Source organism: Gallinula chloropus, assembly GCF_964237585.1.
Source record: "Gallinula chloropus genome assembly, chromosome: 1".
Taxonomy (NCBI): domain Eukaryota; kingdom Metazoa; phylum Chordata; class Aves; order Gruiformes; family Rallidae; genus Gallinula; species Gallinula chloropus.
Genome location: NC_140085.1, coordinates 212,725,576 through 213,302,291, shown reverse-complemented (window position 1 = coordinate 213,302,291; position 576,716 = coordinate 212,725,576). Strand labels below are relative to the sequence as shown.

At 45.8% G+C, this 576,716-nt stretch overlaps 3 protein-coding genes and 1 pseudogene across 5 annotated transcripts in view; 1 reads left to right on the top strand and 3 right to left on the bottom strand.

The window, feature by feature from the left end:
* RFC3 (replication factor C subunit 3) overlaps positions 1-5,173 on the bottom strand; it is a 14,601-nt gene extending 9,428 nt beyond the window's left edge. The window contains exons 1-3 of the mRNA XM_084277364.1: positions 5,055-5,173; positions 2,600-2,737; positions 1,357-1,424 (exon numbers count right to left, since the gene is read on the bottom strand). Coding sequence (XP_084133490.1) covers positions 1,357-1,424; positions 2,600-2,737; positions 5,055-5,141 — 293 coding nt within the window. The 5' untranslated portion in view covers positions 5,142-5,173. The remainder of the gene's footprint in view (positions 1-1,356; positions 1,425-2,599; positions 2,738-5,054) is intronic.
* A 96,508-nt stretch (positions 5,174-101,681) lies between these two features.
* Positions 101,682-398,921, top strand: STARD13 (StAR related lipid transfer domain containing 13; the record flags this gene model as incomplete). 2 transcript variants are annotated; one of them, XM_084279657.1, is made up of 17 exons in its annotated part: positions 101,682-102,425; positions 138,263-138,409; positions 143,774-143,908; positions 201,760-201,793; positions 350,816-350,887; positions 352,858-352,939; positions 365,792-365,855; positions 371,706-373,084; positions 374,521-374,694; positions 377,524-377,683; positions 382,652-382,850; positions 386,901-387,108; positions 389,248-389,362; positions 390,685-390,906; positions 392,846-393,063; positions 397,580-397,756; positions 398,804-398,921. In XM_084279657.1, the coding sequence occupies 17 exons, from the start codon at positions 101,682-101,684 to the stop codon at positions 398,919-398,921; spliced, it is 4,248 nt and encodes a 1,415-aa protein (XP_084135783.1). The 2 variants fall into 2 exon arrangements, with proteins under 2 accessions (XP_084135783.1, XP_084135784.1); XM_084279658.1 differs by lacking the exons at positions 101,682-102,425; positions 138,263-138,409; positions 143,774-143,908; positions 201,760-201,793 and adding an exon at positions 261,123-261,291.
* LOC311204946 (serine/threonine-protein kinase TAO1-like) lies at positions 128,351-130,162 on the bottom strand (annotated as a pseudogene). The gene has a single exon. The product of its transcript is annotated as a serine/threonine-protein kinase TAO1-like (transcript).
* A 15,518-nt stretch (positions 398,922-414,439) lies between the features above and the next one.
* Positions 414,440-469,705, bottom strand: KL (klotho; the record flags this gene model as incomplete). The annotated part of the gene is made up of 5 exons (XM_084279067.1): positions 468,904-469,705; positions 428,800-429,310; positions 424,219-424,487; positions 419,330-420,446; positions 414,440-414,777 (listed from the first exon to the last, which is right to left on the bottom strand). The coding sequence occupies exons 1-5, from the start codon at positions 469,651-469,653 to the stop codon at positions 414,440-414,442; spliced, it is 2,985 nt and encodes a 994-aa protein (XP_084135193.1). The 5' UTR covers positions 469,654-469,705.
* Positions 469,706-576,716: the final 107,011 nt, after the last annotated feature.

The following is a 576,716-nucleotide window of genomic DNA, read 5'->3' as shown; positions in this document are numbered from 1 at the left end:
GATTTAAAGCCACATTAAGGGGTTTCAGGTAAATACAAGTATTTACTTTGGGTCAGTGAACTATCCCCAGCAATTTCACAACTGTCAAAGCAGACATACAGAACACCATTATAGCTTCTGTCATTTAAATCAACACCTGACCTCACTCATGACAGGATTCCCAGTACTTTGTGGCAGTGTTTTTTCCCTGTGCTCTGAACTCTTAAAATAAAGAGTTACTGGGTAAACCTCACTTACTTTCAAATCACTTCACTTTTGTGTTTGTGAGAGAACTAACAATAGAGGGGTGATGGTTCAAACAGAAGTTCTCAGTTTCAACCTAAACATTTGAACCTATGAATACAGAATTGTTACCTAGTACTCAACTTCAGCACAACTAGGAGGTTAGTTAAGCAGAGCATTACTGTCTTTAGTATACTAATTATACTATACCCCATGCAGCCTACAGGCTGGGGGAGACTGTCTGGAGAGCTCTCAGGAAGAGCAGGACCTGGGGGTGTTGGGTGACTGCAGGCTGAATAGGAGCCAGCAGTGTGCCCAGGCGGCCAAGAAGGCCAATGGCATCTTGGCTTGTATCAAAAACAGTGTGGCCAGTAGGTCTGGGGAGGGAATTGTGCCCCTGGACTGGGCACTGGTGAGGCCACACCTCGAGTGCTGGGTCCAGTTCTGGGCTCCTCACCATCAGAAGGACATTGAGGTCCTGGAGCGAGTGCAGAGAAGGGCAACCAGGCTGGGGAAGGGGCTGGAGGGCAAATCCTCTGAGGAGCGGCTGAGGGAGCTGGGGGTGTTTAGCCTGGAGAAGAGGAGGCTGAGGGGAGACCTTCTCCCCACCTACAACTACCTGAAGGGAGGTTGTAGAGAGGTGGGCGATGGTCTCTTCAGCCAGGGGACAGGAGATGGGACAAGGGGCAATGGCATGAAGCTGTGCCAGGGCAGGGACAGATTGGACATGAGAAACAAATGTTTTCCTGACAGAGTTGTCAGGGCCTGGAACAGGCTGCCCAGGGAGGGGGTTGAGTCACCTTCCCTGAATGTGTTCACAAAAAGGGTAGATGAGGTACTTAGGGATCTGGTTTAGCTTAGGATGGGATTGGTTGGACTTGAATGTCTTCAAAGGTGTCTTCCAACCTTGTGATTCTGTGATCTGTGATACAGCTATGCACATTCCCTTCATTTAGAGCTCTGCAATTAAAAACCCTTTCCCAGCTCCCATTTGCAGTCCAAACCCACAAACCATTATCTTATTTTCTCAGGCAATATATTGGGCAATCAGCCCCTTATATACCCAGGTTGAAGCCACGTGCAATCTGGCCATCAGCTTACATTTGAAATGGGACATCTTTGCTGTTTGCTTACCTTGGGTTAACTTCAAGGTGATAGTTACTTGCAATGGTGCTTATTTCAATTTTCTTTTTAGAAGGTGCCTATGTAAGGAGTAAAACATCTTTCAGAAAGAGCATTCTACAGATCTGATGCACAAGTTTACCTCACTGATTACAGCTGGCTAGGTCACAGGCAACCCAAAAGTCTCAGAGATCAAAGACCTGCTGCACCACTAGACTTACACATCTCCTTTCCCCTCAACCCCATCCCCCAAGGTGAAAAAGGTGAGTACTGACATATCATCCAGCCTGTAGAAAACTGCTAGCAACATACATCACATACTTCTGTATACTCCAGTTATTGAATTTCCTAAGAAGGAATCTTATTATTGGAATCTGCCATTCAAGTAAGTGATAACCTTATTCCTCCAAAGAAATGTTTTGAAGGGAAAACCCTGTGGATGAGCCAAAGAGGATGTTCACTTCTCTTAGCAAAGGTTTTCAAGTTGATGCTTGGTGTAACAAATACACTAATATGTATTTCATCACTGAATTTGGGTCTGAACAGTCACACATACCCTATGTTTCTATCATTCAATCCAAGTATTTTATTGGATTGTAATGTATCCATTACTGAGAATTAAAAAGCAAACATAAAAAAACCCTCAACTTATCAATGAAGCTTGACAAACCCTTGCTGGTCAAGTCTTCCATGGGAAGGATTTTGAATGAGTAATACAACCTTTAGTAATAATCAATTAAATCCCTAAGACAATGGCAGAGAGAATTTAAATACTTTCTGCCCTGCCCAATGCTGAACATGTGTCTATGGGAATAAGAAAACAAGTTAGAACTTGCAGATATGTAAAAAAACAGTGCTAAAGGTTTAAAAAATAAAGGGCTACCTTTATAGACAAATATCATTCTATACATTTAACTGAGAACTAGCCAATTACAACCCTTGCTGTTGTCCACACTGACCCGTGGGGGGTAAAACCAACACTGAATAACCAGAAGGGAAAACAAGAAATCAAATGAAGCACAACATCCTGCCACTGATGAAGACCTAAAGAACAGGAATATCTGGCAAAAGCATTTGTTTCAGCAACAAAAACAGTCTGACTAAACACATCAAAGAGCTTGAGCATACCAAGTGCAAATAAACTTATTTTAACTCAAATAAATCCAAAGGCCTCAAAGCAGAAATCCATCAGTATATAAATATCCACATTTCTGTGCAGCAGGTGGAAGATTTAAGCTGAGGGGTTTTTTTTTACCGTTATAGTCTGATGCTCAATCCTCAGTTTTTCCACCCCTGCACCATATAATTCTCTTAACAAACACATTATTCTGGTCTTTTTTCCAGCTCCTGATGGTCCATACACCAACAGATGAGGGAAGTCACCACACTGAACCTGAACACAAAACAACAACAAGATGAGTTAGCTACAGGAATACTTTCCTTGTAAGAGAGGATTTGTCTATCCACTCACATCTCAATCACAACACTGTACCTAGAATTAGAATCACTCAACTTCTTCCCTGCAGCAATATTTCCTATAGAATGCCATATTTTTTCTGAGTTACCATATGTAACTCATCTAAATCCAAACATCCCACTGCTCAAACAAACACACAGACAAAGCAAAAACCCACCAGAGCACCACCCTCAGCATTTAAATGCTTTCCAGGATTACTGGAGTGACAGCTACAACATACACAGCTCAAAAACAAAGTTTAAGGCAGATATATATGTCTAAGTATATACATATATATAATTACTTCGTTATTTCATTTGCCAGCTTTGAATCTAAGCAAAGAAGTAAGAGTCTGTACTTAAGTAAGTTAGGAGTTCATTTCTTGAAAAGGTAAAAGGCATGGCCTGAAGAACATCTGACCAAACCCCACTCTCAGAACTAACATTATAAAGATCAGAGAATCACAGGGGTTGGAAGGGACCTCAGGAGATCATTGGGTCCAACCCCCTAAGATGTAACAGTCATAAAGAAACACAGGGCAGACAGTGAATTGGTCTAGTGAAGAAAAGTCAGGATATCATGGGGAATGGGGGGGAAAGCCCTTTAACATCCAAGCTATTACACAGTCCTGACTTTTATACTCACCTGCTCACTTCAAAAGCTTCAACTAACTTCAGGGAAACTAGCTAAACCCTGCCCTCAGAGGTATTGATCATTCTCAGCTACGACCAGCAGGAAGCACAGATGCACATCACTGCTGAAAAAGTCAGAACCACAGAATGGCAGGGCCTGGAAGGCACCTCTGGAGATCATCTAGTCCAACCCCCCCACCAAAGCAGGATCACCTACAGCAGGTTGCACAAGACAGCACCCTGGGGAGGTTCTGAACGTCTCCAGAGATGGAGACTCCACAACCTCCCTGTGCAGCCTGTCCCAGGGCTCTGCCACCCTTACAGTAAGGAAGTTTCTTAGCACGTTTAGGTGGAACTCCCTATATTCACGTTTATGCCCATTGCTTCCTGTCACTGGGCACCACTGAAAAAAGATGGACCCCATCCTCCCAGCACCAACGCCTCGAGTACTCACAAGTACCCATAAGACACACCCCCCTCAGTGTTCTGTAGGCTAAACAGCCCCAAGTCGCTCGGCCTCACCCCGTGAGAGAGATTTCTGGTCTCCTAACCACTTTCGTGGCCCTTTTCTGTACCCTCCGCAGTACCCCCCTTATCTCTCTCGAACCGGGCAGCCCAGAACTGCGCACAATACTCCAGAGAGCCGGGCCACAGTTCCCCGCAGCCTCTCCCTTAGCGGACAGGCCGCGTTCCGAGCGGGGCACGGAGCCAGCGGCCCGCTTTCCCACCGGCCGTGCTCGGCAGCGCAGCTCCCCCGAAGGCCAGGGCCTGCGCCTCGCCTGCCGACGCGCGGGAGCGCATATACGGGCCACAGACCCCCAACTCCCCAAGGATCCCGGCTGCGGGGAGCCTCCGGGGGGGGGAAGAGGCTCGGAGCCCCGGGGAGGGAGGGGAAGAGGCTCGGAGCCCCGGGGAGGGGCGGGGGGGAAAGAGGCTCGGAGCCCCGGGGGGGGGGGAAGAGGCTCGGAGCCCCGGGGGGGGGGGGAAGAGGCTCGGAGCCCCGGGGGGGGGGGGGAAGAGGCTCGGAGCCCCGGGGGGGGGGGGAAGAGGCTCGGAGCCCCGGGGGGGGGGGGAAGAGGCTCGGAGCCCCGGGGGGGGGGGGAAGAGGCTCGGAGCCCCGGGGGGGGGGGGAAGAGGCTCGGAGCCCCGGGGGGGGGAAGAGGCTCGGAGCCCCGGGGTGGGGAAAGAGGCTCGGAGCCCCGGGGGGGGGAAAGAGGCTCGGAGCCCCGGGGGGGGGAAAGAGGCTCGGAGCCCCGGGGGGGGGAAAGAGGCTCGGAGCCCCGGGGGGGGGAAAGAGGCTCGGAGCCCCGGGGGGGGGGAAAGAGGCTCGGAGACCCTGGGGGGGGGGGAGGCTCGGAGCCCCGGGGGGGTTTGGGGGGGGCGAGGAGCTCCGGGGGAGGGGGGGGCGAGGAGCCCCGGGGGAAGGGGTGGGGGGGGGCGAGGAGCCCCGGGAGGTGGGGAAGGGGGAGAGGTTTGGAGTCCCGGGGTGGCGGGGGGGGGGAGGCTCGGAGCCCAGGGGGAGGCTCGCCTCAGGCGGCACGCGCCGCCACGGCCTGAGGCCGCGGGGGCCACCGGGGAGGCCGCCGAGCGCCGCACGACGGGCCCAGCCGCCGCCTCCTCACCAGGTTTCGGAGCTGCGCCGCCTGTTCGCGGTGATAATCCAGCTTCCCGAGGGAGCCGGGCCGGTACTTGTCCACCCACAGGCTCATGGCGGTTGAAAAGCCCGCGCCGCCCGCCGCCCTCACGCAGCCGCCTCCCGCACCGGCGGGAGAAACGGCCGGTACGGCGGCCGCCGAGGGACAAAACTGCGGCGCCGGACGAGGAGGGAGCGGAAACGCTCTTGCTCCTTCCTGCCCCAGGGCGTCCTGGGTCTATCCCGGCGGCCGCGCCTCAGGCAGGCGCCCGGCGTGCTCGCTGCCCCCTGCTCGGCTCCCAAACGGCAGCTTATCCCACCGCGCCCTAGCGGGTGCTGTGCGCGGTGGTGGCGGGCGGCCGTGGCGGCGTCAGGCCCGTCATGGCGGCGTGAGGCGCTGGGCGAGCCCGCGCGGCTGTGGGCGGCCGCGGGTCTCGTCCTGCCCGCTGTGGCTCCCCCAGAAGGGAGACACTCAGCTTTCCTGTTTTCACTTGATGGAAAATGCCGGCTGTTTACGTGCTCTCACTGCCCTTTTCATCTCCTGAGCCCAGCTTAAATGTCTGTCCTTTCCTTGGGGCATTTTGACATGTCTCTGCCTGGCTCTGGCCTCTGTAACGACAGACGGTGTATTCAGGTGCCAGTGTAAGACCAAGTGAGCTCAGAATCACAGAAATACAGGGGTTGGAAGGGACCTGGAGAGCTCATGGGGTCCAACCCCCCTGCCAAAGCAGCTCCCCAGCCCATATTGCACAGACAGGCGTCCAGACGGGGCTGGAATCTCTCCAGAGATGGAGACTCCACCACCTCCCTGGGCAGCCTGTCCCAGGGCTCTGGCACCCTCACTGGGGAAAAGTTCTTCCCCATGTTGCTGTGGAACTTCCTGTGCTCCAACTTGCAGCCATTGCCCCTTGTCCTGTCTCCACAGACACTGAAAAGGGGCTGCCCATTCCCCCTGCATCCCCTGCTTCAGATAACTATAGACTTTAATTAGGTCCCCCCTTAGTCTTCTCTTCTCAAGGCTGAACAGTCCCAACTTACTCAGCCTTTCCTCACAGGTGTAGAACTTACTATGCTCCGACTCTCCAATTCCAACAGCAATGTCTTCTCATCCTGTGGCTTTTCCACTTCATTTGAAAGCACACTGTGCATACCATAGGTACTGCACTTCCATACATACCTCATGAAAGCAAATACCAAAAGGATGAGGCAGGGCCCAGCTCTACCCAGGAAAAGAGGTGACAGCACCCCCAGTAATTTGTGACCTCTCTGGAGGGAAAGTACCATTTTTCAAATGGTTTCCCCTTCTGTGCTGCAGATCACTGGTTTCTAGCTAGCAAACAATATGTTTCCATAGCTAGAAAAGCTGTCAACAGCAGGACAAGAAGATAAATGTTGATTTATTTTTTAAGTTTTTCCTTTTTTTCTGGTATCTTGTTTTCTCTCAGGTATGGTTACTTATGGGACTGTGACCAGCAGTAAACACCAGTAGTTTTCATGCTTTTAGGGACTATTTAGAGCACAGCAGAGACACAGGTTACAACATTTATCATGAGATGCATCCAATGTGTTGAAGAGGGATGGCTGATAGAGGAAATAAAACCTTTACACCAATATTACACATACTACTTTAACATCCAAATGGATTTCGGCTGGTTTGTCTGTATGAGGATTTGTAGATATTTATGAAAGATGCTTTCTTTCCTTAGCAGGCTTTCTAAAGCTCAGATTTCTTGCACTCCCTGACACACAGTATCCCCTCTGTTGATGAAAGATGAGATTTACCATGAGGTATATCATAGAATCATAGAATGGCCTGGGTTGGAAGGGACCCCAAGGATCACAGAGCTCCAACCCCCCTGCCACAGGCAGGGACACCAACCTCCAGGCCTGGAGCTACACAAGCCTGCACAGGGCCCCATCCATATATATCTAACATTATTCTCTGAACTTTGATGAAAGCAATGCTTATTCCTGAACGTATGAGAAAGTGAAAAAGTTTTATAGCTAGAAAACAGAAAACAGGAACACTGTGCTGCCATCCAGAGAGCCCTGGACAGGCTGGAGAGCTGGGCAGTTAGAAACCAGATGAAGTTCAACAAAAGCAAGTGGAGAGTCTGGCACCTGGGGAGGAATAACTGCTGGAATCAGGACAGGCTGGGGGATGAGGTGCTGGAGAAGAGCTCAGTGGAGAAGGACCTGGGGGTCCTGGGTGATGACAGGTTGGCCATGAGCCAGCAGCGTGCCCTGGGGGCTGAGAGAGACAATGGGATCCTGGGAGGCATCAGGAGGAGTGTGGCCAGCAGGTCCAAGGAAGTGATCCTCTCCATCTACTCTGCCCTGGTCAGGCCCCACCTGCAGTATTGTGTCCAGTTCTGGGCTCCCTGGGATAAAAAGGACAGGGATCTCCTGGAGAGAGTCCAGAGAAGGGCCATGAAGATGATGAAGGGCCTGGAGCATCTCCCCTGTGAGGAAAGGCTGAGTGAGCTGGGACTGTTCAGCCTGGAGAAAAGAAGACTAAGGGGGGACCTTATTAATGTTTATAAATATCTGAAGCAGGGGATGCAGGGGGAATGGGCAGCCCCTTTTCAGTGGTGTGTGGAGACAGGACAAGGGGCAATGGCTGCAAGTTGGAGCCCAGGAAGTTCCACACCAACATGGGGAAGAACTTTTCCCCACTGAGGGTGCCAGAGCCCTGGGACAGGCTGCCCAGGGAGGTGGTGGAGTCTCCATCTCTGGAGAGCTTCCAGCCCCGTCTGGACGCCTGTCTGTGCAATATGAGCTGGGGAGCTGCTTTGGCAGGGGGGTTGGACCCCATGATCTCTCCAGGTCCCTTCCAACCCCTATGATTCTATGATTCTATGATTTTAATAACCTGAATTACGTTTTCTATGTGCTATGATTTAAAAAGCCATGAACAGAAATAGGAAGCAAAATAATAGTAACATTTCTTTTTAACAAGTCATATGCAGATACTTTATGCCAGCAGTGATGGTGGCCAGGCTGTGCTGGTGATGATGGTGGCCAGGCTGTGCTGGTGATGGTGGATGAGCAGCCCAGGCTGACGACCTGTGGCAAATCCAGCAGAAGGCATGTTCAGGGAGGGAGGTGGGATGTGAAATGAGCTCCCACAGGGCTGGCCCAGCAGCAAGGGCCTGGCAGAGAAGACCCCATGGTGCCTACATGGCCTGCTCACTCTGCCTGTGGCCTCTTGACCTCTACAGATGGCTGGCAAAGAGAGGATGGTTTGTGTGTCAGGGGAACAGGTCTTGGGTTCTTTGTCTTGATGTCATCCCAGACTTGCAGCATCCTGTGTGAATCAATGGCTTGCCCACCATCTATGTGTGTCACACTGTGGATTTGCAAGCTCCATCTATGTGTGTGCCTTTATGTATACACAGAATGTATATATACAAAACTATATAGAGATTATGTATACAACAGGGAAATTCTCATTTTGATTCTTTGTGTAGGAGCCCTGCTAAGTGCTGCATCATGCACAAATTACATTATTTGGAAGTGGTTTATTACTTACAAGTAATAAAACATGATTAGGTTGATGTGTCAGCCTAATTTTTTTACTTACATGACTTCTGTGAAAAAAATACAGTTATGTGAAAAATTCATTTGGCTGTTGGTATTTTATCACTTCTGTGTTCACACTTTTTTCACATAGAGAGCAATAATGCAGGTAATTGCTTCATTAACCTAGACATCCAAGTTGCTCATAAAGATCAGGGGGGTTGGAGCTCTGTGATCCTTGGGGTCCCTTCCAACCCATGCCATTCTATGATTCTATGATTCTGTGATCTCCAGTTCCTCCTGTGTGGCTGTTCTCTCCACTCAGCACTTGGTGAGTAACCTCACCTTAAGAGTAATCTTTGAATTTCACCATCAATTCCCCTGGTATTCTCTTTGGTCAGCTGTATTGATGACTGGCCTTTTGAAAGTTTTTCAGATCCTTTGCTCATTTGCCTCACTTTTTAGTAATTTCTGAGTGATGGGCTCCTCTTGTTGTGTCTATCAATGTCATGCTTGACTTAATTGCAACCTCTGTGATAACTCCTTATAACCTACTGAGTTTTTCCAGCCCCCAGAGACACTGTTTTTACTCATGCATACCAGCTTCCAGCAAGTGCCCTGGCAGATACTGCAGGCTTTTGAAAGTACCACTGAAAACAAATCCTTTGTGGGTGAGGCCAGACTTAGTGAGGTAGGACCCAGTTCACAGAATCACAGAATCACAAGGTTAGAAGAGACCTTTGAAGTCCAACCATTCCCATCCTAAGCTAAACCAGATCCCTAAGTACCTCAGCTACCCTTTTTGTGAACACAGCCAGGGAAGGTGACTCAACCCCCTCCCTGGGCAGCCTGTTCCAGCCCTGACAACTCTGTCAGGAAAACATTTGTTTCTAATGCCCAATCTGTCCCTGCCCTGGCACAGCTTCATGCCATTGCCCCTTGTCCCATCTCCTGTCCCCTGGCTGAAGAGACCATCGCCCACCTCTCTACAACCTCCCTTCAGGTAGTTGTAGGTGGGGAGAAGGTCTCCCCTCAGCCTCCTCTTCTCCAGGCTCAACACCCCCAGCTCCCTCAGCCGCTCCTCAGAGGATTTGCCCTCCAGCCCCTTCCCCAGCCTGGTTGCCCTTCTCTGCACTCGCTCCAGGACCTCAATGTCCTTCTGATGGTGAGGAGCCCAGAACTGGACACAGTACTCGAGGTGTGGCCTCACCAATGCCCAGTACAGGGGCACAATCACCTCCCCAGACCTACTGGCCACACTGGTTTTGATACAAGCCAAGATGCCATTGGCCTTCTTGGCCGCCTGGGCACACTGCTGGCTCATATTCAGCCTGCAGCCACCCAACACCCCCAGGTCCTTCTCTTCCTGGCAGCTCTCAGGAAGAGAAAGACCTGTAGTTCAGTAGGCTTTTACATACTCTGAGCTCCCAAAGAGTTCAGGGAGGAGTGAAGATAGGGCAGCATCTCTGAGCCAGCCCTAAGCTCCTTTTATTAACAGGTCATTAAACTTCCATAGGTTTTCTTGTTATTTTGAGGCTAAATTATTGGGAATTGTTCCTTACCTCAGCAATGCCTTCAAGCATGGGCTTATGCTTAAGATTTCAGTTGAGTTACTCCTTGCTGTAAAAAAGTAATTAAGCAGATGAACAAAATTAGTTTGTTAAGTAAAAATCTTACCATTTTAAAACCTGGGCTTGCATGATGCATTGCAGTTGTGGTGCTTTATATCTGATTAAAATGCTCTAGACTGCTTTGATTTTCTCCTTCATTAATTTTTTAACTTCACTATAAATCTAAACAAAAAGAAGTAAATACCTAAAATGGAGTGGTTTGGCCAACAGTGTTACCAATAAATTAATGTGAATAGTACAGGAGACTGTGGCAATTTCAGCTGCAGTCACAATTCACTCAAATATAAGGACTGTTAAAATACATCTTCACTCGTTTTGTTCAGTCCAGCAGAAAAGGTCAAAAGGTAAAATGACTTCTCTGCATGAATAAACTAGACAATGTGTCTGAAAATAGAGATTTTAACTACAAATGGCATTTTGAGTCTCTTTGGCTTTCAGAGCAGCTGTGTTATTAGACAGTGACACAGTGTCAGGCAGTATAAAAGAAGCTCCATCTTACACCCAAATTGAAGTAAAATTGTAAGACCTAGGTCCAATTTTTAAATATATATCTAGTTTTAAGTCAGTTTTAAACCCATTATTGAAAGACTGTTAGAACAAATTAGAGCATTATTATACTCACCCCCTAAATCCCTTTACAGCATGATTGCTGCTGGCAATCCAAGTAGCCCTTAACGAGCCCAAGGATCATTTCTCTGTACAACAACTTGTGCTTTTCAGATAGATACTGTTTGGCATCCGTGGATCCTTCAGGCTGCTTAGCTGACTGAGATAGATTTTTTCTTTTCAGTTGCAAATATTTCACTATATTATTGCCACTCTGTTGGCTGTCACTCTAGGTTATGTCACCCTGTCCCCATCAAAGCGCCTGTATGGCTGCAAGTGAATTGTAGCACCTCAAAAAAAAAGACCAGATCACTAATTACAATGAAAAAAAAAAAAGAAAAGACTGTAATAAAGTGACATCTGTTCTATTGGGGACATGCTGATGTCATGCAGATTGAATGTGACAGTGAAAAAGAACAACATTAATGGTGATAGCCAAATAAAAGACTAAAATTAATATATCCTGTTTAGGTTGGTAGAAGTGATGAAGTTGCTTCTTTATGAGATGTAAAACCAGGAAATCCTAATTCTTCAAGGGTCTAATGTTTATTTAGTGTGGAAAACTAAAGTAATAAAAAAAAAATCATAGTTTTCCATGCATGATTGAGATAAACTAAAAAGGTATAGGAAGGTAGTTTTCACAACCACTGCAGGTGTGTTCTGGGAAAGGCCACGGAGATAATATTTAACTGGAGGATACATCCTGTCCATCATTCATTACTGCAGAAGCTCTTGTACATTTTCCACCTGAAAAAGATTAAACAAAGCCCATTATTAAAGAAGAAAACGAAAATAAATAAGGGTATTTAAAAAAAAAAAGACAAAAGAATCACATTTTCATGCACTCAGGACACTTGGCAGTATGTTCTGGTTTGGTCAGTACTTCTTCATGTTCCACCTCCTGCTGCTAAGGGCCAGACCCAGCTCAGCTTCAATAGTATCTCATGTGCCTGGAGAATTAGAAGAAAAGGAGATGAGATGTGTTTTGCTGTTCTTAGCCTCTGTGGTCTCCATTGTGCATTGCTGTGCAAACCTGAGACCTTTTTTTTCCCCCACTGTTAGGAATCGTTCAACTGCACATTTCAGCCAGATTTAGAGCAGCACAGATAATCATGGTGGTAAAACATAAGGAGACAGTTGTCATTTTTAAAATATTTTGAACATAAATTCAAACATCCATCTGGGGACATGTGGAGTTTCAAATCCATTCTTTAGATGAATTACAGCTATGTTGAATACATGTTCATTTGATAAAAATCCATGGGCTATTTTTGTTTGCAATTTAGGTCTTTCCCCTGCCAGTGTCTGCCCTCTGAACAAGTTGATTCCCCTCCTGTTTGTATGTTCCCTTCAGGGACTGGAAGGCTGCAATGAGGTCCCCCCACAGCCTTCTCTTCTCCAGGCTGAACCAGCCCAGCTCCCCCAGCCTCTCTTCGTAGGGGAGCTGCTCCAGCCCTCTGATCATCTTTGTGGCTCCTCTGAACCCTCTCCAACAGTTCCACATCCTTCTTGTATTGGGGGCCCCAGATCTGGACACAGGACTCCAGATGGGGCCTCCTGAGGTCAGAGTAGAGAGGGACAATCCCCTCCCTGTCCCTGCTGCCACCCCTCTGCTAATGGAGCTGAGGTTCTATGTGTATACTAAATCAAACTAGGCTTTACATACCATCCTTAGGGCCCAAAGCTGTGATACAGATTTTGGTGTGTCTAGCCTACAGACTGCATTAATGCCTGGCATTCAATCTCCTCTTGTCCCCATGTGGAATGTCACAGACATATTAACTATTTTAATGTGTTTTTTTTTCTATCTTGAGTGTCTGATATAATGTGAGGGCTGAGTTGCATCCCTCACAAGGGTGAAGTTCTCATACCACAACACTGAAGAGATCTATGACATATCCTGGGGTGTGACATGAGAGCATATGGCATGTACTGGAGGATGAAAGGCCCACTAGGGTAGTGCTGGAGGACTGGGTAAGGTGGAGGAAGCCAGATGTGCTGCCACCTTCTCCATGCTGCCTGTTAGGAACAATCCCTAAGACATGCTGTTCTCCAGAGCATGCCTTGGCACAGGCAGAGAAAGCATTAGTGAGAGTTGGCCAAAATTGTTCCAAGGAGCATGCTTAGCCTTGGGGAAGATAGATGATCAGCTGTACAGTGCTGACATGAATCCCTTGGCCTTTCTCACTTACCAGTATAAAGCAGCACAAAAGCTGTATGACTGCCTGGTCCTAGCTTCAGTACTCACTGCCCAGTGATGCTGCCTGCCTCCTGGAAAACCTTCAGTGCAGAAGATTGATCGCTCCTGCTGCTTGTGGGAGCTAAGGGGCATGAACTCGAAAGAGCCCTTGGACAGGCTCAACACAAGAAGAATGTGGTTCTTCACTCAGGACATAGTTATGCTGTAGATGTCCTTGGCACAGGGTACTGCGGAGGCTAAAAGTTCACAGGAGTTCGGGGAGGAGGCCACATACACTCACAGAAGGAAAATCTGCAGTATTTACTACATTTGTAGAAGCTACATTTGGCTCAGAGAGCTCCTGGAACATGATTCTTGGACGGGAGAATGTCCAGGGAACTTCTCACTCTTATGTTTGCCCTGCTTTTCTCCCTTGCCCTGTGCATCTTTGACTGCTGCCAGAGACAAGCTGCTGAGCTGGAGTTGTCTGGCCCAGCTGCTGTGTTCTCTCACATTTATCTTCACTCTCACCTCTGGTAAACTCCCTGAAGGGAACATACAAACAGGAGGGGAATCAACTTTTTAAAAGAGCAGATAATGGCAGGACAAAGGGGAATGGACTTAAGGCTAAAGGAGGGAAGGTTTAGATTAGATATTAGGGGGAAGTTTTTTACAGAAAGAGTGGTGAGGGGCTGGAACAGGCTGCCCATAGAGGTGGTGGATGCCCCATCCCTGGAGGTGTTCAAGGCCAGGTTGGATGGGGCCCTGGGCAGCCTTGTGTAGCTCCAGGCCTGGAGGTTGGTGTCCCTGCCTGTGGCAGGGGGGTTGGAGCTCTGTGATCCTTGGGGTCCCTTCCAACCCAGACCATTCTATGATTCTATGATTCTAAACTGGATCTGTGGTGTCTGCAGCTTGGACTGTTCTTTTTTTTTGGCATTGCTTTCTGTGGGGATTTAGGCCAGACAGGATCAAGTCATATGTATTTATTCAGAGCCTACAGACCTAGGCCCTTTTGTCACCGTAAGCTTCCTGCTTAGCTTACTAAGCTCTTAATTAGCTTCTGTATCTTTTCTGTCATTCTTCCACTCAGCTAGAGCCGACTATTTCTCCTAGGAAGCAGAAATTTGGCTTTTTAGACCATTAGAGCCTCTGCTGGTAAATTTTCTTGCCCCCAGAAACAGCTGCTGTAATTCTCTAACATAGCCAGGCAGTAACCCCTTTCTCTTGTACCTTTTGCTGGCAGCACCTTGTTTATCTTTCCCAGAAACTCTGCCTTTCTGCTGCTTTGTAATGGGTGGAAAAAGTCTTGGGTGTATTTGCATTCTGCAGCCGTGTGCAGTGTCTGAGCAGCAGCATAGATCCAGGGCTGGAGGTTGGTGTCCCTGCCTGTGGCAGGGGGGTTGGAGCTCTGTGATCCTTGGGGTCCCTTCCAACCCAGACCATTCTATGATTCTATGATTCTATAAAGTGTCTGTGCTTAGTGTGTCAGATATGTCATGACTTTGCAGTTTCAGTTCTGCTACCACTATTTACCTGCAAGTCCTTCAGTTGGCCCATATTCTAGAAAATAGGGCAGTAATTTACTATGACATGACTTCCCCTATTAGAAATGAGTACATCTGTTCACTCAGCTATGGTTTCCTCAGCAGCCTCCAGTAGCGACATAATTAGAGTTCTGATTGCAACCTGTTAATGATTCCTTTCCCCAAATACCTCCCAAGCTAATTTTGAATGTGACATAACAAATGGAGCTAATAAACAGAAAGGAGAGAGCATGATAAGGGTAAATGAGTTATGGTGGTATCTCATATGAAAATTTATGTAAGCACTGATACAACTGTAAACTCACAAACTTCTGTGGGCATAGCAGGAGAAGTGCCTTAGGACAAGGCAGCTAAAAGATGAAGGAAGAGTTTTCTTAGATGTTTAAGACCATGTAGGAAGTCTAAGACATATATGTGGGGGTACATCGCCGAGCCTATCTTGCATATTGTACTTTACCTGAATTAGTTGATACTAAAGACACAGACAAAAAATTTGCTTCTATTTCTACTAGAAATTTTCATCTGTTTCTAGCAGACATCTAATGTCTTAGTTTTGTTCTAGGAGGTGTATTGTTCTTTCAGAAAACTGGTGTTTATCAAACTGGCGATTATCAAAACAATTCTGAGACCTTCCACTGGTTTCAGAAGGGAGCTGATCAGCTTTAATCCTTGGATACATGTCAAGTCTGTAGTCAGAGAGCCTCTGAGAATCACGGAATCACAGAATCATACAGGTTGGAAGGGACCTGGAGAGATCATGGGGTCCAACCCCCCTGCCAAAGCAGCTCCCCAGCTCATATTGCACAGACAGGCGTCCAGACGGGGCTGGAATCTCTCCAGAGATGGAGACTCCACCACCTCCCTGGGCAGCCTGTCCCAGGGCTCTGGCACCCTCACTGGGGAAAAGTTCTTCCCCATGTTGGTGGGGAACTTCCTGTGCTCCAACTTGCAGCCATTGCCCCTTGTCCTGTCTCCACAGACCACTGAAAAGGGGCTGCCCATTCCCCCTGCATCCCATCCTTCAGATATTTATAAACATTCATAAGGTCCCCCCTTAGTCTTCTTTTCTCCAGGCTGAACAGTCCCACCTCACTCAGCCTTTCCTCACAGGGGAGATGCTCCAGGCCCTTCATCATCTTTGTAGCCTCCTCTGGACTCTCTCCAGGAGATCCCTGTCTTTTTTATCCCAGGGAGCCCAGAACTGGACACAACACTCCAGGTGGGGCCTGACCAGGGCAGAGTAGAGGGGGAGGATCCCCTCCTGTGACCTGCTGGCCACACTCCTCCTGATGCCCCCCAGGATCCCATTGTTTCTCTCAGCCCCCAGGGCACACTGCTGGCTCATGGCCACCCTGTCATCACCCAGGACCCCCAGGTCCTTCTCCACAGAGCTCTTCTCCAGCAGCTCATCCCTCAGCCTGTCCTGATTCCAGCAGTTATTCAATCCCAGGTGTCAGACTCTCCACTTGCTTTTGTTGACCCTCATCTGGTCTCTCCCTGCCCAGCTCTCCAGCCTGTCCAGGTCTCTCTGGATGAAAGTCAGATCAGTTAAAAAGATGACAGTATTAAAGTTGCTGGGACTATCAAAATCACTGTAGAAATAGGGGGAAATATTACAGTGAAGGGAATGGTTACTGTGCTGTTGATTTCCATAGGTTCAGGATTTTGTCTGTAAAGTACAAAGAAACGTTGATTTACCAAATTTAAAACCTTAGTAACTTTGCAATCTGTTTAGTAGTACAGTGGAATACTCATTCTTGGCCATTCAGCTGTTCTGTTAAATGTTACAGAAGCACCCTCAGGTAAAGAGTCACTGCTTTCCTCTCCTTTTCTTTGTTTCCAACTTTTGCTTCTCACTGAGCACCATATGGTACGTGTGTCCTTGACACCATCCCATCATTCATCAATATAATACAATGCTCTCTGTTTCCCTCTTGTACATGCTGGTATCAGTCATCCCATGATTTCAGAATAGAGGGATTGTCCAAAGTGAGTTTGTTTGTTTCCAAATATCAAATACTGTGGATTAATTTATGTAAACCTAATTATATCCTATTAAATTTAAAAAATAAAGTCAAATTAGAGCTATTTAAATCTTATGCATTGAAGAGTAAGCAGCTTGCCTGTAAAGATCAAAACTGTCTTTCCTCACATGCAGTGATTGATAAACAGGTGGATGGTTATGAACAGGGCTTTTTCTTCACCCTGCAACACCAGGTATTGATCAGAGTTCAAACCAGGATTGGATCTGTCAATCTATTCCCTTTTAATTTAGAATCCTGTCTTTCTTAAACCTTGGAATTCCCTTATAGGTACTAAGAAATACACAGGCATGACAGAATAAGTTATTCCACAGTTCAGTCATCTCAGTATTAGGATTGCCAAGGAGGCTGGATGCAACTAGCAAAATCTACACTTTGTCAGCATTGTAAAAATTAATTACAAGGTTGTACAGAAATATTTTGAAGATAAGAGTTAAGGAAATAACAAGGGTTATTTATTTCCTATTTAAAAGTAATTTAGAGCAGCTCTTGGGCTTTTGGTTCTGCTTCAAAGTGTATTCCATGTATATGATGCTTTCTTCTTGCTCTAGCTGAGTGTCATCTTTGATTTTCATATGTCATATAAGGAATTCCTGAATTGTTAAGCCTCTCCATTAAAGCCTTAGAAATCTTGTTGCTGTTGTTGAATATTCAAGATCAGAAAAGTTTGTCATGGCACTTCTCAGTGAAACATTGACCTGTGGAACCTTTCAATATTGCTCTGTAAATTATTTTTTAAATCACATAGAAGACAGAGAGCCTCAGAAAAATTACTTGAAGAAAATCAACAGTGTAGCTTTTTTTACCCCCTAGCTTTTATTATTATATTCCATCATGTGTTTTTCCTCAGATCCTGCTTAGTATCACTGTTATTAACTTGTATTGTGTAGTGGTTCATTTGGACTGTGATTTCTTAGATATATTGGGTAAACTATGCCCAGCTTGAGTAGAAGAGGGATTCTTATTTTTATTAAAAGCCAACATGAAGGTGCAATCTAGTGCAAATCATAAGTAAATTCAAATTTTCCCACTGATTTGAAGGGGGTTTTTTTTCAAGTAGTCTGTCTGTCTGTCATTGTAAGTGGAGTCCCACTGGTTTTTTGGGGACCAGAAGAGAGTTTTGAAAACTTGAGCTTAGATAAGACAGCAAAGATGATGTACAGAGATACAGGGGTAAAACTTTTTTCCACCTTTTATTCCACCAGTTTCTATCCCAGTTCTTTTCTCCCAGGATATAAAGTCTTGTATGCTGCTTCCTCTTCCAGATGATGGTGTTACCTGCAGAGGAAGGTCTTTAACCCCTTGCTGCTTCCCCAGCCTGGCAAAGTTCCATAATTACCAATCAGGACTACTCCTGAAACCTTAAATCCCAAACCCCTTTGCCAACAGGCTTGGGAACCACTCTGATTTCAGTGTCTGGGAAACCCTGGAACAACAAGAAAATAATCTGGCCAAATGAAATATCAGTTTATAATGTAATTTTGAAAAACTGCTGATATGTACAGTTTCAGGACAAATTAAAACCTCAGCAGGACTAATACCATGCTGTGTGAAAAGATTGCAATTGATGCTTCTATTTTTTACTGTAATTGTCTGAGGGCCTCAGGAGAATATACACCAGACTCTGAAGGAAAGTGAGTTTGGAAGCCCTTTGAGCTGTGCCATAAACTGGTGTTTTGAACAGTGTGGGGATGTGAAAGAGAAAAATGACACTGCATGAGGCTCTGGATGAGAGAAACAAATTGCCTCCTTCAGCTATAGTTGCTGCCACTCACACACAGGTTTGGCTTTGTTTAGAAGTAACTTCAAATGGGGGTTTTGTTGTTTTTAAAAATCAGGTATTGCTTGTAGGATGTTTTCTAATCATGGGCGGCACAAGAATGATGTGCAGCGTGAGCAGCTTCCTCCTGGGGCAGAATTCAAATGGTAATGAAAACTCCAGGGCTGGTATATAGGACAAAACAGCAGGAGATTTTATTGCACTGGGGCTGAGTCATCAGGTTCTTTCCCCACAGGTAAAGAGCTGTAAATCCAGCTGCAGCTCTGTGTGCTCCTCTGGCTCTGCGTTACCTCTTGCAAACTACCGTACTCCTCAAACCAAGATGACTAGACCCTGTTCATGGTGTTGTGGGCCCTTGGAGTTCCCTTCCTTTGCTGTCCTGTCTCTGGATGAAGTTATCAGACCCCTATGCTTCAGGGAAGGGTTTATGATATGGACTGTTGTTAAGAAGCAAGGGTAGGAGTTGATCGAATGCCGTGTAAAAGCACCGTAGGAATACTGAATCCCAGTTATTTTGAGCTAGATTGATCCTGGTCCTGGCCACCCTGAAAAGATACAAATAATTTGCCTTGCTCTGGTTCTGCTACGGAGATTAAAGTCATTTCAGTATGATGTGACTGCTACAGTGAATGCTGACCAGATTTTAAAGGCTCTAGTGACACATCGTATTTTCTGGAGCAGCTCGTCCTTCCTCAATGAGAGGAGTAGGAGTCACACAACAGCTGAGAGAGTGCAGAGGGAGAACTAAACTCTTGCCTGCTGCTTCTGTGATCTGGTGAGCTAGCAAGGTCAGATTATTTCCCTGCTTTAAATCTCAGTAACTACCAATAAATGCATAGTCCTTATTAAAAATAGCATTGGTAGTAGTATAGGATCAATGATCTGATAATGGTCCTGGGAAAGAAGATAGGTCAGCTCTCTTCAGGGGTTTAATTATTTGTTTCTTCATCACAAGGAACCAAATCAGAAGTTTCTGTCAGCTGCTATGGGAGATCTTTAACTTTCTGCTTCATCACTTTACAGACTTTTATTCTTTCCAACACTGGTTAGTGGTAAACAAGACATCTGCATCCCTCAGCCAGGCTACTTCCTTGCTGATTTTTTCCTCTCCAAACCATCTCATCAATCTGATACTACTAAATCACAGAATCACAGAATCACAAGGTTGGAAGAGACCTTTGAAGATCATCAAGTCCAACCATTCCCATCCTAAGCTAAACCAGATCCCTAAGTACCTCAGCTACCCTTTCCTTGAACACATCCAGGGAAGGTGACTCAACCCCCTCCCTGGGCAGCCTGTTCCAGGCCCTGACAACTCTTGCAGGAAAACATCTGTTTCTAATGTCCAATCTGTCCCTGCCCTGGCACAGCTTCATGCCATTGCCCCTTGTCCCATCTCCTGTCCCCTGGCTGAAGAGACCATCGCCCACCTCTCTACAACCTCCCTTCAGGTAGTTGTAGGTGGGGAGAAGGTCTCCCCTCAGCCTCCTCTTCTCCAGGCTAAACAGCCCCAGCTCCCTCAGCCTCTCCATGAGCAGTATAAAAATAAATGTAAGGAACTGTCAGGTAAACTTCCCTGTTTACAGTAACATCTGGATTACCTCAGGAATTTGCATGACTACTTCTTTATAAAAACACTGCTCCTTGAAAAACATTTAGTAGGATAATAGCGTTTCCCAGGCTTCTGGCATCATAGAAGTATGCCTAGATTCTAGCTCCTAGCAATGAAATATGATTCATCAATAAATCAACCAGAATCACATCTTCCTTATCTCCCTATCTACTGCTAGATCCTTAACTCTTGTTAATCTGTTTAACTATTGTAACTCTTGTTATTTGATTTAATTATTCTATTTGTCTTTAAAAAAAAAGACAGCTATAATAGCAATTGCCTAGAATCTCTGGTGCTTCAGGATATTCGATTCATTGATATTTTTAAAATACAAATAATATATGTACATGTTGTTCATGGTACATTGCTTAAAATCTATCAAAATGTACCTTTTTCTCCCTGCTTCCTTATGTTTAACTCTACTAGAGTGACTTCCAGCAATTCAGGTAGAATTAGATTAGATTAGGTTTAGATTAGATCTTAGGGGGAAGTTTTTTACAGAGAGAGTGGTGAGGGGCTGGAACAGGCTGCCCAGAGAGATGGTGGATGCCCTGTCCCTGGAGGTGTTCAAAAAAAGGATAGATGAGGTACTTAGGGATCTGGTTTAGCTTAGGACACAACAGAAGGAAAGGAAGCCATCCAGAGGGATCTTGACAGGCTGGAAAGGTGGGACTGGGTGAACCCAATGAGGTTCAACACTGCCAAGTGTCAGGTGTTGCACTTGGGCTGGAAGAATCCCAGACACAGATACAGACTGGGAGAAGAGCTCCTGGAGAGCAGCCCTGCTGAGAAGGACTTGGGGATTCTGGTGGATGAGAAGCTTGACATGAGCCAGCAGTGGCTCCTGCAGCTCATAGGGCCAATGGGATCCTGGGCTCCATCAGCAGAGGGGTGGCAGCAGGGACAGGGAGGGGATTGTCCCTCTCTACTCTGCCCTCAGGAGGCCCCATCTTGGTGGGGGGGCCAATACAAGAAAGATGTGGAACTGTTGGAGAGGGTTCAGAGAAGGGCCAAAAAGATGATCAGAGGGCTGGAGTAGCTCCCCTATGAAGAGAGGCTGGGGGAGCTGGGCTGGTTCAGCCTGTAGAAGAGAAGGCTGTGGGGGTACCTCATTGCAGCCTTCCAGTCCCTGAAGGGAACATACAAACAGGAGGGGAATCGACTTGTTCAAAGGGTAGACACTGGCAGGACAAGGGGGAATGGATTAAAACTAAAGGAAGGAAGGTTTAGATTAGATCTTAGGGGGAAGTTTTTTCCAGAGAGAGTGGTGAGGGGCTGGAACAGGCTGCCCAGAGAGGGGGTGGATGCCCCGTCCCTGGAGGTGTTCAAGGCCAGGTTGGCTGGGGCCCTGGGCAACCTTGTGTAGCTCCAGGCCTGGAGGTTGGTGTCCCTGCCTGTGGCAGGGTGGGTGGAGCTCTATGATCCTTGGGGTCCCTTCCAACCCATGCCACTCTATGATTCTATGATTTAAGAGCCAAGACTGCTTAGCCAAGAAGATTCAAACTCTGTAATAGACAAATTTATCTCTGTAAATGTGTGATATTCAGACACTCTGCTATCTCTACTATCTCTCTTTCTTGAAGCTTTTCAACTCATACGATTAAATCTGTTATTAAAAAGAGATAGATTGGATGCAAACTGTGGCTTGGCTGACATATCAAATTGCATACACGTGAGAAAAACAGCTGTAGCTATGTCACTCTCATGACATCATCGTTTGGGTGTCCGCCACATGCTACAGCAGAAACTTTCTCCACAGCCAGGCTTAGGAATTCGTTTCAGGGATGGATCACATATTTGGACTTAATCAGGAGGTGTGAGACAACACTGTGTAACAAGGGGTCCCTCCTCAAGTTTCCCTGCCCAGTTTGGTGCTGCCTGTTCGTAATCAGCATTTCAAATCCAGAGCAAAAAGCTGTCAGCCTGCCTGGAGTAAAGCTGTGGAATAAGAAGCAAGCTGAAACTGGGGGCAACCAGAAGTATTTGCTGATGTTGCCTTGCTTTGTTAGTAGTTCTATTCCTTTCAGAATACACAGTAAAATCAAAGCAGCATGATTCTAAAAAGGAAACATCCATTAACTAACATTCTAATCTTCAAATTGTATACATAATTTATTATTATAAATGCTATTTTATCATTTATTATTATACATTATATATTTATAACATGTAAATATATATTTATCATGCTATTAGAAATTATATATTTTGTAATATATATAATAAAGTGCTAAGCTTGTATTTTCAGCTGCTCAGTGACTACGTTTTCTGGCCAAGGAAAGTTTGTAGGTTGATGCAAACTATTTTTCAAGCTTTACTTTTGACAAGAAAAAAAAAATCGCTTTTGCTTGTTTGTTTGTCTGTCTGCAACTCAATTCAGGTTTCTGTTTAGGTCAGCAAATGGACAAATCAGTGTTTCACACAGTTCTGTAAACTTCTGCTTAAAAAGCTGACAATTAGCTGCAAAACAAATCTATCTGGGTCACAAAGCTGGAGTATGGCTGCATCAAGCATTGCCTTCCAGAGAGCAAGCTATGATGCTTTGGGGAACATACAGATTCTGGGGGTCTGGGTGCCCTGTGGGGTCTTTGGCTAGAGCACAGCAGGTGTTCCTCAGGGGTTTGGGACACACATGGACCTTGGACCTGGACCTGGCTGTTGCAAAATCATAGAATCATAGGGGTTGGAAGGGACCTGGAGAGATCATGGGGTCCAACCCCCCTGCCAAAGCAGCTCCCCAGCTCATATTGCACAGACAGGTGTCCAGACAGGGCTGGAATCTCTCCAGAGATGGAGACTCCACCACCTCCCTGGGCAGCCTGTCCCAGGGCTCTGGCACCCTCACTGGGGAAAAGTTCTTCCCCATGTTGGTGTGGAACTTCCTGTGCTCCAACTTGCAGCCATTGCCCCTTGTCCTGTCTCCACAGACACTGAAAAGGGGCTGCCCATTCCCCCTGCATCCCATACTTCAGATATTTATAAACATTCATAAGGTCCCCCCTTCGTCTTCTTTTCTCCAGGCTGAACAGTCCCAGCTCACTCAGCCTTTCCTCACAGGGGAGATGCTCCAGGCCCTTCATCATCTTTGTAGCCTCCTCTGGACTCTCTCCAGGAGATCCCTGTCCTTTTTATCCCAGGGAGCCCAGAACTGGACACAACACTCCAGGTGGGGCCTAATGCTCCCAGATCCAGCCATACCACCACTGAATAGCTGTGCTGCATCTAATGATGGTTAAAATGCTACGAGCTGGAAATAACCAGTTGGAAAAATCAGCTGGGAAAATACTCCTTGGCTGCCCTGATGAGGTGATTTCCTTTGTAACAGGAGAGCTGAATGTTAAGAATTATGCTTCAAACCCTTCAGCTTAAGGAAATTCTTCCTATAATGTATTTTGAACCACTCTTTTTGTTTTATTCCCCCTCCCTTTCCATCACCCCCTCAACCTCTCTCTCCCTGTACTGCTCTCTACTCTCTGCCCGGGCTGTTTTCTGCTGCCCCTTCACCCCAACCACCAGCTCCGGGCTCTGCCCTGTAAGTGGGCAGCAGCCCACGAGGTGGCAGAGCTCGCCTTGGAGAGCAGCCTTTGGAGACAAAACCTGCTTTCACTAGCAAATCTGCCTCCCCCCCAGACCTCCTTCCTTCCCTTTACTCATTAATTGCAAGTGTAGCTTCCTTTCTGAACACGGATCAGCATTTCCTTAGGCTAATAAAGGAGAAATATTCAGCCAGATGTAGACATGGAGATGAGCCTGTGCATTGCTCTGGACTGAAAGGCCCTTCTTTCAATGAAATAGGAATTCTTGCCTAATATCATTTACTCCAACAGAGTACCAGACTAGTTGAACACCTCATAGTTTGTTTAACTCCACTATAATTAACCCAGTTCCAGTGTGTTCTTGAAAAGTTTAAAACCAAATGGGATATGAGTTCAGCACTGCAGGGGTTTTGTGTCCAGATCTGGGGCCCCCAATACAAGAAGGATGTGGAACTGTTGGAGAGGGTTCAGAGGAGCCACAAAGATGATCAGAGGGCTGGAGCAGCTCCCCTACAAAGAGAGGCTGGGGGAGCTGGGCTTGTTCAGCCTGGAGAAGAGAAGGCTGTGGGGGGACTTCATTGCAGCCTCCCAGTCCCTGAAGGGAACATACAAACAGGAGGGGAATCAACGTTTTAAAAGGATAGACACTGGCAGGACAAGGGGGAATGGATTAAAACTAAAAGAAGGAAGGTTTAGATTAGATTTTAGGGGGAAGTTTTTTACAGAGAGAGTGGTGAGGGGCTGGAACAGGCTGCCCAGAGTGGTGGTGGATGCCCCGTCCCTGGAGGTGTTCAAGACCAGGTTGGATGGGGTCCTGGGCAGCCTTGTGTAGCTCCAGGGCTGGAGGTTGGTGTCCCTGCCTGTGTCAGGGGGGTTGGAGCTCTATGATCCTTGGGGTCCCTTCCAACCCAGACCATTCTATGATTCTATGATAATAATAATTACAAAAAATACATTGTGATGGGTTGAAAACCTTTCTCCAACATCTGGCACTGTTCAGAAACAGTTATATTTTCCTCTGCTTATCACAGGAAAGTGACCTGTGCAGCCAGCTCAATGTAACTGGGCCAGTAAAAAAGTTCCTGACTGGGACTCCATTTGATTTTGTTCCTTTTTTCAACTTCCAGACTTTAAGAGAGAGCAGATATAATTAACCTCACTCTCAATTAGAGTCAGCAATGTTATTGTAGGAGTTAGTAGGAGTGCAGCATTCATACTAAGTATGCCAATCCCTGCAAGAAAGCTGAACAGGAGAGTTATTTAAAGAGATTAAATGATGCAGAATAAAGCTTGGAAAAGCTGTAATTGGAAGTGACAGAAACATTAGCTTTGAAACAAGTAACATTTAATCACACAGATTATGCAGAAACATAATTTTTGTATGTTGTTTTCTTCAATAGAATTTAATTTTAATCTGTTGAGACAGCTCATCACTTTCAGCTGCCTACTGCCAGAAGCTTGTCAGGGTATGTAAATGTAACAGCTACTGTGAGGAGTGGGACCTGTTCTCTCAAACACTGGCCTCAAGTTATGCATGCTGAAAGTTTTGGTTGCTCCTGCCTCGCCTGTGGGTTGCAGGTGGAAGCATCTGCACCACTTCTTGCTTTTTGGGTTCCCTTTCATAGAATCATAGAATGATAGAATGGTCTGGGTTGGAAGGGACCCCAAGGGTCATAGAGCTCCAACCCCCCTGCCACAGGCAGGGACACCAACCTCCAGGCCTGGAGCTACACAAGGTTGCCCAGGGCCCCATCCAACCTGGCCTTGAACACCTCCAGGGACGGGGCATCCACCACCTCTCTGGGCAGCCTGTTCCAGCCCCTCACCACTCTCTCTTGAAAAAACTTCCCCCTAAGATCTAATCTAAACCTTCCCTCCTTTAGCTTTAGTCCATCCCCCTTGTCCTGCCAGTGTCTGCCCTTTGAACAAGTTGATTCCCCTCCTGTTTGTATGTTCCCTTCAGGGACTGGAAGGCTGCAATGAGGTCCCCCCACAGCCTTCTCTTCTCCAGGCTGAACCAGCCCAGCTCCCCCAGCCTCTCTTTGTAGGGGAGCTGCTCCAGCCCTCTCATCATCTTTGTGGCTCCTCTGAACCCTCTCCAACAGTTCCACATCTTGTATTGGGGGCCCCAGCTCTGGACACAGGACTCCAGATGGGGCCTCACGAGGGCAGAGCAGAGAGGGACAATCCCCTCCCTGTCCCTGCTGCCACCCCTCTGCTGATGGAGCCCAGGATCCCATTGGCCCTACGAGCTGCAAGAGCCACTGCTGGCTCATGTCAAGCTTCTCATCCACCACAATCCCCAAGTCCTTCTCAGCAGGGCTGCTCTCCAGGAGCTCTTCTCCCAGTCTGTATCTGTGTCTGGGATTCTTCCAGCCCAAGTGCAACACCTGACACTTGGCAGTGTTGAACCTCATTGGGTTCCCCCGGGTCCATCTTTCCAGCCTGTCAGGATCCCTCTGGATGGCTTCCTTTCCTTCTGGGGTGTCGACCACACCACTCAGCTTGGTGTCATCCCCAAACTTGCTGAGGGTGCACTCAATTCCATCATCCATGTCATTGATAAAGATGTTAAAGAGAACCAGTCCCAAGACAGACCCCTGGGGGACACCACTTGCCTTTGAGTGGCTGAGCTTCTGAGTCTGGACAAGCAGTGTGGCCCCAGTTGAAGCAGAGGGTTGGTGCAGTTGTAAATAGAAAGTTAATAAAGGGCAAAGGCACAAAGGGAAAAAAAAGCATGAAAAAACCCCACGTTACATGAGCAAAAGGGAATTCAGGATAAGGGTTCAAACCTTCCTGTAAATAATGTTTGATGTTACTGCCCTGTGAGGATACAGAAAATCTAAGTGGGCTGCATAGTTTTACAATCCCAGTAGCCAGAGGCAGGGAAGAATTTCTGTGTGGACTGGTTAGTCAGGACACAGACTAAATCTCAACCTGGTAACAGAATAATAACAGCTCATCAGGTGTCTCAGGACATGTGCATGACCAACATCCCTGTCTTGACTGACGGGCAGCTGAGCTCTATATTTGCAGAACATGTGAGGAGGAGCAAATGTGCCCTTCAGGAAGGCTGCTAGAAAGTGCCTTTGCCTCCTGGGGACTCAGAAGGGCAACAGGAAGGAGAAACTCATGTTGACACTAACCTGCTGTGTGTAGCAGCCAAGGAGTGCATGTGAAAGCACGTCAAAAACTCCAAGCATTTTGGATGGTTACCATCAAATATTTTGAGTGTATTTGCTCTTGTTATAAAACTTGTTTGAAAAGGAAGCCAGCTATCTGAAAAAGGGGTTAAACTACAAGGTTATAGGGAGGTTTATTTTAGTTTTCTCTGTGAATGGCTTTCTGTGCTAATGGGGAAGTTTAACATGGTGTGAATATCACAGAATCACAGAATTGTAGGGGTTGGAAGGGACCTCGAGAGATCATCGGGTCCAACCCCCCTGCCAGATATCACCTGTGGTTCACTCTCAGCTCCTCAGAAAGTCTGAGTTATTTGGAGATGCCTTTTTCTTTTTGGGGGAGGTCGTATCAGTAGCACAGCATGGCCAGACTTTGAGAACAGAAAATGGTTTGTAAACAGAGGAGTTTGTCCTGGCTTATGGTGAGAATATTAAAACAGAAGGGGTTTCAATGTGAGATGCAGTCAGGGACAGATCCTGACCTCTTGAATTTGGAAGAGACCAGAGCATCACTGTTAGTCCCAAGAAGTGCAGTTCTGGCTGTTCTCCAGTCTCCAGCCCTCAGGGTACTGCAGCAGCCATCTCTGTCCTGTGATCAGCTTATAGCTGACCTGAGAGCTGTGTGCATCTATTGAATGGGGGCTGAGGGGAGACCTTCTCCCCACCTACAACTACCTGAAGGGAGGTTGTAGAGAGGTGGGCGATGGTCTCTTCAGCCAGGGGACAGGAGATGGGACCCTGGTAGGGTTTTCACAGAACCACAGAATCACAGCATCACAAGGTTGGAAGAGACCTTGGAAGATCATCAAGTCCAACCATTCCCATCCTAAGCTAAACCAGATCCCTAAGTACCTCATCTACCCTTTCTTTGAACACATCCAGGGAAGGTGACTCAACCCCCTCCCTGGGCAGCCTGTTCCAGCCCTGACAACTCTGTCAGGAAAACATTTGTTTCTAATGTCCAATCTGTCCCTGCCCTGGCACAGCTTCATGCCATTGCCCCTTGTCCCATCTCCTGTCCCCTGGCTGAAGAGACCATCGCCCACCTCTCTACAACCTCCCTTCAGGTAGTTGTAGGTGGGGAGGTCTCCCCTCAGCCTCCTCTTCTCCAGGCTAAACAGCCCCAGCTCCCTCAGCTGCTCCTCAGAGGATTTGCCCTCCAGCCCCTTCCCCAGCCTGGTTGCCCTTCTCTGCACTCACTCCAGGACCTCAATGTCCTTCTGATGGTGAGGAGCCATAATGATGTAGCAAGGAAAGAAATGGAGTTGAGAAATGACCACCAGCCTACAAAGCCCAGCCAGAGAGATTAAACTTGCAGACACAGCTTTAATGGTGACACTGTCACTAAGAGAGACACAGCCTTTTGCCAAAGATCCAATATAACATACTGTTTATTGCATTGTCAGTACAGGATGTGTAGCTGTCCTAATGCAGAACAACACTTGCTATATTGTACTCAGAATGAGTAATGCATATCATATGAGTAATGAATGCATCAGATCTTTCCAAAACAGTATTTGGGCAGGCAAGGGGTCAGCTGCCTCACTCAGCAGGGCACTCCAGCTACTTTGCCCTACTTTGATGCTACAGAGTCACTGGGAGGTTTTCTTGAGTGGCTGTTTGTCTAAGGGCCAAACTAATGATGAACAAAATGTCCAGCATGGCTTGGGGCTGCTTTGAGCTGCTACAGAGGTCCCAGTATGAGATGGATCATCTCAAGAATCTGCAGGGGGTGTTGAAAAGCTGCTGTTGCCTCTCATATGTTGCAGTTTTTTCTCAAGGATGGTTGGCTGTTGCTGAGATCAAAAGGTCAAAATTTCTGATCTCTCCATAGCTGCTGGTAACACTAATAATAGGACCTTGTGAAAGGATACACTACTCCTCTCATTGTAATAAAGGGGCTAAATTATTCCCTAGTGGTATATTGTGCTTCCCTTGTTGATGTTGCCAAATGATGGCTGTGGTTCTCTCTGGACAGAACTGGGTTTTATATTGTTACTCCTCTGGGTGTTACACACAGAGTAACAACAGTAATCAGACATCCAGAGCCACAGTGCAGAAGATGGGGAACAGGAGGTTAATGTCATGACCTGAAAGCAGCATATCTAGTAAGCTGGTGGGTGTCAGGTCTTGCCTTCCTCTTGTCTGTTCATGGCACCTTTACAAAAATACCAGTAAACCTGAAGTTTCTCTCTTGGCATCAGCTGATTGTCACTTGATTCATTTGAACATAGAATCACAGAATCATGGAATGGCATGGGTTGGAAGGGACCCCAAGGATCACAGAGCTCCAACACCCCTGCCACAGGCAGGGACACCAACCTCCAGCCTGGAGCTACACAAGGCTGCCCAGGGCCCCATCCAACCTGGCCTTGAACACCTCCAGGGACGGGGCATCCACCACCTCTCTGGGCAGCCTGTTCCAGCCCCTCACCACTCTCTCTGTAAAAAACTTCCCCCTAAGATCTAATCTAATCTTTCCTTCCTTTAGTTTTAATCCATTCCCCCTTGTCCTGCCAGTGTCTACCCTTTGAACAAGTTGATTCCCCTCCTGTTTGTATGTTCCCTTCAGGGACTGGAAGGCTGCAATGAGGTCCCCCCACAGCCTTCTCTTCTCCAGGCTGAACAAGCCCAGCTCCCTCAGCCTCTCTTTGTAGGGGAGCTGCTCCAGCCCTCTGATCATCTTTGTGGCTCCTCTGAACCCTCTCCAAGGGCCACTGGTGTCTGGAGGCATGCAGGGAAGAAAATCCGTTGGTTTCATTCATGTGTGACTTAGAAATGCTCACAACCAAAGCCCGTAATTTTGGTGAAGTCCTCGACTGTTCTTGCAAGGTGAGCTGATAACTCTTGGCAAGTGACACACATCTTCCAAAGTTACCTTTAGGGCGTGTTGTAAAGCTGAGAAGAATCTTCAGGATTTCAGGAATGGAAGTAAATTTGGGGGATAAAGGGAAATGGTGGGTTTTTTATTTATCTGGCCATGAGGATGTGCACAACCATTAGGTCCAACTTTGGATCAACATGTACAAAAGCTTCTGAACAACACACTAGACAAGTGGGACCTTTTATAAAACAGAGTGTATTTCTAGAAAAGGTCTTATTTATCTGAGGTGATAAAAGAAAAGCTGAGTAGACAAGCTTAACACTTTACTATTTCAGTTTTATGGCAGAGTAGCTGCCCATAAATTCAGTGGAATTTTACCTGCTTTAAACTAGAAGAGCACAAGGGAAAAAATGCTATTCTGAATTCAAAGAGAAAAGAAGATCAAGGTTTAGTTTGCTTATTTTGATAATAAAGTAAATACTGTGAGAACATGGAACACTGTTAAATCATAGAATGATAGAATGGCATGGGTTGGAAGGGACCCCAAGGATCAGAGAGCTCCAACCCCCCTGCCACAGGCAGGGACACCAACCTCCAGGCCTGGAGCTACACGAGGCTGCCCAGGGCCCCATCCAACCTGGCCTTGAACACCTCCAGGGACGGGGCATCCACCACCTCTCTGGGCAGCCTGTTCCAGCCCCTCACCACTCTCTCTGTAAAAAACTTCCCCCTAATATCACAGAATCACAAGGTTGGAAGAGACCTTTGAAGATCATCAAGTCCAACCATTCCCACCCTATGCTAAACCATATCCCTAAGTACCTCATCAACTCTATATCTAATATCTCATCTAAACCTTCCTTCCTTTAGTTTTAATCCATCCCCCTTGTCCTGCCAGTGTCTACCCTTTGAACAAGTTTATTCCCCTCCTGTTTGTATGTTCCCTTCAGGGACTGGAAGGCTGCAATGAGGTCCCCCCACAGCCTTCTCTTCTCCAGGCTGAACAAGCCCAGTTCCCTCAGCCTCTCTTCGTAGGGGAGCTGCTCCAGCCCTCTGATCATCCTTGTGGCTCCTCTGAACCCTCTCCAACAGTTCCACATCTTTCTTGTATTGGGGGCCCCAGACCTGGACACAGGACTCCAGATGGGGCCTCACGAGGGCAGAGCAGAGAGGGACAATCCCCTCCCTGTCCCTGCTGCCACCCCTCTGCTGATGGAGCCCAGGATCCCATTGGCCTTGCGAGCTGCAAGAGCCACTGCTGGCTCATGTGAAGTTTCTCATCAACCAGAATCCCCAAGTCCTTCTCAGCAGGGCTGCTCTCCAGGAGCTATGACTAGGTTATAAAAACCAGCAAGGCTTTTTATACAGAAAAATCGCTGACAATAAACTCCTTAGTTAATTTTTCAAAGGCTGAGTGATAATTTCTACTGTTAGTTCCTCCTGTTAACAAACACTGTGGTATAGAATCTGGTATAAATGCTATCCATGCAATAAAGGAAGAAGAAGTTTGTGAAAGGACTCCTCTGATTTTGTGACGTGACATCCTTCTACTGCCCCATATTTGGCTCTTCCTATTGTTTTAAAATATTGACAAAGTTTCCTTTCCATATAAACACGTACATTTCCATGGTAAAACAATACTCTAGACAAAAAAAATAATCCTTTCTTTTTGTTGTTTTTTTTCTTCCTGTGAAAACACTTTGTAAACTCTTTCAAAAGCTGCCAATCCAGCAATTTCCCCAGATGTCTTGTTATATTTTAGTAATTAAATTGTAGTCTCTGAGCTGTCTTCTTCGTAACTAAGTTTACAGGAAATGCATCTTCATCCTTGTCTAGCACAATATAAAACTGTTCTGCTGGGAATACAGTTGTATTTATTGATTCTTCAGAATTTGTAATTCCTTTCCAAAAGAAATTTAGTTAGCTCTTTTGAGCTTTCAGGAACTGATGAAGGCAGAAAACAATAATAATTTGAAAAGATACTTCTAGGGAGTTTGATGTGTATATAAGATCTGGTAGAGGTTCTGCAGGAGAAATGTGTTCTCCTTGGCAGCCACGTAGCCTTTGAAATCCCCATTTACATCAACAACATTCCTATGTTCTTTATAAAATGTGTCTGGCTATAAGATTTCAAGAACTGTGTGGTGTGATTGAAGGAATCTGTATGTCACCATTGCTAATGTGATATAGAGAGATCTTCAAAATATGTGAAATCCATCATCACAAAGCCAGAGCAGGAGAAAAGGTGATCACCAGAACTGAGTGCAGAGAAGGGCAACCAGGCTGGGGAAGGGGCTGGAGGGCAAATCCTCTGAGGAGCAGCTGAGGGAGCTGGGGGTGTTGAGCCTGGAGAAGAGGAGGCTGAGGGGAGACCTTCTCCCCACCTACAACTACCTGAAGGGAGGTTGTAGAGAGGTGGGCGATGGTCTCTTCAGCCAGGGGACAGGAGATGGGACAAGGGGCAATGGCATGAAGCTGTGCCAGGGCAGGGACAGATTGGACATTAGAAACAAATGTTTTCCTGACAGAGTTGTCAGGGCCTGGAACAGGCTGCCCAGGGAGGGGGTTGAGTCACCTTCCCTGGATGTGTTCAAAAAAAGGGTGGATGAGGTACTTAGGGATCTGGTTTAGCTTAGGATGGGAATGGTTGGACTGGATGATCTTCAGAGGTCTTTTCCAACCTGGTGATTCTGTGATTCTGTAATTTGCTCCCTCCTGGATTACACTGTGGCTTCCTATGGGTATGCACCACTCCTTCCTGTTGCAGATGCTCCATTTTAGCATTAAGTGCCCCAATAGGCAAATTAAAAGGAAATGAAAAGCCCAGATGGGTTTTTTTGTTGCCAAAGACACAATGGCTTCTTACCCAAATAGAAACACGTTCCTGTGGCAGTGACCTGCTGAGTCACTTGGCTGACTGCTCTCAGTTTATGCAGCTGCATCCATCGCAAAATGCCTGGTACTCATGCAAAGATCGGTGTCTGCTTTGCATCCAAAACCTCCATCCACAGCAGATATTAAACTGCTGTAAATTCAATCCATGCTTCTTCTCTAATGCAGGGATTACAGGGATTTTTTTTTCCTGCTTTGCCAGTGAAATCAGGTCAAAATTTGTCTGGGCATCGACCGATTTTCACCCAACTATATGTTTTTCTGTGTACATATTGCTCATATTTAAAGATGCACATTTTTCCAGCAGCACTGAGAATTTAACATGGATTACAGCACAACTTCCAACATGATGCCCATTCACTGCTTTATTTTTTGCTGTGGCTGCATACCATTGCAGCTTTTAAAGTTTGACTTTCTCTTAAAACTCTGGAGTAGTTCTGTTCCTTTCCTCTTGTTTTCCTCTTGATAATTCAAAGGGTTGGAGCGAATTATTTCAATATGAGTCATGTGCATGATGAACTATTTGGTGTGTTAGGAACACAGATGTTTACTGCCATAAATTATTGACATAATTTCGGGATGAACTTTGTTATAACCTTGAAATGACCAAGCTGATGGAGAATATGAATCGCTGGAGAGTTATTCTGTACCTCTGGAATAGCATTCTCTAAGAAAAGCTCTAGAAATATTTTCAAATCAAGACTTAAAGCTCAAAATTATGTGAAGAATAAACCAGAAAGTGTTCATGTGAAGAATAAACCAGAAAGTGTCTACGATAAGAACTAAAATGGGTTCATCTGTATTTCAAAAAAACAGAATTCCAAATAGTTCCTTGTTTTAGTGTGTTTATCAGAAAAAGAAAGGTTGGTCTGAATAGGCTATTGTTAGTAACAAGCTTTGCTTCATCAAGTCAATGAATAGTTGAGTTATTATCTCATGTAGTTTCAGTTGATGAATTGTGCATCTGTTCAAGCCCTGACAGACTGAGAGTGCCTGTTCAGATACTGCAAACATTTCTTAGGGAGCTAAGAAGTTCACTTTTTGGAAAAGAACTGAAATGTGGCATCAGTTGCTAAAGGAGAGAAATCAGCGTGAGAGGCAGGGTAATTAGGGATATTTAGCAGTCTAGTTTGTCTCAAAGCTGTGAATGGCAACAAGCACTGCAAGCAAAACTTCCCAAACTCACTGTGTTCTCTTTAGTGTCGGAACTGTCCAAGCTAACTCGTACCAGTGTATTAGTTTGAATGGCACAGCCAAGGAGATGTGAGGAATCACAGAATCACAGAGTCATAGGGGTTGGAAGGGACCTGGAGAGATCATGGGGTCCAACCCCCCTGCCAAAGCAGCTCCCCAGCTCACATTGCACAGACAGGCGTCCAGACGGGGCTGGAATCTCTCCAGAGATGGAGACTCCACCACCTCCCTGGGCAGCCTGTCCCAGGGCTCTGGCACCCTCACTGGGGAAAAGTTCTTCCCCATGTTGGTGTGGAACTTCCTGTGCTCCAACTTGCAGCCATTGCCCCTTGTCCTGTCTCCACAGACACTGAAAAGGGGCTGCCCATTCCCCCTGCATTCTATACTTCAGATATTTATAAACATTCATAAGGTCCCCCCTTAGTCTTCTTTTCTCCAGGCTGAACAGTCCCAGCTCACTCAGCCTTTCCTCACAGGGGAGATGCTCCAGGCCCTTCATCATCTTTGTAGCCTCCTCTGGACTCTCTCCAGGAGATCCCTGTCTTTTTTATCCCAGGGAGCCCAGAACTGGACACAATACTGCAGGTGGGGCCTGACCAGGGCAGAGCAGAGGGGGAGGATCACCTCCTGTGACCTGCTGGCCACACTCCTCCTGATGCCCCCCAGGATCCCATTGGCTCTATCAGCACCTTTGATTTCTTCATCCATGCATGCAGACCCTTTTGATGTTGGGTGGAAATGCAGCACAAATTGAAGACAGCCTACTTTCTAAACAACAGAGACAGCTCTGGAAAAGGTCAGGCAGAGAAAATGGATACACATATAAGCCAAGATCATCATAAAAAAAAAAAAAATTACATTACATCTTTCTCTAACTGGCTAAATGAACTTTTCTGAGGCTGTTTCCTCTGCTTTGCTAAGCTTTAATGAAAGCGAAATCTAATGCATGAAGAATTGTGGGTGTAGCATTTAAACTTCCTGGCTTTGACATTTCTGGCAGGTTATTACTGCTAAATATTTGTGAGCATTAGTGACCTTAAGAGCTCTAGAATCTGCTACCAGGAGGTAGATATCCACAGAGTTACAATTAACACAGTATTTAAAGTACTGGGGGAAGCTATTTTAGCTGCAACTTCAATTCCAACCTCTGCCCCCAGACTTGTTCATGTCACTGCTCAGGAGGACAGGATGGTGCAGCAGACGTACCACTGAGGGGATCAGGCAGGACCATGGGCTTTGGGAAAGGCAAAGAGGAGACTGCTGCTGGACATCTGCCCCTGGGGTGGCTTTGGGGTTTCTCTGTGCAGGCTCAAAGCAAGGGAATATCCCCAAAGGAACAGCAGAAAACAATGTGAAGAGGGAACAGCACCATTATTGTAGATACCTAAGGAAATTATAACCTTCATTTCACTCAACAGATGAACGTTTTCCATAGGTTGTGTTTTGGGGCATAATCCTTTTCAGGTGTTTTCATGTGAAGGGAGCACTTGGCCATCTGACATTAACATAAGTTTTTTGCAGCATTAAAAACTTACTTCAATTTTCTGTTAGGGATGTGCTGGGTTTAATCACATTTCTGGATTTGTTCTTTTAGTATCTGTTACCTTAATACTGAAAGGGGAAAAGAAGTCATCCCTAAGGTGGTCAGAAGACAGATACAAATCACCCTTTCCCCCCCCACACACACACTCTTTTAGCTGCTTATAACACATACTGTGGGTCTGCAGAGCGTTGAGTCCACTTGGTCCTTCCCAGCCACAGAGCTGAGGTCCTGACAAACAGAGAAGCATCACAAGGTCTGGCTCTCACTGTAGCCCCAGTTCCCACGTTGCTGGTTGCAGTGTCAATCTATGTTCAGAGTAGTTCACATTTACAGGGGATATTGCCATGCTCCACTGAATACATGCTTGCAATGATTTCAGTCGTGAGGCTATTTTCAATGTAACAGCAGGAATACTTGGTTAAATTGCTATGATGTAGTTATGTGCTGTATTTAGGGTCTTTATTCTTAAAAGGCACGTGCTTCAAAAGTTGTTCTTTTTTTTTTCTACAAAAAAAAAGTACTCAAAGTTTCAGTTTATTCCTTTGATAGCAGATTTCATGCATACTGACTCTTTATAAGGCCTCCTGTACTGTCTCAGAGTGGATGATAATACAAGAAGTCATTTCTAAACTAGGAGGAAGTGTTGATCTGCCTGAGGGTGGGGAGGCTCTTCAGAGGGATCTGAACAGACTGGACCGATGGGCTGAGACCAACGGGATGAAGTTTAACAAGGCCAAGTGCAGAGTGCTGCACATGGGACAGAACAACCCCCTGCAGTGCTACAGGCTGGGGGAGACTGGCTGGAGAGCTGTCAGGAAGAGAAGGACCGGGGGGGTGTTTAGCTTGGAGAAGAGGAGGCTGAGGGGAGACCTTCTCCCCACCTACAACTACCTGAAGGGAGGTTGTAGAGAGGTGGGCGATGGTCTCTTCAGCCAGGGGACAGGAGATGGAACAAGGGGCAATGGCATGAAGCTGTGCCAGGGCAGGGACAGATTGGACATTAGAAACAAATGTTTTCCTGACAGAGTTGTCAGGGCCTGGAACAGGCTGCCCAGGGAGGGGGTTGAGTCACCTTCCCTGGATGTGTTCAGAAAAAGGGTAGATGAGGTACTTAGGGATCTGGTTTAGCTTAGGATGGGAATGTTTGGACTGGATGATCTTCACAGGTCTCTTCCAACCTTGTGATGCTGTGATTCTTTATTTGGCATTTCTGGACAAACTGGCTGCCAGTATCAGGGTTTACAAGTATGTTCCTTAAAAAGTCCTAACAGCCCAGATGCACAGGGACCTGGGTCTGATGACCTCCAAAGTCTGCAATCCTGAGTTACCTAACTATCCAATTCAGCTGAGGGAAGGAGTCAGGCACTGGGCTGTGGGGTTTTACAACAGCCAGGGTGCCAAGCAGAGGGATGCAGAGAAAATGCTGAAACAAGTGATGTGTCTGAAATGTGCTGCTTGGGTATGAACGACTCATTTTTCCTTTTTTTAAGCAGTTTTGCTACTGTTGCTCACTTGTCATGTCGTGTGAGTGATGGGCATCACCACACAGGGGTGCTCATTGGAATGCTTTTGGAGTTACAGCAGGGGTATGAACTCTCTGCTTTGAGCAGAGCTCAGTGGTGTTGGTATGGGCTAGGTGTTGTGTAACCATCTCTCATCTACAAAGGATTTCAGGCATCTGAACCACTAGTTTGAGAAGGCTGAAACACACCATGCAAACAGAAATCCCTGCTGAGGCACTCCTCTCATCCAGGATAAGAAGGCCTCTGGGAATATGCATTAGAAGTACTTTAGGTGCCTAAATAGCTTTAGTGATGACAGTTTAGGTGCCTTTCAGGTATGCATGCCACAGGCAGAATTATTTTGTGACTCACTCCTCAGAATTCAGGCATCTCAATTCTGCTTGAGCTGTGCCACAGACACCCAGAGGTTTTTGGAATCTCTTCCTAAATTATTTGAATTTATAAAAACGTCTTGTTTCAAAAACATGGCAAGGATTCAAACAGCTTCTCATTTCCCTAAGTAAATGAGTAGGAGGTGCTGCTTTAAAAATGTCTATATTGCTTCATATTCCTACTGTAGTTGCCAGAACAGGATTTCAATTCACCCAGCACTTCCAAAGCTGGCATTGATTGACCGAGCTCTGTGTCGAACAGCATTAAAATTTGAAGCCAGTATCTCAGAATCACAGAATCACAAGGTTAGAAGAGACCTTGGAAGATCAAGTCCAACCATTCCCATCCTAAGCTCAACCAGGTCCCTAAGTACCTCAGCTACCCTTTCCTTGAACACATCCAGGGAAGGTGACTCAACCCCCTCCCTGGGCAGCCTGTTCCAGCCCTGACAACTCTTGCAGGAAAACATTTGTTTCTAATGTCCAATCTGTCCCTGCCCTGGCACAGCTTCATGCCATTGCCCCTTGTCCCATCTCCTGTCCCCTGGCTGAAGAGACCATCGCCCATCTCTCTGCAACCTCCCTTCAGGTAGTTGTAGGTGGGGAGAAGGTCTCCCCTCAGCCTCCTCTTCTCCAGGCTGAACACCCCCAGCTCCCTCAGCTGCTCCTCAGAGGATTTGCCCTCCAGCCCCTTCCCCAGCCTGGTTGCCCTTCTCTGCACTCGCTCCAGGACCTCAATGTCCTTCTGATGGTGAGGAGCCCAGAACTGGACCCAGTACTCGAGGTGTGGCCTCACCAGTGCCCAGTACAGGGGCACAATTACCTCCCTATCTCAGAACATCTCAGGTTTCTTTGCCATCACCTTCCTCTTTTACAAATATGATTCTTAGACCAGATTTTTGTTATCCCAGAACACAGTATCAGATAGCATCTAGGCACTGTTTTACATCTGAGATTATGACCTTTATACCTTATTTGCCAGACAGGCACCATCAGCTTCTACGATCCCCTTTAAAATTCCCCAGGGAATGGGAATTTAGTTATAACATGAAAGGCAGCTCTGAGGGAATGTGCTGCTTTTTAAAAATTGGAAAGTAGCTTGCTTTTTTGTCTCATATGGATTTTGTTTCTCCACTGGGACCTGGAGCTGTACCTTGTGGCTAGCAGTTTTAATGGTCCTACTGAAGAAAGGGCAAAATACAAAGTCTGATCAGCTCTGCAGAGCAAGACCAGTCTGCCTAGCCAATCTGTACTAGAAGACCCAGAAAAATAAATCTGTTGCCCTAGCCTAAGACTTTACCTGGTTTACAGCAGTCCAGTTTAATAAATCCTCTATGTTCTTGTGCTTTATGGGCATTTGGTTGGTGGCTGTAGCTATCCCCAGGTGATTTATTCCTGCTAATGCCACATCCTTTTGGATGAATGCACAACCTTACTCCCACTGGAAGCTGCTTTGCTTCCAGGCATGCACACTGGAAGATACTCACTGCACTCCACCTCCACCCAACTCAGATATCAGTGATAGGGTCTTCCACATTTGCCTCTGTGGTCTTTTGTATTGCTGAGGCAGTAAGGAACAGAGAGGGTTTGCATGATGCTGAAGGTCCCAGGGACAGAGGACCCTTAGGGATGGCAGGAGCCTGTTCACTCCTGCCACTCTCCTCCACTTGGCAGACCGTGGTTTGGGTATCACAAGGTGGTGCTCTTGTTCTTACAGCACATCACTCAGTAGCCAACACTTGAGGTTGTCTCCAGGGGTGGCAATCTTCTGCCTCCATAGGTAATAAAAGATGAGATGCTGAAAGCTCACAGGATAAGGGGTGGGGAAGGTGGGGTGTTGGGGGGGGGTGTGTGTTGTGATACTGCGTGAGCTCTTCTTGCTGCCTCATTGAAAGACATTCTCTTGAACAGATGTAAAATGTAGGCTGAATGCTTCCTCTATCTTTGTAATTCTTCAGTGGGAAAAGAAGTAGACCAGAAGATCTGTTCAGGAGATTAAGGATTTAGCTCTCTCTTTCCATCCTCTTTTAAAGCTGAGCTCACCACTCTTCTCCAAAAAGAAATACTCTGTCACTGTCTCATGCTGGTGTGGTACATCCCATTTCATCTTTTGTATCCAAGATGTAGTCTGCATTTTGTTTTCTGCATTTCTCACTTCTCCATTACCTTTTCTCCCAGGCTGTGAAGAGGACACATTAAAGAATTTGTGATATCTCAAAGGTCCGTTGTTATTGTACATACAGATTTAACACTAGGACTCCTTCCAGTACCTGATGGGGCCTACAGGAAAGCTGGAGAGGCACTGCTTATCAGGGAGTGTAGTGACAGGACAAGAGGTAGTGCTCTTAATCTGAAGGACAGTAGATTTAGATTTGATATAAGAAAAAATTCTTCCCTGTGAGGGTGGTGAGGCCCTGGCACAGGCTGCCCAGAGAAGCTGTGGCTGCCCCCTCCCTGGCAGTGTTCAAGGCCAGGTTGGATGGGGCTTTGGGCAACCTGGTCTAGTGGAGGGTGTCCCTGCCCAGGGCAGGAGGTTGGAACTAGATGATCTTTGAGGTCCCTTCCAATCCAAACCCATCTGTGATTCTAGTGATGTTATTCTGTACATGAGATAGCACATTACTAAGAGCCCTGAGGTCAGTGGCCTACAGTTTTAAGCTACACACTAGAAAATTATAGAATCATTAAGGTTGGAAAAGGCCTCCAAGATCATCTAGTCCAGCCGCCCCCCTACCACCTATATTACTCACTAAACCATGTCCCTAAGTGCCTCATCCAATCTTACCTTGAACATCCCAAGGGATGGTGAATCTACCACCTCCCTGGACAACCCCTTCCAATGCCCAACCACTCTTTCTAAGAAAACAGGATCAGAGAAACTCATTGCTTGTTGCTTCTGGTTCTCATGGAAATGTTTAGTGATCATCTTAGTGCTCTGTAGTTTCATAGAGTCACAGAATCACAGGGGTTGGGAGGGACCTGGAGAGATCACAGGGTCCAACCCCCCTGCCAAAGCAGCTCCCCAGCTCATATTGCACAGACAGGCGTCCAGACGGGGCTGGAATCTCTCCAGAGATGGAGACTCCACCACCTCCCTGGGCAGCCTGTCCCAGGCTCTGGCACCCTCACTGGGGAAAAGTTCTTCCCCATGTTGGTGTGGAACTCCCTGTGCTCCAACGTGCAGCCATTGCCCCTTGTCCTGTCTCTACAGACCACTGAAAAGGGGCTGCCCATTCCCCCTGCATCCCACACTTCAGATATTTATAAACATTCATAAGGTCCCCCCTTAGTCTTCTCCAGGCTGAACAGTCCCAGCTCACTCAGCCTTTCCTCACAGGGGAGATGCTCCAGGCAATCTAACACCATCTGCACGCCCAGCCCATAACTATTTCTTGAGTATTTCAGGAGTCAGTGTAGTGAGGCACATACTGGGACAGTGCTACTGTCACCACTGCAAATGCCAGTAATTCCCATGCACACAAACAAAAACAGTACTAACTTGTGCAAGTTTGTTGTACAAGGTTCTGTGTGGTAAGAAAGGACTTCAGAAGCCGTTGCTGACAACTCTGCTTCAAAGAAACAGAGAGAAAGTTTGAGCTTGCTGCGGCGTTCTGGCAAAGAAAAGGAAAGATGTTAAGAACAAAGCAGCTTTTCTTTCTCAGTCAATAGCATTGCTTCTTCTTCTGACCACCCCAGCCTGGTTTTACCAGCAGTGTGACAGCATTTACTGTCTTCTCTTGAAATGCTTTCTCTAGCTGAAGGGCAAAAAACCCCCTTGTATTTTCTGTGATCTTATCCTGTGAGGACACTGGAAAGAGCTGTGCACAATGTGTTCCCTGCTTGCTAGGAAATACAATGTTAATGGTAATGCCATTTCTGTTTTGCCCTCCACTGGATTCCAGAAATGCCACTATATTGACAAGAGCAGCCTGCAGTTGTAAGAGTGTGGATTGGTAATGAAGTTCCTCCATGTGATTGTGAAGTTCAAATAATGGATCATGAATTTTAATGCATCCTGACACAGACTTCTGCATTCCTTAAGGGTATAATTCATATATATATATATATAAAAGGACTATAACACTCAAGTATGTGTCCAAGTGGCACACTCAAGTGAACTGGACTGTCTCAGAATGTTTGGTATGAAGAAGCTCCACCTCTGGGTCACTGATCAGCTTCTCCAAGCAGTTTCCTCTATTCCTCTTCTTGAATGCCAGTTCTTCAAGTTGACTAAGAACCCCCACAACCTTCTCTCTGCTTTCCAGACTTTCAGCCAGCCTCATGAAACACCTGTGAATCTCCATATTGTGTTCTCATCACTGCTGTTCAGATTCCTGTGTGGGTGTCACCGAGTACATGATCAGAAGATAATGACATTTTACAGTGATAAAGGTATTAAAGTCTCTGTAGGTGCTTTTAGTCTCTCTTCTACAATATGGTATGGACTGAAAGCTCATGCATAATGTCCTCTCTCTTCTGGGGAAATGATACCTTCTGGTTAAATGTTGAGGGTTTTAATTTCCATCTCAGTTTTGTTGGCTTTGCTGGCAGTTTGACATAAACATTTAATTTCAGAGGATATTAAGCTGTGCAAATTAGCCAGCTTATGCATCTTTGTAAGCTTTTCTTTTCTGCTTATTCATAACATAATTAAAAGCTAGATGGTTGATGAAAAGCTCAACATGACCCAGTGATGGGTGCTCACAGCCCAAAAAGCCAACAGTATCCTGGGCTGCACCAATATCATACCACTGTGGCCAGCAGGTCGAGGAGGTGATTCTGCCCCTCTACCCCTCTCTGGTGAGATCCCCACCTGAAGTTCTGCATCCAGCTCTGGGGTCCCCAGTACAGGAAAGACACAGACATGCAGGAGGGAGTCCAGAGGAGGCCACGAAGATGATCAGGGGGATGGAGCACCTCTCCTTTGAAGACAGGCTGAGAGAGTTGGGCTTGTTCAGCCTGGAGAAGAGAAGGCTTTTCAATATTTAAAAGGGGCTGATAAGAGACGTGGGAACAAACTTTTTGGTATGGCCTGTTGTGATAGGACAAAGGGTAATGAGTTTAAACTCAAAGAGTTTTACTATCCCCTCTGCTTGACACTGGCCCACCTGGAACAGTGCCCAGTTTGGGGCCTAAAGTACATTACTTGAAGGAGATGCTGAGGTTTCTGGGATAAAGAAGCCAGGAGGTGATAAAATCACAGAATCATAGAATCATAGAATGGTCTGGGTTGGAAGGGACCCCAAGGATCACAGAGCTCCAACACCCCCTGCCACAGGCAGGGACACCAACCTCCAGGCCTGGAGCTACACAAGGTTGCCCAGGGCCCCATCCAACCTGGCCTGGAACACCTCCAGGTGTTCCATCTATTCAGATGGGTATTGCAAAGACTACAGAACCAAATATTTCTTGGAGGCCTCTTGTGGCTTGAGAGACTCAGGTTAGAGTTTGGATAAACCATTTGAGAGAGGAATGAGAGCAGTAATGGAATCCCTATGATTGGAACTAGAAAAGGCATGGCTGATTGGGCCAAGTGCTGGCAACAGTTCTGCTTTGAGCTGCAGGTTGAACCTCTAGAGGTCCCTTCCAACCCAAAATTCTGTGGTCCTATGGTACCTCCCTAAAAATGCTCCTCTGGCAAGCAAATCAGTATTGCTGTTCCTCCAGTTGTCACGGATGGCGTTGGGGCAGTGTGTTTTCCCTGTATAGTGCAAGCACACACAAGCCTGGAGTGTGCCAGTGCCAAGATGTGCCCACTTGTCAAAAGAGAAAAGCATGCCACGCTCTAGAGCCAAAACCAGAAAGATCTTGGCAAGCACAGTGCATGAACCTAGGGCTGGCACAACCCTGAGGTCCCCACTTTCCCTTCTTTGGCTTGGATCAAAGGCAGAGGTAGTTCAGCTCTGCCCAGAGCATGGCAAGGACACGTTGCTCACAGTATGCACAGGGGTGGTCAGACTGACACTGACCTGGCACGTTTCAGGTGTTTAAAATACTTGTAGAATGAGGAGATTTATAATTCTACAGCCAGATTGGAGAACTTCAAATTGTGTTTGATTTTGTGACGGGATCAGAAGTCCAGCACTCAGAAGGGAGATGTGTGACTGGGGCTCTTGTTCTCTGGGGAGCAGCAAGCTTGGGGCTTAGTGATTAAAATCCTCAACTCCTGCTCTGTGCATGGGGCTGGAAGGAAGCTGAGCACCAAGCTAACAGTCTGTCCCCAGGAAGCTGTGGGTCTGCAGAGAGTCTGAAGGGTCGAAGCTGTTCTATTGTGCAGAATATGGCATGTGGAGGCACGACCAGGAGCAGCGACTCAGTTCATAGAATCATAGGATGGCATGGGTTGGAAGGGACCCCAAGGATCACAGAGCTCCAACCCCCCTGACACAGGCAGGGACACCAACCTCCAGGCCTGGAGCTACACAAGGTTGCCCAGGGCCCCAGCCAACCTGGCCTTGAACACCTCCAGGGACGGGGCATCCACCCCCTCTCTGGGCAGCCTGTTCCAGCCCCTCACCACTCTCTCTGTAAAAAACTTCCCCCTAAGAGCTAATCTAAACCTTCCTTCCTTTAGCTTTAGTCCATCCCCCTTGTCCTGCCAGTGTCTACCCTTTGAACAAGTTGATTCCCCTCCTGTTTGTATGTTTCCTTCAGGGACTGGAAGGCTGCAGTGAGGTCCCCCCACAGCCTTCTCTTCTCTGGGACACAGAGGATCACAGAGGAGATGAATGGAAATCAATCCAATTGATTCAAGTGTTGTTTCAAAATATGATTACTTTCTAGTTTCTGCTAGATACAGAAGCTGGTGCTGTAAGAAACAAGAACACTACCTAAATGGGTTGATAGTACTTCATAGAATATAAATAATAGTAATGTGAGACCTTCAGAGGCTGGGGAGAGCTGCTGCAGTATAGACCTCACAGATGCTGGGGCCCTGTTTTGAGAGACCAATTCAGTCACTTCATCTCACCTCTGCTTTCAGTACAACTGTTGTGATTAGACAGGGAAGGAGCAGGGCATCATCTTCTTCTGCATCCTCCCGCCCTTTCATTTCTAAGAGCTCTACCCTGTGGAAAAAAAATGGTCTGAGAATGAAAGGGCTGTCCTTTTTGTTTCTAGTTGTACAGTAGCATCTCTTAGACTCATATTCATTCTTACTGCTATAGCCACCAACCTCAGATAAGGCAGAGTGTACAATACTGATGAGGTGCTGGAATAGGCTGCCCAGAGAGGTGGTGGATGCCCCATCCCTGGAGGTGTTCGAGGCCAGGTTGGATGGGGCCCTGGTCAGCCTTGTGTAGCTCCAGGCCTGGAGGTTGTTGTCCCTGCCTGTGGCATGGGGGGTTGGAGCTCTATGATCCTTGGGGTCCCTTCCAACCCAGACCATTCTATGATTCTATGATTCTATGATTCTATACTGCTTTTATTGATCAGGAGAAACACAACCATCAGGGGCAGTGCAGAGAAAACACACCCAAGAATGCTGCTACCTGGAATTTTATAATTAAAGACAGATCTTACTGGCAACAGAGCTATGTCACCATGGAGGGAAGTTGCTTCAATTCTCTATTGTCTTTTCAAGATTCACTGTGAGTTTTCAGTACTTTGGTATTTCTTTTAAGAACAGCTGATTTTGGGAAACAATGCCACCGCCTTTCAAAGTTGTCCAAACCTGCTGGGGGTCAACATCTCACAGCCAAAGTTCATGTCTGGGGGATGTGGAAGAATTGTTTTTAGTCTGTGAAATACTTTGTTCTGCACCAGTCTGATGTTCAGAAGTGGGATAGTGCTATAGCCAGCAGACAGGGTGAGGATGGAGAAACAGGGACATTTAGGAGGTAGAGCTTTCTGCTTGCTCTTAGCAGGCAACATTGACTCTTTGAAGGTCACAGTGATCCTCTGAACAGGATAGACATGTTCTCCTCTCTCTGGAGTTTGCAGCTCTTGTTCTGAGTCTGTACCCAGGGAAAGTTCTCTGAATGGTTTTTCTAGCATTCACTCAAGAAAAGGAGATCATAGAATCATAGAATCACAGAATTGTAAGGGTTGGAAGGGACCTCAAGAGATCATCGGGTCCAACCCCCCTGCCAAAGCAGCTCCCTAGGAAATATCACTCAGATAGGTGTCCAGATGGGTCTTGAATATCTCCAGAGATGAAGACTCCACCACTTCCCTGGGCAGCCTGTCCCAGGGCTCTGGCACCCTCACTGGGGAAAAGTTCATCCCCATGTTGCTGTGGAACTTCCTGTGCTCCAACTTGCAGCCATTGCCCCTTGTCCTGTCTCCACAGACACTGAAAAGGGGCTGGCTGATTCCCCCTGCATCCCCTGCTTCAGATATTTATAAACATTAATTAGGTCCCCCCTTAGTCTTCTCTTCTCAAGGCTGAAGAGTCCCAACTTACTCAGCCTATCCTCATAGGGGAGATGTTCCAGGCCCCTAATCATCTTCGTGGCCCTTCTTTGGACTCTCTCCAGGAGATCCCTGTCCTTTTTAAACCAAGGAGCCCAGAACTGGACACAACACTCCAGGTGGGTCCTGACCAGGGCAGAGTAGAGGGGGAGGATCCCCTCCTTTGACCTGCTGCCCACACTCCTCCTGATGCCCCCCAGGATCCCATTGGCTCTTGCAACTTGGTAGGATTTTATTTTTAATACTCTAAATACTGATTTATTCCTGCTTACTTCTTGCAGAGCCACTCCCTTGAGCCCATACATTTTAAGGCATCTTTACCTCCAGCTCCCCATGTGGTATTTTGGTCCCTTTCACTCCCTCCATCACCTCCACCACTCCTTCCCTCCCACTATGACCTCTGCAGTGTAGCCCAGTGTAAGTTTGGGCTCTCTAATTGACTGGAGTCACCTTCAGTGAGAGGGGGTAGATAACAATGGGTTTATACCTGAAAAAGGAAAACTGAAAAATCCATGGGCAGCAGAGAGAAGTCTGTTATGACAAGTACATTTCGTTGGACTAATTCATACATCTTTGGGCATTTAAACCCTTTCCCACTGAAGCAGCCAGGCCTTCTGTATCAGGACAATAATCCTGTAGTAGTTGGAGTTACCTGAGTGTTATAGGGATTGAGTTTCAACTGTGCAATCGCTGATGCAGTGAGAATGCCCACAGCTTCCTCTCATTAGCTGTCACATAACTTAACCTTGAGCAAGCTGCATCTGGGGATTTCTGTGCCTCCTTGTGCTAGAGATGATGTGACCTAATCAGTGTCCAGCCTGAGGAATGGGATGATGGCATGGGCTAGCATTCCTCTAAGGTGACGTGCTGCTGTCACCACTTGGAATCTTGAACTGAAGTGTCTCAAGTGACTCCAGCAAACTCAGATAATATTTTTATTACTATTATTTTGGGCATGTCAGAACCCTTCATTTCAATACAGATTAGAAAGAAACCTAATGCAGACATCTTCCCCACGAAGATTTTAAAAACCAGGTCGGTCTTTCTTGCCAGGGATAATGAAAATTTCAAGTCTTGTAATTCCAACTCGAAATGAGAACAAATGGTGAAATGTCAAAGTATCCCACTGGATAGAAATGTTTTCTTTCTCAGCTGTTCTCTTTGGGAATTGGGTGGAGTGACATCTCTCTACACTCATTTTTTTTTTGTTTTACAATATCTGGATGCCCTGAGACTGCTGGAATAATTTAAAAACAGACCTTTCTATCCAAAAGTCAAATTGGCACGTAGCCTTTTGGTTTCGTTAACAGATGGTGTGTGGTATTTCTGGGAGCTGCTGTTAACTGCTTTATGGGGTGACTCACCAACTGATAGCTGCATATTAATGGAAAGTGGACGGTGCTATCACATTCCCAAGTGTTGTATTGTTGAGGGGAGCTGGTTGAGCTGATTTATATAAGCAGTTGCCCTCAGTTCAGTCTGGGATGTCTGGATTCTTTCTGAAAATAGGGGGTTTATAGGGCTGAAACCTGCTAACCTTACTGAAAAAAAATGTAAGACTTTTGAGACAGAAATTAGAAATTCTGACAGAAAAATTAGAAATTGAGACAGAAATTAGAAATTCTGTGGGGGGGAAGGCAATGGGGTTCAGCACTTAATTATGATTATTTTTTAGAATTAATTTCTGAGCTGGGTAATACTTCTAGTTACTAATTGAAATTACCTAGGGAAAAAGAAAGTGCATTTATTATGCTGATATCAGTATATGATGCATTAGCTGTTAATCTGACCAGCCAGAAGGCATTCTCCCTTTCTCGTGGTTATAATGAATTTTAGATAGAAATTTGGTTTGCCCATGTTCACAGCCTCAAAGAAATCACTCCAGAGCAACATGATTGGGTTGAAATCAGCCCAGGTGTTACTTAAAGAAAAATAAATCCTTGCTGTGAGGCTTTTTAATGAAACACTCTATCAGTTATTTCAAGAGCTTGAAAAGCCACTGAAAGCCTGTCACCCGTCTCCTGACATTGCAAGGACCATAAAACAGGCCTAAACCATGAGACCAGGCAAATTATTGCAAAGACAGCTAGCTATCTGTGTTAAAACACTTAGTTCATTGCCCTTATCTTGTGTTTGTTGAGGTTGCTTTTGTTTGCCTTATGAATGGCAAAGCAGCCTTCATGGAAACATCGGAGCTGAGGCGAGATCGGCGGCACCCCTGACAGCTGCACCCCTATCAGCAGCACCCCTACAGGGTGCTCTAGTTCACCTGCATAAAAATAAACCCAAATATAACTGGAATGAAATTACAGACCTCGTTCTTCCAGGCCCCCATGTCACACAGACAGATCGGGGCTCACAGGGAGTAGCCCCTGATGGTGAGAGCTGGAGAGAAGCTGCAGCGTTTAACCTTTTTCCCAGGATCTGGAAGAAGCCAAACTTCACCAAGTACCCCAAAATACACCAGAAGGGGAGCCCTGAAGGAAAGTGGGGACCTCAGGATTGGGCCAGCCATAGGTTCATGCACTGTGCTTGCCAAGACAGACTGTTAGCTTGGTGCTCAGCTTCCTTCCAGCCCCATGCACAGAGCAGGAGTTGAGGATTTTAATCACTAAGCCCCAAGCTTGCTGCTCCCCAGAGAACAAGGGCCCCAGTCACACATCTCCCCTCTGAGTGCTGGACTTCTGATCCCGTCACAAAATCAAACACAATTTGAAGTTCTCCAATCTGGCTGTAGAATTATAAATCTCCTCTTTCTACAAGAATTTTAAACACCTGAAACGTGCCAGGTCAGTGTCAGTCTGACCACCCCTGTGCATACTGTGAGCAGCATGTCCTTGCCATGCTCTGGGCAGAGCTGAACTACCTCTGCCTTTGATCCAAGCCAAAGAAGGGAAAGTGGGGACCTCAGGGTTGTGCCAGCCCTAGGTTCATGCACTGTGCTTGCCAAGATCTTTCTGGTTTTGGCTCTAGAGGGTGGCATGCTTTTCTCTTTTGACAAGTGGGCACATCTTGGCACTGGCACACTCCAGGCTTGTGTGTGCTTGCACTATGCAGGGAAAACACACTGCCCCAACGCCATCCGTGACGACTGGAGGAACAGCAATACTGATTTGCTTGCCAGAGGAGCATTTTTAGGGAGGTGCCATAGGCTCACAGAAATGTGGGTTGGAAGGGACCTCTAGAGGTTCAACCTGCAGCTCAAAGCAGAACTGTTGCCAGCACTTGGCCAGATCAGCCATGCCTTTTCTAGTTCCAATCATAGGGATTCCATTCTTCACCATCTGTGTGGGAGTTTCACTTATCTACAGCTACAGTCTGGGTTTAGGGGCATCCAAGCAATGGAGGCAGTTGGAAAAACAGCAGTCGTGGGCAATGCCAGAGGCTCCCAACTAACCCAGGAGAATTTTAACATTCCCCCACTGCTCCCATGAAAAATCAAGCCTTATGTAAACTGCCTGGGGATTACTTTTTTCCTCCTACAGTTCCAACTAAACCTTAGAAAGTATAGTGAGATTCCAGTGGGACCTTTAGCAGAGTAAAATACTCTTTGTGCCACAGGCAACCACGCAGTATCTGGTGGCAAAGGTTGGAGAGACACATGTAGTATTCACAGGATGTCACAACAAGGTTTTCTTTGCTCAGATGCCCATTTGCACTTTGGCTGCAGGGTAATATAGACCAGAGGCAGAGAGGCTCCCTCAGGTACCAACCTTCTCAGCCAACCACTGTCCCAGCAGCTTGCTCCTAAGTCGCTGCCTGTGACTGGAATTTCAGGCAGGGCTGAAGCCCCTCCTGGACCCCACAGTTTGGCTGCAGAGACTCCTCCTCACTGGCAATGGTGTAAATTGGTGCTTCTGAAGGTCTTGTCCTGGGGCTGCAACCATACAGCTCTTTGCACACACGTTTACCTGCATGTCCTGGTGGCCTCACACAGGTCTGGGGCCCCCAATACAAGAAAGAGGTGGAACTGTTGGAGAGGGTTCAGAGGAGCCACAAGGATGATCAGAGGGCTGGAGCACCTGCCCTACAAAGAGAGGCTGAGGGAGCTGGGCTTGTTCAGCCTGGAGAAGAGAAGGCTGCAGGGGGACCTCATTGCAGCCTTCCAGTCCCTGAAGGGAACATACAAACAGGAGGGGAATCAACTTTTTAAAAGAGCAGATAAAGGCAGGACAAGGGGGAATGGACTAAAGCTAAAGGAGGGAAGGTTTAGATTAGATATTAGGGGGAAGTTTTTTCCAGAGAGAGTGGTGAGGGGCTGGAACAGGCTGCCCAGAGAGGTGGTGGATGCCCCGTCCCTGGAGGTGTTCAAGGCCAGGTTGGATGGGGTCCTGGGCAGCCTTGTGTAGCTCCAGGCCTGGAGGTTGGTGTCCCTGCCTGTGTCAGGGGGGTTGGAGCTCTATGATCCTTGGGGTCCCTTCCAACCCAGACCATTCTATGATTCTAGGTGTTCAAGGTGTTCAAGTCAATGGGTTTACCCAAGCCAGTGAGTTATTAGTGCATTTGGCAAAAGAAAATGCAAAGGTTTGTGATACCAGAGTGACTCTAGTCATCCAAGCAACTGTGAAATAAAACAAATATGAAGTTTAGAGTTGGTCAGATCAAATTCAGATTTGCTTCAAACTCTCCTTAATTTCATCCAGCGATTTACCTTCTTTAAAGAAAAGAAAGATGAACTTCCCCCCTGCTGTCTTAATAAAAGCAAAATCTCCAAAACCTACAGGAAAGAGCAGCAAAAATAGAGGGGTTGGAAGGAACTGATTAATGAAGAAAAAATTACATAGAGCTTGGTGAAGTGGTGGCTCACAGGCAATAAGTCTACAAATATTTGCAGGCTGTAAATACCATGGACAGGAATTTAGTATGACAGAGTCAGGCATAATCAAAGCTAGAGGGAGAGGAAAACAAATACACGTCAGGGGTTGAGGAAAAAGACTTGCCAGTGAGATGCAATAGACCTGGGAATTAATAGATGGCACATGAGTCCTGCGGGGAGCCGTGCAGTTTTGGTAAGTAAATAGGCTGGGAGAGGTGACAGGGCTGTTCATCTTGAGCTGCTGTAGCAAGGTGGCTTGTTAAATCTCAGCCATAAAGGAATATGTGCTTAATTTCCCTGGGCAGCCTTGTGTAGCTCCAGGCCTGGAGGTTGTTGTCCCTGCCTGTGGCAGGGGGGTTGGAGCTCTGTGATCCTTGGGGTCCCTTCCAACCCAGACCATTCTATGAGTCTATGATTGAAGAGCTGGCTTGGCTGTGTCTTGAACAGGAGCTGGCAGGCTGTGTTTCCCAAGCCTGATGCCCATCCGTGGCTACGACTAGCACCACTGTGCAGGTCTCAGGTGTGCCAGTGGGGATTCACAGTCCCCCCTGGCACTGCCAGTGGGTATCAGCTTTCTTTGGAGGTTTCACCTTGCGTGGGAGCAAAAATGGAATGATGAAGCATTTAAAGCTTGCAGAAAGCCAGTGAGGATGTTGGGGTAACGGAGCTGGAGGTCTGATCCCCTGGCCACATAGGGCAGGTTTCTGCTCAGGTTTCTCTGCATGGCCTGGGCAAGGTCTCAGACTCAGCAGAAAACACCTTTTTACAAGAATCAACATTTTTTTCCTTCCACCTCTCCCTCTTAAGTGCTGCTGGATGGTGGTGCATCATTTCTGGCAGCAAAAGGGGGTGATGGTTTGTCCTGCCATGCCATGGGGTGCAGCCCCCAGGAGAGCTGGGGCAGGCTGACCCAGCTCCAACCTCCTGCCCAGCCCCAGGCGTGGGATCAGGCTTGAGATCCGGCAGGAAAACCTCCGGCCAGCCTTGGCCCAGCCTCTCTCTGCTCGGAAACCTCTGAACAAAATGTTCCCAGCTAGGAACTGGGAACAAGTTTGCTCCTTGTTGCAGATCTGAAAAAGACCTTACACACCCCCAAAGACAGTCCCTCTCGCTCCTCCCCGCCCCGCCGGCGGACGATGAAAGAAACTACTTCCACTACAGCTCTTGGCTCTTACTAAGCCAGAGTTATTTCCTGCTCGGGGCGTGCTGGCCTCAGCCTCTGCAAATGGGAAATTCCACCCTGAAACCAGCGGGAACTTATTTCAGGAGCTTGTTTCAGTGAGCGGAGCCTGTCCCGTCTCAGTGCCTGTCTGCAGGACTTTTTCCTCTGAGAAACCGGTGGGTTCTGGGGGTGGAAAACGGAGCTTTGTTGAAGTTTTTAGCCAGCCTGATTATATTCGCCATAGAGAAAGCATTGTAAAACGAGCCTCTAGTGAATTACTAATCCACTAAACTAGAATGCAGAAGCAAAATTAATGTAATTAAACCAGCAGGTTATTTGCAGACTAGAGCTGGTGTTGTTTTATTACAGGGGGGTCCGCTCTAGCCTGCACCCAGCCTGCAAGAGCAAGGCTGCTTGATCAAATAAAGCTACCACTCTGAATTAACACAGCCAGCACCCAGATGATGGGAGGCACAAGATGAGAAGGCCTTTAGGTCTCGTACTTCAGCTGGAAAAGGCACAGCTTTTGCACCGGTGTGTTTACTGTTTTCCCTTCCCAGCGTGTTGTGTCTTGCAAGCATGCTTCCAGGAGTGAAAACAACTCTGCAGAAGTTAAGTTCACCGAGCTCACCTATGCAGGGTCTGAGTTCTGACTGCGTGCTCCGTGCTGCTGCTGCTGCTGCTCTTTCCACCCGCATCAGCGAACAGGCGTTTTCTCAGCGCTGGTTCTGCGCGAGGGCTGAGCTGGGAGGCTGGGGGAGTACGTCCCTGAACCCTTCTAAGCAGCTCGAATTTAAATCTTACCAGGTTAAACAGATGCAGGAGGAAAATGACCTGTCTGAGGACCAGGCGCAGAGCAAAGTGCAGCAGAGCCAGGCAGCTGTCCCAGGCAGGCAGCAGGAGAGAAGCAGGGAGCCCATGGCGAGCGGGATGTGCAGTGGGGGGAGAGGGAAAGATTATGGGGAAGGGGAGAAAGATCCAGGCAAGGCTGAGCCGTGGAGCCCAGAGCACTGCCAGCCCCCCTTACCAGGCGTTAGCAGCCCCCCTCTTACCAGGGGTCAGCAGTGCCTGTGGCTTCTCCACAGGTGTGGTTTGGCAGGTGTGAGGTTTGGAATAAGAAGCCATAAATGGAGTTAGATTTGCAACTGGGAGAAAAAGCAAAGCAGCGCTGAACACAAGGGTAAAAGAGATGATTTTTAAAAAACTAAATCAGAGAGAATAAGGCCACAAGGAGCAAGGCATGTTTCTTGGCCTCCCTCTCTGGTGTCCTTCCATCTGGTTTCACAGCCCCAGCGTCAGTGGGGCTGCCTGTGAAAGGCTCAGCCTTTGCTCCTGCCAGCCCTCTTGTTTCGCCTCCTGTGACAGCTGGGGCACCCCTAGCACCCTGTTTCCCCGACACCCCTTCGCCTGGCACCTGGGTCCCACGGACCATATGCCGCCCGTGACCCCGGCGAGCAGCTTTCCACATGTGCTCGCGGGGTCTGCCGATTGGTGTGCTCGGCAGAAGGGGCCGGCCCTTCAAGTCAGCTCCCGTGCCTATGACAGATGATATTTTATGCAGGAAAAACAAACCCAGGATATCTGATGGGGCTGCGTTATCTTTCCAGACAGCTTGGAGCTACAGCTGCAAAGTTAAGAAGTTTTTATGCCCAGCCCTACGAAACTGTGAGTGGAATTTAAGCATCAGCTTTAAACACCTACTTTGCTTTTTCTCTCTCTCTCTCTCTCCCCTCCTGTTTTTTTTCTTGGAGTGCAACTTTGCATGGAGTGTCTATAACTTCCCATTATTGAGCAAGCTGGTGTGAACCCCTGTAAGATGAAATAATTATTGCTTTGGAAAAAAAAACCTCTACAAGGTGGTAGCTGCTTTTGTGGCTGGACTAATAAATGTGTAGAGAGGAGGATGCTCTTTTCAGTGGATGCGATGAGCGTAGCTGGAAACGCTTTCCAACTGTTCTGTTTGAGCAGGGCTGCTTGTGAATCTCCTGGGAGTTCTCAGCAAATGTCAGGCTGGTCTGTCTGTCTTTGTCACGGGCGTCACTTGATGTTTTGCCAGTGGACAGGGAGGGGTTTTGGTTAAAACCCGCTCCCTGGATGAAAAATCCGCTGGCACCAGGTGTCAGGGAGCTGGGTGGTGAGTGGTGACTGTGGGGAGTTTTAGTTTAAAAGAGTATCACCCACTCTGGTGCAGTTTTGTAGAAATCATTTTAACAGATACACAGCACTGGCTAGAGAACAGGAGGTTTATTCTTGTAGCTGAAAACATTAATAACCTGCTGTTTCTTGCATGTGTTTGAATAGGAATGATGAAGTGTTTTTCTGTGATTCCAGGCTCCTTATATTTTAATTTTCCTAGAGGAACAGTCCAGGATGGTCTAGGATAACCTCTGCCACCCAGGGATGTTATTTTATATCCAGTCTTGAGGGAAAAGGGCTGTATGTTGGAATTTTTCTTGATTCACTTAGTAAAAGCTGATAGACATGCTTTAAAAAAATAAATGAATAGTTGTTTCCAGTCCTGTCAGGATGTTTCCACATCTCATCTCTCTCTAGCTACCCAAAATAACCCAACAACCTTCCCCATTTATCACATGCTTTCTTTAGAAAGCAAGCAACTTCATGCCTCTGTCCCTTGGCAAGTGCATTGCATCAGTTGGTTCTTTTACATCCTGGTGTGCCCAGGCGAAACCCAAAGGGGATGGGGGGAAATGAGGTGTGTGGTTCTGCTAACCAGGTCTGGCAGGAACGCTGTCCCCCGCGGATCCACCGCCACTCCTTCTCCATCTGGGCACCTCCAGATCCTGCAGTGGCAGAGCCAGCATCCAGATGAGGTGAGGGAGTACAAGGGCATTTCTGCTGAGCTAGGCAGAGCACAAAGCACGGGATGTGTACTGACTCTGTAGGGCTGGAGATGAGACAAGTCAGCCCATCACCCCGTACAAAGTAAATGTCAATATTTCTTTAACAAATGAACTGATAGAGGATCATCTCTCTGCCAACATGCTCCTCTTTCATCGTTGGTTATAGACTTTTTGTTACAGTGCTAGGATCTCTAAAGTCAGGTTTACAGCATCATCAAGCATGGCCTGAGTGAATCTGAGCCAATGGGATCCTGGGGGGCATCAGGAGGAGTGTGGCCAGCAGGTCACAGGAGGGGATCCTCCCCCTCTGCTCTGCCCTGGTCAGGCCCCACCTGGAGTGTTGTGTCCAGTTCTGGGCTCCCTGGGATAAAAAGGACAGGGATCTCCTGGAGAGAGTCCAGAGGAGGCTACAAAGATGATGAAGGGCCTGGAGCATCTCCCCTGTGAGGAAAGGCTGAGTGAGCTGGGGCTGTTCAGCCTGGAGAAGACTAAGGGGGGACCTTATTCATGTCTATAAATATCTGAAGTATGGGATGCAGGGGGAATGGGCAGCCCCTTTTCAGTGCTCTGTGGAGACAGGACAAGGGGCAATGGCTGCAAGTTGGAGCACAGGAAGTTCCACAGCAACATGGGGAAGAACTTTTCCCCAGTGAGGGTGCCAGAGCCCTGGGACAGGCTGCCCAGGGAGGTGGTGGAGTCTCCATCTCTGGAGAGATTCCAGCCCCGTCTGGACGCCTGTCTGTGCAATATGAGCTGGGGAGCTGCTTTGGCAGGGGGGTTGGACCCCATGATCTCTCCAGGTCCCTTCCAACCCCTAGGATTCTGTGATTCTGTTAGCAGGATGGTTGTGTCCCTGCCAGCTTCCAGTTGTGCTTTCACCTGCAGCTTCTTCCAGAAGAGAAGATCAATTGGCACAATCTCACTTCTTTTCCACCACTTCAGTTATGTCTCTTCAAACAATGTGCAGTTTTGCAGAAAGGTGCTAATTCCAACCACTTGCTGTCATACCTCATCAAACCCTTTGGCTGCCCAGGGAGGGGGTTGAGTCACCTTCCCTGGATGTGTTTAAAAAAAGGGTTTAGCTTAGGATGGGAATGGTTGGACTTGATGATCTTCAAAGGTCTCTTCCAACCTTGTGCTTCTGTGATCCTGTGATTCTGTGATCCTGTGATTCTGTGATTCTGTGAAAAGCATCTTAAGGGGAGGACTCGGCATAGGGTCTGGGTGAGGCTGGTTTCCTGGCTGCTCTGAACAAGAAACAAAACCATGATGTGTTCAGATTTTAAGGAGTATGTTACAAGTGCTATTTGCTGCCTGGATTTCCAGGGACACTTAAGTCTCTGAACATTCAGCATCACCATGAAAACGAATGCCACTGAAGCCAAAAGGGAGTGGAGCACCCGTTCTTCTTTGGTGCTTCACAGGTTCCTCGAATGAAGCACATGCATATCTGCCACTGTAGTGGGTGTTAGGTGTCAGGCTTAGCTGGACTGTAGCTAAAATAGTGTCTTTTGAAGTACTTTTTGTCACTACTCAGGTATTTTTGGGCTATGAGGGCATGCTCTCAGCAACAGCACTCTGTTAGTCCAAAATAACTTACTGACTTCTGTCTGTATGGTCACAAGGTGTACCTGTAACACAAAATATTCACATGATGTATGCAGCCTAACTACAAAGCTTATATAGAGTTTTATAGTGTTTTATCAAAACTTTTAAGATTTATAAAAAAATCTTACCTTTTATGGGTACTTACCATTCTGTTGTGTCTGCTGGTGCTGCTGCCAAGGATGTATCACAAGCTGTTATTTTGGAACAAGTACTTCCAGTAGGACAGGAGAAAAATCCACCTGATGCTTTTCATTTTTAAAATGACTATTCCACTTCCACGTCTGCCTTTGTGAGATGGAGACATTTGCAGTGCAGTTAGTCAGTCAGGGTTAGGCAAGGGATCGAGCAGAAGAGCAGCAGTGGCTCAGCACATAAAACAGAGCCTGCACACTGAAGGAGTTTTGTGGACCTAAGTGATAACACCTTGGCTGCAGCACTGCTAATATCGCTGTTTTTTCAGGCCTGGGAAGTGTCACACTGTAATCTCACAGTATCTTTGTGAAATTGGGGTTTCTGAGTCACCTGAGAGAAGCTGCCCAGAAGCAACGTGCGAAAGGAAGGGAGTTACAGGGCAAGGGAAAGCACTGAAACAACAGTGTTAATACTGCCCAAATGCTCCTGGAAGCTGAAAATGAGAAAGCACAAAGGCTGGCAAGGGGAAAGATGAGAGCATGAGTAAGAGTCATGTACCTCTGATGTTGTTTTCTACCCTTTGTGCTGTGTGTTTTGTGCCTCAGGGTGAATGAACACTGCTCTGTTTTGAAGACAAATTAAGTTTACCTTAATGAATGCATAATGCATTGTTTTGAGGACAAATTAAATTACCTTAATTAAATTGCTGGTTGTGGGTTCTCAGAAAATAAAAAGAAGGTGAATTCATGCTCCAGAGGTAGGTGGATTGTTTGGGTTCACACGCTCATAAGGGGGATGCGGAGGGAGGGAGGGAGGGGAGGGAGGTGCATTGCCAAACAACCCAACCCACGAGCTCTGCAGCCTTGTCTGGAAGAATTAGCAGGATCCCAAATGCAGCTGATCCCAAAACCTTTGCAACCACAACTGGATTTTTCAGTACTTAAACCCCAGCTGTTTAAGTGCCACTGAATAACACCCTAAAATTAGAGCAGTGTGAATGGCACATCTGGCCATCACAAAAAACCTGACATTTTTGAACAGTTCACATACCATACGAGACCAGCAGCCAGTGCAGTGTGAGAAATGTCTGTCCCTCTATGAATAAAGGGCTAAGAGCCCTTTCTCTGGCATGGTATTGTGGTGAAGGGGCTGGAGGGCAAATCCTCTGAGGAGTGGCTGAGGGAGCTGGGGCTGTTTAGCCTGGAGAAAAGGAGGCTGAGGGGAGACCTTCTCCCCACCTACAACTACCTGAAGGGAGGTTGTAGAGAGGTGGGCGATGGTCTCTTCAGCCAGGGGACAGGAGATGGGACAAGGGGAAATGGCATGAAGCTGTGCCAGGGCAGGGACAGACTGGACATTAGAAACAAATGTTTTCCTGCAAGAGTTGTCAGGGCTGGAACAGGCTGCCCAGGGAGGGGGTTGAGTCACCTTCCCTGGATGTGTTCAGAAAAAGGGTAGATGAGGTACTTAGGGATCTGGTTTAGCTCAGGATGGGAATGGTTGGACTTGATGATCTTCAAAGGTCTCTTCCAACCTTGTGATTCTGTGAAAAAAATTGTTTTCTTATATCCAATCTGTCCCTGCCCTGGCACAGCCAATTGATCTTCTCTTCTGGAAGAAGCTGCAGGTGAAAGCACAACTGGAAGCTGGCAGGGACACAACCATCCTGCTAAAAGAATCATAGAATTGTAGGGGTTGGCAGGGACCTGGAGAGATCATGGGGTCCAACCCCCCTGCCAAAGCAGCTCCCCAGCTCATATTGCACAGACAGGCGTCCAGACGGGGCTGGAATCTCTCCAGAGATGGAGACTCCACCACCTCCCTGGGCAGCCTGTCCCAGGGCTCCCTCACCCTCACTGGGGAAAAGTTCTTCCCCATGTTGCTGTGGAACTTCCTGTGCTCCAACTTGCAGCCATTGCCCCTTGTCCTGTCTCCACAGAGCACTGAAAAGGGGCTGCCCATTCCCCCTACATCCCATACTTCAGACATTTATAAACATTCATAAGGTCCCCCCTTAGTCTTCTTTTCTCCAGGCTGAACAGTCCCAGCTCACTCAGCCTTTCCTCACAGGGGAGATGCAGAGGGTAGGATGTTTTAGGTAGCATATTTGCATGCACATCTCAGGTGTAGTCAGGAGCAGTGATTTCAGATGCTGCAAGCCTGGCTGCCCAGTTGCAAAGGAGAGAGGAGCACGCCTCTTCCTGGTCCTCAATGCAATTTTCTGCCACACTGAAATTAGCAGGCTGTAAGTGGTGTTATCTGCTCTTCATTGCTGCTCTTCTTTGGGGTGCAAAGGCCTCAGGATTTATGCACTGACCTGTTTTAACATTTTGAGGTCGACTCCCATTTACTATTTCCCCAGAAACCTGAAACTGTCAAATAGTTGTTCTGAGAAACATCTCCATGGAATTGAGATGCTGCTCCACACCCTTTGCAAATGTAAATTAACTAATCTTGCAGGAGTAATTGACAGAAAAGTAATTTCCCTTTATCATGACAAACAGTATTGAAGTATGAGAGTAATGACTACAATTTAAGCAGCGATGAATTGTGCATTAGGGAGCTCCAGGCCTGAATATTGCTCACAATGAAGTTTAAATTGCATTTTTTTCTGCGTCTAGCTGTTTATAAATAACACTGCAGTTACAACCACCATAGTCATTTTTGTCACCAATTTGTTCTTGTCACTGACAGTAGAAATAAAAGAGCCAGCTAGCTGATGGTCAGCGTGGAAAAGAGGTTAAAATACTCTTTATTACACTCAAACTTCACAAGGAATGGGAATAAATCACAGCCTGAGATCCAACCACCACGTGAAGTAGAACTGCCTGGGAAACCTGGGCAAACGTTTAGCAGCTGGGTTCCCTTTCAGAGAGTCACAGACTGGTTTGGGTTGGAAGGGACAATAAATACCATTTAGTCCAAACCTCCTGCCATGGGTAGGGACACCCTCCACTAGCCCAGGTTGCCCAAAGCCCCATCCAACCTCCCCTTGAACACTGCCAGGGAGGGGGCAGCCACAGCTTCTCTGGGCAGCCTGTGCCACGACATCATTGCCCTCATAAGGAAGAATTTTTCCTTGTATCAAATCTAAATCTACCATCTTTCAGTTTAAAACCATTACCTGTTGTCCTGTCCCTACACTCCCTGATAAGCAGTCCCTCCACAGCTTTCCTGCAGGCTCCATCAGGTACTGGAAGGCTGCAAGAAGGTCTCCCTGGAGCCTTCTCTTCTCCAGGCTGAACAACCTGAACTCTCAGCCTGTCTTCAGAGGAGAGGTGCTCCAGCCCTCAGAGCATCTTCATGGCTCTAGTCTGGACTTGCTCCAACAAGCAGTATTTCAATGGGTGCTAATAAAAAAAAGGGGGGGAAAAAAAGGGTTACAGGTGTCCTTGAACTCTGCCATATAATTTGAGATTTTGTTCTGGTTTTGACCTCTCAACCTACCTGGCAATCTCATTTAGATGCAAAAAGAATCAGCAGCTTAAGATATATTGTAGCAGTCCTCAAAACCTGCTGAAATCCTTTATATCTGCCTTGTGAGACTAGTCTTCCTGTGAATAAAAGATAACTAAGGGACAGTACTGCTTGTGGTTTCGGTGTGACTGACTTTAGAACGGATCAGCATGATTGAGTACACCAGCAGCCCCTCTCAACCCATCACATGGGCTTCCTGGGGGCCTGGAGCTCAAGGTCTGGCACTTGTTCTTTACCTGCATTTTACTAGGGGATTTTATATGTGGACATGAAATCTGTGAGGGCATTCTTGATGTCAGAGCAGGTTAAACTGTCCACACAGCTATCATCACAGCCATCTTGATGCTGCGTTTTATAGGTGGGGGTGAGCATAGGCTGTCCTTTGTGCCACGGATGGTGATGCTGGAGCTGCAGGTGACAGAGACACCCACATCTGCTGGTCTCCAGCACTCTTCCTCCAGCCCCAGTGCCATATGTGTATACCCACAAACCCTCTGCTTCTTGGGAATGCTTTGTCCAAGAAATGCAGAGCTGCCCAAATGATCAGAGTACAGTAATATGTTTTCTTGTATGGAGCATCTCCCCTATGAGGAAAAGCTGAGTGAGCTGGGACTGTTCAGCCTTGAGAAAAGAAGACTAAGGGGGGACCTTATTCATGTTTATAAATATCTGAAGTATGGGATGCAGGGGGAATGGGCAGCCCCTTTTCAGTGCTCTGTGGAGACAGGACAAGGGGCAATGGCTGTAAGTTGGAGCACAGGAAGTTCCACACCAACATGGGGAAGAACTTTTCCCCAGTGAGGGTGCCAGAGCCCTGGGACAGGCTGCCCAGGGAGGTGGTGGAGTCTCCATCTCTGGAGAGATTCCAGCCCCATCTGGACGCCTGTCTGTGCAATATGAGTTGGGGAGCTGCTTTGGCAGGGGGGTTGGACCCCATGATCTCTCCAGGTCCCTTCCAACCCCCCTATGATTCTATGATATGATTCTTCATGTATATTTAAAATAACTTTTATTGCTCTGTGGTCTACACTCTATGATTTCTCACTGATTTTACAACTGGGATGAGTCCTCAAAAGCGGGCTTCAAAGAGGAAGAAGAGTGTGTTGAGGCAGAGGACGGGGTTGGAACAGCAGATGACATCAAGAAATGACAAGCAGAGCAGGCACAGTCACTGATGCATGATCTGTTTGGGCTGTACTAAATGGAAACATGCATCTATTACATTTTTATAAACCAGGAAAAAAATAATCATAGGTAGAGATAAACTAGTCTAAAGTGTAAATACAAACTCTGCTGCATGGTCCTCTGTGATAATGGGATCATATATTGATGTAAAGAACTTTTTCGCTGCGGTCTGTGAATTAGCTACCAGAGCTGTGTGTGCAAGATATAAAAAACCACCCTGGTTTTCTAATGGCCCTCACAGGGAAGGCATAAAGGAATTAAAAGATCAGTGGAAAAAAAGGACAGGCTGAAATAACAGCAGAGAGGCAAATGAGTAATTCTGTGCATTGAGGACTCTTCTGCAGGCTTGTTGTGGGTTTTTTTTGCCAGCATCACTAACACCATTTTCCATCCCTTTGACCCTTCCTTACCACTGTGTAACTTTAGAGAGGCTCAGCTCTCACAATGGTGAAGGAGCAGAGGAAATAAACAACCCAAAGATGCAGCTCCCTGTGCTGCCAAAAAAGTGTAAGGTCATGATTAATGGAGGAAATAGTTTCATGTGACAGCTGGTGGGAATTTACCTTGAAAAAGGGAATATTCAGTCTGAAAACATATGCCTCGAAACTGGATGTAATTGAAAGCCACTACAGTAGAGCAAATTGGAAACCTTTTAATAGTGGCTAAAATACCTTCTCTTTAACTGAGACCTGCACATTAGCTTCAGTCTGAGAATAAATATTTTGAGTCAAGAATTTTTTGATAGAAATCTGTAATTACCTTTGCAATATTGCTGGTATCCATCTACTTAGCAAAGCCTCTGACTTTATTAGCTGTTTAATCATCTGAAATGCTATATTACCAACTACTCCAGGAGAACAATGTCTCTGTCAGATACTGCAGCTGTTGGGTTGCGTGTTTAATAACCTGTTATATTTCAGAGCCTGTAGAAACTCTTCTTCTTTTTAATCAATTCCCAGATTAAAGATATGGCCAAACTAAATCTTTCTTTGAAGGTAGCTTCACAGAGTTTTCATCCTCACCTCAAAGTCTCTGTCAGCAATCTGTGTTCTTCCAAAATGTTTTAAAAAGTTGTGATTTTAAGGGCAGGTGCTGCTGGGGACCTCTGCTCTGACATCAGCAGGAGCATGGATGGGGAGCTCCTGATGGTGTGCATCCACAGCTGGGGCACCTACACGTGACCTGGCCAGCAATCCCATCTGATGATAGCACTCCAAATTGCCAAGAGAATGATGGAAATAGACTGCCAGTGGGGATGGAGCCCTCACGTAAATGGGAGTGATTGACTCCCAGTCCCTCTCCCCTTTTCTCCATGAGGTTGCATGATGGAGGCAGCCTCAGGCAATGTATTGGTGACCTGGGGGGAATATTATTATTCATGCTCTGGCCAGCTCCTTGTTTTAACTCCAGGACATGCAATGAGGATAGAATTGCAATGGGAAAGTCTCCAGAAGTTTGGCAGAGCTCAGAAAGCATGCAGCAACATTAGCAACGATGTGCCTGATTCTCCTGGTAGAGCTGTAAGTCAATCCTACATCTTTTCTTTTCTGCACGCGAGGTGCCTCTGGCCAAGTTAGTCAAGGAGGCCAGGCTTTGCTAACTATGTTACTTGGCTAACAAGTAACTCTGGGGCTGAGTCAGTGTCAGCAGCTTGTACAATCAAGACAGCCAAGAAAAGCCTTCTGAGGAGCCCAAGCCTTGTAGGCAGACACAGAGAAGACAGAGAAACACCGGGACCCAGAACAGGGAGGGCAACTAATGTGAGTCTGCATTAAAACTATCAAATTATGGAGCTGAGGAATGAAATAACATCACATCTAGTGTGTTCCTCTGACACTGCTCCTCTTGACTCTCTGGTGCATTCCTTTGCCATGAGTTCAACCCGTATCATCTCCCCTCGTCGCTGATCCCAGATTAAGCTAGCTGAAAGGCACGGAGTATGAGCTTTTCACAATTGCAAACCAAGGCTGCTTAATGGATTTCTCAAGCATTAGGTCCCCAGGGACAAAAGATTTGGCTGGTCAGGGAAGGTTCTGCAGCTGCCTGGAGGTGGAAAAACAAAACCATGTTTTGAATTTTTACGTTATTAATGAGAGATCAGGGTGGGTCTCTACAGCTGGAAAGACAAAGGGCAAATGGAAGTCAGGGCAATTACACAGATTGAACAGATGTCTCCTGGCCTTCCTGCAGATGATGGCAATGAGACCAAGCAGTCCCTAGCCCTGCCAGTAGAGAAGACTTTCTGTGGTAGGAGGACTTTGGGGAGACCTTCTCCCCACCTACAACTACCTGAAGGGAGGTTGTAGAGAGGTGGGCGATGGTCTCTTCAGCCAGGGGACAGGAGATGGGACAAGGGGCAATGGCATGAAGCTGTGCCAGGGCAGGGACAGATTGGACATTAGAAACAAATGTTTTCCTGACAGAGTTGTCAGGGCCTGGAACAGGCTGCCCAGGGAGGGGGTTGAATCACCTTCCCTGGATGTGTTCAAGGAAAGGGTAGCTGAGGTACTTAGGGATCTGGTTTAGCTTAGGATGGGAATGGTTGGACTTGATGATCTTCAAAGGTCTTTTCCAACCTTGTCATTCTGTGACTCTGTGACTTCTTTTCATGGTACAGTGACTGCACTGACAGTCAGACAGCTCCACATCCCCACCTTGTTCCAAACTCACCAGCACTGACAGTCAGGGAGATGAGACAGCAGCAAAACCCAACAGGTAGCAGAAGTAGAAACAAAAGTCCACATGCACCTGTCTGCTGTCAGACAAGCATTAGCTGCAGGGCCCATCAGAAGCAGGTCTCAAGGAGAGATTTTGAAGATGAGTTTACTAAGTTAGCAATATTTAAAAATAAAAGTGAACTGTATTTAAAGTGCTTAACTATGTTGAAAGCTATGGTTAAAGTTGACTAGGTTACTTCTAAATGTGAGTGGAAGGAAAGCAAGAGAGGCAAATGACAGACTGAAAGCTGAATCTTCTGCTGTTTGCTGGGTCAAGTGAGGACTGGTCAATCTCATGAACTGTAAGATTTGATAGAAGAGGTGAGCTCAAAGGGGAGGACCTTACAGGAAGGACTACAGATCATTGTCTTGGAGAGGATGAGAAAAGATGACAAGTTCATCTTCTGATGCAAAGAACTTTGTTTTGTATGGCATTAAACAAGGTAGTTCAGAGGGTGTCTGACTACTGCAATGAGGATGGGATGCTGGGATAGCAGTGCTGGGATCTGGCCGTCATATAGCAAAAATGTGAGCAGAGTCAGCCTAGAAACGACCCTTTTGGTGATGCCCCATGGAGGAAGGATCCTTTTAGTGATTCCTCATGGGCTGTTGCATTGTCATGGCAGCAGAAAAACAATGGACAAGAATGTCCAAGCAATGTTTCAGTGACATTGCACCTAACATTAACTGTGTCAGCAGCCCACTTACATCATACTGAAGGGCAGTCCAAATTACTGAAATTACTTTCTTTAAGAAAATTGATGTGCCTTTTGCCTTCTGGCACTGTCCAGCTTTCCCAGCTCTGATTCCTGTACACTGTCCAGCTTTTTAGCTGGCTGTTTGAATTCTTTTTCTCCTTTTCCTCCTCTAGATCTTTTTCTACATTGCCTTTTCTCTCTTGGTGCCTAATGCATGCGTTATCATATGGGCTATGGCATATTCTCTGAATCCAAATTCTTCTTTAAAGCAATTTACTATCAGGTAAGTCCCCAGGGAAAGCTGCCTCTTGCACTGTTGTCTGTTTCATTTATCCCGAAGCACATCTTCACCCAGGTTCAAGTGCATCTGTTTCAACATCTCCTTTATTTGATGTCACTTTTCAGCCACTTTTCTCCTTCCTGCTCCACTGTTTCAGTTCTCTGTTCATCTGATTTATGATGTCAGTTCTGCCAAAGCTCTTTGGCCCAGTTCTCATCCCAATTATGGAAATTTACTCCACAAAAATGGAGCAAGAGGAGTTATTCTGGTATTGCTGATACAGGAGGATCTGAATCTCAGACAGATTTATTTATTTCAATAGCATGCATGATTTTGGCAATATATTTGAATAATCAACTGCTTTCATCTAGAGTACTCAGTACCACATGTAATATTTTTAGAAGATGGATTCTGAAAAAAATCCTTCTTGTTGTAATTGTCTCTCTAACAAATGATGTCATTTGACAAACAGAAGTCACTAAAGAAGTTCCTGACAACACAGTTACAACTAGGATAGAGATGGTACTCCTTTTTGGGTAAGCCATCGAGGTGACAGGCCCACAGCAGGGAAGACTTTAAAGACTAAATTCCTTTTGAAACATTTAAAAACTATTTTGAAGCTTCCAATCTCGGGAATAAGAAGGAGACTGATCATTGCTGCCTGGAAGATGGGAAGCTAGAGGGAGGACTAGTGTAAATCCTTCAGTTCATCAACAGCAAGGTATTTTTCCATTAAATACAGCTTGCACCTTCCTTAGAGCTTCTTTTTCATCTGATATTCTGTTCACCATAGAATCATAGAATAATAGAATGGCATGGGTTGGAAGGGACCCCAAGGATCAGAGAGCTCCAACCCCCCTGACACAGGCAGGGACACCAACCTCCAGGCCCAGAGCTACACAAGGCTGCCCAGGGCCCCATCCAACCTGGCCTTGAACACCTCCAGGGACGGGGAATCCACCACCTCTCTGGGCAGCCTGTTCCAGCACCTCACCACTCTTCCTGTAAAAAACTTCCCCCTAAGATCTAATCTAAACCTTCCTTCCTTTAGTTTTAATCCATTCCCCCTTGTCCTGCCATTACCTGCTCTTTTAAAAAGTCGAATCCCCTCCTGCTTATAAGCTCCCTTCAGGGACTGGAAGGCTGCAATGAGGTCCCCCCACAGCCTTCTCTTCTCCAGGCTGAACAAGCCCAGTTCCCTCAGCCTCTCTTTGTAGGGCAGGTGCTCCAGCCCTCTAATCATCCTTGTGATGCATTTTTCTTGAAGCATCACACTTTGGCTGAAAACGCAGCGTGGCTTCTTGCCAGGTGTAATGATTTAAAGCTATTTGCATGCTTACTTGACTTGCTTTGAATGGACATAACTTCTGGGGTTTGTACCTTCAGCCTCTCACATTCCTGCAGCAGACTGTTTCCTGATACGCTCCGGGTCTCCCCAACTCCGTGCCTCTACAGGTTTAGGGGGACACAAAAAATGTGTAACCCTAGAGTGTGATGACAGCTTTTGCAGAGCATGTTGTTGACTGGTGTCGATTTGAGCAGTGATGGGTCTGTTTGGGGGGTTTATCTGTGTGCCCAGAGGCTGCCCGGGAATGCCTGCTGTGGAAGTGGTTCCCCGGCCAGCGGTGCCCTGAGTACATCTAACCTGACTCAAAAGTAGGAGGGAGAGTCTCCAGGGCTACTGGAATCCTCTGTGCATGAGATACCCAGAGAGGGAAGAGAGGCACTGGAACAGGTTGCCCAGAGAAGCTGTGGATCCCCCCTGTTCAAGACGAGGCTGGATGGGGCTTTGGGTACCCTGGTCTAGTGAAGGGTGTCCCTGGCCATAGCAGGGGGGTTGGGACTAGGTAGTCATTATGGTCCTTTGCTGTTACCATCCTACTATTCTATACAAGTAAGGGTCTGTAGACTTCCATAACTAATAAAAGGATAAATAAATGCTTTTTCTGAAGTTTGGTTGCCTGCTCAGCACACTCAGGGCAGCTTAGAGGGCAGTGCAGGTGTGGATAGGAAGCACCTGCCAACTGTACGTACAGTATAACACCAACAGATACTAGAAATATTTCAAAGCCATTCAGCTTCTCCTCTTTTCTGTGTGGATTCACTTCTTCTGGCCCTTCATGATCTCCCTGACTTTGCCATGAGTCTGTGAGGTGTTGACACTTCAGCCATGAGTTATGACAGAAGTTGTGGATCTGTGCAGTCCTGTTTTATGATGATGATTTATTGTTTGTATTGCAGTCATGCCTAGAAGCCTGAAGCAAGATCAGGGCCTCATCGTGCTAGTCACTGTATAAACACGTATTAGGAGATGGCCCTGCTCTGAAAAGACCACAAACAAAAGGTGGGAGAAGGAACAGAAACCCAGAGGTGTGAAATGCATTCCCCAAAGCAGCCCAACAATGAGTACCAGGGCAGGGAGCAGCAGCGCTCCCGTCCCTTGGTTCCTGCCTGTCTGTGTCCACGCTGGGCTCTTGTTGCCTGCTGCTCCTCCATGTCCTCTTTGCCAGGGGCTGTGCAGGGGATGGAAAACTCCTGCTTTGCAGTGCCACTGCCCATGGCCTGAAATCAGGCACATCTCTGCCTCCTCCAGCTGTGTGCCCATGGGGATCACCACTTCTGCTGCACCTCCCACGTTTTCTTTCCACTGCTTTTTCTCCATTGACCTGACAGCCATTGCTACCAACAGAGCTGTTGGTTATCACCTCCAAACCGAGCCCTGATGGCTTCATGCCTTTCCAGAGCAAAATCAAACAGGTGACTTGAAGCAATCACTGTGTTAGATACAGGTGGAAGATACCTTTGCTGCAATGGCAAGACGGCCAGAGTGCTCAACTGAAAGCACAGTGACATAACATGGGACAGCTGCATCCTACCTCCACTTACAGGGCTTGGATCTCACGTCTGGCTGTGCCCAACCCTACCCTTGCTTTGCCTTTGCAGCAGTCAGGGGATTATTAATGTGGCTTTTTCCTCCTTTTCCAGTTGTTAATGCACTTAGCATTATGACCAACACCGTTCTCTATGTATAAAAATGCAGTTTTCAGAGCTTAACCTGAAAGCTGTGAGTGTGGGCTAGCATCAGTCCTGTGTTAATATGAATTATACACTGAGAATTACTTGGAAAATGTTGTGACCTAACTCTTTTGAAGTGCAAAACTCTGTTTAGGAATGAAAAATGAGATGCAGACATGTCCCAAAGATTTTTAAAGAGGAAAAAGCCAGACTCCACTTCTGAAAATTCTTGGTTATGCCCTGTAGAAAAACAGAGGAATAAAAATACCAAGAGTTCTGCTCTGTTTCTCATGGTGAGTAGGGCTACAAGTACAGGAGTCAAGAGCAGGCAGACACGGAGATATATTAGCATGACAGGCAGGTATTAAATTGTGGGGCAGGGAGGGCTTATGAGACTCTCAGGTGCTGGCCTCCTAGAAGAAGCAGAGAATGCTGCTCCCAATGAACTTGGAAGGTGCAAACTGCGTTTAAGGGTGATGGAAACCTTTCCATGCCAGCAAGGGTCACTGTCAGAGCCACACAGGGGGCAACCTGGCCCACAGCAAGCCTCTGTCATGAGGTTTATCACCAGAGAATGACACAGCTTTTGTCTCCAGGCAGATATTCAGTCTGCCTCACAACACCTCAGCTCTCTTTTGGTCTTTTCATGAGAGAAGTTGCTTGCTCCAGCTCATACCCTCCATTAGTTTAATATTAACACCACTAGTGTGGCATCTGGGCTCAGGCAGACGTTTTCTATCTAGTCAATCTTCAGTGTAGTTCAAGAGCACAGCAAAGGGCTGAATCACAAATACAGCCAGGAATGTTTGCAAAACATAGGAATTCCTCTTTTCTTCTTGGAGCCAGGGAGTGTCCAGTCTTCCCAACCCCCACCTGCATCTTTCCCAGGCCTGCTCCATCCCTTGTGGAGTGTGTTTGTCCAGCTCTGCTCTTCAAAACACAGTACAGCCAATGCTCCTTATATCTGCATGACATGTCACCATATAATGCCATGAGGAGAGGAGATTCTCCCCACAGATGTGTTTAAAAGGTTTCCTATCACTTCATGCTTTTACATAGATGCAGATGAAGTCATAGCAAGCAATCTCTGTAGGAAGTCCCTTCTCCTGGCAAAGCGATCCACCAGCACCCTGTTCCTCATCCCCAGCTGGAACTTTGCTGCTATTTGATTCATAATGTTCTGTGGCGTCTCTGTTGCCATCCATCAGCTCGTGACTTTGATGTTTTTCTGACGTTGTCTGAGTAAAGTAGTGGTTGTTGTTTTCTCCAACTCCTTGGAAGAGGAATCACAGAATCATAGAATCATAGAATCATAGGTGTTGGAAGGGTCCTGGAGAGATCATCGTGTCCAACCCCCCTGCCAAAGCAGCTCCCCAGCTCATATTGCACAGACAGGCGTCCAGACGGGGCTGGAATCTCTCCAGAGATGGAGACTCCACCACCTCCCTGGGCAGCCTGTCCCAGGGCTCTGGCACCCTCACTGGGCAAAAGTTCTTCCCCATGTTGCTGTGGAACTTCCTGTGCTCCAACTTGCAGCCATTGCCCCTTGTCCTGTCCCCACAGACCACTGAAAAGGAGCTGCCCATTCCTCCTGCATCCCATACTTGAGATATTTATAAACATTCATAAGGTCCTCCCTTAGTCTTCTCTTCTCCAGGCTGAACAGTCCCAGCTCACTCAGCCTTTCCTCACAGGGGAGATGCTCCAGGAACTAACCATTATCATCAGCACAAGCCTTTTTGATAATGAAAATGCAGTGACTGGTGTCTACTTATCATCCCCATCCTTCTTCTTGTTGCTTTTCTTTTTTATTCCTTCTGTAAATCGGATGCAAGGGGTGGTGCTGGCCGCCTTCGCCATCAGTTAAACCACCCCCCCTCTCCGTGCCTTTGAGCAGGTGTCACACATGCTATGTACTACTGTATGCTGTGATGGAGAAGCAGCTGATGGAGAAGCAGCTCAGAATGAACTGTCAAAGAAGTCTGCTCTCACCAAACGTTTTTATGCCTTGTCTGTGTGAGCCGGCACAATCCCAACACTTTGGGCTGTGAAAGGTTTTCCTTTCCCTTTGCTCTCAGAGATGTGAGGGTGATCCAAACCTCATCAAGTGCAAGATGCAGAACAAGAAGACCAGACATTTTTATGGTGCCAGGTTTTGCTGCTTCCACTTCCTAGGGAGAGAGTCCATTTCTGACATGGCGTGTGGTCTGTAAAGCAGCTTAGCAGCAGGTCCCCTCCGGAAACCCTTCCGAGCTGAGCTGCCTGTGGGGCTTCTCTTCACTGCCTGAAGCTCAGACACCTGGTCTGCCATGAGGACTGCTGGTCAGGGCAGGGGCTGACCCCTTCTTGGAAAATGCACAGCATGAAAAGGTTTGGGGACCAGATCAGCATAGCTGATTTTTGTAGAGACATGCCCATAAAGAGCTTGGAGGCTGCACTTCTCATGGGCCGTCGGCGATGTCTTGCAGACTGGGTCACGAGCGTATCCACTGACTGCAGCCTCTGCAAGGTGGAAATGTGTGATTAAAGCCGTAAAGATAACAACATTGCTCCTAAGTGGACAAATTTAGTGCAGTGTCTGTTACTGTTAAATGGCAAAATTACAGTTGTAACAATATGGAGATGCAAATGTAATTGTGTATAACATTGTCTCATCATTAGCATCCACATAAATTTTGCGCACTGAAATTAAACACAAGCAGCTACTGCTTGACACCTGAAACATTAGCATAATATTCATGCCATATGGCTGGCATTTTCCGTTTCTTCTATCTGTCACTCTTCATCCTTGTCAGCTGCTCATGAGAACTTGCCAGATAATCTCTGCACCATTGCCAAAAATGTCTAACAGCTGGTGTGGTCCTGGTTAAACACCCCGTAATGTTTCAAACTTTACTGCTCCCATCGATGCATTAGAGAGCTGTTTCTCAGAGCAGATGTTTAGCTTTGTTTTTAAATTCACTTCAGCCTGCTTTTGTGTCAGCGGTGTGTTTTTATGCTCCATCATGCTGCTGACTTGTGTGAGATAAATGAGCTCAAAAGCAACCTGGCTCTGACAGCCTTAAAGCACATAAACCGGCGTGATAAACTCTGTGTTAAAAATACACTTGGCTGTTTGCTTTGGTACTGGACGTGGGCTCTGGGCTTGGACTTGAGCTGCAAACTTACAGAGTCCAGTTCAGACCACCTATTAGCCAAGGCTAATATATCTGAATTTTAGGTGAAGCCGTTTATTGGGTGAAATCACACAGATTATATACATTTGTTACTGCAAACGTGGCAAGCTAAAAAACCTGCTCATTGGTTACATACACTGTTTACACACAACTGATTGATTAGTGATTATAATGAGTTCTGATAAACATATCTTATAGCTAAATATTGTTAGTTTACCTTTGATGCCTAAAAACATCCGCACATCAGCTGTTTTGACCATCTTATTGTGGTTGGTTCTTAACATGTTCCATTACTCCCAAGTACCTTCCCATAACTGCTTCTTGGTTTAGGGCAGCCTGTACCCCTATCATCAAGGCCACTGTCTTTTGAGAATGTGATTATTAAGATCCTCTCAGCATGAGTAACTTTTCCTGTCTCATGGGCACACAAGGATATTGTCAGGGCCTGTGTCTTGGGAGAAGAGAGCTAGGCCACCAGCAGGCCTGCTGTCTTCCCTGCCATTCCTGTGTCCTTGTGATCCCCCTTTTAGCACAGAGTTGTGGATCTGCTCAATGTCCTTAGTGCTGCTGGCCACCAGAGCCCATATTTGTGAGTCAGAAATCATCACAAAGGGACCTATATGCCCAAAAGTGGCTCCCGAAGGACCGGAACGTTACATGGGCTTAAAGCACAAGCACTGCATAGGCATGGCTTAGAAGTCTGTCTCCCCGAAAGCTGGGGAGAGAGCAGCAGTGTCCATACCCAGGCTTCCAGCTGGAGAGCAGCCCAAGGGCCTTAAACCCACCTCTGCCTTGCAGGGTTTGCAGTCGCTGGTGGAGCAGGAGACACATTTCTGACTGTAAATATGCTTTTAAACAGTGCTAATGGCTAAACTGGGAATTCTCTAATGTCTTCTGTATGGAAATCAGTATGAACTCCAAATGTGCTGAAATCTATGTAGTTGGGTGATTTACATATTAAGATTTATCATGAGCCAGGCACATGAACACCAATGAACTAAACAAACATCCAATTTCATAACCAATCTGATTTTATGGATAGCATATGCAGTTCCCTTGGGGCTGTGAGTTGAAAAGGCTGATTTACACCTTTGGAAAAAAGGAGTCCTTGTTTTTCCATTTTGCTCTTCTTTTCCTGGATACAAGGAGTTATCTTGCCTTTTGACCCTCAGGATCCCTTCCAAATGAAGTCACTACCCAGTTAAACCACTGGGTTGAATTTTGAGATGCTGTGATGGAGGGCATTTACTGAGAAGCTGCTAGGACATCCTTCTGTCCCCCAGTGGGTTTGCAGGGACAAAAACAGAGACTGGAGAGTGTGAAGAGAGGAGACTTCGCCCATCCAGAAGCTGGCAATTTGATCCTGCTAGTCTGCTTTACCTCATAGATAGTGACCTCAAACTTGTCCTTCTCACCCAGAAGCATTTTAGTTTGTGCTGCCTTTTGGCATAGGACGCTGAATCCAGCCTCCCTTGTTTTGGTTGCTGTACAGGCACACAAAGGAAAGGTGACAGCTGCCTGAATAAGCTTCTCATCTAACACAAGGCAAGAAATAGAGGTATGGACTGGCAAAGAGTGCCACTAACTATATAGATAGGTTTGTGCTATAGGTAGTGGTCTCAGCATCCTGTCACCATCAGTGATAGCCTCACTTTTGCTATGTGGGATGCATAAACATTGGATATTCCAGATAGTTGCTTGTTCCTCTCGTTTTCCTCATCTCTGCACGTGCAGATCTACTCAGATGGAAGAAGTCTTGGCAGGAGAGTCATGGGCTGCATATATCAGAAGAGAGATTTGCACAGTTTTTATTCTTTGCAGATGTTCCCGCCCTTGTACTGCATCCCTGGAAATTACCCATCTTGGATAATGGATGGAATTAGATTAGAAACAAGACAAGATGCAATTACTCACTGAGGACGAAATGGATAAACTGGTAAAATGGGGCCTGCAGCTGGGCCTGTCAGCATCTGGTTTGTGTGCGTGCAGAGGAGTCACAGAGGATTTTATCCTTGGCATTAGCTGTAATAGGATAAACATATTTTCTGTTTATTGTAATACAGCATTTTACCCACATTAAAAATTATTACTGGGCCATCACCTATCACAAAACAGTGGGTACCACTTATTCCAGTAAGGTGGTATCCACGTGAAGTCCCCCAAGTTGTAAAAAACTGTGATTACAATGAAAATAATCTTTATCTTTTATGAGGAATAAAGAAACTTCCTTAGGGCAGAGAACTGCATCAGGATGCTCATAACACCTCATGCTGAGGAATCCAGTGCAGGGATGAATGTCAGCCCACTCTTTTCTTGGTCCAGACTTGGCGCTTTTCCAGAGGATGACCTTAAAGAAGGAAGACCCTCACCACCAGTGTCTGCAAGTTCATTCCTGAAGTATACAAGCAAATGAGAAAATTTTAATTTGTTTAGGTAATTGGTACATCTTTTTAAATTGTTTTAAATGATTCTTTAGGCATTTAGATGATACTGAGTCAGGCCACTGGATTAGTATAAGGCCATAAAAGAGGTATGACAGAGCTGAGAACACAGATCATAGAATCATAGAATCATAGGGGTTGGAAGGGACCTGGAGAGCTCATCGGGTCCAACCCCCCTGCCAAAGCAGCTCCCCAGCTCATATTGCACAGACAGACGGGGCTGGAATCTCTCCAGAGATGGAGACTCCACCACCTCCCTGGGCAGCCTGTCCCAGGGCTCTGGCACCCTCACTGGGGAAAAGTTCTTCCCCACGTTGGTGTGGAACTTCCTGTGCTCCAACTTGCAGCCATTGCCCCTTGTCCTGTCTCCACAGACACTGAAAAGGGGCTGCCCATTCCCCCTGCATCCCATACTTCAGATATTTATAAACATTCATAAGGTCCCCCCTTAGTCTTCTTTCCTCCAGGCTGAACAGCCCCAGCTCACTCAGCCTCTTCTCACAGGGTAGATGCTCCAGGCTCTTCATCATCTTTGTAGCCTCCTCTGGACTCTCTCCAGGAGATCCCTGTCTTTTTTATCCCAGGGAGCCCAGAACTGGACACAACACTCCAGGTGGGGCCTGACCAGGGCAGAGTAGAGGGGGAGGATCCCCTCCTGTGACCTGCTGGCCACAGTCCTCCTGATGCCCCCCAGGATCCCATTGTCTCTCTCAGCCCCCAGGGCACACTGCTGGCTCATGGCCAACCTGTCATCTACCAGGTCCCCCAGGTCCTTCTCCACAGAGCTCCTCTCCAGCAGCTCATCCCCCAGCCTGTCCTGATTCCAGCAGTTATTCCTTCCCAGGTGCCAGACTCTCCACTTGCTTTTGTTGAACCTCATCTGGTCTCTCCCTGCCCAGCTCTCCAGCCTGTCCAGGTCTCTCTGGATGGCAGCGCAGTGTCCTGTGTGTCAGCCACTCCTCCCAGCTTTGGAAGGGGTACTGCGCTCCCACACATTTACTTGTGAACGCACTCATGGGCACAGGGAGGTTTTGAATTCAGCAGTAAGGAGGGAAACTGGGAAACTTTTGCTAATGAATATTCATGCCTGGTTTGGGGGGGGTTCTGTTGGTTTGGGGTGGGGGTTGTGTGTAAAATCCTTGGCCTATTTTGTTGCAATTATTTTACTTTATACATGGTAATTGAGGGTAAGAATTCAGCACTATGCTACAGCCCTGAAACCCAAGATGTCGCTAATCAAACTATGATGTTCTGCTGCAAAAATATGACTAAAAAAGAATGACATAAGTAGATGTTCCTGGAGGCAAAACATGTAGTACAGTGCAGCTTGTTACTTAGTAATGTAGCACACATACATGCAGTTGTAATCCATCATTGTTACCACCACCTCGAACTGGATTATAACCAACTTGTACGGTCACAGAGGCAGCTGTGATCCCAGGCAGTAAGTTCCTTCCAGCTTGGGCCATCACAAATCTGCCATTTGTGGTGTTCCATTTGTATTCTCTAGTTTATGAATGTGAATCATAGAATCATAGAATTGTAGGGGTTGGAAGGGACCTGGAGAGATCATGGGGTCCAACCCCGCTGCCAAAGCAGCTCCCCAGCTCATATTGCACAGACAGGCGTCCAGACGGGGCTGGAATCTCTCCAGAGATGGAGACTCCACCACCTCCCTGGGCAGCCTGTCCCAGGGCTCTGGCACCCTCACTGGGGAAAAGTTCTTCCCCATGTTGGTGTGGAACTTCCTGTGCTCCAACTTGCAGCCAGTAAGTTGTTGAGTAGTTGTCAGATAAAGTCTAGCTGTTCCACATCCAGCATCTTTCCCAAAGGAGGCATAATTGGTACACAAAGTATTAGATTTGACACATATTTTGCAGGGATCACTAGCAGAATGTGCAGTGGAGGGTTTTAAGGAACGGACTTGCTCTTGATATTCATGGTGCTTCAGAGTTTTGGGGAATCCAGTGTCTAACCCAAGGAGTCTGTGTCTTACAGGAAAAGCCTTTGAACAATGTGTTTCAGAATTTCCCGACTCACTCCCTGAAAGATTTTGAGTTGCTTCTTAGAAATAACTTCATTTTATAGACCCATTTGCATGGGACAAATGGGTAAACACTGCGATCTATTTTCCTGCCCTTATTTTTACTTAATGTTTCATGTTTCTATTGGGATTAGGACTATCCCATGACACAGAAAGGACACCATCACTTTCTGTGGAAAACAAAACACAGTCTTCTGACAAATAACACAGTAATTGTTTTGCATTTTAAGCAGACATTGCTCTGAGATATCTGAAAGACTTAGAGAAAGGGGTGTATTCGTGCAGTGAAGCTGACATTATCAGGTGTTGTATATGAGAAATGTCATTTATGAGTTGTCACACAGCTGTTATTAAGAGACTATTCAGCAGAACACAGTACATCATAGTGACTGTCACTGCACTCGCTGCAATCACCAAACAACCAGGCAGAGTTAAACAGAATGTTTCTTTTGCTTTCAGGACAAACTGCACTGATGGTTTATTTATTTGATGTATTCATTGTGTTTAGGCATAAGCTAGTTCCAGAGGTGCAGACGTGCAGCACGGTGCCTGCCAGGTGGGACGGGCAGCAGTCAAGCTGGCTGGGAAGCTGAGTCCTTCACAATTCACCAGCATGGCTGGGGGTGAGGAGATCAGGGTGCTGGCTCTCCAACCGTGGTCCCCCTCATTTCCCTACCAGCAGTTTTGGAGGACAGGGTCTGGCAGCTCTAGACGGTCTACTGGTCTCTCTGGGCAGGATGTGAATCCAGCAGCTTTCAGAGCTGCTCCTCCCTTGCTGTCTCCCCCCACAGCCTCTGGGACAGGGTCCCTTGCTGTCCTATTTCCCTGCAGCATCTTAGAAACACTCAGGTATCTCCCTTCAGTGACACAGCACTTAGAGCAAACAGAATCATAGAACCAGAGAATCAAGGGGTGATTTCAGTTGGAAAGGATCTAAAAAATCATTTAGTTCCAGCCCCCTGCCATGGGGCAGGGACACCCTCCACTCTCCCCTCTTTTAGTCTGAAGCCATTATCCCTTGTGATGTCACTCCATGCCCTTGTAAACAGTCCCCCTCCAGCTTTCCTGTAGGCCCCTTCAGGTCCTGGAATATAGATTGGAGTTACTCCATGGGCTTCCCCACAGCCATAACTACACCAGGTATTAGAATGCACACAGACAATTGAAAGTTAGCCCTGTTAGACTTTCAGGGATTCACTGCTTGAACCCCCTGAAAATATCTTAAGGTCACATACAGCATTCGGCCTGCTAGGCCTACATCCTCTAGTCTCTCCCTGGGTTGAACTCCCATTGACTTTAACCTGCCCAGCCATATCCTTTCAAGCCAGCCTCCCCCAATTACTGCACCACGTGCAGCTCTGCTGGACCTCTAAATCTTTCAAGAGGTTTGTAATACGGTGCATTCCCTAAAGAAGGTTTGGAAGGAGTCCAGGGAACAAGGCTAATTTAGGAGATGGGAGAATACATCTTCTGAAGAAATGGCTCCAAGACCTTAACATGTTGGGCCGTGAAAAAGGAGCAGGTGAGATGATAGGATTTAATTACAGTGTACAAGTACCTAAGGGGGCAAACATAGAACTAGGTCTGAATGTATAGCAAAAAGGTAAAATATGAGGTCAGGAGCTGAAATTGCAGTGTATTTCTCTCAGCAGAAGGCTACTCTGTGTAATGATCTGGCAGAAAAACAGTGAAAACTACTAGTAGATGCAGTAACCTGTTTATTTCTGCAGTGATGCAATCAGGTTGCCCCACTTCTGGGGTTCTTGGCAGTCACAAATGCCTCTTTGGCTCTTTTTCTGTGTTGTTTGGTGTTTCAGTATACTGTGCTATGGGTGGGGCGAGGTGGTGGTGTTTATGTGTCTTCAAAGCTGAGCTTCTGGAGGTTTAAAAACAGAGGCAGCATTGAAAGGGTAACTGTAAGAAATATGCAACTATTTTTTTTTCATGAGACGATGTGAAGGTTTCCAGACATCACATTGTAGGCCTTGCAAAATGGCGTAGCTCCACCTACGGCCTGGTGCTGCAGAAGAAACACAGCACCAGGTGCAACTCTGATGAACTTCTGGCAGGTGAAAAGGAAGGTTCTGGCGACATTGAAATAGGGATGTGGCACTGGGGTAAATGGGCATTCCACCCTATTGACCCTTTTCTTAATTATGTAGCAGGGGGAAAATGAAATGGCTAATCTGGAAACCGAGTACAGCTCGTGAAGCACAAATTTAGGCTCCCTTTAAAAAAAAGATAAAGGTGTTTCTCCACTAATTTGAAATGGCTTGCTTTTTAAGTCTTCAATTCATTTGGTGCAGGAGATGGCCCAGTTTCAGCTAGTGCCTCCACCTCTGAAAAATGTCAGGGCACATGGAGGCAATTGGGACAGTGGTCTGTCCCTTTGCAAGCTGAGTAGCTGTTTTCACCCATTTCCAGTCACTTAATCATCTACTAATGAAAAAGCTGCTCAGAGAAAAGGTTAACAAGAGATTTAAGTTGGATTTACAGGGCATCAGTAAGCAGGTTATTATTTCAGTCTGCATTTGCGCTGCATGTTTCCAAAACAATGTTCAGATTTGATTTATTTAGCAGAAGTGCAAGAAAATAATGAGTGAGGCAGCAGTTCTTTCTGCCAACATCTCTGGGTATGCTCTGCACATTTACCTTTTTTAATGGAAAACTTCCTGTTGACAAGCTAGACAGTCTAATCCCAAATCTACATAGCACCTGTAGATTAATTGAAGATGGGACATGCCTAGAACAGTTAAGTTCTTCAAAGGTTCCTGATGAAGTGCTGAGACTTTGATTGCTTCCTGTAGCATATCAGAGCGCTGTGTTGGTCCCCTCTTGAAATTGAGATGCTCCTAGATCAACCAAACACACTCTGGAGACTGCTTTGGGTCTCTCCTGGTAGAACATGTGGGGTTTGGCTTGGGTAAGCCTGGTGAGATTTATCTGGGCAACACAGACAAATTCTCTTTAGCAGTTGTCTTATGCTCCTTGTGTTGTCCCCAGAGACAGTTGGACTCAGCTAACATGCAGCTCATTTTGAATTAAACATTGAAAAAATGATCATACAGACTGTGCCTAATGGGACCTGTTCCTAAATTTGGACTGGTGCATAGCAGAAATCATAGTTTATATCCTACAAGAAATGTGAGCAATTTAAAATATATTTTATTGCTGCTCAAGATGGAAACAAATTGGTTTCTTTCTTCAAAGCAGGGATTCCTGAAAGAATTAATATTAAAAACTATTTTAGTTTCAAATTATTTTCTGTTGTTTCAGAAAAGGTATTTTATGGTAAAATGTTTCTGTAAAATAGTTAAAAAATAAGAGAAGAACTAGAGTATTTGATCTATTATGTCATACTACATACACCATGCCAGAGTAGCTGTACACAAACATAAACTAACTTTCAAAACTTCAATTTTTTTCCTACTTCAAAACAGGTGAGGGGTTTTTTGGGGTGAAATAATTTTGCTCCCAGTTTAAGGAGAAACAAAATTAAAGAAAATGGCTTTGAGGAGCTTTAGTTTTGCTCCCATCTCACCTCCTTGCATTTTTTCCTCAGCTGAGTCTTCTAGCTATACTAAAAATATGAATCCTTTTTATTTTATTTTGCAGCTCAGATTGATTAATTCCCTGGGCAGACTAGTCAATAAACTGAATAATGCAGCAATGACATTTTTTCTACAAAAAGCTCAGAGTACCACTGTGGATTGCTTTATGAGATGATATATCTATAAGATCTAGTTATATTAATCAACTTTAACAAAATACAACCAGACAGCACAGCTGTAAACATGCCAAACCAAGACTGTGTGAGCCTCAGCAGAAGGCACACCTCAGCAATCTATTTTGCTCTGATTCACCATGAGGGTTTAATCCTTTGTTGTTGTTTTTGTTGCTCTTTGGTGTGGTATCATCTGAAGAACTGTCTTAAATAACCACATTAAATAAGAGCAGAGTAGCTAAGGGAGGAGAATCACATCTCTGACCCAAACTCTTCTCACATAAGAAATTTTAAATTCAGTTACTGCTATTCCTTTTCCCTCTATAGTTTATTTCATTCAGGAAATTGGTTTACATCATGCTAGCAAAAGAGGTTTGTTGAGAACCCTTTTTTGCCAAAAGAATCACAGAGTCACAAGGTTGGAAAAGACCTTTGGAGATCATCAAGTCCAACCATTCCCATCCTAAGCTAAACCAGATCCCTAAGTAACTCAGCTACCCTTTTTTTGAACACATCCAGGGAAGGTGACTCAACCCCCTCCCTGGGCAGCCTGTTCCAGGCCCTGACAACTCTGGCAGGAAAACATTTGTTTCTAATGTCCAATCTGTCCCTGCCCTGGCACAGCTTCATGCCATTGCCCCTTGTCCCATCTCCTGTCCCCTGGCTGAAGAGACCATCGCCCACCTCTCTGCAACCTCCCTTCAGGTAGTTGCAGGTGGTGAGAAGGTCTCCACTCAGCCTGGTTGCCCTTCTCTGTACTCGCTCCAGGACCTCAATGTCCTTCTGATGGTGAGGAGCCCAGAACTGGACCCAGCACTCCAGGTGTGGCCTCACCAATGCCCAGTCCAGGGGCACAATTACCTCCCTAGACCTACTGGCCACACTGGTTTTGATACAAGCCAAGATGCCATTGGCCTTCTTGGCCGCCTGGGCACACTGCTGGCTCCTATTCAGCCTGCAGTCACCCAACACCCCCAGGTCCTTCTCTGCCTGACAGCTCTCCAGCCAGTCTCCCCCAGCCTGTAGCGCTGCAGGGGGTTGTTCTGTCCCATGTGCAGCACTCTACACCTGGCCATGTTAAACTTCATCCTGTTGGTTGCATCACTCTGGTGAATATTTCACTGGGTTTTTGGGTTTGGGTGGTTTTTTTCCAAGACTGAACATGGTGACAGTCTTGAGATTTACTTCCCAAAACGTTCTGCAGGTAAAAACCAATCTTGTTTCTGGTCACACATTACTTCAGATGAAGGGTAAAATTTGCTGTAACATTTAATTCTAGAAGTTCTAAGGTGCAAAATGTTCTAAGAATTATATAGACATTTCTCTTGTTTCCTACAAGTAGATTGCTATTTTGAAGTACTTTATGTGGTCTTGGAAAAGAGGAACAAACATGGAAATGGCCCTGAGTAGCTAGAATTTTTGTCATTTGATTAAATGGGGTTTAATTAATTTCTGGCTGAGAATAAATGGTTCATCAATCTTCAAAACAGATTGGAAATTCTCTTAAGAAGAAAGAATCATACTAAACACACAACAGAAAAATCTGGGGTTGCAGTGACCTATCAACACTTTAAAAATGCTTACTTTAGGTGGTGGAAGGAGTTTGGATGAGCAAAACAATTCAAGTCTCCCCTAAGTGAAACTTCTATATAAAAAGCATAAGGCCAGCAACTAGCTAAGTGCTCTTCCAAAAAGATCGCTGAAAACATTTGCACTTATATTTTTTACTTCTTGTTTTTTGATTCCCCCTGAATTTAGGGTGGCCCAAAACCCCACAGCATCCTAATAATGTCTTTTTAGCACTGAGGCATAGGCTGGCAATGCTTCTATGCTGAAAGCTTTATGCTGTTAAAGCTTCTTAAGCTCTAATGCTTTTTAAAAATGATCCCTGATGTGACTAAAATTAGTAGTCTGTGATGTATCAGTAACCCTCCAGCCCTCAACTACCTTCAGTTAGGGGGCTAGCTGGCCAATCCTTGTGTTTATATGTGCTCATCACAGTCTGCTTTCTGTATGGCTGGTTGTGCTTTGCGTTGTTGTTTGTGTTGTGTCATGGTCAGAGGTTTAGGTTGCAAGTTCCTATTCATAGAATCACAGAATGGCATGGGTTGGAAGGGACCCCAAGGATCACAGAGCTCCAACCCCCCTGCCACAGGCAGGGACACCAACCTCCAGGCCTGGAGCTACACAAGGCTGCCCAGGGCCCCATCCAACCTGGCCTCGAACACCTCCAGGGATGGGGCATCCACCACCTCTCTGGGCAGCCTGTTCCAGCCCCTCACCCATTCCTGTGAATTACCTGTGCTTTGCCCAGTAAGGAACTGGTACTTTATATAGGTCCCTGGCCCTCCCACAATATAAATAACATTTTTTTTATACATTGGCACAACTCCTTTGAGTCTAAGGAGGTGTCACAGGAAGAAGCAGAGATTTCATCATGAAAAAATCACGGTTTCTGAAGCGTGGCTTTCTGTGAGATGTTATCCTGGGAAAGCAGGGATTGTGTTCTGAGAATTCTAGTGGTATTTTTAATCCATTTCAACCCAGTGTTAGACACATTCTGGATCTTGTAAGGTATTGACATAGCAGCAAAAAAAAAACCCCAATCCTGCCTTAGGCCACGTTTTCTAAACCACAGATCCAACTGCAGATATGATGCTTTTAGTAAATTGACAGAGGGAGCTGTAAGAGTGGTGTGGATGATTCATATTATTCCTCTGGGCAAAGTCCCAGCCCCGTCTCTGAGTCAGCTTTGGTGTTCCCTTATCAGGAGGCAGAGCATTGTTAGAAAACACCATTTTGGGGCTAAAGCAGCTCTTGTGCTGTAATAGCCCTCTGGCATTGACACACACTTAGCTCCCTTTAACAGGGAACCTCCCTGTGCGTGCCAGCTCCACCCAGAGCCCTGCTTGTGAGTCCTCTCTGCGTCATACCTGAAGTTTTGCTTGAAGATGACTTTTTAACCTTTCCTTTTTTGTCTCACTACATTTTGGCTGTTAGTACTGACAGTCAGTGATTTAACCAGGTTGTGGAGAAACATGCTCCCTGTATTTTACTGTTTTTATTTTACTTTTGATCTTCCTCTGTACTTTCTTCCTTGCCCCAGATGCAGTATCTTTCTGCTGTGCTTGTTTCCACACTGATTAACTCATCTTCTACATATCTTCCCTTTTGGCTCCCAGTTTTACCAGTGCTGCCTGTATGTTGGCTTCCCTTGTGTGTTTAAGTCTAAAAACAGCCCTGCTGGTTTGCCTGGAATGGAAACTCAGGCCTGGTTAGCAAAAAGACTGGAGGCCATCTGCAACCACTACTCTGGCTCATTTGCTTTGGCTACACTCCTGTAACAGTGTGGGAGTGTGGGATGTTGTGTTCCCCTCCACATCCTGCCAACCCATCCATCCCACAGCAAGAATAGAATCATAGAATGCATTACTTTGGTAGGTCATCTAGTCCAAACCCCCCATAGTAAGCAGGGAAATCTACTCAAGATCAGGTCACTCAGAGCCCCATCACACCTAACCCTGAATCATCACCATCATCCCTGACCCACCCAGGGATGGGGTCTCCACTACCTGTCTGGGCAACCTGTTCCAGTGATCTACCACCCTCATATTGAAGAATTTTTCCTAATATCCAACCTAAATCTCCCCTTTTTGAGTTTGAAACCATTACCCCTTGTCCTACTGCTACATGCCTTCAGGAACAGTTCCTCCCCAGCTTTCTTACAGGCACCTTTCAGGTATTAGAAGGCCGCTATAAGGTTCCCCCTGGAGCCTTCTCTTCTCCAAGCTGGACAAACCCAACTCTCTCAGCCTGTCTTCATAGGAGGGGTGCTCCAGCTCTTTTTGTGGCCCTGTTCTGGACATGCCTCAACAGGTCCATGTTCTCCTTGTCTTGAGGGCTCCAAAGGTGGACACAGTACTCCAGGAGAGGTCTCACCAGAGCAGAGCAGAGCAGAGGGGCAGAATCACCTCTCTCAGTCTTCAGGCCACACTTCTTATGATGCAGTCCGTGGTGACTTATGCTTATCATCCCAGGCTGTAAAGCAGGACCTATTTCTGAGAACAACTTCTCTGCTTAATGGCATTTACGGTAGATCAATCCATTAACCCAGAAGGGATGATGCTTTAATGGCATAAGCAAAGGAGACTTCTTGTTGATTGCCTAGAACCTGGAACCTTTTGTTTCTGCACCCTCAATCTGAAATTCTGCTCCTGGTTTCCAGGAAAGTCCATCAGCCACCAGGCTGCTCAGAGAGGTGGTGGAATCATCCATCCCTGCAGATGTTCAAAAAATGTGTAGATGTGGCACTTCAGGACATAGTTTGCTAGACATGGTGGTGTTGGGTTGATGGTTGGCCTTGATGTTCTTAGAGGTCTTTTCCAGCCTTAAAGATTTTGTGATTCTATGTGCATCATCTGGCCTGGCACAGTTTTCCTGTCAGCACCCTGCTGAAAGGGACGAGATTTACAGGGCAAAGGCTGGCAAGCAAGATTGTACTGGGGTCTTTGGCCTGTTGTGGGAGGAACCTCTCTGGAAAGAGAGAGTCCCATGCTTTGCTCTTTGCTCCCAATACTTGTTTTTTTGCATTTTCTTTGTGACACTGAGACTCAGAGACTTTCTAAGTTGATGTGAGCTCACCCATTCTCTGGCCTTAGCAGTGCCAGTAGAGTGTCAGATCTCTTGAAGTAACATAGAGCTCGAAAACACCAACCTTCACTCTAAATCCAAAGCATTTCCCTGGAAAAGGAAGCCGCCTTTTCTCCCCACAGGAGCCCTCCCCCCAATCCCTCCCTTGCCATATTAGACATTTCCACTCCTCCATTCTTTCCCTTTAGTCTTTATCCTCACTTTACAAGTCAAGCTAGAGACACAAAAGGCCTAATACCAGATGCCTTGTTCGTGTACACTGAGCTCACAAATGCACGCTGGAGGCACCACCAGAGTCAGACAGCTTGGCTTGCCAAGAGGCAGAGCTGCCTGGGCTTGCCAGCAGGCAAAGCTGCCTGGGCTGCCTCCTCCCTGCCTGCAGGCTGCCTGGAGAGGTGCTCCTAGAGCTGATGGGAGGTCATGGACCCTGCAGTGGGGCAGCAGCTCGCTCTTGCCTGACCAAGCAAGGCTACGAGGACAGTGGAGGACAATCCTATTCCTGCTTGCAAGGTGTCATTCACTGCAGAGCATCACCCATCCAGAAAGGGGAGCATCAGGAGGTCCAGCCTGTTTGGCATAGGTAGGACAAATGGCTGGGAATGTAAAGGGGGAAATGAGTGGGAATGGGGTGTTAAGTGTCTGGCAGAGGACAAGCCTCAGGCAGATGGAGGTGAACAGCTGTATTTTGTTGGGAGAGATTTTGGGAAGAGCTTGGGGTTCATTCTTTTTGTGTTTCAACTTTTTTCTCCTATTCTGACTCCCTAATTTTTCATCCCCCTGTAGCAGACAGACATCTGGTCACATCTCTTACTGCCACAACCCTTTCTGCCCTAATAGCTTCACCTTTCTGGCCTTGAACCTTTCCTTGAGCAGAGGCTGCTATTGCTAACTGTTAGGAAGACATAGAGTGGAAAAGTATAGCTTGATAATGGGGATCACACAGCAAAATCCCTTTCCAGAGTCTGGAAAGGACCAAGAGAAAAGGTATACAAATCCTGTGGCTCAGAATCTTCTACCAGGCTGTTAAACAGAAGGATTTGGTAAGCTGACAGATGTGTTACTGAATAGTGGCTGCATTTTACTCTCTTCCCCTCCAAAAGCTTAATGATGAAATTCCTCCCTGTAAAAGTTGGGTGTTTTTATTATTATTCTCAAGATGTGAAATTACTTTGATAGCAGGAAGATAGTTGCAATTCCCTCTCTGGCTAACTTGGTTAGATACTAAATCACAACCATGAAGTGAATAGATCTTGGTCCCTTCCAGTATTCAGCATGTACCTAGCAGTAATGTCTACAGTGCTCGAGCTTGCAGAAAAACAACTCTGCAAGAGAGAGAAAGCTGATGTTTAGCAAATGTCAGAAGAAATGGCAGCATAAATTAGGCTCTAAAGCCAGATGTTCATTTCAGTGTAGCTGGCTACTTGAACTTCTTCTGCAAGATGAACAATTTGAGATTTTTCTGAGTTTCTAGAGGCAATGCTTTTGATTTGAAAGCTTTTTAGTCTGGGTGGGAAGGTGAAGAATATAAAGGGAGATGCATAGGAGCCAAAGAAAAGGCTACAAAAACAGCACAGTGAAAAACCTCCAGTACTTTTAACTCCAAAGAACACTCAGTTTTACTTTACACCTAGCACGCAGTGCCTCATCCTCGGCTTCAGAAGGTGTTTGCCTTCTCTCTTTCGGTGTTTACTTCTGCTGCCCCAGCCAATTTCCCAAACCAGAGACAATTCTGTCCATCAGGTGCCCCTGCAAGGGGTTTCTAAGCTCTTCTGCACTTCTGTGGGGAGCAATTTATCACGTATCTTTTGGTAGAGGGGAGGGGGCAAGCAAATTAATATGCATTTAATTCAGCATCGCCCACTGTTCCTGGTTAAACGTGGAAGCATTTTGTGTGAGAGGTTCCTGAGAGTCCTACTGGCTGTTACTGGAGTAAGAGTGGCTGAATTTGTAACAACAGGCATGCAAGTATGTGACTGCTTATCCTCAGTGTCTGTCTTCTGTTTAGCAGAAGCTCCTCAAATATGTGCTCGTGGCGCCCACCCCCTACAGATGATGCTGCACAAAATAAAGCCATAAACTCCTCTTGAAGCAGATGGAACAGGAGAATTGTGAAAAATCTTGAAATTGCCATTGTTTTCTGTCTTCAATTACCTGGTGAAGTACCCATCAGAGTAAAGGGAAAATGGAAATCTTGCCACACAAATGTTAATTTGAGATGAAATGGTGTCTGGTAAGAAGCATTTAGGCTGGGCAGTGTTTAACTAGTTGCCACTGTCAAATTGGAACACAGTCCATACATGTGAAGGAACTTTCACAGTACCTTTTCAATACTTCTTTCCTCTTAAAATACAATTTCCTCAGTTTGGTGGGCATCTCCTCAGTAGCATTTAAGGTGCCTCTGAAGTGCTGCTTCCATATGCAGTTCCTGACTGACACCACCACATGAAAACTTTCCCCAGACAAGTCCTGACATTAGTAGGCCAGTGTTTTATCTTGCTGGACTAGGTGGAGGTTCAGAACTCAACGAGTGATTTTGAGCACCCCAGAATACTGATGCTCTCTTCACCTTGGAGGTTGGTTGGTGCAGATTGGTGGACATTCCTGTTCTCCCAAGTTTCTGTGTTGTACAGGGGAATGGAGGGTGGTGGGGGAGCTTTGTAGCAGTAAACACAGAGTAAATAAATGCACTGGCACTCCACAACTTGCTCTGAGGAAGGAAACTCAACAATACCTCAGGTAGAAGCTCATAAAAACCTACTTGTCTGTACCCTCACTGGTATGATGTTTGTTTAGGATACTTTCAACTATCTTTGGAATTGTTTATGCAAGTTAACATTTCTTTACTTAACTGAAGGTTACCTATGACAAGAATTCACTAAAAATGTGATGCTGCCAGGTAGGCACCTTATTACAATTAAAGGGAAACAGGCATTTTCAGAATCACACAAATGCAGATAAATATCTCACACAGAAGCATGTGCAAACAATGCTAATTACTTATCACAGCACGCAGTCACAACTTGGCATGGCTTATTTTACTGTTGCCCTTCCTACATTGACACCTCCTTGGCCATCCTTCTCATCTGCAGGGTGAAGCAGGAAGCCACAGGCTACAAAACTGTAGGATCACATCATTAAAAAACATACTGTAAAATATATATATATATATATTCAGTGGGAACAAGAGGAAGGTGGGTGGGCATTGGTCCTGTACTTGTAAGTCTCTCACTGTAACAGGCAAGGACTCTAAAATCACAGCCCTCCTGATGATCTACAGGGATGATGGCAGTAGTGTGTTATAACAAACACAGGTGGAGTACATCCCAGACTCTCTCATAAGCAGAGTCCTTGTGTGATTCTTGGCTTATGTGCTGATAATTACCATGTGGGATTTTAGGGGTTTAGAATATAAAATAATAGGTTCAAATGTGATAGAAAAAGGCTACAAAGTGTTGTGGTTTAGCATGAAACCAGGACAGGATGTTAAGAGGTGTTATATTTTTGTATATTTGTACCAATTCTGACTCTGACCAAGATAGTTAACTTTCATCTGCCTGAGCAACAAACATTTTAAATAAATTCAAATCCTCATTTGCCCATTTATTTCTTGTCATGCAGCCTATTTCCTGAGCTCAGAGCATGGCTCTTCCAAGCCATGGTACCTGAGGGTACCATGTTTTGGGAAGTGGCACAGCTGTTTTCCCACTTACCACATGCACTTCACTTTGTTTCCTACAAGGGGCTCTACTTTTTTCCAAGAAAGCCTGAGAGCAGCTCTGCTTCTCCTTGCTTTGGGGCATCATCTTGCCAAGCAGTGCTTGACTCAAGCCACACAGCCTTACAGCTAACGATACACAGTGCCTTTGTGGCTGCAGGCCACAAGGTGTGGTGATGAAAGATGAACAAGACCAATGCCATGTTTCCCCCCCCCAAAAAAAAACCCCACACTGTTTATTTACAGCAGTTTAAGGAAAGAGAGAGGTGGCAGCGAGGAACCTGTCAGCAGTAAGCACCCTGCTGTGGGTGCCTGGAGGTCATGGCATGGCTGATCCCTGCCACTCTTCCTGGCTGTGGGTGGTTTGTGATTGCTGGCTGGCTGAGGTGGACAGGGAGGTGTGTGTTTCATACAAGTGCCTCCCCTGCCATCGCTTTGGCTCAAGGAGCCACCGTTGCATTGGTGACCGTCTCTTAGGATTTTGAAGCTTCTCCTGAGGACAGTGGGGACTTACACTTGCTTTAAGAAACCAGCCAGGGAGAGATTGATGTTGTGAAGCTGGAACATTTGTCAGTGCATAAATGATGCCTTTGGAGAGGCACACATGAGGCTGATCTTTTTCCCATGGCCTGTTGAAGATCCAGTCCTTTTGAGGTATGTTGTGATAAAAATACCCAACTTTTTGGCCTTATACTGGAGCATTTGGGGCAGAAGGCAGTGAGAGCATAAACTGAGAACATTTATTTGACCAGAAAGCTAATGAGACTTGAAAATACACCTATTTACTTGTTTTTCTGCTCTTTAACAATAACCAATGTGGCAATTACTCCTCGTTGTTCAGAACGATTTGATACCTCATGTGACAGATACATGACAATGCTTCCTCCTGGTATGATTTACAGCGACTTGAGGTCTGCACCCATGAAGATCTGGTTTGCTGACAGACCTTTAATTCATGCTGTGGTGGTACAGACACCTTGAGCCATAACAGAGTCTCTGTTAAGTACATGCAGCAGGCACAAATGAACACACAGGCATCTGTAAGGAGTGGGAAATGAAAATGAATCTCTGGCCCTTGGAAAGCCCAGTCAAGGCCACTGGTCTTTTTTCTCATCTGAAGGGGAAAAAAATCAATCCAATTTTGCTCATCTCTGATACCTGAATTGATGACTTATCTGCAGCACCCTGAAGGGAAGAAAAATCTCACTTAGGTTAACACAACACACCCTATGCTCGTAAAAAAAAAAGAGGATGAAAAACACTTTCTATCTGTCTGGGAGGTTAATATATCTGAATAGAGCTGCAGAGGCCCTTGCCTTGTGGGAGGAGGGTGTTGACTATTTGATTGAATGCTTTTATGCTGCCTAGAACCTGGAAATAACCGATCTGCTTGTTTAAAGAGCTCCATAACAGGGTTTGCATCAATATTCTGTTTCCATGGGAATCAGATTAATTGAATTTCATGTTCTGTGTGAGCTTCATCCTGCCAGGCAGTGGACATCCCCTTCGATTAAGATTTCTTCTTATCCTTTGGTTTTATTCATTAAAGCTTGGAAAGAAATGGCTTATGTAGGAAAGGAAAATTAGGAAAATGTAAGAAATACATTGGCTGCACTTTTGCTTTATATACTGCTTAGTCTGGGTATAAAGTCAGAGTTTCAGGTATTTTTCTCTACTCCAAATTTCTTTCTGGAAAAAAAATGCCCAGCTCATTCTTTATTTGGGGACCCTGCTTCAGGTGTAGTGACCCTTTAAAATTTCCAGCAGCATCCACTATTGGTTTGTACATTTTTTAGTTATTTGCTGCTTCATTTCACAAAGCCATGTGGAAATGTGATTTTATTCTGTGTAAAGGAAAGGCATGACAGGTAAAGAAAATCCAAGGAAGTCTCAGAGGAGAAATTTATGCTCTAAGAAATCAAACTTGTGGAGGGTCCACAGAAGAGGTTCAAAAATAATTGTTGAACTTGACATCCATCCATTGAAGGTGCCATGTACAGACCTCTTGAGTCAACTGTTTGGAAACCCTAAAAAAGCTGTATCACAGCAGTATACCTCAGCTTCACTGCTGTGTTAGTGGTGAGACCTCAGCTAGTCAGCTTAAAGCTAATTTAGATATTTTTAGACTACATTTGTTACATCACTTGGAATGTTTATTTGTTCGAGTTTATCTAAAAAGGAGAGATGTTATTTTATATAAAGTCTAGAAAGACCCCCTTCTGTGGGGAAAAGGGAACCTGATACCATAAATCTCCTTAATTTAGGGTATCAGATTTAATTAATAGACGTAACTGAAAATCTCAGCAAGTAGAAATCTGGAATTTAAGAACTGGTTTAGCTTAGGATGGGATTGGTTGGACTTGATGATCTTCAGAGGTCTTTTCCAACCTTGTGATTCTGTGATTCTGTAACTGAAACTGGAAAACAGATGAGTGTAACTAATTATTGGAAGGTCTCAAAAGGGAGGAGAAGAATAACCAGAAAGACAAACAGGCAATTTGTTCAAAATAGCTATTCAGGCCTTAAATATGCACCTTGCCTTAAGAAACACTTCCTTCTGTACATAAATAAAAACTTTGGACACCTTTAAAGCAGCTGCTACTAAAGTATCACTGGGTGTTTGGACTTCTCCTGGTATATGTGGGCAAAAAAACCGTATAAACCTACCAAAAAAAAAGAATTCCAAAGAACTGTGTGTTACTGTCAAATTAACTGAATAAATAATAATAATTTAAAAAAATAATTACAAAAAATCACATGGGGAAGCAAGAGGTAAAATGGTTGAAGGTACTGGAATACTCATCTGAACACTTTCTAGATGAACATTTCCTTCTGAAATCTCATTTAAAAAATAAACAATCAAAATAATATCCCCCAATGTAAAATAAATATTTTTTTTATATTTAAAAAAAAATAAATGCAATGGGTCATCCATCAGCAACACATTGAGGGAAGAAATCTCTTACCAAAAATTATCACTGACTGAGCAGTATTTGCCTTGGCCTTATCACACGTACAGCTGGGGACCACAGGAGGTTCCTCCAAACCAACTTTTGCTCCCTCTGAAATAGCTTCCCCTCACTCCTGCTGGCACAGTCCTCCCTTGCTGCCATTTCTATCTCAGAGACCCAGCAGGTCTTGAGAGGAGGAGGCTGCCCTCTGACCTGGCTGCAGTAGGCATTTATGGCAGGGGCCACCATTTCTTTAGCATTCATTACAGACACTGATCAGAGAGGGGGATGAAGTCATTGCTGGAGTCCAAAGCCCATCTGGGAATGAAAAAGACAACCCCAAACCTAAAAACCAAACAACCAACACATGCGAAGTAGCATTTTAAATGGATGCATCTATTTACTGCTGCTGTGTTCATACAAATGGTTTGGTGATATTAGATTCAGAAGGTGTAGCAGAGGCTTTAATTTGCTGCAGTTCTGGTCTAATAGGTATTAAGACACCAGAGGATTCTGAAATACTGAGCTCAGAGGTGTTCTGACAAACCTTTGTACTCATAATAGCAAGAGCTAGTGGGAGCTTATACAATTTAAAACTAATTGCCCAGCCAACATCCTCATTACCATATTGATGCAGTTCATAAATCAAAGCCCTGCCTAGTCAAGCTGTTTACCACTCTTGCATTAAGCAGCATATTTCACCTGAGAAACGTAGAGTGTTGCCAAAACCCTGCAGAAACTTTAGAGAAGACTGATAAGGGGGACAGACCTGGGGAGCTGAAGTGCCACAGCCTGATTTAATACACATGGCACTAAAGGACTTGTTCTTGTTTGTTTTCCTGAGTGTGTTCTGATGTAGCCTTGAAAACTTTCCACGGCAAGGTACTGCGGCGCAGATGAAGGTCCCTGCACAGCAGAGAGCTGCTGGGAATTTTGATCAAGTTGGCTTCCTACAGGAGCTTCGTTGCTCAAGCAGGAAACTCATACATTGTTGGGGTTTCTCATGCCAGCTGGATTTAGGTGCATCCCTTCAGAACCTGGGCTTTTTATATAGGCAAAGGAGAGGTTGAGGCTTTCCTAAGCATCCTGAATTAGTCACCAAAGTTAGGTGCCTGGAGTTAAATATTTTGAATAGCCTACTAAGTAAGCTGAAGGTACAATTCAGTTGCCTCAACAAGTGGCTGCCTGCAGGTGCCTAGCAGTGCCCTTCGAGATACCCTGTGACATGTGTCCCTGCCTGTGGCAGGGGGGTTGGAGCTCTGTGATCCTTGGGGTCCCTTCCAACCCAGACCATTCTATGATTCTATGATTCTATGACATCCGAGGAGTTGGAGGAGATTCCCACTTCCAAGCTGGCAGCCAAAGCCCAGGCTGAGAGGCTGGGATGTCCCACAGGGCACTAGCAGCCTGTGGTTAAACAATAGAATTTTGTCCTGTGCTTCCTTCAGACACTCAGTGAGCTGGGTTAGGGACCAGCAGCAGCTCAGCCCTGGAAGATGGATTAATGAACTTGTGCAGGGTTCAGCAGCTACCACAGTCCAGCTGCTTCCAGCTCCCCAGGCTGGGTTTGGACTAGACAGGACTTTGTGTAGACACCTGAGCCTGTGCTTATCCCAATCACCAATGTCCTGTGAGTTACTTTTCACTTTATATTCTGCTCAGCAAACAGCCACAGGGATATTTACTGTGGCTTCTCGTAGGCTGAGCACTTTGACCTGCTGGAGAAGAGCTCAGTGGAGAAGGACCTGGGAGTCCTGAGTGATGACAGGTTGGCCATGAGCCAGCAGTGTGCCCTGGGGGTTGAGAGAGACAATGAGATCCTGGGGGGCATCAGGAGGAGTGTGGCCAGCAGGTCACAGGAGGTGATCCTCCCCCTCTACTCTGCCCTGGTCAGGCCCCACCTGGAGTATTGTGTCCAGTTCTGGGATCCTTGGGATAAAAAAGACAGGGATCTCCTGGAGAGAGTCCAGGGGAGGCCACAAAGATGATGAATGGTCTGGAGCATCTCCCCTATGAGGAAAGGCTGAGTGAGCTGGGACTGTTCAGCCTGGAGAAAAGAAGACTAAGGGGGGACCTAATTAACGTCTATAATTATCTTAAGCATGGGATGCAGTGGGGAATCAGCCAGCCCCTTTTCAGTGGTCTGTGGGGACAGGACAAGGGGCAATGGCTGCAAGTTGGAGCACAGGAAGTTCCACACCAATATGGGGAAGAACTTTTCCCCAGTGAGGGTGCCAGAGCCCTGGGACAGGCTGCCCAGGGAGGTGGTGGAGTCTCCATCTCTGGAGAGATTCCCACCCCATCTGGACGCCTGTCTGTGCAATATGAGCTGGGGAGCTGCTTTGGCAGGGGGGTTGGACCCCATGATCTCTCCAGGTCCCTTCCAACCCCACGATTCTGTGATTCATGGGCTGCTGGGAAGCCGCTCACCCCACACCAGGCTTTGTCCCCTGTGGCAGGCAAGGCCACTGACTGCAAGGACAGAGCGAGCTGCGGCAAGCGTCAAGGCACCAAAAGGGCTTTGAAGGGTAGAATCAGGACTTGAAATTCAGCTTCTGGTGTGAGGGAAGCTTGGAGCAAAAGCAGAGCACTGGTGAGTTACTGAAGGTGGTTGGAGCTGTTGGGAGAATTTAATTGATTCTGGGAAAATCAAAGGCTTTGGGGTGGTGGTGATTTGGTTAAGATCACTGGGCTATACCCCAGAGATCCCAGTTGGAGGGGGGAGGAAGGGTGGACATTTCTACTGAAAGGCAATTCTTCTCTATAAATAGAATTAGCAAGAAGAGTTTGGCCTATTGAAACAAATGCTGATCTTCAGTCACGACTCCTGGTGAACTCTTCTTTATGTAAATTCTGTCATGACAATTAGTAAATCAGACAAACTAGTTTTTATTGGTGAAAGATGAGATGTGATTAAGAAGTGGCTTTAATGAAAGAGAAACTTTGGTCCTGTTTACATCCCATCTACTGGCTGTTTGATCACCCTAGTTGCAAACATCCAATCCCTTACATGCTGGCTAATAATAAATGCAATTAATATGAAATGATACTTTTGCATGAAGGCACCCAAGGCAGTGATATGTTTTCCTCCTTCAGAGAGGGAAATAAATTTTAAAAACTTAATTTCTTTCATTTTAGGGCACCATGAACCATGCAATAAACACAGACCATACCAGCCTCTGCCCCTGGGAAGTGCCACACCAACTGCTTTTGTCCCATGTCTTTGGCTGCCAAAGACAACCTGTGGGTGTCACAGGTTTGGCAGAGATTTCTCAGAGGGGTGCATGTGATTTTGGAAGCCTCCCAAAATGCATCCACTTGCAGGCTGTTGTGAAGGGCAATTTTGTGCTGAAACATAACTTAATGGAGAAGAGCTAAGTAGAAAAAAACACCCCTCCCCCTAAAAAAAACCCCTCCAAACTAACCTGCTTGCTATCTACTGATCTTGTAGAATGAGGAGGGGTTGTCTTATGTCATTTCTCTTTCCTTAGCTGAAAGAAAAATTAAAGATGTGAATGTAGCCCTTAAATATTAACATAAATATCTTCTAATCGGAGAGATTTGGTTCTTCCAGCCTCTTTCTACTTGTGCAAAATGAAGATTAATTTGCAATCGGTCTGTTCAGCATCCCATGAACGTATGTAATGGAACTCACTTTACAGGCTGGAGACACAGTGGCAGTATTGAAACTGGAGGGAGAAGCAGCTCATACCTATCTGTCTTTGCTGGCAGAAAGTTACTTTCCTGCCTTCAGTTTGGTCTGGCTGCTCAGATGAAGTGCTGGGATCTTTCCAATGCCAAGATCCTCAACCTAAATGGAGACAGACTTTTTTTTTTTTCCCCTCCACTATGTGGTTCATCCAGTGTTATTTTAAAAATATTTATTAGGTGTTGGTTCTTTTGGGGGCCTGTGTTTATGAACAGTGTCTGTGTATGACCAGCTGTTTCATGTTGATCGTGCTGTTCATACAAAAACAAAGCCAAAGTATTCTAGGGAAATATATAACACACACACACACACACAGAGGCACAGAGTTTTCATTCAATACCACAGATTTTAGGTAAACACCTAAGCACACAAACACTTTTCACCCCCTTCTTTCCTGTGAGTATTACAATTTTCAGCAACTTCACTCCAGGTCTAATTCCTTAAGTAGTTCAGTCTGTAATCTTAAATCACTCAAAATTGCCTTCTCCAAGCCTGTGGTAAAACAAACCCCAGCCAATATCTCATCGGGAGTTCTGTGCTGCATTTCATAGGTGGAAGACAAAATAGGAGAGGCAGGGCAGGGAATACAGAGCAGTCCATTGAATGGAATGCTTAAAGAAGCCCAATGGCAGAAGGAGAGCCAGAGCTTGTTCTTTAAAGCTTCTTCATTCATGTTCTCAGAGACATTGTGAAAGACACGTGCCCTCAGTTCCCCATTCATACCTGACTTCAGTTGACACAACAGAAGGAAAGGAAGCCATCCAGAGGGGTCTTGACAGGCTGGAAAGGTGGTCAGGGTGAACCTAATGAGGTTCAACACTGCCAAGTGTCAGGTCACTTGGGCCAGAAGAATCCCAGACACAGATACAGACTGGGAGAAGAGCTCCTGGAGAGCAGCCCTGCTGAGAAGGACTTGGGGATTGTGGTGGATGAGAAACTTGACATGAGCCAGCAGTGGCTCTTGCAGCTCGCAAGGCCAATGGGATCCTGGGCTCCATCAGCAGAGGGGTGGCAGCAGGGACAGGGAGGGGATTGTCCCTCTCTGCTCTGCCCTCGGGAGGCCCCATCTGGAGTCCTGTGTCCAGGTCTGGGGCCCCAATACAAGAAAGATGTGGAACTGTTGGAGAGGGTTCAGAGGAGCCACAAAGATGCTCAGAGGGCTGGAGCAGCTCCCCTACGAAGAGAGGCTGAGGGAGCTGGGCTGGTTCAGCCTGGAGAAGAGAAGGCTGCGGGGGGACCTCATTGCAGCCTTCCAGTGCCTGAAGGGAACATACAAACAGGAGGGGAATCAACTTGTTCAAAGGGTTGACACTGGCAGGACAAGGGGGAATGGACTAAAGCTAAAGGAGGGAAGGTTTAGATTAGATCTTAGGGAGAAGTTTTTTACAGAGAGAGTGGTGAGGGGCTGGAACAGGCTGCCCAGAGAGGGGGTGGATTCCCCGTCCCTGGGGGTGTTCAAGGCCAGGTTGGATGGGGCCCTGGGCAGCCTTGTGTAGCTCCAGGCCTGGAGGTTGGTGTCCCTGCCTGTGTCAGGGGAGTTGGAGCTCTATGATCCTTGGGGTCCCTTCCAACCCAGACCATTCTATGATTCTATGATTCTGTGATTCAGTCCCTTCTTTGAGGTTGTGCAATCAGATACACAAGTGTAGCTGAAGTGTTTTCTAAGTGCGACAAACTACGTCTAGTTCTTCCCTTTACTGGTGCTTACACGTTTCTGTTTGATTTTGCTCAGGATTGTAGCCACACTACTCACGGGCTGCACAGAGCAGAATTAGTTGCAAAATCAAGGCTCACATAATGCAAACTCGCTAGGACTAAACATTGCCCATGGATATAAGCTCTTGGAAATGGCAGTAGTTGTATTCCAGAGGATATTTTCTTGCCTTGTTTGCAATTAAACCACCGTTCCTGCCTGGTGGTAAGGTGATGATGGCAGTGCTGTTGAGAGTGATGTTTTACACTGAAACACAACAGAGTTAGCAGGACACGATGTTAGCACCTTGGATGGATTAAACCTGACCTCAGGCCCAGCTAATCACACTTTCTGTGTGAGTGATCCCTCCTGGAGCGGAGTCTTTCCTTCCTGTGTATTCCAAGTAGGTCCAGCTCTGAACGCACTGCTGAAGTAGCTGCATTAGTTAGGATGGTGGCTGGAAAACAGCCCGTCTGTGACCAACTGTTGCACCTAAGATAAACATGAATGCAAGTACAGTTAAATCTAAAAAGTGTCCCTTTATTCTTGTAGTTTATTGCATTTGAGAAGATATTTTACTTTCCTTGGCAGTGCAAAATGAACTTCTGCCATGGTGGAGGTGGGGACAAACAGGGCAAAGCTAAAGGAGAGGCTCAGTACTACAGCTGTCCTGGGATAACCAGAGCTTCTAAATTGAGACAAGCCTCACTAAACTGTCATATAAAGTAATTCCTGCTGGCTAACTCAAGATGTGGCTTCATTTGCTCTGTAACTCATTTACAAACATGCCAAATTCTTGGCTGACTACAATGCCATTTAACTTCAGCAAAGGCAATGGAGAGCTTCAGGTGGAAGAGAAACTGGCACTGAAGTGCCTCCTCCCTCCCTCACTGAAATGAGTCAGGAGGGATGCAGATTTGGCAGCATCTGTGCCAGATATCTGTGCCTGGATATCTCAAGGTGAAAAATGCAAGCTGCTACTACCAGCAGGCAGGATCCACTATCCCTTCCAGAGTAGAAGGGCACTGCAGCTTTTCCAATTTTGGTTTTCTATTTGTTCTACCAAAAGCAATACAGGAAAACACTTCCAAAATTAAATGAGAACTCAGAGTCTGCTTTCCCTGTGTTTCCAGTGACAACTCAGGCTTTTGTGAATAACTAACTTACAAGTAACTGATTTATAATTGCACTCCAAGACTTGCATGGCCAGTAAGCTACACTACAGCTACACTTTGCAGTATATGCAGAAGGTCTGTCTGCAAGCTATGATCCTATTAATATATATATATATATATGTATGGGAAGACTTGTAAAGCTTTGGCAGCAGATGTAGGTCTTGAGGAAACACAGGCAAACAATAATTAGAATTCACAAGTGACAAGGGAAGCTAATTTTGGAATCCCTTTATGCTGGCTTCCTCCAACATCAGAAGGCGTTCTGCAGCCTCTACCTTTTCAAAACCTGACAGCATCCAAAGTCAAGCGTGTGCAGTGGGAACCTGACTCCAGGTGCTCCAGGTGATAAAGCAAAGCACAATGTGAAGGTCTGGCATGATGTGAAGAATGAGGTCACGCTGTATTTTTAGAAGTGCCTGGTGTTCCTGTGAAACACTCTCTCACTCTTTTTTTTTTTCCTCCCCTCTCCTTTTTTTTCCCTCCCCTGTCTTTTTCTGTGAATAATTTGGCCAGTGCTTGCAGAAGGCTGTTTTCGCCCCGGGGATTCTCACACATACTTCTGTTGACAGAGTTCTTGTGCAGCAAGCAAGCTGAAATGCCTTTTGTTAAGGATCTGCTCACTCCTTTCTCTGTTCTGCCCCAACGCTTGGAGGATCTCTTGGCTACTCACTGAGTTCCTGTTGTTACGCTTATGGAAATTAACTGAATTGAAAATAAATGGGGTTACCTTGCACCACAGGTAAAATTATCATCAGGAAAGAAAAATCATAATCTAATGTGCTCTTAGTCTGTGTGTCTCACATTCTCTTGGTTTGTTTGCTTCATTTTTTTTTCAGGGGAAGATTGTTTAAATCAGTGGGAAATAGTAAGCAAAGGTATTGTGAAAGGGAAACAAATGCATTTAGGGGTTGAGGGGTAAAAACTCGTTACTATAGATGTGTGGTGTACTTTCCCAGCCACGATCAGGACTTGATTTACTGGTTTACTGTGTCAGTTCAAGTTTACATTGTATTTAAAGAAGTAAGAAAATTCCACCCAGTCACATGCTCTGTAATGCCAAAATGCTTAATGGCTCTTGAAATGCACTAATTTAATCAGTGTTGGAAAAGTTAGTTTAGGTGACTTGCTATTGTAGTAACTCTGTGCAATAAAGCGTAATTATTCACCCCAGAAAACAATCCTCCTTGTATTGACTCAAGAAAATAGAAATGAGTCCATGAATATTAAAGTCTCTGTGAAATCTTCCTGTGTGATGGGTAAGCCTAATGTGTGCCTTTTGTGTGATCTTTGCACAAAACTTGGGGGGTGTTAATACATGTTTTGGGTTTTTTTTTTCTGAGCAAAGGAAGATCAAGCCAATCGAGCGTGTTGCACACATTGATCTGTGACCCTGCACATACATATTTTGCTTGTGAGAATTTGCCTTCCATAGCATTTCACTGTGTCACAAATAGGGAGGTAATTGTGCCCCTGTACTGGGCATTGGTGAGGCCACACCTCGAGTGCTGGGTCCAGTTCTGGGCTCCTCACCATCAGAAGGACATTGAGGTCCTGGAGCGAGTGCAGAGAAGGGCAACCAGGCTGGGGAAGGGGCTGGAGGGCAAATCCTCTGAGGAGCGGCTGAGGGAGCTGGGGGTGTTTAGCCTGGAGAAGAGGAGGCTGAGGGGAGACCTTCTCCCCACCTACAACTACCTGAAGGGAGGTTGTAGAGAGGTGGGCGATGGTCTCTTCAGCCAGGGGACAGGAGATGGGACAAGGGGCAATGGCATGAAGCTGTGCCAGGGCAGGGACAGATTGGACATTAGAAACAAATGTTTTCCTGACAGAGTTGTCAGGGCTGGAACAGGCTGCCCAGGGAGGGGGTTGAGTCACCTTCCCTGGATGTGTTCAAAAAAAGGGTATATGAGGTACTTGGGGATCTGGTTTAGCTTAGGCTGGGAATGGTTGGACTTGATGATCTTCAAAGGTCTCTTCCAACCTTGTGATTCTGTGATTCTGTGATTCTGTGTAAGCTAATCTAATGACTGGGAAAACCATTTTCATGTCTTTTGTAATTAAACTGCAAAAGTTACAGCTTCACACCACATCCTGTAAAAATGGAAATCACTTGAGAGAAAGAACTTGGGAAAATTTTAAAAGATGCTGGGCATTTATTTGAGATGCTTGGAACATCCAGAGATACTGAAAACTTTTGCAGGTACCATGATTCATGCTTTGGAGTCTAAATCAGCATCCTAAAATACCAGAAAGAAAAATTATATAAATATATAATTAATTTACTCCATGCCTACCTACTGCAGAATTTCTGTAGCTTCCTCTGGAGCAATTTATGTTGTATTTTTGGTTTGTTACAGCAAAGATGGTCCTATGAGCACAGAGATGTATTCCTGCAGGTGTCATCACAGCAGAGCCCGCTTGGCAGCACTGTCAGGACTAAAGAGGGTCCAGGAAACAGGCAAAGGATGGGCTGCTTCTGCCAGAAAATGTGGGGTGACAGTAGGAAAGGGTGAAGCCAGGGAAAAGAGTCTGTGAGGGAGATCCGAAGACCTGAGCATCTTCTTCCCTTCTACCTGGGTCTGCATGGTGAAGGTGTGGGTGCTACAGCGTGCCTTCTAGCAGAGGGGGCCAGAGACTGGAAAACCAAGGCAGTAGCACTTAGGAAAGCATAGATAATACTCAATATCCTCCTGAAATGACAGGAGGCTTTCTCACAGTGCCCAGAATGTACAAAATGTTATGTGAAATGGTTGCTATTCCCATTATTCTCTGCCAATATGGGAATGTGCTTTCTTTTTCAAAGGTATTGTGCTCAATTAGCTTGCTTAATGCTCGGGAGAACCAAGGCTGTTTGGGGCTCCTGAAAGTCATTTCTGTGTAGGTGGATAACTTGAGGCTGAAAAAAATGAGGGCTTCAAAAGCAGGTTTCCCATTCACAGCAGACGATGTAATCTATACTTACTGTGTAATGAAGATGCAGGGTGAGGTTCTTCTTGCCTTTATTTGTCCCTCTAAAAGTTGGGTGATCAGTGTAAGCTTTTTGTCTAGACTTCCTCCATAGCTTTGGATAAGGCAGTCGTGCCAGGAGGGACACTCATCCCACCTCAAAATAGGTATCCCAGTTGAGTGAGAGCATTTACCTTCTGGAAGCATTTTTCTCTCTTCACTGACTCCAGCAGGAACTAGACAGTTGCTTCCAATCCTGTCTGACTTTTAAATAGCCAACAACAACTGAGAGTAAGTCTACCTAAGCAGTGTGTACCTGCACGTTCACACCTTTTCCTGCTGCAGCTCAGAGGTAATAAAATCACAGAATCACAGAATCACAAGGTTGGGAGAGACCTTTGGAGATCATCGAGTCCAACCATTCCCATCCTATGCCAAACCATATCATAGAAATTATAGAATCATAGAATGGCATGGGTTGGAAGGGACCCCAAGGATCACAGAGCTCCAACCCCCCTGCCACAGGCAGGGACACCAACCTCCAGGCCTGGAGCTACACAAGGTTGCCCAGGGCCCCAGCCAACCTGGCCTTGAACACCCCCAGGGACGGGGAATCTACATATCCCTAAGTACCTCATCTACCCTCCACGTCTTCTGCAGTATCCTTTCTATTACCCAAGGTATGTCCCTAACACTAAAATACACACTAAGCAGTGCCTGGGTATTCCTGGCTGGTGTGCACTGCTCAGTTTACAGCATGTGCAGCGACAGGCATGTCACACACCAGCATCTTGCTTTGCTTGCATCCCACTTTGACAGTCACAGCGCTGCCTTCTGACATGTCTTCCTCACCACTGACAGGTTTGCCACAGACATCAAAGGATTAAGCTTCTCTTCTTATTTTGAAAAGCTTCTGTTCTGCTTTTCCTCTCTCACAGATGGAGTACTGAAACAATCATTAAAATAAATACTATCAATATTCAATCTGTCACAAGAAGTAAAACACATGTATGGGTGGATGTAAGCTGTTCAGTGATGTAAGATTGGTTCTTCAGCACTGGAGGTGCACAGCCTATATATGAGCTTAGGAGACAGATTTAAACCAGACATGGCCAGTTCTGGTGTAGTACTGAAGCTGGAGGTGGTCCAGGTCAGAATTTAGGAGAAATTTCTTCTTAGAAGGAGTGGTTGGGCATTGGAACAGTTTGCCCAGGGAGGTGGTGAAGTCACCATCCCTTGGGGAGTTCGAGGAAAGGTTGGATGAGGTACTTAGGGACATGGTTTAGTGAGTAATATAGGTGTGTGTGGGGGGGATGGTTGTACTAAAAGATATTGGAGGTCTTTTCCAACCTTTATGATTCTGTGAAGTTCTCTGTATTTTTAGCCTCCTCCTGTTGCTTTGCAGATTCATTGGCAGTGGGCAGGTTCTGCACTGCATCAGCAATTCACGGAAGCCCAGGCAGAAAATGCTGCCTATATTGAAATCTTCCTTTTTTTCTGTCAGTTACTTTGGCTCCTTGCTCTTCCCTATGACATTTTAGTGGATTTATCAAACCAGTGTAAAGTTTTCAGCTATTTAATAGGCAAGAAAAATACTGGGAGCAGAGACCTTGCGATAACAAGCATATGACTGGCATCACTTAGAATGATTTTGATCCACTGTGTCCATCTTTAAAAAACATTTCTCCATTTGCCAGTATTTACCTGGTCTTTAAAGTGAACATGTCAAGGTTCTTATGCTTTAAATTCACTTAATCTGCAGGCATAAAGTAATTTTGAAGAGACCTGTAAGCAAATTTCATCCGGGAGTTTGGTGTTTTGGGGTTGCTCTTGCTGATGCCCACCAATGCAAGCACGTGACCATGAATAATTTATTGTTATTTATTCTAATTTTCAGAAACAGAGAGGATTCAGATGGCTTGCATGAGGATCCAGGCATTAGTAAGGATTATGTGATCATGGTTTTGGAAGAATAAGAAGATATTTTCTGGCTACATATGCAGAGTTATGTTTCTGAGGAAAACCAAGAATGAAGTAATTTTTCTCTCTGATGGATGAAACTCATTGGAATGGAAACTAACATCTATGAAGAGGAACAGGGTTCACCTTATCTAACATCTCCCAAGCACCTGGGGACTCCAGAGGGAGCAAGGTATGAAGAATACCAAAGAAAGATAGAAAAACAGGGAAGTCCATTGGAACTGCAGAATCTTTTCCTGGAAAAGGAGTTGAGTTTGCTGCCTGCATCATCCTTGTCAGACCACAGCCAGACACCCTTGCAACCTGGCACAGCTGCAGGGTGTGCCAGTACCACCGACCAGTCTGAGACAAAGCACCTCTGTGAAGAATTACTCTGTCCCACAAGGCAAAAGCCACAGGAAGAGGCTTTAAAGCTTCCCTTGCACACAGGATGGCCAGTCCTTGTGGGGAAAAAACCAGACAGGAGCCATGAGATCAGGGTCATAAAACACAAACCAAGTGCTATCGCGTTTTCTGATTTGGAATTTTTACCCCATCAAGCTCATACCAAACTCCAGATCTGCGAGGCAGGAGAGGCAGAAGAGTTTTCATCTGAAGAGGAAGAAGCAGATGGAAGGGATGGTGACGATGTGTTCACAGAGCTGCCCTTGTATGAGGCCTTTTTCAATGGTCTTCATAGAAGGAATGTTTCTCAAAGCAAGCAAGCTAAACATGAACTGACTAACTATCAACACATCTGGCACTTAGAAGACTGTGATGATCACTCTGAAAAGGAACTGAGGGACCATGACAAGGAAGAAAAACACATGGAGCTGGAGGTAATGCAAGCTACTCTTTTGTTCCAAGTGTATTTTAATAAGTGTATTTAAGCTTGGTCGCAGGAGGAGGAATTGTTGGATGGTGATAATTAATGTGAATTACATAATGAACCAGTACTAAAATATACTAAACATTTAAAATACAATGCTAAACTTTCAAAATAGACAAATCTATTACTTCAGGTTGGCCACACTTCCATTATTCCAAATTTCAAACCCTGTTTTCTGTGTTCCCTATCTTTATAAAAAGGGAACATTGGCTCAGTTTCCCCTGCTCCTACAAGACCATCCATCATGCCACACTCAGCTTATCTTCCTTGAGTCTATGGACTGTTCCAAAGGGATAGAGCCCAGTTTTACTCTTGAGAACAGAGTATATTTCTTGATGGTGAATAACAGCCTTTTTTTAAGTGTAGTGGCACTGCAGCAATGCATGGCCTAACCCACAGCTAAATAACAGTGTTTTCTGTATTCTTATTTCATTAAAACAATATGGAGGACAGGTTATGATCTGGCCTATAATATAATAAAATAGACTTTTTTGTGTCTGTACTGGTATACATCATGATGCTCTGTAGACCAATTTCCAAAATGAAAAAATAAGAAGTTACAGGACAACATGAAAAATACTCTGCAATAAGAGTCATCAAACTATAACCTTTCCAGAAAAAAAAAAGGGGGGGTTTGAGTAAATAAGCTGTGTTTTTTTGGAACTGGAGGAACAGAAGCTTTCCAAGTAAGTTCTCACTAGTCTGGAGAATAAGCAAAGCTTTCCCCCCGTTCCCAGCTGGTGACAAACCAAGTGCCTGGAGCTAAACATGTTTATCACTGAAGAAGTTCAGCTCTAGTACAAAAATATGAAGTGACTCCAAATAGTGGGCAGAACCAAACCCTTAAAATTCCAACGTTCCTGACCTTGCATCCCAAATTAATCTTAGGCTGCAGGTCAGGCATACCTTTCCTTCCTCTCTCTTCTCCTACTCCATCCTTTAAAAGTCATTTTCCATGTAGAACTGCTCTACGCCTTGAAAATCAGGGTAGAGCTCTAGTCATCTCCCCACTGTGCCTTCTGTTTCTCTACCTGCAGTTCTCCTTTTACTTCTAGTACTCACAACACAGAGCTGATTCTTTGATTTCTAATTAACTGAAAGAAAGAATTTGGACTATAATGTCCATATTAACATCAAAATGATGGTATAGAATGCTCAGTAACTTCTCTCCAATTTGGGTGGACTAATTCTGCCCTGAACTGAGTGGGAGTTTTGTGCTGTATTTAATACCTATCTCAACTTCCCTGAGAAAACCCATCAGCTCACAGAGAAATAAGTCAGATTTTTACCAAATTTTCTCAGCAGTTAGTATTAGAAAAGCAAAGACCCAAAGATGGTTCCAAAACAGTGCACCTTTTGTGGCACTACCAACCCTGAAAGATTCTTGTGACACATGGTTTATTAAATAATCACACTGTCCCTCTAAGCCAAGACTTGTTTCCTCATTTACTCAGAAACATTCCCATTAATAGGAGTATATATCAAAATGCATGTGCAGCATCCCCTGGATTCTGTTTACTGAAGGTCATTCCCATAGATAAAAGGAAAAGGCCAGGGGCTGTTGTCATTTAGTTTACTTGATGTCTGTGCTGTAAAATAAACTCAAGGATGCAGCTTGTAGTGCAAAATAATGGATTATAAATTGCCAGACAAGCATGTGAAATTCCCTAGTAAATCTCAGAGAATGTGTCAAAACATTTCAAAAACTGAACAGATGCAGTGATGCAGTCCTGGGGTTTGGTGGTTTGGGTTTTTTTTTTCTATGTAAATAAATATGTATCATTCTAGGAAAGCCTCCAAGAATTAAAAATAAAATAAAATGTTATCTCTTCTCTGGAATTTTAGCAGCAGCCATGGATTGGTATTCAGTCAAAAAACCTTTCCCTATGACTTCACTTCAAGCAAACACATCTCATTGTCAAGTTACTTCTTTACGTTATTTAGAAATGGGGCTGTGGAGAAATGTCTTTCTAGTGGAAAGAAATTAACTAAATGCAGACAGAATGGCCTTAAAATGCTGTCAGAAGGAACCATTAGACTTAAAAATACCATAACAAACAAATCACTGTGGCTGTACAGATGCAGGTTATCACACATAGTACCCAGGTCACAGAATCACAGAGTCACAAGGTTGGAAGAGACCTTTGAAGATCATCAAGTCCAACCATTCCCATCCTAAGCTAAACCAGATCCCTAAGTACCTCATCTACCCTTTTTTTGAACACATCCAGGGAAGGTGACTCAACCCCCTCCCTGGGCAGCCTGTTCCAGGCCCTGACAACTCTGTCAGGAAAACATTTGTTTCTAATGTCCAATCTGTCCCTGCCCTGGCACAGCTTCATGCCATTGCCCCTTGTCCCATCTCCTGTTCCCTGGCTGGAGAGACCATCGCCCACCTCTCTACAACCTCCCTTCAGGTAGCTGTAGGTGGGGAGAAGGTCTCCCCTCAGCCTCCTCTTCTCCAAGCTAAACAGCCCCAGCTCCCTCAGCTGCTCCTCAGAGGATTTGCCCTCCAGCCCCTTCCCCAGCCTGGCTGCCCTTCTCTGCACTCGCTCCAGGACCTCAATGTCCTTCTGATGGTGAGGAGCCCAGAACTGGACCCAGCACTCGAGGTGTGGCCTCACCAATGCCCAGTACAGGGGCACAATTACCTCCCCAGACCTACTGGCCACACTGGTTTTGATACAAGCCAGGATGCCATTGGCCTTCTTGGCTGCCTGGGCACACTGCTGGCTCATATTCATCCTGCAGTCACCCAACACCCCCAGGTCCTTCTCTGCCTGACAGCTCTCCAGCCAGTCTCCCCCAGCCTGTAGCGCTGCAGGGGGTTGTTCTGTCCCATGTGCTGCACTCTGCACTTGGCCTTGTTAAACTTCATCCCGTTGGTCTCAGCCCATGGGTCCAGTCTGTTCAGATCCCTCTGAAGAGCCTCCCCACCCTCAGGCAGATCAACACTTCCTCCTAGTTTAGTGTCATCTGCAAACTTCCTGAGGGATCTTCAATCCCTTCATCCAGGTCATTGATAAAGATGTTGAACAAGGTCCTGGCTAAATCTTTGCTATTAAATTTTCCATTGAAATAGGTAAACAGATTTGCCCAGCAGGGACATTTCTATGTACTTCTTATGGACTGTGAACCTCCTGTTTTATGTACAGACCAGAGGAAAGGCTGCCACCTTCTCCAGGCTGGAGAGTGTCCTCACTACTCTTCAGTAATCTAATGATCACATCGAAGTGATAATTGTTGAGCTTCTTGTTTCATTCTAATTAATCATCAGAGGCAAATCTCCAAGTACAGTAAACAAGTAGAGGGAAGATGGAACAAAATACAACTGGTGCATGCTGCCAACTCTGTTGCAAGCAGAAGAAACTTTGTGGAAAACAATTCATACAGTGGTGCCTATCAAAAAGAGAAAGATTTCTTTATTTCCATAGTCACACAGCATCAGTCTGCTCTGAGTGGTACAAGAGAAATGGCACATTTATGAATGCAGTGTGAGCCCTGTGTTTCCACCCTTAGACTGGTCCCATCTGTATTTCCAGTGCTTTCCCATAAATTAAAAATAACATTTATTTCAAGTGGGGAAGCAAATTTTGAAGATTTACTAACAAGTCTGTATGCACACCTGAAATATTAGAATTATAGAATCACAGAGCTGCTGAGGTTGTAAAAGACCTTTAAGATCATCAAGTCCAACTGCTAACATGGCACTGCCAAGCCCACCACTAAACCGTGTCCCTCAGCACCACATCTATACATCTTTTAAGCACCTCCAGGGATGGTCACTCAACCACTTCCCTGGGCAGCCCCCTCCAGTGCTTGACAACCCCTTTGTTCATGTTATTTCTCATTTTGTGCTGGAGCTCTAGGTAACATCATCACTAAGACAGCACTTCCTTAAACACATCCTTGGGTTTCTGTACCTTCACTGTCAATTTGTTTGCCCACCTTCCTTGCAAAACTCCTCCCTTGTCTTGAATGGGATTTTTTTTTACCTCACTCATGTCCTTCTAATATTATTTATCATTGTTTTGCTCTGTTCTGGCCAGAGGTTCTCTCAGCAACTCTGAAGTGGTATCTTGAGCCATTCTTCTTGTTTGTTTTACTTCAAGTCTTCCTTTTAAGCTACATAATCTCTTTGTGCACGCAGCCAGTTTGGGATGCAGTGGCAATAAATTATTCAGAAGAGTTTATGACAAACAACATTTTTCTAGATTTCCATTTCTTCAGGCCATGCTGAGAAGGGCTCAGCTGATAACCATATTTAAGCAGAACTACTTTGCAACTGCCCATCAGCAAGTTCATCCTTTCCTAGCCTGACAACGTGTGTTGCTTTCAGGAGCAGCATTGCAGTCCAGAGAAAATTGAAGGGGGAACCTAATGAGGTTCAACACTGCCAAGTGTCAGGTGTTGCACTTGGGCTGGAAGAATCCCAGACACAGATACAGACTGGGAGAAGAGCTCCTGGAGAGCAGCCCTGCTGAGAAGGACTTGGGGATTGTGGTGGATGAGAAACTCCACATGAGCCAGCAGTGGCTCTTGCAGCTCGCAAGGCCAATGGGATCCTGGGCTCCATCAGCAGAGGGGTGGCAGCAGGGACAGGGAGGGGATTGTCCCTCTCTGCTCTGCCCTCGGGAGGCCCCATCTGGAGTCCTGTGTCCAGAGCTGGGGCCCCCAATACAAGAAGGATGTGGAACTGTTGGAGAGGGTTCAGAGGAGCCACAAGGATGATTAGAGGGCTGGAGCAGCTCCCCTAGGGAGAGAGGCTGGGGGAGCTGGGCTTGTTCAGCCTGGAGAAGAGAAGGCTGTGGGGGGACCTCACTGCAGCCTTCCAGTCCCTGAAGGGAGCTTATAGGCAGGAGGGGATTCGACTTTTCAAAAGAGCAGATAATGGCAGGACAAGGGGGAATGGACTAAAGCTAAAGGAAGGAAGGTTTAGATTAGATATTAGGGGGAAGTTTTTTACAGAGAGAGCGGTGAGTTGCTGGAACAGGCTGCCCAGAGAGGTGGTGGATGCCCCGTCCCTGGGGGTGTTCAAGGCCAGGTTGGATGGGGCCCTGGGCAGCCTTGTGTAGCTCCAGGCCTGGAGGTTGGTGTCTCTGCCTGTGTCAGGGGGGTTGGAGCTCTGTGATCCTTGGGGTCCCTTCCAACCCATGCCATTCTATGATTCTATGATTCTATGATAAGTCTTTCTAAAATATATCTGGAAAGGTGGAAGAATTAACTGTTGGCAACTATTGCATAGTAGTGTAACTTCCAGGACAATCCTAGTAAAGGGATTATTCTTAAAAAAACAAAAAGCCCTCCCTAATTCAGGAGGAATCCATGAAGGGAGCCTCCACCATACTGTTTTCCCAGGCACTCTGCCACCTCTGCTGTGTAAGCTGGTGAGCGGTGTGTCAGAGCATCAGATCTTCTGGCACCTGGAGACCTTTTGGGGCATTAAGGCTCATGCAGATTTACATCATGCCTCTTTCAACACATCTGGGATGATCTAAACCAAACCAGCTTGTTGGTTTAAGGCCAGACACTGATGGTCTAAATATTTACATTGCATGTTACCTTGTTCAGCTGGGTCAAAGAAAGAGGGAGATACCACTCCCTGGGAGTAACGGAGACAAGATGACCCAAACAGATAATTTAGGTAATTAAGGTAGCATTCACAATGAATATCCTTGTCAGGATTTGGCCTTCAGCCTATAAACTCAACAACTTTTGGAGGAGGCTGCACAGTCATGGGAGTGGCCAGCACGATGTCAGGAGCCCCAGCCTGCGTGCAGCACTGGGTAATGTTAGTGGGGTAGTTGCACCATCACCTTTCACCATCAGTAAATCTTTGCTTTAAGTAAAACTGTGGCATTTTAAAGGAGATTTGTGAAAGTTCCACTGCTTTTGACATTTAAAGCTAAGCCAGCTGGACTCTGGAAATGGTTACAGAAAACAGTCCTCTGCTGGCAGGGAGATGGATGATCTGGCTTTCCAGTTTCTCTTTCCTTGATTATTCACCTATTTTCATTAATTTCCTTGTTCCATCCTTGTACTACTGTAAGGTAAATTTTATCCTCGTTATGCAGTCGTTGCAGAGTGGCAAGTTTCATAATCATTGTATAAGCTCAGACCATGAGAGTTGAGATTCAGGCTGGAATAATTTCCTGAGACATAATTCAGAAGTTTCCATAGCATCTGCCCTACATCTTTTCTGCTTCTGGCCTGTGTTTTTTCTTTCTTCTTTTCACAAACACTAGAAGTTCACCAAAGGTACAAGACAAGATAAATAGACAAGGACACATGGGAGGTGAGAAATCCAAAAAAATTTATTCAAAGCCATAGTCTTTGAAGTTAATGATGATTCCTTAAAAGATACATATTCTTCTGTGTGGCTTTAACATTGTGATCAATCATATCCCATGAGAAAGGAATCAGAAAGTTTTCAGTCTTTGACAATGAATTTGCTTCATTCAAATGAGGTGGAGCAATCATGTAAATGATTAAAACACAGCAGCAGTCAAGCTGATCATCAACCATGATCAGTACCTGGTTCTGCCAAAGTAAGCTTCTTACCCTTATGTTTGGATGTCTTAAATTCTGCTCAGTCCTTGTACCTCTTGTACTCCTGCTCAGTGCCTTGCTTAGCCACTCCAAGCACTTTCCTGAGAGGTACTTTGCTGTTTTCATTAATGAGGCACTGGAACTTAGGTAGAATTTAAGGTATCTAAAAATTGCCCTGTGATAGTTTCTTCTCCTCTGATTCAGTTGTACAAGAGCAAAAGGTAGTAAAGAACCTATCAGGGTGAAGCACAAATTCCTTCTCCATTCCTCCCATACTTTGGAAGTTTGCTCTTCTCTTTACCCTATCAAATGGAAACTCCAAAACTAGAGGAGGAGAAGAGTTGCAAACCTGTAGTAGCTTCTTCATGAGAAATAATACGGTTATTACTATCTCCTCCTTGCCCATCTTCTGCAGATGTCATGGGATGTCTACCCAGGTAGGAGTGCTGAAATAACAACTGCCAGGTCGAGTAGGGAGTTAAGGGGAGGAAAATGGGAAATAATTTGCCTAAGGCAGGAGCTGTGCACTGAGCTTTGTATGTTCTTACTCGCTTTGGGGGTGTGTGAGATTTGCACTTTCTGTGTTTCAGTCAGATGTTCTCTAGAGCTGGTAGGTGGACACACAGTCAGTAGAACTTTGCAAAGTTTTTAGCATCGATGGTTGGTCTCTGCCTGCTTGGAAAAGGAGTTGGAAAACTGCTGATTATTTTAGCAATGATGCTTTACTGTTTGTCAATAAATAAATAGCTGCAATCAGCTGTTAATAATAAAGTTAGGCTCTAGTTACTAATTTAAAATAAAGTGTCTTTCATTAATGTCACAGTTTTAAGGGGCTAATGATGAACATAGGACTTTGTACAGCGTCTATTTTTCTCTAATCTCACTATTCCGAACAATGAACCATTTCCCCTTAGGATATGGCATTTGTGTTGTGTCCTGCTACTTTCTCATTGCGATTGGAGGGAGCAGTAAGTTCAAATTTGCATCTTACTTAGGAATTAGCAGCAAGGCTGTTTCTACTACAAAATTATAGGAACTTTAGAAAGTAACAGTAAAGTCAGGAATAGCAACTTAAAGATCACGGAATCATAGAATCAGATGTGCTGAAAGATCCTATCAATGACAATTGGCATGTTGGAATCATGTAGGAAAAGATGGGGCTTTCCCTTTTCAGTATATCTGCATACTGTTTGCATGTTTTAGTAAACATTCATGATTCATTGTTCAGTAGTAGAGGATTAAAACATTAACATGCATATGCCCTCAGAATAGATCCACTTTCTTGACATCAGCAGATACCTGTCTTTATCAAATCACAAGATTGTCTTCAGCAGTCAGCAGTGAATTTGGACGAAACACATGCGTTCTGGCTTTGTAAAAAAATATAAACTGTTTTCAGCAATCCCAGTTTGGGTTCTGCCCAAAACCTCCTGAAGAAAAGTTGCAGCATGAGGAGACAGAGTCTGTTCTTTTTCAAAAGCAAAGCTGTTAAAGAAACCTCCATGTGCTGGGTGGACTAGAACTCAGAGAATTCAGAGGGCTTTTTTGCAGTTGACCCTTCAAGCAGTTTGAAATCATTTGTGTTGCAGAATACCATCACTCTCCAAAAAAACCCCGTATAGCATATGGTATGTATTACCTCTACAGTCAGATTCTGAGAAAACTAAAATGCCAGAGGAAAATGATAAAATCAGATAATTAGTCAAACAGACAACTCACCTTGACTTGAAAGTCCTTCAGAAAATTTACAAAGTACATTTCAGCTTCATGCTGAATTAAGTAGTATAAAATCAGAGAAACAGATTAATGAGTTATTGCACGGTGTGAAACCTTCAGGCTGTTCAAGTTAATGTTTAAAACTCTGGCCCTTAAGCAGTTTTCATAACAGTATGGGAGATCCTTAGGCTTGCAGATGCCAACTGTGCCACTACTGCCTGACAGAGGTTGTCCGTTGCCCGTCCCACACGTAGCTATCCTACTGAGAAGAGGCTGTGCTGGCCAGCAGATACTGCACAGCCCCACCGTGGTCCCCCACACACATTAAGAGCCCCATGAACAAAATTTTGGGAAGTCCTGCTTTAACCTCTTCCTATGTATTAGTGCTTGTTTTATCATAGAATCATAGGGGTTGGAAGGGACCTGGAGAGATCATCGGGTCCAACCCCCCTGCCAAAGCAGCTCCCCAGCTCATATTGCACAGACAGGCGTCCAGACGGGGCTGGAATCTCTCCAGAGATGGAGACTCCACCACCTCCCTGGGCAGCCTGTCCCAGGGCTCTGGCACCCTCACTGGGGAAAAGTTCTTCCCCATGTTGCTGTGGAACTTCCTGTGCTCCAACTTGCAGCCATTGCCCCTTGTCCTGTCTCCACAGACACTGAAAAGGGGCTGCCCATTCCCCCTGCATCCCATACTTCAGATATTTATAAACATTCATAAGGTCCCCCCTTAGTCTTCTTTTCTCCAGGCTGAACAGTCCCAGCTCACTCAGCCTTTCCTCACAGGGGAGATGCTCCAGGCCCTTCATCATCTTTGTAGCCCTTCTCTGGACTCTCTCCAGGAGATCCCTTAATTTTATAATTATCTTTTTTAGTTTTATATTTATATTTTAAGCTTCAGGAGAATAAACAGTAGATAAAATGGGTGTATTGTACTAAAAGGGGAGAGTAGTCATCGTGTGTAACTTGAGTGATGATTCTTTTTCAGATCCTGACTTCTTTCTTTGTTGTGCATTTGAATACTTCAGAATAATATGGCCACCTCAGGACACAGCAATGTCACTATTGCTCTTGGCAGAAAACATAAAAAAGATTATGTGTTTATCATAGAATCATAGAATGGCATGGGTTGGAAGGGACCCCAAGGATCACAGAGCTCCAACCCCCCTGCCACAGGCAGGGACACCAACCTCCAGGCCTGGAGCTACACAAGGCTGCCCAGGGCCCCATCCAACCTGGCCTTGAACACCCCCAAGGATGGGGCATCCACCACCTCTCTGGGCAGCCTGTTCCAGCCCCTCACCACTCTCTCTGTAAAAAACTTCCCCCTAAAATCTAATCTGAACCTTCCTTCCTTTAGTTTTAATCCATTCCCCCTTGTCCTGCCAGTGTCTGCCCTTTGAACAAGCTGATTCCCCTCCAGTTTGTATGTTCCCTTCAGGGACTGGACACACTCGGCCTGTAAAATAAAAAGGGGTATCAAGATTCTTCTTTACAAATATTTGAAAATAGCTGGAACCTGTGCAATGTGAGACCATTCGAGTGAGTGTTTCACGTATCTCTACAGAAGTAGAGCAAAAGTCAACAGAAAATAAGCCCTGGCTATGTCAAGGCTCTGAGGAACTACATTCCTCTGTCAGAGCCCGGGAACAGGCACCTGCCAGCATTACAGACTGGGCCTTGGGTGCAGGGGGGCAGGGGCAGAGCCAGAAGAAACATGTAGAAATCTGTTAATCTGCTTACCACTGAAATGAAGGTATTCCTTCAAAGGGCAGATGGAGGTTCTGGATAACCCGTGGGATGGGTGGTAAGCAGAACAACTTGTGAGACTGGAAACTTGTGCAAAAAGTGAGGGGAAGGGGTCAGGTCACCTCTTCAGGCTTCTTTGCCCAGCAGATGACAATTGGGTATGTTTGTCAAGTCAGCAATAGAACTGCAGTGTAGAAAAAAAAAAAAAGTAGCAGAATGTTACTGTTGCCAAGTGTTATTTCATAACATGGCAAAGTTCCTTCTGCAGGAGTAAGAAAAATGAGTTTTAAATTTCCTTACCATGCACAAAAGCCCCACTGAAAGTTTGTGGCGCTTCCTACAAAGCACTTAGGTGCTTTTTATGATTCCTCCCAGGTATCATCTGCTCCGTTAATAACATCAGATTCTAGTGCTATATACTGAAGATCCCTCTGACTTTCTTCATGTGAACTTCCAATAAAACACTGTTGGCTTGATACTGTAACAGACGAATTGCCTTGATAGTGCTGGGTGACCACAGACTCAGTCACAGGATTTGACATTCCCAGACACCTACATTCACTGTAGATTGCTACTGCCATATCACCACCTGTCATAGAACCAGTGATCTGAAACAAATTTTAAAGCTATTTTAAGATCTAGAGACCTTTATGTGAGTTTTAGTATGAGGGATTGGAGATTTCAGTTTATCATGGAATCATAGAATCATAAAATTGTAGGGGTTGGAAGGGACATCGAGAGCTCATGGGGTCCAACCCCCCTGCCAAAGCAGCTCCCCAGCTCATATTGCACAGACAGGCGTCCAGACGGGGCTGGAATCTCTCCAGAGATGGAGACTCCACCACCTCCCTGGGCAGCCTGTCCCAGGGCTCTGGCACCCTCACTGGGGAAAAGTTCTTCCCCATGTTGCTGTGGAACTTCCTGTGCTCCAACTTGCAGCCATTGCCCCTTGTCCTGTCTCCACAGACACTGAAAAGGGGCTGCCCATTCCCCCTGCATCCCATACTTCAGATATTTATAAACATTCGTAAGGTCCCCCCTTAGTCTTCTTTTCCCCAGGCTGAACAGTCCCAGCTCACTCAGCCTTTCCTCACAGGGGAGATGCTCCAGGCCCTTCATCATCTTTGTAGCCTCCTCTGGACTCTCTCCAGGAGATCCCTGTCTTTTTTTATCCCAGGGAGCCCAGAACTGGACACAACACTGCAGGTGGGGCCTGACCAGGGCAGAGCAGAGGGGGAGGATCCCCTCCTGTGACCTGCTGGCCACACTCCTCCTGATGCCCCCCAGGATCCCATTGTCTCTCTCAGCCCCCAGGGCACACACTTGAGTGGTTACTTTCTGTAGGAGAGAATGTTGTCACCCTCAAGACTCTTCTTAACAATCACTCTAACTACTGAGTATTTTAATTTTTAATAAAAATGGAAATAGACTACTCTTACCTATCCAAGGCAGTTTTGTCAAATTAAAGTCTTGGCCAGTTGTGAGTTATCTCAAAGCTAAGACGTTTGCAGTGCAGCAAAAAAAAACCCCAAACCCAGCCTCCTCTGGATCTGCCTGGAGCTCTCCAGAAACAAAATGGACAGGACACAGATTCTGAAATTCTCTGGCATTTAGACTTTTAATCGAATGTTTCAAAAATATCAGGTCTGGGATAGGTAATGGCAAAGATTTAACAACTTAACTGTGCTGTATATTCAGGGAAACATTGTCTGGCTTTTATCTAATCTTTGTGATTAAGTACATAGTGACATGGCTTGTAATATATTTTTTGCAGTTAGCAGTTATTGTTCCTATTCAAACAGCATAATGGTGAAATTTCAGTAGCTATGTAATGATGATTTTGCTCTGTGGCAAAAGCCTTTGCAGGTAGTCTGGGGACTCATTTACTTATATTAAAATGTCAAAAAAAGCTTCTAAACCTGCCAAGAAACAACAAAACATAACACTGCAACCTGTATTTCATTCTATAGCACGTACATCATACATGAAGAGCAGGAGGAAGGTACACAAAGCCAGTAACTAGGAGAAAGAATGCACAGCCTGGCCCAGAGAGCTGTATGGAGTTAGCAGCCAGAATTAAGCTGCTTTTTATGAACAACAGGTTTGACCACGGTCAGTGCCTGTACTCAGAGCAAGCACAGTGTGTGTGCAGCTAAGGATCTAGACTGAGTTCACCTCAAGCTCTACTTCTATCTGCTGCGTTATCAGAGTTTACTAAGATCTAACAAACAACTGTAGATAGAGATATATGGGGAAAGGTCACATTTGGGAGATGAAAAATGATTACACTAAAAAAGATTACCCCTGAAAGACAAAAGTGTACCACAGACCTGGTTTAGTTGGGTTTCTTTTTAAATGGAAGTTGGAATGGTATCGTGTGTATCTCATGCAAGAGGCTGTCAAAATAGCCTCTGGATTGTGTTTGGTACAGTATAGACCACATGCTACCTTGAATTACCTGACCCTTGCAAGGATTTAATAGTCTTAATCTCATCTTGGGGGACACAAAACACCACTGAAGTAGAAAAAAACCCAAACAAACTAAAATAGTGTGTTTAGTTTTTAAACCTACAGAGAAATAGGTTTAAAAAGCCTCAGTGGGAAACTCCCAGTACTCCAAGCAAGCAGGAACAAACTCAGTTCTTTCTGAAGTGAAGGGAAAAGTGTATTTCACAGGCTCAGAAAATGCTTTTGAAATAAAACTTTTCAGACATGACAAAGCCTGCATTTTGCATGGGAATGACAGACAGCAAGCTCTGAAGTTGCCACTTCAGTGTTCTTATATAAATCTTATGTTTTAAAAAAAGAATTTACCATGAACACAGAGAGTAAGTAACAGCACACTGCAACAGTCAGAACTGCTCTACATTACAATGCCCACATTTACAGGTTTTATCTCAGATCACCTTCTCTTCTGTGCAATGATTCCATTTGGTACCAAGTCCTTCAGAAGATGAGTTTCCCTGCAATAAATGGAATGCAGATATCTAAGCTAAAAAGACTAGACCTTCATGATGGGTGTTTCCCATCAAGTAGTTCTGTTCTTATTCAGAAATTGTGTTCAGATGATGGCAAATACTATGGAACAGGTCACACAAGCAGCTCAGGACACTCAGCATTTAATTGAAATGAAAATTAAAATGGGTGTTTAAAAGCAGTAAGTATGAGGTTGAAAACTGTACAAAATTAAGAAGAAAGAGTTAGTTCCTGGATCAAAGAAAAAATTGGCCGTATATACCCACAAGAAATGTCTAGGTATAGCGTGGCAAATAAAAGCATTCTGTTTTGCAAAGGAAGTCATTATTTTAAAATTTGGGGTTACTCCAGCTGAGAAAAAATGTTCCCCAAAGATTCCAAATTCTCCACGACAGTGAATGATTCCTCAGCCTGGATGTGACATGTCAGAAGCCTCCAGCAGACTGGGAGGTGGGCTACTGCAGAGCTTGTGCAGCTTAACTGGCAGGTAAAGGTATTTTCCCCAGAGGAAGGTTGTCAGAATTAAGCTGTCTTTGGAAAGTAATTCAAATTTGATGAATTGACAAATATAAATTAAATTTTTAAAAACCCAAACAAAACCAACAAAACCAACCTTGGATTCCAAAGGAAACTGCTATCACAATTCTAAATTTAAACATGAGGGTGATGGAGAACAGGGTTACATCTGGCTGGTGGCCAGTCACTAGTGGGGTTCCCCAGGGCTCCATTTTAGGTCCAGTTCTTTATAACATTTTCATAATGGACTCAAGACTAGAGGGTGTCTTAATTAAACGTGCAGATGACGCCAAATTGGCTGGAGCTGTTGACTCCACATTGAAGGTGGAGAAGCCTTGCAGAGAGACCTGGGCAGATCAGAGAGCTGGGCAGTCACCAGCATGAAGTTTAACGAGGACAAGTGCCAGATTCTGCACCTGGGAAGGGGCAGCCCTGGCTACACATACAGCCTGGGGGGGCAGATGCTGCAGGCCCAGCTGTGCTGAGAGGGATTTGGGGGTCTTGGTTCACAGCAAGTTAAACGTGAGCCAGCAGCGTGCCCAGGCAGCCAGGAGAGTGAACTGTATCCTGGGGTGCATCCAGCAGGGCATGGCCAGCCAGTCCAGGGAGGGGATTGTCCCGCTCTGCACTGCGCTGGTGCAGCCTCACCTCGAGTGCTGGGTGCAGGTTTGGGGGCCACAGGACAAGAGGGACACAGAACTATTGGAGAGTGTCCAGAGGAGGCAATGAGGATTGGGAAGGGTCTGGAGGGGAAGTCTTCTGAGGAGAGGCTGAAGTCCCTTGGCTTGTTCAGCCTGGAGAAGAGGAGGCTGAGGGGAGACCTCATTGCAGCCTATGGCTCCCTTATGAGGGGGGATGAAGGGTCAGGCAATGTTCTCCTCTCTTTGGTGACCAGTGATAGAACCCAAGGGAATGACATGAAGCTGCGAGAGGGAAGGTTTAGATTGGATATTAGAGGAGCTTCTTTACTGAGAGGGTGGTCAGGCACTGGCACAGGCTCCCCAGGGAAGTGGTCACAGCACTGAGCTTGACTGAGGTCAAGAAGCATCTGGACGATGCCCTCAGTCCCATGCTCTGACTTGGCTGGCCCTGTGTGGAGCCAGGAGTTGGATTCGATGATCCTGATGGATCCCTTCCAACTCAGGAGATTCTGTGGTTCTATATATCGAGTAGGTTCCATCTAGACTGGTTTCTACACTGTCTACCCAGTTCTTTCCCAGCAGGGCTAAATTATTTATTGATGGCTTTATACACATTCTCACTCTGAGTGCTCTAGCCCCTTTTCCCTTGTTTTCTATTTTAAAAGGGTGGCAGAACTGCAAGAGCACTATACAGAGGTGAGCAGCTTTGGCAAGCAAGTGGGAGAGCTCATCCTTTCTTTAAGTTCATGAAGTGGTACATTAAAATAAGGTATTCAAATACGAACTACTGCAAGCAGCTGTCTAGATACACCTCTTCAACCCACAGATCCTGCAACTCTACATTAGGCTGCTTTTTGCTAGCAAGATTTTGCTTGTTGTTGCTCCTGTTCGGTCTCTGGCATTTCAAAATAGACTTTGAAAATCTTGTGTGAGGTACGTAATAGGAGGAACCAGCTGAACCTTGAATTAGGCTGGGGCTTGTTTGGTTTCGGTTATTTTCCAGAGTTATGTCAAGAGAGCTTTTTATTTGGATTATTGTGGTTGATGGGGTTTTGCTAAAATATTTCATATCACATAGAACTGAAATATTTGTGAATAGAAGATACCACTGCTGATAATCATACTGGGGCTGTTTTTCCTCTTGGAATTCTCTGAGTAACTCCAAACAGTCATGTTTTCCTGATCTTTTTAATAACCGTTGCTTTTCTAAATATAAAAAAGTTTACCAAATACCTTCACACAGATAAACAGAATTTTTGAATACCTCCAGTTACACTTCACAAAGAGCCAGGCAAGTGCACATAGCACTAAAGTACTCAAAATATAACGTATGTTAAGACTAGGAGTCAATAAAGGTCAGGCTAAACTTCAGCTTGGTAAGCAAAACCCTGGCACAGGCTCATGCTTAGAGCTTCACCTGTCTCAGAAGGTCTTTAGTGCATTTGTGTCTTGAAGATTTTGCAAAACCCCTATAGGGTTTTACTAAGACAGAATTTTTGGAGCTCTAAGCCATACTTTGCAACCTCTGTGTTATACAAAAATCTGTATATAATATGAGAAATATGTTTATGTGCTCTGGGGATGCAGAGATTTTTCTTTTCCTCCAAGAATGATGCCTAAGGCTGCTTTATCAAAGCGACTTTTCTTCAAAATTGCGATCAAACTGACTTGTTTAACAGGATGAGCTTTACGGTTCTTCACAGAGTTCTCTTTTTCCCAAGCTAGAAAGGACATGCTAAAATCTATAATCACTATTCTGTTTCAGCTTATGACTAAAAAAGCCATGAAAGGGCCTTCATAAAGTAGGATGTCCAAGGGGAGCACAATACTCAAGTCAGTATGACACTGTAATAATGCAACATTTCCACATGCTCCACTGTTACTAATTTTTATTCGAGCAGCACAGTGCTTTAGCTGTTTACAAATGCCATTAGCTGTTACAAATACCATAAACAGTTAACTTTTCTGAATGTTGTTTTGGTCACCCACATGGTATTTATGCCTGTTTCTGATCTCTGAAAGAAGAAATGTAGTTAAAATTCTGAAAACTGTAAGTGGATCACTAGCATTACCAATTAAAAGTGTAAGACAAAACAGATACTGTATACATTAAAAAGAGATTCAGGAACATGTGCATGCACAGACAACTGTCCTTGTGCACTGGGTGATGACCTTAAGTTCAGCATTTAAACTCTACCTAACTCCTTCAGCTTCTTCATTTGTACATTTGCTGTGGGTATTCTTGACATGTGGAGGAAAAAGAGCGAGCAGAAATGAGGGGAGAGGGTTGTAAAGCACACCTGATAGAATCATAGAATCACAGAATCATAGGGGTTGGAAGGGACCTGGAGAGATCATCGGGTCCAACCCCCCTGCCAAAGCAGCTCCCCAGCTCATATTGCACAGACAGGCGTCCAGACGGGGCTGGAATCTCTCCAGAGATGGAGACTCCACCACCTCCCTGGGCAGCCTGTCCCAGGGCTCTGGCACCCTCACTGGGGAAAAGTTCTTCCCCATGTTGCTGTGGAACTTCCTGTGCTCCAACTTGCAGCCACTGCCCCTTGTCCTGTCTCCACAGACACTGAAAAGGGGCTGCCCATTCCCCCTGCATTCCATACTTCAGATATTTATAAACATTCATCAGGTCCCCCCTTAGTCTTCTTTTCTCCAGGCTGAACAGCCCCAGCTCACTCAGCCTTTCCTCACAGGGGAGATGCTCCAGGCCCTTCATCATCTTTGTAGCCTCCTCTGGACTCTCTCCAGGAGATCCCTGTCTTTTTTATCCCAGGGAGCCCAGATACCGTGGCTCTTAGCATAGGCAGGTAGCAGAAACGTAGATCTCAGTTTATCAGGAAAGGGTGGTGAAAAAAGCCCCAACAGAAACACAGTGAAGTGACTTCAAGAAGTGTCAGTGCTGGAGCCTGTGGCCTGTTCAAAACTCCATGTGTAAGGCTATATGCTTCTCCAGGTTGAAAGCTTTTGCTGGGTTTATTGGGGAGGGTGGAGTGAACTCTGTTCTCTATAATCCAGGCAATTAATTTTAATCTAAAAGCTAGATATTTAAGTGTCTCTGGTTCCTGATCGTCCACCAGGCCTGGTGGAGTTGGCTCGATGCTCTCATAGTTCAGCTTCCTTCCCTGAGAAACAGGGGATGTGAGAGGATGGCAAGAGGGAGTGGGAGTGGAGATGGTGCACACCAGATCTTGCCTCAACACGGAGTTAAGGCATCAGCAGAATATTATCTGGACCTGGGTGTTAGGAAACATACCCAGTTTCCTCTTTCTCCATAAAGCAGTCTGTCAAATGAAGCACATAAATTCCTTACACAGCCAGGGGAGAAGATGTTGGTGTCTTTGAAGAGCTCCAGAGGGAGATCCCATCTGATTAAGTGCAGGCATTTAAGAGACTTAGCCAATGAAAAGAAAAATGTACCTCTTCACTCATCTCTCTCCCTTCCAAAATCTTACACCAGGAGATTTATGATCAGTGTCCTTCTGTCATTTTAACAAGCTTCTTACCATTGAAATGCTGCAATTCATAAGCCTTCTCAAAACAGGGGATACAAACCACTAAAACTGAACAATGTACATGTACTAAACAGAACACCTGGAGCTGGTTTTAGCTGGTCCCCAAGGATAATGATATTTCTGATTTCAATGGTGTACTCAAACTTACTCCCACCTCCCTTAAGCTCTGGCCAATTAAAAATTATTTTTAAAATATATCATTTACTGTTTGTGTTAAACTGTATCTTTAGTTAGGGGTATCTTCAGTTTACTCCCTCACTCCTAATGAGTTTAATTATTTTTCCCCAAAAATGTTTTCAGTGATGTACTGACCTACTGAAAATTTGCCACATAAAATCATTATTTCACGTGGCTGTTCTTAACCCACTACTCTTCCCCCTGGCTGACATTCAGGAAGGAACTAACTACATCCCCATCCAGACCCCTGGCCACCAGGGATGGGCTTCTAAGGAAGTTCACTGCATTGATCAAGGCTCTGCAAGGAGCAACTTGGCAGGGCTGCCACCTCAACAGAAGCTGTTGAGAAACAAATCCCTTTCCTCTGATTAAAAAAAAATAAAAGAGCATGTGGAAAGAGTGTCACAAGTCCTATAAATTTATTAAATGAGACCTGAACAAGACATCACCTCCCTCACAATGTCTTTTTCTTCGGTTTTCTCTATCAGGGATTAATTGCCCTTCGTGGTGGAAAACTGTCACTTGTGACATCAAGTGTCTCTGGGTAGGAAGTGAAAATGTATTGTCATCCTACTGTTTCTACAGAATTCACCTAATCACCCCAAGACAATTATCTCTGAACTGTTCCAAAGCCTTTCTCTGATTTCAGATTGCCACAAGGACACTCTGCACTAACGAAGGTATCCTGCTTTCCTACGGCCTCCCCTCCCAGCATTCTTGCATTATCTCCAATTTCCACCTCCCACTATTTTCTCCACACCTCCTCACGTCTCCTCTATTTCCCTTTCCCCAGAATCTCCCCAAACCTCCCCCCTGGTTATTCTGGCAAGAGACAACACATGCTTTAGCTATAGATATCCTTTCACTGCTTGGCCAGTTATCACATATAAGCTGATGGGCAGCATCTGAGAAATGATATGGGCTGGTATCTTACCCTTAAAGTATAGTGGACAGTCATTTGAGACTCTTCTGCCTATCCAGCCACAAATTTGGATTAAACTTTAGAGTTTGATCTTTCTGATACTTCTTCCCATCTTTCAAACTGGCTTGAAACTACCTCAAATATTCAATAGTTGTGAGGGAAATGTCACAGCAATTGAGCGACACCAAGGCAGAACAGGATGACTTTGTTCCCTTAAACATCAAGCAGGAAAATAAAAATAATTTTTAAAATTACTTAAAGTTTAATTACTTTGCATATAATTACCATTAGATTATAACAGAAGAGGGAAAAAATACATTTAGCATTTTAATTAAAACTATAAATTACAGTAAGGAACACTTAGGAAAGGTCTATTATGAAAAGTAAATGAAACTAGAAGATGGACCACCCTGAAGGAAAAATGAAGAGAACTGATTTTTAAGAGCTATTTAAAAATATTTTGATTTGTGTGGTTGAGAATGTAAGAGTTGAATTTATTAAGGAATGGAAATTGGGAGTTTTATTTATTGCCGTTTGCGTTTAACCAGATGACAAAGGGCCACAATTAAAATTAAGTTCCCTTGGCACCCAGAGCTGTATTGTAACACAGTTCAAATTCAGGATTCAAATCTTTGATTTTCTGTTCTGCTCAGTTTCTCCTGAGTGTCGTGATGTCAAGAGAGGAGGCTGATCCTCCTGGTAATTAAAAGAACTGTGATTTCAGGCTGGCTTTGGCTTCCAGAATCCAGGATTTATTTTCTTCCTCTCTCACCATACCCGTCCCTTTCATGCTCCAAAATATAATGGACTTTGAAGAAAAACCCTTTCATATCCCCAGAAAGATAAAAACCAAGACTGACCAAATCTGCCCACTCAGGCTCATTTTCCTGTGTCTAACCAAATAAACAAATCTTAAAACGCTTTGGAAATGCTTCATTTTAGACATTTCTCTCTTGAACTGTGCTGAAATGTAGGAGTTTGAAGAATTTTCTTTGTCACCTGAAGTCTCCTTTTGTGCTCAAATACCAGAGCTGAGCTTAGGCTGTCTCTCCACTAGCAGCAATCAACTGTCCCAAGACAAACCACACATCAAAGACAATCCACAATTATCGCGTGCCTCTGACAACCAGTGTTACTGAGCTGGGAGAATTTGGGTAAATTATACATTTATAACTGTCATTATCCACAAAGTTCATATTATTCATTAAGACTATTGAAATCCAGGCAATTTAATCAGGTCTCAGATTTGATGTAATTATTTTTCAGTCTCAAGTGAGTCAGTGTGATTTATTCTGCTGTCAGGTATGAAGAAGGGGCAGGCTGTATAGAACATTCATAGAATCATAGGGGTTGGAAGGGACCTGGAGAGATCATGGGGTCCAACCCCCCTGCCAAAGCAGCTCCCCAGCTCATATTGCACAGACAGGCGTCCAGACGGGGCTGGAATCTCTCCAGAGATGGAGACTCCACCACCTCCCTGGGCAGCCTGTCCCAGGGCTCTGGCACCCTCACTGGGGAAAAGTTCTTCCCCATGTTGGGGTGGAACTTCCTGTGCTCCAACTTGCAGCCATTGCCCCTTGTCCTGTCTCCACAGACACTGAAAAGGGGCTGCCCATTCCCCCTGCATCCCATACTTCAGATATTTATAAACATTCATAAGGTCCCCCCTTAGTCTTCTTTTCTCCAGGCTGAACAGTCCCAGCTCACTCATCCTTTCCTCATAGGGGAGGTGCTCCAGGCCCTTCATCATCTTTGTAGCCTCCTCTGGACTCTCTCCAGGAGATCCCTGTCCTTTTTTCCCAGGGAGCCCAGAACTGGACACAATACTGCAGGTGGGGCCTGACCAGGGCAGAGTAGAGGGGGAGGATCCCCTCCTGTGACCTGCTGGCCACACTCCTCCTGACGCCCCCCAGGATCCCATTGTCTCTCTCAGCCCCCAGGGCACACTGCTGGCTCATGGCCAACCTGTCATCACCCAGGACCCCCAGGTCCTTCTCCACAGAGCTCTTCTCCAGCAGCTCATCCCCCAGCCTGTACTGATTCCAGCAGTTATTCCTTCCCAGGTGCCAGACTCTCCACTTGCTTTTGCTGTACCTCAAACCTTACGGGTGTGATTTCCAGACGTGCCCCTTTCCCCCAGTGGGATGTGCACTCAGCCATCGTTAAGTGCAGTGCTTGTGCAGGGGTGAGTGTTGCTTTGAACATAGAGGGTAGTGACTTCCCAGCAGCGTGTGCGATTGCAGGAACGTTTCTGAACACCTGACTGCCTGTCAAACCTGCGTTCAGCCTGGAGAAAAGAAGGCTTAGGGGGGACCTAATTAGTGTTTATAAATATCTTAGACTTGGGATGCAGGGGGAATGGGCAGCCCGTTTTCAGTGGTCTGTGGGGACAGGACAAGGGGCAATGGCTGCAAGCTGGAGCATAGGAAGTTCCGCACCAACATGGGGAAGAACTTTTTCACAGTAAGGGTGACGGAGCAGTGGAATAGGCTGCCCAGGGAGGTGGTGGAGCCTCCATCTCTGGAGAGATTCCAGCCCCGTCTGGACGCCTGTCTGTGCAATATGAGCTGGGGAGCTGCTTTGGCAGGGGGGTTGGACCCCATGATCTCTCCAGGTCCCTTCCAGCCCCTGAGATTCTGTGATTCTGTGATTCTGTAAGCCTTGTCTACCTCAGGCGAGGCATCAGGAGTTGGCTCCGCACGCCCAGCTCTGCAGGGAGCAGGTTTTCCTGGAGCTGAAGCGCTCCTTCATGCTGGGGAAACAGAGGCACGGCCCGCTGGAAGAGCCGCTTCATGAAGGAGCGAAGCCGGGCCCCGGTCGTGGCAGCTTTTACACCGAGACAAAAGCACCGGGGAAGCTGCCGGGGAAAGAGCGGGGCAGGGAGCAGCTCGACGTCCCTCTCACGGCCCCGGGCACCCCCGCGGCTCCTCACACCGGCCCCCGGGCGCCCTGAAGACAATGGGGACGGTCCGACCGCTCCCTGAGGGCCGGCGGGAGGCGGCTCCAGCGCTCAGCCTCGCTCTCTGGAGGAACGGCTCCCCGCTGGGCGCCGCCGTTCTCCTCACAGAGCCCGTGAGGGCCCAACGGCTGCCGGGCGGGGCGCGGAGCCGGCAGGGAGTCGTCTCCGAGCAGCCACCCGGCATCTCCCAGCCGCCCACCCAGAGCCCTCAGCGGGGGGCGGGGGGGGGGAGCCCTTCCTCGCCCGCCCGCGGCGGCAGCGCCCTTCCCCTCCGGGGACGTTAGGGAGCGCTCTGGGGCCGCGGCTGGCGCCTCGCAGCTCTGCCCGCCAGGTGGCGCTGCCGCCCCGCGAGCCGGCGCTCGCGACCCGCCCCTCTCCTTTCCTTCCCGGCTCCGCCCGCGAGCGCGACGTCACGACGGCGCGCGCGCTCGGGGGGGGGGAGCGGGAAGAGAAGGGGAAGCGGGAGGGAGGGGGCAGCTGCGCGCGCACCGCGGGGCGCTGGCCGAGGCGGGGCCCCGCCCCCTCCTCCTCCCCCCCCCCCCCCCTCCCCGCGCGCGGGCTGCTGGAAAGGGCGGGCTCCGGCGGCGGGCGGTTGGGCGCGCGCGGGCGCCATTGTTGTTGGGGAGGGCGGGAAGCGGCGCTGCGCGGCCTGAGCCCCGGCAGCCGCCCCTCCGCCCCCTCTGCAGGGAGGCGCGTCTGCCTCCTCTCAGGGAGCCGCTGCCAGCGCTGCTCTTCCTCTTCCTCTTCCCTTGAGGCCGGGCGGCAGCGCTGCTCCGAGCATGGCGGCTGGGCTGGGAGGGGGGAGGGAGAGGAGAGGAGGCCGTTCGCCCGCCGCCTCACAACCGCAAGTGCCACATGGCGGAGGGAGCCGCGGCTGCGGCCTGAAGGGACGCATTCGCTTCGATATGTGCCCTAACTCCTCCCTTGCACGGCAAAGGGGGCACTTCCCCTCAGCCCTGCTCGGCGGGACGTGCTGGGTGTTGTCCTCTCAGGCCCCGCGCCGCGCCAGACGCGGTGGCAGGACGGGCCTGGTCTGAGGCCGCCATGGTCTCGGTGAGGGGGGTGCTGTGCCGGGCAGTGATGGCGTTGCAGGCATTTCACCAGTTCCATGTTTATCAGTAGCATTCCTCTTGTGTTAACGCTTCCCTGCGTAATGCAGGCACCAAAGCACATGCTTAGAAAAACGAGGAGTGGCTGAAATGGCATAAAGCGTGGAGACAATTTATGGTTAATGTTTCCCTGCGAATTATTTAATGGTATAAATTTTAAAAACTAAGATAACTGAAAACCAGGTATGTGAAAACACTGGAATTTTGGAACTCCCCCCTCCCACCCCTCTCTTCCAGGGCACAACTTCACTCCTGATTCCTCTTCTTCCTCCACCCCGGCAGCAAAGGGGACAGGGAATGAGAGTTGGGGTCTGTTCATTATACGTCTCTCCCACTCTGTCCCCCACACAGGGAGGAGTCCTCACGCTCTTCCCCTGCTCCAGCATGGGGTCCCTCCCCAGGGAGGACAGTCCTCCAGCAACTTCCCCAATGGGAGTCATTCCCACAGCCTGCAGGTCTTCCAGAGCTTCTGCAGTGCAGGTCCCTTCCACGGGGTGCAGACTTCATGACCAGACTGCTCCAGCATGGGTGCCCCAGCAATAAGCCATCAAGCAGTGCAGATACCCTTGTGTGAAAAGGCACGGGGTAGTTAGGATTTCCAAGGTAGTCATCGTAAGGCTCGCTGTATTTTGAGGTTAGTAATTCTTGGTGAAGAAGTTAATTGTGTCTTAGTACCTGTGTGTGTAAACTGCTTTGACATCTGTGGTCATTCTGATGTGCAGGTACAGCAACCACTGTTGCAGACAGTGCCAGATTGAACGCAAATGGACAATGTCACAGATTTATCCCAGACACAGATACAGACTGGGAGAAGAGCTTATTGAGAGTAGCCCTGCTGAGAAGGACTTGGGGATTGTGGTGGATGAGAAGCTTGACATGAGCCAGCAGTGGCTCTTGCAGCTCGTAGGGCCAATGGGATCCTGGGCTCCATCAGTAGAGGGGTGGCAGCAGGGACAGGGAGGGGATTGTCCCTCTCTACTCTGCCCTCGGGAGGCCCCATCTGGAGTCCTGTGTCCAGAGCTGGGGCCCCAATACAAGAAGGATGTGGAACTGTTGGAGAGCGTTCAGAGGAGCCACAAGGATGATTAGAGGGCTGGAGCAGCTCCCCTAGGGAGAGAGGCTGGGGGAGCTGGGCTTGTTCAGCCGGGAGAAGAGAAGGCTGTGGGGGGACCTCATTGCAGCCTTCCAGTCCCTGAAGGGAGCTTATAAGCAGGAGGGGATTCAACTTTTTAAAAGAGCAGATAATGGCAGGACAAGGGGGAATGGACTAAAGCTAAAGGAGGGAAGGTTTAGATTAGGTATTAGGGGGAAGTTTTTTACAGAAAGAGTGGTGAGGGGCTGGAACAGGCTGCCCAGAGAGGTGGTGGATGCCCCGTCCCTGGAAGTGTTCAAGGCCAGGTTGGCTGGGGCCCTGGGCAGCCTTGTGTAGCTCCAGGCCTGGAGGTTGGTGTCCCTGCCTGTGGCAGGGGGATTGGAGCTCTGTGATCCTTGGGGTCCCTTCCAACCCAGACCATTCTATGATTCTATGATTCTATGATTTTGACTACTGCTTAGAGCAGGTGTCTGGGATCCAAGAAGCACCTCACAAGGTGGAGGAAGCAGTAGAATAGATAAATTACGAGCTGGCATCCTCTCTGAAGCAGCTGAAGATGGGATAACCCAAGAGGATAATTCATGTGCTGAAATAGGAGCAGATGTCAATTAAGACAGCTTGTCTGGCCATTCGGGTGCCAGTTCTGTAGCATGTGTCGGCAGTGCAGGCTTGTTAGACAGCAGGTTTGTGAAATTCCGGTGTTGCTTGACATCGTAATATGTTAGAAGGTGGAGAATTGCTGTAGGCATTGTGAACTGGGAAAATAAAAAGAGGGTTGTTTTTTTTAAAAAAAATAATTGGAGCAAACCCAAATTACAATTTAATGTTAAACCCAGCTACATGCCATTTTAAGTTGTCAGTTTTTAAATGAGAAGTCCAGTATGAAACCAGTTGCCTTTACTAGAAACAACAAAAACCCTCAGTGGAGTTCTCACACTAGGCTCCCTGGGATGGTGAGCTACTGCACTTTGAAACTTCTGCAGTAGTCTGCAGTTGTCTTCCAAAGCATTTTTGCCCTTCAGCTCACTTACTTTCTTCCTTTCTTTTTCCCTTCCAATCTCTCTCCCTTCTCTTGTGTGACGTGCGGTGCTAATACAGCTTACGGCCTTCAGGACCAGAATCACAGAACATTAGGAAGTTGGAAGGGGCCTCAAAAGATCATCCAGTCCAACCCCCCTGCCAGAGCAGGATCACCCAGACTAAATCACACAGGAACACATCCAGGCAGGTTTGAATGTCCTCAGAGAAGGAGACTCCACAACCTCTCTGGGCAGCCTGTCCCAGGGCTCTGTCACCCTCACAGTGAAAGCTTCTCCTTGTATTCACATGGAACTTCCTCTGCTCCAGCTTGCACCCGTTGTCCCTCTCCAGCCTGTCTGAGTCTTGCTGAGTGGCAGCCCAGCCCTCTGGTATGTCAGCCACCCCTCCCAGTTTGGTGTCGTCAGCAAACTTGCTGACTGGACACTCTATTCCCTCATCCAGGTCACCAGTGAATATATTGACCAGTACAGGTCCCAGTACCGACCCCTGAGGGACTCCACTAGCTACAGGCCTCCAGCCAGACTCTGTCCCACTGACCAAAACTCACTGGCTTCTTCCCTTCAACCAGCTCCCAATCCACCTCAGTACTTGACCTTCCAGACCACACTTCCTCGGTTTAGCCACAAGGATGCTGTGGGAGATGGTGTCACATGCTTCACCGAGGTCAAGGTAGAGCACATCTACTGCCCTACCATCATCTATCCACCTGGTTAGATCCTCATAACAGGCTATTAGATTAGTCAAACATGACTTCCCCATGGTAAAACCATGTTGACTACCCCTAACAACCCTCTTATCCTTGATGTGCCTAGAGACAGGACCAGGGGTAAAACCAAAACCCAAAACCATCCAATTCCACACAAAAAAACATAGCAGAGGAAAGGACAGGACAGGTCACGGTCACTCTGCTTCCCGTGCTTCATCCAAACGCAGAGCTTGTGTAGAGATCATGTCAATAATGCTGTGATCAGACTGCTCAGCCAGGATAGCCAGCTTCCAGGTCTGCTCCTCCTTGAGCTGTTTGAGGACAGCTTTATGTTCGCTCTGTGGCGTGGCCTCCAGCAGATGGTTTCTCAGTGCTTTGTACTGCCTGGTTTGGATCTTGCATGTATCCTGAAACTGCTTCTTTATCTGTAGTTCTTTTGACTTCAGGCTCTTGGGCTGCTGCTGGCCCTCCATGACGTGCTTACGCCTCAGCTCCTGCTCCTGGTGCTTGTTGTGTTCCAGCTGGTTGCTGAGCTGGGTCTGGTGCTGGAGTCGGATCAGCTCACAGCACATCTTCTGGATGGTACTGAGGTGGCAGAACTCCAGCTCCTGCGTGGACTCGTGCTGACACAGCAGCATGGCGTGCTCCAGGTCCTTCTGTGTCTGCCTTTTGTTTAACCACTCCTGAACCAGATCCTGCTCCAGATTATGGCAGCCAAGGAGTATCCATCTCTTAAAGCAGCGACTCTCCAGCTCCAAGTACTGCCTCTGACACCTCAGGAAGTTGGCTTCTTCCTCAGCTTGGAAATGCTGGATGTTCTCCTTCTGCTTGGGGAGCCACTCCTGCTTCTCCTTTTTTGGATTGCTCTGGTTTTCATTCAGCTCCTCTTTCAGCTGCTCTTTATGGAGTTTATATTCTCTCTTCTGGGACTCCAGAAAACAGTCCAGTTCTTTTTTCCGTTGGGCCTGAATATGCTGTTGAAACTTCTTCTCTTCATTGGCCATCACTTCAGCCTCTTTTTCCATGGCTGCTTGGTGCTTTTCAATTAGCTTTTCCATTTCTGCAGCAAAATTGTTGTGCTGTGTTTCAAGATCTTTGCCCAACCTGAGGTGATGCTCGTCCATCTCTGCCTTCAGTTTATTCTCTGACGCCATCAGTTGCTTCTGGTGTCGCTGTCTCATATGTTTATAGCCAGACATCTGCTCTCAGAGTTCATGTTCCTGCATTTGCCTTGTCACCAGCGATGCTGAGCGTATAGCAGCAAAGTGCTCTTGGTTGCGATAATGAGACTTACGATGAGACACTTGGGGAGGAGACTGGGGTTCTGATGCCCTTGTTCAGGGATCTGATTCCTCCCTGTAATTTTCTTCCTCCGACCTTAAATGAATGACAGAGCTATTTGACATCACGGTGTGGTCCCCCTTCCATATATCCAGCTCGCTCTTATCAACTGAGGCATCTGGAAGACTGTTAACACTACTGCTTTGGCTACTGGCACTGATAGACATACTAGGAATGGACTGATTGCTTCCAACACTATTCACTGTTCCTGTCCTGCTGACACTGTGGTCTTGTTCCTCCTCCTCCTCCTGTGTTTCGACTGCAGGGCCATTGTGCACCTCCTGGAAGAGGAGCCTCTTCATTTTACAGTACTGCAGGTTGTCCAGTTCCCTCACCACATCCTTTGTTCGCTGAATCAAGTCTATTAACCCTGTTTTGAGCTGCTCCCAAAGAACAAACATGTGCTTCAGAAGCTCCTCTGATGTAGGCCTGTCTTGAGGAATTTTCTGGAGGCAAGAATCTACGAAGTTTTGAAAATAATCAGACCATTCATTAGACTGTAGTGCAGGGGATTCCTTCTGCACTATGTGATATAAGGCACTCATTGCGTTCATATGAAACAAAGGAGGCTTCCTTTCCGCTAACTCAATACAGGTAATTCCAAGAGACCAAACATCTACTCTGCCAGCATACTGCCCTTCATCCATGGCTAAAATCACTTCTGGGGCCAACCAACATCATAGAATCATAGAATCATAGAATTGTAGGGGTTGGAAGGGACCTGGAGAGCTCATGGGGTCCAACCCCCCTGCCAAAGCAGCTCCCCAGCTCATATTGCACAGACAGGCGTCCAGACGGGGCTGGAATCTCTCCAGAGATGGAGACTCCACCACCTCCCTGGGCAGCCTGTCCCAGGGCTCTGTCATCCTCACTGTGAAAAAGTTCTTCCGCAAGTCAAGGTTCAAGTCACTTTATTTAGCCTACAACAAGCGTGCAGAAGGGAGGAAAGAAAGGGAAAAGAGTGTGTGTGTGTGTGTGTGTGTGTGTGTGTGTGTGTGTGTGTGTGTGTGTGAGAGAGAGAGATTGCAATATCTACCACCAGGGAGCTGAGGCATCCCATCAGTCCAAATCGACTTCACGTCAGGTGGGGGATTCCATTAGTTGCTGGTTGTCATGGTTCAGCGCTGGGTGCAGGGGGGTTGCTCCACTGCAGACGTGCACACTAACCTGGCAGTTCTTCTTGGTTATATACAGTTCAATGGTGCTTATTCATTAGGTTGCCTCATACACCTGTACTTATTCATAACCTGTCCTGCTTCGTATTAAAATTAGTCCCAAGAGGTGATTTCCATCAACTCCTCCCCACTGCACCTGCGCGCTGCTGTTTGTCGGTGGTCGTTGAGGGTCGTGGGGATGAAGCCGGATGGCTCCTCTTCGTCACCACAAGTAACCTTCTGTTTTGCACAGACTCAGTTACCCCTTGGCTCTGATCCAAACTGCAAGTTTGGTTTCAGCAGGTTTTGTACACCTTCCAGGACAAGGGGGAGCTCAGAGTAGCTACAGTGAAACGTTTTGCCTGAATTTATGAGCAATTACAAGACAAGCAAGGAATTCATGAACAGATAAGGAGTTCATTAGACCAATGGGGGGGGCTGGAACTCGTCAAAGAAGTAATTTTATTTTCACAGAGCACATCGTCCTTGAACTCACAATTTACTCAAAATATGGTGTTAGACTCAAAGTTATGTCTCCATTGATGATGCTTCTTTATCAGTCCTGGGTTCACTTTAAATTATCTCGAGAACACTAATCACTCAAGACTAACTAGGAGTTGTTCAAGTGAGGCATTGCTTATGTGAGGTCACCTCTGACCTAACCACTGTGGCACTTCATCCTGTTAGCAAGTCTTCCTTAACCCTTTACAAGCGTCTTATTAGCAAGTCCCCTTTATCTCAGATAGCAGTAATAGCAAGAGGTGCAGTATTTCAGTGATGCTGAGACTTAACTCCGCTGGTACAGGCATTCGTTGAGGGACACAAGTACCTCACAGGGTGTCAGGCCTGGCCCAGCCACCGCTGCCACCACCACCACCTGGGCCCCCAGTCCATCTTAAGTCAATGCATCCATGTGTTTGGGACCAGAAGGACCCAATTGCTCTGAACTTCATGCAACATCCACAAGGAGCTTTCTTTTTCCCAACAACCTGCCTACCTATGTGACTTAAGAGACTGAAGAGACTTCCCTTGAGCATTTCTGCTGGACAGTGGCACAGGTCCTGGAATGATTGCTACCTGCAAAGTTGACTTGGCTTGCTTTCCAGGATGAAGGTGCCACAAGTTAGTTGTTCATCCAAAAGCCGTGTAACTATTGAAACAGCACTGTAGTGGGATATGAGGGAAAGTTCCCCTTGAAATATTTTGTCTTCAGTGTAGGAGGCACACATATATCTATTTTGAGAAGAAAAGAATCCTTTGTATTCTAAATACTTTATTTCCAGAAGGATTTAGTCTAAGGAACCAATCTGTTCTCTTTTCCCCAGCCCATATAGGCAAACCCAACAGTGGCTGACACCTTCTTTTACACAGAGCATCTTTGACAGTGGAAGGGCTCCATCAGTGTGGCAAGAGCGAAATATGGTATTTGCTCTCTGAAATACTTCTACAAAATCATTCTTTGTGGATCTAGCCTGTACATCAGAGAGAATTTTATCTAAATCGATTTATTATTAGGGAGGAGGGTTAAATAGCGTTAGTATCTTTTTATTTGGAGCTTAGTAATTTATCTCTCTGAGTTGTACAGTACATTAATTATCAGAACAATTGGTCCTATTGAAAGTTTCTGAAGTGAAAGCTGCAAGTTATCAGATAAATTTAGAGTTGTGCAATTTTCTCATAACCCTTCACTTGGAAGCCTTTCTGCTTCCAGTATAGGATGAGGTCTGGCAGTGAGGTTAACCCTGACCTCTGGATGTTCTATATGGACTTGTTCATTGCTGCCACATTCTTTCAGTTTAAATTTAGATTTGCTGGCAGCTATTATGCCTATTGCAGTAAGCTTCATGGGCAAAACATGGAAACAAATATGCCTTTTATCACAGATGTTTTTTGCTGAATAAGATCAGTGAAGAACACTTGAAAGCTGAAAAACAGGGTGCAGAAACCTTTGCTCCAAAAGGCACAAATAGTTGGATGTCTGGAATGTATTTACTTCTCAATCTAATGAAAGAACAAGTAATTGTTTAAGGAGATGGACCATAATCTTGTGCCCTGTTTTACCTCTGTGATGTGTTATTGGTTGGAATGAAATTTCAGCTATGTGAGTGAGCAGAGTCTGGGTGTGAATGTGTACATGTCACAGGAACACCAAGCTTGCTGTTCTAAAACAAGCTGGGGTCGCTGTGGGAAGTAGCAGCCTACAACTGATTTTTATGTTGGCTGATTCCTAAACGTGTCTTAGTAAATATTAAACAGTTGAGTTAGTTCTTCACATGCAATAACTACCTGAACCATAATAGCTGCACCTGTAATTGCTTTAAGTTTGAGGAACTGCATACCACTTGATTTTATATAGAATCATAGAGTAATTAGCTCTTTGATTCTATATAAAAGCTTTCTTAAGGTCTTCAAGCTCTCTAATTCATCAAGTCCTACTGTCGACCCAACATCACCATTCCCATTACACCCTGTCATGAAGTGCCACCTCTGCATGCTTTTGAACACCTTCAATGATTGTGACACCCCCAACTCTCTGGGCAGCCTGTTCCAATGCTTGACCACACTTTCAGTGAAGATTTTTTTCCTAATATACAATCTAACCTCCCCTGGCACAACTTGACCATTTCCTCTCATCCTACCACCAGTTATGTGGGAGAAGAGACCAACACCCCATTGACTACCACCTCCTTTCAGGTAGTTGTGGAGAGTTGTAAGGTCTCCACTCACTTTTCCTTTTCTTCAGGCCAAACAGTCCCAGTTCCTTCAGCTGCTCCTCATGAGACTCGTGTTCCAGGCCCTTTCCCATCTTCCTTGCCCTTCTCTGGACACACTTGAGGGGCTCGATGTCTTTCTTGTACTGAGGGGCCTAAAGCTGAACGCAGTACTCAAGGTGTGGCCTCACCAGGGCTGAGTACAGGGGAACAACCTCTGCCCTAGTCCTGCTGGCCACAATATTTCCAATATAGAAATTTAGCACTGAGGTTAATACTTCTGTTTTATGATTTTATTTTATTTTATTTTATTTTATTTTATTTTACTTTATTTTATTTCTTTTAACCTGAGTATGTGGGACTTGAGAAATCCATATGGTAAAGAAGTTCGCTTTCAAGATCACTATGTCATCCTCTTCCTAATACATGACATGATCTTCACACACAAAGTTGTTCCACCTTGAAAGATTTTCTTGACAAGTGATTCACTGGCCTCACTTTCTACTAATGCTCTTCTCTCTAGGACAGGATGAGAGGAAACTGGAACAGGCTGCCCAGAGAGGTAGTGGATTCCCCGTCCCTGGAGGTGTTCAAGGCCAGGTTGGATGGGGCCCTGGGCAGCCTTGTGTAGCTCCAGGCCTGGAGGTTGGTGTCCTTGCCTGTGGCAGGGGGGTTGGAGCTCTCTGATCCTTGGGGTCCCTTCCAACCCAGACCATTCTATGATTCTATGATTCTATGAAACGGCCTCAGCTTGCACCAGGGGAGGTTTAGATTGGGTAATAGGAAAAATTCTCCACCAAAAGGGTTGTCAATAACTGGAATAGGCTGCCCAGGGAAGTGGTTGAGTCACCATCCCTGGAGGTATTTAAAAGCTGTGTAGGTGCTTAGGGGCATGTGGGTTAGTGGTGGACTTGGCAGTGCGAGGTTCACAGTTGAACTTCATGATCTTAAGGGCCTTTTCCAACATAAATGATTCTATCATTCTTTATTCTGAGGTAACATACAAAAAGTGTTCCTGTAATGCTCTTTGGTCTCAAAGCTTTTCAGGCTCTTCAAAAGGTAACATCACTTCAAAAGTCATGCATCAGTGAATAACTGTGGCTCCCATAAAGAAAGGAGACCTTGAGAGTATATGGCAAGGAGTGTTCTCCCTGTTTTTTTTCTTTTTGTGAAACAATGAATAAAACAGACCATGATTCTTAGATTAATTCAGAGTAAGACTTTTTCTTCCTCCTGAAGTGCAGGACACAAAAGCTTCCTTCCAAAGATGCTCTGACCCTACTGCCTCTGCAGTTGCTATGGGCAGGACACACGGATACTATTGCTCTTCTGAGCACTCTGAGAGTGTCCAACCTAGTTAGTAGGGCTGAACACTGGGGAGCTGTGTTCTTTGTGAATGGATTAGGCAGAATTTATTCACTGGTTAGAAGTCCTACTGTGCAGGCTGTATATTTCTGAATGTAAGTAGCATCATGTTGTTGCTGTTCAGCAGGAATTTCAGGCAACCTTTGAAATACATAGCCAATCAGCAGTTGTTCCAAAGGGTGCTTTTGTGCCAAATTTCCAATTAGTGAATGGCATTTGTTAACTAGGCCCATTTGGCTTTATCTTGAAGGATAATGAAAACCCATCTTTTTCCTCATCCCCTAAATAGGCACAATATAGGGTCCTACTGAACTAAGAGAGACAGAACTGAATGGAGAAAGCTGAGAGAATTACAGTTTGGGGAAACTCTGTAGGACTTGCATTTTAAAGGAATGGCTGTGGTTTGAATTCTGCTGCAGTAAACCACAGAATGTGTAAAAATGAGGGGGTTCAGCTCAATCAGATGTATTGCAGAGTGTTGGTGAAGGCTGGGAGTATCGTTCTGATAGGTAAACACTTGCAGGGATAAAGGCAAAGTGTCCCTTCTGATGCACTGAGCTGTGTTTTTGACTGTTACACTCTGTTATATGTGCATTATTGCATGCATTTGGGGTGTTTTCATCAGAAACATTTGGAAGCCTTTCTTAAAGTCACCGTGAATTTTAATCTTTGCATTCCTTAGAGAAGATGCTAAACTACAGGTACCCCTCCAGCTCCCTGAAATACTCTTGTCTGTCACTGAACAGAAAAATGGGCTTTTTGCACTTGTGCAGATCTTTCCTAGTCTTTACTGAACTCAAAAATCCAAACTTCTAATGTAACCACTGATGTTTGTGACCTGGTATGTACAATTTTTGCATAGATCAATGAATTCAAACACATTTTACAAATTTCCATTACGTGATTGGTGCCTCAGAACTGTTTACTGCCCATCAGTAAGAAAGCACATTCTTAAGTCTCCTTTTCCTTAACTTACAGTTTAACCATGTTGAGGAATAGAACCTTCCTGTAAGACTTTGCCAGACTTGCTACATTTGTTGTTGCTGGAATTTGGGCTGGGTTACCTTTTCTCCCTTCTTGGTTGGGTTTTTTTGAGCATTCTTGCTTAATGTACAACCTCTGCTTTGTCTGGAATAGTGTTGTGGACATTTATGAGCATGCAGATTTCCTGGGTAAGATCATTTCAGAAAGGATTCAACATGAGGAGTGTCTTTTGATACTTTTTTTCTGGAACATCATGTATTTCCTATGTTTTATATTTAAATGGTTGGGGAGACGATGGGAATCATAGAATCATAGAATGGCATGGGTTGGAAGGGACCCCAAGCATCACAGAGCTCCAACCCCCCTGCCACAGGCAGGGACACCAACCTCCAGGCCTGGAGCTACACAAGGCTGCCCAGGGCCCCATCCAACCTGGCCTTGAACACCCCCAGGGACGGGGAATCCACCACCTCTCTGTGCAGCCTGTTCCAGCCCCTCACCACTCTTTCTGTAAAAAACTTCCCCCTAAGATCTAATCTAAACCTTCCTTCCTTTAATTTTAATCCATCCCCCTTGTCCTGCCAGTGTCTACCCTTTGAACAAGTTGATTCCCCTCCTGTTTGTATGTTCCCTTCAGGGACTGGAAGGCTGCAATGAGGTCCCCCCACAGCCTTCTCTTCTCCAGGCTGAACAAGCCCAGCTCCCCCAGCCTCTCTTCATAGGGGAGCTGCTCCAGCCCTCTAATCATCCTTGTGGCTCCTCTGAACCCTCTCCAACAGTTCCACATCTTTCTTGTATTGGGGGCCCAGCTCTGGACACAGGACTCCAGATGGGGCCTCCCCAGGGCAGAGTAGAGAGGGAAAATCCCCTCCCTGTCCCTGCTGCCACCCCTCTGCTGATGGAGCCCAGGATCCCATTGGCCTTGCGAGCTGCAAGAGCCACTGTTGGCTCATGTGAATTTTCTCATCCACCACAATCCCCAAGTCCTTCTCAGCAGGGCTGCTCTCCAGGAGCTCTTCTCCCAGTCTGTATCTGTGTCTGGGATTCTTCCAGCCCAAGTGCAAGACTAAAGAATGTTTAACAAATTTAACCAAAGAATTAACCAAAGAATGTTTAACATCATTTTAATACCCAGGGAGTTGAAATGCAGTCTAACACTTTAACAACATTTCAGGAGAAATACTCAAAGGTTATAAAAAATTTGGGGGAGATTCCAAATAAAGATTTGGGAATCTAAAGATAGCTTATTTAATTTTCAGCCTTGTAAAACAAAGACAACACTAGCCCCTCTGAAGGTAACGTGTCTGTTGGTAATATGGGACCAGGTGCCTGATGATCTGGGGCCTTAATTACTGTGGTGAAGATGAGCAATTTCATTAGTAATAATATACGTCAGTGTAATACTGGAGTGAGCCTCCTGGATTCTATTTGTAAAGCCGCCTTCCACGATTGTAAGCAAATTGCAACAATCTCTCTGTCCCACTTGCAAAACACTCGTAAGGAAACAAATCACCATAGAGATTTGTCAGGTTTGAGTAGTAACAATACTCATCGAGCTCCCCTCGGGATCGCGGAGTGCTCGTAGGGGGCTCTTCAGATTTTGGCAGGATGGCAATCTGGTATTACAGTTTGTATGCTCAGCCTGTTGGCACTGCTTGCTAGGAAGTGATCATCTGTGCTGAAAATATGTGTTGCTTGTGGAAGTAAGAAAGATGAAAGAACTGAAGTAGCTGCAGAACAGAGACTAAGCTGGGGAGCGGTAGCTGCCGGTGATGCCAGGGAGGTCAGTGTGACTGTGTTTTTCTTGTGGATCTTTGGGATTGATTTGAATGAGGGAAAATGGGACATAATTGCAGAGTGAACAGGGGCAGCCATGGAAGGATGCTTAAGGGGAGTCATGGGACAGGACTTGGAGGAAAGTAAGAAACAAGAAGACTATTTTTAGCAGTTGCACTACAACGGCTTAAAGGTTTTCATCACCCAGTGAGGCAGGTGAGATAAAAGGGGGAAATGCACTCATGAAAATAGAAAATATTTGAAACCAGCACAGAATTTTGGCCATACAGACAGATTCTCCTAATGGATGGGCAGAAGAAAGCTGCAAGATTTGATGAAGTCTGGAATAAGAGTAAGGAATATACAGTGCACATGATGACCTTGAATGTCCTGATCCTGTTTGACAGCGAGCAATCACTGGAGAGTCACTAAAATAGAAATGGCTTAAGAAGGAGACATGAAAGTTATTTTGGTTTTGGTCTTAATTGTGCTGAGCTTGGGCTGGCAATGGTTCATCCAAGATGAAGTGTTAGAAAGCCATTCAGATACGCAGAGATGGAGTGTGATCATTTGGGTATAAAGGGCAGCCATGAATATTTGTCATCAGGGTTGGGGTGATAATTGAAACTTTCTAAATGGAGAAAGTTACCCAAGGACAGGGAAGGGGCTGGACAGCTTTTTTTTTTGCCTTGAGGACTAGCCAGAATAATGAAAGTCTTCAAATCATGAAAGGTTTGAATGTTTTAAGACTTAATGTGTGTTTGATTTCTTTTAGACTCAGACAGGAAAAGGATCTGAATGGTCAGACTCAATGTCGTGTCTTATGAAGAAGCTGGAACAGTTGAACTTAGATATTGAAGAAGCTCTGAGTGCTGGCTCTTCACCCTCCAACACTCCTTCTACCAAAAGGCACGAGCAACTGGTAAGAATTTGTGGGTTGTATGATAGGTTTTGTAATGTTTAGCTATCAGATGCTCATCAAGCCACGGTTTCCAGATCTGGTTGTGTTTCTGGATAGGCTGAGGAACTCATGTTAAAAAGGGTAATGAAGTCAGTAACAGTTTTTACTTAATAATAACAAAATCTCATAGGCTGCTTAGAGACCCACAGAAATGCCATGGGGCAAAACTTTTGAGTTTTCTTTCAGTGTGCCTTAAAATCATTAAATACCTTTTATAAGAGGAATTTGAATCCAGGTGGTAGCATTTGGTAGTTTTTTCAGGGTAGAATATTGTTAAAGTTCCAGCACTTGCCAGTTTACACTTGTTATGTTTATTTAAATACGTAACAGCAAGAGAGACACTATGGATCTTCAGTAAAAGTTGAGTTAATATTTTTGTTTCTTTATCCAAATATTTGATTTAGAGCCACATTCCTCTACTTAAGAATATTTTTGTGATTGCAGGTGTCATCAGTTGATGACATACAGTTTCCCAAACTTTTACTTTCAGGGCAAATGGCATGAAGGAGCAATGATAGCATTTTAGTAATTTTTGAATAAGCAAGTTTTTTTTTTTTATAGAAGCAAATAACTGGAGAGTGAACAGTGTGAGAAGTAGAAGTGTTTGTTCTCTGCTTTAAGCTATGATTAAAGTCAGTTCTTAAGATCGATTTTGCAGCTCTGAATGTTGGTGCTGGCTTGAAATTCCTGAAAGGTGAGCTTGTTAGAGTGCTTTTGTCATAGCTACTTCTCCAATGATGCTTTGTTTGTGAAAGTAAATTCTTCAAGCAAATGTCTGTACTGCTCATGTCCCTCAAGGTGGGAAGTTCAGGATGTTACATCTCAGCGTTGCACTTTGCAGTATGTGTTTCCATATTCTGCAGTGTTAGGAACAGTGGCCATGACTGTTTCTCATTTCTTTCTTACTGTACATGTCAGCAAGCCAGAACCAGGTCTGTCCAACTGAATTATTTTCATCATTAGCTTGTCTATTAATGGGCAGTGTTCTGTCCTCCTGCTCAATGTCTTCTGTCAGAATGCAGTGGCAGCGTAGTCTGCTTTTCTGACTGGAAGTGAAATCCAAGGCATTAGATTTTAAGCACTTCCCATGGTGAGGCAGTCTGGTTTTGGTAACCAGTGATCCAAACACCTGTGATTTTATAGCTGTTCCTATTCTACTAAGGCAAAACCCAATGCTTTGGCCAGGTATCCTTCTTTTTCCATCATTACTCAAACACTCTAGGACACTGGACTTCAAATTCATCACTGAAGCATTCAATGAAGTGTGTGTAGCATGTAGACCAGAGAAAACCAAATTCAAATACTGTTATCTGATACCCTTTGATACATCAGAACAATGACATCAGAAGGGGTTGCACAGTGAATGCCAACACCAGCATCCCAGATGCCTGCATTTCTCTTACTGAAGCCCAGTGGCAGGACATCTGCTGTGTATAGAGGACGGGGCTCTGGGCACAGCCTTCTTCCTGGGACATAATCCCCTACCAAAACCTCTACTAGTGATACAGGGCTGGTCATGCTCAGTAGCAGATAAAACCTACCTCCAAGCCAGTCTCACTTGTCTTGGCACACGTTTCCCTTACCAATAGTTGCATTTGTTCAGGAAAGTCCAGAAATACTGCAGGGATCTTTCTACCATCAGTGCCAAAATTGCCATTTTCCTCAGTGGGATATTTGAGCAGTTACAGGAGCTTGTTTCACTTTCATTGTCTATGGAGAGGCTGACATCATGTGAATCAGCTGGATTTTTATTGTGGCCTTATTTGGCAGACTGGAAATTTCCTCTAAACCTCCAAGAGCCAATTTCAGAGCAGGAGCTGGAGAGGTCATGGAACACAAAGTTCTTCCAGGTGAGAACAGAGCATGGAAAGAGACAGGGACAATCTGTTAGGGAGCTGATGATAGGACACCCTTTGCTGTCTCCTGCAAAGATATTTGTAGTCAAACCATTTCTGAACAAGGGCATCCCCTGCCCTAATTTAAAAATTTAAGAATAATTTGCCTTAAAAAGGGGTTGGCCTCAGTGTCCCTATGCAGTCAAAGGTTCAAGATATGTCATCCTAAATCTCCTGATGAATTTGCTGTGAAGGAACAGATTTTAAAAACCTCAAAATGACAGTTGCAGCAGAAAATAAATGAACAAACTCTTTGTTTTCATACAAGTTGCCTAAGTAATTTATCTTCTATAGATTCCTCACATTTGGTCCATATTTCTTATTTGAGCTTGTAATTTGCACCACACACATCAGATGTTTTATTCTTGTAATTCACAGTGAAACTCGAATGGGAAGATCTCTCTCAGACATATGTTTACTAGTGACTGTGTAAATTTGGCTTCTATAAAATAATGAACCACTTATGTGTTCTTCATATGTTTTTACCCAGTTTCGATTATATAAGCTGGGAACTGATGCAAGAAATAATGATTTGAAAGGATTTGGGGACTTTTTTCCTCTGTTGATGGAAGTAACCCTGTGATTATTAGGAGGTTATTAGAAGTAACTCTCTTGATTATGATTCTTCACATTTTCCTATTGTGAAGAAACGTGTTATTAATAATAGCCCATTGGACAGCAGATCTGTAGGAAGAAATCTAAATATTTTCTAGTTAATGAAAATGATATGGGGCATGCTGGGTGAGAGTAATGGGGGGATCTTGTAGTATTTTGGTAAATAAGGTATTTTCCAAAACTTAAGGTCAGTTTTCTGTGTAAACAGCAAGTTGTTTTGGTTTTTTTTGGTAATTGGATATTAGCCTTGGGCAGTAGCAGTGACTGGATGACTCTGTATCTGGTCCAGAAAAGGCATAAGAAAGAATTAATTGGCATCAGATTATTTTCTCTCACCAATGCTACACATACAGGCTGCAAGTACAAAAAGCTGGGCTTTCAGAACATACCAGCAACCAAACTGCTAGCATTGGAAACCTGCTAGGACTGCCCCTCTAAAAGGAGCTCCTCCTGTACCCTTCCTACAAAAAAAAGTGCTTCTTAGAAATGGAGGAGGTACAGAATCACAGACACAGAGAATCACAAGGTTGGAAGAGACCTTTGAAGATCATCAAGTCCAGCCATTCGCATCCTAAGCTAAACCAGATCCCTAAGTACCTCAGCTACCCTTTTTCTGAACACATCCAGGGAAGGTGACTCAACCCCCTCCCTGGGCAGCCTGTTCCAGGCCCTGACAACTCTGTCAGGAAAACATTTGTTTCTAATGTCCAATCTGTCCCTGCCCTGGCACAGCTTCATGCCATTTCCCCTTGTCCCATCTCCTGTCCCCTGTCTGGAGAGACCATCGCCCACCTCTCTACACCCTCCCTTCAGGTAGTTGTAGGTGGGGAGAAGGTCTCCCCTCAGCCTCCTCTTCTCCAGGCTAAACACCCCCAGCTCCCTCAGCCGCTCCTCAGAGGATTTGCCCTCCAGCCCCTTCCCCAGCCTGGTTGCCCTTACTTTGTAAATGAGATAGCAGAGATAAAATGGTCTTGCTGTAAACAGTGCATTTCACTGCTGTTTAACCCATCTGCTTCGTTGCCATTTGAGGTCTAGTGCTCAGTTTCAGTTCAGAAAAACCAGCAGATCTGAAGAATGAGAATCACGTTTTTCTGGTTTAGTCCTTTATCAGCCCTGGATAGTGACACCAAAATCCTGTTTGATTATAATTTCCCTGCCTTCTGCTAGAGATATGACTTTCATTGCACAAAATTTTGCCTTTAACTTACACATCCTTTTAGTTCTTCTGCACTAGTGTATTATCTTCAGATTTTTCAGAAGGTCACATACTGATTCTTCTGTCAACTTTCCAAAGCCTCCTCCTTTTATAGCCCTAAAAATATATTAACTGGGAACTAGACAGTGTCTAAACCAAAGACCAATGGCAAATCTGTCCCTTTGTGAAGGGGTCTGGCCAGAAAATGGGCTGATTTTGATTAATTGAACCCGCAAGTTTGGGACTTCCCTGCAGTGCACCCATGATCTTGGCTTTGTGATTGTTTCCAGCTTGGATCCTGCTGGATTGGAGCACGGCACAAACCTTGCTCACACACATCAATCCTGGATCTCTTCCTGGCATTGCATTCAATGTGGCCAGGTGCATGTGGGCCCAGAGTTAGGAGATGTGTCTTCCAAAACATGGTGTGGGAGAGGAGCGATCCAGTGTGATCTCCCCAGGTTTGGGGAACAAGGAAAATGGGATTTGAAAAGATCAGTGCCTGTGATTTGGAAATGGGAATTTGCTGGGTCTTTGTTCAACTGTGAAATAAAGTGAAAAGATGGTTTCAAAGAATTTTAATAAAACCATTTCTGTTTCTAAGGCAGAGGTGATAAATTTCCTTGATATTTAGGAAGGTGGACTACTGCTTGAATCAGTACAGGCTGGGGGATGAGCTGCTGGAGAAGAGCTCTGTGGAGAAGGACCTGGGGGTCCTGGGTGATGACAGGTTGCCCATGAGCCAGCAGTGTGCCCTGGGGGCTGAGAGAGCCAGTGGGATCCTGGGGGGCATCAGGAGGAGTGTGGCCAGCAGGTCCAAGGAGGTGATCCTCCCCCTCTGCTCTGCCCTGGTCAGGCCCCACCTGGAGTGTTGTGTCCAGTTCTGGGCTCCCAGGGATAAAAAGGACAGGGATCTCCTGGAGAGAGTCCAGAGGAGGCTACAAAGATGCTGAAGGGCCTGGAGCATCTTCCCTGTGAGGAAAGGCTGAGTGAGGTGGGACTGTTCAGCCTGGAGAAAAGAAGACTAAGGGGGGACCTTATTCATGTTTATAAATATCTGAAGTATGGGATGCAGGGGGAATGGGCAGCCCCTTTTCAGTGCTCTGTGGAGACAGGACAAGGGGCAATGGCTGCAAGTTGGAGCACAGGGAGTTCCACACCAACATGGGGAAGAACTTTTCCCCAGTGAGGGTGCCAGAGCCCTGGGACAGGCTGCCCAGGGAGGTGGTGGAGTCTCCATCTCTGGAGAGATTCCAGCCCCGTCTGGACGCCTGTCTGTGCAATATGAGCTGGGGAGCTGCTTTGGCAGGGGGGTTGGACCCCATGATCACTCCAGGTCCCTTCCAACCCCTATGATTCTATGATTCTATGATACTATTTACTGGTTCTCTAGTTGTGTGTACTAGCTTTTAAGGGAACCACATAATGTCTAGATACTTGGCAAAATGTTAGAAAGATGGAGCAGATATAGTTTCAAGAAACAAGGTTGAAGCCAAATGTTTACCTTGCATCAGAGAAAAAAAAAGACTTAAAAAAGATAAAATCCCGATGTTTTTTGGTTCACATTTAAAATATTTATGACTTGCCTTTATTTACAGGGTTTTTAAAATTCTCTTACAGTTCCCTGTTGAAGTGGAAACAGGCTTTTGTGGGGATCGTCAAGGAAAGGGATCGCGGAAAAGCAGAAGAGCAGACTACCAGGATCCAGACTGTTTACCTTACCCAGGGTCGACTGGAGCTCGACCTAAGACAGATGTAAGTGGCTACAGCATATTTACAACTTTCTCTGACTCTCAGGTTCAGCAACCTCAAAATTTACTCTTTATCATGACAGTTGTAAGTAATTTGTTCTGCAGATAGCACCCTGAGTTGGGTTTGCAATAGGAGGACATACAAAAGTTAAGTCAGTCTTCAGTGAGGCCCCAGGGCTGTGGGATTCATACAGTCTGATTTTGGATAACTCTAGGGAAGATTTCTGCATCTGAACAAGTCACTTGGACTGCCTTTATACCCAGTGAAATGAAGTAGGCATTTCTAAAGAGTAACTTCTCTCACCTGGAAGCTGGATGTCAAGGATCCCAGGCACCAGATCAACGTCTTTTTCTTCATTGCATCTTTTCCTTCATTGCTTGTTTTAGAATTGGTCTCTTAGGATTTTTATTTGGCTGTTTGTTAGGCCCAGTCCAGGGGGGACTGTACCCTGCATTCTCTGTAAGGAGAGGCATTCAGCTCCAGAGATTTAGAGGAGCCCTATTTCTAACCTATAACAGCACTGCTTATCTGGGGTTTTTTTACAGGGTGATTCTGTAGTCTGCAATCTAAGTCAGTTAAAATCTGTCAGAGGGTTTTCTCAAAAGGCTTTGGTTTACTTCCTCAGTAGCTGCATGTAAGCTATTTTAGGATGAGTGTCTGGATTCTGAAATCCAGATGGTTTTGCCTCTTGTTTTTGAATTACTTGAGTGCCAGTAGAGCATCACACAACATAAAAATGCCTGCACTGGATTGGATCAAAAGTACTTCTAGTCCAGTAGCCAACATTGGATGTTCAGGAAAGAAGTGTAAGAACAGGATAAGGAGACAGAAGGCCATCCCAGCTTCCTTGGAGGTATTGATTTTGCAGGTGCATGGAAGCCAGGCACTGTATACCACTTTTGTGATTATTAGCCCCCAAGGGCTTTTGTCACTAGTCACATCTTTTGTATTCATTTGTATTCATTTGCCCTTTGGATATTCAAAGCATCTTGCAGCAATGAATTCCAAAGTTTAATTGTGGAGTAGGTGAATTAACACCTATTGCTGGTTGCTAGTTTGCTACTGGATTATTAATTTGGCTGTAATTCTTGTGCTGTGAAAAGTTGAATCTTAGGACTCTTAGAGGAAGCAGTGATTACCTGGGACTGGGGTCTTCTTTTCTGACTGTATTTATTGGTATTGAATTTTATCTGTTTGCTTATCTTATGCTCATTCATGAGGTCCTTTTGCAGCAACTGAGAGTCAGTTTTTGTAGTTATTAACATCAGTAATTAAAATAATCACCATTTTCCAGATCATTTATGAATGCATTGAACATATATCTGTGAGACTCTCAAGCAATATCTATCCACTGTTATCCATCCACTGTAAAAGAAAGCAACCAATTATTAATAACCTTTTATTTTTTGGCCTTTAGTTAGCAACAAAAACACATTTTCATTTCACAGAATCACAGAATCTTGATGTCTTTTTTATTTTGCCTCCTTGACAGCATAGTTGGAGTCTGATAGATAACTTCATCAGAAGCTTTTTGAAATGGAAGTATGTTATATCAGCCAAATCACCCATAGCTGGATGATCACTCAAAGAACTTGTCTAGATTGCTGAGGCATTGTCTCCAAAATGTTTCCCCATTAGCCTGGGTCACAGTTTATTCTGTCTGGTAATTTTTTGCCATGAGTATCAGCCTTACTAACATCTCTTCCACAAATAGAAAGGCATTTTCAAACATTGGCATCCCATATGCCACCCTCCCTTTCTGCAATCCCAAAGCCAGTAGATTTTAGCAAAATCTACATGCTAGGTCAGTGGCTCAGCAGTTCTTTATCCTGATGAGGTGCTTTTCTCCAGTTATCTATGCAATTTTGAGTAAAATAAAATCTGTTAAAGGTATCTTTAAAACTGTCATACTGCCAATCTCCCAAAGAATGATACACATACCACCATACAAATACTGTATTTCATTAAATGAGCCTCCTCCTGTGCACTGGAATGTAAATTTGAAGGTGGGCTTTGTTTGCCTGCTAATTGGAAACATTACTGTCATCCTACCAGCTATTTCCCTTCCCTAGAAAACAAGTTTTCTGTTTTCCAATTCTGCAAAAATGCAAATATTTTTTCTGATTTCTCACATGTTCTGCTTGGAATAGAGAGTGGAATTCACTACAAAGTCAGATATTTTCCAACTTTATTTGTTTTTTACCTTGGCCAAATGTTCAGGCATGTACAAGTATAGTTGCTCAACCTCTTTCCCACTGGTACTATGTCAATATTTTTGAAGTGATGTTGCAGTAACGCTGTTGTTTGGCTACCACTGCATAGGGGAGAAGGCAGAGAAAGTAGCTTTTGGTGTTTTCTGGTCTGTGTATCTCTTTTTGTTGGAATTCAGGAAATAACTAGCACAATAAATAAATAGCAGTTCTGTGAATCTTCATCAGTACAGCACAGGTATTGTCTCAACCATTTTTAATACTGTAGTAACAGCAGTGTAACGCGGGAAGTACTACGGCTGCGTAGGGCTCCGTCTGGTTTAGAAACCCAGTAGAAATCTTTAGAAATTACTGGGCTACTTTTGTAATCTGCCAGTGCTTTAAACTGGGGATAAATGTTGAAACTGGGTGTTTGCAAATTTCATTCAGGAGAGCAGATCATTTAATAGAATCATAGAATCACAGAATTGTAGGGGTTGGAAGGGACCTGGAGAGATCATGGGGTTCAACCCCCCTGCCAAAGCAGCTCCCCAGCTCATATTGCACAGACAGGCGTCCAGACGGGGCTGGAATCTCTCCAGAGATGGAGACTCCACCACCTCCCTGGGCAGCCTGTCCCAGGGCTCTGGCACCCTCACTGGGGAAAAGTTCTTCCCCATGTTGGGGTGGAACTTCCTGTGCTCCAACTTGCAGCCATTGCCCCTTGTCCTGTCTCCACCTTCCTTCAAAGTGCTGCTTTTGGCAGCTATGAGCAACGCTGTGCCGGCTTCAGGCACGCAGTCCACGTGAGCCTGTCTCATCCCTCCAACACCCAAATTTTTACTGCTTAATCCTTAAGTATGTATTTTAAAAAAGCCAGAGTTAACTACTACTACAGCTTTACTGACGGATTCTGGTGATGGAAAGGTCTGATTCCTTCTGTGTCACACCCAGGTTGAAACCCTTTGACTCCCACGATCCAAGCGGTAAAACACACAGAGCTCCTGGGGGCTGAGAGAGACAATGGGATCCTGGGGGGCATCAGGAGGAGTGTGGCCAGCAGGTCGCAGGAGGTGATCCTCCCCCTCTACTCTGCCCTGGTCAAGCCCCACCTGCAGTATTGTGTCCAGTTCTGGGCTCCCTGGGATAAAAAAGACAGGGATCTCCTGGAGAGAGTGCAGAGGAGGCTACAAAGATGATGAAGGGCCTGGAGCATCTCCCCTGTGGGGAAAGGCTGAGTGAGCTGGGACTGTTCAGCCTGGAGAAAAGAAGACCAAGGGGGGAACTAATTAAAGTTTATAATTATCTTAAGCAGGGGATGCAGGGGGAATGGGCAGCCCCTTTTCAGTGTCTGTGGGGACAGGACAAGGGGCAATGGCTGCAAGTTGGAGCACAGGAAGTTCCACCCCAACATGGGGAAGAACTTTTCCCCAGTGAGGGTGCCAGAGCCCTGGGACAGGCTGCCCAGGGAGGTGGTGGAGTCTCCATCTCTGGAGAGATTCCAGCCCCGTCTGGACGCCTGTCTGTGCAATATGAGCTGGGGAGCTGCTTTGGCAGGGGGGTTGGACCCCATGATCTCTCCAGGTCCCTTCCAACCCCTACATTTCTATGATTCTATGTTTCTATGAAATCAGATCCACTGTATTCTGATGAGCTAGTTTTTCTTCTCTTCCATTTCAGGAGGTCAGAATGAGCTTATCTGTGTCCACTCCTGAGGAGCTCATATACCCAGGCATTTAGAGAACCAAATACGCCATAACTTACTGAGATGAGCAGAGAAATATTGTTAGAAATAGCAGGAAAGCTGTAATTCAGCAATAATATGCAGAGAATTATGTGGGACACAGCTGTTTTTCAGTACAAGTAGTGATGTTAGCAGAACACTTTCATGAACACCAACTAGGCTGTCATATTAAAAGGTGCAATTAAGGTTTCTTTAGAAAACTTGTGCCACAGTAGGTATTCTGTTTCTGTGCCTATAAAAATGACTCACGCTTGTTGCAACATGTTGAGAGAGTAATAAGGAAAACCATGTTTTGTACAGCAGTGATGTGTCATGTCATGTCTCCATCCTTCTCCCCAAAAAGTTCCTTCACTGTGAGAAACGTTACTTGTGAAGCACTAAAGGAGATATGTACCCAAGGTGGTGGTGAAGTCAGGTGCCTGAGAGACAGCAAAAGCTCCACCTGATGGGTGCTGGCATTTCTGCATCTCTGTCTACATCCTAGAGATTTCATTAATGGAGGGGGGCAAAAAACCAAACCACTTCTACAGCAAAATCCACTTCACCTGAAGTAGTCACATGAATGCAGGTTGCCTGTTTGAAGTGTTCTGTTCCCCCTCAAGAGGTGATGTTGGTTGGTTATTTGAAGAAGTGACTGGCTGAAGCCTAGGTGCTTAGAAGTGGGGGAGCTAAATCCCTCCTATGGCTCTGGCCTTTGCTGGGAAGTGCCTGCCTCTCCATGCAATGGCCAGAGGAAACTTGGAGACCTGGATGGTCTGACGTAGGAGTCTGATAGCAGGTGGCTTGAAAACCCTCTGGGTCTCACAGCTAACACAGTATCCAATGCAGTGTGCACTCTGTGCATCAGTAAGGAAACACAACTTCACATGCTGGTAGCAAGGTGGGCTTCTCTCTTTATCTGTGGTAAGTCTGCTTCTGTGCTTTCTTTTTAAGTACAGCTGATGAGCACACTTTGGAGTTCTCGTGCTTTAGTTCCACAAACAGCTTGAGTGCATTAAACCAGGAAGGCTAAAATCAACCATTTGATAAGTTTTGGGTTTGTTTTAACCTGGATTCTCAGTCTCATTCACTGCCCAGCCACATGAATGTGTAGGCTGGTGCAAGAGAGGGTCAGAATTGCTGGAGATGAGAAAGAGTTAATTGCTTCTGTCAGTATCAGTGCCAACATCTGACATCTTAAACTGTTTGAAAACTGGAGTTAACCTGTGCTAAGCCTCTTGATTCAGAAAATGGGAAGCAAGGTTGTGCCTTGTAACCCACATGATGGAGAGGTGTTTGTGGTTCTTTTAAGGAGGTAAATTATTGTTTCTGAGGAGTGCTAGTTGATGCTTAAACAGTGTCTCAGAGTTTGGGTCAGATGCTCTGGAGATACCTGATATCTTCTGACATTGTGTAGAAATACAAAACTATTAATTCAATAATCTATGAGTATAGCAGTGATTATCTCCCTGTAGGCAGTGGGATGCCTGCCAAAGGAAAATCAGAATCACTGTGTTTCTTGTGAAACACTTGTTCAGCATTGCTGCCCCTGGACCAGTAGGGATCAGAGATTATTCCATTTGTGAGTATATGTGACAAGCCTTTTGTCAGATAGCTGCCAACATCCAGTACAGAAGGAAATGATGATGTGGCAACTCGTAACAGTTTGTATTTCTACCAGGCACTCTTTTGGAATTTGAGGATCTTGAAGTATTTGCAGTCCTTGGGCTGATCCTTCATTTCTCCATGAACTATGTAAGCACAGTCTGCATTTTACTGCTTGGTGTGGTCATGAAGTTACTGGTTCACAGTACAGTTTACAGCACCAGCAGCAGCCATGTCCATTACATAGTAGGTCATGTTTCCCTAGGTGAAGATGAGGCAGATTAGGCTTTACTCTGACCTTGCCCCCCATTGACAAAGTTGATAGTAAAGCCCTGAGAGGACTTGTGCAATCTCAGGGCAAAGATTTCTTCCCTCTGAGAACCCATCCTGTTGCCAGTCCACTTTGTCTGAAAGGAAAACAAGCAGGTTAAAATCTCATGTAATTCTGGGTTGAAATTCTCAGTCTGTCCATCCAAGTGAAATTCAGAGAAAGCAGGAGCAGGCTTTATGAATCAAGAAGATGTAAGTACACCAAAAGAGTGAACACTAAACTCATCTCACTAAGCAGATCAACAACCTGAGCCGCGTTTGCAGGATTGTTGCCAAGAACTGTCTCAGGGGTTCAGTTCTGGTGGTGGCATAAGGAGGCCCTGAATTAGAAAAGGTTGGTGAACAGCACAAAATTATCATGTTTGTCAGAACTGGACAATTAACAAACTCTTTCATTACACATTCTTGCCAGATTTTACATTTAAAAATACCCAACTGAAAGAGGTCAGGGGGCAGTAGGTAAACTGCTGCCGTTCTGGTTTTGAAATGGCATCTTGAGCTGGGTCCTGTTTAACAATGATTAAAGATTTTAAACTGGGTCTTGGCACTGTAGTTCTTGCTATAATAGTAAGAACCATTGCCATATTGTTCTGAAATGGGTTTTGAGGGAGGACAGGATTGTTGCCTACTAATTTTATTGAAGAATCCCAGACATAGATACAGACTGGGAGAAGAGCTCCTGGAGAGCAGCCCTGCTGAGAAGGACCTGGGGGTTCTGGTGGATGAGAAACTTCACATGAGCCAGCAGTGGCTCTTGCAGCTCGCAAGGCCAATGGGATCCTGGGCTCCATCAGCAGAGGGGTGGCAGCAGGGACAGGGAGGGGATTGTCCCTCTCTGCTTTGCCCTCGGGAGGCCCCAGCTGGAGTCCTGTGTCCAGCTCTGGGGCCCCAATACAAGAAAGATGTGGAACTGTTGGAGAGGGTTCAGAGGAGCCACAAAGATGATCAGAGGGCTGGAGCAGCTCCCCTACAAAGAGAGGCTGGGGGAGCTGGGCTTGTTCAGCCTGGAGAAGAGAAGGCTGCGGGGGGACCTCATTGCAGCCTTCCAGTCCCTGAAGGGAACGTACAAACAGGAGGGGAATCAACTTGTTCAAAGGGTAGACACTGGCAGGACAAGGGGGAATGGATTAAAACTAAAGGAAGGAAGGTTTAGATTAGATATTAGGGGGACGTTTTTTACAGAGAGAGTGGTGAGGGGCTGGAACAGGCTGCCCAGAGAGGTGGTGGATGCCCCGTCCCTGGAGGTGTTCAAGGCCAGGTTGGCTGGGGCCCTGGGCAGCCTTGTGTAGCTCCAGGCCTGGAGGTTGGTGTCCCTGCCTGTGGCAGGGGGGTTGGAGCTCTGTGATCCTTGGGGTCCCTTCCAACCCATGCCATTCTATCATTCTGTGATTCTCCTTGGGATTTTCCTTTTGCATTTGTCTAATTAGAATTAAAAAGGGATGCTTTTCTTTGGCATTTACTGGGGTGGTTTTGAGCAGACCTGACTCCACTACTGCAAGAACGAGCCAGAGAAAGGGAACTCGCCCCAAAGGCCCACACAACCCAGACAAACTCTTACAGACCAGCTTATTTCTTCTGATTTACCACATACCTTTTAAATTTTGCTCCGAATATTTTAGTGAGGAGACTCCCAGCATCTTGCACCATAACTACTCTGCATGCAGATGGCTGGATAGCAAACTGCTTGTTTTGTTTCTTGGTGGTTGAAAGGCTGAACTCCAAAATGGACTTAAAAGCCTGTGTCTTCTTGACTGATGAGGCTCTTGAGATGTTTTGTGTGGGTTCCAAGGAAAGGAAATCTTTTAGATCATTCTGGTTCATTTAGGAGCAAATTGTGCTGTGTTTCAGAACTGACCTGAAAGTAATTATTGAATAGTTTGTTTGGAAAATTTCACAACATTCCTTAAATAACATATTTAACATGTTTTTTTTCTTAATAATTAGCTCAGTGGCTTTTTTTTCTGACAAAAATATTGAAGTCAGCTGAAGATGATTATTCTAATGTAGCTATGCAGCAATTAATATTACCTTGATTTGTTACAGTTAAGCCACTCTATCTATGAAAATATTTAGTTTAATTAAGTTCTCATGAGGATTATTTGGAGGCAAATATTTTGCATTTTTAAAAATATATTATCTGCATAAGAAAGAGCATCTTTACCTTTATTCATAAAATGGCTTTGAGAAATAATTTAACAATAATCAGTTATTCTTGGGTGGATATGGACAAGGTAATTTACATGCTCTTTTTTTTCTTTTTTTTTTTAAATAAAATATAAAGTAAAATTGAAGTTTCCAGCTCATTTTAAGTAAAGTTCATTTGATGTAGTTCAAGAGGTGTCTGAAATCCAAATCTGTGATGGGAGGTGACTAGAACTGGTTACTTTTCTTGCTTGGCATTACATGGCTATTTATGTAGTTCCAGCTGATAATTACAGTTTATGTTGTAAGAAAAGTTTTGAACAAGCAAGAGTTGGGAAATTGAGGCGATTCACCTCTGCAAGGCAGCCAGCAGGCCCACCAGGAACGGCAACAGCAGTGGAGCAGCTGGGCTTGGTGGTGATCACAGAACGACAAGGTTGGAAGAGACCTTTGAAGATCATCAAGTCCAACCATTCCAACCCTGAGCTAAACCAGATCCCTAAGTACCTCCTCTACCCTTTTTTTGAACACATCCAGGGAAGGTGACTCAACCCCCTCCCTGGGCAGCCTGTTCCAGGCCCTGACAACTCTGTCAGGAAAACATTTGTTTCTAATGTCCAATCTGTCCCTGCCCTGGCACAGCTTCATGCCATTGCCCCTTGTCCCATCTCCTGTCCCCTGGCTGGAGAGACCATCGCCCTTCAGGTAGTTGTAGGTGGGGAGAAGGTCTCCCCTCAGCCTCCTCTTCTCCAGGCTAAACACCCCCAGCTCCCTCAGCCGCTCCTCAGAGGATTTGCCCTCCAGCCCCTTCCCCAGCCTGATTCCATTACAACCCCATGAGCAGAGACTGACAGTGATTAATAGCAACTGATATGACATGTGAGCACTTTTCTGAGCCAGCCCAAGTTCCTGTCCCCAAATAACTGTCCCAAACAGCTCAGTGAGATTTGCCATCTAGGTCCTGCGGGCGGGCATGGATTCATTAGTGTACACATCTCAGTTGAGCTTACAGTTGCTCCTTGGCTTTTATAGGCACATTTATCATATGTACATTGAAATATTCAGTATCGTAGAGTGCTATTTGTTATGTTTATTTTCAGATCTTCCAGCTGAATTCTTTGGGAGAAAGCAAAGGTACCGGTACTCTTCCGTACTGTTTTTTGTGTTGTATGTCTGATGACACTGGCTGTTTGTGGGAGCACAATCACATTTCCTAAGGGTGCCATCTTATTAATCACAGACACTAAAGCTGCTGGCTGGCATTTCAGAATGGGTACACCACCTCAGAAATGCATTGCTTTTCAAGGATGGACCGCAGTGTCCTGACTCTTTGTCAGTGGATGTGGGAGGCAAGCTGTCAAAACAAGGATCTCTATAAATGAGTTAACAAGAGGTGATCAGGAACCATACCAGTACATTGTACCATGCATATGCAAATATAGATAACCTTATTGCCTACAGTTAACTTTATACTCAATGAAGTGTAAAAAGGAAACAATTTCTCTCTCTTTTTTTTCCCATTTTTTTCTACCAGCAGCTGGGCTCCTGCTTTTGAACACAACACCCTGTTTATTTAATTGGGTGACAGTACAATTTTGTGCTATCCTTTGTAGCAGCCACAGAAAAGAAGAGGCAGTAAGGTACCCTGGCTCCCATGGGTGAGATTGGCAGGGGTGTACTGGATTGGGCCCTGCCAGGCTGCCTGCTGTGGTTTTTCTTGTGGTGTTCATTAAGCACAGTCTTCTCTAGGGAGGTGTGTGCAATCATACTGTATCTGTCTACCTGTTGGTCAGGTTTTTGCTTACCCTTTTTCTGGCCCTGTAGTGTATTTGTTACAACAGTATGAAAGGAAGAAAAAAGAGTCAGTATGTTCTGTGTGTGGAGTTTTATCTGAGTAATTTCTCTTCAAGTGTAGCTGTTACTCATTTGCACCATCTCAGACCCAGTTTGGGACTTGTGTCATTCTTATTCAGGCAGGGTTCCCTTTGGCTCCTTCACACATCCACCAGACAGCACATGTGATTGAGCTGGAGCCTTTGGCTTTTTACTATAGCTGTTCACAGCAGCAGGAAAGCGGAGAGATTCCAACATCACCAGAGATGTTTAGTTAAAAACGTGCCCTGCCTGCACTGCACAAGTGTTTGTGCCGTGCTTCGGAGCTTGGGTAGAGCCAGACCCCTACTCCCACTTGAGCAGTGGTGCAAAGGTCTCTCATAATACAAACCTCCAGGCTCTTTGTACTCTGGAGAGCTCGTAGGCTGCTCTCTCCCGTTTCCCACGCTAGGGAAGAAGGGGCTTCCATCTGTAACAGGCCAGAGACAGACGCCGGCACAATGAGGAGGGAAAGCATTTTTTTATGCAAATGAGCACTGCAAATCGTGCATCTCTGACAGATAATCCCTCTCAAGGTACAACTTTCTCTCCTGCATCTGCTGGGAGGAGGAGGCACCTTTGCCCAGCTGCCACCCCGTTGTCCTGGGATGTACAGTGTCGCGCAGCGCTGACATGGGATTATGCAGCTCTTTGTGTGAGTGATGTGTGCTAAAGCTGGTAGATGTGGGAAGGCTCAGGGCTCTGACTGACTTGAGCAGCTTTTTCAGACAGCTTCATGTTGTTGGTGTTTTTTTTTTTCCTCTCAGGTGTACCAAGTCATTTCCTAGGACTTTTCTTACAAGTTTCTGTAATTCTTCCTTTTCTCCAAAAAAAAGGAAAAAAATTGCATATTTTAGATATTTATCTCTCTATATATGTGCATTTATATTTATGCACACATCATATGTACATTTTTGATGGACTTTAGGTTTTTTAACCTTATCTCTGTACACAGGTAGCTTGCTGTGTGGTTCTGGCAGCCAGTTCCACGGGCACTGTTGCCTCAGTGAACTGTGTTTAGATAACTTCTTCATAAGCCTGTACAGTGCTTCAGGTCTTTTGGAGACAGAACTTATTCCCTTATTCAGAGTGGAGCCATGCACGTGTCCCATGGGAAGAAGTGAGTATGGAGCAGTGGTGTGTGACCTGGAGTCATAAAGCACATCCAGAACCAGATGAGGGGCAGGGCTTCTGCACCTCATGTCTTAGATACAGTGTGAGAGCTTTGTTCCTCAGCAGCTTTCACCTTTGCTCTCAAGGAGCTCTGGACCAACAAAACACATAGCAAGTTTGAGAAAGTAGGTTGATATTCTCCAGTGTTTCCATTTTCCCATTAATTTTTACAGAAGTCATTTTTTCCTGTTAAGGGCAGGGGAAAGCTCAGATGTGGAAGCTTTGCTGCTCTAATGGCCTGGTGTACGCAGGGGAAAACATAGAATCATAGAATGGCATGGGTTGGAAGGGACCCCAAGGATCATAGAGCTCCAACCCCCCTGACACAGGCAGGGACACCAACCTCCAGGCCTGGAGCTACACAAGGCTGCCCAGGGCCCCACCCAACCTGGCCTTGAACACCTCCAGGGATGGGGCATCCACCCCCTCTCTGGGCAGCCTGTTCCAGCCCCTCACCACTCGCTCTGTAAAAAAATTCCCCTAAGATCTAATCTAAACCTTCCTTCCTTTAGCTTTAGTCCATTCCCCCTTGTCCTGCCAGTGTCTACCCTTTGAAAAAGTTGAATCCCCTCCTGTTTGTATGTTCCCTTCAGGGACGGGGAGGCTGCAGGGAGGTCCCCCCACAGCCTTCTCTTCTCCAGGCTGAACAAGCCCAGCTCCCCCAGCCTCTCTTTGTAGGGGAGCTGCTCCAGCCCTCTAATTGTCCTTGTGGCTCCTCTGAACCCTCTCCAACAGTTCCACATCTTTCTTGTATTGGGGCCCCAGCTCTGGACACAGGACTCCAGATGGGGCCTCCTGAGGGCAGAGCAGAGAGGGACAATCCCCTCCCTGTCCCTGCTGCCACCCCTCTGCTGATGGAGCCCACACAGTACTCGAGGTGGAGTCCAGGGGCACAATTACCTCTCCAGACCTACTGGCCACACTGTTTCTGATACAAGCCAAGATGCCATTGGCCTTCTTGGCCGCCTGGACACACTGCTGGCTCCTATTCAGCCTGCAGTCACCCAACACCCCCAGGTCCTTCTCTGCCTGACAGCTCTCCAGCCAGTCTCCCCCAGCCTGTAGCGCTGCAGGGGGTTGTTCTGTCCCATGTGCAGCACTCTGCACTTGGCCTTGTTAAACTTCATCCCGTTGGTCTCAGCCCTTGGGTCCAGTCTGTTCAGATCCCTCTGAAAAGCCTCCCCACCCTCAGGCAGATCAACACCTCCTCCCAGTTTAGTGTCATCCGCAAACTTCCTGAGGGAGCCCATGGCCGCGCCTGCTCGACACAGATCTCTGTGCAGATCCACGGGGGCAGCGGGTGGCTGCCAGATCAGCAGCCCGGTGCCGGCAGTACCGCCTGCTGCCTTTACAGCAGCGTGAGTGGAAAGGGAATCCTTGCGCTGTTCCCATTTCCCAGCTCGAACGCCTCCCTCCCTCTCTCCCTCCCTCCCCGCAGCGGGCGGGAAGCTGCAGCGGCGGCGGGCGGGCGGGCGGGCAGTGAGGCAGCGCGGGCTGAAGCGGCCCGGGCGGGGCGGGCAAGGCCTGTGCGGCAGCTGCGGGCAGCGGCAGGGCTGGCTCGGCAGGTGGCACTCTTCCCTCTGCACAGCGGCGCCGGGAGGCAGCGGCTGGCGTGGCGGGCGGCACCGCTCTGCTGCCGACAGGCCAGGGCAGGTTGCAGAGTGAAGGCAGGAGCCTTGGCCCCTTTGTGATCGCTGGGGTTTGTTCGGTTGGGTTTTGTTGGGGTTTTTTTTTTTTGCTGTTGTTTTTTAGGGAGTCGACCTTGAGTCACCAACAAAAACAGGTTCCTGAAATTTCAGCTCGGGTACCCTGTCTGGAGAGATGTCTGCCTGCAGCTTGGGCTCTGTAAATGATCCCTCGCTCCTCGTTCAGGCAGCGCAGAGCTCTGATGTCAGGCACAACTGACTGTGTCCAGTTCTGGGCTCCACAGCATCAGAAGGACATTGAGGTCCTGGAGCGAGTGCAGAGAAGGGCAACCAGGCTGGGGAAGGGGCTGGAGGGCAAATCCTCTGAGGAGCGGCTGAGGGAGCTGGAGCTGTTTAGCCTGGAGAAGAGGAGGCTGAGGGGAGACCTTCTCCCCACCTACAACTACCTGAAGGGAGGTTGTAGAGAGGTGGGCGATGGTCTCTTCAGCCAGGGGACAGGAGATGGGACAAGGGGCAATGGCATGAAGCTGTGCCAGGGCAGGGACAGATTGGACATTAGAAACAAATGAACAACTCCTGAAAGAGTTGTCAGGGCCTGGAACAGGCTGCCCAGGGAGGGGGTTGAGTCACCTTCCCTGGATGTGTTCAAGGAAAGGGTAGCTGAGGTACTTAGGGATCTGGTTTAGCTCAGGATGGGAATGGTTGGACTCGATGATCTTCAAAGGTCTTTTCCAGCCTCGTGATTCTGTGTGATTCTGTGATTGCCTTTCCAGACTGGTGGTGATCCTGGTCTGTATGGCAGGAGTGTTCTGAGCTGCAGGGCCTCCTGTTCCTACAGACTTGTGGTCTGTGTTGCACCCACTCCGGCCCGTTGTTCGGCCTGTTCACAGAGGGAATTTCATGAGACCTTAGGCGACTAATTCTAACTTGAAGTCTAACGTGAACATACCCTGCCTTTTTAATGAACCCCTTTTTATCAGGGAACCTGGTTTGGGTGATTGAAGGATGTCCTGTCCACCCTAGTCCTTTGTGGCAACATAATGAAAATAAAAAGCTTGGCAATAAATGGTTACAATGAGTTTTAATGCCAGCTCTGTACCCCTGCCAAAGCCTGAAGGACCTCCTGCCAGCTTTCTTTGCTTGGTGTTTTCTGAAGGTGTATCTGGAGCTTCACCAAGTCCTTGCCTTTGAGTCCTTGTTCACAGCAGGGCTTCACCCAGGGTCAGGACTCTGTGGTTCTGGGTTGACAGGAGCTTGCACAGTTCTTGGCTTTGCTTAACTGAGGAACCTCCTCTTGTCATCATCTTTGCAGGAGTCTTAGATGGGAGGTAGCTCTTCGTTAATTTATTGACCTCTCTCTCCCCGGGGTATTGTTTGTGAATGTCTGTCAGAAGTGCTACCTTTTCTGCTGACCACTAACTTTTACAAACACCTTTTTCAGTGACCTCCTTGGGACATGCTCAGCCTGCTCTTTTATAGTGAGAGAGACCGATGTTGGCACCGAACTGTTGGGCTCTGCATGTGCCCATAACACGAGGCTCCCGCTGCTGTGAGCTGGTTGGTATCTTGTCAGCAAGAACAGCTTGTGCCTCTTGGGAAATCAGAATTTTTTCCCACTCCCCATAGTCCTGGCTGACCTACAGTGTACCTGTGATCCCCTTCCTCTTGGCTGGCATGTGTTTCATAGAATCATAGAATGGTCTGGGTTGGAAGGGACCCCAAGGATCACAGAGCTCCAACCCCCCTGACACAGGCAGGGACACCAACCTCCAGGCCTGGAGCTACACAAGGCTGACCAGGGCCCCAGCCAACCTGGCCTTGAACACCTCCAGGGACGGGGCATCCACCACCTCTCTGGGCAGCCTGTTCCAGCCCCTCACCACTCTCTCTGTAAAAAACTTCCCCCTAAGATCTAATCTAAACCTTCCCTCCTTTAGTTTTAATCCATCCCCCTTGTCCTGCCAGTGTCTGCCCTTTGAACAAGTTGATTCCCCTCCTGTTTGTATGTTCCCTTCAGGGACTGGAAGGCTGCAATGAGGTCCCCCCACAGCCTTCTCTTCTCCAGGCTGAACAAGCCCAGCTCCCCCAGCCTCTCTTCGTAGGGGAGCTGCTCCAGCCCTCTAATCATCTTTGTGGCTCCTCTGAACCCTCTCCAACAGTTCCACATCCTTCTTGTATTGGGGCCCCAGCTCTGGACACAGGACTCCAGCTGGGGCCTCCCGAGGGCAGAGCAGAGAGGGACAATCCCCTCCCTGTCCCTGCTGCCACTCCTCTCCTGATGGAGCCCAGGATCCCATTGGCCTTGCAAGCTGCAAGAGCCACTGCTGGCTCATGTCAAGCTTCTCATCCACCATGCTTACTGTCCAGCAGCCTGCTGCAGTGACATACACTTGTACTCAGGGTGCTGGAAAGCAGAGCGTAGTGGGTTTTGCTGACTGTCTAACAGGATGTACATTGGGACAATACTTCTCTTATGTCATTGCTCCTTTGAAAGTGTGTGTCCAGCAGCCCCACCAAGTCCCTACATATGGGACAAGGTCGATCTTTAGTGGGGAGTCTTACAAGGGTAGCTGTGGAAGGACTAACTCAACCTTTTCAGCAGTGGCTGTGGTGGTGGTGTCCAAGCATGTCCAGTAAGAATTAGCTTTATAAGTACACAGAAGAACCATTACTATGGGTTTGTTTCACCTAGCAGTAGTAACAACTGGACAGTGAAGTTAGTTGTTTGACAGCAACGATGAATATGGCATTAATCAAACTGGGAGGGTTTTTTTCTCCCCTAAGATATGTATTACTCTAAGATACTAAAAGTTACATTAAAAAGGTCCTTCTAGCTCTGGGGAAAAAAAATACTGGTATCAGACATTCTCCAGCTCTGAAAACCTCAGGGTCATTATGTGGGAACAAAAATTATGTACCATATGGCATGTCTGAAATATTCAGTAATTTGAAGAGAGTTGTTTGTTGAAAACAAATTTTGCAGCAAACCAGGCTGTAAATTTTCTATAGCTTTGAAAAATCACTGTGAAAGGAGTAAGAGGACAAAACACTGAAATGTATACCCTGCCCTGCTTCTTGGATAGAGGTTTATCAGTGAATGATTGTATTCTTTTCCTTGTACAAAAGCATTCATCAGACCTTTTCAGCTATAAGCTGTAATGATGATTAGCATTTTGGTGTGGGCACCTGGAAGTGTTATGTAAACACAACTGAGTTCACAGCCAGTGTTTCCCAGGGGGCATTTCTGTAATAGTACATTCCTTCTGCCTCTGGAGTTTTGCATCCCCTGCTTTCTGTGTGAGGAGGAAAATGGCCACATGCAAAGAGGTGAACAGCAATATTCAGGTTTTCAGACTCAGGAAGAGCACCTCATGTTCTTCACTGTCTCCATTTTGCAGCTGGAAGGCAGAAGGGCAGAATGCAAATGATTGCCCAACATCCCACATGTGTGAAAGGGTCAACTGGATCTTTTCATCTTCAGTCCTGCATCATCAGTCACAAGAGTGCCTTCCCTGCTGTGCAGAACCCTCTTCCACACTCCCATCAACGCCTGGTTTGCTCCTTCCTGCCTAGACCAGAATAACATTCTTTGCAATACACCATTTACTCCTTCAAACTTAATACAGTGAGGAAAGTCCTAATCCCTGCTGCCTGAGGAATTACTGTTGACAGATGTCCCAGTGAAACTGGTGTAGCTGCACTTTTTAGTGACTCCTCATCCCAGTAACACAGCCAACATCCAGTAGCCTCCCAGTTGACACGCTGCTCTTGCTCTGTCTGCAAAGTCAGCGTTTGCAAAGCGAGGACACTGGGAACTACCTTGCTCAATCAGAGCACACTGCTGAGGCTCTTAGGTGGTTGACACCCCAGAAGGAAAGGAAGCCATCCAGAGGGATCTTGACAGGCTGGAAAGATGGGCCCGGGGGAACCTAATGAGGTTCAACACTGCCAAGTGTCAGGTGTTGCACTTGGGACGGAAGAATCCCAGACACAGATACAGACTGGGAGAAGAGCTCCTGGAGAGCAGCCCTGCTGAGAAGGACCTGGGGATTGTGGTGGATGAGAAGCTTGACATGAGCCAGCAGTGGCTCTTGCAGCTCGCAAGGCCAATGGGATCCTGGGCTCCATCAGCAGAGGGGTGGCAGCAGGGACAGGGAGGGGATTGTCCCTCTCTGCTCTGCCCTCGGGAGGCCCCATCTGGAGTCCTGTGTCCAGGTCTGGGGCCCCCAATACAAGAAAGATGTGGAACTGCTGGAGAGGGTTCAGAGGAGCCACAAGGATGATTAGAGGGCTGGAGCAGCTCCCCTACGAAGAGAGGCTGAGGGAGCTGGGCTTGTTCAGCCTGGAGAAGAGAAGGCTGTGGGGGGACCTCATTGCAGCCTTCCAGTCCCTGAAGGGAACATACAAACAGGAGGGGATGCAACTTTTTAAAAGAGCAGATAATGGCAGGACAAGGGGGAATGGACTAAAACTAAAGGAAGGAAGGGTTAGATTAGATCTTAGGGGGAAGTTTTTTACAGAGAGAGTGGTGAGGGGCTGGAACAGGCTGCCCAGAGAGGTGGTGGATGCCCCATCCCTGGAGGTGTTTAAGGCCAGGTTGGCTGGGGCCCTGGGCAGCCTTGTGTAGCTCCAGGCCTGGAGGTTGGTGTCCCTGCCTGTGGCAGGGGGTTGGAGCTCTATGACCCTTGGGGTCCCTTCCAACCCAGACCATTCTATGATTCTATGATTCTATGATTAGGAGTGACAGTTCCCCTGGGTCAACTGAAAGGTGCACACTTCTGGGAGGCTTTCCAACACAGCAGATCCTGGTGTATCCTGACATCCTGATTTCCAGTGTGTATTGTCAGGCAGTTTTCAGGATCAGCAGTTGATCTGCCAGAATTGCTTGTTCTTTCTCTTTTTCTCTCTCTCTCTTTTTTTTTTTTATTTTATTTTTTTTATTTTCATTCTCTGGAGAATCCAGAGAGCTTAAAAAAGAGAAAGTGTCAAGCCTAAATGAGGCTGCTGAGACCTGCACATTTGGTTGCACAGATCAGCCATCTGGTTTGCATGTTATACCTTCGCTCCTTGTTATACACTTATTATGGGAATATTTATTCTGTCAGTGACTAGCTGTTTGCTCTTAATATGCTTCCATCTGCATATAAATTTGTTAAACCACTCCCCTTAGGCATATGAAAGTTTGGCTTTCCGTTTAAGGTGGCTGTAACAATGCAATTAGATTTACCATATCATCAGCAGGATGTTCAGCTCCCACCTCCACTGCAGGATGTGTGTGTGGAGGATACCTGAGAAAAGCAGTTTACACTAGTCCTCAGATGTGAAAAGGGTTGAGTTTTAGAGGAACAGACTGAAGATCTCGAATCTGTGGAGGAATTTTGGAGGTCCCAGAGGTAACAATATGGTAAAAATAATCAAATCATCACATCAGACTGATTTGGTTTGGAAAGGACCTCAAAGATAATCTAGTCCCAACCCCCCTGCCATGGGCAGACACCCTCCACTAGCCCAGGTTGCCCAGGGCCCCATCCAACCTGGCCTTGAACACCCCCGGGGACGGGGCATCCACCCCCTCTCTGGGCAGCCTGTTCCAGCCCCTCACCACTCTCTCTGGAAAAAACTTCCCCCTAAGATCTAATCTAATCCTTCCTTCCTTTAGTTTTAATCCATTCCCCCTTGTCCTGCCTGTGTCTACCCTTTGAAAAAGTTGATTCCCCTCCTGTTTGTATGTTCCCTTCAGGTACTGGAAAGCTGCAGTGAGGTCCCCCCGCAGCCTTCTCTTCTCCAGGCTGAACAAGCCCAGCTCCCCCAGCCTCTCTTCGTAGGGGAGCTGCTCCAGCCCTCTGATCATCATTGTGGCTCCTCTGAATCTTCTCCAACAGTTCCACATCTTTCTTGTACTGCAGGCCCATGTCTCTGTGATGCCAGGATCACAGCCCTGCAGGCTTGTGGATGTCTCCAGCTCCTCTTGTCTATTCCCTGTGCTCAGAGCCTTTGCACAGAGACATTTCAGCTGGGCCTGGGTGAAGCTGACTGAGTGGCTGATTGGCTGGAGTTCCTTTGTGCTGCACTTCAGGTGCTCTCCTGCTGACCTGTGACCCTCCTCCAGCTCTGGGCATCTATTATAGGCCCTGAGGAGGAGCCATTGATGCCTGTAAATATAAGGGCAGTGGATTAATGTTAATGACAAAATGGCCCTGTTGCATGGTGTGTGCCACATACCTGGCAGATCTGCCTTTGTGGACACTCCCAGTGGGATTTGAGGAGGGCTGTGTGAGGATAAAACGCCTCAAGGTTCATCCTTCTGAGAGGAGCCTGAGCAGGATCGAGCTGCTCTTGAGAGTGGGAAAGACAGGTTCTGATGGCTGAATTATTTAAACTGTTGGGAATGGCTCACTTGGTGCATAATGCCAAAGAGGAAAGAGCAAAAAACATTAAAGATGGCTTGGGATTTGGGGCTGGGAGGGGAAGAAGAAGGTTGTCTGCTCTCTTCTGCTTTGGTTTTGTTTTCCCTGCAGAAAGTATTTCCTCACTAATTCTCTTGTGAAATTCTCACTGAAGCCTAAGAGACAGGGCCAGATCCCCAGCAGTGCCCTTGGCACACTCTACCCCTTTTCTTGACTAGCTGGAACTTTCAGAAATCATGTCCTTTTGAAAATGAATTAGATTCTCCTTCTCATGCTAATCAATATGGGTAGCATTTTGCCCACAGCAAGCTTTGTCCCAGGAGCATGGATGTTGTAAGAGCTTGCCAGAGACTGCCAGTTATCCCTGGGGAAATGACGTGTTCAGGCGTTTCTCACTTTCAGTCATTTTTAGAGTAAACACTTTGCCTTGTCTTGCATATGAGTTATGACCTTAATGACTTCTGGTCCTGAGTTTCCTTTCTCAGTGTTTCCTCTCCCTTCAGACTTCTCCTGATGATAATGCTACACGGTGTGGGAGTGAACCCAGGCTGCCTTTTACTCCTATGCATTCACCTGACGTTTTGCCAGTGCTCCATTATGCTGAGGTTTGTATTGGGAATTAATGCCCTGAACCTACACATTGTGGGGCCTGAAACCCCACTCCTCATTCAGCAAGGAGTGCAGTAGACTGAAGAAGTCTCAGTTATGGGGACAGAGATAGGCAGGCAGGAGGTTCACAGGCTCTTCAGCGATGGATGGAGGAAGCACAAGGCACAGTGCTGGAGGGAGCCTAGGTGAGCTACATCAGGCTTTGGCACACAATTCCAAGGGCTGTGATGAATGCAGCAACTCTCTTGATGCTTGTGGTGAAGGCATCTATTTTCTCTGTGTAACCCACCTTATGCAAAGAACTCTTGATGAGCTTTGTCAATGGAAAGCCAAAAGGATCGTCCAGAGAATTATAGCCTGTACTCTTTTTTTCTTCTCTTTTTCTCTTTTTTTTCCCCCACTCTTCTTTTTTCCCCTCCCAAGAAGATGTTGATTAGAGTTGTGGCTTGTTTTTTTCTGTTTGATTCATGGCTTCTGAGTCAGTATCTTGATATTATACAACATCCTGTCATTAACTGGTTCTCTGAAGGCTCCTCAGAAGTGTTTTGCTATTCACTGCTACATTATAGGCTCACTGTTGGGACCAATGATTTAAGACATATGCTTACAACTTAAAATTACTTTATTCATAATGGGAAAGCAGGAAAACTTCTGGATATTTGAATATTTGAGAACGGTGTTGTGAACATGGTGCAAGAAGACACTGTGCAGAGGAAGGTGGTAGTTCTAGGTCTGCAGGTCTGGGGATACATTTGTTCCCACAGAGGTCAGCAGGAGTCCTTCTACAGGAACGTCTTCAAAACCTCAGAGCATGGTGCTAAGGACAAAGTTCAGCATCACCAGAAATACCTAGACCATTTCTTCACAGCTTTTGGATAATTGACCCTTCACTGGACAACACTGATAATCTTTTGTGTTTGTTTCAGCTCCTCGCAAAAATCTCTCTTAGATCTGCTGTATCCCTTCTTTAGCATCTTTCTTGCTTTGTGATTGCCATCATATCCATCCTGCATCCTTTTCTAGTGCCAGATCCAAGACTGAGAGTGAGGTTGCAAACCTGACTTTACCTGGCTAACATCACCAGAGCCACTGGGGTGTCTGCACCGTGCTCTCGTGTGATTCCGGGGTAGGAATCCATAACACAGACACCTAAGTTGGCTTTGCATGGATATGACATGTCTGACAGAGCTTAGAATTATAGAATCATAGAATGGTCTGGGTTGGAAGGGACCCCAAGGATCACAGAGCTCCAACCCCCCTGCCACAGGCAGGGACACCAACCTCCAGGCCTGGAGCTACACGAGGCTGCCCAGGGCCCCATCCAACCTGGCCTTGAACACCTCCAGGGATGGGGCATCCACCACCTCTCTGGGCAGCCTGTTCCAGCCCCTCACCACTCTCTCTGTAAACTTCCCCCTAAAATCTAATCTAAACCTTCCTTCCTTTAGTTTTAATCCATTCCCCCTTGTCCTGCCAGTGTCTACCCTTTGAAAAAGTTGATTCCCCTCCTGTTCGTATGTTCCCTTCAGGGACTGGAAGGCTGCAATGAGGTCCCCCCACAGCCTTCTCTTCTCCAGGCTGAACAAGACCAGCTCCCCCAGCCTCTCTTCGTAGGGCAGGTGCTCCAGCCCTCTGATAATCTTTGTGGCTCCTCTGAACCCTCTCCAACAGTTCCACATCTTTCTTGTATTGGGGGCCCCAGCTCTGGACACAGGACTCCAGATGGGGCCTCACGAGGGCAGAGTAGAGAGGGACAATCCCCTCTTGTTCATTCCCTCTCCATGCTCTCAGTCACCACTGAGATCTACCTCATCCATCAGAAAACTTTCAACAAGAGTCCTTAACATTTTAACTCCGTTGCAAATGATTTTATAGACACAGAGTCAGATTATTCACAGTGGAAAGTAATTTGTGGAGAACGTGCTATTTTAGAGATAGAAGAAGTGATTGCAGAACAATTAGAAAGGATTTGCTGGCAGTGGGAAAAAATAGTTTGTGTGAAATTGACAGTAAAAATAATGTTTAAGTAGGCTGCCTTTTCTTTGGATACATGTACCTCAGCATAAGAATTTCATTTATAACACTCGATATAAATAGTGTGATAACACTTCACAGAGGCTCCACTTATCAGGGGAATTCCAACTTCTTACAGAGACCGAAGCACACTGGTTGTCATGCCATCCTTGTAAATATTTTATGTTGGGTTAAGACTCAAGGGCAGATGTCTATTTTTACTTTGTGTTTGTGAAGAACTATGAACCCAAAAAGCTTTTGGTATATGAAACATTTAACAGCAGCAAAGTCAGTTCAAAGCTGTCTCTGGCAATAGAAATTGTGATGCAGGGTTTTTTTTTTCTTAGTTTCTTTTTTTTATACTGGATTTAATGTTTTCTACACTCCTCTGGTAAACACTCCTGGAATTAACAGTTGTTCCAAACAACATCCGTTCAACAAAGTAGCTTGGAAGTCAGTGTTCAGAAAGCGTAGCCTACGTTTCCTCTTAAAGCAGCTGCCCTGCACCAACATCTTAGAATCATAGAATCATAGAATGGTCTGGGTTGGAAGGGACCCCAAGGATCACAGAGCTCCAACCCCCCTGCCACAGGCAGGGACACCAACCTCCAGGCCTGGAGCTACACAAGGCTGCCCAGGGCCCCATCCAACCTGGCCTTGAACACCTCCAGGGACGGGGCATCCACCACCTCTCTGGGCAGCCTGTTCCAGCACCTCACCACTCTCTCTGTAAAAAACATCCCCCTAAGATCTAATCTAAACCTTCCCTCCTTTAGCTTTAGTCCATTCCCCCTTGTCCTGCCATTATCTGCTCTTTTAAAAAGTCGAATCCCCTCCTGCCTATAAGCTCCCTTCAGGGACTAGAAGGCTGCAATGAGGTCCCCCCACAGCCTTCTCTTCTCCAGGCTGAACAAGCCCAGTTCCCTCAGCCTTTCTTTGTAGGGCAGGTGCTCCAGCCCTCTGATCATCCTTGTGGCTCCTCTGAACCCTCTCCAACAGTTCCACATCCTTCTTGTATTGGAGGCCCCAGCTCTGGACACAGGACTCCAGATGGGGCCTCCCGAGGTCAGAGCAGAGAGGGACAATCCCCTCCCTGTCCCTGCTGCCACCCCTCTGCTGATGGAGCCCAGGATCCCATTGGCCTTGAGAGCTGCAAGAGCCACTGCTGACTCATGTGAAGTTTCTCATCCACCACAATCCCCAAGTCCTTCTCAGCAGGGCTACTCTCAAGAAGCACTGGCTTGCCTTTCTTCCTCTTTTTTTTCTTTTTTCAAAAGCAGCTACAGCTCAGTATTACCCACCTGCCAAAATAAGGAGACTTGCAGATGGGCAAAGACTGACGCACATCTTGTATTGCCTGGTGTCCCAGTCAGCTTTCCTGGGTATCTACTGGTTTTCCAAAGAAATTATGTCAAAATTCTATTTGGGACATAAACTGGGGTTCTTAAGCCCACGCCACGTGCTCTTTGTTAAAATGGGATTATTGGAGAGCTGAAGTCTTCTGCTGGGCAGATCCCAAGTACAAATGCTGAGGTGCCTGAGCCACGCTGCCTGCGAACACAGACTCCTCAGCTGCATCCATGCGTCTGGAAACGGGACAGAGAGATTCAGCCCTTCAGACAGTTTGAAAAAAAAACATTTAGCCAGCATTAATATTTATTTTAGAATTCAGATTTCAATAACTTAATGCTCTTCTGTCCTGGCAGAGCCTCAAACAGGCAGCCACGTTGCCAGCTCGAGTGGCCGCATCTCCTTGTCGGCTTCTGCCCGCGCTGGGGCAGGGCTGGACTCGGCACTGCTCCATGAGGCCGGCCTGTGACATCATCACTAATTAAGTTTGAAGACAGAGAGCTCTGCCTGAGCGCCAGAGGAAGTGCAGGAAGGAAGCTGAGTGTCAGTGAGTCATGTCATCTGAATGCACGGCAAGCAGCTATTGATAACACGCAGCCAAACCGCAGTGTTGATTTTGGAAGGTTTGGCATGGGAACTCAAAGCAGCATCCTGACCTCAGTTGTGATGTGTTTGTGTTTAGATTTCCAATGATGCTGGCTTGGGTTTTTTTAGAAGGCTTGTTTGGTTTCAGATACTCTGTCTTTCTTTATCTCACAGTCCTTGGGAGCATGAGGACCCTTTAGGGGCTGGAGACCTTTCATCTGCGCGAAGGAGGCATCAGCATTTTTTCCAAAGACTGTCTCCCAGTTTGTGTGTGAAGGAGAGATGTCTCTGTGGTGGCAGGCACCCTGCCTTGTAATTTCCTCTGTGTGAGCTTGGACATCTGTGTGATTATCCTCTGGGAACACTTGCAGCTTGACACACATGCATCTAGCCGAGCTATTTTTAATCGCCGCTTTTCAAGTGTCTGCAGTGAGTTGGGTGACATGAATGGGCACACTGTTTTCTGAATCTCAGTCCTTTGGTATTTGCTTTCTGTAGTCCCTCAGCCCAACTGAAATCTCAAAGTATCATAGAGGTTAATCACTTCCAACTGTCCAGGAAACTTCATTATAAGGCTTGAAAGTATTACAGCGCCCACAGAATCTGAATGTAAAGGGACATTTGAAGGTTGTAAGGAAGATATACTTTCTGTGTTAAGTGTAGCCATACTTACATAGGAACATAACATACAGGTAGTCTGTAAGCTTTTTAAAAGTTATTTTAAAATGAAAATATGATTGTATATGTGTTTTGGCTTAATTTATAGGAGAGGTGATAGCTCTGTACCAGCAACAGTTAATATGAGAGTGGCTCATCTTGCTAGAGAATTATCATCATCTTACTCTCTGGGCTGAAACTGATCCCAGATAACAGTCTTTTCCTTACCCACCCCTCTCCATCACAGTTCCAGGGACGGTACCTTTGCTGCTTACCTTCCTGTGAGAAAAGCTGGTGTACCACACCTCCCATTGCCCACCTGTGGAGTGATTGTAAAACAAGATCTGTGGAGTAATGATCCATTCCAGGTTTCATCTGACTCCTGTTGCCATCAGTGAAAGACACTTGAAAAGCCAGAGCACGGCATTTGGACTAGTGAAAAGTGTTTTAAGTGTAGCTACAGATGTTAAATTCGGGGATGGTATAAATGTCTCACTGTGTTACCTTATAATACAGGTTTATTTGAAACTGGTTATTTGCAGGTTGATAGAATAAGAGAGGAAGAAAGGCTTTAAGAGATTCCTGGAAATGATATACCTAAGGAGTTTTTTTGATGACAGTGTAGGGTCAGGTAGATAGATCTATGTCACTTCTAAGAGATGCTGGTGTAATTTTGTAGACCTCTAATGATGAAGACCTCACAGTGCCACTGTGCAACCAACCAGTGCTTAACTATATTTTAACTTAGAAAGTTTATTCTTTAAAGTATAGGCTGAAGTTTTCCTGCATGTTAAATTAATTTCTTCTTACCCTCCTCAGATGTGTAAAAAAAGATGTTATTTTCTTTATTTTCTAAATTAACATTACTATTTCCATCAGCTTTTCCTGGCAATTCACATTTTCTAGATCCATGATCATTTTTTGTTTCTCTCCTCTGGTCCAAGCTCTTTTTGACACACCAGACACTGAGTGCTTCAGGTGAATGCAGCTCAACAGGAATCAGGCTGAACTTTGTAGAGATCTGTCTGATGCTGGAGGCTGGTAACTCACAGAAGTCATTCCTCCAGATTCAGCAGAGCCACTGAGCCAAATGCTTCTCAGTGTGAGAAAGGAGTGCAGCCCTGCCTCTCACATCTGCCAAATGCTACTGCAGAGATCATTTTCCTCATCCATCACTCCAACCATGTTCTTCCTGTGTTCCTCAAGCCATGCCTCTGTTTTGTGCTCTATCAAATCATAGAATCATAGAATGCATTAGGTTGGAAAGGACCTTTAAAGGTCATCTAGTCCACTGCCCCTGCAGTAAGCAGGGACATCTTCACTAGATCAGGTTGCTCAGAGCCCCATCAAGCCTGACTTTGAATATCTCCAGGGATGGGGCCTCCACTGCCTCTCTGGGCAAATACAAGGTCTTTATTTTCACTTGAAACTTCCTTAAAAGCCTGTTCCTTTCTTACCACATTCTCTTCTTCACACACTCCCACACCTTCCATCTCTCCATTCCCAAATCACGAATCACAGAATCACAGAATGACAAGGTTGGAAGAGACCTTGGAAGATCATCAAGTCCAACCATTCCCATCCTAAGCTAAACCAGATCCCTAAGTACCTCAGCTACCCTTTCCTTAAACACATCCAGGGAAGGTGACTCAACCCCCTCCCTGGGCAGCCTGTTCCAGCCCTGACAACTCTGTCAGGAAAACATTTGTTTCTAATGTCCAATCTGTCCCTGCCCTGGCACAGCTTCATGCCATTGCCCCTTGTCCCATCTCCTGTCCCCTGGCTGAAGAGACCATCGCCCACCTCTCTACAACCTCCCTTCAGGCAGTTGTAGGTGGGGAGAAGGTCTCCCCTCAGCCTCCTCTTCTTCAGGCTAAACAGCCCCAGCTCCCTCAGCTGCTCCTCAGAGGATTTGCCCTCCAGCCCCTTCCCCAGCCTGGTTGCCCTTCTCTGGACTCGCTCCAGGACCTCAATGTCCTTCTGATGGTGAGAAGCCCAGAACTGGACACAGCACTTGAGGTTTGGCCTCACCAATGCCCAGTCCAGGGGCACAATCACTTCCCTAGACCTACTGGCCACACTGGTTTTGATACAAGCCAAGATGCCATTGGCCTTCTTGGCCGCCTGGGCACACTGCTGGCTCCTATTCAGCCTGCAGTCACCCAACAAATTTAATGAAGTTCCATTACTTGCAGCCTCATGCTTTAGGAGAATTCCTCATAAGCATCCAGGGCTCAGTGACAGCCTTTCTTTTAAAACCTTCTTAAATCTCTGCTTCTGAAACACTCAGTGGGAGGGTGGTGGCTTGTGCAGTGCACACTGCGCTGCTCCAACCCAGCGCCGCTGCGGTGACTCTTCCTTCTCTCCTGTTCACACCCAGTTGTCTCACGTGTCTTCTGACAAGGAGAACCTTTTTGGACTACAGGGCCCTTTTTGTGTGTCAAAAGGGAAGCACTTCACACAAGAGTTTTTGCCTGTGCTTAATGTGATGATACTAACCACAGTCCTAAATGAGCTAGAGAGATCTGGCCCTGTGCACGTGGCTGCTGTTCCTTGTGCCAGGAGCCAAGTGTTTCAGAGACGACTCTTACACCCTCATGTATTTTTTTCCAACCCACAGAATTTGCTTTAATAGTATTTCCACAGGAGAGCAAGGTGAGCCAAAGCCTGGTCATTACAGAGGTTTTTCCATGTAATTGAGTGGTTCAAGAAAATATTATAAAAGATTATCTTGGCAAAAGATGTAAATGTGAAGAGCAGCTGGTAATCCCATGAAGATCCTGCTCATCTATAAATTAATACACACCACAGGGGATACTGACAATTTGTCTTGGAAGTTAAATGCTTGAGAAGAGATTTTGGCTCTCAATCAGCAAAAGATATGACAGTCATAAAAGCAGAACTATATTTATGACATAGTACAATGGTTAATTGTTGCAGGATATATTTATATTAATATGAAATCCAGCATCTATTTCTGGGTTGGGTTTTTTTCTGTGTGTGTGTGTAAAAATGGAATTACATTCCATTGGGAGAGAGAGAAAACTTCCTTTGTTATCTTATCAGAAGAGCATAGCTCCTGCTGTAGGAACTCAATAGAACATTTCTGCAATTTTTCACCGTTTCCATTGAACAAATGTTTTTCTCACAGCCTTCCTCCTCCTCTGCCTTAGCTTTATGGCATAATGAAACCAAGATGCAGCAAACTGTAACTGAGCTAGGATCAGAGGAGCAGTTTTGGAGGGTAATAGCTGAATGCATAGCATAACAGTCACATAACTGGAAGGCCAGGAGACGTAAACGTTCCTCATTTATATACACAGGTAGATGTGAAATATGGTTTCCAAACATGCATATGTGTGTGTGTAGATAAATAGAGCAGATAATCAGATTCCCAGAAAACAAAACTTGGTTTATGTAGTTAGATTAAGTGGAGGTTTGTTGGAAGGAGTTACTGTGAAGGAACTATAAGCAGAACTTGAGTGCGTTGAGCTAAAGGTCCCAAACTTGTTTTCTCTGTGACCATCAGCAGTGACAGATGTCACCAGTGGCAAGCGATGCTCCTTCCAGGCTTCCTGAGTCACAGGATGGCTCTAAGTCCAACATTTTTTCTGGACATTACTTCAGCACAGGCAGAATGAGTTCTGTTGGAAGGTGTCCAGGGCTGCTGGCAGCCTGTGCCATCCTGTCACAATGCAGCAGCACCAACAGCAGGGTGTGTGTGGCCTGGTGCTGCACACAGCGTCACAAGCACCCTGTTCCTCTGCAGTGTGTGCCTTGCTGGGGCTGCATGAATCAGCTTTGCAGCCTGCCTTGATGCAGCCACAAGCCCAGGGAGGTGGTGGAGTCTCCATCTCCCTGGGCAGCCTGTCCCAGGGCTCTGGCACCCTCACTGGGGAAAAGTTCTTCCCCATGTTGGTGTGGAAATTCCTGTGCTCCAACTTGCAGCCATTGCCCCTTGTCCTGTCTCCACAGACCACTGAAAAGGGGCTGTCTGATTCCCCTGCTTAAGATAATTATAGACTTTAATTAGGTCCCCCCTTAGTCTTCTCTTCTCCAGGCTGAACAGTCCCAGCTCACTCAGCCTCTCCTCACAGGGGAGATGCTCCAGGCCCTTCATCATCTTTATAGCCTCCTCTGGACTCTCTCCAGGAGATCCCTGTCCTTTTTTATCCCAGGGAGGCCAGAACTGGACACAATACTCCAGGTGGGGCCTGACCAGGGCAGAGTAGAGGGGGAGGATCCCCTCCTGTGACCTGCTGGCCACACTCCTCCTGATCCCCCGCAGGATCCCATGGGCTCTCTCAGCCCCCAGGGCACACTGCTGGCTCATGGCCAACCTGTCATCACCCAGGACCCCCAGGTCCTTCTCCGCAGAGCTCTCCAGCAGCTCATCCCCCAGCCTGTACTGATTCCAGCAGTTATTCCTTCCCAGGTGCCAGACTCTCCACTTGCTTTTGTTGAGCCTCATCTGGTTTCTCCCTGCACAGCTCTCCAGCCTGTCCAGGTCTCTCTGGATGGCAGCGCAGTGTCCTGCGTGTCAGCCACTCCTCCCAGCTTTGTACCATCGGGTACTTGCTGAGGGTGGATGCTGTTCCCTCATCAAGGTCGTCAGTGAAGACATTAAACAGGACACTAGTCACAACTCTTGGGCCTGTAGTGGTAGATCAAGGGGCAATGGTTTTAAACTAAAATAAGGTGGAGTAAGACAAGATATAAGGAAGAAATTTTTTTGATGAGGGTGCTGAAACACTAGAACAAGTCGCCCAGAAAAGTGGTGGATGCCCCATTCCTGGAAACATTCAAGATCAGGGTGGATGGGGCTCTGAGCAACCTGATCTAGTTGAAGATGTCCTGCCCATGGAAGGGTGATTGGATTAGATGACCTTTGAAGGTCCCTTCCAACCCAAACCTGTCTGATTCTATGGTAATGCACCCCAAGACTGTTGAATCTTCACACATGAACAGGAGGATTGATGCTGCCTTTTTACAGAGACGTGGCATATAATGCCTGTATATATGTTCCTATCCAGGGACTGCCAAACAGAAGTGAGGTAGCTTTATGTGTTATGAATCTCTTACAAATTAATACTCATCTCTGCATTCTCTTCCTCACTTCTCTCTGGTGTGTGTTCCTTTCCCCAAGGAGAGCTGCCCCTCACCACCTGTCTGCTGCCGATGCCATCTCTTTAGGTTAGGAAAACTACCTTCAGCACTGAATTAGGACCTAAGTGGAATAACTCTTAAAAGCACTATCAAAATCAAAGTGCTCTGTATTCCCTCTCTCACCTGTCTTCAGGTCCAGGCTTCTTCTTTTATGGTCTCTTGTTTGGGTGATGATAGTTTGTTTATTTTAGATATATTTTCTCTTATTTTTATTATAAGAAAGATATGGTTTTCATCTCTGATGTGTCTTTCCACACTGAGTTTTGTGCAGTTAAGTTTTAAGATATTTTTAAATTTTGGTGTGTTTGACCCCTTTTTCTGTAGAAGCTTTTTTTTCTTTAGTTGTTATTCTTTTTAGATAAACAACCTCTCTGACTGTTCAGGCTTTATACCCAGGAAAGGAAAGGAGTACCAGAGGGAGCTCTGTAGTTATCTGTTAAGTAGATCCTTTCTTTTATGCCCCAGATCCCAGGCAGTGACTCTAGATACAGGCTGAACTGTGATCCAGACTGTGACTGAATCCTTCATGATCAAAGGCAAAGATGGTTCTGATGGCAGAGCTGCACCCCAGCAACCATGCTCCAGCCTCAGGAAGAAGGGAAGCGACAGCCTTGATTTCACCTTTCCCTCCTGTGGTATAGAATCATAGAATCATAGAATGGTCTGGGTTGGAAGGGACCCCAAGGATCACAGAGCTCCAACCCCCCTGACACAGGCAGGGACACCAACCTCAGGCCTGGAGCTACACAAGGTTGCCCAGGGCCCCATCCAACCTGGCCTTGAACACCCCCAGGGACGGGTCATCCACCCCCTCTCTGGGCAGTCTGTTCCAGCCCCTCACCACTCTCTCTTGAAAAAACTTCCCCCTAAGATCTAATCTAAACCTTCCCTCCTTTAGCTTTAGTCCATTCCCCCTTGTCCTGCCATTATCTGCTCTTTTAAAAAGTCGAATCCCCTCCTGCTTATAAGCTCCCTTCAGGGACTGGAAGGCTGCAATGAGGTCCCCCCACAGCCTTCTCTTCTCCAGGCTGAACAAGTCCAGTTCCCTCAGCCTCTCTTTGTAGGGCAGGTGCTCCAGCCCTTTAATCATCCTTGTGGCTCCTCTGAACCCTCTCCAACAGTTCCACATCTTTCTTGTATTGGGGGCCCCAGCTCTGGACACAGGACTCCAGATGGGGCCTCCTGAGGGCAGAGTAGAGAGGGACAATCCCCTCCCTGTCCCTGCTGGCCACTCCTCTCCTGATGGAGAGGCATTTCCAGCAGAGGCAATCCATCCAGTACCTGAGAGGAATATCACCTGTCCCTGTATCTGCTGCTCAGTACAAATAGCCTGTGGCCTTTCTAGAGTTATCAGAATCCTCCTGTGGAAGCCCTTCTGAGGTCTTTTAGGCCAGATTAATACGGTACATCTGCCTGCTCTGCCCTATAGAGCGATGCTGGTAGATAAGGCTCTATGTGTGGTAGTTCATTTGCTTTAGCAGGCACTGGCTTAACTGCAGCTTCTGCAATGTGTAATGACAGATGCTGCCAAATGTGACTCACATTTTCTCTGCCTTCCCCTCTACAGCAGCCTCTCCAATTGCTGCTGCAACTTCTCAGCGTGAGGAGCAATCTTATTTCTTAATAAACAAACAAACAAATTGGCAAGAACTCCAGACATCTAAATGTTTTGGATAATGGCTGTGCTCATTAGTATTTCTCCAACAGAGAATAGCAAATTCCCAAACCATGCTGTCTGGGGCAGGATTCATACTCTATGAAATTGTATGGCTCTGGAGAAGAAGGAAGAGACTACTGCTCCAAGAGTAAAGACCTTCAGTTCCACATTTGCCCTCTCAGCTAGAATGACACACTATAACACTATAGTTTATTGCTTTCCTTTTTTCTAAAGGAGGACTGCAGTGATAAGTCTTCTCTATGGGATTTAGTTTATCATATGAATCTTTCCTAGTATGGGATGTACACTCTTGTCTTCTGGATGAGGCTGTGAGAAGCCAATAGATACCATGGCCACAGACTCTTTGCCTGCATTTACTGTCTTTAGCTTAGCCTCTTTGATGGTGCACTGGAAAGATGAAGAATCCATTTCTTTGCCATATTTTTCTTCCTGAGGGTGGTGAGGCCCTGGCACAGGCTGCCCAGAGAAGCTGTGGCTGCCCCCTCCCAGTCATTGTTCAAGGCCAGGCTGCACGGGGCTTTGGGCAACCTGGTTTAGTGGAGGGTGCCCCTGCCCAGGACAGGAGGTTTGAACTAGGTGATCTTTAAAGGTCGCTTACAACCCAAACCATTATAGGATTCCTTTTTCCTTTCCTCTGGAGGAGCAAGGCTGTTTTCTTCTGCCTCACCTGGTATTATACTGCTCGAATGGATTAGATCTTCAGTAATTTCAGAATTATGAAGGGGGGAGCCTAAGTCTCTGTTCCAGTCACCAGCAAGGAAGAAGGTTGGAAATCCTGTCCAGTCCTTCCCTCTCATCCAGAGCCCTTGTGCAGTTCTTCTCTGGAGGGTTTCAGAACCCACCATAACAGGCTGCAGGCAAGCTCAGTGCTGTCTGTTTAGAGGAAACCTGAATGTATCTGTGCGGCGCGATGCCCTTTGGAAGGTTCTTCTTTACCCCAGTAAGGGTGGAAATGACCCCACTCCATGTCTTTGAAACTTGTATGCAGCAAAAACTACTCTTTTTGCCACCATCTGCTTGTTTCTCAACAGCCCTGAAAGCACGAGTGGGTGAGCTGAACTGTCTCAGACAAGCTGGAGACGGGTGGAAAGTCCAAGATGAAATCCTGACTTTGCTTTGGATGCAACAGAAATAACAGGAAATACCAACTCTTTTGCTCCAGAGCCAGACTGTTTCCAGGCTCTCTGTTCCTTTGGTTTCCATGGGGCCACCTTTCTTTGTGAACCTGCTTCTTCCTAGAGAACTCAGAAACCTGGAGCAAGACATTATGAATTTGATTAGGGTAGCCTGGCATGGTCCCATAAAAATTCAGGTTGGCAACTGCACCCAGATTATTTCCCTCTGCATCTTATCTGCCAAGCACGAAAAGCAGCTGGAAAGACAATTTGATCAGAGCTGGGATGTGATTTTTGAGTGGGGCCCATAAATCTAAAAGCAGTTCTTTTTTAAAGAACATTTGAGTTGGGTTTTTTTTTTTTTTATTACTTCCCTTCTCCGGTTATGTCTGTCTCCATGGTCTCCTCTTTGTCCTGTCATCATTAAAGCTCTGTTAGACTTTTTTTTTTTTTTTTTACACATTACCCATCCCAAAAAATCAAACAGGGGCTGGAGAGGTAAGTTTGGGGACGAAAGCAGTAATTCAGGATCTCTAGTACTTTCAGTCACTAGCTGGATTTCCCCATTGCTCATCCCAGCATGCGAAGCCCTCCTGAGCTGGTTGGTGTGGTCCATGAGTCCTGGTCACTCCCAAACCAATGTGAGAGCAACTGGGGGAATTTACTTGCAGACTGGTGTGCTGTTAGGACTTGAGATCTGTTATCTGTTGGCAGGTTTGTCTGTTTCTGCAGTTGCTTTTGGCTCTAATTCCATCCTGGAGCGATTTTAAATATTCCTTTTCAAAAGCTGGCATGGCTGATACCTGAACAGAGTACATTTTGTAGCACTTGATTTGACTTCTGTACTTAAGGTTGTTTTCTTTCCTCTCAAAGGGTTGTACTCAACCCCTGATAAAATTCCTTTTCCACAATCTTTGATTAATAAATAACATGGGCTGTGCTGCCCCAAGAGGAGGTGATTCAGAGCAAAGTACTGCATTTTAATAGGTAGTGAATCTATTTGCACGAAGTTATGGGAGGAGAGCGTGCCTCAGAGTAACCACATTCTTGAAATACACTCTTCTGCTTCTACTAGTTGGATCTGCAGTCTTCCTAGTTCTGATTTCACGTAGGCTTAAGGTGAGCTGGGACTGTTCAGCCTGGAGAAAAGAAGACTAAGGGGGGACCTTATGAATGTTTATAAATATCTGAAGTATGGGATGCAGGGGGAATGGGCAGCCCCTTTTCAGTGCTCTGTGGAGACAGGACAAGGGGCAATGGCTGCAAGTTGGAGCACAGGAAGTTCCACACCAACATGGGGAAGAAGTTTTCCCCAGTGAGGGTGCCAGAGCCCTGGGACAGGCTGCCCAGGGAGGTGGTGGAGTCACCATCTCTGGAGAGATTCCAGCCCCGTCTGGATGCCTGTCTGTGCAATATGAGCTGGGGAGCTGCTTTGGCAGGGGGGTTGGACCCCATGATCTCTCCAGGTCCCTTCCAACCCCTGTGATTCTGTGATTCTATGACCTGTTTCTCAATGTACAGACATCCATCCTGCACACAACACCATCTGAATGCAAAGTTCCATCCCTGGTGATGACGACTCAGTAGCGCAGTGCGCAGTGTTACAGGTTGCCTCATCGGTGGTGGAGGCAGGACATTGTTTAGTTGGCTTTAAAGAGGATCCGTGTGTGAAGTGAAAGGTATAGAAATCAGAGATGTTGCCAAAAAAAGAAATTAATTAAAATGAACAAAGAAGTAGGTCAAACTTTGGTCTAACTGCGTTCGAGTTGTTTCTTTCCGAATGCGAAGAGCAGAGAAAATAGGCAGATGGGAGTAGAGAAAAGGGAAAGAAGCCAAAGTGATTAGCCTGGTGACCCTCCCTTATTTCTGGTGGGTTTTGTATGCATGTGCACTGTGCCATTGTTTTTGATGAATAAAATTAACATATTAAATTTATATCCTAAAAGGACCCTAAATTCAGTAGTTCTCTCAGTACTAGGATTCCAATTTAAGGTGCAAGTTTTAACTTTGGGAGGTATTTGTGGTATCTATTTGGTATATTTTGCATATTTCTGTGTTCGGATCGAAGACACACAGAAAGAGAGTGGTAGTTTTCTGAAACAGCATTAGGACTAATTAAGAAAAGAAAATAGCTCAGAACAATGGCATTCTCCTGGGGTTTTGTTCCTATGCCATTTTCAAACAATTGAACATTGAGCCACTCAGTAACAGATTAGCTTATTCATCAGCTTTCTAAGAGCTAAATTTCAATGGATTTCTTCCCTTTCTTATATTCTTTCAAACGATTTATATAAAGGAAGGTTTTCAGTATGTTGGTAAGGGTTTCCCAAGAAGTTTCCAACTAATGCTTAGTTAAACAAATTGAGTAGAAATTTATACTGTAATTAGTTTGATGAGTGGATTGTGTGGCACAGCCCAGATTATGTATGAGTTTGATACTAAGGGAAGTAAAGAAAAGAAAAATGAAGGCAAAGAAAATTAAGGCGTTTTACTCATGGCTGTTATTTATTACTTTAGGATTGTAAGTATAATTAATGATAACTTTAAAGTTTGGGGTTTCTTTTCTAGTGTTTTCTGGTGTTACATTCTACTCCTCTGAATGTTTGCTAGGCATTTTTGGGGGTGTAAGACTTGTTATATGCATGAGATTCAGTGGATTTTTTTAGAGTGTCCAGAAACAGATATTTCAGAGAAGAGCATCCACACTCAGCTGGCTTGGTGAGTAGGCTTACAGGGAGTAAGCTGCTAACAGGATGGGTCTCACCCTTCATCCTGAGAACTTGGCTCCTGTGTGGAAATAGGTTTATTCAAGTAATTTCATTTATAAAATGCAGTGGCTTGAAAAATAGTAAATCCAGATATTTCTGAGATCCAAAAAGGAGGATGAGCTCTTTTGCCTGTTGTTAGGCTCTTGCTCTCAAAAATTCCTGCAGGGATGTGTGCCATAGTATCATTTCCTGTTCTGTGAAAAAGCTGCTTCATATTACCATTTTCAAATCCATGTTTGTGGACGTCCTTGTTCTGGACCTACAAATTAAGTTAAGACAGAGTCCTTGATATACAGTTTATTGTTTATGCACTCTCAAACATCTGCTAATTTTCTTCCTGGGAGCAATCATCCCTTTCTTTCATAATTTTTGGTCCCTCTGTGAACCCTCCCCAATAACCAATGCTTCCACAATGTCCTACATGACACTGGACACTAGTTCACAGCTAGACCTTGACCTCAGTGAAGCATGTGACACCATCTCCCACAGCATCCTCATGCTAAACCAAGGAAGTGTGGTCTGGAAGGTCGAGTGGTGAGGTGGATTAGGAGCTGGTGAGTTTTGATCAATGGGACAGAGTCTGGCTGGAGGCCTGTAGCTAGAGGAGTCCCTCAGGGGTCGGTACTGGGACCTGTACTGGTCAATATATTCACTGGTGACCTGGATGAGGGAATAGAGTGTCCAGTCAGCAAGTTTGCTGAGGACACCAAACTGGGAGGGGTGGCTGACACACCAGAGGCTGGGCTGCCACTCAGCAAGACTCAGACAGGCTGGAGAGGGGCAATGGGTGCAAGCTGGAGCAGAGGAGGTTCCATGTGAATACAAGGAGAAGCTTTCACTGTGAGGGTGACAGAGCCCTGGGACAGGCTGCCCAGAGAGCTTGTGGAGTCTCCTTCTCTGGGGACATTCAAAACCCACCTGCATGCGTTCCTGTGTGATTTAGTCTGGGTGATCCTGCTTTAGCAGGGGGGTTGGACTGGATGATCTTTTGAGGTCCCCTCCAACTTCCTAATGTTCTGTGATTCTGTAAAGACATCACCATTTTATCAGTGTCATTCTCCTTACAAGCCTGTGTGTATCCTACCATCTCATGGACTTCTTTTGGCTAGGGCAAGCCAGAAAAGGACAATACTATTGAGCTATCATAGTGGCACACTGCTCCATTGCTCCAGGAGACAAACACTCCTCCTTCCTGGAGCTGTCCCAGCTGCAAATATTTCCACATCCTCCACTTCCCTGCATTACAAGTTGCTGCTTCCCTGGGTCTTTCTTTCAAGCTGCTCATTAAAGATGCTGTGACCTGTTCCAGTTGGATTACCTGAAATGGTTTTGACAGGTCTTGGAGAACTCACTGCCTTTTCACTAGCAGAGGAGGTGGAGGTGCTCATGAAAACCCTTCCAACAGCAAATCCTGGGGGCATGGAGGGGAGGAGTACTGGTATGTGTGATGAAGACAGAATCTCTGGGCGATAGTAGCTGAGCAGCAGGGGCCAGGGACCTGCATGATAACCAGCAGAGAATGCAGATCAACATATATAGGTCATTAACTGGCCTGTATTACATTATTATGCATCACAAGGAATCACCTCAACATCTTTTCTCTCAGTTCCTCTGTAATTCACCTGTTGAGCACTCAGTTAATGTGTTCACAAGGGCTACCTCTGCTGGGTAAATCAGATCCTAGATTTCAGCCCCTTGGGAATAGAAGTGTTTTGAAAAACTTGTGCAAACATCCACGAGTCTCCTTGGAGGCAGCTCTGACACCAGACATATGTTTTTCTCCAAGATGTATTTACACTGAAGAAAGCAACTTGGCATCAGCAGCTTTGTCTATTAGCATCTACTTCCAAATAGACTTCTAGATTATTCACACCTCAGATGAGGCTGTTGGATGGGGTGGGGTTTTTTTTTTGTTTGCTTCACATTTTTCACATTTATGAGGTACCTTCCCTAAACCTTGGCACTGAAGAGAGGTCAGGCAGTGCCACATCTGGCATTCACAGGACTGTTCAGCTGGACAAGGCAAATGCTGCACACCTGCAGTTCTGTGGAAAACGTTGCTTCTACAAAATGCCTGTGTTGATTTCTTTGAGTTTTCACATGTCAGAAGTATTCAGAAGTTTATTCTGGGAGGTGACTGATACCCTTGAGTAGAATGCCCAGCTTGGCTGTAAACGTTTACCCTGTGGACACCTGTTACCAGGCAAAACAAATCCCAAAGTATGGTTAAACTAACTCAAAGTTTGCTTTGGTCCACGTGCCAAAATCTGGCATCTTGGTCCTTAGGAACATCAAAACATTTATTTTCTGTTAAATATGAAAATGAACCACATGTTGCCAACATTGCTTTGTTCTCCTTTTTTTTTTTGGACTTTGTATTCTTTTGGTTGCTCGTTATTCATGGTGAAAACGTGGCCAAGCAAAGTCTGATTTTCTCTCAACTCCTTGTTTTCATGTACCCTATTCTGTTCTTGAACTGAGTTTCTTCTGTGGAACTTCTTTAGCCACTGCTGAGAGCTCTCACGTTCTGTAACCAGCATGCCCCTGGGGATGAAAGCATCCAGGATATCCAGGAGATGCCTTTTCTCAGTACAGAGTTTTCCAGGTGACTTGCACTTTATGTTCCTAGCCTGCTTTAAAATCACATCTGTTTAATTAGCCACTCACAAACAGTGTTTCTTGTAACACCTAATATCCTTTCTCCAAAATAAAGAATGCAAAATCTTATTATCTGCAATTATGAGCCTTTCCCCCCACAACCCCCTCACCAAAATGAATTTAAGCAGTAAATAGCCCTGACAACTTAACCTGTTTTGTTAATTCCAATTGTATTTGTGTCTCCTCTGGCATGAATAATGCCTTCTAAAGTGTTGCTGCATCAGTATGGCATTTGTAGAACTTCTCCAGCAGAGCTAATTGATTCTGAAATGCTAAGTGTTACTGGTTTCCTAATTGTTTCCTCTGCAAAACCGTTAAGGTAGCCGTGCTTTTTATTACACCCACGTCAGCATCTCAGAACAAATTGAGGAGACTCTCAGGGGTAAAATATTTAGCTGCATAACATAGGCTGTTAGATAAATGCAGTGATGAGGATAGTGCAGTTAAATACCTAATCTCTAATTAGGTTCTCTCTGAAAATGAGAAGTACATGAAAGTATGAACATTAAGGTGTAAGCTTAATGCTCTTGGTTACTGACACTAAATAAGCTTTCTGACAAGGCAAGATCATTAGACTGGACCTTTCTCTTTGGCATCCTAGAAGCAACTTAAAGAGAAACAACAGACTGGTCTTCTCAGGAAAAGAGTTTCATTCTTTCTAAGTGTAATTTTACCTTCAAAGTGTATAAATTATAGTAATAAAATATATCTATTTCTTAGACACTGCACAGTATGTTTAATATCCCCTGTTCTAGAAGTTAACGTTACTCTTGCTTTATAACATCTCCAGGGTAATAACATATATATAAAAAATCAACTTTGCAAACATCTCTTGAAAAAAAAAAACAAACATTCCCACATTGCTGATGTCTCAGAAGAACAGTTGATGTTCAATTATCTCTATTACCCAATTCACAGATCTTTGAAAATAACACCTTCCATGGAGAACTGATCTTTATTACTCTGCTAACACTTAACTATGCAGTGTCCCTGTAGTAAACTATGATGTGCTTGTTTCACCCTCCAGCCCAGATCGTAACGTGTGGCACAGAAACAAACCCAACCTTTCAGCTCAGCACCTGCACAATGCAACTGATTCCTGTTGCACTGGTGTGAAAAACCATCTTAGGTGACTGCTACCAGATTGAAATCACCACTAATCACTAGTGGCACTGTTTAACAACTCCTGGCTTGCAGAGTCTTTCTGTATTGACCTTTTCCTTCATGTTTCCTAGTTTTCACTTGTACCACCAGAAGAACAAGGTCTGTGATTGTAATTAAATCAATCTGACAATGAGTCACGCTCTGGCAGCTAAAGAGGAATCGGGAGAAATATAATCTAATCTTAAACATGAATGGTATTTGCTTGAGGGAAGGGAGGAAGGGAGGGTGTATGTAATTTTTTTTAAAAGGAGAATGTAAAACCTGCCAGGAATTCATTACAATTTTTTTTTTCTTAAAAATCTCTTGCTTTATGATCTAGAATGGCTGCTGAAACAGAGTATGTTGGAAAATTAGTGCCTTGGTGTTTAAATCAGGTGTAAATACATATTTCCTCGTGTGTGCAAGTTGGCAAGTTTCACTTCTTCCTTAGAAACATTGTTAGAAGCAGAACAAATGGCAGGGAAAAGACCACCTCTCTTTTTTTTTTTGCATCCATTATCCGCTGGCACCAGTTCAGAAACTGTAAGCATCTGTAGCAGGCACCTGAGCATCCTGTACAGGTGATTGCTACAGTCTTGAGAGCCATCCATACATCCATACAGCCCCTCTCCTGGCAGAGACATCTGGAACTGGCTGGGGTGAAATGCTGAGCTCTGGGGCTTTTTGAGCTCCTTCTCCTCTCTGGAGCTCACGTGCGTGCCTACGCTTTTCATCCTCCATCCACTTGAGATCCAAGATTAGATTGCACCTTGGAGAGCAGACCCCCAGCTAGGAATGCTGTTCCCTTGAAGCTGAAGATGTTTTCTTCACTGTAGCATCGAGAATGAAAGTCTCACTGGGGCTGTAACATCTTTGAGGCATGGATCCTCTTTTCCTCCTATACATATGCATAGCTGTTCACTCAGGTTTTCCCATATTGCATGTTCCCATAGGAAAGTGATCTAATTCCTGGTTGCATCCTGAACATGTGGCATTTTCTAACATAAGTAGTAAAAAAGCAACACTATGTTAGGGGTTAATTCCTCTCTTCTCCCATTGCTGCCTTGAACTGGTGCTTTAAGCACTCGATAGGTGCTCAAAACCACTGTGAGCATCAAAAAGCTGTCAGGGAGTGTACTGCAAAATGGCAACACAGCATCAAAAGCTCTAAGAATTTTGTCAGTGAGAGAGGTGGGTACATTCGTTGTCTGGCAGAGAAGGACCTGGGGGTGTTGGGTGACTGCAGGCTGAATAGGAGCCAGCAGTGTGCCCAGGCAGCCAAGAAGGCCAATGGCATCTTGGCTTGTATCAAAACCAGTGTGGCCAGTAGGTCTGGGGAGGTAATTGTGCCCCTGTGTACTGGGCATTGGTGAGGCCACACCTCGAGTGCTGGGTCCAGTTCTGGGCTCCTCACCATCAGAAGGACATTGAGGTCCTGGAGCGAGTGCAGAGAAGGGCAACCAGGCTGGGGAAGGGGCTGGAGGGCAAATCCTCTGAGGAGCAGCTGAGGGAGCTGGGGCTGTTCAACCTGGAGAAGAGGAGGCTGAGGGGAGACCTTCTCCCCACCTACAACTACCTGAAGGGAGGTTGTAGAGAGGTGGGCGATGGTCTCTTCAGCCAGGGGACAGGAGATGGGACAAGGGGCAATGGCATGAAGCTGTGCCAGGGCAGGGACAGATTGGACATCAGAAACAAATGTTTTCCTGACAGAGTTGTCAGGGCCTGGAACAGGCTGCCCAGGGAGGGGGTTGAGTCACCTTCCCTGGATGTGTTCAAAAAAAGGGTAGCTGAGGTACTTAGGGATCTGGTTTAGCTTAGGATGGGAATGGTTGGACTTGATGATCTTCAAAGGTCTCTTCCAACCTTGTGATTCTGCGATTCTGGCAGCAGATGTGGCACAACCCTTGTGTAAAAGGTGATTTGAGTCTCTTTTCCTTTTCTCCAGAATTAAGATAAAAGTCATCCCAGAATTGTCATTCATCTGACTATTTACTGAAATCAAAGTGTTAGGTTTGCCTAAGATTAGATTTTGAATATATTAGATGTAGTGTAGAGCGAATGTTAATATTGCAATATGCAGCAGAGAAAATGCAGCAAGAAATCAGACTCATTTCTATAAAGAGCCTCACAAATGTTTAGCATGAAGACCAAAGGAACTCCAGGTAGCATATCATGGTAATACACATGTCCATTGCTGCCTGATTGGGGTTGAGTTTGGAATGAAGGGGTACTATGATTTTTAAAATAAAAAAAAATGTCATTGAGATAATGATAGTTCTTTAAACTCACTGTCAAATTAATTTATAGGTAAGACCTCTCCTCCCTTCTTAAATCATCTGCCCAGAATTACATATTCTCATTCTTTAATCATGTCTGTGATAAGGAGGCTTGGCACAGTGCATGAATACTTGATGAGCTAAAATAGGCTGCCTCAAAGTACGTCCTTGTCTTCTGCTGTTGTATTTGGTTTAGTGTAAAGACTTGGCTATTTAAATTAATGTTTTAATTGAATGTTTCTTCTTTTTGTCAGCAGTAAAATAGTGACAGGTATTTCTAGTGACAGAGGGGTTTAAAGGCAACCTGAAATTGAAAAAGCAAGTGGCCATGAAGTCACAGCTATTGCTGTAAGGGGTGCCACATTTCAACTTAAATAACAAGCAGGTCAAAATTCCACACGTTCTATAATTAATTCACAGCAGATCTTAGCAGCTCATAGTAAGTTTTCACATGTCTAATGGTCTCCTTCAAGCTCTCATGAGTGTGGTAGGTCCTAGATTAAGTCAAGACCTAGCCACCAGTCTTGAGGGACAGCTAACCCTTGCAGAAGGACCTCGGAGTTTTTCTGTCAGCTGTCAAGTGGCCAGTAGCCTTTGAAAAACACAGTTTAATGAAACTACAAGCTTCTGTTGCTAAACAGCTTCTCATAAGCTTTTAAAGATCCTGTCCCAGTGCACCTACAGGATGGGCATGTCCTCAGCTACATGTCACCATGAATTAGAGTGCAGGAAGCAGGAGGATTCTAATGTGGCATATCTTGTGTCATGCCATTACCCCATGAAGTACAAAAGGATTGCTTCAGCTGGGGCTTGTAAGAAACCTGCCCAGGACACAGAATCATAGAATCAGAGAATTGTAGGGGTTGGAAGGGACCTGGAGAGATCATCGTGTCAAACCCCCCTACCAAAGCAGCTCCCCAGCTCATATTGCACAGACAGGCGTCCAGACGGGGCTGGAATCTCTCCAGAGATGGAGACTCCACCACCTCCCTGGGCAGCCTGTCCCAGGGCTCTGGCACCCTCACTGGGGAAAAGTTCTTCCCCATGTTGCTGTGGAACTTCCTGTGCTCCAACTTGCAGCCATTGCCCCTTGTCCTGTCTCCACAGACCACTGAAAAGGGGCTGGCTGATTCCCCCTGCATCCCCTGCTTAATATAATTATAGACTTTAATTAGGTCCCCCCTTAGTCTTCTTTTCTCCAGGCTGAACAGTCCCAACTTACTCAGCCTTTCCTCATAGGGAAGATGCTCCAGGCCCTTCATCATCTTCGTAGCCCTTCATACCACAGCTGAGAATCTGGTCGCCATAACCCGCTCTGACAATCCACTGCTAATGCATCTCTGGTCTGCCACTCTTCTAGCAGGACTGTCTGCCAGGCCTTTTTTTTTTATTGGAAAATCCTATTACAGAGTGAATTGGGTGTGCTACATTTTTATTTTTTTTATCTTTATTCAGTTTACTGTCTGTTCTTTGGAGAGCTACCCAAGCTGGTGGTAGAATTTCTTCCGCTTTCTTGGTTTCAGTGGCAAAGGGAAGCCCGTTTTGCTGCTCTTTTCTGCCATCTACCATAGAAGCCTCCTAATGCTCAGGCAGCTTAATCACTCACACTTGTACATGTTTCACATGATTGTCTCCAGAACTGTGGCTACATCCAAACTGCTCCCCAGAAAGTCTGATAGATTCAGATGGAGTTTCTTTGTCCCATCCCTGTGCGTCCAGGCACCACTGACAACTATTGTTCTCTGTACAGCTCGAAGGTCCCCAAAGAGCAGGAGCTGGTTTCAGGCTTAAAACTTTGGAGGACCCACCATAACCACCCTAGTAATATAACAAAACATAGATATACACACTCCAATCAAGCTCTGAAAGTAGAGAGGGGCATCTCAGCATCCACTTTTCCAGCAGCTGCTATCACCAAGGTTTTTGACAGATGTGTATTTTGACGTTAGTCCAGAGTCCCAGCCACAGGACGTAGGGAGCTGAGATTCCTTTCTTGGATTTATCAGTAGCTTTTGCCCACTGAGAGGCTCTTTTTTTAAGGTTTCACATTCTAATTCCTCCTGGAACATTAGAATACACCAATTAGGAAATGCATTTACAAAACAGAAGAACAATAGCTGCTTCCTGAGCCCAGGTGCTCTGTTGTGACTGAGTATTATTTTTAGTCTCTATGGCTGAGCGGATACAACTGTGCAGAGTATAGATGCAGACCAGTAGGTGCATCCTTTAGTGTTGGGGTGTTTTTTAATTTCATTTTCAGAGTTGACAGCAATAACTTTCACTTTAAAAGTTTATCCTTGTTGGACCTGACTTGCAGTTTGCATAAATCAGACCTGCCTTGATTTAAGACCGGTTGAAGCCACAGTGGTTATTTTTCAAATCAGTGCTTCTCAAAAGATGAATAGTGCCTTAAATCCAACTGTAAAAACAAATTTCAAGCAGTGGCCATTAACTTGAATTATGGAAGAGAAAAAAAAGAGAAGGATGATATTTCTCTCCCAATGACTTAAGGACAAAAGGATATACAAGGTGATAGAAAAATCTTCATTAATTCTGTCAGCACTTAGTTGTGGCCCATGATTTGCATGTGAGTGGTATAAAAAATTACACAACTAATATTGTTATAAATGTTAGACAATGCTGCAAAATATTTCTTCTTACTTCAGTTGTCTGAAACTTGCCTCATGCTACTTTTTTGGGGGGGAATTATATCGTCTTGAATTCAGTTCAGAGATTGTACTGAGCTACACAGAACAGTAACACTGTGAGAAGATTGTGGAGCTTTCCACTAAAGAATCCTTGAATATTTTTAGGAAGGTCATGGTGCTTAGCTAACAAAAAAAAAAAAAAAAGAATAAATGAAATGTTTGTCTGCATTGCAGAGAAACATAAAATCAGTTAATCATATAGGAGCATAAGATATGGGTGATAGTTCTGTGAATATATTTGTTTTATCTGTCCATGACAGTTGAGAAATAATACATCCCCATTAAAAACCTCTCTGTGGGAGGCTGTAGTTATTTTATCCTATTTCAAGAAGTATGTCTTTTTTTTTTTCTTTTGGCTTTAAAATTGCTTGAGTCAGTAGTACATATATTTAAATGAGCTTGAAGTGCTAAGCTATGCAGGAGTGTGTGGGGGGAACGGGTTAGTGAGAGAGGGGGAGAGAAATCAAGCAGTCCCTAGCAAATCTCTGCTCTCTTCTGTTGCAAGAGGAGGGTGCAGCTGCAGGAAAATAAGTGTCTCATGATGAAGTCTGTCCGTGATTTTAAACATATTTTAAATCTGGGGGATGAGCTGCTGGAGAAGAGCTCGGTGGAGAAGGACCTGGGGGTTCTGGGTGATGACAGGTTGGCCATGAGCCAGCAGTGTGCCCTGGGGGCTGAGAGAGACAATGGGATCCTGGGGGGCATCAGGAGGAGTGTGGCCAGCAGGTCACAGGAGGGGATCCTCCCTCTCTGCTCTGCCCTGGTCAGGCCCCACCTGCAGTATTGTGTCCAGTTCTGGGCTCCCTGGGATAAAAAGGACAGGGATCTCCTGGAGAGAGTCCAGAGGAGGCTACAAAGATGATGAAGGGTCATCTCCCCTGTGAGGAAAGGCTGAGTGAGCTGGGACTGTTCAGCCTGGAGGAAAGAAGACTAAGGGGGGACCTAATTAAAGTTTATAATTATCTGAAGCAGGGGATGCCAGCCCCTTTTCAGTGTCATGAGGACATGAGGGCTGTAATGAGGCAAAGGAGCTCATCCCCCAGCAGATGTTTGTGTGGTAGTTACCTGAACTGCACCTGGGCATTTGCTGAGAGCAGAAGAAAGAGTTAACCCCGCTGCGCAGGGAAACATGTACTTCTGTGTGAAAATGATACCTCTGCAACCACTGCATGAGGTCATTGTCCTTTCTTTATGCTGGTTGAACGGTTCATGTTGAAAAAAAAACCCCAGCACATATCACAGTCAAGTGTGATCTGGCTGCAATGGAGTGGTCATTTCTGAAACATCTTGCCTGAGTTTGCTCTGGATGTGTGAGGTGGTGAGGCAGATGGCATCATCTTACCTGGCGCTGGCGATGCCGAGAGGCGTTATGTACTGTCTTAGAAAGGGAGGACTGTGAAACACCCCAAAGGGAAAGCGTGTTGTCTGGATGGGAAGAGGAGGTGTGGGAAGGATTCTTTAAATCTAGCATAAAAGCAAGCTGATAAACAAAAACAAACCCACACAGGCAATCAGAGAAGATTGATCAGAAGTTGAAAGGGATTTACAGCAGATTTCGATACCGAAATGTCATAGGCAGACTGAAATCAATAATTACAAGGCACAGATCAGCACCTCAGCTTCTCCTAAGGGCATCAGGATTTGCTGGGACACTGGAAGCAGAAATACTACCTAACATTTCCCCACACATCTCCCAGGAAGGATGCTGCTGCTGTGTGCAATTTCTGGAATTGTCAGTACCTCTTGAATGAAACATTCCATCCTGTACTCTCCTCTGCTTTGCCTTTTGCTGAAAACTGGACATTAAACAACTATCTTCCTGTTAGTTTTTGCTCCAGAAGCGTGAGGTGTCGACCAGGAGTTTAATTGATTGCTAATACATCAGTTTAAGGGGAAATGAGCAATTTTTGGTTGAGGTTGTATTACAGGGATTAGTGTTACAGACTGTGAAGGAGAATACCTGATACCCACTTAGAGCCCAGCCCTCATGCAACGTTCCTGTGGACACTCAGTAGTGAAAACAAACAAACTGCTGCTAATGGTAGTCTGAGGTTCATTCCCAGCTAAGAACCACTCTGGCCTGAGCTAAAATAACACCTCAGCTGTAGCCAGAGCTCACAAGGCTTGGCTGTCGTGTTCTGCCATGGGTTTCTGCTAACAGCTGTTTGCTTTAGAAGTCATTCATTTCCCATAGCAGCACAGCAGAGCCCCCAGCTTTCGTGCCGCTCTTTGTTGTTCTCTGACCTCTTGTACCTTTCCCACTTCATCTTATCTTTAAAAGAGATATAGCACTTCTCCCTGCTCAAGAGGGTGAAAGTGATAGCAATGTGTGAGTCACTGTATTGTTTCAGGATTGTCAAAAACAGGGAGAGCTTTCCCTTCTCACCGGTGTCCCTCTCCAGGGAGGAGCAGTCATTTGCTCTTCTTTTCGCCTTTCTTCCACCCACCTCTCCCCCATCACATTTCCACCTGACCCCCCCCCCCCCATATATTGTTAGTTCAAGTTTTTATTCACATCTTTGTTTGTACAGAAGCACAACCACTTATCTTGATTTGGGACTGAGCATCAGTCGATATTTGCAGAGCTCTGAGCATGTTGATGTTAGTCCTGATGCAGAGTCAGGAGTTCCAAATGACTAACAGCTCCTGGGATTTGCCAAAGGTAAAAGCAGCATAAAGAGGAGGTGCTTTAGTTTCTATCAGAACCAAATTTGCTGATAGAAGGCAAAACTACATCCTGTCAGGAAATGATTGCAGAGGGTGGGTAGTGGGAATTGGGTGGGATGAAATGAACGTTCAGGACACCATGTAGACCAAACCTGGATACACGTTCCTCACACTGTTCCCTTGGCTTCATGCTCAAGGTTGCCTGTACCACCTGCTGTGCCCCTCACTCTGCAAGCACACAGCACCAAACTGTCCAGTTAGATTTTTAATTAGGTTAAAAAATGCCAACTACCATAAAAGCCTATTTAAAAACACCAAAAAGTGCAAAGTGTTACGGGGAGTTTCTGTAAGTGAAAGAGAGGGGGGTACGTCACCATGTGTTCCTGGGTACGACAGGTTTGACTGTTGTGGTCACCTTGAAGGCACAAGGGGAAACTGTTTCACAGAATCACAAGGTTGGAAGAGACCTTGGAAGATCATCAGGTCCAACCATTCCCATCCTAAGCTAAACCAGATCCCTAAGTACCTCAGCTACCCTTTTTCTGAACACATCCAGGGAAGGTGACTCAACCCCCTCCCTGGGCAGCCTGTTCCAGGCCCTGACAACTCTGTCAGGAAAACATTTGTTTCTAATGTCCAATCTGTCCCTGCCCTGGCACAGCTTCATGCCATTGCCCCTTGTCCCATCTCCTGTCCCCTGGCTGAAGAGACCATCGCCCACCTCTCTACAACCTCCCTTCAGGTAGTTGTAGGTGGGGAGAAGGTCTCCCCTCAGCCTCCTCTTCTCCAGGCTAAACACCCCCAGCTCCCTCAGCTGCTCCTCAGAGGATTTGCCCTCCAGCTCCTTCCCCAGCCTGGTTGCCCTTCTCTGGACTCGCTCCAGGACCTCAATGTCCTTCTGATGGTGAGGAGCCCAGAACTGGACCCAGCACTCGAGGTGTGGCCTCACCAATGCCCAGTCCAGGGGCACAATTACCTCCCTAGACCTACTGGCCACACTGGTTTTGATACAAGCCAGGATGCCATTGGCCTTCTTGGCTGCCTGGGCACACTGCTGGCTCCTATTCAGCCTGCAGTCACCCAACACCCCCAGGTCCTTCTCTGCCTGACAGCTCTCCAGCCAGTCTCCCCCAGCCTGTAGCGCTGCAGGGGGTTGTTCTGTCCCATGTGCAGCACTCTGCACTTGGCCTTGTTGAACTTCATCCCGTTGGTCTCAGCCCGTGGGTCCAGTCTGTTCAGACCCCTCTGAAGAGCCTCCCCACCCTCAGGCAGATCAACACTTCCTCCTAGTTTAGTGTCATCTGCAAACTTACTGAGGGAGCTTCAACCCCTTCATCCAGGTCATTGATAAAGATGTTGAACAAGGCTGGACCCAGGACTGAGCCCTGGGGTACGCCACTCATGACCAGCCTCCAGCTGGACTTTGTTTCTGCTGCAGGACATCCCTGCTCGTTCTCACAGTTGACCAGTTGACCACAAAGGGCAAAATAATGACAAAGGAGAAGCTGTTTCCAGAGATTGCTTGGGTTATAACCTGGACTTCCACGGGCATAATTTAGAATCCCTGAAAACTGAAGAAAATGACCACAGCTGTATTCCAGTGAAGGAACATTCTGCAGTTTTAAGCAGCTACATCAGTGACAGAAACACTTGCATTTTAACAGATCAGAAGTATAAAAAATATAAAATTCCAAAATCACAGGTATCTTAGTATTTCTGCTCATTTCCTTCTGATTTCACTTTGAACATTGTTGAAATGGCTTCCTTTGTCCCAGACCTCCTCATCGCCCTGCTCCTCTTACTGCAAACCTTTTATTTTAACTAGTCATTCACAAGTTTTTACTGTAAAACACTTTTCAGCCAGTTTTCTATTTGATAAAAGCTTTCAAAGTTACAGCAACATGAAGTGCCACGTTATTTTCTGGACTTTTATCAATAGTACCTGGACAGAATATAGATTTGCAGCAAATGGAAGAAAGCAATTGTATAAATCTATGATGTCAGAGGTTTTCAAACCACCATGGGTCTTGTAAAATTAAAGTACATTTCAACAACAAGCCTTATTTTGCCAACTAAAAGAGTAAACTAGGGAAAATAATTTTCAAATACTCGTTAAATGCTCTTTAAGGCTGTGCAAAACAATCAAATATGCTTTTATATCTGTAGGCAATATTTACAGTATTTTACCTTTTCAGGCTACCACGGGGCATGTTAAGTCAAGGGTTTTCAAAAGACATTTCTGTGTCCTCTGAGTTCTTCTGGATGCTTGAATGCCTTGGGCTCATGTGAGAAATGTCATCGTAAAATATTAGAGTTCAGTTTTCTTTGCACAGGATGAAAAGGTTCCCTGTACCAGATCCTCAGAGAAAATGGGGAAAAAAAAAGACAATTTATATGACTTTGCCAGTTTAAGCAAAGAAATAAATTAAAATCCCTAAATTAGCCTTTCTCCACATCAGCTACAGAGGAATCCTTTATTTTATTTACATTCCTTTCTCGTATAAAAAAAAAATCATTTACCTTCTGTTCTCTGAGGAAAATGAGAAGTGACAGAGTTGAAAATGTCCGTGGAAACCCTGTTTCTGCAGATCATCCACCCAGTGTGGATTATCAAGGGCTCATCAATGCACCCTGGGCTTTGGGCCCAGCCAGGATGCCTCATCCAGCCCAGTACCAATACCCCCACTGACCACAAGGTCATGTGAAGATCAGGACTGCCTTGATCAGTGCCGTGCCTATTCTTAATAATTTACACAGGCTTAAAGTACCATGATGAAAACAACAAAAAACATTTATTTCTTAATGATGGCTTCTTATTCCAAATATTAAAGAGTCTTGAAAAGAGGACCCAAATTCCCCCACTTGAGACGATAGGGTAGGATAGGATAGGATAGGATAGGATAGGATAGGATAGGATAGGATAGGATAGAAAAGAATATAGTAGAGTAGAGTAGAGTAGAGTAGAGTAGAGTAGAATAGAATAGGAATAGGATAGGATAGGATAGGATAGAAAAGAATATAGTAGAGTAGAGTAGAGTAGAGTAGAGTAGAGTAGAGTAGAGTAGAGTAGAATAGAATAGGAATAGGATAGGATAGGATAGGATAGGATAGGATAGGATAGGATAGGATAGGATAGGATAGGATAGGATAGAAAAGAATAGAGTAGAGTAGAGTAGAGTAGAATAGGAATAGAATAGAATAGAATAGAATAGAATAGAATAGAATAGAATAGAATAGAATAGAATAGAATAGAATAGAATAGAATAGAATAGAATAGAATAGAATAGAATAGAATAGAATACTGGTTTGGGTTGGAAGGGACCTTAAAGATCATCTTCTTCCAAACCCCCTGCCATGGGCAGGGACAATATCCACTAGACCAGGTTGCCCAAAACCCCATCCAGCCTGGCCTTGAACAATGACTGGGAGGGGGCAGCCACAGCTTCTCTGGGCAGCCTGTGCCAGGGCCTCACCCCACTCACAATAAAGGATTTCTTCCTCATATCTAACCTAAATTTCGCCTCTTTCAGCCATTCCCCCTTGTCCTATCACTCCATGTCTTGCTGTCAGCACCTCTCCAACTTTCCTGAAGACCCCATCAGGTACTGGGAGGCTGTATTAAGGTCTCCCCAGAGCCTTCTCTTCTCCAGGCTGAACAAGCCCAACTCTCTCAGCCTGTCTTCAGAGGAAAGGTGCTCCAGCCCCTTGATCATCTTTGTGGCTTCCTCTGGACTCACTCCAGGAGCTCTGTGTCTTTCTTGTTCTGGGGACCCCAGAGCTGGATGCAGTACTCCAGGTGGGGTCTCACCAGAGCAGAGAAGGGGAGGAGAATCACCTCCCTTGACCTGCTGGTCGTCCTTGTTGTGACTGAGCAAGTGGACTTTCCCACTGCAGAGTAGGGAGCTGGTTACCCTTCCTTTCTTTTCTTCAAACCCATCAGTCACAAACAGCTTTCCAGTGAAACAGCTCAGCTTCAATGGAATATATTCTCAAATTCCCCTTCTCCCTGCTTCCTAACCTGGCAAGGAAGCCAAGATGTTGTGATGCAGCAGGTATGAGGCTCAATCCCATCCAGCCAAGATGATCCGTCTTCCGTGCCCCAAGTGACTTCTCTAACAATGCTCAGGCTGTATCTTCAACATGGTCTCCAAGAACACTCTGCAGTGGCTGTATTTTAAAGGAAAATTATGAGCCCAGTTCTCAGTCTTTGAAGACACAACATCAGCACCTAAATCCAGCAGAGGTTTCAAGCCTCTACAGAAGATCAGTGCCAAGGCTCTGGGAGAAATCAGATTCCTGACACAGTGGTTTCAGCAGCATTTTCAGTGGGATAAGTTCAATGGTCCCATTTGTCCTGGGTGATGACAGGTTGGCCATGAGCCAGCAGTGTGCCCTGGGGGCTGAGAGAGACAATGGGATCCTGGGGGGCATCAGGAGGAGTGTGGCCAGCAGGTCACAGGAGGGGATCCTCCCCCTCTACTCTGCCCTGGTCAGGCCCCACCTGGAGTATTGTGTCCAGTTCTGGGCTCCCTGGGATAAAAAAGACAGGGATCTCCTGGAGAGAGTCCAGAGGAGGCTGCAGAGATGATGAAGGGCCTGGAGCATCTCCCCTGTGGGGAAAGGCTGAGTGAGCTGGGACTGTTCAGCCTGGAGAAAAGAAGACTAAGGGGGGACCTTATGAATGTTTATAAATATCTGAAGTATGGGATGCAGGGGGAATGGGCAGCCCCTTTTCAGTGTCTGTGGAGACAGGACAAGGGGCAATGGCTGCAAGTTGGAGCACAGGAAGTTCCACAGCAACATGGGGAAGAACGTTTCCCCAGTGAGGGTGCCAGAGCCCTGGGACAGGCTGCCCAGGGAGGTGGTGGAGTCTCCATCTCTGGAGAGATTCCAGCCCCGTCTGGACGCCTGTCTGTGCAATATGAGCTGGGGAGCTGCTTTGGCAGGGGGGTTGGACCCCATGATCTCTCCAGGTCCCTTCCAACCCCTATGATTCTGTGATTATTCTCAGCTGACTAATGCTCTCTGGAGAACTGGCAAATGCAATCCAGACTGAAGATCTCACTGCTGGGTCTGGGCAACTTCAAGTTAAGGCTGCCATCACCAAATGTCATAATATCACTTCCCATTTCGGGCTGTAGAATTTTATTTTGAAGCAGTAACTAGGATTTTCTTTCCTTCTGTCAACATCTTTCTGAAAGGATCTAATAAACCTGCTAATCAGATGATTAACTTTTAGATGTGGATTGCTGGTTTCTCCCTTTAGAACCGTCTGTATGTTGCTTTAATTAAAGCCTAACATATTATTAAATCGCTAGAATGAAGAACCAGCAGGATTTTCAGTCTTTACACTTTGCAGGACCTTTTCCAGCTCAGAGTGCTTCCCTTCTGTACCAGGTGGCCTGTCAGGAGTTGTACAGATTTATCCTTTCTTTCCTCTGAAGGAGGTGGTGTGTTTCAGAGTGGTGCTGCTGGGTGCTCATTGCAGAACTCACACTTGCAGAATCCAGAATCCAAAGCCTTTTTTATTAGCAGCAGATGTCAAGCAGTCCTGTCAAAATGCCAGGGTTTATTTGATAGCAGTCATACTTTTGATACCATATCTATGCTGAAGAAATTCGATGACATTTTATTAAACTTCCAGAAAAGTTATTTGCATGCTGGACAGATAAACTAATTACCTTCTTGGGTTTCTTTGGAGGGTGTGGTTTCCTGAGAATGAATTATTATGGTTTGACTGGTACTCTGAAATATTGGTGGCAGATTTGGGCATATCTGAAATCAGAGCACAAGATAACTAATAGTCAGTAGGAGTTGATGGGGAAGAGGGAAGCAAAAGACTTGGATACAAATCTTTTTCTTCTTTTTTCCTTTTCAATGGTACATGATATTACAGGCCTGGCCAGCATTGCAGGATCCCTGTGCTGTTGCAAATTAAAATGGTTTTGAAGTTGTTCAAGTCAACTATTTCCTATTCATCTTTTGTGGCAGAAAAAAGCTTTTATGTGACAATAAGCTTACTGGGACATTATTAAATCATTTAATCCAGTTCTTTGATGAGTTCCATGCCCTGATCACTTATAACCATGAGAAATTATGCATACATCAGAGAAACACTTTTTTTTTGTTTAATGAGAGTGTTTATTTTGCTTGTTGAGTTTATAATGCTTGTGTTTTGCTTCTACCTTCACTTCCAATTAATTGGAGCAGTTTGAGTAATTTGTTTCTACACAGAATCATAGAATCACAGAACCACAGGGGCTAGAAGGGACCTGGAGAGATCATGGGGTCCAACCCCCCTGCCAAAGCAGCTCCCCAGCTCATATTGCACAGACAGGCGTCCAGACGGGGCTGGAATCTCTCCAGAGATGGAGACTCCACCACCTCCCTGGGCAGCCTGTCCCAGGGCTCTGGCACCCTCACTGGGGAAAAGTTCTTCCCCATGTTGGTGTGGAACTTCCTGTGCTCTAACTTGCATATAACTTGAATTATTTCCAGGACAAATTTTGGGGTCTTTTATAAATGCACTGTGTTAATTTTCCTTCCCCTGATAGATCCACAGCCTTTCTTCCCTCCTCCGCTCTGTGCCGCCCACACGCCTTTCCACATTTGTGGCTCTGTAGGTGAAAGGCAGCTTGTGAAGGTGTCCCTGGCTTAAATACATCTTGAACAAAGACATTGTTTTCATCTTGCTTTGTGGAGTTTAGATTCAGGTAACAAGCCCTAGCAAATTTTCTGGGCATCTTGTTCATCTGTACAGGACCCACACATTTAATAACCACTTGAATCAGGACAGGCTGGGGGATGAGCTGCTGGAGAAGAGCTCTGTGGAGAAGGACCTGGGGGTCCTGGGTGATGACAGGTTGGCCATGAGCCAGCAGTGTGCCCTGGGGGCTGAGAGAGACAATGGGATCCTGGGGGGCATCAGGAGGAGTGTGGCCAGCAGGTCACAGGAGGGGATCCTCCCCCTCTACTCTGCCCTGGTCAGGCCCCACCTGCAGTATTGTGTCCAGTTCTGGGCTCCCTGGGATAAAAAGGACAGGGATCTCCTGGAGAGAGTCCAGAGGAGGCTACAAAGATGATGAAGGGCCTGGAGCATCTCCCCTGTGAGGAAAGGCTGAGTGAGCTGGGACTGTTCAGCCTGGAGAAAAGAAGACTAAGGGGGGACCTTTTGAATGTTTATAAATATCTGAAGTCTGGGATGCAGGGGGAATGGGCAGCCCCTTTTCAGTGTCTGTGGAGACAGGACAAGGGGCAATGGCTGCAAGTTGGAGCACAGGGAGTTCCACACCAACATGGGGAAGAACTTTTCCCCAGTGAGGGTGCCAGAGCCCTGGGACAGGCTGCCCAGGGAGGTGGTGGAGTCTCCATCTCTGGAGAGATTCCAGCCCCGTCTGGACGCCTGTCTGTGCAATATGAGCTGGGGAGCTGCTTTGGCAGGGGGGTTGGACCCCATGAGCTCTCCAGGTCCCTTCCAACCCCTAACGTTCTGTGATTCTATGATATGATTCTAATACCATGACCTTAGAGGCTGTATTTATAGGGCAGTATAAATGTGGGGCAGGAACTGGTCCCTCACCCAAGGTCAAGTGGCACAGGGTGTCCCCTTGTCCCCGTGCTCAGGACGTGCTTCCCAACAGCAGAGCTCTGCAGAACAGTCTGTAACAAACCCAGAGCTTCTGAACCAGGCAAATGAGCCCAGGTCCAGTGGTCCAGCCTCATCAATGACCATCTTTTACTTAGCAGGGTAGATGAGCCCCCCCAGGCTTCACTTCACCACAAGCTGTCCCTTGAGCTACCTGCACCAGGGCTGCGGGTGGACCTTGCCTAACTCCCCAGCCTGGCTCACTCTGCTCTGATGGCAAAGCAAAGGGTGGTACCACACAGGCAGGCTTCTTGGGAGGGAGCCTTTCCTGGCATAGGTGAGCTTGGGATGGCCCCACCGAGACACAGGACTGCAGAGGAGGGAGAAATGGGCCCTCTACATAACAAATCTCTAGTTTCTGCCTGCTGGATCACATGTTGCAGTGAATAAAACGTGGTTGTATCAGCAAAGAGCGTTTGGCTTCTGTTTGGCACTTCCACTTGCAAAATTGCTACAGCTGGAGTTGTAAGCAAACGATTTCTTTATTATTCATAGCAGCAGGTGCTGCAACAGCCTTTTGGCTCCAGTTGTACTCCATCGGTCCCTGGTTTCTATATATTTGATTAGATGGTGCCATGCTGCTCAGATGGGATGCTAGCCCTCCAATAAATGTACTTTGTTGCACAATCAGTTACATAGTGCATTATCATTATTATTTCCATAAATCACTTTTAGTTGGCAGCTTTCTGTTGCCTCTTGGGATTGTTCCAGCAACAATTTGCATACTTTTTGTATGGCATCCTAAAAAGACATTGGAAGACAACATAGTCTGGGTTTGATTTTATAATAGCTGGTGCCTTTCTGGCTGCACTAGAACAGAGAAAGCAGCTCTCCAAGCAGGACTGACATATTTATTTTGATTCCTTTATCGTTTGTGTACTCTTCAAGAAGTGCTTATCCCAAGATTCAGTATGGCAGTTTAGGCACCCTCCCCCAGTGTGTTTATGTGCTTATGCCAGAGTCATAATGTTAAAAATCAGGTGTCTGGCCCCAGGAGGGTGATTGAGAGCAATGCAGCTTGCTGCACAGTGGAGGGACAGAATGATGTTCCTCACTCAGAAAAGTTTCCTAAATACCCCCAACACTGATGTGGGACCTGCCTGTCCCTTGCCAATCAACACAGAGTGTGTCTGAATCTCCCACTCACAGCACAGAATCACAAAGTTGGAAAAGACCTTTGAAGATCATCAAGTCCAACCATTCCCATCCTAAGCTAAACCAGATCCCTAAGTACCTCATCTGCCCTTTTTTTGAACACATCCAGGGAAGGTGACTCAACCCCCTCCCTGGGCAGCCTGTTCCAGGCCCTGACAACTCTGTCAGGAAAACATTTGTTTCTAATGTCCAATCTGTTCCTGCCCTGGCACAGCTTCATGCCATTGCCCCTTGTCCCATCTCCTGTCCCCTGGCTGAAGAGACCATCGCCCACCTCTCTACAACCTCCCTTCAGGTAGTTGTAGGTGGTGAGAAGGTCTCCCCTCAGCCTCCTCTTCTCCAGGCTAAACAGCCCCAGCTCCCTCAGCCGCTCCTCAGAGGATTTGCCCTCCAGCCCCTTCCCCAGCCTGGTTGCCCTTCTCTGCACTCGCTCCAGGACCTCAATGTCCTTCTGATGGTGAGGAGCCCAGAACCAGGCAGTGTATGGGAGTGGGAAAACCATTTCCCCATGGAATTGAGATGCTTCTGCTAGAGCCCTCTTCTGAGGGCTTAGTGCTGACTCTTTTATAAACAACGCTGCTGGAGAAATTCAGGCTTGTAGTGCTGTAGTTCTGCTCCTTACTCTTTCCAGAATGGGCTGATGTAGAGAGACTTGAGAAATTAGTTGAATTTCCTCTTCAGCCAAATGAAGAGGAAGAGGGTAGATTTCGACTAGATATAAGGAAGAAGGTTTTTACTGTGAGGGGGGTGAGGCCCTGGCACAGGCTGCCCAGAGAAGCTGTGGCTGCCCCCTCCCTGGCAGTGTTCATGGGGAGGTTGGATGGGGCTTTGGGCAACCTGGGCTAGTGGAGGGTGTCCCTGCTCCATGGCAGGGGGGTGTGGAACTAGATGATCTCTGAAGTCTCTTCCAACCCAAAGCATTCTATGATTCTATGAAAATCAGAAGCTCATTGTCCCTTTCTAAGCTGTAGGAGACCTAAGGGGAGGTGAATCCTCCAGCCTCTCAAAGATTAAGATCAGATGAGATCTGGCTTGAAGGACTGTGCAGGTACCACCAACCCACACCACTGGTGGGCCCTCCATAGGGAAGGGGCTCAGCTCCAGCCTCTGTGGGTGTTTCACCACCACTGAGCTAAAAATCAAAAGGGAGGCTGGATGAAATCTATACAACTCAATTCAGGCCAAGCAAGCACACAGCAGGGTGCCAGGGCTGGCCAAGCCACAACCTGCCATTAACAAAACCTGGTTTGGACTCAGCCACTCGTTATTTTCCCATCTAGAAGTGACCACCCTGCTTGTGCCTGCTGGCTAAAGACAGGCTAACTTCAGCTGCCACTCTGGCAGGCCTTCACGTGGAGCAAGAGGCTTTTTTTCACAGTGAAATTACCTTGTAGTAGGGAAAAGAACTGTAGTCTGGCTGAGTTTTTCCTCTTATTAGCAGTGGTGCTTAACAAGCTCTGTGCTTAGAGGAGGAACTTTCCAATATCTCAGTGAAGTTCTTCACTACATAAAAGGTAAATAAGCCCCATGTTTTTATAGATAGATTCCTATCAAGGCTGGAGAGAAAACAGAGCACCTGGTGCTGCTGGTGGAAAGGTGCAGATGGTTGTCTATATGGGGACAAGCAGATAACATGGATGGGGAGTGTGTCCCTGCAAGGCACAGGAGAGGCTGCCTTTTCAGCTGGCTGCAGAGTGGGCACTTCACACCTGTGAGTTCACAGATATCAGAAAGAATCAGTTCAGCCTTCTGTTCAATTGTAAAAAATAAGAAATAAATAGGGGCAGTTTTACCCACTGTGTTGGTTTCACTTATAGGCTGCATTGCTGGGAGAGGTGATGGGTCTGTCATAGGAAAGGAGAGTGGGTGACAGGCATTTAGTAGCTGACAACAGCCTGATCTGGGCATTGAGAGATATTAAAGAGTAATGGATGAAGAGGTGCATCCAGTGTGGCATTAATGTACCACTTACAGTGAGCATGGCAGGACCTGGGGGTGTTGTGTGACTACAGGCTGAATATGAGCCAGCAGTGTGCCCAGGCAGCCAAGAAGGCCAATGACATCCTGGCTTGTATCAAAACCAGTGTGGCCAGTAGGTCTGGGGAGGTGATTGTGCCCCTGTACTGGGCATTGGTGAGGCCACACCTTGAGTACTGTGTCCAGTTCTGGGCTCCTCACCATCAGAAGGACATTGAGGTCCTGGAGCGAGTGCAGAGAAGGGCAACCAGGCTGGGGAAGAGGCTGGAGGGCAAATCCTCTGAGGAGCAGCTGAGGGAGCTGGGGCTGTTTAGCCTGGAGAAGAGGAGGCTGAGGGGAGACTGCTTGTGCCAGGGGCTGCTCCTAGGCTCACTCCCTGCAAGACAAGTGAACCCAGTTTGGGAATGGACACCAGGTCGGCCTTAGCAAGCACAACTAGATATTCCCCATTCCTTTTATTGATGAGCTCTGGATTTACACCTTGTGTAAGGTGGCAGTGATGTTTAAGAATAATGTGTATCGTTATCCTGAAACGTGGAGCTTATTTGGGGGGAATAAAGTATAGTGATTAAACAAAAATGAATTTATTTCTTACAGGTGCTGTTTCAGAAGCTGTGTAAGGAAAAAGCAGGTAAGACTGTATTATTTCTTCAAAGTTTCTTGGTGGTTTGTGGCATTAATAGAGGACCCAAGGGAGCATCTGCTGTTCTGAGGTGTAGCACAGTGGCTGTGATGAATCACTTCCACCCTGTTCTTCGTGATGGATTGGTACAGGTTTTCCATGGTTGGTAGGAAAGTGGATAATTCAGCAACTCTCAGCTTGCACCTTGCAGAGTGAGTTCTGAAAAATGACCAGTGGCAGATGACAGTGCCCATATCCCTCCTTGGCATGAGGTTTAACATGAATGTCAGTATTAAATGGCATCCCTGAGTTTGACCATCATGGGGAAATTGCCTTGGTTTTCAGCTGACATTCTGTGAATGACCAAAACTGGAGCAATACATAGAATCATAGAATCATAGAATCATAGAATCATAGAATGGTCTGGGTTGGAAGGGACCCCAAGGATCATAGAGCTCCAACCCCCCTGCCACAGGCAGGGACACCAACCTCCAGGCCTGGAGCTACACAAGGTGTAAGCACACAGGTACGCTGAGCACCACCACCTATGTTAGTGTGCCAGGAGCTAAGGAAAAGCTTTGGGAAGACATATATACACACAGAGGTACTGATTCAGCAAGATACTTAACAGGCAATTAAACCCAACAATTTGACAAAACCAATTCAATGCAACAGGGAGTAAGCAACTTGCTCGGATGATTTGCTTAATTGAGGGTAAATGTCCTTATTAAACTGTAATGAAGCACAATTAAGAAATACAGAGGAAAGAACCTGCTTCCCACAATGTGGGTTAACAGAATTGAATAACAGCCCCACAGTTTCGCAAAACGAAATGTCCCCAAAGTCTGAAGTGAATCCTTATTCCCACAAAAGCCTTTCCCAGCGAGAAATATTCCGGTCATAAAGCAACTGACCTCTGGAGTCACCCACTTACAACTGCCTTTTCTGGTTCATTAGCCAATATGTGTGCAGCCTGTGTCAATGAAAGCGAAAGCGTTGGGAAATCACTGCTGTATCCCTCTGTCCCCAGATGACCTCAGCATCGTATTTCTTAGCATGAAGGACAAGTTTAAGCTGGTTTGCAAACTCTTGCAAACTCCTTCTTCCTCAGAGTAGCATCTGCCTCTGCTCTCAATTGCATACCAAGATCTTTTCACCTGAACTCTGTTCTGTGTCCAGTTCTGGGCTCCTCACCATCAGAAGGACATTGCGGTCCTGGAGCGAGTGCAGAGAAGGGCAACCAGGCTGGGGAAGGGGCTGGAGGGCAAATCCTCTGAGGAGCGGCTGAGGGAGCTGGGGCTGTTGAGCCTGGAGAAGAGGAGGCTGAGGGGAGACCTTCTCCCCACCTACAACTACCTGGAGGGAGGTTGTAGAGAGGTGGGCGATGGTCTCTTCAGCCAGGGGACAGGAGATGGGACAAGGGGCAATGGCATGAAGCTGTGCCAGGGCAGGGACAGATTGGACATTAGAAACAAATGTTTTCCTGACAGAGTTGTCAGGGCCTGGACAGGCTGCCCAGGGAGGGGGTTGAGTCACCTTCCCTGGATGTGTTCAAAAAAAGGGTAGCTGAGGTACTTAGGGATCTGGTTTAGCTTAGGGTGGGAATGGTTGGACTTGATGATCTTCAAAGGTCTTTTCCAACCTTGTGATTCTGTGACACTATTATGCTGTGAAACAGATGAAACGAGACTTTTCCAGCCAATGGCAAATGATTCGATGGCCCTGACAGCAAAGGTGCTGACTTAACAAAACGCCAGCAACCTTCGCCTGGAAAATTCATGTCTCTGACGGCAATTTCCCCCTCATGAACTTAACATCAGGTCAACAAAACATGAAGGCTCTTGAGCACAGTGTAAACAGGGCTACAAAGATGATGAAGGGCCTGGAGCATCTCCCCTGTGAGGAAAGGCTGAGTGAGCTGGGACTGTTCAGCCTGGAGAAAAGAAGACTAAGGGGGGACCTTATGAATGTTTATAAATATCTGAAGTATGGGATGCAGGGGGAATGGGCAGCCCCTTTTCAGTGGTCTGTGGAGACAGGACAAGGGGCAATGGCTGCAAGTTGGAGCACAGGAAGTTCCACAGCAACATGGGGAAGAACTTTTCCCCAGTGAGGGTGCCAGAGCCCTGGGACAGGCTGCCCAGGGAGGTGGTGGAGTCTCCATCTCTGGAGAGATTCCAGCCCCGTCTGGATGCCTGTCTGTGCAATATGAGCTGGGGAGCTGCTTTGGCAGGGGGGTTGGACCCCATGAGCTCTCCAGGTCCCTTCCAACCCCTGTGATTCTATGATTCTTTCAAATACAAGAGTTTTCATTCAAGTTCTGTCCACATTAACTTCTCCTGCTTTATGGGCTGTACGTGGGTTTATTCCATGGTGGTATTTGCCAGTCAATCTCCTGTGCTCTTCCAAAGCTAAATAAATCCCATCAATCTTTAGATCGATTTAGCAATTGGTTTTATTGTTTTCATTGCTTGGATCAAAACATCCCTGTGACCCTGAGAGCTTGCTTTAAAAAGAAAAGGAAAACACATAAATGGCACATAAATTTGAAATAATAATGATTATTTTAACATTGTTTACATTTTTACTATGATTATTTTTGCTTACTTTTACAATTTATTATATAAATTTTTATTTATTATACAATATCATAGAACCATAGAATCATAGGGGTTGGAAGGGTCCCCCCTTAGTCTTCTTTTCTCCAGGCTCAACAGTCCCAGCTCACTCAGCCTTTCCTCACAGGGGAGATGCTCCAGGCCCTTCATCATCTTTGTAGCCTCCTCTGGACTCTCTCCAGGAGATCCCTGTCTTTTTTATCCCAGGGAGCCCAGATCTGGACACAACTCTCCAGGTGGAGCCTGACCAGGGCAGAGTAGAGGGGGAGGATCCCCTCCTGTGACCTGCTGGCCACACTCCTCCTGATGCCCCCCAGGACCCCATTGGCTCTCTTAGAACATGATGGTTGAAATTTTGATAACTGTCAACATGGAAGAAGAGTGACAGGGCATTTTGTGGCACAGTTTGATCACTGAGGTCGAACTTTAATCATGGAAAACTAGCATATGATAGGGGTGGTAATAAATTTGCCATTAAAATGTTTTTGGCAGAAAATGCCCATTTCTTCAAACTCAGCTACTTTCTGTGGAAAGGTTGCCATCCATTTATTTCTGGTTCAAGTAATTTCTGTAACATAGGTGGGCTCATCTTGACATGCAAAGATCTGACACTTTTTGAAGTGAGAGTCTTTTATTTCTATTTGGCTTTGAAACTTTTGGCTTTGAAATTTGTTCTGTTAAAGCAGTAAAAAAAAAAAAAAGAAAAAAGAGAAAACATGATTCAAATATTTCACATGGCTGAATCTGTGTCTTGTACTGAAAGATGTGACTCCTTCTGGATTTCCAGTTCCTAAGCATTTCTGATGCTTCCTCTGCTTTCTGGATAAGAGATTTTTTTTCTGTTTGGGAATTTGTCATGTGAGAAGAGCTCACATCCTGTTCATGTTGGCTGCATACACCATACAGCACACTCTTTCCCAGCTCATTTTCTGCATCACTTTCCTCCCTTGTTATCACTTCTTATTCTTTCTCATTCCCTGCTGTTACTTCCTCTCCTGACCTCTTTCTTGGGAAAAGCTGTCTCAAACTAGAGCTCTCAAGGCCCAAAAGAGTCGTTTCCATTTCCTGGAGTGCTGGTGGGTGGTAGTGGGGCAGCACCCTGCCCTCCCCATCATACAGCATCAACTGCTTCAGACGGAGAGGGTCCATGTAACCCCATCCCAGGTAGACCTGGAGACCGGCAGGGGCAGCTCAGGGATGCTGCAGCCAGGGTGGGGGGGCTCCTGAAACCCTTTCCCCAGGTTCTTGGCTTCTATTCTTTTCTCCACATAAACTATGTTTGTGTGTGAGAGGGAAAAAAGTCCAGCCCTTGGGACAGTTGTTCTCTCTATAGCTTCAATTTTATTTTACTTTTTAAATTATGATTTTTACAAATCAACACAATATTTTGGGGTTTCCGCTCCCTGGATTTTCAGCCTCACAATATGTTAAGCAGGACACCTGGAACATGTCCTAAGAAAAGGTGCAGCTGCACAGACCACTCAGCCACCCTGGAGACCTTCATTTGAAGCACCAGTGTTGCTGGCAGTGATGCTGCACACTAACCAGGCCTAGAGCTGTCATTTCTACACATAACAACACTGTTCATGCACTGGAGATAATAACATTCTGATCAGTTAAAAAAACGTGCATTAGGAAAAAAATCATAGAATGATAGAATGGTCTGGGTTGGAAGGGACCCCAAGGATCACAGAGCTCCAACCCCCCTGACACAGGCAGGGACACCAACCTCCAGCCTGGAGCTACACAAGGCTGCCCAGGGCCCCAGCCAACCTGGCCTTGAACACCTCCAGGGATGGGGCATCCACCACCTCTCTGGGCAGCCTGTTCCAGCCCCTCACCACTCTCTCTGTAAAAAACTTCCCCCTAAGATCTAATCTAAACCTTCCCTCCTTTAGCTTTAGTCCATTCCCCCTTGTCCTGCCATTATCTGCTCTTTTAAAAAGTTGATTCCCCTCCTGTTTGTATGTTCCCTCCAGGGACTGGAAGGCTGCAATGAGGTCCCCCCACAGCCTTCTCTTCTCCAGGCTGAACAAGCCCAGCTCCCCCAGCCTCTCTTCATAGGGGAGCTGCTCCAGCCCTCTGATCATCCTTGTGGCTCCTCTGAACCCTCTCCAACAGTCCCACATCTTTCTTGTGTTGGGGCCCCAGCTCTGGACACAGGACTCCAGATGGGGCCTCACGAGGGCAGAGCAGAGAGGGACAATCCCCTCCCTGTCCCTGCTGCCACCCCTCTGCTGATGGAGCCCAGGATCCCATTGGCCCTACGAGCTGCAAGAGCCACTGCTGGCTCCTGTGAAGTTTCTCATCCACCACAATCCCCAAGTCCTTCTCAGCAGGGCTGCTCTCCAGGAGCTCTTCTCCCAGTCTGTATCTGTGTCTGGGATTCTTCTGGCCCAAGTGCAACACCTGACACTTGGCAGTGTTGAACCACATTAGGTTCCCCCTGGCCCATCTTTCCAGCCTGATAAAAGCCATGGAACACTTCATGAATTTGTGTGCCATCCTTGCACAGGGGCTGTGCTAATCTTCTCTGTATCATTCCAGTTTTAGTAGATGTGTTGCTGAAATGAGCACAAATGGTAAGATGCAACTCCAGAGGCACAAATTTATTCTGCTTTCTGTTTTCTCAGGGTACAGCATGACCTGGGGACCAGGGCCAGACATGGGAACAGGGTCAGACACAGCTCCAGGATGGCCAGTCAGGAATCTGAGGACAGGAATAGGCACAAGCTGGGATGGGATGTCAACCTGCAGGTCAGATCCCATGTTTAGGCAGGGCTGTGGCAGAGGAGGAGACCAGCCCAGCTGCATCATCACAGGGCTGGGCTGGGCAGCCCTGGGTTGGGCTGAAATGAGCTTCCACAAAGCCTTGGAAATGTGTATTTCTATAACTGCACGTTGCTAAGTAAATGCAGTGCTGCTGGGAGTTACACATGGGCTGCAAGCCTGGTGTCACCCACACCCTTTGATAAGGAGCTAGCAAAGTGCCAGGGACAGTAGCAAGAGGCAGGAAGCACTGTGGAGAGGGACAGCCTGTTCTCAAGTCGACAGGTTTACCCACGGTCTGGTGGTGAGCAAGCTGTCTGTTGACTTTCTGGAGAAGCAGTGGTGGGGAATATGATTCACACTTGTCCATCTTGTACGTGATGGGATGAATAAGCAAGTTGTATGAATATGTAAAAAATGTCCTGCTCTGTGGCACCACCAGCTTCATCTACTGTACCCTCCTTGCTTTGAGAATGAACGTGGCTGTCCTGGTGGTATCTGTGGTTCCAAACTGCATTCCTGCTGCCAACAATGGTGATGTCATTAATAGAACTGCCCCAGTTCCATCACCATTCTGTTTAATTCATCATCATTGATGCTTTTCTTCTCACGTTGCCAGAAACACACCAAACCAAATCCCTACCACCTATCATGGAATGATAGAATGGCATGGGTTGGAAGGGACCCCAAGGATCACAGCTCCAACCCCCCTGCCACAGGCAGGGACACCAACCTCCAGGCCTGGAGCTACACAAGGCTGCCCAGGGCCCCATCCAACCTGGCCTTGAACACCTCCAGGGACGGGGCACCCACCATCTCTCTGGGCAGCCTGTTCCAGCCCCTCACCACTCTCTCTGTAAAAAACTTCCCCCTAAGATCTAATCTAAACCTTCCCTCCTTTAGCTTTAGTCCATTCCCCCTTGTCCTGCCATTGTCTACCCTTTGAACAAGTTGAATCCCCTCCTGTTTATATGCTCCCCTATCTCTGTTTATATGCTTCCCTATCTCTATTCTGGACTTGTAGCTCCTCATTGCCTGCAGTGGTGCCACAAAGAACACCTTGGTTAGCTGCATCTCTTGGCATCAGATTGCTGCTGGGTTTTTACATAGTCACTATTAAAACCTGGCTGACTGACATTATGCATCCTAACAATCTCCTAGAAGATCTCAGAAGAAAAGGCAGTCCATCATTCCTGAGCATCATAGCTCCCCAATAGATTTTAAAACTATCACCAAATAGCTCAGGATGCCTACCACAGAGCACACTTCATCCCTGGCAGGGAAAATGAGCTTTTACTTTGCTGACAAAATTTTGAAGTGGGATTAAAAGCTGACACATCCTCTATTTTAGTGGTATGTATGAAACCCTAAATATAGCAGCCTGCTCGTGTATTTGCTGATGCATGGTAATGCAGTCTGGAGCAGAACAGCAATGGGCTGGCAAGGAAGATGGTGCACTGCAGTAACATGATAAAATCCTCCTGTGACCTTGGCTGCTTCAAAAGTACTCCACAGATAATGGTGCATCCTCAAGTGACATGCTACAAAATTCAAGTGGAGGTAGTTGTGGTCCCATGGCTTCAGTGAATATCCTGATCCTGCAATATTTTCCCAGGCATAGTGCTAATTGGCTTCAAGAAAAGCTCTCCATAGAGTAGGGAACCAGAATGGTGCTGTGTGGCAGCTCTATATGGACAACTGCCAACAAAAGGCCCAAGTTTGGGCCGTCCCTGGAGGCTGTCCCTGGGGGTGTTCCAGGCCAGGTTGGATGAGGCCCTGGGCAGCCTTGTGTAGCTCCAGGCCTGGAGGTTGGTGTCCCTGCCTGTGGCAGGAGGGTTGGAGCTCTGTGATCCTTGGGGTCCCTTCCAACCCAGACCATTCTATGATTCTGGGAACTCAGAGGGAACTGCAAGTCCATCTGGCTCCTTTCAGAAACTGCAGGTGCTTGATTCATCCCAGGATCAAACCCATGTGCAGTAGTTCCCACTGATTACATATTTTTGAGCTTCCTTGGGCATATAACGTTTCACCCTCACGTGTATATTTTACCTTGGCTGCAGTCCCTGGGCAGGAGACAGGGATTAGTCTCACTCAGAGGAGGGAAGTGGATGTGGCTCACAGAGCCACGTTATACAGTCTCCAGTCCCTCCCAAGACCTAGGCAGCACTCATGTCTTTGCTGTCATTGCTGTCATTGCTCCTGCTACAAGAGTTTACCCAGGATAAGAACCTGACCTTAAATGACTGGGGGAAATCAAACCTCTCATCCAACAGCCACGTGTGTTTACTGGAAAACAGACCAGGGTCATTTCGACATGTCTCTACCACCAAGTGGAGGTGCTTACTTTGGACTGAAAAATGAACAGGCTGTTCTCCTTAGCAGTCAGATAGTGAAAGTAAACCAGTGAATAAACCCATCCCTTTGGTGGCCTTGGCCTGCTAACTCATTAAGCTCTGTACTGCTCCAATTAGAAGTGAGTAGACTGGTGCTTGTCCTGCAGTCAGTGCATCAGAGGGTCCTTTCATTTGGCTCCTGTTTGAATTTCTATTCTGCCAGTTTGGGTCCTAAAATTAGGCAGTGAGGTTGCCTCTTCCTGCCTTTCATAATCAGAAATGATTGAACAAACCCCTTCTTTGTTCTTCTGAAAAGGCAGATCTTTGCCACTCAGCTCCTACTGATGCGTTGGAGCAGCTGAGGGCAAACTCTGATCCTCAGCTCTCAGAAGCAAGAGGAAAATGAGAACTCTTACAATATATATTGCTGTTTCTTAAAAAAAAACCCCAACAGGTGTAGATTAAAAACATGGTTTAGTATATGAATTATAGACAAAAGCTTCATCTATTAAGGAATAAACTGGATTTTATATAAGAACCTTCTGAAACGACGAAGCATCAACATACAAACCAGTACCATATATAACCACTTTATACACATATTAATATTCCATGTCATACTAATACTCCATGTCCATTGTGGCCAGCAGCTCAAGGGAGGTGATTCTGCCCCTCCACTCTGTTCTTGTGAGACTCCACCTGGAGTACAACATCCTGCTCTGGGGTACTCAGTACTGGAAAGACATGGAGCTGTTGGAGCAGGTCCAGTGGAGGCCACAAAGATGATCAAGGAGCTGGAGCACCTCTACTATGAAGACAAGCAGAGAGTTGGGCTTGTTCAGCCAGGGGAAGAGAAGACTCCAGGGTGACCTAATTGCAGCGTACCCATACTTAAAGGGGTCCTACAGGAAAGTGGGAGAGGGACTGCTCACCAGGGAGTGTAGGGATAGGACAAGGGGGAATGGCTTTAAGATGAAAGAGGGTAGATTGAGGTTAGATGTTAGGAAGAAATTCTTTACTGTGAGTGTGGTGAGGCATTGGAACAGGTTGTCCAGAAAAAAGTTGTGGAAGCCCTATCCCTGGAAGCATAGAAGGCCAGGTTGGATGGGGCTTTGGACAACGGGGTCTAATAAGGGTGTCCCTGCCCATGGCAGGGAGGTTGGAACTAGATGATCCCTTCCAACCCAAAGCATTCTATGATTTTATGACTCCATGTCATTCTAAATATCATCCTCCATTTCTCTGCTCCATAGTTCTTTCTATAACTTTGATCTGCAGTCAACATTTATACTAAGAAAGAAAAATATTGAAAAGCCTAGAGCTGGTAAATGCTAAAACAATGCCTAGTCCATAACAGTGCACAATATAGGCATTTCAGAGTGAGTCATGGACATTTTCCCTAACTCATCTTTGTTTATAGCTTGTTCTCCTAAGGAGAGCTGAACGGTAGCTGATAGATGACTTCGGGTTTCTAACTCCTCAAGCTGTGACAGGAACCTTGCTGAAAATGGTGATCTCATGCAAATTGATAAGTTGCTCTAAAGTTTTGCCTCTGTTGGACTTAAGGGGTGTTGGTTTCCCACAACTAAGGTCAGACACGGAGCCATAGGATCCTCAAGTCATTTTCACGACTGAAGGAATGTTTGGCAAAGGTTGTGGGTAAAGAGCCATATTCAGGTCTGTTGCATCCAGGCAATGAATGTCCTTTAAACTGTTTTTTTTCCAAGATTCATATCAGAGGGCACATTTTGGCATTTAGCATTTATTCCTAAAGTAACAAATGCCTGGAAATTGTTCACTGTTTTCTTTCCTTCAGACGTCTCTGGTAGCCACAATGCAAACTAAGTTCTTGTGGTGTTTTATTTCCTGGGCAAGGTATAACTTCAGAAGGTTGAATGTTAGATATTTTCAGGTATGGAAGCAGCAAAATAAATCTTTAGTGTTTTATAATGCTAACTAAGCACTCTGAGAGAGAGACACACACACATGAGCTGTAGAGAATGAGCTGTGTAGTAGGAGCCTTTTGTTTCCACAGAAAGCATTTTCAATGGGTAGCAGTTCCAGCAATTTTAGTGTTCCCCACTAGAAAATATTCCCCTCATATAACAGCTCCCCAGGCTCAGGTTTTTGCTATTTAACTGCTTAGGATCTGTTCCTAAGGTTCAGCCTTTGAGTTTTTGTGCTCTACTGGGGTGACAAGGAGCTCCTCTCTGAAAAGGCTGAGGACATCCAATAGGTTCTGCGCCCTTTCTTTGTTTGCAAGAGAGGCAGGCAAGCACAGGGGGATGCTTCTGGCTGGAACAGATGCTTAATACAAGTTATTTGGGGCAATAAAGCTATTGAACAAAGCAGACAGCTTCTGACCTTTTGTGGGACCCTGCTCAGCCCATGCCACTGTTGCAGGCTGTTGAACAACCTGCCCTGGCACAACCTCTGCTCAGAGCAGATGATGACAGCACCAAAGGACACAGTGTCTACGTAGTGTTGCTGGTCAGAGATACCAGTTTCCACTCCCATGAGCTCTGGAAAGATGAGACCCTTCACTGTTGCTCATCTTAGAGTTGGATGTGGGATCCCTGGGCAGGAGCCTCAGCACCTGACAGTTCAGTAATAACCACGTGAACCAGAGGAAGTAATCACCACATTAAGCATCTCCCTAAATATACTGGGACCACTAGAGGAGGACAAAGAGCTTTGTAGTGCTAATGTCAACTACAGGGGCACCTTCCTAACAGGAGAGTTGCTTTAGTAAGCTTTTCAACTGAAAACCATCCAGTCTCTGCCCTTCCTGCTCTCTGTATTAGGTTCCATCCAGGCCAGCAAGTTGCTATGACAGGCAGGCACGCAGAGATGCTGGTGTTTACTGAGGGCTCAGCACAAGCCAAAACCAAATCAGTCATTTCCACCATGCTGTCAAGACACAGTTGAAATGCAGCAACAGGGGCAGGTCAGAGCTGCATCTGAATGCAAAAGCCAAAGCTGTCCCATGTCTAATTCCATTGCATATAATGGCATCTGTGGGTTGGGATTTTGGCCCTGTGTCTTTATGAAGGAGGAGCAGTAAGAAAGGCAAGGTCAAGGCAATGGATGGTCAAGAGGCTGCTCTATATATGGGTATTAATAAGTGGGTCTGAAACTGCTGTTGCAGCCTGGGTGAAGTGTTGGCTTTTGACACGAGCTCTGAGAACATAATGGCTTCAGGCTTGCATTTGAAATGTGTTTCTGTCAGTGACATACCTACCCTGGAGTACTTCTTGGTTCCCAAAGGCTCTGTTACATAAGGTGACTATGTAGGGAAGGACAATTGGTTTTCAAGCAAAAGGATGTGGGGTTTTTTTTTCCTCCCTGGTGTAATTCTCATGAAAACTGATGGCTTTACATCAGAGTTGACTTAAGCATCACAGAACCATAGAATCACAGAATCACAGAATCATAGGATCATAGGGGTTGGAAGGGACCTGGAGAGATCATGGGGTCCAACCCCCCTGCCAAAGCAGCTCCCCAGCTCATATTGCACAGACAGGCGTCCAGACGGGGCTGGAATCTCTCCAGAGATGGAGACTCCACCACCTCCCTGGGCAGCCTGTTCCAGGGCTCTGGCACCCTCACTGGGGAAAAGTTCTTCCCCATGTTGGTGTGGAACTTCCTGTGCTCCAACTTGCAGCCATTGCCCCTTGTCCTGTCTCCACAGACACTGAAAAGGGGCTGCCCATTCCCCCTGCATCCCATACTTCAGATATTTATAAACATTCATAAGGTCCCCCCTCAGTCTTCTTTTCTCCAGGCTGAACAGTCCCAGCTCACTCAGCCTTTCCTCACAAGGGAGATGCTCCAGGCCCTTCATCATCTTTGTAGCCTTCTCTGGACTCTCTCCAGGAGATCCTGTCTTTTTTACCCCAGGGAGCCCAGAACTGGACAAAACACTCCAGGTGGGAGGTTTTCAATGGCAGTTTAAAATTAAGCAAGATGACTGAACAGTTAAGGGATTTTTAATTACTTGAACATTTACAGTTGTCACTGTAGATTGCTTACTAGAAACTTTCATATCCTGGAACTCTTAGCTTACCAGGGGTGTAGAGATTTCTCCTTACTTGAAATTCAGTCCTTAATGTAATACGTGACTACATGTGATATGTAATTAACACTAAGATAACACTTGCTGGTGAGAAAAGCTTGCTTTTAAAAGTCAGGAAAATGGCCATCTGTAACTATGACTGAAGTTATTACATTGGCTGAATGGTTTTCACATCCATAATTATAAATTGAAATTGACTCAATTCTGAGAAGTAAACTGAGTCTAGCATAGCATCTTGCAGGCTTGTCCTGCAGAATATTAAGAATTCTTGCTTCGTACAATATAATTCTGTGCTGGCTACAGTCACCAGCACCTTCTTTGGGTTAGGATTAGTCTCTTAATGATGCATTTTTAGATGTATCAAAAGTTATTTATATCTGAAAAGAAATAAAATAAGTTACCCTCCACTTTCCACAGCATTTCAGAATCAAACAATTCCTCTGAGGAGCTGAGGAAATGGAAAGTTCAGAACATTATCATAGAATCATGGAATGGTTTGGGTTGGAAGGGATCTTAAAGGTCACCCAGTTCCAACCCCTCCACCATCAGTAGGAACAGCCTCCACTAGATCAGGTTTCCAAAGCCCCATCCAACCTGGGGGGAGACTAAGGTTGTCCCATCTCCTGTCCCCTGGCTGAAGAGACCATCGCCCACCTCTCTACAACCTCCCTTCAGGTAGTTGTAGGTGGGGAGAAGGTCTCCCCTCAGCCTCCTCTTCTCCAGGCTCAACACCCCCAGCTCCCTCAGCCGCTCCTCAGAGGATTTGCCCTCCAGCCCCTTCCCCAGCCTGGTTGCCCTTCTCTGCACTCGCTCCAGGACCTCAATGTCCTTCTGATGCTGAGGAGCCCAGAACTGGACACAGCGCTCGAGGTGTGGCCTCACCAGTGCCCAGTACAGGGGCACAATCACCTCCCTAGACTTACTGGCCACACTGGTTTTGATACAAGCCAAGATGCCATTGGCCTTCTTGTCTGCCTGGGCACACTGCTGGCTTTGATCCTTCTTTTGCTGGTCTGTGGCCACTCTCCTTGGTATCACCAGAGGCCAAGTGGAGCGATGAAGCGCTGCAGCTCTTTGCGTAGGGCTGCAGGGTTGTGAATACACATCACTGTCCTTTGGACACCACAGAGCTCCCTCTCTTTACAGCACTAGGCTTAGTTCATCATCATCCTTTTAGATGTTACAGAAAATCAGCTCCTGGGTTTTGGCAGGAAACACTCCCCCACACCCTCTTTAGGCTCTTTCCTTCTCTTTGCCTCCTCTCCTCTGAGCAAAAACTTTGTCAAGAAAGCACGTTTGTTGGGGCCAGGAGCAGAGGCAGCTGATACTCAGCTAGTTATTTTGATTGCCTGGCTGGTAGGGGTTGGGGGAATAGATAATGTCAAGATTTCCTCTGCATTCCAGATCTGTTTTCCCCCAACAGTTAGCAGGCAGTGAGTGGGACTTGTCCCACTCAGCTTTTCCCACAGTCAGTAAGACTTATCTGACAATGGAGTTGGTGTCAACTGTCCAAAACTAACTAGGAGATATCTTCCTTTCACCACTCCTCTGCTGTTATTGCTTATCAATGTCACCCTCCAGCTTAAACCACTGGTTAATTTACAGACATATTGAGACAAATTCACTTCTGCTGCAGCCCCATTGAGTTCAGGGGAGTTAATGCTGGGAACAAGTTTGGCTGTAGGTGTCTGGAGAAGCACAAGTGGTAGGAATGTGATACTAACAGAAGCAAGAGCAGCCCGACAGTCAAAACAGAGAGGAAGCCCTGAGCTTTGGCAGGATTCCCATTTCGGATTTCTGGAGTGTGATCCAACAAGGTGCTCGTGTTTTACAGCTGGTGCTGCAAGAGGAGAGTTGTCATTCAACAGCAAAACAGTTGCAGTGTCTCCACATCAAAATGTAGCCCGTGTTAGAAAAGAGGAAAAGGAGAAATAACTCACTGGGTTTCAGAACAAAGATTCTATTGAGAGTCATGGGCACTCTGCTTTTAAATCTAAAGACTTAAAAAAAAACCCTTAGAGTGAAGCTGAAACACACTCAACCTTGGATTTTCCAATGAGCCTACACTGCTGAAATACTGAAATCCTATTAAAATTCCACAGAAACAGGAAACGTGAGATGGAATTGATACCTCCAGCTTTACCTACAATCTAAGAACCTCTTCTGCTAGTGGAGGGAGAGAGATGTTTTCAGAGTGTAACATCATCTTCAGCTGGATCATGTCCTCCTCCACAGGTCTGCTGTAGCACCTCTTCTAGGCAGCTGGTTTTGGGGGGAATGGGTCACCCCCTGAAGGACATCCCTCCCCGTCCCAGCTTGCCACCTCTCTCAGTTCCCTTTTAACAACAGGTGCCCCAAATTCAATGAATGGGAATATTTCATCTTGCTTTTTGAAATTTTATTAGCATTTCCGATTCGCAGATTAAGTTACATCAATGAAGTGTAAACCCAAGCATTTTGAAGTTATTTTTAACTCAGTTAAATCAGTTAATGGGGACTGGCAGTTCAACCAACCACCAGTGTATCCAGAGCACTTTGTTCATTGCTCTGCACACACCAGGCACATATCCTGCCTACTCATTTTGTCTTGTACCGTCTTCTGGACTCCCCTGTCTCTGTTCATTTTCTCTCTATTTCCTTCTTTACATAATAAAAGTTTTAGTTTCCCCCCTTAGCATTTCCATTCACTGCTCAGTTGCCTCTGCTTTACAGTCTTGTTACTCTCCCGCTCATGAAATGGCCTCTCCCTTCCCTTCCCTTCCCTTCCCTTCCCTTCCCTTCCCTTCCCTTCCCTTCCCTTCCCTTCCCTTCCCTTCCCTTCCCTTCCCTTCCCTTCCCTTCCCTTCCCTTCCCTTCCCTTCCCTTCCCTTCCCTTCCCTTCCCTTCCCTTCCCTTCCCTTCCCTTCCCTTCCCTTCCCTTCCCTTCCCTTCCCTTCCCTTCCCTTCCCTTCCCTTCCCTTCCCTTCCCTTCCCTTCCCTTCCCTTCCCTTCCCTTCCCCTCCCTCAACCTCTTCTGTTACCTCCACCTCTTTGTTTTCCAGATCTTATTAGTCCTCTTTGGTTCTCAGTGAAATGGGAAAACATTTCATTTGTGTGGCTCTCTGAAGCCACATAAAATGCTCCCTCTTTACTCTTGCAACCAAAAACATGTCTTGTTTCTCCTGCTGATTAAGAGATCTATCATCGTCTATCATGATATCACCCATGGATTAGCAAACTCTCTGGGTAGTAAGAAGCAAGGTTTAAAGACTGAGGACCAAAACCTGAACTTCCATATTGGTCTTTATGCCTTTAAATAAATCACCTGATTTTCAGAAAGGTTTTCAGAAGTGGCTGGTGGGTGGTAACCACTTCTGAAAATCAGACAGTGGCTTAGGGCGTAAGGCTTGGGGATGCAGCTCTTAAAAGAATGAATTCTTTGTGCTTGGGCAGACTTAATGCCCGAATGAGAGAGCATCCTGGAGTCCTCATTGCAAATAGGAGTTGAAGGACTGTCAGAAATGGAGCTAAAAGTGGAAGTGTTGGAATGCACTCATCAGGTTCTGCTGTCCAAGGCAGCTAGAACGATACATTTACAGATGAAAAGAAGTCATTGTTGTTAGTGAAAATGATTAAAGCTTCCCATTATCAGGTATGTTTCTGGAAACCCCCAAACCAAGCTGTAATACACCCAGATGAGAATACAGATCTAGGACCCAGTATAGCTCTATAAAAGAAAAGGGAAACAGCTTTTGCACAGGAAAACAGGAAGAGAGAAAACTTGCCTAAGCTTTCCAAACTAATATTCCAGAGATCTTCAAAACAGAAAGGAAATAAGGTGAGAAATCAGCATGGAAAGGAAAACCTGGTCAAATAACATAAACTTCATAAAAAATCCAAAGACACCCAAATTAAACTTGTCAGTTTCCAGAACGAAGAGAGGCTAATAATAGGTTGCCTAAAACATTTTTAGTAGGACAAGTATCATTTAAAGCTTCATTATCTTGACAAGTGAGTGAACAGATGGCAAAATCCATAGCAAACTCAAGATTTCCTAGGGTCCTAAAGATCAGGAAGATTTCTGAGACCCAAATTCAAACCAGGAAAGCGAGGTGATTTGACAGCCTCCAAGCAGATGGGATTTCAATTTACCTTAAGTGTGAGGTGAGGCTCAGGAATGATCTGAAGCGTTCGCTGGTGCTGCCTGCTTAATGAAGTGTTACCCATTCAGAAAAAAATACCTAGGCAACATTAAGGACAGCTTAATTAAAGCAGCTCAGTGAAAACAGCTGTTCAATTTGCAGAGCTAGTCACAAAAGCAAATAAAATGCTAATTTATATGAAGCATAAAGAGCAGCGTTGATGGTATTATAATGCCATCATATCAGTTCAGGGGACTGTATCGCTGGGATGTCCGGCGTTGTCAACTTCACACCACCACCTATGAGAAGAAACACTGAGAGGAGACAGAGAAGGGTGATGTGCAGGGGATTGTAATTGCAATCATTTTACTTAAAGGCCAGTAGGAATGCAGTGCCACAACATTTTTTCATTAGTTAAGTCCCAGGGCTATCCAACACAAGACAGAGAACTAGTAGCACCCTCGTGTGCTGGAACCCATTTCCCCAGTTAATGAGAATCATCAAACCAGCAAAAAACAGAGGGCTTTGTGCTCAGAGAGCCTTAAGAAGCCTGACCAGAGTGAACTGGGAAAGGGAAGTCCCCACACTGGATGAAAATTTTTCAGTGAAGCTTATGGGAATTGAGCAATTATTTCAGTAAGTCAAGAGCTTCACCGTTAACGCGACTGTCACGAGTGTTTGGTCTAAAGTGTGGTTGGTTTTGTTTTTTAAAGAAGGATTAGATCAGTTCTTGAAGGAAGGGAGGCTGTCCCCAGTGATTATTAAGAAGACCTTGAGTCTCACCAACTCTGCGCTCAGAGGGTAATTTGTGCCTGTACAAAGTGGAGTAAGAGCCCGCTGTTACTTTCTAGTACATACAGCCTACTTCTCATTTATGCTGTCCAGCTGTAAAAGATGAGCTATAGGACAGGAGGAAAGAGGGATAAACCCAAATCTGTTTAAGTCCTAGAGGATGAGAATGTTTTCCAGGTGAAATGGGATTCTTTATGACTTGACTGACAGCGACAAACTACTTGAGATCACTGCAAAACCTCCAATTGGAGGCCTAAGACCACTATTTGGCTTTCAGATTTATTTCTTCCACTGTTTTTCCCGTTGGCAGTGGCATTCACTAAAATAATTTTAAGGTCTGAGCTATGAAACTGTGTATCTGATAATTTTGGTCCAGTTAACATCAAGGATTACTTGGTATAAATATTCTCTGTCAGGTAAATTAACTGATCTTCTGTCTCAAAAACAAACGCTGCGTAAGATCCCGCTGAGTTATAATCCCTTTAGCACTTACTCTCTAAGCAATTTATAGGGATTTTTGTAATATAAATGATTCCAAAAATTGCCCTGAAATGTAGAACAATCTCAGGTAGTTACTACTGAACAGATTTTTGGCAGCACAAAATGACAGGAAGCTGTTGAAGGGAGGCTGCATGACAGTAGTCTAAGAGAACAATGTGAACGGCATCTGTGCCTGTGGCAGGGTAAAGGTGTTCTGACTTCAACAGGAGAAGTGCCTGAGGATTGGAGGACAGTCAATATCACTCCAGGCTTTAAAAAGGGCAAGAAGGAGGATCCCAGCAACTATAGGCCAGTCAGCCTCACTTCTGTTCCTGGAAAGGTGATGGAACAGCTTGTTCTGGATGCCATCACCAAGCAATTGGAAGAGAAGAAGGCCATGAGGAGCAGTCAGCATGGATTCACCAAGGGGAGATTGTGCTCAACCAATCTCATAGCCTTCTGTGATGTCATCACTGGCTGGGTAGATGGAGGGAGAGCAGTGGATGTCATCTACCTTGACTTCAGCAAGGCTTTGGATACTGTCTCCCATGACACCCTGATAACAAAGCTGAGAAAGCACGGGATAGATGAGAGGACAGTGAGGTGGGTTGAGAACTGGCTGTTGGACCGGGCTCAGAGAGTGGTGATCAGTGGGGCAGAGTCTGACTGGAGACCTGTGACCAGCGGTGTTCCCCAGGGCTCGGTGTTGGGTCCAGTCAAGTTTAATATCTTCATTGACGACCTTGATGAGGGAACAGCATCCACCCTCAGCAAGTACCCGATGGTACAAAGCTGGGAGGAGTGGCTGACACGCAGGACACTGCGCTGCCATCCAGAGAGACCTGGACAGGCTGGAGAGCTGGGCAGGGAGAAACCAGATGAGGGTCAACAAAAGCAAGTGGAGAGTCTGGCACCTGGGGAGGAACAACCGCTTGTATCAGTACAGGCTGGGGAACAGGCCTGGAACCCCATCCAGGGATGTGGTTGAGTCACCTTCCCTGGATGTGTTCAAAAAAAGGGTAGCTGAGGTACTTAGGGATCTGGTTTAGCTCAGGATGGGAATGGTTGGACTTGATGATCTTCAAAGGTCTCTTTTCCAACCCTGTGATTCTGTGAATAATAAATTAATGTAACTGTTAAAATTCAGTTCCATAAAAAGCAACTGGGTGCATGGCATAGATTTTTTGCCATTTCCATGCAGAACTTGTAATCTATTTGGATGACCCCGATAAGTTATGCTTTGCATGGCAGACTATTTCATTTCTCACAGTCAAATTCTTTTACCTAGACTGTAATTCTACAGCAGCACATCAGTGCTCTCATAGTCTGCTGCCTATCATGTGGTGGCACCTCTGTGTGTATATATGTCTGCATGAAAATACAACACGGCTTTGTTTCCCAGAGACTGAGCCTTGAATGAAATTGCACAACTACACAAACCCCCTCACCCTGCACGTGAAAGGCAGGAAGAGTGTAACCAAAGAGAAGGTGAAGAAGCCTCACATTCAGTGTCACAAGTTTCCCCTTGTCCCATCTCCTGTCCCCTGGCTGAAGAGACCATCGCCCACCTCTCTACAACCTCCCTTCAGGTAGTTGTAGGTGGGGAGAAGGTCTCCCCTCAGCCTCCTCTTCTCCAGGCTCAACACCCCCAGCTCCCTCAGCTGCTCCTCAGAGGATTTGCCCTCCAGCCCCTTCCCCAGCCTGGTTGCCCTTCTCTGCACTCGCTCCAGGACCTCAATGTCCTTCTAAACCAAAGTGAAGGTGAAGAAGCCTCACATTTGGTGTCACAAGTGTTTTTCAGGCGTGCAGCTCACAGCGATGCTTTTGCCTGCCCAACCACACGAAGCCATCACTGATGCAATACTGAACTCCTCTTGGTAATTTTTTTCTCTCTTCTAAGCTTTCTGTGGTGCCTTCACAGGCAGTACCACAGGCCTGTCCATGTTTCAACCACAGAAAGTAAAACTGGCCAGTGACTGTGGGTGACCCACTCTCTGTGCAGGTCTAACAACTGAAACTGGGGTTGTTACTGCCGACTCGTTAATGTAACACAGACACTGACATTTCCTGGTTACTGTAAACACTGCAATGCTTTTGGAGTTAATGGAATACAGGTGCTGCCTGATGTTACCAAAATGTTCTCACAGAAACAGAGGGAATTTTGGATAGAAAGAGCTGTAGATCCACCTAGTCCAGCCCCTTCTTCACAGCATGAATATCCTGCTTCTCAGTGGGAATACCCAGATATGTTAAATGTCATGAAACCAGCATTCTTCCTAAGCTTAAGCTCCTTTATACTAGCAGGAACGGCCGTGCCACTTAGCCTGCTGAAGAGAGAGTTCTGTAATGCCAGAGCTGGGTGATGGAGTGGGCTTAGGCAGGCTCTGAGCTGGCTGGGAAACCTTCCCAAGGGGGCTGTGGGAAATGATGCTTACAATCGAATCGCCACCAGCCTTCACTGCGAATGAGATTCAGACAACGCTGCAAACAGCCAACTGGCCTTTCTTTGCTGTGGAAGCAAAGAGAAATGCAGAATCAGCTTTAGTGAGTCAAGATCCTGTAGAACTGTTCAGGTCCATAGGGCTTGGCTTGGGTCTCAGACAAATTTTGATGCTGGTTATTGTAATCTGCCTACCTGGCATTCTGTCCCCTGTTGCAACTGGCCACGACGTTCATTATTTCCTGCCCCAAACCCCTCCAGTATCATTGCATTGCAATCCTACATAAATATGTATTTTAAAAACCTGATAAAGGAGTTAAAATGGTAGCTGTGTAACCAGTAACGAAGGAAACCCTGTAAAAATCCACAGCTTGCAGTATATGGGTACTTGGCAACACGCTCCTATCAGTCAGTAGCCCGATTACTAGGAAAGCATGAGTGCTTGCATGTCTGAGGAAAGTTCTTACTCTCACAAGTAAATTGGTTTTGGGAACAATCCCATTGCATTGTTGTTAGAACCTGTTGTCAAGACTGATCATGTTTTCCTCTGTAATCCAGGAGAGTTATATAAAAAACACCCCAACAAGCTCCTGGGTCTCTGAACCAATATGCAGACACGGTGTGTGCTAAATTGCTGCTGACTGCTGCAAGGCTTTTGTACATGAACGTTCCAATTATTTCTACTGTGATGGTAATAACAGTTGGAAGTTTGGAAAAAAACCCCAATAATCTTGGTTTAGACAAGGTCCCAATACAATATTAAGGAAATGAGCACTTGGAGAGCGAAGTAAGATGCGGTTTAGAAGAATAGATTTTTGTCAGGCAGCTAAAAAGGAAGGGAAAAATCAGGCATGAGAAGCTGGAATGAGAAGAACAGGGGCAATATTCTGTGCTGAGACACTTCTCGTTTCAGTGCAGCTGCTCACTTTTTCAAGGGCATTAATTAGCTCAAAATTCCAAGTTCTGCTCCAGTAAACCCCAGTATATCTATACATATAAAATCTCTTCCACTTTTCCAGTTGCTTAATCATTGAAGAATTGGCTATTTCTACAGTGACCAGCTTTGCCCTGCCCAAGCTTCCATATCTGCAACATTCTGTGTTTTAAAGATGTCCACAGAGCATCTTACGAAAGGAAGTGAAAGTTTCTTTGGCACTTGGTTTGTTTTGCCCGTTCTCCTCTGGTATCTGAGAAATGCACAAGGGCTTTTGTGTCTGCAGTTCTTCAGAATTTCAGCTGCAGTCTCAGCTTTGTTGCCTACTGTTCAGGAGAAGCACTGTGTGTACTCAGACAGTAATCCCTGCAATGATCGTTTGTGCCAAACTCTGCTCCCTGCCCACTTTCTCACCATCCTCTCAGAGCAGAGCATCCTCCTGTGTGTCACACAGGGTCTTCACCTGGAGTTCTCCTGTGATAACTTAGGCTGAGTTAAGAAAATAAGATCAGAGTAGTGGAGGGATCATTGAAAAATAATCTTCAAGAACTAGCATGTGAGGTGGAGAGAAAACTCCAAGTTAAGGTTGGCCAGAATGTGAAAATCCTGCTCAACCTGCTAAATCCAGGACAATAGCAGTTATGCTCCAGAAAAACAGATTTTCTTTAATTTTGTTCTGGAAAAAAAAAAAATGACTTTTTTTGTCAGAAGGAGTTTTCCAGGTGAAGATTTGTGGTTGGAAAAACTTGCATCCCATGTTTGTCATCTCATCTTTGCTCTCATTTCCTCTGCCTTAATAGCCACAATCTGGTCTACTTAGTGCATCCCAAATGCAAATGCCCTGGCAGTTCTCTGCTGTCACTCTTCATTCCAGACCATCCTGCCTTTGTGTTGCATCAAGTGGAAGCTACTGAGCTGCAGGCCAAAGGCCCTTCCCTTCTCTATCATTTGTCTGATATGAAAAGCCTGATTCCCAGTCTGCCTGCACTGGACACCAGCTTTCCCTGTCTACTCATTGTGTTTCCAAATGCACGTTTGCATGCTTCTTCTACAACCACCCCTCACCCCTGGGATTTGGTCCTCTGGAAATACAAAGACGCCCCATTAACCTCCTTAGAGACCCTCTTGCTAACTCACTTGGCATCCCTGTCTCCAAAAACCAATTCTGGTGTGCTGACACCAGTAATTACCACACAGGCCAGTATTGTTTTATTGTTCCCTCGTACTCCACCCTTCCTACCCCAACTGCCTCTTCGCTCCCCCCGGTGTCTTGTTGTATGTTTGGTTTGTAATCTCCAGAGGACAAAGGGCCACCCAGTTTCCATGTCTAAGTGCTTCCATAATGCACTTTAATGATGATAATAATAATAATAATAACAACCATCCCCACCAGCCTTTTCTCCTGGGAACAGAAGAAAAGCCTGATGGCCCCCATCCCCTCCACAGCAGTTTGAGGAAGGGAGAGGGGCTGCAGTCAAACAGCAGATACTTTGTTATCGTGGTCAGTATCAGAGCACACTTGGAGCCCTTTCACAGTGGAGACTTCAAGAAGTCCCGTTTATTTCAGCATTAATCACTGTGAACAACAGTGAAAGAATTTGGCCCCGACTAATGAGAGCCATCAGTGCTCTGCTGCTGGCAGAGTGCAGCCTGGTCCTTTCCCAGAGCTCCAGAAAGCTGAAAGGGAGAAGGTGCCAATCCCTGACAGAACAGGAAAGAGTGAAACTGCTTTATAATTGATCCTCATTAAAGCTACCTTAAAATGATGGTAATTTGCATATGTAAATAAGGAGCAAGGAGGGAGTGCCAGGGAACAAGCTGGAACATTTTGTCCTTGTTCACAACGATTCTTAGTTTTCTCCATCCAAAATGTTTGTTTGTTTACTCAGATGTCAGAGAAGACACCCTAGTCATGTGCCCTTGGTACTTTTCACATCACTTCAACCACAGAATTAGTAGGCAACTCACTGCACTCTGCTATTAGGAAAACAAGCAACAGAGAACCTCAAATCTTTTCTTCCCTTCCAGTGGTGACCCAGACTTACAACACACTCAGGACACTTAGCCTGTGACAGAAAACAAATTCCAGAGCTCTAGGACCCCCGATGAGATCAGGATCATTGCCAAAGTTATAAATATTACTTGATATACTTATATCTAGGCTGTCTGAGCTACTTTTTGAAGCTAAAAAAATCACAGCAACACCATTTTGAGTATAATAAACTCCAAGAAGTGTCATGAATTCATAGTCAGTTCCCAAAGAAGTAGATGTATTAGAAAATTTGATATTACACTGATTAGCATCAGCTCTTTTGCCTTACTATTACTTTTTAAGAGATGTAAGTGTACAGAGCTCATGTCCACTAAACAGCACGAGGTAAGCAAGGAAGTGCTCTTCTCACATTTTCCTCTGCAAGGTGTATCCTGTTCTGATCTTCTACAAGCACAAAACTATCAAGAAGTGGTTAAACTAACAAAAAAATCCTGATTCACCATAATGAAGGACTAGAGGACCAAGAGGAAAGAAGTTGGACTTGTATCATAGTCTTTCAGGAGTTTATGAATGGCAAACCAAAATGCAGTCATTGTTCTCCTTCCTGAGGCCAGATTCCCTCCTTACCAGATGCAGGGGAGGTTTTACAGTGACTTTATTAGGACTAGATCAGGCTGCATAATGGAATCTGTAACAAATTAAAAACACACTGCTAATTAGAGGCCAGATTATTATGTAGTATCAATTAACTTGGCGTTTAATTACCATGGTGATTGGGAGGAACTATAAATTGCTAAATGTATAATTAGAACATCAGACTTCTGTGCCACAATGGCATCAGAGCACGGGTGTAATTAGCTTAGATTCTTCCCCCCCCCCCCAACATTTTACATGCTTGCAAGATTTAAAGACAGACAAATACCACTTTCAATCCTGCCAATATTCTGCTATCAATGAGGAAAGACAAATATCATAGTCCAGCTTCTTTTAAGGCAATTACACTGAACAGAACCATTTTGGTGTGATTAGTATCCAGCAGGAAAACTGCTGTTTCTGTGGAAAATGTGCTCTCCTTTTCTTTCCCCCAGAAATATTATCCATCTTGGTCAGGATGTCAAAACGTTTCAAGCTGTGGACAAGAGCACCGATCAGTTGGTTACTCACACACTTAACCACCAGATGAAAATGTATAGAGGGAGGCCAGAACTTTACCTCTTAGTCCTTTGTTCTACCAGCCTAAAAGGAAGGGAAACATCTTTGACCTACATGTGATCCCTAAAACACACCTTTCTTCAAGCGGGTTGTGTAGAACAGCTCTTATTGTAACTGCTACTACCAGGTGTAATCACAGAATCATAGAATCACAGGGGTTGGAAGGGACCTGGAGAGATCATGGGGTCCAACCCCCCTGCCAAAGCAGCTCCCCAGCTCATATTGCACAGACAGGCGTCCAGACGGGGCTGGAATCTCTCCAGAGATGGAGACTCCACCACCTCCCTGGGCAGCCTGTCCCAGGGCTCTGGCACCCTCACTGGGGAAAAGTTCTTCCCCATGTTGCTGTGGAACTTCCTGTGCTCCAACTTGCAGCCATTGCCCCTTGTCCTGTCTCCACAGACCACTGAAAAGGGGCTGCCCATTCCCCCTGCATCCCATACTCCAGATATTTATAAACATTCATAAGGTCCCCCCTTAGTCTTCTTTTCTCAAGGCTGAACTGTCCCAGCTCACTCAGCCTTTCCTCACAGGGGAGATGCTCCAGGCCCTTCATCATCTTTGTAGCCTCCTCTGGACTCTCTCCAGGAGATCCCTGTCTTTTTTATCCCAAGGAGCCCAGAACTGGACACAATAATATATCACAAATACCTGTGTTGGTAACTTGACTTCTGAACAGCTGGCTATGATTAAAGGCAGAAAGTAGGTATGGGCCAGTTGCTGCATGAGAGGTTTTCTCATTACTCAGAGAAAAGTATGGTGTCTGATCTTGCTGCTGGATTTCATTTTCCACAGTAAAGGTGGGTACATGAAATCAGTAAGAGTTTTGTCAGTGTCTGCCACAGAGCTGGGTCTAGGCTTGCCAGTTCTCTTCTGCTGCTGATTGTGAAATCCAGCTGTAGCACTGGAGTTTATCTTAGTTTATCTTGGAGATGATATTAGCAATTGATAGTATCACTGCTGATTAGTTGCTTTTGCTAAACCTGGAAGTCTAGGGACATATTTTTGCAAATCAACATCTTCAAAAATGATATAAAGGGGAAGACAATATCTTTTGTTGTCTCACTACATTCTGGCCATCACAGGAAGCAACTGAAGATCTATCTTCAAGACCATGTGGACACAGAAAGGGAGTGCTCTCAAGCACAGCTTCCAGAAGAGCTCTGTTAAAGGTTACAGCACTGCCTGACTCTGAATCGTAGTGGTGGGCAGTGACACAGCAGTGTGACATGAGACCTTCAAAAGTGACTTTGTGATTTCACCTTTAGCCTGTGGCACTGCTGGTCTGAGCACAATGTCAGAAATTGATTCCTCATGCCTACCTGGTTTCTAGCAGATAGGAGCCCCTGGCAGAACACCAGCATCATTGGTCTTACATACCGGTAAGGGATGTGTTGGTGGGGAAGTAAATGAAGTGAGGCAGAGGTCAGAGGCAGATTTACGGCGTGGAGGAGCTGATTGTAGGAACTGTAATCCTCTCTTCTCCCATTAACATCAGCAGGTGTTTGCTCTGGATCATGGGATGTGGAAGTATTTACACAATGGTACTGTCCCCCTTCCAGATCTTGGGTGCATCCGTCCCTGGAAGGCATCCCTTTGCTCATAAGAGTTTGTCCAGTCCTTTGGAAGAAGGACACAGTAGCTGGAGTTAGAGAGGAGCACAGGCATACTTCACAAGCACATTGTCTCCACTGTATCAAGCACAGTAGTTTAAGATGAGAACAGGCACAACAGAAAAGTTCACATTGGAGAGAAAGCAGAACACGTTATTAGAACTGAGGGGTAATATGGGATGCATCTGTTCCTTTGCTTTGAGCTTCTGTGGGTATTGCTGACGTGGCAGGTACAGTTTTAATTTAAGCATTTGACAGGAATGCTTCACCAGGGTACCCAGTGTAGGGCACTCACTGTTCAGAAGCATCGGCCCCTTCATTGCACATCATGAGTACTCTGCAAAAAGAGAAAGCAGTAAGTGATGGTTCGTGACTAAATGAAATGAAGCCCCTTTTGTCCAGAGCTATGGGACTCTGCTGCCAGTCATGCTGGGACCCATCCACCCTGCAGGTAGCCAGGAAGGGGCTGCAGTTACCACAGCATCTCCCAGCTCCCAGAAGAAGCAGAGACTCCACATTGGTTTCCTCAACGGGATAAGGGCCCTCCTGGTGCCCTCTGGCTCATAAAGGGATGGATGATTTTGGATTCTGGTCTGTAAGGGTTTGCAAAAGCGCCTGTCAGGGTTGAGTTTTGAAATCTTTTGGGAGTGGAAGAGGTTGTTTAGGAAGAGGAGATGATGCACGGGAGTGGAAGGGATGAAGCAGGGGAGGGAGAGAGGGAGGTGGGAGGTAAGTGGGTGGAACGCCACGAAAGTGGGACAGCAACGGGAGCGGCTGTGTTGTGGGGACCGAGGCTTGAGCCCGGGTGGAGAGTTGATAAAACCCCAGTTTCTCTCGGCAGAAGTCGGGGCGTGGGTTATGCCACACCTATGACTGCTCCCCGAGGAAGCGGCAGCCCGCTGCCAGGCAGGTTTTCCGTCACTTCGTGGCGGCTGGCCTGGCCTGGCCTGGCCTGGCCCTGGAGCGGCGGGTGCCGGCTCCCGCCGAGCTGTGGGCGGCGGCAGGAGGCTCCCGGTCGCTGTCCAGGGATCACGAAGCCCCGGCCGGTGCCCCTGGGCGCGCTGAGGGAGGCGGGCAGCGGGAGGCAGCCCGCGGCTGGGCCCCCGGGAGCAGAGCCGGCGGCCGGGGTCCGCTCGGCCGGACAGTTCGCAAATGACGAGTCACAGGCACAAGCCGGGGTCACGGAATTTAGGCGCGGGGTCCCGGGCCGTCGTCAGCGCCCGAGCCCGAGCGGCGCGGGGTCCTGGGCGAGCCGGAGGAGAGGGGGGACCGTTTCCCGCCGCCCGCGCCTCACGGGACGAGCGCAGTGGAGGCCGACGACCCGCCTCTCCCGCGGGGCAGAGAGCCGGGCAGGACCCCCGGGGGCACCTTCCCCGCCCCGCCAGGGGCTGAGGCGCAGGGGAGGGAAGGAGGGAGGAGGGCGGCGAGGCGCCGCCGGCGGGACGGGGCGCTGAGGGAGGCTGGCGGCGACTCCGCTGCCCCGAGGGCCGGGGCGGGGGCGGGCGGCGTGCCGGGCGGCGCTCAGGTGAAGGGGCCGCCCGCCCGCAGCTGCGGTGACGCGGGCTGCGGCGCGGCGGGGCTGCCCCGCGGCCCCATGTGGCCGCCGCCGCCCGTCCCCGGCGAGAGAAGCCGCCGGCGGCGCTGAGCGGGTGCTGCCCCTAAGCGGGGGGGGGGCGGCATGCGGAGCCGCCGAGGATGAGCAGCCAGAGCCGCCCGGTCAAGGCGCAGCAGCTCCGGAGGTCGCTGAGCGAGCAGCTGCGGGACTCCACCGCCAAAGCCTGGGACTTGCTGTGGAGGAATGTCCGGGAGCGGCGGCTCGCAGGTCAGTCCCGCCGCGGCGCGGCTGCCTGAGGAGAGACCCCGGCGCGCGTTCGGCGCAGAGGGCTGCCCGCTCCGGGAGGCGGACGGGGGTCCTGGGGGGCACCTGCCCCGCTGCTTCTGCCGCCGCCGCCGCCCCGGAGCGCGGAGACCTCGGGGCTTCATCCCGGGCGGAACGGGGAAGCTCCGCGGCGCCGCCGCCTCAGCTACCGGCGCGGATGCCGCTGGCAGTCGCCGGGGCAGGTCGAGCCGCTGGCAAGACCCGCGGTACAGGCAGGTGCCCCCTCTTCCTCCTCCTCCTCCTCCTCCTCCTCCCCCCGCATCCCCTCCCTCTTCTCCCCAGCCCCGTGCAGGCAGCACCCGCCCGGGTCCTGGCGGGCACCGCGGGGATGGTGCCACACGCAGTCGGGCTCAGGGCTGAACCTGGAGGCTGGAGGTAGCCCCACCTCAGGGGCACCTTCTGAGCATCTCAGCCATCAAGGGGGGCTGAGTTTGCCTCTGGGAAGTGGCCTCACCTGCTTGTCCCATCAGTTTCCTAAGTCACTTGCCGGTCCAACTTGGCTCCTCGGAGGGTTTTGCATGTGAGGAGAGCCACAGCTCTTAAAACCTGTTTGTTTCACTTCAGGCACTTTTACGGTCTTAGCTCGCCTAACTGCTCTGGCAAACTGGGGGCTCTGCAGTTTTACCGTGCCCAGGTGGGGACCAGGAGGACAGAGAGCCGGGCAGATGCTCCACTAGGTCAGGTCACCTTTAGCATCCTGCTCCTGCAGCAGCACACGGGCTCTGTGCAGGCAACACCCCCCCCTGCTCGTCTGTGTCTGTAAAACTCTCTGAATTAAAGGCTCTAGAGGCTGCGTTCCGGTGCGAGGTGGAGTTGTGATCCTGGCAAACAATACACCGAGGTGTATGAGCAGAAGGCTAATTGGTGAAGAGGGATTCCTCTGGCAGATCCCACAGCATTGTGAGGGGTTTGGTGACCTTGCCTAGGGCACTGTGACATGCTGATGTTGTGCAGGGCAGAGGAAGCGGTGTATGATGTAGGTGCCTGCAGCACACTGGCTCTCATGTGCACACAATCAAAATAACAGATAAAAACTGCATTCTAATTAAAAAAAAAAGAATATAAAGTGGATAGCTTCAATTCCTAAACCAGCTAATGTTGGAGTGTTACGGTTACCCAAACTGATAACCTGTTTTTATGTGTATTCTGCTTACACCTATACTGATTGCAGATGCCAGCAGACATTCTGCAAGGATACCCTTGGCTTTTTTTTTTATTCTTCTTTTGGTAAAAGACAACTATTGCTTGATTGAGCAAAGGACCTGGGCGTGCTGCCATGAAGCTGTAGCCAACTTCTTAAAGCAACTGGGTATTAAAATTGATGGAGTCAGACTTTTTATTTAAGGTGGATGGCATACTAATGCCTTGGGTTTATGCACTGCCATAATTTAAGTGGTATCCATAATATTCCAGTTGAGACGTTGATACACATGCCCCTTAATTTAATGAATTATCTAACAGCGTAACAAAATGTGTACAAATAACATCTGTTGATTCCAGAGATGTTCCCTTGTTCAGAGGCTTTTATGTCTCTGGGATTTTTGTCCTTGGTTTTATATTTATTTGTCCCTCTGGCCCTTGTGGCTGCAGTGTGGATTCCTGTGCCTCTTCCAGCTTTTGTTAATGAGAAGGTAGGGAGTTCCAACTGATCCAAATGTGTCATTATTTGCTGGTTGCCAGACCAGCTTCTTCTCCATTGCAGTAGCTCCAATGTCAGTCAGGTGGATAGCTGTAGAAGTACCCTTTATTTTTGTTTTCCTTGGAGTTGACATTGTGGCTCAGCCCTGACTGATGGTCAGAGCAGAAGTGGAACTGGTAACAAGTGTTTGAGAGTAGAGACTGAAACAAAATGCTGCTCTAACCAGCAGTGTGCTGTCCTATTCCCAACCATCAAGCCAAATAAAGACTTGTGATTAACTCATCGTGGTGATGATGGCTTTGCAGGCACTTAGATAGTTGCTCTTATGGTCTGTTTTAAATCTATGTGTTGAAGTTTCAGGCACCAGTTGCCCAACATATACCTGTAAAGAATGTAAGCACAAGACAGCTTAATTCATAAAAGGGATATAATCATTGGGGTTGGACAAGATGCTGGAAGGTCTCCAGTCCAGCCTGTGGATCAGCACTGGGACCAGGGCAGGTTGCTCAGGGCTTTCCCCACTGCTCCCTGGGAAGACTCTGCCCCAGTGCCCATGTGCTGGGGCAGAGGGCAGCAGCACACAGCTGGGCTGAGGCTGTGTGAGCTGCAGCAAGGAGCTGAACCTTGGCTGTGCTGCTCTCAAAGGGGCAGGCAGTGTGGCTGGGTTGCTTTGGAAAGTAAGCTGTGCATAAAAAAAGGCTGCCACGTTGTGCTCCTTCCCTCCTCTGCCTCTTCTCACAGCAGAGGTGATGAGCAGCAGCCTGGCTCCTGGAATGCTCCAGCACAGGGCAGCTCCATATTGCCTCTTCCTTAGGACAGATCTAAGGTGCCCAGTAGCTCTTTGTCGTCCTTCCTGATTCACTGACTGGGATTTGGTTTTGGCTTTGTGTGTACCCACTACAGTGCCACAAATGCCAGCCTCAGTTTCCCTCTGTTTTTCATAGTTTCTGCAGAAGTAGTTTCTGCACTGTTCGTGTTCCTGCTGTGCTTATGGTTTTAAGTGGGATTCTCAGACTGTTTGGGAAATGATACAGAATTTTAACTCCCTTGTTGGAGTAACTGAGAAGTTACATAAAATGCTGTTGGTTTAATGCCATTCTGAACCACTATGCCATCACTGAAAGCCATTACTTTAGGAATTTGATGTACATATTTAACAAGTGATGATTTTAAGGCGATTCTGAGATCACTGCTCAAATCATGATCACCTCTTAGAGTGAAACACAGCAGCCTGTAGTTCTTACACCTGCTGTATATAGGTGAAAAGTGCCACCCTCTATCTGGCATTTGTTCAGTTACCATGGACTAAAAAAAGTATCACAAAATATTTAAGCTTTGAAGCTCAGTACTTCAAAGTCAGGAACCATCAGAGGTAAGGATGCCTGTTGCTGCCTCCTCACAGTGTAGGACTGTCTTTTAATGCTGGGATCACATCCCCTTTTCTCACACCGACCTTCCCTGCCTCAGTCAGTGCACAAAGTAATGATCCCCACTGCTGAATCTGTTAACCTAAGAGCCTTTCTCAAGTCCTGGGCTGAGCACAGAATTACAGATTGCCTCTAGTGCTCAATGAGCATGATGCTAAGGTGGACTGAGCCTTGTGTACTTCATACCATGAATGTTTTAGTTGTACTCCTAGAAGCTGTAAGGTTATGTTGTTCCCATTTTCCAGGTAGGAACCAGAGGCACAGTGACACTGAAGCCAGGAGTATCAATAACTCTGAGTGTCAGAACTTGCTCCTGTGGTACAGCAGTCCTGCTCTCCTGCAAACCAGCCTCCAGAATGTAATTGCTTTGCACCCAGGGAATGAGTAACTTGCAGTTCCTGGCAGCCTGGTCAGATTTTGTTTCAAGTGACTTGCTGAAAACCAGATGAGAGAGGGATGGAACTGCAGGGGCACCGTTTGCTTGGCATAGTCTCAGAAACAAGACTTTTTTACCCTGTGTGCTGTCCTCCCCCCCCCTTCCCTGCATCATGTTGGGTACGTGACTGATACATCCACACGACTGGATCGTTGTCCATCATCAGACAGGATCCCAGGGAAGGGCACGTGGGGATGTGGTGCAGACTTTGTCATAGTGCCTGATGGGAGGAGGACTGAGTTAGGGTTAAGTAGGTGACTTCAATTCTGAGCCTTCCTGAAGTTTGAACACTTGACTTTGTGTCCCCAACGTTCTGGTAACAGGAAGGTTTGTCTCTAATGCTGTAGATTTAGCTTTTAGCTGTGGTTTAGCAATCCACAGATTGCTGCTGGGATTTCTGCTCCCTAAGCCTGCTGTTACTGTCCCTGCACCACAGACACACCCTCAACCTTCTTGCCAAATCTCTTCTCACCTGAGCTTCGTGTCGCGTGGTACTTCGTGTGTTTTGTGGGTTTGAAGAGGTTGTATCCCCATTCCATTTCCTCTGGCTCTGCAGGTACAGTTCCTCTTATCTCTTCATTCACCTCCTCTCTTCTGCCTGACTTTGACAGCAGTACAGGACAGAATAACCCTGAGCACTGTGCCAGCTCCAGAGCTCTCCAAGAGCAACTACTTAGGGTGATTTTGGGGAAGAAGCTCAGATACTCCCACCCTGTTTTGGCCTTGAGAATCACAGAATGTGAGGGGTTGGAAGGAACCTCAAAAGATCTCCTAGTCCAACCCCACCCCCCTCCAATTTGGGGACAAGTTTTCCACCAAGTCTCCAGCAGTTTGCTCAGACTCACATTTCAAAGTTATATAACTTGGAGTTTGGGCAGATTTTTGGGGACTGATGCTTGAGTGACTCTTCAACACTTGCTGTGAGGTTACTTGTTGCTGTTTCAAAGGATGAAGCACCAGTTTGTCAACTAGTTTTTTTAGTCTAAGGAAGCCAAAATCAATATCTTCAAAAGGAAAGAAGACCTACTCTGGTATGGTTGAAACAGTAGAGGGAAAGGAAGCCATCCAGAGGGATCTTGACAGGCTGGAAAGGTGGGCCCGGGAGAACCTAATGAGGTTCAACACTGCCAAGTGTCAGGTGTTGCACTTGGGCTGGAAGAATCCCAGACACAGATACAGACTGGGAGAAGAGCTCCTGGAGAGCAGCCCTGCTGAGAAGGACTTGGGGATTCTGGTGGATGAGAAACTCCACATGAGCCAGCAGTGGCTCTTGCAGCTCGTAGGGCCAATGGGATCCTGGGCTCCATCAGCAGAGGGGTGGCAGCAGGGACAGGGAGGGGATTGTCCCTCTCTGCTCTGCCCTCGGGAGGCCCCAGCTGGAGTCCTGTGTCCAGAGCTGGGGCCCCAGTACAAGAAAGATGTGGAACTGTTGGAGAGGGTTCAGAGGAGCCACAGAGATGATCAGAGGGCTGGAGCACCTGCCCTAGGAAGAGAGGCTGGGGGAGCTGGGCTGGTTCAGCCTGGAGAAGAGAAGGCTGTGGGGGGACCTCATTGCAGTCTTCCAGTCCCTGAAGGGAACATACAAACAGGAGGGGAATCAACTTGTTCAATGGGTAGACACTGGCAGGACAAGGGGGATGGATTAAAACTAAAGGAGGGAAGGTTTAGATTAGATCTTAGGGGGAAGCTTTTTACAGAGAGAGTGGTGAGGTGCTGGAACAGGCTGCCCAGAGAGGTGGTGGATGCCCCGTCCCTGGAGGTGTTCAAGGCCAGTTTGGATGGGGCCCTGGGCAACCTTGTGTAGCTCCAGTCCTGAGGTTGGTGTCCCTGCCTGTGTCAGGGGGGTTGGAGCTCTATGATCCTTGGGGTCCCTTCCAACCCATGCCATTCTATCATTCTATGACACTCTTGGTTATCCTTAACTGTTCTGGAAGACTTTTCACACTGATTTGCAGCTACAAGTATCTCTTCAGGTGTGACTGAAACTCATTGAAGTCAGATGAAATAGAACATTAGATGAAGTGGGGTAGAAAATGGAGAATAATTTTTCCAGCAGAAAATAATTGTCCCATTCAGCACTTGGCAAAGGCACCAAGGCAATGCCCCTTCTCTTCTCAAAAGTAAGTTGTGATTGGTTTGGGGGTTATTGTTGGTTTGCTGGGTGCAGATGAACAAGCTGAAGTTTGTAATTGCACCTCTGATGCCATGGGGCTCCCTGGCACCATCTGGGAAACACGGAGGATGAAAACACGTCTTAGGAAAGTAGTGGATACAACCAGAACTCTTGTAATTTTAACAGTTTGCTGTTATGCCTGCATGGAGGCAAGACCAAGCATATTTCTGGAGCTTAATTAGAGAAACATCAGGTCTACAGTTGCCTCACAGTTTCTAGTTTTCAGTTGAAATGAAACATTTTTAAGAACTTGCTTTTCCAAGTTTGTAGCCTGCAAAGCAGAGCTCACTGTTTCTCCTCTGATGTATTCTGAGGTCAGTGTTAGGTGACAAATGTACCAGCCCCCCCAGGACCTCAGAGAATGCCTGAGCAAAGCAGGAGGCCTGATATGGGGACTTGATATTCTTCTAATAATTACCAAGGGCAGGTTGGATGGGGCTTTGGACAACCTGGTCTAGTGGAGGGTGTCCCTGTCCATGGCAGGGGGTTGGGACTAGGTGATTTTTGAGGTTTCTTCCAATGCAAACCCTCCTATAATTCTGTGATTCTATTACTAAAATTTCTTCTTAATTAAGCCCTTTGCCTACAGTGCAGATGTGGCAGGTTACTCTACTTAAAGCCAGTCAAGTAAATAGTGGATTATTTTCTTTTTTTATAAAATAATTTTGCCAGGTCAGTTTTCATTAGGGAGTGTGGGAGATGTGCCTGGGGGGAATCTGGGACTTTTTGTGGCTGGTTTGGTGGGCTGAGTTTTATGTTCTGTTTTAAAATCATGCACATAGATTTTTTTTTAAAAGAGCAAAGTAGAGATGTTCCACTCTGTGTCCCCACTGGAGAATACAAGATGCTGATTCTCATGCATGTTGGTGAGATGTATGTGTGTAAATTCCCCCTTAAGCTGACCCTGTCAATGGGAAAAGACTCTCCTTTGTCCAGGAGAAAAGTTATGAAAGATGTTCTTTATCAGGGATGGAGTGCTGAAGGGGAGAAAGAAACTTATAGTTTGCTTGGTCAGGCATGCCAGGAAGTTTTCTGCTCTTGTATCTGTCCTAAAGACAATGTAACAGCCAAAAAAGCAGTCAGGAATTATGTTAATCATGCTACATGTGCTATATTAATGTTAGGACTTTTATTTAGGTTAATTTCTTTACAACAGACAGATGCTCTTCTTTCCATCTCCTTCCCTGGAACACTCCCTGCAGACCAGAGGTTTGAATCTGAAAAGGGGGTGGTGGTGGTGGCAGAATACCACCATTGTTACTCCTGGGGCTGGTGCCGTGTTCTCATGACCCTCAGCAACAAGAAGTTAATTCCAGAAATACAATTACAAAAATACCAATATGCTTGACCTGCCAAGTATTTCTGCACCAGCATGGGACTGCAGAGGGGGGGTGTGGAGGGCTCCCCACCGTCTCAAAGTCCAGAGAAAGATGGAATTTTCTCATACCCACTCCCATGGTTCTGCTGCTGTTTGCTGGGGAGGGTTTGGAGTGACTGTGGAGGGGGTTCCTGGGACAACAACAGCATTCCCCTTCTGGCTTTACATTTGAATACATAAATTCAGTGTTTGCACAAGCCCTGCCTCCATCAGAGAGTGCTGTATCAGAGATCGTTTTCCTACAAGAAATTAAGTTTTGATTACTTCATTTTCTGACGTTATGAAAGACAAAACTCAGCTGATAAAATGGGGAAATCACAGAATGATAGAATGGTCTGGGTTGGAAGGGACCCCAAGGATCACAGAGCTCCAACCCCCCTGCCACAGTGCTGGTATCCTAGGGCTGGATACCATTTGAGTCACTCACTTTCCATTTGATAGCTATTTAGAAAAGATTCTTGGTAGGTCTCCTTCACTGATTTCAGTGACACATGAATCTTTAGAAAATACCCTCTCTTGTTTTTTTCCCCCCTGGGTAACTGGTGATGCCAGTCCTTACAGTGCAGCTACTTATTTAATTATTTGTTTTTATGCTGACTTTGTGCAGTTCCTTGAGCATCCACAGGGTTCTTTCAGTTCTCAGTAGATGAATATTTCTGCCTTATTTCCCAGCAGAGATCACAGAATCACAGAATCACAGGGGTTGGAAGGGACCTGGAGAGCTCATCGGGTCCAACCCCCCTGCCAAAGCAGCTCCCCAGCTCATATTGCACAGACAGGCGTCCAGACGGGGCTGGAATCTCTCCAGAGATGGAGACTCCACCACCTCCCTGGGCAGCCTGTCCCAGGGCTCTGGCACCCTCACTGGGGAAAAGTTCTTCCCCATGTTGGTGTGGAACTTCCTGTGCTCCAACTTGCAGCCATTGCCCCTTGTCCTGTCTCCACAGACACTGAAAAGGGGCTGCCCATTCCCCCTGCATCCCATACTTCAGATATTTATAAACATTCATAAGGTCCCCCCTTAGTCTTCTTTTCTCCAGGCTGAACAGCCCCAGCTCACTCAGCCTCTCCTCACAGGGGAGATGCTCCAGGCCCCTCATCATCTCTGTAGCCAAAGGCAGATGCCCTCAGTTCATTCCACCTGTAGATGTTTCCTATGTGACTAGAAGGTGGCTGGTACCTTGTCAGCATGCTGCACTGTGCCTTCATGGAGGATTCCTGTAAGCACTGTAATTATTGCTGATGTTTACAGACCATAATACTGGAAACAAATCACAGTACTGTTTTTCCAGAAGCATTATATATAATAATACGATATTGTTCAAGTTCCTGTACATTTAGATAGATGTGTTTATTGGGACCTATATTTTTCTGTGATAAAAAGGAGCTCGTGTAGACTGATGTAAATACTTATTTGTCTGACATTAAACTGTAATGATGGTTTTTTTCCATCCCAAGATTGCTTCTTAATACCAGTCATGGCATATGAAATAATGCATCCTCTCAGCTATTCCCTATTTGGTGCTTTTTATTTATTCATATAACTTTAATCCTATAGGCCACTTTTCATATCCCCACACGAGTGGCTTTATTTATAATAATAACTATGCCAGGGCATTTATGTAGAACATTTATATCCACAATAAACTTTTAGCTGCTAAGTGAACACCATAATAATTCCCATCAATACAGCTTTGATGGTGGCTGGCCAGCAGATTCCTAAACATAGGAAATTTCTGGGTTCAGTAATCCCCTGGAGACCAGACTCCCACTCTTCTGCTTTCTCAGCTACCATAGGATGTGGTACTTAGTTTCAGGAGTCAGTGAAGCCTCCATCCTGAATTCTGTGCTATCACTTTTTGTTTGAGTCAAGAAAACCTCTTAAAAATATCCCACATGCTAATGGTTTTAAGGATTCTGAGAATTTAGCTGACTTCTTAACAATCTGGTTTGTGCAACACTTGCCAGGCAATAGCCTTATTTCACAGCAATGGTTTGACTTACAGTCACCCTCTTGATTTTGTGTTTCTTCCATTTCTTGTGAGACAGATGTTCTGTCTTCCTCTTCTGGATTGATTTTGGGTTTCAGTCACAGCATGGCCAATTCCTGTGTTGCACATGTCATAAGTGCTTTCAAAATAATCTCCTCCAACCCATCTTTCACTTCAACTGAAGCATATTTTAATCTCAAATTTGAAATAAAAATAAAACCCCCTTGAAAATGTGAACTTCAGAATCAGAAAGAAAACAAGGAAAACTAATAATTGTGTAACAAGTTCTAGTTTTAAGCTAGCCCCATGATTTGAAAGATGTGTTGCCTGTCTTATGATTCTCAAAGATTTAGTTTGGGGAATCTTATTTTCAGTTGTCAAAGAGTTTGTGAATGGTTTTTTGTGATTATTACAGCTTTAGAAATACGACAGTGTAGGAAGTTCCTTGACTGGCTTTAGAGAATCCACAAGAAGACAGACACTTCTTCAGCTCCTCTGCACATCCTGTTTACAGTTCAAAAATGAAAATATTTTGACAGCCAGACCATGGTGGTGCAGCTTTTATTGTAAATAAGCAGAGGCTGAATGTACACAGATCTGGGCGCAGCGAGTGACTGTGCTACAAGAAAGGAGCAGGAGCATCTGTCATTCATGGCCCTTGGTTCTGAGCAAACCCAAACCTCCAAAAATTAATGTAATTAGTTTGGGTGATAAACAATTTCATGTGATTTGCTCCAGTAGAGGGCAGTAATTTACATACAGGAATATCAATTAGCATGTGTACCTGTACACATCACGTACGTGACTGGTTTTACTGACACAGTGCAATACTCAAGGCAGACTCGGCCCCTCAGGGGTAGAGTGCCACCCTGAAGGTTTGCTTGCTGTGCTTTTGCAACAGGACTCAATCACATTTAATTACAGTAGATCTTAGGGGGAAGTTTTTTCCAGAGAGAGTGGTGAGGGGCTGGAACAGGCTGCCCAGAGAGGTGGTGGATGCCCCGTCCCTGGAGGTGTTCAAGGCCAGGTTGGATGGGGCCCTGGGCAGCCTTGTGTAGCTCCAGGCCTGGAGGTTGGTGTCCCTGGCTGTGGCAGGGGGGTTGGAGCTCTGTGATCCTTGGGGTCCCTTCCAACCCATGCCATTCTATGATTCTATGATTGTGCAAGTCATACCCAACTCATCACACCCAGCCACCTCCACCTGCCCCGACACTACGTGCAGAGGTGTGCGACACCCCCCCCCCCCCCCAGTTTAATGCCCTAAAACCCCCACTCTGAGGGACTGCAACACATTTTTTACATTACCTGGGTCAGTTAAAGCAAGAAAACATGCAAAAAGCTATGTTTTCAGGCCCCAAGGTAGTCAGATGAGATCCAGAACCACACAGTGCAGATGCAGGCTGTGACACCAGCAGGATGCCAGGCTGCAGCAGTGTGTCCAGACCAGCCCTCTGTCCCTTGGCACAGTGAGATGCCTTCCAGCAATTACTACACTGAGCAATGTAGAACCCGACCACGATTCATGAGACTTAAAAAGCCTGAGATGCTTTCAGTGAGCATGCCAATCGAAACTCAAGTACATTCTGCTGATTATAATCCTCAGAGTGAACGGTCTTTCAACAGATAATTTCACTCAGATACTGATTTTTTCCCCTCTGTTCCACTGGAGCAGTAAGTACATAGAAACATGTGTGTGTCCAGAGATCATTGTTACAGATCCAGTGACATGCTGCTGTACAGTGGAAGAGGAGGCACTGGAACTCAGAATCATTGTGTTTCTTTAACTGGCAGCAATTTGATTCCTAATCTATTTCAAAACCATTTAAAGTCTGTGCTTAGCTAACAATTGCTTAATCTGTGAGTATTTCTCTAGCAGCAGGATAAGTTCACTAACTCCAACATAGCTTTCTGAACTCTGTCAAAACTTTCTAAATTTTAATTGTCACAGAACTAAAATAATGCAGGGGTAATTGGTTTCTTCTGTTGCTAGAGTGAAATGAATGGTACTGGTGCTCCTGGAGAGCAGCCCTGCTGAGAAGGACTTGGGGATTGTGGTGGATGAGAAGCTTGACATGAGCCAGCAGTGGCTCTTGCAGCTCACAAGGCCAATGGGATCCTGGGCTCCATCAGCAGAGGGGTGGCAGCAGGGACAGGGAGGGGATTGTCCCTCTCTGCTCTGCCCTCATGAGGCCCCATCTGGAGTCCTGTGTCCAGAGCTGGGGCCCTCAATACAAGAAGGATGTGGAATTGTTGGAGAGGGTTCAGAGGAGCCACAGAGATGATCAGAGGGCTGGAGCAGCTCCCCTACGAAGAGAGGCTGAGGGAGCTGGGCTTGTTCAGCCTGGAGAAGAGAAGGCTGCGGGGGGACCTCATTGCAGCCTTCCAGTCCCTGAAGGGAACATACAAACAGGAGGGGAATTGACTTGTTCAAAGTGTAGACACTGGCAGGACAAGGGGGAATGGATTAAAACTAAAGGAAGGAAGGTTTAGATTAGATCTTAGGGGAAAGTTTTTTACAGAGAGAGTGGTGAGGGGCTGGAACAGGCTGCCCAGAGAGGTGGTGGATGCCCCATTCCTGGAGGTGTTCAAGGTCAGGTTGGATGGGGCCCTGGGCAGCCTTGTGTAGCTCCAGGCCTGGAGGTTGGTGTCCCTGCCTGTGACAGGGGGTTTGGAGCTCTGTGATCCTTGGGGTCCCTTCCAGCCCATGACATTCTATGATTCTATGATTCTGTGGTGCCTTGGGGAGCTAAGGAGTGTGTTTCTGGGGAGGAGGGATTAATGTCCCACGCTGTGATGAGGCAGAAAACACTGAACCTTCAAGGTAATACAACAGCACTGTAAAAAAGCCCAAAGTAATTGGAATATTGGTTTTCTTGCAGAAAGAATTTAAAGGGAAATTACCTTGCCCACAAGGAGCATAGTTCAACTGTGCCCTATATCATATGTAGGTCTGTGTGAATCTGAGCTAATGGCTGCTTGAAATAGATTTGTATTTGCCCTTCTGTCACTGAAATTTTGGAAGAAATTTGGGCTAACTGCCAGCTTGAGGGAGTGACAAAAGAGTTAAGTAAAAAGCAATACTACAAATTACACTTCTCTGTCAGAGTACTAAAGAATTACACTTTGCATTGGATAAAAGGGTTCCTAAAGATTTAGGAACCTCCAGTGTTTGGTTCATTGCTTGGACCTGCCTAAGGTGCATCACATGCATATGTAAGTTTATTCTGTGTGGAGGAGTGAGGACCTGAGCATTTGTCCCAATGTTTAGGTTATTTTCAGTGTGCCTCTCATGCCCCATGCCACCTCCACTCATCCTGACCTGAATGACACGCTGTTTCATGGCTTATCCAGAATAATGATGTAGTAAATTACTTGAGACTGAGTCGTTTCTCTGTCAGTTGACTGCTGAAAGAATATGTGATTGGCATCTCAGAGTTTTGCTCATTTTAAGAGGGCACTTTAATGTAAGGGCAGATTTTAATCTAAATAAATCAGTTTCACGGGGAGATTTCAGCCATTGGATTGTTAGTAGGAAAGTAAATCCTTTATTTATGACGTTGGAAAGACCACAGCTGGGAATGCCACCCATTAATAGACCCAAACAGATGGATCCTGACAACTCCCTGATCTATTCACACTCTTTCTTAGCAAATATTTTGCAGTAATCCCCAACTTGCAAATGCTACTTCAGAAACAAACATTTAAGTCTCTTTCTGTCTCAAGGCACGAAATAAAAACCCCCATGATGAGCAAATCTAAAATACTGGGGGTTGAGTATGTACGTGGTACTCACTTGAAATTTGGGAAGGAGTTCTTTTAAAGGGGAATAGTTATTCCTTGGTGCAATAAGTGTTTTGAATGATAAACAAAGTCATTGAGGGGAGGGTGTCTTTATAGCTGCAGTGAAGTGAAGGTCTTCAGAATAGCTTTCTAAATAAAGCAGCAGAAACAGAAAATACAGTGTGGGCAGGACTAGAGGAGTTGATAGTGAGGAGAAGACTGACAGGAGGAGGACTGCAGTGTAATAGTGTGATTAGTGACTCAGCTCATGTGCTTTGGAGTAAAACCATCATTTCCCTTCAATTTTTAAACTTTAATTTGTGGGTTTAAATCTGTACTGAACATCACTGTATTTCTGGTATCATAGGAAGGTAAAAATGACAACTGATCCCTCTTTTCTGTGTTATTTATTACTCCTTCCACCTCTACTGTATCTTATCTTATATTTCCCAGTTGAGATTTTCAAAGCCCCCATGACAACACTGAGCCCCTCAGCCACCTTTGAACAGCCTGGGAAATATATAGCCAAAAAGACACAGTCAGCTTTCAAAATGTCGCTGACTGCCATTAAAATGCATAACCAAACACACGTCCACTGAATTGCTGCCACATGCTGAGGTCTTTGGGGTTTTGCCCAGTTTCTTTCCTGGGAAGAACTCTTACAGTTTTCTTATCAGTTCAAGATTTGGACCTTCCCCTCTCCCCCCCCCAGTTACATTAAGGTAAATAGAGAAAAACTTATCCAAAATCATAGAATCACAGAATCATAGAATGGTCTGGGTTGGAAGGGACCCCAAGGATCACAGAGCTCCAACCCCCCTGCCACAGGCAGGGACACCAACCTCCAGGCCTGGAGCTACACAAGGTTGCCCAGGGCCCCATCCAACCTGGCCTTGAACTCTGAAAATCATCAAAAATGCTCTGCACTCTGATGTAAGGATGGCTTTTATCATCCCAACGTGACTCACTCCATCAGTCCTGATGGAAAGAAGCATTAATTGCTAGAGAGTGAGAAGCAGACAGTTTTGTATCAAAACCAATGTGGCCAGTAGGTCTGGGGAGGTAATTGTGCCCCTGTACTGGGCATTGGTGAGGCCACACCTCGAGTGCTGTGTCCAGTTCTGGGCTCCTCACCATCAGAAGGACATTGAGGTCCTGGAGCGAGTGCAGAGAAGGGCAACCAGGCTGGGGAAGGGGCTGGAGGGCAAATCCTCTGAGGAGCAGCTGAGGGAGCTGGGGCTGTTTAGCCTGGAGAAGAGGAGGCTGAGGGGAGACCTTCTCCCCACCTACAACTACCTGAAGGGAGGTTGTAGAGAGGTGGGCGATGGTCTCTTCAGCCAGGGGACAGGAGATGGGACAAGGGGAAATGGCATGAAGCTGTGCCAGGGCAGGGACAGATTGGACATTAGAAACAAATGTTTTCCTGAGAGAGTTGTCAGGGCCTGGAATAGGCTGCCCAGGGAGGGGGTTGAGTCACCTTCCCTGGATGTGTTCAAGGAAAGGGTAGCTGAGGTCCTTAGGGATCTGGTTTAGCTTAGGATGGGAATGGTTGGACTTGATGATCTTCAAAGGTCTTTTCCAACCTTCTGATTCTGTGATTCTGTGATTCTGTGTTCTACATCTTCTTGGGAAGGACTGTTTTGGTAAATGCAGTTGTTGTCTATGTAAAATAGAGGGTACCATACCCAATAAAATAGAGGATAATATATCTGATTGAAATGGAGTTCACATGCATTGCAGAATCTGGGTTAGACAAGACACAATCGAATACAGTTGACTCTGAAACATCTGTTTTGTTTTATACAAACCCATAAACATAGATAATTACAAAACAGCCTAAGCTGTTTCCTTTGAAGGCACCTTGAACAGCAAGGACAGCAGGACGAGGGTGGCAAAGCCACCACACACACATTAATCATGGCATGGCAGCATTTTAAAGAAACTATCAAATTCAGAGGGATTCTAAAGCAGCTGGGATGAATTGTAGGTGGGAATACCAGACTTCACAGAGATGATTTTTACATCTCTGGATTCTAGGTCACAGCAGAGTCTGTGATCGAACTGCTCACTCTTTCACTCCTTCATGTTGGTTTCTTTTAAGGGAGGATCATGACTTTTAGAGGGCTGGGACTATTATCTTTTCTTTTATGGAGAGGATCGGTGGGTGCAGTCGTTAGGGATCTTGAAACTGGGAAGTTTATTTCTGTGACAGATCGGGCAGCATATGGAAGGAAATAAGACATTCTCCTGAGACAGATTAAGTTTTTGCCAAAGCATTTTATTGAAATTTTGGAAAATAAACAGGTCATTAATTGGGCCCAGATTTAGCTACTGCAAATTGTGCAAAGATGTTGCAAACCAGCTGCTTTCCCCTATTTGTTTTTACAACCCTTTCTATTTATGGATGCTCTTATTTAACGACTTACTTAATAGAGGGCATTGTTTTACATTGGAAGTTGCATCTCTCTATCAGTTTTGACAGGAGATGCCTGAGTAAAACCTGCATGTCTGCACAATTCCAGGGGATGGAACAGTCAGCAATAACATGGTAAGGAGGAAACCAGTAGGAAATTGTGGAATACAGTGGTTCTTCTAAAGTTAACATCTAATTCTTCCCCAGGTTCCTTAGTTTCTCTGTGCAGACCCTGCTATAGGAATGTTGGAAACAAAGACACCCATCCCAAGGACAGCATCCTAAGTCCTGGCTTGCTGATGAAGGTGTGACTGCAATCCATGTCAGCCTTTCCCTGGCTTTCCTGAGCACAGCCACTGACATACCTGTCAGCCCCAGTTTCAACTTGATCTCCAGATCAAGGCTGGATCCAAGGATGGGTATGTGGCAGCCAAGTCAGCTAAGCTGTACTGACTGACAGAAATGTGTGAGGAAAGAAAGCTTAATTGCTTTTCCACTGAGGTTTTGTTTAGTCCTCAGAGTACAGGCGTTATGTTAGGCTCTACCCACAGTCTTGATTCCTGTTATAAATAACATGCAGGGTGCAAAGTGTCTGCTCTGACTTGAAAGCAGGGAGTCTAGGGGGTTGAGCTACTCACACAGGGTCCTTTACAGACTAGAAATAGGTACCTGTGCAAGCAAGCACTGTCATCCTGAAATAGGTATGTGAGACAAAGGGGATGAATTGCCCTCCCGTGGTGCTTATTTCTCTCCATAATCCTCACCAAGTGACAGCACCAAAGGCCTGCCTGCCTTGGAGATAGGTGGGAAAAAAGCCATCTCTTCAGCTGCCACCTGAGTGCATTTGACGTGGAAATCAGCCAGTCACTGGCATTGCAGGAGTTTGATTTCAGAGACTGCTGCTCATAGCATCTCTGTCTCCCTTTTAAGGTACCTGTTAAAGTAAACAAAGCAGGTGATGGAGCTGACAAAGTGCCAGTGACTTCAGCAGCACTTGAACAGGTGCTTAAAGTTACATTCCCACAGTAACCACATTCAGTTTACCTGAACTTTGCATCCATGTATTTCTCCATTTCCAGATTATTCTGGGGAGGCACATGGTGAATTACATGTCTTTAGAAGACATACCAAATCTATTGTAATGAAAGCTGTGGGGTGCTATTTGTGATCCCTGAACTGGTTTAACCAAGTAACAGTGGCAGCAGCCACACAGATTTCATTCTGCAGGCTTTGAAGTGTGTTTTAAGGCTCACTTTTCAAACCACTAGTGGGTTATTGGATGTGTGGCGATTCGTGGTACTTGGTACAGTGTCCTCGGTCAGAGCAAAAGTCTCTCAGCTTCAGGTATCCTGTTTTTCACAACAGCTGCTAGTGGGTACTTGGGAAAGAGTGTAAGAGCACAGCAAGTTTAGGGTAAAAACTGGCTGGATGGCCGGGCCCAAAGGGTGGTGGAGAATGGAACCAAATCCAGCTGGAGGCCGGTCACGAGTGGCACCCCCAGGGCTCAGTCCTGGGTCCAGTCTTGTTCAACATCTTTATCAGTGACCTGGATGAAGGGATTGAAGCTCCCTCAGTAAGTTTGCAGATGACACTAAACTAGGAGGAGGTGTTGATCTGCCTGAGGGTAGGGAGGCTCTTCAGAGGGGTCTGAACAGACTGGACCGATGGGCTGAGACCAACGGGATGAAGTTTGACAAGGCCAAGTGTAGAGTGCTGCACATGGGACAGAACAACCCCCTGCAGTGCTACAGGCTGGGGGAGACTGGCTGGAGAGCTGTCAGGCAGAGAAGGACCTGGGGTGTTGGGTGGCTGCAGGCTGAATAGGAGCCAGCAGTGTGCCCAGGCAGCCAAGAAGGCCAATGGCATCTTGGCTTGTATCAAAAACAGTGTGGCCAGTAGGTCTGGGGAGGTAATTGTGCCCCTGTACTGGGCATTGGTGAGGCCACACCTCGAGTGCTGTGTCCAGTTCTGGGCCCCCCACCGTCAGAAGGAGATTGAGGTATTCTGTATGACCTCTTGGCTTCCAGGTTTCATTAAATAGTTCTCCGCTGATGTTGTTAACAAGGCTGCCAATTAGGAACAAAGTAAGAGGGAGGTTTATGATGTGACTGCACTTCCTAACTGAGCTACACCTAAGCTGGTGAGACACAGAGTCTGTTTCCCGTTTGTAATCTTCTGGAGACGCTGTAACCCCTCACAACTGCTGTTTTAAACACTTATTTTCAAATCACTCCCAGGTCTCATGGCCAGAGTTGCCTCCCTGTCACAGGAACTTGCAGTAGTCTGAGCAAAGTAGGAACAAAGTTTATTTTTAAAGCAATATGGACTTACTATTGCTTTGAAGAGCAAAACATTCAGAATGCCGTTTGGTTTTAATTCCTCATCCAACCTATTGCGTTTGGTAACATATTGGGAACTAGTGAGTATATTATTTGTCATAAGTTCCTTAGGGCATCAAAGGAGGAAAAATAAGAACTGAAATACCTGAATCTCTGGTTCATTCTTCTGCCATCCAAGCACAGAGTACTTACAAAGTACTTTAAAGCCAGTTCTGATCTTAGCCAGACAAGTGCAAACCCTGAACATTCATGGGGTAATCAGCAAATTCTGCTTTGGAGAAATCGACTTGCACAGCAGCATGATCTGGAAACCTTTTGTCAGGAGCCAGTTTTGCCTTAATTTCGTGCCCTTATAACTGAGAACACACTTACTTGTCACAATCTAATTGAAAGAGCAAATATAAACAGGACAAACCTTTTCCAAAAGCCAGGTACAATTTCTGCTCTGAAACTTTTAGTTGTCTGACTTGAGATACTTCAAAGGGGACTTGGGCTTAGCCTGAGGAAACCAGTGCTCCCAGAAAGTCAGAGCTTTGCAAGTGTCATGGAAAATCGACCCAAGATGAGTAGTTCCTTTTGAAGGTTTTGGCCAAGGAATTTTTCCAGTAAAACTACATTCCATGAACATGGAGCAACACCTTAAGTAGACAGCAACAAATGAGGAACACCGTGGGGTTGATTTGAAAGAGTGCTGTATATTCAGCAAGTGAGTGAGACAGGGAGGAAGCCTGGTGAAGGGACTTGATAGGATGCCAGAATAAACAGAGGGTGGGTGGCAATCTTTTCCTCACCTTGGAATCGACAGAATGAAAAAGAAATTGACAGCTGGTATGGACTTTATCAGTCAACTTTCTTGGTCTGCCTGTTTTGAACAGAGGGGGAATCAGCAGAGGAGAAGCCTGGGTAAGTGGCTGCTGGAGGAGGGAGGAGGATGTGCAAGGGAGTGTGTAGGTGTGCAGAGCTAAAGAAGGGAGAGGTGGAGAAAAATAGATGCTCCAAGGCAGTACAGCTGATATGGGGGGTGGGAGGGGGGAAAGGAAGGAATGTCTGCTGGAAAATAATTCACCCCATGTACACTGCTGCAGCTTTTAGACTCTTTCTGGTCCTTCCTGCTCACTGGAAGCGTTTTCCAAAGGCAGACTGTGGGGCAGGAGGGGTAGGCTGCCTGCACTTTCCCAGGGGAAGCAGCGTGGTGGATGGCAAGGGAGCTATGGGAAGCCCTGTCCTCTTTGTCATTCTTGCTGTTTGGCAAGTTTCCACTGTCCTAAAAAATAACCCAACCCAAACCCACCTGCAGCTTGTTGGCCAAGATGACATTACCCAGTGAGACACACCAGCTCTGCTGTGTCTATACAGCACAATGCAAACTGTGAGAGAAAGAGAGAGAGAAAGAGAGAAAGAGAGAGAGAAAGAGAGAAAGAAAGAGAGAAAGAAAGAGAGAGAGGAAGAGAGAAAGAAAGAAAGAAAGAAAGAAGGAAGGAAGGAAGGAAGGAAGGAAGGAAGGAAGGAAGGAAGGAAGGAAGGAAGGAAGGAAGGAAGGAAGGAAGGAAGGAAGGAAGGAAGGAAGGAAGGAAGGAAGGAAAAGAAAAGAGAAAAGAGGAAAGGGAAGGGAAAGGAGAGGAAAGGAAAGGAAAGGAAAGGAAAGGAAAGGAAAGGAAAGGAAAGGAAAGGAAAGGAAAGGAAAGGAAAGGAAAGGAAAGGAAAGGAAAGGAAAGGAAAGGAAAGGGAAGGGAAGGGAAGGGAAGGGAAGGGAAGGGAAGGGAAGGGGAAGGGAAGGGAAGGGAAGGGAAGGGAAGGGAAGGGAAGGGAAGGGAAGGGAAGGGAAGGGAAGGGAAGGGAAGGGAAGGGAAGGGAAGGGAAGGAAAGGAAAGGAAAGGAAAGGAAAGGAAAGGAAAGGAAAGGAAAGGAAAGGAAAGGAAAGGAAAGGAAAGGAAAGGAAAGGAAAGGAAAGGAAAGGAAAGGAAAGGAAGAAAAGCGAAAAAAGAAAAGGGAAAAAAGATTGGAGGAAAGAAATAGAGAGTGTGGAAGTGGAAAGCTGAAGTTGTGCACAGAGCAGCTGATAGCTGGGAGACACAAAATCCTGGTCAGGGACCTGTTCAACTCCTGAACATGTAATTATACTGTAAAATGTTCCACTGCTGGTTTATTGTGGAAGGGATTACTGGTGTTATTTTTCTTTTCTTTGGGGGAGAGGGGGGGGGATCTGTAACTGTTTGATACTCCTAAATCTTCTTGATATAAAAAAAATAATAATCATTTGGGATTAAAAGCTGTGGGCATCATGTGCTCTGTTTTGGACATACAAGGCAACTACTGTACTGTTTAGAGCAATTGATGCAGATTATGCTACACTCTGGTTAAGGGATAAGTGGTACATGCATGTCCCTTGTCCCTTATTTCCTCTGGTTTCTTCATTTGTGAGGCTGCTAATTAGGCACCAGTATGGCTGATATTATGCAGCCAACTAAGTGTGCAAGTGTGTTGATCACACTTGCAGTGATCATAGAATCACAGAATGATAGAATGGCATGGGTTGGAAGGGACCCCAAGGATCACAGAGCTCCAACCCCCCTGACACAGGCAGGGACACCAACCTCCAGGCCTGGAGCTACACAGGGCTGCCCATGGCCCCATCCAACCTGGCCTTGAACACCTCCAGGGACGGGGCACCCACCACCTCTCTGGGCAGCCTGTTCCAGCCCCTCACCACTCTCTCTGTAAAAAACTTCCCCCTAAGATCTAATCTAAACCTTCCTTCCTTTATTTTTAATCCATTCCCCCTTGTCCTGCCAGTGTCTGCCCTTTGAAAAAGTTGATTTTTTGAGAGTTGATTCTCCTCCTGAAATGTGATGTGGTGGGCCAGCCTGAGAGCTGGGCTGGAGACCAAATTCACTCCCCATCCATACTATTTTCTGTGCAGGACCTTTGCTCTGGTTTTGGGATGCACCTTGTTCTCCAGGACATGGGCAAGCACGTCCACAGGTGCCATGGGGACAGACCTCAGTGTGTGTTGGATTCAGTGCCCTCACTCTCCCTTGCAGCAGGAGTACAGGACTGCCACGTGCCAGGCCAGATGGTCCTACACTGTACCAGATGCTGGCTGCCACAAGGCTTAATTCCAATGGCTTTGTCAGGGAGATGGGAGAGGTGGAGGCAGAAAGGGTCACCAGCTTCTGCAGAGGGCATCCCACCCAGGAACACTTGTCATGCCACTGTGGCCTAAACTTCCACCAAGCATTGGCCAAAACCCCAGGTTTCCTGGGCCACCAGGTAGAGTAACCAGCAAAGGGATGGCTTTGCTGTACCTAGTGGCTTGTGTTGGTAGTGATGGCTTGGGAAAAGTAGGAAAATGGTTCACTGTTAGTGGACAAAATGTTTTATATGCCTCCTGCAGAGTATCTCCTTGCATGCTAGGCTGCAGTCCAGCCTTAGAGTCAAGGCCCACCTTAGCAGTTGGTCCATATTGCTCTGTAGAGCCTCATGAAGATGATTAGAGGGCTGGAGCACCTCCCCTAGGAAGAGAGGCTGGAGGAGCTGGGCTGGTTCAGCCTGGAGAAGAGAAGGCTGTGGGGGGACCTCATTGCAGCCTTCCAGTCCCTGAAGGGAACATACAAACAGGAGGGGATTCAACTTGTTCAAAGGGTAGACACTGGCAGGACAAGGGGGAATGGATTAAAACTAAAGGAGGGAAGGTTTAGATTAGATCTTAGGGGGGAGTTTTTTTACAGAGAGAGTGGTGAGGGGCTGGAACAGGCTGCCCAGAGAGGTGGTGGATGCCCCATCCCTGGGGGAGTTCAAGGCCAGGTTGGATGGGGCCCTGGGCAGCCTTGTGTAGCTCCAGGCCTGGAGGTTGGTGTCCCTGCCTGTGGCAGGGGTGTTGGAGCTCTGTGATCCTTGGGGTCCCTTCCAACCCAGACCATTCTATGATTCTATGATTCTATGTACAAACACTATATCCTTGTTATGCAGTATTTATAACACCTGATAGCATGTATTTAATAATATATTGGGAAATCTGTTCAGGCAGTGTGTTTCATCTGAAGGAACTCACCACAGGTGTAGGACCATTTGGAAAGGTATTTATATTCTCCTTGGTTCATGCAGTAACAGCAGATTTGGGGTTATGCAGCTTCCCCAAAGCCTTTCAGCATGTCACTGCAATCCATCTGCCTCACTGGACCACAGACTGAAATAATGCAATGAATATTCATTGATTGCAAGGAGCCTGGAGAATTTCATGTTCCCATGCATCAGTCCCATGCCTTTGTGTTTGAAGTAGTGTTCCCAAGAGCTAGTCTGGTCTGTCCTGTTTTCCTTTTGGTTTTTTGTTTGGGTTGGTTTTGTTGGGTTGGATTTTTTTTGTTTTTTTAATTTTTGCAAAATCTAACTGTGACATTGTCTGTGTAGCACAGGGAGGTGGGAAAACCCTCTCTCAAAACCAGATCAAAACCTTAATGAGGTTAATGGCACAAGCAGTAGGGCTGTGTAAGGGTTTACAATATTTGTATTTACATAAGAAAATACGTTTATCTAAACACTTTCCTATGTTATCCTTGTGTTACCCAAACACTTTGCTAGTGAGACTGGGAGATCAGGATGTGTGTTACCCCACCACTACTTAAATACTTCACACAGTTCCTGTGGTTTTAGTTTTTGCAATTTAGGTATGGATTTAGCAGGTGGAGTTGCACTAAGGGCATGGAAAATACTTTTAGCTCATTCATAGAATCACAGAATCACAGGGGTTGGAAGGGACCTGGAGAGATCACGGGGTCCAACCCCCCTGCCAAAGCAGCTCCCCAGCTCATATTGCACAGACAGGCGTCCAGACGGGGCTGGAATCTCTCCAGAGATGGAGACTCCACCACCTCCCTGGGCAGCCTGTCCCAGGGCTCTGGCACCCTCCCTGGGGAAAAGTTCTTCCCCATGTTGCTGTGGAACTTCCTGTGCTCCAACTTGCAGCCATTGCCCCTCGTCCTGTCTCCACAGACACTGAAAAGGGGCTGCCCATTCCCCCTGCATCCCATACTTCAGATATTTATAAACATTAATAAGGTCCCCCCTTAGTCTTATTTTCTCCAGGCTGAACAGTCCCAGCTCACTCAGCCTTTCCTCACAGGGGAGATGCTCCAGGCCCTTCATCATCTTTGTAGCCTCCTCTGGACTCTCTCCAGGAGATCCCTGTCTTTTTTATACCTTTCATTTTTTTTATACCTGTTTTTTTTATACTATTTTATTCCTCTCATTATCCTCTCTGAATGCTCTGGCAGAGGAGCTCTGCCATCTGAAATGTCTTCCTCTCTTTTGGCTGCTGTTTTGACCTCTGTTTATTATCCAACATTTCTTTTTTCTTTTTTCTTTAATTTACTGTTGAGATCCACTGTCTTTAGGGACTTCACGCTGCAGGATGCTGGCTATTCTGGGCTTGGGAAGAGTTCAGCTAAGGCCAGTGGTGTCTATATTCATACAGTGTTGTGGACTGGGGAAATATATGATGTTTAAAACTAAACAGGGGTGAGACCTTAACACCTAATTTAGCAGCCAGGCACTGGACAAAACACATAACCCTTTGCAATGATTCTACCTACTGACCAGGAGCTCCTGGTCCCTTCTAACCCCCTGGGAGAGCAAAAGGGGTGGAAGGTGACATCCTCTGAGATCATCATTGCAGCTGACAGGCCACCAGCTCACAATTAACCAGCAAATGTGCCAAAAGGGCATGGAGAGGTTGACTCCAGCCCAACACTGGCTGTTCCTCTGGCTCCAGCCACAAACCACAGGAGTGGTTATTTTGATGCATTTATGCACTAGCAAAGCTGTTAGGATCCTACTTTTAGGTAATCCATGGGGTGGGTGTGGGCTGGTTAGTTCGTGGGGGAGACTGGCTGGAGAGCTGTCAGGAAGAGAAGGACCTGGGGGTGTTGGGTGACTGCAGGCTGAATAGGAGCCAGCAGTGTGCCCAGGTGGCCAAGAAGGCCAATGGCATCTTGGCTTGTATCAAAACCAGCGTGGCCAGTAGGTCTAGGGAGGTAATTGTGCCCCTGGACTGGGCATTGGTGAGGCCACACCTCGAGTGCTGTGTCCAGTTCTGGGCTCCTCACCATCAGAAGGACATTGAGGTCCTGGAGTGAGTGCAGTGAAGGGCAACCAGGCTGGGGAAGGGGCTGGAGGGCAAATCCTCTGAGGAGCGGCTGAGGGAGCTGGGGCTGTTTAGCCTGGAGAAGAGGAGGCTGAGGGGAGACCTTCTCCCCACCTACAACTACCTGAAGGGAGGTTGTAGAGAGGTGGGCGATGGTCTCTTCAGCCAGGGGACAGGAGATGGGACAAGGGGCAATGGCATGAAGCTGTGCCAGGGCAGGGACAGATTGGACATTAGAAACAAATGTTTTCCTGACAGAGTTGTCAGGGCCTGGAACAGGCTGCCCAGGGAGGGGGTTGAGTCACCTTCCCTGGATGTGTTCAGAAAAAGGGTAGCTGAGGTACTTAGGGATCTGGTTTAGCTTAGGATGGGAATGGTTGGACTTGATGATCTTCAAAGGTCTTTTCCAACCTTGTGATTCTGTGATTCTGGGATTCTGTGATTCTGTGAGTAGAGACCAGCCACTCCATGTCAGACCACAGCTCCCATCCAACCCAGGACAGTGCACTGGCCAGCAGATGGTTTCAACTCTTTTGGGTAAAATAGAACACTGGGATACGCCTGTAGTGATGCTGTTTGTGTTACACATCCCATGTTCACATGGCAGAGCCATGAGCTGGAATTTTGTGCTTAATGGCCCTTCCTGGATTTTCTCAGGCATTTACCTAATCTTCTCTTTCAACTGTGCTAACTTCTGGCAGCCACAGCATCCTCTAACAATGACTTCCAGGGGTCAGCTATGCAAATGTGAAGAAGTATTTATGTACATACATTTTGAACCTGCCCCATGGTCATTTCACTGGCTGTTCCCAACTTCATTCACTGTGAGGAGAGACCCCAGCACCGCCAAGCAGTGGGCAGACCCTTGCAATAGCACCATGGTGTTTATCCATTTCCTCTCAATTAGTTTTCTAATAAGTTTTAAAATCCTCTTTGCTGTTTTTGTACCTGCTGAGCACTTGTATTGGATTTTCATAAACCTGTCCAAGATCTGTTTCCTCAGTGATAATAGCTCTGTTAAATCCCATCACTGTGTGCTGTGCATGCTGTACCTTTAGGGAGTTTTCCCCTCTGGTATATTAATCAGCACTCAAAAGCTACAGTTTTAATGCCTTCTTAATCAATACTGTGAGAATCTTCAGTGTTTCCATCCAATTTTGGGTTTGGCTTCTGGACAGATTTGTTACTGTCACGTTATCACAGGGTCAGTCAGGAACACTCTTTGGGGCATGAGGCTGACACGAAGGGAAAGCTGTTCAAAGGCTCCACCTGCTCAGGGGTGGAAATCCAAGCGGATTAGTCACATAAGGCTGAGCAGAGGAGCCTGTGTGCTCTGCTGTGCTCCAGGCTGTGGATGCTCTGCACTCCTCTTCAGTGTGTGTGTATGTCAATGCTGCTGCTATCAGGGCTGCAAGTAGCACAGCCAGGGCTGTTCGGAGGGATCTGTGTCCCAAGGGCACATTCTCTCAGCTTATGCACCATCCTCTCTCATCCTGCCCTGCCAGAGGTAAACCTGAGACCAGCAGTTCTTCTGGCAGAGAATTGTACTGGATCACCTGCTTCCTCTGAGAGCCTTTTCTTTTTTTGTTGCTTATTTCTGTCCTACAGCATCATCAGTTGGACCTTTTTCTGTGTCTTCTTCCTCCCTATAATCTGTGCCAAGAGTGATTGCTTGGCTGTGTGGCATCTTCAGCCACATCTTCACTTCAGGTTGGCCATGAGCCAGCAGTGTGCCCTGGGGGCTGAGAGAGACAATGGGATCCTGGGGGGCATCAGGAGGAGGAGTGTGGCCAGCAGGTCACAGGAGGTGATCCTCCCCCTCTACTCTGCCCTGCTCAGGCCCCACCTGGAGTGTTGTGTCCAGTTCTGGGCTCCCTGGGATAAGAAAGACAGGGATCTCCTGGAGAGAGTCCAGAGGAGGCTACAAAGATGATGAAGGGCCTGGAGCATCTCCCCTGTGAGGAAAGGCTGAGTGAGCTGGGACTGTTCAGCCTGGAGAAGACTAAGGGGGGACCTAATTAAAGTCTATAATTATCTGAAGTATGGGATGCAGGGGGAATGGGCAGCCCCTTTTCAGTGTCTGTGGGGACAGGACAAGGGGCAATGGCTGCAAGTTGGAGCACAGGAAGTTCCACAGCAACATGGGGAAGAACTTTTCCCCAGTGAGGGTGCCAGAGCCCTGGGACAGGCTGCCCAGGGAGGTGGTGGAGTCTCCATCTCTGGAGAGATTCCAGCGCCGTCTGGACGCCTGTCTGTGCAATATGAGCTGGGGAGCTGCTTTGGCAGGGGGGTTGGACCCCATGATCTCTCCAGGTCCCTTCCAACCCCTAAGATTCTATGATTTTGTCAAATCTCTATTCAATCTCTTTAAAAAAATCATCTATGGAGAGCGGACAAGACCAGGTTCCAGCGCTAATCTCTGTGGGACTGCACTGACCACCTCACCCCATTGGGACCATGGAATATTTGTTAATATTCCTGTCTTTATGCAGCCATTAAGCTACAAGTTGCCTTTTCCTTTTTACCCCTGATAGCTGAGCTTCTTTATGATCTCATGGTGGAGGATCTCAGAGGAGCCTTTTTCAAATCTGTTACTATTAATTGTCTTGATTTGATGTCTCTGAGCTTCTCTACAGGAAGAATGATGTGAGGAAGTCACTTCAGTTTTCTTGCCATGACCCTCATGTTTTTGGCCATATTTCTACATGTTTGTGGGTGGCTGGTGGGCACTTACTGCCCTTGTCCCTCTGCCATCCTTTTTGCCCATAAACACCCTGCTGTTGTACTGAGCCTGCATCTCATTCCTAATCTTCTCCTCCTATTAGAGCTGCCTCATGTGCTTTGGCCAGGCCACTAATGCCTTTGCAATCAGGAGGTACACTTTATAGCTGCACTATCCACTGAGCATGTGGGTCTTAAAATGCAAATGGATAATCCTCTGATGCTGGATCAGGGATGCTGGAACAGAGGAACAAGGTAGAATGTACTAGTCAAAAGCCACTTCTCCTGGTTTGAAGTTTGTCAGGGGTGTCTCTAAGCCTGTCTAGCACACCTAAGCAGCAGCCTTACTTAGCAGCATTCATTTATAAAACTCCCTTGGCACAGCAGCTGACTTGCCTCCAGAACACATCAGTGTGGGGCTCTGTGGTGAAACAAGCCTCTGTTGTAAGGCTGTGCAGCTCCTAGCTGCTTCCAGCACGCTTCCCAGCGGTGTCGAAACCTCACATAAGCTCTTTTCCTTTTGCCCCAGTCCTGGCAGCCCCCAACAAGCCTCAGGAAGAGGGCTGAAGTGCTGCTGAGCCAGAGCAAAACATTTCTGGCTTTTCTGGAGGCCCTGCTGTTCCTTGCCCTGTATAAATGAGTTTGCAGCCTGTTGTAATCCCAGCTCAGCGCTCAGAAATGTCTGTGCTCATACATAAAGCAAGTTTTCCTGAACTTCTGCTTTTAAAAGCCCCAGCCCAAGCAATAGGATTCAAAACACATGAAGTAAGTGAAAGCCTCATCATAAACAGAGCTTTGGGCTCACCACACATGGGTTTTTTCTCTTCCTAAACTTGAGGAAGGAGGAATTGCCTGTTGCTAACACATGAGCTGCTGTGCAGGCATCTCTGAAGGCAAATACAGGTAAGAAATGTAAGATGTGTGGGTAGGAATAGGGGTAAGGGATGTTATATTGGACATATAAGATATTGGAGTTTTGGCCATAACCAGCCAGCTGAACTGTTCTAACTGCAGAATTATAGATGGGAATCCAGAGATCAACAAGTTAAACTTAGATGACTGCTTTTTTTTGCTTCTTTAACTTGAAAACAAGAGTTTCCTGCTTCTTCTAACTACTTGTCACTGATGTTAATAACAACTGTGCTCCTCCAGTGGTAAGGAAGCTGTGTTCTCATAGCACCAGTGCTTCCCAGCAAAGAGAAGCCATCGAGTTGCCATTTAATTTTAGATGTGATATAACGAGATAAGTGCAACTAACAATAAAAGGGAAATGGGTCGTGGCTGGAAGATCAAGTAGCTGATTACTGTGTGAGAACTGCAGGTTCCATCCAAGTCTAAAGAGCTCCACTTAACAGGTATGGACGGCATCATGGGCCTCTCTCACAGCTATTTTAGGAGGAATGAATTGTAAGACGTGAGGAAGTGGTCCTGTTTTATATATATATGGGAATATATGTGTGTATATATATGAATACAAGGGGGAAAGTGCTGTTCATCTCAGTTTACCCTCAACTACCCCATTGCCTATAACATTACCTCACACCATTATAACTCTCTAAGGCCCAGGTGGTGTGTAGAAAATCATAGAATCACAGAATCACAGGGGTTGGAAGGGACCTTGAGAGATCATGGGGTCCAACCCCCCTGCCAAAGCAGCTCCACAGCTCATATTGCACAGACAGGCGTCCAGATGGGGCTGGAATCTCTCCAGAGATGGAGACTCCACCACCTCCCTGGGCAGCCTGTCCCAGGGCTCTGGCACCCTCACTGGGGAAAAGTTCTTCCCCATGTTGCTGTGGAACTTCCTGTGCTCCAACTTGCAGCCATTGCCCCTTGTCCTGTCTCCACAGAGCACTGAAAAGGGGCTGGCTGATTCCCCCTGCATCCCCTGCTTAAGATAATTATAAACTTTAATTAGGTCCCCCCTTAGTCTTCTTTTCTCCAGGCTGAACAGTCCCAACTTACTCAGCCTTTCCTCACAGGGGAGATGCTCCAGGCCCTTCTGGTTCAGGTAGAATTGCAGCTGTGGCTGTAGGAAGGCATCTCCACTCCTGTGTGAATTGGTTGGGACATGGGAACAGGGGGTTGGGTTCCCATCTTGCAGGCTGTGCTGCTGTCGTGACAGGCAGTGATTTCAGGTGCGGGCTGGGGTTTCCCCCCAGCCTTTGTAAAGCACACAGGGAAGCTTTCATCTTGCAGGGCTTTTATGAGACGCATTAGCATGAAGTTCGGTGTTGCCGAGACTGCAACATTAATTAGCTCTCTGATACCTTCTCCAAGCTGGGCTTGTTCAGCCTGGAGAAGAGAAGGCTGGGGGGAGACCTCATTGCAGCCTTCCAGTCCCTGAAGGGAACATACAAACAGGAGGGGAATCAGCTTTTTAAAAGGGTAGACACTGGCAGGACAAGGGGGAATGGACTAAAGCTAAAGGAGGGAAGGTTTAGATTAGATCTTAGGGGGAAGTTTTTTACAGAGAGAGTGGTGAGGGGCTGGAACAGGCTGCCCAGAGAGGTGGTGGATGCCCCATCCCTGGGGGTGTTCAAGGCCAGGTTGGATGGGGCCCTGGGCAGCCTTGTGTAGCTCCAGGCCTGGAGGTTGGTGTCCCTGCCTGTGGCAGGGGGGTTGGAGCTCTGTGATCCTTGGGGTCCCTTCCAACCCATGCCATTCTATGATTCTATGATCACAGCTTAGGCTTCTGTAGTACTTCTTGTCTGAAAGATGGACAGGCAAGAGGGTTCCCTTATCTGAGTGATGCCTTTTTGAAAACACACAGTGAGAGTCAGGGCAGTCACCCAGCCAGGAGACAGTCGTTTTCCAAGTATGCAATGAGGAGTACTTCTTTCCTCCACCATGCACAACTTCAAACACAGGAGCTTTCAAACAAGCACCACAGGAGCAGCCAACTCTTGTTGTTTCTTGTTTTATTTGACTACTATGTAAGTGCTGGACTGTAGCCAAGGAATTCAGCCTCAGCAGAGGCAGCGCTTCCACAGCATCGAGCCTGGAGCATCGTCCCTCTGGTTCTGAAGCTGTGTTTGGACCCTCTTGTCTGGGAGAAAGGGAAAGTTATCACCCTGCAGTGGAGGAAGGGAAAGTCTTTTCGCTGCAGTGGCAGCCCCTCATTCTGCCCTCTGTGACAGCTGAGATGTGCTGCTGGGGAAGCTTGGGAGGGCAGCTCTGCCCTGGCACTTACCCTCTGGCAGGGGCATGGGAAGGATGTGCAGCCATATGGGCTCTGGGGCTGGTGCTTTCCACTTTAAGTATATAACTGTGCTCGTTGAGCCCTTAAGGGGCTTGTTCTGCAGTCAATACCTTGCTTGGGCTCTTGTCTTGGGTTTTGTTCCTTTGGGCTGGCTTTTGACACATTATGTTTCAGTTAAACTGCTTCAGAGTGTCCCTGGAAATCCTGCAAGGTAGAACACAGAATCCCATTAGCTGAAAAAGTCAATGGATTTTCCAACAGAAAAAGAAATTCCTATGAAAATTTTAACAGAGTGCTATGAAATGTTAATAATTGCTTTTTCCACCAGCAATAGCATTTTCTAAGTAGAGTTAGATCAAAGGACTGCAGATTAATCAAATAAGAATTTCCTTGCATGGCAGTAATGTCTCTTTGGATAAATACTGTGCACATCACTGACACTCCAGTGTCTCTGGGACACTTACTCTTCAAGACAGCAGATGAGGGACTAACAGTCTGATTTTCCTCCAGTGGGAACAGAAACCATCCCTCCCCTGCTGCCCTGGCTCTGTCTGCTTGCACCTGCGTGGCTCTCCTGCCTCTCTGCTTTGCACACCAAGGCAGGGAGAAGACTGGTCATTCCCTCTCTGTGGCTGCCAGTGACCAGCCCTGTTTGGGAGTTTAGGTGGTAGTGGGGTCACCTGTTTTGTCTTGAGTTTGAAGTCCCTGTTGGAAGTCTCAGAGAAGACCCTACAGCCAGACCTGGAGCAAAACCCAGCAAGTATGGGACTTGTGGGTACTGTGGATGGCAGCCATGGAGGCTTTCAGTCTAGAACAGTCATTTTAAATTTATAGTACCCCAGAATTTTATTTCTCCACGTTCCTGCACTGCAAAAGCCCCAGGTCAATTAGGAATAAAATCTGTGAGGTCTCATGAGTACAGATTGCATCTCAGTAAAACCCTGCCCTGAGGGGTTTGCACAGAGCAGAATTTTAATGAATAATTGGGAGTGAGACAACTGTCCTTTTGCCCCTCACGTTCAGGTGGCTGTGTGTGTCCTTGCAAGCTGGTTGGACCCTGACCTGTGTGAGAGGGCAGGTCCCAGGCAATGCCACCCCATGGCCCTGCCCTGATGAGCAGCCTCATCCAGGGTGGGAGGAGAGCTCTGTCACACAAAGGTGGATCATGATGTGTGTTGGCCCCAGTGTCATGGGAAGGGGCACAGGTTTGGGAGGTGACAGCACAGTTCCTGAGCTCTGCAGGATCTGTGCTGGCTGGCTGCCCCACTCCCTTCCCCAGCCCTGCCACATGCACGTGGGTTTTGGCAGCAGCATGTTCAGCTGGGGGGCTGGAAGGGCCCTGTGGGTCGTTGTCATTTCCAGTTGTGTGATACTGTGAAATTTCTTCCTGTGAGCCAGCAGCGCTCGCATCAGAAACGGTCTTGATCACAAAACTCCCTGGCAAGAGCTCTGCTCCCTTAGAACCTGGCTCATGCTAGGGGTGTACTAAACCAAAACACTGGGGTTTTTTTGTTTTAATGCAATGGAAAATTAATTGAGAGGCATACTAGGAGGGCACGTTCAGTGTATTTTTCCTCAGATTTGCTGCCCACTTGCTGATAAAAATGGCAATGTTCTGCTTCTATTTGATTAACTAAAAGAAATGGCATGTTTTGCAAACTGGCTGGTTGGTAAGTAATACTGAATGAAAACAGATGCCCTGCTCTCTGCTTTGAAAACCCAGAAGATGTTTTGGTGAGGAACCTGAGGAACAGAGTGTCTCCAAGCCCTTCCCTTCTTCCAGGCTGTGACTAGATCTCAGTAAACAGGGACTCTTGCGCCGTGTTTACTGCTGAGTGCCAGCTGTTAGGCGTTGTTGATTTGCTTTTTGTGTCATCCCAAAGGCTTCATTTGTTCCAGTGCTGGTTGTACCGTGTGGTTTTGGGGGATTCAGACAGATTTCCCTTCCGTAAAGGGACTTTTCCTTGGCAAACAAGGGTATGATTTTCACAAAACCAGCCAGGGCATCGTCTCCAGAGACGAGTCAACAGCCCGGCGCTGCGGGGCGGAGGAGGAGCAGGCTTCCTGCAGCCCTGTGTGATCTAAAACCAGCATTCCTGAGCCTCTTCAACTTTGTTTTCTCCTTTACTTGGTGGAGCCCCTCTGAGCTGGGGGAGCCTGGGCTGCCCGGGGGGCTGCTGGGGCTGGCTGGCTAGCTGGCTGGCTGGCTGGCTGTCCGTCCGGCGGGCTGCACTTCCACAGGCTGGACTTGGAGCGATTGGCCCGTGCGGATCATGTGGGAGAAGCAGGAATCCTGAGTTGTAGCTTTTGGCACTCCTTCTCCTTTCAAAGCGCTTGCTCTTTCCAGCTCCCTAGGGCTTGTTGCCTCCCTGCTTTCATTTACCCCGATCAGAATCCGGAGTAGCCACGGCGGCGAACCGAGTGATTTTAAAGGAGCAGAGATGTTTAAGCAGGTGGCCAGGACCTCAGGCACGGGCTGTTACTACCTGAACTCGGTGTCAGCCGAGGGCCAGGAGATGTTCTTGCGGTTCGATCAGACAGCCAGGCGGCCCCCGTACCGGACGAGCAGGATTCTCGCCCGTCACCAGCTGCTGACGAGAATTCAGCAAGGTGAGTTACTGGCAGAAGCCCTCCTTAGCTTGGCATTGTCTCAGCCCACAGCCCCCCCCACTCCCTCCACCCCTCTCCCTTTAATACCTCGTGTTTCAGGGTCTGAAATTTCCTGTCTCTCTGCTGAGCTACGCTGGCTGGAGGCAGAGGTTGAGTCAGAGTCATTCATACCTTTCTGCTTCTACCCATGCGCGCGCACACCGAGAGCCCAGCAGCAGACTGCTCGTGCACAGTTAGCTGTTTAACTAAACCCTCTTTTAATCATAAACTATGTCCTAGCTGAGGTGCTGAAGTTTGGCTTTTCCAACTGGCAGAGCAGTTACCGGCATCGCTGTGTCTGCTCTGATTGCCACAGGTAAAACCTGCCCGTGGTAAAGCACGGAGAGGTGAGAGGTGACCATCCAGTTAAAAACAAAGCAGAAGTCCAGAGCGGCTGGGAGAAGGCAGCTGGGATAACATCCTCTGGAAACAAGCACGTGTAACTGTCAGAGGACTGGAAAACTTGTCACACATCCTTAAAAATAATTGCTGACTCGGCTTTCTGCAGATGCAGTTATCTAGGCAGATGCTTATGCAGTTATCTAGGCTGTCATTACAGCTGTATTGATTTTGTTTTCCTGAATTTATATCTACAGCACTCAAGCTAAACACAGGTTGGCCCCAGAACAAATCCTCTGGCCTGTGTGTGCAATTTAAAATCTTCTTCAGAATCGTTAATGCAAGGATAAAAAAAAATAATAAAAGCCAACTGTACAGATTTTTCCTGATTTAAAAGAAAAAATCAATACATAATTTGGCGTTGGCCATAGCTTCCAAAGTGGATGTGGTTGGTCCTACATTCAGAAAAAAAAGAGCATGTCATGTATTTCTCATGCAAAAAATATCTTGAAGTAGCAGTCACTTTCTTGACAGCTTGCAAAAAGATGTTTGATTCTGCTAACTAGGGGCAGGCACAGGGTTAACATCACTTATTGTCATTCTGGCAGATATTGCAGAAATTGGTGTGAGCTTCTGACCAGCACCAGTTAAATGAGGGGGCTGGTTTTGTGTGTTGCTTTCCAGTAAGATTCTTTATATACGCGGCTGTCAAACTCTGGCAGAAGCACAGGGATGTAGTGATGAAACTTCTATTGCATTTAGAAAGAAAACAACACATCATTCTTTGACCAGCTCGTAGAAAAGATGGAGAAGAGAGTTTCTGTGGCAATTAGGAAAATGCAGTTGTTTGCAAGGCGGTCTCAGGAGTTGTTCATGTTTGGAGGATACTGGTCCCCACCGCAGCTCTGATTTCAGGAAGGATATTATGTCACTCAGTACCCAGGGTACAGCCTGTATTGAATGGAAAGAAAGGGTAATTTATTTCTCTCCCTGTTTATTTAAAAATATTTTGGATGCAGTACTAGTACCAACTTCACTTTTCAAGCAGCAGTTGCTGAGGAGATGGATGAACACAACTCCTCTATCTGAGACATGGTGCTTTTCAACATTCCCTCTGGTAACCCATAACCCATCAGCTGTCCAGGCCAACCAGGGCTGCCAAAGACACCCAGCAGTCCCAAGGCTTTCCAGATGCTGCGTGGTGGGACAGGGAGGAGTTCCCACCTGCAGGTTGTTGCACGGATGGTCAGGATGTGGTGAATAACCTCTGCTGCTCTGCCACAGCTCTCCAACCTGTCCCACACAGAGCTGTGGGAGGTGGTGTTCCCAGAGCGCCTCGGGGATGTCATGCATCTTACAGTTGGGTATATGAAATATTTGTGTGTTTTGGGTCACTAAGAAGAATACAGAGAGGCTGGGGGAGCTGGGCTTGTTCAGCCTGGAGAAGAGAAGGCTGCGGGGGGACCTCATTGCAGCCTCCCAGTGCCTGAAGGGAACATACAAACAGGAGGGGAATCAACTTGTTCAAAGGGTAGACACTGGCAGGACAAGGGGGATGGATTAAAACTAAAGGAAGGAAGGTTTAGGTTAGATCCTAGGGGGAAGTTTTTTCCAGAGAGAGTGGTGAGGGGCTGGAACAGGCTGCCCAGAGAGGTGGTGGATGCCCCGTCCCTGGAGGTGTTCAGGGCCAGGTTGGATGGGGCCCTGGGCAGCCTTGTGTAGCTCCAGGCCTGGAGGTTGGTGTCCCTGCCTGTGGCAGGGGGGTTGGAGCTCTGTGATCCTTGGGGTCCCTTCCATCCCAGGCCATTCTGTGAGTCTATGATTCTCTCATTGTTACTTCCTTTACTTCACTGATTGATGGAAAACTGGGGACACTGCTGGTTAAGTGTCAGTCCACTGGAAATAATGAAATTATTTGAGCAAATAGATGCTGATGTCTGTGTTGGAGCCCCTACATAGGAACATGCACATCTGGTGCAAGGTCATAGGCAATGTATACATTTTTCTTCATTTCCCCAAGTAATGAATAATAATTTTGATACAAATAACTGCCAGCAACACCAAAAAAGCCAAATCTAGCTATTTCCAGTCTGAAACCTCTGGTTTACAGTCTGGGTGGAACCCTAGGCCCATCAATCACTGACAAGACTTTCACAGGGGTTTGCTGGGTGAGCCTGTCACCTTCTGTGCCTGCCTGTTCAGGCTGTGAACTGTGTGAGGGTGCTGCAGTGAGTCCCAGTCACAGTCCCAGTAGATACTGGAAGGGTACTGTAGTATGGATGGAGAGATCATCCTGTCCCTTCAGTGGCATTTGTAACGAAGGGAGTGCTGTGGAGCAGCTTACCAGCTAAAAATCAGGGGTTCCAAGAAGAAAACCAAACCTTCCTCTCAGTCACCCAGTTGAGTAAAGCATGCAAATCATTATCTAGTTTCCTTGAGTTTCTGTGTCCTGGAATCATACATTTCAAGGTTATTAAGACAATGTATTTGAACCCTGCTGCCCCCTTCTCTTGTCAGCACCTCCCCAGTCTAATCGTTTGAATTATATCCTGTGTTTAGGAAAACATCCAGCCTGTGTTTGACTATCACTGGGATGGGTGAATCCTGCCTGGCTAACTGCTCTGCTGGAAACAGATCTGCCACAGGTCCCAGTGCTCTGCTGCCCTGGGGCTTCTTTGAATACCTGCTCTCTACTCCTCGTGCAGATTCTTTTCAGTTGCTGGTTTTCTGGCTGGAGGCACCCACAGTGGGAAAGGCTGATGTTTTGACATCAGGGATAGTTTTCCTTAGTGAAAGGAATGATGTACAGAATCACAGTGGACAGAGTTTACAACGTATAGAGCAGTCAGAGCTTCCATGCCAGGGCAGGGACTGGGTTCAGTGATGCAGTGTGGTACAAAGTGTTGCATTTACTGCTGTCATGTCAGTCTACATGATGCTGAATTGCTCTATATGGTGTGCTAGAGCTTTTCTTCCTCTTTTAAAAACACATTTGCTGGAGAAGGTCTCCTTTGTATTTTCCTTTGGTGTTAGTTAAAAATAAACTAAATGAATCATTAGAGGAATTATGCTATTTAATCATTTCTAAAAAGAAAACCACCACAAGGGAAATGAAAGGAACTAGACTGTTTTATTTCAATCAGATCATACTTTGAAAGTCCTAAATATTTGGTTTATGTACACCACCGACTCCTTCAGGCAGAATTATGAGGTGGCCTGTGAATGTGAGTAGTAATTATCTGTCTGATATTAAATAGGTATATTCAGAATGCGATCTTTTGATGATTCCCTTTCCCCCATAAGCCCGTTAGTTTCCCTGCTGAAGGGGACACATGCCTCAGCATAAAGGAACAGGGTGTAGCATGCTTGGTCTGAGGTATTTATTCAAACTGTGTATGCAGTAACTGTATGAGAATTCATTAATGATTACTCATGTTCTCTTTAAATAAATAAGGTGGTGACTTTCAAGAATTTATATTACATGAGTCACAAAGTTGTTACTTCTTTCACAGGACGTGGCTAAATTCAGTGCAGAACAGAAAATATAAAAAGCAGCTGTTGGTCAAAAACTAATGAGGAGTTAAGGCCATACTCTGACAATATTAAATTGAAACTGTTGGCTGTGTGGCACAAGTGGAACCTGAGTCAGGGTGAATGAAGCCACATCTGCTCCAGCACAGCCAGGTAAAGAACTGTCCCCATTCATCTATGGTGGAATTTGTTTCTTAGACTGTGCTCCAAGAAGAAAATAATCATAGAATTGTAGGGGTTGGAAGGGACCTGGAGAGATCATGGGGTCCAACCCCCCTGCCAAAGCAGCTCCCCAGCTCATATTGCACAGACAGGCGTCCAGACGGGGCTGGAATCTCTCCAGAGATGGAGACTCCACCACTTCCCTGGGCAGCCTGTCCCAGGGCTCTGGCACCCTCACTGGGGAAAAGTTCTTCCCCATGTTGGTGTGGAGCTTCCTGTGCTCCAACTTGCAGCCATTGCCCCTTGTCCTGTCTCCACAGACACTGAAAAGGGGCTGCCCATTCCCCCTGCATCCCATACTTCAGATAATTATAAACATGAATAAGGTCCCCCCTTAGTCTTCTCTTCTCCAGGCTGAACAGTCCCAGCTCACTCAGCCTTTCCTCACAGGGGAGATGCTCCAGGCCCTTCATCATCTTTGTAGCCTCCTCTGGACTCTCTCCAGGAGATCCCTGTCCTTTTTATCCCAGGGAGCCCAGAACTGGACACAATACTGCGGGTGGGGCCTTACCAGGGCAGAGTAGAGGGGGAGGATCACCTCCTGTGACCTGCTGGCCACACTCCTCCTGATGCCCCCCAGGATCCCATTGGCTCTCTCAGCCCCCAGGACACACTGCTGGCTCGTGGCCAACCTGTCATCAGCCAGGACCCCCAGGTCCTTCTCCACAGAGCTCTTCTCCAGCAGCTCATCCCCCAGCCTGTACTGATTCCAGCAGTTATTCCTCCCCAGGTGCCAGACTCTCCACTTGCTTTTGTTGACCCTCATCTGGTTTCTCCCTGCCCAGCTCTCCAGCCTGTCATAATATGAAGAAACAAATGAAAACAAGACAAATTCCTGTTCTCAGTGAGTGAATTCCTGCCCACAGTGAGCAGCGCTGCGTGTTGTGTCTCAGTTTATGTCCACAGGCAAGAGCAGTGGAAGAGAATTGTTCAGTGGAGCCATCCCAAAGCTGACTTTAACTTTTCAAGGCCAACTTGCCATTCAACACTCAGCAGATGGCTATGCTCATATGTTATGAGTTCAGATCTGATCTTTTATTGAGTACTGTCCCCTGCATTTGTCTGGTAGGACTGAGCATTAGAGGTGCCCTCAAACACACTTTGGGGTCTGTAGTCTTCCCTGTGGAGCTCGTTCAACATGTTTAACAATTCTCTTTTCTCAGCACGAGTATCCTTTGTGGCAAGTGTTACAGAGGGATGTGAGTGACTTGGCAAAAATTTGTGCATTTTAGATGACTTCAAATTTCAACAAGCTGTAACACACTCCTGTTCTCAAAAGGACAACTTGAAAGTCATGTGTGGGAAAATGTTGCAGTCCCAGTCTGTACTAAAGAAACTGAGCTCACATTCTGGATGTGCACACAGGTACAGAGTACCTGTCCATGCCTGGAGATGGGAAACAGGATACAAATATCATTTAGGACTGTGGTTTTGTTCAGACATACAAAGAGGATGAAGTGTGGTTGCTCAGGCAGGCTGAACCATAACATTTCCCACATTCTGGATGCTGGCCACATTGCCTCCGTGTCTTTAAACCTCCTTGTCTGAACCCAGGAAAGTCAAAGATTAACCAATAAGATTCAGACTTGGTTGTAATGATAAAACACCCCCACTTAGGTCACCTCTGACCGGTGTCAGTGACCTACTGCCTCTTGAGCTTGTGAAGTAACTCCTGGCTGTAGCAGTTTGTAGTTCCCATTCAAACCCACAGTCCCTCCACTTGTGGTGGGCTGGTGTCTGCTCTCCAGCCCAGGCATGCAGGGGAGGACAGGTCCAGGGCTGGGTTGCCCAGGGCAGCAGGAGGAACATCCTCAGCCACAGGACTGCCTTGCAGACCTCAGCTGGGACATGGCCCTTCAAGCTCTGCAGTGTCAGACGTGTGTGGGGCATGTGCACACTCACAGCAGAGGGATCTTTATGTCCATTGAACAATATCTAGTCTTGACTAAGTTGGTGAAAACTGGGTTTCTTATGCATCTGGAGGTCCATTAAAAACTGAGACCTTGTCTCACATGAAGCTTCTTCACCATTATCTTTCCTCCCCTACACACTGTCTTTCCTCAGGTCCTTAGCCACGTGAAACTCTCACACAAAAGATGTGAACATCCTGAGCCATATTTATAAACTCAAAGTGCCCTGAGGTGTGTTTATTAAAATAAACCAAACCAAACCAAAACCAAAACCAAAATAAATAGTAGTGTGAAAGATTGCAGTCCAGCTAATTAAAGTTTAACAACGTTATGTGTCATAAACAACAGGTCATTCCAATGGGAAAGACCTTCACTGGAGCCACTACTTGGCTTCAAAAGTTGAAATTATCAAGTAATGTCTGTGTGGTGTGTATCAAGAAATGGCTCTTGTGGTACTGCAGATCAGATTCAGTGATGGTAAGTTCACAGCCACTGAGTGTGGGTGACACTTTAGCTGACGTATGCAGGTTGGACACCAAGAAGGAAATCTTGGCTCTTCCTTTAAGTTAGGGGACTTTTGCTCTTGGTTTCACTGAAAGCATGAGTTCAGCCAAGATCAAATCTTGAGGCTTTTTTTTTATTAGTGGTGGCTTTGACCTCACAGATGTGGTGGAGTGTGAAGCAGAAAAGACCTTGGCTCTGTTTAAGCACTGCTCAGCAGTAGCAAGAACATCTCTGTGTTGTCTGTCTGCACTGTTCTCATAGATTCACTGAGTGGCAGGGCTTGGAAGGGACCTCTGGAGATCATCTAGTCCAACCCCCCTGCTAAAGCAGGATCAGCTTGAGCAAGTTGAACAGAGTTGTGTCCAGGGAAGAAGACTCCACAACCTCCCTGGGCAGCCTGTCCCAATCTCACCCTCAGATTAAGGTTTTTTCTCATATTGAGATGAAACTTCCTGTGTTCCAGTTTGTGCCCGTTGCTCCTTTTCCTGTCACTGGGCACCACTGAGAAGAGCCTGTCCTCTTCCTCTGGACCACCTGCCCTTTAGATATTTAAAAGCATTGATGAGATCTTCTTTCAGTCTTCTCCTGGCTAAACAGACCCAGCTCTCTCAGCCTTTCCCTGTACAGGGGATGCTCCAGGCCCCGCATCATCCTCACAGCCTTCCACTGGACTCTCTCCTGTAGATCCCTGTCTGTCTTGAACTGGGGAGCCCAGAACTGGACACAGAACTCCAGATATGGTCTCACCAGGGCAGAGCAGAGGGGGAGGAGAACCTCCCTTCACCTGGCTATGCTCTTTTTAATAGACCCCAGGTACCACTGGCCTTCTTGGCCATGAGGGCACACTGCTGGCTCATGGAGAGTTTGTCGTCCACCAGGACTCCCAGGTCCTTCTCTGCTTCCCCTAACCAGTTATCCCTCCTTAGCTGCAGGACCCTACACTCATCCCTACTGAATTTCATTTGGTTCCTCTCCACCCAACTCTCCAGCCTACCCCAGTCTTGCTGAAGGGCACCGCAGCCTTCTGGTGTGTCGGCCACTCCTCCCAGTTTTGCTTCCAGTGCAGATCCAAAGCACAGCCCCATACTAGCTACTATGAAGAAAATAAACTCTACCCCAGCCAAAACCAGCACAGTTTTGAAACTGTTTGTGGTGAACAGCTGTAGTTGTGCTGTGTATCTGTGTATTGACATATGGAGGAGATTTTTTAATTCTCACGTTAACCTTATTGTATAATTACAGCCAGGAATGTTAAAAGACATTTAAGCCAATAAATGCAAGGTATATGCTCAATAAATGAGTCATTAGCGATGCAATAGCTGTATTTATTTTTAGTTTAAATTTAGAAAAAGTTGTAAGTCACTGGTGAATATAAAATGCTACGTAACAGAACTAAAATGGAACTTAAAAACTAAATTAGTTAAGAGAATCTGTGAATAGCACTTGTGTTACTGGGAGACTCTTAGGTACATAAATCCCTGAAAATAAAGTGCAGTATTTGTAACATGAGAACCACAAGTTCTCATAAAACCCTGCAGGTTTAGGTTCCAGCCAGATGTTATTTTTCTCCCTAGGCAATGGGGTTTTTTTCTTCTCATTTTGAGTCAAACTCTATGATGTCATTGATAGCATCTTAGCCATGGTCATTGTTTTCATCTTACCTACACCAAACAATATGCTCAGAGTTTTAGCTGCACTTAAAAATTACATGGGCTGTTTTGTACAAGGCATCACATCTCCTTGGGCCCCCCCTACAACAAAGACATTGGGGCCCTGGAGTACATACAGAGAAGGGCAATGAAGCTGATGAAGGGCCTGGAACACAAGTCTTATGAGGAACAGCTGAGAGAACTGGGACTGTTTGGCCTGGAGAACAGGAGGCTGAGGGGAGACCTTATTGCTTTCTACAACTACCAGAGAGAAGGTTGTGGTGAGCTGGGGGTCAGCCTCTTCTCACAGGTAAGTAGTGATAGGACAAGAGGGGATGGCTTCAGGTTGTGCCAGGCGAGGTTCAGGTTAGAATTTCTTCTCAGAAAGAGGGATTGGGCATTGGAACAGGTTGCCCAGGGAGGTGGTGGAGTCACCATCCCTCGGGGTGTTCAAGGAAAATCTGGATGAGGTACTTAGGGACATGGTTTGCTGAATAATACGGATAGTAGGGGGACAGTTGGACTAGATGATGTAGGAGATCTTTACCAACCTTAATGATTCTGTGATTTATTTAGATTATGGCCTATCCCTCTGATGGGGGGGACTGAGACAACAGGTCTTGTCTTTACATTGTTAAACAATTGTCTGTAGGAGAGTGTGTTACACCTTGCAACAGCTGCTTTCATGGGTAAAATGCTGAATTATGTGGCCTGTGGGCTTGGTGCAGTATATCCTAGCTGTGCCACTTCTTATTTATATTTACTTTACAGGCATTTTGAGTGTGAGTGAGTCAGTAAAACCTCATCTTCATGCCTCATAAAATTCTCATGTGTGTGCTTTTGCTGGAAAACCTGCTGGATTTCCCCTCTCAGGTTCAGTTCAACAGGTCAGCTGAGCTTACTAGAGCAAATCACGATGACACTAATTGCACACGATAACACAGCCAGGGAGAGGAGAGCTTCAGCACCTGTACTGGACTATTTCAAAGCTGCTCAGGAGAAGACAAACTTGATTGGGGGCATTGTGGCTGAGATGAAAAGAATGTGTGTGACTCAGTCTGAAAACACCTCTTGGCTTTTTGTCTCTCAGCTATAACAGGACTGAGGAGGTTAATTCTCCTGGGAGAAGAAAAGCACTCCATAGCACTGCAGAGTGCATGAAGTTTTGACTAATGTACACCCTCAGACAAGGAAAAGTTTCTGTCCTTGTGATGAGTTACATGAAGTAGGAGGAATAACTTAGTGTAAAATACGGGCTGTGCAATACATCTTAAGTAAGTACTATCTGCCAAGCATGGAAACTGCCTTGCTGGAACATACCAGGTATTTTGCTTTCAACTCCAAGTCCTTTGCCAAAGAAGGACTCAGTCCAGCAGTTTACTCAGATGAATATTCCTCTGTACTAAGGAAGCAAAATAATACACCCTAATAATGTCACCTGGTATTGCTTCAGTGAGGTAGATGTCACAGGCCTTTGGCAATAGTTGTGCTCTTGTTTAATAGGATTGTGGTTGGAGGAAGGCGGGTTCGTGTGAGCAAAGTTTTCAGGATTTAGAAGCAAAATATATCTCTATTTATTGTTGTCTCTCTAATTTAGTCCTAATAGCCTAAAGGGTATCTGACTTTCTTCCCCTTTAATGCATCACTACTGTCTTTCATGGTTTATTTTATTGATTGTACCGTGCTTATTTCTAATTTTCCATCACTTGATTGGCTCAGGAGTATGGAAAAAAAGCAGTAAGCTCAGAATTAGAATCTCCATATTTAATTCTAGCTCTCACCCTCTTTAGTCATCCCACTGGCATCCCCCACACCCCAAACCTTCCGTATTTCTGGGACATTTCTCAGCTTCCTTCTTGAAATCACATTTGCAGGAAAATGAGACATCCTCTCATTAAGGAAAGGCATTTCCTTCAAGGCTGCAGCACAGCTTTTACTGCCTAATGTGTCCAGAAGCGAGGATGATACCACAGCTTTTACTCTTCTCTAACACTTCTGTCCAAGGGATTATCCACATTTTCCACAAGCTCCTGCTCGAATACGTTAGGTGTTAACTCGTCATGTTCCCCCCTTGGTACTAGGCAGTCTTTCAGTGAGTGCTGTGAATGTAACCACTCTTTCCCCTGCCACAGAACATGTAAAATGAGGGGGAACCTTGCTCTGCAGGTGTAAGAACCTAATCATTAATGTTTCTGCAGTGCTTACCCCAAGAAAGGTGAAAATCTCTTCCTTACAATACAATTTTTAGTGCTTTGAAGTTTCTGAAGAAAGTATGCAAAACTATATCTTACCATGAGCTGCCCTTCTACTCCTGCTTAAATGCAGAAGTCTTGTTAAAAAGCCAACTAATTAAGTCTTTCTCATTATTTCATACTGAGCAGCAGACAGCTCACACTAAAGAACCACCACCCCATTCTTCTTTTGCAATCAGTATCCCAATTTTCTGTAAAATCAGAACCTTCAAAGAGTAGCCCAAAGAATCAGATCATGTTGCTTGTCCCAATAGCTCCAACATCATAAGGCATCATTCCTAAGACTTGAAAATGAACCAAAGATGTAAGACAGGGATCTCCTGGAGAGAGTCCAGAGGAGGCTACAAAGATGATGAAGGGCCTGGAGCATCTCCCCTGTGAGGAAAGGCTGAGTGAGCTGGGACTGTTCGGCCTGGAGAAAAGAAGACTAAGGGGGGACCTTATGAATGTTTATAAATATCTGAAGTATGGGATGCAGGGGGAATCAGCCAGCCCCTTTTCAGTGGTCTGTGGAGACAGGACAAGGGGCAATGGCTGCAAGTTGGAGCACAGAAGTTCCACCCCAACATGGGGAAGAACTTTTCCCCAGTGAGGGTGCCAGAGCCCTGGGACAGGCTGCCCAGGGAGGTGGTGGAGTCTCCATCTCTGGAGAGATTCCAGCCCCGTCTGGACGCCTGTCTGTGCAATATGAGCTGGGGAGCTGCTTTGGCAGGGGGGTAGGACCCCATGATCTCTCCAGGTCCCTTCCAACCCCTATGATTCTGTGAGTCTATGATTTGAGAAGAAGGAAGTGTCTCTGTCAAAATTGGGATCACACAAACGTAGGAGTTGACTGAAAGGCACAGTCCTTCCACATCCTTTTGGCTTCAGGAAGTGATGGAACCATTAGATTTTCCTAGTCTCCAACTGGTATGGGAGTGGGAGTCTGGACAGGACAAGACTCTCAGAGCTGCACAATATGGCTTTTTCATAAGATCTTTGGCAAACTCGAGTGTTCTGTGGGATGAATCTAAGTTTTGTGCCTTTAATTGCATCTGATGGCAGCAGCTGAATATCTAATCATTTTGTAACTTCAAAGATAATGGCTTTCTCTTCCTGCAAACATTTATCTGAGGGGGATAATGTAAATTCCAAAAGTTAATGCTTGGCACAGATGGGGAGGCATTAAGGCCTTGGCTTTTTTTTTTTTTTCTTTTTTTTTTTCCTTTTTCTTTTCATTTTTTTACAGCCATGTTTATATATATTTCTGTGGACTTCTAAAAACTGCCATTCTGTCAGCTTCACTTCGTTAAAAGCGTGGCGGTCTGCCTAGGTCTCATCCAGAGCTAAAAGGAGTTTATTGTCCGTTAAATTCAGCAGGCATCCCAACTATATCATAGAATCACAGAATTGTAGGGGTTGGAAGGGATCTGGAGAGATCATGGGGTCCAACCCCCCTGCCAAAGCAGCTCCCCAGCTCATATTGCACAGACAGGCATCCAGACAGGGCTGGAATCTCTCCAGAGATGGAGACTCCACCAGCTCCCTGGGCAGCCTGTCCCAGGGCTCTGGCACCCTCACTGGGGAAAAGTTCTTCCCCATGTTGGTGTGGAACTTCCTGTGCTCCAACTTGCAGCCATTGCCCCTTGTCCTGTCTCCACAGAGCACTGAAAAGGGGCTGCCCATTCCCCCTGCATCCCCTGCTTCAGATAATTATAAACTTTAATTAGGTCCCCCCTTAGTCTTCTTTTCTCCAGGCTGAACAGTCGCAGCTCACTCAGCCTTTCCTCACAGGGGAGATGCTCCAGGCCCTTCATCATCTTTGTAGCCTCCTCTGGGAGATCCCTGTCTTTTTTATCCCAGGGAGCCCAGAACTGGACACAACACTCCAGGTGGGGCCTGACCAGGGCAGAGTAGAGGGGGAGGATCACCTCCTAGAGGGGGAAAAGCCCCTTCCAAACTAATTGGAAAACTTTATCCAAAACATCTTTATCATTCAAACTGCTGATTCTGCATTAAGACCAGAGACCCATCCCAAATCCTGCACCCTTGCAGCCAAAGCTGCATTTCACACCCCTGCCTGAGTGCTGTAGCCTGGGTCCAGTAATACCAGCGCTGATTCATGGCTGGATCTGTCTCCATCCTGCCCACGGCAGTTCAAGCATCACATGAGTGGCACTGCCTGAGGGAATGTGTGGCTGCAGTTCATCTCTGAGCTGCTTCAGGGTCATCCTCCTCCAGCAGCTCCCTGCCCTGATGTCCCTGCTGAGGAGCTGTGGGTGGGAGGCAATGGGGTGCCCTTGCACTTGTGACGTGAGGTTTTGTCTTGTCCAGACCAAGAATGGTCCATTCACCAGCAGCTTCTGAAGGAAGGGAAAAAAATACTCTGGTGACATTTTAATTCTCTTTGATGCAGAGCTATTTTTAGATGGTGCTGCTGCCAGTCATGTCAAACACTTTGTGTCTTTTGAGATTTCTCTGAACTGCATAATAAGCATTTTCATAGAATTTTGGCTCCCTGGTGCATACTGGCAGTGTTATTTGCTGAAAGTCGTCTTATTTCAAGTGGCCTCTTGTCTCATGATCAGTGTTATTAGTTCTGGCCTCTGAAGGTTAAAAGGGAACAATTACAGTTGCTAAAAATTAAGCTGAGTTAAATTATTTTTCAGTAGAACTTATTTTTCTCTAATACCAGGTTCTGAAAGTCACAGAATCACAAGGTTGGAAGAGACCTTTGAAGATCATCAAGTCCAACCATTCCCATCCTGAGCTAAACCAGATCCCTATGTACCTCAGCTACCCTTTTTCTGAACACATCCAGGAAAGGTGACTCAAGCCCCTCCCTGGGCAGCCTGTTCCAGGCCCTGACAACTCTGTCAGGAAAACATTTGTTTCTAATGTCCAGTCTGTCCCTGCCCTGGCACAGCTTCATGCCATTGCCCCTTGTCCCATCTCCTGTCCCCTGGCTGAAGAGACCATCGCCCACCTCTCTACAACCTCCCTTCAGGTAGTTGTAGGTGGGGAGAAGGTCTCCCCTCAGCCTCCTCTTCTCCAGGCTCAACACCCCCAGCTCCCTCAGCTGCTCCTCAGAGGATTTGCCCTCCAGCCCCTTCCCCAGCCTGGTTGCCCTTCTCTGCACTCGCTCCAGGACCTCAATGTCCTTCTGATGGTGAGGAGCCCAGAACTGGACACAGCACTCGAGGTGTGGCCTCACCAATGCCCAGTCCAGGGGCACAATTACCTCCCCAGACCTACTGGCCACACTGGTTTTGATACAAGCCAAGATGCCATTGGCCTTCTTGGCCGCCTGGGCACACTGCTGGCTCCTATTCAGCCTGCAGTCACCCAACACCCCCAGGTCCTTCTCTTCCTGACAGCTCTCCAGCCAGTCTCCCCCAGCCTGTAGCGCTGCAGGGGGTTGTTCTGTCCCATGTGCAGCACTCTGCACTTGGCCTTGTTAAACTTCATCCCGTTGGTCTCAGCCCATCAGTCCAGTCTGTTCAGATCCCTCTGAAGTCTGTTCTAAGACTGACAAAGCAGATGATCCGTATTTTAAGGCTGTAATCTGGCTTCTAACATCCACAGTTGGGTTGTTAAACTGGGTGAGAACCTGGGTTATTGTTGATGGAAGTGTAGTACCTTCCCATTATTTGGAGTGCAAACCACTGGGTACCTGAGTTGCCCACAGGCAGCCAACAGCAGTGTGAGTGGAGAGGAGGGGGTCCCTTACGCTCCTGTTCGCCCTGTTGTACACAGCTGCTTCTCACAGTCTCTAGTCCAGGGGCTACTCATGACACACTGGGGGTGGCCTGGAGCCCAATGCATGTCCCGTAACCCACCCATGAAGTACCACTGTGGCTCTGTCACTGCTGGTGGTCAGGCTTGCTGGGGGATGGAGCTGAAGTGCAAGGATGTCAAGTGGACCCATCCCTTACATGAAAGCAGAGTGAGATCATGTCAGGTGATTGGACTGTGGTGGGCTGAGAAGCCAGAGTCTTTCTGGTTCATTCTATCCATCTCTCTATCTCTCTATCTCTCTATCTATCTCTCTATCTATCAGAAAGCTGGGAGGCCGTGTAACAGTAGGACAAGGGGTAATGGCTATAAACTGTCAGAGGGTAGATTTAGACTAGATATAAGGAAAAAATTATCCCTGTGAGGGTGGTGAGTCCCTGGCACAGGTTGTCCAGAGAAGCTGTGGCTGCCCCCTCCCTGGCAGTGTTCAAGGCCAGGTTGGATGGGGCTTTGGGCAACCTGGGTTAGTAGAGGGTGTCCCTGCCCATGGCAGGGGGGTTGGAACTGGATGATCTTTGAGGTCCCTTCCAACCCAAACCAGTCTTTGATTCTGTGATTGATTTTTCTGAGTCTGTGATTCTATGATTCTATGATTTATCTCTCTAATCTTTGTGTATATATTCATACAATTTTATAAAACTAAAAATTAGATTTCTGTGGGCACTGGGCAATGTAAGTACAAAGTCCAAAACTTTTCTGGTCTGAACTATTGCCATATAGTTTGTTTTGTAGAATACATGTGAAAACCTGACACAGAATAATCATCTTCAGTTCATATTCAGTAGAGGTGATCACATTACACACAAAATGAAGCAAAAATGCACCACCCCTTCTTCAAAAGTGGTCCTTATTGACTATGTAGCAGCTGGGAAACTGTAGCAAGTTTTAATTATCTTTAGAAAACAAAAAAGCTCTTGCCAACACATGCTGGTTATTATCAGCAGCTGCTGTATGCTGACATACTCTTTCAGCTCATATGAATCTCAGCTGTCTTAAACAATCATTGTAAAATGTAAAATAGATTTATAGTGATGATCATTTCTTGTTAGATACTTAACTACTGATGTCATTCATACTGACTTTAGGGCTGCATCTTTGTTTAAACTGTAATGAAGCCGTATAAAATCACAATTAATGTTTTATGGTAAAGGTGTAAGTAACGTGCAACAGGAATTTGAAGTTGAACTGTGGTGCTTTTTTTAACAAGTTATGAAAAAGGATCAAATTCCCCGTTGTCATCCTCTTAAACACTGTACAAACATAAAATTTGACTTTTTGCCTTGCTACAATTTTACTGCAATGGAAAAGATGCAAATTAATTTGCTGATTTAAGCAAAGATCTTTGTTTTACATCATTCTCCTGTTTTCAGAAATGGAGAGCTTTGTGGCAGTGGCTGTTGTCAAATCAGGTGTTGCAATTTTGCTTATTGCTTAATTCAGAAGAGTGTGTTTTTTTTAATGGCATTAACATACTTCTCAGAGTCTGAGACACCAAGAAATAAACACAACATTTATGCTTTAGTATCCTGCAGAAAGACACATGGGGACTGTAGGTTCTTTGTCAATACATCTGCAGCCTTCATCTTCTCCAAACAGGAAGATTTGTGATGAAATTGATTTTCTGTTACCTTATACTCTCCCAGTTCTCTTTTAATTTTGCATTGACAAAGTAAGTACAGAAGGTATCAGGCAATCTGTAAAATGTTTTGTTGAAGTCATTGGCACCAAGGCAATTTCAGACCCTTTCTTGTTGACGTGAGTGATGGATTGAGATTTGACAGTTGCTATTTTGAAGTTTAACCTGGAGGGAAGTGTTATATTCAGCAGGCTGGACTCCTGACATTTTAAGGAGTTCTTCAATATGGATTAAGAATATGCATGAGATTCCACATACTTGTATTTTACTGAAAAGATTATTGACTTTTGGACTTGTGTTTTCACCCAATCTGGTTTTTTAATCAAATGAAAATCTCCTGAAATGCAGCTCAAATTCTAGTTTTAAGTAGAACTCAGATAATGTTCACTCTTAGAAGACAGTTGGTGCACATGGGGAAGTTTTTTACAGAGAGAGTGGTGAGGGGCTGGAACAGGCTGCCCAGAGAGGTGGTGGATGCCCCATCCCTGGGGGTGTTCAAGGCCAGGTTGGATGGGGCCCTGGGCAACCTTGTGTAGCTCCAGGCTGGAGGTTGGTGTCCCTGCCTGTGGCAGGGGGTTGGAGCTCTGTGATCCTTGGGGTCCCTTCCAACCCATGTCATTCCATGATTCTATGATTCTGTGATACATACTGCTGATCACAAACTTTGAGACTAGTTGTCCAGACAGTTACCACTCACATTACCTATCATTCACTTACCTGGCTTGGCTATAAGGATACTATGGGAGACCAAGTCAGAGACAAGCCTGTCTGTTCTGTCTCCTTCCCTAACAACCACTAGAGAACAGCCATTTGTTACAGTGCCCTTAACACCGTGTCTATGAGTGATCCAGCTTCAAGATCTCACCCACATTCCTCTAGCATAAGCAACAGCAAAGCTTTCTCACCTGTAACTCCTCTCCTCTTCAGTTTTGTATGAAGTAATGACTGTGCAACAGGTAGGAGACTTGAACCAGGACCTCCAACCTCACTAATCTCTGCAGTAAGCACTATGTCAGTCTGGGAAGACCTTCCAGTTCTGTGGGGTACTCAATATTGTGTCTGTAGTCAGTCCAAGGAAACTACCCCCATTCTTTAAATAGGAACGTACGATAAAAGCAGAGGGGAATAAGTTGACTCTCCAGCCTTGTTTAGTTGTGGTTTGTCCTGGTAAAGCTGTTGATGTGCATTAAGTCCATGTCTTGATGCCTTTTGAATGAAATCCTTTTACACCAGCCTGAGGAGGTGCAGGTTAGTTTAAGAATACAGGGCAAAGGAGAGATGTGGGGCACGATAACAGGGGAGTGGCAGGTCTGTTCCACCCTTCACAGTATCGCTGCTTCCCGGGTACAGTGTGAGGTGGGGCCCAGCAGCTGAAGAAGCCACAACTGAGATCAAGTGTTAAAAGAGGAGGGGTAAGCAGGCACAGAAGGTGGGTCACTGCCATCACCGCTGCAGGAGATAAAGGAGCCCGTCAAAAATATCCAAAGCTGTTGAATTTAGAAGTTGTTTTCACCCCGACTTCTGAGTCTTATTCTTGCCAGTGGCAATGGAGAGCTGTGTTTGAACTGCCATTACCTATCCAGCATTACAAAGATGACTCAGGTAAATGAGGGCAAGTACATGCAGGTCTGCTGCAGGGATGTGCAGGGAAGAAAATGAATCTGCGCGGGGCTTTTTTACTCCTCTGAATGCAGAAGAGTTTGGAGCTAAAAATAGGCTTCAAGTTATTGTTACCCACCTTTTTTTTTTTTATAGCCTCTGCCCCAGTTCCTATCAGTACAGGAAAAATAAAAATCCCAGATAACAAATGCATATAAAAAAGATTGACTTATTCTTTCTAGCAACGGTTAAAGGGCCGCCACAGGTTTCTTTTTTACTATTGGGGTAATTGGTCTGGAGCAATTTGCTTAGCCAGATAAGGGGTTGTACTGGTTTTCACTGTGATGGCTTTGATAACAAGGTAATTCACTCATTAAAATAAAAAGCTCTGAAGTACCGGCTTACAGGGTTTTAGATTGTAAGGAGTCCACTGTGATTCTGCATCTAGAACACCTTAGTAGAGTTTTCTCTTAATTGGAGTATTTTGTACCAAAAACTAGAAACAGCTCCCACTGGCTAGCACAAAAAAGTAAGAAAAAAGTGAGTAACACTGATGCTTACCATTTATTTTAAGTGATGCTGTGGGTTTTCAGTGTAGATCATGGGTTTAAAGATTTATTTTCTGAACAATCCTGATCCTCCTCCCCAGATCATTTGAACCTCTTGAGGTGAGCTGAAGTGTCGGGTGTTTGGTTCCCTTTGAGAACACCAGCAGCAGCTCTGTGGCACGCGATCTGTGGCTGTTACTGCAATATGAAGATCAGAGGATGGACAGAGCAAAGCCCAGATGTTTTCATGGAGTAGAGAGAGGAACAGATCAGCAAAGCCAGCATTACAGTTCCGTGCTCCTCACTGTCGTGGTCGAGCACACTAGGTCACACCACACTGCCTTTCCAGAGTAGAGGCAGATATAAAAGGTGCACTAGCACTAAAAATAACATCATTTATTTCATGGGGCATTTCACTTATGGCTCTTTCCAGAGGAACTGGTGACAGTACTGGTATGGAGCAGCAAGGTGATAGGTGTGGCAGCCATCGTGTCGAAGCATCTCTGCATGTCAGTAGGACAATACTGATCAGGGCAGGTAGCTGGCATGGAGCACCCTGGGGAAATCCCTGACCCCTTTTAAAAAATACAGCATGCAACACCTCTATCTTGTAACTGAAACGAAGCTATGGCCAAAATTATCTCCATTAAACACCTGAACGAAGCTTCTTGTCATCTGTTCGAGCCTCAGAATGATCGGGGCAAGGGCTGGGTCTTGTCCTGGCAGTGCTGGCTGTGGTCTGAGTGCTGGTGTGGAGAAGTGAGCAGCTCACTGCTCAAAGCCCTGTGCTGGGCAGTGTCACCAGACACGTAATCCAGCTGAAATGCACGTTCTTGCCAAAAGGGGTGGTTTTGTCCCTGGCTGCTTCCCTCCCTTGGATTGAGTCTGGTGAAAGTGCAACTGCAGGATGAGTTGGATCAGGTCATTTGCCCAAAAGAAAAGAAATCATTGTGCTTATATGGTTTTATTGCAGGGGAAGTGGTAAGAATAGGTAGTGAGGAATGGGACTGTTCCTTGTAGTGACAATCAGCAGCGTTAGTGAGTTAAAAGCAAAGTATGACTGTGGTTATGCAAGAGATGTAGACAGGGTGTTTTGGATTTGTTTGCACATTTCTAATGTGTCCTTATTTCATAACTCAGGAGAATTACTTTAAGTAGACATCTCAAAGTATCTTAGTCGGAACTTTAATTAAAAAATAACACCAGGGTTATGCAGAGAAAAAAAGAAATGTATAATTTGTGTTCCACATTCCTGTACAAGAATCTGGAATAAAATCCTGGGTTTGTTTGCCTGGATTATACTGCCTTTATTATCCCTGATACGCTGATGATTGCAACTCTCCTGATTACTAGTGGGAAGTGGTGCTATTAAACAGGGTCTCTCCGTCTCAACAAAAGTTCCCTCGAAGAGGGTTCAGAGGAGCCACAAAGATGATCAGAGGGCTGGAGCACCTGCCCTACAAAGAGAGGCTGAGGGAACTGGGCTTGTTCAGCCTGGAGAAGAGAGGGCTGCGGGGGGACCACATTGCAGCCTTCCAGTACCTGAAGGGAGCTTATAAGCAGGAGGGGATTCGACGTTTTAAAAGAGCAGATAATGGCAGGACAAGGGGGAATGGACTAAAGCTAAAGGAGGGAAGGTTTAGATTAGATCTTAGGGGGAAGTTTTTTACAGAGAGAGTGGTGAGGGGCTGGAACAGGCTGCCCAGAGAGGTGGTGGATGCCCCGTCCCTGGAGGTGTTCAAGGCCAGGTTGGATGGGGCCCTGGGCAGCCTTGTGTAGCTCCAGGCCTGGAGGTTGGTGTCCCTGCCTGTGGCAGGGGGGTTGGAACTCTCTGATCCTTGGGGTCCCTTCCAACCCATGCCATTCTATGATTCTATGAAACCAGGAGGGCTGAAGGATTTAAAGGTCTCATTCTGAAATGCAGATCCTATCTTTTTCATTAAGAATTTCTTCGTGGATATTGGAAATGTAAAGTTGACATTTCGAGAGAGATCAGCGCCAGAAAAACACACAGTGCTCAGGCAGGGGAAAGCCAGGCTCTCTGGGCACTATTCATAAAGAAATATATTGGGAGTTCATGTGAATCAGCAGGTAGGAGGTTGTGATGTGCCAGTAATATCATAGTGCTTCTTGAGCGTGCTTGGGAAATGCAGAGATTCAAAATGGGTCTAAGCTCTTGATTTAATTGCTTATCTTTCCACTACTCCGACTTTTCTCCTCTGTTTGCTTTTACTTTCTCGCCTTATCGCTCTCTGCCACAAGAAGTAACAACACAGATTTTTGGCCCCATAGTTTGCATCTGCCTTCAGAGATAACTTTCTGTAACTGCCATTTTCATGCTGGTATTTTCCCCTTCCTTATCACAGCACACACACGCCACCTCTTCCAAATCTCCTTACAAAGTATGCTAACAATGTACTTGTACATGTCCTACAGAACTCTGGTGTGCATAAGATCACTGATAAATAAAAATAAGCTGTCTAAACAACATATTACTATTTATTTTTAGTTTATGTACATTTGATTTCAGTATTTATTCGTATTTTAATTTGGTTGCACAGAGGTGGTGTGTAGAGTTGCCCTGTTTGCTTTTATTTTCCCTTTTCCTCCTGCCTCTCTACTCTGCAAACAGAATGAAATGGAAATATGTCCATAAGCTTATAATTTTTTCTAAAAATCACAGATTTGGAATGTTTTTCTCTATATAGCCACTGTAGCTAAAAATACCCAGTTTTATATTTGGGAGCCTACTTTGTCTGACATTTACAGATCAGAGATGAAGAGTCATCTGCAGACACACTCATGAGGAAAAATAGCACTTCCCCAAGTCAGTGAGGTTTGGGCAGGATGTAGTACAAATTCCCTGGCAGCTGGGATATCAGGACATGGTGCAGGGCTGGACTGATAGAGCTCCCCTGACACAGGGGAACTCGATGCTCTTAAAGGTCTTTTCCAACCCATTGAGTCTGTGATTCTGTGTGATTCGAGAACTCAAAGAACCTTTGTGTGACCGCGTCCTGTTTTGAGCACCGGCCTGACCCTACAGGGACGCTACCAGACAGGCAGCAGGAAAATTTCCTCTTTTCCTAGGGTTGGGGTGATTTGCTTCATTTGAGGTGTTCTCACTCCTTTTTGCTTTAGACAAGTGTGGTTTCTTGTCCTTAGCTTGTTCATGTGCCCTTGCCCTGAAGCAGTACAAGAAGCAATCATACCCATAGGAGTATGACTGCTTGTGAACCATGCTCTGTCGTGTTTTACTTGTAAGTGTGCTGTCCCATCATGTTAGATATTTGGGCACTGTTACTATAAGACAATAAATATTAATAAAAGCTCACAGAAGGCAGGCTGAATTAAGGACTCTAGCCTACCCCATACATGTTCTAAGACGTGTGCAATAAGCCAGGATTCCTGCGAGGTTTACTGCCAGTTCTACCAGTAAATGTCCAATCTCAAACCCTTGTAGGAGATCCACCCTTTCCTGTGGACAACCAAGGACAGCACTCCAGGAGGTGTATCCCAAGGGGCTCTTAGCATCTTGCAGCTTGATCCCTTAATAAATTGTATGGCAGTTTATTGTGGGGCACCGTGGCTGTCCCCAGTGAGTATGTGGGTAACGCAGTAATCAAAAGGCCTTTGGCTGTGCAAGTCACACCTGATTGTTGTAGCTATAGCCAGATGTGGAGCTGGGTCACTGAGATGGGTTCTTCAGCAATGAGTTGTGCTGCCCTTGCAGCATGGTGTAGATGCAGTAAGTGTTTGTGGGGTATTACAACATGCCTTGTTACCCAAGACAAGGAATGGTGAGATCACGAGCACAGACGGGACTTGTGGGGTGGCAGCTGTTGCCTGTTGCAATCCCAGTGGCACAGCTGCATGCAGACAGGAATGTCTGGCATGGAGGGAGTACACCGCTGAGGGGATTACATGGTCGTGGAGATTAGGACAACCAGGAATGCAAGGAGTAGTTTTGCATAAGGCTTCTGAGGTTAGCTAGAGGCAACCATGCAGATGCAGATTTTGAGCATCGTTCCAGTCCAGAAGTTAGGTGCCATCACTAAACCATGACAGGCTTAATTAGTGGTTTTAATGAGTGGTTGCCTTGGCTTTAGAAGTCAGTGAGCAGTGTCCCTGTGGGGATTTGGGAGAGAACCTGGGGATGATGAACATGGCTTGTAGGTAGGATAGCGTTTTCCTCAAGAAGAGTTGGTGCAGCTCCTTGGGCTGGTGGTGGCATTATTTGTTGGCCTTGAGGAGCAAATACATCAGTACAAAGGACCAAGTGCATAAGGTGGCCACAAAGGCAGGTAGGACAGGATTTTCTGGCAATGTGTGGAGCCAGGAGATCTGGCACTTACCTGTTTGAGGAGAAGGAATGTCCTTTTGCTCTGAAGAGAATAAGTAACTTTTCCAGTATCGGTGCCTGCAGTTACCTGCTGCTGTTGTGTATGAGACTGCATCCTGGGATGACAGAAACTAGAGGAAGAAAATCCCACTGCCTGTTTGGGTCGTGAGGTGCACATTTGGCTGGCTGAAGGCCAAATGGCGATGCCTACAAAGCCCATGAGCAGCCCGTGTTCTCAGTGTCTTCGAACGCACCCTGAAATGCAGTTTTCATCACTGTATGTGCATGTGGGCTGGGAAGGGGAGGAGGAGATGCCCTGTGCACCCTTATCCCACTGTTAACCCAGTAGCACAGCTTGGTACCACTCGAGCAGAGAGTGCAGTGCAGTGTGATGTTCCAGTCTCATATCTTGTTTATTTTCTGCTGCTTTCCTGTCCCAGCATGAGAGTGAAATGTAACTAGAAGCCCTAGCTATAGGTGTGTGCCTCTTCTGTCCTAACTAAGCTTTCAGAGGCTGGCATAGTCCTGGGTAATAACATTTGATAAAAAAGAAAGTAAGCATTAAAATACCCACATCTCAAGTGGTATCTCAATTCTCATGGCAATTAAGCGGTGTGGAATAGGCAAGAAAATTGGGAAGTGCCGTGTCCTTTGTAAGCTGAGCATCAAGCAGTGAGTGATAATGGAAGTGGAGTCTCCAGCAGGGACACTGCCATCAAACACACTGTCTGTAGAGCTGGGAACTCCTCATCAAAGCCTGGCCTAATTTGTCTGATCAAAGCATCTTGCCAGATTCAAGTGCAGACTTTCTCCACCTACGGACTTTGTAGGACAATGTGTGTGTTGTGGGGGGAGCGTTCAAGGCTCTATTTGTTTAATGCTGGACTGCCTGACGGGGGTTAGATGTACTTGCCAATGTCAAATATCTTAATCTGAGCCCTAAAAGCTGCCATAATACTTTTGTCTGATGCGGTGTCAAAGTTGGGCAGCATGGAAGTATGGCAAGGCTGATGGCTTAAGGTTTCTTTTTAACGAATATCATTGCTTTGCATATTAACTGCCTCAGCAGTGTCCTTATTGCAAATTTAACTTGCTGTTTCTACAGCAAACACGATGATGTTTGCTTAGCAGTAGATAACAAGAACAACTTCATGAACACCAGACCCAGCAAATGCCTCTTTGTGTAAGTTTGCACGGCAGGGTTGAGCTTTGTGTGGATTTTCTTTGGCTTAATAAGGATCGAGTTTGTGCTGAAGCCTTTTCTTTAGTGAGCCACTAAGAGGCTCTCTTTCCATTACCCTGCTGCTTATTTTCACAAAACTTGTAAGAGTTTAATACCTCTGAGCCATCTGTCTCTCTCTCAAGTCAGCCAATTTGTTCAAAAGTTATTGGGGGAGGTGAGGAGGACCCTGAGACGGTCCGACACGCAAAGCATGGTTGTGTGAGCAGCGTTTCCTTAGGCAATCAGGCTAAAAACACATTGCACAAACAAATTCTTAGAAGTCTTTGTGTGCTACATCTCTTTCATACATTTTTCTGCAAGTTTTAAATTAAAAATTGGCCCAGAATAACAGGCGGAAGAGAATTTCAGCTTAGAAATGGGAACTTTCCCCTAGTTTCCAAACGCTTCATGAGAGGTACCCCAAAAGGTCTGCAACACAGCAGTGGAACTTGTTCAAGAAGAACCTCCTCAGCTGTGGCAGCAGGTTCTGCTTAGAAATCTGTGGATTTACAGATTTTACTCAGACATCCATGTCCATTACAGATTTTAGACATCTGTAATGGACATGGATGTCTGAGTTACCAGTTTAGGGACCAGTTTTGCAGTGCTGTTCTTTCCGTTGCATGGGGGTGTATCTGTCCAGGAGCTTTGGCATCACTTGTGGAGTTCAAATCTTCTCACAGGGAGTAAGGTTAAAACAGTCTGTGTCAGCTCAGGGTGCACTACAGTTTGTGGTGCAGCCTCAGCACCACCGCTCCAGGCTCTCAACAGCTATTTGCCAAAATAAATGTCCTGCCTGGAGAAGCTTAGAGTGGTGGCTCTAACCCTCCTCTTTACATGCCACGTGTAGTTCCACCCAAACAAAGGAGGTTATGTTGAGCAACTGTGTGAGTCATTGTAGGCTCAAAGCTGAGTGTGGGCTTAGGGACAACAGGTGGTTACGACAGACGGGAGGAGCACATGCTAAGAAAGATATGACTGTTGGCAATTGAAAACACAGCAAGGCCAGAGGCACCTGATACGTGCATTATGATGTGTACATACACAGTGTTCCTTCCCCACTCAGTCATTAAAAAAAATTAAAACATTTTCTGTTGGGGAGCTCAGGTTTCTCACGTTAAAAAGTGATATATAATTGCATTGGAGGGTAAAATGAGATTATCATATAAAGTTTGTCTCCACTTTGCCCTAGAATAGGGACAAAAATATTCTGAGGTCATAAATACCAGTGGACCTGAGTCATAATTGTATAGTTGCTTCACTGTGCAACAGGGTTGTCTTTGTGACCACATACAAAGCCTGCACTGAGGCCTGACTGGGACTCATCAGTCCTGAGCTGATAATCCCGCACGCACAGGTCGCTGAGCACCAGCGTGGTTCCTCCTGGGCATCTAAAAAACATCCTGTTGCTGCAAAAATTCAGGTGATGTTACGTCCTGTATTCTTTTCATAAGGGATGTGGCTACCACAGCAAATACCCTGTGTGTGAAGCATCTTACATCCCTCATCAGAAGCTGAACGAAGCTGAAGCTGCTTTCCCAATGAGGTCTTGTGTCCGGACCCAAGGGCTCAAGAGTTAGGTGGTACCACAATGTGCACTTGAAACTCTTTGGGCTGCTTGCCCATTTGTTACCTCTACACTTTCCCATTTATTAAATAATGATACAACATAGTGGAACAGATAGGGTGATGCAGAATTTCAGCATGAAGTCAATTTTGTAATAGTTTTATGCCTGGAAATTAAGATCTGTATCACTGCTGAGACTGAATCAGGAGCAGAATGAGGTCTGGTGTCACCCAAGCATGATGTCTCAGGTGCATGTAGCCCCCCCCCACATCAAGTACATGCAACATCTCTGCCCTACCCCTGCAATAAGCAGGTTCTTTCATATGGTGGCAACAGTTAAATAGGATTGCAAAAACTGTACATACCAGTCACCACACTGCAGGGTAAATTCTAACCACCAGACTCCCTGTTGTGCCTCATTCGTGGAAGAAGCCTTCACACAGCTCATCAGAGTGAATTTAGCCCCATTTTTACTCATCTGTCAAGTGTCTGAGCTCTAGTTTAAGCATCTCACTTATGGTGAGGAGGTACTGAAGGTTATTGTTGTCCTGTCTTTTTTAACAGGACAGTATTTTAATAAATGGTGAGAGAAGTAAACAAGTATCAGGACAGAAAATGAAGGACTGGGCTATCCCAGAGCTGTTGCTTAGCATCCCACAGATCGGTTGGTAGCTATAACATTATTGCTGAGAACCTGCATTAGCAATAGCCTTGTTCCCAAGGCTTTGACATATATATAAATATATATATATACATGTAAAACTGGTCTTTGCTACTTTATTAATATTCACAGGAAGAGAGAAATATAACCATGAATATCTATCTAGCAAGAGACCATTTGGGAAAGACACAAAAGTATTGATTTCTAATTTGCAGCGTTCAGTGATCATTAATTTCACCACACCAGTTGCAATAACTAAGTTAAGGTGCTCTCCCTGTCTCCCAGGTGTGAGCAAGTGATAGCACACCACTGGGATCTGACTTCCTGAAAACTTGGATAATAAATGTTTTCTGACAGGATGAGGTGACAGCAGGGTACCCACATCAGTTGGTGCTGATGTTCCTTTACAGGGCTTGACATCCCCAGAATCCAGATGCTGCTGGGGCAGATGCAGGTACTTGGGGGTTCCTGAGTGGAGCCAGAGGTGGTCACAGCTCTGACTGAGGCCAGGGACCAAACTGAGAGTCTCAGACCTCATGTTAATTACTTGCTTCAGATACTCTGTGTCACTGGAGTTTCCCACACTGGCCCCAGTGATAAAATCACATGGCTCAATTCTGTTCTGCATCGATTAGATTTCTCCTTTCATTTCATCATGTCTCTGCAATCAGGTTTTCTTCTCACTTGGTGTATTCCTTCGAGCTCAGTGAGATCTGAGAAATATTTCTAAGGCTGAGCAATTATGTAGCTTTTTGGATGCAGCTCCCAGGGAAAATCATCTCCTATGTGTGTGCCTGATTTGGGAGCAGGTAAACTGTTTGAATTTACATTTACGTGCATGAAAATCACCTCTGGCTGAGATTAAGCCCTGCAAGCGTCAGCCCCAAAGGCACTAGTCTGACAGAACTTCTAGGAAATGCAAACGAGGGTTAAGAACTGAATTTGTTGTTGAGCAATTATCTTCAAAGCAACTAAAGCTAACTAAGCTTCAGCACAAAATGATGAAGTTCTCTTGCATGGCACAGACAGGGCTCAAAATCCGCCGGCAGCTGCAGTTGTGTGACATACTCAGTCTCCAGCAGTGGAAAAAAGGGCTGAGAATGGGCAGGACAAGAGTGTGGGATGCTGTCTGGAGACTCAGACCATAGAAATCTTGCAGCCAAAACTACTGAGTGAAGCAACAGATGATAGGAAGGGCTGCACGGGCAGGCTGGGGGTGGGTCCTAGCCTTCGGAGGCTGAGGATGTTGTTCTCTGACACCGTTGCCCCTCCCAGGATGTTTTCATTCAGGTTTCAGCAAGCGGCGTCAGTGCCCAAACTCATGTTCAGACTTGGGTCCAGATCTTTCTCAACCACTCTGATGAACTGTGAAGTCTGCAAAGTGACAGGCTGGGTTTGCTGTCTTGCCCTGCGTTATTAGGAAGGAAGGGAGTGTCCTCTGCTCCCAAGAAGAAAGAGGCTTCCTTCGTGTTTTACTCTAACAACTTCTTGCACCCAAAGAAATGCTTTTTTATGCTTTTTTTTTTTCCTTAAACTGCAGCTTTGTAAAATTACAGTCCTACATTTCCAAAGCCAATTTAGTTCTTGTTGTACACGCTTTAACAGAACAACTATGTTAGGAACATCTCTCTGCAAGAAGTACTACTAATTTGAAAAGCTGTGGATATGAATCTTGCTGAAGCTTTATTTGATTTTTATGATAAAAAGTACTAAATGTATATAAAAAAGTAGAAATATGAAATGTAGAAAAAAGTAGAAATATGAAATGCTCTGTGTCATTTCAATGACAATAGTATGAGTTTCAATGACAATAGTATGAGTTAAAGGTGTACTGGCTTTTTGAAGATAGTAAGAGTCCTGCTTCTTACAAATTAGATAATAGAAACCATAGGATCAAGGAGCTAATGAAGTTTAAAACAACTTTCTTGTAATAATAAGAAAGAGAAAACTAAACTTTGCTCTTGGTTTCCCTTTATTGGGTTCATCAACAATGGGGAAGTTGAAAACAAGCTGGTACCCAGCTCTAAACCCACCCTGGAAATACAATTCAGCACTCAGAATATGACAAATTCCCATTTATCATCAGAGAAAGGAAATTGTGCCCATAAACTTTTCTTTACTTTGTTGCTTGGTTTCAGTGTCCATGGTTCAGGTCTCAGTGCTGCCCCCTCTCCCAGGCATCTGGCATTCTGTGATTTGTATGTTTCAATTAAGTTGCTATAAAAAACGAGTAGCTCGGGGGCACTGGTTTATTACTGGTATCCAACTCTGTTTTCATTTACTAAATGACATTCTGAAAGCTTCTATTCTGAAACATAATCACCTTAGGGCATGCACTGAGCACAGCCTGGATGATTCAATTACTGCTGAGCGCTCTCCCCTCCCCAGAACACAGGGCTTCGCGCATTAGCAACATGTTTAGTGCTTCACAGTTGTTCTCTTTACACTCATCAGGGCTTTACCAGGAACACACTGGAAGGATACAACTTGCTGCTGCTTCTTGAAAACATCTTATCTTTATGTCTTTTCTCACAGTAGCTGACTTCTCCAGGTGGGAGCGTTAAAGCTGATGGACAAGGGGGGTTTTTATCCCGTTTCTTCACAGCTACTCTCTCCCCGTGCTGTTTATGAAATCTGTACATACAGAAAAGCCGAATTACAGAACTTTACAGCACATGCTTTGTCCACGTGGATGGTCAGACAAAAATAGCTTCCACCAAGTTTCCTTGGGAGCTGGTGTGGACTTCAGAGCTGCAGCGATTCACAGGTCGCAGCAGCCGGTGCGTTTGCAGAGCTGTGAGGATTAATTCTGTATGCTTGAGAACAAAAGGTTGAAAAGAAGGAACGTGGCAAAGTTTCCATACCCTTTCTGAAAAGCCATCAGGAGTGAACGTGTGAGCAAGTGCTGAACTTTTTCCAGTTTTGGTTTTGTGTAGTTTTCTAAATTTCAGTTTGCCCCGTACCCCCTTTTTAACAGACACTTGGTGGAACAAGATAGCGGCTGCTGGCTGAACAGCCACGTTCCTCAGCATTTCCTTAGTCATCAGTGAAAATCACAAATGGGTGTGTTAGTGAAGTCCCTTATCAGCAGATAGCCAAGGTAATTTTGTGCACCTCTCCTGACACCTCAGCTGCCTCTGCTACACTGCTGGAGGGTTTGTGCTTCTCCTTCCTGACTAATCTAGGTACACACACTCAACACAAGTTTGAAATCTTTTTCCCCTCTGTTTTGCTACTCAACCCCATCTCAGCTGCCCCAGCAGCTCAGTCCAAACACACACACTAGAGGGTTACTGCACACACCGGTCTTTCAATCACTCAGGCTTAAACCTTCTCAGGCTTTTTATGGTGACATGATGGGCATGAAACATTTAGTAAAATCATGCCAGATTTGATGGACTTCTGCTGAACCAAAGTGTCCTTCCATAGCTCAGCTGGTGGGCTATTGGGGCAGCAGAGCTTTCAGGGTCCACTGAGCTGGTACATGGTTAAGTTTCCAGATTCCCTCTGCCCTAGTCAGGAGCCTGGAAATCACAGTAGACTTTCATATGTGCAGCTCAGGGCAAGTCAGTTTAGACAAGGGTCTTCCGAGTCCATAGTCTTAAGACAGGCAACCTCAGAACACCTCAAAACTTTCAAGCCTGGAGCTCATGACAGTTTTGCTCCTGGTGTTGCTGTTGTCAATGACCTTGATTTATACCAAAGAATGTTTGGATGGGGCCCTGGGCAGCCTTGTGTAGCTCCAGGCCTGGAGGTTGGTGTCCCTGCCTGTGGCAGGGGGGTTGGAGCTCTATGATCCTTGGGGTCCCTTCCAACCCAGACCATTCTATGATTCTATGATTCTATGATTCTATGATTCTATGATTCTATGATTCTATGATTCTATGATTCTATGATTCTATGAATGTGTCATTGCATCCTTGTCCTTCAGATGGGGAATCAGGAGGCATTGGCAATGACTGGAACCAAACATTTTTTTTTCACTGTATTACTGAAATGTTTGAATTTTGGTTTGGAAGGAAATTTAGAAACAACACTTTATCATGCTGGAGATTAAAATGAACCTCTACATCTCCTGCTTGTGGCAGATAGCACAGACACATACCTTCCCAGCTGCTCAACAACCCCAGAGCAGACAGAAGGATGTGAGAAATAATGGCAACATTCATGTTCAGGAGGAACAAAAGCTTGATGGAATACGAAGACCAGAAAATCTGTATGTTTTATTCTCTTTTCTAACCCCAAAATAGGGTTTTATTTCTAAAAGAACATGAATGACACACTAATTCCCCAAGGATTGATGTTTGCATCCATTCAAGTTCAGCAACCAACAAAAATGTGTTAGACTTTAACTTTTATTGCTCTGCAGTGCATTTGCTGTCCCACAAATATGAGATACAGGCAGAACTCATTGGCATAAGATATGAACAGCACCTTTATGTTAAAGTCTTGCCACTGTGAAGAGATGAAGTTTAGTATTTCTTCCCTTTGCAATTCAATGAACTTACACCAACGCAAATCTGATTAAATAAAAGGGATAGTCTGTTCCAATTATTTTTATTAATGACCACAGCTATAATCACCGTAAGCATAGAGTTTCTGACATCTAATAGAAAGATTTGACCTCATAGAGCTTAAGCCCATTAGTCCATTTGGCCTGACCTCCTGTTTATCTCACAGCTTGTGTTGAAAACAGAATTTCATTGTTTAGTTTCAACATCCTAGCCTGAAACTCATCCTGTCTTGCCTCAAAGACAACTTTTTTAAAAAAACATAATAAAAAAGCAGAATCCTCCACATTCCTTGATAGCTTGGTCTAGAGACAGCTTCTCCTGTATGAAAAGCATAATGAGAATTTGTCTGTCCTCATATTCTAGACATTTTTATTGTGTTCTCTTCCTGGAATGAAGAGATAGATCTTCACCCTCAGGTACCACTGCACTCTGATAAAAACTATTTCTCAGACTTGTTTTTTTCTGATTACTGCTGCTCATGGTGCCATTTGTTTAACCAGTACTGAAATAGTTCCTGGTTTTTGAAACCTCTCAATACTTTCACAAAAGATGTCAAAGCTATCCCCAGTGTTCTTCCCTAATTATTATTTCCCTGATGTATCCTTAAGGATAAAATTAGCCAGTTATTTTTTTCCATGGCATTACACAGCTATTTCTCCACTCAGTCCTTTTTGGAATCACTGACTTCATGATCACAGCATCTTTTCCAAGGATGCAGTCAGGCACCTGAAGAAAGAATGAGTTTTATCTCCTAATAAATCTCCTATCTCTCTTTGGGTCTATCTGCAGTGATGGAGGGGAGGTCAGAAGGTGTGGGAAAGTTCCAGGTTATGGGGAAAAAATGATTTGGCTTCTGAGGAAAGCTTGAAAAATCCCTTGGTGGTAGTTATGGGGCTGGATGCTGTGTTTGAGCTTGACAGTTCAGCAGTGTTGGAATGAAGGAGCAGGACACCCAAAGGCATTTGGGTGGGATGTAAGTAGCGTTTGCCTTCTGTTTGCTGGGACAGTAATAGGTTGTGTTTGTTGCTCACTGTATAGATACGCAATGACTCTGGTTCCATCATATTTTTAGTATGTTACTAGTAACTTCCCCGAAAAATGGAACATTTGAGTTGAAAATGTCTTTTCACAATCGTTCCAGTCACAGTCAGCCTCTTGAAAATCCATTTAAAGAGCAAATCACAGGCCTCTAAAAGAGAGGCAGGAAAATCTTAAAAGCACTAAATTCAGCGATTTGGAATAAAGGAAGCTTAAAACAGCCAACATCTGTTGTTTTCAATCCCATGGGATTGTCTGCTTTTTTTTTTTTTTTCCAAATCCCAACCCTTAATGAAGAGCAATGTCAGATTTAGAAAGGACAAAAACATAATAATGGTTTCTACAAAATTAGAAATGTGTCTGGAAATCTGAAATCCTTGACTATGTCAGCCAGTGTCTACTCCAGATTTTTCTTTGCTAAGTGGAGAGAGGTCCAAGTACTGTGTGATCATAACAGTTTTCAAATGCTACCATATATTTAATCAATCTACATTGGGATGAATATTTGTCTGAAGAAAAAGGATTTCAGTTTAATTTGTAATGGCCAAAACCAGCTGCAGAATTGGATGTGAGGGTTTTGAGAAATTTGGCAGGTCTCTGCAACCCTAAGTGGAACTGCCATGGCATAGAGAAGAGTGTGGGCTACTGAAGTGGTTGTGGGATCCTGTATGTTTCAGGGTAACGCAGAAAGTTTCAAAACATAACCAAAGGTGTTAAGAACTTGCTAGAAATACTCTTTTATAGTTGAGGCTTTTTTTTTTTTAATACCAAATTCCAACATACTAGGTAGATGCATATGTAAATCACATTCTGTTCAAAAAAATAGCTTCTTGTATGAACTTTGTTTTCTTAAGGGTTTGGAAAACTTTAAAGCAGTTCTGAGGTATTGAGCCAACATACCAGTCGCTTAGCAGTGCTGTAGCTGGGAACAATGCTCACTGCAGGAGTCCTCCAGTACCCTGTGATTGCCATCTTGAGTGTTAGAAAAGGGAAGCCTGAAGGAATGGATTCTGAAAGTGGCTCCAACGCTTAGACACTTTCCCTCACTGCAGGTATAGGAATAGCTTTTTGGCCATGTAGGCTTGTCACATGCATTGAGGTATTTTTGGACATTGTGCAGTGAATGCAGACTGTGGAATCGGTGAAATACATAGTGATCTGGAAGGAAACCAACCTGCTATGCACATTTCTGGCTTAAGAGAGGAATGAAGTTGATTCTGAGTTTTTCTGCTATAAGTATATCCCTGAAAAAATACATTCTGTTCTGCTTGCAAGTAAAACTTGGTGCTTCCTCAGCTATGTGAGGGAAAACCCAGAAGAATCTTTAGGTGTTTTGTTAAAAGTTGATCCTGACTTCTTAGAAATCAAACTAACTTCTAATTTGCTTAGAAGTTGATGGCTATCCCTTGGTATGAAGTTCTACTGATCACAAGAGCCACCAAACCAACGTCTTCAGAGTTGGTTTGCGCGGTCTTCAGAGCATGACTGCAGTGCAGTGGGTAGTTACCTTCTTGCTCAAGGCACCGGCAAATCTGGCAACTGCCAACTCTCTCTGCTGCTGCCACACAACTTTCAAGCACTTGTTTACCTGTTTGCAAACTGCAGGTCAGATTAACCCTCACCCTTTCTAGCCCAGAGGTATTCAGCTGCCATGCTGAGACCCTGGGTCCCGGGGAGATGCTGGAGGGTGACTGCATGGTGCTCTTGGGGCATGGTGACTCACGGGAGTTCGATGCCTGTGGCAGGGGGGGTTGGAGCTCTATGATCCTTGGGGTCCCTTCCAACCCAGACCATTCTATGATTCTGTGATCCCTGGGCACATTCAGCTAGAGCCACACAACAAAGCTCTTTGCTTATAGCCTCCCTTCTTCCCCCCAGTAATTACAGTCCCATTTGCTTAGGCAAATGAAGAGCTGGCTGAAATGTAGGTGGTGCTAAGAAAGTCCTCGCCATTGTACACACAAACTACTACATTCCTAGAGCAGTAATAATTCTAATTTGTCCATGAGCTGCACTGAGGAGTACTTTCAAGATAAACATCTGTATTAAGCTTTTTCACAGAGTCTTTACAAGCAGCATGTGTATGGAAAGAATTCAAAAGCTCTGGAGTACATCACAGATACATTTGTTAGAGCAATGTGTGTATGGCTATATTTTTTTTAAATGGACTCTAGAGTAATGAAAAACTCTGCCATGTAACTTCAGCTCTGTGTTTTGGTCTTATTAGCACTGCAACCACATCTCTGATACAGCAGTCGCAGCAGTACAAGGGAGGATTAGCTTGATTCCTAGCTTTATTAATGATGCTGATATAGTTGTTTTTATTATGGTCCTTATTTTAGCTTATTTTTCACTGCTCTCAGAGTTTTGTATGCAGGTAAAGAGATGGGGCATTTACTCTGGAGTAAATCCACCGTCTCAGTTTAATATTGACAGCTTTATCTGGATTTAAGCTACTGTATATAGAATCCAAATCTGAGCTGACTTCTGCCTGTGAGCACACAGGGTTTCTCTTTGTGAACTCGGTACTGTTTTGGTGTTTGCAGTAGTCTTGTAAGTCTAGATGTTTTAAGGTTCATTCACTGTGTGAGCTGACCATCTGCTCTCAGTAATTGCAAATTCACTTCCAGTATTAATGAACTGTTCCTGTGTTCTTGCATGTCTCTCAAATGCCTCAAGCAACTGTTCCTTCCTCACATGGAAAAGTCACAACAGCTGTGGGATTCACAAGGACTTTGGTGCTTGTCTCTTGCTACACTTCTGGCAGCAAATCACAAATAACTTTTCTAACTGCCTAATAACTGCAAACCCATTAAGTGTAACTTCTGTGACACCAGAAAAAAACCCTTACTTTAAAACAGCCCTAATGGGATTAGGGTGTGTGTACACCTGGGCCTGCTCTCAGGGCCACCTACTAACTGGAACGTGCCAGAGAGAAGGACACAGCTTCTCTCTTGGGTGTTGGCAGAGCATGGTGCCCAGCAGAGCTGGGACTGGATGTGTGATGTGGGGATGCACCTCCCCATCTCTAGGCAGCCCCTGACACAAATGTGTCCTTTGTAAGGTGGAAGGATGCTCAGGCTACTTCCCCCAGTTTTGTTTTGCTAGCATACAAGCAGAATTCCGTCTTCTTAACACAAAAACTGTCTTTTTCATGATTGCAGCCACAGCTATTTTACTTTATGTATCCTCCTTTGGTAAAAGACTAGTCCCAGGAAGAGCTCAAGGCACTGCTTTGCACAGTGCTTCCCTGCACGCTGCTTTGGGCCTCCCGCTCCGGAGCTGCAGTTGCAGCCTGAGCCCCAGCGTGGGCCTCCCTGCCCACTGCATGGGGACTAGGCCATGTGGGGAGAATGGGCAGCCTCAGCCCACCAGAGCAAGGAGGCATAAGCCAAAACACTGTCTCCTGCACCTAAGTACTTACCCTTGCAAAAATCTTCCCAGCTGAATTGCCCCAATTGTGTATTTGGGCACCCAATCACCAGCTCCTCCATCAATGGACAAAGCAGCACTCACGTTTGGCATAATAACATAATGCTTTGAGGTATCTGCCCACCAACCAAAAGGGACTTAAACCCACTGTCCCCAAATCTTAATAGGATATATGACCACAGGGTTGCCAAGTACTTGAGAGCAGTACAAGGAAGAGGAATAAACAAACATTTTCACTGAGGTCATTGGTTTTTATTGGGCTGCCCTGAAATTGCATTTTAGGAATTATGTGACATGTTTAATGATCTGTGGCAAAAGTGTGGAAAACACGACAGAGGTTGCAGAAGACACAGAAGTCTTTAATTAATCCAGATGGCAGAAGATAAAGGAACTTAAACAGGACATAATTAAGCTTGGTATATGAACAGCACAACGGCAGATGAAATTCACATTGCAGAAAGCAGGGCAATCAATAATTGCAAGGAATAATCCGATCTACACTGACCCTTTGCAGGTTTCTAGATAACCTGTGACAAATTAAGTTTGCAAGAAGACATCGGATCTGATTTCCATCCTTAGGCTCTGTAGGGGCCGTGTTGCTTCCCCTACTGTGAAAGTCAGGGTTTAATGTCCTCCCTTGGAACACAGCTCTGTGCAGGTCTCGTCTCCAAATTTTTGCTTTCACTGTGTCTGTCACTCAGGGTGTGATACAAGCTCTGAATAACCCAGCAAACCCCAGTTTGGACTCAAACTGGAGGAACTGATTCTTTGCTGGTATTGCTTCTTGTCTTATACTATTCCTATGTGTTTCTCAGGGTACCAAAAACTGTCCTCAGGTTTCTTCCCCACCCACCAGCCTTCACCGTGGTTTTGCTGTGCACAGTGTTTGTTGCTGTAGTTTTCCAGCGAACTCTGCTCACTAAATCCTGCATGTGCTTGACATCCTTTGTGTTGATTGCTGCAGCTTGCCAGGCTCTGGCAAGTGATGTTCAAATAGAAGAATTTATTTTAAAAGTGGCCTGTTATGACTGGGTGCTCATTGTTTTCCTTGGGCTTGTCACAAAGGAGTAGCCTTCCTCCAGCCAGCTGCATGGGATTCTCCTCATCATCATCCCCGTCCTCCTCGTAGTCCTCATCCATCTCTGGATGGATGGAAGCCCCATTGTCTGGGCTTGTTCAACCTAGAGAAGAGAAGGCTGCAGGGGGACCTCATTGCAGCCTTCCAGTACCTGGAGGGAGCAGAGAAACAGGAGGGGAATCAACTTTTTCAAAGGGTAGACAATGGCAGGACAAGGGGAAATGGATTAAAACTAAAGGAAGGAAGGTTTAAATTAGATATTAGGGGGAAGTCTTTTACAGAGAGAGTGGTGAGGTGCTGGAACAGGCTGCCCAGAGAGGTGGTGGATGCCCCGTGCCTGGAATTGTTCAAGGCCAGGTTGGATGGGGCCCTGGGCAACCTTGTGTAGCTCCAGGCCTGGAGGTTGGTGTCTCTGCCTGTGGCAGGGGGGTTGGAGCTCTGTGATCCTTGGGGTCCCTTCCGACCCAGACCATTCTACAATTCTATGATCTCCTCTTCCAGGGTCTCCAGTTGTAGGTGAGCAGAGCTGGCTGCCCGCAGCGGGTCCTTCTCCTCCCACCGTCCTTGCTCCACAAATGCAATTGTAACGTTTTAACACCAAAAGAAAAGAGAGAATTCTCATTTTTGGTGTTTCCCATTCCTCATCTCATTTTCACGGGGTTTGGGCAGCCAGGGCAGGCGTAAGGGCTTCACGGCCTCTAGCGGGCAGTGACCAGAGCTGCAGGATTTCGCAGCGCTGCCTAAAGCCACACAAAACTCCCTTTTTTTTTAAAAAAAAGAATAAAAATCAGTGTCTGCTTTCCCCGGTTCCCTGTGGAGACAGGGCTTTCGCAAACACTCCCTCTGTGCGCACTGTCTGCGCGTCACGCCCCCAGCAGCACCTCTGGAGCCTGATTTCGGGTTGATGTGAGTGAGAGAGGTGCAGAGATTTCCCAACCCGTGCCTCCAGGGTTTGTGTCAATATACACAAACCTGTAACGCTCTGTCTAGCAGCGAGGCAGTTGCCACACAACTTTGCACGGTACAAGACCCCAGATTTTCAGCGTCACAGGGAGATGACGCGTGTGGAAAACGCAGCTTGGAAACCCCTTTGTGAATCAGGTGTATTTGTTCATGAGCTCACAGAAGTCCTGGCCCTTCATTTTATTTGCTAGTTCAGTTAGTGTGGACTCAAAGAACATCGTGCCACTGGTCAGGTAGTGCTGGGAAGGGAGAGGGGAGACCCTCCAGGTTGCTGGTACTGCTCAGACCATCGCAGCACACTGCCTGCTCCAGCGCTTATAAATCTAAATGGGTGCCTGAAAGACACCCTGATCCTTACATTTCCTCTCTGGCTTCAGTTGCCCTTTTCAGACTGGTTTATAACATCAATCAGTAAAATATAGCAAATAAAAATGAGACTCCTAGATAGGCTCTTCATCAGAGTTCAGACAAGCCATTTCTATACGACCGTAAGAACACCACTATGAATATTCCCTTGATGTGGAATTGCATGGGATAAATCCTTTAGTTAACTTATAAGGAAAAACTTTCCTGAAAAATGTTTGCATGAGTGATGCCTTTTCACCTTTTCCTTGGCTGTCGTAAAGATGAGAGGAAAAGATACAACTGGGCTGCGGGCTTACTTTAGGTTAATCCAACAAAACAGACACTCCAAGTGAACAGGAAGGAATGGTATTGTCTCTTTCATCTTGTCTTCCTTCTTGTAGCACTAGATACATTTTCATTTTTACTTGAAAACCTTTTTTCTCAAGTCAGATGTCGGATGTCTTTGCTTTACTTAGAGCATCTGAAAATATTTTTAAACGCAGTGAAGAGAGGTTAGGTTGAAGTTGTAAGATGGTGATCTGTTAAGTATCCCTGAAGTAGTTAGGATCTGACTTCTCATTTTAAAAGCACTTACTTCTCATGTGTTACGAACACTTGAAACGACAAAATTACTGGCAATGACTTTTCTGAGCTCATACCACAAATGCCAAGCCTGCAAAGATTGAAAATGACTCACATGGAACCATTCAGCCTTGTCCTTGGGTACAGAATATCTTTCAGAGGGTGTTATTTTTTTCTCTCATTTTTCACAGAAGTGATGTATGAAAACCAAAGAAGATTGTGGCCTTTTTGTGCTAGGAAGTCTTTGTTGCTTGTGCCAGGAGAGTTAGAGGAGGGCAGGGCTGAGCGTGGTATCGTGTGCTTTTGGTGCCCAAAAATGTGTCTAATTGGGACCCTTTTAGGAGGTAGTAGAGTGATGGAAACAAAACCAAATCTTGCTGTCTCTGCTTCTTCTGAAAAATCTCTTCTCTCTCTGCTCCCTTGTACTCAGGCTCTTCATTCCTCAGACCCAGCAGTGGCCTCATTTTTGGCTGCATCAGCAGTAAACGACAGCCTCACGTGTCCAGGTAGCTTCCCAGCACTGACATACATAATCAAGGCCCTTACAGCAAACCTCACGTTGCAGGAAATTACTTTGGGAGAATCCATCATTTCCTTTGCCCAAAGCTGCCTAATGTACTGCTCTGTTTTCTGGTTTTCTTTCATTTTCTCACCCTCTGGGTGAGACCGTGGCGATAGGAATATGACTGGTGATGATTTTTGTGTACGCACGCGGTGAAAGAGAACAAATGTGTCAATAGCCCAGCTTACCCAAAAAAGCACACCTTGGTTCTTTGGGTTTCTGAAAGGTCAAGGAGACAACATTGCATTGTTGAAGAGCAAATTTTACACCATGCCATACTCCCAAACCAGACCCCTTTGCTTTCTCTTCCATCGGCGTCTGGATGAGAGAATCACACACTGACTGGCACCGCTGACATCAAGAATTCATGTCCGGTCCCTAAGTGCTTGTTCAAAATAAACCTCTGATGTCTTGATTATGGCCTGTTAAGCTCCAGAGCAGTTGCTCAGATGAATTGTCAGCATGGAAGCATTTGTTATTTTTTTTTATTTCCTGCTGATGTTTGAGGCAGGGCTGTACAGAACAACTTTGTTCCTGTTGCTTAGAGACAATCTTCTCCTGCCACAAGCAGCACCGTTCCCTGTTTTAATGAATCCCACCTCAAAATCTCTGGGAAATGCATGATGATCTGCAAGAGGTGAGGTAAACCTTCCAGGCTTCTTTGGAGTTGGTTGCTTTGAGGGATGCAAAAAGTCTCTGTTATATGGATGTGCTGTCAAAACTTTGTGGTGGAAATGAAAGAGGGTGTGCTGGGACAACTGTGTTCTCCCCAGCTTTTGGCTGCATGAGTATGACTAATCAAAGCCTTGCAACAGGAGAGTTGCTTTGTGAAGCGTCCTGCGTGTCTGTTTTCACACACATGGTAGTGAATTTTTGCACAGAAAACTAAGAGTAAAACTGCTGTAGGGTATTTTTTTTTTCATAGAAAACTAAGAGTGGAACTGCTGTAGGGTATTTAAGTTAATGACAGCTTGGCCATGAGCCAGCAGTGTGCCTTGGTGGCTGAGAGAGCCAATGGGATCCTGGGGGGCATCCGGAAGAGTATAGCCAGCAGGTCAAAGGAGGTGATCCTCCCCCTCTACTCTGCCCTGGTCAGGCCCCACCTGGAGTGTTGTGTCCAGTTCTGGGCTCCCTGGGATAAAAAAGACAGGGATCTCCTGGAGAGAGTCCAGGATGGACAAAGATGATGAAGGGCCTGGAGCATCTTCCCTGTGAGGAAAGGCTGAGTGAGCTGGGACTGTTCAGCTTGGAGAAAAGAAGACTAAGGGGGGACCTAATTAAAGTCTATAATTATCTGAAGCAGGGGATGCAGGGGGAATGGGCAGCCCCTTTTCAGTGGTCTGTGGAGACAGGACAAGGGGCAATGGCTGCAAGTTGGAGCACAGGAAGTTCCACCCCAACATGGGGAAGAACTTTTCCCCAGTGAGGGTGCCAGAGCCCTGGGACAGGCTGCCCAGGGAGGTGGTGGAGTCTCCATCTCTGGAGAGATTCCAGCCCCGTCTGGACGCCTGTCTGTGCAATATGAGCTGGGGAGCTGCTTTGGCAGGGGGGTTGGACCCCATGATCTCTCCAGGTCCCTTCCAACCCCTATGATTCTATGGTTCTCAAATGGGCTTTCTACAAAGAGGCTTTGTAGGGAGCATTCTGCCATAATGCAAATATTTCTGCATTCAGATGCTGCTTCTTTTTTCTGATCTGGAAATGTATCTTACTCAGACCTTAAGAAAATTTAATATCAGAAGCCTTTCATATGCTACTGCGTTTACCTTTATGTATTTTATGGGATCTCAGGTCCTTCCTGCTCATAAACAGGGTGTTTGGGAATACAGTAGCCTTGTCAAATAAATTACCTGAAATGGTCACAGGTCTGACCTTGGGAGATGATGGTGGAAACTCTACACTTTGGGCTGTAGCACACTGAGTGCTTTAACTGCAGCTCCGCTGAGAGATGGGGGAAGTTCTACCCTGGGCTGAGATTGTGCCTGGTTTCAGAAACGTCAGCAGCCCAGCTAGAGCAGTGTTTGGAAGGAGGCCCTTGAAGGTTTAGGTGGTGCAGGATGTGTTCTTGGCCATTTGCTGCTCTCCAAGCCAACGGTCAGCTAGTGCTTGGCTGGGTCTTCGGAGGCGGCTCTGTTTCCATAGGTATCAGTGCCTGAAACCATGAAGTGTTCCACAGCTCTTTTACAAGAGGGGTAATTACATCCTGTTGGCAGAAATTATTTAATTTGGAAACCATATTCTTTGCTTCCAGTCTTGAATTGCTGCACCACAAATAGCAGCTGCATTTTCTGCCCAGGGTGGTGGCACTTCTTGCTGACACGTGCATGGGGGATGATGGCGATGGAGATGATGTCCCTGATAGCAATGGAGATGATGTCCCTGATAGCGATGGAGATGATGTTCCTCAGGATGACATTTCAGGTTTGCTTGTGACTGAAGCAGTTTAAAATGGTGCAGACATATGGCTTCAGAAATCCAACTGTTCTTCACAGCAACAAAAATAGCTTCTTTTAAGCTCTCGTTTCCTTGAAGGAGGGATCCTGAGCCAGCCCCAGGGTGCACAGAGTCTTGAGACAAATGCTGATGCTGAACTTCTCTCTTGTACTCTGTCCTTTTTGAGTCTTTTATGTACAGAAGGAAATCAGTGCTCCAGATGATTATTGTCTGTTAGTGGTGGTTTTAATTACTGATTTTCAGGACACCCAATTAACTTTTTGCTGAAAAACCAAGATTTTTTTTTTCCTTCCCTGAAGCTGATGATTCACATTTTAATACAGATTTTTAAAGAAGTTTGACTCATGCAGCAATGCCAAGAATTTTTGAGCTCTTTGAAGCATGTTGAATGAACTAATAAAATACTGTGCCTCTGCCATGCACAAACTGAACCTCATGCTAAAGAGGGCTCCTGTCACTGAAGTGCAGTAAGTGCCATTTTTAGGTCCTTGGAGATGCTTTCTCCCACAGGACCACCTTAGGTGTGGAAGCAGAGAGCCAGGGAGGGGATGATACTGAATGGAGCACGGTACTGCTGGTTCCCAGGAAGGTAAAAATCTCAGGGAACAGAGCTTTCTGAAGATTGTGGGGGTCAGGTTGGGATTTATCATCCATTTTCATCAAACCAAACCAAAGTGCTTTGTGCTGGGCTCTGGGAGCCCCTGCTTTGCAGCCAGGCAAGCAGGTAGATCAGCAGTGATGAGTAAAGCAGAGAGGCGCTGCTTGACTTTGGTAAGTGAGACTCAAGCTGTAGAGTTTAGAGTTGAAAAACATTTATGTTGGCTATTAGAGGGAACACATGTGACACAGAGATATGCCATGCAAGCTCCCGAGATTTTCCAGCAGGAGAAAGACTCTGAAAAGCTAAATGAGTACAGAGTATAAATGAGAGAGGCTTTCCTGAAAAAATAAGTTAGGTAATACATATTTTGATCCTTCAAAGAATGTGTTTTATATTAAAAAGTGCAAAAGTGTATGGCTTTCTCATCAGGTGGAAATAGTACAACTATCCTACTTTACATAACCACCACAGAATCACAGAATCACAAGGTTGGAAGAGACCTTTGAAGATCATCAACTCCAACCATTCCCATCCTAAGCTAAACCAGATCCCTAAGTACCTCATCTACCCTTTTTTTGAACACATCCAGGGAAGGTGACTCAACCCCCTCCCTGGGCAGCCTGTTCCAGGCCCTGACAACTCTGTCAGGAAAACATTTGTTTCCAATGTCCAATCTGTCCCTGCCCTGGCACAGCTTCATGCCATTGCCCCTTGTCCCATCTCCTGTCCCCTGGCTGAAGAGACCATCGCCCACCTCTCTACAACCTCCCTTCAGATAGCTGTAGGTGGGGAGAAGGTCTCCCCTCAGCCTCCTCTTCTCCCAGCTAAACACCCCCAGCTCCCTCAGCTGCTCCTCAGAGGATTTGCCCTCCAGCCCCTTCCCCAGCCTGGTTGCCCTTCTCTGCACTCGCTCCAGGACCTCAATGTCCTTTTTATGGTGAGGAGCCCAGAACTGGACACAGTACTCGCGCTGTGGTCTCACCAATCTTTCTTTACAAGCCCAGCTCCCTCAGCCTCTCTTCGTAGGGGAGCTGCTCCAGCCCTCTGATCATCTTTATGGCTCCTCTGAACCCTCTCCAACAGTTCCACATCTTTCTTGTATTGGGGCCCCAGACCTGGACACAGGACTCCAGATGGGGCGTCATGAGGGTAGATTGGAAAGGGAATATCACCTCCCTGTCCCTGCTGCCACCCTTCTTCTGATAGAACAATGTCTTTCCTAAGACTGAAGTCCTCTTTGCAAGTAGGAGTTTGTTGCAAATTAAAGTTAGATTGAAAAGCATTAAAAGAAATAAATGATAGTAAACGAATGAGAAATAATTCAGGATCCCTTTGGGAAACAGCAACCTTAGGCCAGAGCGTTGAGTGCACAAAAACTTTATGTTCCCCCATCTCTGTAGTTTTTCAAGATTTCATAACATTTAGGAAAAAATATCAATGTGTTTATAGGGGAAACCTGAAGACAACGTTTGCCTGCTCCTGGTAGCACACAGAATGAAACCTTTGCCTCAAGTTGTCCTCCAGAACCTGCTGGGGGTTAGCACAGGACGTGGGATAGTAAATCAGGATGAAAGGGAAGCGACACACAGAGAGAGAGAGGCACTGGCTCTGTGTGCCCTTCCTCTGCGAGCAGCCCGGGTTGCGCACCGGTTATCGGCGGCGTGGTGCCCTGATTAGGAGACAGCAGCAGGAAGTGCTGGCATAATCTGGGAGGTTGGCAGTTGGGGGTGACGGAGGAGATCAAAGGCTTGGATGTGTTTGCACACTGGAGAATAATTGCAGGTTGCTCCCAAAACGTGTCCTGGCCAGGCAGCCCGTCTGTCTCTCTGTCCGGCGACGCGTTTCCAGAGGAGAGGCGCGTACCGGGGCGCACGCAGCTCCTGAGTGCAAGGCTGTGCTCCGTGCTTGTCCCCCACCATCCAACCCCTGTCCAGCTTGTGTCTGTGGATTCAGAAAAGCTGTTAGAGGGGGAATGGCTTGCTACATCAAAGGAGATTGAAACCGTGGCCGTGTTTTAGTCTGCTGTCTGCAGGCAGGACGAGACTGCTCTCGTTGCCTGCGACTGAAGGGTGAACACCAGTAAGGGGGAAATAAAGAGCAAACCAGCTTCTGAGGTGGAGGACCACACAGCTTCATCTGACAATGGAGCTAATGACCAGCAGAGGAGCACGGCTGCCAAGCAGTGAGAGGGAAGAGATGTTGGGAGAAGTGAGTGCTCATCGTCATGTTCCTCGTCCTTCCAGCAGTCTCCTCCTCTCGGTATCTTCTTCTCAAGGTACTCAAAAGTGTTTCCAGATCTATATAGCAGCTCATGCATGCTGTCTTAGCAAAGCATGCAGGAAAAATAATGTGTTCATGAGTATCTTAAGAGTTTTGAGATGCAAAATATAAGTTTTTTAATAGTTCTGTTTACCACATTATAAGCCAATGCGCTGCAATCAGCTGGCCTTTAAACCAGTAAAACCTTTCCCCCAACAGCCTCCTGGTAGAAAGGTTTGAAATACTAGATTTATTCAACTCCCCAAAAGAGTCCAGGGCCAAGCAGGTACAGCCATCCCAGTCGCATTGAGGTTGAGCTTTTCTATTTACACGTTGCTGAGGGAAAATGGTAATTTATTCTGCTTCCTTCCCCCCCCCCCCCCCCCCTCAGTGTGGTTGTGGGGAGCTGAAACTATTTGTGAACTTGGTGCTTCAGCAGGGCCATAAAACCAAAGGGGCTGTTGGGTTTGAGACCTCCTGAGGACCTTTCCAGCCTGAATTATCCCAGGCCCCTGTGATTTTATGATCTAGCATTTTTATGGACAAGGCAGGGCAGAATTTCACCAGAGCCCGTGGAGCTCTGCAGTTGCTCCCTCTGCCATACTTTCATCACAGGGTCTGAGTGCTGAAGGCCCTTGGATGGAGTCCTAGCTCCTTGCAAAGGAGCTCTTCACATCAAGGTGAAAGGTCTTTCTCTGACAAAAGTCCAGCCACCAAAATATTTTTTTCATGGTGTTTCTTCAGTGTTTCTTTTGGTGATTCCCCAAGTGTCAGCTACAGGTCAGAAAGCCCTAGTGAAGATCAGTGTGGCACCCTAAGCTCTTCCCCAGCAGAGCTTTCTTGCCAGTTTAACCTCTGGGCAGGGGATCATCCTCCCAGCTGAATAAATCTCGGTTTCCAAGTCTTTTACTTCATATATTTTCTAAGCTCTATTTAAATGGTAATGAAACTAATTGCAACATGTGACCTCTTGCACCTGACCTATGGAGTCACAGTTTGGGAAGTACTCTCTGAATTTTGATGGCAGTCAGATCTGGTATCCAGTCTCAGGACATCTCATGACTGTCTCCAAGTGAGAGGGGGAGTGAGGGCTGGAGTACCTGTACACCAGTGGCAGGAAGAACTATCCTTCATGCCTGGGATGATCTCTGTACTACCAAACATAGAGGGGTCAGAGATCCTATGGCCAGGGGACATAGACTGACTCATGTTCACAGTGCAGTGCAGATGATCTGATTTCCAGGACTGGAACTCATTCCATTCCCATCTTGTCTTCAGCCATACTGGGCTACTTAAAGCTTTGCTCACAATTACCAAACAGTGTGGCCCAACAGGAGAAGATTTTCCAAGAGGAACAGTCCTGAGAAACCAACATCTATACTACCAAATTTTCCTGCTTTATTGTGGATTTACTCTAGTTTGAGCTCATGAACTGAATGCTCACTGGTGGTCGGTGCAGATCTTCCCATGCAGAGCACTGTCTGGAACCAAAGCACGTGGAGGATGATATAGAGTGAATGTATTTTTTTTTCGCCTGCATTGGGCTTTTGTCTTTTTATCAGGTGATGGTCAATAGTCTCAGGGCAGAGAAAGAGGAAAGCTTGCACAGTATGCCATAAACATTACTTCAGGCAGAAAGTAAAGTAAAAGTCCTTGGAAGGTTCCCATCCCAGGTTCATATAGTGTATGTCACACTGTGCTACAGAAGCATAGAATGTGTAAGGTTGGAGGGGACCTTTAAAGGTCATCTAGCCCAACCCCTCTGCAGTTAAGCAGGGACATCTTCACTAGATCAGGTCACTCAGAGCCCCATCAAACCTGACTGTGAATATCTCTAGGGATGGGGATATTCACAGTCTCCACGGCTGCTCTGGGCAACCTGTTCCAGTGACTCACCACCCTCATACTGAAGTGCTTTGTCCTAATATCCAACCTAAATCTCCCCTTTTCTACTTTAAAACCATTATCCCTCATCCTACTGCTACAAGCCCTCATGAACAGTTCTTCCCCAGCTTTCTTAGAGGCACCTTCCAGGCCTTTAGTCTCTTCTTACAGCCTTTGCCAGAGATTCAAAGTTCTGTTATTATTCAAATGGCTACGTACCACTGATAGGTCTCATTTGTGGATTTTTCAAGTGCATTTGAAAGGTCAAGCAAGTAATTTTAATCAGTCCTGGAGGTTTTTTGACAGCTGATAAGTATTGAATGTACAGCAGCATCTGGAAAGCAGATTAATTATATTTGCCATTGCGTATTTGATTCGGGTGCAGGGATAGTGCTTCTCCCCTGCTCGTTTCACTCTCCCTCATCAAGTTACTGGCACTGATCAACCAGTGCATCCACAGGAGAGCACTGTCGTTGCAGTACTTCAAATCTGAGTCACAGCTGCTTGGACAGGGGCCCAGGACCCGTGTCTTATGGCTGCTGATTAAGAGAGTAGTAGCTGCAATCAGAGCGGTGCTGCCCTTGGCTCAGAGCATTCCTGGCTACTTAATCCGTTTCTTCTGGGCTTCCTGGCTAGTAACCATTGGGAAATTTGTCTGGAGTAGCTGTTCTCAAATCCTTGTGTGTAGGCCACTTGGGCTGTGGTTGTGGGGAGCTGTCGGGTTGCAAGATGCCAGCTGAGGGTCCTCAGTTACTGTCTGCAGAACTGTAAGCAAAGAATATGAAAATATTTTCCCACTTCCACGAGTGGCAGTCGTAGCCTGGGAGGAAGGCTTGGGCTCTGGTGCCCTAACATCAGCTTCTACTGGGTGAACTGAAGGGCTAACTGCATCTCTTACGGGAGCAGTAGGATGTACAGGGGTGGGCAGCAAGGCTGAGAGATTAAATTCTTCAACTTTTAAAAAACCCCAACAAAACAGGATTAAATAGGATCTGACAGAGCCCGTGACGTTGTGTAGCGTGTGGGAAAACTGAACTTGTGAGAATGGAGGGGCATGCAATGGAGTGTAAGTGTAGTTGGTAGTTCCAAGTGCTTTTTTGGGGTGCTTTTCCACTACTTTTTCAGAATGCGTTAGAGGAAGCTTCAAAAATAGGCGAGATCCACCCATACAGGGCTGATGACACAGACATCACCTCCAACAGCTGGCCAAGGAAACCCCCAGGTCCCTGCTTGCTGGGAGCAGAGCAGCACAGGCTGCTCTCAAACCCTTCCCTCAGCCGCTGGTGGAGCTGAAACTCGAGGGGTCCTTGATCCAGCCTATGGCAGCAGCTCGGCTGCTCTCCAGTGATCCCTGGACAGGACAAGGACAGCGGTCAGGGGACCTTGTGTGCCACCAGGACGTGATTTGCTGATAGTGGTGGGGCTTGATAGGCTCTGAGCAACCCGAGCAACCTGAGTAACCTGATCCAGTTAAAGGTATCCCTGCTTACTGCAGGGAGATTGGACTAGATGACCTTTAATGATCCTTTCCAACCCAATACAGTCTGTGATTCTAGTGATGAAGGAGATGGCTTTAACCATGAGCCCTGCCAGCACCTTCAGCTGGGATGTAACCCTCACTTTAGAAAAACCCAAGACCCCCAGGATTTTGCAGCCCATCCAGACTGCATCCAGCTCTGCCCAGTCATTTTTTTAATTTCCACAGCAGAGCTCCTGAAGATCTGGAGGGTGGAGGCTTAAAACAATTTACAGCTTCCAGCAACTCAGCTCCCTTTTGCTCTGCTCATGGGAACAAAGTTCGTGGCGCTGGCTTTACAGTACCACCTTGCTTTTTATACTCCCTGCTTTGTTAAACATGATAATGAGCCCAGCGCCGTACGGCGCGCGCTGGGTGCTGCCGAACACAAGTATTTCCTGCCCACACTTCAAAAGAGCTGCTAGGACGGGTTAGAGGCTCTTTCAAGCTGAGGGGCTGCTAGGCTAAAGAGTACAGTACGCTGGGCTAGGCTGCCAGCCAGCTCTGTGTTGCTAACGTCGATTTATCCTGGTGAGGGTGACAAGCCGCTGCTCAAAGCGCAGCGTTACAGCAAGCGGTTCACCGAGGCAGTGTGTTTTCCTCTATTCCCCCCCCTCTGGAACAGAGAGGAGGTTTGTGTTACATTAATCAGCTTCTGAGCCCTGAAGGTCACAATTATCTGGCCAGTGTTTTTTCAGCAGCAGCGATTTTAGTACATGATTAACTTTCACCAGCGCATCGCTCAGGTGAGGAGCCGGTTTGGAAGTCTCAGCTGGAGCGGCGGGTCCTAGCTGGAGCGTTTGCCACCCTCGCCCAGCCACTGTTAAAATAAGGGATGATTTAGAGAAAAAACCCAGCTGTGAGTTTTCGTTTCTTCAAGAGCAGGAGGCGGGACTAGGAAAACCACCCTAAAACCCAGCGGAGCATTGATCAGAGTAGAAATGATGTAGAGCAACAGCCCCGCAGACAGCAGCGGAGCGTCGTGGAAGTATTAGCTGGCAGCGATAAGGAGGCGGAAGCCGCGCTCGGTGACAGAGGAGCCATCTGTCAGGAACTGGGAATCTGATTTCAAGAGAGCAGAAAATGAAGTACAGAAGAAAGTGATTTTGGTTCAGAGGTACAGTGAAGCCCAAGGATCTCTGTGGACAGTAAGTTTCTATACCGTAGCAGGGATATTTAATGCAGCAGCTAGTACTGTTTGGACGGGCTTTTCAGCTGTTGGAAACAGACATAAGTATCTCCTTTATAAAATAGCTGCTGCGTAAAGGTTTTTTTTATTTATTTTTAAGCTTATCTGTGTGAGGTGGCTTGTTTAAAAACTTGTAAACAAACTTTAAAACTGCTGGTGTCCATCGCTTCAGAGGGTGGTTTTGTTTAATAAGGTCATCTCCTGTCGAGGAGAAGGTTTGTTTGTAACCTTTCTGCAAAAATATCTTAGAAGAAAAGATTGCTTTGGCCCCAGTTGTGAGGTGAAAGGGGGTAGGCAAGAATATTTTTTCTGGAAAGGGGAAAGGAGTTCCCACCCAAATAGATCTAAACTAACTGGAACTACAGTGTATAAACACCCCAGGGCTAAATCCTACCCTCACTTACACTGATGTAAGTCAGGTTTAAGTCTACTGCAGTTAATAAAATTACTCCTGATTTAATTAAGGATAGAATTTGGTTGCACATTTCTTAATAATGAAAAAGCCCCATGGTTCTTTCCAAAGTGCATTTTACGTTACCGGATGATTAAGAACATACTTTAAAATACGTTAAAAGTAATTGTAAACTCACATTGTGGTGCATCTTTTGTCATGGATTTGTATCCCTCCTTGAAACTAACACAAAAGCCAGCCTGAGATATTGTAAGCAATCCTGTTATTTCTTGTTAGCAGGTTCTCAGATAAGGTTTGCACTGCTGGTAGTTTCGTGCTCGTTTCAGTTCAGTGCCTCATATTGGGGGTGAGAGGCTTTAATCCCAAAAGGGTTTGTGAAGCTCCAGCTTGGGAGCGGTATTAGACGTAGCAGAAAAGTGTCAAAAGTTCTCTACAAGACCCCAGACTTTGGGAACAGAACTGTTCTGTTACAAATGACACAGAAAAATGACTCTCGTTGCAGCGGTTTTAATGCGAGCGTTGGAAGCAGGAGCATTGGCTGCTGACAGGGGAGGGAAAAAAAAACCCACCAACCAACAAAAAAAAAAACCCCAACCACCAAAACCCCACTCACTATTATGGCCCAATATGGATGACAAAACACTGTAGCATGTGTGGGAAAATGGCTGCAGTCCAATGTCTGGAACCATTTATCTTCTGGTAGAGTCTGGAAGATGACTGTTTTATGTATTTTACAGAAATCCCTGCTGATTGATTTCATTTACTTAGGGGGAGGGGGCACGGTGACTGATGGCAGGGACAACTGGGGGTGGGAGGGGGTGTGTGGAGGGGGTTGAAAGTGGATTCTTTACATTATCCTGACATCCTGTTCTGGTTAGGGTTGTTGGCACCTTTTGAGGGGACCAGACTGTGCTGGGTAGCCTGGTACGTCCTGCTGCTGCTTGTGCTGCTACACACAGCCAGAGGTTTCCTGCTTCTTTCTGGGTCTCAGTGAGCTGAAAGTTGCAGGTTCTGCTTCCAGGAGCACCGGGCAACGTGGTGGCAATGAGGATTCTCAGAGGTGTGAAGGGGAATGGGCAGAAACGGGCACACACCTTGGTAGGGCTGCCAATAGTTTGGCTGATGGTGGGTGCTGTTACTGAAGAGGAAGGAAAGAATCTGTGAAAAATCTGGAGGAGAAGTCTGTTTTCAGTGTGGCTTCAGGGCTTGCTGAAATAGCTCTTCCCACTTTGGCACACGAGGTCTGTACACTGCCACGATGATAGAGTTTTCTTCTGACGTTTGTTGCTGAAATCGCCACAATTGATGGTGTTTCTTTATTTCTAAGGAATAAAGAGCTTGTCAAACATGGTAGAGACAAGAGGGGTACGCTGTACATCAATCTATTGCCTTTACCTTGCTGTTGGTTTTGTGTGTGCTCTGCCTGCCTGTCTGTCAAGGTGTTTGCCTTCAAATCAATTAGTCTCACATCATGGCACGAGAGTCGCTTGGTTTATCCCAGGCATATCTACAGACTTTTGCTTTCATGTGGCAGGGAGTAGGTGCCAACAAGAGTGGGGGGACACATTTTTCCCAGTCACTACGCTGCTACTGCGTTGAGTTTTAGCAAAAAATTGGGAGAAAAAATGATTTTTCCATTGACAATACTGGATTTTGTACCCTGAAGTTTCTTCACAGTCTCCTCTGTTAATGGGGTAGAATGACATGTCCAAAGCACACTCACATAACAGACCTGGAGAATGGGAAAAGTACTGTGTCTTTCCCAACACGACTAGTTTTCCAGACATAACCACCTCATACAGTCAAAGCTTTCTTCACTAAAAGAGTGGGATGGAAAGAAAGGTCTTCTACTTTACCCCAAACTCCAAGGAAGCTTCCAAGTAATTTTACCAGGTCAGTAGGAGCAGTGTACTTAAACAGCATCCCAAGAATAAACTCAGCGTCACCTCCCTTCTGGACAGCATCCTCTACTATTTGCCCTGTGGTGTCATTCAGCCCACTCATGTTCTCTGGCTTTGCTGTTCATCTTGATGCGTGCTCGTTCTCTGTGTCTGTCTCTTGTGCTCGTGGCTATCAGACATCTCTTTGTTACTCATGTGTTGACCTCTGATTTGGAAGTTTACAGGAATTTAGATTAATCGTAACCTTTTCTACTTTCTTCCTTTTCTCAGCTTCCTTTTCAGCCACTACTTGTTTTGGTTATCCTCCCACAGAACAGTTTTCTCCTTGGGACCCTCCCAGAGGGGTAGGCAGATTGGCTTTTGGTTGAGTTTGAGCCTCTCTGGCTTTTTAGTAGATCTAACTGAGGAGGGCAGTGGGTAGTGCCGTGGCTTTCAGGTGAAGGTATCAGTTCTTTTCCTTGGGTATGCCACTGAGCTGCCCTATGGCACAGAGCAAATCTAGTGCCCTGGTGACTTCTTTAGCAGATCTGCCTTTATGATGGAGCCCTTGAGAGGGACTGTCTTCCTCACTGAGAAGATTCTTATTGAGGCAGTGCTGGTAAATCCAGTGTCTTTAGTCTTGTGTTTGGGCAGGAGGGGGAAAAAATTGCTCTAAGCTGATGTAAACTTGTTTTTTTCATCCAGTGGACTGTGTTCTCCTGGCAATTTGGGCTGCCAGCCCCTGGCACTTTCTCTTCTGTAAAGATTTGTTGGATGGTGTGCTCAGGCCCCAGCCATTGCAGCTACTGCCCACACAGTTCCTATGTTTTTATTAGTCAGCTTTAACGTCTGACACCAAGTTGCCTTCCTCAGCATGTTACTTCTTACAGGTAAAACACCTCAGGAAATATTTTACACACGTTGTACATTATCCCATTGATCTTCATTAAGTTTTGTCCTTTAGTACTTTGTGATACAGCACACAGCAATCAGAGGCTGGGTGGTAGAGCTACAGCTGCCCCTTGTTTGCCTATCAGATATTGTTAAAACCAGAAAATTAGATATATATATATATATTTTTTTAAAAAAAAGAAGGGAGCTCTGTAGTCTGTGGAACATTATAAAACCTCCCAGTGAATGTCTGTGCAGGACTTACTGCCACAACAATGCTGTTACATACTAAATGATTTTGGAGTAGGATCCCACCGAGTGCAAAGCACAAGTAATTTACTTACTAATTTATAACCCTAACCTAGGATCATGAATTTTTGCTGTCCCATAAAGACAATGACTCTATGTGACCTTTTAAAGCTTTCAGCATCAAGTGGCATTAAATTGATAGCTACTTGTTTTGTACCTTTAGTGAAAAATTATGCATAAATCAAGTGGGCTTTGCTTGTAATGTTCTCATAATCCTCCCAGGCAAAACTCCTACCCCAATGTAGTGATTGAACATGGTTTCTTGAACTCAGCAGAAAGGTCACGTCATAAAAAATAGGGGGGTATATAATATTCAGGCCACCCAGGCAATTTTTTTTGGCTACAGCTTTGCTTTAATTAAGTGATTGTAAAGTTAAAATAATAATGGGATTCTGATTTAAGCAGATAAAAGCCAGGGGAGCTACATTAAACTCAGTTTCCATCTACCCGACGTATCCAGACCAGCTAAGCTCTCTTGCTGTTTGAAGAACATTTTTGCACAGAGGGATGGACAGGATGGGCTGAGGTTGAGTCCTGAATGTTCTGGGGTTTGTTTATTTAAATCAAGCCGTTAGCATTGTTTTGTTCCTTAATTACCTCTGGTTTGTTGATTTATTGATGCTTTTGAAGGCAAGTTGACTCAGTAAAACATAATCATCCTGTGTCACGTAAAAGCTCCTATTCAATCTGGGGATGTTACAGACAAAAGGAAAGGATTGGTTGAGGGGAGTTTTGGGGAGATGGGTCTTCCATGCATGGGTGAAAACGGGTGTAGCTGTCTCTTAAGGATGGAATTGAGTTACTGAATTGCAGATGAAATGGAAGGTCTTGCAGAATCACTGGTTAGGGCTGTCTTGGTTCTTGAAATCTACCATTGGGTCAACAATTTGGGCAGAAGATGAATGGGAAACAGTGGTCCTGGAGAAGGGAATGGTGGCTGGAACATCTTGCTGCAAAGAGCAAAGGTTGAATTTAATTATTCTGTATGAAATAGCCCTTCCATGTGGGGATGTACTCTTTGTTTTAGGACTTGTTATGCAGGCTTTGAACAGGGATGGAAATCACAAATTGCAGTCCTTGCCAGCCACAAGCACTGATGTACAGTCGAAAGGTCAACTCTTCTCTGTCTGTGCCTGTGCCCTCCACCTGGTACACCTAGAGCAGGGCACGGGCCCTTGCTTGTCAGAGAAAAAGGGTTTAGCAGATTTTTTTGTTCAGGAGATGTCACATCCCTCCATTAGTGTCTAATGACCAACTTGGGCAGTTCAGTTGTGTTAATTTGGTCCATAGAGAAATACACACACAGATGAGCAGGAGACCATGTGGAAGGTACAGGAGCAATGATCATAGAATCATAGAATCACAGAATCATAGGGGTTGGAAGGGACCTGGAGAGATCATGGGGTCCAACCCCCCTGCCAAAGCAGCTCCCCAGCTCATATTGCACAGACAGGCGTCCAGACGGGGCTGGAATCTCTCCAGAGATGGAGACTCCACCACCTCCCTGGGCAGCCTGTCCCAGGGCTCTGGCACCCTCATTGGGGAAAAGTTCTTTCCCATGTTGCTGTGGAACTTCTTGTGCGCCAACTTGCAGCCATTGCCCCTTGTCCTGTCTCCACAGACCACTGAAAAGGGGCTGCCCATTCCCCCTGCATCCCCTGCTTAAAATAATATGATGTGTACCTCTCTTGTGCTTCTGAGCCACTACATTAAAAATATAGCCATACTAATACTTAGCACTTACGTAGTGCATTCAATCTCCATAGGCCTGTAAGAACACATCCAATTTATACATCCAAATTAATAGAAGAGGTAATCACACATAATAGTCAGTCTTTTCATCACTTAACCCAATGAGGAATGAAGACACTATTTTGTTTGGACTGTAATTGCTTATACATACCTGAAAATACCATCCCATATTCTCAGTTCTTTGTAAAATCACCACGAGTCTGGTGTTACAAGAACCTTTCAGGCAGCTGCCTAATGAGTTAAAATTCACTTTTTAACCGAACAGAAAATTAGGAGGCTGACCCAGATCTCAGTGAGATACCTCCGTTGGGAGTTTTTCGGTGAACTTGGGTGCTGAACAGGCCAAACCAGTTCATTTTATAAATTTGTTTGAAAATCATCTTTCACCAAATAGTGTGGAAAGCCTGGTACTGATAATAAGCACACTGGCAGACTTTGAGGCAGCAGTTGAACACCCTCACACTTCATATTGTTTATTTATATTAGGTCTATATTGCCCGCCCGAGCTTCCAGAATGAATTCAATAGGCAGCTCTGGCTCTGCCTTGGTTCCTCAGCTATAGATCTGCCTTGATTCCTCAGCTATAGCTCTGCCTTGATTCCTCAGCTATTGCTCTGCCTTGATTCCTCAACTATAGCTCTGCCTTGATTCCTCAGCTATAGCTCTGCCTTGATTCCTCAGCTATGGCTCTGCCTTGATTCCTCAGCTATGGCTCTGCCTTGATTCCTCAGCTATAGCTCTGCCTTGATTCCTCAGCTATAGCTCTGCCTTGATTCCTCAGCTATGGCTCTGCCTTGATTCCTCAGCTATAGCTCTGCCTTGGTTCCTCAGCTATAGCTCTGCCTTGATTCCTCAGCCCTGGTTGCTATAGCATCCAAGTTAGGAAAATACCTGCCATCTCCAGGTGGCCGAGCATGCAGATGGGTGAATTTAGGTGAGCCATGAGCAGTAATTTAGGGAGCCATGAGGTGTTATCCTACCACCAACAGGTATTGCCAATGGTTTTTGCAAAAAAGGGGCAACAAGTTGTGAATGACACTGGGAAACCTGGGCTTTATTTAGCTAAGAGTGAAAGAAGCAGCCTGTGCCAGCAACCTATATTTGTGCTGAGAGGCTCTGGTAGCAAACTATAAAACAACATAATGAACTGTCCAAATTAAATATAAAATTAAAGATTAAAAAGTGTTGGTTGGTATCACCTACAGTCATGCTCAATAGTATTCCACTCTGTGATTTGTTCCACTCAGTTCAGTGGGGTTATAATAGTTGTTGAATAAGGTGGCAGAAAGGCACGTATAAAGAGAACTGTAGGGACTCTGCAAAAAAATCCTTTCTTATTTACAGTCTTGGCACTCAGAATTTGTCCCTTGAGATCTGTGTAATATAAATACAGTCCACAAATTCAAAGTTTTCAGTCTTAACAATGCTCAGGATCGATATTCAAATCCTCTGGAAGAGTTTCTTTCCCCCTAACGTTGTCCTGGTTTAAGTCACTTTAATAGCTAGAATTAATTTTCATTGAAAGCATTCCCCCCCCCCCCAACATTTCTTTGTTTCCAGTAAGAAAAGAACAAGAACAAAGACTACTGAACAAAATACAACTTGTCTAAAATCTCATAAAAGCTCTTGCACAAGAATCTATCAAGCCTGGGAAAATATGTGTTCTTTTGTAAAAACATATTTTTCCTTGAAGTCACTGCTAGATTGCAAAAGTTCACATAACATATTGGTATGTGTATGTGTTTATGTAAGACGGACCTCGGTATTTCACTTTCTGATGTCAGTGTTGCCTTGGCAACTGTATTTTATTGATTAGTTGAATATATGAAATTTGTTTCAGAGCTGCATCATCTCACAAGTTCGTTTTTCTTTGTGAGAGGTGGTTTTGTTTCTTTATTCTCTAAGTAAAGTAGTTTTTTTTCTGATATGAGAAACAACATTCTTTTTGATCCTTTTGGAGTGTTTCTGTGGGGGGCACACAAAACCCAACAAAGTTTGGCAAATGCATCCCAATAAAGTCATGAAATACTTTATCTACTGATCCATGCATTTCTTTACTAAAGTTATTTTGCTGTATCTGTTAACCAGGTATCTTACCTGTAACTTCACTGGTAACCAACTGGAGACTCTGTCCTTGCAGTTATGAGGTACTACATGGTGCTTTTGCTCCTCAGATTTTGATTTCCGATTAGTAACACTTTGCAAGATCTCTTTGAAGTCAAGTATTACTACAGAATTTACACTTAGGTAACCTGTGATACAAAAAAACTTACTCTGAAATAAGAGTAAATCTGAGATAGGAATGGGAGTAACTCCTGGATCTCAAGATTAATTTGCTCTGGTTCTAGCCATTGTGGGTTGTCAGGCATGAAGGGCTAGTTCCTGACTTCAGACAGTAGCATTTAACGAGCCCTTTGTCCCTTTGCCAGCCCTATTTCTCTGAGCACTGGTGACCTTCAGGAGGAGTCATGGTTCTGACCTGAAGACCTTTCATTTTCACATAAACTGAGCAGAGGAGAGGATGGGAAGGGTAGGCGGGATACTGTGTCTCGGCTCAGATGATGCCATTGCCTAATTGCGTGCGCAGCTGGAGAGATTCACATAGTCAGATTTACCAAATATCCTCCTGGTTTTGGTTTTGTCCTTTCCCCCATGTTTGTTTGTTTCATGGTTTATGAGTATCACAGGAGCCAAGAGCAGACAGGGTGTGTGGCTTCCCGGATCAAATCAAGCAGAGGAGCAACGAGAGAGAAAAAAAAGAGGAGGAGGCTGAGGACAAGGAGTAGGAGTACAAATAATGGATGGGAAAGTAATGGAAGTTCAGCCAGATGTTGATGTAAAAGCTGTCTTCTTTATGTGGAACTGAAAGCATAGCCATCCCTACAGTCCTAATATTAACAATTTACAAATGATAGCAGTGATTGTATTTATATGTCATACAGAGTGTAAATGATGGGAATGGGTTGTCAACACACATAGGAAAACAAGCCTGAAAATCTCTAGCACTTTCTTTAAATGCAATAGTTCCTGACAATTAAATATCCCATTGGTTGTTATCTAAATATTTATCTTCAGGGAAATTACAAGAAGTCTTCAGTCAGAGAAAACCCACGCTCTTCTGTTTTCTGTCTTAAAGATTAAATTCTGCTCTACCTCTGAAAAAGCACTCATTTTCTGGGCCCATCCTGGTTTATTTTTGTAGATAACTTGGAAAAAAAGAAAAGAAGAGAAAAGAGTCTGCCATTGACAGCAAGCAGGGACAAAGGCTCTGTTACTAGACTGTGGTTTCGAAGGCTGTTTGTCATGCTAAGTCAGAGACCATAATGTGAAATCATGTTTTTAGTCTTTTGGATTAAAACATTCAAAAACAGGCTTTCCTAGCAACGAGGTTCTGCTAATACAGAGGCTCATTTTCTTGCAAGGATCCTGGAGTTTTACATGGATCTTCTGGGCCAGTCTTTGGCAGCAACCACACTAATTTATTCCAGATGAAAGTCAGGCCTGCTGTAATTAACAATACCATGGTATTTGTCTGAAAAAACAAGAAACACTGGCATTTGCTAGAGAGGCCATGTGTCTTGTGGAGAACCTAGTCCATTTAATTCAAGCTTTTAGGTACCCAGGGTTAAGCAGATAGTCCAGTTCCTTTCTCATAGCTGCTTAAATTCCTTGTATGGTCTGAGGAGAGCAGCAGTTGCTTACTGAAGACCTGTGGAAGGCGATCTGTTCCCCTTCATCCATCCATCCATCCATCCATCCATCCATCCATCCATCCATCCATCCATCCATCCACCCACCCAAGGATGATTCAGGCTGCCCCATTCAAGTAAATACCTCTCCCATTGGGAATATAGAGGAACAATACGAAATAAATGCTGGCACCTCCATGCAGTTGGGATCCACTTACTCATTTGAAGATGGATGTGACTTATCTTCCTCTTGAATAAGCACTCAGGAATTAGAGCACTCAGCCCAGAGAGAGGAGAGCCTGAGCTCTCCTCAGTCTGAATTGACTGAGCTCACATCTTCTGCATTAAAGAGGAGCTCCTGTTGTAGGATGACCATCCGTAAGTCTCCATGCTTTTCCTTCTTATCCTTTCATTTTCTGTCTGTCTGTGAGGACTGTAAACTCTGTAAGGCACAAGCTCATTTGTCACTCAACACTTGAAGAGCACTGACACAAGATTCTGCTTTTGGCTGAGGTTTGTGAGGAAATACGATCAACACGTGCAAATTTCTCCCTTTGCAGCACAAAATACTGCATGTGAAGCCTTTGCTCTGGTGGATGCATGACATGGGGTTGGCTGGTACTGGTAGAAGTTGGGCTTTGTACAGCCCTAGGATTTTGACATGGTTTGTAGAACAGAAGGTGAGTCTCCGGTGATGTTTGACTTGATGTGTACTTAGGGAATGGTGCCTGCAGGTTGGTTTTAATTGGCATGATTATCTCCTCATTTTTGGTTGTCTCTTCTAGGGACATTTATGCCAGGGCTTAGTAGATGTGCAGCACTAGGAAATACAGCACTCCAGGGTCCTTTCTTGGAAATGACTCTTTTTTGGAGTAATTTTTTGGACCTAGGCAAGTACGCAGCTCATGGCAGAGGTGGGCTGCAGAGCTCCTCCTCGGTGCCACAGCCCCTGAGCATCTTCTCATGGAATTTCTAAAGAGGGAAGCGGTGGGAGGGACAGGGCTGTGAGGACAATGTGAGGGCATTATGCTGGGAGGACATTGTGCAGTCACTTCTGCACCACTGGCGAGGAATGCAGCAGGGATATGTTCCGAGTATGAGTCATTCTGGAGCTGCCAAAAGTTGGAGCAGCCCATTGCCCAGTGATGAGTAGTGGTTGACCTTTATTCTCATCTTAGAGAGTATTGTAACACTGAGCTGAATGAACTGCTTTCTGAGCACTAGCACCACTGCTGCCTAGTTTCCTACAGATTTGGTTTCCTTCCCCCCCATCTCACAGACACCAAGTCCTTACTTCCCCTCTTCCATGCTGCTCCTCACCTCTCTCTCCCATACCTTAAATATTTGTGGGGAAAGTGGTACCTATGCTGTGGCTGATGCAGAGCACTCTGTACTCTTCAGCCAACTGTCTGCTGCTGGAGAGTGGGTCCCCCCTTTCCCTTTCTGGAATACTAATTTGTATGTTTTTCCCTCTGGCAGATTTTCTAGGACTAGTATCTGAGCCACTTGGCTTCCCCAGTCAGATTTGACTGAAAGTGCCCAATAGAGTCTGAAATTATACTGGGGTGCAGAGGGGGTGTCCCAGAGGTGCAGGTGGTATGAATATTTCCTTAGGGAACAGCAGTAACAAATACCTTATAATGCAAGCAGAGATTAAAAGTTTTAAGGGAAAAGGAAATTAGTAGGTGAAGCTCCCTCAGTTGTGTTGTGGAGACAGACGTAAAAGGAACATGGGCTTAGGTTTGCCATCATTTTGTTCAAATCATTCTAGTGAAAAATTGTTGAGCAACTCATCATAAGGAAAATATGCTACTTACCCTGCCAGTTCATCCCTAATGTATTCCAGCCCAGCAGATGGATAGCCGGTGATGAATTTGGTCTGAGTTTATCAAGCATAGTAAACAACTATGCAACTCATAGAGGGCTGAAGTTACATCAGCACATTGCAGCTATAGTGTGTCAGTTGTTTTGGTCATTTCCTATTTTGCCTTCTATAAAATAGCATTGAAAAGAGAAGGGTCATGAAGGCTGTGTTTAGACTTCCACCTATTTCTGTGTCTCCCCATCTGCAGTTATAAAAACACAATGGCTCCCACATATGGTTTATACTTCAGAACATTAAAAAAAAATATTTACTATGAATGGGCAGGAGTTTTTTCCACTGATTTGGAGCTTGTCTTGAACTATCCAACAGCATAGTTGTTGGATACATTTGGCAGTTCAAAAAGGCATCCAGAGATGCTGCTGGCTACTCTTGAAAATTGATTTTCCTTTGAAAAATAGATTGACACAAATTGTTCAGCAAAGTCATAGAATATTACAGTGCCAGAAATATTTTGCATGTGGAGCCCACCAAAGTGTTTATAATTTAGGATTTATCCTTTTATTTTCAGACCTCAGGGAGGTTTCTTCTAAAGCTGTTCTAGTATTTTTTATCAGTGTGAATCTGCATAATTGTTTCTGTGCTTCTGTCTGTGCTGATCCACCATAATCACATAATCACAGAATGTCAGAATCACAAGGTTGGAAAAGACCTTTGAAGATCATCAAGTCCAACCATTCCCATCCTAAGCTAAACCAGATCCCTAAGTACCTCATCTACCCTTTTTTTGAACACATCCAGGGAAGATGACTCAACCCCCTCCCTGGGCAGCCTGTTCCAGCCCTGACAACTCTGTCAGGAAAACATTTGTTTCTAATGTCCAATCTGTCCCTGCCCTGGCACAGCTTCATGCCATTGCCCCTTGTCCCATCTCCTGTCCCCTGGCTGAAGAGACCATTGCCCACCTCTCTACAACCTCCCTTCAGGTAGTTGTAGGTGGGGAGAAGGTCTCCCCTCAGCCTTCTCTTCTCCAAGCTAAACAGCCCCAGCTCCCTCAACCGTTCCTCATATGATTCATGGATAGAACTTCAGAGTGTCCATTTGGCTTGGGATCTTCTCCTGCTGTCACCACTTCTGCAAGTGGGAGTTAGCAGAGTAGTGGCCCAGAGACGGGCTTGAACCTGGTGGTCTTCCCCAGCTTCCCCAGTACTCAGTGGGGAGGAGCTGTTCAGAGTGGGAACCTATCATCACATTGTTTCCTAAAATGAAGATTTTAACCCCAGTGTACAAGATGTATAGTCTGTAAAGGGTGTTCTGAGTTAGACTGTACCAGGGAGGGGAACTCTGTCTTATTTCATGTACAGAACGACTTACACGCAGTGACTCCTGGGCTGAGTAGGGCTTGTGTACACACACACTTCAGGAGAGAAATCTCTGCTGGAAAAGCTTGACCCAAAATGTTAATCTCCAGGAGAGTGTGCTCTGCTATTTGCACAGCAGGGCATATAATATCTGCATGAGAACAGTAATAAAAATATACTCATATTTATTATTTATCCAATGAGACTTCTAGTGTGTTTTCACACTGTTGGATATCACTGCAGAGTCCACCTGGGGTGATACCAGGTCTCCTCAGGGAGAAAATGCAAAGCACCTTCCTAGGCTGCCAGAGGAGTGTCTTTATCTCTTGGGATGCCCTCAAGGAGCAGAGCACTCCTGGAAAAACACCAAACCTGAAGGCCCTGGGCATTAAACTGAAAGCCCTTCAGTGCTCATCTCCTAGATTGCAGAAAAATAACCCTCCTGAATTAAGGAGGATGGTTTTTAAAGAGCAATGCTAATGTTATTCCTTTAGAAACCTAATGGAAGTTAAACTTGGCTTTCGAATATCTAACTTCCCTGGGTGTGGGTAGGAATGTAACCTTCACACTCGACTGTGCAAATCAAAAGGTATCAAACTTTTAAGATGAAAGAATGTAGACTTAGATAAGATACTAGGAAGAAATTATTCTCTTTGAGGGTGCTGAAGCACTGGAACCAGTGGTCCAGAGAGGTTGTAGATGCCTCCCTCCCTGGCAGTGTTCAAGGCCAGGTTGGATGGGCCTTTGGGCAACATGGGCTAGTGGAGGGTGTCCCTGCCTGTGGCAGAAGGGTTGAAACTGGATGATCTTTGAGGTCCCTTCCAACCCAAACCTATCTGTGATTCCATGATATATGATTCTGTGAAACTGTTTTGTGGGGGATAGGCATTGCTTGAAGACTTGTCTGCGTTAGAAGAGGGGGTAAATGCCATCTTTTCTGCATCCTTTTACCTCGGCCTCAGAATATTTTAAAGGAAAGTAAATAGAAAAAGCAGGCAATGAGGAGACTTGTGATCTCTGCATTAATGCTTTAGAAGGTCATTGGGGAGTGCTAGTGCTCAGACTCAGAGTCTGAAGAACAGCAGTATGACAGCAAAGTACTTCTTTACTACTTTATGTATGCTGAGGCTTGGTTATACATAGAGAGATGAGCAACCTGGTCTAGTGGGAGGTGCCCTTGCCCATAGCAGAGGGGTTGGAACAAGATGATATCTAAGGTCCCTTCCAACCAAAAACACTCTTCTTTGAATCCTGTCCATCTCTTTGAACACTTATGTATAAGGATACATTTGAGTGGGCATTTCTCTTCACAGAAGCAGAGAAAAGCGGTCATTGTTACCTGTGAGCTATTCATAAGGCTTTGTATACAGAAGCTTTTAGGGCTAAATTCTGGTATTTTCACTCATACAGAAAATAGGAATGTATTCTTCAGGTTAGTGACTAGTAGTGAGAGTGTCGGTGCTTGGGGAGGTATTTATGGCTAAGTTTATAATTTAGGAATTGTCTTTATTTGAGACAACATGCTTCTGGCTGACCACACACACTTTTTTTTTGTCCATTGTGTCCAGTAGAGGATAACCATGGGCTATTTAGAAGAACCTGACACAAATATTGTTCTCTTAAGAGTAGACTTTCATGATAACCCTTCACATGATTCACAGTTACTCATAGTCCGTGCAGTTGCATGGGGAGTCCCAACAAGATACTGTAAAATAAACGATGTTATTTGAGGAATTGGCAATTTCCTTTCCCTGTGTATTCTTAGCTTTTGGGTCACTGTCATTTTTGCTTTCCTGGAATCTGGTTTGCTGCCTTCTGAAACCAATAGTTGTGCAGACTTCTCATCCAAACAAGTCTGCGATGGTTGGGAGAGATCTGCTCTTTAGTATTCAATCAGAAGTGAGAGTTGACTAATCTGGGGCACTGAGGCTGAGTTTATCACCCAGCACCCAATACAAAGCGTGGAAAGCAGCATTGTATGAAACACCACTGTTTCTGTATGCAGGGATGTAAATGATGCTGAGATGCCCACACAGCAGGAATAGAAGTATAAAAAAGACAGGGATCTCCTGGAGAGAGTCCAAAGAAGGTCTACAAAGATGCTGAAGGGCCTGGAGCATCTCCCCTGTGAGGAAAGGCTGAGTGAGCTGGGACTGTTCAGCCTGGAGAAGAGAAGACTAAGGGGGGACCTTATGAATGTTTATAAATATCTGAAGCAGGGGATGCAGGGGGAATCAGCCAGCCCCTTTTCAGTGCTCTGTGGAGACAGGACAAGGGGCAATGGCTGCAAGTTGGAGCACAGGAAGTTCCACAGCAACATGGGGAAGAACTTTTCCCCAGTGAGGGTGCCAGAGCCCTGGGACAGGCTGCCCAGGGCGGTGGTGGAGTCTCCATCTCTGGAGAGATTCCAGCCCTGTCTGGACGCCTGTCTGTGCAATATGAGCTGGGGAGCTGCTCTGGCAGGGGGGTTGGACCCCATGAGCTCTCCAGGTTCCTTCCAACCCCTGTGATTCTATGATAAAACAGTGTTTGCAGGAAAAGATGTGAGTTTTACTGAGTTTCACTGAATAGCCACAGATGTGGCAGTCCAGAGGTAGTTAAGTACAAGGCGCATTCCAGCCGCAGAGGCTGAGCTCTGCTCGAGGTAACATCCCTGTCTGAGAACAGAGCTCGAACTGTACCACCATCAAAACGTCTACTTCAGTGTAGAGTAGTAAATTTGCCACCTAGCTGGTTTGAGAGCAAAGCAACCTGTTTGGTCAGGTGTATCTCAGAGTATATATTCTTTGGACTTGTCCTGAATCCAGGATTCCTCTAAGCAAGAGTAAATATTAGTCCTGCAGGTTTCTGCGGAGAGCGGATTAGATGAACTTTCGCTGTTCACATTGGTCTTATTTTCTATGTTTACTTTCAACTCCTTGGATTGAGGCTTTTTTAAGATAAAAATTAGCATGGTCATTCTTGGGAGGAGAAAAAAAAAAGCCAACTTTTTTTTTTTTTCATTTTTTTAATAGCCATTTTACAGGATGTGGCTACAGCTGTTATCAGTCCAAAGTACATGAGTCAGATGGTGGTATTATCAAGTTATTCCTTACTCTATGATGTTTGTTTAAGACCCACTGAAAGAAATGTGACTGCCTTCACAGAGAGCAGAATTCAATGTTTTCCTAAACCCAGTGACCAGAGCAAATGGAGGAAAGAAATTTGACAGAGACTCCCTGAAGTATATCCTGAGCATTAGGGGGATAGGTGTGGAAACCAACCAAGACAATGAAAAACCAGTTGGAGAGTCAAACAGAAGAAGTATACTTAGGAAAATAAAAAAAAAAGGAGTCTGGCAGTAAGGAATGGTCTATTTTATTGAAAATACAGAAGAGATCAAGGACACATGGCTTATTTAAAAATCTATTTCTTACATAAATAGTGTGATGTGTCCCTTATGGTAGAATCCATAAAAAAGCAAGCAAGGAAATAAATGCTTCGGTGCAGTGATTTCGATGCCACAAATTGGTTGAAAATCCTGATCAGGAAAGCAATCATACTCAAGGCAGCACTAAACTGCACAGTTGGATCCCTTGAAGCTGAAGTTTAAATCCATCTTTTCTCCAAAGGAAGATGACTTTAAACGTGTCTCTTGATTGCAATCTAGGTTACAGGAACATACTGCTATAAAAATATAGCATTAGTGGAATTTTCCAAGTCCAAAAATAATTTAGTGTCCAAATACTTATTTTATCTGATTTATGGCTGAACAGCCATGCCTGTAGCAGTGCTGCCAAATAAAATCTTCTGTACTGTGACGTGCATGCAGTTTTTCTTCAGGTGTTTGGAGTGATGGTTAACATAAATTAAGTGAAAGTTTCATTCTAGAAATACTCTGCTATATTTCTGTTTTAAAAGCATAAATTCATTTTTTACATTTTAAAAGAGTAACTTCACTTTTTACAGCATCAGTGCCTAAACCCATGTATTATGTGTTGAAGAAAACCAAGGATCTAAATACATGCAAAAAATATGTAGTTATACCATACAGGGGTTGTTGTTTGGGTTCTTTTTTCCTTAATATAATTGTTAAAGTATTTCTCTGTACTCTAAAAACTTAACCATTTATTGGAAGGAATATGTGGCAGCCACTGGCCTTGCCAGGTGGACCCTCAGCTGGGTTAAAAACTGGCTGGATGGCTGGGCCCAAAGGGTGGTGGTGAATGGAACCAAATCCAGCTGGAGGCCGGTCACAAGTAGCATCCCCAGGGCTCAGTCCTGGGTCCAGTCTTGTTCAACATCTTTATCCATGACCTGGATGAAGGGATTGAAGCTCCCTCAGTAAGTTTGCAGATGACACTAAACTAGGAGGAAGTGTTGATCTGCCTGAGGGTAGGGAGGCTCTTCAGAGGGATCTGAACAGACTGGACCCATGGGCTGAGACCAACGGGATGAAGTTTAACAAGGCCAAGTGTAGAGTGCTGCACATGGGACAGAACAACCCCCTGCAGCGCTACAAGCTGGGGGAGACTGGCTGGAGAGCTGTCAGGCAGAGAAGGACCTGGGGGTGTTGGGTGACTGCAGGCTGAATAGGAGCCAGCAGTGTGCCCAGGCAGCCAAAAAGGCCAATGGTATCTTGGCTTGTGTCAAAAACAGTGTGGCCAGTAGGTCTAGGGAGGTAATTGTGCCCTGTACTGGGCATTGGTGAGGCCACACCTCGAGTGCTGGGTCCAGTTCTGGGCTCCTCACCATCAGAAGGACATTGAGGTCCTGCAGCGAGTGCAGAGAAGGGCAACCAGGCTGGGGAAGGGGCTGGAGGGCAAATCCTCTGAGGAGCGGCTGAGGGAGCTGGGGCTGTTTAGCCTGGAGAAGAGGAGGCTGAGGGGAGACCTTCTCCCCACCTACAACTACCTGAAGGGAGGTTGTGGAGAGGTGGGCGATGGTCTCTTCAGCCAGGGGACAGGAGATGGGACAAGGGGAAATGTCATGAAGCTGTGCCAGGGCAGGGACAGATTGGACATTAGAGACAAATGTTTTCCTGACAGAGTTGTCAGGGCCTGGAACAGGCTGCCCAGGGAGGGGGTTGAGTCACCTTCCCTGGATGTGTTCAGAAAAAGGGTAGATGAGGTACTTAGGGATATGGTTTAGCTTAGGATGGGAATGGTTGGACTTGATGATCTTCTTTCCAGCCCTGTGATTCTGTGATCTTTTAGGAAAACAATCAGACTAAAGAATAACAGTGAATTTGCCCTCTGGTTCGCCACAGACGGGTGTGTTCCCAACACCTATGTAGAGACATGTAATTGAAAAAAACATTTGCATAAATTCCATTTAGTCAGGATGCACTGGCTGATGCCAGTGGATGTTTGGGCACTTAATCAAGGAGTAAATGGCAATGCATGTGGAAGCATTGATCATTTAATGCAGACGTTGTCAGAAGAATTAAATAGCTCATGATGTCCTTTTATTCTTTCTTTTTACTCAGTATAATATACTGTTGCTCTCTAAATCTCTTCAGGCTCTTTGATGAAGAAAGATTTCTTCTCTTAATTTGGACAGCTGCATAATTGGGGTGCTAAATCATCCTCGGGGATGTAATCGAAATGATCCTACTCTGTAACAATTTTCTGTTTTCTCTGCTTAGTTTAGAGCAGAAGGAACAGATTTAGGTGATTGCAGTCTGTTGCATTGCCTTAAAAATCAAGCATAGATCATTATAAGATAATAGTGTTGAAAGCGAAGATCCCTTGCAAATAGATGCGATTCAGAGTTCAAAACATCTGTTGTGCTAGGTATGGGTAGAGCCCTTTTAATGTAGGAAAAGCTGATGCAGAAAGGTAATTTAGCAGAATTACAGGATTTTATTTGCCCAAAACATAAGCCAACAGCAGAATCTGGAAAAACAAAAGCAAGCCTGATAGCCAGTCTTGACTGTCAGCTACATAAAATGCACCAAACAAATAAATGCCTCACACCTGGCCCTGTTCATAACAAGTCAGGGGATCCAATGGCATCCTGGCTTGTATCAAAAACCAGTGTGGCCAGTAGGTCTAGGGAGGTAATTGTGCCTTTGTACTGGGCATTGGTGAGGCCACACCTTGAGTGCTGTGTCCAGTTCTGGGCTCTTCACCATCAGAAGGACATTGAGGTCCTGGAGCGAGTGCAGAGAAGGGCAACCAGGCTGGGGAAGGGGCTGGAGGGCAAATCCTCTGAGGAGCAGCTGAGGGAGCTGGGGCTGTTTAGCCTGGAGAAGAGGAGGCTGAGGGGAGACCTTCTCCCCACCTACAACTACCTGAAGGGAGGTTGTAGAGAGGTGGGCGATGGTCTCTTCAGCCAGGGGACAGGAGATGGGACAAGGGGCAATGGCATGAAGCTGTGCCAGGGCAGGGACAGATTGGACATTAGAAACAAATGTTTTCCTGACAGAGTTGTCAGGGCTGGAACAGGCTGCCCAGGGAGGGGGTTGAGTCCCCTTCCCTGGATGTGTTCAAAAAATGGGTAGCTGAGGTCCTTAGGGATCTGGTTTAGCTTAGGATGGGAATGGTTGGACTGGATGATCTTCAAAGGTCTCTTCCAACCTTGTGATCCTGTGATTCTGTGGTCCTGCACCATCGTTTTCCATCCTTGGTGGGAGGGCAATACAGTGACTGTGAAGCTGAGGCTTTGTTCACAAGGTACCCAATGCAGAGAAGGGGTCCAAGAGGAAAGCCCCAAACTGGGATCTCAGCACGTACTGCCCTTCCCTGCCTGGTAGTTGGGCCCTGCAGTCGACAGTGGATTTATTTGTTCTGGTTCCAGGTATTTCTGCTTGAAGTCAATGAGGTGGAGGGAAACCTTGATCCTGGAAAAGGGTAATGATGCTAAAACAGCACTGTACAGCATCACCCTTCAGTTAAATGCTGTGGTAACCAGTGCATACGTCATTTGAATCAGATTTCCTATTTTTACACTAAAAACAGGCAATAGAGGGGCAGGACTCCAAGCTAAAAACATATGCTAAAATATCTTTACTCAGCAGGAGGGACTTGAGCTAATGTTATCCCTTGGAGTTACTCTGAGCTGCTCAATTAACTGCTAGATGCATGGTGAGGTTTCTGCAGTGGCACTCTGCAAAAGAGTGACTTAGCTTAGAAATGGTGCAGGGAGTGACCAGGGATGCTCAGGGAAGCCAGGTGGCTTGTGGACACTGCAGCATCCTCCTGGAAATGACATGTCCATGCCTACTGAGAGCGTTTCTCCCTGGAACAGACTACATGCTAATTTCTCTATACGCCCTCAATTTCCACTGTATAATAGCATTAATGACCTTGACAGAAAGCATTTCCTGGGGATTAATAACCATTTGAGGTTTAATGACCTGAGGCTATGCCTCAGGCCATCAACTTCTCCCGGCTGCTCATTAAATCCTTAGGGTACACAGTCTGCTTCAATCATTCCTGCTTAAGTATTTACTCAGTGTCACCTAATAACAATATTCTCCCTGAGGTATTTCCTCTTCAGAGGCCCTGGTGTTGGAAATGAGCTTGTCCTTAGTCTTCAGAGAAAAGAACTCATCCTTAATTTTGGGGGGACCGTATTGCAAGTCAAAGCATTTACTCAGGCTGTCACTGATTTTCTGCTGGGATGAACACAGTAAAAATGATACAATTAAATTAATGAATTGCACCTGGAAATATGAACTATTTGTTTTTGCTGCTTACAGTCTCATAATCTAAATCAGGAGCCAGCAGGTTGCCCCCATCCTAACACTGGTGGTTCTCAATTTATTTGAGAGGGACAGGTTGGCACTTCCTCACAAACAGTGGCTTCATAATAGCTCTAAAGGATACCCCAAATTCAGATCTCTGTGGAAATAACAATATAACAAAGAGCATGTCTGCTTGTTGGAGGAGATATGCCATTGCTAGACCAGATTCTTACTGATGAAGTCCTAAATCAAAGATGCACTGTCCTATGGTATGGCACATACTTGTGAAGGGTGAACTTCTTGTTCTGTTGAAGACTTTTCTTCCAGGGAAACGTTCTTCCCACATCCAGATGGCAGCAAGTACAATTGGATCTTAGTGAAATCGGCTGCTGTGGTGTTACATCGTGTTCCCTGTTAGTGTAATAGGGCAGGGTGGCATGCCAAACAGGCATGGCATGCCAAACAGGCATGGCACAAACAAATTGCTGGTAGAAGTCTCTTCCCCAAGTTTCTAAACTGAGAGAGAAGGAAAGTGCAGGGAGGAAGGCAGTCAACCCATGGTTGTTGGAAAGTGCTAGAGAGATCAAGGTGCAGAGATGTGTGCCTACAAATTAGTTATATTGCATTTGCATCATTTAGTAAGAAGCCTCTGGTGAGGCTTTGCCAGCACCACGTTCACACATCAGTCTCCACTGTGTGCTGAGCAACCATTTAACTTGATGTGTCTAAGGAGAGCTGGGAACAGTGCTCTTAGTGCTGGGAACAGTGCTGTTAGTGTGCTGGGAAGTGGACATGCTTACCTCCTTGAGAGGTCTGGGAAGACCTGCCCTCCACCTGACTTTAACTTAGAAATAGCTATATTGGCTCTGTGCTTTGACCTAACATCTCTGTCCAGAGACAGCCTGCATTTTTAGGGGACAAAAAGGCATTTTTCTGGCAAATTATAAAAATGAGAAGTACTTGGAGTTGTTTATGAGCTTAAGATACTTAAAGAAAGCCTGAATACCAAGAATATATAGTATCAACTGTAGGGGGAATCTTGATAAACATAGCTTGGTTCTGGTAGGTGAGATATACATATACCTATGGAAACCAGAAGGTGAACTGATGAATAAGACACAGATGGGCTGAACAACTCAAGCCCATACTTCCTTGCTTGTGTTTGAGATCAGTGTATTCTGAGGTCAAGTAACTCCAACTCAATGATGTGCTTTGTGTGGGAAATACGTGCCGCTTGCGATAAACACCGAGCACCTCTGCAGGAATGTTCCTACATAAATCTCAAATCCCTCTGCAAACACCAGTAACAGATCATTTACACCACTACTGCAAATGGAGAAAATCAAGTGCAAGTAGGTGAAACTTACTCACGGACCTCAAGTTGCTCAGTACATTAACGGGAGGTGCCTTAATGAAAAATTAATTACATCTGGAAATATGTCTAGTTTTATGTGCCTATTCTTCCCAATTTTTCTGTAGAGTCCCTAGAGAAGAATAAGCACTTTCTGGAACACAAACCCATTTTTCCTCTTATAGACATTAAGATAAATTTAATATTTTCATGGATGTCCCTCTATAACCTTCAGGAGCACTTGGGATGAATAGTTTCAATTTCAAGATTATTCCCACCCTTTATATCCAGAAACTCCACTATATACCCTATATATAAATAAATGTTCTAAATGGATGCTGTGAAGACAGCTCACCCAGATATTGAAATGTAAGCTTGATGCTAAAGTTCTGATGTGTCCTGTTGAAGCCTGGTTTGTAAAACTATCCCTTGAGACCTCTACCCTCATGTGGGAAACAGACAGGTGGGTCTGGTGCTGATCCAGGCTCAGTTTCAATTCTCCTTGCTGCTGTTGCATGGAGTCAAGCACACAGCATTGTTCCCACAATGTAGATTTTTAGGTGCAGGGATACACTTCTGGTTGGAATTTCCTTTCTAAAGCCTATTGAGATTTCAAATGAGAGCCAGATGAGTTTTTTCCTGTTCTTTTTAGGAGAAAAATGCAAAATGTCATGAGAAACTTCGAAACTCCAGCACTCCCTGAAAGTCCTCACCCCAGTAACGTTTTCCTTGAAAAAGTTCTTTCCAGAGGAATTTGGGCTTGCAGGTGAAAAACATTCATTATTCATTATCATTATGTATTTCTACCCCTGATTTCGAAAGACCAGATTGGCAAACAATGACTTAAATGCTTTGAAGTGCTTTTAAACATACAGGAGCTTTGTAGACTCGGGTTTTGAAGCTACTTTTAGTAATTGGCTTGGGGTTGGAGTTGTAGAAAGATTAATGAAAACCCCAGCTCCCTTCCCAAAATCAGGAGCAGACAGTGGAGCATCACAGCTGTAATTTTCACCTCCTGGCAGTGCTGCCTTCCCTGCACCTTCTGCAGTGCAGGTAAACCAGCAGAGCTCAGGCTCTGGGCTATTGGGTTTTATTTAAAGGTGAAGCTCTACCAAAAAGGAGAGAGCTGTAATTTTCAGGATGTAAGTGTGATTAGAATCACAGAATCATAGAATCATAGAATCATAGAATGGTCTGGGTTGGAAGGGACCCCAAGGATCATAGAGCTCCAACCCCCCTGCCACAGGCAGGGACACCAACCTCCAGGCCTGGAGCTACACAAGGCTGCCCAGGGCCCCATCCAACCTGGCCTTGAACACCTCCAGGGACGGGGCATCCACCCCCTCTCTGGGCAGCCTGTTCCAGCCCCTCACCACTCTTTCTGTGAAAAACTTCCCCCTAAGATCTAATGTAAACCTTCCTTCCTTTAGTTTTAATCCATTCCCCCTTGTCCTGCCAGTGTCTACCCTTTGAACAAGTTGATTCCCCTCCTGTTTTTATGTTCCCTTCAGGCACTGGAAGGCTGCAATGAGGTCCCCCCACAGCCTTCTCTTCTCCAGGCTGAACAAGCCCAGCTCCCCCAGCCTCTCTTCGCAGGGGAGCTGCTCCAGCCCTCTAATCATCTTTGTGGGTCCTCTGAACCCTCTCCAACAGTTCCACATCCTTCTTGTATTGGGGCCCCAGCTCTGGACACAGGACTCCAGATGGGGCCTCCTGAGGGCAGAGCAGAGAGGGACAATCCCCTCCCTGTCCCTGCTGCCACCCCTCTGCTGATGGAGCCCAGGATCCCATTGGCCTTGTGATCTGCAAGAGCCACTGCTGGCTCATGTCAATCTTCTCATCCACCAATTACTTAGTAGCAAGTGAGTTTTCAGAGCCATAGGCTTCCATGGGTCCTGGATTTCTAAGCACTACAGCAGTGTAAAAAACAAAAACCAACCCAAATAACCCCTGCAAAATACAGCCCATCTCCTAAATAAAAATAGCTTTAGCATGTCTTCAGTTTTAATCAGTGGTTCAGAGCAACATGTTGGCTCGTAAGATGATTATTTAAAATCTTTAACTTCCATTTTGATGAGACTTCATTGTCAGATTTAAGCTTCCCCTTTTGAAAACCGTGCCAGGCGTTTTTACAGTAAAATCCGTAGGAGACACCATCCTTTGTAGGCAACTGCCTGCTCTCTGCTTCTGTTTCTGTCTGGAGAACAACTTATCTCATCATACTTCTGGCATATCTGAGCCTCGACCCTGCCAAAATCTGAAAGTGTAATAAACCATCAAAAAAATGTCAGATTCTTAAAAGTGCAGACCAAGGTCAAGTCTAGAGGAAGGCTGGACTTGGAAAATAAAGCACTTTGCCTTTTTTTCTTCAAAGCACACACCACCAGTTTTCAGTGTTGGTGTTTATCTGTGTATCCCATTCCTGTAGCACCAGGCAGCCAAAATTGGCTCATGTCCTTGGCACATGTGTTCATTCTGCTGGCCTTGAGAGGACAGGGAGCCAGAGCAGCCCCTGGATCCTGCTCTTTGTGGAGCACATCTGGAGACAGGGAAGGGCCCTGAGAGCTGATCCTGGAGGCAGCCCAGCCGCTCGCAGGGAGCTTCCAGCTGGAATAGGTCTGGGTAGCCCTGTGCCTCTGGGGACAGCTCCCACCTCCCACTGGAGGTGATGTCCAAAGGAGGGAGGTGTCTTCACACACACCTTCTGGGCAAGGGCAGCCACTGTTCCGCAGGGATTTCTTTTTCTGAAGACCAAACAGAAATTGTGCCCACACACTGAACCTCAGGCCTCAAGATTTTGAACAGCAGCCATCTCTCATCTCTTCTTTAAATGGGGTATTTTTAATGCTCTGCAGAGTTACAGTATGAAGCATGCTGCCTTCCATCTCCCTAATCCTCTGTAAATTTACTTCTAACAGCTACTGCCAAAATACAGTATGGCACTAGCACAGCACATGCTTCTTCAGTGGTGAGCACAAAGCAGCTTCTGTTCCGAGGGGGATATGTTGCAAGCCCATGAGTGACACCCTGTGAGTGCTGTAGATTATGAAACACACTCTGAAACTGAGCAAGCCATAAACACTTCATTTTTCAGAAACAGTCCCATTCTTTCTGTCTTTCTGCCTGGTAGATGTACGTGCACGGACCGTGGCGCATCCATGTAGCTCACGTTGAACAAGCACCAAGTGCTGAAGCAGCAGCCTGCCAGCCGCCCTGCCAGGTTCAGAGGAAGTATTTCAAGTATGCACTCCACCACCCTTCTCAGTTTTTCTAAAACCCCATGATCTTCATTTGTTTATTTTCACTTCACTAGCCTCTCTCTTGGACTAAACTGACCTCAAACTATAGCATGGGGTTATATTCGTTGATCTTCTGGTGGATGCAGGGGGAATGGGCAGCCCCTTTTCAGTGTCTGTGGAGACAGGACAAGGGGCAATGGCTGCAAGTTGGAGCACAGGAAGTTCCACACCAACATGGGGAAGAACTTTTCCCCAGTGAGGGTGCCAGAGCCCTGGGACAGGCTGCCCAGGGAGGTAGTGGAGTCTCCATCTCTGGAGAGATTCCAGCCCCGTCTGGACGCCTGTCTGTGCAATATGAGCTGGGGAGCTGCTTTGGCAGGGGGGTTGGACCCCATGATCTCTCCAGGTCCCTTCCAACCCCTATGATTCTGTGATTCTATGATTCTATGAATGCTCTCTAAATGATCTGGAATCAGGTCATGGCTTAGGACAACTCAGAACTCCAAGTGGGAAATATTTGTTGGAAGGGCAAGTGTCTGTCTATGGCCAGATGCTCCTGTGAAATAAACAAGTGTAGAGATAGCCAAGGGCTGGACCAAATCCTTAATAGCACTAAAATACCACTCCTGTCTGACATCCAGGCCACCAGACTGTTGAAGTTGCAAGGGTAAAAAGACCACCCTGTGCAAGGTAGCTATGTGGTCCTCATGTACACAGACCACATTTTTGAGCGTAGGACCTACTCCAGCACATGGAGCCTCACAGTTTTACTTCCTAAAGAAGGAAAAATTGAAGTCTAAGTGTTATGTCTCATTTCCCACCAGAAGTCTGGCTGGTCAAGGATTAATCATTTATTTTCCAAATATCCATCTGGTAGCACTGTCTAGTGACCAAACTATCTCTGCCCACGGTCAGACAAGTCATGATTCAGATGAGTGGGAATGTGCTCTCCAGCAATCAGAGCAAGGGGACTCTGTCCATGAGATGGCAACTGAAACAGTCCGACTGATTTCCCATCAACTATTGGAAGACTAAGAAACATTTGAAATTCAGCCAGCAAGTTAAAAAGTGCCAGGGACTGTATTTCACCGACATTCGCAAAGCCAACCCTCCTGTATTCCCTCCTGCCACCCAGCCAGAGACATTGACATGAAAGTTGTAGGTCTGTGCTTTGGTAGCTTTGTTGTCTCTGTCTGCTGTCTACCCCACAGACCCAGTTTCCTGAACCAACAGGGAACAGGCACTGGTAGGTCTCCAGCCTTCCTGTTGTCTTCTTCCTGGGTCGAATATAGCTGAAGGGCAGACTCCAGCTTTATAGAGTGATAACTGCAAACATCTAACTTACCTAAGCTCTTTCATGCTTTGTAATAAAAGAGCAATTTACGTCTTCCCTGCTTGTAGCTAAAAATAACAGAAATGAAGTGTGGTGTTGTTAGTCCTGGGTGGTGCACTAATTAGTTCTCTGCTAATTCGGCTTTATTGCTGGCAATGATTATTGTGGAGTAATTACAGGGTTCCTATGAACCTGGCTTCACGTAGCAAGGGTAGGGAAATGAGAAGTGTCAGTACTATGGATACCCAGTGTTATTTCTGACATAGCAGAATTTTATATTACAGGGAGCAGTCATTTTGTACAAGGGTTTTAATAGCTGGAAACAGACCTAGGTGAGCTGCAGAATGGAAAACCTGCATTTTGAGTGCATTAAAAATCTGTTCTCTACTTGAAGGAGCACATAAAACCCCCACAGCCTTCAAATAAAAAAAACCTGTATGGAAAGGAAACTAGAGACTTCAGCCAAAATGCTAAAAATAATTATACCAGCATAGTCTTTTCCTCCCTCCCTCCAGTAGGAATGAATAAATGTTAACACACAGCCATCCTGTAGGAATTGCTATAGGGTGAGCTCTGTGTGTTGCTCTGTGGCTGTACAGACTGCGGATCATCTGCAAAAGGGACTGTGTCCAGTTCTGGGCTCCTCACCATCTGAAGGACATTGAGGTCCTGGAGCGAGTGCAGAGAAGGGCAACCAGGCTGGGGAAGGGGCTGGAGGGCAAATCCTCTGAGGAGCGGCTGAGGGAGCTGGGGGTGTTTAGCCTGGAGAAGAGGAGGCTGAGGGGAGACCTTCTCCCCACCTACAACTACCTGAAGGGAGGTTGTAGAGAGGTGGGCGATGGTCTCTTCAGCCAGGGGACAGGAGATGGGACAAGGGGCAATGGCATGAAGCTGTGCCAGGGCAGGGACAGACTGGACATTAGAAACAAATGTTTTCCTGCAAGAGTTGTCAGGGCCTGGAACAGGCTGCCCAGGGAGGGGGTTGAGTCACCTTCCCTGGATGTGTTCAAGGAAAGGGTAGCTGAGGTACTTAGGGATCTGGTTTAGCTCAGGATGGGAATGGTTGGACTTGATGATCTTAAAAGGTCTCTTCCAACCTTGTGATTCTGTAACAAAAGAAAGTGACGGATGGTTTGTGTGAGGAAAGATCCCAAAAGTGCTTTAGCTCAGATATCCTAAATGTTTCATTTTGTTGCTAAAACTGCCATGTCATCTTCCCTTTATCTTTTCCAAGTGCATCTAATATGCACGTGCTGCTGTCCTAATGGTTCGTGTCTCCATCCACCAGGTAGGAGAAGGCGGCATTGGGTGAAATCGGAATCAAAGGTGCTTGGGAAGGCAAATGAGAGTTAAATACTTCAAATGTCTTCCAAGAGCTGCACCCAACCAGTCAAGAAATTTAAATATCCTTAAAATTCTGGCCTTTGAGTTTATCACTTTGATATTGAAAGTTATCTGCATCTGTTCAGTAAAATGAACCCAAATTTCCATCATGTGATGGATGATGGAAACTCTCTGAACAGCTCTCTGAACAATAGTTCCATTGCTACTGTAAAAAGGAACTTTTAGTTTGAATTTCCCACATTTATGTACAGTCTGGGAGAAGAGCTCCTGGAGAGCAGCCCTGCTAAGAAGGACTTGGGGATTCTGGTGGATGAGAAACTTCACAGGAGCCAGCAGTGGCTCTTGCAGCTCGCAAGGCCAATGGGATCCTGGGCTCCATCAGCAGAGGGGTGGCAGCAGGGACAGGGAGGGGATTGTCCCTCTCTGCTCTGCCCTCGGGAGGCCCCATCTGGAGTCCTGTGTCCAGAGCTGGGGACCCAATACAAGAAGGATGTGGAACTGTTGGAGAGGGTTCAGAGGAGCCACAAGGATGATCAGAGGGCTGGAGCAGCTCCCCTGCGAAGAGAGGCTGGGGGAGCTGGGCTTGTTCAGCCTGGAGAAGAGAAGGCTGCAGGGGGACCTCATTGCAGCCTTCCAGTCCCTGAAGGGAACATACAAACAGGAGGGGAATCGACTTGTTCAAAGGGTAGACACTGGCAGGACAAGGGGGATGGATTAAAACTAAAGGAAGGAAGGTTTAGATTAGATCTTAGGGGGACATTTTTTACAGAGAGAGTGGTGAGGGGCTGGAACAGGCTGCCCAGAGAGGGGGTGGGTGCCCCATCCCTGGAGGTGTTCAAGGCCAGGTTGGATGGGGCCCTGGGCAGCCTTGTGTAGCTCCAGGCCTGGAGGTTGGTGTCCCTGCCTGTGTCAGGGGGGTTGGAGCTCTATGATCCTTGGGGTCCCTTCCAACCCAGACCATTCTATGATTCTATGATTCTTGTGTTGTAGAGAAGTGTTTGGAAGGCACTTTCACAAAACTGGGTGCTGTTGTGAAGTCAGAGCAAGGAAAGACTTCCTTTTTTTAGTGAGCAAGTAATTGTTTCCCTTAATCTCTTTGCTGTTCTCATGACTCTCTAACAAAGACCAGCATACAGCCATGTAATTAGTGGCTCTGGACGAGATCATGCTGAAACACAGCCTGGTGTGGCCAGGGCTTTTATATCACTGCATAGTCAAAGCAAAGGATAACGTTTAGTTGACAATACCATCTTTACAGAAGCATATGCCATTTCTTCAATCACTGAAATTGTTTTAAAGAGGAGAAGAACCATCAAACAACAGAGATCCTCTGGTCCAACACCTGCTCATGGCAGAGCCAACTCACCACATCACATCTGGCACTGACATAAGAGCCGTCTAACTGCAAAGAGGAAGAGTAACCGAGCTGAAAATATCCAGACAAAGAAGCAACATTTGTGCTTAGTATCAATTTACTGATTTTTCATTTCTTCATACAGCCATAAAAAGACATCCTGGCAGCTCTCATCATTAATACCCTTGTAGTAAATAGCAGCTTGAGAAGAGGATTAAACAGATATGGGCCTTTGATGTTTAATCCTCTCGGAAAAGAAGTAATAATAAAGATATCCACAAGTTATGTTACCCATCATTTGATAAATGAGGTTTCACTGCAGTCTTGAGGCATGATGAAATGTTAATAGCGTTGATATACTTAAGTGAAAATAATTATGATGTGGTTGTGAATCAGAAAGTCATCTGGGAGTGTAGGTACAGCTCCTGCCTGTGCTTTCAGGATAACGTCAGCCCTCCAGCTCCTGGGTTGTATGTAGATGACAACTTCTTCCAGACTCTGTGAACAACTGACATTCTGCTGTTTGGGGTTCAGTTCCTCAGAAGAAATACTCCAGACTTCCTCTTCAGTAGGCCTTTTCATGGAAAGAGCTAATGAGCAAACAGTGGGATCTAGAGGCAGCTCTGCTGGTAGTGTTAATCAGCTGATAAGGGCAGATAATACTGAGAGGACCCCCTGGGAGCTCAGCACTTTGCATTGCATTTGCTGTGCACAGGCCACAGATCCAGACCTCTGCCTTGGATATTTGAGCCCTTCTGCATGTTCTGTGTCTTACAGTATTTCTTGCACTCCAAATTACTCATCTCACACAGAACTCCAAAAGAAAGTGCTTTAATCTTTGTGATAAACAAGAACTGAGAAGTCTTTTTTATTAATACATCAAAGTATTATCTCCAAGGGGAGTTAGCTTCATATTAAAAGTTCAGAGTTTAATATAAATTCGCAGCATGAAGACCACCTCAGATGGGCAGAGATTCTCTGATGTATATCTGATTGCCCACATGTAATTTGAACATCTACAGCCCATGAAGAGTATAATCAAAGAATAATTAATATGTTGATAAGGAATTATATTTTGTTCTACTTATCTGCATAATTCTGAGAGAAAGTTTACAATGACAACATCCATCTTTTGGGGCATTGTTTACATTTTTGCTCAAATTATAACATGAAGCATTCCCTTGCATTCCCTGGTGCCTTTCATCTATAGTGCTCATCACAGAGCCCCAATTACTGTCTGACCAATTAACTTCAGTACCTCACACATGCAAACCACGTTGCCTATGGTGGATAAAAACTAAGGGAGGCACTGAAGTCTGAAACTTGACCTCCAGTTTAGGACACTGAGCTTGAAAAAACCCCGACTTCCCAAGACATTAAATCTCTGTCTTTAATTGGAGTTACGAGTACCCATGAGAGCTGAAACTAATGCTCAGCCCAGCGCTACATCCTCTTGGGAGCCCTCTGAGTGTCAGGCTGCTCCGGAGACCTCGTGCATCTTGTATGCTGCTCGACTTCAGGCTGCCTGTAAATCTCCTCCAGCCTTGCAAGAGATGACATTTTTTCCAAACCTTGGGAGGACGGAGGGTAGCTGCAAGCTGCATGTAGTGGGCTCCATCTGCTGCATCCAAATTCAAACCAGATCTCAAGGGCAGAGTACCAGACAAAACACCTTGTGCAATTTATAACCGCTGAGGAAACATGCCTTGTGTACAGATTGAACAATTCATTGCTCCTGTGATTGAAGTATTAGTAATCTAATCAAAGAGTTAGTCCAGGTACAAAGATGAGAACACCTATAATTCCAAGGATAAACTTATAGTAAGTTTCCAGTAGTGGTGCAGTTTCAATTGATACATACACACTTCTTATGAGCTATGCTTCTCCCTGGTGTTAACACTTCAACTTCCTATGACTTTCTAGGTCCTAAAATCAATGGTACTAATCTTCTTCTAGCAGAAAAGGGTTGAGAGGAGCTTAAAGCAAATCTTCACCTGAAGTTACCAAATAGGAGAAGTAGTATGATGATTTTCTTCTCCTCACTGTTGGGTCAGTTCAGGGTTATTTTTACACCTTTCCTGAAATAGTCACAGAATCGCAGAAAGGCTGAGATAGGAAAGTATGTCTAGAGGTCATCTTGTCCTGTCCCCCTGCTCAAGAAAGGCTACCTACAGCCAGCTCCCTAGGACCATGTCCAGATGGCCTTTGAATATCTGACGGGATATTCAAGGACACAGCCTCCACCACCTCCCTGAGCAGCATGTACCAGTGCTCAGTCACCCTCACAGTAAAGTGCTTCCTGCTGCTGGCTCATGTGCAAGTTGATGTTCACCAGACCCCCCCAGCACCTTTCCTGCAAAGCTGCTTTGCAGTCTGTGGGCCACTCCCTTCAAAAACAGTGATCCAACAGAAGATGTAGAAGATGAATAGGCACATAGAGGCGCAGTGTTTCAGTGACTAGCTATTATTAGTCTCTATTTGTTGTGGAAGCATCAAGTGGTACACTGTAAAAATGGCTTTATAGCAAATCTGAGCACACGCTTGAAGGTTTTATGAACATCATTGGACTCAACGTTTCCCTTCTAAATAGGAGCTCAGCAGCTATTTTGGTCTTCAGGCCACTCTTTGGTTGATGCTACAGAGAAGTTTAAATGCTGCCTAGACATCTTAACTTGAAAACCCAAAAGCAGAAACTCATAAAATGAGGATCTGCTTTCAAAATTTGTCCCATAGTCACTTTATGAGTCACTAGAAGTTTTGGAATAGATCCCAAGGTATGGGAGTGTGTTCCTTCTCTACCTAGTTGATAATGTTCCTTCTACATTAAAAATAAACCACATTTTATATTATAGCCCTTAAAGACTCATATTTTCCGTACCTTTATCCAAACACAATTTTTTAGGGGACAGAGAGTGCTCATGTATCAAAGCCCTGTTAGCTCTCAAAGTCAGCAGCCCTTGGCTTCTGAACAGCCAGTCAAATAGGTGGGAAGGGCAGCGTGGTACTGGGGAGTGGGTGGGTGGTACTCTGTCCTCCGAGTCTGTGCTGAGCCAAGACTCATGGGGGCTGTCAGAAGGCAAGAAAAGGAATATAAATCCTAATGGGGAAAGGGGAGGATGTGAAGGGAACAGAGCTCTTAATCACTTCTGCCCATTAGCAATACCAGAGTATTTTTCCTAAGATTAAAGGCAGGCGAGCCTGGTGTCCTTGTCAGCTCCCTATATATATATATATATATATATATTTAATAATTTGAATTTTATCTGTCTCATAAATCCTGTTAGTAGTTTCAGCTGGATAAAGTATTCTCCTTGTTTCTTGTCATAAACTGCTGCAGCGTTCTTTTATGCAGCTGCCACATTTCATCCTCATGCAGCTGCATTTCACCCTGGGATGAAGTGATCCCTATATATAACTTTCGCATCAGTTTTTATAACCATTTTAAAAGTGCCTCAAGATGAGAAGTGAGATGCAAGCTATTGTTTTATTAGTGTCATCACAAAGTGCTGCATTGTACAAATCAATTGTAAGCTAAGAAGAATAGTGATTCTGAAGTGTTACTGGAAGGTAGGGAGAGGGTTTTTTGGGGTTAGGAGGGATTCTAAGTCCTGGTTTAGGCATTTAATAGGAAGATGGCAAAAAAAATGCAAACTAACATCAAGTAAGGTTGTATTAACTGAGTGGACATGTAGGACTAAAGGTAGGAAAAGTGTCAGAGCAATGAATGGCAGAGAGTTAACTTTAAGTGACTTTGGACTGGAAGATAGAGAAAGGTGAGGAGAAAGAGAAACCAGCAGTAAATAGAAATGGTCGTGATGGCAAGAAGTGTTTGGAGAGGGCACTCAAAGAAGGACCTGAATCTCTTGGTTTTATCACATAGCTGAGCCATATAACACAGATGTGACTTTTCAGCATCAGCTGGCACTATTAAATGTCTTTGCTGTGGTAATAATGTCAAGCCTGAGACATTCAAATGGTAAGACAACCACTTGGTCTACAAATCTCATGGCATTCCCACATGTAGGTACCTGATAGTGTCGAACACTCTCTACCTCAGCAGGGGGAGTTACTTAGAAGTCTACACAATGGGAGAATTCCCTGGGGAACTGATTTCCTACACTGCCAACTGCTAGTGCTTTCCCTGTTGATGAGATGATATTTACATAGCTGCCTTCATGTTATTAGCTATTGTCTTATACACCTAGCTCTAATGAGGTCGAGGTGTTAAAAAATACTAATACAAGCAGAGTGCTGTCAGACCTGTACAGGTTCTTGTGAACCTGCTATAAATCTCAGGCTTACTAGTTTTGCCAGTATCCCATTAATTTAGGAAAGGGATTCAGCATGGTCCTTTCACCCAAAGGGGACTGAGGTTTCTCACTCCTTGCCAGCATAACAGGCCTTTATTCTTGTGAAACGCAGCCTTGCTCAAGGTGAAAGGCTGACAAGAAGTCTCCCAACCAAGCTGTGCAGAATTCAGTCACAGGAGGGAACAAATCAATTGTCATATTGGTTGAAACAGTTTATACAGTCCCCAACTATGCTGAAGCAATAGAAATGCTAATAACTCAGGAGAAGAATCTGTATAAGAGGGTCTTCTAACCAGAAAAAAAAATATATAATCATAATACTGTCTTTAATTTGGTTTCATTTATTCCATTCTGGAGAATCCTTTCCCAGATCTGTGGTGGTAGCAGTGTGCAGTCAGTCTTGAGCTCGCTCATCTCCTGATCCCAGTGTCCTTTGGCAATGAATTTTATAGATTGCTATAAAAAAAAAAAAAAACCTACAGCAACTTTATCAGACCAGATTGCCTCCCTTCATTTTCATTCCTCCATTTTCATTAATCTCCCTTGTCCTTGTGCTGCAAAGGGAGAGTGAATAGAAGTTCCCAATATCCTATTTTGCATTCCCCCTGATTTTGTACCCTTTTACCATAACCCTTTCTTATTCATCCACTCTCCAAGGTAAACAGACCCCATCTTTTCATCTCTCAGCATATGAGATGTTTTTGTTCATGTCCCTAAATAACCACACTTCTCACTTGCAACCTTTCTAAGCAGTCAGAGCATGAATGGACATCATCTGACTATTATTCATCAAGTGCAAAGAATTACACATAAAGAAACTACTCATGAGCTTGAAAGGATTTTTTTTCTATTGACATTTGAATTATAGCCAGCCACAGTAGTTTAAAAGGTCCATATTTTATTGTATTATTACTGGTACTACAATATTCCACAAAAGCTTAAGGTCTATTAAAATAACACATTGACAGCTTTATTTGTTCCTTGCTTGCAAAACATAACCTTGCCTCTAAAAGTAATTATATGGCATGATATAAAATAATCCCAATGAAATTCCACTTTTGAAAACCTTATTATCAGGATTTATTGAAGAGCATGCACCCCAGTGTAGTAAAATAATATCAATTCATTGTACAGTTATGCTTTATATTTGTACTATAAATGGTAATTTTACAGGTGCATGGTACAATTACATGTGCTTTTATTACTGGAATTCTCCTGGAAAAGTTCTATAGAGTGGAAGGGAATGGGCTAAAGCATTAGATATCTACCTAAAAGCATTCTCTCAAATGGAGTGCTCAGGAACTTAATGCCAGAAGCCTGAATGGTTTTAGAGACACAAATATCCTTTGCAGAAAAATTTATATCATCCTATAAACAAAACTCTAGAATTTCCCCTTTTAAAGAACTCTGAGGGGTACAATGCAACATGAAAATGTTACTGGAAATTGTGTCTGTCTTTATTAACTTTCATGGGGCATTTTCCCTGGGGAATATGAACTGCTTTGTATTTTAACGTGTTCTGCACCAACCTACTTGCATTGGTGAAATGAGGCTGTGATCTATTAAAGGTATTCACTTGCTCCTTTGAGCTTCTGTTTTTCTGGGGATTTTCTATTTGACCTTGGAAAGTCTCCTTTTTTTCATATTTACAAATATTTTCCTGTTCTTTAAAAAATTAAGCACTTCTAACCTGCTGTAGTCAAATTTCTTAGCTCCAAAGCAGCTTTGCAAATGCCATTCAATGGAAACCTCTCAGCCTTTAGTGATACATAGTAGCTGAGAGTGACCATGGCATCATGGATTTAGGTATCTGAGATGTTCAGAAATTGGGTATTTGGTCTGCCCAGAGCAGAGTTCTAAGAGTGTTAGTAACTGTGGAGTGACATAGATGTATTTTTATGGGCAGTGAAAGGAGTCAGGCACCTAATTCCCACCAATCTTGTCTTTAACCTGCTTATGCACTTTTGAAGTTCTTTAAATTCCTATTTATAAAATAAGAATAAGAGTTACATGGATAAATATCTTGAAAGAAGATGAGATGTAGGGGCAGGAATGTAATGAGCATCATTGAAGTACCTCAGGCTGAGCTGAGAGAAGAAGCCGAAACACTGAGAGAAGCTGAACCTCTTCTTATTCAGCTTCAGCCTGAACTGAGTTTCCATACAGATCCCATCTGCCCTCATGAGTCCTCTTCTGGGAAGGTATCAGGTGGTGGGATGACTTGTTGATGGTATGACAGGTGTACAGGGCAGAAGGGATGGATACCTCAAGACCAGCAAGGCAAAGCTGAAGCTGTCTCACATGGCCTTCTACAACTGCCTTGAGCAAGCCTCAGATTTAACACACAACCAATGATTCCTCCCCAGGGGTGTCCTCTGGTTCAGCTTTCACACAGGTCCACAGTGGCTTCTGGAAAGGAATAGATGTTATTAACCCAGGGGTGATCTGAACCTCCAAACTGACCATGAAATGCCAGGCAGATGTTCTGGAATATGCAGTACACACTCTCTCACCCCAAGAGTTTTCCTCCTCTTGAAGGAGAGAGTAAGACAAAGACCAGAAGTTAATGCAGAGCATAGCACCAGCCTAACCACCTTCAAATCCTGAGAGCTGCACCCAAGTTGTTACTCTACTCCCAAGCAACACTTGCAGGAGTGAGACCTCTTTTACATCCCAGACTGGCTTGTGATGGCCACTGATGCAGTTGCATGGTAAAAGACACACTTTTCCAATGACTTGATTAATCATTTTCTCTAACACTGCCAGATATTTTACCTTCAGGCTAGCAGATTAGATTTAAGTGGTGAGCAATATAGGGGGAATAAATAAGTGAGCATAAGCAGTGCTTTGTTACAGACAGATGAATAATAAGGGTTACCTCATAAAGTTGATGTAAACACAGTAGATGGGGTAATGATGTACCTTATTTATTCTAGTTGCAGTTTCTTTCACTGCACTGGGCAAAGGGATATCTGAATCTTAAAAGAAGTTTTTTTTAAAAAAAGAGAAAAACACCAAAACAGAAGAGACAGAAGGGGGAGAATGGCAGAAAGGCAGAAGCAAGAGGAAATGTGATGTCTAGGCAGGGAAAGGGAAAGAACTGAACTGTGGTATCTAGGTCTTAGCACTGAGATTTATGAGTGGTGATAAGGTCCCAAACTAGAAAATGAACCTACATAGTTTTTCTCTTGGCAGAGCCAGATTCTCTGAAGTTATTAAACAGTTCTCTTTCATGTGAGGAAGGGCTGTCCTGGTGGTTTGATTTTCTTTGGCTCATTAAAATGCAGCTAATGTGGACTAAGCAGGACCTTTAGAGGGTCTGGATAAGTCTCCTAATCCAACAGCAGACCACTCCCACTTTTGGCACGAAGAGAGCTGAGGACATCTCTGAAGGGCTAGCCAGGAGCCAGTGTGGCACAAAGCAGGGAGATGGCAGCTGGTGTGGCCCAGGCAGAGCAGGATGTCCACTTTGGTGGCAAGCTGGGTACAGGAGTCTTCCTCTGGTGTTGGGTACTGTCACCACAGTTTTTGAAGAATCAGAGAAAGTGTTGGGAGAGAGAGAGAGAGATAGAAAGACTGCAAGAAACTCTCTCTGTTCCAGCCCTGGGATAGCCAGAGCACCCACATGGTCTGTGGGAGACAAGCTCAAACCTGCTTAACACTAAGCATGGACTGAATGCTGCACCCCAGCTGTGCTCTGAACATCAGTCAGGTTTCCTGGGTCACCCTCTGTCCCCTTACATCTTAAACAAATGAAAAAATGGATCAAAGGTTTGCATATCTGTCTCTCCTGTGTGATGATGTATGCTTTGGGCTACTCTATCTGTGCCTCTGATAAGCACAGTGGGGCAATTCCAGGATGTGAGATTAAGAAACAATCACAGAAGGGGGGAAAAAAAGAAAGAAGAAAAAAAGAAAAAAAGAAAGAAGAAAAAAAGAAAAAAAAAAGAAAGAAGAAAAAAAGAAAAAAAGAAAGGAGAAAAAAAGAAAAAAGAAAAAAAATATGGCTTTTCTGGTCAAAGAAGGGGAAGTGTGACAAGGTTTTAAGTCCCTGCTTCCATATGTGCACTGAAAGGTTTTGGTGATGCAGGAACAACTCCTGGGGGGGCTTCTGGGGTAAGATTCAAGGAAGGTCACCAGCAATATCTGTGTGCAGGGGACTTTGGTCATACCTCCTGGGAAGAACTGGTGGATGAGAGGGATATGGAGGCCATGAGGAGATCATCACCCCCATCTCCCCAGAAATGTGGCTGGAGGCTTTTGTGTGGATCTCCTTTATTACTGGCTGCCAGTTAAAAAGTGAAATGGAAAAGAGAAATTTGCTTCCTGTCAAGCTACTAAATCTGAATAAAACCCCTGAGAATTCAAGTACTGTGAGACATATTGATGCTTGTTAATATTTGTGACTGAATTATCATCTGGCCTTAATAATTAATGAGTGTCATTAACTGCTGCCCAAGCAAGTGGAAAGCAGTAGGTGAATTATCCCTGCTTTTCTGTCAGTCAGCAAAGGGCAATGCTGCATAAACCCCACCTGCCTTTGGGTGCACAAGGGTGAGCAGCCTTCTGGTCACAGCAGGGGAGATGCTGCTTGTGGGTCAGTTGTGGTTGATGTACTCCTGGGTGTTTTCTGAGCAGTAAATCCTTGATTGTGCCTTTTCAACGTAAACTGCAGGCTCAGCCGAGAGAGGAAGGGCTGGGACAGGTGCCTTTAGCCAGTGGAAATACACTTGGATGAGTGAAGTTATGGTTTTGGCTGGATTGGCAGCACATTGAGCTTTTCCCTTTCTGCTGTCCTCTGGACAAGATGAAAAAGGAAAGAGAAAAAGGAGAAAATGGGCACTGGTACATGTCTGAGCTGAGGCCCAGCAAGAAAATCTTACTCAGGGCTCCATCTGTTTGTTTGAGGTGATCATTACATTACAGTACATTACAGAGAGAGTGGTGAGGGGCTGGAACAGGCTGCCCAGAGAGGTGGTGGATGCCCCATCCCTGGAGGTGTTCAAGGCCAGGTTGGATGGGGCCCTGGGCAGCCTTGTGTAGCTCCAGGCCTGGAGGTTGGTGTCCCTGCCTGTGGCAGGGGGGTTGGAGCTCTGTGATCCTTGGGGTCCCTTCCAACCCATGCCATTCTATCATTCTATGATTACAAAAATGAGAATAGTCCAAATAAATTCTTTTGTGAAAGATACAGTCAGAGATTTGAAGGCAGAAGTTAGTCCATCAATAATTCTTGACTGGTTGCCATGTGTTACAAACAGCAGCATAAAAATGGGGAAAAATCCCACCCAATGGACGAGATTGACATCGTTGGTTATTCCCCACAATTCTTCACCCATTGCAACCTAAGATTCTTTTAGATCTCACTTGGGCTGCAGAAAGATTCCCCAGCAAGCTCCTCTGAGCACAGAATCACAAGGTCGGAAGAGACCTTTGAAGATCATCAAGTCCAACCATCCCCATCCTAAGCTAAACCAGGTCCCTAAGTACCTCAGCTACCCTTTCCTTGAACACATCCAGGGAAGGTGACTCAACCCCCTCCCTAGGCAGCCTGTTCCAGCCCTGACAACTCTGTCAGGAAAACATTTGTTTCTAATGTCCAATCTGTCCCTGCCCTGGCACAGCTTCATGCCATTGCCCCTTGTCCCATCTCCTGTCACCTGGCTGAAGAGACCATCTACCAACTGCAAAAAGCACTGACATATGACAAGCATATAAGAGCATTAAATGACAGCATTCTCCATCACCCACAGCCTTCCTTGGTTGTGCTTCCAGGCCAGTTGAAGCTGGAATGTACATACAGCTGTTCTGAGCTGTAAAATGCATTTTGAAAAGGGATTGATTCCTCTGTGTTTCATGAGATGGAATTAAGCAAAAAGAAGAAAAAAAAAAAAAAAACAAAAAAAAAAAAAGTAGAAAGACTTGTCTTTTTTCCAAGCATTTAATAGAAACATTCAGAGTCCCTGGAACAGAATGGAGATGTGCTTTCTGCACACAGATGTGCAGTAGTGAGAGCCGCGGTTTATGTGAGCTGCTCATTCTTCTGTGCACTGTTAAGGACTCAATGTACTTTCATACTCCTCCTCTTTTTTTTTTTTGGCCTTGATGTGAACTAATGTCAAAGCAAATGAAGAGCTGGTGGTAAATGCTTTTCAGCACTGCTAATGGCTACAGCCATTGTGGGGCTGTTACTGGCTGTCTCATCCCTGTCAGGGAATTGGGGTTTTGATAAGTTGACCTTGAATTCTGAACTTTGATTTGTGCAACAAAATTTGCTGGAGGTGCTGGAACAGGCTGCCCAGAGAGGTGGTGGATGCCCCGTCCCTGGAGGTGTTCAAGGCCAGGTTGGATGGGGCCCTGGGCAGCCTTGTGTAGATCCAGGCTGGAGGTTGGTGTCCCTGCCTGTGGCAGGGGGTTGGAGCTCTATGATCCTTGGGGTCCCTTCCAACCCACACCATTCTATGATTCTATGATTCTATGACTCTGTATTTGGAGGATGGGAAAGGTGTGTGGGTCACATACTGCAGGGTAGAGTTAAAGCAGGTTTTATGGTGAGTTTCAGTGGGTGAAATCATTAGAGGTGTAATGAGTGATTTGAACATAATTACACTGGGAAAAAAAACAGCATCTCCTATCTATAAAAATGCATTTTAGTGGAGAACAGATTTACAACTGGAATCTTCCCTTTTTGCATGCAAGGCAGAACATGCAGAAGAGCAACTGAGCCTGATTTTCTTTTCCCAGTTCCACTGCTTCCTTTATTTTTAGGGGTTTGTATTATGGCTGCCTAGATTATACAGCTGTAAATGTGCCCAAAACCCTTGACTCATTCATTCAGGTTGAATAATAAGCAACCTTACATGTCTACTTTTTCCACCACCTGCACACTCCATTCCTTCGTGTTTTGCAAACGTAAGAGGTGCAGGTACGTGTTTTGACTTTGATCTTGCAAACTGAAACTGTTCAAGTGGTAGATCCTGATCTAGATCTGGCCAGCAAAGAGGTATTGCCTGGGTTTCCCCAGCAACCCACGTTTATCTGGGTGAGCCTCTGTTTTCTGTTGTTCCTCCAGTCTCCCTGGGAGCAGCTGCACACTGAGGCAGTGCAGGTGCCTGTGTGGATGGGCAGAGCTGGACCTGGCATGCTGCTTTCAGGTCTCCATAGAATGAGCCCATGTAGCCTGATAGAAATCATAGAATCATGGAATGGTCTGGGTTGGAAGGGACCCCAAGGATCAGAGAGCTCCAACCCCCCTGCCACAGGCAGGGCCACCAACCTCCAGGCCTGGAGCTACACAAGGCTGCCCAGGGCCTGTGATGTACCCTCCTGTCAGCGTGCTTTGTTCATGTCAGAGGTTGGGCACATAACTCCATGTGTCACTGCTAGAGTGCTCAAAGTCTCTTTCACTGGAGACACTTGAAAATTCATCCCCTGCTTTTGTGTGGCTGATGTTTATTTACTCCTCTCTAGTCACTGGGTGGAGTGGATCTGCCTCTCCTGTGCAAAAAGCTGTAGGGCTTATGTAGTTCTCCTCTCACACACAATGTTCTTCCATTCCCTCATGCACACCTCTATAGGTGTCACCTCCTAAAGGACTATTCTCTTGCCCAGCTCATGACTCCCCTCAGCTTTTCCACAGGGGTAGGATATATCTTACCCAGTGAAAGCTGCTCGAAAGGGGAAACCTAGTCCAGCATGATCTGTGTCCACACCTCTAAAGAGAGGAGAGGCAGGGAGAAAATGACACAATTCCTCTCCTTGCTGCTTAATACTAGCCTTCTCAAGAAAAGATTTGTCTGAGCAGATAACTGAAACAAGCCTGGAAGTGGATTAAAATTAAAGACTCAGCAGTCTGGGGTCCAGTGCTGGAAGCTACTGCCTGTGTCTGTTTTATTTAGCTGCTTATCCTCCCTCTGTTAGCAGCCACCAGAGAAAAGCATTGTCAGTAGTTGATTTATCCCACCTATTTCAGACACTACTTTAAGGTGAAATGAATCCCCACCCCTCCACCTTGGAAGTCACTGTTTCTCTATTGACTGTGTCTACATAATGGAGCTCAGATGGCTAAAGGTGGGAAGGTGCATCCCACCTGTCAGTTGTCCCTTTGGTAACATGAGACCTGCACTGGGGTTTACCTGGCAGAGCTTTCAGCAGCTTTCATGTAGGAATTCTCTCTGCAAGAAGTGTCAGAGCAGGAGAGGAAACACACTGCCTGCTCCCTGTTGTCCCATTTCCACCCTGCTTCATCTTCATTTGATGATCTTCATCTGTCCTGTTCCCCTCCCCAGTGACTTACCCTTGGGGGGACGACAGGGCACAGGACCACTAACTGGGCTAAGCAACTTCTCCTGCTGCATGGAGATGTTTAACATTTCATCCCAGTCACTGAGTGGCTGTGCAAACCCCAGGGGCCTGTGCAGGTAGGTGGATTTCTTTGAGAGATTCTACTTTATTTTCTGATGCCATGAAAAAACACTTCAGGGTGCTGACAGTAGTTTGAAGCAACAGACAGCCACTGCCAAGTCTCTTTGCTATTTCCTTGCAATTAAAAGAGCTTCTAATGCAAAATAACAGAGAACATTTTTCTCTTTCTCCTCAGAAATCGAAGCAAAGGAAGCCTGTGACTGGCTACGTGCAGCTGGATTTCCCCAATATGCTCAGTTCTATGAGGGTAAGTAGGTTTTACTCCTCTTTGTGCAGTGCTGAAAGTGCACTGGGCCCTTGCCAGGAGAGCTTGCAGTTGGCCAGCTCTACGTTTGACTGAGTTGTGGCCATGGCTGGCAGCTTCACAAAGCCTTGGCTGCTGGAGACATACCAGTACCTAAAGAAAAGTAATGTTCTTGCCCTCATACCACAGGGACATAGTTGGTACAAACCTCAAAGGTGGACCAAAGGAAGTAAAAAAGGTCCAAATACATCAGTGTCTTTTTTTTTTAGACTTCCTGAACTGTTTAAGATGAGATTGAAAACACTGCAGTTACCAGAAGTGAATAATTTGAGTTGCATTTTATATTTGCAAAGCAGGAAAAGCCCATGTTTGGGTGCTAGCTCAAAGCACATGGAAGGGACTCCTTCCTAGCTGTAAAGTTTGTGCCCAGGGAAGCAGCATCCCAGGGGTCAGGGCGTGTGGTTGTGCTGCTGCTGAATTCAGGAGCAGTTTGGGGGCTGGGACTGGGTTTTTCCTGTTCTCCCAGAGTAATGCTGAGAAGGAAACCGCAGCTGATCCTCGTTTTTTCCCAAACTGCATATTCTCTCTGCCAGAGACACTGAGCCAGCTCGGCCTGCTTGGGCTTATTAGCAGAAGCTCAGCTCTGCCAAGTGCTGCTGGACACCTTCCAGGGTCAGCTTGGGTCTGAAGGCAGCACAGCTCCACTCATGGAGCAGTGGCCAAGAAACCTTGTGGGTTAAAGTAAGCTCTCCTGAGAGACAGCTCAGACATCATCCATCCCCACACATGGGCTAGACAAGGACACCTCTGCAGTTTCTGATGGCCAGCTGAGGTCCCTCAAGGATCAGGTACTGGGTCCTGATAGGCCACCCAGGTGTCCAGGAACTGGGAGCACCATGCAGAAGTGCTCAGGTGGCTCCTCAGGAGCCAGGCAGGCTCTGTTAAAGCCAGCAAGGAACTACAGTTAATAAGTCTGCCAGACCACAGCTGACATAGGTGTGTGTCTGTCATGCTCCCTGGGTGCCCAGTAGTACTTCTGCACCTGCCATGTAATCGAAGTATCATCTCAGAACCCTGTTCCCACAGGGAAAGGCCAACCTGCTGCCTGCTGAACTCAAAGGGATGTTTCCCTCTGAAAAGCCACCTGTGCTGGGCTCCCACAGTTCCCACAAAGTCAGCATGCACTCTAGACAGTCTCTGTCTCTGAAAACAAGGTCCTTTTTACAGGCATCTATTATGTCAGTGTTAAGTACTAGTGTCTGAAAATGCTGGCAGCAGTTCCTGTATCCCAGCATCCTGCTGTGGTACCTAAGCATGGCAGAGCAGTCTGGAGAGCAGCCACAGCGCTGGAACCCCTCCCGCTGTTCCAGAGCCCACTAATGTGTTGCAGTCATGTCACTTTTCATTACCAGTGTCAGCTCCCAGCACACTGGCCTGGCTTTTTAGCTAATATTGGGGGTTCTAATTCAGCTTGGTTTTTCTTTCTCTCACTTGACTAACCCTTTGTTTGAAATCATCCTTACTGGGACCTGTATCAAAAGCAGAAAGAGCAGAAGGCTTCTGTTTCCTGGGAAGAGTCTGGCATAGCAAATAGCTCCTTAAGGCACTGTGATGGGAATGGGGAGCCTTGTGGCTCATGTGAATAGAGGTGTGCTGATAACTCCCTGACCCCATTCATTTGTGCTTGGTGCTAGAAAGAACAGTTACCAGCTGAGTGTATTCTTAATGCCAGAAGGAAATCACCTCGCTCTCTCTTTGGTGCACAGGGTGTTCAACGACACCTTTAACAGGAAAGAGGGAAAAAAAAAAGTCACTGGAAGGGCCACAAGTGCAGCTGGGAGGAAACCAGCTCTGAGTACAGCTGGTCATACTAGGTTTCAGTGAGCAAGCACATCCAAAGCGTTTCAGAGGTGGGTGATGTATTTTCATTGGAGTAGCAAGCAGTCATCTTAATATCCTGTCTCCTTTTTCAGACTCCCAGTTTCCCATTGACATTGCTGCAGTAAAGAAAGATCATGATTTTCTTGACAAGGACCTTGTAGAACCTCTTTGCAGGTAAAAACCACCTAAAGTTTCTTTTCTGATCATTTAAAGATGTCAGCTGATTAGCTGTTGTGTTAGCACAGCAGCAAAAGAGATGTTTGCTTGTCCACCTGCATTAAGCAGTGATACCTGTAATGATACCATTCTGAATTCATCAGCAGTGATATCTATCATGATACCATTCTGAATTCATCAGCAGTGATATCTATCATGATACCATTCTGAATTCATAAGCAGTGATACCTATAATGATACCATTCTGAATTCATAAGCAGTGATATCTATAATGATACCATTCTGAATTCATCTCTCTCATGGAATACCCTGGTGTAGGACTCACAACACTCACAGAACACACCACATGATTTGTGAAGACCCAAACCCAATGGATACAGCACTCCTGCCTTATAAGAAAGAACTAGCAAACCCTGAGTAAATAAGAGTCACATTTGAGTTGTGCTTCAGTAACTCTTATGTCCAAGCACAGCAGAAAAGATGACATTTTCTTGCACAGATTTCAGCAAGTACTTTCTCTGGCAGCAGATGTGGTTTTCATGCTGCTGTGATTCCCTTGGTACTCTCTTTTTGGCAGCAGTGACAAAAGTGGGACCAGAACTCCACAGTACTACAGGTGCTCCAACTAATCACTGGTTTGTCCCTCCCAGAAGGCTCTGTTTGCTGTTTATCTGCTCTTTATACTCAGCCTGTGATGAATAAGCTGTATCACGATGCTCAAGTACTGTCCCCCAGGACTCAAGAAGCAGCAATCCTGGGGTAGTTTTGCAAAACCCTGTTGCAGAGGCATTGTTTCCCTCTTCTTTCTCCTCTGCTCAGCTGAAGCTGAGTTCTGCTTGTGTCCTCTTCAGCAAGGATGAAGGAGCATCTGGCCCCTAACCAAGCAGTCTTTATTACATGCTATGGAAACTGTCACACCACCAACATCAAGATAATTGGACAAAACTCTATTTCCCCTTCTGCACCTGTGGCTTAAAATCATCAGAGAATATATGCTGTTCCACTGCACATCATAGTGTGCATTGCAGGGATTCATGAGTCTGCAGTAGAGGACTGCAGAGAGGGTTTCTGAGAACCATAGAAAATAAGGCTGGGAGAGATTTCATCTAGTGCATCTCTCTTGGGTGACAGAGCCCTGGGACAGGCTGCCCAGAGAGGCTGTGGAGTCTCCATCTCTGGAGACATTCAAAACCTGCCTGGATGTGTTCCTGTGTGGTTTAGTCTGGGTGATCCTGCTCTGGCAGGGGGGTTGGACTGGATGATCTTTTGAGGTCCCTTCCAACTCCTAATGTTCTGGGATCACTATGCCCAGGCCTAGAGAAACCTTCTTTCCATGCATACATGCCTCTCCCTGCTTAAGTCTGGCGTGGTGGAAGATGTACTTTGCTGTGATTTGGGAACTGGGAAGTGGCAGGAGGTTGAGCTCTCTTCACAGAATCACAGAACCACAAGGTTGGAAGAGACCTTTGAAGATCATCAAGTCCAACCATTCCCATCCTAAGCTAAACCAGATCCCTAAGTACCTCAGCTACCCTTTTTTTGGACGCATCCCGGGAAGGTGACTCAACCCCCTCCCTGGGCAGCCTGTTCCAGCCCTGACAACTCTGTCAGGAAAACATTTGTTTCTAATGTCCAATCTGTCCCTGCCCTGGCACAGCTTCATGCCATTGCCCCTTGTCCCATCTCCTGTCCCCTGGCTGGAGAGACCATCGCCCACCTCTCTACAACCTCCCTTCAGGTAGTTGGAGGTGGGGAGAAGGTCTCCCCTCAGCCTCCTCTTCTCCAGGCTAAACACCCCCAGCTCCCTCAGCCACTCCTCAGAGGATTTGCCCTCCAGCCCCTTCCCCAGCCTGGTTGCCCTTCTCTGCACACTTCCCCTCTGCCCTCTCCAATGAAGTTGGAGGACCATCTAAAATTGAAGTATGTTGCCTGTCTCTGGCTTGTTCTTGTGAGAGCAGATGGTGAGGTGCCACCACTGCAGAGCTCTGTGACTGTCCCCAGTCTTTCTTCTCTGAAGTAGCTGGCAATGGTAGTACTTGAGTCATGGTCACAGCTCACCTCTTGTTCATCCAGTGTCTCTGTAGACTCACAGATACACCTCTAACAATTACACTAGCTTTATATATTTATGAGGATTTCTTTGTGAGCTGAACAGCTGAAAACTGGGTCTTCTCCTTTATTGAAATACGAGGTTTCAGGAAATAAACCAGCAGCTGGAAACATGTGGTCTGGTGACAAAATGCTTTATATTAGCCTGAAGCAAGTGACCTGCAGTTCATAAGCACGGACACAGCTCTTTGCCAATCATTTTCTTGAAAGACAAAGAGTGTTTGACTGCCTAGTAACTGTTCTGCAATGATTTTACTCAGAAGACAGCACGGGTTGATTACATTTTTGTGGGGAGCTTTTTAAACAGTTTGGATCTAAAAAAGGAGTAACACCTCATGTGGCAGCCAGGTAGAAATAGAAGCATTCTCTGTGGGTTGTATAGATGCAAGACTTGTGTTTTCAGAATGCAGACATTTAATTTGCCATAACACAGCAGCTCCAGACCTTTAGCTGAGAGCAGCCTGTAAAAGGCAGTTGTGCCGAAGGTCAAGATTCGACTTCACCAGGAACAGTAAATGGTGTCAAGCAGCTGCCCCCACTTCCAGCTTTGGTACTGTATCAGTTATCAAACTGACATCTTCCAGGTTTTCCAGTGGACTGGAAAGCCTCACAGCACACCTGGCCATTGTGGCTGGTGTCCTACCCTTGCGTTGCTCTGTGGTGGCATCATTAGGTCTTGGAGAACAGGAGAAGTGCCTGAGGATTGGAGGATAGCCAATGTCACTCCTGTCTTTAAAAAGGGCAAGAAGGAGGATCCCAGAAACTATAGGCCAGTCAGCCTCACTTCTGTCCCTGGAAAGGTGATGGAACAGCTTGTTCTGGATGCCTTCTCCAAACAACTGGAAGAGAAGAAGGCCATGAGGAGCAGTCAGCATGGATTCACCAAGGGGAAATCGTGCTTGACCAATCTCATCGCCTTCTATGATGTCATCACCAGCTGGGTAGATGGAGGGAGAGCAGTGGATGTCATCTACCTTGACTTCAGCAGGGCCTTTGATACTGTCACTCATGACATCCTGATAGCAAAGCTGAGAGAGCAGGGGATAGATGAGTGGACAGTGAGGTGGGTTGAGAATTGGCTGTTGGACCAAGCCCAGAGGGTGGTGATCAGTGGAACAGAGTCTGACTGGAGACCTGTGACCAGCGGTGATCCCCAGGGCTCGGTGTTGGGTCCAGTTCTGTTTAATATCTTCATTATTCAGTATCTTCATTGATGACCTTGGCATCCACCCTCAGCAAGTACCCGATGGTACAAAGCTGGGAGGAGTGGCTGACACGCAGGACACTGCGCTGCCATCCAGAGAGACCTGGACAGGCTGGAGAGCTGGGCAGGGAGAAACCAGATGAGGGTCAACAAAAGCAAGTGGAGAGTCTGGCACCTGGGGAGGAATAACTGCTTGAATCAGTACAGGCTGGGGGATGAGCTGCTGGAGAAGAGCTCTGTGGAGAAGGACCTGGGGGTCCTGGGTGATGACAGGTTGGCCATGAGCCAGCAGTGTGCCCTGGGGGCTGAGAGAGACAATGGGATCCTGGGGGGCATCAGGAGGAGTGTGGGCAGCAGGTCACAGGAGGGGATCCTCCCCCTCTACTCTGCCCTGGTCAGGCCCCACCTGGAGTATTGTGTCCAGTTCTGGGCTCCCTGGGATAAAAACGACAGGGATCTCCTGGAGAGAGTCCAGAGGAGGCTACAAAGATGATGAAGGGCCTGGATCATCTCCCCTGTGAGGAAAGGCTGAGTGAGCTGGGACTGTTCAGCCTGGAGAAAAGAAGACTAAGGGGGGACCTTATGAATGTTTATAAATATCTCAAGTATGGAATGCAGGGGGAATGGGCAGCCCCTTTTCAGTGCTCTGTGGAGACAGGACAAGGGGCAATGGCTGCAAGTTGGAGCACAGGAAGTTCCACAGCAACATGGGGAAGAACTTTTCCCCAGTGAGGGTGCCAGAGCCCTGGGACAGGCTGTCCAGGGAGGTGGTGGAGTCTCCATCTCTGGAGAGATTCCAGCCCCGTCTGGACACCTGTCTGTGCAATATGAGCTGGGGAGCTGCTTTGGCAGGGGGGTTGGACCCCATGATCTCTCCAGGTCCCTTCCAACCCCTACAATTCTATGATTCTATGATAATTAGAAAGCTGGAATGCCGTAGTGAATAATCAGTTTAGGCAGAGTTTTAGCTCCGGATGGTAATGGTTCTAGCATAAACACTGAATTTCTCTGCTCTTGTGGATTGAAATCAGACTCTCAACCTCATTTTAGAATCAGTTTTCCTATGGCATTGCAGTATATGAGGCAACATGAGGTACAAATGCAGGGGAACCTTTTTTTTTTGTTACAAGGCAGCTGGTAGTACTTTAGTCAGAAAGCCCAAGACTCCCTGTTGTAAAAGATTTCAGTGACCTTTTAGAGATATTCTAACACTCCTGCTGTTTACAATATCATTTGAAAATCTGGCAGAGTGAAGACCAAATTTGAAGCCTTTGGGTTAGAGGAGTATCTATCAAGAGATTCCACTCAGATTTTATTGAGGAAGGAACAATAGAAAATTGCCAGGCAGCCCGTAGGCGAAGGCTGTCAGCCTGCCAAAGTAATAATTGGGCATGAAAATTTTAGAGCTGGATCTCTGTGGCATTTCCAAAATAGCAGCAACCAGCTCTGCTCTGGGAAGTTTTGTGGCCCCCGTGATAAGAGGGTGAGAAGGAAAAGCCGAGCCATGTTGTACCTTCTGTATTCATGTCAATGCAGTGACTAAGAACATAAAGAACCAGAGTGTAAGAGATTGATGTGTAGGCCACTAAACCTTGAAATGTGCCAAGTGTCCAGAAGCCTTTTCTTCTATAGCTAGTGACTCTTAGATAGCTTGCAAATAATTATCACAGAATCACAAGGTTGGAAAAGACCTTTGAAGATCATCAAGTCCAACCATTCCCATCCTGAGCTAAACCAGAGCCCTAAGTACCTCATCTACCCTTTTTTTGAACACATCCAGGGAAGGTGACTCAACCCCCTCTCTGGGCAGCCTGTTCCAGGCCCTGACAACTCTGTCAGGAAAACATTTGTTTCTAATGTCCAATCTGTCCCTGCCCTGGCACAGCTTCATGCCATTGCCCCTTGTCCCATCTCCTGTCCCCTGGCTGAAGAGACCATCGCCCACCTCTCTACAACCTCCCTTCAGGTAGTTGTAGGTGGGGAGAAGGTCTCCCCTCAGCCTCCTCTTCTCCAGGCTAAACAGCCCCAGCTCCCTCAGCCGCTCCTCAGAGGATTTGCCCTCCAGCCCCTTCCCCAGCCTGGTTGCCCTTCTCTGGATTCACTCCAGGACCTCAATGTCCTTCTGATGGTGAGGAGCCCAGAACTGGACACAGCACTCGAGGTGTGGCCTCACCAATGCCCAGCACAGGGGCACAATTACCTCCCTAGACCTACTGGCCACACTGGTTTTGATACAAGCCAAGATGCCATTGGCCTTCTTGGCTGCCTGGGCACACTGCTGGCTCCTATTCAGCCTGCAGTCACCCAACACCCCCAGGTCCTTCTCTTCCTGACAGCTCTCCAGCCAGTCTCCCCCAAGAGATTATCCAATGTGGGACATCCTACCATTAGAGTTTTGAAGTGGTGATTGTACAGTCAGTACTGTCTGCTGAGTTATATTGCTCTGGGTGCTTTAGGAGATAAGCCTGGCCCTCTGCATGCAGGATGGAGAGCCCTGCTTTGAAGTCAATGAATGGCTCCTGTTGATCTCAAAGACAGTTGAGTCACCTTCTGTGAGGGTGTAGCCTGTGAGGTAACTCAGCTGCAGAGGTGATAAGAAGTGATAGGAGTGGAAAACAGCATAGTCTCTTCACACACAAAACTGGTGGCGCAGGGACGTGCCTGTGTGAGCCACACACACCATTCCTCCTGGTACTGGGAAGACCCTGACACAGTGTTCATACCTCAGCAGGAGGAGCTAGATACCCTCTTCCCGAATCTCACAGCACCAGAAGACAACTAGGGGACATGTGTATATCCCCTAGCACTTAACCTTGGCTGGCAGTAATAAAAACAAAGAAATAGTGTGGTGTTTCACTCAGAATGAAATTTACAGAACCATAAAGTATGTTTGCCCTGTCACAACACGTCAGAGAGGACATTTTAGATCTGCTGAGGTAGCAGACACTGTGCTGTCCATGCTAGCCCTCCCCATCATGCTGCCTCTTGCATGACCAGTCGGGGTCCCCAGCTGCATTCCTCACCAGCTGCTTGGAAGCAGCTGCAGAACAGGTCCAGGGGAATGCATGGAGCTCCAAGTCACTTGGAAGTTGCCAGCCTGTTATCTGGATGGCTCTTCAAGGAGGACAACAGGTCCCTCACAAGATCTTCCATCTAATTGGATCCTGCAGGTTTACAAGCTTATATTTATTTGTAAACAGTGCTTAGTGCTGTACAGGGTGTGGAAGTCAGAAATTTCCTGCTTCTGAAAAACTTCCATTATAAGGGTTGTTACAGCACTGGGATAGGGATTCAGAGCTCTGAATACCTGTGTGTATAGTTATTTTAAGTCTCCTAAGATATCTCAGACTTCTCCATGGTTTGGCTCAGCCAAGAGCACCTGCAGGAGCTGAAGGCCAGGCTTGATCTGTAGAAGATGTAAAAAAGCAGCAGACATCTCTGTTTGGGCACTTCAATCACTCTGCTGGTGTTTGGGTATTGTATCAAGGGACATGATCATTCACCATAGAGATGTGTTAAACAGTAGAGGTAGTGCTTAGAATCATAGAATCATAGTTTGGGTTGGAAGGGACCTCAAAGATCATCTAGTTCCAAACCCCCTGCCATGGGCAGGGACACCCTCCACTAGACCAGGGTGCCCAAAGCCCCATCCAACCTGGCCTTGAACACTGCCAGGGAGGGGACAGCCACAGCTTCTCTGGGCAGCCTGTGCCAGGAACTCACAGCCCTCACAGTAAAGAATTTCTTCCTCATATCTAATCATAATCTTCCCTCTTTTAGTTTAAACCCATCATCTTTTGTTCTATTACTACACTCCCTGATAAAGAGTCCCTCTCAAGTTTTCCTGCAGGCTCCATCAGGTACTGGAAAGCTGCAATAAGGTCTGCCCAGAACTTTCTCTTCTCCAGGCTGAACAAGCCCAACTCTCTCAGCCTGTCTTCACAGGAGAGGTGCTCCAGCCTTCTGAGCATCTTCATGGCCCTCCTCAGGTCCATGTCTTTCTTGTCCTGGGTACCTCAGCACTGGATGCAGTACTCCAGGTGGAATATCATGAGAGCTGAGGGGGAGAATCACCTCCCTTGGTCTGCTGGTCATGCTGGTTTTGATGCAGCCCAGGATACAGTTGGCTTTCTGGGCTGCAAGCTTGCATGAATGGATTGTGTTGAGCTTTTTATCTACCAACACCCCCAAGTCCTTCTTTTCAGGGATGCTTTCAATCCATCCTCCACCCAGCCTGTGCTTGTGCTTGGGGTTGCATTGACCCATGAGCAGGACCTTGCGCTTGTCCTTGCTGAACTTTATAAGGTTGACACAGGCCCTCCTCTAATACCTGTCAAGGTCCCTCTGGATGACATCCCTTCCCTCCAGCGTGTCAACCACACCACACATCTTGGTGGTGTTAGAAAACCTGCTGAGGGTGCACTTGATCCAACTGTCCATGGGTCCAACAAAGATGTGAAACGGCACCGGTCCCAGTATCAACCCCTGAGGAACCCGTGATGGCCTGGGAAAGAAATACAATTAACATCAGTGAAGCACTTGCTGTAGTAAATATTTTGGGGGCTAAACACAGCAGAGCTTTCCAGACAAGCATTCATGTCCATCCAAGGGCTGGGGTTTTTATTATATAGCCACCTGTCTTGTGTTTATTTAATCTGCTTTTCCTGCCTTTCTCAAGTCCAGATTGATGTTTGGTCAGTGTTACAAACAGGCAGAGTCTTTCCCCCTGTTTCCAAGGGATGTGAAACTCTAGAGTTTCTCTCACTTTGATGAGGACATTGGTGACAGCCTGTTGTAGCCCAAGTCCTCTACTTCTGGTTTGTGAAAGGTTTGTTGAGGACTTGCCTGATCTCTCTTGCAGCTGAGGAGAGCTTTCTGCCACCTCTGACCCATCAACAAGGCGTAAGAGGTTGAAACAGACTGGCTTTGACTGGAGTTGTTAGTACTAGGCAAGCTCAATCATAGAATCATAGAATCATAGAATGGCATGGGTTGGAAGGGACCCCAAAGATCACAGAGCTCCAACCCCCCTGCTACAGGCAGGGACACCAACCTCCAGGCCTGGAGCTACACAAGGCTGCCCAGGGCCCCATCCAACCTGGCCTTGAACACCTCCAGGGATGGGGCATCCACCACCTCTCTGGGCAGCCTGTTCCAGCCCCTCACCACTCTTTCTGTAAAAAACTTCCCCCTAATATCTAATCTAAACCTTCCCTCCTTTAGCTTTAGTCCATTCCCCCTTGTCCTGCCATTATCTGCTCTTTTAAAAAGTTGATTCCCCTCCTGTTTGTATGTTCCCTTCAGGGACTGGAAGGCTGCAGTGAGGTCCCCCCACAGCCTTCTGTTCTCCAGGCTGAACAAGCCCAGTTCCCCAAGCCTCTCTTTGTAGGGCAGGTGCTCCAGCCCTCTGGAGCACCTCAATATGATCATTAGCTCTCTAATTGCATTGGCAAATCTTTCCAGAACACTGGAAAAGCCCCAGAAAGCATGATGATGTTTTTGTACACTGGTGAATTTAAAACTTGAGGTTGACCCTGTGACACCCAGTAAAGAAGTGGTTTTGTTTCTGATCAAGCAAGCAAATCTAGGTTAGAAAGCAGCCAGGACAATGGTCTGGCTTCCCAAGCATGGTGGGTTGATCCTGACTGGAGGGTAGGTAACCCCCAGAGCTGCTCTGTCACTGCCCTCCTCAGCTGGGCAGGGGAGAGAAGATACAACAGAAGGCTCCTGGGTTGAGATAAGGGCAGGGAGAGATCACTCACCAGTTACTGTCACAGGCAAAACAGACTCGACTCAGGAAAAATAATTTAATTTATTGCCAATCAAATCAGAGTAGGGTAATGATAAATAAACCCAAATCTTAAAACACTTCCCCCATGCTTCTGATTTCTCTACCTCCTTCCCCACAGCAGCACAGGGGGATGAGGAATGAGGGGTGGGGTTAGTTCATCACACGTGGTTTCTATTGCTCCTTCCTCCTCAGGGGGAGAGGACTCCTCACACTCTTCCCCTGCTCCAGTATGGAGACAGTCCTCCATGAATTTAGTGGCTGGAGAGCTGTTTGGAGGAGAAAGACCTAGGGGTGTTGATCAATAGCTGGCTGAACATGAGCCAGCAGTGTGCCCAGGTGGCCAATAAAGCCAATGGCATCCTGGCCTGCATCAGGAACAGTGTGGCCAGTAGGAGTAGGGAAGTGATCCTTCCCCTGTACTCAGCTCTGGTGAGGCCATGTCTGGAGTGCTGTGCTCACTTTTAGACCCCTCACTACAAGAAGGACATCTTGATGCTGGAGCATGTCCAGAGAAGAGCTACAAAGCTGGTGAAGGATTTAGAAGACAAGTCTTATGAGGAATGGCTGAGAGAGCTGGGATTGTTCAGTCTGGAGAAGAGGAGACTGATGGGAGACCTCATTGCTCTCTACAGCTACCTAAAAGGTGGTTGTAGTGAGGTGGGGGCTGGTCTCTTCTCCCTGGTAGCTAGTGACAGGACATGGGGAAATGGTCTAAAGTTGCATCAGGGGAAGTTTAAGTTGGATATTGGGGAAAATTCCTTTACTATAAGGGTTGTTAGATACTGGAACAGGCTGCCCAGGGAGGTGGTTGAGCCACCATTCCTGGAGGTGTTTAAAAGAAGAGTAGATGTTGTACTTGGTGACATGGTTGGACCTAGTAGGGCTGGGTAGATGGTTGGACCTGATGATCTTGAAGGCCTTTTCCAACATGAGTCCTTCCCATGGGCTGCAGCTCTTCATGAACTTCTGCAGCGTGGGTCCTTTCCACATGGTACAGATCAAGACCAGACTGCCCCAGTGTGGGTGTTCCACAGGGTCACAAGCCTTCCCAGCAAACCTGCTCCAGCGTGGGCTCCTCTCTTCATGGGCTGCAGGTCTTGCCAGGAGCTCGTTCCAGTGTGGGCTTGCCACAGGCCCACAGCCTTCTTTGGGTGCATCCACCTGCTCTGGTGTGGGGTCCTCTATGGGCTGCAGGTGGAATCTGCACCATCATCATTCATGGGCTGGAGGGGAACAGCCTGCTACACCACGGTCATCTTCATGGGCTGCAGGGGAATCTCTCCTCCAGCATCTGGGCCACCTCCTCCCCTTCCTTCTTCACTGACCTGGCAGATTGCAGAGCTGTTCCTCTCACATGCTCACTCCTCTCTCCAGCTGCTCAGCACTTTTTTCCCTTTACTAAACTCTCTTATCCCAGAGGCACTACCACCCTCTCTGGTGGGCTTGACTTTGTCCAGCATCAGGTCCATCTTGGAGCTGTCTGGAATTGGTTCTGTTGGACATGGGGGAAGATATACCATGGCACTTTCTGCTGTGGGCTGGACACATCCAGAGGTACCTTTATGCTACAGGAAAAAGGGCTGGAACTTTTTAATCTTCCTGCTCCTGAAATGCTTGGCTTGCTCCTCAGTTTTTAGAAGGCAAGAGGCACCATAGTGAATGGAAGGAGCACTAGTCTCTGTGCCTGATCTGAACCTCTGGCTCACCTCTTGCAGGAAATTGGCTGCACAGATAGAAAGTTGGGTTGGAATCCTGTGTCTGTGCCTCTGTATATTTGACATCAATATCAATAAGCAAATGTAAACATTTTGCACTCAAAAGGAGCACTGATTCAGCCCCAGGGCCCCAAGAAAATGCAACTTTGGGTTGAGAAATTCCATGTTTGGGCAAAAAGATGAGCTTTGCAATGATACATATAATCCCTGAGGAGGAGGATTTGTGGGCAGAAGGCTGAAGATACAGCTACAGAGCCACAAAGCTTGAAATTTATTACAAGAATATTCCTATCATGCATGTGGGGTCTGCTTGTGCATGCATTATACTCACATTAATATGATGAGCACAGGACTTTTCTGATGCAGCAGAACGGGTTTGTTGGCATGAGTTTTATCTGCAAATGAGCAGGTGATATTTTGTGAGGGAAGGAAGATCCACGTTTGGTGGGCTGGTTCTTTACTTCTGGTGGCAATTTGAAAGGATTTCTAATATTAGAAGTCCCAGGGAGGAATATGTTACTGCCATAACGTTCTTATGCTATGTGAAAGATTATATCATTGCTGAAGTACTTATTTTCATGTGTCCTTGTAACTTGTCAGGCACATTTCAAATGTTAACAGCTCTGGAGATTCACAGCCTCCTCTGGAGACCCAGAAGCAGCAGGGGCAGCTCTTGCTGCAGCAGCACAGGAGCTGCAGGCAGCCTACAGAAGAGCATTGTGGGCACATGGGTCTCTCTGACTCTCTTTATTTGGAAATTCAGCCCTATATCTGAAAAGTGTTCAAAATCAAATGTATTTAACCCCGAGGCTCTGCTTTTAGAAGATGAATGGTTTCGTGAACCAGAACCTTTAAGTATAAATAAGAACTAATCAATGATGATTAGCATAGTAGGTTTGCTATTGGAAGAGTGTGTTTTCCTGGCCTTTGACTGTTTGCACATAGATCACAGAATCACAGAATCACAAGGTTGGAAAAGACCTTTGAAGATCATCAAGTCCAACCATTCCCATCCTAAGCTAAACCAGATCCCTAAGTACCTCATCTACCCTTTTCTTGAACACATCCAGGGAAGGTGACTCAACCCCCTCCCTGGGCAGCCTGTTCCAGGCCCTGACAACTCTTGCAGGAAAACATTTGTTTCTAATGTCCAATCTGTCCCTGCCCTGGCACAGCTTCATGCCATTGCCCCTTGTCCCATCTCCTGTCCCCTGGCTGGAGAGACCATCGCCCACCTCTCTACAGCCTCCCTTCAGGTAGTTGTAGGTGGGGAGAAGCTCCCGGATGCTCACACACACACACACACACACACACTCACTTCCCATCTTTATTAGGTTGTCATTTCAACCCACTATCATCACAGAATAGCCTGGGATTTAAGGAGCAGAAGCCTTACAGACTCCCAGATAGCATCATTATGAACATGGTCAAAAATCACTACAAATATTTATTTAAAGGTGTTAGATTTGGTACACGCTGGGTGCATTAACCTGTTGATAAGACCCCACAAGTATGGGAAAGGAACTAATGGCTGTGGAGAAACATTTAACTAGCTGCTGAAAGATCTTCTTTATGCCAGCTTTTAAAATTATGTGCTAACTGCCTAAAGTGAGGTGCTGCATCGTTTGTCTTTCACCAATGTTTTGAAATCCCCTTTTAGACCTATTATGTTATGGTCCTGCAGAAGGCAACTTACCGCTTTCTTCTCTTGTGATTTCCCCAGTCCTCAGAGGTGTTTTTTTATACCCTTTTCCTTTGCTAAGTACTTAAAGTACTTATCTTACTTAAAGTACTTATCTATGAATTAAAAAGCAATGTATAAAATCTGGCTATCAAATACCCTGAAGCTCAGATTCCCTTTTAACACAGTGGTCTTACAGCCTGGAATAATATGACCGGTGTAGTTTCTGAAGCCTGTTGTATGCAGTTGTCACCCCTACAGGCAGATAAGAGAGAGGCTTTTGAACTTAGGCAAAGTCATGCCCTTTAATCAGAGCCTGCTAATCTTTTGAATTTGCTTTGCCCCGTAGACGACTGAACACACTGAACAAGTGCGCCTCAATGAAACTCGATGTGAACTTCCAAAGAAAAAAGGTAAGGAAACTTCATGAAATGTGCTGACTTTGCCCTGACTTCTGTGATAAGACCTCCCCACGTTAGCCTTTGAGTCAGTAATGCTCTTACAAAGTCAGTGTATTTGACTTTGAACGTGTGTGAGCACGATAATGTGTCAGCATTATCTGGACACACGATAATGTGAATTTCTGAATCTTGAAATTATAAATGAAATAGAAAAAAAAACAACAACAACCCCTCCTGTGACTCACACAGCAGGAACGGTGCTACGTGTGGTAGAAGGGCACATGCAGTACTGGAAACTGTGTGAATGTGGGGTTGGAGCTAGTGGGTGAAGAGCCAGCGCGGTTTCATTACGCTGGGTCGTTTGCCAGCGCCGCCTGAGTACACAATGGAAAATCCTGCTCAGAAGAGAAGTGGAAGCTGCTCGCATGAAAACAATAGCTTGTCTTTATTTCTGGTACTGACTTCTTCCCGGTTAAGTGGATGAAAATAAACTCTGTCAGCCTTACAAGCTCCTGGGTTAACAGGGGAATTACTTGAGCTCAAAGGGCTTGGGCAAGGGCCGCGGGGGCTGCCTATTGATTTGGAGAGTTTTGTAACATGTTCAGTGGGAACTGCTGAGCATTTGGTTTTCTGGTTACAAATTCCCCCAGCCCTTCAGCAGTGTCCAGTGGTGGCTGTTGACTCTCAGAAGCCTTGGTGTCTGTTTTTCCTCCCTTAGAGTACTTGCCTAATGCTGTTTAAAAACAACCTCCAAGGGGTTGTATTTCGATTTGGTCTTTTCATCCTGCATTCACTGTCTGAGGGAGCTTTGCCCAAAGGGTGGTTTTAATGTCCAGACACTCTGTTCTGCAGTGTAGGCAGCCTCTTTAGCATGTCTTTTGTCCATTCTCTGGAGGCACTTCACTTCATCATCCCCAATGGATGGTTCTTGTCTTTGAGAAGTGCCAACACTCCACATCAAACACCCACATCACACCTGAGAGAAAGGAAGAGTAAAATCCCCTGGGTACATGATAACTTTGTGATTTGGGCAGGTAGGCCCTATAGGGAGAGACTAAGGTCCTTCAGCTCAGTCGACTGTGGTGCTGACGTGCTGAGAGCAGTGTCTAGTTTGCAACCCTGCGCTCCAGTGGATGTGATCCTGCAGAGATGCTGGAACTGTGCAAGAGACAGAATTACAAAAAAACAACATATAGGTGAATGCTGATAGTCCCCTGGAAATTTTTAGTTCCTGTCCTTCTTCTCTTCAACAAGTATTGTGGGTTTGGTGTCAGGACCAGAGAGGTGATCATCCCCCAGCTCTGGTGAGGCGGCACCTCGAATACTGTGTTGAGTTTTGTGCTCCTCACTACAAGAAAGACATTGAGGCCCTGGAGCATGTCCAGAGAAGAGCAGTGAGGCTGGGGAAGGCTCTGGAACACAGATCTTGGGGGGAGCGGCTGGAGGAGCTGGGCCTGTTCAGTCTGGAGGGGAAGAGGCTTCAGGGGAGACCTTGTTGAAAGGAGGTTGTGGTGAGCTGGGGGTCAGCCTCTTGTCACAGATAAGTGGTGACAGGACAAGAGAGGGAATGGCTGCAAGTTGCACCAGGGGAGGGTCAGGCTGGAGATTGTGAGACATTTCTTCTCAGAAAGAGCGGTTGGGCACTGGAAGGGGGTGCCCAGGGAGGTGGTGGAGTCACCGTCCCTTGGGATGTTCAAGGTAAGATTGGATGAGGTACTTAGAGACATGGTTTAGTGAGTAATATAGGTGTCAGGGGGATGGTTGGACTAGATGATCTTGGAGGTCTTTTTCAGCCTTAAGGATTCTTTGATTCTGTGGTCCTGTGAGCTTTGTATGCTTCCTTCCTTGCCTCTTTAAGAGGATTTTCTTGTTGGCTTTTATTTTATTTTACAACCTTCTACAGCCACTCCTCCCTGTTCTGAGTGGACTAAACTCCTTGGCTGCCCTCCTTGCAGGTGACCATTAATTTGCTGTGGAAGTGAGAGTGCCCTACTTGGTAGTCTTTCAAGGGGATAGGAGCTAGTTGAGTCCATACCTGCACGAGGTCAGGAGGGGATGAAGGAGATTTGGGATGACAGATGCAGAGCATCTGGAAGAAAATATGGGGGAGAGAGACTGATGATAGGAAGAAAGGTAAATGCAAGTGTTGGGTTTGGAGTTGAAAACTGAACCAAGTAAACTTTTATTGCTGTAGATGCTGCCTTTCCCAATAGTCTCTGTGATGATCTGAACAATGAAATGCAAAATCAGCTTGCTTTGGAGATTCAGCATAACAGGTTTGCACAGGACCAGCACAGCTGCTTGAGTGATTCATCAAAAATACAGCCTAGTGAGCTGCCAGGCAAGGTTACTGTGAAAGCCAGCACGGGGTGAGCGTTCCCCACTGCCTGCTCTCCCACCCAAACCATTCAGGCTGTGGGCTGCTCCCTTCCCCTTGGCTTCATCAAGATGCATGCAGAAATCCTTGTGTATGTGTTGCAAATATGTCCATAAGCGATTTGGACAGACAGAGATTAGCCTTTGGATTAACTGCCTTCTGCAGCTGTCGATTTATGAGAATTCCTGCCCCCAGCTGGAAAAATGTGGCAGAATTCCACTGCAAATAAACCCACTTTTTTGCCTTTTGTTAGCATCCTTCTCTGTCTAAGGCAAGTACACCCTCAGTCAAGAAAAGCTGTGCTATTTTAAATCAACTGTGACAAATCCCTGAATCAAAACCTCTTTCTCTTTGGCAAATGTTATCAGTCACTCCTCAGGAAACTTGCCCCTTCTCATCTTCCCAAACAGAATGGTATTAAATGGACTTTTGAATATAGTCCAAAGCTGTGCACTTGATTTCACCCTAGGTCAGTGGAAGTACACAGTCACTGCTCCAAGATGTCTGCACTGCCTGTGTAAGGTGAATCACCCCTTTCAGACCTACTCTTGATCCACTGTCCCTATAGTTGGTGACATGTCGGTTGGCAAAGTGCTTTCTGCATATTTTTTTTCAGGACAGTCTCGTTTCTCAGGGCTCTCTGATACCTAACAATAACAGTGGGTCACTCAGGATGTTCGTGGCTTCCAGAATGTCTACTGATCCCATGAAAAGCAAAGCACGTTGTGCCACAGGACTCACAGTGCAGCTGAATTTGGGGTTAAGTCGCCATGGCAGCATTTCAGTGTCCAGATATTCCACTTGTCTGATTTCTCCTCTGATAAAGCACAAGCAAGTTTCATTACCAATTTAAAACAAAACAAAACACACACACACAAAAATCTAAACCTGTTTTTATTAAGCTGCAAATTCCAACACCAGATCTCTTCTGTATTTTCTGAGCGCTTCTTGGGCACAATGTAATCCTATCTTTGGCATGGTTAGAGGCAAAACTTGTTTACTCCCAATATCCATTTCTGTTCATCTCTACTTTCTAAAAAAAAAAAACCCCTCAAAACTTATTTTCCTCTGAAAATGATTTAAAGTGTATTCACCACTGCATTTATGTTTATTTCTGTGCTCTCCTCTTGGTGTTTGTCACAATGTCTCTATGACTCTGGCTAGTTTAATCCATTCCAGCTTGTAGAAAATACAGGCTAAATCTTGTCTGTTTGTACAGGGATTTGTGTCAGCCAAGAATCTTCCTTTAGGTCCCTTTAGCATATTGGGACATTCAACAAATTAAAAAATATATACATTTTTATCCTACTGGCTGGTGCCATCGACACTTCAGCAGTGCTAGGCTTTGTAGATATAATTGTCTCTACTAAATATTTAAAAGTACATACCCTTGTGGTTTTTAAAACCTCCACTTTGTGGCACTGCTAAGACCACAATAGATGGAATTTGAAGTGCCTGAGCCTGTGCAGTCCTTCACTCTGGATATATGTACACCAAACCGTGCAGCTAAAGTGAAGGTAGAGCTGGCTGGTGTGCCATTTCTTCCCTACAGACAAAGCATTGGCCTTTTCTAGCCCTCTCCTGATGCTTCACTAGCAGCTTAAATTTTCTCTCTAGCCAGCCACAGAGGTAAGATCTCCATTCATTCCTGTGAACTAACACCATCTGCAGCAGCACTGCACACCTCAGCGTTACCAGATAAAAGAGGAATGGCTGAACCCAAAATTTCATAGCTAGATTTTATTTTATGGTTTGGACATGAGCTAAAACATCTGGCTGACTTGAAGTGATAAACTGGCAGAAGCTTACGGCTTTAGGGAGACCTGGCACGCTACTGATCCCCATCTCTGTCTTGTGAGGGCTCACATTATTTAAGGTTTTGGGCGTTCTTGTAAAAATTGGTTTACATTTTTCAATTAGACAGGCCAGTGGACATCTACTCAGAGATGGGAGATAACTTTACCATCAAAACTTCACAGAAAAATACTTCTAACGATAGACGTTTAAAATGAGAATTTTTCCAGTCCCAAAATAGCCTTCCTGGTTTAGCACCTCATTGGAGTCTGACAGCCCATCATAGTTTACTGCCTTCCTATTGCTTCCAAGAATGTGAAGAGCTGTTGGGATGTCATGTAGGTGAAGTTAGTTTGTTCTAAAACAAATGCACAAGAATAATGCAGTGTAAACCCTGTTCAAAGTCAAGGGAAGGATCCTCAGCAGCAGCCGTGGGCTTCGCATCCTTCAAGAGCAGCGAGTTCTGTGCTTCATGCTGAAGGTGGATTTTTTTGTTTGAGCAAAGAGATGAGAAAAATGTCACAGGGAGAGCTTTTTTATCCTTTTTTTTCCTCCAAGGAGCATGTTGTCTGCATTGCAGAGTAGCTCCTGGAGCTGCCTAAACATAAGCACAATTCTGCATGCCCCAGGAAGGGCTGCGGGGTGGCTGCTGGGGCTGGGGAAAAGGTCAGGATGAGCCAGAGACTGTGGGACAGGCTGGAGATCATCAAGTATGGGGTGCCTCAGATGGCAAAAGCAATGGATATAGTGGTTGCCAGTGTAGGAAAGCTCACCTCAACTGTACATTATGCCCCATCCAGGAGTGAGCCTGGCTGCTCCTCCTCCCCTCACCTCCATGGCTGCTTTCACTGCCTGTCTTTGCCCATGTACAGACCCAACCTAAGCAATACCTCCAGATATTATTTTTTATTGTTATTTTAAGCTTCGTAGCATTTTATCTGTAGTTATGTTCCTGAAACACAACCCTGTTAAATGCAGCTGAACCTCACAGGTGTTTACTTACTTCTCCATCTGGAATCCTGTGTCCAGAGCTGGGGCCCCCAATACAAGAAGGATGTGGAACTGTTGGAGAGGGTTCAGAGGAGCCACAAGGATGATTAGAGGGCTGGAGCAGCTCCCCTACGAAGAGAGGCTGGGGGAGCTGGGCTTGTTCAGCCTGGAGAAGAGAAGGCTGTGGGGGGACCTCATTGCAGCCTTCCCGTCCCTGAAGGGAACATACAAACAGGAGGGGAATCAACTTTTTAAAAGAGCAGATAATGGCAGGACAAGGGGGAATGGACTAAAGCTAAAGGAGGGAAGGTTTAGATTAGATCTTAGGGGGAAGTTTTTTAGAGAAAGAGTGGTGAGGGGCTGGAACAGGCTGCCCAGAGAGGTGGTGGATGCCCCATCCCTGGAGGTGTTCAAGGCCAGGTTGGATGGGGCCCTGGGCAGCCTTGTGTAGCTCCAGGCCTGGAGGTTGGTGGCCCTGCCTGTGTCAGGGGGGTTGGAGCTCTGTGATCCTTGGGGTCCCTTCCAACCCAGATCATTCTATGATTCTATGAAATGAGAGAAGCTGCTATGAAAGGATTGATGACCACTTTCAAAAGCTAGCTTCAGGAAGACATTACCACCTGTTGTTCACATGGAGCAGCACAATCATGCTAATTAGTAAAGGCACCTGCTTTTAACATGTGCTCCTTGCTCTTTTCCAGAGTGAAGATTCAGATGAAGAAGACCTCTGTGCTATCAGTAATAAATGGACTTTCCAAAGAACCAGCAGACGATGGTCTCGGGTGGACGACATTGATGCTTTGCTTCACCCATCAGACAGACATGGATCTTCTGGGGACATTAAAATGAAAAACACAACAAGCAGTGAGAGTGTCCTTACAGATCTGAGTGAACCTGAGGTCTCATCGATTCACAGTGAGAGCAGTGGGGGAAGTGACAACAGGAGTCAATCCGGCACCAGCAGTGCTGCCAGGGAGACCTTGGACTGCTCTGGCCAGCATGATGTAGAGAGCACTCTGCTACAAGACTCAGCTGCAGTAACCACCTCCCTGCCTGCCAAGGACAACCTGAAGAATGAGAAACCAACCCGAACCAAAGCCAAAACGTTTCTGAAGCGCATGGAGACACTGAAAGCAAAAGGGGTACATGGAAAACTAAAAGGCTCAGGAAGAACGGGTCCTTTAGAGATAAGTGGACCTGTTCTACAGTATGAGCCAAAATCCTTGAAAGACATGCACTGTGTACAGATAGTCAACGGTGATCTCCAAACCTTAGGACCAGACTCAGCCAAAAGAGGACTTTCCTTTTCTGCCAAATCCAGCAGTGACAGCAGCCAGTCCGAAAACAGTAGCAGTGGGGTGAGCACGCCGTGTCTGAAGGAACGCAAATGCCATGAAGCCAACAAGAGAGGTGGGATGTACCTGGAGGACCTCGATGTTCTGGCAGGAGCAGCCTTACGGCAAGTGGTGGACCAAAACCGCAAAAATGAGTTTCATTCCCAAGAGAACCTGGTTGTGCATATCCCCAAAGATCACAAACCAGGCACCTTCCCAAAGGCACTTTCTATTGAAAGCCTCTCACCTACAGACAGCAGTAACAGTGTGAACTGGAGGACAGGCAGCATCTCTTTGGGGAAGCAGAACTGTTCTACTCCAGCAGAGTCCGGACTGATGGCTTGCTGTCCTAAAGAGAGCAGAATTAGCATTTATGACAATGTGCCAGGTTCCCACCTGTATGCCAGTACTGGGGACCTCCTGGACTTAGAGAAAGATGTCCTTTTTCCTCATTTAGATGACATTTTGCATCACGTCAATGGACTTCAGGAGGTAGTAGATGGCTGGTCAAAGAACGTGTTGCCAGGTCTGCCAGTTGCTGATGTGTCAGTAAGGGAATCTCCATCACTGCCTTTCCAGTCACCCACACAGATCACCCTTGATTTTGAAGGAAACTCTGTCTCTGATGGCCGGACCACACCAAGTGATATGGATAGAGACGGAACATCCCTGAATGAATCTGAAGCCACTGGTGTTAGGGACAGGAGAGACTCTGGGGTGGGAGCATCACTCACAAGGCCAAGCAGGTAAGTTAACAAAACTTTGTACACGAATCCATAAAATGTGAAATAGAATATAATGAATCAGAGGCACTCAGCCTGGGAGTCAGAAGGTGCAGGGGACCATGACAGCTGTACTCATCCTGTATGGCGATGGAGACTTCCAGGGAAGGGTGGGACTCTGGGAGAAGAGCCATCCTGCTATGGAAATTCTTACATGGAATCAATGGAGAATTGGTTTAACAGAGCAAACCAAGGCATTTTTTTCCTCTCTTGAGCCACTGATTACATAGTAGGACCCTGTATGTGTTGTGGGATGTATTTCCAGTTTGCCTTGTTATACAGCCCAGGATTTATGCCTCAGTGGCCTTGTCTCTTTTAAAAATGTGTCCATTTGTGCTTAGAAAGAATTTCCCAACCCTGCCAGGGTCCCTTACGTGCCAGGATGAAATGACAGTAGACAATTAACTTCCTATGAAAGGTGATAGGCAGGATTTTGTTAATACTTTGCCAACCTGCCTTAAGCCAGAGGAACGAGTTCCTGTTGAGCCAATGAGCATGGTGCTGAGTAAAGGTCTTTGTGGATCCCTACTGCTGTGTGTAGGGTGGCTTCATATGTGCAAAGCAGTGAGAAAATACCTGGCATTTTCTGACCTGCTGTCAGCCTTGTCACATCCTCACAGAGGGTTCTGTCATGCTGTGGCTTGCTGCCATCCATGCTTGCTCACCACCATCACAACAAAGTGAATTCGAGGAAACTGCTGAGTAAATGAGCAGTGCCAGAGGGGTTTTTTTTTTAGGATTTGAGACAGAGCTCATGTCTAGCAAAACAAGAAACCAAAATGAGCTGGGTGGGGGTTTTTTTCCAATGTACCCAGTATATAGAGAAAGTTCACTGGAGTAAAGGGAAGATGTGAGTGGCTCAATAGCTTGGTGGTTACAGCCCTTGCCAAGGAGACACAGGGTTCAATCCCTTCTCCCCCAAAAAAATTCTTCACTATTTAATAATACACATATTTGGAGAAACCCATCTCCAAATATGTTGGTGGTCAGGCTGGTCTCCTGGGAGGTGAGGGACGAGGCATCAAATCTGGGTTCTGAGTCAGGGAGAGAACATTTGAATCCAGGTCTCCCACATCCTGTTGGAAATGTGTGGGCTGAAGGGCACAGCAGGCAGCACAGCTTCCCTGAGCACATGGCTGAGCCCCACACCCACTTGTGAATCTAACATTTAAAAAGAAATAAATAAATCAAAGCTTGGGCATTTCCAAAATTCAAGAGTTTGAGCAAGTTGTTTTATTTGCCCCCAGGCTACACTTCCTTTCAGCTGACACCCCACCAGCCATAAAGTGTGTGTGTTTATACATGTTTGGTGCCTTGCCCAGCCCCACCTCACAGTGTACCATCTTCTCCTGCCCAGTTAAAGCAGTTGTCTCATTCTCCTCTGGTTTCCTTTGCTGAAGGCGATTGCGGTGGCACAGCTTCCAGATCTCCTCCCACCTGAGCCACTCCATCGCATCACTTCACATCAGCAACCAGTCAGCAGCCCAGCTGAATTTACTGCAGAAATTCTCCCTTCTTCGCCTTACTGCCATCATGGAAAAGTACTCCATGTCCAACAAGCATGGCTGGACCTGGTGAGTACCATCAATCACTGGAAAAGAGGTATTTTTAGAGGGAAATTGTTTCTCTTAATTCTGTTATTCTGGGACTAAATTTAGTAAATGCAATTAGGAGGAGCAATTTACTGCAGGATTTGAAACCGTCCCCTTTAATCCATTGCTGTCTAGTGACTCAGTGGCAAAGTCAGAAATAGATCCTGGAGATCTGACTTCATTCCTGTCCTCTAACAGAGAGACAACCCCAGCATCTCTAATAACACTCCAGGTCCATAAAAATAAACAGGAGTGGGAGAGAGTGATTAGAAGTAGGAAATGTTTACAGTAAGTCTTCTCCAGAATTAATTTTGTGATTCGAAAAGGAACAGCTGCTGCTGATACTTCATGTGTTAATTATTGGCCTGTTTGTACTTTGAAAGAAGGCTTAGAACAGTTACAGGACTTTTCTCTGCAGATCAAAAGAGGAAAGCTTCAGCCCAGTCCTGGATCTGTTTTAGAGGGAGTTTGAGGCTGTAGCAGCTGTAACAGCTACCTGGTCACTCAGAGAGTGGAGTGAAGGGCTGATGGACATGAATGCTGGCAGCGTGGCTCCTTCTGTAGCCACTGGCTGTAGAAATCTGCCTGGTTATTTGTGTATGAAGCCTGAAGGGCCATGCAGGCTGAGATATATTGGAATGGAAATGGGCATAGATAAGAGATTATAAGTATCTGAGAAATAATCAAAAGGATAACAAAGTTTCCCTAATATACTGGGTCAAAAAATAATGACATTTACATTGAGATTTCCACCTTCAAAGCATTTTACCAAAATCTTACTAAATTCAACTAGATAAGCAGAGTTTCCCTTAGAAATGAAGAAACAGATACAAGGGACTAAATGTAAGATCTGCCTCACTGGCATCAGCCTCTCCAAACAGCTGGAAGTCTAATCAGTCTTTAAGGATTTATAGTGTTGCCATCAGGTCAAGGGAGGTGATTCTGCCCCTCCACTCCACTCTGGTGAGACCCCACCTGGAGTACTGTGTCCAGCTCTGGGGTCCCCAGGACAAGAAAGACACAGAGCTGGTGGAGTGAGTCCAGAGGAGGCCACAGAGATGCTCAGAGGGCTGGAGCACCTCTCCTCTGAAGACAGGCTGCAAGAGTTGGGCTTGTTCAGCCTGGAGAGGAGAAGGTTGAGGGGAGACCTTATAGCAGCCTTCCAGTACGCAAAGGGACCTACAGGAAAGCTGGAGAGGGACTGTTTGCAAGGGCATGGAGCAGCAGGACAAGGGTAATAGGTTTAAATTGAAAGAGGGGAAAAAATGTTTACTATGAGGTCAGTGAGGCCCTGACACAGGCTGCCCAGAGAAGCTGTGGCTGCCCCCTCCCTGGCAGTGTTCAAGGCCAGGTTGGATGGGGCTTTGGGCAACCTGGGGTAGTGGAGGGTGTCCCTGCCCATGGCAGGGGGGTTGGAACTGGATGAGCTTTGAGGTCCCTTCCACCCCAAATCATTCTGTGATTCTCTAAGAGTGGGAATCTAAATAGCTGTAAATTAAATGCTCCAGCTCTTCGGTAGGTTTTAATCCAAATTCTATCTCCTTCCCACACAGATGAGAAAAATCTTTGTCACATTCATGTGATACTAATTCTTTTTTTTTTCCTCTTTTTTAATAATTCCACTGCAGTCATGACTCCCACAAAGGGGATCCAGTCTGTTCTTTTGTTTTCACCATTGCTTTTGGAAGAAAACAAGCTCACCAGCTCCACTTCAATTACTCAACTGGAATAAATCCCATAACACCAGGGATGAGTATGGCACATAGGGATTTCCCACCAGCATTTACCACTACACCTTGTTAGTCAATAGAAATACTAAATCATGTAACTGGTACTATAAAATTGTACTATATTGTCCCTCTCTACTCTGCCCTCATGAGGCCCCATCTGGAGTCCTGTGTCCAGGGCTGGGGCCCCCAATACAAGAAGGATGTGGAACTGTGTTGGAGAGGGTTCAGAGGAGCCACAAGGATGATCAGAGGGCTGGAGCAGCTCCCCTACGAAGAGAGGCTGAGGGAGCTGGGCTTGTTCAGCCTGGAGAAGAGAAGGCTGTGGGGGGACCTCATTGCAGCCTTCCAGTCCCTGAAGGGAGCTTATAGGCAGGAGGGGATTCAACTTTTTAAAAGAGCAGATAATGGCAGGACAAGGGGGAATGGACTAAAGCTAAAGGAGGGAAGGTTTAGATTAGATCTTAGGGGGAAGTTTTTTACAGAGAGAGTGGTGAGGGGCTGGAACAGGCTGCCCAGAGAGGTGGTGGATGCCCCGTCCCTGGAGGTGTTCAAGGCCAGGTTGGATGGGGCCCTGGGCAGCCTTGTGTAGCTCCAGGCCTGGAGGTTGGTGTCCCTGCCTGTGTCTGGGGGGTTGGAGCTCTATGATCCTTGGGGTCCCTTCTAACCCAGACCATTCTATGATTCTATGATTCTATGAAAAATCAGTCTGCATGTTAGTGGACTGAACCTTCTTCTCTCTCAGATACCCTCTCCAACTATGCTTTGCTGTGCCTTTCCTTTGAGTCCCTAACAGATGCTTTAAACCATGTTGGCTTCAGCAGGATGACAACTGTGGAGTAAAAGTTTTTTGCTAGAACAGCTTGTTATGCTATAATCTTAGAGACAGAGGCCATCTACTTATAAAAGTCGACAAGAAACCCATCCATTAATACAGATTGTAAAGTGCCCATGTACTGTGCATTAAACATTATTTCACTGTCTTTATTGAAAAGGAGGAGTCCCTTGTTGCCAGGTTCTGCCAGCAGTGATGCTGTGTAAATACTCTGATATTTTCATGCAGCCTCTTTGTGTTCATTTTCAGGTCTGTGCCAAAATTCATGAAGAGGATGAAAGTCCCTGACTACAAGGACAAGAATGTCTTTGGTGTGCCTCTGATAGTTCACGTGCAGAGAACGGGCCAGCCTCTTCCCCAGAGCATACAGCAGGCGCTACGCTACTTACGCAGCAACTGTCTGGATCAGGTATGAACTTCACTCCAGGGACTTGGTTAACTGAGGAACCAGAGTTATTTGAACATTGCTGTTCCACAGGCTGGGCCCAGATCAATGAGACTTGGTTCTAATGGTTTGCCATACTGAGATTTGAATCCAGCTACTCTGCTGAATTCCTGTCCCTGTAACAGTCCTGGAGATTGTATGCAATAGCCTACCTCAAAGAATGACATGAGATCTTCATGTCTGTTAGATCAGAGCTCAGGACTCCCAGCTTCGAGCTGTATCTGCCCTGTTTATGCTTGTCTGTTGCCAGTGAGGATTAACTGCATTCACCATTTCACAAGATATGGTACAAAAGGTTTTATTTACTTAGCAAAGAAAAAGAAGGCCAAGAATAGAGAGCAAACTCAGCAAAATATTCAAAGCATTCTGTTGACAAAGTCAGATATATCCAGATAGAGTTAGGTCAGCAGAGGTTCAATGCCAAAGCTATTATGGTACGTTTCCTTTTATAGTGTTCTTAACTGCAACAAGCCAGCTGGGAGACCCTCATGCTCAAACCATTGCAGATTTTTTTATTGCCTTTAGCTATAGAGCAGGGACATACCAATCATATTTTTACTGTTCTTCCCCTAAGGATGAGGTTATGAACGTAGGACTGGGAAAAACCCCCTGTCTGACTGAGTTCAGTTCTCTACTATTATTGATCTCATGTCATATGACCTCTTCCATAACTGCTTTTTGATAGTTCATAGAATCATAGAATCTCCTGAGTTGGAAGGGACCCATAAGGATCATCAAGTCCAGTTCCTGGCTCCACACAGGGCCAGACAAGTCAGAGCATGGGACTGAGGGCATCGGCCAGATGCTTCTTGAACATGGTCAAGCTCAGTGATGTGACCACTTCCCTGGGGAGCCTGTGCCAGTGCCCCACCACCCTCTCAGTAAAGAAGCTCCCCTAATATCCAACCTAAACCTCTCCTCTCACAGCTTCATGCCGTTCTCTCAGGTTCTATCACTGGCTGCCAAAGAGAGGAGATTTGCACCTGCCCCTTCGCTCCCCCTTGTCAGGAAGCCACAGACCACGATGAGGTCTCCCCTCAGCCTCCTCTTCTCCAGGCTGAACAAGCCAAGGGACTCAGCCTCTCCTCAGAAGACTTCCCCTCCAGACCCTTCCCCATCCTCATTGCCTCCTCTGTCCCTCTTGTCCTGTGGCCCCCAAACCTGCACCCAGCACTCGAGGTGAGGCTGCACCAGCACAGTGCAGAGCGGGACAATCCCCTCCCTGGACTGGCTGGCCATGCCCTGCTGGATGCACCCCAGGATATGATTGGCCCTCCTGGCAGCCTGGGCACACTGTTTAATTTGTGTTTAACTTGCTGTGAACCAAGACCCCCAAACCTCTCTCCGCACAGCTGGGCCTGCAGCATCTGACCCCCCAGGCTGTATGTGTAGCCAGGGCTGCCCCTTCCCAGGTGCAGAATCCAGCATCTGCCCTTGTTAAACTTCACGCTGTTGGTGATTTCCCAGCTCTCTTGATCTCTAGTTGTAGGTTCAAAAGGTGCAACCAGCATTTTACTCCACAGACTTTGCCACTTTCTGAGCTCTGAGCACACAGAAAGGGTGGCAGTGATCAGTTCTGAATCTTTCTATTTTCTGCTCACCTTTCTGATTGCTGTTCAGGTTGATTTGTTGGGTGACAGTCATCTGAAAGGCTGAGCTGTTGCTCACAGCTGTTTCCCTTTGGGGGGACACAGAGGCCCTTCCTATCCTTTCTCTCTGTTGACTCTAAAGAGATTCTGTCATGGTCAGACCTTGACATCTAACTCCTGGGTGTCAAAAAAGAGGGGAGATGCTACCATATGTAACACAGGAGTTGAGGGATGGGAGGAATACCCTGTTGGAGGTGTATTAATAGGAGAACCATATACAAGGAACATGAGATGTGGCTTGTTGGCTAAAAAGCAGAGCAATAGGAACAAAGAGAAAAGAGAGGGGGGAGAAATGGGGGAGAAATAAAAGGGAGGGTAAAACCAAAGGAAAAAAAAAAACCTCTTGAGAGGTTTGAGGAGGTCAAAAGGGTTGTCTGTGGGCAGTCTCAGACAAACACCTGCTGCAAGAGAAAGGGTTTACTTGCTGGCATGAATCAGAGCTACATGAGGGGCCATTTCAAATCAGCTTGAGTTTCTACTCAGAGTGGAATTGGGGAAATATTGAATAGAAAATGAAGGAGAAGCACAGCTCATGACCATTTAAACTATCTTTCCACCAAAAACCTTTCTAGGCCAAAAGCCTCCAGGCAATTCAGCTTCTCTGCTTTACAGTCATTCCCTTTCTTCCCATTCAATTCAAAGTCTTGTAATGCCTGGCTAGAGGCCTGAGTAGATCTCCAGTCTTCCCCAGCTTATGTGTCTCTTCCATGCCCTGCAGAAGGCAACCCAGAATCCTGAACAGGCATCAGAGCTTCTACTGCACACGCTCAGTAACGTTGATGCTGCTCTAAATCATTGTAAGGCCTGGCTCCTGGCACTGACATGTCTAAGATGGTATGAGGAGCCTCACCATTATTTGCAGGATATATTATTCTGTTTCAGCTTGTGAAATAGAAATCACTTTGCTTTTGTCAACTGCATCTTTATTTCTGCTGTGCATCATATGGCTGCTTGCAGGGCAGATGATCCACAGCATGAGGATAATAAAGAGATGGGGCCAGACTAACCTCTGTTAAATCACTGGATTTATGCTCCCATTCTATTTACAAAATGCATCTGTAATATTGCAGAACATCTTATTCTATCAAGTGAAGGACTATCCTCTCTCAGTTCGTTATGATTGATTTTTTTTTCTCAAGGAAAGGGGAATAGGAGTTTGAATAACTGTCATTAAACAAAAGCAGAGATTGAGAGTAGCAGAATTACGTGCAGAAGGAGATCATGCAGGTGAGATTTGATGTCTGACCTCTCAAATCAGACGTAGCTGGAAGTTTTTAAAGGTGCTTTGTACCAGCAAGGACACTTCCCATCCAAAGCAGAGAACTGAGCCTCTGCTCTCACATTTATCTGCCACGTGCCAAGCCTGCAGTTTTGGATAAAATTTCCATGTGTCCTTCTGCATCTCTATCACCCACCTCTAAGAGGAAAAGGGATTTAAAAAGAAGAAGAGAAAGGGAAAAACAAATGAGAATAGCCAGCTGGAGCCAGATGCTCTGTCTTGTATTCTCCTACCAGAACAAAGGGCAATTTGCAGTACAGAAATGCACCAGGACATACACAGGGCACACTCCAGTTCTCTGCTTCCTACATAGAAATTCAGCCCAAGAGCAAGGCTAAATTCATCAGTAGGAAGACACAGCAGAAGAGCCACTCACAGCCAGTCAGATGGAGCAGTTCATCAATGAAAACATCCCCTCACAGAGCTGGGGAGTGTGTGGTTTGTGTAATCAGTGTCATTAATGTGTAAGTTAACGTAAGTCTGAAATACCGTACAGTTGAGCACTGGAGGTGGCCTAGGGAGAGAAGGGAACCTGTGTGAACTCTGTGCTACCAGGAGTAAGGGGAAGGAGGCCAAAAGGCACTGTTTCCTTGCCTTGACACATTTTTGTTGGTGGACAGAGCCACACAGACAGCTGAACTGACCACCAGCGAGACCGTGGGCACCGAGGAACAGAAGTCTGTCATTCCAAACCTGAAATATGCCTTTTTCATAGGTCTTTCCCAAAATTTCACCTTTTCCCCCTTGCAAAGCTGAAGGGAAACAGTGCTAAGGCTTCCCAAATGAAACACTGTGAACTCGCTTGGGAATAAATAATGTGGTTGAGGCTCAGGAATTCACCCCAGGGGAATTCCACTGGCACGAAGGATGTAAAAGGGCAGTGAAGGCATCATCTGAAGACTTACTGCTTCCTTTAGAATAGAAAGCAAACAGAATAGAAACACAACACTGCACAAGTGATCCCTCTGTGGCCCCACTTTCAAACTGGGGGTTACAGAGGGATCTGGGGAACTATTGGAAGCACAGAGCAGGAAAGGGAAGAAACATATTTGGTCTTGATTTTTAAAATCTGCCAGGATATACTAATCTCTTGCCACAACATTTATTACTTAGCTGAGCATAATATTTTCTTGTTAGTCCTCAAAATATATACCCAAATAAACATGAGGAACCAGATTCTCAGCTGGAGTAAATCAAGACAGTCACCCAAGCCAAGCAAGCCACGTTGATTTATATCAGCTGACTGTCTTGCTTAAACTCTTCAGGCTGCAGGGAAACCACATGCACTCCAAACTGAACTACCCCTCCAAAATGGGATACAGAGCAGCAGCGTTGTTAACTCTTACAGTCCCATCCTGAGAGCTTCCACTTGTCTGCGAGGCTGTGGCCAAGTCATGACCATCACATTTGGATGGGGCATTGGGCAACCTGGTCTAGTGGAGGGAGTCCTTGGGTATGGCAGTGGGATTAGAACTAGATGATCTCTGAGGTCCCTTCCAACCCAAACCATCCTGTGGTTTGCATATGTTTATGTTAGAATGTTAGAACATTTGAGGTGTCTTGCTTGGAAGGGACACTTTAGATCAGCAAGTCCAAGCATCACTCTGACCAACCACCACTGCCAACCACCACTAAACCAAGTGCCTCAGCACCCCATCTAACCTTTTAAACACCTCCAGGGATGGAGACTCCACCACTTCCCTGTGCAGCCCCTTCCAATGTCTTACATCCCTCTTTGTTGAAGGTTTTCCTAACATCCAATCTAAACCTCCCCTGGAGTAAGTTGACAACATTTCCACTTGTCCTTTCACTTGTCACTAGGTCAGCCCCCCACCTCTCTACAACCTCCTTTCAGGTAGTTGTAGAGAGCAATTAGGTCTCTCCTCAACCTTGTTCTTGCCTGGAGTAAAATAAGCAAACCAAGCTTTGGTTGTGAACAAAAGTCTCCTGTAAAGAGAGAGAGATGGAGATGAAGATATTTAATTCCATGTGGTGTCTTTTTAGGTGGGTCTGTTTCGAAAATCTGGAGTGAAGTCCAGGATCCAGGCCCTACGGCAGATGAACGAGAGCTCCCCAGAAAACGTCAGCTATGAAGACCAGTCAGCCTATGATGTGGCAGACATGGTGAAGCAATTTTTCAGGGACTTGCCAGAACCTCTCCTCACAAGTAAGCTAGGAGAGACTTTTCTACACATCTACCAATGTAAGTTCTATTATTTTTACTATTATAAACAATTAGACAGTATTATGTGTACTGTATGGGCTCCCTGGGATAAAAAAGACAGGGATCTCCTGGAGAGAGTCCAGAGGAGGCTACAAAGATGATGAAGGGCCTGGAGCATCTCCCCTATGAGGAAAGGCTGAGTGAGCTGGGACTGTTCAGCCTGGAGAAAAGAAGACTAAGGGGGGACCTTATTAGTGTTTATAAATATCTGAAGGATGGGATGCAGGGGGAATGGGCAGCCCCTTTTCAGTGCTCTGTGGAGACAGGACAAGGGGCAATGGCTGCAAGTTGGAGCACAGGAAGTTCCACAGCAACATGGGGAAGAACTTTTCCCCAGTGAGGGTGCCAGAGCCCTGGGACAGGCTGCCCAGGGAGGTGGTGGAGTCTCCATCTCTGGAGAGATTCCAGCCCCGTCTGGACGCCTGTCTGTGCAATATGAGCTGGGGAGCTGCTTTGGCAGGGGGGTTGGACCCCATGATCTCTCCAGGTCCCTTCCAACCCCTATGATTCTATGATACTATACTTGTGTAATAATATATTGTAATAAATTTGGTGTGTTATCACTGGGTGGGATTCTTTCTGCTCACCTCCAAGATGTATAAAAGAACCTCTCTGTCTTCAAAATCTTTCACTAAGAGATCTTTTTTAGAACTGCCTAAAGGTTTCTCTGTCAAAATACTGGCAATTTTAATGGAAAGACACTATTCAAATCTGAGCAGCTTTGAAAATATCAGTCTTGCCACCAGAAAGAAGGCAGAATGACAGGCTTTATGTCCAGGACATAAAGTGTCAGATTTCTTTTAAACTGTAGCCCCATTTCATGCAGACATCTCAATACAAGTGAGTCTTTTGGGCATGGAGCAGCAGTACTCGACCATGAGAACATGAGCCATTCCCTTTCCTTGCTGTGACTTTTGATTATTTGCCTTTTCACTATAGTCAATAAAATACATGTTCAAGAGACAAGGCACTCTCACACACACCCTCAGCTTCTATGTGAAGGTCTGACAGAGAAAGAAAAAACCAGATTTCTTGTTTTCATTCCATCATAAGCAGCCCTCAGCAAAATCTGAGACCAAAATGCATCAGAACGTTGAAAATCCCTGTAAATCAGGAAATGACTGTGTATCTCTTCTCCAGACTGAAATAAGGAGAAACAAACAATGAGGAAAACGCTGAAAAACCAGAGGAATTATATTTTTTCTGTCCTGACAGTGTCCATTTTGAAGGCCAGTCAGCCAGTGCTCTGGCAGACACAGAGAAGTGTAGCCAGCCAGCCTGAGCCAAATAACTGGAAGCACTAAAGAGAAGTGTGTCTAGTCTTTTCACTTGCAGACATTTCAGCTGCCAAAACAATAGAAAGACATTTTAAACACCGTATGATCCCAGTGCTAAAGAGTCTAAGTTACTTCCATGCCTCCCCTCACTGTAAAAGTCTGTCTGTGGCATGTAGTCACTAATGTATTTACCATCGCGGTGTCTGTAGCTGATGGAGAGATGCCCTGCTCCTGCATGTGAGAGGCAGCACTGCAAATAAGTTTAGTGGATTTGGTCATAACATGATGTCTGGGGGCACAAGGGAACTGAAACAGTTGGTGCCTAGCCTTGGACCATCATTTCCCTCCTCTTTCTTTCCTGCTTCCAAGTTGCAGATCTTGTCTGCTGACGTGCGCGTCAGTGAGCCTGTTCAAATAGGGAACAGAAATTCCTGGTGCTAACAAAAAAGTGGCAATCAGCACAATTGTTCCCATAGCAAAATGGCCAAGGAGAAGATTATCCTCTAGAAGGACATTTTCTACCTGTCCTTAGAAACAAACCACCTTTAAACCATTCCTTGATGAGAATTGGGAAGGCCCTGTGTTGGCACAGGAGTGACTGCAATTAACCACTCCCAGATCGCAATGTCATCGGCATTGTTGTCTCTGCAGCCATAATGAACCCCTATCTCCAAGTCAGGAGCCTGGCATTAGGATTTACAACAGCCACCAAGTTGAGTGGTGAAATATTGCTTCCAGGCAACAAAAAACATTGTAAATAGGGGCACGGGCTGACTCTGTTAACCTACATGGAACTGGAGTGGGAAATCATAGAATCATAGGGGTTGGAAGGGACCTTGAGAGATCGTTGGGTCCAACCCCCAAATCTGAAGAACTCTTCTTTACACTGATCAGAGAGGGGTGGTGGTGATGGGGAAGTGCCAGGAAATAGTTTCTTGAACTGTACCAACACTTTAAAGGATTTCAGAAAGACTTGAGGATGGGTCTGTTTAAACCAAGGTGGGAACAAGAGAAGATGGGCTCTGTAGATGCTGGAGACCAACATTTGGATTAAGGATCAGTAACATTGTTGGGTTTTTTTCCATATAACCAACAACAAATATATTTTTCTGGTTCAGAGAGAGTACTGAAAAAAATTCCTTTCACAGAGAGAAAAATGTTGCAAATTGCTGGGATACCAGTGGTATTTCATAATGTCTGCAATTAAATAGATCTGGGAGCTTTTCTTGCCCTTCATCCTGTCTAACAAATTCCTAATGTGAAGTTAGGAAGGATTTTTCTTCTCTAAGTGTATTGCCAATGTATTTCTGATTTTCTGGGAGTCAGGGAAGATCTTTTTCACATATCCAGGACCTTTTCATATGTCTAGAATGGCTTGGTTTGCTGTAACATGGAGGACTGGGGGTGAGATGATCAGTGTAGCAGTCTGTATGGCACAGCATTGATTACACTTCCTCCATTTCCTTGAAGCTCTCAGTTGCCTGATGTTTACCTATGACTTGAAAGTCTGGCTAGTGGTCTTCTCAATGCATCAGACCCACCAGTGCAACTCTACTGGTGAGGGAACACCAGGAGGCTATGTGGGAAGAAAAGACCTGTTGCACAGCCTTAACAAAGGCTCTTCTGGCTTATCAGAAAGGCCTGGCCTTGCCACTTCTGCAATACTGGAAGCACTGGGCTGTGTTCAGTTTGTCATTCATGTCCAAAAGCTTTTGAAGTAAGGTGCTTGTACAAGGCTAGCAAGCAGGGCTCAAAAGCTGGTGTTCCCTGTACTGTAAATCTACTTTTGTTCTCCTACCATTTGATTATGTAGAGAGTATGTAATACCCAGAGGAGGGCTCTGAGTCCAAACAGAGAAAAATTATGGTAGTTTTAGAAATTAATCTGTGTGAGATGCTATTTAAGCATATCCATTTCTGCTTTCAGTAAACTCCTCTCATGGTTTAGGACACAAGTGTATTTTCCCAAATCTTCCCTACGACTTTGGAACAGTTCTTCCAAGGGACAAAAGTACCTTGAAAAATAACATTGAAAGATCATGAGCACTATTGGCCCTTCATAAACTTTAAATACATTTCAGTCTCTTTCTTGTGGAAGAGACTTTCAAATGAGCAGAAAAAGCCATACACAGAGAAGGGCAACCAGGCTGGGGAAGGGGCTGGAGGACCAATCCTCTGAGGAGCAGCTGAGGGAGCTGGGGCTGTTTAGCCTGGAGAAGAGGAGGCTGAGGGGAGACCTTCTCCCCACCTACAACTACCTGAAGGGAGGTTGTAGAGAGGTGGGCGATGGTCTCTTCAGCCAGGGGACAGGAGATGGGACAAGGGGCAATGGCATGAAGCTGTGCCAGGGCAGGGACAGATTGGACATTAGAAACAAATGTTTTCCTGACAGAGTTGTCAGGGCCTGGAACAGGCTGCCCAGGGAGGGGGTTGAGTCACCTTCCCTGGATGTGTTCAGAAAAAGGGTAGCTGAGGTACTTAGGGATCTGGTTTAGCTCAGGATGGGAATGGTTGGACTTGATGATCTTCCAAGGTCTCTTCCACCCTTGTGATTCTGTATCTGCATTCTGTACACTGTCTAGCTGTGCCTGACGGAGAAGCTCCAATTTGCCCTCCAATTTCCCCTTTGCCCCGTCATCCCCTGCCTCTGAAAGCCATTCCTAGAGTGTGAATGCTTGTGCTGACTCTTGTCCCTGGCTCCTTGTCTGATCTCACAACTGACCCCCATGATCTGGTCACTTGGTTCCCCTCAGACGTCCCTAAGGAGCAGCGGCTGCAGGCCGTGCAGGCCGCCATCATGCTGATGGCCGATGAGAACCGGGAGGTTTTGCAGACATTGCTGTGCTTCCTGAGTGATGTCACCTCTGTGGAGGAGAACCAGATGACTCCTATGAATATAGCTGTTTGTCTAGCCCCTTCCCTCTTCCATCTCAATATAGTGAAGAAAGAAAGCTCACCAAGGTAAGTTGGTTTTCTGTCTCAGCCCCACAGATAATCCTAGCCTGAAACAACGCTTCCAGTGTTCCTAAAGGCACACAGGGGACAATTTTCCACAGCATCTGCTTTCCAAGATACATTACACAGGGCATGGCTTCAGTAAGAGTCAACATGGATTCACCAAGGGGAAGTCATGTCTGACTAACCTGATAGGCTTCTACAAGGGTATGTCTGGATGGGTAGGTGAAGGGAGAACAGTGGACGTTGTCTACCTTGACTTCAGCAAGGCTTTTGACAGTGTCTCCACAGCATCCTCATAGGCAAGCTCAGGAAATGTGGGTTAGATGAACAGACAGTGAGCAGATTGAAAATTGAAAGGCAGAGCTCAGAGGGTTGTGATCAGTGGCACAGAGTCTAGTTGGAGGCCTGTAACAAGTGATGTTCCTCAGGGGTCAGTCCTGGGTCCAACCCTGTTCAATATATTAATCAATCATTTGGATGAAGGGATAGAGTGTACCCTCAGCTAGTTTGCTGATGATACAAAGCTGGGAGGAGTGACTGACATGCCAGGAGGCTGCACTGCCATCCAGTGAGACCTGGACAGGCTGGAGAGCTGGGCAGAGAGGAACCAAATGAAGTTCAACATGGACATGAGTAGGGTCCTGCACCTAGGGAGGAATAACCCCAGTCACCAGTGCAGGTTAGGAGCTGTCCTGCTGGGAAACAGCTCTCTGGAAAAAGACTTGGGCATGCTGGTGGACAATAGGTTAACCATGAGCCAGCAGTGTGCCCTCACAGCCACTGGCATCCTGGCATGTATCAAGAAAAGTGTGGCCAGCAGGTTGAGGGAGGTTCTCCTTCCCCTCTGCTCTACACTGGTGAGGCCTCATCTGGAATATTGTCTGCAGTTGTGGGCTCCCCAGTTCAAGGACAGGGAGCTACTGCAGAGGGTGCAAAAAAGGGCTACAAAGATGATTAGGGGACCAGAACATCTCTCTTATAAAGAAGGGCCGAGAGACTTGGGACTTTTTTAGCCTAGAGAAGACTGATGGGAAGTCTTATCAATACTTGTAAGTACTTGAGGGCTGGGTGTCAGGAGGATGGGGTCAGTCTTTTTTCAGTGACAGGACAAGAGGCAGTGGGCACAAATTTGAATATAAGAAGTTCCACCTAAATGTGAAGAGGAACTTCTTTGTTGTGAGGGTGGCAGAGCACTGGGACAGGCTGCCCAGAGAGGCTGTGAAGTCTCCATCTCTGGACACATTCAAAACCTGCCTGGGCACTGTCCTGTGCAACCTGCTCTAGGTGATCCTGCTCTGGCAGGGGGGTTGGACTAGGTGATCTCCACAGGTCCCTTCCAGACCCTGCCATTCTGTGGTTCTGTGAGAGGGCAAAGCCCATGTCACAGAGCCAGAAGTGCACTTAAACATGACAGAAGGCATTTCCACAACCCCAGCAGGCATTTCTGTCTGTCTGTTTTGAATACCCATTGCTTGCTTTCCACACAAAAATTCAGTGGGGCACTGGTGGGTTTTGCATAAGTAATATTGGCTTTTGTGAAAGGAAAGGGCCTGATTTTGCTCCAACTGAAGACAGGGTTGACCAGTAGTTTAAAAGATTTTAACTGATAGAATTTCAGTGAGTTGTTTTTCACTCTGTATGTTCTGGCTACATTATGCTGCTTGGGAAGCCCAGTTTATTTCAGAGATGGCATGTAACGTGGTGAGTATAGATGAAACAGGGCATAGCTCCTGCTAAACATTAGTGGTCCCAACTTAACATCCCTTCTGAGTTTTTTTTCCCAGCCAGTTCAGAATAAACCAAGATTCATGACTGTGTATGTGTATGACCAGCATCTGAGCAAGTGCTTTAAGCAGTGGCAAGGTGAACCACTGTCCATCATGTCTGTTAGTCACCCATTCCAAGATCTACACCATCTAATGCAGGACCTGCATAAATTTTCCTGCTTTTCCCTTTGGCTCAACAATATTTTAGATAAACATTTCTCCTTTTAGAAAAGGCCCAGTAGTCTGAGCAGTCTTTGTGATAGAGAAAAACTAAAGAACAGGCTGCTTCTCTGGTGTTCTGAACATCCTGCTGCTGTTTGCTTTCATATTCAAAAGATTCAGCTCTTTTTACCTGAGACACTGAATTCAATTACAGGGTAATACAGAAAAAATATGCAACAGGGAAGCCAGATCAGAAGGACCTCAGTGAAAACCTGGCAGCTACTCAGGGACTTGCTCACATGATAATGGAATGCAACAAACTTTTTGAGGTGAGTGAGAGACTCAAACGGCATTATTCATGGCCACATAATGCAGCATCCTTTGATGTATTTATGTTTATGCTTACATTTTCTGTCTTGTATTAGCTCAGGGATTGATGGTGCCTCACTTATTTGTAAACTTGCTCCATCTAAAGTTTATTTATCTCATTTCTGTATGACTGCTCCTTTCTAGCAGTCAAAGGCCCGACTAAAAAATGCAGGGTAATTATTCTGTAGCAGTTTTCAGCCCGAGCTACTGGATTGGAAAATTTTAGTCTAATTAAAATCAAAATCTGCTGTTAAACCATTTATTTTTCTTATAATGCTTTAGCACCTCAATTAGAATTCACCCATCTCAAAAAAGAAAAAAGGACACGCTTTATTTCTCTGTGTCCCAAAATGAAGTTACAATTACACAGGGAGATGCAGCCTCTGTGCATTTTTCACTGCAGGTGGAGCAGAGATAACGCTCCTATCTCCCTTCCTCAGAAGCATGAGGCAACATTTCTTGGGGGCTAGAGCAGTAACATGGGTGTGTTGACATCCAGCTGAGCAGTCTGATGCAGTTCGGCATGAGAAGTGCTACTCTGGGCCATGGGCTGGTTCAACACAGAATCACAGAGTCACAAGGTTGGAAGAGACCTTTGAAGATCATCAAGTCCAACCATTCCCATCCTAAGCTAAACCAGATCCCTAAGTACCTCAACTACCCTTTTTTTAACACATCCAGGGAAGGTGACTCAACCCCCTCCCTGGGCAGCCTGTTTCAGGCCCTGACAACTCTGTCAGGAAAACATTGGTTTCTAATGTCCAATCTGTCCCTGCCCTGGCACAGCTTCATGCCATTGCCCCTTGTCCCATCTCCTGTCCCCTGGCTGAAGAGACCATCGCCCACCTCTCTACAACCTCCCTTCAGGTAGTTGTAGGTGGGGAGAAGGTCTCCCCTCAGCCTCCTCTTCTCCAGGCTAAACAGCCCCAGCTCCCTCAGCCACTCCTCAGAGGATTTGCCCTCCAGCCCCTTCCCCAGCCTGGTTGCCCTTCTCTGCACTCGCTCCAGGACCTCAGTGTCCTTCTGATGGTGAGGAGCCCAGAACTGGACCCAGCACTCGAGGTGTGGCCTCACCAATGCCCAGTACAGGGGCACAAACACACTCCTTTGCACTGCTCTTCTTGCATAGCAAGCAAAGAAGGAAATAGGAATCCATTTCATAGATCATAGGCTGGTCACAGTTGGCTGCTGAGTGGTCCATCAGCCTAGAAACATGATTGCTTTAAGGAAAAGCTCTCATCAGGAGGTTTTCCCTGTGTTTCCCCTTCCTTCTGTGGCACAGGTCCCACATGAGATGGTCACCCAGTCCCGAAACTCCTATGTTGACGCAGAAGTGCATTCGCCCACCCTGGAGGAGCTTGGGAAACAAGTTGATGAGGAAGGAGGGAATTACCATATGTACCTGGAAAGTCTCATGCAGAATCTTCAGAAAGAAGCAAAAGAGAAATTCAAAGGATGGGTCACGTGTTCCAGTATAGACAACACAGAACTTGCCTATAAAAAGGTAATTTGGGGAGAGGTGGAAGAAGCAGTAATGAAACCAAAGCAAAATGCTGCCTAGGGGATGCCCTGACTTCTTGTATGGCTAAATACATACCCTTCTGTCTGATGAGGCACATGTTGGGTTTTTTTTTAAAAAAATACTACTTAAGGCAGTTAAATGATGTCATATAAATGGTGGTTTGGGTACAAGATTCCAGGAAGAGGCAAACAAAGCAAGCTGAGGTCTCCAGAATGGATAATGTAAGTAATACAGCAAAAGGAGAGAATGAACTGAGACTTTAAACATACAACGTTACCTGGGTAAGCTCTTTGACTGGGGACAGGCAAAGTTTCCAACCATCTCCTGTTGTTTGCCAGCAGTTTGGAGAACACAGACAGAACAAAGGTATTAAAGACCCTCTTTGGGCTGCCTGCAGCTTTGCTTAGCTGGGCTAGACGTGTGGCCAGTTGTATCCCTGATCCTCCCATCCTTGTTTCCAGTGGATTTTTCCCTGATCCTCCCATCCTTGTTTCCAGTGGATTTTTTCTATTTGCAACCTTCTAAATTTCCAAAGTTATCCCAGGCTCCATCACTTCTGTGGGGAAAGCCAGACTGCTGCAGCCAGGAAGAGGGTGCTGCAGGGTCCCTGAAGACAGCAGAGCTCAGGATTGCTGGAAATGCAATGGCAAAACAGCAGCAGATAGAGGCAGGAGAGGATGGATTAGGAGTGGGTGACAGTAGTTTGGCTGGGGAAGGGGACTGGGAGGAGTATGGGATCTGGGCGGTGATGGGGCAGGGTGGTTTAGGGACCAGAGGTGGCATTATCCCCCATTTGGGCAATTACAACCTTTCTGTTAAGGCAAAGAAATCACAGTTACTCATTTGCAGGCAGCTTCTGTGAGCCACTTCTCCAGGGATGGGCTGCAGAAGGTTGGGGAGGGAGCACCAGGGTGTAGATGGGAGAGGGGAGGGAGTGAAGAGGGGCACGCACAGGTCAAGGGTGTGTGAGGCTACAGAGGGGATTGGGAGCCCCTGAGGCTCTAGGGCAGGAGGACTGGGGAAACTGAAAGCCTTGGGGAGAAGGAATTCTAAAAAAAAATATGAAATAATTTAAGGTGGGAGTTGGGTTTCTGAGGATATAAGCCTGGATCTGTGGGAGGTGCTGGAGGTTTCTGGAGCATTGACATGTGAGGATGCCAGGGTAGGGAAGGGTTAGAGAAGTGGGGCTTGCAAGATCCACTGCTTACAGTTATCTGCTTTGCTGCCTGAAATACAACCACCCTAAAACCATGCAGAAAAGCCATATGTGTGGAATACAGGATATATGCCTTGTGCATAGCCCAGCACTTTCCACTCGCTTATTGCGTGCTGTGGAGGTGTAACAAGTACCAGGTGTCATGAGCTAGGAAGAGTTAGCAAGCAGTTTGTGTGTTTCTTCTTCAAAAGGCATCTTGCCAATACTTCCCTTGCAGCTATTCTGAGGAGCAAACATCTGTGTGTCTGATACATAAGTGAATCAACATGTGTTCTGCTCTTCCAGCAATTAATCAGAGTTAGCTGATGCTCAGTCCCAGCCAGTGCATCAGGTTGCCCAAGGTGGTAGCCTTTTTGCAGCCCAGAGTTTCAGCCTCTCATTTGGTTTTCCTTCCATATACACACATTCTTCATTACACTTTGGGTGCTTGGGAATGAAACAGCCTGTGTCACACCAGAAATAATACAGCAACTCCACTGGCAGTATGGGAAGCGGTCCAGATACACACTGGTGTGAGAGCAGAAGTCATGTATCACCTCAGTCTTCCATCCTTATGTTTTCCTATACAGTAGAGCAGCAACAATAAGTAGAGCAGGGAAGTAAGCATGTTCCTAAGCTAGTCAGATACCCCTACCAAGGTTGTGTCTTTGGTTATCCTGTGCTGTACAGGGACAGGGGGTTGCATTCTTTGTTGCTTTACTCCAGGTTGGGGATGGGAACCCCTTACGGCTTTGGAAAGCCTCAGTGGAAGTTGAAGCTCCCCCATCAGTTGTCCTGAACCGAGTGCTGAGAGAACGTCACCTTTGGGACGAGGACTTCTTGCAGTGGAAGGTGGTTGAGAGCCTGGACAAGCAGACAGAAGTTTACCAGTATGTTTTGAACAGCATGGCTCCTCATCCTGTCCGAGACTTTGTTGTTCTAAGGTAAGGTCAGGGCAGTTCCCCAGTACCTCTCCTTCCTGCAGGGTACACAAGGAAGATCTGCTCTTATCTCAGCCAGATGCTAATCTGTGTAATTGTGCTTCAAGAACTCTGTTCCTGGGCAGCAGAGTTGATTTCTCCAACTGAATTACAGTTGTACACCTAGAGCATGCTGACCTTTTCTCTGATGTAATTTGAGCAGCACATACTCCTGAGGCCATAAATATCATTTATTCCTTAGAACAGATGTCTGATAATAGCTGCTGTTCTCTCTTGGCTTTGTTTGTTGTCAAAACACTGCAAATAGAACCCAATTGTTTTTCACACTGCTTTTGCTGTTCTCTGGGGAATGTTTGATGTTTAAGAGCCAAATGTTTATTAGAGAAGATAGTGATGCTTTTAAGCTAAGGTTGTTATGCAGTGTCTATCTAAGTTGTTATTTTAGATTTGCAGTCAGAGCCTTTGTGGATCAAGAAATACTAACCCATAAAAATCCTAGGATGGAGGTGAACAGTGAGAGGCAGTAGATACATATTCTGTCTTCCAGCAGATGACATCTCCCAAATAAATGTATAGCTGTGTATCCATATTCCAAATTCAATCTCAGAGCTGCCATTCTCTGCCTACCTTTACAGAACAGACACGCACAGAGAAATTTCTTCTATCACCCTGCCTTTGAAATCTGGTCCTGTTGCTTGCTAGGAGCTATTGTGGAGCTGCTGTCATATTTCACTTACAGGGTCAGCCCTATAGTTATACATTTCAGGATGGTTTTGGGGGCATTCCCATTCTTGGTCTCTGCTTTCTTTGATTGAAGTGATGTGCCTGCAAAATACTAAGCAGTTCTGACAAAGGAAACAGTCCAGTGAGTCAGAGTGGTGTAAGAGGGAACAGAGATTGAAGGGAAAAGTTGAGCACTACAGAAATAATTATTACAGTATGCCCTTTTTATGAACTTCAGTATTCTCTGAGAGAATGGTAACATGCAGATATTGTCAGTAGAAGGGAGGAATGACTGGAATTCTTAGGGGAAGGTTTAAAACAAATATTTTCTGCAAGTTCCTTAGAATGTGAAAACACCAGTTCTACCATTATACTATTTCCTTTGCCTTTCCACAGTATACTGGGCTAAATTAATCAGTCTATAATTCATTACTATAAACCCAACTAATTTCTAATGATTTTCCCTATGTATTATTGACTTAAACCAGTGATAAATTTGGCCCTCTGCATAGCACCAAGAAGATGGCTTGGGAGCAGTGGAGAGGTTTTTGTGGCCATAACCCTGTCCTCTTCTTTGCCACATAGTACACTATTAGGTTTGATGGTGGTTTATGTTCTTTAAAGACCTGCTGTGCAGTTACATCAGTTAAAGAAACTCCTTGCCATCAAGTTCTTGTTCTTTTCACTAACCCAGGCAGAATGACCCCAAGGACTAAAAAAACCTATCATAAAACTGAATCCTGGTGGGTTTTTAAGGGCTGGCAACAGCCTTCAGGCAGATCTGTCAGATTCTGTTGTTTATCTCTTTTGATTTCTATCATTAAGTCTGGAGCAAGGTTAGCCAGCGATACCTCAGTCAGCTTGATACCTTATGATTGGTGGGAAGTGAACAGTGAAATTATAATTCACCTCTGGGGACATGAAGGAATATATTTTCACAGACAGCAATTGTCTTCTTCTCAATCAAACTTTTGTCTGTGAAAGGATAAACTTAGTTGTTCTTTTTTTTTGGGTTTTTTTTTTAGGTTTTCCCCTTTTCAATTTGACAGTCATAACAAGGGGATTAGGCTCCCTTGAGAAGGCTCTAATGGTAAGAGGATAGGGGCAATGTTCCATGAGCCTGGGATCTGGTGCAGCTCTCAGCTGCCCTGCACAGGCATCACTTTTCATTAAAGATTCCTGAAAAACTCCACATTCATTAAGAATCACAGCATCTCTCTGTGAGATGGGTGCTGTGCCCAGTTTTAACACTGTAGATACGTAGAGAAGTACAGAAGGTTTCCTCAATCCTTATTACTAGGAGTAGGGATCACAGGTCTTCTGCAGACTCTGGGATCAACAGTCCTCTACTTCAGGAATAACCCAAGTAAGCACCATGGAGTTACAGTCCTGCCTAATGCTGTGCAGGCATCTGCAGTGGAGGGTTCAGCATTTCACAGACCTGAGGTGGGGTTTCCTACTCATCTGCCAAGGCAGCTCATTGTTTTCATTAATGCACAGACTCAGGTAAAACCTTCAGAAGCCAGTCTCTTCCTGCCTGGTCTTAAATAACAGCTTAACTTCACAGAAAGGAAATGCAGAATGTTAAAATTACCTAAAATTATCTGCTGAAGACACAACTGCAGCAGCCCTTGAGAGCAGCTTACCTGGTAAAACTCGATGCTTCCCAAGGTAGCATAATCCCTGTCTCAGTCCATGGCAAGTCCATGCCCTTAACACAGCACAGTAGGAATGTCACATTTATTCCTGCAGCTAGGACAGAGCACAGACCCATCCTGTGGTATTCCAGGCAGGGAAGAAAGATGTGAGACAGCAGAATGTGCAGAGAATGCTTACAGAACAAGAAAAAGAAAAAACTTAAGTATTAAAGTCTCTGTCTTCTGAACCTGGTGGAAACCTGCAGTGTGGAAGAGAGGGAAGAAACTTGGGATGAGGGGAAAACGATGAAATCACTGACAGCTCCAAAAGAAAAAAGCAAAGCATCTTTAGCTTGGAGAAGAGGATGCTGAGGGGAGACCTTCTCCCCACCTACAACTACCTGAAGGGAGGTTGTAGAGAGGTGGGCGATGGTCTCTTCAGCCAGGGGACAGGAGATGGGACAAGGGGCAATGGCATGAAGCTGTGCCAGGGCAGGGACAGATTGGACATTAGAAACAAATGTTTTCCTGACAGAGTTGTCAGGGCCTGGAACAGGCTGCCCAGGGAGGGGGTTGAGTCACCTTCCCTGGATGTGTTCAAGAAAAGGGTAGATGAGGTAATTAGGGATCTGGTTTAGCTTAGGATGGGAATGGTTGGACTTGATGATCTTAAAGTTCTTTTCCAACCTTGTGATTCTGTGATTCTGTGAACAGGCCAGCTCAAGAACTGAGTGCTTGTGGAACAAAACACATTGGTAATATGGAACCAACCCCCTAACACTGGCAACCTGACATGCATTGTGACCTGGCCATGAAATGGCACTGCTTTTTCACAAGTAACATTTGCTCAAGAGCTGTGGAACAGTGGGGAGACAGAGTGTGGTCCTCTGGTCCAGAAAACGTCCCTTTCCTTCTGGAAGGGAAAGGAACATGGAGCACAGATCCTCTTGGGAAAAGAGACATCCGGGCACATAACTATGTTGGCAAAGGCTAAAAGAAGCTTTTTGGTTCTTGCATTGGAAAGGAGGAGGACCTCTCCAAGAGATGTCTTTTCTTTGGAGTGACAGTGAGGAGGAAGGAAGCAAACAGATAGCAATACCTTTGTGGGTGCCTGGTTGACCAGTCCTTCCAGCACAATTGCTGAGGATATTGGTTCAGATGATTGCTTAATGGCAAAGGAAGGGACCCTCACCTTCACTGTCATGTCTAAAGGAGTAAACATGCAGTTCCAGCCATTGGCTATTGCAGCAAATAAACCCTGTAAGACTATTTTGCCACTGCTACTTGGAGTATGAGGTGGCAAATGACCCCCAGCCAACTGAAGAGACTTTCCTCAGCTGCTGTGGACATTAACAGCAGAACACCCTGATAAAATGTGCTGCATTTGTATTTATTGGCACCAAGAGTATGGTACAGTAATGTCACTGATGAAATAAATAAAGGCATTTCAGGTTTGAAACATGTTCTTGGAGTTCCAGAAGTACTAGAGAGGATTGCTGCTGTGCTGAACTGTATCTGTTGTTCCTGTAAGTCTGCATGGGTGGAGTGCAATATTTCAGCCTTTGTTGGAAGGCTTGTGCTCACTTCATGTCCTTCACAAGATCTCTGTCTATCAGCAGAAAGCTGTGTCGTGCCCATTAACACGTGATGGTTACAAGGTGTGCTTCTCTGCCTGGAGAAGCAAGGTAGATGGCTGAGCATTCCACATCACACTCAGACTCCCAGCTGGGGTGGGTGGATGGCAGCACAGTCATGTGGACATTGTCCTTCAGGAGAAAAAATGTATATAGCACCAGTTGCAACACTGGTCCTTGAGTTGCTTCAGAAGTTTGGGGTGGGGGAGTTGATTTGCCTCCTCCTGTACCAATGTACCCCCAAACCTCTGAGCAGATCTTACCAAAATTATAGTACCTACCATTAAAATTAATGCATTTACAGGTGGGGATCTAGCTCTGAAATCTAAGCTTGATAAGCTTCCATGGCCAGTTCTGAGCAAGATATTGCCTACTAACTTGGAACACAAAACTCCTCCAAGGACTCCTAGGACAGTCCAGTGGCACTGCAGGCAGCAAGCAGGGTAGGCAGGCTAACTGCAACTTCAATTCAGAGCCCAAAAGTTTCATTACTAAAGTGCTTTGAACTGGAATGTGTTGCTGCAGGACGTGGAGGACGGAATTACCAAAGGGCATGTGCATGCTGGTTGCAATCTCTGTGGAGCACGAAGAGGCTCCTCTGATGGGAGCTGTGCGAGCTGTCGTGATGGACTCTCAGTATTTGATAGAACCATGTGGCTCAGGAAAAGCCAGGCTGACCCATATCTGCAGAATTGACCTGAAGTAAGTATTCCCCAGGGCTCAGAGTTGGGTCCAGTCCTGTTTAATATCTTCATTCACAACCCTGATGAGGGAACAGCATCCACCCTCAGCAAGTACCCAATGGGACAAAGCTGGGAGGAGTGGCTGACACGCAGGACACTGCGCTGCCATCCAGAGAGACCTGGACAGGCTGGAGAGCTGGGCAGGGAGAAACCAGATGAGGGTCAACAAAAGCAAGTGGAGAGTCTGGCACCTGGGGAGGAATAACTGCTGGAATCAGTACAGGCTGGGGGATGAGCTGCTGGAGAAGAGCTTTGTGGAGAAGGACCTGGGGGTCCTGGGTGATGACAGGTTGGCCATGAGCCAGCAGTGTGCCCTGGGGGCTGAGAGAGACAATGGGATCCTGGGGGGCATCAGGAGGAGTGTGGCCAGCAGGTCACAGGAGGGGATCCTCCCCCTCTACTCTGCCCTGGTCAGGCCCCACCTGGAGTATTGTGTCCAGTTCTGGGCTCCCTGGGATAAAAAAGACAGGGATCTCCTGGAGAGAGTCCAGAGGAGGCTACAAAGATGATGAAGGGTCTGGATCATCTCCCCTATGAGGAAAGGCTGAGTGAGCTGGGACTGTTCAGCCTGGAGAGAAGAAGACTAAGGGGTTGGATCTGATGATCTCTCGAGGTCCTTTCCAATCCCTATGATTCTATGATTCCTCCTGCAAAAATCAGATGCCTATTCAGCAGGGAAAAAACCTGCAACACAAGGAGGGGAGGTGTTGGGAGCAGAGGACACAGGCAATGAAGTCTTGCCACTTTGGAGCCTGCAGTCTTTTCTAGTTGCCAGGCTCATTTCTCTGCTCAGCATCTACCACGGCTGTGGTGTGATCACAGGAATTAAATCCAGGATTTGATTACTGGGAGGGAGGACTTTAGAGCATGCTTACAACGACAAGTATTCCAAGTCCTCACCACCGTGGTGGTCAGCAGGGAGTAGGAAGCATGGCAAGGCCGGTCCTGCAGGGCATATTTCTTGAAGTATTTGAGTTTCTCAATAATTCTCTTTCCATTTCTTCAGAGGACATTCCCCAGAGTGGTACAACAAAGGCTTTGGACATCTGTGTGCAGCAGAAGTTGCCAGGATCAGAAACTCCTTTCAGCCTCTGATCGCTGAGGGACCAGAAACGAAAATCTGAGGAAATGTTCCTGGGAGTGTGTGAACATGAACCGGGGTCTGGCAGGGAATGGGAAGGCTGGAAGCAAAGATCTTGTGTGAGCTGCAGAAATCTGACCAGACTTGGGTCTGTACAAAGGGGAAACAGGAATTTTATAGGAAAGTTCTTTTATTCTGGAGACTTTGGCTCCTCCCCCCCCCCCCACCACCACATCCCTTCTGTATTCATGTCAATTATTGAAGTAAACCTTTCTTCAGAGAGCTTTTATCATTATTACTTTAAAATCAGACTATTGCCATGACTTGTGCGTCACAGAACTGTGGTATTTAAAGGCTTCTGAGAAGCATATTTTAATTGTAAATAGCTTCTGTACAGGATGTACATATTTATCTATATTATATCTATATATATGTATATGTATAAATTAATTATATTTGTATATAGCTCAGTGCAAATCACTTGCATCAGTCGGGATTTAACTGAACCTCTCACTCGTTTCCCAGCGTGTCATTGCTGCATAAGCTGTGTCTGCTGTTATCACAGGGCTGCTGGGCACGATCCCCAGGCCAGCAGGACTACCTGTGCCCCAACATGTCTTTGTGTTTGTGTGTGCTGTGAGAAGGTACCCAGAAGTAGATGTAGGACAAGTTAAAAGAGCTGAGTAGGAGGGAGGCTACTGTACGTTTAAGAACGGTGAGGAGCGGACCGGTTTCACCAGCTGAAACACGTGGAGGTGTAACACAGGCAGACACTTTGAAGGCCACTTATATCCAGCTGCAGGAAGTTTGGTGTGCAAGGTGTTCAGAACTTAATGAATGCCTTAATTAATGGTATATACGCCGCTGCAGAGCCTCACCATGTGCAGCGTCCGCAGTATCTGCTTGGAGCAGAGGATAACGCTGTGTGTGCTGAGGTGTCTGGAAGCAGTGAGTTACTAAGCAGGAAGTTACTAAGCTGCAAAACTTGTTCTTTTCTTCTGTAGCCTTTTTTTTTCAAGGTTCTGAGGTTCTGAGTAAGTTGTTCTTTCCTTCTCCCACAGAGATGGCTAATTGGTAAGATACTCCAAACCAGATGTTCCACATCCAGTGGGCACAAAGACATGCCAATGGGTACCATGCCTTTCTCTGCTCCTGCTACACAAATAACTAAACTTTTCTTTCAACTTTTAAACACATCTTGGAGATTCCAACCCCTCAATGCAGACTATGCTTGGAAAGATTGCTTTCATAGTATCAGCAAGCGTTTCCATATTGCATTGCACTGATCTGCATGATCCTGCCTCAGGTAGGCATCGGTGGGAGCAGGATTAGCCCCCTGACTATGAGGAGTAGGAGCCATTTAAACCTTTTATATTGTTTCATTTTCAGGGACCTATTATTTTGCTAATGGAGGAATGCTTTAAAAGTAATAATAATAATAATAATAATAATAATTTGTCGACGTTACCTTTGAGGCAGGGTTACATTTTATTTTTAACTAACCTAAGACCAAAAAAATTATATATTACATCTATGAGTCAATAAGAATGTACAAGCCTGTTAATACTTTTATCCATTAATTGCATTTGTTCACTTTGACTTTATTTATTGCTGCATAAACCATCCGAGTCATTCATAGCCAGGGTTTTAGCTCAGCCCTTCCCACAAAACCCAGTGCAGTCTAGTATCAGGTCAGTTAAGTGGGATGCAGTTCCTACATGAAGCTGCAGAGTTTTGTGTGCCCTGGTTCAGTGAACAGAGAAGTCTCTTCAAAGCCAGTGCTTTGAATCTGCCCCAGGTTTGGGCGCTGTGGGGTGGACCGTGTGTGGTCCTTGATTGCTGCTAGAGCACGGTCCCACCTGCCGTGGTGTATATGCATAAGGATTGTGCTGGTGGGGGACAGCCCTGCAGTCTGAGGAAGCAAGCCAGCAGGAGCTCAGGGTGGCCAGGGGCAGGGTGACCCAGCACGGTGCACCCATGGGGCAGCAGCAGCACCCCAAAAAAAAGGTCACTGCAATCTTCCCCCATGAGCTGTCTCACCCGTGTTTTGTTGTGCAGCTCCACAGGGTCAGGGAGGTTGGCTGCCCATCACCTCCAGCCTTGAGTTTAAGGCCAACAGGAGTTGCAGAGTGCAACTCTTGCATCTTTTGAAGTCTTAAACTCAGGGGGAGGGTGGTGCTCACACCCTCACACGGCCGTGTTGAGGTCTGGCAGTCCCTAACCAGCTCCAGGGCACTGCCACTGCCCAGACCCACCCTTCCCAGGAGCTCGTGGTGGTTCATGAGCTGGTGGGGCAAGGACAGAACCCTGGTTCCAGCGGTCCTGCCACCCCAGAGAGCATCACCTCCTCCCTGGCTGCCTGTAGCCATGGCAGCAGGTTTCTGTGCTGGCTGTTTTCTAAACCAGGAGCAATTAGAGCACTTCTGCTACATTAGTTTGCATAAATGAATACAATAGTGCCTCAGTATTAGTGGGGGCAGAATTCCTGGCCCCGGGAATGCCGATTGTCTGGAGGTGAATAATTTCTGAGGGAAATGAAGGGAAAATACGGAGAGTGGTTTTCTCCTGTCTGACAGCTGGAGGAGGGGGGGGCCCTGTGCCACCTGCCACTGTTAGCAAGGTAGGGTTTGTCCTGTCCTTGCAGAAGCTCTGCCATGCGCTGCTGGCAATCTCTAAGCCATGTACCAGTGAAATAAGTTTCTTTAAAAATGCACATTATGCCGCGTTCAGCTACCACAGTATTTTGTATTGTTACATTGCCATTGAGAATACATTATGATAATTGCATTTTTAAATGATATACTCATATCAATACCTCATATTTTTACCTCATCTGTTGGTATCAGTCATTAGTTGTAAATAAATAATTGCGGAGTTGAATAAATTTGCATACACTAAAGAATCACGTTTCCTTTCTGCAATCATTTCATCCGTTGGCACAAGAAACAGGGAACCTTTAAGCCCTCGTTGGCTTTACTGCAGCCTGCTGTACACTAAACTCTTCTGAGGTGGGACTCCAATCATGTGCTTCCCCTCCCATCTCTACCTCCCACCCACCTGCAGCAATGTTGGGGCAAACCCTACCAGTGCTGATGTTTCAGCTCCTGGTACGTACAGCCTTTCTGATGGTGAATTCTAGGGCAGCCACCCTCTTTACAACACCTAGCAGGAGTCACCAGCAAGGCATCCCTCTGTTTGGATCACTTTCTCTGCAGGTTCAGTGTTAACCTTGGAGAATCTCGGTGTGCCTAAGAGATGTTGCTCTTCAAAATGGTCAGTATTTGTTAGACAAGAGCATGGGATGAACCTACTGAAATGACTGAGGTGAGCATTGGAAGGAAAATCCAGAAGGCTGCTGCAGCCTGCAAATCCAATAGGAGAGGATGAAAACCGATGCTGCTGCTCCAGCTCAGTAGTGACATGGAAGACCTGGAGAGTAAACGGAGACCAGCACATAAACAGCATGACCCACTCACATCCCTTGGGGATTTAGTATGACCGTGTCATGCTCTGCTTGCCAGATGTGCATGTCACAGCTGCACAAGGGCTTCATTTGGATGGGTGCTAGGCCAGGCAGACCGTGTTGTTACAGATGCAGCTGCACATCATGATGTGAAAGGACCAGGAATACGGAGCATAAACTCCAGATTCATAACAGGGCAGGTGTTTGACCTTCCCTAAAATGTACGACTTCAACTGGGACCTTCAGTACTGGGGGTCACTCAGATACACCACACAGAGAAGTAATATTTTCCCTGAAAGCAGCAGTGGATCCACAACAGATCCCAGATAGCACTGGGTGACTGGAGACTGTCCCACTTCACTGTGCAAGAAACAGCTCAGAATACACAAGTGGACGTGGAAATCAGAGGCTGCCACAGAGCAGGGCAGTGGGGTTGGGTTAATGAGTAAAGGACAAGAAAAACATTACAACACTGCAGAGAACTATTTGCCTGTTGTTCTCAGGCTGACATTGGGGAGGCCTCTGGCACTCCCAGGCACCCTCCCTGAGCCACAGCAGGACCCAGACACCAGAGCCTCTATGCCTTGACTCCAAAACTCAGGCCTGTGTCATAGAATCATAGAATCATAGAACGGTCTGGGTTGGAAGGGACCCCCAAGGATCATAGAGCTCCAACCACCCTGCCACAGGCAGGGACACCAACCTCCAGGTCTGGAGCTACACAAGGCTGCCCAGGGCCCCATCCAACCTGGCCTTGAACACCTCCAGGGACAGGGTATCCACCACCTCTCTGGGCAGCCTGTTCCAGCCCCTCACCACTCTCTCTGTAAAAAACTTCCCCCTAAGATCTAATCTAAACCTTCCCTCCTTTAGCTTTAGTCCATTCCCCCTTGTCCTGCCATTATCTGCTCTTTTAAAAAGTCGAATCCCCTCCTGCCTGTAAGCTCCCTTCAGGTACTGGAAGGCTGCAATGAGGTCCCCCCGCAGCCTTCTCTTCTCCAGGCTGAGCAAGCCCAGCTCCCCCAGCCTCTCTTTATAGGGCAGGTGCTCCAGCCCTCTGATCATCCTTGTGGCTCCTCTGAACCCTCTCCAACAGTTCCACATCTTTCTTGTATTGGGGCCCCAGACCTGGACACAGGACTCCAGATGGGAGTCCCGAGGGCAGAGTAGAGAGGGACAATCCCCTCCCTGTCCCTGCTGCCACCCCTCTGCTGATGGAGCCCAGGATACCATTGGCCTTGTGAGCTGCAAGAGCCACTGCTGGCTCATGTCAAGCTTCTCATCCACCACAATCCCCAAGTCCTTCTCAGCAGGGCTACTCTCAAGAAGCAGGGCTACTCTCAAGTGTCCCTCTGCCTTAGCACTGACCTCCCACCGGTGGCTCTTCTCCACTGCTCTCTGCACAAAGCCCGGCTCTTGAGCCCAGTGCACCCTCCTCCTTGTGTCCCTGCCTGCCTTCTGCAGGCTGGGCTCCATCCCACGCCCCCCCTCACCCAGCCCAGGCCACACAGGATGCCACAAGGTTCAGCCTCAGGGCAGGGTAGTGGTGGCCAAGGGGTCAATTGTCGCAGCCCTGGCTGCACCAGGGGGGAGTCAGGCCTTGTGGGCCTGCCAGGGCTCCTGCCTGCTAATGTCCCATGCACCAAGGGGAAAACACTGGGGTGAGGAGCGAGCATTACTGCTTCCCTCCTCCAGAGAGGCAGGAAGGGGAGCAGGAAATAACAGGGAGCCTGGACTGCCTCACAGGCATTCCCCAGTCCCACCACAGGGACAAGCCAGGGCTTTGGGTCCTCTCCCAGGGGTTGTCCTACAAGATGGGGAGACGAAGGGCAGCTGCAGTTTGAACACTGTGAACAGCACTTCACCTTGAGTGGAGACTTGAACTGTGGCAGGAGGTTCACTGGCAGCACTTTGCAAGGAGAAAGGATGGGGTCCTGACTGTGACTGTGCTTTAATGAGAAAATACCTGTGACACGAGCTCCTGCTCCAGTGGGAGACTGCCCTGCTGGGCCAGAGCAGCTGCACGGAGCTCTGCTGGCAGCCAGCAAGAGGGTCACAGCCTCCTTCTTAAGCAAAATCATTCTGCCAAAGGCAGGAGGCAAACTCAGCCTAAACCTGCAGACTCTGCTCTTCCTCTGCTCTCTCACCTGCTCATAGCAGCTCCGAGACAGGCACGTGGCTGAAACACAGAACCAGCACTTGCTCTGAGGAGGATTTACAACAGCTTGCAATTTATGGGAGCAAATGAGCTGCAGGGCCATCTGTCCCTCCCCAGACCACGCCTGGCCCACTCCTTGCTGGAACAACTCCTTTTCCTTCAGAGGGTGCATCTCAAATGACGGGTTTTTTCCCCCTTTTAAATTAAATAAAGATGTGAACCACAGGTGGGGGAGCAGGTGACAGTCACCCTCTCAGCAGCATCTGCTGGCCAGCAGTGCCGTGCCGCGCGTGCGGGACAGATGCTGGGTGGGTGTCTGCACCCAGCCTGACCCCAGACCCCAGCAAGGCAGCAGCCCAGTGTCTGACAGCCCCCTTGGCCACCCCCTTACACCACACCAACTCCAGCCAGGCTTGGTCTCCACAGCAGTGGGACCAGGAACACCACAGCTGGTCTGGCTTGACCAAAAACACTGAGTCCTTTTTTTTATCTCCTCCCAGTCTCCTTAATCCTAGAGACTTTCCAGGGGGGCAGCTGGATGCAGGGACTTGGTTTCTCAATCAGCACCAAACACTGGTCCCTGTGTCATGGCTGTTGCTAACAGGCAGGAGTGAGGAGCTCAGCACTGCTACTAAGTGTGGACTGTCCTGGATTCAACAGCTGCCCCGGTCTTCTGCTCAGTGTTGGCCTGCTCCCAAGGAGAGGGGAACTCACAATGGGGCCTATGAAGTGCAGGATTTTTGCTCTTCAGCCTGATTTCTCTTTCTCTGAAGAGTCAAGTCCCGTTTCTCCTGGCCCAGGGAGGAGGGCTCATGCCCTGAAGGGTGGTGGTGAATGGAACCAAATCCAGCTGGGGGCCAGTCAGGAGTGGCATCCCCCAGGGCTCAGTCCTGGGTCCAGTCCTGTTCAACATCTTTATCAATGACCTGGATGAAGGGGTTGAAGCTCCCTCAGTAAGTTTGCAGATGACACTAAACTAGGAGGAAGTGTTGGTCTGCCTGAGGGTGGGGAGGCTCTTCAGAGGGATCTGAACAGATTGGACCCATGGGCTGAGACCAACGGGATGAAGTTTAAGAAGGCCAAGTGCAGAGTGCAGCACATGGGACAGAACAACCCCCTGCAGCGCTACAGGCTGGGGGAGACTGGCTGGAGAGCTGTCAGGAAGAGAAGGACCTGGGGGTGTTGGGTGACTGCAGGCTGAATATGAGCCAGCAGTGTGCCCAGGCAGCCAAGAAGGCCAATGGCATCTTGGCTTGTATCAAACACAGTGTGGCCAGTAGGTCTGGGGAGGTAATTGTGCCTTGTTAAACTTCATCCCGTTGGTCTCAGCCCATCTGTCCAGTCTGTTCAGATCCCTCTGAAGAGCCTCAGGCAGACCAACACTTCCTCCTAGTTTAGTGTCATCTGCAAACTTACTGAGGGAGCATCCAGTCCCTTCATCGAGGTCACTGATAAAGATGTTGAACAAGACTGGACCCAGGACTGAGCCCTGTGTCATGAAGGAAAATCCTGTGGTTATTATTGATGCAAATAAAAACAGTGGTTGCAAATAATGAAAAGTTGAAGGGCTACCACTGGGCAAAGCCAAAAAGTACAATATGGCCTCTTTGGCCTTCCAGTATTTCTTGCTTTGGGCAACCTTTCTCAGCCATCACGGGTATTTATCAGGAAAGAGATACAGTTATTGCATTTGGGTTTTTCAAATAATTGAGTAATTTAATCTTTTAAGTGCCTCTGAGATCACTTGCTGTAATTAAAGACAGAAGATGAATGACTGAAGTACAAGAGCACTGGAGGACTTTAAAAATGACTGTGTCCTTGACTGCGTCTCCTGTGCATTTATATAATGATTATCCCACATGGATGTGACCAAACAGATAAAAGGAGAACAGAATAAAAGCTGGGTTGCATTATTTTTCTTCCAGCCCAACAATAACACATCACCAGCTGGAGGAATGTGCCTGCGAATACCAAGCAGGAGCAACCAAGTGCAGGACCCCACCAGCTCCTGCTGTGAGGTGCAAGGAAAGGCAGCATCCTCTCACCGATCCCACAGCGATGTGGCAGGTCAGTGGGTGTAAAATTCACCAACTTCCATCAAACCTGGGCTCACAGGCTCAGCTAGGGCCCAGAGAGATGACTGCACCACTGGTAGCTTACTTTATGAGTATTTATTTTCTCAGCTTTTGGGAGAAAGAGCTGTTTGATCCTAGTGGAGAGAGAGGCAAAGTACCAGGCATTGACACAAGTCTGTGAGGCCTGAGGACGGCATTAGCTCTTCTAAATAAACTATATGCCCTGGCATATCTATGTTGCACCCTGGTGCTCCTCATTTCATAGCCCAAATGTAAAGAGCCCTCTCAAGCCCCAGGCTGGAGGGAGAAGAGCCTCACACCCCTTGGGGCACCCTCTGGGTTGACAGGAGAGGCTGCAGCCTGCTGGGAAGCCCTCCCCACAGGTTTGCTCCCCTCCCTTTCCTGGGCAGGGCATCCAATGGCCTCCAGCTCCACTAGGGCTATTGCCAGACTACAAAAACTTTGTCACCTCGTAAAACTTTACAGCCCAGGTAGTTTATACCCTTACACCTCCCGAACTGAACACTCAGCCAATTCACAGTCCCCTGGGCTGGAGGGAACGCAGATTTCTCGGGTCAGGTGCTGTGTTTGTGCAGCCCTGTGGGTTTATCCTGCTGCCTGTTACAGAGCCCTGAGGGCAGGAGGTGGGGATGCAACAGCCAGCTCTCTGCTGAGAGCCAAGCTGCTGCTTCAGCCAGCATCCTGCGGGGACACAGCGGCAGGGATGCTTTTCCTTGGGGTCCCCTCTGCACGTCCCGCTCCGGAGGTGTGTGGGATGCAGCATCGCTCCGGGTGGGATGTGCATCCCAGCAGGGCATGGCACTGGGGTGGGGGCTGTGAGGCTCCTCTGGCTCCTGGCAGCCAGGAGGGACTGAGAAAGCACTGCCCTGGTCCTCTCCTTCCTTGCAAGGAATGATCACAGAATCACAGGGGTTGGAAGGGACCTGGAGAGATCATGGGGTCCAACCCCCCTGCCAAAGCAGCTCCCCAGCTCATATTGCACAGACAGGCATCCAGACAGGTCTTGAATGCCTCCAGAGAAGGAGACTCCACTACCTCCCTGGGCAGCCTGTCCCAGGGCTCTGGCACCCTCACTGGGGAAAAGTTCTTCCCCATGTTGCTGTGGAACTTCCTGTGCTCCAACTTGCAGCCATTGCCCCTTGTCCTGTCTCCACAGACACTGAAAAGGGGCTGCCCATTCCCCCTGCATCCCCTGCTTCAGATATTTATAAACATTCATAAGGTCCCCCCTTAGTCTTCTCTTCTCAAGACTGAACAGCCCCAGCTTATTCAGCCTCTCCTCACAGGGGAGATGCTCCAGGCCCTTCATCATCTTTGTAGCCTCCTCTGGACTCTCTCCAGGAGATCCCTGTCTTTTTTATCCCAGGGAGCCCAGAACTGGACACAATACTCCAGGTGGGGCCTGACCAGGGCAGAGTAGAGGGGGAGGATCACCTTTTATGATGCCATTAAAGAATCTGTGAGAAGCACACTATACATCCCAGGTTAGGGGGGGAAGAGTAAAAACTCATCCTGGAGTCTTGTGTGTTTCTACTCCCTTAGTAAGGACGAAACTCTTTCCACTAACACGAAAGACCTGAAGTAGAAACTTAACCAACTTGATGGGAAGTTGCAGTATTTAGAAATCATCCTCACTCCCACTGCTTTGCTCAGGGCTGGGGACAGTGACCACCTGTCTGTCCTGCACCTCAGAGCCCTGTGGTCCTCCTGGGAATTGGGCCAGAAACACATCTGGATGAATTTGGGAGAGCTGGGACTGGGTAACCATCACAGAAGCACAGAATATCCCAAGTTGGAAGGGACCCATAAGGATCATTGAGTCCAACTCCTGGCTCCACACAGGGCCAGCCAAGTCAGAGCATGGGACTGAGGGTGTCAGCCAGATGCTTCTTGAACATGGTCAATCTCAGTGCTGTGACCACTTCCCTGGGGAGCCTGTGCCAGTGCCCAACCACCCTCTCAGCAAGGAATCTCTTCCTGACATCCAACACGATGCTTCACCGTGTTCTGCTGTGAGTAACTCTTGCCATGAGGACAAGGATTTTCACAGTGAAGTTCATCATGTGGGACTTGGACAGTAAGTTTCATCACGTAGGAGGTACATCATTAAGGGACAAATATGGGAGATGGGGAGTTTTCAGCACAGACTCTTTATTTAAACTTGATTTTTTCATAAAGCACAGTCAAAGCCCCTTGGGCCATCCCCATGCCAGGGGACTGTCCCCTCAGCTGTGGCTTTCCTGCCCTGCTTCATTAGTATTTTCCATGGCTTCTCACTGCTTCTCTGGCCCTTTAGCTGCCCCTTCCCAAACACACACACAAAGGATCACACAATAATAGCCAGCAAAATGTCAGCACCCACAAGTGTCTTGGCTGCAGGCTGCTGCTATTCCAATGCTCTGGTTCCTTAACGATCTTCATTTTCTCTGAACAGCCTGACAGAGAGTGGTGTCTCTGTGCAACTCATGAAACAAAATAAAGACCTCTGATGTGTTGGACTCTGCCACTTCCATCTCACCTCGTTATTCCTTCTTTTTCCAATCTCTTAAAAAAGGGTGGGCTTAACAGGCCAGCGACAGCCGTAGCCTTGCGAGGGGCTGGCCAGGAGTGGTTTGGCAATCCACGAGTGGCACATCAAGAGGTTCCTTTCCCCTTTCTTTTTCCCTTTCTTTTTCTCACCTCCTCTTCTCAGCTTTGCATGGGTGAAGAAGGAACAAGACTGAAGTTTCTCAGCTGAAGTTGATACCTAGCACCTAAATCTGAAGGGCAACCAGGCTGGGGAAGGGGCTGGAGGGCAAATCCTCTGAGGAGCGGCTGAGGGAGCTGGGGCTGTTTAGCCTGGAGAAGAGGAGGCTGAGGGGAGACCTTCTCCCCACCTACAACTACCTGAAGGGAGGTTGTAGAGAGGTGGGCGATGGTCTCTTCAGCCAGGGGACAGGAGATGGGACAAGGGGCAATGGCATGAAGCTGTGCCAGGGCAGGGACAGATTGGACATTAGAAACAAATGTTTTCCTGACAGAGTTGTCAGGGCCTGGAACAGGCTGCCCAGGGAGGGGGTTGAGTCACCTTCCCTGGATGTGTTTAAGGAAAGGGCAGATGAGGTACTTAGGGATCTGGTTTAGCTCAGGATGGGAATGGTTGGTCTTGAATGTCTTCAAAGGTCTTTTCCAACCTTGTGATTCTGTGACTTCTTCACCCTGAGTAAAGGCATTTTTCACCTAAGGGGGTTTTGTGGGCTGAGGAAGCTCTCTAAATGGCTCAAAAGCAAATGAATGCAAAACAAGGAGCAAAGCAAAGGGCAAGCTGTCTCTTTAAACCTGCTGACACTTGTATGGCCACCATCCCATTGTGTGTTCCCTTTCTTCTTCCTTCAACCCTGACATTTACTTTGCTTAGGATGTTTAATAAGGATGCCACACACTGTCTGCTGAGTGCCACCACTATGCTGACAAAATCCTTCAAGTCTGTGAGCAACTCTACTGGCACAGAAGAGCTGTCAAACTCCCTGCAGCGTTGTGATGGAATAAGCTATCGCAGCAAAACGCCCGTAGTGGTATGGTTACTTCCACTGGCTTTTAAAATAGCAACAGTCACTCTAAAAATAACCCAAGAACACCAAAAAGTAAATCAAAGAACCAAAACATCTCCAAAGCCCTAGGTCTTCTGGAAAAATCTCTGTTGAGATACAGGCCCCAGCAACCTCCAACGAAAGCTGCAGTTATTTATGTGGCGCTGGAAAAACAAAGAGCAACACAAACTCCTTGCAGAGTCAGTAGCAGCCTCTCTGAATCATGCAACCATAGAATCATAGGGGTTGGAAGGGACCTTGAGGGCACTCTGTACTTCATGCTGTCATCAGGGAAATTGGAGAGATTAAACAATCACAGAATCACAGAATCACAAGGTTGGAAGAGACCTTTGAAGATCTTCAAGTCCAACCATTCCCATCCTAAGCTAAACCAGATCCCTAAGTACCTCATCTACCCTTTTCTTGAACACATCCAGGGAAGGTGACTCCACCACATCCCTGGGCAGCCTGTTCCAGCCCTGACAACTCTGTCAGGAAAACATTTGTTTCTAATGTCCAATCTGTCCCTGCCCTGGCACAGCTTCATGCCATTGCCCCTTGTCCCACCTCCTGTCTCCTGGCTGAAGAGACCATCGCCCACCTCTCTACAACCTCCCTTCAGGTAGTTGTAGGTGGGGAGAAGGTCTCCCCTCAGCCTCCTCTTCTCCAGGCTAAACAGCCCCAGCTCCCTCAGCTGCTCCTCAGAGGATTTGCCCTCCAGCCCCTTCCCCAGCCTGGTTGCCCTTCTCTGCACTCGCTCCAGGACCTCAATGTCCTTCTGATGGTGAGGAGCCCAGAACTGGACCCAGCACTCGAGGTGTGGCCTCACCAATGCCCAGTACAGGGGCACAATTACCTCCCTACACCTACTGGCCACACTGTTTTTGATACAACCAAAAAAAGGTCTGTAACAATACACTGTGTTACAATGTGTTATGCACAGTATCTTAATTTCATTTCTGGGGTTGTTATGAGAACACTGTAGCACTCATTCTTTCCTTTAGCAAGGACATCCTTCCCACTGCCACCCGCACAATCCTTCCAGGAAACGAAACAGACCCTTTGCACTCACATCACAACAATATTTTGAACAAAAATACCTATTTTTTTTTTAATTTTACAACATGTCTGACGTGGAGGACTGGGCAAGCTGGAGACATTTCATTGCAGAAACGCATTTAAAATCAACAATCTACTCTACATAAGGTCCCACGTGTTACATCCATCCCGCAGACTCCAGCTGCTGTACAGAAAATACCCCCCCCCCACCCTCCTCTGAGGTGTCTTTGCAGCCTGAGCATGGAGCCCCCTCTGCTCACAGCCCTTGCTACTGCTGGCATTTCTGCTCTGGATGCACAGACGGTGACGGGGAAGCGCCGGATCATCGCTCACACGTGGGTATAGAATGGAAGAAGTGCCCCTCAGCCTGATCACAGGAGGCGATTACCACATCACTTTGCATGAGCAGACTGCAATTCTCCTTGGACAGGTACCTAATCTTTGCCTCTTCGGGGGCTTTTTTGCTGTTAGTGGCGGGTGATTTTTTTTTCCTTTCCCCAGGAGATTGACAAGAAGCTCACGCAGGCCCCTGATTACATAAAATGAAGCCGATTCCCTAGGCAAAACCACACCATTATCTCCATCAGCCTCAGCCCCAGCCTGTGTTTTCCCCAGCCCATCATTATGCAACCCGCTTGCCACACGTGGCTGGGCGCGGGCAGCACCGCAGGCAGACGGCTCAGGAGAAGACTCCAGCGGCTGCTGTGCCCAGCTCCAGCCCATCACCGCTCTGCAGTGACATTGAAAACCTTTTCCCAAAAGGAAAGGAGTCAAAGGCTGCGTTATTCCTGTGGGCCACAAGCACCATGAGTGGATGCGACCATCGGGGCTTCGCACAGCCACAAATCCCAATTTACCTACAAATTAGATATCCAGCTGGTGCCATCTGCCTGTCGGTGGTTACATATCACCCAGCCTCCGTGGGAAGAAGAGCCTGCTGTCTCTCCTCCGTGCTCTCCCACTGCTGGCTCACACACACTGGCATTCGGCCACAGCACACAGCGACTCGCTGGGTAGTTAATGGTCACTGAGGGGTCAGGAGGGGCTGGTGCCCTGTGCTCCTCTGGGCTTGCCCTGCCCAGGCCCCCTCACACCCAGGGAGGCAGGTAAGCTCGGCTTCTCACAAAGATCAGCTCCAGACTCTTTGTTTTACCAGCAGCAAGATCATTCTAACACACACACACACGCACATGCACAACACACAGGTCAGGCAAGGACCTGGATTACAGATTTTATTCATGAGTGTCACTTCTTGTTAGGGGCTGTGAAGGCATCTGACTACTGGAGTCACCCATTGCTGTGCCATGCAGAAAGCCACCAGGCACTTCACACATATAGGCAGAGCCATTTCTTTGTAATCCACACTGCATCAGGCCCCAATGCATAAATATACAGCCCTTCAACCTGTGTTCTTCTCCAGCATGTCCCATCAGGTTATAAATAATCTTTACATATATAGTTTAATGCTTCATCACTTACCCTGAATATTTCACCTTAATCTCAATACTAAAATATACATTAGTGCAAAGAGAGACCGTTTTAAGACGGGAACTAGAGGACAAATATATTAATCATCGTGATAAGATACTAATTCTCTTCTATTTCTGTGGATTGCTTAAGAAAATATATTCATGTATTTCATACACGCCTTTTAATTTACAGCATGGAATCCCAGAACCAGAGAGTATTCGGGTTGAAAGGAACCCTGGGAGGTCATTTAGTCATCTACTAGTCATCTAGTAGATAAACATCAGATTTAATGCAGCATAATCAGCTTTAGTAGATAAATAATTCTTAATTAACACAGAGCACATTTCCTTTAAAATATTCTTTCCAGTGACTGGCATTATTCACACAGCAATAAAAATACAATTACAGCTGAAGGCGATGCAGGCCCAGAGAGCAGAGAAAAATGACCTCACTGCTTTATACTGAGGGCACTCCTAATCTGGTGATTCACAAGGCAGGCAAAATAAGGTAGGGGTTTTTTTCCCCACTCTCTCTGTCTGCTAATAAACAATGTTGCTAATATTCTGCTAATTTATCTTGCTGAGAGAAAAATAAGAGGCCCACAGACATTCAGTAATACCCCAGGATAAAACGCTGCCAGGGGCCAGATCCAGTTGCTCAAAGGAGACCCTCCAGCCAAACTGGAAGAGCCTCAGAGCTACAGCTCCAAAAAAATCTCAGTCCCTGGCAAGAGCAGCAATAAAGTGCTGGATTATTACACCAAAATTCTCCACACTCAACACAAATGACAGGCAGAGACCACCTTACTAAATGATCCCCAGGTTTCCAGCAGGTAAACAGCCTGGCAGCAGCGGAGGATCAGGAGTGTTGCAACGGGGTGTCCCAGCCCTGCGGCGTCCGTGGGGACAGGGCAGCGGGTCAGGCACGCAGTCCTCTGACAACTGAGACAGCAAAACATCCCAGTTCCTGCTCTCTGCTTTTTTTTTTCTTTAACCAAGCAAATCAAAGAAGCTCTTTCACCTTTCCTGTCTCTTCCCGTCGGACGGCGTGACCCCTGCCACCCCTGCTGCTTTCCCCACTGAGAAAGACGCGGCGTAGCTGAAGTTTCCCAACGCCAGCCTGAAGTCAGATGCAGCAGCCAGCAACCTGAGTAGTGACAGGGTTTACTGAGAGCTCCCAGCAGCACAGACTGGTGTTCTCCTCTTCTTCCCCCTGCATTTATCTGCTTTGGGAAAGGGAGTGTCCTTTCCCTTGGTACTGTTGTGTGCAATTCTTCTCCATCACTGCTCAATCACGTTCCCCACTCCAGTGAGGCAACATCAGCACTAAATCCCAATTTGGAAAAGTAAACAATTTCCTTTCTCCCCAGACTTCTGGAGAATTTAACATTCTGGCTCTTCCACCTCTCCATGTCCTCAAAACATGCTTATACCTGCCCAACTCAGCAAGGGAAAACCAAGGAGAAGAAAGCAGCTGTTCAAGAAAAGGTCCCAGGGAAAGTTGTCAAGATAACTCCAACCACAGGAATTCAGGACTGGTCACAAACCAACTATACTAAACCAGAGAATATGGTTTCTGGAAGCCATATGCTAGTGCTCTCTTCTCAGTGCCGATGTCCTGCGGCATCAGGCAGTGTCAGTGCCTTCCTAGTGCTGAAAAAAATCACAACATCGTGCACTCTTATTTCAGATTTCCCGAGGGGATGCAAGGGAAAGGGCAGTGAGTGATGTATTCAAAGAGGCAGCTCTATTTATACCTCCTTTCTACTCTCTTGGAGTAGTAAGTAATGAAGAACACAGTAACAATAAAAGCAACAAATATGAAAGAGATAAAGGCTAATAATGATTTTCTGGTTCGGAAGTAGTGGCATCCAGGACACAAGGCAATCTCTTCTGGGCAGGTCTGCTCAGGAGTTTCAGGACCAGGAAAACCATTGTTGTCAATTATTTCTCTGTAATGTTTCATAGAGGGCTTGGGTTCATATTGATTTGCAATGTAACTGTAGAGACCATACTTAGGAGCAGTCTTGTCGTTAAAAGAATAGACAAAATATCCTTGCAGGTTCACATGATCAAAGGTGGAGGCTGCAAAAGAACAACAGAGAGTGGAAGAAATGAATAAACATCACTTTGGCAGTCACAAGCAGTACCACACAGCCAAAGCAGGGCCTGCATCTGCCCTTCTCCTCCCAAAAATAAGGTAAGGTACATCTGTGGAGTGTTTGTCATAAAAAGTAAGGATCTGTCAGCCACTGCCAGACAGCACGATCTGCAAGCATCCTGCAATTTATTTCCTTGTGCTTGGTAAACACAGCTGTGAGTGGATGGCTGTGTTTCCTGATCAGCCTGTGGTGGAAAGACAGTGCTCTCTCTTATGCATGAAGGGAGGAATACAGGTTTGGGTGTTCCTGCAGCTGGATTTCTGCAGCTTGTTTCTCTGAAGGGGATGGCCAAGGAACAGAGGACCTCAGGCTGCACTTCTCACCAGGCAAAGGGACAGTGGCATCAGGAAAAGGCACACCCATGCTAAGGTCATGTACTGGCTTCTCACCAGTGCAAGTGGAAGGGTCATGCAGAGGCCTGGAGCATCTCCCCTGTGAGGAAAGGCTGAGTGAGCTGCGACTGTTCAGCCTGGAGAAAAGAAGACTAAGGGGGGACCTAATGAATATCTATAAGTATCTGAAGCATGGAACGCAGGGGGAATGGGCAGCCCCTTTTCTGTGTCTGTGGAGACAGGACAAGGAGCAATGGCTGCAAGTTGGAGCACAGGAAGTTCCACACCAACATGGGGAAGAACTTTTCCCCAGTGAGGGTGCCAGAGCCCTGGGACAGGCTGCCCAGGGAGGTGGTGGAGTCTCCATCTCTGGAGAGATTCCAGCCCCGTCTGGACGCCTGTCTGTGCAATAGGAGCTGGGGAGCTGCTTTGGCAGAGGGGTTGGACCCCATGATCTCTCCAGATCCCTTCCAACCTCTACAATTCTGTGATTCTGTGATTCCAGTACACAGTACAGAACCCTTTGGACTAAGGCTGTATTTTTAAGTAAGCTTTGTACACTGCAGCTTTGGGAATTGAAAAACAGCAACAATAACCATCTATGTAACGTTACATCCACATACAGTTTTACAAACGCTGGTGAATTATCCCGAGCAGCAGCTCTGTACAAGGGCAGGTAAATATTATTTCATTTTACACATGAAATGTAGGTTAGAGGTGCATGTCCTGCATGTGGCTACAGAAAGAATTATTTCCAGAGGTATATGAAAATTCAGCGATTGTTAGCTTTCAGTCCTGTGTTCATCTGCTAGAAGGTGAATCTGTTAGAAACAGTGATTATGAGAGATATAGATAGATAAAGAGATACAGTTTGCATTTACTACTGTGGACTGATCAGTTTTATCAAGGGGATTGATGGCTCAAAAGTGAATGCTCCAGCTGCTGGACCTCTTCCAGTAGCCAAGTTAGCAGTATGGATTGTAGGTATGTTGTTAGTAAGGCCTCATACAGGTCATCTTGGATGAGGAACTCAGGTCAGTAACAAGAGAGGGCTAGAATCATAGAATCACAGAATCGTAGGGGTTGGAAGGGACCTGGAGAGATCATGGGGTCCAACCCCCCTGCCAAAGCAGCTCCCCAGCTCATATTGCACAGACAGGTGTCCAGACGGGGCTGGAATCTCTCCAGAGATGGAGACTCCACCACCTCCCTGGGCAGCCTGTCCCAGGGCTCTGGCACCCTCACTGGGCAAAAGTTCTTCCCCATGTTGGTGTGGAACTCCCTGTGCTCCAACTTGCAGCCATTGCCCCTTGTCCTGTCTCCACAGACACTGAAAAGGGGCTGCCCATTCCCCCTGCATCCCATCCTTCAGATATTTATAAACATTCATAAGGTCCCCCCTTAGTCTTCTTTTCTCAAGGCTGAACAGTCCCAGCTCACTCAGCCTCTCCTCACAGGGGAGATGCTCCAGGCCCTTCAGCATCTTTGTAGCCTCCTCTGGACTCTCTCCAGGAGATCCCTGTCCTTTTTATCCCAGGGAGCCCAGAACTGGACACAACACTCCAGGTGGGGCCTGACCAGGGCAGAGTAGAGGGGGAGGATCACCTCCTGTGACCTGCTGGCCACACTCCTCCTGATACACCCCAGGATCCCATTGTCTCTCTCAGCCCCCAGGGCATTCATCTGCACAAACCTGTTGGCTCCCCTGGAACAAGGCAGGTGAGCAACACTACACACACCAACACTGCCACATGCAGTCCCCTGAAACCAGCTGGAGCGAAGGCAGGATAGGAACTTCAAGGCAAGAACACACATGTACCAAATCCCCTCTAATTCCTCTCCAGCGCTGACACTGAGGTAAGGACACAAGATGTGTGATTCATGCCAGTGCACAGGGTCTTGGGGAAAAAAGAATACAAGTTTTGGATAAACCTGGCTCAGTCGTGATGCCAAGGTTAAGAGCTTGCTCCCTGTGCAAGGACAACATGGACAAAAGAAGAATTACAGAGTGGGAAAAGAAAAGAGAATGCAAAAGCTGGTATTACTGGCAGACCAAAGACTGTGGAGGAGTGTATGATGTCAGAAGTGGGAGAATGAGCTTCAGGGCAAGTATTATAGCTGGTCAGCAGGGAGAGATTCATCCATGATGAAAAAGGTGGAAAATACAGCTTACATGTGATGGTGAAGTTGAAAAATGTAGGAGCTATTTCCAGGCTGGGGAGAAGAGGAGAGAAGGAAGTGATTGGAGTCTTCTGGTACCAGATCAGTACGAATGGCAAAGTTATGGAAAAATCAGGGGATGTACAGAAGTTCTGGCTAGCAGGATCTGGGAGAAAAGCCTGTATCAATACATGCTTTGAAAACAGGAGTGCCAAGAACTGGTACAGTCTAAAATAGCAGGAAGGAGAGAAGCAATACGGAAAAAAAACAGACTGAAAATGTAAGAACAAGTGTAGCCAAGGTAAGATTTTTAACTACAGATGCAGAAAACATGCACCCAGTGCTTTAAAATGCTGGAGAAGGAATTCTTGGGCACTTAATATTGATGTTCAGTAAATCCTGAGACAGGTGGAAATTCCAGAGGAGGAAGTTAAAGCCCATACTTAACAGAGTGGACAGGATGACCTAGCAAATTATGGAACTGCCAGCCATCCTTCACTACCTAGCAAAAGAGTGGAATAGATTATATAAGGCTTGATAAATAAGAATTACAGGACATATATATGATTAATGCCAACCAGCTTAGCTTTATGAAAAATAAATCTTGTCAAACTAACTTGACATCTTTTTTTATAAGATCAGCAGATCAATAAAAGTAATGATGTTTGATGTAATATACTTAGAACTTCACAAGGCAACTGACTTTGTATTATATGGCATTTGGATCAAGAAACAGAATGTTAGGAGGTCAAGGGAAGTGCATAATTAACAGACTTCAGCCGATCTCACACAGAACTGCTACGTCTGGAAATGGAGCTGCAGGTAAGCAAGAGTCACAGTAGGTGTGTTTCTAACACAGCTGTGGAGAGTGGCTTTTAGCACATGGATGTTTAATGATCTTGAATGTATCTGTGAGCAGAAGGAACAGTAAAACTATTCCTCTCAATATCTGCAAATAACGCAGAGATTAGGGACACAGTTTAGCTGGTGTCACAAGCTTTGTACAAGCAACTGGCACTTGAACATGACCAAATGAGAGGATGTCAAAGAACAAGAAGATCACACGTTGCCTGAGGGAGTTCTGCCTGGGGGGCAAGACTCTGCAGTGGAGTCTGAACTCTCAGTAGGTAACCACAGGGTGTGTGTAACCAACCTGCTGCCGTGGCCAAAAGGGCTACTGGTCTGCCTAGACATAGGAAAGAGGAGGAAAAGGTTACACTATACCTGCCCAGAAGTCTTAAAACTGAAGCTATAGAGGTTAATTCCAGAAGTGAAATTTGTATGTACCTATACACACACTTATATAAAAAACCCAGTAAATATCTGGCCACTGCAACAGCTTACAGTGAGATGCAGAAGGTTCTCCATCAGTAAAAATTCTCTCATTGGGCTTTTGTGCTTTTCTTAAAAAAGTCATCCTGTTGTATGACAGGATGACTCAAAGTGCCTCCTTTTTTTGCCTTATAATTTATGAATCTCTGAGATAGAGAAAAAAAACTGGTTTGGGTTCTGAATAGCAGGAAAGAGTCCAGGAAATGGCATAATGAGGTAGATAGCTGAATTATTATGAAGATCGCTGTTGGATAAGATCACTGTTGGATAAGATACAGAGACAGCTGAAGAACAGAACTCAGACTCAGCCCTGAGGCACATCAGTGGAGAAAAGCAACAAAGAAAAACAACAGTAGATGTGCAATAAGAAAATCTGACTAAATACATGTGGAGCTATTCACATATCTACTTAAATTTATTGAATCCACAAAACATTCTTCCCCTGTCTTATGCAGGATACATGCAAGGTTAAGTCTTCCTGATGTTTAATAACACCAATCAATGGCAAAGCAAAGGAAAAACAGTCTGTTATGCTGTAATAACTTCTCATTTATGGGATTTATGGGGTTTTTTTTAAGTTAGGCATATTCTATCACACAGTGTGTATTAATACTGGGACCTGTGACGTATGAGCCATCTATGGTTCCTTACCTTTTAAAGCTTCGTTGACGTAATTCTGTATGTAATACACTCTGAGCTTGTCATGCACCATATTCTGGTCATCATCAATTCCATTAGCCATAATGTAAATTGGGACATCACCATACTTTGATTTCACCCACTTGAGTAGCTTACGGAGTCCCCACGGCACTACGGCAGCTCTGCTGGGAGAGTGCAGCCAGGTGATGTCACTGATCATCTGAACTTCAAGATAGTGGTCGTACTTCAGCGCGTCTTCTTTCTCCCAGCCCACGAGGGTGGTAGTGTAGTGACTCAAGGCAAAGAAGTCAAATGAGCCCTGGATTAACTTCTTTTCTTCTTCTGAGAAAGAAGGCAAGTGGAAATTATACAGGTCGGCGCTGTTTCTTCGGTGGAGCCACGTTCTCATCACCTCTGGGTAGTCACCATTTCCAAAGATGGGCTCTGCCAGCCAGCCGATGTCAAACTCTAAAATCCTGTCAGCCACTTGTTGGTCATTCCTGGAAAAGGGACAAGCTGGTTCTACCCAGTCAGCTTGCAGAGCTATAGATATCTTACCCTTCTGAGCTCCCCTGAATTCTCTGTCATAAAGATGCCAGGCTTTTGCATGGGCCTTCAACAGATTGTGCCCCGCGGTGTACGTCAGGTTTTTCACCGGCGGTTCATTTACTGTGATCCAAAATTTGACGTAGTCCCCAAGACTTGTAAAGCAGAATTTGGCATACTCAACAAAAGCCTGAACAGTTTCTGGGTTTTCCCAAGCTCCGTATTTGGCAAGGGAAACTGGAAGCTCTTGGTTCTCAGCCATAGGTTGCCATAAAGCAACAACAGGGGTTATGTTAACCCTGAGAAGTTCACTAGCAAAACACTGATAATAGTGCACAAGGGTGTGGTTGATTAGAGAAAGGTTGCCTAAAGGAAGGATTAAAGACCATTTCAGTGAAAAATGGAAGTGTGTGACATGCATTTCCTGCAGGAGAGAGATCTGGAGCCTGATAGCAGCGAAGTCAACACAGTGGCGCTTGCGTTGCGGGGTGAAAACTCCATCCACTTTAATGAGCTTCTTCGTCTGGTGAACATCCCACACATAAACATTAGAGTCAACAAACTGGGTGGGCATTGTGTCTACCTAGGTAGAATAAGAAACATACCAGACTCAAGCTGTTTCTTCTAGGTAGGTGGGAACATCATAACCATCAGTCACACCATACAGAAAGAGTATTTTAAGTCAAAACACTGCATTTTGCAAGGCTCTTGCATCTCTAATAGAGTGACTTCTGTGGGTCATATGAATAAATTGATCTTCTATTTACACATGATGCCAGGAAAGTACCATATCTACATACCCTTCATAGAATCACAGAATCACAAGGTTGAAAAGACCTTGGAAGATCATCAAGTCCAACCATTCCCATCCTAAGCTAAAACAGATCCCTAAGTACCTCAGCTACCCTTTTTCTGAACACATCCAGGGAAGGTGACTCAACCCCCTCCCTGGGCAGCCTGTTCCAGGCCCTGACAACTCTGTCAGGAAAACATTTGTTTCTAATGTCCAATCTGTCCCTGCCCTGGCACAGCTTCATGCCATTGCCCCTTGTCCCATCTCCTGTCCCCTGGCTGGAGAGACCATCGCCCACCTCTCTACAAACTCCCTTCAGGTAGTTGTAGGTGGGGAGAAGGTCTCCCCTCAGCCTCCTCTTCCCCAGGCTAAACACCCCCAGCTCCCTCAGCCGCTCCTCAGAGGATTTGCCCTCCAGCCCCTTCCCCAGCCTGGTTGCCCTTCTCTGCACTCGCTCCAGGACCTCAATGTCCTTCTGATGGTGAGGAGCCCAGAACTGGACACAGCACTCAAGGTGTGGCCTCACCAATGCCCAGTCCAGGGGCACAATTACCTCCCTAGACCTACTGGCCACACTGTTTCTGATACAAGCCAAGATGCCATTGGCCTTCTTGACCGTCCTACCTTCCAAACAAGCTTATGCTGATGGTCACCATGTTTGTACCTTCTCCAGATTGCACCAGACAGTATGGGAAACAAGGGATTGCTCAGGCATAAGGCACTAAGCCTGTGACAGATCTCCAGAGAAGCAGATCTTCAGCAAAGACTACAGTCATTTTTAAAATGTTTTTCTTTCAAGATTAAGAAGCTACACCAAAGGCCCTACACAGAGACTGTCTGGTGTAAATTACCCAGTAGCTTCTGTTTCAAGACCACTCCCTGAACGCAGTAAAAGAAATAATGAATGCAACATCATTTCTGTGTTCGCTTCCTGACTATGATGAAAGATGAATAATGCTCTGCACTTGGTTTTTAGCATGAATTCAGTTGACAAGCAAATTTTTTCCTTCTTGCTAAAGATGTCTTTTTTGTTTAACTCATACTGAACTCATTTCCAAGTTATTTCAGCAGGCTGTTGATGTCTGAATCAATTTTTTTTTTCTGGACCTCCAAGTAAACCCTCTCTCTATATATATATGTCATTCCAACAAGAAATGCATTTCCTGTAAATCTTTAGGCTTTCAGATGCCAGAATTGCTTGTATGACATACTGGACACCATAGGGGATATGCTTCTCAGGGTACCACAGAATTAGCCTTTCATTTTTAAATTAATATTGCAAACACCATAAAGACTAGAATATGGAAAAGTGAATTACTTAAAGTTATGCCCAGTGTAAAATCTCTTCAGTCATACTCTAAACATAACTCCTACAAGAAAGATCCAAGCTACAAGATACTGGTCCCACGTGTGTTTATTTGTCCTTTTTTCCTTTTTCATTCCCTTAGCACATGGTTTTCCCCTGAGTTCAGGTTTCCTTGTCCTGCCCTCTGTTTGAAAAGCAGGTGTCAGCCTACAACCAGTGTTCAACTTGTAGCTGAAGCTCTGCGGACTGTATAAAGAAACTGCTGAAAATCAGTTGCTATTTTCTCCGGAGAGGTCAGTACTGTGCTTATAGAAGAAAGTAATAAAAAACAGCATGTCTGAGGGAAATTGCTTTGCTGGAGAATTGTCCCTTGTAGATTACTAAAGCATGCATTGCCACTAATACTGTGGGAATGCTGTCAAAAGAGTTTTTCCACTGTGATGCATCTACAAATCATCCTACCTGAGCCTTAGAGCACAGAACGTCTGAACCGCCTTTTGAAATGAAAATATTCAGCTTTGAAGGTTTTGGGGATGGGAGGCATTTTTTTAACTGTCTGAGGCTGACTGACTCCACAACTCTGTAGCTGTTATTGATCCCAAAGGCAGCAATTCCGTTTTCCAATCCCTAATCTATCTGGGAGTTAGGAGGATAAAGACTGTTGAGTTTTCTTGGAAATCAGTGTGGCAGATGAGGGGGTCGCTGTAATTTTAAGAGAACAAAGTTAGATCTTCACTTCTGGAATGAGAAAAACCAAACCATTCCCTTAAAAAGATTATGCCTTTGTGGAAAATCCAAATTAAAAATTCTGTTCTTGGATCCAGCCTCAGAGCTGGATTTAACCACACCTCTTTGCTGTGGTTAGAGAAGCTCTGCAAGCCAAAACAGCATCTAAGAATTACAGAGCCAAACTGTTAAAAGAGACTGCAACTAAGATGCAACTACTCCTCATGTTATAAAGTCTTACAATTTGAAAGATTCTCCCAAAAGTACCAGATTTAGTTGGGATAAAGAGTGAAAAGTGGATCTGTGAGCTAGCTAGGTGCAATCCCAGGGCCTCTGTCAGACACAGTACTAGAGAAAAGAGGAATGCAGGAATGTCATCTTAACCTAGCATTATTTGTTCTTTTTCAACAAGAGCCCTCTAACAGCTGTACTGGGATCTATATGGATGGATAAGATGTAGAAACATGCCACTGGAGTTTTAGGAGCTTTCAGGGAGTTTTCTAAAATACATATTATCACAGCAGACAAATATCTTACCATTAATTATGGACATGAAAAAGCAATAATATGCCAGAGATTAGGACATCTGGAACCATGCTCCAACAGATGTAATCAACTGGAGGTCCCTTCCAACCCCTGCAATTCTGTGAATCTGTGACTGACTTCTAGCAACTGTTAACCTCTACTGCCCCTCTACTCTGCTCTAGTGAGACCTCACCTGGAGTACTGTGTCCAGCTCTGGAGCCCTCAACACAAGGAGGACATGGATCTGTTGGAGCGTGTCCAGAGGAGCAGCCACACAAATGATCAAAGGGCTGGAGCACCTCTCCTATGAAGACAGGCTGAGAGAGTTGGGCTTGTTCAGCCTGGAGAAGAGAAGGCTCCAGGGGGACCTTATAGCAGCCTTCCAATATCTGAAAGGTGCCTGTAAGAAAGCTGGGGAAGAACTGTTCATGAGGGCATGTAGCAGTAGGACAAGGGATAATGGTTTTAAACTTGAGAAGGGGAGATTTAGGTTGGATATTAGGAAGAAGCTCTTCAATATGAGGGTGGTGGGTCACTGGAACAGGTTGGCCAGAGAGGTAGTGGAGGCTCTATCCTGGAGATATTCAAGGTCAGGCTTGATGGTACTATAAGCACCATGAACTAGTGAATAAGTCCCTGCTTACTGCAGGGGGTTGGACTAGATGACCTCTAAAGGTCTCTTCCACCCTAACACATTCTGTGATTCTATGATGATAACATTACATGCCCAGGGAAGATAAGCATCAGACAGACCCCTTGCAATTGCTGTATGTTTTTTCCAAAATAGTATTTATTGCATCTCAATTTGATTGGATATCCTTGGTCACACACAGAAGTCTAGTGAAGACTGAGAGACAGAGTGTTTGGCACAATAGCCTTGTACCCTTCTCCTTGCAGTACTGTGGTAACACGTATCAGCAAAGACACCCTATTCAGCAAGTTTATCAATATGAACCTGGGCACTGAGCTGGCAGGTCAGTCTGTCAGCTCTATGGCCCAACTCACCTGAATGTAGTTGTCAACAATTCCCCAAGCGAAGCCACAGGGGAAAGTCCCTTCTAGGGGCTGGTTTTCAGGCAATGGTGGGAAGCCGTTTTTTTCTATCAGCTTTTGATAGAACAGGACAGAAGATTTGGGCATCAGCTTCTTGTCGTGGCTTTGAAAATCAACATAAAACAACCCACGTCGAATGCTGTATCCCCTGTGCCATTCAAAGCCATCCAGGAGGGACCAGACAGTGTAGCCAAACACATTAACTCTGTCATACCGGATGGCTGAGGAAAGGAGAAAGGCAGCTTTATCACAGTGCTTGTTTTCCTTCTGCAAATTACACCACAGCAGCATTAGTTTGGTATTCATGTGTAAGAACAATGCAATAGGTCAGGTAAGTAGCTCAGGGCATCTCTCAAAGCCTGTTCAGGGGAGATATTCCAACTGCACTCGGAGAGATGCCAGGGCATGGGTGCACCGTGCAAGGCAGCAGAGGTACCTGGCTTGGCTTTAAACAAGCCAGATTTAGAAAGTGAAGCAGAGCAGCAGTGGTTTGAGCAGTGGTGCTGATGAGGTGTCCCAAACCTCAGCCTCAGAGCAGAGCACGCTACATCTGACACTGTTTGCAGCACCCAAGCTGCACTGCACCCCACCGAGCACCCACTGCAGCTCGCTCTGGGGTAGCTTAAGTGCCATTAATGCAGCACTACACTGCATGATGATCCTTCCCCTCCACTACAAATACATATTGAGAAAACCCTGACAACACTTTCGGTGTGCTGATGAACTTTTACCACCATGGATTTTAAGGAGAAGCGATAACACAGGTGGACCCTCTTTGTTTGAGCATTTTCTTTACATCTTTTATGGCACAGCATTTCCCAGCTTGAATATTCAGCAGTTTCTAAAAAGATGTTTATGTTCTGGGTCAACTGTTTTACCTTTAATAATCACCACACACTTTGTAGGTTAAGATCAAGGTCTACTGGCATCTGTTAGTAGTGCCAGCTTTACAGTTTTCTTTTGAGATTCCAAATAATGCTCACTTTTAGTTATAATAAACACTGAGATTCATCAAAATGTTCCTGAGCAAGGCTTGGCTTCAGGAAAGCACAAAGGAGTGTGCTTACTTTAATTACATAATTAGACCCACCCTAATTCAGCAGTGCATTTAAGCACGTTCTTAACTGTTCTTTTGAACTTGAGGTTGGCTCTGTAGCCAGCTTCAGTTTATCTTTATTACTCACCATCTTCTGTCAACCCAAAATGGGTACTGACTGAACATAATATTCCAGCCTAGTCACACTGAAAGCATTATTTCAGGCAACCAGAATATCAAGATCCTCATTTCCTGGTTCTATTAATCCACCTCATTGCAATCATTTATGAAGGGCCACATGGATTCTCCATTGTAACCCTGTTTGAATCAATTAAATGAACTGTGGTTAAATAAGCAATGAATTTGGCCCAGTCTCTATCAGAGGTCATGAGAAAATGTCTGAGGAAGTGGAATATTTCTCCTCCTAAAGGCATCATTCTTTTGTGTTTGGCAAATGCCAGTATTTTTCTAACCTCTGCATGCATCCATGATGACATCTGCCATACCAGCAGAGTAAAAGCCAACACAGGTCCACTTTGTGAACTGGCTTCAGTGAGAATTTCTCTTTGAACAGCATCTCTCATCCCTTCTGTAAGTCATCACATAACACTCCCACACTTCCTGAGCACCTCATCAAGATTCTCCTCCAATCCTGCTTTAAAAATGCATTCCCTTTTAAGTGTCACCCATGAAAGAAGCAACATGACAAATTTTTGGAAGTTCCAAAAGGTTTGGAAGTGTCCAATGTAGCATCCCAGGTGAACTGCATGTTACTGAAAAACCACAATGAAAATTATTGTCTTTTTTTCTTTTTCCTTTTCCTTTGCTCATCTCCCCTCTTTCTTACATCTGTTGGTGGGTAAGCCAGGTTGGCTGAAATCTAAACTGTCCTTGCTTCTGAAACTGGGTGGACTTGTCCATGCTACCTACTGGCAGTAACTCCTGACCTGAGGAATCCCCCCCAGCATGCCCAGACCTGTGCTACTGTGCAGGCCAGAAGTCTGCCAGAACTGGGTTGAAAATTAACCAGCACTTCAGTTCACACTCAGTTTAGCTCAGCAGTGTAGAAATAGTCCAAGGAAACATGGCACAACCCTAAGCATCAAATACAGATCCTTAAAATCTTCTGCTCAGCTGCTGTCCAGCCCCAGTGCATGAAGGTGAGGAGCACAAAGCCCACAGCCCCTACTTCCAAGTGGAAGGTGCCCAAGGATCTACGCTTTGCCTCCGGACATACCAAGGAATAGCTTGGTCTTGATCTGCCAGGGCACTGGCTGTTCCTGACCTCCTTAAGACTCTTTTGATTTCAGACCTGCTAATGACCTAACCCCTCAGTTAGTCAACATGGCAGAGGAGCTTGCATGCCCTCCTGGTCAACATGCTCCACTGTACAAAGAATAATCAACTTATTTGTTGCACCAGAGGCAGAGCAGGGGAGTGAACAAGGCCCTAGAGTAAGTGTTTAGATACCCACCCATATGAGAAAACATCTCCAACCCATTAGCAACTCTAATTAATGTTTAACTACTTTATACTGTAGCTCTATTTACTCTAGTCAACTCTAGTAAATGGTGTTTGGGGAGGGGGAAGAAGAAAGATCAATAATAGTAATTAATAGAAAGATTTAGGGGTGTGAACCCACACAAAGAAACTTTCCTGGGGAGAAAAAAAAAACCAAAAACATATGTATAGAGCTTGTCTACAGAGTGCAGTGTCACAATGGGCATCTACATTAGCACTTCAACTTAAATCCAGAGCACCCTTTTGAGCAAATCTCCCTCCTCATGACACTGGGGCCCCAGCTCTGGACACAGGACTCCAGATGGGGCCTCACGAGGGCAGAGTAGAGAGGGACAATCCCCTCCCTGTCCCTGCTGGCCACTCCTTGTGACTGCTGGACTGAATCTGGTGGTGAGTAGCTCACGAATCTCTACGTTACAGAGCCCTGCTGCACTGGATAGTCCTGTCCTAAGCCTGCTGAATGAGACAATATGTGTCTTCCTCTTTGCTCTTTAATGTTTTCCAGCAAGACTGCTCACATCCAACACGATGCCTTTTGTGGATCTTTCCCAACTAAATCCCCCTAGATGTTGCACAGAGAACTTTGGTATTTACACTGGATTTTGCAGAATCTAATGGGCAGATGAGTGGGGTGCAGTAATTTTCATTGTAATGATGCCAAAGTCCCTTCTGCAGATCCAGTCTGCCCCTACTTTTTTCTTTTTCTGTAAAAAAATTAGCCAACTGTTTAGATTTTTAACTTAAAATGACAAGACTGCTGTTTGTTGTTGCTGTTACTATTTACTGAGTGGCACATTAAAAGGAAAGAAACTCTGTAAACTGATTTTTTTTCCAGCCAGCTGTGACTAATAGGCAGATCCCTGGATGCAGGTCCAGCAAATTACAAGCTAAGCAGAAAAAAGGGTAGCAGGAATATGACCCCCTATAGCTCATCATCTGACTTTATGCAAACTAGAGATACTGTACTGGAAATGGTTAGTAACTGGTTTACGTTTCATTCCTCCCATCTTGGATGCACTGGGACTCCTCTGCATCTTCAGGAGTGCTGAGAGCAGAATTCAGGCCATTTTTGTTCATCCCTGTATGAAAATGGCAGTGTAACACAGTGGCTATCTCAGCTGATCTGACAGCTACAGCAATACTGGTTTTAAAACCAGAACAGTAAATTGTAGACAAGTAAATCAATTGCTAAATTTTAAATTAGGAAATTAGCAGACAATGAAGGTGGAAATTGGAATCCTGACAACTTCCTGGTGGCTACTATGATTGAAAACAATCTGTTCTGTCACAAGGAAATAGGAAAATAGGGAAAAAAACCCTCTTATACAAGGCAGTCTGTTTCTCTTACTGTTTGGAAAAAAATAATAGGTTAACAATATAAACAGTTTAGATTATATAGCCTCAAACATTCAGTTCTCCTTAACCTGTTGTGAATTCATATTAATGTGATTGATGTCCAGAGCTGCTCCAAGCTAAAATTTGTGCAAGGGCAACACTGAGAAGCAGAATGAAAAGGTTGAAAGTTTTAATTTACAATTTATTCTTTCAGCCTTACGCTCTCTTCAGAGGAACTCTTACTGCATAGTATTTACCATCCCACATATATATTCTCACATCTTGTGCATACACATTCATACATCTAAGAAGTGGAAAATAACCATTAATAAATAACACAGTAAATCTCCCTAAGTCCACTGAGAGCGTAGTGCTCACACATTGCACTTCCTCCCACCAAAGACAGCAGAACTTGATTTCAAAGGAGCATCAAGCTCACCAAATGCCATCTGCAGACATTAAGGGTATTCAGGAGCTAAAAAGAACAAACCCAGGAAAGGGATTTGAAGCCTTATTTCACAAGTGCCAAGATGAATGTTACAGACTAAAATTAGGTTTCAGCCTAGTTCTTTAACATGTCTCTCTAGACTCTTTTGCATTATGATTTTGTCAAGCACATGTTAATACAACCTCAGTCCTACCTTTTAAAGTTTCCATAATGAACTTTTTGAGATAGTAAATGTATTTGGCATCATCTCTCTTGGTGCTACCAGAAACAAACCAGCTGTTCTCCACAATGAATATTTGGGGGTTGTTATATTCACTGCTTATCCAGTAAAGAAGCTGCCTCAGGCTTACTGATTCCAACTGCTGGAATTTCATGTGGGAGTCCAAGAGCTGGAAACTCAGAGTAGCTCCAAAAGAAAGAGCAAAAAAGTCTGCTGTTCCCTTGATATACTTCTTCTCAACTTCACTGAATTCAGGCAACAGAGATGAGAGGTTACTCCTCATGCTCTCTGGATAGTCACCATCGATAAATATGGGCTTAGCAAACCATCCAAGAACAAATTCAAGGGATTTTTGACATTCTTTTATGTTTTTTTCAGACATATGTTGAGGTTTTATCCAGTGGGAGCTAAGGGCAATGGACACTTTTCCTCTTTGAGTTGGACGAAAGTGATCATTGTAGAGATGCCAGACTTTGGCGTGGGCCTGTTGGAAAGAAAGACTGCAATTAATGCACCTGAAATTCCATTTTAAGTAACATAATTAGTCTCAAGTACTGAGGTTCAGTGTCACATAGTAACCACATAAACATGCAATTGAGGGCTCAGGCTTATTCATTCATCAGCAGTTTACAACTCCTCCTTTAGTACCACATTAATACCATGGTTCAAGCAGAAATTGCTAGTTGGCCAGGAAAAAGAGTTTTCCATGAGATATTATTCCAGACACTGAACACACTCTTGGTAATTAACTAGGCACCTTTATTAACTTTTATTATTGGGTTCAGACTCAGTAATTTCACTATTAAAAAAAAAAACCAAACAACAAACCCACACCCACATTTCCCTAAACATGTTTCAATGTTTTCATTATAGAAATATCACTTTACCTGTAGATTCACATGTAAAGAAGGAAGGGTCATTCTTAAGAACTGCCTGGGTCTCTCAAACAATACAAAACAAAGAAACACCCTTGAACTTATCCCTGCCTGAACCAGATTGCTAGGAAAAGCTAGCAATCTGGATTTGGAGAAGCCTGGTGACAAACAATATACCAGCACTCCTGAAATATTATTTCAATAACTCGACTTAATTTGTTTTATTAAAATTTGCTATTTATCTCTACCATGACATTTCAACCACTTGTCTTGGTGTAATTTTATCTGTTAGTGTGGGGAGATCTTTTCTACCAAATGTGTTTTTTTTTTCCCCCCATGATCTTACAGAGGCAGTTGAAACAGTCTCTTGATGTTCCCTTTGAAAGCTAAATAGATTAAGTTCCTGGAGCCTCCTCGCATTATCTTCAGGCATAGCTTCAAGCCCTCTAACCATTCTCACTGCTCTCCTCTGATTCTCTTCCAATTTGTCATCATCTGTCTTAAACTGCAGAAGCAGAACTGGACATAATATGCCAGTGGTAGTCTTGCCAGCAGCAAAACAAGAGACAATTTAATACACTATTTCTGCTTATGTGGCCATAGCATTACCCTGTGAGCATATGCTCACCTAAAATACCTCAATTCCAAAGACTTTCACCATCTAGAAGGTATTTTTTTTACTTTGCACCTATCTTATTAAAGAATTTTGACTGCTCTATGAATCAACATCCTATTTTTTTTTGTCCTCTACACATTAGTAGAAATTGCAATGCTTCTTTTTCAAGGTCAGTGATAAAATATATGAGATTCTATTCATGTGAATAAAGCCTACTGGGTAACTATGCCCAGTCTGCATTTGCATTTGGAGATCTCTCAGTTAATAGGTGTTGTGACCACATGAACGTCCACTCTCACCATACAAATTCACAGGTGTGGGGAATACACATGACAGACTGTTATTTGGAATGTCACAGGCATTTTTAGCCCCCTCTGGAATATAAACTGTATAGAAAGCCTTACAATTCCCCTCCATGAAGTTGGTATGCTGGTAAATTTTATCATTAATGTATTGATAGCTGCTGTTCACTGTTTCCTTTGCAGACACTCTTACCATTCAAGCTTTGAACTGCAATGATTTCCAGCTGCCAGTGTTACTAGGAGCATTAAACAATTAAGATTATTAATCATTTTTGACGCAGACACTGTTAATTACCCAGGAAAAATAATGAATTCTATCATTCTACTGTTCTTGCAGAATTTTAATTCTCACTGCTGGGAGAAAAACAATGAAAGTGAAGGACAACTAAAGGTAAGATCAATAATCAAAGCTCATCTCAGTTGCCCACACACAAAAACCAGCTGCCTTTGAGTCCTCATGGGGTATATAAAACATCTGTGCAGATGTGAGACTAGTTCTAGAGGAGACTGAACCCATCCCCTCTTACAGTGGTCACCAAAACCCAAAGAGACCAATCTTCCAAACTCTGTTTCACAGCACACACATAGGTACATGTATCTGATCCCAGCTCTCAGTTCCAACTTCAACACACATGCCCTCATTTATTATACATCAAGAGCTCAACGAATCGTGGTGCAGTCCTACCATCTGTCTACATTAATACAATGGATTTGGTGAGAAACTAAATAGAGTTCCTACTTCAAAGTCTCATGTCAAAAATGAGAGCTGACCTAAGCACAGACTTGATTTACTTCACACCAAACCTCCATTATGCCAATGAAAGATGAAAAAGGCACTATGCCCCATGACCAAAGTGCTACATGCCCAACACTTTAACTATGATCTTAAACATACCATTGGGAACAAATACTCAAATTTGCCCACCCAGGTTTTCCCTCATAAAGGTGTTGTCTTCTGGTGGACCTGACTCATCCTCAGCTGTACTGTCTCAAATGTTACCACCATGCATTCTCAAACACACCATTTCATTTCTGCACTTGCAAGTATGCTGCCCACCCACAGCACACTTTGAGGACTATGGAGGACTTGCCCCATAATGCTTGGTCCTACTCCTATCAGTGGAGAGAGATCTTCCAGCATTTTAGTGTCCCTGCATCTACCACAAAGAAAGAAGGAAGGGAATCCTATGGGTTAGCCCTTTCCACATACAAGGAGGTCCTGTTTACTCCCTCGTTGCAAGGAAAAAATATGAAGTGTAACAAGAAGGGATTATCCTTCTCAGCTGTGCTTTCTAAGTGGGCCCCCAATACAAGAAAGATGTAGAACTGTTGGAGAGCGTTCAGAGGAGCCACAAAGATGATTAGAGGGCTGGAGCAGCTGCCCTATGAAGAGAGGCTGGGGGAGCTGGGATTGTTCAGCCTGGAGAAGAGAAGGTTGTGGAGAGCCTCATTGCAGCCTTCCAGTGCCTGAAGGGAACATACAAACAGGAGGGGAATCAACTTGTTCAAAGGGCAGACACTGGCAGGACAAGGGGGAATGGATTAAAACTAAAGGAAGGAAGGCTTAGATTAGATCTTAGGGGGAAGTTTTCTACAGAGAGAGTGGTGAGGGGCTGGAACAGGCTGCCCAGAGAGGTGGTGGATTCCCCGTCCCTGGAGGTGTTCAAGGCCAGGTTGGATGGGGCCCTGGGCAACCTTGTGTAGCTCCAGGCCTGGAGGTTGGTGTCCCTGCCTGTGGCAGGGGGGTTGGAGCTCTGTGATCCTTGGGGTCCCTTCCAACACAGACCATTCTATGATTCTGTGATTCCATGATCTAGTCTGCCTCTACAGAAATGAGAAGACTGGTGTCGAAGATATGCAGGGTGAGTCACTCTTTGGGAGTCCATCTCTCTCCTCTGGTGACAAAGCCTGTTACTTAGTTCTGACGAGACGCGTTCTAGAGACAGATGAAAACAGGTGAGAAGAAGCCCACTTAAATGTCAGCCCCCTCGAGTGCACATGAAGTGGAATTAAGCTATTTCCATTAAAAAAAACCCCAAAAAACAGCTAAACATAGAAAATAGTGCATCAAAGTCCCTAGGCTCTGTGGACATAGATTAATGAAATAGTTCAAAAATGCAGAGAAATAGAGCTGGAAGAAGCCACTGACAGAGCAGTGTCTCTATGGAAATCTGGGACAGAATTAATTTGCCTAACATTAGGTATCTAACACAGTTTTAGAGATTTCAGACTATTCCAAACTCTAGCTGCAGTTTCAAAAAGATCAGAAAGTCTCCCATAAATCCTAAATTACATCTCTCATCCCCACAGAGGCCCCTGGGATACTGTAGGATGTGTCAAATGATAATTTGCACCTATACCTATCTCCAGACAGATGAATCCCACTCCTAAGGTGGGACTCATTTTATGCTGAAGTCATCTTGTATTTTGATGTCCACATGTGAGCCACATGCCCAAGCTCCCACTACAGGCAAAAGGAGGTCTCAGGCTTCACTCAGCTGCCTGAACACAGGCATATAGTTGTCACACCATTCCTTGGCAACATACTGTCAAGAAGGCTTTCAAGCAGCATTTACCTTACCCTGAAAATGCTTACATCACAGAAAATAGTCACCATGAAAGAGAACCACAAGGTGTAGCTGGTCCTTAGCTAAGCCCATTTGTACTTCACTCATGTTTAAGGCTCTGGCACAGTCTCATTTTCAAGCTGACAGATTCTTCTCCCCCTGACTTCACCACCCAATATACCTACCTGGAGAGACCACACTCTATCTATAGTCAAGTTGTGAAGCTGGTATTGATTATGTTAGGTCAGCTTCAGAGAGACCCCTGTGTGAGCCAATCAATAATGCCAGAATCCAGTCTTGATGAAGCATGAAACACATTTCCTAGGCAGAAACACCCCCTGCAATGCCACAGTGTGAGCTAATCCTACAAAATCCTGCAGTTACAGCAGGAATCATTCAACATAGGCAAACAGGCATCACGATCTGACACAGTCATGTCCTACTCTATTGCAGGACAGATCTACACAGTGCAAGAAGCATTAGGTAAAGTCAATTTAGTAATACACAGACTTTTTTTGTCTGACTACTCTAAATTCCTGCCCAAGTTCATTAAGACCTTACTGACAGGTATCATTCTGCAAGTTCTTAGCACTTAGATCTACTTACTTAGATCTTAGTACTTAGATCTATGATGCATAACATTCACAACAGCAAATTGTAATTGAGAACATTATGATTCCTTAATTTGTGTTTATCCCTCTAGAAAGATTTGTCTCAATTTTAAGTCGTGTGTCTTCTGAACCAATAATACTACTCTCATTTCACAAATACACTTCACAAATACCCAGTAGGTCTAGGGAGGTAATTGTGCCCCTGTACTGGGCATTGGTGAGGCCACACCTCGAGTGCTGGGTCCAGTTCTGGGCTCCCCACCATAAGAAGGACATTGAGGTCCTGGAGCGAGTGCAGAGAAGGGCAACGAGGCTGGGGAAGGGGCTGGAGGGCAAATCCTCTGAGGAGCGGCTGAGGGAGCTGGGGCTGTTTAGCCTGGAGAAGAGGAGGCTGAGGGGAGACCTTCTCCCCACCTACAACTACCTGAAGGGAGGTTGTAGAGAGGTGGGCCATGGTCTCTTCAGCCAGGTGACAGGAGATGGGACAAGGGGCAATGGCATGAAGCTGTGCCAGGGCAGGGACAGATTGGACATTAGAAACAAATGTTTTCCTGACAGAGTTGTCAGGGCCTGGAACAGGCTGCCCAGGGAGGGGGTTGAGTCACCTTCCTGGATGTGTTCAAGGAAAGGGTAGCTGAGGTACTTAGGGATCTGGTTTAGCTTAGGATGGGAATAGTTGGACTTGATGATCTTCCAAGGTCTTTTCCAACCTTGTGATTCTGTGATTCTGTGAAATAACCTGCTCTCCCCACTCAGACAATCTATCCTGTATTAACTCTCTATTTGCACATAAATGGAACTGAACAGGAAAACATTACTGAAACTGATTTAGCAACACAAAGAAAAGAGTTAATTGGAAAGGATGTGCAAAGGCTTTTTGATTAGTAGAAACTGGGCTGATGTAACTGTGACAAAAATGTCATTATTCAGTCCTACATGAAAAGCTCTTATGAAATGGATATAATTATTGGAACTACATGGGAAAGTCTAGTCATCAGATCGTGCCTTGTACCAAGAAGGGGAAAATACAGTGTGTTTTTTATCTCCATATCATCAAAAGCAAAGTAGTTTAATCAAAAGCTACGACAAAGGATGTCACATTTCCTGCAATGTTTCAGCCTTAGATCCATAGTCAAGTAGGTTTTGCCCACACAGACTTTGGGCAAGCGTTCTCTTTCACAAAATTATATTCTTAACCCTGACTAACAGATGCAGCTATTTAGAAATTGGTTAAGGTTCTTCCCATATTTCAAAACAGGCAAGATAGTATCTTAAATGGTAAGATAATATCTTACTGTGTAAAGTATGGGACTTTGTTATAGGTAACACATTAGTCATGTAATAACTTAATTTTTCCTCTGCAATTATTATAAAATCATATTAATCATAGAATGGTTAGGATTGGAAGAGACCTTAAAGACTATCAAGTTCCAACCCTCCTGCCATGGGCAGGGACACCTGTCACTAGACCAGGCTGCTCAAAGCCCCATCCAACCTGGCCTTGAACACTGCCAGGGAGGGGGCAGCCACCACCTCCCTAGGCAACCTGTTCCATTGTCTCACCGTGCTCGTAGTGAATTTCTTCTTAATATCCAATCTACATCTACACTCTTCCAATTTAAAAATATTCCCCCTTGTCCTATCACTCCATGTCCTAAAAAGACCCTTCCCAGCTCCCCTGTAGGCCCCTTTAGGTACTGGAATGCTGCTATAATTCCTCCCCTGAGGCTGAACAAGCCCAACTCTCTCAGCCTGTCTTCATAGGAGAGATGCTCCATCCCTCCAATCACCTTTCTGGCCCTCCTCTGGATTTGTTCCATCCACCATCACCCCCAAGTCTTCTCTGCAAGGCTGCTCTCCAGCACATCATCTCCCAGCCTGTATTGATGATGCCCTGATGAACGTGCAGGACCCTGCACTTGTCCGTGTTGAACCTCATGAGGTTCACACAGGCCCACTTCTCCAGCTTGTCCAGGTCCCTCTGGATGACATCCCATCCTTCCAGCATGTCAATTCCTTCCTGAATATGTATTTTTTCAGTTTTCTTTTTTAATTCTGTTAGCCAACATTGTCAGAGATTATCAGTTCCATAAATTTGACCAGTTTAAACAACCTGGGACCAGAATTATGTTTCTAAATGGTCCACAGAATGCCGAGCAAACATTTTTCAGTCTATAACCACTTAATGTAAAATTTGCTGCAATTACAGTTTTAAGTATTGATCACACACCTGAACTACACTGTTTTGTTCCATTTCCATTCTTGGCAGAATTTGGTCACTGTTTTTCATGCTGTGCTGGTCACCATAACAGTCTGATCCTTCATGAATATGAACAAACTTATGCCTTACACATAAAGCAGGGAGCAATAGTACATGTATTTTAAGAGCCAGGAAGAGAGAATCACAGAATCATAGAATTATAGGGGTTGGAAGGGACCTGGAGAGCTCATGGGGTCCAACCCCCCTGCCAAAGCAGCTCCCCAGCTCATACTGCACAGACAGGCGTCCAGACGGGGCTGGAATCTCTCCAGAGATGGAGACTCTACCACCTCCCTGGGCAGCCTGTCCCAGGGCTCTGGCACCCTCACGGGGGAAAAGTTCTTCCCCATGTTGGTGTGGAACTTCCTGTGCTCCAACTTGCAGCCACTGCCCCTTGTCCTGTCTCCACAGAGCACTGAAAAGGGGCTGCCCATTCCCCCTGCATCCCATACTTCAGATATTTATAAACATTAATTAGGTCCCCCCTTAGTCTTCTTTTCTCCAGGCTGAACAGTCCCAGCTCACTCAGCCTTTCCTCACAGGGGAGATGTTCCAGGCCCTTCATCATCTTTGTAGCCTCCTCTGGACTCTCTCCAGGAGATCCCTGTCTTTTTTATCCCAGGGAGCCCAGAACTGGACACAACACTCCAGGTGGGGCCTGACCAGGGCGGAGTAGAGGGGGAGGATCACCTCCTGTGACCTGCTGGCCACACTCCTCCTGATGCCCCCCAGGATCCCATGGGCTCTCTCAGCCCCCAGGGCACACTGCTGGCTCATGGCCAACCTGTCATCAACCAGGACCCCCAGGTCCTTCTCCACTGAGCTCTTCTCCAGCAGCTCATCCCCCAGCCTGTACTGATTCCAGCAGTTGTTCCTTCCCAGGTGCCAGACTCTCCACTTGCTTTTGTTGAACCTCATCTGGTTTCTCCCTGCCCAGCTCTCCAGCCTGTCCAGGTCTCTCTGGATGGCAGCGCAGTGTCCTGCGTGTCAGCCACTCCTCCCAGCTTTGTACCATCGGGTACTTGCTGAGGGTGGATGCTGTTCCCTCAGCAAGGTCGTCAATGAAGATATTAAACAGGACTGGGCCCAACACTGAGCCCTGGGGAACACCACTAGTCACAGCTCTGAGCTCAGTCCGACAGCCAATTCTCAACCCAGAGATATTATGACATGGTGTAGAATAAAAATTAAGCCTGGTACCTTAAGTTTTAGAGCACTATTAACTCCAGAATGATGCCTCTGCTTGGTGTGATACTCACCTCTACAAAAAAGAACATCAAAGACGGCATTAACTAATCACAGATCACAGAATTACAATGTTGGAAAAGACCTTTAAGATCATGGATTTAAGTCCAACCGTTCCTGTCCTATGCTAAACCACACCCCTAAGTACTCTAATTGTCTGAAGGCACAGCAACTAGCTTAAAAAAACCCAACACTTCTCCCTATCACAGGCAAAACAGTGGAGGTTTGCTAGCATGAGAATATAAAGAAGTAACCTGAAAGCATGAAGCTAACCCACTGGCATCAGGATGAATGGCAGGTACTCCAAAAATATTAGCAGAAGAGAAAGAAAAACACCACCAAAAAAAAAAACCCCTAAAGATAAGAAGCAGATAAGAGTTATTTTAACACTTTAATTTTGTATTTTAGAGCAGTTGAAAGTCTGGGAAGGCTTGTACTTTCGCACACTGTATGTATAAGCATAAGGGAACATTATCACAGGTAGATACGGAGCAGAGAAACACACAGTGACCACAATGTGACAGAAAGAAATCAAAACCCCCTTGATCTCGCTGTGTCAGGTAACTGCTGCAGGAAACCTCTTCTCTGAAGTACAGAAAGCCTAGATGCTGTGCCACAAGCCCCGAGTTAAGCCTCTCAGACTCCCCCTCCCTCTCAGGCAGATGCCCTGTGGCATGGCAGCCAGGGGGAAGGCAGCCGGCAAATCCCGCTGCTGCCATCAGAGGCTGTGCCAACACCTTCAGAGGGGGAATCATCTCACCTACTTTTTCCATCACCTGCTGTCGTGGTTTTACCCCGGCTGAGAGCCGAGATCCACGCAGCTGCCTGCTCCTTAAAGGAAAAGAGCAGGGAAAGAGGGAAGGGGGGGTGAGAGGCAAGGGAAGGGAAAAGGAAGGGGCAAATAACCCCAAAACCAAGAAACTAAAAGGCCTGTGGGTTGGGATAAGGATAGTTTACTAAGATAGTTTACTAAGATTTCAGGACTAGGGGCAATGGCTGTAAACTGGAGCATAGGAAATTCCGCACCAACATGGGGAAGAACTTTTTAACAGTGAGGGTGCCAGAGCCCTGGGACAGGCTGCCCAGGGAGGTGATGGAGTCTCCATCTCTGGAGAGATTCCAGCCCTGTCTGGACGCCTGTCTGTGCAATATGAGCTGGGGAGCTGCTTTGGCAGGGGGGTTGGACCCCATGAGCTCTCCAGGTCCCTTCCAACCCCAATGATTCTGTGATTCTGTGATTTTGTGATAACAGAAAGATACAATATAACAATGCTAACAGGAGTTTAGAGCAGAAATATATGAAGCTGTTGATACCCAATGCAGTGTCTCACCAAACCACACAGCTCAGGCCGTGCCACCCAGAGCCGTCCCGGAACCCGACTGTCCCCCAAGAACCGCGCGACCCAGAGCTGCCCCTGCTCTTCCTCCCGTCAGCCCCCCCGATATCCTGGGCAGGACGTAATTGGCATGGAATACCCCCTTTGGCCAGTTTAGGTCACCTGTCCTAGCTTCGTCCTCTCCTTTCTCATGAACAGAGAAATACGAAGACCTGAGAAAGTCCTTGACTGTCTGACAGCAACTAAAACCATCAGGGTGTTATCAGCACTGCTTTCATTTTAACTCCCAAACACAGCATTCCATCCGCTGCCACAAATGAAATTAACTCCATCCTGACCCAAACCAGGACACCTGCATCTGAGCAATCCCCACGCACGGTGGAGGAGAAAGGTTCTAGGCCACAATTAATTCAAGCCATTCATAATGCCCACACCCGAGTGAGATGAAAAGCACCTGTTTCCCCTCCACTCACCACGTAGGCAGGCTGGCACGACCACTGGAGTTGACATCCTATCCAAATAAACTAAAGGACCAAGAGTCGAGTAGGCTGGGAAAGCTGTTTGAAGTCTCCTGAGACGTAACAGTCTCTGGAAATATAAAGGTCATCTGGAAAAGAATTAAGCAGCATTTGACTTTGAGGAGCAGTGGGAGACGAGGTAAAAATAGCTTTATTTCTGACAACAAGTGCTTCTGATACACTTGATGTGTTTAATCATTTTCCGTTACCTCTGACAGAAAAGATTAATTACAGAACTGCACAAAAATAGTTCAAGGAATGTTGTGACCCATGTGAATATTAAAGATATGAGAGATTCTTAAACAGAGTACAAAAAGAAGATAAAAGCACAGAGCAGTTTGAGTGATTTAAAGCTGAGCAAGAGTCTTGCAGTACTGAAGGGAGCTAAAATAGTCCCTGATGAAAGACTTGACTGATTGGAATCTGGGACACAATGCTCAGGCAGTTTTTTAGGGAAAGATCAAGATATAATTGTTTGTATCAAAATTGTTTTGGGCATGCTGGAGCTACATAAACAAAGAAAAGTTCCAGAACTGAGACTGACCTGCAAAGCTGTCTGCCAGAGCATGAACTATCTGCAGGACAGGTCAGGCTTCAATCATGCTGACGTACTCAAGTATACAAAATAACCTCAAGAAAGGGAAAAAGACACAGAGAACTTGGTTGTAATCCACAAAAGCAAGTGCACAGAACTGCACAGGCTGTAGTACACAGCACACACCAAGACAAGAGCTACACTTTGCAAGAGTTGATGATCATCAGACAAATGTGCTGGAGGAGGAGGAGAAAAGTACCATGACTTTGGAGGACCCCTTACTGGGAACAGTGGTAAAGGTTGTGGCAACTGAATACCTAATTAAGCCAAAAAGCAAAAGGAATATTAATGAATTTTAAGTCACACTCTGGCTGGAGAGAAGTAAGTCTTATAAACCAAGATAAAATTGTTGTATCAAATATATGTCAAGAATACATAAAACTGATAAAATAATACCCAGTCTGAGCACTGAGATTCAAATGCTAAAAACTGGAAGAGGCACTATTTTTAATAGTACTGGTGAGGAGAAGGCATCCATTATGGCTCCAAACCTTTGGTCTCATCAAGGTTTGTGCAAACTGGATACAGAAGGTGTTGTGCTTTCACCCAGGCAGTAACTAAGGACCAGGCGGCTGCTTGCTCACCCCTTTGTCTCCAGTGGGATGGGGAGGAGAATGGAAAAAATAACAGACTTGTGGGCTGAGATAAAAAAAGTTTAATAGGATGACAAAGGAAGATGATGCTGATGCTGATATATAAAAAAAATTATGTGCAAATCCAAATGTTCACCACATGCAGAAGGGGAAATAAAACAACCCAACGTCCAGTCTGTTTCCAAGCAGCGATCCTACCCCCCTAGCTTCCCCAGTTCTACCTGGAGCATGACATTATGTGTCAGGGAACATCCCTTTGGCCAGTCTGGGTCAGCTCTCCTGGCTGTGCTCTCCCAGTTTATGTATTCTGCAGGGTGTGGGAAGCTGAAAAGTCCTTGACTTCACGAAGACACAATAACCACCTAGCAGCAACTAAACACATCAGTGTGTCATCAATATTATTCTCACAGTAAATCCAAATTACAGCACTGTACCAGCTACTAGAAAGAAAATTGTCTCAGCCAGAGCCAGGACAGAAGGACACAAAACAACTGCAGAAGGAGCTGAGAAGCCTGCAGAAGATTCCAAACTACAGAATCATAGAATCATAGAACTGTAGGGGTTGGAAGGGACCTTGAGAGATCATCGGGTCCAACCCCCCTGCCAAAGCAGCTCCCTAGGACATAAAAACAGCTTCAAAAGCCCTTAAACTCACAGCTCTCCCCTGCCCTAATGCAAAAGGGAAGATAAACTTGTTCTCTCAAGTCACAGAGTGAGGATGACAACTGCAGTAACATATACACTCTTAATTACATCAGTTAAAAAAAAAAACCAACTATTTTTAGTTATATACAGAATCAAAAGAACTAAATAATTATAAAAAACTTATAATAACTTTATGGGAAAAGAGGTGTGGAATGCCAAACCTGCATCACCTGGTTTTCTGGTGGACACACATAAGGAAGTGAAACACCTGCCTGGCCATATCCACCCCCTCAACACACCTCTTTGAAATGTTTGTTCTATACACTGCTGAACTCTGCTTCCTATCCCATGTGTTTTATAGGGAGAAATAATGTATTTCTGGTAGCTTAGTGGGTACACAGTAGTCTGACATCAGGGAAAATCTGTGGAAGCACAAGAAGAGAATTGCTTTGGGAAGTGTCAGAACAGCTGGCACAAGTTAAACAAACCAAAAGGTGAACACACAGAATTAAAAGGATGTGTTAGGAAGAAAAGTTTTCTTAACAAGAGGTAAAAGTTAACAGAAATAAAATAAAGCCCATCATCACTGTGGGTTCCAGCTGGACAGAGAAGTGACAAAAATGCTGGGCCTAATCTAACTAGCTAAACCAACAACACAGCATGTGTGGAAATGACAGATTGAAGAGCCCATGATACTCAATACCCCTATCCCTGCATTTAAAGCACTCAGAGTAGAAATCCTGTCCTCTGGTGTTAATGATTAACACAGAATCATCCTGGTGTCCTGGCTTAACCCCAGCCAGCAACGAAGCACCACAGAGCCACTTGCTCACTGCCCACCCAGCAAGCTGGGGCGGGGGAAGAGAACTGGAAGGGTAAAAGTGAGAAAACTCATGGGTTAAGAACAGTTTAAGAATTTAAATAGACTATGTCAATAAATTATTAATAATTATAATACAATTATTATAAAAACAGATAGATAAAACCCAAGAAAACCAAGTGATGCAAATGAAAAACAATTGCTCACTACCAGCAGACCAATACCCAGCCAGTTCCCAAACAGCAGCTCCCTAGCCAACTTTCTCCAAGTTTATAGGATGAGCTTGACATCATATGGTATGGAAGATCCCTTTGATCTAGTTGGGGGCAGCTGTCCCCAGTGTTTCCCCTCCCAACTCCTTGTGCACCCCCAGCCCACTCATTGGTGGGGTGGGAAGCAGAAAAGGCCTTGGCTGTGTGCAAGCACCGCTCAGCAATAACAGAAACATCCCTGTGTTACCAGCACTGTTTCCAGCACCCATCCAAAGAACAGCCCCATACTTGCTGCTATGAAGAAAATCAACTCCATCCTAGCTAAAAACAGCACACCTGGGCACACCAGTAGATTCAAAATAAACTGACTCAGCTGAACTATGTAGCTGCTCTGGGACATGTAGTAGAACATTCTGTATGCAACTTAATGCTGAGCAGCTCCCAGGAGAGAGACAGCCAGAAGCCCCTGCCCTGCCATTATTACAGGCACATCAACTGATACTGGATTGGGCAAACCAATGTTTGTCAAGTTAGAACAGCTCTAAAAACCCCAGTGCTTCTTAAACCACCTATAGATGAATGGGTAGAGTCTTTTCCCCAACTGCAGTCCCAAAAGAAATTAGACTGCAGGAATACTCATGCCAAAGTGTTTATGAGGCCCGACCATCAGCCACAGAAGCAGTGAAAATATCCCCAAACCACAGGGAAAAGCTTATTGGAGCAACAAATAATTGTACAAATTCAGCCATTTCAGATGCTCCAATCTGGCCTATCATAAAAGTAGACAGAGGAATTTACTGGCTAATGGTTGATTTTTGAGCACTAAATGCTGTTACACCATAAACCACACCTGTTATGGCAACAACGATGGAATTGGGCATAGCAGATTTAGCATATGCTGTCCTTGTGATATTGTTATCAGAGGAAGACTGGGAAGCATTTCCCCCCACATTTATGGGGCAGCAGTACTGCTTAGATGCACCCACCACCTAAGGATGTCACTGCACTTCAGGTTTTTGAGATACTCCTGTCATCCAAACAAGGGAAAAAATATTAGCAGCTGATGATATATTAACCCTCAGCCAGACTCAAACAGAGCTGAAAGAGTTAATTAAACAAGTGTAAGCTGCAAGTTGGGGACCACAATTGTAGGTGAACTGTTGAACAGGTCAAGTGCTACAGGAAAGAGTAAAACATTTAGGAGTGGACTAATCACCTTATCAACAGTGAGAAAAATTAAGAGGAAGCTCTGTGCCCTACAAGTCTGCAGGAGCTCATAACTCTTGGAAGTTTGTTTGGTTTTCCCCAGGATTTAATAGCCCCATTTGCAGGTCTGATTAAGTCTTTAGCCAATTTGTTACCGAAGGTGCAGTAATGGGAGTGGAGATCATGTCAGAACCTGACCTCTTCAACATTCATAAAAGGCTGGTGTAGGTACCCACACCGGGGATGCTGTTCCAGCACGGCCACTTCATTTGCATTTTGCTGCCTATCCAGAAGCAGCAGAGGCCACGTTATAACAAAACCAAGGAACACCAGTCAGTTGAGACTGTATGAAAAGGAGCATGTGGTGCTCCTGGGACCCAGAAATTACAGAGTGGGTGAAAGGCACAATTATGAAGCTCAGCATATTTAAAAGAACAGAGTAGCAGAGGAATGAACTACAACAACAGGTGGTCCCTAAAGCATACCATGGGAATTTCATCCAATTGTTCCCCATAAAAAGTCACTTTGAAGAGGCTAGAGCAACAGAAGGTGCCTCCTCCAGGAGAAGACATTAGCAATTGGTACAAGATTATTTAATGTATACTATAGTAAATGTTTCTACTACATAAAATTGACCCACACCCTTTTCAGCACCCAAAGGTAACAGTTCCATGGTTGCAAATATAAATTGACAGATCCTTTATCAATCTCACAATAGAACAGTAACTGATGCAGTGCCAAGATATACAAGGTCAAGGCAATCGTGCCAAGATATACAAGGTCATGGCAATCAGAGATATGAGGACACCACAGCAGTGGTTGGTTGGTTGGTTGGTTGGTTGGTTGGTTGATTGGTTGGTTGACTGGGTGCTACCCACCAAATGGCTTCAGAAGGTGTAGCTGGATAAATCTGCTGGTGGATAGTTTTTCCCCTTGTGAGTTCATCAGTGAGAAACAAGAGCCACTGGGCAGCAACAGCAAAAAAGGAATGTGAAGAAATCTCCACCAGTGGAGGGTATCAGTAAATAATATGGCAATGTTTGGTTGGCACAGGAATTACAAATTAAGCTTTAATTACAAGCTAAGGTTTATGCAACCAATATACCACAAATTGCCAGAGATCAGACACCACAGGAGCCCCAAATGAATGAGGACCAAACAAAAAGGATATGAAGTAAGCAACACTGTTTAATGACTGAAAAAACTTCAGTTGTTGGACAGACAATGGCACAGAACAAGACTGGTGGGTGTGCACAGCACAAAGCAAAGTAAAACCAAAAGTATCAGCTCAGAGCTCTGTGTTATATAATAGAGGCAACTGCAACTCAGAACAAAGGGGACACTTACTTTACATGATCTCTACAAAGACTCTTTTTTGAACCAAACATTTGGATGAACTCAAAGCCTTCCAGAACCTGAAGGGAACATACAAACAGGAGGGGAATCAACTTTTTAGAAGGGTAGACACTGGCAGAACAAGGGGGAATGGATTAAAACTAAAGGAAGGAAGATTTAGATTAGATCTTAGGGGGAAGTTTTTTACAGAAAGAGTGGTGAGGGGCTGGAACAGGCTGCCCAGAGAGGTGGTGGATGCCCCGTCCCTGGAGGTGTTCAAGGCCAGGTTGGATGGGGCCCTGGGCAGCCTTGTGTAGCTCCAGGCCTGGAGGTTGGTGTCCCTGCCTGTGGCAGGGGGGTTGGAGCTCTATGATCCTTGGGGCCCCTTCCAACCCAGACCATTCTATGATTCTATGATTCTATGACAACCTGAGTTTACTCTGCTGTAACCTTGGCTATTAAATTAATCCTTCTGAGACAAGAGCTGTGCATCAATGACAATGGGCTATGGAGTATGATGGAAAGTTCCAGCCAGCTCTCTAGATGGATGCAAAAAACAGTTGATCAGGACAAGCAATACATATGTGAAGGTACCAGTATTCAGTCTTCATACAACTGTTCAGATTACAATCTGACCAGATGTGAAAATGGAATTCTTCCTTTTTTCCTAATCAGTCTGCAACTGTTTACGTGAGATCCAGCTGTGTTTGCAGGCATGCCCAATATAAAGCACTCCCCACACAAACTCTCTCATTGCATATAACCTGCCTGAAATGTTCTGGTTTGTGCACATGTAATAGAACTGACTGCAGGGTGTGATTTCAATTACTCACCCTTTCAAATAATACTCAAGTTGCAAAAATCACTGGAACTGTATCCTACATTAACGTTAATCCAGTAACTTCTAGAGTCGCATTTGCACGATTGTTGCAGATAATAAAGCATTCAACTGTGACATCTGAAGTCTAGTTGGTTGTAAAACAAGACACAAAAGCAATGATTACAGTGCAATGCAATGGCAAACAAATTACCCTCAAACTGCACTAGAGGAGACAGGGTGTCATTCTCAGTGGGAATTCCTCTTGTGTGGTCCTCTTCAGCTGCAGGAGTTTTGAACTTGGTTCTACATCCTGTAGCTGTAATCCTACTTGTATTTTTATACTTCAGAAGTTGTACACACTAGAAGAGTATTAAACGATGTGCAAGTTGAGGAATAGCTATACCCTAGATGAAAGAACTGTGGTCTGTGTTCAGACTTAGGCATGATATCACGAGGCCATAAAAGGCAAGAGTGAGCTAACAGCTCCAAAAAGGAGTACTGCTTGGTCCTGATCCACAGAAACCACAGAGGAATTCACACCATCACTGCTAGATTCAGGAGTGATAGCTGAAAAAAGGCATTATAGCCTCATAAACACAGTAATGCTGTTGCTGGTACCAAGCTACTGGATGTGTATGAACTTTACATGGACTCAGCAGCCATGACTCAATGGGATCTGCTTTGGGTGACCACGAGTCTGTTTTAGCTGCAAAACTGCTCAATAATCAGGGGAGGAGGAAACTATTGCCTGATTTGTCTTTCCCCACCCTGTTTTGCTTAAAGCCAGCTCTGTAATGGTTTGGTTCTACTTCTAGGCAACTGAATCCCAACGCTAAAGCAAACTTTGGTCTGAGAAAGATGCTGCCCAACCTAGACCTGCTACTACAGAAAAGTATGGGTTGTCTGTGGATCCTGTGTGTTTGACACAAGTGGTGTTCCTGTGAGCCAGTGCAAATGTCATGGGCATTCCACAGCATGAATGGCAGCATGCATCTGTGTTCAAGGATCTGAACTCCACTCCTGTGGAGCAGAAATCCCCTCCAGATCCTGACATGTAGCATTAGATGTCGGAAGTGTTAATGTCCACTTGTGACCTAAGATTCAGTTGCTTAAGCAGAGGCATCCAGTACCACTTGGGATGTTCTGGACTACTGAGATACCTGCATGGGCAAATGCAACACAAGACCTGTGACAAACCTGTGTCTTTTGGACTGTCAGCTGGAGGCTAGGCAGGATGCTCCAGGCTTCTCAAATGGCACGTTTGCCAATGTGTGCAACTTTTTTATCCCCAGTGGCTTCTAAAGACATAGTTTTGCATTTGTATGAAACTGTAACTGTGAGAAGAGCAAACACTGTGGAAGAGGATGTCCAATTGCATCAAAATCCTGGAGAAACCAAGAGGACCCAAGCCAGACTTTTTCATTCCAAACCCTACACCAGGAACAACCTCTGAAAAGACTGATACGGTGAATCACAGGACCACGTGCATGAACAAGGCAAGTAGAACAGAGTCACTCATAGCCTAGTGGTCTTGATGTCTGAGTTCTCTGCCCATCTTCACAACAGCAGAGGGAACCACAAGTCTAAGTGAAAAGTTTTAATTAATATGCGGACAATTATTAGCCAAAATTCTTCCTGTTGTTATCACTGCTGGGATGTCTGGCTACAAAAGCAAACTCTGGGAAACTGTAAGGGGAACTAAACGTGATTACTCAGTGAAGATGCACCTCATCAACAGGGATGCAGTCACTGGAGGAGGCAAACTTTGGTCAGACACCTTCACTCTGAGGAAATCACACTCCTCAGCAGCCACTCAGAAGATAAAGTGCAGTTGTTCAAATCAAAACCCAGAACAGAAGAGAGGAATTTCAATGAAGGGAAAGATGAGGGGAAATGAGATTCTCTGGGACAAGAAATACTCTTGGGGTACATGTCCATGGCAGGGGGTTTGGAATTTGATGATCTTTACGGTCCCTTCCAGCCCTAACCATTCTACAATTCTAAGATTCTACCACAATTTTAAAGAAGCAACAGAGAAACGACATCAGTCAAGAGATGGAGGGACAAAATGTGACAACCATGGTGGGAAAAAAAAATCGAATCTGCATTCCTTCAGGGGCAAGCATGATTTATGTGTATTTGTCCAGGTTTTTCTATGGGCTTTTGGCTACACTGCAGTCACAGATTAAACTGGATTCAATTTATATCTCCTTTGATTTGAGAAATACATTTAAAATCTCATCCAAAGTGTGCTGAAACCATGAAAATACACTTCTGAGCTATGAGTAAGTCCCTTTATGTCTGTTTCTAAATGCATGTTTAATGGCAGATATAAAATTTCTCTACTAGAGAGATGTGTGTTAACTCAAAAGCTTACAAATAATTTTTCCTGTTTTATTTGTGCATTCTGAAAACATAATACAAAGTACCATTCGAGCTAAAACTTGGAGTCTTACAGAACAGAAAACTGCAACAAACAAAAAGCCTTGAAAATTAGAAATATGGTTCTTACTTTAGAAACACAATCTTCATATTATCTACAGAACTTAAGCTGGGTTTTAATTGTTTGTGTACCAGGGATCCAACTAGTTTGGCCAACATAATATTGAATAAATGTTTTAGCATAGTTCCTAAAAAGCTACATGTTAATAAGGTTGATAACTACCAGCTACAGTTCTGTGACCTGCATTAGAGCAAGCTCCTGGCAGGGCCTGCAGCCTGTGGAAAGAGAGGCCCACGCCGGAGCAGTTTTGCTGGGGGGACTTGTGACTCCATAGGGGAACAGGCTGGAGCAGTCTGGGCCTGAGAGACTGAAAGATATTCTATGATTTATGACTCTGGGGCAGCTGGTGAAGAATTGAAGCCCCATGGGGAAAGGACTCACACTGGAAAAGCTCCTGGCGCTCATGTCTCCCAGGGATGGGCCTCCACGCTGGAGCAGGGGGAGGCTGTGAGGAACGCCTCCCCACACCAAGAAGGTACCCAACTCGTGAGGAACTGACTGAAACCCCCATTCTCTGTCCCCTCTGTGACACCTGGGGAGAAGGAAGGGACAGAAATAATGAATAAAGTTAATTCCATGAAGATAGAGGGGTGGGGGATGGTGTTTTAAGATCTGAAGACTGGTTGGAGAGCTGTCAGGCAGAGAAGGACCTGGGGGTGTTGGGTGACTGCAGGATGAATAGGAGCCAGCAGTGTGCCCAGGCAGCCAAGAAGGCCAATGGCATCTTGGCTTGTATCAAAAACAGGGTGGCCAGTAGGTCTAGGGAGGTAATTGTGCCCCTGGACTGGGCATTGGTGAGGCCACACCTCGAGTGATGTGTCCAGTTCTGGGCTCCTCACCATCAGAAGGACATTGAGGTCCTGGAGCGAGTGCAGAGAAGGGCAACCAGGCTGGGGAAGGGGCTGGAGGGCAAATCCTCTGAGGAGCGGCTGAGGGAGCTGGGGCTGTTTAGCCTGGAGAAGAGGAGGCTGAGGGGAGACCTTCTCCCCACCTACAACTACCTGAAGGGAGGTTGTAGAGAGGTGGGCGATGGTCTCTTCAGCCAGGGGACAGGAGATGGGACAAGGGGCAATGGCATGAAGCTGTGCCAGGGCAGGGACAGGTTGGACATTAGAAACAAATGTTTTCCTGACAGAGTTGTCAGGGCCTGGAACAGGCTGCCCAGGGAGGGGGTTGAGTCACCTTCCCTGGATGTGTTCAGAGAAAGGGTAGATGAGGTACTTAGGGATCTGGTTTAGCTTAGGATGGGAATGGTTGGACTTGATGATCTTCAAAGGTCTCTCCCAACCTTGTGATTCTGTGATTCCTCTTGTCCTATTCTGGTTTCTGTGTGTGTAGTGTAGTGTAGTAAATAGATGATCTATTTCTTCTTTATTCTGTGTTGAGTCTGTTTTGCTCATGACACTAATTGTTGAATGATCTCTCCCTGTCCTTATTTCAACTCTTAAGCCTCTTAATATGTATCTTCTCCCTTGTCCCACTGAAAAGGGGAGTGATAGAGCAACTTCAGTGGGCATCTGGCCTCCAGCCAGGGTCAAACCACCACAGAACGGGTTCAAGTTGTACCAGGAGAGATTCAGATTGGATATTAGGAAAAATTTCTTCACCAAAAAAGTAGTGAAGCATTGGAACAGGTGGTGGTGGAATCACCGTCCCTGGAGTTGTTCAAAAAACAGGTAGAAGTGGAACTTTAGGAAATCATAGAATCACAGAATCATTAAGGTTGGAAAAGGCCTCCAAGACCATCTAGTCAAACCGTCCCCCTACCACGTATATTACTCACTAAACAATGTCCCTAAGTACCTCATCCAACCTTTCCTTGAACTCCCCAAGTGACAGTGACTCAACCACTTTCCCTGATACCCCATTCCAATGCCCAACCATTCTTGCAGAGAAGAAATGTCTCCTAATTTCTAACCTGAACATCCCCTGGCACAACTTGCAGCCATTCCCTCTGGTCCTATTGCTAGTTTTTTGTGAGAAGAGGCTGACCCCCAGCTCGCCACAACCTCCCTTCTGGTAGTTGTAGAGATCAGCAAGGTCTCCCCTGAGCCTCGTCTTCTCCAGGCTAAACAGTCCCAGTTCTCTCAAACACTTCTTATAAGACTTGTGTCCAGTTCTGGGCTCCCTGGGATAAACAAGACAGGGATCTCCTGGAGAGGGTCCAGAGGAAGCTACAAAGATGATGAAGGGCCTGGAGCATCTCCCCTGTGAGGAAAGGCTGAGTGAGCTGGGACTGTTCAGCCTGGAGAAAAGAAGACTAAGGGGGGACCTTATGAATGTTTATAAATATCTGAAGTATGGGATGCAGGGGGAATGGGCAACCCCTTTTCAGTGGTCTGTGGATACAGGACAAGGGGCAATGGCTGCAAGTTGGAGCACAGGGAGTTCCACACCACCATGGGGAAGAACTTTTCCCCAGTGAGGGTGCCAGAGCCCTGGGACAGGCTGCCCGGGGAGGTGGTGGAGTCTCCATCTCTGGAGAGATTCCAGCCCCGTCTGGACGCCTGTCTGTGCAATATGAGCTGGGGAGCTGCTTTGGCAAGGGGGTTGGACCCAATGATCTCTCCAGGTCCCTTCTAATCCCTATGATTCTATGATTCTATGATTACAAAAAAATACTAAGTTGAAGGAACTGCACAAGTGGAACTGGAGAACTTCTCTGTTGTGAATTATTTCAAAATGCAATACTAAATTTCAAATTGCTCTAGAACAAACTTTAAAGCCAGTGATGTCAAGATATTTGTATATATGAATAAGACTCATCATTGGACTACAAATATAAAAACCAAAATGCCTGCATATCCACCTCCTTATTGATTCCAGATTAGGCTAAGAACCTTTGTTCACACCCCCCTCCCCATAAGCCATTTTAAATGCAGATATATAAACATAAGTAGAAACTAAAACCTTAACTCAGTAACCTCAGAGCTTCAGATACACTTTTTAAGGAATTTGTCTGGGATTGGTAATTGTTTCTGTATAACCATGTCTTCAGAACTTCTACCAATACACCATAATATGTAAATATCCAATATCAAAGTACAATAATATTTTCAATAATTCAAGGAAAACCTATTCTGGGAGAAATCCAAATTTTAGGATCAAAATGTACCTCAGAAATGCCAGCTCATATATTTCCTGTAATTGCATCATTTCATCCTCCTATGTCCAGCTATATACATGCCAGAAAGGAACACTGCCATGGCTCACATAGTAGGTATGTTAACAGTCCTCAGGAGGCCAATTATGGTAATTAGGCCAATACCTAATTGTGAGACAGATGCCTACCATTTACATATTGCCTATTTTGAAGTAGGGCAGTTTGAAGTAAAGAGTTTGGAGAGATGCCTCATTTCTAAGTAATTGACTAAAACAAGAGCTAGGCTGATATAGCAGAAACTTCCAACCAATTTCCATTAAGACATCCATCAACATGCTCTCAAAGCCACAGAGGTTTTTGTAAACTAATAGCTCAGTATTTGTTACAGCCCCACTCCAAGACAACAGTCTGATCAGAGGCATCTCAGGATTCAATACAGGAGGACAGGAAAAACAACAAATCCAGTAACTGGTTGGTTTTTTCCCCCCCTTAAATACTGTCTCTGATTTTTAAACCAGTACAAGCTCGTGTAAGCAGCCAGATGGCTTATGTATATTTTGGGCTTGTTAGATGGAAAAGGAGATTAAGTGTATCCCTTTGCCTAATATAATTATAATATGTAGGTGGTTAATTTCCAGCCATAGTACCTACATCTCCTTTAGCCAACAGTAGGACTGAGGATGCAATATCTACAATAATCCATGGACCAGAAGCCGATTAGCCACTGGAGAACACTTGGTTATGTTCCTGCAGAGCAGTTACTAGGTTACCTTCATCCAAAACCAACTCAGATGGGTACTCCAAAACCACTTCTGGCTACAAAAACACAGTACAACAAATGGAGGCAATTAGGAGATTCTAGGAGATTCACATTGCACACACACTCCTGGTTTGTACTGTAATGCTTCTGTAGAGCTACACCTAACAGCCTGGAAAAAGCATCAACACTTTTCTATCTTTTATCAAAATCAAACAGCAAAATAATCTTCCATTTTGAGAGATCTCATACAGTGCATAAGGTAGGGAAAGTTGCCCAGCCATTTTGTCCTAGAGAAAAAGGTTTTCATTAGCCACAGCTACACCAGCACAACCTTCAAGGAGTATGGAGGACAAAGGATATTGAAAAAATGGATTTAAGACAGGATACATTAAATGGGGATGATGCTTGAGATACTAAGAAATTTGCAGGTTGCACAGCTTACATGGAATCATGGTTCAATCAATGATGCTCCAGGAAGCAGCACAGTTGGCAGTTCAATAATTAACTAGTTGCCCAAACACCAATGAGAAGCAAATTGCTGGTCTGAATCACAACCTGAGGGGCTTGAAGAGACAGGCATTTTGCACAGAGGAAGGAAGACAGGGAAGGAGGAAGAAAGGTAGGAAGGTGGGAGGAAGGGAAGTCAAAGATATTGCATCTCATTAGCTGAACTTTGATTTTCACTGGAGGCTTATATATAAATGCTCTAAGATACTAGATACCTAAGATACTCTGTGTAAGACACATATGCAAGTTCTCACTGTCTTACTGGGAAAAAAAATAATCTCTGTAGAAAAAATACTCTCTGTAGATGTAGACTCCATCTAATGCAACCAAAACACACCTTCCTCATGCTGGTGAGATGCAAGAAAGCAGAGATGTTGGAAAGAAACACTGAAAAAAAACAGTGGGGATCTTAGTTGTGTATTTTGAAACAAAAGAACTCAAGAGTACTGGACTAAGATTTAAAGCCAAGTGCATTAGATGCATTAGGTGTTTATTATCAAATGAGCCACTGGGCACATTTGGTAATTTAGGGACAGAAGATAAAGACAAAAAGGATACTCTGCTGGGTTGGATCAAGAGCCCATCCAGCCCAATACCACCTGTGGTAGCAGCAGCAGGACACGGTGCTATTTTAAGAGAACAAGTGAGACCAGTCACTTGTTGAGATCTAGCCTCCTACTTCCCAGACATTCACACTGTTCTGGGGAGGATGTCAGGGGGTGCATTCCTGACTACTTTCTTTAGTATCTGCTTATGGATCCATGGTTCACATATTTGCCCACTCCCTTGTTGAATCTGCTGGTACATCCTGCTTCCAGAACCTGCCCTGGCAATAAACTCCCAAGGCTCCTGACTTGCTGTGTAAAGAGGAGTGAACTATTTGTTCCATCTTTCTTTTATACTCCATGGAGAGAAATGGGAAATTCTAGATTGCAATTTATCTTACCCTGGTGTAGATGGTTAAAATTGGTCAGAATTATCATGCCTTAAAAGTGTCTCCACTGAGCACACAGGGAACAAAAACTTAACTAGTCCAGATACATGTACAATGCAAACATCTAAAGTGAGATGAACCACACCCTTTAAGTCTTTAATTGTTCCCTTACAAATTAAGGTATATAGTTTAGCACAGTTTAATTAACCATACTTAAGATACATATATAAAGCAAGAGAAGTTTACTGCTACTATGAGAGTGCTGCATCCATACTACCTCCTTTCAGGGACAACTCTGTGCTGCAAGGAAAACAAAAGGCAGTGACAGCAGTCATTCCACAAACCTGATTTACTGTAGCAGGAGTCAGTCCTGCTAATTGTGAATCTCCCTAAGTTCCTGCATGATGGTGACTAATCAACTGCTATGCTTTCATTGTGGACCCAACAAAGGATTTCACATAAAAGTATGAAACATTCTGAACAAGGGACTGAAAATGCTTTGTTAAATGATACAAATATCCCAGAAGACTGTGATGAGTCATGTTACTGTGTAAGAATTCTGAATTCAGAGAACTTTCAGAGAAATAAAATGTTTTAAAAACTGTATAAAAAAATCATTACCATTGTTGTGATCCTGTCTACAGTCTCCCAGGGATTAGGAAAAATAGATTACAAAATTAAGAAGAGCCTCAAGGGTATCAGGTTCAAGCCCCTGCTGATATGGGCATATATATGGCACAAACCCTATTTATAGCCTGATCCAGATTCACTTTAACACTGGCTAGGAATTTTGTTCATATTATTCTCTCTAGAAGACTACTGCAGAATCTCCCCTGACACGTTTTCTTTTTTCCCCTGATTTTCAGATTAAATTTATTCATGTTCAGTCTAAACACAGCTCTTGGCTTAGTTATTTTCCTTCACTTGCTTCTACCACTGACCTATTTATAGACAGGAAGCGTATCTTCTCCCAGTCTTCTTGCTCAGGTAAATAAGCCATGTTCTAGTAAGGTAATTCCTCATCTCTGCTGGACACATCACCTGATAGACACTAGAAACAAATGTGTCTTTCTCACAGCTGGATTATATTGGTATCTGATGGTCATGCTGTGATCAGCAAGTTCTCATCTTACAGAAGAAGCAGCGAGTCTCTCTGTTCATGTTTATTATGCCAATTAGCCCTTGCACTGCCAATGTCTCCTCAAATTTAGCTCATGCTCTAATTAGTGCAATCCTACTCAGTGCCAAAGCATGGGAGTTAAAACACACTAAAAAGTTCAGCTAGGAATTGTTCTTGTGCCCGATGCTTCTGCTTTCAGTGCAATTGGTATTCACTTTAGCCATTTCCTAGCTGCTGCAGAACATTCCCTTCCTTCTGACCTTAAACAGTAATTCTCCATGGGCAGCATTTCAAGTGTCCTTCTGAAAATACACACTGACCAGAAAAAATGTCAGATGGGTCTGGCTTGACTCTGACACCATAAATTCATAGCGTTTGTGTCCACTGCACCTGTGGTTATCTACATCCATCTAACCCTTCATCCTCACTACCCTTTCCTGTCTATGAATCCAGTGCTCAACAAGATCACCCTCCTTGACAGATCAGACATTAATTGGGTTTGGAAGTACTGTTTTTTTAATCCTATCTTCTTTCCTACTACCCAATGACCACGTCTTTCCTTACACTATTTTTCCTCAGGTGATTGTAGGGTACCTTGTGATTTGTTTAAAATAATGAGCTTTTTTCACTTTTTAAGACTTAATGCACATTTTAGATTTATCTGCTTATTGTACTCAGTAAATACCTATTGTATTACTTAAAGTGAAATGAGGTTCAATAACTTCCATGGAGAAAATAAAGGAAAGAGACATCTTTTGTTTCCAGACAGAGGGAGTCTGTGACAACTAGTATATAGATCCACTACATACCAGTTCCAACTAGGGGGAGAAAGTCCACTGTGTTAATTTTTAAGCTCTTAAGTTTTAAGCTACTTCTTCCAAGTATTGCTCTCTTCACCTTTTTGGAAAAGGTATGAAATGCTTTCATCATACTTCAGGGGTCAGTGGGAGTGAAGAGCCACAGGATGGGGCTACTCAATGCTTGTGGTATCTTACATGGGATGCTATGGCCATCTGCTTGCTCTGGCTTTATGGGAGCAAGCTGGTGCTGCTGACTGCCCTTGCAGTGAAAATGTGCTGACATGCACCAGCTGCTTCACTGCCAGAAGACTCAGCTCAGTGCTCAGTAAAACCAGGAGAGAGCATGAGATACAGGACTTCCCCACAGCTATCACATGCCTGAAACAGGTGACATGGAAAATTTCCTGGAGATCCAGACCCTATGTCAGAGACCACCACCTATGAAGTCACAGGAACACAAAAGATCTCCAGCCAATTTTTGAATTAGCTCTTCAGTAGTCCCTTCCCCTGTCATCTACCCTACCTCTCCCCATCCTTACTTGACTAAGTGTAAAAGTCCATCTACAAAAAGTCTGGGGTTAAGTTTGTGACCACGGGTTTTGTCTGCAGACAGAAACAGAACAATTCTTTCTTTTTCTTTGTCTCAAGACAAAAAATGCCACGTTCACTTCTCTCTATTACTTTTAAAAGGACCTTAGGATGCCAAGTTCAAATATAGGTATCTCTGTTTAACATGTCTAAAATTAGGTCAAATGTGATGGCTCTCCCATGTGTTTATTTCCACAGCTTGCAAGGGAGATGGCTCTACTGTGATGAAGCATGTGCCCAACAATGTACATGCACAGCACTCCTCCAGCATCACCCACCAGCCCTGATACAGCACCATTGTATGATCCTCAAGCTCCCTGTCCACCACTTCAAATTATGTGTCTCTAGGCCACCAGCTTGCAGGCAGCCAAGGATAGTTCAGTCCATGTCTTCACTCACTAGTTGTGTGTGGTACAGAGCCAAAGTACACATAGCTACATGCTTGGTCAGCCCAGTGACTTCTGGCTCAGAGCTGGAGAACAAGTCCTAGCTGCTCTTCCCTCTGGGATCACTGGGAATGCTGTCAAACCACTTTAAGAGAAGTATCTTTACACTGGACCACATTTTATAATGGTTATTGAAAAGCCAACTATTGAAAGGCCACGCAGATGCCAAACTGACTCAGAGCTGATGCAAACAGTGCCTGGAAGAGAGCACAATGACGCTGCAAAACTGTGGGACAGGAGCAATTTTCCATGCTCCAGCCTCACTAAAACTACCAAAATGCCCTGATGCTTCTACAACTCAGGCTAGACATGAACCCCAGGTAGTTCAACATTGTTTTTTTCAGCTTTTGGAAAAACAGAAATATAAATCTGCTACTGATAATCTTTGCAGGTTGAAGACTGTCACAGCTATACCCAGGGCAAATACCAACATGTTATCTTCATGCTGTACACAAAGGTCAATGTAGGGACTCTGATGGTGCTAACACCATCCAACTCTCCTACTAGCTCCATGAAATGGAGTTTGAGAGCTGGAGGCCAACTGGCACTGAAACAGACAATTTCTGTGCTGTTGATGACCACCCTTCATTAGGCACACTTGTTTTCCTTGCATGCTCTCCTTTGTTCTTGATCTGGAGGAGAAAAGCTGAGAAAAAAATTACTTACCTTTCTATTACCTGCCCAGAAGGGTTTTAGATATGTCCTCCCTGGCAGTGTTCAAGTTTGAATGAGGCTTTGGGCAACGTGGTCTAGTGAAGGGTGCCCCTGCCCATGGCAGAGGGCTTGGAACTGGATGTCTTTTCCAATCCAAACCATTCTGTGATACTATCATACAATCATAAAATGGCATGGGTTGGAAGGGACCCCAAGGATCACAGAGCTCCAACCCCCCTGCCACAGGCAAGAACACCAACCTCCAGGCCTGGATATGATCCTATAGATGAATAATCAAGTTTAGATGTCTGCAGTGGTGTAACAAGCTTTTGGCCCCAAACACTATGCAGTAATATCCACCTTTTCCCCATGTTTGTAGCACTAAGCCCCATAAAACAAATCCCAAGACCTTTAATACAAGAAAAAACACCAAATGCTCCAAACATCAGAAAGGGCCACAGGAATAAGCCAGGAAAGAAGATACCACCACAATCCTAAACTCATGCCACACAAGGGAGGTTGGAGAGAGGTGGGCAATGGTCTCTTCAGCCAGGGGACAGGGGATAGGACAAGGGGCAATGGCATGAAGCTGTGCCAGGGCAGGGACAGATTGGACATTAGAAACAAATGTTTTCCTGAAAGAGTTGTCAGGGCCTGGAACAGGCTGCCCAGGGAGGGGGTTGAGTCACCTTCCCTGGATGTGTTCAAGGAAAGGGTAGCTGAGGTACTTAGGGATCTGGTTTATCTTAGGATGGGAATGGTTGGACTTGATGATCTTCAAAGGTCTCTTCCAACCTTGTGATTCTGTGATTCTGATTCTGTGATTTAGGTAAAATGCCCTAAGAATCCTGGGAACCTGGCCATCTTCCATGGCACAGAGAGGAGGGAAAAAAGAGCCCCAACAAGAAATATCACTGTTCCTTGACAATATAATTTCCTTCCTGAACACCTGTCAGAGCCCCCAAAACCAGTGCCAGTAGTATCTCATCCATACCTCCACTCCCACCCTCTGGTTTCTACAACCCAGTAATTTCAAATTACCAGTTATAAAAGAAACACTCCCCCTCCAGAAGAGTGCAACTAAGTGCTGTAGTTCAGGGTTCTCACCTTTCATAGCTCAGTGTTACAGTGCTGTTTCTACGACCATTTCACCACCAACCAATTTTGAAGCGGTCTCTATTTCATTACTCTAAGCTGTGCTGGAAAAATGCTCTTTTCTGAGCTTCTCTGTGCTGCAGCATCCAGACTCAGAATGACTGTGCTGATTTGATGCTGCTTTTATTAGAGTTTTCCCTCTTTTTCAGCAACCGCCTCCTTCAAGTACCACTTTTCTTCTTACCAGAAACAGGAAAGAGGAGCAGGATAAATGACTGAATAATGACAGTTTCACACAAAAGTGGCACAAGCAGCCCAGCTACCAATACAAGACACAGAATAAATGCTACGGTGCAAGAATTCTGTCCTGACAGCTCTAAGGCTGTTTATTTTTTTTTCTTTCCTCAAAGAATAAAAGGCATCAATCTGCAGCTTCAAGAAGTCAGCTGGTTATACAGCAATTTCACAAGGGTAAACTGACCCAATTTGAAGCACTGGGCACTCATCCAATGAAAGAATACAAAAGGCAATGTGTGAAATAACTGACTCACTCTATCAAAATTAAATTTTTCAGTATCACAGTATTGGTTTTCAACGTGGAAAGCTGAGAATTTCTGTGGCAAAGTAACAATAAAATAACTTTTATTTCCCCTCGTTGTCAACTTTTTCCAGGAAACTGAAGTCTCAAATATTTTCACTTCAGTGAATCAGCAAATTCTATTTTCATGGGGTTTTCTGACTTGCTCTAATTACAATATATTGGTTTGTGAAAACAGGAGCTATTAGGAATCTGAGAAAATGCCAAATGATGGGCCAGTGACTATGAAGAAGGAGGGATTTTTTAATACAACCAAGCATACTATTAAGATGCAAAACTGCTGCTGAACCACATTCCAGCAGCTCTGTTACCTTGCCTTGCGTATTACACCCCAGTATTCCCTTCTCATGCAAAACAAGAGGCATGCTGGGATGGGAAGTAGGATGATAAAATTAGTTCAAGACCTCCTTTAGTGCATTTCCAAGGATCTACACTTGACAGGACAGAGCTTGACTATGAGAATGCACATTTTCCTCACATTAAGAGGAATACATCTGTTCAGCTTGTTAATTTACTTAACTGGATTCTCAAAAAAGCTTAAGGAAAACTCAATTCTCCCTTCTTTTCCTTAAGATCCTCTGAGAAACCCAAGCTTAATGTAGCATCTCTCCTTTCTTTTGCAGGCTGCTTACTGTGTCTCCCATTCCCAGTGCTGGCGACAGCAGGTGGACACCGTAAGTCAAGAGAGGCTCTTGGAATTAGGCTCCATCACTGTGAAGCATGGTTTGTGATTTCATTAAGCTGCAAGTCAGCTTAATTAATACAACCTCTAAAACTAAAAATTAACCAGAGAATGATTAATCTTTGCGGGACTCCAGGCCATCTTAGGCCCCAGCTGGAGTCCTGTGTCCAGGTCTGGGGCCACGATACAAGAAAGATGTGGAACTGTTGGAGAGGGTTCAGAGGAGCCACAAAGATGATCAGAGGGCTGGAGCAGCTCCCCTACAAAGAGAGGCTGGGGGAGCTGGGCTTGTTCAGCCTGGAGAAGAGAAGGCTGTGGGGGACCTCACTGCAGCCTTCCAGTACCTGAAGGGAACATACAGACAGGAGGGGAATCGACTTTTTCAAAGGGTAGACACTGGCAGGACAAGGGGGAATGGATTAAAACTAAAGGAAGGAAGGTTTAGATTAGATCTTAGGGGGAGTTTTTTATAGAGAGAGTGGTGAGGGGCTGGAACAGGCTGCCCAGAGAGGTGGGGGATTCCCCGTCCCTGGAGGTGTTCAAGGCCAGGTTGGATGGGGCCCTGGGCAGCCTTGTGTAGCTCCAGGCCTGGAGGTTGGTGTCCCTGCCTGTGTCAGGGGGGTTGGAGCTCTATGATCCTTGGGATGCCTTCCAACCCATGCCATTCTATGATTCTAAGTTTCATTTCAATTCTAAATATACACAGAAAAATGCAATCCAGTCTCATAAACCCAGCTCCTGCATTCCCACTCACAGCCAGTCAGCTCCACATCTCACCAGCTCCTCACACACTGTCCGTTTTCCTAGTCCTTCTCTTTCCTATCACCCCACATTTAGTTACAACTCTTTCTAGTCTGGATTATGCCTCCTAATGGAGTATGTAACTGGGGATGGCCATTCTATTGTCATGGTCTTTCTCTCCGCAAACACTGCTTGTACCAAGTTAACAGTGTACTATGACAGGAAAAGAAACAAAAAATTAGGCAAGTGTATTACAAAAAGCACATCAGCACCATGCAGTCAGGAATCAGCTCAACTTTTATTTCAAACCTGAGGTCAGAATTACTGAACTGATTTGGAAGCAAAACGTTATTACTTAAAAAATGCAAACCAAAAAAGGATCACTCACCCTGACAACACAATATATTCCCAACCTGCTTCCTCAAAAGAAAGCAAATGCTGCATAATTCTATCATTTCCATATATATATTTAAGGAACCACAATTAGAATAATTAATCAATAACTGTGTTCAACAGTTCCATGCCTGCAGCAAAAAATGAGATTATTTCTTAAAATGCTGAAAGTTAAATAAACAAATTGAGTAAACTTTGCCCTTGGGTCTGAAAAACAGCTGATCCAGTGGAGCTACTACATATTCAAAAGAACAAGAAAAAAAGCTGACTGAGAAAAGGCATCAAAAAATCACAGTGAACTCTTACCGGAATGTGTAACCAAGTCCATCCCCCCCCTCTCCACCTGACCATTTGATGTCTTTTCTAGAAGCAGGATCAAAAAAAAAATAACCCCAAACAACAGATGCTACTATTTTCCCAACAGTAAAGCAAATTGCTTATAAAATATAATCCTAGTGGTGCCAACATTTTCTAGCCTTTAGTGGAGGCATTAAACCGATTAACCTACAGAAGGATTCTTGGGTTGACTTTTGGACTCACAAAACTGCAAGGCATTTCCATACTATAATCTCTCCTGGGCAATTTTAAACCATTTGGTTGTGTTCAGAGATGTGCTAAGCTGACTAAAACAGAAGTCAAAGCTCAACTGTTAGGATGAGACCTAAAGTGCAAGTATCAAAATTACCATGTGCAGACCAAAAGTGACAGCCCACTGGAAATGTGTGTGCCTCCCTGTCAGCTCACCCTCCTGCTGATGAGCAGGTCACAGGGTGTCTGGCAGCACTCCCCAGCCTTCTTAAACTGCTTTCTCTTTTACTCCAGTGTGCATCTAAAAGGACCCTCCTTGCCAAATTTCCAGGGAGACATACCACAAACTTAACAGGACAGGCTTCTTGTGAGTGTTTTGTGCTCTGAGTAGAGTAGAAGCTGCCAGAACAAGCCAGGAGTTGCCATCACTGATACCCTAAACAAACCCTTTACTGTTAAGATCGACTGCACTTCATTTTTTCCAGAGAACTGAGTTTAAATCATAGAATCATAGAATGGCATGGGTTGGAAGGGACCCCAAGGATCATAGAGCTCCAACCCCCCTGCCACAGGCAGGGACACCAACCTCCAGGCCTGGAGCTACACCTCATCATGCCATATATCATCCTGTTATGAACTTCCAAGAAATGGGAAGAATACACATTTACAAGTACTGTCACCTACACTGCCACCAAATGCATCAGGAGTCTAATTTCCCAAACTGCTCTAGAGAAGATCTTTGTTCCTACCATTATCTCTGTAAGACTGTTCCAGAGGCTCTCTCCAAGGGCTATCCATGAGTTCCACAAGTCAATCTAACTGCATTGATATTGAACTTTTATCTTTTTTTCTATGTGTGCATATCTCTCTTTAATGCCAGTTTTTCTTCTTGTCATTGATACTTGTGTCCAGGAATATTTACAGACATCATCAGTGTGAACCCAATTCCTTCCCTTCCTCGGTATCACTTGTCTCCTACTCATTCCATTTTGCTGAAGGCTCCAGTCCCTTGCAACAGTGAGCATCTTTCTTCTCTTGTGCTTAGTTAGTTACTCTTTCTCTTGAAAACCTACCTTCTCTTTCTGCTGGCACGTTTTCTCTGAAGTAGTTCAGTCCTTCCTCCAGAAGCCAGTCTTTTCTTTCATGTTTTATTCATGGCCATATTCCATGGGTCACCTTCTCCTTCAGAGATCTGCCCAGTCTTCATTTCAGCAATTTCCTAAACATCCTGAGGTGTTGTCTACAACCTTATTCTTCTGTTCCATTCTTATGATTTAATCTAAAATCAGCATTAACAGTTTTACCTGTGACTCTCTTCTATATGCTTTGGCAGGCAAATATTCAAGCATGACTAGTTTTTATTTAGTACTTAAAAGAAGGTAACATACATCCTGTAATTTCTACAACCTGTCATCATTGTATAAGGAGGTCACTTTCCCTAGTTCTTCAAAAGCACTTCTTTATTTCCTCTTCTTTGTTTTTACTATCACAGAAAGAAAGAAAGAAAATCTCCTTTATTATTATTTATCTCTCTTAGTTAAAGTTAAGCAAGTGTAGAGTCTGGCACCTGGGAAGGAATAACCGCTTGTATCAGTACAGGCTGGGGGATGAGCTGCTGAAGAAGAGCTCTGTGGAGAAGGACCTGGGGGTCCTGGTAGATGACAGGTTGGCCATGAGCCAGCAGTGTGCCCTGGGGGCTGAGAGAGACAATGGGATCCTGGGGGGCATCAGGAGGAGTGTGGCCAGCAGGTCACAGGAGGGGATCCTCCCCCTCTACTCTGCCCTGGTCAGGCCCCACCTGCAGTATTGTGTCCAGTTCTGGGCTCCCTGGGATAAAAAAGACAGGGATCTCCTGGAGAGAGTCCAGAGGAGGCTACAAAGATGATGAAGGGCCTGGAGCATCTCCCCTGTGAGGAAAGGCTGAGTGAGCTGGGACTGTTCAGCCTGGAGAAAAGAAGACTAAGGGGGGACCTTATGAATGTTTATAAATATCTGAAGTCTGGGATGCAGGGGGAATGGGCAGCCCCTTTTCAGTGCTCTGTGGAGACAGGACAAGGGGCAATGGCTGCAAGTTGGAGCACAGGAAGTTCCACACCAACATGGGGAAGAACTTTTCCCCAGTGAGGGTGCCAGAGCCCTGGGACAGGCTGCCCAGGGAGGTGGTGGAGTCTCCTTCTCTGGAGAGATTCCAGCCCCGTCTGGACGCCTGTCTGTGCAATATGAGCTGGGGAGCTGCTTTGGCAGGGGGGTTGGACCCCATGATCTCTCCAGGTCCCTTCCAACCCCTATGATTCTATGATTTCACACCACAAAAAATAGAAGCTAGGCTTTATTTTCCATGTCCAAACAATAACCTTAACTATGGGTAAGAATTATGCCTGTCAACTACCTGTAAGGACTGGAATCAATAGAAACAAGATGAAATGGAAACAGAAGACTGTCATGGAAAGGAATGCAGGCTAACATGAGTCTTTCCACACAGACCACCTCATATCTCCCAAACACCAAGAAATACAGGATCTCTTCTACTTGAGGAAAGAGGTTGAAGGTTGGAACTAAGAATGTCTCATAAGTTATGAGGTTTTATGAATACAGAACAAAATGAGTATGGAGGAGCAGACAGCTTTACACTCATGTACCTAGTGAGACTTTATGAAGTGTGAGGGTTTTTGTTGCCTATCTAAATGCCCTTATCTATATCAAACTACAGTTAATCAGGAGTCATTATCTTTCTGGCACTGAGCAGAGCCCTGCCCAGCAGGTTATATAAAAACTTTGATCTTAAATGAAAAGCATGCTACTTAAAAAGAAAATAGAAAAGGAAACCAGAAAAATCATGTAGATACCTCCAGCAACAGCTACTGTGACAATTAAAAATCAGGCATGTGACACTTAAAATGAGATAGGAAAACTATCTAGACTTGGAGCTGCCAATAGAATTAAATACAGAGATTCACACCTGTAAAAACTAAAACTAGTAAGCACTACATCCTCGTAATGAACAGGGACCTTGAACAAATCCTCATCCTCATAATGAATGGCAGAAGAGTTGAGGTGGGACTTCACATACCTACAGGCTTTACAAAGCTCTTCCACACAGAGAACACACAAGTTCTGCTTCCATCCCACTGCAGTCACCAGTGTTGCCTTTCTGGGTCCTGCCTGCTGAGTTTTAGTAAGATTTCACAGAATCACAAGGTTGGAAGAGACCTTGGAAGATCATCAAGTCCAACCATTCCCATCCTAAGCTAAACCAGATCCCTAAGTGCCTCATCTACCCTGTTTTTTGAACACATCCAGGGAAGGTGACTCAACCCCCTCCCTGGGGTTACCCATGATGTCTAAAAAGGTTTTCAAATTACAGAAGCCCTACACTTGAGGGAGGTCGACTCACACCTTTCCATGGTAACAACTCATTCCCCAGCTAGTCCTGATATATCCGTAACTAAAGATCAAAGTACTCTCTAAAGAGAACCTAGTGCTGTTTTGGAACTGTTTGGAAACAACATGCCTTTTGCAAACAGGGATGCCATCAGGTAAAAATCGCAAGGGGAATGTTACATATTCTATCCTTGGAGCTAATTTTAGTAAAATGAGCATCCTTGAACCCAAACTCTCCTGTTTATCGCATTTCAAAGTGAAACTCTGTTTTGTTTTGATGATTAAAGCTTGAGTAGGGTATGCTATAGCTTTTAATAGAAGTTGTGACCATCGTATCACCATCCGTAGCTACTGTCATGGCAAAATGCAGCATCGAATCTGAATTTGCTCTTATGGTTTGACCACACTTGTTTGTCATCTCTGACAATCGAGAGACAGACCTGATTCCAAATGATTCCTGATTACAATAGTCACTACTGCAAGAAATCATTTGCAAAGAGGTACTAAGCAACTGATACTTAAAACCAGAAGCAACCAATTTATTCTTTGCTTTTCTTTGAATTAAGTCTTTAAAAGGCAAGAATGGTGGGGGAAATAAAACGCTATTAATTAGAATTATTCCTTACTTTTTCTAAAAATACTGGATGTCTTCACAACTACAATGAGCAAGGCTACTTTCAAGAAAATCCAAAATCATTCCATCTGCACTGAGCCTGCAGTGAAAGTCTGAAGGCTGTCTGAATTTTGAAAGAAACAACACTCACCAAGAAAAGCCCATTCTCCTATGCTGCAATTACTGATACTTTATTAGGCTTAGCACTGAAGGTCAACAAAAGAGTACTTACCTTTTGTTTTGGAAAGAGTTTTGGAATAGAAATCAGTCTGTTGCTACGTGACTGGTTTCCAGGCAGCAATTCCACTCACTTCTTCAGGGAAACAACGTGTTCTTCTGTTTCTGCAAATGCTGTTTATATTGAGTAAATCCAAGTATGTTCAACTCAAGACAATATGCTGTGAACCCCTAATGAAAAAAGGCATTTGCAAAAACCAGAACATAATACAATGACCTCTCTCCATCGTATCTGGAGAAAGAGAGGCATCATATACATGACAGATTGCTGGCATCACATTTTCTGGCTGTTGACTCAGGAGAATGCCAACTTTTATGAACTGTACTACTTGATCCATTCAATTTATGTTGTGAATAAACGGGTCCAGCTTCCCTCACTTCTTACGACATCTGAAGGGCTTAGACATGTCAAAAGCGACAAGTGTCAGTGGAAATACTATAGCAGGGTGAAGTATTCACTGAATACTGATCAAGATGCCTCAATAACCAACCAAGGATCCATCCATAAAATGATTTTTTTCTTCCCATTTTTGTTTTTTTTTACATTATTTTTCTTTGCTCTGTATAAAAAGTGTCTCTTACTCTGTCCATTCAGCATCTGCTATGACTCACTTGTGGAAGTTCAGAAAAAAGGCAGGCAATTAAAAAATTCAGTACAATAGGATGCAATCCATTCAAGCTAAATTTAAACATCATTATTCAGATCAAACTTCATTGCCCTGTTTTCACCAGCCCTGAATTGAACAGGCTGAATTGAATCAAACTCTTATTTGATTATTTATTCAGATAATAAATAACTTGCTCATAAAGACAGAGCCCAAATCCACATTCATATCTGTTGAATTTTAAAGAACTTGAAGTAAATGATTTAGTCTTTTAATGTAATTAGCATCCAGTAAAATAAATCAGTAGGCATCAGCTTTCACTAGCTATTAAGCTTTCTGCTTATGACGGTCTTTGGTTTGAATAAATGCAGAAAAGATGCTTAAAACTGCATACTGTGAATAAAATGTCTGAGAACATGTGTATTAAGAATTATGCTGCTCATCTGTTAAGAACCAAACATTTAGGACAACATGGTTTATATTTTAAAAAACAAAGTTTCCCTGGGAAAAATGAGACAAGAATACCACAGAGAAGGAGAAAGGAATAGGAAGAAACCCAGGACCAGACCTTTTGGGTAATGTAAGACAAACAGCAAAAGGTTAGGCAGCTGAAAGAGGTTTTTTTGGTGGGTTTTTCTGTTGGGGATGATACACATATTTACTGGTGGGCTGCGAGGACTGAATCTCCCAGCAGCACTGTCTGAAGTTGCACACAGAAGCAGTGCTACTGTACAGCCCTCTGAGCCAAACCAAGGCTGCGTCTGCTCTTGGGAACAACTGACCAAACCCACCTACAAAATCATAGGCAACCAACAGACACATTATTAAAGAATATTATTCAAGTTATAAAGTCAATCACTCAAGAATTTTGTAAGAGGAGAATTTAATTTGCACATGGAAATGTAATTCACTCCTTACCATATGCAGCATAACTTCATCTGTCAGTACACGATTACATGGAGCTATCGGGCTGTGTAGTCAAAGGAACTTTATTCTATAGCTCCCCATTTCATTGCTTGCACAAGCTGTAAGGCCATTAATAACCTCCAGAGATGTAACAAGGGAAAGGAGGATCTCAGTGTTAAAGCTGTTCACTTCCCTGTCCTGAAGTTAGGCTGTACTTTTGCCTCTACTGAGGACTCCTTCCTGGTGGAGACATAAACTTCTCGTCCCTTATTTTCTCTGTAGGTGACTTGACAGTGTAATATGACCAATACTTTAAAAAGATCACGTGGCAGGGAAAGGGCACCAACAATCAGTAGACCCTTTAGGACTCAATTGTCTCTGTGTGTCAGTTCCTCATTCATGAAATGTGGAAAAAGCACCTTGCTGCCTTAACACTGTTGCCTAAAAAGAGATGTCCCAAACGACAGTGACTAGGACAAAACTAACTCTTTCGGGGTTAATTATACTTTTTACATGGCATAAGCAAGTCTGTGCCTCAGTTTCTCATTTGTTAAATAGAAAAGCACCTCCCTTCTCCATAAGGCTTTTATGAGAACAAGTATATGGTTGAAATTACGAGGGACTTGGATACTGTGGTGATGTGGGATAGGAATCCTCAAGACAGAGAGCACTTTGTAAAACCCAGGGACAAAGAGGTGTCCATCTTTTTATCTCTGTTCTCAAACCCCTGTACTAATTCAGGTCTGAAGCTGCAAATTCAACAAAAGGTGTAGGGGAGAACCATACAGAATATGAACCAACTCATTACCTGCTCATTTTGCACAGCAAAGGAAGGGCTTCAGGAAAAGAAGTGACAGACAATATAACACTCCACCCCAATGAGCCTATGACCTTTGGAGCTGAAGGATTCCAAATCTGACAATCTGAGTGCTGAAATTTGCAGCTTTAATGATTTGTGTGTGTGTGTCTGTGTGTGTGCTGTCTGTAGGTAGACAGAGAAATGGAGCTTCTGCTCCCTGTGTTCTGTGCCCCAGGCACCAAGGCAGCAGTCCACCCCCTCAGGCACAGCTCTGCTGCCTTCAGAATAACCATGCAAGGTATAGGAACATAACTGACAACTCCTCAGTGCCTGTGTGAAAAGGATAATACTCACTGAGAGGTGATGAAGCCTCCCTGCAACATTTGGGGCTAACCCTGCAAGAGCTGAAGTTTAGGAATAACTTTACTCAGGAACAGATTCAGTTCAGGGAACTGCAGAATCACAGTGTGGAACATGGTCAAGTACACCCCAAGGTGCTAACTGTAGAGTTCAGAGGTTTCAGAACCAGGAATTTGATCAGAAATTTTACCCACATTATCCTCACCTATATTTTCTCCTCACTTATCTGCAGCACTAAACAATGCAAAAGTAATGCAGGAGAGTGGCAAAAGATAAATAAGGCATGCATCCAATGTTTTCTCACCGTTCACACTTCACATATGATACTGATTAGGGTAGAACTCCCATTAGCAAGCATACAGTGAGCAGATGGCCATTAGCAAAGTTTGTGAGTATGTATTAAGGTACAATAAATCATGCCTTAGCAGCCACGCCATTCTGGCCAGGCTGAATCCTTTCCCTTATCATTGAAATGATTTGTATGCACTTTTGCTTAAATCTCCCAGCAAATCCACAATGTTTGCTTCCAGCAAGGACTAGAATTACACCGTATATAGATACACTGCATATAAAAAATACATATAGCATGGTATTTATGACACTGAACTCGACTGTTTGGGGAACAGAGGGTCTTTTCTCCCCAAAAGTGTTCACACTCAAAAAAAACCCCCATACTGTCAAGAAAATCCCTCTGTAGGACACTTCGTCCACCTCTACCATCCTCATCAACTCAGTAAGATTTTTTAATCAAGCAGTTTAACTGTTTTTACAGTCATATTAAGCATTTCCAGAGTAATCTTGGTAAGCCAGTGCTGGGCCAGCACAGCTGACTGCACCTACTCACCTACCCAGCCCGGCATCCGCAGGCACTGGCAGCAGCGTTAACTCTGCAGAACACAGAAAACCCTTTAACAGGGTGCACTTCCCTTAACTCAAAGATGATGGCAAAGTTCCTGCTGCCCAGCTACGAGCCCCAATGGCTTAGAGAAGCAAATCGGCTGCCCGCGCTCCATCACGCACACTGATTCCGTTTCCACTCCAGCAGCCGACTGGGCAATGGGTTCGCCCGCGGGGCAGGCTGAGGGCAGCCTTCGCACCCTTGGCCCTCGGCATAACCCAGAGGCCGAGTTGCTGCCAGGGGGGACCCCCTTCCCACCACCCATTTACCTGGAGCAGGTGGTGGGCCGCCCGGTAGCCGAGGCGCGGGCCGCCCTGCACGCCGGGTGGCAGCCGCCCCGTGCCGTAGCCGTGCCAGGCCACGACGTAGGGGTTGTCCATGGTCAACCAGTAGCGCACCTGCCCGCCGAAATGCCGGAAGCAGAGCTCGGCGTAGTCGCAGAAGAGCTGGGGCAGGACTGGGTTGGCCCAGCCGCCGAAGGCGTCCTGCAGCCCCTGCGGCAGGTCCCAGTGGTACAGGGTGACGACGGGCTCGATGCCCAGCTCCCGCAGCCGGCCCAGCAACCGGTGGTAATGGGCCAGCCCTGCAGGGTTGAGGGGCGCGGTGCCGTTGGGCAGCAGCCGGGCCCAGGCCAGGGAGAAGCGGTAGTGGGAGACCCCCAGGCGCCGCAGTCCCTCGGCGTCGCGGAAGAGGTTGTTGTAGCTGTCGCTGGCCACGTCGCCGCCCGCCGGCCCCGGCGGGGCGGACCCCGGCGGCACAGCCGGGCGGTGGGCGAAGGTGTCCCAGACCGAGGGGCCTTTGCCACCCTGGCGCCAGCCGCCCTCCGTCTGGTAGGCGGCGCTGCCCGTCCCCCAGAGGAAGCCGTCGGGGAAGGTGTCGTGGAGGAAGAGTTGGTCCTGCGGGTAGGGCAGCCGGGCAAAGCGGGACCAGGTGCCGGCGCCCTGCCCTGGGGCCCCGAGCAGCGGCCGCCCCAGCAGCAGCAGCAGCAGCGACGGCAGCAGCGGCGCAGAGGGGGCCATGCTCCCGGCGGGGCTCCGCGACGGCGGCTCCCTCCCTCCTCCCGGCCCCCCGCCGCCCCTCTTTTATCTCACCTCGCTCCTTTCCGCCCCCCCCCCCCACTCCTCCCCGGTGGGCACGGCTATTAATAATTACCTCGGAGCTGCCGTCTGCATCCTTTGCGCCCGTGTCCCTCGGGGCGAGCTGCCTCCGGGGGCGGGATCCAGGGGGTGAGACGGAGCGGGCGGGGAGGAGAGGGCGGCAGCGGGGCGGGGGCTCCTCGGGGATCGGAGGACCCTGTCTCCGCTTTGGGGTCGCCTCTGCCTCCCCCCGGCCCCTTAGGGGCGCAGATCCCGCCCGTGGGCGGCAGGAGCGGCTCGGGTGCGCCCTTGGGAAGCGAGAGCCTCGCCGCTACCCCCCACCATTGTCCCGAAACGAAGGAGCCCACAGAGACACCCGACGGCCGGCTCCATCCTCTCTAGGGAGCCCCCTTCCCGCTCCCAGCCCCGCCGTCGGGGAGCCCTGGGGTCCGGCATGGAGCGGCGGGGCCGGGGGCGGGGAGGGGGGGGGGGACATGGAGCGATCGGCGTAAGGGAAAGGCAGGGAAATAAACATGGTTTTTCCTTCACCCAGGGTTTCCTTCGTGCTGCATTGACAAGAGACTTTGCAGCTGCAATCCTTCACGGAACTGATTGAAGGGAAGCTTGTGCAAGGACATCACACGCTGCACACACACACACAGCCCCCCCAAGTCATTCGCCGTCTGTCACCCTCCCAGTAACAATGCATCTCTCTTTTGGAGTGGAAGGTTGGTGTGGTTGGTTGTTGAACACCAGCAAAACAAGTCCCAGTTATAAACACCTCGCACAGCTTTTGGGGAGGGAACAAATCAAGCGAAGTTTGATTCCCGACTTCCACTTGTGGGTGTGATGCATGGACCTGTCTTTAGCGGCAGGTGTCAGGCTCCAGTCCTCCTGTCCTTCAGACAGAACAATTCAACCAGGACTGCAAGGTGAGAACTGGCTCAGCACATCCTTGCAAAGACCTGCTACTCACTTGTGTAGCACCTTCACATGAGCTGGGACTTCTAAGAATAAAACACACCGACTAGACAGGTTGTTAAGGACAGGGAAATGTTCCCAGGAGATAAAGTTGTTGTTTAACTACAGAACGAAGGCATTTAGACTATTTCATTTTATTTTTAGAAGATAAACACACTCATGGGAAAATTACAGATAGTCAGTAATGAGTGGATGGGTTTCAGTGCAGGCAGGGCATTTGCTTTGCCTGTTTCTAGAACTTCCACCTTCCACCCTTCACTGATTTAATACAGTTACAGGGGTTGTTTTGCAACGTTTTAAGAGCAAAGACTTAGTGTACAGAATTACGGTTACTCTTCCATTAGTGGTGATTTATTCTCATGCCAGAGGGAGGAAGCTCTGTTGACATTCCTTCCTTAAGGAAGGAAGTTTGTGGGGTAGGAGCAAGCCTGGAATCAGGGCTGGTTTTCAGCTGCCAGGAGTGAGTTTGCTATACAGCCTGATGAGCTGCTGAAATTGCATTGGTGAGGCCACACCTTGAGTACTGTGTCCAGTTCTGGGCTCCTCACCATCAGAAGGACATTGAGGTCCTTGAGCGAGTGCAGAGAAGGGCAACCAGGCTGGGGAAGGGGCTGGAGGGCAAATCCTCTGAGGAGCAGCTGAGGGAGCTGGGGATGTTTAGCCTGGAGAAGAGGAGGCTGAGGGGAGACCTTCTCCCCACCTACAACTACCTGAAGGGAGGTTGTAGAGAGGTGGGCGATGGTCTCTTCAGCCAGGGGACAGGAGATGGGACAAGGGGCAATGGCATGAAGCTGTGCCAGGGCAGGGACAGATTGGACATTAGAAACAAATGTTTTCCTGAAAGAGTTGTGAGGGCCTGGAACAGGCTGCCCAGGGAGGGGGTTGAGTCACCTTCCCTGGATGTGTTCAGAGAAAGGGTAGATGAGGTACTTAGGGATCTGGTTTATCTTAGGATGGGAATGGTTGGACTTGATGATCTTCCAAGGTCTCTTCCAACCTTGTGATTCTGTGATTCTGTGATTTGATTACAGTCTAAGTAAGTGACAGCTTGAGCTCCAGCAAGAGAAAAAAAGTGTTAGCATCACCTGGTAGTTACTTGCAGAAGCTGGAGATTAGTTGTGAAATGCACAGCAGTGTTGCTGCAGTTGTCCTTGTGCAAGAAGTGAAGATCCAGGTTCCTGTTCAGCTCCTGACCTGATTTCAGTGGAAGTGTAACACCTTCAACTGCGGGTTGCTGCCCAGGTATTTTGAAAAGCAAGCTGTAGAGGCATGCCTCAGAAATACCTCAGCATGAAACAGGGGATTAGTGCCACTAAGTCCATTGCTGACATTTAACACTGGGACAGGCTGCCCAGGGGAGTTGTGGAGTCTCCTTCTCTGGAGATATTCAAGACCCATCTGGACACCAACCTGTGTGACCTGTCCCAGGGAGCTGCTTTGGCAGGGGGGTTGGACTCAATGATCTCTTGAGGTCCCTTCCAACCCCTACAATTCTGTGATTTAAGGAAAATAAACTTCATTGGGTATCTGGGGACACAAGAGATTTCCAAATATATCTTGATACATGCTCTTTTAATTTGATATTTATTAGCTAAAACCTAGATCAATCCTATTTATACTTAGGTAGCACTAATAAGTAGGCACTTAACTGAAGCCCCTTCATTTTGAGCTCATTTCTTCCAGAGCTTCCTAATACTAAAAGGAAAGATACAGCCTCATGGAGTTAGTGTAAGTCAGCCTAGCTAAGATCTTTGTTAACTTTTGGAGGTGGCTACCTCCTCCAAAAGCTGTCTGGGGAACCTCTAGAGACTGTGGTCCTGTGGCAAGCAGCCAGTTTTTGAGAGCTGAAGTCTGGCCATGAGTTGCTGCTGCAAAGCTGTTTCTTCACCTGTATGTCTGTCAGATGAAAACTTTTAAGTGTAAATGTCAGGAAATGTACACTGTGGCCTCCAATTCCCTGTCTTTTTCTTACAGATAAATATTGTTTTCATGTTTTAGGACAAAACAAACACCCACTGCTCTGAGACCATTTTTATTATTTTTTTTTCCTGTCAGACAGTCTAACAAACCCTGTGCAATATTAACCACCCAGAAAGGTCAGCCAAACACTTGGAGACATCCAGGTCTCCCTGGCTGCTCCTTCAGTTCATGGCTCCATCGTGTCTGTGTTGCTGAGTAAGCATGTTTCCAACTCTTCCCTGGGTTGGCAGACCAGAATTTACCTTTCAGCCTCTTTTTATTGGTGATTACTGAGCATTACATTTTTGATACTATCCATAATGGATACTGCTCTGTTACTGCTTTAGGTTTGTTCAACAGCTTTTCCTGAGAATGTTCCTTCTAGGAATAGTGACATTCTAAATCCTTTGGCCCTTGTTACTTTGGAGGAGGATGGAGATTAACTTCAGGGCAAGCCTAGAAATTTAAATTTATTCCCATGGGGCAGGGATCACGATCCCATCGCAACCTGGGAGGGGATGTGTGGTGTCTGGATGCTTCCTCATACCTGGGTGGCAGGGGCTGCAAAGCCTTCCCAGCCTTGCAAACCCTCCTTCAGAGGAATCAGGAAACCCGTTTCAAACCCTGAATCACAGAAAGTGAAGAGGACAGGAAGAAAGGTGAAACACCGTATTGGAAGGCAATTTAATTGGAAATGACATCCGGGAAGCGCTGTGGGTTACTTCCTCCTCATGATCCCAATGAGACAAGAGTTTATAGGGGATCATTCTGTCTGCAAAAATTCCTTCTGAATTGCTGAAAGAGGGGATGAGAAACTTCACATGAGCCAGCAGTGGCTCTTGCAGCTCGCAAGGCCAATGGTATCCTGGGCTCCATCAGCAGAGGGGTGGCAGCAGGGACAGGGAGGGGATTGTCCCTCTCTGCTCTGCCCTCGGGAGGCCCCAGCTGGAGTCCTGTGTCCAGATCTGGGGCCCCCAATACAAGAAAGATGTGGAACTGTTGGAGAGGGTTCAGAGGAACCACAAAGATGATCAGAGGGCTGGAGCAGCTCCCCTATGAAGACAGGCTGGGGGAGCTGGGCTTGTTCAGCCTTGAGAAGAGAAGGCTGTGGGGGGGACCTCATTGTAGCCTTCCAGCAACTGAAGGGAACATACAAACAGGAGGGGAATCAACTTGTTCAAAGGGTAGACACTGGCAGGACAAGGGGGAATGGATTAAAACTAAAGGAAGGAAGGTTTAGATTAGATCTTAGGGGGAAGTTTTTTACAGAGAGAGTGGTGAGGGGCTGGAACAGGCTGCCCAGAGAGGGGGTGGCTGCTCCGTCCCTGGAGGTGTTCAAGGCCAGGTTGGATGGGGCCCTGGGCAGCCTTGTGTAGCTCCAGGTCTGGAGGTTGGTGTCCCTGCCTGTGTCACGGGGGTTGGAGCTCTCTGATCCTTGGGGTCCTTTCCAACCCATGCCATTCTATGATTCTATTATAGAAGGGGGAAAAAAAGTTGCTTCTCTCCTGAAAAGGGAGGTAGTGAAAAGGTGGCCTTCCTGTCCTGGGCAGGAGACAGGGGCTTGCATGGCAAGGCTCCAGAGATGAGGCAGAAGAGTCAGAGGTGCTGAAAATCTGGGGACAGAAGAGTGCTCCTTGCCAACACTAACCACACAGCTCATGAGCCACAAGCTTCAACTGTGTTTTAGACAGGAACCAAACCCTGTTTGTGGTGGTTGAATAAACAGGCCTCTCTCCCCAGGGTCTGCCAACCCCGTGTGAACCAGTGAAGGTGAGTGTCCAGGAAAGTTATTGATCAAACAGGTAGTTGCCTAATGAGATTTTTAAGTTTTAGGGTAGAAAATCCTGGAAAACAGGGAGACTGGATCACTCACAGGGGTGAAACAGATTTAACAGTTTAGATGGGATCTGCATAGACTGGATCCCACCCCTAAGAGGTGCGTATCTGTGAAAATCCCAGTTTGTGGTCTCTGATGCAGTATGAAAAGGAGCAGAAACATAATTTCACTGTTCTCATTTCTATTTTAATTCCTATTTGTGCTACGCTGTTATCATTTGGAAACCAATTTCACTCAGTCTCCACAGGATGGCTCGAAAGCTTGAATCCTGTGGCTCAATGTAGAGCTGACAGCACTCTAGAGACACATACTGTGACTTTTCATATACAGTCAGCCTATCTCTTCAGTTCAGGCACAGCTGAAGCATTTCCCTTCACCCTTCAAACTCTTACTATTTTAAAACCTTTGGCAAAATGCCACATCTATGAAAAGAAAGTTCCACAGGGGCTTAAATGAAGAAATAAAAAGCTCAACTATTAAAAAATGGAAATGCAATGCTGAGCTTTATGTACATGAAATTTGAGAATTTTATGCATTAAATTCAGCCAGGGAAGAATATGCTGCAAAATTACTTCTATCATCATACCTTCAGATCATTTGCCGTAGGTAAATAGATAAGAATTACACCCACAAAAATATTCCAGCAGGACAAGTTAGTGGTTGCTACATCTGCATTTCAGTAAGTGGCTGAATGACACCTCAGTTCAGATGCTTGCTTCGTGTTGGCTTTAGCTCATGACAGTGTTGGGCTCCTTTACTGCAAGGCAAAGACTGGCTCACCACGTAACAGGGGTGGTTTTAAGAACTGTTGTAGTGTGTTAATTCTTCTTAAGGTTTTTCTGCCTCAATGAGCCTTCTGCAGTTAAGAGGTCTAGCATTGGAAAGAGAATGGAGCTGAAACTTTGTAAACTAGTTGTTTAAGATGTACAGCACCGTGCTGCTGCATTCCTAAAATGTGCATGCAGCACTGGCTGCAAACATAAACATTTTTCAGGTATACAAGCATTTGATGCTCTTTAATAAACACAACTATTATATTATACAAAATCAATCCTGACTGAATGGCAAGAATTCAGTCTCCGTACTGTGTGAAGTGTGTAGTACCAAAATGTGATTTATAGTCAACTGAGAAGCCATTTAGCCTTTAAGTGCTGCTTCATACTCTCATAAATGTACTTGGGAGCTATTCCCAAGCAAGGCTTTACTCCATATTTTCAAGATTGGTTCAAAACTATTTGGAACACCGAAACAGCAAGGATACAGTTTATCTCTTCAAAAGTGGTTGAGGAGTTGGACCAGATTAGGCCAAGATAGAGTATGCTGCAGCAGTCCATTCTTGAAAAGTAGACCTTTCTACTAAAAAGAAAAACATCCTTGAGGATTACTGCAATGAATTTCACCTCAGAGACATGAAAGTATATCCAGCAGCTAAAGTATTTCTTCACAGCTGCTATCCAGAAGAATCGGTGAACTACTCCAAAAACTAAGTCAAATAATTTCCACAGCAAGTTTAAGGTTTTTTTTCCCCTGTACTTTTGCTGAGATTGGCTGAGATTTTTTAATACTGTTTGGAGAAATAGCTTTTTCGTCTATCACACTGCAAGGTGGCAGTCACTACCCTGTAGGTTTCTAAAAGCAACATTTACCCAGGTGATCTGGCTCCATGTACAGACCAGAGGAATATCTGCAGGTTCTTGTTAGATCCATGTATTGGGTTTCTGTGGTGAGGTTTTAGTAACAGGGAGGTTCAGGGATGGCTTCATAGAATCATAGAATCGTAGGGGTTGGAAGGGACCTGGAGAGATCATGGGGTCCAACCCCCCTGCCAAAGCAGCTCCCCAGCTCATATTGCACAGACAGGCGTCCAGACGGGGCTGGAATCTCTCCAGAGATGGAGACTCCACCACCTCCCTGGGCAGCCTGTCCCAGGGCTCTGGCACCCTCACTGGGGAAAAGTTCTTCCCCATGTTGCTGTGGAACTTCCTGAGCTCCAACTTGCAGCCATTGCCCCTTGTCCTGTCTCCACAGACACTGAAAAGGGGCTGCCCGTTCCCCCTGAATCCCATCCTTCAGATATTTATAAACATTCATAAGGTCCCCCCTTAGTCTTCTTTTCTCCAGGCTGAACAGTCCCAGCTCACTCAGCCTTTCCTCACAGGGGAGATGCTCCAGGCCCTTCATCATCTTTGTAGCCTCCTCTGGACTCTCTCCAGGAGATCCCTGTCTTTTTTATCCCAGGGAGCCCAGAACTGGACACAATACTGCAGGTGGGGCCTGACCAGGGCAGAGTAGAGGGGGAGGATCCCCTCCTGTGACCTGCTGGCCACACTCCTCCTGATGCCCCCCAGGATCCCATCGGCTCTCTTAACCACCAAGGCAGTCTTCTTTGAGAAGCTGCTAGAAGCTTCCTCATGTCCAACACAGCCAGCCCTGGCCAGCTCCATGACAGATCTGCCACTAGCTAAGTTAATTGTGTTCATAGCAACAGGTATAGGGCTGTTCTTTGGATGGGTGCTGGAAACAGTGCTGGTAACACAGGGCTGTTTTATTATTGCTGAGCAGTGCTTGCACACAGCCAAGGCCTTTTCTGCTTCTCACCCCACCCCACCAACGAGCAGGCTGGGGGTGCACAAGGAATTGGGAGGTGACACAGCCAGGAGACCTGTCCCCTACTGACCAAAGGGGTGTTCCATACCTTATGGCGTAATGCTCAGGATATAGCTAGGGAAGCCAGCTGGAAGACAGTATCATGGCTCAGGAATTAGCTGAGCATTGTTTATGGATGGTGAAATGTTGTGCATCACTTGTTTTCTGTATTTTTTAAGCATTATTAGTATTATCAGTATCTTCCTTTTCTGTACTAATAAACTGTCTTTATCTCAACCCCCAAAGTTTTACTTCTTTTATTTTATTCTCTTCCCCATCTGGTTGGGGACGGGGCAGAGAGATCAAAAGGCTGAGGGGTTGTTTTGGCTGAAAGAGTTGTCAGGGCCTGGAACAGGCTGCCCAGGGAGGGGATTGAGTCACCTTCCCTGGATGTGTTCAAAAAAAGGGTAGCTGAGGTACTTAGGGATCTGGTTTAGCTTAGGATGGGAATGGTTGGACTTGATGATCTTCCAAGGTCTCTTCCAACCTTGTGATTCTGTGATTCTGTGATAGCCTTCAACCAAAATCATTCCACAGTTCTACAACATGGAATCTAGTGGGGCTTGACCACACATTTTATGGATGTGGCTGTGCAATGCACAGGACAGTGAGTCAGTTCTAACTTAGTGTTTTGGTTTTCCATGCAAGGATTTGGTAGTGCAGGGGGCTGGAGGGGTGGGCACGACAGGATTATGTTCTCTGAGAAGGTGCAAGAAGCATGTTGCATAAGCTCACAGAGGACTGTCTCCTGTGGGAAGGACTCCAGGTTGGAGTGGGGTGAGAGTGTGAGGAGTCGTCCCTGTGAGGAAGAAGGATCAGCAGTGACAACTCATGATGAACTGACCCCAACCCCCATTCCCCATCCACCTCAGCCACTGCAGGGGAGGAGGGAGAGAATTTGGGAATAAAATGGAGCCAAGGAAGAAGGGAGGGGTGGGTGGAGGAAGGTATTTTGAGATTTGGTTTTATATCTCACTACCCTACTCTGATTTGTTTGGTAATTAATTAGTCTTCCCTACTTTAGTCTCTTTTCCCCATGACAGTGATTGGTGAGTGAACTCTCTATGCCCTTATTTTGACCCAGGAGTCTCCTGTTCAGCTGAGGATGGCAGGATAGCATGGATTTGGTAGGACCTGGCATCCACCTAGGGTCAACCCATCACAGGTCTATACGTGGTCCAGTAGCAGGGACTAAAGCACTGCTATAAAAGCCTGCAGTTGTGAATTTTAAAGCTTGTAGCAGGTCAGCTGAGTAATGAGAAGCTTGAGACTGCCAGTTACTAGATAAACACATGGGATGTCTGTGGTCTATCAAAGAACTAAGAAGCCTACTCAGAATACATGTCGTGTAGGGAGGGTTATGTGTAGACAGCATATAAAATACATAGTCTATAGATATAAAGCACATGTTGCTGGTAATGATTGGCATTTGTCTGCATGTTTACCCTAGAGAAAAAATAACTAGCCAATTAGACAACACATAGCAGAGGCAGAGAAGAATATGGTAGCTAGTAAAAGGATGTTTGATATAACCTATGAAGACATTAAATGTGTGCGAAGAGGAATTGGATTCTATGGATTCAGATTGCTGAAACCACTGCTGTGTCTTCACAGTGCAGTGTTGTTCAGTATCTACCATACAGGTTTCTGAACAAAGAGAGCCCTGTGAGAATTTCTGTGCTCAGCTGAACTGTGGGGCTAGGCAAGGCCAAGCAAGCTGGGCCATCAAAACAGCCTCTGGAGCTGGGTGATGTCAGGAGCACCTTGGGGGAGCAGCAGTTGGTTCCTGCAGTGCTTAGAGTCAATAATTCCTCAAATATCAAGATTTTTTGAGGAAGACCCCTGCAAAAATTGTCTGGCTTGTAGCCTTCCACAATTAAATAAACTGATTAATTTTGGCTTAAGCCACCTGAATGTAGTTGTCCACTTACAGGTTTCTATATGTAAGCTGAGAAACTAATTCAGTAGCTTAAACATAGGCATCTTCTGTCATTGTAGAAACTGTGGTGTACCCTGTCAGACCACTGTCTCCCACTTCAGAAGTTACTGGTCTTGCCTCCCACCTAGCAATTGCAACTTAATGTCTTAGGGGTCCCAGGGTGCCTCAGGAGATGCCTATGTTGAGGTAAATGAGTTGAGCCCGTGGCAGTTCAAGGAGATCTAACCAATGTAATACATGCAGCCTGGAGAATGAAACAGCTCACCATAAAGTAAGGACCAAGGAGAGATTCACCTACCCAGATGTGTATGTCTGATTCCATCTCCAGCAGCCCATGGTGTCTGGGACAAGAGCATGAAAGTTGCCTATATTGCACAGGGGGCTCATTTCAGCTGCCTACATATAGTTGACATGACTTTTGGCTTGGTCCCTCATCTGTCTTCCATTTAATATTCTGAAACAGCACAGGTCTCCTGTAGATCTTGTGTTACATCTATCAGCTTTGGGTAGAATCATAGAATCATAGAATGGCATAGATTGGAAGGGACCCCAAGGATCACAGAGCTCCAACCCCCCTGCCACAGGCAGGGACACCAACCTCCAGGCCTGGAGCTACACAGGGTTGCCCAGGGCCCCATCCAACCTGGCCTTGAACACCTCCAGGGACGGGGCATCCACCACCTCTCTGGGCAGCCTGTTCCAGCCCCTCACCACTCTCTCCATAAAAAACTTCCCCCTAAGATCTAATCTAAACCTTCCTTCCTTTAGCTTTAGTCCATTCCCCCTTGTCCTGCCATTATCTGCTCTTTGAAAAAGTTGATTCTCCTCCTGTTTGTATGTTCCCTTCAGGGACTGGAAGGCTGCAATGAGGTCCCCCCACAGCCTTCTCTTCTCCAGGCTGAACAAGCCCAGCTCCCTCAGCCTCTCTTTGTAGGGGAGCTGCTCCAGCCCTCTAATCATCCTTGTGGCTCCTCTGAACCCTCTCCAACAGTTCCACATCCTTCTTGTAGATGACAGAGACTCTATGGCATGAAACAATGATGGTCAAATGACACCATCTACCTTCCTGTGGGCAACCAAATGTGGGAGATCTATGTCATCCTATAATGGTAGTTGGAAGTCAAACAGGGTATCTTCATGCATTCAGAATGGTACCCAATGCCACATGTGAGGATGGGAGTCCTGACCATAGAGACTGTTCACCTGTCCCATTACAGAGTCTGCTATGGTCAAACCTCTGTGGGTCCTGCATCATTCAGCTCTTGTTGAAGATATTTAGGTGCCTGAACCTCAAACTGAGTCTCACTCTACTGGTAGAAATTTTTATCTTAATATGATTTATAACATTCTTATACATTATATATCTACTATCATAATTAATATAAGGCCTTGCTTTACCCACATCAGAAGTCACAGGAAGCATAATTTTTGAGCAATAAGAAGGTCATCTCTTCCTTAAGTTGAAATTAGAGACAATATTTGTTAACAATGTCAGCATCTTAATACTTCTTCTTGAGCAGGAGCCAGACTGCCACATGCTTTAGGTTTCTTGCCCTCTTGAAGTGATGGACTTACAACCTCTTCTTCAGATCAAAACAGCAGGGGCAAATCAAGAAGCCATATGTGCTACCACTGACCTCAGCTCTGTGAGGTTAAGCATTTATGAGACTATTTTGAATTTTCCCAAGTGATTTTCTCAGTGATTAGATTTCCACCAGCCACTCTGATTCAACTCTACAGCGTCATACCTGCTGCAAATCAAAGCAGGATGAGTGATGTTGTAAGGAAGGAGGAGCTATGCAGCAGTTACAATGCCAGTAGCTGAATCTAGGGGGTAATAAAAATGCCACAGTGATTAAGCAACACATGTTGGCACAGCAATGTTTTAGTTCTCTCCATCCAGCAGGTAACTTCAGAAAATATTAATATTTGCAGGATTCTAAGAAAAAGAAGGATTTGGTATGTCTGCTCAGTGGCTGCGAGGAAAGTCCCAAATCGTGGCTGAAGGTACTATGGATTAGGCTTTGATATATATGTATTTGAGCTGTATGTAAGAAAGTTAAGCAGGCTAATTCTCTAAAATCATCAGATGTGTTGGAAGGCTATCTGCTGCTTGGTACAAACACCTAATGTAAGCATTTTCCAAGTATAAATCTTTGACTTATAATGCTCTTTTATATGTGTCTGGAACTTAACCCAGGCAAAAATTCAGCTTGAAAAAACTGTTTTGGAGTCCATATAACTACATTGAAAAGCATTAATTGCTGGAAGAACCTATGCCCTTACCAGCATGGTGCATGTATTCTTCATCTAAACCTGTTGGTTTTTTTCACATTTACCAAGAATTTTCTTGGTAGCAAAGAATCTTTCATATGTACCCAGCGAGGCTGAACCACCCACAGGGAGGGAAGCAGACCCCTGGCATTATGAAATACCCTTCATAGGAGATGGCAGTAAGTACCTTTTAAATCTATTGGGCATTTAAAAAATTGCACTGCAGTTAGGTGTCACCAAAGAATTCCTCCTTTTGGATCTTTGTAGGGGAAGTGGTGGAGAAATGATATTTACTGGTCCAATTTCTTTCTTAGGTAGCAAAGGGTAGCTATTGAGCTACACATTTTAGGTCATGCTGTCAGAGGACGTGTTGATTTGGGTAATTTATGGTCACAAAGGGCTGGTATGGCCCTTTTCTGCCTGCATTCTGCAATTTGTTCATAGATACCAAGAAAAGTTATTTTTTTACTTAAACTTTAAAGTTCCATAGGCCTGACTTAATGCTGAGAGAGGTTCACTGAAAAGGAAAGCATCTGTGTCTTCATTATTTCTATCTTCAATTCAAATCAGTTCTTAAAAAGCTGAAAATTTTGAGGAAGATGATCTACTCAATACACTGAATCACAGAATCACAAGGTTGGAAGAGACCTTGGAAGATCATCAAGTCCAACCATTCCCATCCTATGCTAAACCAGATCCCTAAGTACCTCATCCACCCTTTTTTACATCCTCTTATTTTTCATGCCTTTTTTTCATTGCCTCCTGAGTGTCTGCTTTCTGTGCACAATGGCTTTTCTGGGTGTTCCCTTACTGTGCTGCAAGGGCAGAGTATGAATGCCTGCAGTGTGCCAGACTTGTCCTAGCGTGTTTGCTATTATTATTTCAGCAGGCCAGCAGCAGTTCCCAGAGGATCACAAGGGAGAGCAGGAAAACGAGTGATTTCTCCCAAGTGTGGCAAGTATCTCTGAGAAAAAGCTCAGCAAAATCTCTTGCTGCAGGGAAGGTGTGTTTCTCAAGGCTAAGGGCATTCACCAGACCCATCTCACAGCGCTGTAAGACCCTGAGGTCGGTGAATCCACTCTCCAGAGGTTGCAGCTCTACTCTAGTCTCTTAAAAATGCTGACAGGCTTGACTTGGTGGCAAAGGCTCCTCCTAGTTTACAGTCTTCAAGCCATGACCCTTACCCACTCATGACCCAACTGGCAAGGCACTTCATGTTTGCCTCTTAACAAGGTGTTGACACGACCCTCTGTAGCCTCCCCAGGGTTAAGACAAAATATTTTGAATTCTAACTCCTCTTCTCTAGCGATCAAAAGAGATCAGGTATCTCATTTCACACGTATCATTGCTCAGCTGCATCCTGCCCCCTTTCCTCACCCAAGTCCCAGGCCATCCTGTATTTAACACAATCACATTTTCCACCTCTCCCGTGGAGAATGTCACACTTAACAAGAGCATATTGCACATGCTGCAGTGCTGCAACAACAGTGCTGCAGAGTAGCCTCTTTAAGCAACAAATTTCAGCTAAATAACAATGAGCAAGTGGCCATTACTTAAAAAAAAAAGTCAGAAGGCTCTTTACTGTGTCTTTTATCAGCTTTACCTACACCATGGTATAATAAACCGTGGGTAAAAAGTGAAGCCTTGTAGTAAAGCTTGTTTATCACACTAGGGAATTGCAATACAGGTAAATATTAGTAAAAGCTCTAGTGTGATGTGATGGATTTTGCTGGGATAGAGTTGATTTTCTTCATAGCAGCTGGTGTGGTGCTGTGTTTGAGATTTGTGCTGAAAACAGTGTTGATAACACAGGGGTGTTGTCGTTACTACTGAGCTGCACTTACACAGAGTCAAGGCCTTTTCTGTTTCTCACAAGGAACTGGTTGAGAGAGGACCCCAACTGACTGGAGGGATATTACATGCTATATTGCTCAGCAATAAAACAAGGTGGGGAGGTTGTTGAGGTTTGCTGCTCAGGGACTAGCTGGGCATCATGGAATCATAGAGCATACTGAGTTGGAAGGGACCCATAAGGATCATCAGGTCCAACTCCTGGCTCCACACAGGAAAAGAAAAGTCAGAGCATGGGGCTGAGGGCATCGGCCAGATGCTTCTTGAACTCAGTCAAGCTCAGTGCTGTGACCACTTCCCTGGGGAGCCTGTGCCAGTGCCCAACCACCCTCTCAGTAAAGAACCTCTTCCTAATATCCAGCCTAAACCTCCCCTGTCACAGCTTCATGCTGTTCCCTCAGATAGAATCATAGAACATACTTAGTTGGAAGCGACCCATAAGGATCATCGATTGGTGAGCAGTTGTTTTCATTTGCCTCACTTGTCTTTCTTGGGTTTTATTTCTTTCTCTTCATTATTCTCCTTTTAAATCTTTTAAAATTATCATTTAAATTCTTAAACTGTTCCTATCTCAACTCATGTGCTTTCTCACTTTTACCTTTCCAGTTCTCTTCCCCTCCCTGTCCTGCTGGATGGGGAGTGAGAGGTTGTGTGGGTTGCTGTCTGGGGTTAGACCATAACATACAGGTGTAGGTATAAAACTACATAATTATGTCTTAGCTTATGCCTCTTCACCAACAGAAACACTTAAGCTCCTTTAACTGGGGACTCAGACCCATAAGAAGATCTCTGAATGGTAGCTATCACCAGTTGATCTGCAGTATGTGGCCTGACTAACCTTCTAGGACAAGGTGACTCAGTGGATGAGGGACAGGTATGGATGTTGTCCATCTGGACTTTAGTAAAGCATTTTACATATTTTCCTACAGAATTCTCGTGGCAAAACTGTCTGGTCATAGCTTGACTGGGTGTCTACTTTGCTGGGTAGAAAACTGGCTGTAAGGCCGGGCCCAAATAGTTGTGAATGGAGTTAAATCCAGTTGGCAGCTGGTCACAAGTGGTATTCCCCAGGGCTCAGCAATGGGGCCAGTTGTCTTAATATCTTTATCAATCATCTGGACTTTCTGTTAGATACCAGGATTATATTTTTTTATATCTACACTTACACCAATGACCAGTAAAACATCTCCTGAACTCACTCATCTAGCCTTTCTGACTAGAAGTCAGTGGTGATAACTTGATATTGCCATTACACATCAGAGCAGTGCTGGGTTTCTTTTCTCCCATAGTTAGATTTGCAAAGTTGGTCTACAAATTCCCTCACACCAGACAGAATGTGTTTTTAAGCCCCCAAAAGCTGACACAACTTTGGTTCCTATCATTCTGTCTGCCATACTTATTAGTACTATTTAGATGCTTCTTTACAATCCCCAATCTGTAACCACCCTGACTTTTACCTAGAATTAAAGCTTTTCATGGCACTCTGAGAAAGGAAGGGAAAGTGAAGACACCACTAATATGAATGTGAAGCTTTGGAAAGGGATTAAAGGCACTACAATAATGCACCTTGCTGTGGTGCTTGCACCACCTTCCAACAGAGGTTTGTCTCCAGAGCTCAAGACCCTAAAGATGTCACAGAAGGGATCTCATTGAATATCCAAGGTCAGAAGATGATTTTTAAAACAGGTTCAGATGGATATGGCACAACTTTCTTTAAATGACTGCTGAAAATGTTTGGAGGTTAGCCTTTCTTGCTGGTAAATTAAACCCCAAGATAGTATGAGAGTGATTTTACCTTAGAAAGTGTGTCATCCAAATGGATAGGTTAGAGAATTTTCCAACAGACAGTATTTTTGGTAAGAAAATGTAGCTTTATCAAAACCACATCTTTTTTCTAGAAATGTACACACTGGATTTGATACAGATGGAATTTTTATATAAAAATCAGAGATTTAGAGAAGCCTAAAGCACAACAGCCTTCTGGCCTGGCTCACTGATCTGACTGCAGGATTTCTGGATGTGCATGACTCTCCCTGAAGACTTGAAGATGTCTTTTCTACCTGCAAGAAGAGTCCTCCTTTCACCCAACTGTGCTGGGATGAGTTGTTTTTTCATCTATAAACAGAGAGAAAACGTGGCTTGCTCTCTGTCCCCATGGCCCTAACTCACATATGCAGAGCCAGAGAAATGCAATGTGACAAGAGCACCAACATGCAAGAAAAAACCCCAAAGTTCATGGCTCTGGTTGGAATCCAATGTTGATCTCATTTGATAGTTGATTGCTTCTTGAGATTGCCACCAGACACAGGATGGATGGAAAAAACACTTGACAGCAGACACCCTTAGAACATCATATTCCAAAGATGCAAAAGACAACGAATGGAGTAGTGACTCAGGAAGGAAAAAGTATTTCATCTTTCCTAGAGAGTGACTGACCATGAAAGCACAGGCTCATTCTAAAGCAACACCTGGTGAGTAGGAGGAATGTGAGACTTTTGCCCCCACATATTTTATCTCTTCACAGGAGTGCAGCCATTTCAGATTTTCTCCAGGTATTCCAAACTGCTAAGTAAGCACGCCAGTGCAATAAAAGACCATGCTGGAGCAAGGTAATAATGTGACTCTCTTAACAACTCTGTTATCTTGTATGACCAGGCACAAGAGTAGATAGCATAATCTAAGTATCAGTGTGCCTTACACAAAGGGTATAACAAGCTGTAAGTCACACTCTTTGAATTATCATATATCCATTTGCAGCGTAACCACCCTCATGGAACTGTATCTATAGCCAGTCAGAAATTCAGTTTTAAATTTGTCATGGAAAGTTTATTACAAAAAAACAAAGCCTTATACCTGGTGGAGAAGGGTCAGCCAGGATTTCCTCCAGTGCTGGAAAAATACCTTTTGTAATTGTGCCATCATAAGTGAACACACACACACACACACAATCACAAGGCTGGAAGAGACCTTTGAAGATCATCAAGTCCAGCCATTCCCATCCTAAGCTAAACCAGATCCCTAAGTACCTCAGCTACCCTTTTTTTGAACACATCCAGGGAAGGTGACTCAACCCCCTCCCTGGGCAGCCTGTTCCAGGCCCTGACAACTCTGGCAGGAAAACATTTGTTTCTAATGTCCAATCTGTCCCTGCCCTGGCACAGCTTCATGCCATTGCCCCTTGTCCCATCTCCTGTCCCCTGGCTGAAGAGACCATCGCCCACCTCTCTACAACCTCCCTTCAGGTAGTTGTAGGTGGGGAGAAGGTCTCCCCTCAGCCTCCTCTTCTCCAGGCTAAACAGCCCCAGGTCCTTCTCCTCCTGACAGCTCTCCAGCCAGTCTCCCCCAGCCTGTAGCGCTGCAGGGGGTTGTTCTGTCCCATGTGCAGCACTCTGCACTTGGCCTTGTTAAACTTCATCCCGTTGGTCTCAGCCAATCGGTCCAGTCTGTTCAGATCCCTCTGAAGAGCCTCCCCACCCTCAGGCAGATCAACACTTCCTCCCAGCTACCTTTATGCTCTGCTCCCCATTGCAAACTATCATGACAGCTGTGATTTTTGTACCTTGTCTTGCAGGAACACCTGACCTTCACATTAATGTCTTCATACTGAAAGCCCTTCCCTACTGCAATACTTAAAATTCTTTGGTCTGCTTGGTTTCTGTCTGATTTAGGTAGAAGGTCCAGGGTTCATTCTGAAGCAAAGCAAGAACACTTTTCATGTATTTCCTACACATTTCATTTTCATATGCATGGAAGTTATTCTCAGACACACTGTATTGTTTGTAGCAGATACAGTCACAGATAGTGCTGTTAATCTTACTTTTCTGTCCATATTTTACATTAAAAATCCAATTACAAATAGCTTTAAGTAGATTAAAATTATTACTTTAAAGTCAATCACTTATCATGGGGCCTGATAGGTTGCTTTGAAAACAGTGTTTGCTGTCTCCCAAAATACAATATAGTGATTTTCTGTAGTTATGTAACATGCTTCTAATACTCACTGATCATTACTTAGCCTCTTACAAATTTATTTTTATTCTTTATACTAAGCCTGTTGGAGTCAGTGAAAAGAATAACATTTCTCTTCTTTACCACCCCCCTTCATCAACCAGACATCAGCTTTTTGATTATTTTTTTAGCTGGAGCATCTTCTGAATTTTGGCTGAATGAAATTCACCTTCCACCTAGGTAAAACACAGATCATGGATTCTTTAATTCTCACTTGTATGCTGTTTTAAGGGCTGAGTTAAATGATACACAAATCTTGCCCTGAGCCTTGGCCTGGGAGTTTACTTCACCCTAGTGTCTTCATCACTGATGTAAACTTGCCAATTTACTACAGTAAGAGTGGCAGGAGATCATGTCAGATGAAGCCAGTTGTTTATTCACTACTGGGTCTGGAGGATGGGGAGCTGGTGCTGCTTTTCCAAACCACTTATGCTTTGCCTTATCTTCTGTTTGTAGAGTGTGGATAATGTCTTAGGTGATGGCAAGTTCAAATTGGGATTTCATTGTAGCTCCAGGCCTGGAGGTTGGTGTCCCTGCCTGTGGCAGGGGGGTTGGAGCTCTGTGATCCTTGGGATCCCTTCCAACCCAGACCATTCTAGGATTCTATTATTCTTCTCCAGTGTCATTTGCTAGATGGGATGAACTGGAACCAAACCCCAAGCTCAGCTCATCCGCCAATCCTGTACCCACAATGTCCTGCTCAGTGTAGTGGCATGGGACCCTCTTCTCCAGTCCAGAGAAGTACTGAGGAGTGGATGCACCTACAAGAGGCACATGCCCAGCAGCAGCTTCCTCTGAGACAATTCTGGTCCTCTATTGAGCAATGACTGCAACAGTAGTGTAAGCATATACGAGCTATTTAAGTAGTGGATGTGGATATCAATTCCATGTCTATCTGGGGATTAATCATCGCTGATTAAAGTCCCTATTTTCAAAGGAAAATAAGATTTCCTCTGCTTAGAAGGCATATGAATGCTATATATGCTTCTCTGTACTTTATATTCTGAAAGAGCTCCAAAGCAATATTTCACTGAGTTGGAAGAGTTGGGCTTCTATATGATCTCATTTGCATGCACAGTGTGCCCTGCCTTGTAAGAATATATTTGACTTGCTGCTTCCTCTGCTAATGTGTTTTACTCACTTGATATTAGAACTGATGGCTCAAAAAAAGAAAAGATTGATATTTATTTTTTTTGTACTGCAATTTTCAATGTGGACACCTTGAGAAATAGATATTCCTGAAATTTCTCTTTTCATCCTTCAAAAATTGTTTGGGGTTTGAGGTGTTTTTTTTTATGTCAGCATGTCTAGAAGAATCATGTAACTACCCCTCAATGGCACAGCCGGGGAAACTATATTCTCCAGATGCAATAAAAGTTACTGTATTTTATTTCCTATTTTCTGCAGAGGAAATGACTTTTAAAAGCCTCCTATGATTTTGCAAGGAATAAAAAAGAGAAGATAAATTAGTTGCTGCAAATTGTACATTTCTGCTGCATTCATTTTAATGAAAATGTGGCAGTTTCAAAAGAAGTGAAAGAGGGTTTGGTGGGGTGTTTTTTTTTATAATTGTGGTGTTCCCCTTTAATTAGATTTCATCAGATATTTTACAGCACACTGAATGTGCACATATGGGTGTTCAATGAAAGTCACATTACCGTCCTCTCTGTTAAAGGTACACATAAATGCATATCACATTTCAACAAATCTCTTGTCATATTTGTAAAGTTGAGGCAGATTTTAGTTCAGTCACGATGAAGAGCTTGGTTTTGCTTCCACAGAACTACCTGGAAAACTCTGATACAGCCGTAAGAATTTAGAGGAATTCATAAACTTTTTGTTTGGTTAACTCTGCAACCCATACAGTTGATAGCAGTAAAAAATTCTGTGCTGGAACTAGCCCTAAAGAGAAAGAATAATGATTAAATAGCCCTAAAGACATTGAAAACAACATTTGAATTATTCTGGTACTTTCTAGAACTGTGCCTTGTAATCCATGGCTATTGCTATTTTTTCAAAGTGTTGCTGCAATGTATTTTAGAAGCTGTTTTATCTGCACTGTTGACTAGCCTCTTGCCTCTGATAATTATTTGCACCCTATGAAAGAGAAAAGATTGGTTAGCTTGGATCCATGGAAACTCTGTGTAATACATACTGCCTTTATGAGAATCTATAAAGTTTTCCTATTACATTTCATGAACTGTAGAGATAAAGTCATCCTGTAATACAGAATAGGGATGATATCCCTCAAAAAGACGTGTTTGAAAACCTTGTAAAAGAAAGCTCTCTGCATACCCACCCTCCATATTCATTTATTCTGCTTGTAAGGGGTAGATTTTCAAGGTACTGCTCTGCATCTGTATTTGAAAAATTAATCAACAGCTTTAGATGGATTCCATTTTCTTTGAATCATCAAGGAGAAAGTGTTTAAGGCCAGCTGTCAAATTCATTTTTCTTTCACTCAGGCTGGATAAAGAGAGCTTTGATTTTCTTGCTGGCCTTGCACAAAAGCCAATCTGCATATGAAAACCCTGAGGTTTTGGAAGAGTTAGACTGTTTTGTGCATACCATGAAATGCAAGTGGCATTTGGAGTGTTGCTAAATTTCTGTCGTGCCAATCTGTTGTTGGACGTGTTCTCCTACAACTATTTAGGGTCAAGCCCCAGAAAAAGGTGTCTCAGTGTTAGCATGTGTCCATCAGTGTTCCTGATGCAACAGCAAAGGCAATCTATGTAATGCAGTCTATTTTCAAGCTGGCACATTATTATTATTTTCCTTATTTATAAGAAAATGGGGCCACACATGCAGCATGGATGAGCAATTGTTTCATGTTTTCCACATCTCCTTGTCACCTTCTGGCCCATACAGAGGCACTGGCACTCTTCCTCTTCTCCCTCCACCAACCCAGGTCTCTGGCTGTTGTTTCCCAGCCACATGTCTTGGTTCCCACTATCATGTCATCCATCCAGTGCCGAATCCAAGAATGGTTGAGGTAGAGCTGGGAAGCTCTTCAAGATGTGTCTACTCCCCTAAGTCCATCCTCTTGTTAAAAGGCAGGCTCCCCTTTTCTACAAGCTAGACCCCTAACATCAGTTTGTCTAACATATTCTTACAAACATCCAATAACAGACTCCACAACCTCCCAGCCAATGCTACCTGTCAACGTTCACTATCCTTACCATTGGGACATGCATCAAGAGGTAATGCTTTGAACTCCCCTGATTCTGTTTCAATTTATTAATTTTATATTATTTTCTCAGATTTCTTCTCCCTTTAAAAAAAATTAATCTTTGAATCCCTTTTTTAATTACAGTCAGGAACTGCTTTATGCCATCTAAATCCTCTAAAGTGCCAAGTGGAGCAGGGGGACTATTTTAACTGGCCTATATTTAAGTCTCCTATTTATACATCTTTGTATGATGTTTGCCTTTTTTGCTGAATGCTGATTCATGCTCCTCTACTCATCCTCTGTGATTCTCAGATCAGTTTCTGTGGAGCTGATGAGTGTTGCTCGGAGATGTGCTGGACACACTGCAGCCCTCCTGAAGTCCAGCAGAGATAAGCCAGGGGCTCCTGAGGTAATAGGAAACACAAGGGAAACACTGGCAAAGTACATCAAAGGGATTCAAACCACTCCAGCCTCACTGGGGGCCCAACTGAAATGCCTCTCTGCAAATGCACAGAACTGGGCAGGGAGAAACCAGATGAGGGTCAACAAAAGCAAGTGGACAGTCTGGCACCTGGGGAGGAATAACTGCTGGAATCAGGACAGGCTGGGGGATGAGCTGCTGGAGAAGAGCTCTGTGGAGAAGGACCTGGGGGTCCTGGGTGATGACAGGTTGGCCATGAGCCAGCAGTGTGCCCTGGGGGCTGAGAGAGACAATGGGATCCTGGGGGGCATCAGGAGGAGTCTGGCCAGCAGGTCACAGGAGGTGATCCTCCCCCTCTACTCTGCCCTGGTGAGGCCCCACCTGGAGTCTTGTGTCCAGTTCTGGGCTCCCTGGGATAAAAACGACAGGGATCTCCTGGAGAGAGTCCAGAGAAGGGCCACGAAGATGACGAAGGGCCTGGAGCATCTCCCCTGTGAGGAGAGGCTGAGTGAGCTGGGACTGTTCAGCCTTGAGAAGAGAAGACTAAGGGGGGACCTTATGAATGTTTATAAATATCTGAAGTATGGGATGCAGGGGGAATGGGCAGCCCCTTTTCAGTGTCTGTGGGAACAGGACAAGGGGCAATGGCTGCAAGTTGGAGCACAGGAAGTTCCACACCAACATGGGGAAGAACTTTTCCCCAGTGAGGGTGCCAGAGCCCTGGGACAGGCTGCCCAGGGAGGTGGTGGAGTCTCCATCTCTGGAGAGATTCCAGCCCCGTCTGGACACCTGTCTGTGCAATATGAGCTGGGGAGCTGCTTTGGCAGGGGGGTTGGACCCCATGATCTCTCCAGGTCCCTTCCAACCCCTGTGATTCTGTGATTCTATGATAACACAATAATGAGTGCACCCTCAGCAAGTTTGCCAATGACACCAAACTGTGCAGTGTGGTCAACATGCTGGAAGGATGCCATCCAGAGGGATCTTGAAAAGCTTAAGATGTGGGTCCATGTGGACTCCATGAAGTTCATCAAGGCCAAGTGCAAGGTCCTGCATGTGGGTCGGTCCAGTCCCAGGCACAATTAGAAGCTGGGTGGAGAATGGATTGAGAGCAGCCCTGAGAAGGACTTGGTGGTGTTTGTTAATGAGAAACTCTGCATGAGCCAGCAGTGTGTACTGGCAGCCCAGAAAGCCAACGGTGTCCTGGTCTGCATCAAAAGGAGCATGACCAGGTCAAGAGAGGTGATTCTGCCCCCTCTGCTCTGCTCTGGTTAGACCCCACCTGGAGTACTGCATCCAGTTCTGGGGTCCCTAGCATAAGACAGACATGGAGCTGTTGGAGCCAGTCTGGAGGAGGCCCATAAAGATACTCAGGGGGCTGAAGCACCTCCCCTGTGAAGCCAGGCTGAGAGAATTGGGGCTTTCCAGCCTGGAGAAGGCTCAGGAGAGACTTTATTGCAGCTTTCCAGTACCTAAAGGGGACCAACAGGAAAGTGGGAGAGGGATTCTTTTCAGGATGAGTATTAGTAGTACAAAGGATACTGTATTTAAACTAAAAGGGGGTAGATTTAGATTAGATATTAGGAAAAAAATCTTCACTGTGAGAGCAGCAAGGCACTGGGACAGGTTTCACAGAGAAGCTGTGGCTTCCTCCTCCCTGTCAGGGTCCAAGGCCAGGTTGGATGGGGCTTTGAGCAACTTGGTCTAGTGCAGGGTGTCCCTGCCCATGGCAGGGGGTTTGGAAATAGATGATCTTTAAGATCCCTTCCAACCCAACCATTCTGTGATTCTATGAACCATCCATCTCCCCAACTCCATTGGTTGCCAGTCAGATGCATGACATGTCCCTGCTTCTGTTGAACTGATTTGGTGGAGATGGGAAAGGTCAGACTGTTTTCACACACTTCTCAAGATCATTCTGAAGCCTCTGCTTGTTCACCTTGCTTAGTCCCTCCAAGCCTGATACCATCTGCAAATGCAAAAATGTGGTCTGTGGTCAATTATCACATTGACTATAGTGTCAGTTGCTGGGCAGACCTACAGAACAGCAGTCAATACCTCCTTCTCCTTTGGCAGGGAACAGCTGACAATGACTTGGGGAATAAAATTTCACTTCACGGATGTTTCACCTAGACCATGTTTCCCTTCTTTGCTTGAAGGAATGTAAGGCTGAGACACATACTCACTGAGCACAAGGTATGTAATAATCACTGCTTCTCTTTGTGCTGTAAGAGTTGGTGCATTATGTCCAAATGTAACTTGGTTTCTCTTTTTCTTCCAGTTTCACACAGCCAGCAGATCACCAGGCTGAGGAAGGCAAATGAAGGTAAATAGGGGGAAGTCTTTGTTTAGATCAGTATATCACCCCCAACATCTAAGAGTCATTTCCTTAAGAACCCTGTGCAGACTATGCTGACAAAAAAGGGGTAGATGAGGTACTTAGGGATCTGGTTTAGCTTAGGATGGGAATGGTTGGACTTGATGATCTTCAAAGGTCTTTTCCAACCTTGTGATTCTGTGATTATGCTGTACATGCAGGACAAGGATGCATTTTAGACTGTGAGCAAGTGTGTGAACTACATGGAGCAGAAGACAGGCAGGGTTCCATCTGTCTCCCATCTTCTCCCAGGAAACAAATAGCTAATTGCTGTCCTCCAGCCCACAAAGCATTCTCCCTACCAACCGACCAAAGATCAAACAGAGGTGGCAGACATAACTACCATCCACTCCCTAGACAAATTGGAAAGCCACAACGCGGGTCCTCACCAGCTTTGCAAGTCGTAGCAAGAGGCAGGAAAGAGATCAGCCTGTGATATTCTGTAATATTAAAGATATCCATTTTATCTGGCAATGGCCATGACATTTTTTCTTATCCTTTCAAAATATTGAGGGAATTCACAAATGACTTTCAATAACCCATTTGTATTCATTCTCTTTTTCTAAAATAAACTTGTCAGGGAAAAATAATGAAAACCACATTCATTACAATAGAAGCCTTTTCACAAGACATATTCTGCCTAATACATTTCTTTACACCCAAAAAGTACGATAAGATAACTTCCATTTTCAAGCAGCTGAATGGTATTACAGTCCCATTAACTCCAATAGCTAAGCCATAGCAAGAAGCATTTCCTGTAAACTCTTTTAGTTTTGTTTGGATGAACAATGGGGAAACTTATTGGAGATTAAAATGACATCTGTGCGTTTTTAAAGAGGTTTCCAATATGTTTTGCAGTTTTGCTTTTTTTCCCTAATGCATCAAAGCATAAACATACACACAACACACACATTGGATGTGAGAAATAATAGCCAACAAGTAGTCTTTGCAGACAACTTCGATTCCAGACTAACTAATGCGTTTGCCAGCAGTTTGGCAAATTTGGCCATCAGTTGTAGAGCTGTGGGAACCATAAACTCCCTTCCATGTGGAGTTAAAGGTACTAACTCTAGTCACTATTGGCATGAAGCAAGTGATTAAGAGGAATATTTTGAGAAAGAGCAAAGAAACAGCACTGAAAAAGTCTTGTATTTGCACCTTTATATCCTAATCCAGAGAGAATATGGACTGTGGTGCAAAGCAGGCATAAAGTACACTATTTCAAGACTGAAGTGGGAGCAGAATCAGAATCAGAATCAACATCAGAATCAGAATCACAAGGTTGGAAGAGACCTTGGAAGATGATCAAGTCCAACCATTCCCATCCTAAGCTAAACCAGATCCCTAAGTACCTCATCTACCCTTTGTCTGAACACATCCAGGGAAGGTGACTCAACCCCCTCCCTGGGCAGCCTGTTCCAGCCCTGACAACTCTGTCAGGAAAACATTTGTTTCTAATGTCCAATCTGTCCCTGCCCTGGCACAGCTTCATGCCATTGCCCCTTGTCCCATCTCCTGTCCCCTGGCTGAAGAGACCATCGCCCACCTCTCTACAACCTCCCTTCAGGTAGTTGTAGGTGGGGAGAAGGTCTCCCCTCAGCCTCCTCTTCTCCAGGCTAAACAGCCCCAGCTCCCTCAGCCTCAGGGGATTAGCAGTCTGAAGCCCGTGGCTCCCAGTGACCCTGAGGAGGTGTAACAAGATTTTTCCCATCTGTTTATCTACTGGAAGTAAGGGAGCTCTGGAGTCTCCCATTAGGGATGGTGAATGGATATAAGTTTCTTACATCTTCTGTTGCAAGTGTTTGACTTACAGACACACTTGAGAAAAGGGCTGTTCCCAGCTCTTCTCTACTGGAGAGAATTAGGAGAGAAAAACAACTTTGGAGAGTTTTCCTCAACTTGCAACAGTCAGTGAGAGCTACAGTTGGCATAAAGAAGTTGGTTTTCTATTCCCCAATGTAAAGGAAGAAAATAATGGTAAAAAAGTGGTTTGGCAATCTAAAACAAAATAATTGGTTTGAGAAGTGGTGGAAGGGTTTTCATGAGTTTTTTGTCACTCTCTGTTCATAATTTCTGTTTCTTCTTCAGCAGTCTAGAAAAACAGATTTCTGGTACTAATACAAATCTAGCCTAATGGTCTTAAACTTTAATTAGGTCCCCCCTTAGTCTTCTCTTCTCAAGGCTGACCAGTCCCAACTTACTCAGCCTTTCCTCATAGGGGAGATGCTCCAGGCCCTCCATCATCTTTGTAGCCTCCTCTGGACTCTCTCCAGGAGATCCCTGTCCTTTTTATCCCAGGGAGCCCAGAACTGGACACAATACTGCAGGTGGGGCCTGACCAGGGCAGAGCAGAGGGGGAGGATCCCCTCCTGTGACCTGCTGGCCACACTCCTCCTGATGCCCCCCAGGATCCCATTGTCTCTCTCAGCCCCCAGGGCACACTGCTGGCTCATTGCCAACCTGTCATCAACCAGGACCCCCAGGTCCTGCAAGTTGGAGCACAGGAAGTTCCACAGCAACATGGGGAAGAACTTTTCCCCAGTGAGGGTGCCAGAGCCCTGGGACAGGCTGCCCAGGGAGGTGGTGGAGTCTCCATCTCTGGAGAGATTCCAGCCCCGTCTGGACACCTGTCTGTGCAATATGAGCTGGGGAGCTGCTTTGGCAGGGGGGTTGGACCCCATGATCTCTCCAGGTCCCTTCCAACCACTATGATCCTATGATTCTATGAAAGGAATGAAATTTTTCTCATGTATGCACAAGTGTCTGGTACAGTAGAGTTCCAATGTATAGATGCTCCTCTACTACAACTAAACAAGAAATAGTAGAAATGCTATTGTAAAATGCACTCAACCACATTCATTATTTCAATCTATTGCATTGTGTCATATTTACTATGGAGAAACTCAAGATTGCACTGGCAGAAATGACAAATTCTGCTGTCTGTTGGGGTTTTATGTCCACTGTCTGTTCCCAGAGTCCATACATAAAGCACTGGAAGATCTATTTTTCCATCCTGCCTAGTAAGTTACCACCCTGTGACAGAGGCTGTACTTTAAGACAGTAACTTTCCAAGTGATTTCTTCTGGGAAGGTTGCAAACCACTTTGCTCAATTGGCACTTGTTAAAATCCAAAGAGTGAACACGATACCTCTGCAACCAGGATTATCAAAATTGCTCGTTCCTGGAAACCTCCACAAATAGCTTGACTCATCTCTGCAAAGAATTATGTCCCAAACATCTCTCTGGAGCACAAGGACTTGTTTTTACAGCCACTTAATGTTTCACTGAGGGATGCTGAGCATCTCTAGCTGATGGGGAGCCAATGGCAAACGAGGGGTACTGCAGTATATGACCATTACCCTCCCAAACAGTATTTTGCTTGGAACAGTCCAAGGTTCTTAGTTTCTTAAAGAAGTGTCCCTGTGTGCTTGCTGCAAACAAAGTCTCTTAATGGTTTATCACAATCCTAATTTCCTATTTAAATTAATGGCATGGTAGCACCATTTACTTTAATGGCTCCCATAATATGCAGTATCATTTCTTGCATTAAATTGCTTCCCACAGCTAATCTGCTACTGCACAAAATGAGACCAAAAAACTATTTATTTTAATGGTATTTAATGAACAATATTTAGTTGTACTCTGTATATGGAAAATCTGCCACTCTTCTATCTAGCAAAGGGGCTGCCTTTGTTGATATACATCTTACATAGCAAAAGATGAGGGTGGTTCTAAAGAATTTAGGAGAATTTTGATGCCAACAGTAGGTTGTTTTCTGTTAGTGCTCCTGCTGCCATGTGTGATGCTCAGAAAGTTGCTAGTCACAAGGGAATGTATTGTTAAGTATGACTCATTTGTGTTAAGAAGCCAAGAAGAGAGGAAATGCTGATAATTTATACTCCAAAGCAAGACAAATACCTTCCAACCTCAGAACAGACAGCCATGGCCACTTATCAGTAGTGGTTGCTTTATTATAACAACTGGAACTTGCCTGCTTCTCATCCTGAAAGATGGGGAGCATCAGTGATCACAGATAAAACATGAGACTGCTGAGAACCGGCCATTTTTGGAGTGGTTTCCTTCAACAGCAAACATATTACATCAGCCATCACATGGAAAAAGAGCCAGGAAACACTGAAAAGAACCAAATTTATAGGATGAGTTCCACAAGACTTTGAATGTCATCTTGAAATGCATTACTGCACACTTAAATTATAGTTATACCTGCAGGCCCCTGTCAACCAAAGGCCCATTTCTGTCAGGTTTTACCATTCAAGAAATCAGTATTCTGCTTGTGAATGTCATACATAAGCCAGAACCATTTGGCTTCAGGCTATTTGGCATGAAAGTGCTCTGTTTCATGATAGCGGTCTGCTCCCCCTTGAGTTGGAGGCAGTAAACAGATGCCCAAGGACTTCGGGAGAAAATGAACCAGAGCCAAGAAATATATTCAATGAGGCTTATTCAATCTCTGATTTATTGATCTGGCACATTGAAAGGTGCACAGATGCTACCATGACCAGTGAAAGTAACGTGCATTGTAACCTCATCTTCTCCTTCTGTTCAAAGTGTGTATTTGCTAAGCAGCTAAATTAGCTGTGATGACATACACAGCACAGAATCACAGAGAATCACAGAAACACAAGGCTGGAAGAGACCTTTGAAGATGATCAAGTCCAACCATTCCCATCCTAAGCTAAACCAGATCCCTAAGTACCTCAGCTACCCTTTTTTTGAACACATCCAGGGAAGGTGACTCAACCCCCTCCCTGGGCAGCCTGGTCCAGGCCCTGACAACTCTGTCAGGAAAACATTTGTTTCTACTGTCCAATCTGTCCCTGCCCTGGCACAGCTTCATGCCATTGCCCCTTGTCCCATCTCCTGTCCCCTGGCTGAAGAGACCATCGCCCACCTCTCTACAACCTCCCTTCAGGTAGTTGTAGGTGGGGAGAAGGTCTCCCCTCAGCCTCCTCTTCTCCAGGCTCAGCACCCCCAGCTCCCTCAGCTGCTCCTCAGAGGATTTGCCCTCCAGCCCCTTCCCCAGCCTGGTTGCCCTTCTCTGCACTCGCTCCAGGACCTCAATGTCCTTCTGATGGTGAGGAGCCCAGAACTGGACCCAGCACTCAAGGTGTGGCCTCACCAATGCCCAGTCCAGGGGCACAATTACTTCCCTAGACCTACTGGCACAAGATGCCTCCCATCTGAATATCACCTTCTCAAGCGTTGATTATTAAATAGTTATTGTATATGTAGAAAGAGTGATGGACACCATACCCTGACATAGTCTACTCGAAAATTAGTGTTTGCAGAGTAACATTATTCAGTTCAGTCTGATCTCCCACAATCAAACTTTGGCTCCAGCCTTTCCAATTACAGAACCATTAATTTTTTTTTTAAAAAAAAAAGGAAGAAAGAAAAGACATTTCTTGTTTCCTTTTTCCTACAGCAGAGTCAAGTGAATCCTAGAAAGAGACCAAAACAAGTCTGAAAAATGTATCAACTTTATAAGTCATTATCTCAGAGACTTGCAAATTCTCAAGCCTACATCCTTATTGCCCTGTGGAGCTGAGTTTGCAGGTAAAGTACTCAGCTCTCACAGTAGCTTGTCATATTTATACACTAAAGATATGCTGTGGAGTTTCAAGATATACCTTTGAGGCACCTGCCTGTTCCTAGGGATTAAGGAAACTGGATGCAGTAATAAATCGTCTGCTCATTTAACTCCATCCAAGTCAACAGAATTAAACCAGCAGAAGATGCTGCCTGGAGTTTTTAAGGTCAGGGAGACCCCAACGTGCTGCTCTCTGACACAATGCACATCAGAGAGTTCCCTGCAGAAGGAGAAATTTGTCTTTGTGCTAAACAAGCTGTGACTGTCAGCCTGAGTATCCCTGCACAGAAGGACACATCGTCTTGATTGCAATTCCCATGCAATTGCCATTTTCCTGTGTGAATTATTATACTGATTGATAGGAGGGATTGTTAAAATGTTGCACTTTGCTGCCAATCTTAATTTTAACAGAAATTTAATGATTGCAGGCTCACCATCTCAGAAACAGGGCTGGAGGAGACTTGAAGTACCGATTACTGATGGTTGGACTTGATGATCTTCAAAGGTCTCTTCCAACCTTGTGATTCTGTGATTCTGTGATTCTGTGATTCTGTACTGGTCAAACTGCTTGAACCCAGGGTTAAAATAACAAGGGGTTATCACAGAATCACAGACTCACAAGGTTGGAAAAGACCTTTGAAGAACACCAAGTCCAACCATTCCCATCCTAAGCTAAACCAGATCCCTAAGTACCTCATCTACCCTTTTTCTGAACACATCCAGGGAAGGTGACTCAACCCCCTCCCTGGGCAGCCTGGTCCAGGCCCTGACAACTCTTTCAGGAAAACATTTGTTTCTAATGTCCAATCTGTCCCTGCCCTGGCACAGCTTCATGCCATTGCCCCTTGTCCCATCTCCTGTCCCCTGGCTGAAGAGACCATCGTCCACCTCTCTACAACCTCCCTTCAGGTAGTTGTAGGTGGGGAGAAGGTCTCCCCAGCATAAGTTACAACATAAACTTACCTCCAAAGACTTAATGGCTTGAGAATGTAGCAACTTACACTTATAGAAAAGAAACCATAGCACTCTCCAGTTTATTATATACAGTTCTTGTGTGGACTCTCTGGAAAGGTAATTTACCTTATCAGGAACAGGGAAGTGATAAAAAGTATGTGATATAAAAAATGGATTTGTCACAAATAGGTCATAAAATAATGCTCATTGTCATAAAGTGCAGTGATTGGAGGTCCTGACACACAATTACTGCTTATTGCATTACAATGATTGTATTGATAAAGCGTGTGTTGCTATCATGAAAGTGGGATGCTATTCTATCTAGCCATCACTATTATTACTATTATTTCAACACTTAAAACTGGCATCTTAATTCTTTTATAAAAGACATTTTCAATACAATTTCTGACCTTTTTATATACCTCAAATTCTGTGTAAGACATGTTCAATATCCTGGCAACAACTTGTACAATTTCCTCCTGGTTCTGTAGAAGTATCATTTTAAATGGGGCTTCTAATTAGGTCACACATGTTAAAAAAAGAAAAAAAAAAAAAACCTGGAAAGGCTGAAATCCTGCCTAAATGAGGACAGCTCCTCTTTGATGTGGTAATTAAGTTTTGGTAGAGCTACAGCAGTAATTCAGAAGCCTGTAGAACAGAGCCAGAAAATATTTAAATGGTCAAATGTTTTATTAACACATTGAGGAGAAAGGAAGAAGAGGGAGAGAATGTAGGAGGAGAAAGAAGAAAGAGGGAAGGTAACTGTGAAGATAAAGAAAACAAGGTAACAGGGGAAAAGGCAAGGACTAAAAACAGAGATGTGAGAACAGGGGAGATGAGGAGGTGAGATCTGGAGGGCAAAATGGAAAGGAAAATTAAATGGAAAGTATATGACAAGAGAGAAAATGTGAAAAATGAAGTTACATTTTAAAAAGTATGTGTGTCAGCTGTAGCAGCATTCAAGCAGGTGAGGAAATTTGAAGCAACAGTAGCTCAGGTGACAATTATCTACTAAAGAAAGGCTCTCAGAATCTTCTGTAGGACAGCTAATAAAGTGCCCAGATAACCATCTGTGCATGCTCACAGCTTGGCTGCAGGAACTTTTACCATCCTCTCCAGTAATCCAGTCTAAGAGCATCTGCCTGAGGTAAGCATCATTTCTTATTATTTCTCCACTGAACAGCCACTGATATGGGAACATGGTGGATTTTTGCCATTCACCTCATGTTGTGCAATACGTTCTGCTGTTGCCAAAAATCAGAACTCTGATCCAACAACTCCCAGGCTTCCAGGTCATGCTCACAGTCTGAAACAATCCCTTGGAATCATCACAGGACAATAAGAAGATTGCTGGCAGGCAATCTCATCAGCAAAACCACCTAATGTATACAATTTAAGGATTCCTTTCCATGGCATCAGCTACAGTAATTATCTAAGAATGGTGCTGTGTGAAAAATACATGGCAAATTAGCAGTATCAAAAGCTTAAGAAGATTGCCAGGCAACCATCGTTTTGCATCATTCAGAGACCGGGTTGTGCAAAGGCACTTTATTCTGACTTGGATGATTACAGCCTTTCTCCATCACCCATACACATTAGGAACTGGAAGTGGGGTTACCACCTGCTTGCTCCATTAGGAGAAAGACAATTCCTGCTTTTCATTCTCTGTTTTGAATCCTCTGCGCTGGTACCCAAGAGTGAGAGAAGAGAAAAATTCAGTACTGAAGCCTAATTGCTACAGCTTTATGATTTGAACTGGGGAAAAAAAATGTTGCACAGAAAGCAGAAAAATGCTCAGTATCCCTGGGATGAGGACATTAAAGAGCTAAACATTTGAAACTAGGCTGCATGTACATCCTTCTTGCATCTCCTGATTAGCTATTCTGAAAGATGACTGAGAGGAGAAAAATAGAGTGTCTCTCTCTACCAGAAATTACAACATTAGTTGAAATAGCTTCCTGTTACCACTTCTGTTACCATTTTTGGGATGCTTTTGGATTTCACTCATTCTCATCATGTCAGGAGCCTTTGAAATTTGGCCTCCAAGTTCTAAGAATCTTGGACTTCAAACAGGGGCAACCATGGATCGTTCTGATGAGACTTTTGGTCTGTGTCTCTTTAAGCTTAAGACTGCTGGCAAAACCAACAGTGGACAACATGAACAAGAAGATAAACCATATCTGGGCAATGTAAACATCTACTCTCTTGATAGCATGTGATTCATAACCAATTCTTCCTCAAAGACCTGGTGACCAATCATCAAGACTGGCAAAAGCATTTCAAGGCCCTCAGGGAACTTTGACATTCAGGGACATAGTGAGTAAATTTAAGATCCTGGTTCTGGTCTAAGATCTGGATCAAAACCTGGTGTTGTGATGTCTGAGAAGAAATCAGAAACATCACTTGACATGAAATTGACTTGTAGAACAAATTGTTGTCTCTCCACATAACCCAGTGGGACCTGTTCAGGCAGGTCCTTTACGTGTCCTACAGATGAGAAGGGAAACTCATTTGGTTCCAGAATGCACTTAGGCTAATGCTAATGTTCAGTGGTAATAAAATGTGTGATTTTCATGGGATTACAACCCCAAGCCACAGAAAACTCATAGGTCACTGCCATATGCTTTTAGGCCTCCTTACATGGGTTGAAGGTCTCCTGGGGAAAAGAAACATCTTTTTGGGTTTCGGATCCCACAGTTAAGTCCTAATCCCTATCTAGTTCCTTTATTATTCCTCCAAAATAGATTATGAATTAAAGAAAATTAAATAGGGAAATTGTGAGAAGTAGTTGAAAATATTTCTTAGAAAAACTGAGCAGACATTAAACACAACAGTAGACATCTAAAAATCCTTAGGAGTGTTCCATGTTACAGTTTGTGAACAACTCAAGGTTAGAATTCACTGTTACCAATATTTAAAGGGCAACATAGTGCCTGTTGAAGTCTCCTCACTCTAACAAAATCAGGCCTAAACAGGCTCCTCATCAATGTGCTTGTTTGAATTTCAGCCTAGAATTAGGTTTTCTTTTAATAATAAATTTATTCCATGCTTGCCATAAAACAGCAGAAGGGAATGTTCACTCAAATTAAAGAATAAACCCCTAAGACTTCACATCTTTCCTAATGTCCCCATTTAAAAATATTTTCTCTTCTTTCACCTTCCCCAGTAGTGGATGGAAATTGGACCACTGCACATCCAGCACTGTCCCACTGGGCGGTGGGGAAATGTCACACTGAAAGAATTCTCAAGGCTCAGGAGACTTCTTATTTTCTCATACAAATGTCAGATAACTGAGATAGAAATGATTACATATTGAAGGGAAATGAAGCATCCACAAGCATACTAAGGAGAAAATGTTATTAGGACGATCTCAAGCCCCAAAGCACAGTCCAGCAAGACACTTGACCTGCGCGGGCTGTTGCAGAGCTTTATCATGGAGCTCTGGCTGTTGTCAAGGGTGGAGATGAGATACCCTGAGCTGTTGATGTTTTATTTCTTTCTTATTTTTCTTATTTTCTTATTTTTTTTCCTGTAATTTAGAGAGATGTTGTATAGTAATATAAAAAACTACCTACCTAAGGCAGTATTCTACATATATGATTCTCTGCATGACCAGGGTGACGATTTCACTCATGTACACCAAGGATGATTGAGCCTTCATACTAGGATACAAGTAAAGGCTTTTAAAATTGTGGTTCTGAGGTAGATTTGTGATGTTCTTCCACTGCTTTGTTACAATTCCTTGTATTTTTAAATATTTCTCAGTACCACGTGTAGTTTTTTCATTATTTACTGGTTTCAATCATAATACTTTTTCAACTGTTGAATTAAAAAAGAAACACATTTCCTAACAAGAAGGAACAAGAATCACCATGGCAGTAAATTCACTGAACCAAATTCAATATGCAGTTAGTAAATCAATAATAATAATGTTAGAAATGGGGAAAAAAAAATTACTGTTTACAGTCACGTTGTATCTCCTAGTAGAACAATATTTGTTATACCAAAATAGAAGCAAGTGAAGGAAAAACTTGCATAACAAATAATGCACAATAATTATTAACTATTCAATTACTGATTACAAGAACACTTTCTATAAAGAAGATTGCAGATGGAGAGTGAGCAGTTGTAAAGGGGATACACAAGAGGATTCATCCCCATATGAAGGAGATCCCTAAGTATCCTGGATAGACCAAGCAAAATTGAACACTGTAAAGTTTCTAAACTGTAACTGCCTGTTTGAGTGGTTAAATCCAGATTTTATAACTAGAGGGGACTAGGTAGAAAACACTGTGTCCTGACACCCAGTGTATATATATTGAAATGTCATTTCTTTCACATAATTATGCCTTTCCAGAGTTCTTAATTTAACTTTGGATAAGATGCCACAAGCTGAATCTCTCATTCTCCTTATAGTGTAGATGCTGCAAAAATTACTGCATATGGGATTTCTATGTAGTTCACATATGGAAAGTTTTACTTTAAAATGGTTGAGAACAGGATGATGTGCTTTACCACCATTACAAGCCATTTCCTGCTTCTAAGAAATATCCCTGGCCATATCTTAGCATCTCCTCCCATACATTAGGCAGTTGTCCCAAGGGTCTGGGCCTCACAGCACGGACTATCACCCCAGTCCTAGCAAGAGATTTCTAGCAGACTCAGGAAAGAAAACAAGGCAGACCTTAATTTTCACATCTTGCTCATGCAAATAGCAATCAAATGCACTTGTGTATTTTGTAGAAGCAAAGAATGCCCCTAACACACTGATTCAAAAATCATTTTCCTCAAACTATTAGATGAGCTCATTGACAACCCCAGTCCTATGTTCATCCAAAACTTGCTGATGGCTCTGAGAACAGTGTCCACATATGGCATCACCCTCTCTGCAATGCAAATGTTGCTGTCAGCCAAGGGACTTTAAAGTGATCTTGAAAGGCACAGCCTCCAAAGCAATCCAGGCAGTCCTTCAGTCCTGGCCTGATCTGTCCTAGAGGATCCCTCTGTGCATCCTTACAGAATCACAGAATCACAAGGCTGGAAAAGACCTTTGAAGATCATCAAGTCCAACCATTCCCATCCTAAGCTAAACCAGATCCCTAAGTACCTCAGCTACCCTTTGTCTGAATACATCCAGGGAAGGTGACTCAACCCCCTCCCTGGGCAGCCTCTTCCAGGCCCTGACAACTCTGTCAGGAAAACATTTGTTTCTAATGTCCAACCTGTCCCTGCCCTGGCACAGCTTCATGCCATTGCCCCTTGTCCCAGCTCCTGTCCCCTGGCTGAAGAGACCATCGCCCACCTCTCTACAACCTCCCTTCAGGTAGTTGTAGGTGGGGAGAAGGTCTCCCCTCAGCCTCCTCTTCTCCAGACTGAACAGCCCCAGCTCCCTCAGCTGCTCCTCAGAGGATTTGTCCTTACCATCACCTATGATTTTTAATATTTAGGGTAGGTCAAGGAGGGCACTGGAAGCTTTTTTTTAAAAAACAAAAAAAATTACTTTTGGAGTAGCCAGAAATGTGTTTAGTTAACAATTAATGGGCTAACAGTGGTTCAGAGTCCTAGTAATCACTGAAGCTAAACACACTTTGTACACACTTTGCATACAGGTCTGGGGCTTGTTTTCGTCAGTCTTGCCTTGGTTTGCTGACTACAATGCAAAAGGAGTTTTATAGATATCTGTTCTTCAAGTCAATGTCTGGCAAGCCTGCTGAGTACTTTTTAAAGAGTTTGCTTTTAAAAAACCCACAGAAAATGATAAGTTATCTTCAAAATGTTGAACTTCAGCCCATCCTCAGGAAATTAAGCCATAACTCTATGACACATTACTGCAAAGAGTATGTAATGTACCTGTGCTGTTCCCATTCTGTGCTTTGTTGTTGTCTTTGTTATTCTATGGTATTTCTTTTTAAGTACAGATGCTTTTGAAAGTTCACAGACTTTAATGACATTTCCATAATAGACCAAACCTGTGAATTGTGATTGGAGTTTTATAAGAGTGGTTAAACAAAATAGTTCTAGCAAATAGCTTCCATGTTTCCTAGTTCATCACATCTAAAGTGGGGAAAATGAAATCGCAGAAACAGCAGAAAAGGAAATATTGTTCTTTTATATCCCACAGTTTAAAATGAACAGAACATCAGGCACATTTCATACAAACAGATTAAACCACTGCATCAAATATAAACTGCATCAAATGTAAAAAAAGCATCATGTTCCATTTTTCCCGTGGTCTTCATGTGAATTCTTTGATTCTAGATATTTATGAGCTCCTTATCTATGAGAATTAACTTCTCTGTCTTACCCACTGCTTCTTTATGGATCATTGTGAAAAAAATAACCAAGCAACTGCACCAAGTCTGGCTGGGATGGAGTTAATTTTCCCATGGTCTCATAGTGCTGTGCTGTGTATTGGTGGCTAGAAAAGCCTTGACACCACACCAGTGTTGGGGCCACTGCTGAGCAGGGCTGGCTCAGCACCACGGCTGTCTCTCCAACATTCTCCCCTGCCATCAGTAGGTTGGTGGTGGGAAGGATCTTGGGATGGGACACAGACAGGGCCCAGACTGACCAAAGGGATATTCCATACTGTATGACATCTGCTCAGAAATAAAAGCTATGCAAAAGGAGGAGGAGGAGGGACAACATTCATTATTGCAACTTTTGTCTTCCAGAGCAATCACTATGTGTACTGAAGCCCTGTTTCCCAGGAGGTGGCTGGACATCTCCTGCTGACAGGAAGGAGGGAATATTTGTTTTGTTTTCCTTTGCTTCTGTGCATGGGCTCCTCTTCTGTGTTATTGAACTGCCTTTATCTTGACCTAGGAGGGTTTTTTTCTTCTCCCTCTCTCTCCTGCTCAGGAGGGCAGTGATAGAGCAGCTTGTTGGCCACCTGGTGTCAACCGACCACAGTCCTTTTTGGCACCCAACATGAGGCTTGAAACAACAGCAGTTCTGCATTAAGCAAGCTATAGCTATAGTATTTATTAAGTGGCAAGTTCCTATGCAGGTCATGGAGTTTGTTGGCCACACCACTTATCTATTTTGCTGAGTTTGGGAACATGTTAATGCAAAAAATGACTCTCTGCTCTATCCTGGCATTGATGGACTTTGCTGTGCTGGGGGAGCTATCTTGTGGGGAGGATGAGGGAGTACATGTGCTTGTCCCTACCCAGGATTGACTCTTCAGGTTACCAAGGCCAGCTGTTCACCAGCTGTTTAACATTACTAATTGATACTGCCAGCATATTAGGGGTGAAATGAGCCCTGAAGTCGCCAGCTTCTGGGTGACAGGGTGTGTGGGAGGATTTGTGCAGGTTTCTAGGGTGGTTATCACATCCCCTAATTTGGGACACCAGGCAAGAAACCCTTGTAAATTGATGCCCCTTGTAAACTGAGGCAGAGACCCAAAGAGCAGCAACTTCAGTATTACCCCAGTAGTGAAAAAGAAGCAGTGGACAAGGGAAATATCATTAATTTGTGAAGGGAGGAGGAAGAAACAGAAAGGTTTGATCAAAAATCTGAACCTTTGATAAAGAAATTGGATGAAGGACCAAGAGAATTCAGATAGAAGATGGAAACTACCCGGTCCCTGACCTCATCAGAACTTCAAGACATGCAGAAAGACTACAGCCACCAGCTGGGTGAGCAGCCTAGCTGCTCCAGTGCTGGGATAACGGGGCTGACAGTCAACAACTGGAAGGTAGAGGAGCACAACAGCTGGAATCCCTTGGTAGAAACCAGTGAATTGAGAGAGGAATTGGTAAAGAGGCAGCAGTTTGAGCCTCTGGAGATGGCTTCTCTCAAGTGTGAGTCTTCCATTGTAGGAAGATCTTGTAAATGCCCCAGGAAAGTGGACTGCCACTGAGAAAGGCATCCAGTACCTGCAGAAATTAGCAAGGCTGGAAATCATCTGCAGTGATCTGGATGTTGATGAGAACTCTGAAGTTTTGGAGGTTATGCTGTGCACATGGGCCATGTGGAGAAAAGGGACTCAAAGTGCCCCAAAGTCATATTTTAACACCTTGGCTGCAATGTATTGCCTGGATATGGATACACCAATGGTGGAGAGTTTCATAGAATCATAGAATGGTCTGGGTTGGAAGGGACCCCAAGGATCATAGAGCTCCAACCCCCCTGCCACAGGCAGGGACACCAACCTCCAGGCCTGGATCTACACAAGGCTGCCCTTCTTGGCTCCAAAACCTTGAAGCCAAGAAGGCCACTAGCTTGGTGCAGTAGAGACACAAGGCGGCAATCAGGAACTTCCCAGACATAAAAGAGATGAGATCACCTTCAGTGGTGCCCAGTGACAGGACAAGAGGCAATGGGCACAAATATAGGAAGTTCCACCTAAACATGAAGAGGAACTTTTTTACTGTGAGGGTGGCAGAGCCCTGGGACAGGCTGCCCAGAGTGGTTATGAAGTGTCCATCTCTGGAGACATTCAAAACCCACCTGGATGCTGTCCTGTGCACCCTGCTCTAGGTGACCCTGCTCTGGCAGGGTTGTTGGACTAGATGATCCCCAGAGGTGCTTTCCAAACCTATCATTCTGTGATTTTGTGACTCTGTGATTCCTTAATCCTGGTGAGAAGACTCCTGGTTTAGCACTGCAAGGGTCAGACAGTGAAAACTCCAATCAGGAGCAGGAATAGAGGGTTCCTGCCTTGTTGAGGAGGAGGAAAGGGGTGAATGGGTGTGCTGGACTGTGTGTATTCGATCACCTGGCACATCAGATCCACAGCTTTAAAACAGCTTTTCAAAAATAGTGCTTGAGCTGCCAGGATGAGGACCTACATTCCAGATGAATGAGGACATCTGGTCATCTTAATGACTTCTCAGAGCAGAGCAGTGCCTATTTGGCCATTTGGAGCAGTTGGGTTTTCAGCAGGTTTTGAACCCAGCAGCTCCTGCTGGGAAGCCTGTTGAAAGTTTCAGAGCTCAGCCCTTAAAATTTCATTTCAAATTGAATCCAAACTTTTTATGAGCTTAAACAAAATAAAATAAGGGAGAAAATAGGCCAGTGAGTTTTTAATGACTAAAAAATGGAAGTTTTCATTTTTATTTCCATGTCCAGATGTATTGCTGATCTCTTCTGAAAAAAATGAATCCAAATATGCATAGCTCTTCCAAGACATGTTTTTATGGTAAATTCCCAGCATCTAGGTGCTGAGGATCTCTCTCTTGTTCCTGCCTTTCCTTCTAAAGGGGACAAAAACTAGGTCCCTTCACAGAATCACAGAATCAGAAATCACAAGGTTGGAAGAGACCTTTGAAGATCATCAAGTCCAACCATTCCCATCCTAAGCTAAACCAGTTCCCTAAGTACCTCAGCTACCCTTTTTTTGAACACATCCAGGGAAGGTGACTCAACCCCCTCCCTGGGCAGCCTGTTCCAGGCCCTGACAACTCTTTTCAGGAAAACATTTGTTTCTAATGTCCAATCTCTCCTCAGACTTTCTCAGTTCTCCTGAAACTTTCAGAAATGTGGTATCCTTGAGATATTGTAGGCAGGGATTACTGAAGGAAAGCCAGAACAATTTCATAGGTGCTATTTCTTGAAGAAAATCAAAGAGTAAAGAATAAACAAAACCTGGAAGAGATTAGATACTGGAGACAAACTGTGAGGATTCTCTTTAAAAAACTAATATCCTCATTACTCTACTCAGATCTGGCATCTCTCTCTCTCTCTCCACATATTTCATGTTAATGAAAAGAAGTTGTGGGGGGTGGGAAAGAATGTATCTGCTTCAGTGCTTTACCAAGCTCAGTGGGGAGGGGACTCAGACAACTGGGTAATTGTTGTAATGAATTTCTTGCATCATCCACTGCAAAAGCTCATGTGTCCCAGTGCACTATCCCTCATCAGCAACATGTATGAAAATCTTGGAGATTTGAGCCCACAGCTGAAAAAAACTGAAATCCTCAGGAGATACATTTTCCATTAAAGTTTTTTATGTTAATGCTTCAGATGTTTCAACAGTAAGTTTCTGAGGCATGCAGGGTATCTCAGTTAGAAAGAAAAGAGAAAGAAACAATTAATGCACCCAATTTGAACTTCTCCTTTCCCCAAACTTATTTTCTTTGTTGCTTCCAGAAAACTTAACTGGCAAACAAATTAACAAGGAGTCAGTAGCTGCTTTGAGTTTCCTTAGTTGCAAAAGCAATTGTGTAAAGCAAAATAATTCCACTTTGCATGGTTAAACAGGCCAGTAGAAACAATTCAGCTAAATGATAGGAAGCTTCTCTCTCCCAGGATAGTCTTTGCCATGTTTCTGTGCATCTCCATGAAGGAATAATTACTGTAAACAATTGGTAAATAGTTGTGATGTGGCAATGCCACTTCATTCCAGCTGAGACTGTAAACCCATTTATGAGAGTCCCTGTAGGTATAAATAGCAAAGATGATCCCAGCTCTGAAGGCTTTAATATAAACCAGAAAATTAGGCAAAGGCCAGGAGAAAAGTGGGACTATTTTTCCTATCACAGAATCACAAGGTTGGAAGAGACCTTTGAAGATCATCAAGTCCAACCATTCCCATCCTAAGCTAAACCAGATCCCTAAGTACCTCATCTACCCTTTTTCTGAACACATCCAGGGAAGGTGACTCAACCCCCTCCCTGGGCAGCCTGTTCCAGCCCTGACAACTCTGTCAGGAAAACATTTGTTTCTCATGTCCAATCTGTCCCTGCCCTGGCACAGCTTCATGCCATTGCCCCTTGTCCCATCTCCTGTCCCCTGGCTGAAGAGACCATCATCCACCTCTCTACAACCTCCCTTCAGGTAGTTGTAGGTGGGGAGAAGGTCTCCCCTCAGCCTCCTCTTCTCCAGGCTAAACAGCCCCAGCTCCCTCAGCCGCTCCTCAGAGGATTTGCCCTCCAGCCCCTTCCCCAGCCTGGTTGCCCTTCTCTGCACTCGCTCCAGGACCTCAATGTCCTTCTGATGGTGAGGAGCCCAGAACTGGACACAGTACTCAAGGTGTGGCCTCACCAATGCCCAGTACAGGGGCACAATTACCTCCCTAGACCTACTGGCCACACTGGTTTTGATACAAGCCAAGATGCCATTGGCCTTCTTGGCTGCCTGGGCACACTGCTGGCTCATATTCAGCCTGCAGTCACCCAACACTCCCAGGTCCTTCTCCTCCTGACAGCTCTCCAGCCAGTCTCCCCCAGCCTGTAGCGCTGCAGGGGGTTGTTCTGTCCCATGTGCAGCACTCTGCACTTGGCCTTGTTAAACTTCATCCTGTTGGTCTCAGCCCATCGGTCCAGTCTGTTCAGATCCCTCTGAGAAGCCTCCCTACCCTCAGGCAGATCAACACCTCCTCCTAGTTTAGTGTCATCTGTCATGTTGCATCTGGGCTACTAAAGCCCAGAAAATTTATAGAAATCAATTTCCAGTGGTAATTTCCATAGGGAATTGTCTGTGGGTTTACATGAAGTCTCTGGTAAAAGAAGGGAAAACTCAAAGCTGCCACACCAGAGGTAACCACCTGTGCCATGAGCCCATCCTTTCTCAGCAGATTTGGAAGTTCACAGTTTATTGACCTATGGAGAGTGGTATGAGGTTGACCCCACACTTTACCATGGTGTAGCTCGAGGTGTTTAGAGTCCTATTTAAAGGACACAGGCATCTCCAAACCACTTCAGCCCCTCTTCAGACCACAGAGAAGACTACTGGGCTGTGTGGACTCAAACTGGGAGACATGTTTTAGAGCCATAGAATCATCATAGAATCATAGAATGGGTTAGGTTGGAAGGGACTTTAGAGGTCATTCCCTGTTGAGTCTGTTTTGCCCATGAAGGTAACTGCTAAATGATCTCTCCCTGCCCTTAGCCCACAAGATTTTCACTATATATTATCTCCCCTTCCAGCTGAGGAGGGCAGTGATAGAGCAGCTTTGCTGGGCACCTAACCTCCAGCCAGGGTCAACCCACCACATTCTCCTACTGCCTTCTAGGAATAAACAGGCTACACATGGTATCACATCAATTGAAAAACACACTGCTTCTGTCTGAAAAATGAGATCAAGGTACCCCTTGATCTCAAGGTACCACCATGGCCCCCTAATTGCTGCTTCTACAATGCAGCAATAGGAATTCACAGCTCCCAGTGCAGCACAGTAAGTAGTTTCTGTCCATGTGTGGGCTATTCAGGCTGCTGAAGAGACTCCCCTCCTCACCACTTTCCCTCCCCTTTTTCATATAGGATGTGTACCCTTTCAGAACTAAAAGAACTAAATATTCATACAATAATGTGAAAAATGAGCATTCAAAGGTGACAGAGAGCAATTCATTCTGATCAACAGTTGGGAGGGGAATCTACCTTGGTCCTTGACAACAGATCAACATTTTGTCAGACCTGTCAGACCCAGCAACTGAGGGTTCTGGTGTCCAACATTGGGGAAATGAATTGCTGCCAGACCTTGACAGTTATTTTGAAACATGAGCTATGCTTGCAGGGCTAAACTGCCTTCTCCTGTTCTATGTTTGGTCTGATTCAGATTTTCCACTGGTTCACAGAAGACATGAAGTTAATTCCAGTTCTCATTCATTTTCCTTGGGCTGAGAAGGGAGGCATTGAGATGGGCCTTTGCTGTACCAACACTAGCAAGTGCTGGATATGCATGAAGGAGGGTGGCCATGGAAGTTTGTTTTCACTTACATCTCTCCTATTCCTCTGAAACTTTGCTAGCCAGTAGTATATGTCAGCTATGAAATACTTTAACTCTGACACTCTGCTAGGCAACAGTGTATGTCAGTCATGCAGTCCAAGCAAGGTTTAAATTCAGCCCTCCAGAGACATGTGGCTACACCAGTAGCACTTCACCATCACTTCTTGTCACTGACCCCTTTCAAATTGCTGCATTTTGCCACGATCCATATTTCTTTCCTTTATGTATCTGTCTTCTATTACAGTGGTCTGTGGGATGTGTCTGCAGACAGTTTAAGTTTATTAGAGCTCTGAGTGCCAAGCAAGTACAACTGAGCTTGGAAAGGCTGTCAAAATTATTGGCTCCACTTACATGGATGTCTGAGTTTCTTCTAAAACAGATTCTCAAGATTCAAATTTATGGACTAAGACATCCAAAATCAATGATGATTTCTCTTAAAATACCAAACTGGACCCAATTTCTGAGCAGTCAGGCATCCATGAACTGGGAGTGCACAGACACCTGGGGACAATAAATGTGCCAGCTATCCCAGGCTAAGCTATCATCAACAAGACTGATTTCATTTCTCTTGCTGTCACTGAGACACACTGGGCTTCAAGACAATAAGCACTGGTTAACCCCATAAAGCAAAGACACAGATTAAAGAGATTGATGTTGCTTGTTACTGATGCAGTTTTATGTCACACAGACGCTCCCAAGCTCAAGAGTGGGACAAGACTGTGGCGCATGGTTTCCCCTCACCCCAAGAAGACACTGCCATGAGAATCCAGTATCCTGCAGCAAGAGATTCTCCTAACCTTTGACTCACAAACAAGGTAATTGGGGCAGATTAACTGGCCTTCATATGCACCTCATGGAGGCCACACTGGCAGGACCCATCTTGCCCCTCAGACCCACCAGGGTCAACAGAGAGGCACAAGTAGCACCACAGAGCTGCTGTACTCAAGCTTCTCCTTTGGGAAAAACAATGGTGGAGAGAGAGGCATTACAGGCAGTGGCACCTCCTCCCAGACTGAAACACTGGCTTTCCTCATGAGCAGGTTTGGTGGGCAGGCTAAGACATAAACATGTCCATATCTCATGCTGTTCCACCGGCCTTCCCAGCCTTTGAGACCTTTGGCAGCTTGAGGGCACAGCTTAGGAAGCTCGAGTCTGCAGCAAAAGCAGTTGTGGGTTTGGCACAAACAGTAAAACCCACTAAGGATTAGATTGCATGTGGTTGTGGACAGTTGTCTATGCATATGCAAGAGATGGGAAGTCATCCCTCCTGAATGACTATATAAAAAGTTCTTTTACAGTTGTATATGGAATAAAAATTCACCTGCTGATCCAAGAAGAATATCCTTTTGAATTTGTATAAATTTATCTTATCCTAACTGCAGTTTTACAACCTGTTATCTGCTTCAACCAACATCCTTGCTCCAACAGACCTCTGATTCTTGGATGTTTAAATTAATTGCTTCTGTCTCATCCAATTAATCTTCATTAACTAGTTGTTCTTCTTAGAAATTAAATGGAAGTGTATTTCCTAGCAACTGGAACAGTAAGGAGATACATTTGAGAAGCACTTTAGCATTCATAAAGGTTTGAGCACAGGACAGAGCTTTGGGACTTCAATCAGACCCTTTGGATCAGTTTCTTCCTCCAGGATAAAGAATAACCACAAGCAAGACACTAAAGATGCAGAAGGGTTCTGAGCTCACAAGAATAAGACATGGAGATTAAACTAGATGCATTTTCCTCAAAAATCCCCCAGGAAAACCTTTTGCAAACTACCAATCCCAGAGGGGGAGCTGCTTTAGCACCTGGACAAGAAGTGCCCACAGGGTGGCATGCAGCAGTTGGTGGCTGCTATTCATCTAGTCGATGAACAGAGGACAGCTAAAATAATTTAAGCATTGGAACCACTAGTGCCTTATTCATCAAGTAATGGTCCTTTGCTGATCTGCCCAATTTCATCCTCTTCCCTCCAGGTTTCAAATTATCTGGACAGAAGGAAAGGGTGAATTTGGGCTGAGGCACACAGATGATTCTTTTTAATATATGGTAGAAACTTGCACTCCTGGTTAGAAAGATGTTTGAAGAAGGGATATTTCATTAAAACCTGCATGACAGGCCAAAAGAAATACATCCCTTATGTAAACCTGTTTCTGGAGAGTCTTCTAGAAACACCTTCTTCCATCAAGTCCAAGAAGGAGCTGGGCAGATTGCTTGCCTTTCCCAAAGGTTGTTGTTGTTGCACCTGGCCTGATCAGCTCATCAAAGAGCTGCTTCTCCTTGGAAGATGGATGGTTCACTGTGCAAGACCCAGAAAATGCACAAGACTTTGCAACCAATGTTAATTACACTGGTGATCACAGCAAATCTGCAAAATATTCCAAGAAACCAGGTGTGGTCCCAACACCATCACTGAATCTGTTCCAGCAAATTAAATGCGCATAGGACTTTTTCCTGGCTCTGGGGCAGCACCCAGCCAGCCTACAACTTCCTTGGCCTCCATGATGAGGTTGTGTCAGACAAGCAGACTGTTGGAAATCATCCCCAGCCCACACTTGTCTGGGTTTCAGCTGGGACAGAGTTAATTTTCTTTCTAGTAGTGGGTATAGTGCAGTGTTTTGCATTTAGTATTAAAAGACTGTTGATGAAACACTGATGTTTTTAGTTGTTGCTAATTAGTTACAGTGTTTACACTAAGTCAAGGACTTTTCAGCTTCTCATGACCTCCCAGGTGCACAAGAAGCTGGGAAAGCAGAGCCAGGACATCTGACCCAGACTGGCCAAAGGGATAACAGATAACATCACACTGTATATTGGGGAAGCTGGCTGGGAGGTGGGATGACTGCTTGGAAACAGACTGGGCATTGGCATTTTTCTTCCACAGGTGGTGAGCAGTTGCATTTGTACATCACATCATTGCTGGTTTTGTTGTTATTACCTTCTTTGGTTATCCTGTTAGACTATCCTTATCTCAGCCCACAAGTTTATTTCCCATTCTCCTCTCCATCCCACTGAGAAGGAGGGATGAGTGAGCAGCTGCATGGTGCTGAGTTACCCACTGGTGCTAATCCATGACAATGCCAGATTGAGACCTGTCCAAGAAGGTGCAAGTTGTCCCTTGCCAAAATGGTGGTAAGGACTGTGCCCAGCAGGATGGGTGATTAAGGGCACTGGACTCTGGCCTGGCACTGATTTAATATTACCAATGTAGACAAGCAAGCCTCAGGAATCAGGATTGCACCCAGAATTTTCTTCTCACTTCCCAAGTGAGGTATTAGTGAGTTGTGAGATGGCAGGGAGGAAATTTATATATATATATATATATATATAGAGAGAGAGAGAGAGGCTTAGGAGTTGAGATAAGGACAGGGAGAGATCATTCTGTAATGAATGTCATGGGCAAAACAGACTCAACACAGAATAAAGGAAAGAAAACTCTCCAATTCATTACACTGCCCTGCATGCCCAGTGACACCAGTCAGGCAATGAAAAGTGTGACCACATCTTAAAGCACCTCCCCTCACCCCTCCCTTCTTAGCAGACCTCACTTCAGTCATGATTTTGCTCCCTTCTTCCCTCTCATTGTGGCACAGGGAGGGGTAGGGACTGGGGGAGTGGGGGTTTTGGTCAGTTCCTCATGAGTTGATTTCCTTCTTAGCCAGGAGGACATTTGTCCCACCCCTCCCCTGCTGCACCACGGGGTCCCACCCACGGCAGACAGTCCTCCACGAACTTCTCCAACGGGAGTCCTTTCCCACAGGGCTTCAGCTCTTCCCCAGCTGCCCCAGCGTGGGTCACTGCTATGGGGGGCAATGATAAATCATAGAATGTCTCAGTCTCTCAGGCCCAGGCTGCTCCAGCCTGGTCCTCAACACAGTCACAAGACCCCCCCCAGCAAACCTGCTCCAGCATCTCTCTCCCATCTCTGTATCTCTGACCCTCCACAGGCTGCAAGTGCTGGCAGAGGTTTGCTCCAACGTGGTCCACAGCATCTTCCATGGGCTGCAGGGGAACACCCACTCCACCACGGTCTTCTCCATGGGCTGCAGGGGAATCTTTGTCTCCAGCTCCTGGGGCGCCTCCTCCCCCTCTTCTTCCCTGGCCTTGGTGTCTGCACAGTTTCTTACATCTTCTCACTCCCTTCTCTGGGGGCAAAAAGCAGCTGCTGGCAGTTTTTTCTTTCTAAATATGATGCCCAGAGGCGCTGTGACCATCACTGATGAGCTTGACCTTGGTCTGGCCTTGAGCCCAGCTGGTGTTTGCTCTGTCAGGCCTAGGGGAATCTTCTAGCTGCTTCCTGCAGAAGCCACCTTGTAGCTCCCCTCCTCCACCAGAACCAGGCCATGCAAAAGTACACCGCCATCCCATCCCATCCCATCCCATCCCATCCCATCCCATCCCATCCCAGCCTTTCTGAGCTATTACAAATGTATAAGAGCAAAGCCTAGATTCCTGCCCTTCCCCCCAGCCCCAAGATGTATATGTAGATACATGTAGAAGTGAATCCATGGTGGAACAACATAGAGCTCCTACCACATATATACTGCATCAGTTTGCAGTATAGAAATCACATCAGTTTACATTTCCTTGAAGACCTGCAGTGGACTGAACTGAGAAGGGGTAAGTGAGCAGTGTAGGGCTTTGGTAAACAGAGACAAACAGAGCCTGTCTAAGGAGGTATTTTTTGAAAACAGTTGTAAAAGGAATCAAGATTTCACTTTTCATCTTTCAAGCGGAAGCACAGGAGGGAAAATCCAGAAGGAGAGGTTATGGCAAGTTGAGTATCATTGCAATAGATCTGTGGGGAGGGACAGATGGCCACAGATTTACAGCACCAGGTACCCAATACCTTTATTGCTTGATTTTCTTCCAGAGAGGTATGGTGCAGTGAACAAGACCTAACAAGCAATTCTGTATTGGTAGGGTTTTTTTCAGGGAGGGGATGCATAAAAAGAGGCTCCTGCCCACAAGAAGATGTTCTCTTGTGCTGAGGAAGACAAGTGACCTCTCTTGAAATGTCACTGAGGGGGTGAGGGGAGGACCAGGAGGCAGCAACTGCTCCAGGCACAGGTGGAAAGTGCTGCCACACCATGTTGTTTGACGCACTCACAACACTCTCCTCTTGCAAGGGAACAACCATCTTGTAATTATTAACCTTTTCAGACCAGGGTCAATGAGGCTACAGGATGGGTTTGCCTCCCTGCCAACAGAGCTGATGGCACTCTGTGTCTGCCATCAGGCATTACTCCCAAGTCATAGAATCATAGAATCATAGAATTGTAGGGGTTGGAAGGGACCTGGAGAGCTCATCGGATCCAACCCCCCTGCCAAAGCAGCTCCCTAGGACATATCACTCAGATAGGCCTCCAGACGGGGCTGGAATCTCTCCAGAGATGGAGACTCCACCACCTCCCTGGGCAGCCTGTCCCAGGGCTCTGGCACCCTCACTGGGGAAAAGTTCTTCCCCATGTTGGTGTGGAACTCCCTGTGCTCCAACTTGCAGCCATTGCCCCTTGTCCTGTCTCCACAGACCACTGAAAAGGGGCTGGCTGATTCCCCCTGCATCCCACACTTCAGATATTTATAAACATTCATAAGGTCCCCCCTTAGTCTTCTTTTCTCCAGACTGAACAGTCCCAGCTCACTCAGCCTTTCCTCACAGGGGAGATGCTCCAGGCCCTTCCTCATCTTCGTGGCCCTTCTCTGGACTCTCTCCAGGAGATCCCTGTCTTTTTTATCCCAGGGAGCCCAGAACTGGACACAATACTCCAGCTGGGGCCTGAGCAGGGCAGAGTAGAGGGGGAGGATCACCTCCTGTGACCTGCTGGCCACACTCCTCCTGATGCCCCCCAGGATCCCACTGTCTCTCTCAGCCCCCAGGGCACACTGCTGGCTCATGGCCAACCTGTCATCAACCAGGACCCCCAGGTCCTTCTCCACAGAGCTCTTCTCCAGCAGCTCATCTCCCAGCCTGTACTGATACAAATGGTTGTTCCTTCCCAGGTGCCAGACTCTCCACTTGCTTTTGTTGACCCTCCTCTGGTTTCTCCCTGCCCAGCTCTCCAGCCTGTCCAGGTCTTGCTGGAAGGCAGCGCAGTGTTCCTGCATCACACTCAGGGCACTGCCACCACCCCTCACCTTCACAGCCTGTGGCAGGGGTCCTAGCTGCAGGGATGTGGGGGAGATGTGGCAAAGGCTTCACACAGCAACACATGAGTGTGCAAGAGAAGAGGTATAAACCACAGCTTTGAAATCATGGGGGCAGCTGCTAACACAGTTATACTGCCTACCAGCTACACAGACAGCACCATCTGAGGCCAATGCCAATGTCTGCACATCTCAAAGGAATGTGAAATGGGAAAGAAATGGGAAAGAAAAGGTTAAAAGCTAATTTCCTCTTTCTTCTTTTAGGACAGCTGATTCTATTTTTTAAGCAGGCAGGAGCTGCTTGATTTGTTTCTGATTTAGGTGACATTTATACTCCAATCCTGCTCAGAAAGCCTGACCAGAACCAATACTGCACCTTACTGGAACTGTGCAAACAAAAGTTGGGAGGGTGCCAGCTTAGTTAATGGTTACTTCTGCCTTTCAAAACTTCTTTTTTTTTACTGGAAGGCAGCAGTTCTATTTTTAGCCACATCCTTATTCTGTGCACAGTTCATCAGCATGCCATCTGGAATTAATATTTACCTTGTTCTCAGCTTCAGTTAAGATGAGCAAGTGTCTTGTGGACAAATGACCCAAGCAGAACCCCAAACGTGAAACATTCACTTCTGCTTCTCATCTTTTCCCTGCCCCACAAGACATAAAGCCAAGGAGCTCCTGTAAAACCCAGGAGGTTCAAAGTGCAGCCAAGTGCCCCCACACAGGTCTCCCTCCATTGCAAAGCAACATCACGCCCAGGACAGCACAAAAGAAGACAGAGGCAGATAACTGGAAGTTTCTGAGCAAGTTAGAGCTATATTAGCATTACTACCAACTTGTCTGCATTATGGGATCTCCATTTTCAAGAGGTTTCAAGAGGTTTCAAACCAATGGATGGCTGTATATTGAAGTCACTCCCTTGAGTCACAAGACATTTCTGTAGGTGCTGTGGAAGACACCTGGAAGGCTGAGTAGCATCTGAGTCAACCATTCACTCTAGCAAGTACATGTCCTGTTGCTTGTATGAAGAGATAAATGCTCATCTCAGAAAAATACCTGCCAGCTTTTCAAAAGGGGTTGGCTTGGAAGAAGGGCCAAGTGGACTCTTGGAGTAGCATGTTTGGCTACCTGCATTGACTACTGGCTGGGGTCACTAGTTCCTTTTCAGTCTGGGTCATGTGAAAGCACAGTTATTTTTACCCAATAAACGATGACCCAAGCTAAAAATATCTTTGTCATTTGATAAGTGAATTGACACAGTGAAGGACTGTCACTGCTTAGCATTACCATGGGAGTGATAAGAGCTAGAAGGGCACAAAACCCAACATGATAAAAATGACAGTATTTTTAATTTCATGTACCTGTAATTCACACTTGGAGTGACTGAGAGCGCTGCCTTCTAGGATATCTGAGCTGAGGACAATGATGACAAAGTGAAGGGAATATAAGTAACAACCACAGAAACTGTGAAAATAAAAGCATTAAATAAAATTTCTCAGTTAATTGCTAGTGGCCAGACCAAAACATACTTCTAAGAAACCAGTAAAAACACAAAAAGGGATTCACAGCGTTGTCAGATCACATCTTGTTGCTTAGTGACAACGTGATGTGACCTGATGAATCACTAAGCAATATACTGCCATTCATCACTCCTCCTAAATATCCCCCTGTTTTCATTAATATATATCCTCCTCACACACAACTGTAGCTGTACACACATAAACATGCCACAAACATTTTCATATCACAGGAAAACCAGGACCCCTTTTCTTTCTTCCTGTTTTAAGTGAGAAGGACAAACAATATTGACGTCAAGGTTGGTAGCAAGGTCTGAGCGTAAAGCCACGTCGGTGAATCAGTACAAAGGCTTTAGTGGCTACAGGGACAGCAAAAATACATCAAGCTGACATTTAGGAGAGAACTGTCTTTGTAATTAAACTGCTGATGTGCAAACCTACAGCAGAAAAAAGAAATGATCACGGTAATCAGCCCTAAACAAAGACTGAGAATCAGAACAAACACGTCAATACCTACAGGCAGGGAGTACATTAGAAATGATTGCTACTGCCAGTAATCAGTGCTTGGAAATGCTGAAGTTGTCAAAAGGGCTCCAGGTTTGGTGGCTGCACTTGCTTATCTATCTGTTCAGAACACTCCTGTGTAACTCCTTTCCACACTGCAGATGTAGGCAGCGGTCCAGCGGAACAGACTTTAAAAAAGATAAAATAGTACAGATGTCAGCTGAAATAGCTGAATATCAAAGGAAGAGTCTAGGCTGTGTGTATGTGAGAGGGTTTGAGCTCTGCCCAAAGTGTTTGTGTCTCTGGGGAGGCTGGGCAGAATGTCTGCATTGCTGGAAAGTACCCTCTGTGCACAGCAGTTTGTGTCCAAAGGCATGGAGTTATTTATCCTCCTGACCTGAATCATGGGATTAAGGCTGATGTATGAATTCAAGGTCAAAGTGGTTTTGCCCCTTGACACTGCTACCAGACCTTTACTTTTGCTCCTTTCACTAAAAACACTGGTGTTTATCAGTGTGGAAGACGAGCTCTTTTACAATAATATTTCTTTTTGCTTTTATCCATTTCAACTCTTACCACGGCTGAACATCGTTGTACCTTTAAACTTCAGTCCTGGGAAAACACACAAGAAATTAGAATCGTAGAATCATAGAATGGCATGGGTTGGAAGGGACCCCAAGGACCATAGAGCTCCAACCCCCCTGCCACAGGCAGGGACACCAACCTCCAGGCCTGGAGCTACACAAGGTTGCCCAGGGCCCCATCCAACCTGGCCTTGAACACCTCCAGGGACGGGGCATCCACCACCTCTCTGGGCAGCCTGTTCCAGCCCCTCACCACTCCATCTGTAAAAAACTTCCCCCTAAGATCTAATCTAAACCTTCCTGCCTTTAGTATTATAGAATTACATAGGCCTTAGACTCTGTTTTCAAAACCAGAAGCACAGTTAGTGCTTGTCCCTCACCATTGCTGGAAATGGGAAGAGCTGATTCCACAGGCGTGTGGGTAGATGTATTCACCCTGTGCAACTCCTGCCAGAGCTGGCACTTGGAGAAGATGCCTGCTGAGCTTAGTTAGAATAAGGGATTCAATGAATGCAAGCACAATCATCTAAAAATTTACTCTACAGGCCCTGATTTTCACTTTGTCAGAGGCAGAAGGGAATGAGCAGGGGAGAGGGGCAGGTGTTTGGTTTAGAACTTTTACCTCCCTTCCCAGAAAGGACTTCCAAACCTTGCACCAGAAAAGAAAGAGGAGAAAAGGACAGAAGTGTTCATAATTTTCAATCAGTTCCAACCCTATGTAATGTAGGTTGCGCCCTCACCAGCCTCATACCTGGCACGCTGGAACTTTGTCATTAAAACCCCTTCCTGGAATAAAGGGCCACCTCCAGAGACTATATCAAAGTCTTCAGAAATAAAAAAGCACTCCAGTCTTTAGTAAGAAACAAACAAGAAAGCCTGAAAAATCTCTGAACAACAGTCTGTAACCAGATAACACTCTCCTCAGACAGTCAGTTTGGCAAAGAGAGCCACCAAAAAAACCCCAAAAGAAATTATGTGAGTTATTAAAGAGGGATGTGAAGGTGAAGCAAAATCTGCCAGAACCCCTAAAAACTAAAATCCCAAATCAATTTACCCAGTTTTTCCTTCAATTTGAGATACTCAAAGAGAACAGAAAGAAGTCCCAACAGGTATGGTTTCTGGTAACACAACCTTTTCAGTTAGTTCAAAGTACTTAGTGACAGTTTGGTGTAGTGTCATTTTTCCTCTTGTTGCAGCTGAATGGTTAGTCCTAAAAGATAACTTTCCCTTGCATCTGCAGCACAGAACAGAGAGATCAGTGAATCACCCACGAAAGGACAGTGAGAATCCACTAAGAGAAAGGGATAAACCCTGGAGCTGGTTTTATGGACAAAGTCACATGCAGGTTTCACGTTCGTTGAACGTCAGAGAGGGTGGTTATGGCCCCAGGTCCACCACGAATCCATCCCTGCTGGATTTCCACCTGCTCTGCATTTACTTTTTTGCCATCTCATTTGCTGTTTGGCAAGGCACATCTCTAAGACCTCTTTAAGATCAACTGGAACCATGGGCACCAAAATCTCCTGTCCTTGCCACTAACGATCTCCTATGGAAGGATCCTAAAGCACAGAATTGAAAAGGGCAGATGCACCACATCTTGTGCTGCATCTCAGCCTCCAGAAAGCAATGGGGTTTGCTCTCAGGCAGCTCTAGAGCTGAATTTGCCCTGTCATTCCTCACGGGAGACACAAAAGGTTGACCAGGAAACGCCACGTAGTTGACATGAAAATAAGAGTTTTAAACTGAAGTGTCCTTCAGTCTCTCAAGCTGATTTAGATCAGGTTGGTGTGAATGACAGAGGAAACCTACTATTATTTTTTTCTCCTGACAGTACAAGGGTTCTAAAAATTACATGCTTCTAATCCCTCATTAGCTGGCATTTTAAATTCCCTGGCTGTGTAGCTTGTGCTCAAGGAGAGAGTGACAAGAGAAGAGTTAAAATCCCTGTGGCAAGAGCTGTCACCGAATACCTGCTGGGTGATAAATCCACTAGGCTTTTTCAACCAGCTTTTTTTCCCCGCTTAAACTTCAGGGATGCTACTCAAAATAAGGAAAAATAAATGAAAATGACACACAATCTGAAATTCATGGCATGTAGCATGACCTGTTTATACCAACTGATATGTGATGTGTTCAGTCTTTGAAAGACCCTTCACATCACAGACTAGAAAAAGGGGGGGGGATTGACAAGCAATATATTTTCCTAAATTGTTTTTCTCTCAGAAAATGTAACTTGCAGCACTGCAGCTTGCTCAGAAACTGATCTCCCCCTGTAAGGAACACTAAGACAAAGCTCTCTATGAAGATGTCCAGCACATTAAAATGAAACTAATAGACCAGGCATCATATTTAATAACACTCTCAAATTATATTAAGTTCAATATTCAGCAGAACCAGCTCGCACTAACAACAGGCAGGCCAATTGCAAATGATTGAGTCTTGCAAATGAACAAGCAGAAATAAAAAGCAAAGATAGCATCATCAAATCCATTTCACCTTGTTAAGCTGATAAGCACTATGTGGTTCGTGTTATTTCATGTTGTCCTGTATTTGTCACACGTTTAGTGAAAGTTATGGTGCCATAAGCAACGTGACACTGACCCACTGTGCACATTTGTCATAGAATCATAGAATGGCATGGGTTGGAAGGGACCCCAAGGATCACAGAGCTCCAACCCCCCTGCCACAGGCAGGGACACCAACCTCCAGGCCTGGAGCTACACAAGGCTGCCCAGTGCCCCATCCAACCTGGCCTTGAACACCTCCAGGGACGGGGCATCCACCACCTCTCCGGGCAGCCTGTTCCAGCACCTCACCACTCTTTCTGTAAAAAACTTCCCCCTAAGATCTAATCTAAACCTTCCTTCCTTTAGCTTCATCACACCAACACCAAGTGGAGTCGAATACCGGGCTGATGCTAGAAGAAACAGCTAATGGACCTTGAGGCAGAGCCCCCTCTTTAATTCAAATCAGGGAAAAATTGGTAGGGTTAGGGGGAGCTCGTGTGGTTTTCAGGTATAATCACAGAAGGGCTGAGGTTGGAAGGGACCTCCAGAGGTCATCTAGTCCCACCACCCTGCTCAAGCCGGGTCGCCTGGAGCCAGTTGCCCAGGATCAAATGTGGACATGCTTTGGTGGAGAATAAAACCCATGGCATTCCCAAGCACACATTTATCTGCCATGCAAGTAGAATTCGAGTGGTGACAAGGTCAGCTTTCTCAGGCTGTGCTATCATCTGTGTTTGACCTTACTTGTGAGCCTCCAGCCCTTTAGGGAGCAGGGAAGGTTAATTACCTGTACGGGCTGATGTTCTCCCTCACTGCTTAACATGACAATGCAGATGTCTGATATCAGCGCCTTCTTTTCCTTGATGAAATGATCTTATCATCAGGCACTGATCAGTGCAAGTTTTCCCACAGACCACTATCCCACCTGCATAACCCCCAGTCCTGTTATTGCCAGCTTGGGTTGGAAACCCCAAACTCAGAGTTTCTCAAGGTCAAGGTGGATTTTGCAGGCATTGTGCAAGAACTGGATAACAAATAAATTCAAGTCCTTACACTTCACATACAACAGTTTGAAATAGCTTATAGTTAAGATAAATGAAGCTTACCAACTGCTGCATCATCCCTATAGAAATCAATGGCAGCGTCTTATATTTATAGAGTACCTTGTGCCACAGAGTCCTCAAGCTCTCTACAGAGCAAAGCCCACAAAGTTAGTAACATTGGTAGTGTTTGGGAACAATTTCAGGCTTTTCTGTCCTCTGATTAGTCAGTTATCCCCTTAAAAAGCCATTTTATTTTTATGTAGCTTTATAACCCTCATAAACAGGCATTTTCATTTCTGTCCTTTCAGAGTCTCCTGCCTCTCCGTAGCACGAGGACTGGAAACAATATAAGACAGGTCTGGAAATCTGCTGATACTGCCTGCTTGACAAAAAAAGAAAAGCAAGTTTCAAAGCATCTCTCCTCGCAGCTTCCAGACTCCTGAGGAATTGATCACGAAAGGGGAGAAAAAACAAGAGTCTCTGGTGAGGCGTGTTGGGTGGAAGGCTTGCTGCTGCCAGGGGCAGTGAAGGATGAGTGTAGCAGCAAGGAAAAACGTGTACTGTCAGTAAGGCAGTGACTGAGCATTCCCCAACAGGATTCCTCCAACTCAACAATGCTGCAGATGGCAAGAGAATCTGAATCTAGGAGAAGCTCTGAGGGAGACACACACACACTGAGATAGAGAAAACCATATTCCATCATTATGGTATTCTTGCATTACTGTATTAATCTATATAGATTAACACAGCTCCTGGGCTATTTATTACATTGAAATCAAAACTGTTCACTGAGTCAGGTGCTACTGACTCAGAGTAATTTCCATTCCTGAGTGCAGAATGTGCAACAAGAAAATGCATGGAATGATAATATCAACAAGAGGAGTGAGCCACACTAATGCAGTTTGCTTTTACCAAATAACCATCAAAGAACCAAATTTAATGGTTCTCATGAAGCAATTTTTTCTCATTGTCTCCACATGTCCCTTTCTTCTGCTGAAAGAGATTTTTGAATACTACATCCCCTCTGAAGTCCACAGAAAGACTTGGGTTGTCTTTCCATCAAATAGATCACCTTTTTTGGAGTAAAGAGCACTAACAGATGTATTGATTTCAAGTCTACAGACACAGATTTAGAAGGCAGCAGTGGTTTCCCATAGTTGATAGTTTATTACATTCATTTCAGTAACACATTCTGACTTCACAGGGTGGTGGAAAATGAGGGTTTTCATGAGCCCTTTTCACTCCACTGAGTAAAATGATTACCAAAGAGATGGGCTGGGATTCATCTGAGCCATGACTGTGTCTGAGACAGTCACCCCATGCTCCCTTTTAAGTCAGTTCAGAGGGACAGGCACTTGCAGAGGATGATTCAGCTGATCTGATTTACGTGCCTGCCTCAGGATGACATTCATTGTCTCCAGCTGTCTGGAGGATACTTACTTCTATCTTTTGCCCATAAAGTAACTGGCTAAGGTCTATTGCAAGGCAGTGTAGTTAGTAAATAGTGTGGTGAGTAGCAAAGATAGATAGTATAGCTTGCAGTCTGAATAGTTACCACGTGGCACACTGCAGAATCCCAAAGGATCTTTGAACTATAACAAAACCACAGCTGGGCATGACAAAAGTAGTCACCTCCTCTCCCAGTGGGAAAGGGAAGTGTCTCCCAAATACCCAAGGTACTGGTCTCTGATAACGTCCATTGATTTGCAGAAAGGTTGAACTGGACATTCTCCTCCCAGTAACACAGCAGTGGAGGACAAAGGTCAGAGAATGAAGATACACTTTAAAAAATAAAAAAAATAAAATTAAAAAAAAATGCAACTTACTGCACCAAATCAGGAATGAGCATTATTAGATACAAAATGGGAAACCAAAGTAGCCACTGTGCTGGAGTAATCTAGGGATTTGTGCAGAGCAAGAGCTGAACCTGCATCAACAGTGTCCCTTCTGCTGTGAAAAAAAGAGACACCACTATGCCCAAAAATAAAAACAGAACTATAGCTTGAAGACACAGTTTATGGCTGTTATGATTCAGAAGGAAGTGAACAGGCAGAGCAACAGGAGTGATGAGAGGTCTATAAAGCATGTCATGTGAGGGAACAGTGAATGAAGTGGGATTGCTTACACTGAAGAGGAGGCAGGAAGGATCATAAAGCTTTCAGGAAGTAAAAGGATGCTGCAAAGAGACAGATAACAATCTTTTCTCCAAACCTGCATTGCCCTGGACAAAACAAAAATAGACTTAACTTACAGAATAGATGATCCAGAGAACAACTGAGAGAAAACTCTATGCCAGCAAACACAGTAACAGAGTAAAATATAGGGAAGACCAGTGAACTTCATAAGCATGTCAGACCCAGAGATGATACAGACATAGGAGAACACAGAATAAATAGCCACCTGCCTCCCAGGTCCTTTTCAGGATTCCACAGTCCTCAGAGCCTGTGGTCAGTCCCTATCAATGGTAATCAATATTAACTGACAGTCTCCTCCTGGGCATTTGTTAGAAGACAGCACAGGAAGGGATGACTTCTCCCAAGGTCAGAGATTGGTGTGGGATGCTTGTGGTATAATTTAAAGCTTACTACAAGTCCCCTGTGACAGCACTACCAGCACTGCACAGTACCCCTCTTCCCCAGGTCTTCTGTGGAGAGTGCAATGCCTAAGCCTCTCCACCCACAGAAGTTAGCTCAGGTCACTACTTATTTGGCACTGGTGAGACTTTTTCATTGGGTTTTGACTGGTGTAGAAGGATTCAGACAAATAATCACCACAGACACAAAGTATGTAGCAACAGATCCCATGGTTCTGAAATAATCAGTTCAGAAATAGCTTGGATTACAGAAAAAAAGCCCCACAAAAAGCAACATAAAAACAAACAGAGTACAAACAGATGGAAAAACATCTCTCTACAGTGTTACTTGACACCTCTCTCTTAAAACATGAAAGTGCCTTTGAAGTACAATGTTAACTGCATACATTATCATATAGTAAAGGAATGAATAAATAAATGTTGGGGGATTTTTTTTTTTTTAAATCAGTGCTGGAGAAGCAGTTCTTGTTGAAAAAGTCCTTAGTCAGCAACTTCACATCTTCAACTTCCCCACAGACAGAGCTGCAGCTCAAGGCAGAGCAAGTCCTGTGAGACATCTCCCTCAGGAACCACAGCTTGAGAGATTGTCACAGAATCACAGGGTTGGAAGAGACCTTTGAAGATCATCAAGTTCAACCATTCCCATCCTAAGCTAAACCAGATCCCTAAGTACCTCATCTACCCTTTTTTTGAACACATCCAGGGAAGGTGACTCAACCCCCTCCCTGGGCAGCCTGTTCCAGGCCCTGACAACTCTGTCAGGAAAACATTTGTTTCTGATGTCCAATCTGTCCCTGCCCTGGCACAGCTTCATGCCATTGCCCCTTGTCCCATCTCCTGTCCCCTGGCTGAAGAGACCATCGCCCACCTCTCTACAACCTCCCTTCAGGTAGTTGTAGGTGGGGAGAAGGTCTCCCCTCAGCCTCCTCTTCTCCAGGCTAAACAGCCCCAGCTCCCTCAGCCGCTCCTCAGAGGATTTGCCCTCCAGCCCCTTCCCCAGCCTGGTTGCCCTTCTCTGCACTCGCTCCAGGACCTCAATGTCCTTCTGATGGTGAGGAGCCCAGAACTGGACCCAGCACTCGAGGTGTGGCCTCACCAATGCTGGGAGGGGGGAGACCATCCCTTCCCTAGTCCTGCTGGCCACACTGTCTGATACAAGCCAGGATGCTGTTGGGCTTCTTGGCCACCTGAGCACACTGCTGGCACATGTTGAGCAGACTGTCAATCGCCACCCCCAGTTCCTTTTCCACCTGGCAGCTTTCCACCCTCTCTGCCCCAAGCCTGTAGCATTGCATGGAGTTGTTGTAACCCAAATGCAGGACACAGATTCTAGCAGTCCCAGCATTTTCATGAGAAAATAAGTGCCTTCAAAACCGAATTAAATCCATGAGAAAAATAAACCACTTCTCCTAAGCATCATCACAGCTGCCACTGACAAGATACATAGAGCTGCACAAGTCACAGAAGACAAAATCTAAACAAATCATCCAAGCTTAGTAAGATATATAAGGAATACAGGTATGAAAAGAAGACATCAAACAACAGCAAACTCTCCATTGGCCACCTATGAATTGGCTGTATCTGCTGCAGGTATAGTTTCCATTTTTCCCTTGAAAATTCCTTTCCTTCTTGATGTGTGCTGTATCAGGCTCAGCTTCACTATGGAAGTATTACATTTTTTTCTTTGGAAAAAGCATGGTGCCTTGGACCCTCCACAGGTGCCTCAGTTAGACTCCTCCCATGCCACTCACATGAAATCTTAGAGAAAGTGGCCCAGAATTTGCAGCAATTAGAAGGCGACTCATGTCTTTTAGATAAAGAATACCTGGTGTTATTGTAAACTAATGGCAAAATGATTTGGAAGCCCTCCTATTTCTGTGGCTAAGGGGATTCCTAACCACACAGGTGTGCAGTTTCCACACAAATGGAAGAGACATTTCTGAAGGGAAGGTATCCCATACTTGTCAAGTGCCATTTTCTGCAGTCTTCCTCCTAGACATCTGGTACTAGATCACAGCACGGATCTGGACTACACTGATCTTGGTTTCTGTCCAACCTGGCAGCTCTTGGTTTCTGGCAGCTCTTGGTTCCCCTGCTAGCCCTGTGTAACTGCTGCTTTCAGCTGTGCTGTGTGAAAGAGAGTATTTCTTGCTGAAAAATTAGCCAGCTCTTCACATTGGATCTGTTGCAATGTCAGCACCCCCTCCAGTAGGGTAAGGAAATTACCTGAATGTAGCAGCTAGTGATGCCACAAGATCAAGTGCTATACAATATATTCCTAGAAATATACTACTTTCAAGAGCAGCACATCCAGGCACACCTTAATCTTGCTCCCTTATGTGAAATGCATGGTGCTGAGATTCTTTTTCTCCCTGGACTGATGCTCTCTCACACCTCTTGTAAGGTCTTATGCTGCTGCCAGCCATGAAAGCAGTCGTAGGCAAATGTGTACAGGTTGTTCAGCTTAATTTCCTTCAGCTGCTGAGAGCACAGTTTGGTGTATATCTGTTTTGTTGGGTGGTTCAGGTTTGCCAGCAATGCTGGTTGATTTGGGGTTCTCTGTTTCGGTTCACTTCTCAAGGTTTTGCCTTTCAGTTTTTAATGTCATGCTAAGCTGATTTACTGTAAGGAACAGAATAAACAGGCAGATATATGCTGCTGATGAACAGACATTAGCAGCTGTTCTTCAGGTGATTTGCCCACATGCATGCAAGACCAGAATGGTTTTCAGAAAAGCATCTCCTGATGTCCACCCCCAAAATGCCAGTTGCATGTGTGGAGGTCGAGTTGATAGAAGGCTGCTTAAACATGTTTCCTTTGTTCTTGACCAACTGAAACCTCCTTATGAAGGCATTTTTCTTTCAGGTTCAACCCGATCGCTGGCACAGCCCCTGAGGTTACCTGAGTGATCACTGTCGCTGCCGCTCGTCGCTCGCCCACTGATGGTGAGTGGTGGAGCCAGGAGAAGCCAGGTTCAGTCCTCCCAGCCACAGAAATGTGAGTACCCAGTAGATAGCATCCAGGACCAGATTTAACCCTGTGCCCTTCTCCAGGCAGGACAGTCTAAATGAAAGGGCTGAATGGAAGCAGGTATGTGGCACAGGGCAGTAGGAGAGTGCCTTCCATGCCTTTTCCAACCTTGTGAGTCTTCCATGGTCTTTCCCAACCTTGTGATTCTGTGAAGCAATATGTTAAAATTTATGTTAAGCACAATTTTAAACAATGTTCAGCCCAATTAAACCCTTTGCATCGTCATTGCTATAAATTTCTCCACAGGTATTACCTTTTTAATGGGTGTCACTGATAAAAAGAATCAGAGAGAGTCAATAGTCTTATCTAGAAGGATAAAGCCCAGTCTTGTGTTACCTAACTTAAAAAAAATGACTTGAGATATCCAGGCAGGCTCAGCCCTGGTCAGTGGAACATCCTACAGATATGTACCACAGCTCATGCTTTTCTGTATATTACGATGTTAATACACTACTATCCATGAAACAACAGTTCATATATATTAATCTATTAAATTTGTGTATATAACTAACAGTTTTGTAGTTTAGAGTCCATCCAAACGGGTCAGAAATCACAGCGCAGTAGAAAATGCCTTCATAAGGAGGTTGACAGAATCACAGAATCACAAGGTTGGAAGAGACCTTTGAAGATCATCAAGTCCAACCATTCCCATCCTAAGCTAAACCAGATCCCTAAGTACCTCATCTGCCCTTTTTTTGAACACATCCAGGGAAGGGGACTCAACCCCCTCCCTGGGCAGCCTGTTCCAGGCCCTGACAACTCTTTCAGGAAAACATTTGTTTCTACTGTCCAATCTGTCCCTGCCCTGGCACAGCTTCATTTCCCCTTGTCCTGTCACAAGAGGATATTTCATTTCTGTCATTTCTTTCTCAAATCAGTTAATAAAAGCATTTATGCATACAAGTGAAATGGTTTAATTGAAAGATCAGCCTTAAAAATCAGTATGTAGCAGATTTCTGCAATCTATGGGCTTCTGTTTACACAGGAAAACTGGGGGTTTTCCTGCTGTTGCATTTGAGGTATGAAAGCCTGTAGAAGTTTCACAAATTTTGGGAGCTTTTTTGATATTGAGATAACTATTCTTCAAAGATCAAAGAATGCGCTTTTTTCCACTCAACCTCACACACCATGTTCCACATATAAACATCCTTCTTGACCTGCTCTGTTTTCCTAAATAATAGTCTGCTTTTTTTTGGCTGGTTTTTTTTTTCCCAAAGAGTGATTGAACCATCCCATGGATCTTTGACTTTCTGTCTTCAATTCATCATAGTAAATTATTTCTCACTTAACACATTAAGTCATAAAACTTGATGTCTATGGGATTTGTTGCTTTTCATTTTAAGGATGTGTCCTAAGCAGTTTGAATATAGTGTGAAATAATTTCAAATAACATTTGGATACTTAATTATCTTTGTCATTATCTCTGATTACATAACTTTGGAATTTTTAAAATGTCACCCAGGAAATCTTTGCTTAACTTATTTTCTTCAGGAGTGAAAAGCAGTTTTCAGATGGTCTCAAGGACAGTGTATAGAGAATCATAGAATTACAGGGGTTGGAAGCGACCTGGAGAGATCATGGGGTCCAACCCCCCTGCCAAAGCAGCTCCCCAGCTCATATTGCACAGACAGGCGTCCAGACGGGGCTGGAATCTCTCCAGAGATGGAGACTCCACCACCTCCCTGGGCAGCCTGTCCCAGGGCTCTGGCACCCTCACTGGGGAAAAGTTCTTCCCCATGTTGCTGTGGAACTTCCTGTGCTCCAACTTGCAGCCATTGCCCCTTGTCCTGTCTCCACAGACACTGAAAAGGGGCTGCCCATTCCCCCTGCATCCCATACTTCAGATATTTATAAACATTCATAAGGTCCCCCCTTAGTCTTCTCTTCTCCAGGCTGAACAGTCCCAGCTCACTCAGCCTTTCCTCACAGGGGAGATGCTCCAGGCCCTTCATCATCTTTGCAGCCTCCTCTGGACTCTCTCCAGGAGATCCCTATCTCTCCAGGAGATCTGTTGTGGGACATTCCACAACATTTCCATGTATTCATGTCAACAAAATAAAATATAACTCCTGGTAATTCTAAAACTCCTTTGGTAAATAAAGAAAAGCAATTTAAGAATTCTGGTGCTTGTTGCATGGGTGGGGTTGGACTAGATGACCTTTAAATGTCCCTTCCTATCCCAACTATATGATGCAAAGCTTTCAAGGTCAAATGATGAGGTGCCCACAGGATGTATTCATGATGGGAGAAAAGCAATTGAGTGGAAGTAAGTAGTCATTCTCTTTCTTCAGCTTCATTGTTATCTTAAAAATAATCATACAATGGATGATTTTCTTCTCTACTGTTTAGTAAAAAGCTATGCAAAACATTTTGACATTTAATGATTTGAGGGACCATTGACCACAAAAGGAAGAATGCATTTTTCAGTGAACCCTTTAATTGCTTTCTCAGTTGAAAAAAAAAAACAAAACCAAAACTAATCTATTTTGTCAGTAACTCCAGTTCCCACTGTATTATTTTAAGTGTGGATGAATCTCAGAAAATAATACTTTTTAATTTCCTGTCATGACAAAGTGATAGCTATATGAAGACCTATAGTTATCCAGAGACATCTGGTATTCTATGATGCACTTTTCTTGTTTCTGCACCAGTCAGGATGTTGTTTTTAGGAACAAAAAATATTTCACAAGTTTCATTCTTAGGAGTAAAATTATTTTTATAATCTGCATTTACCAGCTTTCATCTGTCAGACCTCCTGTCTTTACTGATTAATGCAAAATCATGTTATCATTTGTATCATAAAAGCATCCTTTTAGATGCAAGGGGGTATATTTCCTTATTAATGGGATGTAACCATTGAAGTCTTTATCATAGTCACAGCTCCTGGAAGAATGTAATTCCAAGAACCAAGCATATAAGAACAATATTTGAGCATATTATGGTTTAGTCCCAGCCAACAGCTGAGCACCACACAGCTGCTCGCTCACCACCCCACACCCTGACAGGTTTGGAAGGGGAATGGAGAGCCACAGGAAAACCTTATGGGTTGGGATAAGGACAGTTTACTGGGACAGCACAGGGAGAGGGAAATAAAACAGTATTTATAAGAAAATATACAAAACTGGTGATACACAATGCAGTTTCTTACCAGCAGCCACACAACTCAGACCACACAGCTCAGACCCATCACGAAGCCAGACCACCCCTATGTCCTAGAGCCACATGTCCTAGAGCCACACCACCCCTCCCCAACTAGCCCCCTTTTATACTGAGCATGACATCATATGATGTTTAATATCCCCTTTGGATAGTTTGGGTCTCCTGTCCTGGATGAGTCCTATCCCAGCTTCTGGAGAAAATTAACCCTATCCTAGCTAAACCTAGGACAGGGCACAAAATTAGATGATGAATACTTTGACAGCTCTGTGCTACTGCTTGTTAAGTGAATAAGCCCCAAACTTGTCTCACACTGCTATTATTTACTCCCTTGTGATACATATGATGGATCTTCTTTGCTGGCAAAAGTTGGAGTCCTCAATACCAGCTGTAATTCTTTTGGGTAGACTTCGGTTCTCCTATAAATTCATCCAAATATATGGTTTTGTGTTTCACAGGCAGTAGAACATATATCCATACACAGTCAGAGGAATTTAGGAGGCACTCTTTGTGCATACCCATAAATCCTGATGTTTGAGATCAAGTACATGCAACTATTTCAAACAGGATTACTGGGAAGATGAAACAGCCTTCAGCAAACATAACTCAGAACTCACTCCAGAGGAACTGCTTGCACCACTTCTCTCAATCATACCCAGATCTTCATCTTTTTTCTGACCAGGCTCTTCAATCTTCACATGGCAGACTTCCAACAAACTCTTAGTGACTAAGTCACTCACATTAGGCTTATTTGTGTCTTCCTCTGGGTTGTCTTCTGTGATTCAGTCCTGGTTGGTATGGCAAGCTCCAAGGGAAAACTTCTGTCTGTGTATTTCTACCACAGGGCTCAGAATCTTTCCCTCTGCTGTAGGTTTAGGGCTAAAAGTGCTCTTCCTGCCAGTATGGAACAGCTCATAACAGTTCATTACTCTTCCTCTTCAAATTTGTTAAATTTGCATTAAAATCTCCACAGAGCATTAGTGAGGGGTCTACCTGGGAGTGATCAAGGCCAAGCCAGAAAGAGCTGATAAGTTATGGGAGCTTAAAAACTTTTTCTGCACCTCCAATCCATCTCACAATAAAAGACAAAACCTTCATGTGCAGCAAGTATTCATTGGCTACAAGAAAACACTCCCATAAATCTTCTTGCTCTGAGTGCAGTTTCATTACAGCTATTCATAACGTGTTTAATAGTCAAACCAAAAACACAAAGCTGTGTTTATGACTCTTCCTTCTGCTGTGGAATTCAATAAATTCTAAGGGCAGCTCAAGGAGGAAAAGAATCTTTGAGATTTTCCTTTAGTTTTTGTTATGCCCTGGGTCTCTCTACTCTGAAAACAAGGCTTAATCAATATATTGTTTTTCAGGGCTCTGCAAAAGTTTGGTTGAGTCAACCTGCCTTTTACTCATGGAACAGGTGAAATAATGACTCACAGGGAAAAAAAGAAGTAGTCACCTTCATGGATGCTTCAAAAAACACAGAACAGGCTTAAGCTAAGGTTCTCCACCCCCTCTACTCTGCACTGGTGATGCCTCATCTGGAGTATTGTGTGCAGTTCTGGGGTCCCCAGTTAGAGAGGGACAGGGAGGGTACAAAAAAGGACTATGAAGAAGAATGAGGACTAGAATATCCCTCTTACAAGCTGAGGACATGGGGCTTTTTAGCCTAGAGAAGACTGAGGATAGATCTTATCAATACTTATAAATACTTGAGGGCTGGGTGCCAGGAGGATGGGGTCAGTCTTTTTTCAGTGGTGCCCAGTGACAGGACAAGAGGAGATGGGCATAAACTTGACTATACTAATTTCCCCCTAACCATGAGGAGGAGCTTCTTTACTGTGAGGGTTGCAGAGCGCTGGAACAGACTGCCCAAAGAAACTGTGGAGTCTCCACCTCTGAAGACATTCAAGATCCATTGTAAGGACCATCCTTATAATGGATCCAGCCCAATGGGATGAAGTTCAACATGGCAGAGTGTCATGTCCTGCACTTTGGTCATAACAACCCCAGGCAACACTACAGGCTTGGGGCAGGGTGGCTGGAAAGCTGCACAGATGAAAAGGATCTGGGGGTGTTGGTTGATACTCACCTGAACACGAGCCAGCAGTGTGACCAGGTGGCAAAGATGGCCAGTGGCATCCTGGCTTGCATCAGGAATAGGATAGTCATCAGGACCAGGGATGTGATCATCCCTCTGTACTCAGCTCTGATGAGGCCACACCTTGAACACTGTGTTCAGTTTTGGGCCCCTCACTACAGGAAAGACATCAAGGCCCTGGAGGATGTCCAGAGAAGGGCAACAAAGCTGGTGAAGGGTCTGGCACACAGGTTTTATGAGGAGCAGCTGAGGGAACTGGGGCTGTTTAGCCTGGAGAAGAGGAGGCTCAGGGGAGACCTTATCACTCTCTACAACTACCAGAAAGGAGGTTGTGGTGAGCTGGGGGTCAGCCTCTTCTTGCAGATAACTAGTGATAGGACAAGAGAGGGAATGGCTGCAACTTGCACCAGGGGACTTTCAGGTTAGAAATTAGGAGACATTTCTTCTCAGAAGGAGTGTTTGGGCATTGGAACAGGTTGTCTGGAGAGGTGTTTGAGTCAGCATCCCTTCGGGTGTTCAAGGTAAGATTGGATGAGGTACATGGTTTACTGAGTAATGTAGGTTGTAGAGGAACAGTTGGACTAGATGATCTTGGAAGTCTTTTCAAACTTTAATGATTCTGTGATTCTGTGAGACAAGTGGCAGAGGCTTAGAGACTTCACTGTTTGCTAAGCACTGAAAGAAGCCCTCAATAGCTGTGTAGAGGTGTCTCCACACCAGCCAAATATCTTAAAACACAGATTCAGGGCTTTATTTTGTAAAAAATCATTTTATATCTAACTTTCATTGTTTTATCTAAGCTTCTGAAAGGCAGAACATTGCAATGAGGTCCTACAAGAGCATAGAAGATAAGAAAACAGCAATAATAATTAGTTTCTGAGGGAATTGCAAATAGCTGTGACCTTTCTGCATTCAGAGTGCTGTCTTCATGTTCAAATCTAAGCGGACAAACACAGCAAATTTGAGTGCCTAAGTCTGCACAAAATCCCAGCACAGTTTGGCACAGCCCTGCACAGCTGCCAGCTGGAGATGCCCCCACTCACTGGGAGGAGAAGGGAGGCAGATACCGCAGTGGGACCCTGGGAAGGGGCTGCAGGACACACCACCAGCAGGAACACATGTCAGCTTTTGGGAGCTCACATTGAACCCAATATTCCTAAAGACCTTTAATATCTCTGCAGCCCTAGCTTGGGAAAAGGATTTTAAAATTCTTCATTCCAGTGAAGGGCAGAAATGTTGGTAAAGTAGATGGCCTGTAGAAATCTGGTCTGGGGCCCCAATACAAGAAAGATGTGGAACTGTTGGAGAGGGTTCAGAGGAGCCACAAGGATGATCAGAGGGATGGAGCAGCTCCCCTATGAAGAGAGGCTGGGGGAGCTGGGCTTGTTCAGCCTGGAGAAGAGAAGGCTGTGGGGGGACCTCACTGCAGCCTTCCAGTCCCTGAAGGGAACATACAAACAGGAGGGGAATCGACTTTTTCAAAGGGTAGACACTGGCAGGACAAGGGGGATGGATTAAAACTAAAGGAAGTAAGGTTTAGATGAGATCTTAGGGGGAGGTTTTTTCCAGAGAGAGTGGTGAGGGGCTGGAACAGGCTGCCCAGAGAGGTGGTGGATGCCCCGTCCCTGGAGGTGTTCAAGGCCAGGTTGGCTGGGGCCCTGGGCAACCTTGTGTAGCTCCAGGCCTGGAGGTTGGTGTCCCTGCCTGTGGCAGGGGGGTTGGAGCTCAATGATCCTTGGGGTCCCTTCCAACCCATGCCATTCTATGATCCTATGATTCTATGAAATCTCAGAAACATGGTAAATTGGTATTAATTATCATAACGAGCTGAAAAATGTACAAAAGCATCCAGATGCTGAGTGAACACTGTGCTCTGTCACAATTTATTACACTTGTTTAAAAATTCAAAGCTGAAAAGAAATTACATTAATCAAATAGGAAAAAGCCTCATCTGTTACCCAGTGCACGTAGCTCAGCAAAAATGCTGGTTGAACTGGAGGACACTGGAAACCACCTGAAAAATAAATTTTATGGGAAGGTGAATTTTTTGGTATACCACTGAATGGATTCTTTCATACCTAATGGTTGCTGAGATGAACTCAAAGAAGTAAAAATCCACCTGCATCTCAATGACCAGCTGATCTGCTTTGTCCTGTAAAATGGGAGCTGCCTTTTTCACCTGCAGAGATTTCACAACTGAGCTGTCCCAAGCTCAGAGACTACACAACGCCTCATCTTGCATACAGGATCTTCTGGTGAAGGTGGGGAGCTCTTACCTGTGCTACAGCAACATCCTGCTCTGATTGAAAGGCTGGGTCTTTCTCAATGAGGAACAACTCATGCACCAGCACATGAAGCAGCAAATCATGTAGCCCTACACCACCATTTGTTAGGGGGGAAAGAAAAACTATTCAAGATTTTTCCCTTAAAAAACCCAACCTGGCATTTTTATAGAACGTTTAATGGATTTTCTCTTTAGATGTACAAACACAGAATCACAGAATCACAAGGTTGGAAAAGACCTTTGAAGATCATCAAGTCCAACCATTCCCATCCTAAGCTAAACCAGATCCCTAAGTACCTCAGCTACCCTTTCCTTGAACACATCCAGGGAAGGTGACTCAACCCCCTCCCTGGGCAGCCTGGTCCAGGCCCTGACAACTCTGTCAGGAAAACATTTGTTTCTAATGTGCAATCTGTCCCTGCCCTGGCACAGCTTCATGCCATTGCCCCTTGTCCCATCTCTTGTCCCCTGGCTGAAGAGACCATCGCCCACCTCTCTACAACCTCCCTTCAGGTAGTTGTAGGTGGGGAGAAGGTCTCCCCTCAGCCTCCTCTTCTCCAGGCTAAACAGCCCCAGCTCCCTCAGCTGCTCCTCAGAGGATTTGCCCTCCAGCCCCTTCCCCAGCCTGGTTGCCCTTCTCTGCACTCGCTCCAGGACCTCAATGTCCTTCTCATGGTGAGGAGCCCAGAACTGGACACAGTACTCGAGGTGTGGCCTCACCAATGCCCAGTCCAGGGGCACAATTACCTCCCTAGACCTACTGGCCACACTGGTTTTGATACAAGCCAAGATGCCATTGGCCTTCTTGGCCGCCTGGGCACACTGCTGGCTCATATTCAGCCTGCAGTCAAGACACAAGACACCTGCTAAGAGACCTGCCCTGTGTGAAGGAACACGCATCACACAGGCAAAGAGCAGCTGTGGTTCCGCTGGTTACAAAGGGGGAAATGCAGAAACGGGTGATTTTTGCTGAAGTGCAACCCTGCAGGTTTCCCATTTCAAACAGGCAGCGATCAAAACCTGGTCCTCAAGGTTTCAGACCTGCTGAAGACCACACAAGCTGAAAGGGGAATAATCCTTTCATTTTGATTGTCGTTTTTCACACCTCAAAACTCACCAATACTAATTAAAACAACTATTCCTGGGCCACATAGAAAGAGTGATTCTTCTGGTGAAACCATAAAGATCCCAAATACAGAGTGCCTGAACTGACACATGCACTGGCAGACACTGGAAGCATATCCCTTGGAGCCTCTTTTTTAGTCCTTTCTTTCCCTGCACAATGTCTTGGGGTTTCTAAACTGGGAAAATGTCACTGCCTCCAGCAGTGATGATGTGGATTGTCCCAAAAAGGCAGGAATTATCAGGTGTATTCAACCACCACCTGTCTGATGCAATCTGGTGAAAAGGTCACCAAATTGGACAGGGAATTGGAGCTCAGGACATACGAGGAGAGGCTGAGAGAGCTGGGTTTGTTCAGCTTTAAGAGGCTCAACAGAGAAAACAGAGCCTGACCCCTCTCAGAGGCAGGTGGTGATGGGACACTCAGCAAAGGGCCCAAGAAAAATCCCAATTATATATTAAAGGAAATAAAAAAATCCTTCCCTGGAGATACTGAAAACTTCACTGGAGAAGACCCTGGGGAACCTGATCTAGCTGATCCTGTTTTGAGTGGAGGTTGAACTAGCTGACCCCCTTCTGATTTAAACTATTCTGTGATTCTATGATTTCATTCACCACTTCCAAAGCTGCACATTGCAGATGCCAATCAGTGAGAAGCATCTAATTAAGAGCAGCAGCAGAACAGGCCATGGGAGATGTAGATGTATTGCAATGGCATTTGCACTGCTGTCAGCACTGGAGCACATTCTGTAGGAAAAAAGGTAACATGGCAAGATGAAGTCCAGTTGAAGAGGTTGGGACAAATCATGAACCATATGAGTGGATCCTGTTCATCACTGTGCTTTGTACAGTCTCAAGGTCAAAGAAAAGGCATCCCTGTCCTATTACAGTTGTGTCCCTTTGCATTCTCTAGGGTTGTACTTAAGGCTCACCACAGCATTACTGTTGTTTTTTAGAGTTTCAGATCATTAAGACAGCAACAGCTTTTTAAAATTCATACTTTGTAGCACACTGCTTGCCTGTACTTTGGTTATCACTTTTCTACCGTTCACACTAAATTTAGAAACTGCATTGATTAGTTGTTTTATGGATAAAAAAGCCTCCAGGAGTTATGCTGATACAAAAAAGGACTTAATAAGATTAATATTGATATAAAAAAGGCTTTCTAGGATTTGTTGATATAAAAAGACTCTCAGATTTTACTGAAAAAATCCACCACAATGAGGTTTTAATGAACATAACACTGAAAGGTTCTGAACATAACAAACTGGCTCCATTTTCCCCATTAATAGCCTAAATGCAGGATGTTCTTTTTTGAGAAAGCCATGCAGGGCTTAGCACACACAGCAGACATTTTTAAATCTGGCACAAGGAAGCCCTTGGCAGGTAGAACAGGCTGGGATCCAGGTGAGAAGCAGGCGGTGGTAGAGCAGGTGTTGTCAGCCTGACGGGGAACAAGGGCATGAAAAAGACACCGGACTTTGGTGGGGAGCAGAGAGGGTCTCCAGGGAGCCATTCACTCACTCAGACCTGCTTGTGCTGGCCCTGGGGAGAGGCAGCTGCCATTTGTGCATCTTTGGACGCAGTAATTATCACTCACAGCAGACACAAGAATAAGCAGAGTCACTTTTCCCTCCAGAGTGCTGCTGGCAGCCATCTTGCGGGGCCTGTGGTGGAAGCCCTGGCTGCCCTGATTCGGCTGCACAGGCTCCGGCCTTGCCTCTGCGGGCAAAGCACCATGGCTGCTGTGCTCAGTCCCTTGGGAAGAGCTCTAAATCCTGCTATTGTTGATGATTCTTGGACAACCACTGGCATCTAGGACAACGTAAGAATCCAGGCTGGCCACTGACACCTATTCATGTTCTTCATTGCCTGAGGTGGTGGTAGAAACACTTTAATCCATCCATAGGCCACTGAATTTTTTGTGCATGGTGCCCTTATAACCTTTCTGAATCACAGCCTATCCTGGAAGCTGCTTATTTTACTGTGTTTGACTTCTCAGGAGAAAGAAACAAAAGGAAAATGCTACTGTGCAGAGAACTGCAAACTGTCTACTGGTCAGGTAGAGCGAGAGGGAACCTGAGGAGAAAAGACCTTAATACTGCAGTGAATATTTTTAATAAGGAGACAATAATGAACATTAGCAGCAGGAATAAAATCCACTTATTTCCTCATAATTTCATTAGAACTGGTATTCAGAGAGGATAAATACCTTGTGTAAATCCCCATGACACTTTCTTTAACTTGTTTGTATTACATGGTTTATTGCTCCAGATTTCTCATACGACCACAGAGTGCTCAGAAAGCAACACAACTCAAAGTAATGACTTACCAGCACACCATTTTGTATGTATACAAATATAATAATTAAATCAGCTTAAAATTATTAAAACAGAAGTTAGTTAAGAGCTTAGTGACTTAGTTAATAGCTAACGCAATAGGAGTAACCAAAGCAGAAACATTTCTTACAGCTGACTTTGTCCCAAGCATTCCATCAAGCAAAGGTATTTTCTTAATGATTAAAAAGCAAAATTAATGATCCGTGTTATTGAGGCAATATACACTTCTCAATCGAGTCTATTAATAGCTTCCCTGAGTCACTCAGCCCCCGGCCTCACACAGCACTTGCCAAGCACCGGCTGCCACAGGTCCCCCACTGTAAATTCATCATGTTGTCCTGGAAAATAAACACTGCCCCAAAGTCTCAGGATGCTGAATACAACCCCACTAAGAATGTGATGTGCAGAGATGGCAGCCTAGGTGTGCAGGAAGCCTGAGGGGCTGTGTTGGGAGGCGTGGGCTGCCCTGCTCACCTGGCAGGCTCCTGGTCTGTGAATTCACACCCAATCATGCAGCCCCTGGGAAAGCTCACGCTGTCTCTCCCTGCAGGCTCCTTCCTGCAGCTCCTGGTGAGACAAGAGACCGTGCACAGGAAGGTTGAGATTGGATGTTAGGGGGAAGTTTTTACAGAGAGAGTGGTGAGGGGCTGGAACAGGCTGCCCAGAGAGGGGGTGGATGCCCCGTCCCTGCAGGTGTTCAAGGCCAGGTTGGCTGGGGCCCTGGGCAGCCTTGTGTAGCTCCAGGCCTGGAGGTTGGTGTCCCTGCCTGTGGCAGGGGGGTTGGAGCTCTGTGATCCTTGGGGTCCCTTCCAACCCATGCCATTCTATGATTCTATGATTGTAGAGGCAGGGCTGCCCCATGGAACAAACAAGAGTGGGGCCTGTTCTTGGCTCTGCTAATCGATCAGTTTTCTTTCACTGGACTTTTTATTACCCACTAAACACAGTGAATTTTGTGGAGCCCTTTGAGACCCGTTGACAAAAAGCACTCCGTGAGAACGAGACATTCAGCAATTTCAATCCCATTTAAAAGGGAACAAACCAAGTCCTCCTCCAAATTCTTCATGTCATGGTGTGTCTTGAATACTGATGTGCAGCCTCTCACACTGGTTTGCTCAAAGGGCTGAGTGAGGTCAGATCAAGGAACTACATTACTTGCAACAGCAAATATGATAACTGAGTGCCATCCTTGTAACAGGAGAAATGTGGTGGCTTTTATATTTCACTGTCTTCACCTGCAGGCACTTGGCACAGTGAGGAAAGTCACCACATGGAAGAAAAATACATGGGTTAACATTGCATCCATTCTTCTCACTGAGTTATGAGGCACATATACAGATTATGACCTTTTCCTAGCACTGTTCTCTGTAATAAAACAGATGGTGCAGAGTTTCATACTGATCCAGCAGTTTCACCCATCTTTTGGATGTGCCAGGAAAGGGAGGAGTAAAGCCTGGCTCTGAAATCCATAGGAAGATTCAGGTGTTGCCACCATCAGAAAATCAAATAAAGGGGCACTTGCAAAAGGATGCATCTTTCAATTCCCTGAAAGTACAATCAACAAAAGACACTTTTGAAAGGACTTTTATTTTTTTTCTTCCCTTAACAAATACCTATGCACAAGGAGGCAATTTGACCCTAAGTGACTTTTAGGATAAACAAAAAACACAGTGTGAGAAGCAGCTGAGATAAGCCTCTCATATCCCACTGTATTCCTGCTGAAATCTTATGGCTTCTTATGCATTTTAACATTTATTATATGTTATATTTCTGAGTTCCATATTGTACTTGGCATGCCAAGATCTTTGTGTACAATATAGACAGATTAAAAGGCAAAAAGATTTCTGAGCAAAACAGGAAATGCAATTTAAGAATTGCTAGACAATTGCTGTAATTTCAAACTATAAAGATAAAAATGGATGAATATTCAGGGGTGTTAGGAGACAGCTATAACTGGAAGGAAAACATTCACTTGAATTTTCAGGCATTAGCACTTCCATCTCCTCTACAACACACAAAAGGCAGAGGAGGTTCCCAGTAAGACAGTATTGAAGGAACAAATCACTGTTCTGCCATGCTTAAAATAAAATCATATAAAGACATATCTGTTGTTTTGCCTAATTATTGGGATGGAAATGATTAAGCTGTGAGTGCAGTCCAGAGAACAGTGAAGTGTCCTGCCTCCAAAATGTAGCTGTTGAGAACACCACGTTCTTCAGGTACAACAACTGCGTGAGCTGGCTCCACTCTGGGTGATACATAAAACCCTTCTTCTTTGTTTCCCCAACTGAATAAATGTGATGACAGACACAACCTACCTCTGAAGCACATATATCCTTAAACTCCAAACAGTAGTGTTACCACTACTTGAGAACTTCATTTCACTGTTTCAAAGGCAGAGGTCTGTCTCTGCCCCTGTACGGGAGCAGTAAATGCAAACTTCAGTTCAGAATCAGCTCTGTAGCTCCACTAACGTTTTCAAGGCATATTGTGAATATAATTATCTACAATAGCAAGACTATTTAAGCCATGTAACTGCATAATTAGGGTCTTTTCTGGTTCATCACTATGAGGGACTAAAGAAGATTAAAACCTGATTTGATGCTATCTACATTTTCTCCTTTGTCACCTGACATTTCTTGGTAACTATTAATAGGACAGATAATAAAAAGGAAACATTTTGTTCACCTCTTCAGTAATAGCCATTGCTAATTTCCATTACAAGTGGTTTTCCTCAGGCTTTGGAAAAAAGGAACTGCATTGATAATAAGTCATTTATTTCTGTGAACAGTGAAACCTTGACTTTAAAGCTGATAATAAACAAGTGAATATTTTCCTTTAGCAAGGAAAAACTGAAATGTGTCAAAATGACCTCAGAGTGGAACCTGCCCATTACCACTGATGGAAAGTGGGGACTTTTGGTAGAGTAGTTGCAAAGTCTCCAGACATGGGAAAATTGCTGAAGTGGTTTACAGGGACTTGTGTAAACAGTGAATAAAAGACTTATTGGCATTGAATGCGAAACCAAAACCAGACAATTAAGGCAAGCATCTTGAAAGCAAGTCAGTGGTGGCCAACTGATGTCTGAGATCACTTTGCCACTTGAAAGGTAAGTAGGAAAAGATCTCTTCAAACTCATTGCCATTTTGGCTTCCTACAAGTACCAGTATGTACATCTGGTGTGCATATGTAGTTGTTTAGGGTTATGTTGCTCTAAATATCTGATAATGCCTTGATATAATGAAGGATGAGGCACAGAAAGGTGAAGTAACTGCACAACAATCAGTGGCAATGTGAGCAAACAGATACCCAACTTGCTAGCCTTGTATCATGACCCCTCAGCCGCATTCCACGTCCTTCCTTACCTGAAACAAAAAGACACACTGCAGCAATTCTGGAGTTTGCTTCTCAAAGAGCTAAGTACAGTATTCATTTCTTAAGTGGCAAGAAGATTGTCAAAAATGCTCCATTTTCAACTTCCTATCTGGCAACTTCTGAAACCCTTATCTGCACACACATATATTATCCTGATTTTAACGTCTAGAAGTGAGCCAGGAAAGATCTCTGCCTGTGGTATCTACTACAGTAAGATGATTTCCAAAATAAAATATTTATTAAACAAGGTTCACAACACCTATTGCCTCCAATAATAGCCTGTTAACAGATTTTTGTTTAAAAAAAAACATTCAACAATGGGTTGTTTGACCCTCCCCTTCACTGATACATCTGATGAGCTGCAAAGAGACACATTCTGCTTCTGGACCCTCTAACATGTCTCAGCAGTGATACCATAGCGAGTAACTCCTGAAAAATTTCTCCCATGTGTTTATTCCAGGCTTTAAGCCCTATCAGGGCAGACACCTGGCAGAAAGAGCATTGGGATACTGGGAAACTTAATGTAGAAGTCTTCCCATTTGAACTCCCTTGCTGCTGTAGAAGTTGCTGAGGTCACTAAAGTAAGAACAAGAGGCATTTCAGGGTAGTCTAAGATATTATTTCCTTATGTAGAGAGGATGTTAAGACAAGTAGCCTGGATGGGATTTGTACCATGTGGAGGGCAAAGCAGTGCTTTAGCTGAGTAGACAGCCACAGGGACATCCACTGACCATCCCCAGCATCTCCTGGTCCTGCATGCCAAAGCATGCATGGGTAACAAGCAATAGTAGAAGACAAGAGACAGCTAAAAGTGCAGGAGGAAGCAATTACATCCTACACGATTTAAAGTTGGTTTCCTTGCTCAGCTTTTCATAGTATTTGAAGGAGGAGGTGGCATCATTTCTCATGTCACTTTCCAATGGATATGACCTATTCTCTGGTGGGTGGTGTGTGGGAAAAATAGAGAAGAAAAGCCCAGGTGATGTGCAGCCAGCACAGAAAGGCTGAGCTCCTATGCCACACATGAGGATACGCAATGTTCAGAGCGGTAATCGAGGCTGTGGATGAGCTGTGCCCAGTTCCCCTGAGGAACCACTGTCTGCTCTGTACACCACAGAATGCATTATGGCAGGTGACAGAAGCAAGATAACTGTCATCTTTATTGCTAGAATTGTAATATAGAAAAATATCACTAATAAGATGATGAGTCTCACCTGCCCGTCCCTCCCTACTGCTGTTCTGTGACACCTCCAGGACTATTAAAGTTCCATGCACACATACCCACTGAGCCAACAAGGGAGAAAAAAAAGCTCATTTTAAACAAACACAAAAAGAGAAAATTGTTATCTATCAGAACCTTTAAAAACTACACACAAAACCCCAAAGATACAGATCTCACCACAAACTTCCTATTCCCAGATACATGCTGATTATGTTGGATGTTCTGTAATGATACCTGGTTTTAATACAGGGCTTTCCATCCCTAGAATTCCTGCTGGTATTGCTAGCTCTATTTTCAAATGGGGAAACTGAAATGACAAAGCAATCTCTGTCCCTGTTATCTACCCTGTTCCTTTCTTGGATGTTCCCATCCTGCTGTATGGCTCAGCTGCTGCAGGTTGGACACCAAAGATTCCTGCCCCACAGCTGCCTTGACACCTCCGCAGTTTCTGAGCCAGCTCCTGGTACATATAAATTCACATAAATTTTTCAGCTTGGCAGTTTAAATCAGTGCCAATTATCTCAGTACCTGTGAAGTATGGCTGTCGAGCAGTTGCTAGACAAGTAGCAGTAGGAAGAAATGGAAGGGACAGGATGGGCTGCCGGGGATAGAAATTGCTACAGACACCTCTGCTTACAATCCTCCTAGGTTACTTCCAAGCACCTGTCAAGCAGGAGTCCTGGGGAGCATCGGTTAACAAAGAGCAGCAAACACTTCCATCGGCTGGAGATTGCCCAGCACCTCACAGCTAGCCACATCGGTGCCTGTGGCAGCCCAGATCCAGCCATTAGTCCTTCCACCAAGGCTATGAGATTGAAAGATAGCCAGCAAGAGCCAAAGCTGTACAACATAGCCTCTTGCAAAACACTGGTTCAAAAGCAGGCTCATGTGGTCTGCTTGTATATTAGGAATGGCAGTGAGTGGATAGAGCTTTAATTACAAGAGAAGCCCAGCAAGCTGTTCTCTCTTTAAATATATCCTCCTACACCATGAATAGCTTTACTTTAACAGAAAGCACGTTACATCCCTGATGAAAACACTGCAGAGCCTGGGCTGTGTGAATACAGCTGCTAAGCAACCTTACCAACATCCTGTCTATTCCTGCATTGTAGCTCTGAATAATTACTCCTCCACGTAACCTTCGCCTTTCTGTGGCGGCTCTTCCACAGCTGCGTAGTGTTGTAACTGCAAATGGGCCCAAACCAAACTCCCAGATCTAAAATTGTTCTCATATTTAAGGAAGTCTGGAAAGAAATCCAAACAGGTGCCTGCCCTCCCTCGCTACAGCTGGATGATGCAGAGCCCTGAATATAAACAACCCAAACTTTCCAGGCTGTGTTTTTTGCCTCAGACGCTGTGGCTCAAGCCTGTCTGCATTCATTTTCTTACTCTGATCTCCACCAACCAGGCTGGGGAAGGGGCTGGAGGGCAAATCCTCTGAGGAGCAGCTGAGGGAGCTGGGGCTGTTTAGCTTGGAGAAGAGGAGGCTGAGGGGAGACCTTCTCCCCACCTACAACTACCTGAAGGGAGGTTGTAGAGAGGTGGGCAATGGTCTCTTCAGCCAGGGGACAGGAGATGGGACAAGGGGCAATGGCATGAAGCTGTGCCAGGGCAGGGACAGATTGGACATTAGAAACAGATGTTTTCCTGACAGAGTTGTCATGGCCTGGAACAGGCTGCCCAGGGAGGGGGTTGAGTCACCTTCCCTGGATGTGTTCAAAAAAAGGGTAGATGAGGTACTTAGGGCTCTGGTTTAGTTTAGGATGGGAATGGTTGGACTTGATGATCTTCAAAGGTCTTTTCCAACCTTGTGATTCTGTGATTCTGTAATAGACACCTTTTAAAAAACAACCCATAAAACAACACAATTCCATCAACATTTAAAAAATACTTCCAAAGTGTTGATGGTAATAAAGTCACTTACTGTACTCACTAACTACTCCAGCCATTCTCCCAGAAGAGATGCTGAGTTAGCGCCTCTTCATAGGAGGAGGAAATTTTATTGCACTCACTGAATGGGAGAAACTTAAACACGGTGTTTGGGGTAAAAGAGTGGATCTCTGTCCTCCTGGCACATCTCCCTGTTAACAAAAGAAATAAGCATGACCAAACTTTACTTCATTGTCTGCGAGGCTGCCCAAAGATTTACGTCCTAAGGGTCACGGTCTCTTTAAATTCCCCAGATTAGGGACTGCACAAATTTTAAAAAGCAAAACAAACCAGAAAGACTAAAGGCTGCTGGCCATGCTTCAGAAACACATAGAAAGCTGTTTGGTTTAGAGTGTAAATAACGTTTCAGCAGAACTAAGATGTAATTAAAGTCACTAAGACTGCAGAATTTAATCTGTCACCACAATATTGCCTTTCTAATCAATACTTCACTGTAATCTTGGATTATATAAGGAATAGTCATTACTAGAAATATTAATCATATTAAATTACAAAGCTTGAAACAGTTTACAAAGACTGAAACAGGTAATATTGAAGGAGCCAGTATTTATAAAAGAGTCTAGAATTCAATGTCTTGGAGCATGATGAGGTAGCTGGGGGATACATTTACTCTGCAGAGTTTTCCTCATAAGAACTATTACTCCAACTCTTACAAATTGCAATCCCAAGACAATGGGTTTCCATCTTTTCTAAATATGTGGGACCCTGAAAATTTTCCAGGGGGACTGATGAGCCCAGTCTGGTGCAGTTCAGCCTAGTGACACTAACTTGGGCTTTCCTGTCAGCCATTAGAAAGCATCAGCAGAATCTAGCAGTTTGTGCATAGATTTAAAACCCCGTTTTCTAGACAGTAAACAACAAAGTAGGGAAGAATAACAGCCTTGAGGCTGAAGAGCAGGAACTTTCTGGGAATGAGACGCTCTGCTTTCTGACTGTGGGCTGCCCATTTAATTCCGCTGATATCATGTGTCTGTCTGAGGTCAGCAAGTGGCCCAGCTGCCAAAACCAGCAGCTAAGCAATGTGGGAGGAGGTGATTGACAGAGAAAAGGCAAAGCACTTGTCCTCACACAGGGCCACGATATTGTACCTTCAGCAAGAACTCTGTGTTTCTCTCCCACCCAGCAAAGTTGAAGAGCTCACACGTCGGCGCAGGAAGAGCAGATTCCCGCGGGCTCTCACCCGCAGTGAGGGGGAAAGGAAGCTATGCATGCTCCAAAAGGAAATCACTGTGCTTGATCCCTCCCGACATCCACACTTGCCCATGAATTTGCACTACCACCAGCAAAATTAAATATATTTTAAACACTGAATGGTCATTTCAGGAATGCCTCAGGCTGTTCAAGTGCTGAGACCCAGCTAACATGCCACTGCTGCTGTTCCATGTGCAAACTGCACTAAGCCAGGCACGTTTTCTACTGCTTATATATACACTAAAAGCTATAAACCAATCCTTTCCCCTCCCATAGAAGCTAAAAGGCTACATAATTACTATAGCTTTAGTCTCACAGCAAAATTTTATGTTTCTAGCTCTCACAGCAAAAGGCACGTAAATAATAGATTTCTATTACATGTTCTATTAAAGGTCTTCAGTGTGGATTGCAAAAATCAATTCATGCACACACTCCTTCTGCAAGACAGGAAACTACCTGCTTCATCCAGAAAAATCATTATTAGCCAGGTGTTAGCTAGTCTATATGTATCCGGGAGGGTTGTGGCACTCTAATGAAACTGATTTTAATGACAGTTTATTTAAGCCTCTGCAATTTCCTCATGTGGAATAGGCATGTGCCTTTCTGTGTCTGTCTGTAGGGTACATGCCCATCCAGTAATGAGGGAATGAAATGCATTCTCTTCCTGAATAACAGGGCCCCAATACTGGGCGCTGCATGGAAAAGTTGCATAGAATTCTGTGAGGTGTATTTGTTAATTATTAAAGCTGAGGAATACAGAGGGATTGAAATTACTCACCCTTTCTGCTCCATCCTAACCAGGTCCATTGGGGGTATGGCAGCTTTGTGTGGCCAAGTCACTATTCTCCCATCCCTCTCAAATTTCATGGACTCACAGAGTGGTTTGGGTTAAAAGGAGCCATCAGTACCACCTAGTTTCAATTCCCTGCCGTGGAGCAGGGACACCTTTCTCTAGACCAGGCTGCCCAAAGCCCCATCCAACACTGCCAGGGAGGGGACAGCCACAGCTTCTCTGGGCAGCCTGTGCCAGGGCCTCACCACCCTTAGAGTGAAGAATTTCTTCCTCATGTCTAATCTAAAACTACCCTTTCAGCTGAGGACCATTGCCCCTTGTCCTATCACTACACTCCCTTATAAACAGTCCCTTCCCAATTTCTCTGTAGCCTCCTTCAGGTACTGGAAGGCTGCAATAAAGTCTTCCTGGAGCTGAACAAACCCTGTCTTCAGGCCCAGCCCTCTGATCCATCTTTGTGACCCTCCTCTGGACCAACTTCAACAGTTCCATATCTCTCTTGTTGTGGGTACCCCAGAGCTGGACACAGTACTTTGTATGGGGTCTCACCAGATCAGAGGGGCAGAATCATAGAATCATAGAATGGCATGGGTTGGAAGGGACCCCAAGGATCACAGAGCTCCAACCCCCCCTGCCACAGGCAGGGACACCAACCTCCAGGACTGGATCTACACAAGGTTGCCCAGGGCCCCATCCAACCTGGCCTTGAACACCCCCAGGGATGGGGCATCCACCACCTCTCTGGGCAGCCTGTTCCAGCACCTCACCACTCTCTCTGTAAAAAACTTCCCCCTAAAATCTAATCTAAACCTTCCCTCCTTTAGCTTTAGTCCATTCCCCCTTGTCCTGCCATTATCTGCTCTTTTAAAAAGTTGATTCCCCTCCTGTTTGTATGTTCCCTTCAGGCACTGGAAGGCTGCAATGAGGTCCCCCCACAGCCTTCTCTTCTCCAGGCTGAACAAGCCCAGTTCTCTCAGCTTCTCTTTGTAGGGGAGCTGCTCCATCCCTCTGATCATCTTTGTGGCTCCTCTGAACCCTCTCCAACAGTTCCACATCTTTCTTGTATTGGGGCCCAGACCTGGACACAGGACTCCAGATGGGGCCTCCCGAGGGCAGAGTAGAGAGGGACAATCCCATCCCTGTCCCTGCTGCGCCCCTCTGCTGATGGAGCCCAGGATCCCATTGGCCTTGCGAGCTGCAAGAGCCACTGCTGGCTCATGTCAAGCTTCTCATCTCTCTCACACACAAGCCATGGGGAAGTCCCCAAACATTCTGGTTGCCTATACATGCAATGCTGAGGTCCACTTCGGCAGATTGGGAGCGTGTTGTTCCAACAGCTTTGCTATTTTCATTGGCATCTGTGCAGTCAGGTTTTGGCAGGATTTAGCACACACAGTAAACAAGGTTGCTTTGCAATTTTGTGTGGTATAAAACTTTTGTTATGACCTTCATTTTGCAATAATCTCAGCATTCAGTAAAAAAGAATGCTAATGAAAACTTCTTTATGAGGGATTAACATGGCAACAAATATAAAACTGCTGCACAGTGTTAAGAAAATTTACTAAATACTTTGCTCATGACTCCCTTAAATATTTTAAATTATTTATACTGACCTCCTGAGCAAATCTAGCTCTTAAATTTAAGCTGCACTGCTAAGTGTAATAGAAACATTTATTAACAGAGTGCTCCAAGTTCCACGCTTTGTGTAACACACTGGCAATACCCTTCATCTCTGCTGTTCTACTGCTACGCTCACATAGAACATGAAATCTGGGGGCCTCTCTACTAGAAATATTTGGGTTTTTTGGTCCCTTCCTCATTCTCCAGAACCTTTGTAGACAATTCCCTGGCCAGAAAGTAAGCACAGAATCACAGAATCACAAGGTTGGAAAAGACCTTTGAAGATCATCAAGTCCAACCATTCCCATCCTAAGCTAAACCAGAGCCCTAAGTACCTCATCAACCCTTTCCTTGAACACATCCAGGGAAGGTGACTCAACCCCCTCCCTGGGCAGCCTGTTCCAGCCCTGACAACTCTGTCAGGAAAACATTTGTTTCTAATGTCCAATCTGTCCCTGCCCTGGCACAGCTTCATGCCATTGCCCCTTGTCCTATCTCCTGTCAGGACAAGAGACGACAATCAGTTGTTAGGGCAAAAGTCACTGTCAGAGCAGCCCTGTCCCTTTTCCCCCAGGGACAAGATCCATCCTGCAGGATATTGATTGAGCCACTTTATTGTTTATTAGAGAAATATTCTGTTGCTTGAAGTACCCAAAGGAAAGGGGGCAGAGGGCTTTTAAGAACCGTTTTTAGGGTTCGCATTCAGTCTGAGATCTACTACCCAGCAATCCATAGTCATGGAGGACAGATGTTCTGAAGATTCATAGGAACATTCCAGTTTTGTGCTGTATAAATGTAAACTTTATTTCTAACCCTTCACCAGCTATCATCCCATTAACACAAATTGCCTTTGTATTGAGCCCTACAACAACATGTGTCTTAATGAATATCAGGCTTTGGTATGGTGCAGGTTTGAACACTGACCAATACAGCTCACATCTAAGTTAAGTCATTTCTGGGTTTATGGTCAGATGTTAGACCACACGGTGAGGTGGCAGGGAGAACAACTGGAGGCATAGCCACTCCTTTATTTGAAAAGAGACTGACCAGTGTGAGATGTTTATCTCAGGAAAGAGTAAACCAGACATGATAAACAGATATGACCCTGTCAAGCATCTGCAGTGCTTCCTCCAGTGAAGTTCCATGGTCCCAGCTGGTGTGTCAGGGGGACTTTTCTACGACTTTTCTAGCCTTTCTGGTTGGATGGCCAGATAATTTAGGTGTAATGGTACTTGAAAATGCTGCTACACTCAGTGCAAGTAGTGGTGATTCCAACCCTTTTACTCCCTCCCAGGAGTGCCAAACACATGAAAGGAGATTAAAGTAAATGACAGGAGAAGCAAAGCAGCGCTTCTCAGGGCAGGCATATTTACAGATCCATACTCAAAAACATCCTCAAAACAGTGCCAGATAGTAAGAGGCACAGCCAGGCCAAACAGCCCCGGGGATGTTCGTTACTGCTGTCTGTTCTGCAAGCATATTCAAAGTCAGGTCCCTTGAGACAGCAAAATTTCATCTAGCCCTGCACCACAGAGCAGCTGACAGGTCGTTAGTTCTGGAAGCCTCTATTGGAAATTCAAAACGCTGCAATTTTCCTGTTTACATTACAAAGTTAATCATAAAATTCATACAGACTGATTGCTAACAGAATGGTTCCCTATGATCACTTTATACATACCATGCATTTTAATTGAATGATCACCTGCCTATACATTTGCTGCCACTTCCAGTGCCTCGATTTACACCCCTAGAAACTGTCTCTCTGCCCTAGATCAGAATGGCACCAAAAACCAAGTTCTTGGGACCATTTCAAGATTGCTTGCATTACTTTTCCTTTCATTAGGTTTGCTAATGTAAACAACTGAAGTAAACCAATTACTCCAAAAGGCTTTGTTGCCTCGTTGCAGATTTTGAGAGAATCATAGAATCATAGAATCATAGAGTCATAGGGGTTGGAAGGGACCTGGAGAGCTCATCGGGTCCAACCCCCCTGCCAAAGCAGCTCCCCAGCTCATATTGCACAGACAGGCGTCCAGACGGGGCTGGAATCTCTCCAGAGATGGAGACTCCACCACCTCCCTGGACAGCCTGTCCCAGGGCTCTGGCACCCTCACTGGGGAAAAGTTCTTCCCCATGTTGGTGCAGAACTTCCTGTGCTCCAACTTGCAGAGTAGGAAAGACAAGGAACTTCAGAGAGCCCCAAACAAGGGAATAATGTTCGAATGCCCAATGTTGTTCATGACTCAGGATCTCTGCCCAGTTGTGCCTTTCAGCTTTGGACAGAGAGGTACATGTCCAGGTGTGCCACTCACTTCTATCACTGCCACTCACTTCTATCACTTTTCAACAAAACAGTCCTGTGCTATCACTTTCACCCAGGACAGATATTCACACTCCCAGGCTATGGGGTAGCTTCTGGATGTCTATTTGCAACAGCTACTGTAGCATGACTTAGGGATTTTGTCAGAGGAACATACTGGCTCAGTCCTCATGATCCTCAGGAGAGCTGGCGTTAGTCTTGCTGACAAAACTGAAATCCAGTGCAAACCTTCCAGAGGAGGTGCCAATGGAAGGCAAGTGCTGTCAGTGAAACTGTGCAGGGCACAGACCTTCATCTAAGGCCATCATCCCAAAACTCAAAGGCCAGTTTTGCTGTCAGTAAGCTAATGGACAGTATTTCATTCTGTGGCATTCAGCAGAGAAGATTAGTTAATAATCCAAATATATAGAGAGTTTTTCTTTCAGACTTTGCCTTGATTATGTTTACCACAGTGACTGAAACTTTATTTTCTGGCTGGCCTGAAGTATATAACATCAGACTAAACTCTGATCTGCTCTGCCAGGTGTGTCAGGGTAACATATGGCTCTGCATTGTGCAGGCTAACCCAAGCGAAAACAGGAGGCAGACTAGAGCATTAAAAAGCCAAGGTCCTACAGCAAATGCTCCTTCAAGCTATTTATTGAGTTAGAGGCAGTATGTAATTTTGTCCTGGAGTTAACTATTGAAAAGGCAACAGATTTAAACCCTACCCTGAAATGCAAAACAGGTGAACTTGCCATCTGGAGTGGTGCAAGCTGAATACACAGGCACTGACTACCTTTAAAATGACAGCCCAATACATGAGGGGAACTACCAGTAAAGCGAAGCAGACAAACGCTCTTTTGATCGCTCCCTTGATTTCCCTAGTTACATCACCGGCTGTTTGCCTGCTCTCAGGTAAGTGCTTGGTGTGCAATGTGATGGTTAAAAGGCCAGAGCTATTTTTAGCTGTGTACACATTGCAAGGTAGCAGAAATGTAGGACAATTCACACAGGGCAAGGCTCAGGCATGAAAGCATGAAGCAATCTAACCGCTGCTTGAAGAGACAGGACCAGTGTCCCAGTCAAGAGCATTCTTCTCATATCTCTATATGAAGATCTAGTCCAAATATATATGCCCTCAAACACAAGCAGCCAAGTGTAACAGATGCTATTGTCTGGGGCTCTGTTTAAGCTGCCAAAGGGGTGAGACCAGGTCACCACATGACCCTCAAAGCAGCCTTCCTGGCTTTCTGACCTGAAACATTTAGTTCTGACCAGTCTGGTTTAAATCCTATGCTGGCACTGTCATGCAGAAAGCAGACAGACTCCCAGAGGGGCACAGAGCTGGGCAGATCATTGTTCACCTCAGTCTCCTCACCTACAGCCCAGCAGCCAGGGCAAGGATACAAGGACACAGCCAAAGGCAACTGAGCAGAGCCCCAGGCCAGCTCTGGGACATTTTGGACAACAGGCTAACAAAAGGCATTCAATTTGGTGGCAATCAATAATAGAGGGGTTTTTGCAATATTTTCTTTCCCATAAGGACATTAATGGGCACTGGTGTCATCTCCTGAGACCTGTGTCCTTCTGAGAGGTTTCTCAGGTATCCAGACAGGGAGGTTTCTCCAAGCTGCAGTGGAAGTGTCATTCTATGTGGAGTGGCACGTAGGAGGGACAGCAGCAATTTTTCTAGTTGCCTTAGGCAATGAAGCAGCTTTTGCTGCTGGGAAAAGAGAGGAAACACAGATGTGACTACAAGCTGGTCCTCCGAGGTGCCAGACAAGTTTGATGTTGGCGCAGAAGATGGCCTAGTTCAGAAGGAGGATGAGGACAGGCTGAGGCACAGCAGAATGAGGACAGGGAGCTGAGCCCTGCAGTGACAAGGCCACATCACTTAACCCTCCATGAACTCTTTGCACACCTCAAAAGGTGAAGAAGTGTTGATTGAGGTAAAGCTCAGAGCAATGAGATGCAGCTGGCAAAAGAAAAACAGTTATCAGTGACTGTTAGGAAACATCTGAGATGATGAGCAAGTTGCACATCATTTAAAATGGGAACAAAAGAATGAAAAAAAAACTCTGTGTCTGATCTGCCATTTTCCCATAGCAAAGATGCTGATTTATCTGCACAAAAACATGTTTGAGTTAAGCTGGAGTAGAGTTTTTAAGAAAAAGGCTCAGGGTAAGAGAGATGGTGGCTTACCTACCTCTCTTTACATGTCTGCAGGTTATTTAGTGTCTTTAATGTGCTTTAAAGATGAAAACCACAGAGTGCTTAGTAAATTAGAACAAAAAAACCCCCCACCTAACCAAACCACCACCATCAACAACAAAATAACCCCCCAAAAAAACCCCCAACAGTGGCATCAATTAAATTACAAAATAGCCTCTCCAGGGAAGCCTCAGAAGTATTGTCACTAAATAAATTTAAAGCTGAACATCTTGAAATGTATTTACTATAGGAAAGAGACCTGCCTTTGCCCCAAGGAAAAGAGATGAAATGTCCTAAGGCTTCAATAGTCTTTCATCTCCAGTTTTTTTATTGCTCTTTCCTGATGCACAGGGGAGAGAGATGATTATTTTAACTGGTTTTTTTTTATCTGGAGCTGTGTAGTGAAATGTGCTGACAGGTACTATCCATGGACTGTGTATTTCAGGTAATTCATAAGGCAGGCAAGTAAGGGGGCCCACATTCTGTGACAAAACATGCATGTGCTGGAGGTGGATGCAGCTTCTTTTTGAGACCAAGACAAGCTGCCAGCCTTTGCCATTTTCAAGGCAGATCCAAAAAAAAGAAGAAGAAAAAGATTACCTAGATGTAATTCCAGATGCACACAGCAAGCAAGAGCTTGGTCAGTCCTAGGCTGTCACAAGATGCTGAGAACAAAAGGAAGAGGCAGCCTTTTCTTTTTCCTTATGGCCCTACTGCATCTGGTCTGTGCAAAAAGAGCAGCTCATTTCTTTTCCTGTCACTGACAAGAGCCAGGACTGAGGTTGTTTCTATTGCCCATGGCAGAGTGAGGGGGAGGGAGAATGTGAACAGGACTCCAAAAGGCAAAGTCAGGTGGTGGAAGAAGGGATTCAGACAATGCCAACTTTTACACAGCAACCAAGGGCTCAGTTGGTTTCACTCATTTCCCATCAGAGCTACACCCCTGTCCAGGATGGTTATGTATTGCAAACCCCATAGGGTGGGCACCTCATGGAACAGCTGCATCTGCCATAAAAACTACAGGACATACTGGATATTCCATGAGTTTTTTTACAGTCCCTGGGTGTGGATTGCCTTGAGTCCCCTGGGAAGCCCTGGGACATACTGTCAAGTCTCAAGCATGATTCACAAGTCACAGGACAACTGCAAGGAGGCTGAGTACCAATCACACTGGAGGATGTTCTTTGATATGGGATTGAAGTGTGGGCAGCCCATTAAGGAGATGCAGCTCCTGCCCCATTATTAGAACTGTTCTGTAGCTCAGCAAGAAATTGAGGTGACAAGGCAGCAGACACCATCTGAGGGAGGGTCCACAACAGAGGATGCCATCAACAGTAGGGAAAACAACAAAATGCCAATTAACTTGAAGGTAGCTTCAATGTAATGACTTTCTGTCATTACTTGATCATCTGTAAGTTTTTGCTGTAAATGGGAAGTACAACAAAACCAAAACATAATCTAATGTTATTACATAGATGTGTTGAGTATACTGAAGTTCTTTTTAAGAATACACACATGGAACCTCAGCATAATTACTTCTTTATGGAGTTTCCATCTCTGCTTAGCAGTGGAGGACTCATATTTTTCTTTACATTCAGCAGGGTGACAGCTGTTGTACAGTTATTCTTCAGATATGAAGATATCTGCAGCCAAATAAACCTTTAGGGTAGGGGAAGAGGAGAGAGAGAGAGATAGATATGTGAATTGGAACTTCTCAAATGACACCTTCATTTCCAGCTACATTCTATGGTGCAGGGTGGAAGCCTGTGGGAGTTGGGTGAGAGCTGACAAACTCAATTTCCAGAGGCAATCAGACAAGTACTGCAAGGCCAGGCAGGAAGAAAAGACAGTGGTTCATGTCATGCAAGATACTGGTAAGACCTACCACTACACAGCCCTTAATGGAACTTTCCTATGCAACGTCAACAATGGCTAATGATGATGGGTTACCACTGTCTCACCTTGGTTTTTCATCTGTATGGGCTCCTAAACTAAATTGTCCAATCCTGTAATTTGCAAAGATATGGCAAATCCAACTGTCCTCCTATCATAGAAGCATGGAATCATTGGGGTTAGAAGGGACCTGGAGAGCTCATCGGGTCCAACCCCCCTGCCAAAGCAGCTCCCCAGCTCATATTGCACAGACAGGCGTCCAGACGGGGCTGGAATCTCTCCAGAGATGGAGACTCCACCACCTCCCTGGGCAGCCTGTCCCAGGGCTCTGGCACCCTCACTGGGGAAAAGTTCTTCCCCATGTTGGTGTGGAACTCCCTGTGCTCCAACTTGCAGCCATTGCCCCTTGTCCTGTCTCCACAGAGCACTGAAAAGGGGCTGCCCATTCCCCCTGCATCCCATACTTCAGATATTTATAAACATTCATAAGGTCCCCCCTTAGTCTTCTCTTCTCCAGGCTGAGCAGTCCCAGCTCACTCAGCCTTTCCTCACAGGGGAGATGCTCCAGGCCCTTCATCATCTCTGTAGCCTCCTCTGGACTCTCTCCAGGAGATCCCTGTCCTTTTTATCCCAGGGATCCCAGAACTGGACACAATACTCCAGGTGGGGCCTGACCAGGGCAGAGTAGAGGGGGAGGATCCCCTCCTGTGACCTGCTGGCCACACTCCTCCTGATGCCCCCCAGGATCCCATTGTCTCTCTCAGCCCCCAGGGCACACTGCTGGCTCATGGCCAACCTGTCATCAACCACTGTTTGTCCTAATATCTCTGGGCTAAATTCCCAGTACTGCAGTATGAAGCAACCATAACTCAGGCGAGAAACTTGAGCTGTAGCTCAAAACCCAAGATGCTAAATCAGTGGGATGTCTCTTCAGGTATTATCACCTCATTTAGCCTCCCACACAACAAATAATCAATTAATTTTCTTGCAAATAAATACCTAAGCAAAACATGTATTACTGACCTTAGGGCATTTCTCAGCTCTTTCACCTGCCTAACTTATTTCTAAGTATTCCAAATGTGTGATGACAATCATTTCAGGAAGACACTTGGGAGTGTCTCTTTTGAAGTGTTACAGTGAAAATCCTAGTGTGGATAAAAGAAACAGAATTTAGGAGGAAAGAAAAGGATGTATTGTTATGTCACTGAAACTTTAACTCACAATCATTGAATCCTTATCTAATTACTATAGAAAATTCCAGTACTTGAAGGCGACCTACAGAAAGATGGAGATGGACTGTTTATCAGGGAGGAATGGGTTTGAACTAAAAGAGGGGAGATTTAGATTAGATATTAGGAAAAAATACTTCACTGTGAGGGTGGTGAGGCCCTGGTACAGGCTGCCCAGAGAAGCTGTGTCTGCCCTCTACCTGGCAGCCTTCAAAGCCAGGCTGGATAAGGCTTTGGGCAACCTGGGCAAGTGGAGGTGTTACAATCACCCTAATAAAATAGCTTAACTTCTAGGGACAAGACGGTGTGTGCCTTTATCACTATGGAAAATCTCTATGGGCTCTGAATTGAAACAATGGGTACTGGTTATGGACCTTGAGTTAAAACAGTAAGTATATGAAGAAACTGGGTATGGTTATGAAACAGCAGCTGAAGACGAAGTGAGCTTGTGCAAGGATGGGGTTCACTTGTGGACACAGTGAGGAAGACTTTTGATGACCACCAGAGGACCCCACTCAACTTAACTACTCCTGCTCGGAGAACATTTACATATGATAATGATATGATAAGAGAGCCAATGGGATCCTGGGGGGCATCAGGAGGAGTGTGGCCAGCAGGTCACAGGAGGGGATCCTCCCCCTCTGCTCTGCCCTGGTCAGGCCCCACCTGGAGTGTTGTGTCCAGTTCTGGGCTCCCTGGGATAAAAAGGACAGGGATCTCCTGGAGAGAGTCCAGAGGAGGCTACAAAGATGATGAAGGGCCTGGAGCATCTCCCCTGTGAGGAAAGGCTGAGTGAGCTGGGACTGTTCAGCCTGGAGAAGAGAAGACTAAGGGGGGACCTTATGAATGTTTATAAATATCTTAAGCAGGGGATGCAGGGGGAATGGGCAGCCCCTTTTCAGTGGTCTGTGGAGACAGGACAAGGGGCAATGGCTGCAAGTTGGAGCACAGGAAGTTCCACAGCAACATGGGGAAGAACTTTTCCCCAGTGAGGGTGCCAGAGCCCTGGGACAGGCTGCCCAGGGAGGTGGTGGAGTCTCCATCTCTGGAGAGATTCCAGCCCCGTCTGGACGCCTGTCTGTGCAATATGAGCTGGGGAGCTGCTTTGGCAGGGGGGTTGGACCCCATGAGCTCTCCAGGTCCCTTCCAACCCCTAAGATTCTATGATTCTATGATTTCCAGGAAGTAACATGAATATCCTAATCAATACCCTCCCCCCTTTGTCTTTAAAACAATCAGCATAGTTACCCAATGATTTTTTATAGAATCAGAATACAGATAAAGTGAAGCAATCCAAAGCCAATCATTGTAAAGGTCAAGCTAAGAAATGAGCAGTTTTGCACAATGATTTTCATTAAAAATTGTATAAATCTGTTGTGCTTTGTACCTGTGGGTGAACAGGTCTTGGGTGGAGCCATCCCCTGTGTTCCCCAGCACTGGAATGAAAGAAGTGCCTGCTTATCTGCTCTCTGTAGATAAGTTCTTCGTGATTGCGACTGCTAACAGAGGGTGTCCCTGCCCATGGCAGGGGGACTGAAATTAGACCATATTTAAGGTCCCTTCCACCCCAAACTACTCTGTGAGTAACTGGAAGGGGAAAAAAAGAAGAGGATATAAAACCAAATGCTATTAAGTCTCAATAATGATACAGGCAAAACTGTTAGACACATCTACCAGTTCCTGCCCCTTCTCCACTGTTACACTCACCCTTCCACTGCCCTCCTGGATCCCAAGGTGGCTGGCCTCACATGATATATAAAATGTTACAGACCTTACAGAATCTTTGTTACCTGTAAAACCAGTTTCACCCAGTTCCTTGGGCTGCCTTTATTTAACTGTTAGTCATTGACCACTGATTCAGCTCTGGGGTCTCAGGTATCTTCCCATGCCTATATTAGCATCTCATATCTGTACTCAGTGGAAGTGCATCCATTTCCTTCTGAGGTCTCTGTTATGACATCATACTTAAAGTTCTCTACACTGCCTTGTTTTGCTAGGGTCCTATATTCTTCATTCTACATAAAACAACTACTTGTTACTGTCAGCTAAATAAAAATTAGTTATCTCACCCAACTGTACAAAGCTAAGCAAAAGTAATGCAAAGTTATGTAATAGTCACCTGGTCATTAGGAAATTGCTGCTGCAGCTACAGAAGCTAAAGCAAAGCCCCAGGCAGGCCAAGGCAAGCCCAGACAAAGCCTGAAGTCCTGAGGCCTTACATAGCTCTGGGAAATCTCTGCTCTATTACAACCCACAGCAATGTGTGTTACCATGAACGCTGAGCTACAAGGCTACACAAAGTCTGGATACATAACAGCCTCTAAATGTAGTCCATCCTTGAAAAGCTTTCAGAACATGGCCACAATGCTTCACAAAGAGCCAGAGAAGGGAAATGGCTCATTCAAACACCTCTTCACAATCACTTCATTTTAACTTGGAAGGAATCAACTTCCAGTCACTACTAAAGCCAGCTGTATCCATCCTGAACTAGCTGTGCTAATTGGTGACTCTGCTGCTTCCATCCTGGAAGTATTGTCATGCAACACCTTGCAGTTCAACAGCCATAGCTAAAATGTGTCATTTAAATGCAAGCTACTGTTTTATTATTCACAAAAGTCACCCCCAAGGCAGTTTTGTTTCTGACAGGGACCCTTTTAACTTGCACTGCAATGCTGCATCAGCCCTGAACCAGAGCTCCCAGTGAACAGTCAGTCACCTGAAGCAAGTGCTGTGTGTATGACTGGATGACCTGCAAGAAAGAAGCTGCTCTAACTTCCTCACTTCCATTTTCAACTGCAAGCCAATCAGATTCTGGAAGCCAGCACTGGGACGCTGTGCTTTTCATCAGCATCCTTCTGGGAAAAACCTAGGACAAAAGAGGAAGGAGGGGAAAATCATAATACTTCATGCTGTAGCTTCCTTTATTGCCCTTCCCTTAGTCCTGACCTTGCCAGCTTCAAACTAGCTCCTGCTGTGCAGCTCCCTGCTGCACTCTTACAGAAACTCCTAATCCTCAGAAACACACCCTGCTTGCACTCAATTCACTTATTCTTCACTTCAGACCAACTGAACAGAACTTGGAAGCCAAGGACAATTCAGCTATGTTTAACTGAAAGTTCAAGGTCACAAGCACGTCCAATTTGATTGACTTCCAGGGAGAATTTCCTCAAATTTTTGGTTCTCCCTCTCCTGACTGATCCCAGCTCCCAATTACACTGTCATTTCTTTTTCACTCTGCAACGAAAAGGCAGAGATTACTCCTCACTGCTCCCTACAGAGCAAGTTGTTCTAAGCAGAAGCTTGTCAAACAATGCTTAAGCTCTCAGCTTTTCGCCAGGACTTGGAAAGCAGCTCCTTATCAGGCCTGCAGGTCAAAGTGGAGCCTTGGAATTACCACAGGAAAAAAAACCACCCCACAATCCAGGGAGAAAAAAAAAAACAAAAGCCCATACATTTTTCTTTATCAGGGTTAGATTCAGTGACAGGCTCAATGCAAAGTGATGAGCTTTGCTACATGCACTGGGATAAGACCCCATCCTGTTTTCTGCAGTGCATCCTGGTGTTTGCCACTGCTCCTGATGTATGCCCCTCACTGTTAAATGCTCACAGACTTTCATAAATCATCCAAATCACAGCAACTGTACATTAATTGCACGATTAATGCAATCTTACCTTTGCACTGATGTAAACAGGCAATATGCAAAGCACTCTTTACTGTACCATTTAGGAGAAATTACAGCAATAAGTGATTGTTTCTATTATTCCAGAAGTAGAAATCACTGAGAAGTGTGGCTGTTACATGACTGGTTTGAATTATAGCTGTAGGCTGAGTATAAATCGGAATTTTCTTAGTGAAATTATTATATGAATCTTCTAAATCCCTGACTCAATTAATCATCTAGAGAGCTCACTAACCTGGACTTCAGGAGAGCAGACTTTGGCCTCTGTGGGGATCTGCTCCGTAGAGTACCATGGGACAAAGCCCTGGAGGGAAGAGGGGCACAAGAAAGCTGGTTAGTATTCAAGGATCACCTCCTCCAAGCCCAGGAGTGAGGCATCCCAACAAAGAGGAAGTCAGGCAGAAATGCCTGGAGGCTGGCATCGATGAACAAGGAGCTCCTGGGCAAACTCAAACAGGAAAAGGAAGCCTACAGAGGGTGGAGGCAAGGGTAGTCAGCCTGGGAAGAATACAGAGAAACTGGCTGAGCAGCCAGAGATCAGGTTAGGGAAGGTGAAGCCTTGATAGAATTAAATCTGGCCAGGCAACAAGAAAAGTTTCTGTGAGTATGTCAGAGATAAAAGGAAGATGAGAAAATGTGGACTGGAGACCTGTTTGCCCATGATATGGAGGAGGCTGAGGTACTCAGTGACATTTTTGCCTCAGTCTTCACCAGCAAAGACGCAGGACTCTCAGGACACAGATGGCAAAGACCTTCTGGGAGAATGAAGAACCACCCACTGTAGGAGAAGATCAGGTTTGAGACCATCTAAGGAACTTGAAGGTCCACGGGACCTGATGAGATGCATCCATGGGTCCTGAGGGATCTGGTGGAAGAAGTGGCTAAGCCACTCTCATATTTAAGAAGTCATGTCAGTCCAGTGAAGTTCCCACTGACTGGAAAACAGGAAACATAGCACCCATTTTTAAGAAATGGAGAAAAAGGAAGACCTGGGGAACTACAGGCCAGTCAGTCTTATCTCTGTGCCCAGCAAGATCATGGAGCAGAACCTCCTGGAAATTGCACAGGAACATGGAAAGTATGGAGATGATTTGTGGCAGCTAACATGGCTTCACTACGAAACCAGCTGGGAGGTGGGATTGCTGCTCAGAAACACCCTGGGCATCAGATTGTTTTCTTTTCCTTTTGTGTGTGGTGACCAATTGCCTTTGTGCATCACTTGGGTTAGTGTTGTTATTGTTAACATCGTTATAACTATTATTTCCTTCCTTTTTAATCCCATTAAACTATCTTCATCTCAACCCAACTCAACTTTATCTCAACTTTTAAAAAGTTCAAACCTTTTTTTTTTCTCTCCTTTTTCTCCTTTTCCTCCCCAATTCTCTCTCCCCCTCCCTCTGGTGGGGGGCTGTGTGGTTGTTTTAGCTGCCAGCCGGGTGAAGCCACAACACCTCTCCAATTTATTTCTAAGTACTCCTATCCAAGATCTTCTATAATTAGGCCAAATGCAATCAATTCATAGAGCACCATTGTTTTCCCATGTTTCAAAGCAGACATTCAGGACTGTTACTTACTCTGAATTGATTGAGCATGGGGATTACTTTATCTCCAGGGGAGAAGATGATCAGCATTTCCCACCCAGTTCCTGAGCTGACTTTATTAATTTATCTTAATAACATCTTTGTGTTTTGACTCAGAAGGAAAGAGATCAAAGCAGAGAACAAGGCAGGCGTACTCTCAAGATTAAAATTGGCCAGAGGCAATCAGCAGAGCAAGTAAACAGCTCTTCAGCACTGGTCTAACATGAGCATTTTTGTGCTGCTGCGGCTCTCTCCCAGTTAGCCCAGTTGGTTCAGAAGGTCACAGCTGCTGCTTATGCTATTTCTTGTTGTCATCCCAACCCTTTTGCCCTTAAACTTCACTCACCAGTAACATTACAACAAAGCTTGCAGTTCTTTCCCCCTCAGTAAGCCAGCAGAGAGCCATATTCCTTACAGGAACAGGAGCTGGAGCTACTGGCACCACTTTAACCCTGTGCCTTGGCATGCTGAGGACTACTCACTTCCCCTGAGATGCTGAGCTCAGTATCCTCAGCACAGGATTTGGGGCTTAAAGGGTCGGTGCATTTCAGTGTTTAAATACCATCCCATTTCATGTCAGCAGGAATAGAGGACTGAGCACATGGGAGGTGGGGGGCTTATGTTTTATTTGATAGTCTATATATCTCTCTTGGTACCTTGCCATTTCTGAGGGTTCCTCTCTGTTCAGACCTTCTCATCTGGGAGAAACGAAATTGCTTTGCTGTAAATTGGCTCCATGTCACATCTCGAAACAGAACAACCTAATCAGAAGAGAAAATGAGAAGGAGATTGCACTCGTCATCTTTCTGCATGGCAGCCTGAAACATTCCCCCCTGCTTATTTTCTTTGCTCTCTCATATATTGAGAAGATGGACTTGGTGCAAAGGACCACTACACAGTGTTCATTTCAGCTTCCACTGGAGCTTGACTTTTAAAGTGGACTTTCCTCCTGGTGAGCTCAGGAGCCAGTGCAATCTAATTTAAAAGTAATATTTTAATTTTTTTTTTAAATCAATGAGCACTAGGCCTACCCTGTATTCTCATCTTGCTCAGAATTAGAGATTGACAGGAGCAGCTCACCTTTGGTTGAGAAGCAATGCATGCAAACACGAGGTCATGTGCCTGGGAACAACAGAGACACGGTTCCTGTGGAACAGGGAGTCAGATCCTACCAAAGAGCAGCTCCACAAAGGCCATGGGAAGTCACAGCAGAAGAGCTCCCAGGTGTCAGCGGCATCATGCTGAAACAAAAGGAACACTGCTGCTCCCTAAATAGCAGCACCCTGATCAAAGAAGTGGTACACCCTCTGTATTTGACTGTTGCTGACACACTTGAGCCCAGACCTTGGCTTCCAAAAGCTGGAAGCATGAGAAAGGAAGGAAGGTTTAGATTAGATATTAGGGGGAAGTTTTTTTACAGAGAGAGTGGTGAGGGGCTGGAACAGGCTGCCCAGAGAGATGGTGGATGCCCCATCCCTGGAGGTGTTCAAGGCCAGGTAGGATGGGGCCCTGGGCAACCAGGCCTGGAGGTTGGTGTTCCTGCCTGTGGCAGGGGGATTGGAGCTCTCTGATCCTTGGGGTCCCTTCCAACCCATGCCATTTTGTGATTCTATGATCTGCTGCTGGGAAAGGCATGATGAAAGCCAGCACCAGCAATCCTGTCTCTTCAGGACTCCCTGGCGTGGCCTGTGCTACAGAGTTCTGCTCTCACCCGGTATCTAGAGAGAGACAATCTAAGCTTAACCTGGGAAGATTTAAATGAGAAATGAATTTTTCTTCTGGGTCACAACCCTACTGGAGAGCAGAACTTGAGGGGATCCTTCCTGCAAAGCCTGTCACAGTGCTGGAAGCCAGCTCCCAGAGCACAGGTGATGGAGGAGCGTGGCGTGACTGAGAAGAGTCGTGCTGGAGAGCAGGACAGCTTAGGATGTCACAGAATTTAGGGTTCTGGCCATACAAGACTGGTGACAGTCCTGTACACATTTCAGCACTCACATTTCTTGCATGACCTTTATTTTTCTCTTAAAAATTAAGATTGCAGAATTAGGCAACAGAGTGATAAGGTGTTTTGCTTAAGATGGTAGTGAGCATGAGCAATGCTAATTGTTGAAGGTGGAGAAGCCTTATATAGAGACCTGGACAGATCAGAGAGCTGGGAAGTCACCAACAGTGTGAAGCTGAACAAGGACAAATGTCAGATTCTGCACCTGGGAAGGGGCAGCCCTGGCTACACATAGAGACTGGGAAGTCAGATGCTGCAGGCCAGCTGTGCTGAGAGGGATTTGGGGATCTTGGTTCACAGCAAGTTAAATGTGAGCCAGCAGCGTGCCCAGGCAGCCAGGAGGGTGAACTGTATCCTGGGGTGCATCCAGCATGGCATGGCCAGCCAGTCCAGGGAGGAGATTGTCCTGCTCTGCACTGTGCTGGTGCGGCCTCACCTCGAGTGCTGGGTGCAGGTTTGGGGGCCACAGGACAAGAGGGACACAGAACTAATGGAGAGTGTCCAGAGGAGGCAATGAGGAGGGAGAAGGGTCTGGAGGGGAAGTCTTCTGAGAGGCTGAAGTCCCTTGGCTTGTTCAGCCTGGAGAAGAGGAGGCTGAGGGGAGACCTCAGCATGGTCTGTGGCTTCCTGACAAGGGGGAGCGAAGGGGCAGGTGCCCATCTCCTCTCTCTGGTGACCAGTGACAGAACCCAAGGGAACGGCATGAAGCTGCAAAAGGGGAGGTTTAGGCTGGATATTAAGGAGAGGTTCTTTACTGAGAGGGTGGTTGGGCACTGGCACAGGCTCCCCAGGGAAGTGGTCACAGCACTGAGCTTGGCTGAGTTCAAGAAGCATCTGGATGATGCCCTCAGTCCCATGCTCTGACTTGGCTGGGCCTGTGTGGAGCCGGGAGTTGGACTCGATGAGCCTTGTGGGTCCCTTCCAACATGGGATATCCTGTGCTTCTATGATTCCATGTTCAGGGCCTGGGCATGGCTCCATTCCATCACTGGGTGAGCTCAGCACTGACACTAATGATTCCTTCAGAAAATAATCCCACTTCTAAAGTCTCTTTATTTTCATTTTCCTTGTATGTGGTGCTGCTTTGGAAAAGCTAACTTCTGTCCCTGCAGATTTTATTCCCCACTAACTTCCATATTCCTTAGATTCACTGGTGAAAATAAGCCAGAAAGGTAGAAATTCTAATTTTAAAAATTTTTCTTCTCAGAACTGCTTCTGGTGGCTAAGCAATATGAAAGTGCTCAAAGTCTAGCCATCCCTCTTTTTCTTTTAACCTGATAAAAGGCCTGTGAGATTTATTCAGGGTTCTGCCACGCATGATGTATCAGTCACTGGGGCCTCTACAGGACCAGGCAATCAGCCCTAATAACAACCTCCCATGACAAAGTAGCTTTAATCTCCATGCAAGGCATGTGTCAGCCCTGTTTAATCAGGGAGGAAATTGGGCAGAGATGAAGTTAGGGTGATTAGCTCTTCTCTCTCCCCTTGATACCTCCTCCACAGGAGAGTATTTGCAGAATATAAAAAGCATCAGCAGGTTTCTCAAGTCCAGAGAGTGACACCAGACACATCAGCCACGTCACTGCCACAAGCAGAGAAACTGTTCCCTGCTGGTGGCCTTGGTAGGGCTGTTTTCACTTGTCTAGGTGGAAATGTGGACTGTACCCCACTTCCTACATGGCTGCTCACCCCCAGGCTGGAGGTAAGCAAGCTCCCAGAGTTACAGAAGGCAAGAGCTTTGGGAAGGAGAGGGACCTGTGCATCTTCACAGAGCTCTGCTCTGATCTGCCAGCAGAGCCTGTGGATAGGCGAGTCCTTGTCTCCACCATGCCACTGCAATGCTTTGAAAACCCAAGAAGGACCATCTCAGTATCTCAGCCACCTCAACTGAGAGAGGACAGACAGGCTTTTGAATCTTGTGCTGCCACCATGGAAAACAGCTTGTCACTGTCACCAGTAACCCCTCCAAACAGGTCAGCATCAACCTGTGCTTGTCACTCCCACGCAGGACCATCGGTGGGCCCTCTGGGCACAGCAATAATGACCCACACAGTGCTCCTCAGGTGCTCTCTCTGGCTGCCTTACTGTGAGGAGATTTCATGAATAAGCTCATACAAGTGGCTTCTGGGCAGTACACTACCTTCTGGTTACATCACCAAAATTGAAAAGAAAACCCAACCCCCAACCCTTCATAATAAATTAAATTTAATTGTTAATTTATTCATCTTTCATCACTCTTCAGAGTCACACAAGTTTTGCTCTGTAAGTGTTGTACCATAAGGTTTCTTCCCTAGATGTTGGGCCGTTTTTATGGCACTTCCTTGCTGTCTCAGTAACTTATGGTCAGCGTTGACATTCATGTTCAGTGTCAACGTTGTCCTCACCAGTGTCCAGCAAGGGGGAAGGTCACTTCTCTGCTAAACTCCAGTTGTGTGTTCCTGTGACATAAACCTAAGCCTGATGTTTCAGTCACAAGTAGGTATGACAAAGTTGAAGAACAACAAGCTATTTCCAAGATCTGTCTTGGCTGTTAATTTTCTGGATGTCCATAACATTTTCTTGGGAAATACTGTACTTAATAGGTGTGAAAAGCAGCCCTCTGAAAATCATATAAAGTTTTGACTTTTTCCCCCGTGGCATTAAGAGAAAACAGGAGAGAACAGAGAGAAATAGAATCAGTAACTAGAGGAGAAGTTATGGAACAGGCTTCTACTCCAAAGAGCAGCTAGAAGCAATTTACAGTGACAGCCCTGGGGGGTTGATTTTTATTTTTTTTAATGGAAATCATGTGCTTGTATATTATACTGCCAAACAGTGACATGTCAGGTAGCTGTACTCGGTAATGTGTATCTTTGCAGCATGAGATAAAGCAGCTTACCTGCAAATTACACTCTACTGCATAGAAACACATATTCTGCCTCGAGGTTATGTTTCTTCCAGTCAGTTTTGCTTTTCCTGAATTTGTTTGCTTTTTGATGAAAAAAATGGAAACAAACATCACATATTGTGTTCCTCCTCCCTGTCCCCGTCCAGCATCTGCCCCTCTCCCCTTAGCATCACTAAGGAAAGCATAGATCATAGAATGGCATGAGTTGGAAAGGACCCCAAGGATCACAGAGCTCCAACCCCCCTGACACAGGCAGGGACACCAACCTCCAGGCCTGGAGCTACACAAGGCTGTCCAGGGCCCCATCCAACCTGGTCTTGAACACTTCCAGGGACGGGGCATCCACCACCTCTCTGGGCAGCCTGTTCCAGCCCCTCACCACTCTCTCTGTAAAAAACTTCCCCTTAATATCTCATTTAAACCTTCCTTCCTTTAGTTTTAATCCATCCCCCTTGTCCTGCCAGTGTCTACCCTTTAAAAAGCTGATTCCCCTCCTGTTTATACGCTCCCTAGTAGAACTACTACTGCGAAGTAGAACAACTCCACAGACCAGGGCCATCACTTTTAATGTACCACGCTAGGTGCTGGGTGGTTCAGGAGGAAGAGGCAGCGTGCGGCCAGAACATCTTTTTGTGTAGATACCCCAGTCGGAAAGCTGTGAACTCCCAAATTTTCCCACCCAAGACTGTAAGCTGGGAGCACACGGATCCAGAACGGGCGAGGTGCTCTGCAGCCCTGGGAGGCAGAAGCCTTCATAGAATCACAGGGGTTGGAAGGGACCTGGGGAGATCATGGGGTCCAACCCCCCTGCCAAAGCAGCTCCCCAGCTCACATTGCACAGACAGGCTTTTGCCTCCCCGGGCTTACAGCCCCGCATCTCGCAGCCATGGGTCTCTCCTTCCCAAGTCTTACAAGCCGGTTTTTTAAGGCGGCGGCGGCGGGGTGCTGGGGCAGGTGGAGCTCAGGGCGGCCCCGGCCCCCTCGGCGCCGCCACAGGAACGGCGGGGGGGGGGGGGCTGAGGGAGAGACGGTTTTCACTCTCAGGCCCCGGCGCGGCAGTACCCGCGGGCATTGCGATGCGCGCCGTGTGCCTTAGGGAGGGAAAGAGAAGCCCAGTAAAACCCCCCAGAGCATTCCGTAAGCCTGGAGTGCGGCTCCGGCCGCAGCACACCCTGCGCTCAGACCTCGCCGCTCTCCCCGCTGAGGGCGGGTCGGCCGGCAGCACCCCAGGCGACAACGGCTACCTGAGGGGGAGGCGTTCCCCCCCTCCCCCAGCGCCGCCCGTTCCCGCCGCGCCGTGGGGGCCGCGGCGCCACCTGCCGGCCGCACCCGCCGCTGCAGCGGGGTCCCCGCGTTCCCCGCCCGTCGGCGGGGCGCCGGTGCCGGCGCTGTGCGGGCGGCGCGGGAAGGCGGGCGGGTGAAGGCCTGTTCCGCTCGCCTCACGCCTGGCAAGCGATCGCGGTAGCACACAGGCCTCCCCCCGCTTCCCCAGCCAACGCCGTCGTCGTCGTTATCGTCTTCTCTCTTTGGTGGCCAGTGATAGAACCCGAGGGAACAGCATGAAGTTGTGACAGGGGGGATTTAGGTTGGATATTAGGGAGAGGTTCTTCACTGTGAGGGGGGTCGGGCACTGGCACAGGCTCCCCAGGGAAGTGGTCACCTCACTGAGCTTGGCTGAGTTCAAGAAGCGTCTGGCTGATGCCCTCAGTCCCATGGTCTGACTTGGCTGGGCCTGTGTGGAGCCAGGAGTTGGACTCGATGAGCCTCATGGGTCCTTTTCAACTTCCCCGATTCTCAGAAACAGTCACGCCTGTCGTTGTCAGCAACCCTCTGAAGCAACAGCCAACACCACAGTAACAGCCACAGAACGGTGACGTTAGCTTTCATCTAGGGATTCACAGCGTTTTACTTAAAATCCACCCTTAGGACATGAAGTTGCCTGTCGGTTCCTTTAGGCCATGGCGTGCTCTTTATGTTTCTTCTTCTCTAGCACACCCGGCCCTGACCCACCATCACATCCTTTGCTGCTTGTGCCCAACCCAGTCTGTCCTCACCTCACTAAAATCATAGCTGCTGCTCTAGGAATCCTCAGTAGCCCTAAACCTGCCCTAGACCAGCATTACATTACAGGGCCACAAAAATTTGCCTGAAAGATGTCCATTTCTGAGAGGCTTATTAGTGCTTCATTAAAATCCTTGTTAATTTGCATCCCTAAATAGGTCCTTGAACACATTAAGCAGGCAGCCCATGAAAATCCCTCCATCACTTATAAACACATGAGAAACCCAGCTCCGAGAAGCATTTCCATTAGCTTTCCCCACATCCCTGTGCTCTCCTGTCACATTAGATTACACTAGAAACTCTAACAACAGCCTTTGCCTGTTACTGCACACTTGGCAGTGCCCATCTTGGAGCATGGAAATGTAAGTAATAAATCCCCCATGAAGGTCTCACCCAAGAGAGAGCATTGGCCCAAATGGCTGAGACAAGTTATTTGTTACAGAATAAAAAAAAAAGTGTGTTTTGGAACAAAAAAAGACAGTGGACACATCAATTTGGAGCTCTGATGAGTTGTAATGCAGGAGATGATGATTTCACTGAATGCTTTTCCTCTCTACACACGAGGAATAGAACTGCATTGGTGAACTGAAGATGGGTTTTGTCATTTGGAAATCCAACCTACACAACCATAACAGGGAAGTTACCAAAAGGAGCAGCCTATGTTTATGCCACCTGCAAGAGTGATTGTGTTATTCACAGAATCCCAGACAGGTTTGGGCTGGAAGGGACTTCAAAGATCAGCTGGTTCCAACGCCCTGCCGTGGGGAGGGACACCCTCCACTAGCCCAGGTTGCCCAAAGCCCCATCCAACCTGGCCTTGAACACTTCCATTGGGGGCATTCATCCATGGAGACACGAAAATACACCAGAAGGTAACCCTAAAGAACACGGTTACAGCCCTTTTCCTCCCAGCACTTTAAGCCCTATAAACACAAGGAGGCCCTGCTGCCTCCATGAGCAGACAGTACCACATCCAAACCTGCAGTGAACTAACATCTGGTTCCTTCTATGAATTTGGGCTCTGCAAGCAGATGTACAAACACCCTGTAAAAAATACACTAGCTTTTTAAAAAGAAAGGTGCAAACAAAGTACCTCAATCTTGTCACTGTCCTAAAAACGATTTGGGGGGTTTTTTTTGGCCTACTTATTTTTCCAAACCACAGTGGTATCAGCTATGCCCACTGCCATGGATTGTTCACAGAGCTCCTAGAAAATTCGAATTGTAGCACAAGATAATGAGTATCTACACTAGACCTATGCCAGTTATGAACTGTTACCCTGGTCTCATTGGAATTGACCACCTCAGCTATCATGACTCAGGAACATCTGATTGCTGAGGCCTTTTCTAAAGCAGGAGAGGGGCAAACATGTGATCCACCACTTTGTCCTGCTGCTGCTACTAAAAGAAACAAAGAAATTCCTATTACAATAGTATTTAATTCTCCTCATCCCTAGCATCCCTACCCCTGTCAGAATACATACCTGAAAAGAGCAAAGATTCTGATTCAGCCAAAGAAAGGACAATGAAGTGTGGAGAAAAAGAAATGAAAGGAAAAAAACTAAAACCAGGCAGATCTCTACGCCAGTCTGGTTTGCCTTTCCTTGGAAAGAAGAAATAAAAGACATGGAGAAGAAATAAAAGGGACCTTTCAGGTTTTATGTGGTTACTCTTCTGATACTGCATTTCTAAGGCAGCCAGAGAAGAGCCACTGGATTAATACTCTTGTCTGGTCCTTATACCAGTTTGAAGGAGTGTTTGGTGGCACTAACAGTTATTTTGAAACAACTAGGAAGTTAAGTTCAAAGGCCTCCAATTACAAAGCAATTCTGCTCTGCCTAAATGAAATATGGAAAGGAATTAGTCCAACACCCTGCCAAACTGTGAAGGTTGAGAACCTACCCCTGGATCTACCTCAGGACAATGACAACAGATGTGTACCATTAAAGTTTCTCCAGCAATGTGCAAGCACTTTGAGGATGAATTTGCAGCCCTGTCCCAGAATGAGAGGAAGAATTAAAAAAAAAAAAACAAAAAAAGGTGTTTTTTCACAGAATCATAAGGTTGGAAGAGACCTTTGAAGATCATCAAGTCCAACCATTCCCATCCTAAGCTAAACCAGATCCCTAAGTACCTCAGCTACCCTTTCCTTGAACACATCCAGGGAAGGTGACTCAATCCCCTCCCTGGGCAGCCTGTTCCAGGCCCTGACAACTCTGTCAGGAAAACATTTGTTTCTAATGTCCAATCTGTCCCTGCCCTGGCACAGCTTCATGCCATTGCCCCTTGTCCTGTCTCCTGTCACCTGGCTGAAGAGACCATCGCCCACCTCTCTACAACCTCCCTTCAGGTAGTTGTAGGTGGGGAGAAGGTCTCCCCTCAGCCTCCTCTTCTCCAAGCTAAACAGCCCCAGCTGCCTCAGCTGCTCCTCAGAGATTTGCCCTCCAGCCCCTTCCCCAGCCTGGTTGCCCTTCTCTGCACTCGCTCCAGGACCTCAATGTCCTTCTTATGGTGAGGAGCCCAGAACTGGACCCAGCACTCGAGGTGCAGCCTCACCAGTGCCCAGTACAGGGGCACAATCCCCTCCCTAGTTTTTCCACTGCTTTGTCACACACAAGGAAGTTTCCTCAAGCTGCTTAGTTAGTCGAGGCTCCCACAAGCGCATCAAAACATCTTTGTTCACTGCACACAGGGCAGACTGGGGGCTTACAGCAGCAGTACCTGTGAAAAGGACTGAAAGCAGCTGCCCTGAACAAACTTGAGGTGGTTCAGAAACCATTTTCAGCGTGTAACACATGGGACAAGCAGTTACACGCTCGGCCCTTCAGAAGACAACCCACATGGCTATCATTTGTGGGCTGCAGCCTGTGCTTTGCCAGCAAGGAAAAGGAGACTTTGAATATTTGGAGGGATTACTAGAAGGAAATGTCTGCACTTCTCAAAAGCTGCTAACTGGGAACATCACTTCAGTCACACCAGGACCATCACCTCTTTCACGCTGCCCCACTTTTCTCCCTGCTCCCTCTTGGTGTGGAAGAAGATCCGTACTGGCAGGGTGACTAACAGGCAGAGAACCAGGACACAGACAATGCCCATGGAGAATGGATGATGAAGGACCTCTTTCAGAAGCTATGGTAGGAGGTCATGGATTCATTTGGGAGAGTGGAAAGAGAAGCAAAAGGCCTGGAAGGGCAAGGAACCACAGTCACAGCAATTTACTGAAGCTGAGGATTATCTCTTTGGAGAGAGAAGACAGGCATGTCCTCAAGCAGCTATCTTGTCTGGGAAATGACACAGTTCTAGACAGATAATTTTCAAGTTTATTTAACTTACAAAGAGACTGTGAAAAAACACAGAGCATCAGAACAAATTTAAACCATCTGTTTGATCATCTTGCAAACTGTAAACATTTTCTTTGAGAAAATAATCTTTCTGCAGAATAACAATGTGCACAGATTTGACTAAAATGTGGGTAAAAAGGAACTTCCACTCGCAGATGGAAATTACCCAGAGCACAAGCCAATATTTAAATTATTTACTACTTCTTTCATCGACCTCTTCTATGGTTACCCTGCAATATATGCTCCCTTCCACACCTCCCCAGGCAATTATCCTGCCCAGCACCATTCAAATTAATCACCACGCCGTTTATCTAGTCGAAGTCCTTGTGCACATGCCTTATCTCGTCCCATACTTCCTTTTCCATACAGATTCTGTAGCACCCACATTTATTCTTTCCTGAAAGCTCCAAAGTTTTCAATGACTGCACTGCAATCAAAATTATGATCAGATGATGGGAGTGTTTTTGCCTTGTCTGCATATTGTGTTTGAAGCTGTTTCTTACGGTCCATAACGCGTAGCTCAGAGAGGATGCCTGCCTGTAAAGCCGAGGCTCCACACTTGCTCTTTCTTCTCCTGCCTCAAAGCCCCTTATCAGCAACTTCCCTGGTTTAACATAACAGAGAAGAAAGCAGCTCGTGTGAACGCCCACTGGCCACACTGATAGCTCAGCCTTGTGCCATTTCAAACAGCCTGTTTGTTGCTCAGAACGATAACATTAATTTCCTAGATGAAAAAGCCAAACCACAGACTGGGCACATACAGGGTGTTGTCATTAATCTAAAGCAACACTTCAGAAACAGTGCCAAGCCCACTACGTGTTAACAGGCTTGGATTGATAGATATGGGTGTTCAAAACGGTGGTGGAAAGTAGTTTCAGGGTGCTATTGGTTATACCCACACCCCCCACATCAAACCATGCTGCAGAGTGCTGCACATGGGACAGAACAAGCCCCTGCAGCGCTACAGGCTGGGGGAGACTGGCTGGAGAGCTGTCAGGAAGAGAAGGACCTGGAGGTGTTGGGTGACTGCAGGCTGAATATGAGCCAGCAGTGTGCCCAGGCGGCCAAGAAGGCCAATGGCATCTTGGCTTGTATCAAAACCAGTGTGGCCAGTAGGTCTAGGGAGGTAATTGTGCCCCTGGACTGGGCACTGGTGAGGCCACACCTTGAGTACTGTGTCCAGTTCTGGGCTCCTCACCATCAGAAGGACATTGAGGTCCTGGAGCGAGTGCAGAGAAGGGCAACCAGGCTGGGGAAGGGGCTGGAGGGCAAATCCTCTGAGGAGCGGCTGAGGGAGCTGGGGGTGTTGAGCCTGGAGAAGAGGAGGCTGAGGGGAGACCTTCTCCCCACCTACAACTACCTGAAGGGAGGTTGTAGAGAGGTGGGCGATGGTCTCTTCAGCCAGGGGACAGGAGATGGGACAAGGGGCAATGGCATGAAGCTGTGCCAGGGCAGGGACAGGTTGGACATTAGAAACGAATGTTTTCCTGACAGAGTTGTCAGGGCCTGGAACAGGCTGCCCAGGGAGGGGGTTGAGTCACCTTCCCTGGATGTGTTCAAAAAAAGGGTTGATGAGGTACTTAGGGATCTGGTTTAGCTCAGGATGGGAATGGTTGGACTTGATGATCTTCAAAGGTCTTTTCCAACCTTGTGATTCTGTGATTAAAATATATAAATCCTGAACATGCAGATACTTTTCAGCACAGTTACAGCATGGATGGCCCAGCTCAGCAAGCCCAACTGGGGTCTATCTGCAGGCCAGACCCAGCCCGCAGGAGGTCTCTGCCTGGTCTGGTGCCTCTTTCCCTTGGAGAAGATGGGGAACAGCTGCTTGGGTGACATGCACACTGCTAACAGCTCAACATCTCTGCTGCACCTGCCCAAAGCCCAACTCAAGGGGCCATGAGCTGTTCCTCAAGTGAGGAAGGCAAGGCGCAGACACGTGTCCTCTCACATCTCTCCCTTGGTTGGGAGCGACCTTCTGCCACAATTTCAGGATAGTAGCTGTGAGTGGGACTCCCCAGGCTGGTGTGCTGATGCTCAGCTCCT